Here is a 471,569-nt window from a genome sequence, read left to right as displayed (position 1 = left end):
AACTATAGTAATTAAAATAGTCCGGTATAAGTTAGTATTAGTATAGTAAATACCGCTAAGACCTAGTATAGTTTAATAAAAACTTAATACTATAGTATTACCGGTATACTAGATTATACTAGTAACGCTAAAAATAAGCTTAGGTAAGAGGCTTATTACGGAGAATAACTAAGTAGAATCTAAGCGGCGATAATTCTAGTATTATCTATAAGGCTTATTAACTAGTTTTCTATTAGTTTATCTACTTTATTTAATTATAAATACTATTATCCTTATAATATCGACCTAGCTACCTTAGTTAGGTCGATCTAGTACCGAACGGATACTTTTTATCTTTACTACTAGGTAGCTATCCTAGGAAGGCCTAAAGGTAAGGCTAGTATTAATACGTATTAAAAAGTACTTCTTATTATACCTAGTTTTATAAGTTCTTTTATATAAGACGGAGTATAACCTAACGTATTACTAGCTAGACTTATTAATTGCGTTATTAAAGGGATAGGAAAAGCTTAAATAATCCTTTTAGGGATAGGAAAGCTTAAATAATCCTTTTAATCGAATTACTTCTATAATATTAAAGCCCGAAAATTTTTACGTTAGGCTAGTTAAACGATAGACTAAGATCGAATAATCGAAAGCTACTATACCTTAATTAGTATATATTATAATTATAGAATCTCTAGCGCTAACCTCGCTATCTTTATTTATAATAAGTTTAGTATTAATCCGCTCTAGATCTCCTATATTATATCCCACGCTATACTTTTCCACTATAACGCTATCGTCTAATTCTATCCGTTATCTTAAGCCTCTAGACGAATTCGTATAAGACTATATTATATACCTACGTCGCGCGAAGACGATAAAGAAAGCAGCTCGTCTTAGCTCGTCGTATATATAGAAGTACGGTCTTTATTATATCCGAGACGATAATAAGAAAGAGGTATACTACTATTATAAATATACGATTATAAAGTATAAGTAAGAGTTATTTATAATTAATAGTACGTTAGGAGTAAAAAATTATCTCGAATAAAGGTATTAGATTAATCTATAAAGCGGCGTAAGGAAACGCGGTATAATATAGGCGTCTATATTAAAGCAATAGAAAAGCATAGCTACTAGTAGTAATTTTTTCTAGAAAGATACCGTTAAGAGGTTTAAAGAGCTTTTAATTCGTTAGGTTATATACTACTATATTACTTTCTTTTAGTTAGAGAACTAGTACTTCTAAGAGCTACTCTTCTTTCTAAACCCTACTCTACTTAATTACCTCTTAAAGGCTACGAAAATAATTCGAGGTTAGGTTATAGATACGTTCTTATCGAAGAAGCAATAGCTAAAAGAGGACCTTTAGCGGTCGCGGAGTAGAATCTCTATCTCCTTTATAAGGAACGGTGTTCCTACTATAAATAAAGCAGCTATAATATACTCTCCTAATTATATAAGCTAATTATAAGAAGGTATAAGCAATAAGCGTAGAATTAAGTAACTAATAACGTAAGCGGAAAGGTTAGTTAAAGGAGTATAGGGTAGGATTTCGTCCGGAATTTATAACGAGTATATAAGGGGCTAAATAATATATTAAAAGAATAGCGTTATAAAAGATATATACGAACTTACTTATTCTATCTACTACTCCTAGGGAAATCCTTTGTCTTTTATAGACTATTGCTCGCCTACTAGTAAACTAATTAGTTAGCTTTCTAGTATATTCTATAGTGCTTAAAAAGCTCTATCTATAGTATATCTTCCTAACTTAGTAGGTGGTCTAATTATAGCGTGATAGTTAACGTAAGACTATAGGTTCTAGTATAAGTAGTAGATTTAACTAGAATATTCTATGCCCTACCTATTCTCGTATCGCGGATATCTTCGGAACCGCTAGGCTAAAATAGGCAATAGGGTATCCGTTCTGCTCGTAATTAACTTATGTATTTTATATATATTTTTGTTTATAAGGATAGGCTTATCCTAACCCGCTTTTCCTAGAGGAAGGTATAGATATCTAGTAGAGGTCTTTATCTTTTAAGGGTTATTCCCTTAGACTATATTATAGAGCCTCTTTTTACTAGCTTATTTTATAAAGCCTCCCTATGCCTTTTATTTCTTTATAATAGTAAAATAGGAATATAAGGGTATATTCTTATACTAATAAGTAGTATATTAATTATAGATAAAATCCTATCCTATAGAGTAAGAATCGCTCGTTATTTTATATATTATTATATATTAAACGGGTTGCCGGTTATTATATAATCGGGAATCGAAGGAATAGAGCTAGCTTAGAATACTAGCTAAGACCTCTTAAGAATACTAGCACGACTAACCTCCTTTAAATATAAATATTAGTAGAACTAAGATACTTTTAGATTTACTCGAGGTATTATAGAATTCCTTAGTCTTAGGGCTATATAGCAGCCTAAATCTAGTCCCGAAAGGTTCTTCTATTTAGCTATAATTATCTATATAAGATAGTATGTCCGCTATTAGATAAAGATAGAATTATTAACTTTAATACCTCTTTTATATACTAATATACTACTAATAAATTCCGTTGAAAATCCTACCTTATACTCCTTCTTCTCCTTTATTACGTAGTCTTATATAATTCCTTAATTTCCTAAAATTCCGCTTTTACTTATATACCTTAAGAATTTAGTAGCGGGATTAGCTTAAGATTAAGCGTAATTATATATACCCTTACCTCGTTCCTATATTCTTAAAGGAATCTATAAGGTTTTTATAGGGTTTCGCTACTTAATTAATACTTAAACTACTATTATCGTTTTTATAAGATAATATAGATATATTTATCTTTTAAAGTAGTAACTAATAAAAGGATTAGTACTTAATTATTTAACGTTAACTTATTAGTACTAATATAAAAATAAGTAATTATCTTTTTAATACCTCTTATATTTATTATTTAAAGTAGTATTAACTATACTTTATACTCCCTTACCTTACTATTACTAAGCCTTAATAACTTAAGGTATAATAGCGCTATTTATAGTAATCCTTACTATTAAATAAAGTATATATTTATAAGGTTAATAGTACTATAAGTATCTAAGTATATAGGGACTTTAATAAGGTTTCGCCTTAATATTATTATAAGAGTTTTAAGTAACTATCTTATAGGTATTAAGTTTATTAAGAGAAAGGTATTTACTTTAATATCTTACCTTTTCTTTACTTTATAATATTAAGTCTAAGAGTCTTTACTAAGGTTTCTACCTTTAAAGAATTAATATATTTTATAGATAGGTATCCTAGCTTATTATATTAAAAATATATAATTCTTAATTAAGTAAAAGATCCTCTTCCTTAATAATATCCTTTAGTTTAGCCCTTAATAAGTATATTACTAGCTTACTAGTTATTAGTCGAATTAATAGTATTTCCTTAATAATTTAGCTTAGTTTATTAGCCTCTTTAATTCTTTCCCTTATATATACTACTTTAAGGTATAGTACTACTTTTATTCCTAGTTCCTTTAAGGGTAAAAGTAGTATTAATATATTGCTTCTTATTAATAGTAGTATCTTAATATTATTAAGCGACTTATATAAGCTCTTCTTATTAATAGGTATAAATAGGTATTAAATAAAGGTTAATTTAGTTTTAAAGTTATAGCTTTAGCTTAGCGAAAAATATAAGAGTATATACCTTTTTTAATAAGCGTTTAAAATACCTTTCTAAGGAGTTAAGGTATAAGCTAAACTTTAAGAAGGACTAGCTTTTTTATTAATAAGCCTCCTTTAATTATATCGCTAATAGTATCTCTTTATTTATAGTATCCTTAATTAAAATAAGTATTTATTCTTTAAAGTATACTTAATCTATACTATATTTAGTTTAGTCTATTAGCGTTTATTCTTTAAGGTATTAGCGCTATCTTACTTTATAATCGCTATATATATAATCTACTATATAAAGGATTTTTATTTTATTATAATAAAAATATCTAAGCACTACCTTAAAGGCGTCCTTTAAATTATAAGTTTAGTTTAAATATTTCTATATATTTTTAATCTTAACCTCGCTACTATAACTACCGTTTAATTTAAGGGAGTAAGACTATTAATACTTTCTTAAATAAATAGTAATAGTACTAATATATTTAGTAATTTCCTCTTTTAATTATATAATATAGTCTTATAAGCGTTTCGTTTCTTTTAGCTCTTTAATACGCGCTTATAAAGCTATAAGTTTTTCTTTATAAGTTAGTAGTCTTATATTAATAAGTAGCGATATCTTCGATATAGCTAGAATATTATTTATAATAAAAGTCTATTTTAAAGATATATCTTCTTATTTTTTATCTCTTAAGTAAATACTTAATATATATAATAAAGAGGCCTTAACTAGTTAACTATTATATTACGCTATAAGAGTATTATATAGTTTTTTTTAAGTAGCTATCTTTATTAAGTAATTAAAAAAAAACTTTAGAAATTATAAGGGAATATATATTATAGTATAATTAGTTAGGTAGTAGAGATAGCTAGAAGTACTATACTATATATATTATATTCTCCTTATTATAAGACTAAAGCTTATAAGAGGAGGGATTTCTCCTTTTTAGTTAACGTAGCAAGTAGTTTATAATATATAAGTAAGGTAAGTATAATTCCCTATTAATACCTTATTAATATATTAGTACTATATACCTAAGTACTTTATTAGCCTATACCTCTTAATAGCGCTTTTATATACTATTAATAACGCGCTACTAGTATAGCTCTTTACTTTAAAAAGCCGTTTAATTACTACTTATATCCTATTAAACTATATACTTAAGATAAAGCCTATAAGATTATTATATATTACTTTTTTTATAAGGTCGCTTAGCGCTTAAGTAGGTATTATATTACTACTTTAGGTTTATTAACTCGCCTTATTAAGGTATATAAATTTAAGTAGCGTCTCTTTATACTATATATTTTAATTAAGCTTAGTATATTAAGGGCCGCTATTATATTTATATACCTTTTAGCCTTAGTATAGTATTATTACTAAGGGTAATTAATACTATTAAATTAATTCTTAGTATTAGTTAGTATTTTAGTCGCGATATATACTTACTATAAGTATATATTAGTTTTATAAAAAGCTTTTTATTAAAAATCTATTACTTATTAAAAATAATATCTTATATAAAAATTACTATACTTTTTAATAATACTTAAATTTAGTATATATTAAAGGATATATATCTTATAAAGTATCTTATCTAAGCTTATAAGTTAAGTTTCTTAAAGTAAATTTTTTATCTTAAGTTAATAAAGTTATAGTAAAGGCTTTATAGCTATAAGCTTAAAAATACTTTTATATAAGCTTTCTCTTTATTAAATCTTTATATAATAAATTCTACTTAATTTTATATTTTAGTATATAGTTATTAAGTTAAATAATAGATTTATAAACTTCTTTTTATAGTTTTAAAAAAAGGTTACCTCTTATTATATATACCTTATCTTTAATTATACCCTTTAAGCGCTTAGTACTTTTATTTTAGTCTTAAGTATAAAGGGCTAAGGGTTTAACTTTTAGGTTTCTTTTAAGTAAGAACTATATAACTACTAGCTTTTAGCTTATTAGTTTATTATTATTATTATTATTAAGATTATACTAAGGACTTAGTTAAAGGTATCTAGAACTTTAATATTAAATAGAAAGGAAAAACTAAAGTACTTAAGGGAAAACCCTCCCCTTTTTTTAGTATAAGTATTATAAAGTAAGTAAAGGTATATATATAAGTACTATTTATAGGATAATATTAATAAGCTATATAGAGCTTTCTTATATATAGCTAGCCTATATATATATATATAGGATCTAGCCCTTTATATATAACTATATAGCTTAAGCTATAGCCTAAGCCTATAACCTATAATAGTTAAAGACTTTTATATAATACCCTCTCTTAAGCACGGCGCGGCGTTACTTAATTAATAGCTTTTATACTATTAAGCCTATACTGCTAGCTCTACCTTACCCTTTCCTATTAATTATACTAGCCCTACTAGCCTTATTATCTCTATACTTATTAGTTTAGGTAGCTAAAACTAAGCTCTATACTTATTAGCTAGCTAGCTATCTAAATAAGGGTATAACTTATTATATACGCCCCTAAGTAGCTAGCGGCCGGCCTAGACCTATATAAGCCTTAGGTTGCCCGTTCCCTTAGCCTTAAGTAGCCTCCTTTACTTAAGGGTATATAAGGTAGTATCCCCCCCTTCCTCCTTCCTTTCCTTCTCTTCCTTCTTTAACTATAGTAATAATAATAATAAGTAAGTTTTACTTTACTTAAAGCGTTAGTTTATTCCTAGCTATATAGGCCGCTTTATTAATATATACTTATAGTAATAGCTATAGTAGTAATAATAACACTAATAATAATAACTTTAACTAATAAGTTCTTTGCCTTATAAAGCGGGAGGCTATAATCTATAATACTAACTTCTATAATAAATATATCTACCTCCCCCTCCCTTACTTTCTCTTTCTTAGAGTATATAAAGTCGTTTATTAACGCTATACTAAGTACGGCCGACGATAGCTCCGCTACTACCGCTACTCCTACCCGCGCCCCCGCGACCGCGCCTACCGCCGCCGCTTCTACCTCCGCTACGCTAGCCGCCCTTATATTACCTTTCTAGGTAACGATACTATCCCCGCCGCCGGCTATAACGCCCGGCCCCTCTACTCCTACCTCTACCTTTACTACCCCTATAAGTCTACTACCTAGTAAGTATAGTAGCTATTTTCCGCTAACTTCTTAAAGTATAAACGCTAAGTATAGGCCGGAGCCGCCCGCGCGGCCCCTTATATATAGTACGCGTTATAGGAGCTCCCTTATACCGACTAAGTTAAGCGCCGCTATAGCGGTAGTTATTACTAATACGCGTATACCGGCCGCGCTTATAAGGCGGCGCCTCCTATCTTACTCGCTATAGCGTTAGCTTAAAAGGCTAGCGCGTATAGGTAGGTATAGGGGGCTACTAAGAAGCGCCTTACCGCCGCCGCCGCTACCTACTATAATCTCTACGCCCTTAAGCGCTAGTATAAGGGAATACGTATTATAGTACGATTAGTTAGGTAGTAGAGATAGCTAGAGGTACTACGCTATATATATTATATTCTCCTCGTTATAAGATTAAAGCTTATAAGAAGAGGGATTTCTCCTCTTTAGTTAAAGTAGCGAGTAGTTTATAATATACGAGCGGGGTAGGCACGATTCCCTACTAATACCCTATTAATATATTAATACTACGTACCTAAGTACTTTATTAGCTTATACCTCTTAGTAGCGCTCTTATAATTATCTCCCCTCCTATATAGACGTCTTAGCTATATCTTTAATATATATTACTTTTACTACGCTATATATATTTAGTTAAGAAGAGAGGTAGTTTCGGTTATATATCGCGCGTATACGCCTATATAAGTATACGTTAGTCTACGCTCTATAACGTTAATAGTTATTATACTAATAGTTACCGCTAAGTAACTATTATAGTATCGCTTATATATCGGCCGTGTAACTATAATATAAAGAGCGTATATATATATCTCTTACTTCTTCTATTTTCTTTTCTTTTTTAACTCTTCTACTTATAATTACTATAGAGTTTTACGCCTTTTTTTATTAATCCCTTATACCTTTTTATATTACTTTTTATCGACGATTTATTAACGATAATACCTTTTACGCTAAAGAAGATAAAGAACTATAACGCCGATTTCCTATACTATATACGGGAGTAGGTAGCGGCGGGTTCGCTCTTAAAGCGTAAGCGATTAGCCTAAAAGTCTTATAGTAACGCTAGTTCCCCCTTAGTAAAGAAAGCTAAGAAAGGTATAAGGGAATCTTAGTCTTAGGAGACTTCTAGTCTAAGACCTAATATTAGCGAGGGTTATACCCCCGTTACCCCGCTAAGTACCCTAACTCCGACTACTAATAAGCCTACCTTTATAGGCCTAGAAACTTATAAGTTTATTACCCCTATTAGCAATACTAATACTAGTAAGAAGATCGTGCCTAGGCGCTCTTAGGTAAGTACTAATAACCTAGCTACTTTATCTCGATAGAGCGGCTCTAGCTAATAGGAGATTATCGCCTAGGCCGCTCCTTAGAATAAGTAGGCCGATATTAACGACGAGGCCTAGCTAAACGAGGGCTAAGACTATCTTAATACTTAGCCGAACGAGGGCTAAGATAACGATAATAGTAATAATAGAGACGGCCGCGATCCGACTCCTCTTACTAATAAACCTAAGAACGGCGGCGCTAGAAATAAAGGCACCTAAGCGGCGGTATAAGGCGGTCGCGCTCCTATAAAGAAGCGTACTTAATCTAAGGCTAAAGCCCGCTTAGTTAAGGCTTATAGGGTTATCCCTTATAAGCTCTAGTATATATATTATTTTAGGACGGTCGTTAAAGAGTATAGTATAACTAAGCCTAAGCTTATTAAGGTGCTCTTAATTAGCTATATTTTCTTAGGGGTTTCCTTAACGCGCTATAAGTAGTACTATAAACGTACCGCGACCTATAACTAAGTAAGTTTCCCCTTAACTTTAAATATTACGATTAATAAGCTAATCCTTCTTAAGGCTACTACTCTTATATCTAGTAACCGGGCTAATATAGTCGCTATCGTTAAGTACCTACGCGAGCTTAATAAGTTAAAGACCGGTAACGAGGATACTAAGGATAATAGCTTAAACGCGGGCGTGCTTATTTTCGAGGAGGCTAATCGGCGCCGTCTTACTATTACGGTATAGTATTTAGCCGAGGCTTTCGACGCCGCTAAGACGGCCTATCGTAAGTCCTTTAAGACTATAGGTATATAGAAGTTTACTATTATAAGTTTTATCCGACCTTTTTATTAGCGACCGCTTAACGATATACTAGGTCGAGCGTACCGACTACTATACGCTAATTAATAAGCGCCGCGAGCTTATTATTTACCTTAACCTCGCGCCCTTATTCGATATTACTTATATAAGCCTAGAGTACTAGGCCTAGGAATCTTAGTTAAAACTCTACTTTATCGACGGCGATATAGGCTATACTTTATAGTAATACGCCTTACTATTTACTAAGGCTAAGGTAAGTACTATGCTAATAAAGATAGGTCTTAACGTAGAGAATAAAGAAAGAGTAGAGGATAGGGTAGTTCTAGTATTTCTAAAGGTATTTAGTATAGTAAAAGGGGCGCCTTAGTTAGTTCCCGCTATACTAATAAAGAAGAGGGGTAGTTAGAAGTAATAAATAGGTCTTATCTTTCTTTTATTTAGCTATAACTATCTTTCTCTCCTTTATTATTAGGGCCTTAATAGAGTTATAGTTTAGTTTTATTTTCCTTAATAATATTTAATAGGTAGTATAGATAGTTTTCCCTATTCTCTTATTTTACTATTTTATATGTAGTTATAGGACGTTTAAACGTACTAATACGTTAATAAGTTAGTAGCGATTTAATAGGGATTCGTTACCGATTTAATAGCGTCTCCTTACGCTAGTAGGTTTCCCTACCTTACTTAGTCTTATACCTCTTTTTCTTAGTTAAGCGAGTAGTATATTCTTTAATAAGGTCTTAGCTATTCGCTATATCTTTAGCCTCGACCTATTAGTTATACTTAGCTAGCTATCCTTTTTATTTAATAAGGAAAAAGGTATCGCCCTTAGATCTCTTTTAGTCTTTAATCTCTTAGACTTCCTATTTACCTTTATCGTCCTCTAAGTCTAGTATTAGTAGGGTTTCGCTATCTTTATAGGTGCCTTTATACTTCTTTTATAGCTCTAAGAGACTAATATAAAAAACGTTATAAAGGCGTAAGTACTTCTTAAGGAGTATAAGATAATATACTTACTTTTTAATAGCTTATAGGACCTAAAATAGTTCAATATACTTAGGTAAGAGTTTTCTTTTTTTATCCTTAAAGCGTAAGTTCTTTATCGATAATATTATAAGGTCTCTTACTTTTAGTATAAGCGGTTAGTGCCTTAAATTATAGTATTTTACTTACGATTTAATAGCCTTTCCTTAGTATTCCTTAAGCCTCTTTTATAGCTCTTATAGCCTAGTAACTCTTACTCTTACTTTAGGTACCCCCCTCTAAATAATATTATCCTTAGTATTAATATAGAAGTTTAGTTAGTAACCTATTAACGCTTTATTAAGTAATAACCTAGTTATCGCGTTCTTTATATTATTATATATAAATTAAGTAATATATAGGAGTAACGCTTAGTTAGTTTATTTTAAATTAGTAAAGTATCTTAAGTAGTATTATATAGCTTAGTTTATTTATTCTGTTTACCTATTAATTTATAGGTAAAATACTATCGATAGCTTACGTTTTACTTATAAGATAAAATAAAGATCTAACTAAAACTTACTTATAAATAGGGACCCTCTATTTAAGATAATACCTTTTAGAGGTCTATATACTAATTTAACTTAGTAATAAAATAATTCTACTAGCTCTAAGGCTATTATTATCTTAGAGATAGGAAAGAAGAGGCAATACTTAGTATATTAGTCTACGATTACTAAGATCGTATTAACGTTTCGTCTATTATACTATACTTTAGGTAGACCTATAATAAAGTCTATTAATAATTCTTCCTATAATCGTATAGGATATAGTAATAATTATATAGTACTATAAGGGCGATGCCTCTTAGATACTATACCTTAATATACTAAGTATAACTAAATATATTTATTTATATCTTTCGTTATTTTATCTTAGTAAAAGTTCCTCGCTAATAGTTCGCTAGTATATTAGGAGCTAAAGTATCCTACTAACGGATCGTTATAAAAGAGCTATATTAGCTCTTACTATAAGGCTGCCTTTAGAGGCACTATAATACGACCCTTTTATAGTAGTAGTCTATTTAGGCGTACTAACTAAAAACCCTTTTCTTTCGAGAAATCTTTAGTCTCCTTTAGCCTATTAATTACTATATTAACTAACTAAGTACGTTTTAGTAACTCTAGTAACGGTTCTAGAACTTCTACTATATAAACCTTTATATAGTAGGCCGCTTCTTTAGCGGTCTTCCTTAAGAGTAACTATTTATAACTAGCTCTCTCTTTAGCTTAATTAGCTAATCGTTTAAGTCTCGTGCCTAAATTATTATAGTTTCGCTATAGATAAGCTTATATATTTTCCTTATATAAAGGCACTTTACTACGCTTATATTAACTCGAGGTTAAGTATCTCTTTACCTATAAAAACGCCTTATTATTTCTCTATATAAATACGGTATTAATAGTAGCTAGCTTCGCTTATAGCTCTAGTAATAGTTCTATAGATAAGGGCTTCTCGCCCTTATATCTAGGCATTCTCGATAGCGCGTCTACTAGGTTAGATTTACCTATATAATACTTAATTATAAAGTTAAATAGTACTAAATATATATACTATCTTACTTACTTTTTATTTAAGGAGGTCTAGTATATAAACGTCTAAAGGTTATAGTAGTCTAATAATACCTTTACTTTATACGCTGCCCCTTTAATATAATATTACTAGTATTTAAATAACTTAACGATAGTAAAGAGTTCTTAGTCTAGAATACTATAATTAAGTTTAGCTCTAGTAAACTTCCTTAACTAAAATACGATTAAATAATAATGCCCTTTATTATTAAGTTAAGAGATAATCCTTACTATCGCGAATTATAATATATTTATTTTAATATAAATACGTCTTTCTAGATCGTAATATTAAAGGAGTAGGGCTCCTTAAAAAGCATCCTTAAGAGCTTAAAACGCTGCCTTTTTAGTAAGGTTTAGCTCTATACTCCTTAGCTTCTTCTTATTCTTACTCCCCTTTAATAATATAGTTAAGGGCGCTATAACTCCTAAGTACCTATATATAAATCGTTAGTAAAAATTATAGAACCTAAGGAAAACCTAAATATTATAGTAGGTTATAGGTTTAGGCTATTAGGCTATTACCTCTACCTATTAAGGGTCTATTAATACCCTATCGATAGATAATATAAACCTAAGGAACTCGACTAACTATTAATAGAAGATATACTTTAATAGTTTTATATAGAGCTCTATAGCCCTTAGCCTTTCTATTACTTATCCTAAGTATTTAGTATATTCTTTTCTTATTTTAGAGTATATAAGGATATCGTTAAAGTAGACTATATAGATTATATTTACGAGCTCCTTAAGCGCTTAATAGATATAGCTTTAAAATATAGCTAGTATATTAGTAAGTCTAAAGGGTATTACTAAGTATTCGAAATATCTATAATACGTTCGGAAAGCGGTTTTCTATTTATCTCCTTCCTAAATTCGAATATATTAATATATATTCTATATATTAATCTTAGAAAAGTACTTAGCTCCTTAATAGCAGTTAATAATCTCTAAAATAAGGGGTAAAGGGTACTAATTCTTTTATATAACCTAGTTAAGTCCTTAGTAGTCTATATATAGCTATAAGGTACTATCCTTTTTTAAAATAAAAAGGATAAGCGCCCTAGCTAGGCTCTTTAACTCTTAAATTATTTTCCTTTTTATCGCGTCTTAGATCTAGTCGCATAATACTTAGAGTTCCCTTTATAATAGAGGGTAAATCGGTCTATAAGGAGGTTCTATATTAAGGATTAAATTAATTAAGTAATCGATTCCCTTTTTAGCTAGTAATAAATCGGATTTATTAGCTAAAAAGGTATCTTTAAACCGGTAGAGAGTTAGTAGGATTTCGGCCTATTCTTTTTATAGAATCCCTTTATCTTTATCTTTATCTAATAGCGGGATTAGCTTAGGATTAAGCGCTATTATATATACCCTTACTTTATTCTTATATTCCTAAAGGAATCTATAAGGATTTTATAGGGTTTTACTACTTAGTTAATACTTAAACTACTACTATCGTTTTTATAGGATAATATAGATACGTTTATCCTTTAAGGTAGTAACTAATAAAAAGATTAGTACCTAATTATTTAACGTTAACTTATCGGTACTAATATAAAAATAAGTAATTATCTTTTTAATGCCTCTTATATCTATTATTTAGAGCGGTACTAACGATACTCTATACTCCCTTACTTTACTATTATTAAGCCCTAATAACTTAGGGTATAATAGCGCTACTTATAGTAATCCTTACTATTAAGTAAAGTATATATCTACGAGGTTAATAGTACTATAAGTATCTAAGTATATAAGGACTTTAGTAGGGTTTCGCCCTAATATCGTTATAAGAGTTTTAAGTAACTATCCTATAAGTATTAAGTTTACTAAGGAAGAGGCGTTTACCCCGATATCTTACCTTTTCCTTATTTTATAGTATTAAGTTTAAGAGTCTTTACTAAGGTTTCTACCTTTAGAAAATTAGTATATTTTATAGATAGGTATCCTAGCTTATTATATTAGAAATATATAATTCCCGATTAAGTAAAAGATCCTCTTCCTTAATAACGTCCCTTAGTTCGGCCCTTAGTAGGTATATCGCTAGCTTACTAATTATTAGTCGAATCGGTAGTATTTCCTTAACGATTTAGCCTAGCTTATCGGCCTTTTTAATTCCTTCCCTTATATATACCGCCTTAGGGTATAGCATTACTTTTATTCCCGGTTCCTTTAGGGGTAAAAGTAGTATTAATATATCGCTTCTTATTAATAGTAGTATCTTAATATTATTAGGCGACTTATATAAGCTCTTCCTATTAGTAGGTATAGATAGGTATCGAATAAAGGTTAATTTAGTCTTAAAGTTATAGCTCTAGCTTAGCGAAAAATATAAGAGTATACGCTTTTTCTAATAGGTATTTAAAATACCTCTCTAAGGAGTTAAGGTATAAGCTAAACTCTAAGGGGGACTAGCCTTCTTATTAGCGAGCCTCCTTTAATTATATCGCTAATAGTATCTCCTTATTTATAGTATCCTTAATTAAGATAAGTATCTATTCCTTAAAGTATACTTAATCTATACTATATTTAGTTCGGTTAATCGGCGTTTATTCTTTAAAGTATCGGCGCTATCTCGCTTTATAGTCGCTATATATATAATCTACTATATAGAGGATCTTTATTTTATTACGATAAAAGCGTTTAGGCGCTGCCCTAAAGGCGTCCTTTAGATCGTAAGTCTAGTTTAGACGTTTCTATATATTAATAGGTTAGGATAATTAAGCGATGTTTTTAATCTTAACCTTACTACCGCGACTACTATCCGATTTAAGGGAGTAAAACTATCGATACTTCCCTAAATAGATAGCGATAGTACCGGCGCGTTTAGTAATTTCCTCCTTTAATTATATAACGCGATCTTATAGGCGTTTTATCTCTTCTAGCTCTTTAACGCGCGCTTATAAGGCTATAAGCTTTTCCTTATAAGACGGTTATCTTACGCTTATAGGTAGCGATATCTTTAATATAGTTATAACGCCGTCTATAATAAGGGTCTATTTTAAGGATATATCTTCTTATTCTTTATCTCCTAAGTAGATACTCGATATACGTAACGAAGAGGCCTTAACTAGTTAACTACTACGTTGCGCTATAAGAGCGTTATATAGTCTTCTTTAAGTAGCTATCTTTACTAGGTAACTAAAAAGGGAAGCTTTAGAAATTATAAGGGAATACGTATTACGGTACGATTAGTTAAGTAGTAGAGATAGCTAGAGGTACTACGCTATATATATTATATTCTCCTTATCGTAAGACTAAAGCTTATAAGAAGAGGGATTTCTCCTCTTTAGTTAAAGTAGCGAGTAGTCTATAATATATAAGCGGGGTAGGTATAATTCCCTACCGATACCCTACTAATATATTAATACTATATACCTAAGTACTTTATTAGCTTATACCTCTTAATAGCGCTCTTATAAAAAGTAAGGACTTCTTATATTAAGTATAAAGCTTATATACTTAGTCCTATACCTATAAAACCGTTATTATAGTAGACCTACTATTATATAAGCTTAAACTATAGCTTCCTTTAATATAGAACCGAGTATAACTCTATATATAATAACTAAGGGTTTCCTAAGGATTAAAGGAAACTTTAGTTAAGGGATTATATAGGCTACGATAAGCTTATAGTAACTATCGACCTTTATAGCTAGCTATATAATACCCTTAATTACTATACCCTCTATTACGCTTAAAGCGCCCTTTACTTACCTTAGGGCGATCTTTTTTACTAGTACTTATATCTCTTATATAAGCGCTTTATTAACTATAGCGTAGTACTAGTAGCCTTTATTTATAAAAGCAGTAATAGGTAAGGAGTTATTAATTACGACCTATATTAAAGTAGGCTCCTCTTTTATATAGGCGGATAATTCCTCTTTCTCTTTTACTAGTATTAGTAATTAAGGCTTTAGAGCCTATCTTTACTTTAGAGCTACTCTTTTTCCTCTAAGCCTAAGGGGGCGGAGTCCTCTTTATCGTCTAAGGTAAAGAGTAGTTCTATCTTCGCTACTTAAACCGCTATAGGCCGCTTAGCTAAAAGGAAGGGGCATTTTAATATAAAGTATATAGATATACCGTAATATAAGTAGCGGCCGTTAGCTTTTCTCTTTTTAATTTCCTTACTCGTTACTTACTTCGCCCGCTACTTAAAGTATAGGGCGGTATAGGTAGTAGTTAATAGTATCTTCTTACTACGTCTAGCCCGGTCTATATAAGTAGCTAATATTAAGGTATCTTTATCTATATCGATAGCCGGTTATTTATCTTATAGAGGGGCGGTAATCTTATTACCGCTATATAATATACGCTTATAGAGCTTCTAAAAACATAGCGTTTACTTATAGCCCTATACTACCTTTATTAACTAGCTTATATACTTACTATAGTTAGTAAGTATAATTATAGGGATAAGTAGCTCTTATAAGGCTAGCGTAATTAAATTCTATAGCTATATAAGCTTTACGCTATCTTTCTATACTATAGTCCTCGTTACCTATAAAAGCGTCTTTTTAAAATTAAGAAGGAATTCGCTAAAGGTTTATCTATCTCTTTACTTAAAGGTCTATAGCCTATCTTATGCTTTTTCTCGCTCTTATACGTTACTAAACGTATATATAAGGTATTAAAAGAAGTCTTATAGGTCGCGTTTACCCTTAAGGCCGCCCTTATCTTAGAATCTAGAAATCCGCTATATTTAGGGCTCTAGTAGTATATAAAGAAGCAAATACTATACTATATCGCGATAGCTATTTAAGCCTTATTTCTCGTCGGTTATAAACTTTATCTTTAGCTAGCTAAGGAAGAAGTAAAAAGACTCTAGCTTATTATCTTAAGTCGGCTAAGGGAGCGGCTTCTACGTTAGTAGTATTACCGCCGTAACTAGCGTTATAAAGGTTATAGGGGTTAAAGCTAGTCTCGTAGATAGCTCCCTTAATATAGTAAGAACCTTATCTTTCTCGCTAGCTATCGCGCTTTTAATCGCTTTTAAGATAGCTATAATACTTTTTATCCGTTTAAGGAAAGGTAGAGTACTTCCTTAAAAAAGAGGCGCCCTTTTTAAAGAGATATCTATTAGATCTATTAGTTAATAGCTTATACTATTATAAAGTAAGTAAAGGTATATATATAGGTACTATTTATAGGATAATATTAATAAGCTATATAGAGCTCTCTTATATATAGCTAGCTTATATATATATATATAAGATCTAGCCCTCTATATATAACTATATAGCTTAGGCTATATAAGAGTCTTTAACTATTATAGGTTATAGGCTTAGGCTATAGCCTAAGCTATATAGTTATATATAGAGGGCCGGATCCTATATATATATATATAGGCTAGCCGCGTATAAGAGAGCTCTATATAGCTTATTAATATTATCCTATAAACAGCACCTATACGTATGCCTCTACCTACTCTATAATAGTATAAGCTATTAATTAATAGATCTAATAGATATCTCTCTAGAGAGGGCGCCTCCCTTTTAAGGAAGTACTCCGCCCCTCCCTAAACGGATAGGAAGTATCGTAGCTATCTTAGAAGCGATTAAAAGCGCGACGGCTAGCGAGAAGAACGAGGTTCTCGCTATACTAAGGAAGCTATCTATAAGACTAGCTTTAACCCATACGACCTCTATAACGCCGGTTATAGTAGCGATACTACCGATAAGGAAGCCGCTCCCTTAGCTAACTTAGGATAGTAAGCCGGAGTCCTTTTACTTCTTCCTTAGCCGGCTATAGACGAAGTTTATAACTAACAAGAAATAGGGCCTAAACGGCTATCGTAATATAGCGTAGTATTTGCTTTTTTATACGCTACCGGAGCCTTAAATATAGCGGATCTCTAGATTCTAGGATAAGGGCGGCCTTAGGGGTAGACACGACCTATAAGACTTCTTTTAATACCTTATATATACGTTCGGTAATATATAGGAGCGGGAGAAGGCGTAAGATAAGCTATAGACCCTTAAGTAGAGAGACGGATAAACCTTTAGCGAATTCCTTCCCGATTTTAAAGAGACGCTCTTACGGGTAGTAGGGACTATAGTATAAGAAGATAGCGCGAAGCTTATATAGCTATAGAATTCGATTACGCCGGCCCTATAGGAGCTACTTATCCCTATAATTATACCTACTAACTATAGCGAGTATATAAGCCGGTTAATAAAGGTAGCTTAGGGCTATAAGTAGACGCTATATTTCTAGAAGCTCTATAAGCGTACGCCGTATAGCGGCGACGGGATTACCGCCCCTCTATAAGATAAATAACTAGCTATCGATATAGATAGGGACACCTTAATATTAGCTACCTATATAGACCGGGCTAGACGCGGTAAGAAGACGCTGTCGACTACCTCCTATACCGCCCCGTACTTTAAGTAGCGGGCAAAGTAGGTAATAAGCAAGGAAATTAAGAAGAGGAAGGCTAACGGCCGCTACCTACGTTATAGAGTATCTATATACTTTATATTAAAATACCCCTTCCTTTTAGCTAAGCGGCCTATAGTAGTTTAAGTAGCGAAGATAGAACCGCTCCTTACCTTAGACGATAAGGAGGACTCCGCCCCCCTAGGCCTAAAGGAAAAAGAGTAGCTCCGGAGTAAAGATAGGCTTTAAAGCCTTAATTACTAGCACTAGTAAAAGAGAAGGAAGAATTATCCGTCTATATAGAAGAGGAGCCTACTTTAATATAGGTTATAATTAATAACTCCATACCTATTACCGCCCTTATAGATAAGGGCTACTAGTACTACGTTATAGTTAACGAGGCGCTTATACGAGAGATATAAGTACTAGTAGAAAAGATCGCCCTAAGGCGAGTAAAGGGCGCCTTAAGCGCGATAGAGGGTATAGTAATTAAGGGCATTATATAGCTAGCTATAGAGGTCGACGGTTACTATAAGCTTATCGTAGTTTATATAATCCCTTAACTAAAGTTTCCCTTAATCCTTAGGAAACCTTAGTTATTATATATAGAGTTATACTTAGTTCTATACTAAAGGAAGCTATAGTTTAGGCCTACGTAATAGTAGGTCTACTATAATAATGGTTTTATAGGCGTAGGACTAGATATACTAGCTTTATACTTAGTATAAGAAGTCCTTACCTTTATCTTTATAGGAACTATATAATAGGTAAAGCGGTAGTAAGGCCGGGTAGCGGTTAATATAGCGGTCTACGTAGTTAGCCTAGTAGATATCGATAAGGCCCTCTAGATAAAGAAGCTAAAGTCGCTTTCTAAGCTATAGTAATAGATACTAGAGCTCTTTTACGACCTCCTACCGCTATTTAAGTCCTAGGAAGCGGATAAACTTAACCTATATAAGCTAAGGGTAGACTATAAGATTATACTCTATACCGATAAGAAGGGGCAGGAACTACCCGTACTATTCGGACCGCTATATAGTATATTATACGCGGAGCTACTAGTGCTAAAGAAGATACTAAGGGACCTCTTAGATAAGGGTTTTATTTAAGTAAGTAGCTTTAAAGTAAGAGCGCCGGTCTTATTTATACGTAAACTAAGGGGCGGGATATAGTTCTATTACGACTATAGGGCCCTAAACGTAATTATAAGGCTAGACTACTACCCCTTACCCTTAATCTCGGATATGCTCTATAACCTTTTAAAGGCGAAGTAGTTTATAAAGCTAGATATAAAATAAGCGTTTTATAAGGTATAGATCTTAGAGGGTAACAAGTAAAAGATAGCGTTTTATATATACTACGGCTTATTTAAGTAGCTTATAACGCCCTTTAGCCTCTTAAGAGCGCCCGCTACCTTTTAGCGTTATATTAATAATATACTTTAGGACTTTCTCGATAAGTTCGCCTTTATATATATAGATAATATCCTTATCTATACGAGCGGCTCCTATAAGGACTATATATAGAAAGTATAGAAGGTCCTAGAGCGCCTTTAACTTTATAGGCTCTACCTTAACCTAGATAAGTGCGAATTCGGGGTTAAGAGGGTTAAGTACCTAGGCTTTATTATCTATATAGGCGTAGGTATATAGGCGGACCCTATAAAGATCTAGGCGATTTAGGACTAAGCTGCCTTAACTACGTAGATAGGTATATAGAGCTTCCTTAGGTTCGCGAACTATTATAGGATATTTATTAGGGGCTTCTCTTATATTATAATACCCTTAAATAAGATTACTAGGAAGCAGACTACCTTTTACTAGGGGCCTATATAGGAAGGAGCGTTCTATACGCTTAAGGACCTATTCTCTTAAGCCCTAATATTACTTTAGTAGGACTTCGACCGGTCTATATTAATTAAAGCGGACTATAGCGGCTAGGCACTTAGAGGAACGCTCTCCTAAGAGGTAGATAGGTAGAAGTAACCGGTAGCGTTCTACTCCTATAAGCTAACCCTAGTACAGCGGAATTACGCTATTTATAATAAGGAGATACTAGCGATTATTAGCTACCTTAAGTAATAGTAAGCGGAGCTCTAAAGCTATAAGAGCTTCGAGGTTCTTATAAACTATAGGAACCTTAAGTACTTTATAACTCGCTAGTACCTCTTAGAGCGGTAAGCCCGCTAAGCGGAGTATCTCTTACGCTTTAACTTCTCGATTAAATACCGCCCTAGGCGGGACTCCGCGGTCTTAGACGCGCTTTCTTAAAGGGATTAAGACCGGCTAATAGGAGCGGATATCGAGGCCTAGGATCTATAGCTTATCCCGTAGAAAGTACTATAGACTTATATAGGAGCTTCCTTAGTAAAGGAAGACGCGGTGCTAGCGAATAAGCTTCCCCTTACGCCCTTACCTCGGTCTAGCGAGGAGGGATAGACCGGCCTAAGGGCGCGCGCGGTAAGAGTATTCTAAGATAAGGCCCTTTAACGCTTATAGGATAAGATAGCGGCTCTAGACTATACTTACGAGGGCGTACGCCGCGCTATTAAGTCCGGCGCTCGACGCCTAAATCCGAAGCTAAAGCTAAAGGTATAGGTAGCCGACTACTATATCGACCTATAAGGGTATCTACGCTAGCGGGAGAGACTATAGGTACCGGGCGCACTATATACTATAGAAGCTAAGGAGAAGGAGGGACCGCTAGAGCTAAATAAACGGAATAAGCTTTAAGGGAGGCTAGTCTAACTTATCTATAACTCTAGCGTTATAGGTTACCTAGGTAGATAGGGTATAATAGTAAGCCTTACGAGAGACTTTTACTAGCCCTTCCTATAGTACTACGTTTATTGCTTTCTCTATAACTATAATATCTATAGCTATATAAAGATCTAGAGGGTATAGCTTAAGGGGCTACTTAAGTAGCTTCCGGTACCCGACCGGTTTTATATATATATATAGATAGACTTTATAATAGACCTCTTACTTATAGAGGGCAGCAACCGCTATATATAAGTAATTAAGGACCGACTTAGTAAGTCTATAGTATTAAAGCTAATACCGTTTATAGATATAGAGTCTTACGTAGAGCGCTTCCTATAATACTAGGCCTACTCGTATAGCTAGCTAGCCTTTATTATAAGCGATAGGGGATCGAATTAAACTAGCCGCTTTTAATAGTACCTATACTAGCTACTTTAGATTATATAGCTACTTAGCACGGTATATTACCTATAGACTAATAAAGGGCCTAAGAAGGTTAACTAAGAGGCGTAGGCTTACCTATAGGCTATTATAGCCCGTAACTAAGTAGACTAAGACCGGTAGCTCCCCGCGGCCTAACTTACGTTAAATAGTAAACTATATACCTCTATTAAGATAGCCCTTTTCTTTATAATATATAGCTTCGAACTACCCTTATTAGTTCCCTTTACCGTAGACGTAGTAGCGGAGTAGTATAGTAATTTATTACTAGAGGGCCGCGCCTCCGCGTTTATATAAAAGCTATAGGAGACTATAAATTATTACTAATCCGCGATAGCCGCCGCGGCGTAAGATTAAGAGCGGCATACTAATAAGACTAAGGCCCTAGTAAATAGGTTCGCGGTAAGAGATAAGGTATAGCTAGACCTCCGTAACTATAGGTCGGTATAACTAAAGAAGAAGCTTAACTAGCTATATATAAAGTTTATAGTACGGAGGGTTATTAGCCTATAGGTTATAGAGCTTAATAGTCTCTTAATAGGGGTTTATAATAAGATTAATATAGACTTCTTTTATAGAGCCTCCTTTAACCCGCTACCTAAATAAGAAGTAGTAGACGCCTAACCGCCTATAATTAAGGTAGAGGGAGAGGACGAGTTTAAGGTTAAAGAGATATAGGCTATACGCTAGAAAAAGGTTAATAGGGGGAAACGCTAGGAGGTCCTCGTTAAGTAGCGCGGGTATCTCGACCCTATATAAGAACCTATATATAAGTTTATAGGAACTATAGCCCTCGATAAGTTTAAAGCCTTATTTAGAATAATAGACGAGAATAATAGACTAATAGACTACTAATAATAGCCCGGGCTAGGACTATAAAGTAAGTAAAGTAAAGTAAGTAGTTATAATAACGCGAGCGTAATTATATAAGTAAAGATAAAAATAGCGTTTATTTTAAAGCGGAGCCCTTAGACTACCTAGACCTACTCCTTATCCTTATCGTTATCCTTATCTTTATCCTTATCGTCCTCCTCTACCTTATTAGCGGCGGCGGCGCTCTCTAGGGCGCTTAGGCGGCCCTCTAGGCCCGCGAGCTAGTCGCGGCAGCGGCGGCTCCGGGGCTCTAGGGGGGGGGCCCGGCTAGTAGCAGCGGCGGGGCAGCGGCGGCACGCTAAAGGGACCGCCGATAGGGCGATAGAGGTAGTATCCCTAGTACCGGGAGAGTTAGTAGCGGAAGTAGAAGAGCTAGATAAGAGGAACTTACTTAAGGACGAGGCCCTAGCGCTCGAGGGCGTAGAGATTACGGTAGGCGGCGGCGGCGGCGGTAAGGCGCTTCTTAGTAGCCCCTTATACCTACCTATACGCGCCGGCCTTCTAAGCCGATACTATAGCGAGTAAGATAGGAGGCGCCGCCTTATAAGCGCGGCCGGTACGCGCGTACTAGTAATAACTACCGCTACGGCGGCGCCCGACTTAGTTAGTATAGGGGAGCTCCTACGACGCGTACTATATATAGGGGGCCGCGCGGGCGGCTCTAGCCTATACTTAGCGTTTATACTTTAAGAAGTTAGCGGAAAATAGCTACTATGCTCGCTAAGTAGCGGACTTATAGGGGTAGCAGTAGCGGAGGCGGGGGTAGAGGGGCCGGGCGTTATAGCCGGCGGCAGGGACGGCGTCGTTACCCGGAAAGGCGACGTAAGGGCGGCTAGCGTAGTAGAGGCAGAGGCGGCGGCGGTAGGCGCGGTCGCGGGGGCGCGGGCAGGAGCAGCGGTAGCGGCGGAGCTATCGTCGGCCGTGCTTAGTACGGCGTTAACGAATAACTCTATACGCTCCGAGAAGGAGGAAGCAGGGGAGGGGGAGATAGATATATCTATCGTAGAAGTTAGTATTACGGATTACGGCCTCCCGCTCTATAAGGCGGAGAACTTATTAGTTAAAGTTATTATTATTAGGGCTATTATTATTACTACGGCTATTACTATAAGTATACGTTAATAAAGCGGCCTATATAGCTAGGAACGAACTAACGCCCTAGGTAGAGTAGAACTTACCTATTACTACTACTACTATAGTTAAAGAAGGAGGAGAAGGAAAGGAAGGAGGAAGGGGGGGATACCGCCTTATATACCCTTAAGTAAAGGAGGCTGCCTAAGGCTAAGGGGATAGGTAACCTAAGGCTTATATAGGTCCGGGCCGGCCGCTAGCTACCTAGGGGCGTATATAATAGGTTACGCCCTTATTTAAACGGCTAGCTAGCTAATAAGTATAGAGCCCGGTTCCGGCTACCTAGGCTAATAGGCGTAGGGATAATAGGGCTAGTAGGGCTAGCACGATTAACCGAAAAAGGTAGGGTAGAGCTAGCGGCACGGGCCCTATAGTATAGAAGCCGTTAATAGGGCAACGCCGCGCCGCGCTCGAGGGAGGGCATTATATAAGAGTCTTTAACTATTATAGGTTATAGGCTTAGGCTACGGCCTAAGCTATATAGTTACGTATAAAGGGCCGGATCCTATACGTATATATATAGGCTAGCCGCGTATAGGAGAGCTTTATATAGCTTATTAATATTATCCTATAAACGGTACCTACGTATACGCCTTTACCTACTCTATAATAAGCTATAGCTTAAGCCTATAACCTATAATAGTTAAAGACTCTTATAATAGGTTTACTTTAAATAAGGTTATAATAGTAGTATATATATTAGTTTATTATTATATTTAATAACTTTAACCTTAAAGTTAAATTTATTAATAAGGTAATTAATAGTATATTTAAAGGTAGTAATAATAATATTAGCTTTTTAATCTTAAAGATAATAGTTTTAAAAAGAGCTACTTACTTTATTAATAAAAAGTATTAAGGAGTTAAATCCTTTTAAATTAAGCTAAAGGTTATAAAAATTAATTACTAGTCTCTTACCTTTATAATAGTTTATAATATAAAGCTCTTATTAAATTATTTATTTTACCTTTACTATCTTATAATTATTATATTATATAGTAGTAATTCCTTTAATTTTAACTCCTTTAAAGTAGTTAATAAAGTATTATAAGGCCTTAAGTCTAAGGTATCTTAGTAATAAATACTATACCTTAGCTAATACCTTTTAAGGCTTTTACTTAATAAAGGAATTAAATATATTTTAGTAAGTAAAAAATACTTACTTTAAGAAATATTAAGGAATATATTTAAATATAAATTAACTATAGTATTATTTTATAAAGCTAATAATACTTTAGTTAAGGGTATATAAGCTTAGTTTCTTACTTAGGTCTTTATCTTATTAAATATCTTATTTCTTAAGTAGCTAGTAAGAGATAAGGTTATAAGTAAAATTCTTATAATAAGTAGTATTAAGTAGCTTAAGTACCTTTAGTCCTATTAAAGTCTTAACTTAGATATTAATATTACTATATCCTTAAATAAGGACTTTTTCTTTACTAGCTTAAAGGAAGTCTCTTTCTTAAGCTATATAAAAGTTAATAAATTAAGTAATCTTAATAAAGATATAAATTATAAATCTAGATTTAAAGATTAAAGAATAATATAAAAGGTAGGAATTAATAGTAAATAATCCTTTAGTTTAATTAATAAGATTAATAAGGAAAGATAAGATTAAAACATTTCTTATTATTTATATAAGTTAATTATCTTTATTATCTTCTTAATATATAGTCTTTTTTTTTCCTTTAAGTTTTTCTACCTTCTTAGTAATCTTTAGATCTTAAAGGTTCTTTTTTATAATATCTACCCTTTCCTTAAGCTATTAACTAGTAGCGCTTTTTAAGTTAACGCTTTAGTATTTTTTAATACTATAGCTATTAAGATTATAGAGTTTATAAAGCTTTTATTTTTATTTATTAATAGTAAGGGCTCTTAGCCTCTTTTCTTTCTTATTAAACTTACCTTTATTATTATAAGTTAAGCTAAAAGCTCTTTTTTTTACTATAATAAGTATTATAAGTAAGGTATTATTATTATTAAGATTATACTAAGGACCTAGCTAAAGGTATTTAAAACTTTAATATTGAATAAGAGGAAAAAACTAAAGTACTTAAGGGAAAACCCTCCTCTCTTTTAGTATAGGTTTACTTTAAACGAGGTTATAATAGTAATATATAAGAAATTTACGCTAGCTACTATAGGCTCCTCTTATACTATTATATCTTAGTATAGGCCCTCTTAGGCTATAGCCGCTACTATCCTAAGCGGCTATAGCCTAAGCTTACTAGCCTAAGCCTAGGGTTATAGGTAGTAGTCTCTCTTTAAGGGCCTAACTCGCGAGCGCCTTTATTTACTATAGCTTTTATATTATAGCTATATAGCCGCGGTCGCGTTAGCTTATTAGTCTATTAGTTAGTAGGGTAGGTAATATCCGGTTACTAGGCCGGGCGCTAATATAGGTCGCTCTTAGGTAAGGCTAGCTAATTAAAATTCGGTCGGCCGGCTCTATTAATTATAAATCGGTTCCTATCTAGCTACGCGACTTCCCGATTAAGGGTATAGCGGCCTATATTTACCTTCTATCTTATAGTTATTAATTACGCGCGCTTAGCTCGCGCCTATATATACCTACCCTCCTTCTTTAGTTTTATATATACTTCCTCCTATCTCTTTATTATTTATCTCTTTTATAGGCCTAACTACTACCTCGCTTACCTTATTTCTATAACTCTAGGTCTCCTTAATACTATATCTAGTTCGCTTATTACTATATTATAATATCTAACTAAGAAGCTAACTTAAGTAGTAGCGGCTTACTTCCTTTAAAACCCTCTCTTTATAAGAAAGTCGCTATAGTAGTAGGATTAAAGCGCTTTATTTTATATTTTATATATATTAAGTATCTTATTAATAAGCTTACTTATAAGTCCTTTACTAGCTATTAAAACTAATCTTATAAGTATTAAGCTTAGCTTTATCTTTAGTTAGTCTTACTTTTAGTATTTTTAGCTAACTTTAATAGCTATAAAGGCTAAAGTATATATTACTTACGCTAACTTTAATTAGTCTTATTATTAAGTAAGTAACCCTTTCCTATTATAATATTATTTAAGTTTAATACTAATCTATATTCTAGATTACCTTTAAGGGTAAGGAGGCTACTTATACCCTTTACTAAGTATAGTCTAAGGTTAATAGCCTTTCCCTTATTAAGGGTTTAGTATAAGAGCGCTTTTATTACGCTACTCTAGAAACTTATATTTACGCTAGTTAAAAAGCCCTTACTATTAAAAGTAAGGGCGCGTTAAGTAAGTCTACCCTTAGTTTAGCTATAGTTACTAAGAATATTAAGATACTTATATTAGCTTTTACTTATTTTATAAATAATACTTATTATATATATAAGTCTTTAAAAAAGCACTTAAGTAAGTTTAGCGATACTATTAAGATCTTAGCTTAAGTTAGGCCTAAGTTACTTTTAGTTACCTAAAAGACTCTTATAACGGTTAATAATCTTACTAACTATTTCTATCTTATTACTAGTAATAGCTTTAATAGTAAGGATAGTAGTTTTAATCTTATTAGTCTTACTAGGCCCGTTCTAGCCTTAGTTCTTTCTAATAAAAAAAAGGGTAAAGGTAAGGGTAAGGTAGTAGCCGTATTTAAGGCCTTATTTAAGGCTAAGGTTAAGGAGTCTATTATTATCGCTATACTTATAGCTATCGTAAAGCTAGCTTAGGAGCTTACTATATTTCCCTTTAACGCTAAGCTATAGCCTAGTAGTTCTCTTAGTACTAAGCTTGCCTTAAAGCGTCCCTATCTTATATCGCCTACTAATCTTACTAGCGCTCTTAACTTTATCTAGTAATATCTTTATAGCTATCGCGGTTTAGTCTTAGCTAAGATTATTATTAATCTTAACCTTAATTAAATCTAAGGTTATAGTATAAGCTATAGCGAACGCCTCTATACCGCCGCTAGTATAAGTCTTACCTTAGTATAGACCTTAGTTATTACTTTATCTTATAAGCTAGCTATTTAAGCTAGCTTTAGTTTAAGTTTAAGGTTAGGTCTATTTAGTTATTATTAAGCTTCTTATAGTAGTAGTAGTCCTTATACTCCTTATAAGCCTTAGGTTACTCCCTCTTATACCCTATATACTACTTTAAGGGGGTCTTATTATTCCCGCCGCGATAATAAAATAGATATTACTACTAATAAGCTAAGCTAAGGTTATAGTTTAAAGGGGGGCTAGTTATTAACTCTATCTTAATTTAGTTCTAGGTTAAGTCTTATTTAGTTATAGTCTTTTAATAGTAAGTCTTATTTTATAGCTATTAAAGTTAGTTTAGTTAAGTTATATTAATTCTATTTAGTCTATAGTTTAATTAGTAAGGTTTACGCTTAGTTTAGGTTTAGTTTAGTTAAAGCTATAGTCTTATTATTATAAGTCCTCTCCCTTCTTAGATCGCCTTAGTAAGGGAAGTAGTTAGCTAAGGTAGTTTTAGTTAAGGCCGCTTTATCCTTAGCGCGACCTTAGTCTTATTATTTAGTATATTTATATATAGCCTCTAAGCTAGCTCGAACTAATAAAGCCTACTTAAGTAAAGGAACTATTACGCTAGCGGCGCCGCTATCTTTTTCCCTTAAAGGCCTACTCTTATATTACTTATATCTTAGGCCTATATTAAGAAGGACTCCCTTACTTTTACTATTAATAAATAGTCGATTATTATATAGTAGATAGTATCCTATTTTCATTTATAGGTATATATTAGTAAAACTATACTAAGGACGTATTAGTTAAAGAGGAAGTTATTAAGCCCGATCTTTCTTATATATATTTAAGTAATTACTATACTAATATACTTAAGGAGGCCCTTATAATAGTCTAGCGTTATTACCTTATTAAACTAAAGCGGGAAGTTAGTAGGGTAAAAGGTAGTTTAGTATTATTAAATTGCGTTTTCCTTAGTATTTTATTAAGCGGCCTATTCCTTATTTAGCCTTTTAAGTAATTTAACGGGGACGAGGGTATATACCTAAAGCACGCGTAGTACGTAGCAAAGGATTAGCAGAGCAATTAACTACACAATTATCTAATTACTTAGTCTATATATAGCTCTATAGGCTTTAGGTTATAAATACGAGTCTTAGAGATTTCTTTACTCTATGCCTCTTCGTTTCTACTAGAGTCGCGCAACTAGCGGCATCTACTTTAAAGGGGAAAAACAAAAATTTAAATTAACTATAATTAAAGATAATGCCTAATTAGATAATCGAGGTCTTTATAACGCCTTTAAGTATACTTAGAAGAAAGTTAGAGAGGGGGGGGGGGGTGCTAGGGGTCTTATCCCTTTAACGGGCTAATATCTATAGGGGTATAATCTTGCCCGTTAAACTCCTCCCTAGCGACTTTCCGACCTAAGATACTAACGGAAAGGGCGCGATAATAACGGGCAAGGCTCTCTTCCTAAGCATATAAGCAAGCAAATAAACTATTAATAGAACTTTTCTCCTTTACTATAATCCTTTCCCTTCGCGTTCTTTATTCCTCCCTTTGCCTACGAGCTACTCGTTTAGCTCTTTCCTATCTTTACTCGCGTACTTCCTTCTTTAGATAATTATCTACTACCCCCTATATACGCTCCTAAGTATTCGCGCTTATTATTCCCGGGGGCGTTAGGGAAACGAAGTAGTTAGCGTCTTTACTAGTCTATAGCTTTAGGTACGGCTAGATTAGATAAGCTATAGAGTCTTATAGGCTAATCGTTATCGCGTTACTAGTAGTCCTACGTAAATATATAGAATTATAGTCGTTAATATCCTAGCGGTAGTTCTAATATATTCCTAGGTTTTTAACTCCTTCGACCTAAGAGGGTTTAAAGCCCGGTATAAACCTTATAGGGACTATAGCCAGAGAAGCTATTGCTATACTTCGTTTCTAGGGAGTAACGGGGCGTGCCGTAAGCGTTACTAGAGTCTTCGGCCTTAGGGTAATTAACTAAGCGCCTAGTAATTTCGGGGTCTTAGGGCGAGTAGGTAGCCGGGCTATCTACCTTTCTTCCCTACTAGCTCCTTATTAGGTTATCGGCGGGGGAGCGGTTATAAGTCTTTCGCTCCTTTATACGTTTAGAGGAGCCGTTAGTAGCGGGCGAGGAGTAGGCCTAATTAGCTATATATTAAAGGGGGAGAATAAAGGCGTTATTTCTATATAGATAAAGGGACTAGTAGGGGCGCTTAGCTCTCTCTTTTATAGGCTCTAGGGCGGGGATCCTATCTCGAGGTTACTTAGGGAAAGGCTGCTTAGTTTAGATAAGGAGCTCGATTTAGTTAACGCTTAAGGTAACGAAGGACTAGGTCTATTCTTAATTCCTATCGGCGTAATTAGATAGTTAGGGGTCTTTTTAAGGAGAAGTTTTATAAAGAAACCGCGTATAGCTTAAGCAATCGGGTTAGGTTACTCTATAAGGGCAGCTAGCGTAGATAGCTCCTTTCTCGCTTTCCTCGCCGTATAAGCTAGTTCTACGTCTTTTTAGAGCGGTAGTTTCTATCTAGTAGGCCTATCTAGGAGGTTAACTACCTCCGGGACTTCCTAGAGGTCTTATTCTTCCTAGTCTCCTAAGATAATACGGTTATATCGGTAAATCCGCTCGCTCCTAGGAATCCTTATAAGAAAGACTCCGCTAAAAGTCGTTAGACCTTAATTAGATAGTATCCTTTATAGTCGTCTAACCCCGCTATTAAACTACTAAGAAACTCTACCGCCCTATAATATCGCTTACGTATAATTAAGCTCGTTCGCTACGACGGCTTAGATTCCGTATATTAGCCTATCGACGTAGCCTTTTATACTTATCCTCTCGTCCGGCTTAAAGAAATACTAGTCTTGGTATAAGATCTCGTCTATCTACGGGGCTTCTTACGTTACTCTATACCTTTACTTTAGAATCACTTTAACTTTTAGGCATCGCTATTTAATTATCTTAAGGCATAGCCTAACTATGCCTCTAACCTAGTATTAGATTATTATTAAGGCTAAGTAGCCGTATTCCTACCCTTCTTACTAGGCGGTATACGGGACTAGCGTATAGGTAAAGTTATAAGGAACTTAGAGGATATAAAGAAACTGCCGCTATACTTATAGGAACGCATAGAGTCTAGCGTATTATCCCTCTTTCTAAGCATTAAAAACGACTAGGTTTCCTTCTCTATAGTCCTAGAGGAACGCCCCTTAGTAGAGTCCCCCTTCGTTTATACCTACCGAAAAGTTAATAACTCTAGTTATATACCTTCGTTTATACGCGAAGTAACTAAGGTTAAAGGTAGGAGCGGTAAACTTAATTAAATACTCCCCGTTATTTAGGCATTTATAGTACTTCTTATATCTATCTTCTATATCTTCGATAGGTTCCCCCTAGTAGTCGGTATAAACCGATAGCGGGTAAGGTAAGGGGTATACCGCGTTCTCGATACCTCTTATTAAGATTTTAATTATCGCGCTAAGGCCGAAGCTCGTAGCCTATCGTTTATCGATAGCTCTACGAAGAAAGTTATATATATCGACGATATACTCTTCCTAGCGGGCCTTATTCCTAGCGAATCTATTTATCTTTTTAACGCCCTTATATATTATCCGAGCGTCTTCGAGGGTAATATCCCGCCGCTTAATAGGGCCCGTTAGTATCGGGTGCTAACGATCTCTATAGATATACTAAGGAGGTTACTTCTGCCTATAAACGTCTCGTCGGTCTTAGTCTACGAACCTTTCCTTATCTTTAGCGTAGAAGCGCCCTTCGCCGCCTTCTACTTTAACTTCGCTATAGTAAGTAAGTAAAATAGAGCTCCTACTCCTAAATAGTAGTACGCTAAAGAAGATAGCGGTATCCTTAGGGAGGTCTATAGCCGGGCCTAGGATGCTATTTAGGTTCGCCGCTATATCTTAGGAAAAGGTAGAGTAAGCGAAAGAGAGGGAGAAGCTAAGATTAGATAGTTAGGGTAAGTAGTTTCGAGTTATAACGCTAAGAGGCTAAGAGGGTATTATATATATATATAGGAGTTATATTAGTAGAGGGGATCGTTATAAGTAAGGAAGCGTATAGAGTATATATATATATATATATATATAGAAGGAAGAAGAAAGAAGGAAGAAGGAGGGTATAGCGAGAGGAATAAATAGTCGTTAGAGCGCGCGGTTATTAGTTACTTTAGCCGGCCTCTATAGTAGTAAAGTCTCGGGCGTGTTTAGCGGTTGCGCCTAAATAGCTTCTTTTACTAGTTATCGATTAAGGAGCTATCTAATCCCCGCCCTTTTCTTTTCCTCTTTACTCTCTCTATTCCTCTTCTCCCTCTTCTCTCCTCTATCTTCTTTATTTCTCTAGACCGCTACCTTTTATCTTCTCCTTTTACGATTACCTCTTCTTCTTTATTATATCTTATAAGACCGCTAAACTCGAAACTAAAGAGCTACTAGATATCGTTAACCTCTCTTTAACTACTCTTCTACGACCTTCCCTCGTTACTACTACTCTTCTTACTTAGAATTATCGCACTAAGGTCTTTCCTCTTTATATAGAGTACTTTTAAGTAACGACTATCTAACTTATCTAATCTTACTTAGCTCGTTCTAACCGTCTTCTTCTATAGATCTATAGTTACTTCGAGACCTAGGTCTATAGTAGAAATAATATCGGTTACTAAGGGTTTCTAATTTACGTAGAAATCGCCTTTTAGTTACGGGTTCTATTAAAAGCTCCCGATATCGTTAGGGTTAAAGCGCGCGGTCGCTCCCCTCTCTCCTACTTTCTCGAGAGCACGCTAGGTCGGTATAATTAAATCGTCTTCTATACCCTTTATTATAGACGTCGGCTAGTAACCTATATCCTTATAGAAATCGCTTATCCGCGCGGATACTTCTTTTCTTAGCTTAGTTCGGGGCGGTAAGAATACTCTTGAGTAGTCCTAATTGCTTTATATAGAACTCGTAATCCTCGCCTTTATTAAGGGTATATTCGAACTTATTAAATAACTATAACTTCCGCTTATAAGTACGTTATATTTCCTTTTTATAAGTATATCTCTCTTCTAGGCACTGCTAGCGGTTCTTACGCTAACTACGTCTAGGATTTAACTAAGGCGCCCGTTTACGAATAGCGGCACTTCCCTAGATACCGTAGGGCTGCTTACGACCTTAATAGATTCGCTAACCGTATATATAGTTATAATTTCCGTACCGACCTCGAGACTAATAAATTTTACGATAAGTATATTAGTAATAAGACCGCCCCTTATCTTCTTCGTAATATCCTTAATCCCTTTAGTCCTACTAAGGATTTAGAGGAAGGGGAGGAAATTAACCTTACGCCTATCTTACTTAAAAAGAGATTATATAGGTTTAACGAGCTCTCTCTTAAGTAATAATTAGATAGTCTTTAAGTTCGCTTTATAGTAGTCTATAGTAGGTTTACCGGGAGTAGGTAGCCTCGTTTAGTCGCTATCTTTAGCGGTAAAAGTTTTTCTCTTAAGGTAATACGCGTTTAATTTAGTAAGTCGAAAATATATTAAAATTTATCTTATAGGCGCGTTTATTTTCGCTATAGCGGGTCTCCCCCTCTATAATAAAGAATAAACGTCCCTATCTATAAAGTAAAAACTCTTATTCTTAAGGGAGGTAAGTAGTAAGAATATTCGTTTTCTTATTTTATTATTTAATTATATCTCTATTCGCCTTCTTTAAGGTAGTAGAGGGTAGGCTATTATTAGGGAAGGGTAGGAAGTATTATCTTTATCTACTTAAGGAGCCTTAGGTAGAAAATTTAAAACGATAAGGTAGTAGGTAGGGCACTTATAAATATCTCGGCTACTATAGTCGTCCTTTAATTAGATAGTTAGACGGTGTCCTAGTTACTAGTTAGGTTCTAGCGTACTTCTTACGATAGTTATAGATTTTTATCTTTACCGCCTTTTCCTCCTTAGCTCCTTTTTACCTCCTTCTTTTCTTATTAGATTAGCGTCTTTAGGGCTCTAGTATAAAGATCCTTTTTTACTTTACTAAGTTACGGTAGCTAAACCTCGATCGTATGCCTTAGGCCTTTCTTAGGTATCTATAGTCGCTCTTCTTCCTCTTCCTAGCTTTAATCCTTCTAAGGTTTATTAAGGAGTCGTTACGACTATAGCACTATCTAATCTAAGGCTTCTCTACTTAGTAGGAGTAGTAAATTATCTACTTCGTTTATTATTTCTTCCTTCCTCCTCTTATCGAGAGTAATCTTATCTTAGAGCAACTAGTCGTCCTTAGTAGAGTACTACTAACCTTCCTTATCCTTTTTAAACTTCTTTAAATACTCTCCTAGGATTGTCTTATCGAGCACGATTTTATCTAAAGTCTTAATCCTATACGCCCTAAACTACTCTAAGCGCGATACTACTCGAAAGGGACCGTTCTACCTTATCTAATACTTAGCTTACCTCCCTAGATTATTTAATCGTCTTACGTCGAATAGTAAGATAAGGTCTCTAGGTTATAGGCTTTCTTTCCTTATCGTATACTTATTAGCTTTATTTATTCTCTCTACTAATCGATTCCGATATCTTATTACTCTTTTCTTAGCTTTTTCTATATCTTTCTCTTTCCTTTCTAAAACTTATACTCGTACTTTAAATAATTCTTCTTTTATCTTTACTTTATCCTAGTTAATTAGTCGCTAAGTCGGGTATTCTACCTTAAGAGGTAGTACTAGTTCCTATCTATATAGTAGGTAGAAAGCTAATATTCCGTGAGACTCTCTAACTACTATTCGGTCTATAAGGATTGCCTAGTTAAGGTATCTAATCTACTTACCCTTTTTCTCCGCTATTTTTATAAGCGCTATTATTAACCTCTAGTACCCTTATTCTACTACCGCGTTCGCCTTTAGATTATATACTAAAGTTTAGATAACTTTAATGCCTATATCCTCTAGGATATACTTAAAGTCTTTCTTTATTTCGGGCCCTCTATTAATTATAGCGTATAGTATTACGCTATACCTATAAATAATAAAGAGTATAAATTTAGTTATAGCTCCCAATATCGTTCTAAAAGCTAGCCTACTAATACCTATCTTTTACGAACGTATATATAACTTATCGTCCTTTATACCCTATTTACGCGTAGTACTTTACGATAATCCTTTTCCGTTCTTTTAGGTCGTCTACGACTAGTATAGGTCCCCTTTCTTCCTTCCTAGGGAGTCGCTAAAGCTTCTAATCTTTAACGTAGAAACTTAGACTCTTTAGACGTAGCTTCCTATAGTCTTATTTAGAAAGGCCCTCCGGCCGTTTTAACGTTTAAAGGAAGTTCGTAATTATCCTTAATTCCTTTAAGTAGTCCCCTTATAGCTTAGTCCCTTATACTACGTTTAAGTAAAAGTCTATAAATTCTTTAATATCGCCTTCTATTTCCCTATCTAATACGTTAGAAGGTCCTTTAGGCTTTCTTAAGAGTCCGTCGGCTACGCTATTCTTCTTACCTTCGACGTATCGTATAGTAAAGTTAAAGAGGAAAATATAGCTTATCTAGCGAGTTACTATAGCTCTAGGGACGTCTTTAAGGGCACCTTTTAGTTAATTAACTAGGACCTATACGTTAGTTTCTAGGATAAAATATACGCTATATAGGTATATTCTTAGTCTCTTAAGCGCACTTAATATAGCCCTATACTCCCTCTTTATCGTATTATATTTAGTTTCTACTAGTAACTACGTTCTACTTTCGAACCTTATAAGGCGCTTCTTTCCGTCGACGATTTATATTAAGACTGCCCCCTAGCCGAGCAGACTAGTATTATATATTAGAATAATGTCTCCTCTTCCTAGGCCGACGTCGAGGGATACTAAAAAGACTAGATTAGTAATAGCTTCCTTAAGGCAGCTATCGCTTTTACTTATTCGTCTCCCTATTCCTAATAGACTTCTTTCTTTAGTAGGTCTATAAGGGGTTTTACTAAGATAGCGAACTATCTAATTTAGATTCGATAGTATCCTACGATACTAAGGAAAGCTCTAATATACGTTATATTAAGGTATCTTATCTATTCCTTAATTTTAATAACTTTAGCTTCTACGGGGCACCTTCTATTTATTCTATAGATATAACCGATAACTTCGGTCGCTTACTAGTAGAATTTCGATTTAGCCCCCGTAATCGTATAACCGGAGAGTTCGACGTTAACTAGGACTTTATCGAGGTTAATAAGGTGTTCGAAGATAAATCTCCTTACTCCTAGCGCTACCTCTTTATTATTATACGTTATATCGGGCCCCTTAATACCTATATTATCGAGGAAATTCCTATAGATATTCGGTATAAGGTCTTATAGGATTCTTTATATTATCCTTATAAATTAGCCGACTAAGTTTATAGCCCCTTAAGGGAGTATATATATACGTAAGAGGCTAATAGGTATCGCGAATATCGTTAAGTCACGGCTTTTAATATTAAGAGGGATCTAATTATAGCCTAAAAAAAGGTCTAGGAGGGAAAGGATCTTATATATCGAGAAGTAGTCGCTAAACTCGTCTATATTTAGCGGTAGGTTCGTATCTCTTATTATAACGGCATTTATATATATAGCGGAATTAATTAAGCGTAGTCCTCTATCTTTCTTTACTACTAGGAAAAAGGGGTTCCTATAGGGCCCGTGCCCTTCTTTAAGGACTCCTATTTCTAGTCTAATTTTAAGGATATCGATAACTTTCTACTCTATCGCTTTTAGGATTAGGATTAAGGCTACTTACTATACCTTATATTCTATTATCTTAATAACCTATAGTAGGGCTATAGCTAGGTCGACTCTACCTCTTTCTATAAAGTCCTAGGATAACGCTGCTTCCTTATTAAATAAAATACTATTAAAGATCCGGATTTCTACCTCTATAAAAAAGCCCTTAAATTATTTATAGATTACTTTAAGTCTTTCTTACGTTAGCTGCTTTCCTTTCTATATACTTAAGAATTTTCCTATTAAGTATTCTGGGTAGGGTCTAGGCTATATCTTATCTTTAACGGTATTCTATTTAGTCTTCTTTTAGTTAGGGTCCCCTTCTAGCGTCGAGCCGTTTAATAAAGCATCGTTAATAGGGTTAATCTTATCTACTTTTCTTTTAAAGAGAGTATTAACTCTTAGATTATATAATTTAATAGGTCGTTTCCTCCTTATCTTAACTTTAACTTTCTAGATCTTTCGGAACTTCTTTCTAGCTTTAATAATGTTTTTCTTAAATTCTCCTATAGCCTCTATAACTATAACTTTAATAATCTCTTTTACTATCTTAGATCTAATAGCTAGAATCGCCTTATCTCCTTTATCTATAATTAATTACTATCGTACTAGTACTATTAAGGGCTCGTTTACGCTAGCATAGGCTAGGTTAGGGACTTAGTTAGCACCCCCTCTATAACTAAGGATCTTGCCTCCTAGTAAGAGAATCTCGGCCGTCTAGGTGTCTATAAGGGTTTCTCTCCGTAATTATTAGGTAGCTCCTAGGTTATCTTCTTCGACTTCTATTACTAAAGCCTAAAAAAAAATTCTTAGGAGCTAGGTAGCTGTTTCCTATATAGCCTCCTTAAGCTTTAGTCTTTTATATATATCTTTATTAACTATTAAGGTCGCAGCCTAAAAGGATTTTACTATATCGACCTCGTCCGGAAGCTCCTATCTAATAGCTCCTACCGCTAGCGTAACTACCTAGATAATACCGATCTAATATTTAACCTATATATCCCCGTTCCTTAAGAAATAATTAAATAATATACGCGCGGCTTTAATAAATAGTATGCCTAGGATAAAGGGGACTAAGACTCCGTCTAGCGTAATATAAAGATAGATTAGTATCTAAGCCGTTCCTAGATAGAGATTAGTCTTTACCTCCCTAACTATATCTATAGGGGACCCGGTATACGCCGTTATTAATACTCTTATCGGTAGGATTTTAAGCCCGTATACGTTTATGTATCTTTTAGTAATAAGGTTTCCTTCGGACCCGGTATCGATTAGGGCGCTTAGAACTTTAGCTTTCTAGCTACCGAGCCGTACTTAAATATAGGGTAGGTCTTATATATACTTAAGCGAGCGGAAAGGTATAAGGACCGTATTTATATATATTATAGGAATCGCTATAAGGTCCTTTAGAGTTATCTCCTAGTATCTTATTAAGAGTGCTACTTCCTATATAATAAATTCGTCTTTCTCTAGTCTTATTACCTCTAGAGTTTATTAATTAGATAGTCCTTAGGCTAGTTACGTTGCGCTAATTATATTAGTTATAAACCTAACTTCCTTTAGTACTTATTAGACTTCGAGGCACTTATAATCCGATTCTTTATAAGTAAGACAAGTAAGCTTAATTAGTTCGACCTAGTATTCTTCGTCCTATTCTTCGACTTATACTAAAGCTACCGTAAGTTTTCCTTATAGATATTCGAGGAGGAGTAAACTACTCTCTATATTATTTTCGGCTGCTTTTATAACCGTTATCGTAGCTCTATAGGGTCTTATATTGCTCTCTACTTTCTCTAGGGTCTAGAATTTAGTGTTTTCTATACCTTAAGCTATATCTACGCATCTCGTGCTAAGTCTCTCGCTTAGTTAGGGAATAAAGTCGATTAAGTAATTTAAAGGGATTAGGATTCTTTTATATATAATTTCTCCGATAATTTTATCCGTAAGTTTATCGAACTTCTTATCTAGATCTACTCTATATCTATAGTATATAGGGATAATCTTTAGGCTAGTTTTTACTATTCTCGTTATCTCGATTTCCTCTACGTCCTCTTTAACTCTTTATCTTTTCCCCTTATAGGCATTAATCCCTATCGTAGTCGTATAGATTATCTAATTATATATATCGCTTTATTATATATTATCTATAATTATAATAACCGATATCCTTCCTACTTCTTTTCTTATATCGCTTACTTTTAGATTCCTTAGCTTCTACTTATACGGGCTTCTATATCTCTAGAACTAGTCTAGGAAACCGGATTCTCTTTTACTAGTAGCCTAATTTAGGTAAAATAGTATAACTATAGCTTTAACCTATTTTATAAGTAGTAATATAAAGGAGTCTAGCTACGTATCTACCTAGTATATAATAAGCCTTCGAATATATATACCTATTTAAGAAAACCTATTAGTAAGCACCGGGGGAATTACGCTTCCGTTGTCTTTTCTTCTAAGGTAAAGAGTCCTATTTACTACTTTATATATTATAAATCCGATCTTATAGTCCTAAGAGTATACCTTATACTTATCGGGGTAATGTCTTTCTTTACTATAATAAAAGTATCTCCTAGGCCGGTTAAAAGTATTAACCTAAAGCTACGCGTATTAATTAGATAGGTAGTAAAATCTAATAGTATTTACGCTACCTCCTTATCTATAACTTAAAGAGTAGCCTCTACTACTAATACGTCTTTATTCCCTATTAAGCTAGTTAAATATCTACTCTTACTAGTAAGTAAGGTTAATCTTTATATCTTTAAAGGCTTTTATTAGGTCTAAGATCTCCTTTATAGGCTATCTAGGTTTCTTATTTATTTTCTTTAGCTCTTTAGGAAGTTTTTCTTTATCCTCGTTAGATTTAGCTTCCTCTATTACTTCGTTAATTTCCCCGAAGAGCTAGTCTTTCTTTAGGTTCTTAAGCTTCTAATTATAGACTTTAGATACTATATCTCGTCGCTTAACGTCTCAGCGAGGTGCTAAATAATTATTAATTATATAGATAAGGCTTTTATATAGGAGTTTCGAGATAACTTCGGATATCTTCCCGTTTCTCTCTATAACGTTAATAATAAGCTCCTTTAGTATTATACGGTAGATAAAGTATAACTAGACTATAGATTCTTCCTAGCCGTCGGGTTATACCTTACGCTATAGGTACGAGTAGAGACTAAGCTATTCCGTGACTTCTATAATAGTCTTAGGCTTTTTAGTATTATAATAGTCTAAGCGGTCGTTAGCAGTTTCTAGTTATTTAATATTATATACGTAGTAGTATTAGAGGAGTCTCTTCTTCGCTTCTTCTTAAGTAAGTCCGTCTATAAGAATTTTAATAATAGGGGCTTATATAGAGGAGATATAGACTTCGAGCTAGTCTATTTTATCCTTATCGTAGATATAGTTAATGCGTATCTCCCGTTTAAACTTCTTAAGGAATTTAGTTACGTTTTTACCGTTAAATTTTCCGATAGGTAGGAGTTATAGTTAGCGGAGTCTTCCTACGAGGTTATCTTAGCTTCTAGTAAGTATATCCCTAAGTTTATTAGCAATCTTATTAATATCTACCTTAATTTTCTTTATATCGCTAGTAGTAGGATTAGATAATCCTTCTTAACGGCTGGTATTTCTAAATATAGTATGCCCGTAGATTACAAGGTTACGAAATTTAAAGTTAGAGTTTTCGGAGTTAAAGGATATCTTATTATAACTATCTTATTACTTACTTTCTTATCTATTAGCGGGAGGTAGACGTTCTCTATAAGCTACCGTATAGAGGAGAGCTAAGGTTAAGGTTATTAGGGTGTCCCTCGTTAGTACCTATATTAGTATTATTAGTATATATATAAGTAAGAGGTCTTAGTAAGGTTCTAGAACGGTCTAGATTACGCTATCGTCGTTATTCGTATCTTTTAAAGCATTATATAAGGATCGTGGTTTCTTAACCGAGTCGCTAGTATTAGGGGTCGTAGGGCCAATAATAGGAGCTTAGGGTTTTTTAGTATTAGCTTATTGCTTTTCCTTTACTACTAGCGAAGGCATTATCTAATTATTTATTTCCCGGTAAGTCTATCGCCTTATTAAGTCCCTAACTCTAGCTATTAAGGTAGTTGCTACTTTAATTATTAAATCCCTAGATTTTATTTTTTCTAAATAGTACCGTCGTCCTCTAAGTGTTCTCGGCTTCGTAAAGCTACTCGTCGCCGTGCAAATAAAATAAAACAATGAGTTTACGCCCTAGAGACTAGTTTTAACGGGGACGAGGGTATATACTTAAAGCACGCGTAGCACGTAGTAAAGGATTAGCAGAGCAATTAACTACGCAATTATCTAATCACTTAGTCTATATATAGCTCTATAGGCTTTAGGTTATAAATGCGAGTCTTAGAGATTTCTTTACTCTATGCCTCTTCGTTTTTACTAGAGTCGCGCAACTAGCGGCATCTACTTTAAAGGGGAAAAACAAAAATTTAAATTAACTATAATTAAGGATAATACTTAATTAGATAATCGAGGTCTTTATAACGCCTTTAAGTATACTTAGAAGAAAGTTAGAGAGGGGGGGGGGGTGCTAGGGGTCTTATCCCTCTAACGGGCTAATGTCTATAGGGGTGTAATCTTACCCGTTAAAGTAACTTAGCTTTATTTAAGAGGTCGTTTAATCTTATCTAGCCTTAGACCCCCCTTATTTCCTTCGCGAGAGGGGGTCTACTTAAAGGTAGCGCTATTAAAGGTTTACTCTCTTTCTAGTATTACTTCCTTTTAAGTATACCTACGACCGTATTAAATATATATTAGATTTAGCTTAGGAGCCTTAAGTCCTCTAGCTTTTAAAAGGTATTTATTATTCTTTAATTTAAGTAAAGGTCGATTAAAGGCACTTATACCTCTACTTTAACTTAGTAAACTAAGGTCGCGTAGTAGGCGCCTATTACTACTTAAAGGTAAGCTAACTAGTCCTAAGTAAGGTCCCGCGCGATTTTATATAGTTTCCCCCTTATAAGCGTTATCTTATAAAATATAACTATAGTATAAGAGATTAAGGACTAGATTACCTTACTATAGACTTCCTTAGCATATAGTAAGGTATAGCTCTATATAAACGCCGCGAGCTTAGTTAAGGCTATAGTCTAGCGCTTTAACTTTACTTAGAGCTATTTTAAGTATACCTTTTAATATAGTTTCTAGTATACTTAAACCCTTAATAGGTAGGCCTCTTAGACTAAAGTTACTATATTAGCCCTAAGGTAAACTAGCGTTATTATTACTTATCTCCTTTATATAAAGTATAGTAGTTCGCTCTTTAATAGTTTAAAAGTAACCGCGAACTTAGTCGCTTACTTTATATATACCCTTTAAGCTTCCTCTAAGTATACTATTATAGTAGCCTTATTAAGTTTAATACTAACTATATTTATATTATCGGCGAAGCTAATAGTATAAATACTATATATTATACTAAGCTTTTTATATAAGGGGATTATATAGTATAGAAATAAGATTAAGAATAAGGGGGAGCCTTAAAGGACTCTTATTAGTACTTAAGTTAGCTTTAAAGTCCTCCTATTAAAGTAAAGGGTCGATTTTCTATTACTTATAAAGCTTTATATTAAGCTTATAAGCTATCTAAGGTATCCCTTAAGCTTTAGTTCCCTTATAAGCTTATTATAGTTAACGTTATTAAATACGCCCTTAATATCTAGCTATAAGAATAATATAATACCCCTTTAAGCCTATATTATACGTATTAGTTTTATTATTAATAAGATCGCCGCCTTTATAAAGCGTTTCTTTTTATTCTTTATTTATCCGTTTAATAGGATACTATTTACCTTTATTACTCCTACGATCTTTTAAGCTAGTATCTACTTAAGTACTTTTCCTATTATAGGTAAGAGGGAAATTAGTTTCTATCCCCTTACTATATAGTAAGCTTCTAGCCTCTTACCTAGCTTTTAAATAACTATTATATTCGCGCTATAAAACTAACTTAGGAAATATAAGAGTTAGGTATAAGCGTTAAAGATTATAGCTAGTTACTAAACTAAGGCTAGGCTATACTTCTTAATAAATCCTAAGGGGACGCTGTTTAAACTTATTACTTTTTAGCTTACTATCTTACTTAGCGCTCTTACGATATTAGCTAGCTAGATCTATTAGTTAACTATAAGGGTCGCCTTAGCTATAGGCTAAGGTAGCCCTTAGGTCGTACTAGCCTTTAGTAAGAAGAACTTAGCGGCTAATAGCTAGGCCTTCCCTTTAAAGGTTTTTATTAGTCGGTCCTTACTTTCCTTAACTAATAGCGTAATATAGGTCGGTTTTAATAGTAGCCTATTATAGAGTCTAGCTTACTTCTTTATATTCTAAAGCTTAGTATTATTAGCGCTAAATTCCTTTAAGAACTTATACTAATAGGCCCTCCTTACCTTATAAATAGTTTACTTTTAAGCTATAAACGCTTTATATAAGTCTTTTTAGTTTACTTTATTTCTTTCCTACTTATACTTCCTCCTTACCCTCTTAGCTTCCCTCGTCGCCCTTTTTACTTTTAAGGTAAACTATATATTACCCTTAAGTAATACTTGCCCTTAGCGTAGAACTATAGCTATTACGATCTACGCTAAAGTAGTAAAGATATAGTCTAGGTCCTTATTAATATCCTTAGGCGTCTAGAGTATTAGCTAGTATAGTCCTAGCTAAGATATAGTCTTAGCTTTAACTAGCTTTACTTTTACTTCTTTTTACCTTAAGGCCGGTTTAAGTACCTAGGCCTAGGTATTAACCTATAGTATAATAGTTTAAAGGATATAGTTTAACTTAGTTAGGTTTAAGTTAAGCTTAGTATATTATATCTTAGTCTTTAATATTACCTAAGCTAGGTTAATAGTACTATCCCTTTAGCTATAGAAAAATCTTATATACTCCCCTTTTAAGGTAGCGAGTTTAAGTTATAGTCTTATTACTTCTTATATAAGTTATATTATATTATCTAAGGTTTTATTATACTTATCCTAAAGTAAGTAATAAATATTAAAGTCCCTTACTATTACTATAGGGTATTCTAGTTTAATTATACTTAGGTTATATAGCGCTTTAGCCTTTATAGCCCTTAATAATAAGTAAATTGCCTATAGTTTAGTACTATCCTTAAAAATTACCTTACTTTAATTTAGTTTAAACTAAGGCAACTAAGTCCTTAGCCTAAGCCTTTTATATATATATAGCGCGTACCTCCCCTTTCTATAAACTAAGCTATAAAGCGCTACTTTAAAGGGAAGGGGGCTGCCTTTTAATATAGCTTTTACTTCTTATAATACTATTAAGTTAAAGCTAGCTTAATAGTAAAGCGCTAACTAAGCTAGCTTATATCTCTTTTATATATTCTAAAATAGTACTTTTAGTTATATATAAGTAAGGTTAAGGTAAAAGGGGTCGTTTATATAAGGAGGGAGGCGCTCTATCTCTTAGCGCTTCTTTATTTACTATACTTATAAATATCGTTTATACTTAGTTTAGCCTCCTTAGCCCTACTAGCTAGCGGGTATCTTAAGCTTAACCTCTTATCTTAGCGCGGTCTACTTAGTCCTTACTTTTAAACCGCGGTCGATTTAAAAATACCTTAGGTTTTAATAGTAGGGAGTACTTATTACTTAGTATATATCTAAGTATTTACGAACTATTAAGGTTAATATAGGTAGTTTTCTCTTACCTTTTCCTAAGCTTTATTTACTATAAGGTAAGTCTAGGTCTATAATAAGTAGTCCCTTTAGTATAAGATATAGTTATAAGGGATTTCGCCCTTCTTAGCCTTATATTTATCCTTACCTTTATTATATACTATACTCTTATATTAGCTATAGAGTTATATTAATATATATTACTTAGCGATATAGCTATATTTATAGTAATTATAGTACCTCTATAGTTAGACTAACTTATTATAGGGTTTATATTAAAAGATTTATACTTTAAAGACTAAGCTTAAGTTATAAAGCTTATTAGCTTCTTTTAAGCTACTAACCTTAATAAGTATAGTTATTACTATTAATATCTTAGATTAAGGGTATAGTACCTAAGCCTAGAAGACCTTAACTTTATTTACCTTTATAATCTTATAAAGTAATTACTCCTTATTTACTATTATTACCTTTAAAGGGACGTTCTTAGTAACTACTATATACGCGTAGTAAGAGATCGTAGCCTTTAGTCTAAATATAGCCTTAACCTAGCCTTAGTCCCTTTAATAAGCTCTCGCCGCGGTATTAAATATAACTATAATATCTTTACTTTAAAGGCGCCTCGCCGCTATAGCGCTTATAGCTTTTAAAGCTATATTTACCGCCTTTACTATATCCTTTAGTTTACGGCTTAGGATTTTAAGCGGTGCCTTAATAGGGATTATAATAATCTCGCGTTTATAGCGCGGTAGGACCTATTTTACTATAGCTTTATATTAGGTTAGTCCCTTAGTCTTAGCTACGACTACGGCCTAGGTTCGCTTAGGGCCCCCTAGGCCTAAAGCGATACTTAGGTAGAGTTCTTTCTTAACTACCTCCTTAATTATATCCTAGATTATTATCTTAAAGCTCTTATCTACGTAGAGTACCGCCGATAACGCGCTACTAATATAGCTCTTTACCTTAAAGAGCTATTTAACTATTACTTATACCTTACTAAACTATATACTTAGGATAAAGCCCGTAAGTTCGTTATATATTACTTTTTTTATAAGGTCGCTTAGCGCTTAAGCTAGTATTATATTACTACTTTAGGTTTATTAACTCGCTTTATTAAGGTATATAAATTTAAGTAGTATCTCTTTACGCTATATACTTTAATTAAGCTTAGTATATCGAGGGCCGCTACTATATCTACCTACCCCTTAGCCTTAGTATAGTATCGTTATTAAGGGTAATTAATACTACTAAATTAATTCTTAGTATTAGTTAGTATTTTAGTTATAATATATACCCGCTATATATATATATTAGTTTTATAAGAAGTTTTTATTTAGACTTTAAGTAAGGTATTAATAAATTTAGTAAATATATTTAATATAGTATATATATTAAAACTTGGGTTTTTTATCCTTTAATATACTTAAACTAATATTACTTATATAAGTAACTATAGTAAGATAGCTTTAAAGAAGTTATAGATTTAAATTAAGTAATAGAAAGCTTTTAAAAGGCCCTCTTAGATTCTTTTATTTATAGCTTTCTTTTAAGTATTTAACTAAAGGTATTAGTTTTAAAGGGCCTTTATAAAAAGCTTAACTACTTTTTTATAATTATTTTAAAGAGTATAAAGAACTTTTTCTTATAATCCCTTAGTATATTTTTATAGCTTTATATACTATATATATAAGGACTTATTAAGATTATAATAGGTTTAATAGTATATATAATATATTATCTTTAAGATTTAGTTTTAAAGCTTATAAAGTAAGTCTTTTTATTTTTATATAGCTAAAAGTAATAAGTATAAATTTACTATTATTAAGAGTATTCTTTCTAAGCCCTATCTCTTTCTAGGGCTATTTATAGCTCTATAAAGTTTAGATATACTAGCTTAGCTAAATACCTTTTAAGGAGCTTAGTAGTAAGGCTATTAGTAATCTATAGCTAGAGCTTTTAGTTATAAGTATAAGTATAAAACTTATTATTTTAAATAAATTAATCTTATAAGTTATTAAGTAAGACCTTTTTATTTTTTATATTAATATCTATCTTACTTAGTATTAAGTGTTTTATAAGTATATTTCGATCGCTATATATCTAAGTTATTAGTATTTCTTAAAAGGAGCCTCTTTATAATAAATAGCTAATAGTAAATAAAGATATAAGACTCTTAATTATTAAAATAGTAGTTTATTTACTTAGGCTTAATAAGTAAATAAGTAGGTATATATAGTAAATTATAGCTTAATATAGTAGCTTATATATATTACGTACTCTATATATATTAATTAACGCTATTGCTTATATTTAATAAGTTACTATATTTTTTTCGTAATAGTTATAAGCCCTAGTAAAGGGGTTACCCCTTTAAGAACTTCCTAGTAACTATATATATACTTCTTCTAGCTAGCTTAGCGCGTATTACCTAAAGGCCTATAGTTTAAGTCCCGCTAGCGTAATTAAGCGCGGTTTTAGTATATAGCCTACCTATATAAAAATTCCTTTTATAGTCTAGGATATCTAGGTATCCTAGGACGAATTAACCTAGTATCCCTAAAAAGGTATATCGCGTACTCTATATATATTAATTAACGCTATCGCTTATATTTAATAAGCGGCTATATCTTTTTTATAATAATATATAGCTATAAAAGAGGTTTTATTAATTATAATAATATATATTCTTAAAGCCCTTACAGGAGCTTTATTTTTCCTTAAAGGGGAAAATTTACTATAAAATATATCTAAGTTATATATATAATTATATATATAATTATATATATATTTTATTAAATAGTTTTATTACTTATATTTAAAGAGTAACTTTAAACTAAGATACTTAAAGTAGCGATACTATTAGTTACCTACCTTTTTAATTAGTAGCTTAAGCGCTTATATAACTATAAATACTTACTTTTTATATTATAAGAGTATTCTTATTATAAATTAGCTTTTAAAGTTAGTTAGTTTAATATAAATATCTTTTATAAATTTTAAATAAAGATATCTTAGGAGCTAGTTTTAAAATATTCTTACTATTATCCTTAGCTTAGCTAAGAAGACGCTTATTAATATTTCTAAGATAAAGTAAGTATTTAATAAAGTTATCTTTCTACTATTAATTATAGTAATAATTACTATTTTTATTCCTTATACTTTAAAGGCTTAGTTTTTAACCTAGACTTTATTATTAAAACCCTATTTAAAGGTTCTTCTTAAAACTATCCTAGGTTATTAAAGAGGTTAATTTTAGCCCTTAAGTTATAGTTTAATTTATTAATAAGTAATAGCGTTCCCTTAATAGCTATATTTACTTTAAATAAAGTAACTATATTAATAGTCTTTCCTAGCTTATTATTAATAATAATAGTATCTATTAGTTCTCTTCCTTTAAGGTAGGAATTAAGGGTTTAAAATAAGTACTTTACTTTTTTATTAAATAGTCCTTTAGCTATTTTTCGATATTCTATTTAGCTAGATTACTATATCTCTAGCTTAATAAGGGCTTTTTATTATATATTACTTATAATAAGTAGTAATTTTCTTACTAGCTTATTAAGCTATTAATATATTACTTATATTTAATATATTTAGCTTAAGTATTTACTTTCCTAGAGATTTAATTAGCGCTTCTTTTTTTTATAAGTAGTTATAACTTCTTCTTATAAGTATATTCTTATTTAAAGTTAGCGATTTAGTTCCTTAAGAAAAGTTAATCTTTATTATATCTTTTATTATAAAGGTTAAGAGCCCTTATCTTTATAAACTAATATATTATAAAGTAAGTAAAGGTATATATATAAGTACTATCTATAGGATAATATTAATAAGCTATATAAAGCTCTTTTATACGTAGCTAGCCCGCCCTTATATATATAGGATCCGGCCCTCTATATATAACTATATAGCTTAGGCTATAGCTTAAGCTTATTACCTATAATAGTTAAAGACTTTTATATAATGCCCTCCCTTAAGCGCGGTATAGCGCTGCCTTATTAATAGCTCTTATATAATTAAGCCCTTACCGCTAGCTCTTTCTTACCCTTTTCTATTAATTAGGCTAGCCTTACTAGCCCTATTATCCCCGCGCTTATTAGCCTAGGCCGCTAAAACCTAGCTTTATACTTATTAGCCGGCTAGCTATTTAAATAAGGGCATAACTTATTATATACGCCCCTAAGTAGCCGGCGGCCGGTCTAGACCTATATAAGCCTTAGGTTACCCGTCCCTCTACCTTAGGTAGTATCCTTTACTAAGGGGTATATAAAGTAGTATCCTTTCTTTCCCTTTTCCTTTCCTTTTCTTTCTTTTTTAACTATAGTAGTAATATTAATAAGTAAGTTCCGTTCTACTTAAGGCGTTAGTCCGTTCTTAGCTATAAAGGCCGCTCTATTAATATATACTTATAGTAGTAGTAGTAGTATTAGTAATAATAGCCTTAATAATAATAATAATAACTTTAACTAATAAGTTCCGCGCCCTATAAAGCGGGAGGCTATAATCCGTTATATTAACTTTTACGATAAATATATCTACCTCTCCCTCTCCTACCTCCTTCTTCTTAAAGCGTATAAAGTCGTTTATTAACGCTATACTAGCCACGGCCGACGATAACTCCGCCGCTACCGCCGCTCTTACCCGCGCTACTACTACCGCTCCTACCGCCGCTACCGCTGCCTCTACTACGCTATTCGCTCTTACGTCGCCCCTTAAGGTAACGACGCCGTCCCCGCCGCTACCTATAACGCCTAGCCCCTTAGCCCCTACCTTTATCTCCGCTACCCCTATAAGTCTATAGTTAGGTAAGCGTAATAGACGTTATCTATTAACCTCCTATAGTATAAGCGCTAAGTATAGGCCGGCGCCGCCTACTCGGCCCCCTATATACGTTATACGTCGTAAGAGCTCGACTACTTTAACTAGGCCGGGCGCCGCCGCGGCGGTAGCTACTATTAGTATACGCGCGCTAGCCGCGCCTATAAGGCGGCGCCTCCTATCTTACTTACTACGGCGTTAGCTTAGAAGGCCGGCTTATATAGGTAGGCGTAGGGGGCTACTAAGAAACGCCTTACCGCTGCCGCCGCCGCCTACTATAACCTCCGCGCCTTTAAGCGATAAGGCCTTATACCTAAGTAGGTCCTTACTCCTTTACTCTCTTACTTCCGCTTCTAACGTACCCGGCGCTAAGGATACTACCTCTATTACCCTATTAGCGGTCCCCTTAGCCGTGCTTACCTTTACTACCGCCGCTGCCCCTACCGCCGCCGCTAGCCGCCGCCCCTCTACCCTTAAAGCCGCCGCCGCCGCTAACTAGCTTATAGGCTTAGAGGGCCGCCTTAGCGCCTTAAAGACCGCCGCCGCTATTAATAAGAAAGAAGAAGCTAATAAGGATAATAATAATAAAGATAATAATAATAATAATAATAAGGAATAAGCTTAGGTAGTTTAAGGGCTCTGCCCTATAATAAACGCTATTTTTATCTCTACCTATACTATTATACTTATATTACCTATATTACTATAATTACCCCCTCTACTTTACTTACTTTATAGTCTTAGCTTAGGTCGCTACTAGTAGTTTACTAGTTTATTATTCTTATTTACTAGGCTATATAGGGCCTTAAACTTATCGAGGGCTATAGCTCCTATAAACTTATATATAGGTTCCTATATAGGGTTAAGGTACCCGCGCTACTTAATAAGAACCTCCTAGCGTTTCCCTTAGCCTACCTTCTTTTAGTATATAGCCTATATCTCTTTAACCTTAAATTTATCGTCCCTTTTTACTTTAAATATAAGCGGTTAAGCGTTTACTACTTTTTATCTAGGTAATAAGTTAAAGGAAGCTTAGTAAAGGAGGTTAATATTAACCTTATTATAGACCCTTATTAAAAGACTATTAAGCTTAACTACTTATAGGCTAACGACCCTCTATACTATAAACTTTATATATAGCTAGTTTAACTTCTTCTTTAATCGCGCTAACTTATAGTTATAGAGGTTAAGCTATACTTTATCTTTTACTATAAACTTATTTACTAGCGCCTTAGTCTTATTAGCGTACTACTTTTAATCTTATACTATAGTAGCTATTATAGATTAATAGTATTCTATAGTTTCTTATAGCTTCTATATAAACGTAGAAGCATAGCTCTCTAGTAATATACTATTATACTACTCCGCTACTATATCCGCGGTAAATAAGATTAAGGAGGGCGGCTTAAAGCTATACGTTATAAAGAAGGGGGCTATTTTAATAGAGGTTTATAGTTTACTATTTAGCGCGAGCTAGGTAGCGGGGAGCTAGCGGTCTTAGTCTACTTAGTTATAAGCTATAACTACCTATAAGTATACCTACGCTTCTTAGTTAACCCTCTTAGGTCCTCTATCGGTCTATAGGTAATAAGCTATACTAAGTAGCTATATAATTTAAAGTAGCTAGTATAAGTACTACTAAAAGTAGCTAGTTTAGTTTAACCTTTTATCGCTTATAATAAAGGCTAGCTAGCTATATAAGCGGGCTTAGTATTAAAGGAAGCGCTTTATATAAGCTTTTATATTTATAGATAGTATTAGCTTTAGTACTACTAATTTATTAAGTCGGTCCTTAATTACCTATATATAGCGGTTGCCGCCCTTTATAAGTAGGAGGTCTATTATAAAGTCTATCTATATATATATATAGAACCGGTCTAGTACTAAAAGCTACTTTAGTAGCCCCTTAAGCTATACCCTTTAGATCTTTATATAGCTATAGATATTATAGTTATAAAGGAAGTAATAAACGTAGTACTATAAAAGGGGCTAGTAAAAGTCCCTTATAAGGCCTACCGCTATACCTTATTTACCTAGGTAACCTATAACGCTAGAGTTATAAATAAGTTAAACTAGCTTTTTTTAAAGCTTATTTTATTTATCTAGCTCTAGTAGTCCCTCCTTCTCCTTAGCTTCTATAGTATATAGTACGCCCGGTACCTATAGTCTCCCTCGCTAGTATAGATGCCCCTATAGGTCGATATAGTAGTTAGCTACCTATACCTTTAGCTTTAGCTTTAGATCTAAGCGTCGAGCGCTAAACTTAACGGCGCGGCGCACGCCCTTATAGGTATAGTCTAGAGCTATTATCCTATCCTATAAGCGTTAAAGGGCCTTATCTTAGAATACTCTCGCTACGCGCGCCCTTAGGCCGGTCTATCCTTCCTCGCTAAACTAAGGTAAAGGTATAAGGGAAAGCTTATCTATTAGCGCCGCGCCTCCCTTTACTAAGGAAGCTCTTATATAAGTCTATAGCGCCTTTTATAAGATAAGCTATAGATCCTAGGCCTTAATATTTACTCCCGTCGGCCGGTCTTAATCCCTCTAAGAAAGTATATTTAAGACTATAGAGTTCCGCCTTAGCTAGTACTTAATTAAGAAGTTAAAGTATAAGAGATACTTTACTTAATAGGCTTACCGCTTTAAGAAGTACTAGTAAGTTATAAAATACTTAAGGTTCCTATAGTTTATAAGAACCTTAAAGCTCTTATAGCTCTAGAGCTCCGCTTACTATTACTCGAGGTAGCTAATAATCGCTAGTATCTCTTTATTATAAATAGTATAATTTTACTCCGCTAAGGTTAGCTTATAGGAGTAGAACGCTACTAGTTACTTCTACCCGTTTACCTCCTAAGAGAGCGTTCCTCTAAGTGCTAAGCCGCTATAGTCCGCTTCGACTAATATAAACTAGTTAAAGTCCTACTAAAGTAATACTAGGGCTTAAAAGAATAGGTCTTTAAGCGTATAGAACGCTCTTTCTTATATAGGCCCTTAGTAAAAAGCGGTCTGCTTCCCGGTAATCTCGTTTAAGGGTATTATAATATAAAAGAAGCCCTTAATAAATATCCTATAATAGTTCGCGAACCTAAGGAAGCTCTATATACTTATTTACGTAGTTAAGGTAGCTTAGTCTTAAATCGCTTAGATCTTTATAAGATCCGCCTATATACCTATGCCTATATAGATAATAAAGCCTAGGTACTTAACCCTCTTAACCTTAAATTTATACTTATTTAGGTCGAGGTAAAGCTTATAAAGTTAAAGGCGCTTTAAGACCCTCTATACTTTCTATATATAGTCCTTATAAGAGCCGCTTATATAGATAAGGATATTATCTATATATATAAAGGCGAACTTATTAAGGAAGTCTTAAAGTATATTATTAATATAACGCTAAAAGGTAGCGGGCGCTCTTAAAAAGCTAAAGGGCGTTATAAGCTACTTAAATAAGCTATAGTGCCTATAGAACGCTATCTTTTACTTATTACCCTTTAAGATCTATACCTTATAAAACGCTTATTTTATATCTAGCTTTATAAACTACTTTACCTTTAAGAGGTTATAGAGCGTATTTAAGATTAAGGGTAAAGGGTAGCGGTCTAGCCTTATAATTATATTTAGAGCCCTATAGTTATAGTAGAACTATATCCCGCCCTTTAATTTATATATAAATAAGACTAGCGCTCTTACTTTAAAGCTACTTACTTAAATAAAACCCTTATTTAAGAGGTTATTTAGCGTCTTCTTAAGTACTAGTAGCTCTATATATAATATACTATATAGCGGTTTAAATAGTATAAGTAGCTCCTACCCTTTTTTATCGGTATAGAGTACGATCTTATAGTTTACCCTTAGCTTATATAAGTTAAGCTTATTTACTTTCTAGGACTTAAATAGTAGTAGGAGGTCGTAAAAGCGCTCTAGTATCTACTACTATAGCTTAAAGGGCGACTTTAGCTTTTTTACCTAGAGGGCCTTATCGATATCCGCTAGGCTAACTATATAGACCGCTATATTAGCCGCTACCTAGCCTTCCTCCTACTTTAACTATCGTATAGTTCCTATAAAAATAGAGGTAAGGACTTCTTATACTAAGTATAAAGCTTATACGCTTAGTCCTATACCTATAAAACTATCGTTATAGTAGACCTACCGTTATATAGGCTTAAACTATAGCTTCTTTTAATATAAAACTAAGTATAACTTTATATATAATAACTAGGGTTTCCTAAGGATTAAGGGAAACTTTAGTTAAGGGATTATATAGGCTATAATAAGCTTACGGTAACTATTAACCTCTATAGCTAGCTACGTAATACCCTTAATTACTATACCCTTTATCGCGCTTAAGGCGCCCTTTACTCGCCTTAAGGTAATCTTTTCTACTAGTACTTATATCTCTTATATAAGCGCTTTATCTATTATAGCGTAGTATTAATAGCCCTTATCTATAAGGGCAGCGATAGGTAAGGAGTTATTAACTATAACTTATATTAAAGTAAGCTCCTTTTTTATATAGGCGGATAATTCCTCCTTCTTCTTTACTAGTACTAGTAATTAGGGCTCTAGAGCCTATCTTTACTCTAGAGCTACTCTTTTTCCTCTAGGCCTAAAGGAGCGGAGTCCTCTTTATTATTTAAGGTAAAGAGCGGTTCTATCTTCGCTACTTAAACTACTATAGGCCGCTTAGCTAAAAGGAAGGGGTATTTTAATATAAAGTATATAAACGCGCTATAATATAAGTAGCGGCTATTAGCCTTCCTTTTCCTAATTTCCTCGCTTATTACTTACTTCGCCCGCTACTTAGAGAGCGGGATAGTATAAAGGGTATTTAATAACGACTTCCTACCGCGTTTAGCTCGGTTTATATAAGTAGCTAATATTAAGGTATCTTTATTAGTATCGATAGTTAGCTATTCTTCTTATAAAGGGGCGGTAATCCTATTACCGCTATATAGCGTACGCTTATAAAGCTTCTAAAAACATAGTATCTACTTATAGCCCTACGCTACCTTTATTAACCGGCTTATATACTTACTATAGTTAGTAGGTATAATTATAGGGATAAGTAGCTCTTATAAGGCTAGCGTAATTAAGTTCTATAACTATATAAGCTTCGCGCTATCTTCCTATACCGTAGTTCCCGCCGCCTATAAGAGTATCTCTTTAAAGTTAAAGAGGAATTTACTAAAGGTCTACCTATCCCTTTACTTAAGGGTCTATAGCCTATCCTACGCTTTCTCCCGCTCTTATACGTTACCGAATATATATATAAGGTATTAAAAGAAGTCCTATAGGTCGCGTTTACCTCTAAGGCCGCCCTTATCTTAGAATCTAGAGATCCGCTATATCTAGGGCTCTAGTAGCGTATAGAGGAGCGAATACTACGCTTTATTATAATAGCCGTTTAGGCCCTATTTCTTATCTATTATAAAATTCGTCTATAGCCGGCTAAGGAAGAAGTAAAAGGACTTAGGCTTACTATCCTAAGTTAGTTAAGGAAGCGGCTTCTATATTAGTAGTACCGCCGCCGTAACCGGTATTGCTAAGGTTATAGGGGTTAGCGCTAGTCTCGTAGACGGCTCCCTTAATATAGCGAGAACCTCGTTCTTCTCGCTAGCCGTCGCGCTTTTAATCGCTTCTAGGATAGCTACGATACTTCCTATCCGCTTAGGGGGTAGCGGGGTGCTCCCTTAAGGGAGCGGTACCCTTTTTAAGGAGATATCTATTAGATCTATTAGTTAATAGCTTATACTATTATAGAGTAAGTAAAGGTATATATATAGGTACTATCCGTAGGATAATATTAATAAGCTATATAGAGCTCTTTTATACGCGGCTAGCCCGCCCCTATATATACGGGATCCGGCCCTCTATATATAACTATATAGCTTAAGCTATAGCCTAAGCTTATTACTTATAATAGTTAAAGACTCTTATATAATATAGGTCTTACTTATTTACTATTATAAGAAAATCCTATTTAATTCTTATATTATTAAGTATATTAACCTTAAGGTCTTATAAATCTATAATAATTTAGTTAAGCTATTCTACCTAAGTTTTTTAGTCTTATATATCCCTTTTATTAATAAAAGTTATATATTTCTTATAAATTAGCTTTTTCTCCTTTACGTTTAAAAGTAAGGCTTACTTCTTTAATTCCTTAATTTTCTCTTTTAGGCTATTATATATTAAGGTTACCTTTTAAAGCCCTTTATTAATTGTTTTCTTAATTAATTCTTTAAGTATAATTAAGGCTTTTTACTAAACCTTATAGTAATTAAATTATAGTTAGAGCCTTTTCTTAAGGTTATAAAAAGAGGCCTTTATATCTTAGTATTATTTATTATAGCTTATTCGCCTTATAAAGAATATAGCCTTAGCTTTATCTTCTTATTAAAAAGGTCTCCCTTTAAGATTTATAATAACTACTCTTAGTCTAGCTATTAAGGCTATTTAAGCTCCTTTATACTATCTAGGTTAATATATTCTTAAATCTTATAAGTCTAGGCCTATAATTTAATCCCTTTAATCTATAAGGTCTAATTAAGACTTTCTTTTAGTCTTATAATATAATTATCCCTTCTTACTTCCTTTAATACTATCTTAGAAAAATAAAGGTTCTAGCTAAATAAGTAATATCCTTCTTTAAGGGATATATAATTTATATATTTCTAGTAGTACCCCTTAGTATAACTAAGTTCCTTACTTTAATACTATAATTTAAGCGTTATAATAGCGTTAATAGCTTATAAATAGCTTTAAAGGTAATATTAGTAGGTAAAAGATAATCTAATTATATAGACCGGGCTTATAACTCTTAAGTAGAGGCTTAAGAGTATAGTAAAAGAAATAGGGGTATAGAAAGGTAAATTTAGTAATATATATCTTAGTCTATCTATTAAGATAAGAGAGGGGCTTATATAGGTATAGTGACTATATATAGCTAGCTAAAAGAGGGCATTAAGATATTCCTATACCTAAGTTAGGTCTATATAATGTCCTTAGGCTAGGGGAGTCATGTTGGTTAGGCAGGCTTCCTTGTGCATGACTATTAGGTCCACTGGGCATGACTGTGGCCTCTTATGCCCACTCTCCTCAACAGCTCTATTAGCAGGCTGCGATCATTTTATGTCAGATTGAGGTTCCCTAGCTCCGATTTGCGACGATGGCGACAGATGCGTCAAGAGCGATGGCGAAGCATTGTATACGCTAGACTCACCTGGCGTGCTGGAGTTCAGTCGGCATGATTAGCTCGCTGCAAGGGCAGGCTGCTTAGCCTAGGACCTCGACTGGTCGGCATCACCCGTAAAGTTGATCACGTCGCCGCCACGCTTTTGGGCAGCCCTGGGTATCGATGGCGCCCGAGTTTGGAAACATAGATAGCTATAACATTCCATATACGCTTGCCTTTCGCCCCGCTTCCAATGCCGCCCTCGACATGTGCAGTATTTTACAGCATCGTCATCCGAATGTGACGAACAAGGTAATCATTTCCGTCAAGAAACAGCACAGCAAACATATCAAGGCGGCAGCTCGCTTCCGCCAGAGCCTTGCGAGTACGCAAGACGAAACACCTCGGTCTTCTCTTGGCTTTACCCCACACACATCTCTGACTCTCCTCTTGACAAAGCCAGCTTGGCGTCGACCATTATTTCCATTTCCACTCATATGCGCATCCTTCCCAGTCACGCTACCATCGGACAATGAATCTCCAGCACCATCGCAACTCCCCCAGCGCCGTGTCACCCCGGCCGGCCTACTTGGCCGCTTCCAAGTGCCACTTGAAGACCTTTCGGAAAACCTCCTTGGCGTCGCCCTCGAGCACATCGCCGTGGCAAGGGATAATGGTGGCAAAGTCCCACGTGTCGATGAGCTTGATGCTGTCGTTGAACGAGGCGCGGTCGCGGGCCGCCAGGTACCAGTTGAAGCGCCTCATCCACTTTGCGTCGCCCGCTGTGCTCTGCACGCCATGAAACAGCGAATCGGCGATGCCGGCCGCCTTCTTGTCCTCGTCGGATGCCCTGCTGTACTGCTCCGTGGCCGGTAGGTTGAACATGAGGTCGGCCTCGATCAGTACCCGCTCCGGCTTGTACAGGAAGACGAGCTCGAGGTTGGTGTGGCCGTCGACGTACTCGTAGGCAAAGTCGGCGTCAAAATCGGCCCCGAGGCGCACCTGCCGCTTGTTCTCCTTGGTGAAGACGACGTCGAACTTGTCCTGGCCAATCTTGGGGTCGCCGCGCTGCTTCTCGCGCTTCTCGGCCAGTCCCTCGGGGCCGATGAGCTTAGCCGAGGGGTACTGCTTGGCCCACTCGGACACGAAGATGTGGTGTTCGATGTCGGGGGCAACAATGTAGCCAACGTTGCCGCCCATTTCAGCCACCTTGGCCTGCGTGGCCGCGGTGAGTGCCACGGGCGAAAAGATGGCGAGGGCTCCCGAGCTCAGCTTGACTGCCGCGCGCCACCCCGGTTAGCCAGCCAGAGACGAGAGGGGTGGGCTTCAACAACCATACCCAAGGTCCCGCGGCCGCCAATCCTAATCTTGCCGAAGCGAGAAAAGGGCAAGGAAAAGGTGGCAATGTTGGGCGTGACATTGCGCGTGACCATGAGGTCGTCCGGTTTCGAGGGGATGAGCTCGGCAGACATGGCGGCGGCGGCGGCTGAGGCTCCAAAGAATGAGCTCGAGGCGCGTCTGCTGCTGTAGCAGGTGCCGGCAACGAAATGCGCCGGGCGAAGTGGCAATAGCGACGGTCTTTGGCCCATCAACGAGGCGCTCGCGTGGGCGATACAACGGCGAGTACCGATGACGCCAAAACGTCGTCTGGGGGATCAAGCGGCTCTCGATGGGCTGTCTCCGGACTCTCTGCAAAGGGCTTGGGCAAAAATGGGGATTGGCCTTGATTCAACAGACGCGTGGGAGGTTGTAGCCGGCCTGCCTGTCGCTTCAAAGTTTAAAAGGGCCGCTTCGGGTAGCGCGGATCCTTGCCGTGCTTGCCACCAAGAGTCATGACATCAGCAGCAAGAAACCCGACTTCGGACCAGTGGGTCCACTCGGTGAGCCGATGGCTGCCGAGGCTCGGGGATCCGCACACCGGGCCTCACCTGCAGAGCCGGATACATCTGCTGCTCCTTTTTGCCTCTTATTCCACCAAGCTGCTTTATTCCACTTTTTTTTCCCCTGTCTCACCAACTATACTAATATCTCGCCAGCCGTCAAGGACCAACAAAGCCACCTCCTACATATCCAACATGCGTCGTTCAACCGAACTCATTCCTACTTCCACCACGGCCATCGCTCCAGAGCCCACGACGCCCAAATATCCGTCGTCTGCACCAGCACCAGGGCCCACGCCTCGCACCCCTTGTCCCACGCCACCCCCGGATCCACCCCCGGCACCGGCCACCACTGCACATCCCCATGCAGCTGCTTGATCAGATGCCGCCGCGTCTGCCCGTTGGCCTCGATCCAAATGTCCCTTTCCCACCGGCACGAGAGGTATGCGTGCACCGAGAGGAGAATGGCCACGTGCCTCACCGCGCGCAGCAGGCCCCTGGTCCGAAACGCCTTCTCCGGCCGAGCTGCTGGCTGCCACTTTTCCCAGTCGATGCTCTTTAGCAGTGGTAGCGACCGTAACGAGCGTCGGTTCTTGTACACGATCCTGGCTGGGGCCGTCCATGTCTGGACAAGGATAAAAGCGAGGAAGAGGGCAATGTCCCTCCATGCCAAGCACTGCTCCTTTAGCAAACCGTGAGCCTGCTCAAAGCCAGCCTCATGTCGAGGCCCGTTAAACCCACCAAAGCCAGAGACTGGGCTGGCGGGCATGTGTTCCGGGCTGGCCGCCAGGTTTCCGAGCTCTCGGGACAGGTCCATTGGCTGGAACAGCAGCATCATAGATTCGCGTTGACATTGTGGTCGGTGAAGCCGCTCTTCTTGAGCCCTGACATCTTCCAAGTCTTGTCGCAGCTCTTCCACCGTAAGCTGTTGTTGCGTCAGCCTCTTCTCTGCTTCTTTGACCTGTTGCCGCAAGTCCTGCGTCATTTGCTGCTCCTTCTCTGCCTTTTGCTTCCAGTCTATCGTCTCGTCGCTGCTTTCAAGGTCGCTCGGCGCCTCAGCTGCGACTGTTTCGAGTTGAGGGGACTGCGACCCTGGCAGTGCGTCTTCGCTGGGATCTGAATCTGTGCTACACTCTGGCGACATGCGGCCATCAAATACCCCGAGCATGTCTTCTGTTCCCCCTGGCTTGGCCTCGAGCCAGAGCGTCGGCTCGCTCCGCTCCAACGGTGTCGCCGTCCGCGGTCCCAGGGTCTCGTCTCGTCGCTCTGCCTCCAGAACTGAGCCAGAACGCAGACTAGTCCATCTGTGTGACCTGTCGATCTCACCTTCGCTCGTTGTTAAAGTCTCATGCTCACGCTTGAGCGAGCGCTCCTTCTCCAACTGCATCTTTAAGTGCTCATTCTCCCGCTGCAGCTGCAGCATTCGAGAATGCAGATTGGTATTAGCTTTTATCAAATCGCACATCATTCCCTGCTCCTGTTCAGAGTCCGGTCGCCTCCTATCATCGTACTCCGGCCCGTCGTCCTGGGCTTCGTACGTTTGCGTTGAGCATTGGCCAACTAGAATGGCAAACACCTGCTTGATTTGCTCCAAAACTCCAAGTTGATCTTGGTGGGACTTGGCCAGCATGGTGCCTTGCATCTGGCAGACCTCGCTTTGGCAGCTTGGTTCTGCTGCTGCGGTTGCGGTGCTGGCGGTCCCGGCTCGACACGACTCGATGGCTTTTTTGGCTGACCGGCAGATTCCGATGAGCTCTGCTAAGCCTCCGGCCCTTGATTCTTGCAGAACGCCCGCCTCTTGGAGGATTTTGCCTTGCTGGATACACATATCCAAGCTCTTGCGGCCTCTAGCGAAGAGATCAAGTCCATCGTCGTCTCCACACGCATTTTCCATGGCCACTGATTCACACTCAGACTCGGCACGGATGCTCTCGTTCCCCGCGTCTGCGCAGGATCTGCTCAAGTCAGAGATCTCGCTTGTGGTTTCGTCGTACAGGTCGCTCGCGTGTGGGTTACAGTGCCCGCGGGGGTTTTCCGGACGACTTTCCGTCCGCAGGGTCGGTGTCTATGCTGAGGCGTGATTAGGCGTCGCAGTTTGGTCTTCTCGGGCAATACAGGAGGTCTGGCGATGACGAGTAGAGGTGAATAGGAAAAGAGCGAAGGCGAGGCTTGGAAGAAGCGCCCTTGCTGTGGCGAAGCTTCGGTATGATGGCCAAGCATCCGTCAAAGCCACAAAGCAAGCGCTTGAGTCCTGATCGCAGCTTGAGGTGGCAACTACGGCCTCCCGAGTCAGCGGGATGGCGCGGGATCAACAAGTCCTTTCTTGAAGACCAGTCTTTCTTTGTGCTTTGGATATGTTCACGGTATATGCCCAAGCACGAAGCACACGCTCGCAGCTGCAGAACCACAATACGGTGCGTGCTACGAACCACACAAGCGAGAATTTACAGATTGGGATAGTCAAACAAATACCACGGCCTCCCCTTGTGCCGCATCGTGGACAAAGGGGCCCGAAGCGAGCTCGGTTTCCAACCAGTCAGCAGCGATCGGGTGGCCTTTATTCTTCGTAGGTCGTCGACAAATGTCTGCCACCGGTTCATACAAGTCGTCTCTCGGAGATTGGTATCATAAAATCCAGTACAAGTCCTCGAGCAAATGCATTGCTCCAAGCTGGCAGTTAGCTGTACCAGCCCCGAGCTCCCGGGCCGGAGCTGGCCGCTTCTCGCCTGTGTTCAATCATGGGCTCCGTTAAGTTGAAGACTTCAATGATCTCGCGCCAAGTCTGCATATCCATGGATAAAATGGCCTGGTGTTTAGACGCGCCATGACGGGCGGCGTCCTCGCCACCGGCTTCTCGATCCACCGGCGCTGCAAAAAGCGTCAGTCGGGTTAAGGAGAGGCCAGCGAGCAGTTCTGCACGGCTGAGAGAGGGTAGACCACTTACCTAGAGCTGGGAGATCGAATTCGTCAAAGTCAATCTCTATCCTCCCATCTCGGATGAGGAAGCTGACGTAGAACATGTTTTCGACAGTCTGGGCAAATGACTTTGGGTTGACGACGAATCGCATAAGATCGATGCCTCCCGTGCTGCGGAGCCCGTACTGATGCATGACTCTTGTCTTTTCTTCGTCGTCCATGTCGTCCTCCATCAGCTCGGCGACCTGCTCTTGTGTCTCCACCTGGATCTTGTGCAACTGCTGCAGAATCTTGCCGCAGATTGCTGTCAAGTCGTTTTCCCTCTTGGCAAGGTCATCGACGTTGAGCACCTCGGGCCTCGTCTCAGTCAGGTTGTTTGGGCGAAACGGGGCGCTTCGCTTGGTGATCTTGCGCGCCTTCTTCTCCACGGACAGGGGGCCAAGGAGGAACCCAGGCAGGGCGGGTCGCCTTATATGTGGCAGACAGGCGAACCGGCCGAGGTGCGACCAGTTCATCATGTCTCCCTCGTCGCCAATGTCGTCGTCGTAGTCATCGCCGCCGCCGCCACGACTTGACCTTCGGCGTTGTCTCTGGGTGCTGGAGAGCTCTGGCGCGTCGTCGTCTACGATTCCGGCACCTTGCCTCATGTAGGTGATGCACTTTGACACGAATTCGTCGGTGTCTATGCCTTGCGACAGGCTGCCCTGCATAAGGCGCAGTGTCTTGCGGTACGATAGGTCTGTGGTGCTGACCAGCAAGCGTGAGTCGATGGTGGCTTCGGTTGTCTGTCGCAGCTTCTTGGACAGCGCGTCTGCTTTAAGAATCGTCTCATGCAAGCCCTTGGAGTCATTGTTGTTCAGGTATTCGTCCCCGTTCTCTGTAATGTCACGCAGGAGGTCCCTGTAGCCCTTTTGCACCGTCCGACGCTCCTCCACAGGCTGGTCGGGATCGAAGACGTCTTCCTCGTCTTGGTCACTGTCTCCATCGGGGAGGGACTGTCTTTGTCGCTGGTTTGACTGCCCGTTGGCGGTGCTTGCGCGCTTCCTCTTGGAGCCAGAGATGGGACGTGCTTCGGAGCGTTGCCTCATGGCGAGGTTTGGCTGCGCCGGCGATGGCGATGGCGATGGCGATGGCGATGGCGACGGGGATTGGTCTTGTCGGTCGGAGGAGCCTTGGACGCGTGTCGGCATCGCGGCCTGGCGTTCCGGACTCGCGCTTTGGTTTCTGTTTCGATGTGTGCACGAGGACGAGGCGTGCACGCATTTGCGGGCGAATGAATTGTCTTTAGCCGCCAAGGTGATACTGAGCGAACTGTCTTGACTTGCATACGAACAATCCAGCCAACCAAGACGCGTTAGCGCGCACGCGACCTGTGGGCACTTTCGGGCGCCGCGTCTAGTTAGGAATACAATGTCTAGGTACTCCGTACGTACAGTACCCATGGCGCCATGTATCTCAATAGCTTAGTAATGCAATAGCTTACCTAATACCGAGCTGTAGGATCAAAACCCCTACCCCAGACCTACCCTAGAGGCTCGAATGGGCATTCAATATCAGGTCTAGCTTGCATCCAGACTTTCCTTCGAGACAGACCAAGTCCCAGAGCATGGCAGCTGATAATGGCTGATCACTCGTTTCAGCTCTTGGCTGATGCCCCGACGGTGAATTCGGAGCCGTGTGCATGATCAGATGGGGTCGCCAAGACGTCATATCAGCTGCTCCCGAACAACTGTGTCCGAGAGCGCTGACTGGACTCGGCTTCTCCTCTCGGCTAGGTTCCATGGGATGACTTTACAAGTTATCTGCCGCCAGCGTTACAAATTAGACGCGGTCTTGTCGGTAGGCGAGGCAGATGAGCAAGGCGAGGCAGAAACAGGTCCGCTATTATCCAAGCACCCAAGTACGAAATAGCCAATCAGTCGATGGAAGGTCTCTGCCACCCGGCCAGCCAGCACACACACGCTCATCTGCGCCCTGGTCTCAGCGTGCATAGGACCGAGGGACCCTGCATTGGCCTAGCACACACGGAGCGAGAATGTAGGACGATGTAGGACGTCAGCACTCATCAGCGTAGGGTTACGCGGACCTGAGTGGCTTGCCAAGAGGAGCAAGTCTCCCTTTGCTCGTATAGGCATATTACTCTACTTGAGACTGAACCCTTGCATCCACTGCGTGCGCCCTGTCCTCCAAGGAGAAGCAAGAAAAACAAAGAGCAAGGGAAGGACGAGAAAGATGGTGGCGTCGGGTTGCGAGGCCCCCCGTCGTGTGGTGAGTGAGCTCCGTTGGTGCGCGAACCAGACCTCTGCCCTGGACAAAGAAAGACGGCTTCCTTTCCACCTCTCGAGGCCGGCAGTACGGTACAGCATGAGACTGAGCTTGGGGAGAGTACTATCTCGTTGCACTCTTGGATTGTGATATGGTGTAGGTGCTTTGGGCAGGTGAATGCGGCGAGATTTGGCCTGTGAGGTGCATGAACAAGAAGCGGCCTGTCATGCACGCCTTCGCACAGCATCGGGGACCCATCCGGATGGATGGAGCACAATCAAACACGTCGGGTCCGGTATCCGCGTCCCGCGAGGAGAGCCCCCTTCGATGCATGTGAGACTTGGCCGGTCCCAGGTCGATGGCCAAAGGTCGACTGTTTTCTCCATATTTCGTCACCGACGTCTCGACTCGGGCGACTGCCCCACTGGACGGTTGATGCATTTACCGGCTCTCTGCAACATTGTGCGTAGTCGAGAGACGAGGTCGACCTCGCGGAGCAGAAGCCACGGCAGCCCGCCCCGCGTTCCCCCACTCCATCAAACACGGTGGGTGCTGTGCTGTACTGTGCTGTACGGTGCTGGAAAGTCCAGCTAGGCACAGTGGCGCCGTGTCAGGGCCTTGTACCCCTCCCCGCCCAAGTCGCGAGTGTGGGCCGAAGGTGCACCAATCGAGTACTGCACACGTACAGTACGGCCTCGTCCAGGCACACCGTAAGAGGCGCAATGTTGCCAGCTGACGAGGGCCTTGGTCCAGCAAGATAGGCTTTAGACTCAGTAGTCTGCAGTGTGCGGCGGTAGGCGCAAGCGATAGCGTCTGGCGGCCGTGTTTTTGACGCAAAGCACTTCTTGGCATCCGTGGAGACGAAATGAGGCGGCCTCCGGAGCAGCTTGCACAGTAAGGGCACTGTGCGCTGTAGCGGGCTTTGCTTTAGGCACCTCACTGAAGGAACTTTAAATCCACCACGGCGATCCTTTGCGGTAGCCATTTTGCCCCGCACGCCGTCGCGTGAATCGTGATTCTGGCCCAGACTTGCCGCCCACTTAAGTACCTTTTAGGCCAGACGCTGCTAGCCCGGAACCTCTGCGTGCTAACAATAGATGAGCCGTCTCGTCCCGACTTTCTTCTGCTTTGCCTTCCTCGCTTTTCCTCTCGTCTCACTCGCGCTCAGCAGAGGCTATTCGGACAAAGTGAAACATTGCCGGCGCCATTCGGGACTATCCTGTGCTCTGCCTGCTTTGTACCGTCGGTCAATGAAAATCACGCAGTTGACGGCCCCCGTGGTCTCCAACCTCGCCAAGCACGCCGGGCTGCCATCATGGTGCAATGTACTGTACAACCAAAAACAAGGCACCGTACTTGGTATCGAGCAGCAGTACCTGGCAGTGCCGCAGTAGTAGCGGCGTGTGTCTGTCAAGTCACGGCAACAAGGCAACGTCCGTCCTCCACCCCCTCTCTCTTGGCCCCCACCACGCACGCACGGCTATAAGCTTGCTGCCGCCCGTGACTCCATGAGCAGCTCACGCGTGTGTCTTCTGTACAGAATGTATGTGTGTCTGTTTGTTGATGTCTGATCTCCTCCATTACACACTTGTTCATGCCTCGCGTGATTCTCGGCCGCCCCCCTCACACACCTCCGGCGCGAGGGCCTCATATCCGTGTAACTGAACTCTTGACCTGGGCCTGTCCTTGTCCGTCACTGCGTCCTGCATCACCGTCAACGCTGGTCATCGGCCACCTCACCTTCACTTGGCCCTCTTTTTCCGGCACTTGACACAGCACCTCCCGTCTCTCCCGCCCGCGGTCCGTCCGATAACAATACTTTGTCAGACACGTCCGCTGTCACATCTCCCGGCCTCCCGTTTCCTTGCCGTCTTGCATGACGGCCGGGAGAATATAGGCCCCTCTTTAAGGCTCCGCATCCACAAACATCATCTCATCTTATAAGCCCTCGCTTCTCCGTGTCCGAGCCGGCTCCCAAGCCACATCTACGCAAACACACGCATAAGCCTCCCCCCTTCTCGGCACAAGCCTCTGCCCTGGCCTCCCGTCGACGTAACGCGAGCCCAAGGCAGCTATTACAAGTACCCGGGACACCGATGCTCGGGATAGCCCCAGTTCCCGCTTGCTCGCCTCAAAGTCGTGATCCGGAAAACGCCTCCGTCTGCCCATCATGACGGGAGCCGTGTCTACGCCTCGCTACGGCGCCGACGACTTTGAAACAGCATCGATACGCTCTGCTGCTCCCTCTTACGGTATGAATCACTCTCTGTCCGGACCATGCCGTGCCGCCCAGGACGGGTCGGACTCAGGGGCCGGATATGACAAGCAGCATCGAGGAATCCTTGCAAGGCAGAGCTGACCCATCTGTAGTATCCGAGGCTCCGTCCTACCACTCGGCCGTCCAATACCTCGAAGCCGCACCCCCATACGCTCCTCGAGCAAACACATCTCCCGAATCGAGCCCGCCGCGGCACCAGACATCGACCCCCAGGCCCCAGACAATCGGCCTCCCCCCGATCCCGCCCTTGAACCCCCAGAGTATCGTGACCCTTCACAACTTCCGCATCCCCACGTGGTCCGCAAACAACGCTCCTGCTGCCCGCCACTACCGCAATGTGGCCGAGCGGCGCATGACGGACAACAGGTATACGGCCAACGACCTCTCAAAGCGCCCCTCACCCATCGAGCCGCCATTGGTGATTCGTGACGGCAGCATGCCTCCTCTCCGGCCACTCGAGGATCCATACCTCGTGGGCGAAGTGGCTGCCAGGCAAGCCCGCCGCGAGAGGCTGGCCCGCGAGTCGGGTGACGATATTCTTATACGAGAGGACAGGCAGTGGGACTGGCTGCTAGGTCAGTTTCTTTCCAGGAAACCATCCAGGGCGCGATGCTGACTGTCTCATACCAGCTCACATGAAGGACTCCGAAGAGCGACAGAGGAGCGGGACCAGACCCCGCCGCGACCCCGACGCTGGCCCGCGTAAGAAGCTGCTGCACCGTCTCGGGGGCCGGCTGCTCCCCTAAGTCGCCGTCGTCAAGGCCGACATCATCTTTGCATATCCCCTCTTGCAGGGGTAACTTTGGGCTAGCAGACATAACCCCCCCCCCCCACCTTGACGCGGGTTTGAACGAGATCACGAACGCATATGATGGCGCAAAATTGTAGCATTGACCTCTTTCACGGTGCATTCATCGCGGGGACCTAGTTGGAGCCACTGTCGCACCCGTTCCCGTGGCTCACACCCAAGGCGCGGCTTCTAGGTAGCGTGTAACTGACCCTTCTATATTCTCTCGCCTCTCGTCGACGATGGCCTGATCTTGGCATACATGGCGTTGCTATCGACAGCTCCGCCAATAATATAAAGCCATTTCGGATAAAGTATCGAGGCATCGCTGAAGATGGACACTCGCCTGGGTGTTTGCGGACAAGTGACATCTGTTGTATCGACAATGACTTGATATCTGTGACACGCACGCGAGTTCTACCCGACGTCCTAAATATACATATCCGATAACGCCCGTGTCCCATGATGCAGCTGTTAAGACATTTGCCATGGCCATCCGACGACGGCTCGACGATTTTGCGCGTGTATAATACGCGACACCCGACAGTGGGTTATCAGATTGCTCTTCTAAAGTTCAGCCCTTACTTTTCGAGTTGAGGAGGAGGGCGACAATAAGGCTACACGATGGTTAGCTTTCTCGGTCGGACACAGCTGGTACTCTAACAAGACGCACCCGTAGAGTCCCAGCACTTCGCCGAAAATCAGAATAAGGACCATGCCGACAAAGATCCTAGACTGCTGCATAAAAGCACGGACGCCAGTGTCACCGACAATGCCGATGCAGTAGCCTGCCGCAAGACCCGTCATGCCGACCGCCGTTCCACACGCGAGATGCATGAATCCCCTGACACGGTGTTAAGAGAGTGTGCGCCGCGCTCAAACGTTTGGGCCACGTACGAGAACAGCGAGTAGCTTTCGTTGCCCGGCGGGGACAGATCCTGGGCGATGAGGACCGAGATGACGAGCGAGTAGACGGCGATGATGCCGGACATGACGACGGGGATCAGGCACTGTTCTAGGGGTCAGTGGGCGCCTGTTGTGTTTGTCGCATCTGCGCGTTACCTTCATGATGAGGTCCGGCCGGAAGGTGCCCACGCCCGCAATGCCGATGCCGGATTTCGCGGTGCCGTAGGCGGCGCCGATGGCTGTATGCGTCTCGCTTAGAACTCGGAGTCGGCCGCAAGATGTGACGATGCACGCCGTCGAGAGGCAACGAGGAACTCACATCCGAAAACCATGGCGGCCGCAATGCCGGCCTGCCAGCCAGTGACGCCGTCAGCACTCTCGCGTCCTGGTCAGCCGACGATGGATGCTGCACTTACCATGCCGACAAAGGGGGCGAACTTGGGAGATAGCTCTGACTCCATATTGAGCGGGGGCGACGGCTGTTGGCGGAGGGAGGGCAACAGCGGCAACGCAGACTGTTGAGGTTGACGACGTAGCTCGCGAGCCTGGTGCCAGGGCGGCCAATCATGCGGCCGCTGAGTCTCCTCGCCCAGTCACGTGACTTGGCGCTCCCTCTCTCGAGTTTGGAGCGATTGGCCGCGTCTTTACTGAATACATGCTCGCTGCTGAGCACGTCTAGTTACAGTAGCTACTACTGGTAGGTGGGGAGAAGGCAGCAGTCAGGCTCAGAGAGGATTTGTCCAGGCTCGCCAGGGCATCCAAAATTCCCACCAACTTGAGTGCTTGTCGCCGACGATGGCGATATTTGCGTGTATTTTGCGTGAGCAGTCAACTGGAAGGACACATTGTGCCGAAGCGTTGCCCTCCCTCTCCACCACCAACCACCACCAAAAAGAAAGAAGGAAATTCAAGACAAGACAGAAGCAAGAGCAAGAGGCACCAGTCCATCCCCCGTCACATTCGGCCCAGCCGAGAGAGCTGCGCCGCGCTCACTTCTCGCATTCGGACATGGAAGAAACCTTTCAACGGTCGCTAGCGCAGCCCAGCCCCTGGCTGCAGTGTGCATCGGTGCCGCCGCAGTGCTGCGAGATTGGACGGTCTGGTCGGCGGCGCCGCCTCGCCTGATTCCATCCAGAGCACCTTCCTTGACAGGCATCGTAGAGGTGCATCTACCTTTTCTCGATACGAAGCTCGAGTTCGCAAGTCCATGGTGTTAGGACCCGTGCCAGTTCTGGGTACTCCGTACTGTACTAGAGGCACATGTTGGCGATAGATGGGTACCCGCTCTGACGGGGCAGGGAATGTGCGACGACGTGTACACTTGTACTGGCATCAGCAAGAGATAAGAGTAGCGATTCAAGGTCACTCCCCCAGGCAAATCGGGCAACGAGGTACCTGCGCAAAGTACCTCGCGGGCAGTGGTCGTTTGCTGGCCAGGTGCACACAGCCAGCGCCTAGTTAAGTTAACTAGAACCGAACCCCGACAAGACAACAGCGTCAGGCAGTGCCAGTTTGCTGAACCTGCAGCATCCATCCGTCTCCCTCTCTCTTGGCCAACGGCGGCCATCCACGCCTCGCCTTCTTCCTCCTCCCTCCCCTCTCGCGCTCAACGATTGCCGGCGCCGTCTGGTAGCACATTCCTGTGCCCGCCCAGCCTGATGCCATCGCCCTGAGCCCTTGTCCCGCGTCTCGCTCGCCCCCTCCCCCCCCCTCCCCCCCCGTCGAGCCCCATTCTACCCCGAAAGCGCGAGCGGACGATCCTTGGGCAGGGACCGACCCTTACCCAAGTCGAGTCCTCCTGCCCTTGGTAGCCGAGCGTTGCTGTCGCCAAGTCCCTCGCATTATTTCGCCACGAGTTGAAGCATTACCACGTCCTATCCGCACCTGGCTGACGTCCCCGTTGCCTGGAATCGGGCACCCGCCAACCTCCTTGTCGACAGACGGCGGCCTTCCCGTCGAACGTCGACTGTTCGCACCTCGTCGACTGCCGCCATTTTGAGCTCTTGACTGCTGGCGGCCCTAGAGGCTACGCAAAGGTTCGTTGGCCTGCTGCCGCCGCCGCGAGAGCCGTTGCCGCTAATCCTGCCTCAATTTTCCCCATCCAGCGTCCAGCATGGCCGACTACCAGTATGACCCTCGAGCAGCTCCGCAGCAGCGCCCTCGCGGCTATCCCGATTCCAACAACCAGCGAGATGCCGCCTTTTCCAACATATTTGGTGCCGCTCCCCCACCTGGCCGATCCCACACCATGACATCGTCGTCCTCGCATCCAGCCATGATGGAACAGGGCAGACCTCCGATGATGTCGCCTCCGGCCTCCGGCCCGCCTCGCCAGCCGCCGCCACGCCCGCAACAGGGTTTCTACGGCGAGCGTGATCCCGTGGCTGCAAGGAATCGGCAGGGCGACCCAAGCGGATACCATCCTGCCCATCGTGCAGCGTCTGGTGGACAAGGGCCGCCTCCTCAGGCGCAGTACTCGCAACAGCAACAGCAGCAGCAGCCGCCAAGACGACCTTATCCTGGCCCTGGAGGCCCGCCTCCCCCGCGATTTGAGTCGCGAGGCCCTCCAGCACAGGCTGCCGGGGCGAGATACCAGCCGCAGAGACCTTACCAGGGCAACCCGGGACCGGCACTCAATAGTGACCCTTATCGCTCCCAGTCTCTCGCTTCTGCGCCGCGCTCGCAGATGTACCACCCGCCGCCAAGCTCGTATCAACAGCAGTCGCCCGCGAACCACTCTCGTTTTGCTCAGTATAGTCATCAAAGCTCTGCCCGGACGACGGCTCAGGGCAGAGTGGTCCCGGAACGTCATGAAGACCGCTCCATGTCCATGACTGGAACGTTTCATCCGCAGGATAGAGACGCCCATCAAACGATGAGCGGCCGTATCATCCCGAACCGACGAGCCCCATCTGAAGCGCCGATGTCTAATGGTTATCCGCCACAGAATGGAGGGTATCCAAGCACACCCGGCTCGCAGACCCGTACCACTAGTATGGCATCGTCCACCGGCGCCTCGGACCACTCGAGATCAATGTCGATGGCCTCTAGCATCGCGCCGACGATAGTTGGGTCGGAAACCGACGCCGGGACGTTGGTGCAGCGTCCGTCCAGGAGCAAATCGATCGAGAGTGAGCGGCCCACCACTGCGACCAAGATAAGGCCCCCCCTTGTGTACCCGGCCCTGCTCTCGAGAGTTGCAGAGTGCTTCCGGCGGAAGATCATCATCGGCGACCGAACCAAGAACGAGCTCACGTACAAGAACGCCTTCAGCGGTTCCGAGGCGGTAGATGTCCTGTCGTATATTATTAGGACGACGGACCGAAACCTGGCCTTGCTTCTTGGTCGGGCCTTGGACGCGCAAAAGTTCTTCCACGATGTGACGTATGAGCACCGGCTGCGAGACTCACAGTCCGAGATGTATCAGTTCCGGGAGAGCTTGATGGACGAACCAGAGGATAAGTCTCCAGTAAACGGTGTCTTTGTTTTGCTCTCGGAGTGCTACTCGCCGACTTGCACGAGAGACCAACTCTGCTACTCCATTGCCTGCCCTCGACGGTTGGAGCAGGTTTCCCGACTCAACCTCAAGATGGGCCCAGGCTTGCGCAAGGAGGATTCCGCCAATGTCAACGACGACGAGGTCGATCAGACCGACGAGCAAAAGCTCTGGATCAACTCGGTGCCAAAGGAGATTGCTGACGCTGTCGACGAGAGGGAAAAGAAGAGGCAGGAGGTGATTTCGGAAATCTGCTACACGGAGCGTGACTTTGTCAAAGACCTGGAGTACCTCCGCGACTTCTGGATCATTCCCCTGAGGTCAAAGGCGTCGCCGATTCCCCTCCAGCGCCGGGAGAAGGTGGTAAAGAATATCTTTAGCAACATTGTCGATCATCCCAGCATTCATTCAGTCAGTTCGCGATTTGCGACATCCTTGACGACCCGGCAGCAGAAGGAGCCGATTGTCCACAACATTGGCGATATCTTCCTCGAGTTTGTGCCACTATTTGAGCCCTTTATACTGTATGGGTCCAAGCAGCTGGAGGGCAAGTTTGAGTTTGAAAATGAGCGGTCCATCAACCCCTTCTTTGGCAAGTTTGTCGACGAGATTGAGCGGCGCAAGGAGTCGAGAAAGCTCGAGCTCAACGGCTACCTCACCAAGCCGACGACACGTCTTGCTCGGTATCCTCTCTTGCTTGAGAATGTGCTCAAGTACACCGAAGAGGGCAACCCGGACAAGGGAGATATCCCCAAGGTGCTCACCGTGATTCGAGACCTTCTCGGACGCGTAAACGCGGAGTCCGGAAAGGCGGAGAATCGCTTCAACCTGAGGCGACTTCACGAACAGCTCAGGTTTAGGCCCAACGAACGGGTCGACCTGAAGCTTACGGAGGAGGGCCGTGAGCTCGTTTTCAAGAGCCAGCTGAAGAAGTCTCCGACGGATCCGTCTGAGATTACCGCATTCCTATTTGACCACGCCGTACTGCTCGTGCGTATCAAGCAAAGCGGTAAGAACGAGGAGATCAAGGCTTATCGACGTCCCATTCCACTGGAGCTGCTGGCCATCCGCGAGATGGACGAAGTCATCCCTGTCCAGGGCATCAAGCGGTCGTCGTCGAGCCTGATTCCGTCAATCAGGGCAAACAACTCGGAAACCAAGAAGGGAGATGGATGGCCAATCACCTTCCGACATTTGGGCAAGGCGGGATACGAGCTGATGCTCTTTGCGGCAAACCAGGCTGCGCGCAAAAAGTGGCTAGAGTTTATCGACAATGCCCAGCAGCGCCTCCGCGGCCGCGCCGACTTCTTCAACACGACCGTCATCTCCAGCAACTTCTTCGTGGGCACCAATCAGATCCGGTGTGTCACGCCGTTTGGTAAGTCTACCCGCCCCCGCTCTGCGACGACGCCCTCACTAAGCTGTTTGATAGACGGTGGCCGCAAGCTGCTGTACGGAACCGACAATGGCATCTACTTGTCTGATCGTAAGAACAAGGAGCAGATCCCAAGGCGAGTTCTGGAGACGACAAACGTAACCCAGATTGACATCCTCGAGGAATACCAGCTGCTGCTCGTCTTGTCCAACAAGACGCTGCAGTCGTACTCGGTGACGGCGCTGAACCCCGACGAGCCGGCCCTGGCCAAGCGGCCAAAGAAGATCCAGAACCACTGCAGCTTCTTCAAGACGGGCATTTGCCTGGGCCGCCATCTCGTGTGCTGCGTCAAGTCGTCGGCACTGTCGACCACCATCAAGGTTTTTGAGCCAAACGACGCCATGACAAAGGCTAAGAAACAGAAAGGTCTGGGCAAGTTTATGGCCGGCGGCCAGGACGAACTGAGGCCGTTCAAGGAGTTTTACATTCCGACCGAGTCGTCGTCTGTTCACTTCCTCAAGTCGAAGCTCTGCGTGGCGTGCGCCAGGGGGTTCGAGGTGGTGTCGCTCGAGACGCTCGAGACTCAGTCTCTGCTGGACCAGGCCGATACCTCGCTCGACTTTGTCGCGCGCAAGGAAGGCGTCAAGCCCATCCACATCGAGCGCCTCAACGGCGAGTTCCTGCTCAACTACTCGGAATTCTCGTTCTTCGTTAACCGTAATGGGTGGCGAGCACGACCGGAGTGGCGCATCGACTGGGAGGGCACGCCGCAGAGCTTTGCCCTGAGCTACCCGTGGATCCTTGCCTTTGAGGCCAACTTCATCGAACTGCGGAACATAGAGAATGGCGCGGTTCATATTGTGCCCCACAAGAACATTCGCATGCTTCACAGCAGTACGCACGAGGTATGTTTGAAGAGGCAGCTCTGCTTGGCCGCTCCGGTACTGACACTTGGATCGCTAGATACTATTCGCATACGAAGACGAGCGCGGGGAAGACGTCGTCGAGGCCATTGACTTTTGGAAGAACAACAGACGTTCTGAGCTGCCTCTAGCGTCACCGGCCCCCCAGCCCGGCACCTTGACGTCCCCACGATAACGCATGCCCTTCGACCCCTTGCACCTTGAACATAGACTAGAATCCCTTCCAGGAAATTTCTTCTTGTATCACTTGACGGCAATCCCGAGTGCGTCGCCTTTGCTCGCTTGCCCCTGGCACCCCATGGCCGGAGGACCAAGGGGCTCTTGAGCGAGTGTTATTTAGTACACGGTTAATTTGAGGGGAGAGTCGGGCATGCCTGGCTTGGACTTCAATCGAGCCCCTGGGGCCAGAGGAGACGAGAATATTGTCTCGTGGCGAGATGGGGCATCGGTGGGAGGCCACATGGCAACGGCGGTTTTGCGTGACCCGACGACGGAGACGCTTGGGCATTCGGATTTGATGCCGCGGACATACCCTTGGAACCGTGGCGCCGAAGTCGAGGGCCCCGGATGGCCTTGGGCAGTACGAGGCAACGAAGAAGAGGAGCAGCGGCGGAGAGGGGATGCGAAGAGTGCCTGTACGCTGGGAGGGATCAGCGAAAATATGCGTGTATGCGATGTGAAACCAAGCGGCGGGTGACTGGTCCTCGGTGGACTGAGCGAGCAGTCGGGGATCAGGCCTAGTGAAGGCGGAGAGGCGGTTGATAGTCTAATATGCAAGTAAATGGACAGAAAAAGAAGACCTTGACAAGCGACCAAGATTGTATCTGAGGGTGATGCTTTGTGCTTTGTTTACTATCTGACGAGTGCCTCTATTCCTTGACACGACATGATTGAGAAGACGTAGAGACGGTTGAGTCTTCGCTCGCCGTACATCTTCAGTCGATGGAGCGGGAAGGCGAGTCTTTCCCCCAGACATGACAGCCTGGTCCCCTGAAACGCGCGGGACGGGCATCCCCTGGGACACGTCCTGGCACTCTCCATCAGGGCGGCCTCGCCAAAGCATCAACGACGCGGCCGCCGACGACGTCGACGGGGCCCCAGCGCTGCTCCCTGCCCGGCCTCGGCCCGCGGCGGCCCCGCCACAGGCCCAAGTGGTCGAGCAGGACCTCGACGACGGTGACGAGGCGGGCCCCGGGAGAGGCCGCGACGGACGTGCGCGGCAGGCGCGTGCAGAGCAGGTGCAGGTCGAGCAGCTGTGCAAAGACGAGCCCGAACGAGGGCCTGGCCCGGCCCGGCGCTGGCTGGTGGTGGTGGGTGGGCGGCGGCGGGGGGAAGACGGAGCGGAGGGTAGCGTCGAGGGGCTTCGAGGGGGGCGTGTGGTGGTGGTTGTGGTGGTGGTGGTGGTTTGCATCTTGGGCTGTGGAGGAGGAGGCGGTGGTGGTGGTGGTGGTGGTGGTTGAGTTTAGGAGTAGGATGAGGGGGCTCGACGGCAGGTCGCGCGCGAGGCGGCGCAGGCGCGTGGCCAGCTGCGCGAGCGCGGCGTGGGCAGCCGACTTTTCGCGACGGGCGAAGAGGCCGGTCAGCAGCGAGGAGAAGTGCGTGACGAGGATGACGCCGGGCGACGACGCGGCGGCGGCAGGCGGCAGCGACGAGGCCGCGTCGTCGTCGTCGTCGTCGTCGTCGTCGTCGTCGTCCTGGCTGTCCGCAATCTCCGAGCGCGCCGTCCTCGCCGTCCCCTCCCCCCCCCCAGCCGCCGGCCCCAGCTGCCCCCCCGCCGCGTCCAGCTCAGCCAGCACCTCGCCCAGCCCGGCAATGTCAAAGACGCACGACAGCATCACGCGGTCCAGGCACGCCCGCGCCCGGGCGCCGTCGCCGCCGGCCGCCGCCACCTCGGCCTCGATGCCCTCGCGCAGCGCCCCGAGCAGCGGGCCCGCCGGCCTGGGCGTCACCATGAGCACCCTTCCGTCGACGTCGTCGTCGTGGCAGAGCCATCGGGTCACCACCTGCAGCCCCAGCTGGGTGTAGACCATCGCCTTGGTCAGCACGGTGTGGCAATGCGAGCAGGCCCTTCGTCTTCTTCGTCGGGTCAGGGAAAGAAAGGAAGCGGGCTCAGCATACCACAAGTCCAAACCCCTCCTCCTCCTCGGCACTCACCCCGACCACGCTCCCCCTCTCGAACCCTCCGTCCATGAGCACGTACTCGTCCAGCTCGCGGCACCCGCTGCGGCAGGGCCCCCGAGCCCTCAGGCCGTTCCGGCGCGCAGCCTCCCTCGCCGCCAGCACCGACGCCGGCACCGGCTCAAGAGAGGAGCGCGGCGCGTCTGCCCGTGACGGTTTTGCTTCCATGGCCGCGCGAGAGGCTCGTTTCGTCGCCTGTTGGCCGGCACGTGCCCTGGTCAGGCTTTATCGCGTGGCAAGTCAAAAGTCTCGCCGTGTCGTGCAAAAGGCACGCAACCGTGGTTGCGAGTCCGCCGACAAAAAGTACCAACTTGCACATCTAAACTTCACCGGCGCTTGCTCCCGACCCAGCTTCTGAGATAAGAAATGTAATGTATTCGTAACAATCTGCCTAGGGTTTGTCCGGCAAAATGAAAGAAAGGCCATCTTCGCCCTCGTCAGACCTCAGTGCGCAACGTCAGAAATTCGGCTCTTCTCGTCTCCCGTCCTACCATCCCAAAAAGTATTGAACATGAACTGGAACCCCCTCTGCGGACCCATCGTCGCGCGAGCCGCCAGTAATGCCCGTCCAATTACCACCTCGCCTTCTATCCGCCTGTCTGAGAGTGGCCCTTCTTGAAAAGCCGACCCTTCCTGGCTGCCAGCTTGTGGCCGTGCCGAATCCACCCCAAGTACTCCCGTTTCCCGTGAGACTTATGGGGCTCGCGCGTCCTTGAATCCCCTGTCCTCTCGATGCCAACATTGTCTTGCTCGACGTCGCCAGACCAGCTCCAACGCGCTGCTCGTCGTCGTTGACCCCTCTATACTTACACCTCGTCGCCGCCTTACATGGTCACGCCAGACGTCTGCATCTGGGCGTGCTCCGAAGTTCGGGGTCTTCTGCCGCCTTTCAGGCTCTTCATTCGGCCCAAAAGCCCCGAGGGCTTAGCGTGGCCCTCTTCCGAGGCCATCGTGCCGTCGGCCTGACCTCTTCGCTCGAGAGCTCCACCTGACATCCGACGAGGCACCCGCGGAGGGCTGTGCGAGGCCCTGGTCCCGTCTCGAGGCCTGATGCTGATGGTCTCGTCCCCCTTGCTAAACTCGGAGAAGAAGGGGTTCGCCTCGGACCCAGCGCTAACGGTGCCTGAGGGAATAGGGTCTGGCGAGAGCCTAGTATATGTGCCCTCTGGGTTCGTCATCCTGCCAGACGGCGCAAACTCTCGCTGGCCCTTGTTGATGTGCCGGATGCGTTGTGCCAGCGACTTTTTGCGTTGAATGCCACCTTCGACAACCTCCTGGGCCTGCTCCGCCTCGCGTCGAGCAATGGCCGTCCTCGCCGCGGGCGTACCCTCCAGGAAGGTCGACGTACCCAAGCCGTAGCTCTCGTCGCCGTGGACCGCGGAGCCACGCGCGATGGGGTCGAATATCGCGGCCTCCCCGACCGACGGGACCGGATAGTTGTAGCCGTTCTTGTTCTTGACGCCCCCGGCGTAGTCTCGGAACGCCTCATCTGTGGCGTTGCCCATGAAGACGGCGTGATCGGGATTTCGGTTGAGGGGACCCGCACCGCCCAGCGAGTTGTTGAGGGAATCTTTGGGGAAGGCCTGCATGGGGGCCCGCCGGCTGTTCTGGCGGTTACGATGAGGGTTCAAGGCGTCAAAGGGCCCGTCATGGTGGAACACTAGCAAGATCATCAGCACACGGTAACTGCATAGGTCCAAGGGCCGCGCATACACCCGGTTCCGTAGATGCTCGTGGCGTCGAGTTGGTCGATGATGTCCAATTTACGGCCCGGGCGCCTAGACTTGCTCCTCTCCTTGCCGTCGGCGCGGCTCGATGACGACCGACCGTCCCGATCGCGGCGCTGCTTATCGCGAAGGCGTTTGGCCTCAATCATCTTCATTTCGTCCGCGGTGATGGGCTGCGTGTTAAGGTCCAAGACGGAGGACTCCGAGTTTCGTCGAGGGCGCTGCTGCGGCTTTCGCTGCGGCGATTCCGACGGGCCGGGCCGTTGGCCGCTCAGGGGAGGCTTCCGGGCCCTCAAGGCCTCCTCCTGCGACCGCGTGGGACGGTGGCTGGCTTTGGGCAGTTTGGCGAGCGGCTTGTTCTCTCCCCGACGAGAAGCGGGGACCACCTCCAGACGACGCTGCGAGGCGGGAGGGGCGGCAGAAGGCTTCTTGTCGTCGAGGGTCAAAGAATCCTATGGGCGGATGGCGGTCAGCTCGCGGACACGCGTGATGGCGTCGACCGAGCTGCCCGACGTGGGGGACGAGCAGGCAGAGGGCGTGATAGGGCGGCAATGCGAGACCAAGACTTACAAAAATCTCCTCGGCCGACAGAGATCTAGAGTTGGAGTGAGTCGACATATTGGCGGGCGAGGGCAATTGAGCAGAGGGGAGCGTCTGGTCGAAGAAGGGATTGCGCGACAGAGGCCGGCGAAGAGGCTCATCAAAAGGCGAGGCCGGCGAGGTCTGGGCAGCGTCCAAGCTCGAGGGCGAGGCAGCACGGTTGCGGAAAGGATTGTTGGAAGAGAGATGGTGGGCGGAGAGGCTGGAGGATTGAGCACCAGCTGGGTGTTGCCCTGTTCGACGGGAAAAGATCAGCCGACGGGTTGATGCAGAAGGACAAAGCAGGCGGTTGTGCAGAGAGGAACATGAAACAAGACAATCTCCGCCCGCCAGTGATGCAGCAGGAGGGTAGCCGATGAGTGGACCGATGGCGAGAGTGCCGTGCTTGGCGGTTGGGCGACGGTATGGCTGGCTGGCTTGGAGGCGAGTGCGTGCTCCCTTGTTGACGAGGGAGGGAGGGAGGATGGCGGCCGGGGGTGCGGGCGGCAGAAACCCAAGCCGTGTGGAATGAAAGTCAAAACGAAGGTGGCGCGCGGCGGGGCTTACCTGGGTTCGAAGCGTCCGAGAAGGACATGATGGGCCAACAAAAACGAGGATGCGACGACGAGTGTGACGCTGATCGCCTGACAGCCGTTGCAGAAGGGCGATGAAAAGTCGTGGACGTGCAAACGAGAGAAGGCCAGCGTCATACTAAGCAGCCAAGGAGATGCTATCAGCCGCGATGACGGGCTAGCGGGGCAAGCAGCGGCTACCGCCAGTCAACGGAGGCCCCAGCTCCCAAAAAAGGGGCTTCGTCCTGGGGACGGGGTCGCGGTGTGTCGATCGGCAGGCCACGGCCCTTGCGACTGTGACGTGGAATTCTGCGCTGCGCTGCGCAGACAACAAAGGCCTGGCGATCTGCAGGAGGCTGCCAATACACCGCTCTGCCTGTCCCACCGCGGGTGCGTCTTGTCGGGCGTTGGCGCTCTGATTCAGTCGGTGCAAGAGAGGGAGAGGGCTTCAAAGGAAACGAGGCAACGGACGGGCCGTAGTCGGCAGGCGTGCAAAGCCGGAATTTTGGTCCAGAGGTCGATGATACGACAAAGGGGTGAGTGAGGTATGGGCGACGAGGTCTAGCGTCTCATGCTACCCGTCGTAGTCCTTGGCTCTTGCTGAATTGTGAAGCCTGTGGGAATGGGGGGCCAAGTGCATCAGCGAGCCACCACGAATTGGGATGGACGGTGGAGTTGGAAATAATGCTCCTTTGATGAACCCAGTCCCGGTCCAGGGCCCGCACTGGGAGGGGGGGAGGGAACAGGAGGGCTCAGGTCACGTTGGTGCACCCAATGAATGGGCTGAACGAGCGCCTTTGAATGCTGTTCTGTTGTTGTTCCCCTTGATCGCCCCGAACGCACCTACAGCATGTATCGTGAAAGTCGGCCTCTGTCGAGAAAGCGGGGGACAGATATCGAAGACGGCGAGGAGAGGGCGACAAAGATGCTGCAGAGTATCGATGCAGACACGAACCGAGCGTGGTGACGGGCGGCTGTCTGTGTGCGTAACCGATGTGTCGTTTTGCTCGTCTGCGGCGACGGCACAGGCGGCTGCAGGCCGGGAGGAGCAATGGATGATGATGGTTGAGCAGATGCTTGTTGTTCTTTGCGGCGAGTCGAGCGATCAAGGGCCTCTGAGAGGGCGGGGAAAGGGGGGAGTGAGGTTGAAGGGAGGGAGGAAGGGAGGAAGATGAGGCCGAGGAAGAGAGTGAGAGCGAGCTCGGGAGGAAGCTACGGGCGACGACCAACGTACTGTACCAAGCGATTGACTCGGCCGAAGAGGAAGCTATGGAGATGGAAGGCAGCAACCACCCAACACCCAACCTCACGCTCAGCTGCCGTTTTGGCGCTATTCAGAGAACCGAGCGAGCCGCCTATAGCGATGCACCCTCGCTGTAATCCCCGGGGCCACAGGCAGGCCGTAATTGCAGGTACAGTAGTTACAGAGGTAGCACTACGGGAAGGCTGACCGAGGTACCTTGAGCACCGGACTCTGCGCCAATCTCTCCCCTGTTTTCCCTTCTTCCCGTCCACCAGTTCCGGGCAATTCAAGCCTTTTCCGGGCTCCAAGTGCGAGGCCAGAGCCGATACTACTCCGTAGAGGTAAAGTCAGTGACGTTGTGCCCCCCAATGTTGGCCCGCTCATGACGTCCCCTGCATGTCACGCCAAACGCGACAGCCAAAGTCAGTTTGTACAGTATGTACAAGACTACAGGGCCCCTCCGCAGTGACATGCCTCTACTGTAGTAGCTTGAGCATGTGCCTGTGCGGCTACGCGCCGTGCGTGCGCGCTGAGAGAGTGGAGCCCGACAAGTCACGAGGGGAAGTCAGGTGCCGGTTCAATGGCCCAGGGAACAATTATTAGTGCCCGGCACCGGTTCAGCTCATCACACCCCGACGGGCCTCAAGCTACTACCAGTAAACACAGTGTCAACAACGCTTCCTCGGCCCATCACCTCGAAAGACAACCAGAAAAGGACGATTGCACGGCATCACGCACAGCATCAAGCACGGCATCACGCCAAAACAGCCGTGGAAAATCAATGACGAAACCAATCGTCTCTAAGTGGCCCCCTCGCGTAATCAATTCATTCCCCAACACGAGAACGTCCGACCCGCGACCCGCTCGCTGGCAGACGGCGGGAGGAAGCAATATCAATACACGTGCATGCCCGGGCATCCTCGCGCACGTACATGCATCGTATTGTGCGCAGGCTGCTGCAGCATGGATGACAAGAGACCCTGGAATGCGGGCGGCTCTCCCATCCACCGCCCCGCTCTCGTTATTGTCGATTTCAACGGTTTCGCCCAGTTATGCGGTGCGAGCACGAATGTATAATGCCGTGTCTGGCACGAGACATGCTGTCGAATTCCAGCCAAGCCACCTGCCCATGCTGTCTCACCCGCCCGGCCTGGAAAGCATGGCAATATGAAAGGGGGCCGCCATCTACCGCCTTTAGCTTCATCTGTCTAGCGAGAGCCCGTTATCTCGAGCATCTCCATTCCAGCCTTCACTACGACTGCGACTCCGAGTGTGGGGGAGGCACGTCAAGACAGCCTCAAGTTCCGCAGACGCTGGTCAGTTCGAACGACACTCGACGACGGACCAAGACGAGTGAGCAGAAGCCACGGCGAGCAACAAGACGGCTTCTAATTACCCATCACCAAGGTAAATGCAGCGGAGTGCCAAGTCCCTGTCCGAGAACCGCCTCCGCCGTCCCAATATCGCCTGTTGATCACGAGCCATTAGCAACGAGGTCAACCGTAAACTTGGCCGGGACGAATGGCTGTCCGGGGCAGGGCAACACGCACCTGGCCCCCTGGGAGCCCAGTACTCGCCGGTCTTGGACATGTCCAGCTCGTCGGTCCACGCCATCAAGCTCGTCGCCGCCTCGTCGGGGGTGACCGCTGTTGTTCACCATGCCATTAGCCCATGCTGCTGCTGAACCCGGGGCCCGAACTCACCTCCGCCTGCGTCCCAGTACTGATCAAAGCCGACCCCCCTGGTCATGTCGGTGCGCATGAACCCCGGGTGCACGATGCTGACGACGACGCCCTTGTCCCCGAGGTCCAGGCTGAGCAGCTTGCCCACCATGTTGAGCGCCGCCTTGCTGGCGTGGTGCGCGTAGTTGCCGCCGCCTTCCTTGGCGTGCCGCAGGGCGATGCTGCCGGCCTCGGACGACACCAGGACGATGCGCGAGCCGCTGTGCACGAGCCCCGCACCCACGAGCCGGTGCACGATGAAGACGGGCGCGATGGAGCTGGTCGTGTACATGCGCTGCTCCTCCTCCCAGTTGGGGCCCTTGTCGGCCGTCAGGTCCTCGGTCGTGAAGTGGCCCGCCGTGATGATCTGCCACTGGGGGGTCAGCCATTAAAAGTGACGTCGAGGTTGAAACCGGAAGGAGTTGACACGCACAACGGCAGACAGCGGCTTCGCGTCGCCCAGCTGCTTGACGAGAGCTTCGCCCACGCCCGCGTCCATGAGGTCGATGCCGGGCAGCCATTTGACCTGCGGGGGGAAGCCAGGGGGCACGCTCTGGGACCGCGTCGTGCCGTACACGGCGGCGCCGGCACGGGCGGCGTACTGCTTGGCCAGGCTTGCCCCCAGGCCCCTCGTAGCACCCACAATCAGAACCGAAGACATTGTCGGCAGCTCGAGAGGGAAAACTAGGATTGGGACAGCGTCAAGTCGTGGCTGTCGGTGATGATTGCTGGAGCCCGCTGGGACATGCGAGGTGATGCAACCGTGTACCTACTTTGCGTCACATCCGGAGGAGGGGCACAGGGGAAGCTCCAATGCTCTAACCGCAGAGGTGTTGCCCTCGGCTCAACGTACAGTACGTAAATGAAACCGCCCAACACTCATGCGTATCCCGGGCACGACTCGCAGCACAACCACTCTCGCCCAAGTCCCTGATGGCAAAGGACATACAGAGAGACTTGAATTGCCGGCCAAGCATCCGATTGCCACGTGCACACAGCGCGCAAGACAATGATGTCCATGGCCCAATTCATCAGTTAATTCCCTAAACACTCCCATGATGCCTTCAACCTATAAATCCCCCTCCCCCCAACGCAACCTTTGCGCCCGCCCATCTCCCTCTCCCTCTCTTGCTCCCAGAAGAGCCGATAAACAACATGTCTGCCGCATGACGCCGCTCCCGTCATCACACAGGCATCCGCAGCTTGCCATTTGCTGCGGCCCATGACCCATCTCCCCTTGTCTGCTCATCCCTCAAACTCCACCACGCCCGTTCCCGACAACGAGGCCGACGCCTCGGCCGGGCGCTTCCCCTCGGCCGGGTCCATGTCCATCAGGTTCTGCTCCTCGTCCTTGGACGGCGCCCCGGCCTCTGCGTCCAGGCCGTCGAGCAGGTCGCGATCCGTGCTCTTGACAGACCGCCGCTCAATGTCCTGACTGCCGCCGCCGGGACCCTTGCGAGCCCCCACCGCGACGCCAATGTCGTCGTCGTCTTCGTCGTCGTCGTCTTGTCGCTGGTCGGGCAGCGCGTTCTTCTCCAGCTCCTTCTGGGCTTCCTCCATGCGCCTGCGCACCTCCGTCGCCACCCGCATGCCGTCCGTGACGATGTTGTCCAGCACGCCGCGCAGGCCGCGACCCCCTCCCGGCGGGCCCGGCTGCATCGGCACCGGTGACCTGGCGCCGAAGCCCAGGCTCGAGAACGTCGTCAAAGACTGCGTTGACGGTGTCGCCGCAGCACTCCTCACTCCCTCCACCACGTGGAACGATGCCGGGAAAGACGACTCAAAGAACTGCTCGAGCAGCTCATCGGCCAGCACCACCATTCTAAAGGTCGGCAGGGTGATGTGAAGGGGATGAGCCGGGTCCAGGGCGGCATTGGCAGCTTCAGACTTTGCCTTGGACACCCTGCGTCGGGAGGTAGCGCCGCTTCCTGTAGCGGGGGCCGTGTCATCCGGGTCCGGAGACGTTTCCTTGGCCTCCTTTGCTTTCGCGGGAGAGTCCGAGGGCGCCTCGAGCTCGAGCAAGTCTTCGTCGTCCTCGTCGTCCCCGATGGCGAAGGCGCTCGAGTCGGCGGCCCCCCCTTGGGACATCGACGACGTGTCTTCCCCGCTGGCCTTGTTCTGAGGATGATCTGCGTCGGCGTACTCGAAGCACCGTCGAATAAAGGCGCTCACGCTGCCCAGGAACCGCTCGTTTGCCGGCGCGCTAGCAGGGAGGCTGCCCTGAGACTCCTGGCCACTGCCCGTGTCCCCATTCAGGGCTGTGCTGGAGGCGTTGGAGCTCAGGGTACCCTCTAGGCCGCGTCTTGACAGGAACAGGAGCGCCTCGGATATCCGCAGGATCCCCTCTCGGTCTACCCTGCCATCGCCGTCGTCGTCGTAGAGCTCGAAAAAGTAGGTGATTGTGCCCATGATGTCGTGTTTCCCCTTGATGCCCGCCAGACCCGTGACGACGTTCTGCAGGGTCAGTGCCGAGTTCCCGTCGACGTCCCATTTCTTGTACAGCCGCTGCAGGAAATCATGCTCGGCGGGCTCTGGCCCGGCTCCCCACGGCGACGTCAGATCTTGAGCCCTCCTAGCGCTGTTGAACTTGCCAAACTTGTCCGTGTCCGTGCCCGTCTGCCGCCTCGAGTGGTTGGGGGAGTCGGAGATGGCCCATCGCGACATGCCCGCCAGGAACTCCCGGAAAGCGTCGTAGTCCATGAGGCTCGTGCTCGAGCCGAGCGCGACGCGGCCCTTTTCGACCTGATTTTGCGGCGTGGGCGCGAAAATCTCAGAGGCCCGCATCCTGCTCGACTTGGCCCGCCGCTGCAGCTCCTCTTGAACCATCTGCTCCCTCTGCTGTCGCTCGTAGAGCACGCTGTAGAAGCGATCGTACAGCGCCCCCAGCTCGTCCGGGCCCAGCAGCTTGCTGTCCGGCCCCAGGTTGCGAATGGCCGTCCTCTTGGCAAAGTTCTCAATGTTACTGAGAACCGCATCCTTCTTCTTCAGCCGCAGCTCCGTGATGCTGCTGTGGGTGATTCCCGAGAACTCCTTGAAGGCCACAACCATGAGCTCCTGGAAGCGGGTGACGGCGCGGAGCTTGGGGTTCTCCGACTTGGGATGGGCCGACTCGTCGAGCCGGGCAAAGTATGACTTGAGGACCGAAATGAAGGCACCGTCGTCGGCCGCGTCCAGCAGCTCCTCGCCGTTTATGCGCAGGATGGCGAGGCCTACTTGAAACAAGACCTTGGGGCCCTCAACGAAGAAGACGTCCAAGACACGGAAGGCGAAGATGAGGGGCATCGAGTTGATGTAGAGCGAGAGAAACCAGGGCAGGGACACGACGGACAGCTGGACGTCGCTCTTGACGAGGTGCTCCCAGAGAATGGGCATGGTCCTCTCGACCAGGGACTCAAAGACTTTTTGATCGAGCAGGGTGCCGTACATGGTGGTGGAGTAGTACCCGGGCACCAGGCGATCGCACAGGGCGGAGAGCAGGAAAAAGGCCTGGGACTCTGACATGTAGATGAGCAGGGCGGCGACGACAATGTTCATGGCCTGGCAGTAGCCAACGTCGGCGTCGACCCAGCTGTAGGCGGTGAGGACGCGGCGCAGCCTGCCAATGCCCTCCTCGCTCTGGAAGCCGGGGTACTCTGGCAGGCTTCGGTTCAGATCCTTTTCGATCTCGTCGATGGCGAGCGACTCCTGGCCGTCGAACTTGGCCAGGGTGTCGGCGTACAGGGTCGGGTTCTCGAGGCGCAGGTAGACGGAGCCCGAGGTGAGCTCCCATATCTCGCCTCGGAGGCGGTTGGGCAGGCCGACGCGGATGAGCTTGTGGAAGGTGGGCTGGCGCATCAGGGTGGCGTTTCGGCCGTTGTCGCGCAGGTACTCGGCCCAGAGGCGCATCTTGGCGCGGTCCCGCAGCTTCTTGGGGTCGCCGGGATATCGAAAGACCATGCCGAGGCCGGCGTCGGGAGGGCTCGCCGTCTTCTTGTCCTCTGGGCGGAGGAGGTGCTCGGAGTAGCACTCGGCGACGACCCTGCGCAGCTTGGCGACATTGCCGACGCCGGCGCGCAGGCCCCGCTTGAGGCCGTCACAGAACCTCTCGCAGGCAGGTCGGGAGCCGGCCAGGTGGATGGTGATGCGCTGGTCTCGCGAGTCTTTGGCGTCTTTGGCGTCTTTGGTGGCCTCCTTGTCCTTGAAGTTTTCGGTGAGGAGGCCGTTCCAGGTGGTGATGGCCAGGGCGAACTGGGCAGGCGGCAGTCAGCTCGACGAGTCTTTTTTTCCTCTGGCGGAGTCATGCGCAGCTCACCTGAAAGTTTTGGCTGTTGAGCCTCTCGACCTTTCGGATGGCACAGAGGGGAAAGGTGAAGCCATTGCCACTGGGCCCGGCGCCGTGGGTCTGGCCGGTGAAGGCGGACGAGGTCGAGGTGCTGGCCGACTGGAGGAAGCTGGTGGGCGTGGTGGAGAAGCACATGTAGGCCTCGGACAGGTGAAGCTTGCCGGCGTAGTGCCATCCTCGATGGCGGTCCCTGTCGCCGCGGGTGGCGTTGGAGGGCGGGATGGTGAGCTCTGCGTTGATCTCGCACAGGGGCGTCTGGGAGGCGGGCAGGCGGAACTGGCTCCGGAAGAGGGAGGCCTTGGAAGGGTTGCGGTCGGAGCTGGAGAGATTGAGGCCCTGGGTGGGGTCAATGAGCTGCTGGGCCTTGTGCACGATGTTCGTCAGGTTGGAGAACATGTCTGCGGTCAGCGGCGCCGCATGGCGGTGCTCTGCTCGGTATGTTTTCCTCGTGCTCTTGGTTCGCTCGAGGGAACGGGACGCGTGAAGGAGAGGAGGCGGGAAGGGGCGTCGGCTGTGGTGAGCGCAGAGGAGAGAGGCTTTTCGAGGCTGGAGCGAGGCGGGTCGGCCGACGAGACGAGGTCTGGCTAGACACGACGACGATGAGATCGTCAGCGGTAAGGATGGTTGAGGATCTGACTCGAGGACGCATAGGGGCCGCGGGTGCGGCTGGCGCCATGGAAGGGGTGGGGAATCTACTCGGTACTGCTGAGGTACGGGCTGAGCCCCGCCCGCTCACTCACTGTACAGTACAATCTGTCACTAGCGCCCGGCGCTGTGGCGGATTACTACAGCGCCTGCCAACCACCACACGAAATCAAAGACGCGTCAATCAGGGTGGTGGGAAGGAGGGCGCGTCGTCTACTAGATACTTAGGCAGTACCGCCTGCTAGGTACTAGTTAGGCATGGAAGGCAGGTACCGAGCCGTCAGCCAGCACAGCAGCAGTACCAGAGCACTGTACGAATCCAATGAACGCAGGTGCGTGCCGTGGCCGGTATGGGATGCGCGTAGCGGAGTGGCAGCATACCAGCCCCGGCAAGTCCCCGCGCAGTACCTAATGGAGAGCCTACAGCAGGTACCAGCGCCCTTGTCCCCCCCCTTGCCTTGGCTATAATGCGCTGTAGAAGACAAGGACTCTTGATTCTTCATCAATTCGACTACTAAACAACAGCATCAAAAGAGTCCAAGTGCGTATGGTGGGGGGGACATGGGCACAGTAATGCGTCTCCACGGCGAGGCCTTGAATTCATTCTTGGGGTCGAATGCAGGTCCAGCTTTGCATGGAGACCAGCGCCGGCCGGCATGGGCGTAATGGAGCATGCGAAATAAATGCATACAACTGCCTGCCCCGAATCGACTCAGTGATTGAGACAATGCCCCCGACTCAATGCCCACGTCATGCGCATCAGTGTCAAGCATTCGTCTGGCCGTCATCGTGGGCCAGCTCGGCTCCCTCATCCGACTTTGTTCTCAGTGCACTCCGACTTGGGCGGTTTTGATCTTCGTCTTCTGCAGCGCCCACACCTGCGCAACACCAGAGACAGAAGGAGTAGGCACATGATTTAGACTCACCACCTTGTTAGACACCTTGACTGCACTGTACTAATTAACTTAATTAATTACCCATCCGACTGGATGTGTGTGGGGTGCGTTTGAGGCCCGGCGGTTGCGTCATAGCCCGCCCCGCGACGGCTCCGTCGTTCGCATCGGAACCACTTACACGCGCCCAATTCCACCACAGGTAAAAAACAGCCTCCGGAGGACGGCTCCCTTGCTCGTGCTATACCCTCGTGCTATGCCTCGTCCGTGGTCTTCTCTCCTCGTTTTAGTCTTTTAGTGCCTTCCGCTGCCTTCCACTCCCGCCGCCGCCGTCATCTTCTCCCTCCTTTATTTGATTCTCCCCTTCCCCCCCTCCCCCGCTTTCCACCAACCCCCGCGCCATAGTCGAGCAATTTCCCCGAATCAAGGCCGTTTTTTGTCAACGGCGTCGTCGTCGTCATCGTTGAACCAGCCTGTCGTGTCTTCTGAACGAGCTTCCTTTCTGGCCGCCGTCGGTTCCAATCCAATTGATTCGCTGCGGAACCCTCGTCCCTCAAACCTTGACACCTGCCGCCCGCCCTCCCGAGCCCTCCGTCTCTTCCGTTCCGGCGCCTCCACCTCTCGTCTCCCACTCTGCTCACCCCGGCGGCCATGGACGGCACCTGAAACGCAATCTCGGGGAGAAAAAAGTCTTTTGCTTTTCATTGCTATTCATTGCTACAGGCCTCACACGCAAAACATCCTTCGCACGCTCTCTCCCAATTCACCACCACCTCCTCGCCGTCAACTTCCGCCTGTACTGCCTCGTCAGCCACCCGTCGCCATGGCCGTCACAGTCGCCAACCCGCCGCTCCCGGCGCCCGCGACGACGACGACGGCCCTGGCCTCCGGACCTCACGTCCACGCCCACGCCCACGCCCAGTCCGACCCCCGCGACGCCGCCGCCGGGGGCCCCGCGTCCCTGCCGCCGACGCGCAAGTTTGAGCCCAGCAACTTCAGGCTCATCCGGACACTCGGCACAGGTCCGTCTCCCATTTTGCTTGCTGATGTCGGTCTGAAGCCACGATTGAACTCTTGGAACCGCAGGAACCTTTGCCCGCGTATGCCTCGTCCGCCCGGCCTCGGCAACCACCACCCTCGACCAAGACCCCAACGCCCAGGTATACGCCCTCAAGATCCTGCACAAGGCCGACGTCGTCAAGCTCAAGCAGGTCGACCACGTCCGCCACGAGCGCGCCGTCCTCGCCGACGTCGCCGGCCACCCCTTCATCACGCACCTGCTCGCCTCCTTCTCCGACCGCGACTCGCTCTACATGCTGCTCGACTACGTCCCCGGCGGCGAGCTCTTCAGCTACCTGCGCAAGCTGCGCCGCTTCGACGAGCACGTCGCCCGCTTCTACGCCGCCGAGATTGTCCTGGTCCTCGAGTACCTCCACGAGCACCAGGACGGCGTTGCCTATCGCGACCTCAAGCCCGAGAACCTCCTCCTCGACAAGGATGGCCACATCAAGCTCGTCGACTTTGGCTTCGCAAAGAGGCTCGGCAAGCGCGACAACCACCCCGTCGAGACGTATACCCTCTGCGGCACCCCAGAGTATCTCGCCCCCGAGGTCATCCACAACAAGGGCCACACCACGGCCGTCGACTGGTGGGCCCTCGGCATCCTCGTCTACGAGTTTCTCACGGGCTACCCGCCCTTTTGGCACCAGAACCCCATTGAGATCTACCGGCAGTGCGTATCCCCCAGTCCTACCCCCAGTCCTACCCCCCTCTCCTGCAGCCCAGCGGCCGCTGACGCCAAGAGGCAGAATCGTCGAGAAACCCGTCACCTTCCCCAACGACCCCCCCATATCCGACGACGCAAAGAGCCTCGTCCGCTCCCTCTGCACCGCCGACCGCTCCCGCCGCCTCGGCAACATCAGCGGCGGCGCCGCCCGCGTAAAGGCCCACCCCTTCTTCCGCCACGTCGACTGGGACGACCTCGTCCGCCGCCGCCGCCCCGGCCCCATCGTGCCCCCCGTCCGCTACCCCGGCGACGCCCAGTGCTTCGACACGTATCCCGAGGACGAGGGCGGCCGCAGCGACTACACGCCCGCCATGGCCCAGCAGTACGATGACTGCTTTCGAGACTTTTGACCTATCTACCAACCTATCCATCTTGTCTCTTTCCCCCCCGTCCCTGTCCCATCTCAAACCACCACATCTTGCCCACCTACTCCATGAATCTTCGTATAAATTGTGTCCGGCGTTAGAGGTGCCAGCCAAGTCTATTTGTGTGTTTTTTGTTCTCTTTTTTTGGTGGCAGAGAAAGAGAAGCTCGGGCCTGGAAATGCCACTCTCCACGTCGGCGAGCGGGACACGCACGGTCACACGCCGACGCTGATGGCTCGTGCCCGTGTGTGGCGGTCAAGGTCTGTCGGCTCTGTATTATTCGTCTTGTCTATCGCGAGACGCAACTTGTAGATGCCAAATGAAATTGCGCGCCAAACGCCTCGTCATTCGTGCACCACCAAGAATCCTCTTCCTGCTCCTCTCTGGGCAAGGTGACAACCCGCTAACAGAGAAAATAAAGTCCACCATGTAGCCCGTCCAACTGTAGCTTGTCCGTTGAAGGACAAAGAAGAAGATCGAGCGGAGATAATTAAGCAATGAAAGTCACGCCTTGTCTCGTAATGCCCTACCTCTATCAAGATATCTCCCCAACCTTCCAACAGGGCGGCAAAGTCAACCGAGTGCTCCGGTGCTCTGACGCCTTTTATGTCTGTCCATGTATGTGCGCGTTGAGAAGCAAAGAACAGCCAAGAAACCTCATCCCGCTTACCGGCCTCTGGCGTCGCAAGCCGGCCCTCTCCACACAAGTCGGAGAGAATACTCCCGCGTCAACCCGTCTATTTGGCCGTCTGATAATACCAGTACCCACCCAGACCAGCCAAGAGCAACGTCGCCAGGATCCACGCTCCCTCCTTGGTGCTCCAGAGGAACATACTCCACCCCACGAGCTGCTCCTTTTGGCGGGCAGCCTTGCGTCGCTCCCAGGCCTCAGGGTCGATTTCCACCGGCAGCCGGAGGCGGGGGTCCGTTGCGGCATCGGTCTCGTTGCTCTGCAGTGACGCCGGGGGTGCCAGATCGCCGGGCGAGATCAAGGGGACATCGACGCGCAAGAAGACGGGCCGGTGGTCGCTGGTCCGCACCACGGGCATGGCGTCGTAGGCGCGCACGTTGACGCGTGGGGCGTCGCCGTGTGACCCGACCCACGTGGGCACGTCGAGGTAGAGTATCCTGTCTGTCCAGCTCGGATATCGATGCGGTGCAAACTTCCACCGCACCTCCGTCTCCTCGGCGTCCTTTGTCTGCCCGCCGACCGGCGGCCGCGCAATGTACTTGTACGTCGGCGGGAAGCGCACCTCGTGTTCCGTCAGGCCATGCAGTGTTCTCCCCGCAGCTCGCTCCCGCGTCAGCTGGTCTAAGGGAAAGAAGTTCGGGTAGTGGTGCTCGGATTCCGGATCGAGGCTCGGGAAGGCAGCGTTGGGAGGCGGTGAAGTGGTCGAGATGCGGTAGTTGAGGTCGCCGGCGACAAAGAGGTGTGAGGATGACTTAAAGACGGAAATGTCGTGGAGCTGCCGCCGCAACTCGAGGTGCTGTTTGTGGTGCTCGTCCTGCAGCAGGTGGTGTCGCTCCTGGGCGGCATCGCCCTCGGAGCTCTCTGGCGTTGACGCTCCCTCGCTGCTCCGCACCTTGTCGAGCACCTCCTCGGGGTTCTCAAAGGTCAGGCCACGCATGATGGCCGCCCAGTTGGCATTGCGCCGCGGCAGATTCCACTCCATGGCGGCCAGGTGCGTCGCCACAAAGGTCAGCTCCGTCGACCGCTCTCCGTCGCCCACTTGATACAGTGCTCTCAGCCCCACGGCGCCCTTGTTCCCCATGTCGGCCGCCCCGAAGCCCACCTCGGCTTCTCTGAGGTCTCGTAGGCGCGCAGGGTCTTTGGCAAAGAGCATAATGGCCGTGTAACCGACGTTGTGTGCCTTGATCAGCTTGTACTGTCGGTCGCTCCCAGTCTCGTCCGCCAGCGGAACCGACACCGTGTCACGTCCATCGCGCGCGTCGCCGTGCCGTATCGCGGCGAGGTTGACGGCCTCGTCGAAGCGCGCAAAGTAGGGGTTGAGGAAGTAGTCGCCGATAAAGGCCTGGCTTAGCGGCGCGATCTCCTGCAGAGAGCTTTTGAGACGCAGCGATTGCTTGATTAGCGAATCTGAGAAAGGAGGGCCCTCGGGTCGGTGAGTGAGAACGGGGACGGCCCTTCTTACAGGACGACGAGGTCGGGCAGTCCCGTTGCGTTCTGCGCAAATGCCGACTGCAGGTGGGAGGCAAAGATGCCGGGGCTGATGAGGTTTTTGGCACAATTGAACGTCAGTACCAGCAGGTCAAGCGTCGAGGGAGCCATGATTGATCTGTTGCGGTCGACGCTCGTCGACATTGCCATCTGGAGGTGCAATGCCGATCCCATCTCCTCGAACGGGCGGCGTGGTGCTGGTGCTTGGTGCTGGTGCTCGGTGCTTCTCCGTGCCTCGGAAGAGGGGGGGCTGGCAAGTACAGGCGGGCCCAGGCGCTATCCGTCGGTACCTGAGGATACTTAATCGGGCATGCATACATAACGCCAAAAGTCAGATATTCATTGCTTGCTCCCCGCCTTCAAGATATATATATATAAACGGAGTATACGCCCTCGTTATCCGTCTGTGCGCAAGAATACGACCTGTATGCCATCACCGTGCGCTTCTGACCAGGGCCGTCATCTGCTTCGCATGCTGCCTCGCTGATGCCCCTTCCCACGGGCCCGCCTACAATCCTAGTGCGACCGCCACGCTCACGCGACCGAGCTCGCCTACGTAGCTTAGCGCAGTCAATACCGCCTCGGAGCACCTTCAAATCGGACATCACCTCCGGCGAAATCACTGGGACATGACTTCGTCAACGCGCATTCGCCAAACAATTTTTAAAATAAACGAAGACTACCTAGCGTGTGCTGCGTGACTGGCCTGTCAAATCCCAGCTTGAGACGTCTACACCCGTTGCCGAGCATGAACAACCGCCGCCAAAGCCTCGATGCCAAAGTCCCGATTATTGGTGCCCCGACGGCGGGAAGGGCGCATCGTGTTGAAATGGGAAACGCGAGACCGTACGGGCTACCCATGGTATGCGGAACAATCTCAAGCCCCAAGGTACCCCAGTTTGCGGTAGTGTTGAATGTCATGCCCACCTCCAGATCCCCATGCCTCACCGAGACCACGCATATCGTTGGCCCAAGATCACCGTGCGCGATTAGCTTGGCTCATGTGACGTCGAGGGCAGATGACGAGAGTTGATAGGTTGCCACGTCCATGTCCATTAGCGCCTCGGGAACACGGCTTTCCAGGCGCCTAAGCAGGCCCCTCTACCCCTGATACCTCCCCAGAAGCCGTTCCTGGCGACCCCAGATCAAAAGCAGAACCCGAATGTTGTGAGCGTCAATTTGCGTTATTAGTGATCAAAGGAAAAAAGGAAATGCCTGCTCAGGGAACGCAGCTGTACCGCAACGACTGGCACAAAGTCCCGAAAGTATAGAGTCGAGCTGACTTCCGGGCTTGCGTACATCAAGGCTCTCGCATTCGAGGGAGCTCCCGTGAGCCCCGAGAGGGTGGGGCCGGCTCAGATCCGGGACTCGCCTCCAACTCGTGGATGATGCAATGGTCAAACTAGGCAAATCACCGGACATGCCTTTCAGATGCGTGTCGAAAGGAGAGAAGCCACAGGCGGGACAGGTAAGCCTGCCGCTGCCGAGACCTCGCCACCATTCGGAGTCATCCGAGCCATGCGTTCAAGAGAGCCATAAGATGCGTCCAACGTCGAAGAACGAGATAAAGCAGTGCGTATGAAAATAGAGAGGAAACGGTCGTGGCCGCAACGAGAGCCTGTGAAATGGCCAGCGCCTGAGAAGAAAGACAGAGGAGCAGGCGCTCAAGTTGCCGCCAAGCTTGCCAATTTCGGGCGTGAACAAGGAACTTCGATCAAGCGGAGGGGTTGCCCCGACTGTCGGCCGCCATTTCGCTCCAAGTCTCGCAGGTGGAGGGCAGGGCCGATTTCGCAAAATCATGTGGGTCGGTAGCTGCCAGAGGCGTAGTTGGCTCCCTTTGAAGCGGAGCGCAGCCTATTACCGTCCACTGAGTCAGCCGCGGTTGTCAGCAAATTCGACCCTCGGCCAACGGAATGGGCACACTGAACGCGCGGAGGAAAAAGACTCCTTACAAGGAACGGTTCGTTTGGGCTTGTCAGACACTCACATCCTGTCGCTACCGCCAATGGCACGGTTGGTATCCGGAGTGTCCACGCCGGCGCCAGATCCACGCTCGAGCATCTTGCGACGAGAGCTGGGGATGGCGTTGGGCTTGGAGACACCAGCCTGGCCGGACGCAGCGGCGTTGGCGCGCGAGGCACGGGCCTTTTCCTCATCCTCGGGGTTGGCCTGGCCAGCGGCCTGAGCAATGGCTTGGGCGTTCTTCTGGTATTTGTACACGGTCCAGTCAAAGACGTAATCGTACTGGAAGCCCTCACGGACAAAGAGGTCGCGGAAGATTTTGCGCAGGTAGCTGTAGTCGGGTTTGTCATCAAAGCGGAGGGACCGAGTGTAGTTTAGGTAGATGGCGAACTCGTTGGGGAAGCCGCGGCAGAGAACCTCGGTGGGCGTCGTCATCTTCTTCTCCATGATGCGATCATACTTCTGCTTCTTGGTGGCAGCCTTGAGGCCCTGCCACGGCAGAGAGCCGCGACAAAAGTACAGCATGACGTAGCCGAGAGACTCCATGTCGTCGCGACGAGACTGCTCAACGCCGAGATGGGTGTTGATGGAGGCATAGCGGGCCGTTCCCGTCAAGTTCTTGTTCTCGCGGTACGGGATGTGGAAGTGAGTCTTCGGGTCGCGGTACTTTTTGGCGAGACCAAAGTCGATGACGTTGACCTGATTGCCGCGCTTGCCGATGCCCATGAGGAAGTTGTCGGGCTTGATGTCACGGTGGATGAACGACTTCGCATGGATGTACTCGATGCGGGAGATGAGTTGATCTGCGAGCAGGAGAACCGTTTTGAGGGAGAATTTGCGGTTGCAGAAGTTGAAGAGGTCCTCCAGACTGGGGCCGAGGAGGTCGAGGACCATGGCGTTGTAATCACACTCGGTGCCGAACCAGCGGACAAAGGGAATGCCGACGCCGCCAGCAAGCGACTTGTAGACGCGAGCCTCATACTCGAGCTGGGGGTGCTTGGCCTTGACCGACTCGAGCTTGATGGCAATTTCCTCGCCGGAGATGATGTTTGTTCCGAGGTAAATGTCGCCGAAAGAGCCGGAGCCAATCTTTCGGCCGATACGGTACTTGTTGCCGACACGAAGATCCTAATCACCCAGTCAGTCAAAGTGTTCTCCCAGACTGGCTCACGCAAGCCAGTTTCGCCATGTGCTGCTGTCCTATTTTTCGAGCAAGTCGAGCAATACGAGTCCAAGCCCGTGATGAGCAGCAATCTCGGGATTGTAGCTTTGTCTTGCCCAGGTCTCGGCCCCTCGCCACCTCTTCCCAGTGTCTCCAGGGACTGAAGGGTGGATATGCGGGCAATGGAAATGCATCTTTAAGGTCGGCAGGGCTTACCATGGTGGTCATCTTGACGATGGATTACGAGTGCACGATTGCACTCAAGTGGGCTGGATACCGCAGCGGAGGATGTGTAAGGGCGAACTGGACAATCGTCTAGACGTTCCGAGGTCAGCGACGAGCGGCAAAAGCCAGTGATTCTGATAGTGACGTGTTGCAGAAGAGTGTGGAGAGGGGAGGAGGGAGTGCATGAGTGTTGAATGTGGAGAGTGCGCAGGCTTTGCAGGGCAGTAACGCCACCGGGCCAAGTTCGGAGCAAATCAATGGTTGTGCCAATAGTGGCCGATCAGGCGTTTGAGTTGCGGGAGACTGCCCACTGGCGAAGAGGGCGTCAAATAGCCAAAGCCGCCATTTATTCGTTTTTTGCTCGCAGGGGGTGCCCCAGAGGCGTGCATGGCACGATGGTGCAGGTGATTATGGCAGTCGGCCGCTTACCTGCAACTGAGCGGATTCAGGGCCCGGAGAGGCGGTCAAGGAAGTAGGAGGCGTGCAAAGCCTCCAAGGTGGCAGGCGGGTAGGAGGATGGCGGTGACGAGGCCAGGCGCCGTCACTGCTAGGTCGAAGCTTGTTGGGGAAGTCGACGCGCGGGTGAGCCGTCGACGGAGTCTTTGTCGGTTGCCGCCGCCTCGTTGGGTGGACGCGTCAATCAAAACGACGCAATCGGATTCCCGACAGAAGGGAAGAAAAAAAGGTTCTGTCGGAGCCGATCTCGACGAGAGGATGTGGTGGTGGCGGAGAGGTGGAGGTGTGGAAGAGAGCAGGAGAGGTAGAGGGTGGAAAAGGTGGAAAAGAGAAGAGGGATGGAGTGGTGGGAGGGGGGCGGGTGTTGGAGAGAGGGAAAGAGGGCGAGGGAGGAAGGGAGGGAGAAAAGCGAAAAGGGAGAGCGGGGGGGCCGAAGGAGACGAGGTACCTTTTTGGGCTGTCAGTCAGTCAACCGAGTACCACTCGGACATGAGGCGAGAGGCAAGGGAACCTGAAGCTCGGGCCGGGGAGGAAAAAGGAATTTCAGCCCAGAGCGCTTGGGGGGCTGGGCTGAGGCAGACAGGCGACTCTGGCAGCGAGCGCTTCGCCCGAGATACCTGGAGCACTATTGCCGGGCAGAGGTGGTACCTGGCCCGGGGCGCCTTGGCCCGCAGCCTCCGGGGTACCTGCCGACGGCCCAACCGCCTGCGAGCACAGGGCGCGCGCGGTCAACAAAGCGACGGGCGGGATCCAATCGACCTGATGCCTTAGCTTTGCGGCAAGTCCAAGGCGCCTTTGCACCGAGTTGCCTTTCCAATGATGACCCGAAGGCTCTGCCGTGCCGATGCACCGAAGCACCCCCACCAGCCTTGGCACATTGGAGGAGGCACTGTCAAGCGGCGGCGGTCAGAGTTGGGTTCCGGCAAGCAGTGGAGGCTCTGTGCACTGTCCTGGGCCCAACGTGTTTGCGTAGGCAGGCGCCTAAAGATACCCGACGTGGATTGTCGGCGGCGGGTACGAGCCCCTGTACGGAGGAGGAATATTGATCATGTCCAAGGCTTCATGCCCTGACTCTGCCCAGCCCAAGCAGCCACTCGTGGCGAATGAGTTGGATGGATGCCAAGTGCACCCTGTCAGGACGATTGCTGGTCATCGACAAGCAACGCTGCTCTTGATTGTCTCTTCGATTTGCGGCCCTGCAATTCACGTTGACTTGCACGGCGTGAGGCGGGAGCAAAGAGGCCCGACGCATATGCCGCCGAGTCAGCAGCCGTGATTGGAGGTGCAGCGTAATGTATTAGTCGAATGAAAAGGCCCATGACGTCCGTTAGAGTTTGAGTGGTTCGCGAACCTGACCTGACGGCTTGGCTTGTTTGCCACCTCATCACCCTCCCGGGGTCGCCGCCTTGACGACGAAGCGTTGAGGCGAAACTCTGGCACACGGAACGGGTCCTGATATTAATAAAGCCTCCTTGACCTGACGTGCAGTGGGTACAAGCATGTGGTGCGGCGGGCAGGCAAGGTCCCTGGTTGACAGAGGATGGAGCGCGGCTGTGCCTTGCAGGGCATTCTTTTGCGTGTTTATCGCCTTTCATCCACCATCCATGGGCTGGCACGCCGGGGAAATTCCCCTTGTCGGTTGCCCTGCAGGCATGAAACGCGGCATTGTCACGGGGAATTGAGAGGTGAATCAAGCACGAGCCTGGACCCTCTATTATCTTGACGGCAGACCTCACCACAGCCCAACCTGAGCCGCAATTTCTGCTCGCACACAGCTTTCAACAGTGACGCCTGTTCCCCCCTCTTCTTTGTCCTCGTGCTCTTGGTGGTGGGCACGCTTCCAGCCCGATTCAGTGCACCCTTTGCTCCGTTGATGGGTGCTTTACTACTAATTTGACACTAAACATATCCAATCCTCCGCATTAGCCCCCCAAATATAAGCATACAGTTGCGTAGGTAATTACAGACATCAACAGGCTCAAAACTCGAGCTAGCTTGCGCATGCTGTCGGTAAAGTGCTGCTGGGTAAAGCTAGCCGGCTCTTTGTAGTGCTTTGGGGCCAAGTCATCATCGAAATCGCAATCATCCTGCCGAGACAGCTGACGCCGCGAGGTCCTAGCGGCAATTTCCAGATACCTCTTGCGGCCATGTCCTTGCTCCCCAATACAAACCAGGCCTCCGCCATACTTGAGCAAGAGGGCATTCAGAACCAGACGGCAGACTCGGCCGTTTGCCGTCAAGAAATTGGTGGATGTTGACAAAGGCATGGCAGTATTTGACGGAGAATGCGACCGGGTCAACTTCGCCCGACTTGTTGACTTGGTCGACGTCCCCGATGGGTGGCGGCAATCATTTCTCCCATGGCTGGGGGGACAATTGTCGAGTCTGTAAACGAGTTGAGTCCAGCGCAGACATCTTCACGGCGGTAGACGCCGCTGTATTCCGTCCAGCTCATGCCCTGCTCCGTATCGACCCTGTGGGCAAGAAGCCGGTGGGTTTCAAGGATGATGTCTTCGGTGAGATGCTTGCCACCGATATAGACCTCTGTGAGGATGTAGCTAGCCGCCTTCGCGTGTTGCACGATTTCGCGGCGACTCCGGAGGATAGAATGAGTTCCGGCGGGCAGATTGTTGGCCTAAGAGGGCCTGTTCGGTGGCCGCACACTGGGGATCCCTCTCGCCTATATCCTCGGGGATCTCCTGGCCCCGAAAGATGGGCTGACAGAGTTTGAGGGTAACGTCCCAGCCAGCTCCTGCACCTTCAAATCATGTTGGAGACCAACTTGGCCATGGCGTTTACTTACTAGATGCGTTTCCACGGCTGATGCTTGAGAAGACGACAGGGTCCGGATCAAGTCGCAAATCTCGGTCGTGCATCTCGCCAGCTGCTGGAGAATCTTGTCAAGCGTTGTTGCGAGCAAGCCACGTGCCCACACGTGGCGCTTGCAAGTGACCGCTAGTCTCCTTGGATTGACTGATGTGATGATTGTTTGTCTCTTTGGGTGTCGTCAGGCCATCACCGTTTAACCGTTGGTCACTGAACCCGCTAATAAGCTCCGCTCTGGTCAGCGGCTGCTTATGTAGTTAAGTTATAGCCTTGACGCGAAGGGCAAGAAAATCGCCTCAAGACTGTAAGAGTTACGATATACTGCTTACAGTAATTAATGACTGGCTTTGTCGTAAGTAGGTAGGCACCTCTCTTTCATTCATGCGCTTCTCGCAGCTTGAGTCTGATTCGTGGGCATCCTTGCAAGTGACCCAAGGCTGGCCTCACGACACCCTAAAGGACACGGGCAAGAAAGACAGACGGCGCTTCTTTCCCTTTGCGACTTCATCCAATCGATGGGCACGCGGGGGAGATTCCCCTCGTCGGTTCGGATGACAGATGCAACGGCCGTGACACGACCAAACACTACAGGTGGTGAGGGTCCTTTACCGGCAGGATGCAGCAGCTGGTGATGTCCTCCCTGTGGGCTGTAGGTACTCGGTACAGTAGGACCAAGTATCCCGCCAAAAGAAAGGTCCTCCCTCTGTACTGTAGGTACTGTATAAGTTAGGTAGGTAGGTAAATTAGGCAGCCTGCAGACTTGGCGCTGTCTCGGATCAGCACCAAGAGTACTCGTATGCACCAAGTATTCTCTCTCTCTCTCATCGGGCACCAACAGTTGCTCCACGGCCACGATGCTCGTCCCTTGATTCATGCAAATGGTCATGATTGATGGCCCGCCCATCAATCATGGCAGGGCGCAAGCCGTTTAGAGTGTCGCTGCACAACGGTCGTGAGGAGGAGGGAGGCAGATGCTCAATGGAGGTACCTACATCTATGCATCAATCGGATGGGCGGGGCATCAGTCAATCGGATGGGCGAGGGGCATCAATCGGATGGCCGAGGGGCCGGTTTCCTCTGCTGCTCCTTTTCCTCCTCCTTCATCCACCATCCGCCGAGCCAATGCCTTGATCCGCGCGCCATCTGCGTCTCGACCGTCATCCCATGTCGGCCCCGTCCTTTGCCTCGGGGGCCGTGCGACGCCTACGCCCTACCGGCGATGCATGTGGATGGTTGGCCATCATGACAAGAACCTCCTCATCTCAACAAAGGATGAAACCTTGTTAATACCTCATCTCGCCTCCCATCCGTCACCTTCCATGTTGCACTCGCTTTGCGGCTGAAGTCCCGTCGTCTTGCTCCGGCAACCGGGCACTTTTGTTCGTTTGCCTCTCCGACCCAACAATCTCACCCTCCGCCTTGGTATTGGCTGGCAGGTTTGCTTATCCCGCTGGCAAACAAGGTCTCACGCCCCTTGAGCGACATGTATCCTCGACACAGGCGGTGAGCCCGACTTTCTCGACGCCGTCTGACGCCTTCATGTCGTCGCCCGTGTCACGTCCGCTGACGACTTGCGGATACGCCGCCACGCGATGCACCTTCGGCCAAGGCATCCTGTACCGCATGACCCTCTCGCCCACTGGTTTGCCTTCCACAGGCAGCTCTCCGTGGGTGCCTGGAAATGGCGCACCAATTCCAGCCAGCCACATACTGTACACTTGACGTCGTTACTTTGCACACATTTCAGCTCGTAAGCCATTGGTGTTGTGTTTCTCACCATTCGTTGCTTTGTACATGCAAGGGGACGTGCAAACATGTCCAAATGCTCAGCTTTCTGAGCCAACAACGCTAAACGCCTCGACCGCATCTCCCTGTCCGCCCCCCTCCCCCCCTCCCTGTCCCCCTTCAGCATCCCCGGCTGCTATGCATATCTGTAGCTTCCACCGCCCCACGATCCGCCCCGGTACCCTCCGTGCCCCGGCGCCGGCGCCGGCATGTGCGAGCCGGGTGGAGGGCCGTACGCAGGTCGGTGAGGAGGTCCCTGCGGCCCCTGCAGCACCTCGTCCAGCTTGCTCTCTAGCATCTGGCTCGTCTTGTCTAGCCATCTCCGCGCCGACGAGCTGCTGAACATGCTGCTCGACGAGGTGCGCGGCCGGCCGGCAGGGAGCGGCGGCGGCGTGTACAGCGTCTTGGGCGGCGGCGGGTACGGCATGGCGTTGCGCGGGTCGGACCCGAAGCCCGGGGCGAACAGTCCAGGGGCCGATCGGGGGGGTAGCGGCGGTGGGTATATCGCGAGACGAGGCGGAGCAGGGCCATCCGGAAAGGCATACGTCGGTTGAGGTGGGTAGTAGGGGCCGGGATACGAGAAGCCGGGTGGGTGAGGCGGTGGCACGTACTGGGGCCCCGGATAAGAAGCATTCGTGCATGAATACAGCGGTGACGGGCTGTGGCTGTGGCTGTAGCTGTAGCTGTACATGTGCGGTGACGGCGTCGTCGTCGTCGGCTCGGGCGTCGTAGCGTGGTAAGCTTGCGGTCCCGGTAGCTGCGGAACCGCCTGCCCCGGCGAGGGATACGGCGAGAGGCCAACCGAAGCAGGGGAAGGCAGCGGCGGCGGCGCGGCGTAGGTCGGCTGCGGCATGCCGTACACGGGGACACTCGCGGCGAGGGGCTGAGTGGGATAGCCCTGCAGCGGCGGAGAGACGGGCGTCGCGGCGGGATCCGACGTGAGATGCGTGCCCATGGAGGCCGAGGAGAGGCGTTGAGGACGACCTGCCGACGGGGCCGGGGCAGCGGGACGCGAGGGAAACCCGGTGGTCCACTCGGCAGCGCCGTCGAGGTATGGCTTGGCCGAGACCAGACTCGGCGGACAAGAGGAGACGACGGGCCGTGGCGCCGGCGCGCAAACCCGGCCACGGCCAGAGCCAGAGCCCCGGCCTTCGTCGTCCCCCCGCGGCCGAAACGCAAGCGTCGCCGTCGCCGCGCCGGCACCGGGGGGCGACCCGGCAACGGCCGCCGCCGCGTCGCCGAGAGGCCGAGGCGAGCACGGCGGCGTGTAGGAGGCGCCCGCCGGCGAGGGGTGGTGGTGCCGGGTCGTCGCCGGTGCTTCCGGGACGGGTTTCTGGACCGCTGGTCGTGGCTGGGCACTTGGCGCCTCTTGTGTTGCTGCTGCTGCTGCTGCTGCTGCTCCTGTGCCTGCCGCGGGCCAAGGCGCCGGCGCAGAGGTGGCCCGAGACGTGCGCGCGCGCGGGTAGACGGTTGCGCTGAGCCCGTCGTCATCCTCCTCGGACGGTCCATGATACGGCCACGGATTCGCCATCTCCGCCACCGGTGCCTCTTCATCTTCATCTTCCTCTCCTCTTCCCTTGCCTCTTCCCCCCACTGTCCTCTCCCCCCCCGGCTTGGCCTCGCCACCGCCCACCACCACCTCCCTCTTCTCTCCCAAGTCGCAGGATCCAAGGACATCCCGCGGCGGCCCCGGCTCCTCGCCGCCAGAACAAGAAGCTCTCAAGGGCGCCAAGCCGTCGTCGCAACAAGCCCCGACGCTGCTCCCCCGCAGCGGCGGCGCAGCCTCCAGCTCGGCAACAGGGACGAGCGTCTGCGGCGAGGCAGCGGCGCCACGTTGCGCCATCGACGGCGGCGTCGCCATGCTCGGAGAGAAAAGGCGGCGTTTGCCTCGCGCCTCGGGAGGGCGGCCCTGCCTGCTTGGTGGGTTTTCGCGGGAGGTGTTGTTTTGCTCGCGGCCCGCCTCGGGGGTTTTGCTGCGAAGCGACGGACAGCCGGGGGGGGGGCACGGCAAGGATATCGAGAAGCACAGGGGACGAGGGGGCCAAGGGGGGGAAGAGAGAAGCGCCGGTGGGCAGAGAGGGAGGTTGGGTGGGGGTTGAGTTCGCCCGATACGAGTGACCCCTTGCAGTTGCAGCAGACCCTCTTGTCTGTAGGCACCGCACTTGGTACTTTAGCAAAGATTATAAGAGCGTCCAGTTACCGCCAAGTAGGGCAGGCAAGGCAAGACAGATGACGAGAGAAAGAGAGAGCCCAAGTCGATTCAACCCAGCACCATCGTCCTTCCCCCCCTGACATTGGAGGGTCCGAGGCCGTAGGGCTGAACCTCGCGCACCTTTGAAAGCCAATCCTCGCCGTAATCTCCATGTTGCTCTATGTACTACTTCGCGGACGCCAAGCACTCGCTCCTAATACGTCTTCGTTAGCGGTGCGTATATATATACATACACCTGAACACTACTGTTCAGTCTGTTGCTGTGCACGTCAACTCCAAAGCTCCAAAACAACACGGACCCAAGGACAACCCATCCTACCTATTCTACCCCAGGTGCTGTCACTGCTTGCTCCCCCCTCCCCCCACGGGGGTTTCAAACCCCCAACCAACGAACCTAGACAGCCCAGCCCGGGGTCGAACCCCCCCCCCCCATGCACTCTGCGCCGATGGCGTGCCGGCGAACAATGCCCGTAACCGCAAGCATGGGTTCTTTATTTACCACCCTGCGGTACCTGGACACAAGGCCCTTGGCTTTTTCACAGTAGATCCATGCTCCCGGCTTCCCCCCCCCACCATCCCCCCGTACCGGCCCGGGCCCCGGCCCCCGGCCCCCGGCTCGACCGCCAAGCTGGTGGACCCTGGTTTCATTCCTCTCCCTGCCCCTGATAACTTAGATGATAGATCCTGTAACCCTACCACCCATCATTAGCCTCCCGCTTTCGTCTCCGCAACATGTGAACCAACCCGCCTCCGTAAGTCCCTACTTTAAATCAAACAAGTCATTCAACTCACCCCGGCCCAGGCAAGCGCCAATTTCGACGAAACCCTTGGATCACAGACATCGGCTATTGTAAGCATTGTCATGCCTCTCAAAGTAAAAGTCGGCCGAGTTTTAAGCCGAGGACGAATAAAAGGCACCGGGCGAGAGAGTATAGAGCTCGTACTTCATTCATTCTCAAAATTCACTCCCCTGCTTCGCATCACCACTTCATCGTCTATTCAACGCCCATATGTACAATAGGCCCGTCTCTCATACCCAATTCTTCAACTAACAAGTCCCCCCCCCTCTCTCTACCGTAAGCGAAATGAAAAGAAAAAAAGGTCATTCCTCGCCAATCGACGGGCGTTCGAGGCCTTGGCCGACGAACAGATTTCATGTACTCGAGGCTCGCGGCGGATGCCTGGGGAATATACGTGGTGAAGAGAAAAAGACGCAGCAGGCGGGCCAACAAGTCTTGGCCCTCAGTCATCGCTCTCTTCACCTCGCTTCCTCCGATCGTTCCACTTTCGCTTCCCGGCTCGCGTTTCGTAGTAGGGCGCAACGGCCGCCACGTCCTGCATGGTGCCTTCGATGGCCGCCCGCGTCTTGTTGCGGTAGCAGTCCACTAGAGCACATGGTTAGCATCTCTCATGCTTTTTGGACTGTCTGGGGCTGTCCTTGGGGCACCTACGGGCTCGTTGAAGAAATACCGTCCTTCCGGCAAACACCCGGCTCTGAAGCCACGCCATTCGGTAGGCCAGGTCGTTGAGTCTGACCTCCTTCCCTCTCCGCGAGTTCCTCGTTCTCGGAATGGTGGCTTCGCCGTCTTGTCCCTCGGCCATGGTGACTTTGACCACCTCTCCAATCGGCTTCGGTGCACGGTGGTGGCTGACATCCCGGCCCTCTGTCTCTTGGATCCCGTCGTCGGACAGGTCCTCGGCGAAGAACCGCGAGCCCGTGGCACTCGGGGGCGGGCTCTGCATCTCTCGCGGAAAGTAGCTGCGGGGGTACACGCTGGCCCCCTTCCGGAAGCTATCCGGGATTTCGTTGGTGTCGACGCCATCCAGCGTGACGCGGACACGGAGCCGCGAGCCACGCACGCTATCCTCAACGAGGATGAACTTGCGCTTCTTCGCCTCGGGAATGTCGGGGAACAGGCCGTCGGGCTCGTCGGCGTGAGATCGACTGTGGCTTCTCGCCGAGATTGCACCCCCCGCCCGAGGGGCCATATGAGACATCGGTCCCCCTTGGCCAGTAGGATAACCTGGACCGCCATACCCTGCGAAGACGTGGGCTTGTCTTACATCGTCACCACCTGGATGTCCCGGAGCAGTCGGAGCTTGATGATGGTGTTGTTCTTCGTACGAATTACCGGTACCTCAACAAACGCATTAGCCTGAGCGCTTCAGGAGAATGCGCGATGCAAGATTGTGTCGTGAGTACAGGGAGGGGATGGCAATGTCTTTGCAAAGCCAACAGGTGCCCGTTTACTTCCCAACGGGACCCACGACTTGGAAGAACAAACTATATCTGCCTTGAGATGCCAACTTCTTTACAGCCACACTTGGCAGACTGAGCTAGCAGAGGGAGAATGCCCAGAACCAAAACAAAGTGAAAACAAAGCAAAAAAGACTTGACAGCAGGCATCTTATGCGACTTTTTAGATAATGTACAGGACAGCGCGTGTAGCAACATGACGGGTATCTTCTCAAGACAGCGTCACCGCAAGCCCGTCGAGTCGTCGTAAAAGGGGTGGGTGTAAAGTTAGGGGACAGGAAGGGGGTTGGTGCCGCAAGTCGACTCAGACCCCGTACTATTTATAACAAAACTTGAGATGCCAGGGAGAAAAGGGTTGTGGCACATTCCCTTAGATGCCGCAAAGTGAACACAGACCGAGACAATGCAGGAAAACCAAGAGCACGCGCAGAAACCAGATGCAAGTTGCTTTTTGCGACTCAGGGGGGAGAGGTGAAGGAGTTGGTATCATCGAAGCAGCACGGGGCTACGTCCAAGACGAGCCCGTGCGCGGCAGTGCAATGAGGTGGTGCATCGAGATGGAAGCGAATCAAAGCAGCGCAAACGCAACAAGCGCAAAGACTCAAATCACATCTGGTGGAACATACCGACTTCGTCTCCTCCACCGGGGGCGCCTCCATCGGCGTGACCCCCGGCATGATGATGCATTGCTTGCCCCATGTTGCCCAGGCCCGGCTTCCCCATGGCCGGTGCGCCGCCCGGCCCCATGGGGCCACCGGCTGACAGCCCTGCCGGCCCGCCGGGGCCCGGCATATGGGCGGCGCCGGGGTGTGGCGTGGGCGTACCCTGGACGTGCTTGCGGTTATTCATCTTGGCCATGCGTCGAACTCGTCGGCTTCGAAGGCGGGGGTCCTGGTTGCTATTACGCCAGCTATCCACTGCCCTTTGAATCAGGCCGCGCTTGCCACGCAGTGGCGGGTTGAGTTGCGCCAGGGCCCACCCGACGCGGTTGCAGTCCGTCTCGTACATCAGACGATTGCCCCGGTACTGGTCCTTGGCGCAGCATGCTCGGGGATACACGCAGTTTTCTTGCTTGAACTCGGGCGAGAGCTCATCCGTGTTGACGGATTCGACATCGCAGCGGATGGTGTACTCCATCTTGACCCTGTCGCGAGAGTATTCAAAGGCGATCCACTGCACGCCGTTGCCGTCTTGTCGGACCACCAGCGGCGTCGTGGCCGGGATCGGCCCGGGAGCAGCGTTGGGGTTGATGCCCGCAGCCTGGTTGCCCGGGCTCTGGAGCGGGGGGGCGGTTTGTTGATGTTGTGTTTGCTGGAGTTGATGCTGTGTCTGCTGGATCGGAGAGGCCTGCGCCTGCTTCTGAAGCTGGACGGGAACCTGAGGCTCAATCTTGGGCCGCGGGCTCCCCGTCATGCCTGACTGCTGGGCGTGTTGTTGCGCCGCGTGATGGGTCATCTGATTCTGCGGCGCCGCGTGGGACATCATCATGTTGGGCTGCGACGTCATGGACGGTTGCGGATGGTGCGCATGCTGTGCGTACGGTGAGGCCGACGGGTGAGGCTGCATCGACTGATAGTGCGGCTGCGGCTGGTAATACATGGACTGCTGGAGGTGTTGGGACGGTGGCTGGCCGTATATGCTCCTGTGCTGGTCATGTTGCGAGGGCGACGCGACCGAGGCTGGCGAGTTCGACTGCGGCGTATGGTATGACATGGGAGGATAGGGGGGTCGAGGCATTTGTGCGGCGGCCATCATGTCGGATGTGTCTGAGTGGTCGCGACATCAGTACGGCACGCGCTCCGCGCCGAGCAACCTCGGTGGCCAGCTAGGGGACTCACCTGCGGATGTATATCCGCTGTTGGCACCTGGCGTGCTATACGGGCTTGGGTGGTTATAGTAGCCCAGGTTATCCTGGGTGTTGGCACCTTGGTTGGCGGCGGCCTGATAAGCTTGGGGGAGAGAGTGGGTCGACGAGTACGCGCTTTGGTGATGCTGAGCCTGCGATGACGGCTGCGGGTGCTGGTGCGGTTGCGCGTGGCCCTGCGCGTGGTGATGCTGCGGCTGCTGCTGATGCTGATGGACGATGCTCGGCGGTCGCGAATGGTGAAGGTGCTGCGAAGGCGGAGGACCCTGTTGCTGGTGGTGGGGATGATGCTGCATAGAGACCAGACGCATCAGTAAGACATGGGCATGAAAGAATGGGCTAGGACGGGCAAGGACAACAGTGTAGAAAGGTAGGGCGCGTTGGTTATATTTGCCCCCTGACGGGTGTCAAGGTCCGGGGAGCTCTGGTGGAGTGGGCTGCCCCCTGTGAAGAACTGGGATTGCACGGGTGAGGCGCGGCAGAACAGCCGCGCTGATGAAGCAACCCGGCTCTTGCTTACTACTTGTACAGCAAAGATGGGAGAAGAGGAGAAGGGGGTGGGGGGGAGGTTATACCGCGGTCTAAAGGCCGGAGGCGAGCAGGAGAGAGAGCGACGGGTTCGCCCAAATCCAATCAAGACCAGGCCGAATCCTCGTCGGCAGGTACGTGGAGACAAGCAGGGCAGGAGGAGGGATAAGGACAGGACAACGCTGTTCTGCGGTAGAAGGATGACGGGGTGGTGGCGCATGGGAAAAGAGCAGTGTAGGGGAACAAGTAATATTTGAACCAAAGTTATGGAGATGGGGGCGGGCGAGGTGGGATCTGGAGTGGGTATGCAATGAGCTGACAATGAATGTACTGCAGCATGTACCCGGTGGGTGTGTGGTTGGCGCTCAGGAACCCGGCCAAGCGCGCAAGATGACCGCCGATCGCGAGAGAGAAAGAGACTGTGGTCCCTAGCCAGTGTGTCGCCGAGGACTTCAGGACGAGACTCGAGTGCTGGAATCAAGACCGCTCGCGTCGTTGATGAACAAGCCATGAGCAAGGTCAGGCAAACTCGAGAGTTGGAGACCTTGATTCCACGTCTCTTTTTTCCACTCGGGCAGCTTGGGGGAATTCGATGACAAGGGGGGGGGTGGGTCGACAAGTGAGCTCGGGGAGCGACGGGGGTTCAATGAGTGGGAGGGTGGCGGGATGAGGGAAGAGGCCGGGGACGAGGCCAGCGCATGGGAGAAACGTGACAGGGGGTGCGAGTCTTTGATTAAACGACCAATGGACGAGTCGTCCGGGGAGTCAGGGAGCACTGTCCCTAGGGGCAGCTGCCCAATGGAGTATTGAAGGACCGGGGCTAGCCAACGGACCAGGATTCAGCCGGGATTGGGTCGCCCGTCGTTGGGCCACAAGCGGTGTGTGGATGGCTGTCGAGCAGCAAGGCAAAAAGGCGAGGCAAGCGAGCAGGTCATCTCCAACTAGAGACTGCGGCCGCCAGCCCTTCCCCTTAAGAGGTGGTGATGGGTGGGTGTGTGGGAAAAGAGGGAGCCGTGGGGTCCCCCTTGTCTTGGAGCGGCACGTCGACGAGAGTTCAACCGGGCAGCGGGTGGCTCCAGAAGAACGCGCTCAACGGCACGGGCTTCCAAGCATTGGTGACAACACTCGTTGCTCCTCTTCTCATGGGCAAACCCGTCTGCTTACTCCAGGAGCCACTTGGCTTGGACAAGACTGGCGACTGGGTACCTCTGGCGCAAGACAGTCATGAGTCGTAGCCGTCGGCCGTCTTCTCGGCCTGGCTCGCTCTTTTCGACAGCCACCGCTATTGTCCAGGGGACCCCACTGGGGGTCGGGGAACAGGCTGCGACTGGCTGACTGTGGCTTCGTAGCGCGTTGGGAACGAAGTGGCCATCTCGCCAATCTCCACCAGCTCTGGGTCTTTAGCGGAGCAGAATAAGCGCGCCCCCCCTCGGGGTACACTCCCACACGCCCTCACCCCCCATCACCCAGTCTGAGCGTTGCAGCTGCTCGCCGACGGAACTGGCGGCCCACTCCTCGTGGCTGCTTGCCTGGCGCACCATTGAGCCGACGACCAAAGAAGTCCAGAAAAAAGATTTGACAGCCTCACAGCCTGTGAGAACCGTCAGGCCGTTCCCGTTTCTCAGCGCGTGGAGCGTCGAGAGCCTGTGGCCCTGCCGATGACGCCGGAATGTGCGCAGGACTCTGCGCGGCCGCGTCGCACATTGCTGACGAAGTGGACAAACGAAGCTGATGCGAAGGCTGCAGCCTTCCGCCTCAGCCCTCTCCCGCTCTCTGCTCCTTGGAGGTCGACTTCCACGTATGTACCACGCCGGGACGACCCACGACCCCTGTCGTGTGCGGGCACCCTTAGTCTTTGGTGAAACAGGAGTCACCCTGCCAAGTCCCACAACTGAGTCTTGACCCACAACGGCTGCAGATTCCGCTGGAGCCTTGGTTCATGGTCCAACTCAATAGGGGTATCGCTTGGGACAATGACAAGGCATGGCATTGCTGACTGCAAGTGCCATCATGCGACACCGTCTTCGTTGTGCACGCGGTGCTTAGGCCACTCGGCCATTGGTCTCGACGAGTTCCTGATGCAAGAAAAGTATATGGACTCACGGAATCTGCGGCGGCTTCTTCTTTGAAGTGACCGCGGACCTGCCGGTGTGCGGCCATTGCTGCAGTCATGGGAGCGGCAATATGCAGTCAACAGTTCTGTGGCCTACACATTAGCATTTGTTCTGCCCTCCAGATGTGTGTGCGTGTGCTGGGCGGTATTCGAATCAGTGGGAATAGCAGAGGCTACCTACCTCTCAAACGGCCCGTTGGTCCAACCCGTTGAGTTTCTGGGGACTCTGTTTTTTCCTTTGTCTGACTCAAGCAGGAAGAACGAGACTCCGAGAGCCCCAATATTCAGTCGTGTCGAGTTTGGGCCCTGAATCGCAATTAGCTCACACTCGTAGCCGACCGATATATGGGGCGGAGCATGGTCGTTCATGCGGCGATGGCACTGAGCGCCAGCTGCTGCCCCACGTAGCAGGGTTGCGACTGAGAGGCTCGCCAGTTGGAACACAGGCAATACCGGTACGGCAAGCACAGACACGCCGCTTATCACGGGTTCCATCCATCGCGGGGAGATGACAGGATGGCAAGATTAAAAACAAAGGAGGGGGTGAGGGGGGTCTGCCGGCGCTTGCCCGATCCAGGGGACCACGTACCGGCACATGGACGGTCCCGTCCAAAAGGTGAGACGCTGTCGGATCGTGGAAACAGGCCCGGTCTCGTAGGAAATGGCAGGATTGACGAACGAGTCTCGTCACCTTATCCCACTCTCGCTCGAAGTTTCACCCAAGGACTATGCAAGTCGCTGACCTACAAGATGATCAGCGTCTCTGCCGTAACTTGGCCAGGCCGACGGCAAAGTTCCATGCCAAGTAAACTGGCCGGCGTACTTCGCAGATCGGTGCCAACGAACCCCAACTAGCCCGAGTGCATGTACAATTATCTGTGCAGAGCCTCAGTCTATGCAACATGGCAAGCGGGGGCTAAGCCGACACGATGCTGGGCGAATGGATGCATACCTGTGATTCGCGATACAACCTGCACAATGGCCGGGGGCGTGGTCGGGCTCGCGGGTGCTGGCTCTGTAAAGTTGAAGGGGAAAAAGTCAGTTCCGTCGTCGAAAAATAAAATAAAAACCCCCCGCGTGTGCGCGCGTCGGGGTGCAGCGTGGGTTGTGGCAGTTGCGTGCGCCGTGCTCTTCGACAGGGCCCGAGTACACAGGCGCTGCAGTGATGGACGGGGCAGTGTGCTCCGTGCATGTGTGTATGTACATGCGCCTCGCGTCGCCCCCCTCCCAAGAAGCTGGCCCCTTGCAAGCCCGGTCGACGGGGCGCGATTCCGAGAAGTCGGCTCGAGGAATCGACGCCGACGACAGGCTCCAGGGGTGGGGGACGCGGCGAGCATCCCGCAGTCGCAGCTGCAGGCGTCCTTGTGCAATGGAACCAACCACCGACACACCGAGTTGGTGGTGGGCCGGACGAGCTCAGAAAGACGAAGAAAAAAGGAACGTTGGCCGATGGTTGGCGGCGCTTGGGGAGCAGGACCGCAAGAGCTGGGTGAAAGGCCGTCTGCTTACCCAGATAGCTTGGCTTTGCAAGCCGTCGTCAATAAGGTTGAGTCCGTCCAGGTACAATGCGTCTCCTTGTCTTCACAAAAAGAGGGGGGCGACCGGTGGAACCGTCGAGCGTTAGGGGCTGTCAGCGGCTTTCGGTCAGCCACTAAACCCTGCCACCGGGGGTAGGCGGGTACGTACTCGGACGAGGACGCGAAAACGAAGTTGTTTGCACGCAAAACAGCGAGCAACGACGGACGACTCGAGGTGCGAACTCTCGTTATTGGGCGTGCAGGCGCGAATGCCGAGCGAGCTGGGCAGGCGGCCGTCGGTGGCAGAGTCGTGCAGGGTGCGGTGCTTTTGCGATGTCGGCGGGTGAAAGATGGGCTCGTTTTGGGTGGGTCCGGACAGCAGCGGCGCGACGGGCAAAGATGGACGGGCGGTTGTCGGTAGGCTCTGGGCAAAGAGCGGCGATCTTGGCAGACGAAGTCTGGACGACAGATGTCGGAAGAGGGTCGAGTGTGCAGTTGCAGAGTGGTGATGTGCAGCTCCTCTGCAGGGTCGTCCCTCGTCGAGCGGGTTGGACAGGGTCAGGCGGCAGCCCGGGCGTAGTTTGACAGGCAGACGCGCGCGCAGGGGGGGCAGACGGTCGACCGAAACCTAGGGACTCGACGACTTGATCCAGGGGGTCAGACACTTGTTTATTTTTTGGGGCGAGGGGGGGCCAGCCGTGCGACGACGACCGATGGGAAGCATGGAAGAGGGAGAAGGAAACGAGGGAAAAGGGCCTTGTTGTACCTGGTCTCGTAACCGGCCGGTTGGCTGCGTGAATGACGAGTGAATTTGGCCAAGGGGCCAGCGGTTCTCCGGGCTTTCGTATATTACGGGGCACACAGATCGGCTGCAAAATTTTCTGCTCGAGATGAGCTCCGGTACGAGCAGGAGGGAAAGGAGATTTGCAAGCCCTCCTGGGACCCGCATGCGCTGACGGTTTTTTTTGGCCACTTGCTGCGCCTGGCCAACGACTTTTCACCGCGCAAATATCAAACACCGACGGGCGGTCAGATGGGCAAAGGCGGCACGGTAGCCCAGGTACCCGACCTTTTGTACATGCACCCTCCCACTCCCCCAGAGCTCTGTACAGGTACCATCCAGCCCTGGTGGGCGGGCCGATGGACAGGTCAAAGTCGGCTTCTGCCACCTTGGTTGATGACAGAAGCCCAGGAGAGAAAGACGGATACTAGTACCTTGGCTGTTGTGGGCAACTGCCGATGGACTTGCATCTCGTACATAATATACACACTGTACCGACGACAAGCTGGCCATGTAGTATGGAGTATCCGTGTTGTGTATTCCCACTATGCCCGTGCGGCACACATGTGCCTCGCCAGGCGTCGAGTCGGAGGAAACATTGGGCGCCGTGCACTACGACTCTACTTGGTGCGAGAGACAGTATAACCATAAAAAGCTGAAAACGGGAGCAAAGGCTTAATACAGGGACGCGACGCGGGCTACGTCATGTCCTCCCGCCCCATTGTGCTCGGGGGTTTGCTGACCATCCATCCTAACCTACCGGGACCTGGTAAGTTACGCAGCTGCAAGATTCGATAACAAGCTCGAGAGTGGTGGCACCAATTCAGCAGCGTGGCACGTGGGCTGTGCGACACGCTCGCGGGCAGGGAACGGTGCACATGGGAGCGAGAGGAGCCCCGGCAACAGGGACACGACGCCGGGTTCGCGCACCCACACTTGGTGCGTCGCGTTGCGTCGCGTTGCGTCGCTGCTGTGTGCAGGGTAGCAGCCCTGATGGCGGCCATTTCATCCGAAGCACCGCCATCGCCCGCCGCAGAATGCATCTTCTGCCTCGGCACCGTCGACGCCGTACGCAGTCGTACCGCTGGGAACAAGTCATTGCCAGGTAGCAGCACGTTGACGGCCTGTTTCGGGGACAAGGGCCTAAGGAGAACCGGCCGGGGGAAGCTCGCCAGTCTCGGCGCGGGTGGCTGTTGCAGCAATACTTGTTGGATGGCAGCACGTAGGGCTGACTGCAGACTCGTATGTAGCTTGGCTGCCGGCCGAATCCCTGGGCACGCGCTCGCAAGCTTGTCGTCCGATCGCTGCGTCCCCGCTGTCCGGGAGCCATTTTAAAGTTGCAACAGAATGCGGAGCGGCAGACCGGGATGGCGATGCCCTCCATGCGGGCCGTGGAGCGGGAAAATCCTTGCAAGCCCGGCTGGCCCTTTGGCTTCGGTGCAGTATTGCCTTGGGTACCATTACGCCCCTTGTTGATGAACCAGGCAATCTGTGTAGGCAGGTCCCAGTGATACAGATACCCAGATACCCGCCGTTGGTGCTAGGGGAGGCCAGAGTGTATTCGCCGCACGGTGAGGTATCGGTTCGAGTTACGTAGTAGTAGGTAGCGAACAACCTGACCCTTGGAGCCTTTGCCCACAGCAGCATGTAGCTCACCGTACGAGACGCTACGCATTAACACAGTACGGCCATGCCACGAGGTTTTGAATCGCCAACTCTAACCTCAAACCAAGAAATCTATCCGTACACTCAGACAGGCTGCAAAAGATCTGAGACACCCCCTCCCGACGTCGAGACTCCATACCGGCGTCAACAGCCAAGAGCCTCCACTGCAGCCAGACAGGCCAGGGACGTGGCCGTGGGCTGCGTGACACGTCAACAGCCCTTTGACTGTCGACGGATGAGAAAATCGCCGAGCTGCTGGCAACATGGCGAGGCGCCTGCGCTGCTCTGCGCATGACCGCATGCTGCTCACCCTGCTCACCCTGAACTGGCACTCGCAGCCGCCCACAGAGAGAACCAGCGAGGTCCGAGCTGGCACTGCACGTCGTGCGCCATGGAGCTGCTGGAATACAATGCACAAGGGCACGTCGACTTTCAACCCATTCGTCGCATACCCCTGAATTCTGCCCGGCCCTTGCAAGGCCGCGGCTGGGATCAGAACGGCGTGCAGAACGCTGCCCTGTCCCCGGACCATGGGAGCCAAGAGCACTGGACGGAGACGCGGGTCGTTCCTGGGGAAGCGTTCGTCCCTTCCATCCCAGCCACGGCTGCGACAGCAACCTTTTTTTTGGGCATTTGCAGGGGGTCACATCCCGGGGATAGTAAACGGGTAATATGCTGAACTAGAGATGCTGTTGGCATGCGGCACGGTCCCCACGAAGTCATGGGACATGGATGAGCGGCGCGCCATTCTTGACAGCCAGGGCCACCCGTGCCTTGACGACGCTGTTTCACGCTATGTTCTTCGCCGTGGAGAACCTCCCTGCACCTCGCGCGGCAAGCCTCGAGCTGTTGCCTGACTCGAAGCTTTGTCCTGACACATAAGATGGTGTGGTGAACAGGTCAGTGGGAGAACCGGAAGCCCGGAGAGCGCCGACAAGGGATCCTTGCGGCATCATGGTCAACTCCATGTCCCGGTATATGCACGCCATGCAAAGCATTGCCCACAGAAAGCACAGACAGCCCAGCACTGCACGTATGGTCGGAGCCATCCGGAAAGATGAGCGGTCGGCTCGCTTTCTGGCTAGTTAGGGACGCAGCCGGTTCCTACTCTTGAGTGTGGTTGCTTGTGGACAGGACCAACGACTCAAGCGACCGATCGAGTTCCCGTGACCGGGGGACCACACATGGCTATTCGGAGCTGGCAACACCAACACGCCGCCGTCAAGTCCTACCCCCACCGTCGTTCCGAACCTTGGGCCCATGGACGGCCAGACGTCGGTCCGGCACGTCATGCTTTTGTGCATGCGATGCGACAGTATCCGTAGATGCCACGCGTTCACCAGACTACTGCGCGAATATACAGATGAGGCCAAGGGAGGAAAGCAACGGACGCCGGCCCCCCCAGTCAACGTTTCATTGCCTCAATCCCCAAGCAAGATGGATGACAAGACCAGACTTGGTTTGCATGGGTGGGCACACGCGCCTGCTGCTGCCCAACGTCCAAGCTGAGCCAACTTGCTTGTGCATCTTCTACACCCACCACAATAACCCTCTCGGCTCATTACTCTTCAATAGTACCTTTGATGCAACAGTCCGGAGGCGCCGCTCGATGTGACGGCCCGTCCGCCCGAGGTCCGCTACTGCGGGGGATTCATTGAGAGGCAAGGCAAGGAAGGGATGGATGCGTCGGGAGGGCCTCTGATTGCCCATCACATCACGTCACACGTCCTTTGCAGAAATGCTGTGGTCAAACAGAAGGCCGGTTGGTTCGCCGGCCAGCGTTGCTTCGGTGGTGGTTCTTGCTTGCCAGCGCAAAAAGTCCATTGTCAGGCGATGCGCACCACTGCGACGGAGATGGATACTTTGAGTGAGGAGGAAGCACTCAGTCACAGCTGTACATGACATATAGCACACGTGCCCTCGGGTGCCCAAGGCCACTGCCCGGAGTGTCTGGTCCAGGACGAGGCAATCCATAGACGGATAGAGAGAAGGAAGGATACGTGCATTGACGACAGACTGGGGTAGAAGATGGGACGATTTGGTAGCCCCGCCTACTGAGAAGCATGGCCTTCCAGCATGAGGTCGGATGCGTACAGTACGTGCTGACGAGGTGCATACCTTGAATGGGGGTGGAAGGGGGGGCATGAGATGAGGGCGGAAGAGGGGCGCGGGAGTTTTGACGAGGCGCTGCGTCATGACAGTTTGCATGTACGAATACGTTTCTATGTACAACCTACGGATACAGTACGCAGAAGATGCAGTAGGGCAATGCATGGTTCTCCGCGGGTCTCACTGCCGCCTCCGCGCAGGCGACACAAGCAGGCATCGTGGAGGCCAGGTAGAGGATGTTGCGCTGAGCCGTGGAGAGGCTTCTATTCTGGGCCCGGAGAGTGTCTTGGTCCCCACCCGTACAGACTACATGAGATATGCCAAGTATTTTTGGCCATGTTTTGGCTTACCTGCTTACACACACACACATGCATCCGTCCTCTGGACAAATGAGGTCAAAGAGGGAGGAGTGTGACGCACGTAGAGATTACAGGACCCAAGTGTAAGGTATACCTTGGGTGCCTTCTCCGCTTGTACTGTATGTACCTTTTGAAAGTGTGTACTCTGTACGTATACGGAGGATAGGTATGGAGAGGTAAGTACCTAGGTACAGCAGCTATATACACACTCCCGGGCTATAGGTATCGAGCGCGAATAGGGAGGGGGTGTCTGTGTATCCGTAGAGACGACCTTGGTCAGTCAGCCAAATACTAACCGTGTCTATGTATGGATACATAGGTATGGGACGCGTGCTTTTGCCCTTCCATTTTCTCCCGTTTCGCCCTTTTTCATTTCTTCTTTCTCGGCAAGGCCATGGCGCCAATCCATGTTTTGATGAGAGCGGCGCGCTTGGACGACGCGACGCAAAAGGCCCTCGTGTCGTTGGACGCGGTGGCATTGGGCCAATTTCACTCGTCAAAGCGGCAACTCCCGACCGCGGTGGACCCTGGCTGGCCCCTTTCTTGCTCATCATCACTGATGACGATGAAGAATGCCGCTCTGCATGACTGCCGCGCATCGTACGAGGTTACGGCACGTCCAGCCTTGTCCCATATGGCATCAGACATGCGGAAATAATAGCAGTATCCAACTCCGTCCGTGGCTGCAACAAAAAGCCAGAGGTGGGAACCGGGGCGTGCCGGCGAGTCAAGGCCCCTGCGCTTCGTCTTGAGCCGTTGCCAAGGCGTCATGCCATGGCCCCCTCGTGACTGGTGCGTCTTTTCGACCGACGTCTGTCTCTCTGTGTGCCCGTACTGTCGGGGAACCGTGTCAGTCTGGCTTGGCGCGCCCGTACCCGATTGAAACGGGACCCTTTTCGCGACGTGTTCGTAAACGAGCACGACGGGCGCCTAACAAAAACCCACCGAGCCCCATGCCGCGCGACGTTTTCGTTGCGTGGCGCAGGAAGCGAGCAGCTGTACTGTCCGTATCTGTCACTTCTACGTCGTTTTCCCCCGGCTTCGAGAACGATTCCGGCGACGATTCTGCTGCTGCCTCTGACTCCCGCGGAGCAGAACCCGGATCATCAAACGACGGGCGTGGACGGATACAAAGACAAGACTGTCTCTCCTCTCCTGGTTCCCGCTCTCTGCCCCGTTTCCTTCTTGTCAGCTTTCAGGACTCCAGGCTCCGGGGAGGAGGGGGGGGGGCCACCAGGAGTCGGAGCTTGAGCTCCGTCGCGAGCCCGGAAACCTGATGCTGCCAGTCGGCCGAGAGAACGAGACGACACGCCTGTTTTTGCGTGTCTTGACCGGGCCTGCTTGGATATTTGGGGGCGGTTGAGTACATAGATATCGTACATGATTACACGAGCCGAGAGACGGGGGGGGTTATCGTGCTGTCAAGACCGCAACGTCTGGGACCCGAGACAGTCTCAACTAGACAGAAGAAAATTAGCGATATAACAGCCCGAAGACATCTGTCACAACAACCGCTGCCTATCGGTCCCGTCCCCTGCTAAGCGGTGAGCAAGAGGAGAATTACCTTGCATATACAGCCAAGTTGTGTAATCATGCCCTATCCGTCGGTGGGAGGCTGTCGCTGTTGACCTGTCACAGACACCGGTGATGGTGGCGAAGCATCTCGTCGACGAACCCTCTTCCTTCTTCCTTGTTTGTATTTTGCTCGATTACTTGGCCCTCCCCCCCCCCTTCTCTTTCGGCTGTGCTCAGCTGCGCGGCCACGCATGTCTCATCTGCCGCGGCGGCGGCGGGCGCAGGCAACAAGGCACGCCCACCACCGCCCGCAGCGACGCAAAAGGACCGCCTACCAGCAGGTAGATGGATGATGGGTGGCATGCGGCTCGCCCGGCCACCGCACATGTCGGTGTAGGGTACCTGTACGGCAAGCAAGAGGAGCTCAGCCTGCGCCGTCGGCCATGCGGCTGGTTGGTGGTGGGCCGGTGTGAGTGGACGCGAGACGGTGAGCGAGAGATGGAGGAGAGAGGGCCTGTTGGAGTCACCGCGGACTGACTGGGACGGCGCAGCACATCTGATGGGATGGACCCGGCTGCGGGATTCTTCTTCTGTTCTGGGGGCGAGAGAGAGAGAGGGGGGGGCGGGCCACGCCTATCTACACGCACATACGCACATACACACACAGACCATACACACATACCCGTCCCTGGTAGTGGCAAAGCAGCTCCACGATGACGGGCCACCGGTCGAGATGGTTGAAAATTCAAACCCAGACCCGATCGAGTTGCTTCACCACATGGAAGAGGGAAAAAAAGGGGGGGCACGGCTTCCTCCCCCTTAGCATACCCAACAACCGCGACGGAGACGGACCCGGAGCCCGGCACTGAAGTGCATAACACATTTACTACACACACACACACACATAATAATAAGCCCGACTGACGATGATGGTGTTTGTTTGCCCGCGTCATCCGACCCCGTGAGTCAGCGCCGCCCGCCATCGTGCCTCGGGCGGCGGGACCCGAGAGAGCTGAAGAGACGCCCCCTGTGTTACACATGGCCGTCCTCCACGGCCTCGCTCTTCATTTCACTCTGTGCGCGCTCACTCTCTCTCTCTTGCTCCTGTGTTCCTCGTTTGCTTGAAATGTCTCGTGACACGCTGTGCAACGACGACCACGGGGACTCCCCTATCCACCCCCCTCCCCCGGGCTGTTAAGCTTATTCGCCTCTCCTCTCCAGTGGTCCCAGCTCGCGGTGCCCGTGTCATGACGGCGGCAAGACGGGCTGTTGATTGGAGTTCCGTTGTTTTGTTTGGCACCCGGACGCCGCCCCCTTTTTTCCCCACTCCTTCATCTCACCGCATCGGCCTGGTATTACTGTGGCACGCACCGCCTCTGTAGGAACTACTGTGTTCATATGTGCAGGAAGAGTGAAGGTACGCAAGGGAGAGAGAGGGGGGGGGGAGGCAACATACTGTACAGTAAACCCGAGCATCCCACGGCATCGCTGCCACCCTCTTCTGCCCGAGCCCATCCAGGCCCAAATGTGCCCTTTCGAAGCCGGCAGGCAGGGGAAACACCCGCAGCAGGAAAAAGAAAAACAAGGACAAGAAAACAGGGCAGGGCAGAGAGAACGAGGAAGAGGGAAGAGAATAGCGTCTGAAGCGTGCTCTTTGGTTGACGGGGAAGAGGGGGGGCGCGGGTTAATTACACAACACACATCTCCTCCCCGCCGGTGTTTCACGACCCAAATCCCGAATACGGATCGAAGAGCGCACGCCTTCTTATTTATTTTTATTGCCCCCCATGGGAAATCAAAGTCGGCTGGCGGCATGGCAAGCTGTATGTATGTCTGCGTATGTACCCGTACGCAACCGCGGCCATTGTCCTGCACCACCACAACCACCACCATCACCACCACCACGCCATCTTCCCGCCCAGCGGTTTTCCGGGCACGCGGAGGAGGGGTGCCCAACCGATGGATGGATGGATGGAGAGCCGATATTACGGGGTGCGGCTGAAAACCACTCTGCATGCATGCGTACATTCATACATACGCGGTGGACAGGAAAAGAAAAGGGGGGGGGGAGGAGGAAACCGGACGATTTGCCTCTTCTCCTCACGCCTCCCAAGGTCCTGAACGCCGTGGCCTGAGCGAATTTACCCAGTAGCCTGTTTAACGGGGCTCCTGGGAGTCGGATATATGAAGTTTGAGATACTGCACGCATCGTGGTGGTGATTCAGGGGCTAAAGTGCAGGGGCGGGAGACGCACGCTGCTGCGCACCTCGGCTCATCGTTCGCCTGCCCAGGCTTCCCCGGAGGAGGGGGGGGAGCCAGAAAACCCGTCAAGGACAGGCCTGTTTCCATCACCGCGCCATGTCAATGGAATGGCATCATCTCCTTCCCCGGCCCACACACCTCCGGCGCTGCATCGCAGATCCCCTGCCCCTCGCCCCCCTGCCCCTGAAGTGAGCTGCCAGAGACGACATCCCAAGGTGTTCCTCCTCCTAGGGACGTACTGTAGATGCTGTAGCGACATTTGCTTCCCAGAGCCCTGGTGTAGATGCGCTCTCCAACTCGGCATCCAGCTAGAAATGACAACTCGGAGGTCCGTATCAAGTGTCGTATGACCCGATGCAGCGTGAGACCTTCTAGTGATTTCTGCCCCTCAAAATGATGGGATAAGAGACGAGGGGAGAGTCTCGACGGTAGCAGCCCCCTGTGGCAAGTCGCCATTGACAAAATGGGGGAGAAGGCTTGGGTGCTTGCTTCCTGGGCAACTTCATGACGAGGCCAGACTTGCCGCTTGCTGCTACTTGCCGTTCTCAAAGCCTGACACATGGAGCGCAGCGTGACTCACGGCGAAGCACAAGGCCCAGAAACATTTCTCCTGTCTGATGAACAAGACATCCGCCTCCCATGAAACAGGGGAAAAGGGTAAACCCAAAAGAGCGATATAGCCCTCCCTCCACCCAACCAACGCCAATGGCTTGCCAGACAAGATACATGTCGTTGTTCCCGTACCCAACCTCCAACCCAGCTATGGTCACATACATAAATCTCCATGGTAACAGGAGAATAAGAAGAACAGGACAAAACATGCCGTGGCCCCGCTCAAATTCATGCTTCCGCACCACGGTCCCTCTCCCGGAAGGACCGGGGATGGTGATGCTCCGAGTCTCGCGACCGGGCCTCGTACTCGTCCTCGCCGTCCCTCCTGTGGCGCCTGCGCCTCTCGCGCTCGCGCTCGCGGTCTTTCTCTTCCCCGTCCTGCTCATCCTCGTCCTTGTGACGGTGAGAGCGGTGATGCCGCCGGCTCCCTTCGTCATCCTGATCGCGATCTTGCTCGCGATCCCCGTCAGACTTGTTTCGTCGCCTCTCTGCCATGAAATTGTCAGCACGGCTCAACGTGCATACAACACCGGTTGTGGACGTACCTCGCAAGACCTGCGTTGCCGAGGCGTATGCCTGAATCTCCTCCTTGCTGAGGACGCGCAGGACTATGACAAAGTCGTCCCGGACCTCAAACCGCTCCTTGCCAACAGTCAGGGCCTCCGGGTTGACAATCTTGCGATTGATCTTGGTCCACCTGGCACCCTGTGGCGCGTCCTTGAGCTTCTTGTCCTCCTTGTGAGGCGCGACACCCTCGCGAACTGGGTTGGTTTCCTCCGGGAAGCGCGCGCTCGGCTGCTTCAAGATGCCCTTGAGAGGCTTCTCCTCTGATTTCTCTCTTGGGGGCGAGACGACTCGGACTTGCTTCGTCCCGGTGGAGACAATCGCCAGCTCGCGCTCACGGGACCGATTTGTCGTCGACTCACTCGACCCGCGCCGCCTTGTGGAGGGCGACGAAGGAGACTGCTGCCTCTCCTCTTCGGCCGAATCTCCCCGATCCGCATTCGCTCCCCTGTCTGAGTCATCCATGGCCGCCAGCTGCTCCTTAAGCTGCCTCAAATCGGAGGCGTCATTGGGGTCGAAGCCGCCGGACGACTGGTGCCGCCGAGCCGTCCGCCTGCTGTCGTCAGAGTCCGAGGGCGGTGTGAAGCTCTCGGCGCTCGTTTTGACCTCGGCATCTCGCCTGGGGCGATCAGCACTTTCGGTGCTGGTCCTGGAGCCATCTCGAGAGGACGCCTCCTTTGCTCGCGTTTGTTCCCTGTCCTTGGCCGGCACTGGGGCTCGCTCGGGTAAGCCGGGCTCTCTCCGCCATTCGTTGTCCTCGCCAGGGCTCCGGCGCCTCCTTGGCTCCCTTGCGCCCTGGTCTTTCTTGTCCTCCTCTTTCATGACCGTAGGCGCCAGGCCGATGGCAGTGGCCGCGACACTCAGGCCAGCCGCGACTTTCTCGCGAAGACGTGACCGTTCCTTGTCAGCCCCTTCATCCTCGCGCCTGCTCTCTCTTCTCTCGTGACGCTCTTCAACCACGGTTTCGTCCATTCGCCTCTTGGGCTCCTCTGATCGGGGCTCCCGACGACGCTCTCGGGCGTCACCCGGACCCTCCAAGGCATCTGTCCGGATGCCAAAGCCGCGGGACGCAATGCTCTCGTCTTTGAAGCGGGAAGGCTCGTACGGCCGGTCCATGTTGGGTTCTCGCTCGCGATGCTCTCGCATGCGGCGCTCATCATCGCGGCTTCTTTGGTATTCATCATGGTGAGAGGATCGAGGGGCGCCATCCTGGTGAAGAGAGAGCGGCCGGCTGCGACGCCCCGATTCCCACCGGTCAGAAGGCGGTTCAAGCAGAGACGAGGCACCAGTGGGCGAGGGCGGAACCGGAGCAGCGGGAGGCAGGTCGCGCGCGGGCTCGTACGCCCTGCTTATCCTGTCGAAGCCACGGGTCGATGGAGGTGGGCCGGCCCTGCCGTCGTAGGGCCGGCTGGTGTTCATGTTGTAGTTTCGGCTCAAGTCATGGCTCGTGTTGACGTTGAAGCTCCGCTGATCAGCGTTGTAGTTGATGTTGGGCCGATAGTATCCTCTATCCACGCTTTCCTGCCTGCGCGGGCGCGAGGACTTGGGGAGGTCGAGGTCGTACCTGGCCAGCTCGCCGGCGTTGGTATACTGATAGCCATCGTCGCCGTAGTCGATGGCGGCGGTGCTGTGTCTGGGGTCGCTCGGATATGCAACAGAGGGGCGGGAGCTGCGATAGGCCTCGACCTCACGATGGCTCAACTGGGCCTCGCCGCGATCCCGGAAACGGCTCGAGTCGTCGGCGGCGGTGGCGACGTGGTACGGGCGGGCGGTGCTCCGGGAACGGATGGACGAGGCGGGCTGGGCGTAAAACTGGCCGTCGCTGGCACGGTAGTCGTCCCGAATGGGGCTGCCGGAGCGCGTGTTGGACGTGTGAGAGGAGGAGGCGTGGGGCCGGTCCTTTTGGGTGGTAGTGGTGATGATGACGGGAGGCCTCGAGGCCGAGTCGAGGGTAGAGCGGCGGGCGCGGCCGGTCTCGCGAGTGGTGGAGCGCTGGCGAGGGTCGGGGGCGACGGCGTAGGTCCTCGTGGTGGTGGGCGTGGCCGAGGCAGTCGACGACGACGAGGTAGCATAGGCGCGAGGAGTTGTGACGTGATGTCTCGGGGTCGCTGACGGCACGACATGCATGTCGCCGGCGTAGATGGAGCTGTAGCCTATGCTGGTGGGCATGGAGGACCTGGCTGGATTGAAGGTGGACGAGCGCCCAGCGGCGGCATGCGAACTGGCCCGGTAGCGGTCAGTCATGGCGGACGAGAGCGCTCGGACGGGTGCAAGTCGGTTCAACGAGGACCGACCCCGTTGGAGGGGGGCGATCTGGGAGCAGGCGCTGGCCGGTGGCGGGAGGCGGCTCGTACAAGGGCGTCGCGACAAAGGGCAAGCTGGCTGACGACGGGCGGGGGCGAGAAGCGAATTCAGGTGGCGGCGCAAAGGGGTGAGAAGGGAGAAGAGAGAGGAGGAGGAAGGAGGAGGAGGAGCAGGAGGAGCAGAAAAACGAAGGAAGAGGGGCGAGGCGGCTGATGTAAGAGGTCGACAAGGTAGGACGTAATGGCCGTGGCACGGCGTCCAATAGCCCGAGAGGACGACGCTTTTCGGGTCAAGAGGGGTCAGTCAGTGGCGGGTCCAAGTGTCGTTGAAGGGATTGCAGCTCATCTGTGTCGAGGATGTTGATGATGCGCAGTAGAACCTCGACGAGGAAAAAACGAAGAAGGGAATGAGAAAAACGCTTACCAACGGCTGCAGCAAGCCACACGTGTAATAACTGGGATCGGATGAATGAGCAAAGCAACCGGTTCTTTCAGTTTTTTTTTCTTTTTTTTCTTTTGGAAAAGTCCGGGGGTGCAATTGAATCTGACGCTTCCTTCTCTACCGCGTCACGTCGAGATGATGGAAAAGACAAAAGAAGTCAAAAAAGGAGGCACAAAAAGGAGGACGGACAACAACAAAGTGGTAAGCATGAAAGGGCCAAGAGAGACACAACAAGGGGGCGAGTGCTTCTGGATAGGCATTGAGATGAGGGCATGGCACGGGCAGCCGAGGCAGACTTGTCTCAAGTTATAACTTTCCAGACAGACAATGGGAACCGACGTCACCAAGTGCAGACTCGGGCCGTTGGAGATTAGGTTTGGGTTGGGCCTCAGCCCCTCTCTTTCTGCTTGGAATGGAAGCGTTTGGGGCGGCCGAGCTGGCCGTTTCTGCACATCTGCCGGCAAACAAGACCCTTTTGGTTGCATCCGCACAAGAACTACTCCTGCAGAACTACTGCGGGTGCACTTTTGGCCTCGTCTCGTGGCCGTTGGATGATGGATGATGCATGAGCTGCTCCGTGGCCTCCAGGGCAGTCAGTGCTCGACAACGCACCGTGGTCCCCCAGCCCGCCTGAGCTCCAGGTAGCTTACAGTGGGTGTCAGCCCTACTAGTGGCAGTAGCAGTAGCAGTAGGGTAGGCAGTAGCAGTAGCAGTAGCAGTACCTACACGGCAGCTCCCGCCTCCCCAGCCAGCGGTCCGTCCGTCAAGGCTGATCCCGGTTCGCCCCCATGCCGGCTCATCAATGCGTTCCAGTCTTTTGCAACAAACAAAACCTGAATACGGCCACAAGAAGCACTTGGCTGCTACAGTACGGTACATATTCTTCTACATCCCTGAGCTTTCGCGGGCATTGAGTGCCAACGCGTTTTGTCAGGTACCCCGTGAGGCTAGCAAGTAGTCGGTCGCGTATCTCGGATATCCCAATCCACCGAGCTACCTCATCACCCGCGAACTGCTGCGGGGCTGACAGGTACCCGCTCATCTCCGACACCCGCGCCTTACATCCTCCACCGCCTCAGGTACACCGACGACGCAACATGGCATGTCGATGCCCTCTCGAAACAGCCTGCCTCCTGCTTGATTCTGCTGCTCCACCCTCGAACAGTCGAAGCTGGAGACAAAGTCCGCGACGGTTGGGCTCCCACGCCGGCCCCTCCCCAGGAAACCCAACCCCATCCCCGAGTCAAGCAGAAAAGGGACAGAGAGGCCGTTGACGACTTGCTCAGAACGGCGCCCAATCACCATTGTCGACCTGGCCGCTGCGAAACTCGTTGGATACCCTGTCCTTGTCTCTCTACCTCTCGCAAATAGCGCTGGATCGACGCTTCCGTCGAATCCAGGCCCGCCGTTGGGCTGCCCTGCCTCACCCTGCCTCAACACCATTCCCCAAGTGCTCATGAAGCCACGATGACGATGCCAAAGAGGCACATGACGCTGGTCCTCTGACCGAGCAACGCGAAGACTTTGCAACGCTTGTGTGACGGCTGAGCCTCGACGGCCATGTCATCGCGCTCTCTAGGGCCATCCCCAACTGCGTCGCCGACTGCTTGCTCTCTCCTTGTCGCTCTCCCCACCTCTTTCAGTCGCCCTTTCGGTCCCCACACATCCACAGCCTGTTGGGCAGACATGGCCGATGGCCACCCCTCCGGCCATTGCCCCGACTTAGACGCCGAAACTGCTCAGCCAGCCCAACTCGGCCCGCCCTGGAAATGACAAAGGTGCAAAGTGCATAGTCATAGTCTGGGCTTAAGAGCTCGAGCGGGACTCAAAGGGGGATCGACAACTCTGACAGCGCAACACGACCCCCGGGCGGTGATGCCCCCTCATCGCCGTTGGGCATCCGGCCTTTGACACAGACTCTCGTCCAGGTGACCCTCCAAACTCCCTGGCTCAGAACTGGCCTCGGCACGGCATTTATGCTGGATGGGCATGAGGCATGACTCGCGACATAGACGGACAACATTGGGAGTCAGCGCCACGGCACTTCGGCTCCTGATTTCTCTTGATCAATTCGTACGCTGCGGGCTTTACGCAACTCTGGTCATGAAACGCACATCTCGACCGCCCGATGGTCTAGGCCAGCGAGCCCATCGGATCCCACAACGGCAGCACAATGGGCTCCTTGCCCAAGACATTCCTCACCTCCTTGCTGCAGAAGCGCGGGTCGACGACGGCCTGATAGACAAACTCGTCCATCCAGGCGTCGCTCATCACGAACCACCCTTGAGTCCCCGCAGTCGCTCCCCAGCTGTTCTGCACCCTCCACCGCACCGGCTTGTTTGTCTGCTCGTCCACGTGCACCGCCGTCAGCACCATGGCGTGCGTCATCTGACTCTCCCCCGTCAGTAGCCGCTGCGCCTTGCTCATGCCGAGCAAGCTCGTCCCTAGCCCGAGCTCGTAGTCGAAGAGCTCCGTGTCCATGATGCCGCTGGTGCTGTCGCTGAATTTGCCCACGTCGCACCCGAAGAAGATGGGCAGACCGGCCTTGAGCATCTTGACGCACGTGGACTTGAGCGTGTCTATGTCGACGTTGATGTAGCTGACGCCGCGCCCGCCCACGATGTTACCGAGGCGCGAGACGGTGAGCAGCGACAGGGGCTCGTGCCGAGGGTCGTTGACCAGCGACACCATGCTCTCGATGACGGCCGACGTGATTCGCAGCTCGGCACTTGAAATGTCCTTGGCAAAGTCCTTGGGCGTAATGACCAGCTCGTGCGCCTTGCCGTCCTTGTCGCTGTACTCCCAGCTAAACTCGTCGGTTGGCTTGGGCGGCGGCCCGAGCAGCAGCGTGATGATCTGCTGGATCTCTCGCATCATCTTGTCCTTGTGGGCGCTCAAGGCGGCCGGAGAGGCCCTCGAGGCCCCGCGGGCCATGCGGCGCAGCCTCAGCGCGCACTCGCGGAGCTTGTTCTTGAGGACCGAGTTGAGGGCCCGAGAGTTCTTGGCGTTCCAGCTGTCGGGGTAGAGCGACTGCGGGACGAGGCCATACTTGGCGACCAGGTTGTACACCATGTCCCACTGGCCGCCGTCGGAGACAATGTCGCCCAGCAGGGTCTGGACGAGGCGGCCCTCGAGGTCCTCGTCGGCCGTGTCCACGATTTGCTCGAGGAACCAATTCGCCTTCTCGAGCTTGTCCCAGTAGAAGAGGTAGGCCTGCGACAGCTCAAACGCCTCGAGCTTGTACTTGTTCATGAGGGCGACGCGAAAGACGTTTGTCGAGGCGAAGAGCCAGCACCGCCCGCTGCTCCGCTGGTTCGTAATGGGCCCGCCCTCGAAGGGGATTTTGACGTTGAAGACCTGCTGATCCGAGACCTGCGCCACCTGGGTGGTCAGGACTTGCTGCGGGTTCGCCGAGCTCAGGGCAGAGAGGGCAAGCCTAAAGTGAAGGGGCGAAGGGAGAGGTAGCGACGTGTCAGCCAGCAATTCTTTTGCCATGTCCTTTTGTTCAAAAAGCCCTAGGACATGTTATTTCCCTGCTGCTTACCTGTTCTTGGGATCCCGCAGGATGCTCGAAGGAAGCGCAGCCACGACATCGAGGGGAAGCGCTTCGGGTTCCCGCTCGCGCAGCCGGAGCTCGCTCTTCTCGTCGTCGTCGTCGTCGTCTTCGCTGGCCTCGATGTACCGCAGCTTCTCCTCTCGCACGTCCATGGCGCGGAGGCGCTCCGGCATGGCCCTCTTCTGTGAGTAAGGTGTGCTGCTCTTGGACTGTTGACCACCCATAATGGCGACAATCGGCGACGGTTGCGATTTGCAAGTAAGGAATGTTCCCCGACGACGGCGCGCACACACAGATCTTGAGAGTAAAGATGGAAGAGAGATGGGGACAGAAAGAGAGGGGCCATGGTGCTCGAGGCAGCGATATATATTCGTGGAACCAGGGCCAGAGCTCGGCGTCCGGAATGGGCCAAGGGTCCCCACGATGCCGCCATCGCCCGCCTGCCTCTTCCCGGCAAGCCCTTGTCGGCACACACCCACGGCGCCCGGGCAAAGGGCGGCGCGTGCTCCAAGGGCGCAGAGCTGTCTAAGACAACGCTGCCCCCCATGTTACTTTCCCCTCCCGTCTCCCACATGACGGCGTCGGTGGTGTGTACTCCGTACGCCTGTACCCCGTACGTGTAAGCAGATTGTCTCCAGACGCCGCGCTGGACGAGAGTAATGGCACTTGCTCCTCCTCCTCCTCTTCCTCTTCATTCTCTGGAAAATTTTAAAGGAAATGCTAAAGAAAACTCGATTTCGCCATGTTCCCTCTGGCTCTCCCACTCCTCCAGCTCAAAGTAACTAAACCAACTGCCGGCTTCGGAGAGGGGGCCGCGGAGACGGTCACGGGAGCCCGTTATTGGCAAACCGCTCAAAAGACCAAGCTCGGGCCGCCGGTGCGCGTGCCCTCCTTCCCCCCTCCCCCCTTCCCCGGGAATAGAGATGAGACACATGCCCCATCAAGGCAAAGAAAACAGCGTTGCCGTTGCCGAAAACGCATGACCGGCCTCGGCGGCGTCGAGAACCCGGATAACACTGGCTCTGGTCGCGGGAACCCGGATAGCACATAGGCCCAGATCGCTCGCGCGGGATCCGGTGCAGATATAACCAGTCAAGGTAGCACCACGGGATAGACAAGGACCGGTAGAAGGGTGGCAGTAGGTGGAGCAGGAGATAGGAGTTCACTCTTGATTGGCCGATATACAGAAAAGCGTCCCATCTACTCTTCCAAGAAACGATTATGACCGTCCAAAACGAAACGCAGGGTAGCAATTTTCTACAGTCCAATGACCCCGTTTCACAAGCATCAGGACAGGCTGTTCCCCTCCCGAGATCGAGCACGAGGCAACCGTGTCGTGACTCGTCAAAGGAGCGTGTGTGGGCCAATCTCTGACATGACAGACGTCGTCTACAGGCGCGAGCCGTGAATGACCTTCATGTCGACGGCAAGCTCGCGGCCGCCGTCGTCGAGCACCAGGACGCGAACGCTGCCACGGCCGCACTCAAAGGCGTTGTGGAGCCGGCTCCAGAGGTTGGACTGGTCAATGACGGACAGGCCCTGCTTGACGTCGCCCGTCTCCGTCATGGCCACCACCTGGCCGTCCTGCATGTCCAGGACGCGGTACTGCTTGAAGACGGGGCCGAGCATCGTCTGCACGACAACGCTGGGGGCCGGGTTCGAGATGAAGGACGACTCCTCGTGCAGCTGCTTGGTGAAGAGGTCCACGCCGAGGTAACGGTACTGGCCCGTGGCCGGCGACGTCGAGATGCGGATGACCTGGCAGGGGCGGCCCTGGAGCATCAAAAAGTCACCCAGGCGGATGTGGTGGCACGGAATGGTGACCGTGTTTGGCAGGTACGACTCGGCAGAGTCGCCGGGGCGCGGTCGTGGTCCCATGACAGACTCTCGGACTTCCGGCTCGGCCTGCTCACGGTGGTGGTGGTGGCTGTGCGGGTGGGCAATCTTGTCGGCAAGCTTGTGGATGCCGTGACGGAAGGAGTGGTAGTGGCCTGTGTACGAGGTTAGCCGAAGTGGCTCGACGGGCCGACGGCATATAAGTCATTCATATGCTTACCGTCTTCGTCGTAGTATCCCATGTTAGATTTCTGGTGAGCGCGGCTGAAGCGAGCAGGCTCGACAGTCTCCTCGGTAACCTTGACTTCCTCCTGGTAGGTAGGACGGCAAGGTCGGCCCTCAACGGTATACTCGTTGACCTGGGTGTGCTCGGCGTGGTACTGAGGCCGAGGTGGGGGGTCTACAGTGCTTTGGTACTGGGGGCGGAAACGCTCTCGGTATTCACGCTCAGCAACGTCAATGGGGCTTGCGTGCGGGTGGCGATGAGTATCGATCTCAACGTGAGTGTCGGTGTACTCGGTGCGTGCGGGCCTGCAGCTTGGTTAGTTTGGTTCCCTCCCATGTTGGGCCGTCAGGCTTGGATGCCGGGCCCCCCTGAACCAGGGTGCTCCGCCCGAGAATGCGACCTGACCAACAAAGCAGAAAAAGAAAGGAAAAACGCTAGGAGCAGTTTTTGTTGTCCGGGCGGCTTCCCGGACGGACGGGCCCCGTTTCACCGCCTCGGCTGCTGGTCGTTGGACCAAGCCTGGGGGGATTGAGGTTGAAGGCCAGCGTAAGCCAGACGCGTGGCCACGGCGATGGGCAGGCAGCGTGGGGTGGCGACGAAGAATAAAGGAAATTCAAAGACCTACTTGTGCTCCTCCTCCTTGACGTACTGCTCGTGCTGGGAACCGGGACGGCGGTAACGCTCTTCTTCACGTGTAAAACGGACCTCTTCTTCGCTGTAGCGATTCTCTCCACGAGGGGGGAGATCAACGTGGGCGGAGTAAGAAGAGTATTGACCTTCCCGTCCGGCAGGCTGCTTGCTGGGGAGTTGGATATCAACCTCTTCGTGGGTCTGAGTGGTGGTTTGCGACTGGCTGTCCCGATATGTCGATGGGAAGATGCTGAAGGGCACGGGGACTCGGGCTTCAAAGTCCAGATTGCCGACTTTTGCTGGCGCGAGAGAATCTTCTCATACAACCTTTCGTAGCACGAAAGGAAGACAAGAAGGATTCTCAGGCTTCTGTTCCTAAGGAAACAAAAGTCGAAGGAGAGGGGGGAAAGGGGGGGAAAGGGCGTGGGGAAGCCTCTTTGAAGTCCTTTCGCAGCCTGATGTGGATGGAGATAATTGGAGGAGAAGATGAGGAGAAGAGTGGCGGCAGAGGCGCGATGAGTTTTGAAGACGGGGGGAGAGGGAGCGGGTTGGTCCGTTGGACGAGCGAGGGTTGTTGCATGGCTTTTGGTGCTGAGAAGGGTGTCTCTATGAAGAGCTCGTGTTTACAATGGCCGGGGTTCTTGTTTACGCGCGTCCGAAGCGGCATGGCCCTGCAAGCTCTGCAGCTCGTCCCCACCGCAGCGCCAACTTTGTGCGTCTCTGTTGCGTCTCCAGCCCCGTCGTTATCAGCTGCGGAGAGTGGAAGCCCAACCTCCCCAGCTCGCCAACCGCACGAGCTCTGGAGCTCCTTGAGAGCGGGGCCCCGGTCCCGTGCCGAGCCAATGAGGTTGCATGATTCGAGGGGCTGGAGACCTTGCCGAAAGCAAAAAAAAGGAGCTGCTCATCATTGGGAGCACGTTGCCGCCGCTCATTTGTGATGGCCTCAGACCCTCCTGAGCAGAGCCCCCGCGGGGCCATGTGTCCGGGGCAGTAGGACGCGGATGACAGGGCAGAAGATGGCTGGGACCATTTTGCACCTTGCGGCATCATGTCCAATGCATCGACAGCCTTCCTTCTGTTGCCTCTTGCCGCAGCGGATGGCCATCCGACCTAAGCCGGCCCCCCTGCACAGTACGTACACAATCCATGGCATCGTGGAAAGCCGCCATTGGATTGCCGTCTGCGCTGCCGCATGCAAGCACGTTCTTTGTTTTCGTAGCATCGACACGGTGTGTCGTCTCCCAATGGTGGTGGCTGGACCGCGACGCTCATTAGGTTTGGCGAAGCGCGGCGTTGCATCATTGGCCAGAAGCCTCTTGGGCTCTCATTTCGCTCTGCTGTCCTACCCCCTTTCGCCTGCAGCCTGGACTTGATGCCTCGCCGTCCTCGACGTGTAGGTACTGTACTGTAGCTCTTGTTGGCGTGCTCTTCCGTGTCCATACTGTACAGGACAAGCCCGAGGAAGAGGACCACTGGCCAAAGCAAAGCCTTCCAGGGATCCCGTCGTTGCTGTGCCAACATTGAGCTCCATGGGTTTGTGGCTGGATGGCCGGTGGGGGCCCAAGAGTCGGGTGAGGTGATGCCAGGTCTCTGTGTCGCCAAGAAGGGGGGGGGTGTGATGATAGCTTTGATAACGCGTCTGGAGATGAGGCGGGTCTGTTCCAACCACTGCTATTGCCTCGGCTGAGACTGGCGGAGGCCTGTGACCGCCTGACCCCTGGTGGTCGAGGCCGCCCCGTCCCGTGTTCCGCGCTGGGGATATCAATGCTGAACAGCTAGGGGACACGTCGGCTGTCGCCCAAAGGCAGAGAGGGTCGCATTCTCAGCCAGGCTTGCTTGTCGACTGCCGGGCTCCGACTCGGTGCACAAAAGAGCCCGAAATCAATCGCGAGACTGGGAGCTTCTGCCGGCTTACGTGGCCCAGCCTTATCCGTAGCTCTTATCGGCCTGTGCATGCCGTCATGTGCATGCTCGCACGTGATGCGATGCCGTCACCTCTCTGCTCCGGTACCCCGCCACAGTGGCTGCCCCACGTTGAGCTGCGTGCAAGCAAACGTTGGCGAAGTCTTTTGGCACGAATTGACTCGTACCAGCGGGCCGACCTTGCGACGACTGCACTTTGAACCATGAAGCAGCGTTTCTCATCTCTCGACGTCAGGGTACGTCCAGTCTCAGGAACCCCTGGTCGCGCATTCGCTCACTGACACGTCGCATTGCCAGGTCATCGCCCACGAGCTCAACCAGAGCTTGGTGACTCTGCGCGTGGCCAACATCTACGATCTCTCCTCCAAAATCCTGCTCTTCAAATTCGCCAAGCCCAACAGCAAGAAGCAACTCGTTGTCGACTCCGGCTTTCGATGCCACCTGACTGAGTTTGCCCGCACCACTGCGGCCGCCCCTTCTGCATTCGTTACGCGGCTGCGCAAGTTCCTCAAGACGAGGAGAGTGACGTCGGTTGCCCAAGTAGGAACAGACAGGATACTTGAGTTCCAGTTCAGTGACGGGCAGTATCGCCTCTTCCTGGAGTTCTTCGCCGTACGTTTCCTTCTTGAAGGCGCATAAGACACCGCAAATTGACAAGGACGGTAGAGTGGCAACATTATCCTGACAGACGCCGACCTCGGTATCCTGACCATTGCGCGAAACGTGTCCGAGGGCGAAGGACAGGAGCCACAGCGAGTCGGACTGCATTACTCATTGGACAAGAGACAAAACTATCATGGCATTCCTGCTCTCTCCAAGGAGCGGGTTCGCCATGCCCTACAGTCGGCCGCCGAAAAGGCTGCTGCCAGCCTCACAGCAGTAAAGAAGCCAAAGGGCAAATCAGGCGCAACCTTGAGAAAGAGCCTTGCGGTGTCCATCACCGAGCTGCCCCCCGCAATAGTGGACCACACTCTCCAATCCAATGATTTCCACACGACGATGAAGCTCGAAGAAATACTGGAGAATGAGACGCTCTTGGACGAGCTCGTACGACTTCTGTCGGAAGCACGCCAAACAATCGAGGACATAACTTCTGCGCCTGTGTGTACGGGCTACATCTTCGCGAGGTGCAGAGGAGACGAAGCGACCTCGGGCGATGCTCCGCCAAAGAAAGAAGTCCTCCTCTACGAAGACTTTCACCCCTTTATCCCCAAAATGTTCAAGGACGATCCCTCAGTCAAGACTCTCGAGTTTCACGGATACAACCAGACTGTGGATGAGTTCTTCTCGTCGCTCGAAGGTCAAAAGCTCGAGTCTCGCTTGAACCAAAGAGAAGTGACGGCCAAAAGAAAGCTTGACGCAGCCAGGCAAGACCAGGCCAAGCGGGTAGAGGGGTTACAGGAGGCGCAGACAATGAACATGCGCCGGGCCGCCGCCATCGAAGCCAACGTGGAGCGCGTGCAAGAGGCCATGGACGCCGTCAACGGCCTCGTCGCCCAAGGCATGGACTGGATAGACATCGGAAAGCTGGTCGAGAGGGAGAAGAAGAGGCAAAATCCTGTTGCTGAGATCATCATGCTTCCCCTGAAACTTGCCGAGAATGTCATTACTCTCAAGGTAGCAGAAGAAGAGCCCGACGGTGACGAGGACGATGATCCCTTTGAGACAGACGACAGCGAATCAGAAGATGGAGACGGTGAAACGGGCGCGGATGAGAGCAGACAAGCAGACAAGGGGATAGTCGTTGAGATAAACCTTGGCATCAGCCCCTGGGGCAACGCGAGGGAGTATTACGACCAGAAGCGATCAGCTGCCGCCAAGGAAGAAAAGACGCAGATGCAAGCAACGAGGGCTTTGAAGAGCGCTGAGCAAAAGATCAACGAGGACCTCAAAAAGGGGCTGAAGCAGGAAAAGGCCCTTTTGCAGCCCATTCGAAAACAGCTGTGGTTTGAAAAGTTCATGTGGTTCATCTCGTCGGACGGGTATCTGGTCATAGGGGGCAAAGATCCGGCACAGAGCGAGTTGCTCTACAGGAAAGCTTTACGAAGAGGCGACGTCTACTGCCACGCAGACTTGCGTGGGGCACCGAGCGTTGTGATCAAGAACAACCCAAAGACGCCCGATGCCCCGATTCCTCCAGCAACGCTGACTCAGGCCGGCTCGCTCTCGGTATGCTCTTCAGATGCATGGGACTCTAAAGCTGGCATGGGCGCGTGGTGGGTCAACGCCGATCAAGTATCAAAGTCGGCCCCGACGGGAGAGCTTTTGCCTACCGGGGTCTTTGCGGTGCGAGGCGAAAAGAGCTTCTTGCCACCCCCACAGCTTCTGCTCGGCCTCGGCGTGATGTTCAAGATTAGCGAGGAGAGCAAGGCCCGACATGCCAAGCATCGACTAGACGGGGGCGACACTGTTGGCGAGACTACTGCCGAATCGGACCAGACGGGAAATCAGAGGAGACCCGCAGCCACGGAGGCGCTTGAAGACAACGAGGAGGGTGCGAGGGATGATGCCGCTGCACATGCCAACACTGACGACATGTCTGACAACGAGTCTGAAGAAGAGCCGGAACTCGAGTCTGAGCGCGACAACCCTCTGCAGGTATCCAGCGATGGGCATGGTGATGACAGCGTGGAAGCCGCGGAGGACGCCATGACCGATCTCAACGTCACGGAGCAGCCCTATGAACTTGATCCTGAGGAGGACGAGGCTAGAGAAGTGCCTGTTAGTAGCTCTGGGGGTGAGGACCGATCCGAGCTGGCCCCGGAAACACCTGAAACTCGACGGAAAGGACCCGAGGACTCTTTGTCGCAGTCTCGCGGCCCTGCACCGAGCAAGAAAGCCCCCCCGAAGCGTGGCCAGAAGGGAAAGGCGAAGAAGATTGCCAACAAGTACAAAGATCAAGACGAGGAAGACCGTGCCGCTGCCGAGGCGCTCATCGGAGCAGCTGTCGGGAAGCAGAGAGCCGAAGCAGAGGCAAAGGCCAGGGCCGAGGCCCAGGCCGAGCTCGAGGCGGCCAGGGAGCGGCGCCGAGCGCAACACCAGCGCCAACAAAAACAGACGGCCAGGCACGAAGAAATCCGGCGCGTCATGATGGACGAAGGGGTCGACACGCTCGAGGGCGACGAGGCCGAAAAGGTCACGGGGCTCGATGTGCTTGTCGGCACGCCGCTGCCCGGCGACGAGGTCCTCGAGGCGATTCCCGTCTGTGCGCCGTGGAGCGCGCTGGGCAAGTTCAAGTACAAGGCCAAGATGCAGCCCGGGGCGACAAAGAAGGGCAAGGCGGTTAAGGAGGTGGTGGAGCGGTGGAAGCTCGACTCGGCAAGAAAGGGGTCTGTCGACGAGGCGGCGAGGGACACGGAGAGGATGTGGCCGCGGGAGGTGGAGCTTCTCAAGGGCTTGAAGCCAGAGGAGGTGATTAACTGCGTTCCCGTGGGCAAGGTGAAGATCATGATGTCGGGTGGCAGCGGCGGTGGCGCAAAGGGCAAGGCAGGCGGCAAGGGGCAGGGGAAAAGCGGACGCGGCGGCAGAGGATCCAAGAAGTAGCATGGCGGCTTGGCTTGACGTGGCACTGCGTGTGGCCTAGGCAGCACAGCATGTGCCAACTGTGCTTGAGGTTTACGATGGTGGGCATATGATGAATGGCGGAAATGTTGTCATTGATCATATTGGTCAGTCCTCATGCAATCATGTCCAAACCTCCTCCTGTCTCATCCAAGCATGAATACTACACACCCATGTATGCCCAGAGGGCACCCAGCAACCCACATCAGCGCCTCTCGACCCTCCTGACATCGTTGGGCATGCGAGCAATGCACAGCTCGCAGCAGAAGCGGCCCCACAGGCCGGACGTGGCCTCGCGCACGGCGTCCTGGAGGTCGCCGCCGTAGCGCTCGCGAAAGGCGCGCTTGACGGCCTGCATGTGGGCGGGCTCCCAGTGGAAGCGGACGAGGCGCGAGATGAGCAGCTCGCGGCGCAGGTCGTCCTTGCGCGAGGCGCTGAGGGCGTGGTGCAGGAGGAGGGCGTCGCGCACGGGGCGGTTGATGACGCCGTTGAGGATGTGGGCGAGCAGCTCTCCCTGAGGAACGTCAGACTACCTATGCAAGATTGGAAGAGTTGGTTTGTGTTTGCTCACCACCAGGTTGCCGCTCTTCTTGAGGGCCTCGCGGGCAAAGTTGGCGCGGTAGTGATGCTCGTACTCCTTGAGCACCGCCCGCAGGTGGGCGTCGCTCCTCTTGACGACAATGGCAATCATGGCGCTCTCGCCGCCCTTTTCCGCCTTGACGGCCCGGCGCAGGTCGTCGACGTCGTGGTCGACCAGGTCGTAGTCGAGCGGCACCCTGCGGCCGTGCGAGTCCAGGTCCTCCATGCGCCGCTCGTCGAGCACCATGAGCACCGCCTTTTTGAACTTGTCCTCCTTGAGCTCCGTCTTCATGCACCTCGTCAAGCTGTTGTCGTACTTTTTGTCGGTAAAGGCGTCCTTGATGCTGCGGATCTCGGCGTTGGTGCGCCCCATGAGCGACTCGATGAGCAGCTCGCGCCGCGTCTTGTCGCCCTGGTACCAGAAGTTGGCCCAGTACGCCTCGCTCTCCCACTTGCCCAGCGCGACGGCGTAGCAGGCCTTCATGAGGTTGGGGTCCTCGTCCTTGAGCCGCGCGCGGATGTGCTTGGCCACGTTGACGCCCTTGCGCTCCGAGCCCGTCTTGACCAGGCGCTTATACTCGGCGCGCAGCTCCATGACCTGGTCGTGGCTGAGGCTGGGGAGTATCTCGACGAGCGGCTGCGTGTGGGGGGGTCTGTCGCCCCGGAGCGCCTGGGCTATGCTCGAGGCAATGTCCTCGCCGTCGTGGAAGCGCGCGCGCCGGCTTGTCTTCTTTGCATCGCCCTCGGCGTCCGAGTTGAGCGGGGACAGGGCGTCGATGACTCGGGCGTCGTCGCCGTGGCCCTGGCTGGCCAGCAGGAGGGGCGAAGGCATGGGCGAGCAGTTCTGGTATGTCCCGTGGTAGGACTCGAGGAGCGGGGACCCGGGGGCGGCGGCCAGAGACAGGTTCGACGAGCGGCCCGTGTCGACGGTCAACGAGGACATGCGCGCCGTGGGAGGCTTGGGCGACCTGTCCCGCGTTTCGCCGCCCCGGCGGTCCCTCGACCGGTCCCTGTCCCTGCGATCAGGCTCGACGGCAAGGTTCGAAGGACCCGGCGATCTGTCCCGCCGACGGTCCCGTTCGCGGCCGGACGGCTCGACGGTCAAGACATTGGCGCTGGAACCCGATGGCTCCTGACGGTAAGAGTCTCTGTGCGACGACTTTTTCGTCCCGTAGCCGTCGTCAGAGAGGCCGTGCCGCCGCCTGTCGCCCCCTTCGTCGCGACCGTACTGGGACGAGCGATTCTCACTCTGCCGCGGCGGGCCAGGAGCCGCATACCCCCCATAAGGAAGAGGCGACTCGTCTGGCCTGGGAGACCGGGGAGGCTGCGACGTCGGCGGCGGCCCGTACGCCAAGTCCTCCTCGTCGCGCTCCTTTTTGGCCCGACGCTCACCCTTGCGGTCCCTGTCGCCGCCATCGCCGTACTTGCGGCCGTATTTCTGGGGCAAGAATTTGAGCAGCTCGTCCGACAGGTCGCCGCGGCCGTTCTTGCTGTCCTTGGGCGGCTCTGTTTGGCGGACGCGAGGCTCCTCGTCGCCGTATCTCGAGCTTCTGCGGCGCTCCTTGTCGTCGTCGGGGAACGACCGCGGCAAGTGGCTGTCGAGTTTGCTCTTCGAGCTGCGGTACGAAGACTCGTGCTGCGGCGGCGAGGCATTGCGATAGACGGGCCTGTCGTCGTCGTCGTAGTTGTAAAGAGACTGTCGTCCGGGGAGCATGCCGTCCATACCGCCCTCTGCGGGATACGGCAGACCGCCGGCGGCGTCCTGTCGACGACTAGGCTTGTAGACACTGTCGAGATGGTCTTCGGGATAGACGTAGCTGGGCTCTCGCACGTCTGCGTACGTCTGCAGCTCCTCGTGGGGTCGCTGGTCACGCGTCCTGGACCTCGACCTCGAGCGGCCGCCACGGCGGTTGTCTTCGACGAGGAGCGACATGCTGTAGACGGGGTTTGCCCAGAGAGGGCTCCGGGGAGGATAAGGTTCAATTGGAGGGATGGGGTTGGCGAGAAGCAGACGAGGGCGAGGAGAGGGTTGGGCAAGGAGGGGAAAAGGCTAGCTCGAGGACGCTCGTTGGAGGGTGGTGGTTTAATTAACCGGCTGAGACAATTTGAACGCCGCCGTCTGCTTCTCTTCTCTCTCACCTCAGTCATAGTGTAATAATCACTGGCCCAGGAGCCGCTCGGGCGCCCCGGCGCTAAGCCAGGAGGGCTGGCGGGCCTCGAGCAGGGGGGAGCGCAGCCAATGGCACTCGACCCCGAGGCAGGCGCCGGAAGCTCCATTTCGGAGACCGTCTTTTATGGGTCTCGAGAAGGAGTTGGGCATCGTATACAAAGCGTGAGGTGAGGCCAAAAGTGTCAAAGCGAGGAAAAGAGGGCATGATGGCACGGATGGGGAAAACGGGGCCACGCGAGGCCGTTGCTCGGGGCCACCCGCGGGCCGTTGGGGACCGGGACGCACCGGGTGTCAGCTGGGCTGGCTTATTCATCGAGGTGGATCCGGTGGCTCCGCCTGTCTGTGGCGAAGCGGTGGCCGTGCTTCCATCCATCCTGGGACTGGTTATTCGAAGAGATCTGAGTGTTGGGGTTTTGTCTTTGTTTTTCTTCGGGGGTTTATGTGCGAGTATACACTCAGTAGCCCGGCCACGACAGCACAGTTGGTCTGTTTGCCACGTCCCAGTACACGAGTACGTCCAACGCTTGACTCGCAGTCATTGAGCCGCCTCCTCCCGCGGCGCCCGATGGCCTCGCTGAAAGACAAATAGAGCCTCATCCTTGCCCGCAAAGCTCGGCAAGGGAATCTGCACAACCCTTGTCCATTCCCTGTGCTCCCTTGCCATGTACTGGTCCATTGTCATGCTCCGGAAGCCCGTGTATCCGTTGCCGTTCTGCGTCCCAACCACGGCAATCGTGTCTCCCCGGTAGCTCTCGACCAGGCTGCGAGTAAAGGTGCCGTCGGCCGGGCCAACGACGGGATACACGAGGAGCAGAACCAGGTCCTTGCCGTGGGCGTTGTTGCGCAGCCACCTTGTGCCGTCCATGATGACGGTGTCGTCGACCCAGTTGACCCTCCACTCGCTCTGCATGCTATCGACGGCATGCACCGTCAGGCCGTAGCAGCGCAGCATAAAGGCCCAGTAGCCATTGCCCGAGCCCACGTCGGCCACGGCTCGCCCGGCCGCCAGCGTCTTGAGAAGCTCGAGACTCTCGTGGGACGGGGTGGCACAGCCAAAGTGGTGCATCAAGATGGGCAGGACATGATGGCTCGTGGCCACTCTCTCCGACGACTCGCAGGGGCCGCACCATTCCAAGTTGCGACAGGCCCATGTCCAAAAGTCAAGGTAGGGGTTCTGGCAGGGCGGTGCTCTGGACTTGGGCACCGTCAATCTGGACGACAGGGCGGGGTGGATGTATCGCGTCTGACTGAGGTGGGCAGCCACGTCGGAGCGGATGGACGCCTTTTTGGCATTGGTGCCAAAGTTCTTCAGGGCCGAGGCCGTGGCCGTCGACGGGCTGAAGATGGAGATGTAGGCCTCAATGTCGGGCTGCGGAGGGGGATCTCTCTGGCGAATCCTTAGCCCCGAGTCGGCTTGGCTTCACACACACTCACAGGAGAGCCATCCTCGGCGCGGTACCAGGTGTGCAGGCCGTTGACGCCGCCCAGGTCGACGACTTGCTGGGCCTCGGCCAGGCTGACACTTGCCGTGGCGTGGTATGTGTAGCCGTCGTGTTCCGGGAGACCGAGCAGGAGGCGGCTGGCGCCGGCGAGGTCGTTGGTAGATAGCAGACGCAGCGCCTGCTTCTGCAAGGCCGTGTCCTTGATGACCTCTTGGGGCCGGAACGACGGGTTGCCGATGCATGCGCGGGGAGGCTTGGGAGCGCGAGACATTCAGCGGTTGAGTAACTTGAGTGATGCCGGTGCGAGTGTGTGAGGGAGTCGGAGGTTTGAGAGGTCTCATGTGAGTCTAGTAGACTAAAATTAGAGGCTATTTTGCGTCAGTACCTATCCGTACATAGGCCTATGTAGCTAGTAAGCGTTTCGAAATCCCCCATCGCCATTGAGGAGACCCTCACTCAGAACATAGGCGCTTCACGGCGAGCATTGAAGAAGAATATCCTTGATGATTGCGTGTCATCCCATGGCCAATCCTCACCCCTCCCCTCACAACAGCTGCCAGTGCGTGACTCTGTTTTTGCTTGTTATGGAGTGGCTGTCAACTCCACCGAACGAGGTTCGATATGTAAGTTACTTGTCAAGCTGGTAAATTACCGCTGCACCGGGGAAAATAGGGGCATCCCCAGTGGAGGTGTGATTAACGTATTATAAGTCCACTCTCTGCTCTGACAGTAGATACTCGCGTCTGCTCGTCATCATGGAGTCCACCAGCCTCTCTCATTGTACCGTTTCTGGCGACGCCGATGATGTGCAAACCAGTCGTACTTGTGGCTCGTAAGTTACATACTCGATGCACATTTTCTTCTTCTACGAGGAGCCCGAAAACTGCTTTGCTCGGTTGCATATCATGCACCACAGGCGGCAACAGCTGCTGCCGAGTTGCATCCGCACCTGCTTCAAGCCGCGACCTACGGGAGTACAGGCCACAGGCTACAGGCCACAGGCTACAGTACAGGCTACATGCTACAGGCCACAGGCCACAGGCTACGAGGCCCCCCGAGCTGCCCCGCCGTACCGCCGCCAGCAGCGCACTACATGATGCACGCATCGCCCCGTGCGACCGCGGCTTGTGAAAACTCGCCCTTTTGGTCGCCGACCTTGGACGTGGTTGATAATTGAGAGGTGCCCGTAATGCCACGCAGCGATGCTCGTCTCGTCGACTTTCCCATCCTTTCTTGCCCTTTCTTTCCCTTTCTTCCACTCCCCCCATCCCCCGGCCAGCAGCTCCCTTGCCTTCCCCGTCTCGTCCCGGGTTGATTCACCGTCTCGAATCTCGTCACCGACACACCCTTGGTCGTCCTCTCGACGGCCTGGCCTGCTCGATAGTCGACCGCCCCGGAGCTAGTGCCGTCGCCCGTCTCTGCTCTGACACAGGGATCCTACTCGACCCGTGGTCTTATATTAAACCGTCGGCCCGCTTCGTCGGACAGCCTTCTCGACTCGTCAGCTCTCACTTTGGCGACGGAATGGTCCCCATCTAGCTTCCTCGTGGTGGTTCAAGTCGGGGGCGACCCCAAGCAAGTCCTTTTGAGCTTGTTCATCAATCCATCGTCTCCGACATGGAAAACCCGTGGGAAAGCAAGTCTGCGCATCAGCCATCGGGAACACGGCCGTTTCCTTCTGACGCCACCTCGCGCAGCCAACAACAGGCTGCCACGGCAAAGACACCCGAAGGATTTCGGACCACGCAACAAGACGATGGGCAACAACAGCACAGGCCCGAAAGCAGCACCTCGCACAACGCCGGAGCAGCGGCTCTGCAAGAAATGCAGCCATGGCTGGGGCCCCGCTCTGCCTCTGTCTCAACCCAGCAGCCAAAGTCTGGCCATTGCGTGCAACAAGAAGAGTGCGACACGCCTGCCCAACAGGGCCATGGACAGGCGCCGCTGCGAAGCGGGTCAAGCTCGCCCTCGCCCTCGCTGACTATTCCGAGGTCAGAGGCATTGCTCGCATCTCCTTTGACACACCCGAATGGAACGTCCATCTTCCCCTTCATGTCCACGTCCGAGCAGGAGGACATGGCGCGAGAAGCCCTGTCGCAGGCCGAGGCCTCCATCGTCGCCGACAACTTTGACGATGACATTGCCAGGGACGACGACTCCGATGGCGGCTACAGCAGTGACGGCTTCAGCTCCGGCAGCACCTCGGCCGAGTCGTCGGTGCGCGACTATCTCTACGAGAATGGCCGCCGCTACCACCGCTTCCGCGAAGGCACCTACAACTTCCCAAACGACGATGTCGAGCAGGAGGTGCGCTGCGAGATCCAACCGCCCTTTGCACCCGACTCTGACTGGGCATAGCGAGAGGACATGAAGCATGCCATGGTGAAGCTGCTCTGTAGCCAGAAGCTTCACTTCGCCCCAATCGGCGAATACCCCCAAGAGGTACTCGACATTGGGACGGGGACTGGCATTTGGGCCATCGAAAGTGGGTTCTGTTGCCTCTCCGTGACCACGGCGGCTGACACCGACACCACACCTTAGTGGGCGACCAGTTTCCGAGTGCCCATGTCCTCGGCATCGACCTCTCGCCCATCCAGCCGGACTGGCTGCCGCCCAACGTTCGCTTCTTGGTGGATGATGTCGAGTCTCCTTGGCTGTATCCAAACAACCACTTCGACTACATCCACTCGCGCCACACCGTCATGGCCGTCAGGGACTGGATGCGGCTCTTGCGCCGGGCCTACGAGTGAGTCGCGGGAACCTCTGTTGGTTCCATCCTGCTGACGAGCGACGCCATGACAGACATCTCAAACCAGGTGGCTGGATTGAGCTGCAAGAGATACACCACAAGCCCCGGAGCGCCCACGCCGAGGGAATCGTGCCCGCCGACCACGCCGTCGCCAGGTTCTGGGAGCGCGTCAACGAGGGCCTCACGACCCTCGGCATCGACCTCGACACGGCGGCCGGGGGATTTCTGGCTCAGTTGATGCACGACGCAGGCTTCACCAACGTGACGGAGCGCGTCTTCCACGTGCCCATCGGGACGTGGCCCAAGAACAAGGTACTCAAGACGGTCGGATTATACTGGCGCACGATTCTCCTCGACGGCCTACAGGCCATTGCGCTGGGGCCCTTGACGCGGGGGCTACATTGGAATCGCGAGCAAGTCGAGCTGTTCCTCATGGAGGTGCGGCGCGCCTACAACGACAACTCGGCGCTCATGTACATGCCTCTCCACATCATATACGCCCAGAAGCCAGAGAACGGGGCGTGATGCGCAACGTTTGCAGATGACGCTGTGGCTCCAGTCATGCACAGCAGGCCTGGCTTGACTCTGGGTACACGAGACCAACTGGAAACGACGAAATGAATGGCAGCGAGAATTCCCTTTCTTTCTTTTCGGTGTGTATATCGGATTCTGTTGGGCGGCAAGGATCTCGGTCGCCTTGACGATACCAGGAGCCCGTGGCCATGAGTTGGTGCATTACTGGCGAAGAAGGGATATGGCTGCAATAGCCCTTGGTGAAGTTGCCGTGTCATGGCCTGCTGATTGTTTGCCTACCTATATTTTTACGGCCGCGGCGAGCACACGAAGCGCTCGACTCCTTAATACTTGGTGATGGAGGCAAGATGGGAAAAGGCAAAGATGGTGCGAACCAGGTCCATAATCTGCTATGCCTCTTAAACATCAGAGACTCCGGGTTTACCTGTACTGTTGGAAATACATCCCTGGCTACACACAGTAGAGGCAGATCCATGCCGGCACCGTCATGCCACCTCGTGCGCCTTTTCGAGGCTACTTGAACGGCACAGTGGCGAGTGGGGAAGCGGCGGTAGCATCGCGTCACGGCCGAGGCTCTCAGACAAGGCCCAAGACAAGCAGGGGGCCAGGCCACGGCAAGCGCCCGCAGGGCAAGGTATCAATCTTTGAACCAAGTCTTGAGACGGGACGGGACGGGACAAGTCCGATCAGGGTGGCCTAGCAAGGGGTCTTGGCTGCTTGGGCCCAGACGCGTGATGAGGCGCGGCCATTTACGTTATTGGGCCTGATCGCCCGAGGACCATCATTGTCGTCTCCTCTTGTGATATGGCGCGTTGGCGACCAAGGCGGGATGAGGATCATCAGAGGATGATGAACGGCATATACTGTAAGCATAATAAGCCACTACCTAAGGTAGTAAGTGATGCATGCCTCGTCAGCCAATATCGGTTGTCTGGTCGAGCGGGACAGTGACCGGGAGGCGGACAAGGGGGTCATTGGCCGGCGAGGACTCCTCCTGCCGTCTTAAACACGCCAAAAAGTAGGTACTTTGGCGCATGCATCCAGGCGTGGTACTGTACGAGGAGTCGGATCGCTGCCCTAAGTTAGGGCAGGCAGGAGAAGGAGGGGGAGGGTAGAGGGTAGGTACGGCGTAGGGGACTGGGGGGTGCCTCCTGCCTGCAATTCGTGGCTGCTCTGGGTGGCAGGAGCGGAAGCATCGATTGCCGGAGCATGTCCCTTGTTTCCTACCGTCCTTCCCCTTCTTCTTTTGCGCTCTCTCCTCCCCTCTTTCAATCCTCGAATCTTCATCGTGGTACGATACTGCTGCTTCTTTTGCCTCCTTTTCGCCTCGCCCGACCCTCCTTCCCCCGCACGCTGTGTCAGAAGAGGAGGCTCCCGGTATCTCGGACGAGGCTTCGCGCTGCCGGCAATAAAAGTCCTCGCACGGGGCATGACATGTGCGTTTCTTTTCTGCTCTGTCCAATTGGCGACGGTTTCGACGCGCCTCCGCGGCAACTAGCTGCTGTTGAAGAATAATCGCACGTGGAGCGATCCGTGCGACTGGTTCTCCCTCCACCCGCATTCTGCTGTTGGGTGCCACAGGCTTCCGGGGCAAGGGGACGGGACGGGGGGACCCGTCAGATGCGGCCGATTGATTGGATCTTGCTCGCCTGTGTCGAGTGACGCACGCACGACAAGTCGAAATATGCCCCGACTTGACGCATCTGCCCCGGCTTGACCTATTGTTTGCTGCCATGCTGCCGTCCCATGCCATTGGCCACCCCTCTCCCCTCCTTCTCCCCCCCGGAACAAACATGGCATCATAGTTAGAGCTCGCCATTCCTTCGGCACCTGGAACTCCCGTGGCGTCACTGTCGTCGTCCCTTATCGAGGCACTTTGCTGTGTAACCGCAACGGCCCGAGGGCCTGCTTCCGGGTCCAGGCCCTTCCTTGGTGGAGCGGCATGGACTCCATGTTGCAATTTTCTTCCGCGCCGAGATTTCGTCGAGCCGGACGAACTCATCACTGACCCGGTCCAGGCTACCCTGCTAGGCTGCCTCGTCAACCCACAATCCACGCTCCCGTTCGCCTCGACCCCCGTCATGCGCAAGTTCAAGGTGCCCTCGTGGCTCATGTCGCAATCGCCCGACGCAGAACAAAAGAAGGAGAATCGTCGTTCCTTTTCCGGTTTCTCTCAGTTTAGGTCCAAGCATGAGTCTTTGCCTGCGCGAAAGTCTGTTGCGGTGGACGAGAGCCAGCCGCGGCAGCAGTCGAACTTGCTGGAGCTTGCCAGGAGGATCACTGCCGAGACGGAAAAGCTGGAGACGTACGTGAGAAACAATGGCCTGCCAGAGCCAAGTTTCGCGCTCGGTGCCCCGGATTGCCTACCACGGCTGCCCGCGGACATGCAAAGGTGTAGGCAGGAGATTATTCATGCCACCAAGGAGCTCGAAACTCTGGTACGAGGGCCAAAGGAGACTGTGCGATGGACCATATGGAATGTCGGTCACGCCCTCCGCAGAGACGACCCAGGGGCTAACTACGCCAATCCAGTGCCTTGACACGTTGAGTCTCCAGATCATCAACGGCTACGGCATAGGTACGTCCCGAGGCAACAAGTCGAAGTGGCATCGTCTCAACCAGGGACGCGGGCTGATTCGGATTAGCTCGCCTCGTTCCCGTGGACTCTCCTATTCCGCTCACAGAGCTTCAGGCCAAGACGTCGCTTGATCCGATCAACCTCGCCCGCGTGCTGCGGCATGCCATGACCAATTACATATTCCACGAGCCCGAGCCTGGCCTCATCGCACACACAGCAGCCTCGCGTGAACTAGCCCAGGATGCTGCCTTACAAGACTGGGTCGGCTTCAACGGAGAGGACCTGTTTCCCTCGGCCGCCAAGGTCCTCGACTCCCTCAAGGCACATCCGGAGGCGACCTCGCTGACCACCACGGGGTTTAACTTCGCCTTCGACACGATTGGCAAAGAGCCGATGTTCGTCACTTTTGGCAAAGACGGCGCGCGTGCCAGGCGAATGGGCGGGGCGATGGCGAGCCTGACTGAGGGAGAGGGATACGAGGTAGACCATTTCAAGGACAACTATGACATGTCGGAGATTGATGAAAAGGGGGGAACCTTTGTTGATATCGGGGGCAGCCACGGCTTTGTCTGCGTCGACCTGGCAAAGAAATGGAAGAAGATGACGTTTGTGGTGCAAGACCTTCCCAAGACGGTTGACAGCGCGCCAAAGCCAGTTTGCGACGACGAGTCGGTCGCGGCGAGGATTCAGCTGCAAGCCCACGACTTTTTTGAGGAGCAACCCGTCAAGGGCGCTGACGGTATGTCCTTTCCCGCCTTGGACGGCGTGCTGGAGTCCTCGAGACTCGTCTCGATGCTGACGAGCGCAGTTTATTTCTTTCGCTGGATCATTCACAATTATTCGACGCCCTACGCAGTCAAATTGCTCAAGAACCTCGTCCCCGCGCTGAAACCGGGCTCCCGCGTCGTCATCAACGACCACTGCCTGCGCGACCCTGGGGCGGAGAAGCCATGGGACGAGAAGTTGATTCGAGGCATGGACATGGTCATGCTGACGCTGCTCAACGCGCAAGAGCGTGAAGAGCACGAGTTCCGGGCGCTGTTCCGAGCGGCAGATGAGCGATTCGTGTTCAAGGTGAGACTCTAGTCTAGGGGCTGATTCAAAACCCTTTGATGCTTCTCTCGCCGATGAGCCTGCTGACTAGAACACAGGGCGTTACACGAACCGAGGGCTGCCGCATGAGCATTATCGAGGCAGTGTGGGAGCCGGGTGAAATCAAAGTCAACGGGAGACCGTCCAAGAGGCGCTTGTGATTGGTCTGGACTCAACCAGGGATTGCAATGCAGAGCTTTGCTCTTACCCTACGTGACAAGTGTTGTTCAACGCCCTGCGTGGAGTGTTGTTTGCGGGCCGTGGTGGCTGTATTGCATTATTTGGTTGTGTGTATTATCTATGTTTGCGTCTTGCGGATAGGAAACTTGTATATGCTAGCATGCTTTGCAGTTTGCTGGATAGCTTTAAACATAATGACACGTCTTTACGATCATTCCTCATCAACCCCCTAGCCGCACTTGCCAATGGTTCTTATACTGGAAGCGCAGGATTTCCAATGATGAAGGAGCCCCAAGACATTGGATACTGGCCTAGGGTAGTTTCACGACAAGGTTTTTCCCAATGACCTCTTGTGCATGCAGTCCATATACGCATCTTGCAGCTGAACTACTCCATAATAAGGACCGCGTGATTGGTTTAGTGGTAAAATTCTCCGTTGCCATCCGTGTAACGTCGGGGAGCCCTGGGTTCGATTCCCAGATCACGCAATCTTTTTGACGTCTCAACTCATTTCCCACAGGCTCAATGTCTGGAGGGAGAATTTTCCTTTTTGCGTGATCTTCCTCCTCGCGCGTATGTGAGCTGCACAGTTTAAAGCCAGGCATCTCGGCATACGTGCTTGACAACTTGTTTGCTATCTCTGCCTCTCAGAAAGCGGCCATGATACCTTGTACAATGAGCTTGAACAACAAATCCCACTTCTCGGCCTTGCCTCGTCCCTCCAATTTCCAGAAGCTGCCGAGGCATTCTCCCCCTACGACGCCTTGTCCGTCCCGAACCCCCCCTTGACCGCAATCGCCATGGACAGCTCGGCAATGGTGGCGTCGCTCAGAACCTCAAACACGGACACGGCGACGCCGAAGCTGCTAATGACAAAGTTGCGCACGCCGACGGCCACCAGGGAGTCGACGCCGTATGCGTTGGGCGGCTTGTTGGCGTCGAGCTCCTCGGGGAGCATCGTCATGGCCTTGGCCAGCATGCTGACGAGCCCGGCCTTGACAATGTCGGCGGCCGAGGCCGTGTCGGTGCAACAGGCAAGCATCGCCTTGACGTCGACGAGGGCCCCGCGGCCAGAGGTGGCGGCCAGGTCCGGCGGCGGCATGTCGACGAGGTTGAGGTAGCCGTAGAGCGCCGTGCGAGACCAGTACGGGTCCGCGGGCTGGTTCTGCCGGATGATGCCGCCCGTCCCGACGCCCAGGATGACCTGCGCCGGCATGCTGGTGCCGGGCGTCGTCTCCATGGTGATGGCATGCTCGACCACCTTGAGGAAGTCGCCGTGTCGGATGCCGTAGAAGCCGCTGGCCCGGAGCATGCTGAGGATCTCGTCGTCCTCGGCCAGCATGCCGGCGCCCAGGACGGGGCCCAGGTCGATGGACACGGCGTGTCTGCCCTGCAGGCGGCAGTGTCGCGCCAGCGCGTCCTCGAAGCAGTTGCCCGCGGCGTAGTTGGCCTGGCCTCGATTCCCGATGACGCCGGCCGAGCTGGCGAGGAAGATGAAGAAGGGGTCCTGGCCCGCCGCCGCCATGGATCGCACGAGACTCAGCGAGCCAACCGTCTTGGGCCTGGTGGCCGCGACCCAGTCGGCGTATGCCATGTTGTCGAAGACGGCGTCCTTGATGACGGCGGCGCACTGGAAGACGCCTCTGACGGGCGGCATCTCGGCCGCCACGCGGCTGATCATGAGCTCTGTCAGTCCCGCCTCGTCGCAGATGTCGGCGCTATAGGCTCGCGCGTCGATGCCCCGAGCGTGCAGGCCTTCGATGAACAGCCTGGCCTTGTCCGAGGACGCGCCTGACCGGGATATGTAGGCAAGGTGCCGCACGCCGTTGCTGACCAGCAGCTCCGACACGCTCTGCCCGAGACCCCCCAGGCCGCCGGCGAGGAGATAGGTCCCGTTGCCGTCGAGCGCCTGGCTCAGCGGCTTCGTCGGGTTCTTGTTGACGACGGGTACGTTGCACCCGTCGGCGCTCACCGACGAATAGCCTACGTACGGGACCCTTTGGATGTGCCGGAGCGCGTCCTCGAGCTGGTTGATGCCGTAGCCATGCTCCGTCTCAGGATGCAGGGCAGAGGCGGGCAGTCGCTCAGCCATGTGACGAGTGGCGCGGTCCAATATTTCGGCGACGTACTCCTCTTCCTCCCTCAGGAGCTGGCAGAGGTCCAGGTTGACGACGGTGACCGAGCCCTCCACCATGGGCAATGCCCGAGGCGAGGGCGACTTGTTGGCGAACTGGACAACGGTCCCACCTGAGAAAGGTCAGCTCAGAATCCCTACGGCCTGAACGGGGCGAATGCTTACATTTCCGAACACACTTGAAGCCCGCCTCGACGTGCTCTGTTGTTGGGTTGTAGACAATGTCTACGCCTTTCCCGCTGCTCGCGGCCTGGACGGCCTTGACGAAGCTATCCGAGTCGGCGTCAAAGATGTGATCGTCAGGAACGCCGCATTTAACAAGAATCTCTCGTTGGAGTGTAGACTCGGACCCGAGGACCGTTGCAAACACCTCGGCGTCTACCGATCTCGCCATCTGGACTGCGGCCAGCCCGTAGGCGCTTGCTCCCGCCTGGACGAGGATCCTTCGGCCGCGTCTGGCCCTCCCGACGTCGATGATTGCATGGTAAGCACTGGCGTAAAGGCTGGGCACCAGGCCGGGCTGGTATCTCGTCACGAGCCCTGCTTTTGCGCGGATCGTGTTTTGAATCGTGCCTCCGGATACCAAGGCGGCCACGCAATCCGCGGGCTGGATGCCTGTCACGCTGCGTCCAACCCGCTTCACACGACCCACGACGTCCATCCCAATGGTTGGCTCGACGGTCCGGCCCATGACGGTGTCGAGATCTAGATGGGTCAGGGGTGCCTTCTCGAATTCGATCTCGACATCATCCGGCCCCAGCTCGGCGTGATTAAGCTCAGAGAAGTATAGTGACCCATCAGCAATGCCTGGTTTTGCAATGGTGAGGGAGAGGCCGGACTGTGCAACGTCATTGCCCGGGAGAGAGGAGAATGGCGTCTGGACAAGGCCGTCGTGATGGTTGTCGCCTTCGATGAGCTGGTTCAGGGACCGGACGGTGCTGAGACGGGGCACGTAGAGCTTGCCGTCTTCCTCGGCGTACTCGGTTTCCCGAGGATCAGAGCCTGGGTTGGTCTGGAAGCTCCGCCTGAATACAGAAACGGCGGTTTGGATGACGGATGGATGGCCCAGCTGCGAGAGGGCGCCCAGGTCCAAGGTGACGATTGTCTTCAGGGGGTCCTCGGACATGAGCGTCCTGGCCAGCGCAATAATTGGCGCGCCCTTGGGGTTCAGCGGTTTCATGTGAGCGCCTCGAGTTATCCAGATAATGCCCCTGGCAGACCTTTGCACAGCATCGAAAGCTTTGAAGCCGGATTCGTTCCAGTCAAAGACCCAACGGCCTTCGGTGTCGGATGTGGCAAAGTCGAGGAGCGAAAGAACAATGCTCCCCGTAAGCAGCGCCGCATCGTCCTGAATTTTCTGCACCGACACCGAAGACACTCTCAGACCCGGCTCACCCTCACTGAGCTGCTGCACCAGCCCTGCCGCGAGATCCAGGGCCTCTGCGCTGGGTGCCTCGGGCAACAGAACCGCGACGCCGTGAGAAGCTGCCCCAGCAACAGTTTTGGGGTGGCTTCGGAAGGCGTCCATAGAGATGGGAGGGTTGTCCGTGACGGCCATCTCGACTTGGGAAGATACCTGCAACTTCTTGTGCGCTACATGTCCGTTGCTCTTCGAATGGGTGTCTGCAACTGGCTGGTGCAGAAGCACGCCGCCGACTCTCAAGTGCTTCTTCAAGCTGTCCGCGTCAATATCAGTGTCAGCAAAGGCGACTATGAGGTGATAGTCGGCCAGGAGCTCGGAGCAGTCCTTCTTCACCTCCAAGAAATGCTCGAGTGACGTGCCCTTGACGTGAGACAGAGCCTGTTCAGCATCGTCCGTGCCGGGACGTTGGACCACAGTGTATCTTGATAGGCGAGGCGTCTCGTCTCGACCAGGAGCTACAATCGCAAGAGTTGCCGAGGTCACGGCAGGCCCTCCGCCGACTTGGAGCACCGCCAGCGCGGGATACTTGTGAGCGAGCAGGGCGACCTGTTCAGCGTATGTGGTCGGGCGTGCAAACGCAGCGTCCTGGTTCCAGACAATCTCGGTGCAGAGATTGCGGTGGTTCGGCAAGAAGCCGCCGTCGGTGGCAGACGGAGTGGACAGGCCGGTGAGATGAAGGCCCTCAATGACGACACGGGCTGGAACCGGGCCAGGGCGCGTCATGACAATGGTAGCATCGGAATCTCGGATGCCTGTGCGCTCTGCCACGGCATAGCCGGCAAAGGGAGAGGGATCCGGGTCATCGACATTCGCCGATACAAAGATGCTCTTGATGAATGTGGGTACCATTGGTGAAGAGTCGATGGCGAACAAGGTCTGAAACATGGAGTCGAGGGTTGCAGGGTGAATCAGATGAGGGAACTCGAACTTGGCGGGCATCTTGGACTTGGTGTCCGGCACACGAACCTTGCCGACGCAGCAGTTTCCCCCCTTGCGAATCTCGGTGATGTTCTGGAAGAGGGGGCCATAGTTCATGCCGACGGTGTCGAGGAACTCGTACAGCTGGCGCGGCTTCAGAGCTTCCGTGCAAGTCTCGTCGAGAGTCTTGTGCTGGGCGTCACGGGTCCGGAAGACGGCGTCCCAGCCGCCAGCCCCCGTCCTGAAATACAGACTGCCTCTGGCATTCCGCTCCCACTCGTGGTTGAGCGGCTTCGAATAGATCGAAAACTCGACGGGTGCAGAACCCTGCCCGTCCTCGGCCGACTCTTGACACGTCTTGATATTCAGGGCGACCTCCAGGCCATGGGCGGTGTTTGGAATGATCATGGCCCTCTCGATCTGCATGTTGGCGATTTCATAGCCCACGATGCCGGCACGGTTCATCTGCCTGGCGCCCTCGAGGGCCATGGACACCATGCCCGCTGCGGGATAGACAATGGTCTTCTGCACCTGATGGTCCTGGATCCAGGGGTTCTCCGAGACGCGGAGGAAGCCACGCCATCTGGGCTCAAACGGCACGGAATCCGCAGTGGGCGCACCGATGAGGTCCTGCCGGCCATATTCTCTGAACCGATTGGCTAGGCTCAGGTGAGACTCGTGCCAGTACGACTTGGAGTGATTCCAGGGATAAGGGGGAAGGTCCGAGAGGCATTTTGGCGGATTCCGAGGCGAGCCTTGCTCAAGGACCGCCTTCATGTTGACCGGGTATCCTCGAGACCAGAGCTCACCCACAAGCTCCAGCAGAGCGGCAACGCCGTCCACCTTGGGCTCAAGGACTGAGCGATAGGTGGGTTGCGAGTCGCCGGTCTCGGTGGACAGAATGTCCGAGGTAGGCGACCGCAGAGATGCCCGGGGACTGAGCTCTATGATGATATTCGGTCTCTCCTCGACTGGGCGCTGCATCAAGGCCTGAATGGCGGCGACATATTGCACGGGAGATACCATGTTGCCGGCCCAGTACGAGGCGTCGAGCTCCGTGCCCTTGATGGCATTGCCCGTGACCGAAGAGAGCATGCTGACAGACGGAGAGCACGCGCGCGGCGAGATGTGGACCAGAGATGCCCTGTAGTCGTGTGCCACGAGCTTCATGTGAGAGGAATGATAGGCAATGTTGACGTTGAGCACTCGACAGAAGGTCTTCTTGCTGCGCAGGTCCTTGTCGATGAAGTCGATGGCCTCAGCCTGGCCGGAGATGGTGATGGATCGGGGGCTGTTGATGCAGGCGATCTGGGCCGACCGGTTGACGGACGCAAGATAGGCCTCGGTCTCCTCGTGCGACATGCCCACGACCATCATGGCCCCCTTGAGCTTCGGGGCTCTGACGGGCATGCTCGAGGCAGCAAGGCCTCGATAGTAGGCGACCTGCCACGCCTCCTGCCTCGACAGGGCGCCAGAGGCATAGGCAGCGGCAATCTCACCAGAAGAATGACCGACCACATGCCGGGGGGAGATGCCAAGGGACTTGAAGAGGTCGACGAGGGCGACTTGTACGGCGGTCGTGGCGGGCTGTGATATGTGCGCCTGCGAGATGCACGTTTCCGCCTCGTTTCTGAGCATCTCCGCCATGAGATCAAACGAGGAGCCCAGGTCCGTGGACATGTATCGGCTGGCCTCCTCGAGGCTGAGGCGGAAGGCATCGAACGGCATGAGGTGCTTTCCCATCTGTGCCCACTGGGCACCCTGGCCGCAGAAGACGAAGCATATACGGGGCTTCTTGTCCCGCGAGGCGCGCACAACAGTGTCGTGGCCCATGTCCTGGACCTTGGACGCGAGATGCGACAGCGAGCTGGCCACGACAAAGCCTCTCCATTCCAGGTTGGATCGTCGACAGCCGAGCGTGTATGCGTAGTCACGCAGGGAGGAAGCCGAACAGTCCTGCTGCCGGGCCTCGAAGAAGCCGAGGTGGGACTTGATGATGCGCAGTACGCCGTTCTTCTCGTGCGATGAGTAGCAGAACAGCTGCAGGCAAGGAGCCATCTCTTCAACAGGAGATGCGGCGTGGTCAAAAGAGCTGTGATGGCCGGTCAAGCCCCGAGCGGAGAGATAGGCGGGAGCCTCGTCGAGGATCGCATGGGCGTTTGTGCCGCCGAAGCCGAAGCAGTTGACGCTCACCCGACGAAGGCCCTCCATCGGCCACTCCATGACAGACTGAGGAACCTGAGCATTGTCGTTAGCAATGCTTGATGTCGGACGACCGCTTGCTGGCGCTTGCCCTACCTTTACCCTCCAGTCCTCAAAGTCAATGGCCGGGTTCCCGGACTCAAAGTTGATATTGGGCGGAATCTTGGCGTGCTCGAGCACCATGACGCCCTTGATCATCCCGGCCACGCCGGCGGCGCCTTCAAGATGACCGATGTTGGGCTTGATGGACCCGACGACAATGGGCCGATCAACGGGCCTGCCAGCGCCGAGAGTCTCGGAAATAGCCCCGAGCTCCCGCCAGTCACCTGCCTGGGTGCCCGTGCCGTGACATTCCACGTACGCCGTCTGGCTGAAGTCGAGTCCGGCTCCCGCATAGACAGAGGTTATGTTGGAGATTTGGGCCTCCTTGCTTGGCAGCGTGATGCCTGACGGCGGGTCAGTGATGGGCGCAGATAGAGGTTGTGAGTGAAGAAAGAGCAGGATCTGTGCGACTTACCGGGAGTCCGGCCGTCCTGGTTGACGGCGGTGCCCCGGATCACGGCCCGGATCGTGTCGTTGTCTCGGATCGCGTCGGACATGCGCTTTAGGACGACAACGCCGATCCCCTCGCCCCTCCCGTATCCGTTGGCGCGCGCGTCAAACGTGAAGCACTTGCCGTCGGGACTTAGGAAGTTGAGAGCCGTCATGGGCATTATGGTATTTGGTGTCAGGATCATGCCCGAACCAGCCGCGATGGCCTGAGTATCGTTAGCGCAATGGCATGTACGAGTTGCTTAGCCAGAGTGAACGTACCAAGGAGGATTCACCGTTCCGCAGGCTTTGTGCGGCCAGGTGAACCGACACGAGACTGCCGCTGCAGCCAGTGTCAAGGGTCATGCTGGGGCCGTGGAAGTTGAAGAAGTGCGAGATGCGGTTGGCCATGATGGCGATGCCATTGCCGGTCGCCGCATATCGCGGCTGCCAGTCTGGATCGCGAAGGCAGATTTGCTCGTAGTCTACAACATCCAGTCAGCCTCCGCCGCTGGAACCCAGGGCATGGAGAAGCACAGCCAGGGGTGGTTGTTGTGTACCTTTGACGAAGGATCCGACGTAGACTGCTGTGTCGCTGCCGTCGAGGTCCTCTTTGCGGAGGCCAGCTGGTATTTGTGCGTCAGCATATCGGAGCAGCGTTGGTGCTGGGAACGGGTGGACGAACCGCTCTCGAGCGCCTCGTAGGAGACTTCGAGGAGCATCCTTTGCTGAGGATCGATGGCCTTGGCATCTTCGGCTGCGACTGAGAAGAACTATGAAGAAGTAAGTTTGAATGACAGACAAGACAATAAAGAACATACACAGGGAGGGAAGGATGTGTGTGTGATCGGCATGAAGCGAGTAGACCTGGCTTACCGGAGAGTCGAAGGCGGCAATATCCCCTTTGAGAAAATGTGCCCCACGAAAGGATATCTAGACGATTAGACTCTTGGACGGCTCAGTCGGGGGATTTCGTTCGTCTCATGTACTCACACTGCCTTGGCGATCTCCACCCGGGTGAAAATAACCGTCAATATTGAGACGGTCGTCTGGGAACTCGGACCACTGAGACTCGGCGCGCTCAAGAACCCCCCAGAGCTCTTCCGGGGAGGTTGCGTCTCCAGGGAAGCGGAGGCCCAAGCCGACGACCGCAATGTCCTCCATGGTGGGTGTTGCAACTCCCGAGGGAAACAAAGGCCGTCGTCAGCAGCAGGAGGAAGGCCGAGAGAGTGCTTGGCTCAGACAAGTGAGGGTCTGGCAAAGAGGGTGAAGAGAGATATAAGACGGAGAGCTCGGCGTGGAGAGCAAAAGCTCGCTTGATGAGAACAAAGGCTGGATTTTATGTGGAGAAGTGCGGCGGCAAATGTCGAGGCCGAACATGCCGCGAGATGGCCGCGAGATGCATGCGAGATGCCCGTGCTAATCCAGTCACTTGTGAGTGAATCTGACAGCCTCGGTGAATGTGGGCTGACCACCCCAAGCGCTATGCTCGCTAAGCCGCTATGCGTTTCGGTTTGCACGTCCCAAGGCCGGGCTGAATCGAGGCCGAACAAGTCCTCGAGGGAGTGAAAATGAGAAAGTAGCCAAATGGAAAGTAGATGCAAACCGGAGCAGCCCGGGGCTGACAGCTAATACGTGGGTAACTGTCCGTCTTGATCCTGGACCTCGAATCCAGGGAACAAGAACAAGGCTGAGACAAAACGATGTGTAGCCTCCGCTATGGGGAAGCTATCGGCCAGGAATAGGAGCAGAGAGCTGGGGATTGAAAGCAGAAAAGGGGTGGTGGCGGTGGCGGTGGTGGAGATATATGGGAGTTGAAGGCAGACGCCCAGAACGTAGAATCAGGGGAGGTGGGGGAGGTCGGAGTCTTCTTCCGCCCTCCGCACAGGGACTTTTCTCGCGCAATTCCATATGATAGAAGGACGACGGCCGTATGGTGAGAGGGGGCAAGGAACAAGGGGGGAGGAGGGTCAGGGGACGAGGATGGCCAACGGAGAGGTGGAGGGAGGGGGGAACGACGAAAACACCGGAGAGGGAGGCGGCCACACTCCTCAATGACACATGACGATTCACGGCATGGGGGCTCAGCAGCTGGTCTTGGAAAGATGGTGTTCAAGTCTCATGACACGAGGGAGGCCACAAGGAAAAAAAAGGAGGACGAAGGAGCCGGCATCCTTGCCTTGAGTCCCGGAAGAGGAGTGCGCGCGATGGGGATGATGCGGCCCGGTGTAAGCAACGAAAAACTCCGGCTAGACCCGCCTGGCCGGGGCTTCCTCGCTCGCTCGCTCTCTCCCTCTCGGAGACATGAGTGGCACTGGTCCTGGACTGTGATGGCAGAGGACATGGGACGGGGAGAGCCGCGGGCTGCAGATGTCAAATTTCACCCCCTTCTCCCTCACACGTTATCCCACATGCAGAGGAGTGGAGACTCGGGTCGATATATGGGGTCAGGACATTCATCTCGTCATCTACTGTTACATGTGGTTGAGAGACGGCACTGCTGGCCGCCCAGCCCGCAGCTGGGCTGGCGAATGCAGAGTAAAGCAAGGCAGAGCCAACGGACGCGCGGGCTTGTATCTCCATCTTCATGGCCAGCGGAAACACCCGGGATTCATTGCTTATCAAGGACTCTCTACTCGGGCCTATTTCACCTGTCCAGGTCTTTGCAGTGCCCACAGTCTGGGAATCGCGTTGTTGCCCTGGGAGAGCGAGGGAGCAGGATACTTGCCCCCGACCCCTGAACGAGCGTGGACTGCTCAAGACAGCGTCATGATAAGTATGGAAGCTTCCTAGAGCCGTAGAAGCTGCAGCAGAGCCCCCAAAAGCCGCCGCCACTTTCGTGGAGGAGCCGCTTACTCGGGATAGCTATAAGCGGACTCAGCGACATGAAGCTGCAGCCGCCTTTCAGAGACGGCCAAGTGCAGCCGTGAGTCAGGAGGCGTAGCACGTTGACAGTTTGCCAACTGCATGCCAGATCCAACGGCCAGCCAAGGGCTTGGACGTTGCGAGCCAAGACCCCGTTTGCGCGGGCGGAATAGCTCGTGGCTGCTTGAGGCGCCAGGAGACCAAACATACAGATGCTGCTCTTCTTTCTCACCCCCGTTGCTTCCCCACGATTCATCCTCCGCTGGGAACCGGCGGCCCGAAAGCCTGTTGCTCCTCAACGTAGGCCACGGTGCCCACGACCTGGCCCGTCGGCTGGACAGGGCGTATCGACATCGGCATTGCCGCAAGCAAGACCCGACTCGGGACAGGATGAAGTCGGCGCGGGTCACGTGCCCCTTTGCTCAGAAGCGCAAAAGACCCCGTGCGTTTCTCTCGCCCTGACAAAGACCAGGGAACTCGCCGCCAAAGTCGACGCGCTGCCAGCCCGTCGCATCCAGGGCCGAGGAAAAACCTTGCGAGATACTCCTCCAGCCCGTACTGCACTGTACGGGCGGATCCTGAGCCGTCGACAAGGCTCCGCTCTGTGCCACCACCCAATACCACGGAGCCATGCATCCGACCGCTTCTGGACACATCGCCGGCGGCACCGCAGCTTGCCACGAGCCCTGGGCAGTCCGATCAGGCTCTCGCGGCAGTAGCTTGTGCGCCGATGCCACGAGCTCCTTGTCCCTGACGCTGGCCCAGACGGACCTCGGGCGAGGGGGGCCTTGATGGGGCCCCTTCTTTGTTCTGCTCGGCTTATGATACCGTCGACGGCATTGGGGACGCGCGGGCCAGGCGAGGAGACCCCGGCATGGGAGCCAAACGGGAGCTCCAAGCGCCAGCTGGGATCTGTTAGTCGCTTGTCTGCCAACTCGTCCGACCCAGGGCAGACGAGGCCGGGGTGACACTGATCCAGGCCTTCAGGATATCCTTTCCTCGATTGCCTAACTGCTCGGTTCTTGGTGCTGGTGCGCCGTGTTACCGGATGGCAAAGATGAGGTGGGCGCACACAGCAGCAGGCCTTCAAACCATCATGCGCCATCGTGTGTCACCCCCATCCTCGACGCCATCGTCAGCTCCCATGGAGCGCTGCTACACTTCTGTGCCATCTCCAACGCCCCTCGTCGTCCACTCAGACCCCAGAGACCCGGCCGATCACATCTGTCTTGGGTCCCAAGAGCAATGCCGGTCGAATAGTGTCCAGATCTCGTTTCCTCGGCATGCAGCAACGTTGGGCAGAGATCGGTGGCCTGCCGACTGCGGTCTCGCCTAAGGCATGGCCATGTGAGCAACCCCCCGTCTCCCTTGGGCCAGACTCCAGATCAGCATCATCGGATGGTGATACAGCCGGGAGGACCGTCCACGGGCGCGCCAAAGTTCTCGCTGTGCCACGGTTATTTCAACCTCTCCCCGTCCGTCCCGGCCTCATGGAAGCTGTCCGTGTGCACCAACGCCGCCCGCAGACGCCGAGCCTGGATACCTGCAGGCCGACGATGGCCGCCTGTTGGTGCGGGTACAACCTCGTCCGGACCCTGTCTCAGATGCTTATTCGATGAATCCTCTTCTTTCTCGCAAGCAAGACATCTCTGCTCAAACTACGTTACCTGGGAAGAAGGGGGGGGAGGGGGGTAGTGCCTCGCCTGGAGGTCTGTGTGAGCTTCTTTACCCAACTCTTCTTCGCTTGCATCTGCCTGTTCACCCTCCCTCCTTTCCTTCCTCACGGCATGTCCGGTTCGACCCGCCATATGTAGGGAACTAGCCACCCAGGATGGGATTCCATGTCCAAGTCGGGGCCAGCTGAGGACTGACAGGCAACCACGAAGGACACTGCCGACCAACTACTTCCCCTCCTTCACGCCATCCCGGCACGGCGGGCGAGAAGTCAGAGTCCAGTTGAAGAAAGCCATCCGGAGCTTCTTCGTTGATGCCAGAGTCCTCAAATTTGTTCACTGCCAAGTCATCAGACCCAACTAACACTAAGCTGCGCTCTGAATCTCCTCTCCTCCACATTCTGTTGGCGCTTCTTTGCCTTTTTGGATTCGTTCTGGATTCCGACTGGCAAGGGAAGAAGGTGTCTTGGCTTGGCGACAGCAAGGATCAGCGACAATGGCCAACGAGCATGGCTTGTCTCTGTCCTATCCCAACCCATCCTTCAGCCAGATGGCCTGTCTGGAGCCTGAGCTAGACGATCGCGGCTGCCAGGGCAAAGATCTAGCCAGGCCACCGGCTCAAGATGGTTCCCCGCCCATCAGCGGAGTTCGCCAATTTGTGGTGATGGCTTCGTATGCATCACGTCCAAGTATCCTCTGTCATGGCTCAGCGCTTCTGACATGCTGCCCGCAGGCTTCTCGTCGGTCTGTTATTTTCCAGTCTCGATACTTCGATAGTGTCGACTTCCTTGGTCACGATATCGCACGAACTCAACGACTTCGTCAACGCCCCCTGGATCGTCTTGGCCTATCTTTTGACGTACATGGGTCAGTTTGTTTGACAAGCAGTTGAGAAGAAACCGCATATGCTCACGATGCTGCATAGGCTTTTCCGTCTGCATATCCAAGCTCAGCGACATATATGGCCGACGGAACATGTTGCTTTTGTCATGGATCATCTTCATGGGATTCTCTCTTGGATGTGCTTCCGCCAGGGATATGACTGCTCTGTACAGATGACCCCCTGGGGCCACGTGAGCCTACATCTTTGCTGACTCTCGGTAGGATTACGTGCCGTGCATTTCAGGGGATTGGCGCTTCCGGGCTGTACACCTTGACTCAACTTGGGCTTGTCGAGGTTGGGCCTGGACATCGGCCTAGCCTCGTCGGTGCCATGATAGGGGCGACCCTTGCCGTGGCCTTTGTCCTGGGACCGCTTCTCGGAGGCATCATCTCACAGCTCTCTGATTGGAGATGGATCTTCAACCTGAAGTGAGTCGTTTCGCCATCAGACTAGAGGGGAAAAGACGGGCAGCTGATCTGTACAGCATTCCCTGCGGGCTGGTAACGATGCTGGCCATTACCAACTTTTGGCCGCGCGAAGAGGCCGTTCACCTGCTCTCCTGGCGGGGATTTTCCCGCATAGACTTCATCGGCAGTGCAGCGCTCATCTGCAGTTCGGGCTTCCTCGTGTACGCCCTGCAACAGGGCGGTTCGCAGTCGTCTGCCTGGAACAGCCCTGAAATCGTCAGCACCTTCGTGCTCTCGGGAATCTGCTGGATCGTCTTTGTCGGCTGGGAGGTTTTTCTGGACAAAAAGCGGTTCGGAAGCGTCGAGCCCATCTTTCCGATACGGCTGATGTGCAGACGAGTTTATGCTGCCGGCTTGGTGTAAGCCGACATCGTTCCCTCGACTTTGCGCTTCTCTGCTCACCCCTTGTCCAGGAACACACTACTCACGGGTTTCCCGTACATTAGCCTCTGCATCATCATCCCGGAGCGCTTCCAGATTGTCGACGGCGAGAAGGCACTCATGGCCGGAGTACACATCCTTCCGCTCCTCGGCGCGTGCGCAAGCGGCTCGTTCCTTGGAGGCGCCCTGTCGAGCAAACGAAACAACACGTCCTACACCCTGGTGGCGGCCTCCTGTCTTCAACTCCTGGGCGTGGGCCTGATGACGACGATTGCAGGGACGCACACAAGCACGGCGGCCCAGTACGGCTTCCAAGCCATTTTCGGACTCGGCGTCGGCCTCTCCTTTTCGGCCGCCACCATCATGACCAACATGTTTGCGGCGGAACCCAGCCTTCGAGCCTCTGCCCAGGGCGCCGTGGCGCAGGCCCGAGTCCTCGGCGGCTGCATCGGGCTCTCGATCTGCACAGTTCTCTTCAACGTGCACGTCAACCGCCAACTGGGCCACGACTTGACGGGCGAGCAGCTCGACATGCTGCACCGGTCGCCCCTAATGGGACTCCAGCTGCCCCCACGCCTCCAAGAGCTCGTTAAGGCCGTCTACGTAGGGGCATTTGGGCAGCAGATTCAGGTCATGGGCCTCGCCTGCGCCGCCATGGTTGTCGTCTCGCTCTTCACCCTGGAGCGCCACCCGAGGCCTCTGCAGAATACGAGGGCCGCGACGAGGAAGGACGAGGCATCGTCGTTTCGCCGGGGAAGCGACTCGGCCACCGAAATCAATACCATATCGAGCAACCAGCAAACAGTCTAGACGCGGTGGGCACCGTTTGCTCCCCACCTCCCCCTCCCTGACGGCGTGCGACGAGGTGCACCAAAATGCGTCTTATGAAAGGGTCAACACGGGCATGAAGCAGTTGCATGGGAAGCGAGTTGCTGCGTTCTGCTACTTCATCGGGCACCTCCATGGTCTCATTTTTGAAAGCCATTCTCCTTCACTCTCGTTTTGTTCTTCTCTTTTATCGGAATCTTGCCCAGCAGGTCTAGTCGGCATTGACACATCTCTCAGACTACGGCGAGCCTAAACACCAAGCAACATGCCTTGGTGAGAGAGAGAGAAGTGGAAAATATGAATGTAATCTCGCTTGAGTCACTCTTAAATACTGTGAAACTGCATTTTCTCAGATGCTCTGCAAAAAGAGCCTCTGCTTCCTCGCTGAGTTTGCGTCTATGTCCTGTCTCGTTCCCGGTAGACTCGTTCCCGGTAGACGTGCTCCGTTGACTGGCCGGGTTTCGAAGAGACTAGCTTTTCACCCAATATGACGCACTCGAAGAATCTCTCGGAGTGGAGAAGAGAGTTTGCGCGAGAAAGGAGGATGCACATGGTGCTGCCAAGAGGGAGAAGAAGCGTGAAACGTCTCGTCAAGGACAGCAAGGTTGCTCATGTTGGACGCGGAGTAACGTGACGATGGGCTTGGGCGCGCGGACGGCGGAACGAAGCCGAGAGTGACACCTGCCGCTGACTCTTATTTGCAAGCGCCGAGATGGTCGGGGCCTCCCAGTGGCGGGAGGATGTTGTTGGGACCAGAGCCTCGATCGATCGAAGCCGGGCCTGGTAGGTAGTCCGCACGACTCCTCCCTCTCGCCGATCACGAAAGCGCTGTGGCCAGGCAGCCAGAGCAGAGGGGCGGATAGATGCATGCGCGGTGGACGAGGGCACAGAGCAGGCGGGGGACTGACTAGAACTGTTTCGGCTCATGATGCGAAGTCGGTGGGTGGCGAAGGAGGAGGGCAACTCTCTTGCGGCATCTCCGGCTACTACCCGACGAGATGGCACCGTAACATGGGGAGAGGGGGGGTCGGTCGACGTCACTCAAGCAGCCTGCGGCGCACCGGCGGCGAGCGCGGGCCCATCGTCGCCGTAGACGGGGTCCCTCTCGAACCAAGGAAGGGTGCGTATCCCTTGCAGCCTTGGCTCCTCGCCGGGCGCGCCATAGCACATGTCCCAGGCGAGGCCGGGGGGGTAGCTGCCGACCATGAGGAAGCCACCATCGAGGTCGTCGAGCAGGCGGTGTCCGACGCCGGCGGGGACGACGACAACATCACCGCGGGCGACGACGGGCTCGAAGCGGCCGGTGTTGCCGTCGCCGCCAAAGCGCAGGCGGGCGCGGCCGTGGCTGATGCACAGGACCTCGTGCGTGGTGCTGTGGAAATGTGTTGTGTCGTACATGGTGTGTCGCCACTGGGGGGTCACGACGCCGACGCGACGGAGGTGCGACTCCATGTCGTCGGCCGAGGCCGAGGGGCCAAAGGCGCCGTGGTAGATGAGCAGCGGGCGCTGCTGGATGCTGCAGTTGGGGATCTGGGTCCAGCCGGGGATGTGGCGACGGGAGACGCGCAAGGAGGTGAGGGGTGTGAGGGCCATGGGGCTGCTTGACTGGGCCGTCGAGAGAATAATTGGGAGTATTTCTTTGTATTCGAAATCCACAAGTCAAGACAAGCAAAGCGATAGGCGTCTTCTCAAGGGCCAGAGTTTGGGACGCCTCAACGGACACGGTGGACTGGGAGAAGTGAAGCAATGATGGCGCGAACCTGTGACGAGACCGTTTGCTATGGCTGATATCACACACCTTTTTCAAGAAGGGCATTTCCCCACTACAGCATACATGGTAGCGCCATCCATGCTCCCGCCTGCCTGCATGTGGTTGTCGGGCATCATGTGATTGCGAATGCAAGCGTGGTCAAGAGCAGTAGTGTTGGGTGCTGACGGTTGCCCCTCACCCGTCACGGCGAGAGGTAAGCTTGGGTCGAAAGTAGACGGTCATGACGCCGTCAATGGTCATGTCCTTTGCGGCGGCCTTGAGCTTCTGGTGGGCGGGGCACTCGTCGTCGTAATACTTCATGTCGTCGAGGCTGGCAAACTCGGTCTCGCAGACGAGGGTGAAGCCCTGGGACCGCGGGTCGTCTTGAGCGTCGCCGACGCTGAGGGACAGGATGTAAGGTTTGCCGTCCTGGAGCCGTCAGTCTTGCAAACGTCGGCGTCACTGAAGGGGCGCTCACCTTGGCGTTGTTCTGGTTGAGCAGCTTGTACTGCTCGATTAGCTTCTGCCGGTCCTCGGGCTTGGGGGCCTTGAACATGGTGACTCTGTGGATGCGGTCGGCCATGGTGCACCTGGCGACTGTGTTCTCTGCGCACGGCGTGTGGGTGAGCAAGTCTGTGTCGTCTTACGAGTCGAGCGAGATGAAGAGAAAATGTGCGAGGGTGGATGAGAGGCTTCATCTCTACCGGACCCCCCCTCCTGTATCCGGAAGCGACGTTCCAGTAAGCTTCCTTCCCCACTGCACCTCGGCTCCCTCGGCAGGCACGGCCTTTTCTGTTTCCCTAACTATTTCCAAGCAATTCTTAAGCCATGGCTGGCTACCTATAGGTGCCTTTAGGGGTTACCTTGAACAATGGCTTCATTTTCGCTCACGGCTAAACATAAATGATGGCTTTGGCCTCGCATCGATTCCTCCTTTCAGCTGATGCGCGGGAGTCGTTGAGCAGCTCGGCTTCCAACGGCTTAGACTCTTGCACCTCCAGACTGGCCAGACCATCCGTGGGCATCGATTCCTCTGCAAAAGACTTCGACGCAAAGAAGGAAGAGGAGAAGATTGACAGCAGCAGAACATCTCTGAAATACCAAAACAAACTCACCCGAGAATCCAGCCACCAGGGCAATTGCTTGTCGAAAATGGCAGACCTTGCCGCCCTTGCTGTCAGCTCGGCCCAAATGCTTCTTGATCCAGACTCGGCCATGTTGCTCTCGCGGTGAGTGAAGTCGTGGCGAGCCGTCCTCCACCATGGGTGGGCAGGAGAGCTTCGCGGCAGTGCGCTTGCATCATGGAGCAGTTGGCGTCAAAATGCAAGTCCAGCCGATATACCAAAGACCCCTTCTCCCCACGCTCGCTCAATCTTTCGTTGTTCGCTGGCCGGCGCGTCATCGTCCATCGCTCCATCGTCCATCGCTCCATCGTCCATCGCTTCACGCCTCTTGCACCCGGCGCGGCCAATCAACCAGCATCGCATATCCTGGACGCGCCTCCGACATACTCGTTATACAGCAGACCATATGCCGCCTCCCACATCGCACATCATGCGCTGCCGCGGCCGCTGTTTCTCGTCCGCCAACGGCACCCAGGGAAACCCCGTCGTCCACCAAGAGGCCAGCCAGCTCGGCTGTACGTGGTACTTTTGTCCTGCCCACAGGCAGTTCCATGCTGTATTCCTCTTCCCCGGCGGCCCCCAGCCCTTGTGCGGCGAGTGTGCCGTCTTGTTCTTTGACAGGGCGCATCATGCCGTCTGGGTGCGGCAATACGATCTCGACGCCGTCATGTCCAACTCGCTCGAGATGGTCGACAACGCCAGAGCCGACTTTGACGCCCTGCTCGCCGAGATCGAACAAGTCCGGTTAGGGGAGGAGCAGGAGGCCACGGGTGATCCCCTTTCGCCTCCAGACAGCATCTCCCCTGACATCTTGGCCGAGATACCCAAGGAGGACTCCACCTACACCGGTCTCAGTACCACTCTGATCCCTCACAAGCGCATCCCGGGCCTGTACCTGCTGGAGTACTGTACTTTCCACGGAGCCGCGGCATACCAGCCCTGCTCAAAGAACATCGACACGTGTGGCATCTTCAAGTCCCTGCAGCCCATCGACCAAGATGGCGACCCCATCTTCAAACAGGCCAGGACTTGGTCCTGCATTGTCCAAGCCAGCCCGGCGTTGCCCAAAGAGCTGAGATGGGTGCTGGCCACCATGTATAACTTCTGCAACGAGATGCTCCGGCCCGAAAACAGCGAAGAGGCGCTGTGGCAGATGCGCCCATGGCTGATGCACTGGTACAGCGTTGCAGAGCAGCTTCTCGACCGCTTCGACATTTTTGCAAGCTCCCCTGACATTGACTGGTTTGCGCACCCCTTCTCGCGTGCCCGAGAACATGAAGCGACGACAACATCGCAGAGCGAAGAGGCGGCAGCTTGGGGGTACATGCACCAATTTGCGTCGGACAGCTCTTCAGGACGCAGAACCGTCATCCGCCACCGATCAGACTCCGGAGATAAGGGAACTTGGGTGTCCCATAGCTCCATTGGCGACCGCGTTGCGGCTATACATACCTGGCTCGCCCAACAGCCCAACCTCCCAGACGTTGACGAGGCAAGGGTCTTCGATCCCACGCCTAGCGGGTATGTGTCTCCCAAGGCCCGGCGCTCGATGCCCAGGGACAGCCTGGCCACCACAAACGGCAACGGCAGGCCCGTCTCCTCGTGGTCGCGATTAGACCCGCGCGCAGCCGTCTTTGGTCCTCGCACAGGGCAGATTTCACTGCCTGGTTTGACGGAGAAGGAGTCGCTGCAGGAGAGCGGCAGAAGTGTCGCGACTGACGAGGACAGTGACCGGCAGACGGAAACATCTGCGTGCTCGTGCCTGACCTCCTCAAACTGCAACATGCTCCCATATGCCGGTTATAGAGTGCGGGCCCAGGGGCTTGGGCGCGAAGAAGTGGCAGAGTGGTCACTGAATGTAGGACTAAGCTGACATTTGTTTGACGCCGTCTCCAGGTGGAAGCTGCCGAGAGAAGCGGCGGAGACTACAGCGCCGTCGATTGCTTCCAGGGATTGGAGTGCTTTCGAGCGATTTGTTTCATGTTTGTCGTTGTTTCCCGTTGTTTTGACTTGGGCAAGTAGAAGCGGATCCATGGATCACGACTATTAAAGAGTATGACTTCTCAGAAGCAGTCTCTTCCCGAGGCTTTTATAAGTCACGTAATATTTTAAAGAAGACCACCAGGTCCGAATTCTCATATAAGAGCATCAAACTTGTCCTTGATAATTGAGGCGCATTTCGAAGCGGCGAGACAACGCCAAGAGACAAAAATCACAGCGTACCTGGGATTAGCATTAGACCTTGCAAAGGCCATGACCGCAGCACCGGCCCCTTGCATTAAGTAGGTGGTTTCTTCCCCGTAACCAAACTCCTTCCAGCGGCGGACGGCTTTCGTGTCGTCTGCGCGATGGCCATGCCAGGCCAGCCCGACAGAAAAGAGAGCCCGGGCCATCACTTGGCGGCCACCATGCTCATATAGATGCCCCAGGCAACACCGACAAGAGCACCGACGAGGTTCCTGGCAGGCACCGTCTTGATGACGGTAAAGTTGAGCAAGCTAACGGCAGGCCAGACCTTGAGGCCAGCCATGACAATGGGCCAAAAGTCGGCGAGCGAGACGGCCCAGACGTCGGCGAAGCGGACGCGGGCCAGGTCGATGGCGCCCGGGGTGGTCCAGTAGGCGGCGGCCTTGGGCAGGCTGGTGATGCGCGGGGCCGGGGCCATGGCATCCTGGAGGGAGTGGATGAAGACGCTGAAGAGGAGCGTGTTGACGACGGCGCCGACGGTCTGGTCGAGGGCGAACTTGGCGACGGTGTTGCGGATGGAGAGGGGGGCGGGCTGCGAGGGAGGGCGCTTGGCGGTGTCGGACTTTTTGGCGTGGGGGGCGGGTGCTGCCGGGGGGTGGGCTGGATAGGTTGACTCGAGATATACTTGCCTGACGGGGAGATGTCAAGGCATGAAGGAGGTGGCGTTCTGGCTTGGTCTGAGATTGGTGCTACTCACCAGAGAAAGTTGGGGGGTGTGCTGATGATGCTGAACAAGAGGAACTGGAACACGGGGATCCAATCGACCGACAGCTCGGTCTGAGTATTCCAGGTCAGCCAGCGGTCGATTCATGACCGGCATCGTGACCGAAATCCCTCAGTGCCAAGGACACACCTTGTTCTTGCTGGCCGTGATGAGCTGGGCCAGCACATTGGACGCGGCGCCCAGCAGGGCCTGTTGGAGGGTGGCGTCCAGCAGGGCTCGTGAAGTCATGGTTGCAAAGCACACTTTTCTCTGCGCAGACAAGAAACACCAGCGGATGTGAAAGCGTGGAAGAGAACCGAATAAATGAAACAAAACAAAGATGATCAGGAAGCAGACCAGCAAATGGCCGGAGAGCATGAGATGCAGTCCCGGACGTCATAAGTCACGTGCCGGCCCGCCTTCTCCTTCCGGCGCTGCGCTGTGACAGAGGCCGTGCCGGCTTGGGGTCCGTCCGTCGGCCGGGCTCTTTGGTAGCGCGTGCTCAAGCAAGTTTATACTTTATTATACCATGCCGCGTCTTGATGTTCCTTTTATCCATGGTGGCCCGTACATTTGGTCTATCCTTGCCCCCCAAGCAGAACTGCCCATGCATGGCTTGCTTCTCGTGTCGGCCCTGACCGGCCGGACATGAGCGTGCCACATGGCCTTCTTGGCACCGGCATCTGCGCAGACTGCGCTGCTTCGTCCGCTGCCCAGACGAACAAAGTAGCGCTTCCTCCCCTGCGGCCTGCGGCCCCCTGTTGCCGAGCCTTCGGGTAGAATTGAGTCTGTCGTGTTTGGCCTCGTGCAAGTGCCATGGCTGACAGTGGCCAACGGCGAAGCTCCCTCTTCCTCCTTGACCCCGATCTATGAAACCGCCCCCTCTTTCCGACCCGCGATCTCGTCCTCTCGGCGCCTGTTCTCGTTGCTGGCCTCCGCCCGCGATGTGTATATGGGCCATCAAGCCCGGGTAAGAACCCACATGAAGAAGAACTGGACAATGTACGAGTAGAAGAAGAGGAATTGGGTCCTCTGGGCGCGTTTGGCTCGTGAATCGGTTTGCATGGGACCGCCAGCGTTACCGGCCGTCTCTGGAAGCAAAACATACTTGAGAGATCGCATCTAGTTTCAGGCGTTAGCTTGAAGCATCCGGCGACCTGCACCGAGGGAAGCAGGGCGTACCAAGAACAAAGAGTTGGCGAGGAATGTGTAGAAAAAGACTGCCCAGCCGACCCAGCCACCAGTACCCTTGCCTCCGCTGAAAACCTCGGCGACAGCAACGGTGACGATGATGCCGACAAACTTATATCCCGAATAGGCGATGAGATCGAGGAGCTGAGACTGGCTAGAGATGCTCAACAGATAGCACCCCAGCTTCAGCGCGACGATCTCGACAATCACCACCACCAGTCCGGTCGTGGCCGTGTACCCCAGTAGTTCCGGCTGGAACTTGCCCCTCAGCCCGGCGATGAGGGTGGAGAGAAGGATAAAGGTGACGAGAGCCATGACTGCGGGGCGACTTGTCAGCCTCGGGAAAGCGGGGAAGGAGCGAGACGAGCTTTGACGACAGACCTGGAATGTACATGTCGGGGCTGTTGATGTCCTCTCGCGGAGGCAGATACCATCCCTCCTGGCCATTGACGCCGACGGCCTGTTTGCGTGACCAGGGCTTGTGCCGCCAGGGAAACAAGACGAGGAAGAGCTTGTTGACGACGTACGAGTTGGAGACATTAAAGTAGTGTTTGAGGGCGGAGACGTTGACGAAACGACCAAACTACGGACCAAGTCAGCGGGCTGAAGAGTTGAGGGGAGGGGGGGGGACAGCAACGCACGTTCTGCTCGACGTATTCCTGGCCGTGCTTGAAGGCCGTCTGGCCAACCTGGGCGGCGACCTGGGCCGTCGGGTCGTTCATGAACTGGCCGTAGGCGCCAAAAACATTGCCGGCCGAGGCGCCCTGCTGCTGGTAGGGCGTGCCGCCGCCATAGCCCTGCTGCTGCGACTGCGCCGAGCCCGGCGGCGGCGGCGGCGAACGAAGCTGGGGGACCGTGGAGACGTGCTGAGGCACGGGGTGGTGCAACGGGGGCGACTGCCCGTACGACGCCCGTTGCATGGCGCGCGAGGAGACGATCGTTCGAGCAGCGGACGGGAGGCGGGATGGCGACGATGGAGGGTTCGGACGCTGGAGCGAGCGAGCTGTGAGGCTGGTGGGAGGCGGGAGACAAGTGGTTGTCGCGAGAGTTTAGCTGGCTCTTTGCGACGGTCCTGCAGCTGACTGGATGTAGAGGTACAGTGACGCAGCCATCCGTCGGCCAACTAATCTCTAGCGGGGGGGTGCCGCCGCAAGTATAGATACTAAGAGAATGAGGATGAGCTGTCCGTACATTTTCTGGGTACGACCGCAAAGGTTGAGCCTAAAGCAGGCGGCAACGGAGACCAAGTGGTCACGTGGCCTCCATTCCTCTCTAATAATAACTTTGACTCGTTGCTGTAATTCCATGCAACCAACAAGGCTCTTGCTGCCGACTTCATGCCGCTGAAGACAATTCATCAACCACGTTGCGCCACAACAAATACAAATCCAGAGCTATGCGGCGGCTCTGGAGCGGCGGCGCAGCTTACGAAACACACCTATCGATCCGACCCTCCAGAAAATGAGCCTGTCCTCCTCCAAGCCTTGAGTGGCATCTCCCTCAGGATGTGGATCATCGTCTCGAACCTCTGAATCTCGAAGCCCTCGAGCAGGACAAACTCGTCTCTGCGCACCAGCGAAGCCAGCAGCACCGCCTGCTCCAGGGGCGAAATGTTGCGCCGGATGCGGCCCTTGCTCCGGCCGAGAAGGCGATAAGACGACGACTGCAGTCTCTTGCCCTGCTCGCCCACGAATCGTTCCGGCATGTACTGCTCCAGCCGTTTGTTGGCGCGGCAAAGGACGATGGCATCCCACCCAACGCTCGAGTGGGCCATTTGTCTGTAAAAGCGAATGAGGTTGGAGAGCCTATCTAGGAGCTTGTAGTAGTCGTAGCTCCGGACATGGAGGGATTGCTTGCGAGCGGTCGGGTAGAGGCACTCGCGCAGGCCGACCCGTTGGCCATAATGCCCCTGATCAAGAAGACCGCGGCGCTCCGACAGGCCAATGCCTACAATGGCGTCGAGGGAAGAAGAGTGAACAAGGTCGCCTACTTTTGACATGGCGGATATACACGACGAATGGATAGATGAATAAGAAGGGGACTGCGGCCACAGCAAGCACGAGGGCACATGGCGCGGAAACAAGCAAAGCGGCCATATTGACGACGGCGAGTCGAGAGACTGGAGGTTGTCAAGGCAGTTGATGTTGCGTCCCGGCCACGATCCCTCGTCGTGCATCGTGCCACTCTCGTCGTACTTTTAACCCCATGTCATTAACTAGTGGAACTGCCCGGGCGGATCGTCTCCAGAGAGAATCTCCCCCTTTTCCTTTTCACCACACCAGGTCTGGTTCAAGACACAGCCGCAGCACACTAAATTCAGCGACCAGACTCTGTCATATTACAACGCCTCATACGACAGCCATGACCGAGCATCGACACCTGAAGCTGCTCATAGCGAACTCTCTCAGCCGCCGTCCTCCCCCAAGGAATGTCGGCCATCTACAAATGAGGTGCTCGCATCCCCCGACGACTGCGCACCCATACCTCTCCCAACCCAAATAGGGGCTTCGCCTGTCAGGAAGCTCGGCAACGAGTTGTGGAACACAAAGTTCCATCATTCCGACAATACATTGCCGCATCTTCAGTCATATACCACTCATGTGACTTTAAGAAGCAGAGCTCTACGTCTCCATCATGCACCAGACGGCGGAAACAACCATCACACGTGGACTTACAACGATGCTCCTCCCCATCGTCCGTGTGGTGCAGTACTGCTTTTCCGAGGAACGCAGTTCCGCGACGTACAACCGGCTGGTAGACTACTCGTCGACTTGAATGGGGTCCAGGCCCTCGTACTTTGACCCGGTGGATTTTCAAGTCAAACAGCAAGACATGTTTCTTCTGATATGGCTCCTCACCATGTTGCTGCCGGAGGGCTTCGATACTATCACCTGGCCAGGATGCTGCTGCACTCGCATAATCCGCGGATGCCACTGCTAGGTGCGGCTCGAAAATCTGCAAAGCAAAGTGAAGGCGTATGCAGACTTCCATTTTGCTGCTCGCCGTCAACCGAAGCTAATAGTCTTGCAGTCTTTTATAAAAGACAATGTCAGGGCGGTTTGCGGGATTGCAGAGTCCATTGACCGGTCACGTTCATCCCGCGCACTCGTAAGTTGTGTGCAAGTGGTGTAATCACAATACAAACAAGACTCACACTCTTTAGAACGGCGTGCTTGGCAATCCCTCTTGTGGAGGATCGTTTCACCCAGCGCGAGGAGCAGACAGCTCCCGTTGGCTTAGTGACCAAAGCGAAAAACAAGTTTAGATAGCCAACCCATATGGCCCAAGTTGGGCACCTTGAACCCTCCCTTCTGGCCTTGCTCACTCTTCACAGTCGCGAATGCCTGCAAGAAGCTTAGGATTTGCACCAGACGAACGGCATCTTGGAGAACAATGTATTTATCTTGACATCGACTTCCGCCTCGTACATACTCCTGCCACTTTCTCGTCCGCTTCATGCTGGCAACCTGCCCCTGAGCCTACTTATCACCCTATCATCGGTGCTCGCCCATGATTTGGCCCAGTGTTTTGTCCGCGTCTCTGGCCGTGCCCGCCCCCCCGCGGACGTAAACGGCAGCGCCGGCATCCGCAAGGCGGGCGATTTCATCAGAACGCTTCCGCATCTAGCCCTGAGTATACATTCTCTCACTCTCGAGGCGAGACAAGGCCACAATGATCCGTCGCTTATTTACTAGCGCTTTCCTGATATCCTTTAGCTCTACCTGGTAGATGTAGTCTTGGTTCGCTCGCCTGCAGCCGAAAACGAGCATCATCTCGCCAACTCGTCCACCTAGGGATTAAAGACGTACGCGCTCTGCGATGGATGCCCGGAAAGACGCGATGCCCGTACCGGCTTCTAGCATGACAAGAGGCACGAGGCACCAGTGGGAAGCTTGAACGCCGAGCGACGCAGGTGGGCGAAGACTTTGTCGCCATGGAGTGCTTGACCAGGTCCAAGGAGATCGTAGGAGAGAGCAGTGATGGATACACGATGGGGTGAAACCACACTGAAACGATGAGATGGGGTAGCAGCGTGGACGAGTCATCGGCAGATTATCGAGCACCAAAGTCAAGGCCATTTCGGGTCAAGTGCCCCCGTCCCAGCATGTCGACGCCATTTCAAGCAGCAAGCAGCTGGCACAGATTGACGTGCGTCTTTTCCACGAAAGTCTGCGCAACGGTATCTGCTGCTGCCAAGGCCCAAGAGCCAGTTCTTTGTCGCCGGACAAGGGGCAAACTCGGCAACTGCGCGGGCCGTTTCCCGGGAGGCGGGGGCGCAAATCTCTAGATAGTACCAGAACAGGGCTATGATGGTCGTAGGAGTCGGGACATGAATCTTTGTTGCGGGATCAAGCGTGTTGATAGACAATGGCCTCGTTTCGTTGCCAGCCAAGCCGAGGATGTGGATGAGACGGTCAACAATGGGATCTGGGTTGACGGGCCAGGCGAGAGGAGCGAAGGGGCATATTGGACCAGGGGACCAGGGGCGTCCCGGGTTTGCTTGCCTCGACAGCCCCGCAGAGCATCTCGATGGTAAGCCGATAGTTTCATGTCTCCCCCGGCTCCACCCCCGGATTTCCTTCTCCGCATTCAGCCATGTGGCGGATCCGCGGGGTTGGCGCCGGCTCCGGACAGGGGATGGAGGTTACTCGTCTGTCTTGACCAATAATTGGCAAAGGGCGTCGGGCATTCCAGTCGTCTTGGTGGCTTGTAGCTGGTCGTGTAAGTGTGAACCAGTGGATCCTCGCTTCGACTCTAGCCGTCTCGAGGTACAACAGCTCCCTCCCGGATGGAGAATGCACATCGCTCGTACGGTAGATCCCCGCCTTCAGAGTCGTTGCCGCCTTGGGCGAGTTTTCTACCCTTTCCTAGTGCGCCATCATGGCAGTCACGACAACCCAAGAAGCGTCACAAACAACCCTCGACCAGACAAAGTTTATAGACATGGCCGAAGCCCGCAACGGCAGTACGTGCCACGCCGAAGAAGACGCATCATCCCAATCGGGGGCGTCCTGGGCGTGGTAAGTCTTGACGCTATGCCTGGTATTGTACAGGTCAGTTTCGTGAGTCAAATCCTTGTCAGACTCGGCTCCCGTGCCTTCTGAGCAGTATTCAAGCTGCTGTGGTCGTGATGGATGACTGTCGGAAACGTTCCGTCTGAGGCCATCGCCGAGAAATCTTGGGGCTTAGAGACATGGCCTCTTCCTTTCATGTGCTTGAGATTACCGTCGCACCAAGCGCATATAGTGTTGATAGGACCTCCTCGTCCTGAAATAGCCTGCCTTTACCGGTGATGGACACGATGCGACACGCTCGAGAGGCGTGGTATAGCAAGCTGTCGACCGCCGCCGAAGAAGAAGAATCATAGTTCACTAACTAGTTATCCATTCTCATAGACTTGTGCAGTTGCGCGATGCTTACGTAATCTTCGGTCGACTGCTGTCCAACATCTTATCTTGAGCACGTGATGCCCTTTTCGCGGCCCCTCCCTCCAAGATGGCTTCCTACCTATCAACCGCCATGCCGACGCCCCAGTGCGCGGGACCCTGACCGACAGTCAACCAACATGCATGCCGCGCCACACACCATGACTGTCACGAGCGTCGTCTAACGCTGGTTAACTTCCTCCTCCGCCCCGCCGTTTGCGTTTTGCCGATTAAGCGACCACGCCATGTTGGACACGTTCGAGATCCTCACAACGTCGGGCGTCGTCCTCTGGTCCAGGTCCTACGCCCCCGTCAATCCCTCTGTCGTCAACAGCTTCATCGCCGACGTCTTCATCGAGGAAAAGTCCGGCCTCAAAGACTCGCAGTCCGCTGCCACCAATCCCCCCTTCAAGAGCGACCAGCACACCCTAAAATGGGCTCTGGTCAAGGAACTCGGCGTCATCTTTGTCGTACGTCTTACCACGCTCCCTGCCCTTGGTCCCTTCTCTCGCTGATTCTCCAAGGCTGTCTATCGCTCCCTCCTCCACCTCACATGGGTCGATAAGCTCGTCGACAACATCAAGACCATCTTCGTCTCGCTCTACGGCGACCAACTCAAGAAGCCACACACAACCATTGTCGAGTGTACTAGTTTCGATGACTACTTCGACCAGCAGCTGCAAGAATTGGACGCTTCCAGTGCAGGCGACCCCGCCGCAGTCCTGCAAGAAGAGACGTTGACGCGAAACAGACCAGACGACGCCCCCGTCGCTCCCGGCTTGACCTATAGAGGCCGCGCCCTCCACAATGGCTCTCAAGATGCCCCCTCGAGCGACTCGACCCCGGCCATCACCCCGAGTGCATCGCGGCCCTCGACTCCCGGTACTGGCAACTTGGTCGTCGCCAAGCCCGGACCTGTCGCGAAAATGTCGAGGAGGGCTCGAAAAGCGAGGAACAGCGCATCTGCGCCGGCATCATCCGGCGACGAAACCTCGAGCAGCAGGCTGAAGAAGGGGAGCAAAGCACCCAAGAAGGGGCGTAAGTGGGATGCCGACGGCATGGCGGATGAGGACGACGATGTGCAGCTCGACTACTCGGCTCAACCGAACCTTACGAGCGACTCAGAGGTAGAAGCAACCGGGCGGTCAAGCGCCGTCGATGCCGTCGACTCTTCGACGTGGGGATCGTCAAGCAAGGGCAAGTTTGTGCTGAAGGATCTGGGTGACGAGGTGCACGACATGCTGGCCTCCGCCGAGGCCGAGAAGGCAGCAGCAGCGAAAACAGACTCGAGGAGCGGCCTCCTTGGATCCGGCGTCAATGCCATCAGCGGGCTCTTCCGCAACGTCGTCGGCGGCAAGACGTTGACCAAGGAGGATCTCGACAAGGCCATGAAGGGCATGGAGGACCATCTGCTGAGGAAAAACGTTGCGCGCGAGGCCGCGGTGCGGCTATGTGAGGGAGTCGAGAAGGAGCTGACTGGCGTCAAGACTGGGAGCTTCGAAGGTTGGTCTTGATGACTGCATTACCCCTGTGACAGGGCGAGTGTTGGGCTAACACGTCCGACAGGCATAAACTCCAGGATCCAGACGGCCATGGAGTCTTCGCTCACCAAGATGCTCACGCCCACCTCTTCTCTCGACCTCTTGCGCGAAATCGACTCGGTCGCGGCGCCCCCCGCCACGTCGCTCCGCAAGGCCCGGCCCTACGTCATCTCCATAGTCGGCGTCAACGGCGTGGGCAAGTCGACTAACCTGTCCAAGATCTGCTTCTTCCTGCTGCAGAACAAGTACAAAGTACTCATCGCCGCGGGCGACACGTTCCGCTCCGGCGCCGTTGAGCAGCTCGCCGTCCACGTGCGCAACCTCAAAGAGCTGACGGCGCGCGAGGGCGGCGAGGTGGAATTGTACCAGAAGGGCTACGGCAAGGACGCCGCGACGGTTGCCAAGGATGCCGTCGCCCACGCCGCGCAGCAGGCCTACGACGTGGTTCTCATCGACACGGCCGGCCGACGGCACAACGATCAGCGCCTCATGTCATCGCTGGAAAAGTTTGCCAAGTTTGCCCAGCCTGACAAGATTCTCATGGTCGGCGAGGTACGTCTACCCCTATATGGCAGCATTCCTCGCCCTTGTACTTTTGCGGCCCCCTTTAACCCTCCTTAAATTAACATCTCCCGTCTTCCCCCAGGCCCTCGTCGGCACCGACTCGGTCGCCCAGGCGCGCAACTTCAACGCCGCCTTTGGCTCTGTCCGCTCCCTCGACGGCTTCATCATCTCAAAGTGCGACACCGTCGGCGACATGGTCGGCACCCTCGTCAGCCTCGTCCACGCCACAAACGTGCCCGTCCTCTTCGTCGGCGTCGGCCAGCACTACTCGGACCTGCGCAACTTTTCCGTCAAGTGGGCCGTCGAGAAGCTCCTGAGCAGCGCGCAATGATGAGTGTTATCAGGGGCGTGCGCGGGGTCGGCAAGGCATATTTTTCTATCGTCTTGTCCAGGCCCCCCTACCCATGTATTCTGGTGTCCGCCATCTATGAATTATTAATCTAGGCATCGCGCCTCAGCATTCATACTCCTTCCAACTGGAAGCCTCGTGATTCACTCCTGGCCGCTTCTTCCCTTTCACACTCACACACGCCTGCCTGCCCACCAAGTGATGCAAAGTGATGCAGTCACCCAGTCTGCACCAAGCAGACACAAAACGCCAATCGTTGCGAGATTGTAGAATTAATATTATCGGGATATCGGTTTGTCTTGACATTTTCCTCATCGAATTAAAAACGAGTGACTTCGGCCTCCAGTCCCCCTTCCCCAAATCGCTATGCACTCACAAAAGAAAATAAAGGCGGTTTTCAACCGTTCATAAAAGAGCCGACAGGAGGCTTCCAAGGGGCGAGTAGAAAAGCGCTCTGTCCCGAAAACGGGCCCTGGACGCACTCTGTCAGGGGGCTCAAAGCGTCCTAGACAACGGAGTGGCCAGGTGCAGAAGTGTAAAAAAAAAGATGAAAATCAAGCCGCAAATCCAAAGGGGTATCTTTTCTAGGTACAAGTGGTTTTGCAGTCTGGGTGAAATAAAAGGATAAGACAGGGCAGAGTGTAGTAGGTACGGTACGTAGGTGTTTGCTCGCGGTTCCAAAGACCAGTCTGCTGCCGTTTTCAACATGACAAAAGACAAATGAAAGAGAAGAAGCTCGTGATGCTTCACATTGTTTTCCACCCCCGACACACGCTTCTCGGGCCGCGCATATCTCGCGCGCCGCGCTCATGCTGCCGTCGGCTGGCTCACTCGTCTTCCTCCTCGAAAAAGTCCTGATCGTCAAAATCGCCTGGTTGGGCGTCGGAATCGTAGCCGGTGTCGTGCATCATGGGGGGCGTCATGAGCTCCCTGTGCTCTTGCTGGCGCGGCGGGGTTCCTTGGAAAGTCATGATCCTCTCAGACCGGCGCGACGAGTTCGACTCGCCCCGGGCCCTGTTAGGTACGCTGCTCTGGACCGTGTAACGGCGGCCAGTGCTGGAGAAGGCCGTCGGCTGAGGTCTGGTATCAACGAGGGGCGATTGGCGGAGACTCGAGGTTGGCGGTGTGAGGAGACCGCCAAGCGGATTGCTCTGAGAGTCGGGGCGGCCCCGACCCTTAGACGGAGTGGCGTTGTTCCCGGCAGGCACGTTGAGCACCCCGGAGATGCTTCGGAAGGATTGCTGGTTCGACTTGCGCCAGTTGCCCCATGCCGCCGCGATGGGGCCGATGGTCTGAGCAACTCGAGGCGTAGCGGCTTGAATGCTCTGCGCAATGTTGGGCAGGTGGATGGCAGAGCCGCCGTTCATGGCCCTCTCACGTTCCTGTTCCTCCATCTGGAGGTTGGCCTTGAGGCGGATTGCAGCATCCTTCACGGCCTCGCGGTCGTACCTAGCACCAGACAGGGCTGCAATGATGTCTTGAAGATCTCCGTGTCTCACGGCAAGCAACTCACGCAGCCAGCTAATCTCATCATCGCGCTTGGAAATCTTGGAAGCCGCATCAGGATCAGCCTTGGCAGCGATTTGCTCCAGCTCCTCGATTCTCTGCTCGCGCGCCTGGAGCTGCTCCTGAAGAACCATGATTGATTCCCGGAGGGCCTGGGGCGAGATCTTCTCGGGCATATCGAGCTGACGGGAGGGTGCCTGGGGAGGAGCGGTGTTCAAAGTGGCAGCAACACCGGGTTCGGCGCCGGCAGACTTGGCGGCTTGGGCTGCCGCTGCCGCCGCCTCCTTGGCAATATCCAGCTTGTCCTCGAGATGCACGATGCGATCCTGTAGATGCTCAATCTTGGAAGAAGACAGGCTGAGGCGTTCGAGGAGCTGCTGCTCCGCCTTTTGGGCATCCTCGCTCGCATTGCTGATTTGGCGTTCGAAGCGTGTCTGCACGTCCTCGAGCTCGTTTTGGTGCTTGCGTTTGATGTCCTCAATCTCCGCCACCTTGAGCGTCTGAACTTCCTCGAGCAACATCTCATTCTGAGCCCTGGACGTGTCCGCCTCGAGCTTGACGTTATCCAGCTCGCCGCGCAACTTGGAGTTATGTTCCTCGAGCTCTTCGCGAATGACGTTGACCAGGTTATTGGCGGCATCGATCTCGGTCTGTAAGGCAATGCGGGTCCGCTTCACCTCGCTGACGCCAGACTCCCTGGCCTCTTCGAATTCCCGCTGGTAGCGCGATGCAGACTGCTGCACTTTGTAGTTCTCGGTCTGCAGTTCGACCAATAGACCCTCGAGACGCTTGCATTCGTTGACAGCACGCATTCCAGACCTCTCATTGAGTTGAAGGCGTTCCATCTCAACCTCCAGACGTTCGCGGGTCTTAGCCTCGGCCTGGAGTCTTGCATCAAGAACCTCTTGCCTGGCAAGCATAGCCTGGTCCTTCTTGATGCGCCGAGCGTTCTCCTCGGCAATATCGCGAGCAGCCCTGCCCATGTCATCTTGAAGAGTCATAAACTTGCCTCGCCACGACTCCCGCAGCCTTTCATTCTCCTCGAGCTGCGAAGTCAATGTGGTCAGCGACTTTTGCATGAGCTTGTTCTCCTGGAGAACGTGAGCAAGCTCTCCGCTCTTGCGACCAGCAGCCTCGTCGGCTCGCTCAGCTTCAGATCGCCAGTGCGTGTTGTCCTGGCGCACGTTCTTGAGGTCCGCCTCGAGCGCGTTGATCTTGTTGGTCATTTCACTCTGAGCCTGTGTCGAGTTGGTCTGCGCGGCTTCGAGAAGAGCCATTTGCATGGCAGTTTTACCGCTCGCGTCCTCAAAGGACTTGATCTTCTCGTCCCTGTCGTCCAGGACTTCACGGAGGCGAGTCTCCTCTTCAGACGAGATCCTGAGTAAGCGTTGTACTTCAGACAACCTGTCTTCCGCAGCCCGTCGAGTTTTGATCTCCTCCTCATTCTTTTCCTCTTGCTGTCTTAGACGCTCCTCCAGGTCTGCCACACGCTGGTCGAAAACGCTTCGATTGATGATTTCGACCTCGACTCGCGTCTCGGCAGCTTGCAGCTTGCGATTGAGCTCTGCCGCTTCGTCCTGGGCCCCGCGGCGCTCGGCGACCGCCTTCTCGACATTGAACTGCTCTTGGTACAGCCGATCCTCGAATTGCACAAGTTTAGACTGCAGCTCTTGCATCTTCAAGAGAATCTGCTCATCGGTCCCAGGGACTGGAGTCTCTTGGCCCTCGTTCTCACCCTTGGCAGTCTTGCTTGGCTCGATTGCGCGTGCGGCGGTTGGGGCAGCCAACTGCTCCTTGATTTCCCCGAGTGTTTTTAGTATGGCAGGATCTCCACTCGAAAGCAAGCCTTCGCCGGCCGCTGAGGTGGGGGGTTGGTTCCTTTGCTGAGCAGCAAAAGCCTCAGTCACGGCGATCCGAATATGCTCCATCCTGCGGTCTCTGCGAGGACTCATGGAGCGCTGAGGTAGAAGCTCTTCGTCCTCATCATCAGCATCACTCTCCTGGAACTCAAGAGACACGCTGCGCATATCGCGGCGAGAGGATGGGGTGCGGCGTGACTTGGGTGCCAGGGCATGCTGAATCGAGAAGAGTGCCCTTTCCATGGGCTCAAGCCTGGATGCCAGCAAGCCACCTACAACTTCGTTGACGCGTCCGTCAAAGAAATGAGCTCGGCTCTCGAGCTTGTCGTGCTCCTCGTTTGAAAAGGCGGCTTCCCAATCGCTGGCTGGTTCGCTTTCAAGCTCAGCATCGTCCAGCTCGTTGTTCAGGTTGGGTGAGTGCGAGCTCGCAGGCGGATCGATAAATGGATCTTCCAATTCCGTGCTCGACATCGGAGGAGCATCAGGGATGGCATGGAATTGGCGGGGGGTGAGGCTGGTACCGTCTCTCGCAAACTGATCAATGGGAGGCTGAAGGTCAGCGCCAGGCGAGTCGGCCTCCATCAAAGCTGTTGGCGGTTGCCATTGGGACATGTCCAACGATTTGTTGACTCCCATAGATGGATTGTTTTCCAGGTGTTGCATGACGGCATCGATTTCTTCAAAAGTAGGTTCGCGATCCGCGCCAGGATCGGTGATTTGCTCGACGGCGCCCTCAACGGCGGGTGTGCCATCTTGTTCAACGGATTGGATGACGTCCTGTTTCGCCGACTCAGTGGGTCGAGATTCCGGTATGCCAACAGACGAGGCTGCCTCCTCGAAGTGAGAGGCGACCAAGCCGTCAACGGGCAGCGGCGGTGACGCGAAGCGCGAAGCTCCCAAGCCCTTGGGCATGAGCTTAGGCCTAGAGGACTGGAGACTGGGCTCAGCAGGCGCGGACAGAGGGCCGGCAGACTGTGCCTCTTTGTCCTGACTGGATGCTGACTCTTTGGTTTGCTGATCATCAATACTAGCCGGCGGCTCGGCAGTGGTAGAAAGCGGCTTGGCAATCTCTCCCTTCTTCGAATCGTCACCGAAAATACGCGACTCGCCGAAGTTTGGTGCCTCAAAATTGGTGCCAAACTCGAACGGTGCCCAGTCCTTGAGACTCTTGTTGCCGATTGGAGATATTTCCGACGACGCGGCGGTGGTTGCTTTTGTTTCGTTGTGATCGGACGTGACAATGGACGACATGGACGTGTCAGCGAGCAGCGCATTATCTCCCTCGAGAATGGAGCCATCCTCTCCGCCGCTGTGTTCGTCCCTGGCAGTATCAGGAGCGGTCTCCGGGGGGGCATCTTCTGGTCGCTCGGCGAACAGAGGCACGTCGTCTCCGTCAGGGGCAGCGCTCCAGGCTCGCTTGACCCTGGATTCATGGAGGGGCTGGTCTTCGGGTGCTTCGTGGATCGCGTCAACGGGTTTCGAGGCTTTTGTAGACTTGACGGACGATATACTAGAAGGTCTGACAATTGGAATGGCCTTTGATTTCTTAGCTGGCTTGATAATATCATTAGCCTTGATGTCAATGCTCCCAAAGATCGAGCTCCGGTTCCCAGCATTGTCGCTGCTGGACCCTCCTGGACTGGTGATGGAGCCAGACAGCGGGTGGAAGGGAGTAAAGGCGGGCGCATCGGGGCGGAACATGGGCCCAAACGCAGAAAAGCTGAAGTCGCTCTGGCCCGGAGAGAAGGATGGAGCGGTAGCATGGAACTTGGCAGAGCCGCTAAACTGAGAGACAGACTTGGCCGACGGTGTCTCCGCAGCGTTCCCGGCCTGGAAAACGGCAGGCTGGAAACTGTTGCCCGAGAAGTTGAAAGAGCCGGGGATGAACGTGTTGCCCGGGTTGAACTTGAATTCCGGTGCCTCAACGTTGAGCGTCGACAGGGACTGTTTGCTGCCATGACTGGATCTCCGGGTACTGCCGGTGGCAGAGACGGAGTCGTGCCAGGGATTGCTGATAGTCGACAGTGTCTTTTCATGCTGACCCAATGCCGTAGGGAAGTCGAAGGTCTTGCCAGGCGTGCCAGGTTCGCTGGGATTTGTCTGTATCTCCTGCAATTCCTGGACCTTTTGAGCCTCGGGCATTTCGCTCAATGCGTCAAGCTTATGGCGGCCGCCCTCTTCTGGGCTCTTTTGATCCTCGATGTGGTCTCGGAAGAAGCTCTGGGACAGAGAATGGCCACGGCTATGGGGTCGGGGGTGGTGAAGAATGAGAGGCTTGCCAGGCTCATTCGCAAAACTTTGGGCAACAGCCATGTCGCCAGGTCCGTTCCTGTCCTGCCCGAGGGCGGGGGCGGGGGGGTTGGGTCCGACAGCGGGGGGCTCAGTCTGAGTCTGGGGGTTGTAGTCCTCGTGCTCGAGCTGTTCGCGGAGCTGCTCCTCCAGGTGGTACTCTGCGTCGTCAATCTCGGCCTGGAGGCTGTCCGGGTTCTGCCTCGTCGGCTCCGGCGTCATTGACGGGCTCCTGCTAACAGTTCCCTCTTCCTCAATTACCTCTTGCAAGCGCGGCGATGCCCTGGCAGTCATATGCTGAGGCAAGTACTGCATTGACTGATGTCTCTGATGCGGGTTGAAAGCAGGGCTTCCAGCTTGCTGCAGGCCATCAATGCCATACGGAGACTGAGGGGAGAGGATACCGTTAAAATTGGCGAGTGAAGGAGAGTCGTTTCGCATCAAGCCGTGCATAATTCCAGACTGGCCGTTGTGCCATGCCTGAGGGGACGGCTGTCGGAGTTGGAAGGGAGAGGGGCCCGCGGGCAGGGAGATGGATTGGCGGGAGTTGAATTTGCCAGGCATGGCAGCAAAGGGGACCGGAGAAGGCCCCGAGGGTAATCCGGGGCTCTGGGCGGCGGGGATGAACTGCCCGGGGAAGGGGTAGCCCGCAATGCCGTGGTTGCTGGATGCGGAAGATGTCGGCATTGGGGGGGAGAATGGCAGCGCTGAGTGCTGCGCCGATGGCTGCCGTGACGGATTTGTCGTTGGAGGTGATACTGTCGGCGGCCCCGGCTCTTCCTCCGCCAACGAGACGCCCAAAGCCCGGAGCTTTGCTTCCTGGAGCTCATTGACGTACTCCTTCCAAGCTGCAGTCGGGGAAATGTCAGCTCCGGGCAAGGCCGGACACGTGCTGAGCAACTCACCATTTAGATCCGGCAGCGTCACTTTGAAGCTCCTCCCGGCCCGCTCCTGAGCCATGTCTGCATCCGAGGGCCAGTCCTGACGGCTCTGAGAATCGTCCGTGCCCGGCGGCTGATAGCCCTCGACCAAGAGGTCGAATCCGTCCACACTGTAACCCAGCTGTTTCCAGGAAGCAAACATTCGGTCAACCTCATCTGATCGCAAAGGCATGGGGCTCTGGCCCGAGAGCCCACGCTTGTCATCTCGTGGAATCAAGACCAAGATGTTCTTGCCCTTCCACGGCACCTTTTTCTTGATGGGTGGGGTCATCAAGGGCTCTTTCGGTAGGGGCTTGTGGACTCCCTTGACCGGTGTGACGTGTGGTTTGGCATCTTCAATCTCGCCCCTCGGCATCTTCTCGTCTGGCGTTTCGTAAAAGGGAGTCGCAGCCTGCTGCTCGGCGGCGAGCAAGATACCTGCAGCAAAGTCAGGCGCGCTGGCCGCACCTTCGCTTGTGGCCATGGCCATTGTGTCGGCTGCTTCCAGGTCGAATGAGTCTCGTGGTTTCAACGTCTCGACGCTGGACCGCCCACGAGGACGTCGAGACTGCCGCGACGAGGACAGCTCGTCGACGCTGGCAGCCCTAGGGGTGCGGAGGTCGCTGTCCAGCCACCCGAGTTCAGAGCCACTCAGTGAAGAGTGGTCCGTCTCGCTTCCCTCGCTGAACCAGTGCTTGGGTTCAGCGTTGACAATGCCCGTCGTGTGGGTGCGGATCCAATCCTCCGTCAGCCCCCTATCTCGACGCCTGGCGCGATTTGCGAGAACTGCAGCCGCGGCACTAACAGTCGACTGCGGCTCCGACTCGGACTGGGGGGGACCGGGCTGTGAGCGCAAGAAGGGGGTGTCGAGGTTGAGGTGGTGGATGAGCGAGTCGTCGGAGGTCTCGCTGCTGAAGCTGTAGCGACGAAGGTTATGGTCCGACTCGGGGTACGGAGAGCCCCAGCTCGCGGTGCCAAATTCTTCCGCCGCGCTGGGGGACGGAGTCCTCAAGATATCGGCAACCCACGCGGGCAAGCTTGGCGTTGGGAGCGAGGGGACGGCAGGGAAGGACTCGAGATCGTCGTCGCCGTCGTGGGCTGTAGAGGTAGTCGACAGAGCGGGGGATGACAAGGACCGAGAAAAGTACGTATGGCCAGGGTCGTCCTGTGCGCGTGCACTAGGACGAGGAGGCGTTGTCGACCTTTGAGGCGACGTGTTTACGAAAGCCTATTCAGAGTGGAAGTGAGAGAAATGGTTAGCTGGTGGCGTAGACGGGGCCAAGCTTCCGATGCACCGCCGAGGCCAACTGCAGGGGTAGGAGTAGCAGCTTACCAGGCGAGATCAGCGCAGACGAAGGATAAATCGCCTGCAGCCGAATCTCTCACCTCGCGGGTTGGTTCCCGGACTTGCTTGCTCTGCGCGAGAGTGAGAGAGCGTTGGGCGTCGGCACGCGACGCGTTGCCCGACGTGTGGATGAAGAAAAGGGGCCGAGATCCAATGCCAGCCTCGACGTTGGCTCCCGTCCTTGACAGCTCAAAGGGAGGACGGCGTCGACGGCATCAGAAAGAGAGAGCAGCGGCAGAGAGGACGGAGCGATGCGGCCGGACACATCGGGAGGCTCGAGGGGTCGGGGCCGGGGGAGCGGGCAAGAGGGGGATGATGTCGAAGAATCAGGGCCCTTCTGGTATGTAGCCGGTCGGGGGTTGGCGAGGCCAAAACGAGGGCGAGGGCTGCCAGTTTTTTGGGGGGGTGGGAGGCGGAGGGCTGCTCGATGCCAGCCAGCTCAAGCAAAGCAAGGTGACGAGGTACAGTACAGTACCTGCCAGCTGCGTCTACCTTGCGTCTCGTGTCGGGTACCCAGGGGAGGTAGGGGGAGGCGGCGGGACTGCAAGGTACGGATTACGCGCCACAAGGTACCGAAGCCAACAATGAGGTCTCAGACAGCATACGAGGGATTCTTTGCAGCAGAGCTCATGCTTCTGATGGATGGAGCATGGCCTTGGGAGGCTGCTACTTGCTACCTTTTCACTTCCTGTTGTTCTCTTCTTCATGCAAAACAACAGCACCCGCCGAGTAAAATAAGGAAAAAGACGCTCCAGCCAGTGCTCGTAATGAACGGCCCGCCCTCGGACACCACGCCAGTCCAGGATGTCATCTCGCGCCAGGGGGGGGGGGTTAGGTATTGGACAGCACTGTATCCGTAGCACCGCGTCTGCCGGCGGCCACTGGCGGGGACGATGCAGCTGAACGGGAGAGTGCAGGTGCGCAACACGGTAGGGAGGGTACAGAGTAAACAGCAGCTTAGCCTAGGTCCCCAACGCGTGATATCGGCCAGCATCGCAGACCCCGAGTTTGATTACTGCCACGCGAAATGGCAAGATTCCCCATCAACACCTCGAGTCAGGGCACCCACAAACCGCCAACTGCTCAAGGGCTATCTGTAATTTCTGCATGAGTTACGGAAACCGGGTTCATCGTTCGGCGTCGAGACAGCTCGCACTGGCTAGCAGTCGACATGCGGCAGCGAGTACTTGTCGGTACTGGTAAGCTCAGAGTCATATAAAAAAAACACGCGCGGGACACCTTTGTGGCCATTTGTGGCCAGTGTCCGCGCACCAGAAGTGGGTACCGGGCACATGCAATGATGAAGTCGTCATAGAAAGGCACCTTGTACAGCGAGGTACCGCCATGAACTCCCCCCTCCCCAGCCTTCTTCCCCAGGTCGGGCCACGCTCCGGAATGCAGCCAACCTTGTGCTCGGGACGCGTATCCGTAGAGAGGACGAAAATACCCTATGGTCAGGGATGCTCCATCTTGCTTGGTAGGGTATTCTTCGTCTCCGTAATCATTAGGACAGAGTGCAAGCTAATTTTAGGAGATGAGTGAGGTGTATCCGTACTCCGTACTCTGTAATGCGAATCCGACGTGCCTTACCTAAGCCTTCGAGTACTGCCTTGGTACCTTGCATGTTCGTGCCGAGGCAGCGAGGCTCTCCCTCGAGTGCGGCGAGCGAGAAAGGAAAACAAAGTCCAGGCACCGCGCGGGAACTACCAGACGGCTCGCGTCCACATGGCCCACCTGCCTGCCTCTTCAGGCCACCCCCAACGAGTGCTTTAAGTTCAGGCCGCGGCGTCATGCGCGCGCACGGAACCCGCCAATCAACGTCTCGCCAAATGAAGGGGACGACGTGTGGGGGGCAAGAGAAAAAGAATCAATAGCTTTGGGCTGACAGATGTCAAAGCAGAGGGGGCCGAGAGGGAGAGGAGACGAAGTACCAAGAAGAAGAAAAATACAGGAAAATCCCACCCGCCCACAGCGTGCTTCTGTGCGCGCGTGTGCGCGCGTATGTGTATGCGTAAGCACGCGTGTGTGGTTACGGGTTTGTTTCTGATGCCCCTTCGCCCTTGCGTCGCCAGTTGTGTGCGCCAAGGTCATCATATTCTGCCCCAAAGCTGCATTGGCATCGGTGGACACGTCGGACCAAGACCCTGGCCTCTTCTCTCGTCTTGGATTGACGCCCGTAGCGGCTGTGGCTAACCTCTTCCAATCCACCCATTCAAGACGGTGCCGCTGGAGACGGCCGACTTGGTGTGCACGTTTCCATCCGTCTTCTGTAAAGGTCTGAACACTGTCCAGGAAACACGAGTGCTGTTCCGTTGGCTCTCCATCATGTGATTCCGTACCCAATCCATCCCTTCGAGGATGGCAGACGGTCGAGACCAGCCACCCAACGGCCTCACTCAAAGCCTCGCAAAGAAAGAAAACACCTGCATTCCAACGAGTCCGAGGTTACGTCTCACCGAAAACTACAACTTTTCCTTTTTCCTTGCTCCCCTCCCCCTTTTCGGCCACCCGGCAAACGGTGTCGCCATATTATTAGGTCTGGCGCCGGCCGGCCGGGTAGGCTACTTTAATACAAGGTTGAGTGGCTAGCGTCTCCCTGAACTGCTTTCCATCTATCCGTATGTCGTGTCCAACCTTTCCAAATCATCGAGACAACCCTGGGCAGGAGGCTCCAAGAATAGTCTGGCAACGTAGCAAGGCAGGGCACTGCACACTGGGCTCATGTCCTGGAAATGTCGGGGCAGATGACCCTTTCATTCAAAGCCATCATCGCCATCATCGCCATCACCTCGATACAGGCCCAAGGTTCAAGCACGGTCCATGTCAAGGCTCTCAAGAGTAATAGCGACAAAGAACCAACGCGCGGACAGTGTATTGGCAAGAATATACGTCGAATCGCCAGGTGCCGGACGAGGCGGGTCCACGAGATTACAAGCCCACTCGGTGTCATGATACAATGCTGCATCGGTGTCCATACACCAGAGGGCTAAATTAAAACTAGAATGCTCGACAAAGGCTCGCTATGCATTGTGTAAGGCGATTTCCGCGCCATCTCAAGAGCAACCAGGCAAAGTGGCGGTCCTCCATTTTGTCACCCCAACCTTGTTCCCTGCCGACTTATCTTCCACTCCATCTTTTTTTGGGGGAGGTGCTCCACAGCCTGCGATGGAATGGCGCCGGTCGGAGAAGACAATGGCGAGTCGTCGAACCCAAGCCGACAACGCGGGCATTGCGCCGAGGTAACCACCAAGAGACAGTATCAAGTCCTCATCGCTAGATGAAACGCCGAGTTGGCTTGTGTGGGCGGCTTTGTGGCGCCGTTCAGCCGTGGTGGAAATCAAAAGTTGGACGACGCATTTACTTGTGTCGGCTGGTGATAGTTCTCCAAGGTCGACTGGAAAGGGCTTCGCGGGCCCGGGCCGGCAGAGCTGCCCGGCTCAGGCTTCTCAATGCCCGTCACCGTCATGTCGTAGTCCATGAGGCCGTCGTTCTCCTCGGAATTTTTCTTGCGTCCCCAGATTCGCCAAGCCACGAAGCCCAAAGCGCCGAGCGCGATGGCGCCGCCGACACCGACAACCACGCCGATGATAGTGTTGCGAGTCTTGGGCGTCATCCCGGACGTCTGGTCGGCGCCCCCCGAGTTCAACACGGGCGTGGATGTAGTCCTCGACGTCGACGTCGAAACCGTCGTGGAGCCATCGCTATTCGTCATGGTGATGATTTCGATCGAGGTGGACACCACGGGCGTGAACGTGGAAGCACTGCTCTCGGCTGCATCGGAGGTTGATGTAGGCTGAGACGTGGAAGAAGGGCTTTCGGGCTGCTTCTCTGCCGAGGACGAGGCCGCGGCTGCCGACGTGGCAGCTGGTTCAACACGGGATTGGGACGCGGGCGACGCCGGTCTGCTGGTCTGAGGCACCCGGATGGACGTTTGCGCAGGCGGAGCGGGGCGTGAAGGCGACGTCTCGGCAGGGGCCGAAACAGGGGCCTCGCTCGTCAAAGGCTTGCTGGGGGGAGAGGACGGCGACGGGCTCGCGACGTCGTCGGAACCAGAAGCGGCGGCAGCGGATGAGGCAGAGTTGGAAGCATCGCCAGCGCTCACGGCCTGCCTAGGGACGAGGAGGAGACGACCGAAGAGGCTGAAGCTGGGCCACGAGGCCTGCGCGAGGCAGAGCAGCGAGATGGCCACGACCAAAAGGTGACAGAGTCGGTGAGAATACATGATGGAACATGCGGTGGACGTGAACAGAGCGATGGAATGTAGATGGGCGAGCAACTTGACGCCAAAACTCGTGGAGCCCCTTGAGCTCCTTGTCGGCACGCGGTCGGTCGGTTGACAGAATGACGCGAAGCGAATCGTCGGCTCGATGATTTGGGTAATCGTCGGAGAGGATCGAGATGGTCGAGAGAGAGAAAGGGCACAGGAGGGCGGAGCGAGCGGAGCGGGTCAAGGGCAAGACCCGAGGCGCAAACGAGGACTATGGATTTTCAAACGAGAGAATTAGGAAGCTGACGGAGGGGGAAGAAAGCAAGGCAAGTCGACTGAAGAGGGTGTACTGTGTGAGTTGTAGGAAGAGTGCCGCCTGAGTCGGACAGGCATGTGCACGCGCGCGAATGGATGCAACCAAGGGAGTTTGAAGGAGGGGAGGGTGGGAGGAACTGGTGAGAGGCCCTGGAGATCACGAGGCGCAGGCGCGGACGAAACGGAGCGGCAGGATTTTGTGGGGGCGATGCAGGGGTCTTGGCAAACAAAGACTCGTTATCCGTAGTGCCTCAGGTCTTTGGTTCGCGGTAGGAGACCCGGCTGATGCCTGACGGGTACCTACGTGGCTACCGTTGCTGGAGATGCTGAGTGCGGCCCGGGCGACAAGTCGAGCTGACGGAGGTGTCAGAAGTGTGAGGCCCAAAGGGCAAGCCCAGGATTGGGCGCTACCTTTCCAGACGCCGGGCTCTTCTCTTGGACATGGATACCTGGGCACTGTACTCTGTACAGGCGCACGTTAGCCCAACCGACCTGCTGATGAGGCCTGGCCAGCCGTTAGCGCAGTTGTTGGGTCGAAGACCGGACAGGAGCATGTACCCGGACTGTATGCACTGTGCCCGGGGCAGCGCACGGTACGGGCACCGCTTCGTGCACGGTACCACAGTATCTGGGCATTGGCTCCGCTCCAGCTGGCTGCCTCCCCTTGAGCATGGCTTGGCATGGGCGCCCCCATTGCCTGATCAACACGTCTCCTCATGCTTTTGTGATTCGTCTCGGCCGGCCATCCCGCCGCCCAGAAATTGCCACTTCAACAGCTTACCGTACTGTACAGGAGAGATGGAATGGTACCGTAGGTACAATCTGTACCTGCTCGCCTACTGTAGGTACTCTCTTAGTACAGTGCGACAAGAGGCACAGCGTTGTCAGCCTGTTGATTGGCCGACAGACCGAGGACTCTCTGACGTCTCAACTCGGGGCCCCCTGTTCAAGAACAATCCACGGACCAACAGCATAATAAACAACCATGCCGGCATGGCGAGGCTACAAGGAAGCAATCTCGACCGCCCTGTCCCTTGTCCACATTGGCCGGCGAACCGCCCCTGATGACGAGATGCGGGACAACTGCGTTTCGGGGACAGCTGCGCCCCGAGGCCAAACCGAAGCAACGTGTGTCCAACGCTCCTCTGTCCCAGCTATCCAGCACTTGATCGTGGCTTGCCGTCGACTCTGGGCAGACACCCGCATGCGCTCTCTCTCGGCAGTAGCTTGGCTGCGAGCAATACGACCTTCTGCACAGCATCGCTCGCGTTGGATCCATCCACTGCTGGTTGGGCCGAGGCGCCGTGTTACGGCCGAGTACATGGTGGATGGTGGCCTCTCTCTCACAGGTGCGTTGGAACACTTCAAGGCGCAGTCCGATCACTCACCACCGACGTGTGCATGTTGCATGCATACTGTACACACACACACTACTAACTGCACGAGCTTCCGTTAGCATCTCCGGACACACTTTCCGTCATGTACAGTCGCGTGCGAGGCACTGTGCGGTTGCTCACAAGCACGCACGCGAGAGAGGGATGGCCGGCCGGTGGACCTGGAGTCTCGCGGCCGGGAATGCCCATTTCTGTGAATGGAACGCGGGCCGCGACCGGTCAAGACATGTTGTGAGCACGCGGTGAGGGTCCAGACGAGGCCGAATGTGGAGTCTGGCGACGAGAGGGACCCGAGAGACGGCATCCATGTGGATATTAGACTTCAGCCTCCCGCGCCCGACCGGACGGACAAGTATGGGGCTGCAAAAGGCCCGTTCCCGCCGGTGCTGCCCGGGGCCCACGTCGGAGGAAAAGCCGCTATTGTGGGACGCCTATCAAGCTGTCCGTGCCGACATGATCAGACTCGGTAGCTACCAGTCGAACCAAAACGGCACCTGTCCGCCCCTGTCCACCTGGGCCGTTGCGAGGAGAGGCGGACAAGGTCCTCTGTTCCTGGCCTACCCGGTAGGTAAATGGGCAGCGCTAGGGACAAGCACAGATGATGTGGAAGACTACCTACTTTACTCGGCTAAACTGTGTATAGCTGCGCCGTTTCGAATCGTCGAGACTCTTGTAGTCCTGCTTCTACCCTTGGCACGAAAAAGCTCTGCCGGTTGCTATATTTGCCATGTCCTAAAAGGAAGGTGGCACGCTTTGTCGCGACTCGCCGCGACTCATCACGACACCTGCTTGACCTCAGCTCAACGTATCGATTAGAGCCAACCCTCGTCGGCGCCGTTGAGCGTGGACACTGCACCGTCCAGTAGCTGGCACAAGGCGCGGATGTCTATCAAGCCCTACACGACTTCAAAAGAAAAACCCACGGACGCCATGTCCGAGGAGAGAGTCGAAGCTGCTCAACACTAGGTCAAGCTAGCCCTGCAGCGTGGCATCCGCCTGACCGCCGAGGACCAGTCTAGCGACGTTAGATTTGGACCGGAGACTCAGCATCGGCGAGTACCTACTCAATCAGTGGGGGCATGCGGCATCGCTCTGGCAGGATTCCTAAAGGCACATTGGCATCGACAGCAAGTGGACGGAAGAGGCCAAGATGAACTGGCTGCAGAAGCGTGCGCGCATCCCTGGCTTTGCAGTTGAGCAAGCCTCGCAGGAAAGTCGAGCGCCGGCTGGAGGTAATAGACGGCACGAAGCATAAGCAGGGACACCAAGTAACTTATTGAACACTGCAGATACGGAGCATGCGAAGCATATATCAATCGACGCCCCCAAACACGCAGCACGGGGGTTTGCCGCATCACGTCCCGGCGGGTGCAACCCCGACCAGGACATTGCAATATCGCCTCCTGCAGGCTTTCAACGTGCCGGCCATCTCAGATGATCTGTCTGCATCTCGCAATGTGCCGGCCAAAAGTCTCCAATCAAACGCTTGCAATCTGATCACTCTGCACACCCCGGTTGCATACAGCTTGCTAGAAAAGGTCACTAATGATGCTGGTTTCTCCGACACGACGTTTTCGGCCTGCCGGGGTGAGCCTTGGTGCTATCCGCTGATCTGGCAAGGTATCATCGAGCGGCGCCCGGCCGCGCATGGGACCTAGAGCTTGTATGCGCCTCCCCTCCCCTGCCCTCTTGGCCATGGAAGTGAAGAGATTGCCGGCCAAGCGGGGCCATGGTCGCTGCTATATATCACACGGACGCCCGGTAGCTGTATGTAAGTGGCCTCGGATTAGTCTGCGGGTGTAGTGCCCTCTGTAGACCATCGCGATCCAGGATGAAGCCATCGACGGCGCTCGTCGCGGCGCTCGCGCTGCCGGTTTGCAGCGCCTTTGGCCTCACTGGCCACGGCGGCCGGCCCGCTCAGATCGTCTATGAGCCGGAGAAGCGCGAGCTCCTCCAGGACATCGTCACTTGGGACAACCAGTCGCTCTTCATCCACGGAGAGCGCGCCATGATGTTCTCGGGCGAATTCCACCCCTTCCGGCTCCCAGTGCCATCCCTGTACCTTGACATCTTCCAAAAGATCAAGGCGCTTGGCTTCAACATGGTGTCGTTTTACGTCGACTGGGCGCTTCTCGAGGGCAAGCCAGGCCAGTTCCGCGCCGACGGCGTCTTCTCCCTCGAGCCCTTCTTTGAAGCCGCCACCGAGGCCGGCATCTACCTCCTCGCCCGGCCCGGGCCTTACATCAACGCCGAGGTGTCAGGCGGCGGTTTCCCCGGCTGGCTTCAGAGAATCAAGGGCGTGCTGCGGACCGATGCCGGTGACTACCTCAGCTCGACGGACAAGTGAGAAGACCTGCCCGCTGTCCCATGTTGTTTGCCTTCGCCGTCGCTAAGCCCCCACGTCTTGAAGCTACATGGCTGAGATATGCGCTATCATTGCTAAGCATCAAATCACCCGGGGTGGACCTGTGGTCTTGTTCCAGCCGGAGAACGAGTATAGCTACGGCTACAACATCCCGTTTCCCAACGGCAAGTATTTTCAATATGTCATCGACCAGGCCCGAAAGGCGGGCATTGTCGTCCCGATGATCAACAACGACGTGGGCCCGTCAGGCAACTATGCTCCGGGCAGCGGCGTGGGCGCGGTGGACATTTACGTCGGTTTCTGCCCTTTATCCTGTGCCGGCACGAACGGATTGTAGATGCTGACTGTCAGTAGGGACATGATAGCTACCCTCTTGGCTTCGATTGTGTACGTGGTCATGACAAGAGATGGAAAGTCTGGAAATTGAATTAACGGCGACGTAACGCAGGCGAACCCAACCACATGGCCTCCGTCTCGCCTGCCAACCAACTTCCGACAGCTCCATGTGAAGCAGAGTCCGAGCACGCCCTTTTCACTCGTCGAGGTGCGTGACCAAGACCCGGCCGGGGAAAGGGCATAAGCCGCAGGGCCGAGTTGACAGTCCGGCCCAGTTCCAAGGCGGGTCTTTCGATCCATGGGGTGGCTATGGCTCCGAGAAATGCTCCGCCCTTATCAACCACGAGTTTGAGCGAGTCTTTTACAAGAACAACTTTGCGGCTGGCGTGACCATTTTCAACCTATACATGGTGAGAGCGTCGGCGAGCCATGACCTTCTCCCTCTCGCTGACGGGGTCTTGATAACTAGATCTTTGGCGGTACTAATTGGGGCAATCTCGGACATCCAGGGGGTTACACCTCGTATGACTACGGCGCAGTAAGAATGTCCGAGTAAGAAAAGGGGGGCGCGGGAGGCAGCACGTCGTTGACATTCCTACACAGTGCATCCGAGAAAACGGCGTGATTGATCGCGAAAAGTACTCGGAGCTCAAGCTCGAAGCCCAATTCCTCAAAGTCTCGCCGGGATACCTCGTCGCCACGCCCGGAGGCCCAACCACGGACACATACAGCACCAACAAGAACATCACCGTGACGCCGCTGCTCGCCGCCGCCAACACGGGAAATTTCTTCGTCGTCCGGCACACCGATTACGCCAGGACAAAGCCTGCGTCGTACACGCTGCGGCTGCCCACATCGGCGGGGACGCTCGCCATCCCGCAGAGCGGCGGCGCGCTGACCCTGAATGGCCGCGACTCCAAGATCCACGTCACCGACTACCCCATCGGCGGGGGCCATGTGCTGCTCTACTCGACAGCCGAGGTCTTTACGTGGAAGAGGTTTGCGGATAGGTCTGTGCTCGTGTTGTACGGGGGGCCGGGGGAGACGCACGAGTTTGCCTTGCCGGGTGACGATCATCGCGTGACACGGCTCGAGGGCGACAGCTACTCGCTGCAAGCCATCGATGGCGTGGCTTTGGTTGTCAAGTGGGAGGCGTCGCCGGGCCGCCAGGTCATCCAGGTCGACGACCTCTTTGTCTACATGCTCGGTGAGCGGAGCGATCCCAACCCCCTCTCACCTTCCGCTCTCTCGCACCCCCCTCCTAACCAAACGGTGCAGACCGCAACTCGGCGTACAACTACTGGATCCCCGTACTCCCCAAGAACGGCAGCGCCTACGGCAGCTCCCTGATGAGCCCTGAGGCCGTCATCGTCAACGGCGGCTACCTCATCCGCTCCGCCTCGGTCAACGGCTCCACGCTCTCCCTTGAAGCCGACTTCAACACGTCGACGACGCTCGAGGTCATTGGCGCCCCAAAGGGCGTTTCACAGCTCCATGTCAATGGCAAGAATCTTGCCTACACCAAGTCCTCGCTGGGCGACTGGATCTCCACGCCCGACATCGCCATCCCCAAGCTCGTCGTCCCGGACCTCTCGACGCTCGACTGGCGCCGCATCGACTCGCTGCCCGAGATCCAGTCCGGCTACGACGACTCGGCCTGGCCGCTCGCCAACCACGCCACGTCCAACAACACCGCCGCCCCGCTCAAGACGCCCGTGTCGCTGTATGGCTCCGACTACGGCTTCCACACGGGCACCCTCGTTTTCCGCGGGCACTTCACCGCCGGGGGCAGCGAGTCGCGGCTCAGGATTCGGACGGCGGGGGGGAGCGCCTTTGCGAGTGCCGTCTGGCTCAACGGCACTTTTCTCGGATCCTTCAAAAACCCAGCCGTCGCCGACGACACCGACTCGACGTACAGCGTCCCCGCCCTGCGCCGCGGCGAGCACTACGTTCTGACCGTCGTCGTCGACACCATGGGCCTCAACGAGAATTTCAACTCGGGCTTCGACACCATGAAGGCCCCGCGCGGCATCCTCGACTACGCCCTGCTCTCCGGGAACTCCTCCGCCAACGCTACCGCCGCCACCACCACCACCACCACCATCATCTCCCCCTGGAAGCTGACAGGCAACCTCGGCGGCGAAGACTACGCCGACACTTTCCGCGGCCCGCTCAACGAGGGGGGCCTCTTCTTCGAGCGCCAGGGCTACCACCTCCCCGCCCCACCGCTCGACGCCTTCGTCCGCGGCTCATCCCCCCTTGCCGGCCTTGACGGGCCCGGAATCGCCTACTACGTCGCCCCGCTGGCCCTCGACTACCCGTCCGACGCCTACGACATCCCGCTGTCCTTTGTATTCGACAAGGACCAGGGCGGAAACCAGACGACGGCCGACTACCGCGCCACGCTCTTCGTCAACGGCTTCCAGTACGGCAAGTACGCCAGCAACATCGGTCCACAGACCGAGTTTCCTGTGCCCGAAGGAATCCTCGAATACAAGGGCCAAAACTGGATCGGCCTCGCCGTCTGGGCGCTCGACAAGGCCGGCGCAAAGGTCCCAGGCCTCAGGCTTAAGGTCGGCACTGCCGTGCAGACGAGTAGGCAAAAGGTGGACACGGTCAACGGGACGCCATACGTCAAAAGAGATCACGCGTACTAGGCATTTCACTGGTAAATTTCTTTGTTTTTGCGTAGGAGTTTGTATTTATACACAAATGGGCGTAGACGTTGATCACGTCGACCCGCACCTCTGAGACGTCAACACGCGCCGTGTCATGCTCTCAAGACCCAGATTGACAAATCTATGCGTTCTCTATATATATGCGGAAGTCTCCTCATCGGATTGCCTTTCTGGCATAGGGGTATATTTTCGTCCTCAGAACCCATCCAGAACTCAAGGAAAACCGCGGGACTTATAGTAAGGATGGAACACGGGCCCCACGCGTGCTTCTCAGTCAGTGAGCTTGTTGGGTGATTATACACGTGAACAAAAAAAGGGCCAGGGCTGATCAAACCCTCGAGAAAGGATAGTCGGCCATGTAGGAAAAGGAATCGGTGAGTACAGGCTCTGCTGTCTTCCTGAAGGAATATGGGGTTGCCGTTACGGGTCCGCGGCGCGCTGTTTGACAGAACAAAAGGAATAACCAGAACTTTAGGCATGCGCGGCGCACATGATGGTATCTTTGAGACAAAACCCTGCCAGCAACAGGCTGGTACAAGAAAGAGGGTACGAAGTGGAAATTCATGTCGAGGGGGCGCTCTAGCCCCAGATAGGGGCGTTTTTGTATGCTGGCGAGTTGTAACTATGGAGTACGCGGTAGTTTTGGCCTTCGCCGTCGCGGGTCTGTCGCTGGCGAGGCTGATAGACAACGGGAGGGTGGCGACCGTAAACCGAATGGCTGTGTCGCATTTGCGGCTGCGTGCTGACGGGGACCGGATCCGAGTTCTTCGCCGACGACGGGCGCCAATGAAAGCCCTCCCGGCTACTCTTCTGCGAGGGCGAAGGCGTAGCTTCTGGCTTCTTCGACGAAAAGGCTTGTGACGGCAACAAGTCGCGAGCAGTCTTTAAGCTGCGAGTCCGCAAGCTCATGGGCCGTGCTAGCTTGCTGGGCGGCAGGCTGGGCGTAGGAAGTGGTGGATAAGGAGACTCTGTGGGCGAGCTCACCAGATTCGGCGCAGATGCCCGAGATTTGAGAGGAATCGGCGGCGTCAGACGCGCAGGAGTCTTCAGATTTGGCTTGGCTAGAGTACGTCGTGTTCGAGTCGGCGAGCCCACGGCGGCCTCATGCACGGAAGTCCTGGAGTCTAGTCCTGGTCCGTCCGCCCCCTCTTTGTGCTGTCCAGCGCCTCGAGCCTTCGAGGTGGCGTTGTCCAGACCGGCTTCAGGCCGTTGCTCGTCGCGGCTCGGCTTGATCGGTCCCGACAGTGGCCGGCGCCTGGTGGGTATCGGAGGAGGGGTTGAGTCCATTGACGGTCTTTCCGTATATGACGGGGGGCTGTACGGAGGGACAGGAATGGCTGTAGAGGAAGGTTGCTGAGGCTTTGGATCCGAGCGCGCGGAGTGTCCTCCCCGCCGTTGACGTGGCATGCTGTTGCCTTGTCCGTGCTCCTTGTCCTTGGCGACGTCCATAGTATTCTCAGTCCATACGATCGTCTGGGGATGCTGTCGCAGCTCCGTGCGGGAAGCCTGGCTCTTTGGTGCGCTTGGCAGTTGTTCGTCATGTCCCTGCAGCTTTCCTTCGAGGTTGCGAGGAATTGCTGGGACAGGCTCGGGAACTTGGTGAAGAGACACAAGAGCTGTCACGCGGCTCTGTCTCTTGGCGCTGCCAAGAAAACGATGCAGTTTTCCTTGCTTGCTTGGGGTCTCCTGCTTGTCCGGGCTGCATCTAGGCGTTGCGGTGCCCACGTCTGCCTGGTGCATGACTGTCTCGGAAGCAGTGGGTCCGGCTAGTTGATCCCTGGAGGTCGACGGTGATAATCTTGGGATTCTGCTGGTTCGCGTTGAAAGGCGGCGAATTTTCTCACGCGAGATCAGTGCAAACGCGTTCCGGGGCAACGGCATCGACTGGTGGTTGGTCAAGTGATATGGATCCTCGTCCTCCGCAAGGAACTGCTGCCGTGCTTGGTCCTTTGGTGGCGCGGGCTCAGATGCACGCTTAGCTTTCTCAGCGTCTCGGCGTGACTTGGAAGAATTGCTGCGCATGGACCGAAGTGAGAAATTGGAGCTGTATCCGCTATCTGCTTTGGACAGGGTTCTCTGCGAGCTTTGTCTTGAGGAGGTCGAGGACGAAACGAAGCCGCTATCAGACCCGACGGAACCGTGCTGGCTTTTGCTAGAGGGCCGAGGAGATTCGTTATCATTGGGTTGAGAGTTGGCGGCAATTTCAGTTCGGACGTCCAGGGCTTCGGGTGATATAAACTCGGCGTCGCTGGGGCCCTTGCTCCAAGTTATTTCTTCATTTGGCCGAGGGCTGGTCGGTGGAGAAGGCGTCGTGTCGGCCACCTGTTTCCGGTCCTTGTCCAGTAACCAAGAATTGTGACCCTTGCGAGGCGTGTTTTGGTTGGGACTAGTATGGCTGGGTGACGTCTGACCAAGGTGAAACTTGGGTCCCGCCTCGACCCCTGGGTCGGGGTTCGCGACAACCATGTCCCCCAGCGGCCATGCGGACTCCTCTATTACGAAAGAGGCCTGCGTGGAAGAGTTGACTGGCGGTGGCGTAAGTTGTTCGTTCCAATCGTCGCTGTGGGCGGCATGACTCGGGATAGGAGAGCCGTTGGTGATGCGCAAGGTACCAAACTCGATGCCCCCCAGCTGTCTGTAGTTAGCGTCGCAGGGTGTCACGGATCGCTCCTGCAACCCAGGTCCGTTGGAAGAAATTGGAGAAGCAGGGTCGTCGGAGTAGATGGATGAGCCGCCGGATGTGTGGACCGCGGGGGTCAGGTGACTGATTTGGATAACAGGCTTGGTCGGCAAGGGCGGATAGTCTCTGGCGGCTCGAGTGGCGACTCCGGGAGTCTGATAGATGGACCGACGGCGCATGGGAACGTACGACGTCGATTTGGCACGCTCTTGGAGGCTAGGGGGGCTGTTGGAGTCGGTAGCTTGAGCAAAGACGCCAAAGGTGTCGTCCACGTGAGGAAGCGGGAAGTCCATCTCCAGCGGTCCACCGTAGCCATCTGGACTGCGGACCGAGTCCATGGTAGAGTACCGCCGACGGTCACGGACATGCGGGTTGCATGGTGAATAAGCATTGCTATGAAAGCTGGGAGAGGCCATGTTAGCAGGGGGTGGATGTGTCGAAGCTATGGACAGACTAACCTGTACGCCCGAGTCAGCGACTGCATAGCGCAGCCGCTTGGGTAGACGACGGACCTGGTCCTGATGAGGCGACCTCTCATGTCGGAGCCGGCGACATCGGGGATGGACGGCCCAAGGGCCGGGGCGTGCAGCTGGCACCAGACGACGGTGTCGAAGGGCTCGGGCTGTCGCCAAGGCTCGCAGGGGGCCGAGGGAGAGATGCTTGCGACAGAAGGTTGGCGGTACAGAGAATGGCCGTCGTGCGATGGAGACGGCAAGTGTTGATATGACGTGGTGCGGCGTGAGCCGGCCAGGTAACTATGGCAGTATCGAGTGCTGGCGGGCGAAGACAGGCCCTCGCTCTCCCTCGACAGATCCTCTGCCAAGTCAAACGCCAGGCTGGGCGGTCTCGGCTTGGACAACTTGTGAGGGGCCTTTCGGAGCCTTTCCGAGGAGGGAGTATTGCCCATTGCGCCGCGACGGCGACCGCAAGGGCCCTGAGATGGAAGGGCTCCCACTGGCGGCGGAGAAGCGTCTAAGCGGACATTGTTGAGCGGGCGGAGTCGGTTGGGGTCTCCGGTGAGTGGGCGGCGAAGACGGACGAGATCGAAACGAAGGAGGAGCTGAGCCTCGGTTGGTGATACGCACGGCCAGACCAGCAGGCAGTGGCTCGAGGGAGAAGAAGACGAGGTTGCAACGAGGTGGATGCAGAGAGACGAGGCGAGGTACTTAACAATCCGAGTACAGGCGTCGTCCCCCGAGGGCGGCACGGCTTCAAGGTACCCTGCACGAGTGCGGAGACGGAGGGTACGGGTATGCCGGCAGACACGAGGGGAGAAGGAGGGTGGGCTGTCAGAGCGGGTAGCATCGTGCCTACCGTGTTCGTCTGCGAGATATTAAGTCACCGGGGCCGGGGAAGGAGAGGGCGATGACGGACAGGCAGGCAGGCAGGCAGGCAGGCAGGCAGGCAGGCAGGCAGGCAGGCAGGCAGGCGGCGACCGCGCAAGGCTAGAGCTCTTTCCAGTAGTGCCGAGCGATGTACTCCGTACGTACCTCGTGTGAGCGAACACTGCACCAAAGTACATGCAGAACACGCCAGACAGGCCAGGCGGTGCAGTGTGTGCAGCTCCGGTAAGTGCAGCAATTGATGATGCTTTCCACCTCTCCACTCCCCACTCCCCACGCCCCCTCCCCCCCTCTCTCTGCAGCATCATCTCGTCTCCCCCCTTCGAAACGCCTCATCAATTTCCTCGAGCCTAGAACCGTCTGTAGCGCCGCGGCAATCCTGAGACGGCAGACGCCGCCCGCAGATCCCGGCAGCCATGGTGCGGCTGAATGGGGGAATTGGGAGCCACATAGGCGCCTCTCTGGTCCCCCCCTTTTTTCCCACCGGTCTCGTCTCGGGCGACTTTGCATGCGGATTCTCTTTTGCATGTCGACGGCTGCTGCAGCTAGCTTGATGCCACGAACGAACGAGCGAACAAACCATGCGTCTCTTTCCCTTCGCTTCAAGTCTCGACTGGGCCCGACGGGAAACCAAACAAATGCAAACGGCTCGTTCGTCTCGACTCGAAGCACGCCGACGGGCGTTGAGATGGCGCGACATGCCTGGAGCTGAAACCTTAAAAAACACCCCAAAATACCGCCGTACTAACCAGACAAAGAGTGGCAGAACCGCATCGAGTTTGATGCTTTTTTGAGTTGCCCGCTGACCAACCGAGACCAATGTCTTGCTTCATCTCGGTAGTAGCTTTTACAGATACCGCCTTGGTGGTTGCTGTTGCATGCAGCTCGGATTGCAGAGCGCAACCGGTGACTTTCCGTTGTTGATCTGCATCAATTATCCAGCCCCCTTTGGCCCCCTACAGGGATTCGGCGGTTCCTGCACAAGCTTTCCTCGCGAGCTTATTCTACTTTGCCCTCCATCACCGAGGCCCCGGTGGAAAAAACAACGCTGTGGCTTAGCTCATCTCAGCAATGTTACCTCGGTCGGTGCACGGCCAGAGGCGCTGAGACCGAGGGCTGAGCGCTAAACCTTCCCCTTTGGGGCACCGTCGACCACGCTTTGGGCAAGGCCGGGGACCTGCTCGTCCACGGCAGCAGCCGCCCTGTTTGCTCGCCCCTGTCCGACTGGCATCGACGAGGCAGCCAGCACACCTTTGACAGGCAGACATGGCTTGCGCCTTACCAGCTGGTTGCTCCCGGACGTTGGCTCTCAGGCCTGCTTCCCCAGGCCTGCTTCCCCACGCCCCAGAATATCGACAGAACGAATTCCTGCGCCACTTTGCCGCCTGGGAAGGTCGGGAGCGGCAAGGCGTCGCTGCTGATCCGTCATGGAACGCATGGGCCCCTGCTCGCGGCTCAACAGCTGTTCAATGCAACTGAGGTCCGTTGAACCATCCAAAACAAAGTCATCCGTGCTACTCCGTACCGTCTGTCCGAGAATGGCCCACGCCCAGCACCATCGTCGATTGGATGCGATTGGACGCGATCCGAGGGCTCTTCAGGCGCGCTCCGTCAAAGAGTCCAACAAGCGCCTGCTCCCTGCCCCATGGAACGAGTAGACGCGACGCACCAAGCTCGGAAGGATTGCTCCGGCCGCCGTTTGATTCTCGCCTCATCTATGAAACCGCATGGCGGAGTACAGGATGGATCGGAGCGCTTGTGGCGTCTCGAGCCATTGGACGACGGCGCGAATAGCCGCCTGTTTCGCCTCTTGTATGAATGATGTAATGCACGACAGCCCCCCTCTCCGCCCACAACAGCCCATTTGACATCAGTTTGTCGTCATCGAGAGCTCTTCACCACCCAAAAGGTGGAGGGAGTCCCAAACTCAAGCTGTCGGTGAGAGGTGGAAGAGTTAAGAGAGGCATGGCCGGCCAAGAGCAGGGCTATTACATGATTTCCTTCTTCTTGACTGTGTCTCGAAATTCCTTGACCATTTGCACTCGCGATCCTTGACTCAAGGTTAGAACTAATCATAAATCACACAATGTCTGCCAGCAAGAACCCCGAAGCCATGACTGCTGCCCAAGGCGAATTCAGGAGCAGAGTCCCGCCCTCTGAGCCCATGACCACCAGAGGTGTAAGTACAGACGCTAGAGCTAACACAACCCGGACTGACCACATTTCTCCTGCAGCATGCTCCCGGGGTCAAGGTCGGCAAGGACCGCGTCCCCGAATTCCACGCCGAAGCCCACATGCCCGGCACGGCCCCCGCCAACCAAAGCTTCCGACCGGGCCCGGTTGGAGAGTTTGCTGGCCACGCGGGCACAAATGCGTTCGACTCTCTGACGGGGGCCTCCTCGGCCGATGTGCACCAGGGGTACGGCCATCCCGGCGAGGGAATGACGAGTCAAGAGTTGCACGGGGGCAAGCGGAAAAAGGTTGGTGCCGGGCTGGAGGGCGTTGGCGCGAATTCGTCGGACCCGATGCGCGAGTATGGACTCGATCGGGAGCATCCCACGGGATATCGCGGCAAGGCGACTGAGGGCTACCCCGATGCCGAGGAAAGGCTACCAGTTTCGGCCGAGAAGGTGGCCAGCGAGCGGCGTTGACGAGTGCGCAGAGAAGAGCCGTAAGCGCATGTCATGCGCTCCTAGGCTGGATTTGTGACGACGATTTCTGTATGCAGATGACATGGCCTTTCACTGACCCGTTCGGTTGCCTTGTGGAATCCACCTTGCCGCCTCATCTTGTGTGTACGTTGACGGGCGCGTGTCCCATTCTGCGTTGACAGTTAAGAAGAACATCTCATCTTTTGGGCACGAAGCCCAGGTAGTCAACGGGCAAGGCATTCCCGTTCGCTATTCTGCACGGTAAATGACTTGGCCTCCCTCCCTCCCTCCTTTCCGTGGACCCATGCAAGGCTTGCCCAGAGGTCACTCGCCAATGACGTAGGTACAACCTCGCGGCCCAATCCAAACCTCATGCATCCTCTGGGCCTCGACGTCGACCCTGGCCCCGGGGCCGTAGGTGACCTTTTCGCGGTCCGCCTCGTCGGGGTACCACAGCGTCATCTCGCCCGAGACGATGAGGTGCGTCGTGGAGCCAGCGTGCCGGTGAGGCGGGTAGTGAGCGTTGCTGCGCGCCACAAAGGGGGGGGGGGGGAGTGACGGAAGTCAGCGTGGTGGAGTTATTCTCTGCATGTGTGTATGCGTCGTGTCCATTTGCTCTGTAAGAACAGCGCATCTTGGGGAGGAAGGAGGGGGACGAGGGCAGGGTGGTGTTGGTCGTTGGAATAAAGTTTCCAAAGTGTAATCGTGTTGCTGTACCGACGGGACGGGGACGGGAATATACGTGGAGCACTTACGCCCCGTCGCTCCAGGTAAAGACGTGGCCGAAGCCCCAGGACCGGACGCGGGCCTCGTGGCCGTCGTTGCCCATTGCTGGTGTGTGTGTGTGTGTGTGTGTGTGTGTGTGATGTAGTTACGTGCGCTTCGGAGATTATGCTGCAACCTCCCCTTGAGCGGTATACAGAAGCAAGTGCGTGGGCTGCGGCTCGGTTGCAGTGAAGATGGACTTTGGGAAGGGCGGACAGGCTGGCGATGACCTCATCGGCACCGGCCCCACTCAGGCCCGCGCCCCACTCCGCCCCGTTCCCCACGCCCGCGCCGCTGCGGCAAGGATAGGATTGAATTTTTCGGCACACGCGCGGGGCTGTGAGCAAGAGCAATAATGAGGCGAGGACAAGGACGTGCAGCGCACCACGTGCTACATCCCACGAAGAACATGCATGTTGCAAAAAAGGAAAACACAAGCAGCTCTACAGTGTGCGCCGAACCCTCCTCCTCGTCCCTTAAACAGAACCCTCCCTCGGACGGCCTGCTGGTTCGGTCTCGACATCTCGTTTAGTAGTAGTATGCTCGGCAGTTGCGAGTCGAAAGAAACCTTGCAGACCGGGGTCTGTTCCCGAGGGCCTGGGAGAAATCCAGGCCTGCAGGGGGGGGATCCAGTCCGCAGGGCAGGGTGGGGATGCTGGCACGGGACGGACAGCAGGCTGCGAAGCACGCACGCGCGAAGGAAACGAAACGACGGCGGACTGTACGGAGTACGGTGCATGCGGATATGTGCATTTACAAGGCGATGACACGGTGGCAAGCGCCGCGTCGGCCTGGATCGACCCAGAGCCCCCTCCCCATTCTTTCCACTCATCCATCGCTCGCTACACTTGGCCGGACACGGAGCGGCAGCCCCCAAGCCCCCGGGCCCCCGTTCCTCCCTGGCCAACTAACAGCACATAATCCCTCTCTCGACGGACATTGGATGCGGCTCCCACCGCTCTCGGCCCCCAGCCATCGGCCCGTCCGATTGGAAGGATCCTGGGGGACGTTTCTCACGCCAGCGGCACCGCCAGGGGAAGATCAGGGGTCATGATGCGTCGTGGTACATGCCACCCGACACGCGAGCCACGCGGGAGCGAGTGCCTGCGGCGTTGCGCTGACTGTATCGGGTCCCTGTACTGTATGTACATTGTACGCGGAACCGATATCCTCGAGGTACAGTACTTGTGCTTGGCAACGAAAGATGGCTACGAATCGGGGCGTTAGAGCTATGCTGGCGGATCCAAGGATGCCGGCATAATATGGTATATGTGCGTCCAAGTAAGTGTTTGGCTGCAGCCCCTCGGCCACTAAGGCAGAGCTAGTCGTCCGTTCTGCTCAGCTTATTATTATTTGCCTGCCATGCATTAGGCGGTTGTTTCCCCCTCCTTGTGCGAGGATATGGCCGGGCTGCGCATCAGTTGTCGACGGGCCCGTGAGGCTGACGAGCCATGAGCCCTCCTGTACTCGATACGAAGTACCAATTCTTGTATTCATCGATCATCGCAGGTCGCTCCTCCAGTCCCCCTTTTCTTCTCGTGCTGACACAATCGCGAGGTGTGGGTGTGTGTGTGGTGTGTGTGTGTGTCTCTCTCTCCCCTTGATCCTCCACACTCTCTTCGCCTCTTTTTTATCTCTCGCCATTTCCCCCTCCATCTCGCCTCGGTCGCGCAAACCGCCCGTCTAATCAGAGTACGAAACCCTCAGCTGGGACACCCCAATCAAGAGCCCAACAACGAAAATGTGAATTCGGACGAGAGACGGAACAAACCAAATCAACAGAGAAAGAAACACGGGGGCGGGGATCCCAAGATAAAGGGGAGAAGGAGAAGAAGGAGAAGAAAAAGAAGGAGAAGAAAAAGAAGAAGAAGAAGAAAATTCCTGTCTGCCATCTGCCTTTCCTTCCATGTTTGGCCCAAAGCGCGTCTGAAAGCGCGCGCGCGCACAGGGCAAGCAGGCCTTTTCCTTCCACGGCGTTGCTCCCGGGAGGCCGCCCCGAAGACGACGGATGCACACGGGCCCACGATGCCTCTGCTGTGCGGACTGTTTGTACGCAGTTTCACCTCGACCGCTATACAGACGCCCAAGAGGAAAAGCTGACGAGAGACGGCCATGTTCAGCAGCGCTACCGCTCACGCCGCCGCGACCGCGATCCCGCCCACTCGCCTCGCCGCACGCGCACCCTGTCCATCTTTGGAAACTCGAATCCGCAGTCGGTCCAGCTGCTCCGGCGTATGATCGGCGTCACCGTCTTTGCAAAGGCCGCCGACGAGTCCTCCAGCCATGGCTCCACCGACTCGTCGTCCGGGAGGAGAGCCCCCGAGTTCGACGTCCACATGAGCACCGACATGCACGAGGCCCTCCGCCGCCTCTACGACCAGCTACGGCGTCTCGACGGCGCCCGGCTCCTGTCCAGGGCGAGCTTCCACCGCTTCCTCGTCGACGTCCAGGGCGAGCCCTCCGTTGCCCTCGACCGCGACGCCTACGAGTTTGGCGAGTTTCTCTACGTCTGCTTCAAGCGGTACGGCACCGATGCTGTCGCGCCCCCGCGGCAAAAGGACCTGTCCAAGCCTCTCACAAACTACTTCATCAACAGCAGCCACAACACCTACCTCGACGGCCATCAATGGGCCTCCAAGAGCTCCCCCGAGGCCTACAAGAACGTGCGTCCTTGATCTCCACCGGCCATGAACCGCCATGGTCCCGTTTATTGACCCCATCCAGGCCCTTTCGCGAGGTTGTCGCTGCATCGAAATCGACGTCTGGAATGGCGATGCGGGCCCTTCTCGCCTCGCGTCGAACCATGCCCGCGGCCCTTCGGGGAGCTCCCTCCCAAACGTGGCTCAGGCCATCCTCGACACCGTCGGCGACACGCACGACAAACCGGCCGGCCGTTCCCGCACCCCGAGCCCTTTCAGCCGCGCTCCCGCCGATGACGCCTCGCCCCGTTCGAGCGTCCAGTTCCCGGCCGACCCTCGCGACTCCAACGCCAGACTTGACGCCTCGCATGCCGTCGCCCCTCGCTCTCGTCACCCCCTACCCCGGGGCGAGCCCATCGTCACCCACGGCTGGACGCTGACAACGCCCTGCGGCTTCCGCGAGGTCTGCGAGGCAATCAAAGAGTCCGCCTTTGTGGAAAACCACCTTCCCATCATCATTAGTCTCGAGGTCCACGCCGATGTGGAGCAGCAAGAGGTCATGGTCAAGATTATGCGCGAGGTGTGGCAAGACCTGCTCGTGAGCGAACCCCTCGATGGCTGCGACCCGAGGTTCCGGGTCCCCACCCTCGATGCCCTTCAGAACAAGATTCTCGTCAAGGTTAAGAGGGCCCCGGCCAAGATGGTTGCCGCCCAGGATACAGCCGAGCTGCTCGCGGCCAGTGCCAACGACGACGACGTATCAATATCCGACGACGAACGACTTGCCCCCCCTCGCTCCCCGCGACCCGACAAGTCAGCGCCGGCGTCGGCCGGAGCCTCCGAAAAGAGCGCCAAAGCTCGCCCCATATGCCAAAGCCTTGCCGAGCTCGCCGTGTACACGCGCAGCGAGCGGTTTGAGAGCTTCGGGACTCCTCAGGCCAAGATGCCCACGCACATTTTTTCCATCAGCGAGAACCGGATCTTGGAAATATGCCAGAGGCATCATCGTGACGTCTTCATGCACAACAAGAACTACTTCATGAGAGCGTTCCCGGCAGTTCGCAGGATCGATAGCTCCAATCCAGACCCCAGCCTGTTCTGGCGCAGGGGCGTCCAGATGGTTGCCATGAACTGGCAGAACCTGGACGAGGGCATGATGCTCAATGAGGGCATGTTTGCCGATGAAAAGGGATGGGTCTTGAAACCGCCTAGGTACCAGAGCTCGGACAAGTCGAGCGAGACGCAAGACGTGGCCGAGTCCGGACACACCCTCGACCTCACCATCACCCTTTTTGCGGGCCACAATCTACCGACGGCGAGTAGCGACGACGAGGGCGAACACAGCCGCAGTGCAAATACGATCCGGCCGGTCGTCAAGGTCGAGCTCCACGTCGAGAAGGTGGGCAGCCCGGACAAGGACGGGCTTACACCCGAGTGTTCGTACAAGCAACGTACGGACGCCAACAAGACCAGCCACCCCAACTTTGGCGAGTCCGGAAAGACGCTGCAGTTCCTCAACGTATCCAGGGTGGCGGAGGAACTCGGCTTTGTCAGGTAAGCTGTCATGAACGTTCTATCGCCTTGCGACAAGACGGGGGCCGCCTGGTTAGGCGACTGACGATTAACTTGACACCCGATTGACTCCTGCGCAGGTTCCAAATCCATGACGAATCGCGAACGGGCATCATCAGCTCTCCACCGCTCGCGTGGGCGTGCATCCGTCTAGACCGCCTGCGCCAGGGCTACAGGTTCATTCGGCTCTTGGATATGAATGGGAATCGGGTGCCCGGAGGGAAGCTCCTCGTCAAGGTTTTAAAGACGATGCGCTGAGGAGCGACGAGGCAGCACCGCTTCTGGCTCTACGAAGCATCGAACACTTGCAAGCCACACGTAAAGGCGCTGCACCCTGGCGGGCAGCCCGCCTCCCTGGCCTTGTCCGTTGCAGCAGCAATCCCGAGTCGGCGACATGACTGTATACTGCAATGGAGGACGTTTCTTTGCTTCTGGGGTCTCGGCTGCATAAAAGGACTTTCTGGCGTGGGGAATTGCCTGTTCCGCGGCATAATTGCTTCCGCGGCCTGTTTTGGTCGCCGAAATGAGGACTGCAGTGGCAGAAGACGCAATCGACATACCAGGCGTTGAAAAAGTCGGCTCGGGCCGGCCAAAACAGAAATCGCCGTACTCACATTTCTGGGTTCGGAGAGAATTGGACCGAAATGGCAACAAGAACCCGCGTGAGACACTAGGATTGCTTGCCCCCGAAATTTTTCGCTCTCGCCGCAGCCCTCGAGGCTTGAGGCAGGACCCGTCCGGAGCAAGAGCAAGTTTGTATGGCCAGGGCTCGGAACGCTGTCCCTCTGGTCCCGCAGCCCCCGTCAATGGATCCCGGCACCCCGGGTGTCGGCGCCCCGTGCGGATTGCCCATGGATCCACGCCCTCTCGCACAGACCCGGGGACCAGCCCGACCAACAGCAAAAGGAACTGCCAACGGGCTTCGCACGCAATACTGTGTGCGTGTTCCCTTCTGCCGACATGGCCCGGACGCCTTGGGCAACCCTTTCCGACGACCCGTCAGGCCTCGTCTCTCTCCCGCGCGATCCATGCTATTCCCTCGTCTCGGACCGGCTGGTCACTTGCATGGCCCGGGTTGCGAAGAAGCAAGGTTCGTTCGCGTCTGTGTCTGGCAGGGCCTCGATCGTGGCTGGGACTTGAGGGGAGGACGCACCGGCCAAACGCTGCCTTCCCCCGTTTTTCTCTCGGGGAGGAGAGGCGAACTGTTCTGGGCCCGGTTTGACACTTAACGGGACGTCCCAGGCGAATCCTGACGACTCATGATGTTTGGCAAGTGCGTACGTGCATGTCGTCCGCAGATACGAATCAACCACCCCTTGTGCCTCTCGATTTCGGAACGAGGTGGTTCCTGGCGGCTGTCCTGTCTCTGTCCGACACAAGCCCGACTAGCTGTGGCTGGTTTAAGGTGACGGGAGGAGAGTAGGGGGGCAGAGCATCGGCAACCGTGTTCCATCTCAGATCTGCCACAGGAAAAAGTCCTCTCCCGATCAGATTTCGGTCGAACTGCCTGGGTCGCTGCTGCTGCGGCTGTCTGTCACGTCTGCGATCCGGTCTCCTTGAGATGCTCTCCTAGTAACACGTCCCGTCCTCGGGTCGCAGTTGCCAAGCCTCTTGATCATGGCCACTACCGCGTCCCAGCGAACAGGCACATGTGAGGCCAGCCAGCCTCGTGAGAGAGGCGAAGCGAACGTCCATCCCCACCCCATGGCGCGCGGACACGGCAAGCGCATCCCGGCAGAGATGAGATATGATTCGTTCCCATCTGTACGGTTGCTAGTGGGGATGCAAGTCAGTCGATAGTATGCTGTCATGTAACACCCGGCGCCCCCGCCCCCATTGTCAGTATGTACGTACTCGAATCTTGCAACTTGGTTTCGGGAGGGCAGCAGTCAAAGTGGAGGCCACCTGTGCCTTTGGAGAGATTGAAGATGCGTCCCAACACCTCGACACCCGGGTTCCGTAGGAAGGGGGGTGCCTTATTGCCTTGCGGGTTAGACAGCCAAGGCCAGTGAGTCGCTTCCAAGCGCGCATCTAGAGTTTCTCGCGAGGGGAAAAATGGAAAGGAAAACAGGGAATAGAAAAGGAGGGCACAAGTTCGGCACTCAAGTCGGCAACCATGCTATTCTGCTTGAGCTGCCAGTCCGAGCATGAGCGCAACGAAAAGCCAATGGTTGTTTGCAGGCATTCTTTAATTCTTGGCCCCTACCTGGTAGTGCGACTGTGATACGCCGTTGCTGAAGAACAACTCGGCCGAAAAGTCGAAAGCTGAGACATCGCGGGGGTGGATCTGCTAGGTGGACGCCATCAAGGTCCACCCGTGTTTGACAAGGCCTGTCGCAGCGCAAAAGGCAGAGAATCTTTCGCGTTATGCTACAGCTCCCAAGACAAGTCGGCGGGAGTCGGACAAGCTCAACTGCTAGAAAGTAATGGTTGGGAGCTTGGGTCGCTGCCTACTGGCCTGGTGCACCTGAATCTGACTTATCATCTGACGGCTTCATGTCGGCTCTTGTTGCGGGAGAAAAGAAGCAGGTTAGGGGGCCCCTACGCTCGCCTCGAGCAAGCGAGGCGATTAGCATGCAGTAACTCAGGTACAGACACTTGGATTGCGTCGCGGTGCCGCGAAGAGATGATGCTCCTGGGACCCCGAACGCGAGGCTCAACGTCACGCACCTCTCATGCCGAGTGTGACGCTTCGCTTCCGGTGGACGCGGGCGCACTGGGCTGCCGGGTCACAGGTTTGCTAGCACCCGGGAACCCGAGGGCTTGCCTGGGCATTCTCGTCATTTTCGGCGCGTTAACGTGCATGTCGGGAACTGATGCTGACTGGAGGTGTCAAGGAGTCCTAGACGAGTCTCTGGCCATGTCGCAGCACGTCATGCACACAATCGAGAGATCGCTGCGCTGCGTGCCATACGATTGCCTAGTGCTTTGCCATCCGGGAAGGGGAGTGGTGCAGGCTGCGAAACAGCAAGCGCTGGACGGCATGTTTGCTTCGACGAGGGGTCCAGAGCCCTGAAGAGTGAGCACGCAGAGAAGGCGCTCCGGCAGATACTGTTGCTTTGGCCTTGCTCAGCCAGCTGGACGCCCGAAGACTATCGGCTTTCTCGCGAAGCGGTACTTCGTACTCGGATACACGCAAGCGAGGGGACCGGCCATCACTATGCCATAACGGGCCTTAGCCGAGACGTGCTACCAGGGGTTGTGTTTTTGATCCAAGGTGCAGGCTGACGTTTCCCGCCAGGTCGTCTGTGGATGCAGCACGCTCAAACGTCCTCTTCTCCCCCGGTCAGTGCCGGACGATATGCGGATATGTACCTACAGGACGGGGATCCGGTGGGCCCAGGCGACGGCGGCTGCACATCACCAAAAAGGCTGTGGAACACGGGCCTAGCCTCTGTGTGCCGCCGTCTCGGCAAAGTATCTGAAAAGTGGTGTCTGCTCAAAGCTGGCTGCCGGCCAAAAGTAAATCACTTGGCCCCGGTGGCGAGTCTATCAAGGCTAGTCAGCTGCAAGTCCCAGACAGACTGCCGATGCTCAATCCCCCCCCCCCCGGCTTGGGGTGTCAAAACCGGCGGTTCTTGTCACGAACCTGACACCGAGTTCACAAGTCATCTGAGGAAAGAAGGCTGTAACTGATCCTCTCTGGTTTGCTTGCAGCACAGTGCAAGGCGAGGTGCGTCATTGGCTCGGGATCTTGTCATATTCCATGTACTGTACCGTCCTTTGTCGATGCGTTACGTGTCACCAATGTGCAGGCCCTCGGGGTCGGATGATTAACACAAATGGTTGTGTCTCCAGTCGCCCGCAGCTCCCGCGGCGTTGGACCATGAGCAACGGAGACTTTACCGCGCCCCGGTGCCAGTTACGTCGGCAACGAGTCCGCGGCTGTCCATCGGGCCGAAGGTCCGAAGCCGCACAGCTTGTATGTGGTGCGCCAGCCTCACGCTCTGCTCGGCCAATGCGTTGGTGTTTGCCGTGGACAAATGAAAGGGGGCGTCGAAAAGACATTCGGCTATACAGGGCTATGATTAGCCTGGGGCCTAGAGCGCCATACCTCAATGTGGTATTGCAAACATCATCAGCCGGGCCGTCGAGGGGTGGTACGGCAGGAAGGATGGGATTTTACGCAAACATGGCTTTGGAAAACAGACTCGAAGCGATCCGATAGTGTGAGCATTCGGTCTGCGAAAAAGAAAGAAAAGAAAGGCGCCCTGCTGGGTCGAGCTGCAGGAGAAAGTTGATTGCTGGTTTTCGCCGAGGCTCTGGAGAGAGGCTCCAACGTGGGGTCACTCTCCGGACAAGGGGGGTGAATGAAATCCTATATCTGGATACGGCCAGAAACAAAAGATTGGGCCGGAGAGGGACGTGGCCCCAAAAAGCAAGGATCATTGTGGGGAGGCAACAGGGGGTAGAAGGGAAGTGAGCAAGGAATAAGAGACAGAAAAACAAAGGGGCGCGGGTTGGAGGGCTCGGGGCGACAGGGGGGCAGTATCTCGTCGACGGCGACGCTGGGAAAAACTCCGGCGGAAGCAGCGCTGCATTGCATGGCGAGACAGAGGGGCGCAGCATCTGGAATTGTCAGGCCAAGTGCCGACTTGGACTGGGGGTCCTTGGTGGACGGGGTAACGGGCTTGGGTTGATTGTTTGTCGGGCTGACATCGTGAGATGGTCTTCTGTAACACGGAAGCCATGCGTTTTGAAGCTTGTTGGCTGCGCGAGGAGGGGGTCTTCAAGGTTGGCCAGCTTCACGGCATAGGCGGCTGAGAATCAGGCCAATGAGGTGGTGCAGGAGGGTCTCCCACCACAGCGGGAGACGGAAGAGAAAAGGGAGCGCAAGATGGCACAATCTCATGTCGTACGTACATGGCTAGATGCATGCGCCGACATGCAGGAAAGCGAGCGTACATCACGCATAGGGAATTCGTGCCAAGGCGACAAGGCGCGCGCTCCGAGCACCGTTGGTCCGTCCATGTGCGCGGGTAGCGATGGCCGGGCGTCCGTCGGACAAGAGCTCGAGTGAAGCTTGTTGGCTTGGGCGGATGACAGGTCGGCTGGAAAAAGAAAGGCGCCTGAGTCTGGACACGACGTCAGCAATGCCGCCGGGTCGAGGGCCACCAAGCGAATCATGTGTTCTGTGACAGCCCGAGAAGCTAGCCTAGCCGACAGTCGGTGGGAGATGACGGGGCAGTGCCCTAGTTTCCCGGTATCCGGTGCCGCCGCCGTCTGTCGGGTGGATGATGGTGGAGGAGGAGAGTGTTAAGTGGCCATCAAGGGAAAACTTGGGTTGACGGACGGGTGCCTTCCCTCTCCCGAAGCCAGCAGGGATGCAGTCGCAGTACCTGCCGAGGTACCTGGGGCATCCACCGTCTGCAGTGCTTATGCAAGGTACTTGGCCTGCCCAAGGCTTGTAGAAATCTACCAGGCGCCGTCGAGGAGGCTGATGCACTGCCTTAGTAAGCCGGCGGCCTGTAGACGCACCCTCCATCCGCCGTAGCGTTACTTTTGCGCTTGGTACCTGCAGCAGCCAACTCTCCTGCTCTTTTCACCCACAAAAGAAAAGAGTCGACGTTTTTCGATCCATTCACAGCCCACCTCCATCGGCAATCGTCTGGCCCCAAGTACACTCCCCGCCTTGCGTCGCCCGAGCCGCCGCCGCCGAATCCAGAATCACAAACGGAGTACAAGAGGGAGGGGGGGGAGGCAGAAGAGGAAGCATGCTGCCCTTCGTCTTCCCCATCCTTGGCCCCTCCCTCCCCTCGCCCCGTCTCGACACCCCCTTACGATACCTCCCCCTCCCCCGGCCCCAACCGCGTCAATCTGAGTTGTTTAGCCCTGTGGGCTCCCGTCCCTCTTCTTGCAACCCAACCAGCTGGTGCGCAAGAGCTCCGCCGCCCCAATCGACATGGCCAGCAAGAGGAGGGGGTCCCCTGCTTGCTAGCACGGTAGCATCTAAGCTCTGACAGCCGAGGAACCTCGATCCCGGCAGAGCTTGTAGTACTTACATGGCCGAGAGACAAAGCAAGATGGAACAGTCTTAACCTCCCGATCCGGGTCCTCTCTTGCCGGCTCGACCCAACCGAGAAAATCTGAAAGCCATCGCTGCTCCACCCACAGTCTTTCCAAAGGGCGAGCCAAAACGCCACCACTCCTGTGTGTGCGCAAGTCATTCCCACACACCCCCTCCCTCGCTTCCCCCAAAAGAGGCTCCCCTCTACCTACATGGCGGCGTCTCACAGCCGATATGACAGGTCTGCTCCATCCGACTGAGCAGAGATCCCGGCGGCCTGCATTGGTCCACGGCAGTGACACAGCGCGGCCCAGCTACCAGAGTCTTGGTTCCTCGCACACCAGCTCGACAACTCCGTCTTCCTTTGCGCACGCCCCCCTCTCACCCTCCCTTTTGACCCTTCCTCGGATTCCTAAAACCATAAATGCCAACGGCCCCCACACCCTGTACCACGCCGTCGGCCTATTATGAATCACCGGCTCTCGATATCATTCCCCTGGCACCCAATCTGCTCTTTTTTGACACTTACACAACCTCGCGCCTCTTGACCGGTCCACGACAGAACCCTCTACTTGTTCCACAGCTCCATGACGACACCTATTTCCTAATTTCTCCGTCGACCAGACGCAGCACTTGAGACTGTCCCATATACCTCGTCCTTGGTCCCTGCCGCCTTCATCCATAGCTCCTACCACTGCTGCACCGTTCAAGTCTTTGGGTATAAATTGGCCTCATTGGACGACTCCTCCGGCCTTTCCACTCGACGTCTTCACCTCCATTTCGGCCTCGCTGCCGTTGCCCTGCCATGATTCCGCCTTGTTACCTGCCCGACCTTCATACACCTGGAGCCCTCATGTCAAGAGTGTGGGAGACGGACACGAGACCCAAATCTTTCGGCGTCGTCAACATGATTGAGCAGGCAGCCAAGGTCCGCAGCCGCAATTACTACCAAAATCTCGCCCAATCTGACAAGACTTTAGCTGCCCGGCATTCGATGCCCGAAATGCTCCGCCCAAGGCGTCGAGGTCTGGGTGATCCCCGGCAAGAACTGCAAGGAATGCGGCACCCCATGTGGTTAAGTGCGTTTACAGCAACACCTTTCGCCAATCACGGCCGCTGACAGGTCCAGTTCAACAGCTACCTCTCGAGGGCGTTCAACGCCGCCAAGGGGCTGAAGGCCGCAGGTCGTGCTGATGCGCGAAGCGAGTTGGGCCCCCAGGTCATTGCCTGTGGCGCTACAGGCGGGCCAGGGCCATATCAAGACGTCGTCCGGAAAGCGGCAGGCCACGACAGTGGTTTCAAGTCGGCTGGAAACCCAATAGCGGTGGAATACCGGCGTCCGTGGCGGATTTCCTGCATCAAAAAGTTGCAGATGATTCGAGCTTGTGCCCGTGGCAAAAGGCCATGCGCCATGGCACCTTCGCCCTGGATTAGAGCTGGATATTCAATCATTGGCCGGCATGTGCATTACGGATCTCATCCAGCTGAGGAGTCACAAAACTGGGCAGAGAGGGACACGGCACCGACAACGGCGCAATCCCTTGGTGCGTGGGAATGAAGCTGCCAATGGCCCGCCTTATACAAGTATGGCAGTGTCGTGTCTAGAGTATAGCAATAAATGCGTTACGAGCAAATTCCACGCACTTCGCCGAGGACCCATCTGACTTGAGGTCCTGGGTGGAGGAGGGGCGGGCGTCTGTTTGAGGCGTCATGGTTAAATATCCTGCTAAATTTGGGCCAGGCCAAGCAGCTCGGCCCGCATGTCTCACCGCCAACAAGGGAAATCTCCGATGTAGCATCTTTTGGAACAGAAACCAAAAGACTTGCTTTCCAAATCTGACTCTCGAACCAAGCAGAGCCCATCTTCAAGCGGCGATTTTGACGTTTGTACTTGATAGTATACCCCTCAGGAGACAGGCCGCGGTCTGTTTCTATTTCTGAGGCACGTCATAGATGGACAGGCGTTGGCAGGCATTGATATGCCTCTCGTCGGTATATGATCCCCGGTCTTTGATCCTCTTGCCATCTGCAAAGCTTGGTATTGGAGCTGCGAGGCATAAGGAGGCCAGGTGTTTTGGCCGTGTTGTAGAGGCATCGACGAGCCCACTGTATCCCGTCAACACGACGAGCGATGTAGTATCTGACGCATCAAACTCTTGCAATGAGACGGCATATGTATAAATGGTGACTTGTTCCCGAGCCCAGGGGCCTGGAAGGTATTGAGGTTTCCCATACCAATCCTCCAAACACGCAAACTTGGGGGCTCGGGCGAGGATGGAACTCGGGCGAAGATGGAGTCATGAGGTGGTCCAGCTAGACTTCTTATTCCCGAATCCGGATACAGCGGAAGTCCAGTGCATGACTGATGCACGATCTGGTTACACAGAGCGAGCCGAAGGGACGGGAGAAACGGTAGAGCGAAGAGACCCAATAGGGAGGTGCGGAGCCACGTTGTTCGGCTTTCTGTGGCGTCGCATCCCGTCCTCGCATTTAACGCGCAGGCCAAATCGGTCATTGGGGAATGAGCTGGACTGCATGCTTTGCTTGTATGTAGAGACGAAGGGGTCCTGGGCGTGTCAAGTCGGTCTTCAACGGTTCAGGCATGACAGGACCACAGAAGCCAAAGACGAAGCAAACAATGGTGATGTAAAGATTAAAGAATTCTTATATGAGGTGCACGATAATTATGTGCTTGGCTTCCAAGCGTGCCTGGGCGAACCAAAAGGTGGTTTACCGGCAAGTCCCCGTTGAGCATGCATATATACATCAAAGACAATACCTAACCTCAGTTCTCTCCTCCCTTGATCCCCGTCTCGATCTTGGTCTTGCCGACGTTTACTACATCGAGGCCAAGCCTATTTCAAGGCTCGCCATGCTAGAGCTGCTCTAGTTAGGTACATCTTGCGAGATGAAAAGGGACGAAAATGGTGAGCTGTCAGATATGACAGACGCGTGGCCGACGCCGAGCACCGTCCCCAAGGCGCCTCAGGGCCCATGCTGTGTTCCACGCCAGCCTTTCGGGAAATATAAGAGCTGGGGGTACGAAGTAGCTCAAATGGCAGCTCGGGCTTCCCTCCCGGTGAGGGGTCCATGGAGGATGTTGCTCAGACGAGCGCCTGCGGCCATTGTTGGACGCGCCTTAATTTCAAGCGAGGGCCTGCTACGTCAGCAGCACCTTGGCGATGGGATGCTTTGGGCAGCTAGACGATGGGAAAGGCGCGATTTCTCAGCAATCTTATTACACGTCATTCTACGCTGCCCTGACAATGGAACGGGGGGGGGACGGGGGGTGGGGGGTTGGTTTATAACGAATGACACGAGGGGCACGAGAAGCTGGAAATGGCACGACATTGCCGGCTTTTCTGCATCGTCTTGACGCGTTTTCCGCAGCCTGCTGGTCTTGTCTGACCCAGGGAGGAGCGGTCCGCGGGATGCATGACAGCAACATAGGGCATAGGGTTCCGGGTTGGATGCTGGAAGCTGTCATAGTCCCTAGCAGGAGATGTACTCAAGGGTTTAATAGGTGTAGCAAGGAACAGTCCTGTCTTTCCGTGTCTCTAGTTTGTTGCAGGACGCAACAGCTCGTTGGGAGTTGAAGTTGTGGCCGGGCAACGCAGAGCATCATTCTATGGGTACGGAGCGTCCACTCCGCGTCCTTGTCCCCTGGCACTGGCTCTAGTTTCTTGGGCTCGACACACGGAATGTGATGCCGCTAGGGGATCGTCGTTGCGTGCGAGAGCCGGGAGCTGACACGACCGGGGCAAAAGAGAGTTGGCCCTGGCTAGCTTGAATTCGAGCTTTACTATAGAGTACGGAAGGTGTGATTGGACGTCCTTACACATTTATATGATGTAAGTTAAACGAAACAGCTACACTCGACGGCACGGCGTCCAGTCGATTGATGGTAGTAGGTGGCTCTCGTTTCGCATCCATCCTGACCGGGGCTCGGAGGATTTGCGGTACAGGGTAGGCGAGCAGCGTGGAGCGGCTAACGCGCCTTGGCTGCGGGGAAAAGTGACGACAGCCGTTGAAGCTCCCTTCAGCAGTAGCATCCACACCGCCCGCGAATCGACAAAGACTCTTGATATTACCCCTGCTATCGTATGTGATGCCTTGGAAGGACCACCTGAAGCGGGCCAAGGACGAGTGGGATAGCTTGACGTCGCAGTCCCGGCCGGCGCAAGCTCCTGCGGCCAACCAGGCCTACTGGCAGCCTCGATTTCGGCCTGACGTGCCCGTGGGCGACGAGTGGGATGCCAAGATTGGAAACGGCCCCGACGGCTGGGGGAACCAGGAGCTACAGCACTACACGGCTGCTGCCGACAATTCGTTTCAGTTGGTCTCACGCCGCCGTGGCCGTGGGTGGCTGTGCTTGCTAACCGGAGCAGCACGCCCGAAGGCCATCTCGTGATCCGCGCCATCGCCAACAACGCCTCGCCCTCGCCCGAGCAGCGCTACACGTCGGCCCGGCTCGTCAGCCGCAAGACGTTGGCCCGCGACAGAGGCGTGCTGACGGCTGTGCTCGTGGCCCCCTGCGCTGACGGCATCTGGCCCGCCTTTTGGCTACTGCCCCAAGAGCCCTTCTCGTGGCCCGTCGACGGCGAAATCGACATTGCCGAGACGTGGAACGGCGACCGCGAGAACAAGTCGTGCCTGCACTGGGGCTTCCACCACGAGCCGCACAAGCACCGCGTCCTCGGCACAAACATCCCCGACATGCACTGCCGCCCCGTGCGCTACGACTTCGCGTGGGACCAGCCCGACGGTCGGCCGGGTCAGGGACGCTTGCTGTGGTACATTGACGGCCGGCCCGTCATGAAGGCTGAGATTCCCGGGGGCACGCGGCCCATGCGGGACATGACGGTCTTGCTCAACGTCGCCATGGGGGGCAACGTGTGTCAGGGCAAGACGCCGGCCGACGGGTCGTACGACTATGTCGTGCACACGCTCCTCATGGCGGATGAGCCCGAGAACGGGGGGTGGAGTCGCTTCCAGCGGGACTGGGAGAGCGACGCCACGCCTTCGGGGAACACATATTGAGTGGATGGCTTCGGTCTGCCGATGCAGCGTGGTGAATTGAGAAGAGACGTCAAGGTTGATCTCTGTTAGCCAGCTAGAAAAGCAAGTCAGTCCAGCCGCTTTGGACCCGGTTTTCATCCGGGGGTCACTGAAGGTCCCAGGTCACCTCATTCACGAGCGGATGAGCAGCAGATCGATGGAGGCAATGCAGTTGGAACTTTGGACAACGGCTTCACGCCCGTCAATACCCAGAGCACCGACCCGTACCCTCACATGATCCTCAAAGCTCGCTGGTAGGCGCGAGACGGCCTCGTCCAAGGTGGACGGGTAGCCGTACGAAGAGCCCGCTGAGCCGCAGCTTGAAGATGTTTATAATTGCTTGCTAATTACTTCGTAACCGGAAGTTGCCGTCCCGAGTGGGAAGCTAGTCGTTTTGTACCGTCAAAGTAACATGCCATCAAACAGCATTCATCACGACAACTCATCAGCCTCAACCCCAGACAGCAAGCTGCTCGCAATCATTACAGAAATCCCCTGGACGAATCCATCCGCCGGGACAGCTCACACAAGCCCTCTCCACTCCCCCGTTCATCACCGTCTCCGGCTCGATGATCCTGCGAGACCTCGAGGCCATTGTCCCTGGCCATATCAAGCCCCGCACCGTGTTCCGGTCCGACACGCCCGGCTACATGCCCGACTCAAGCCGGCGCTGCTCCGCTCGCAGCTACAGGTTGCCCGCGTGTCGGACTCGGGCCCTCCCGGGAGGAGCCGCTGCGCCTGGCCATCGAGCACTTTGCCTCGAGCAGCGGCCTGTCGGAGATTAGCGTCGACGCTCTGGGTTGCGTGAGATGATAGGCAATAATACAGCCGTGATGATGGACTTGATGGGGCATCCGAGAGACAAGATTGGCGGTGCCGAGGGATACATAAAGCGGTTCCTGGGCATTTCGGACGACGATGCCGAGACGATTCGCCAAACCTTGGGGCCGAGCGGTGAGAAATGCCGTTTCTCGACAGACTCAACCGCCTTGAACCTGACCGCGGCCTTCCTTTCAATGATACATTTGTTATCTCTCGAGAGTTTGCGTCCTCACCAAACAAGCAGCGCCCCTGGGGCAGGTTGTGTTCGATGACGGCCTGTTTCGTTGTGCGGATTTTCTAAGGGGCACTCAGTCCGCGTGGCAGGGCAGCGAGAGAGCAGCTGGCCGGTTGCCTGGGGCACGAGGCGTTTGCTTGAGCAGTCAAAACCATCCGTTTCCTCGCCGCCCATGTTTCATCTTTCATCGCTCCCTCGTTCGTCAAAAGCACCCACGCCTTTGGCCCCGTCACAGTTTCCACCTGCTTGCATCATTCCCTTGGCACTTATGACGTCTTCGGCGGGAGGCGGGACTGAGAGTCGAGAGAAGTAAGAACTTGGTCCTCATCCCGCATCGCATCCCTCCAGAAGGCGTTGCTCACCAAGGCCTCGCCCGCTTCAGGACCAAGATGCTGGTGCACAACGAGGACTCACGCTTCGTCTACCAGCGCGCAACGCCGGCGCAAATCACCAAGCACTTTGAGAACAATAGCCAGATGTGGGCGGCGCCGCTGTCGACAAGCGACTACAAAGACCTGCACATGCACCTGTCCGAGACCGAGGCTAGCATTGGCCAGACGGCATACTGGGTGCTCTTTGACCGAGAGGCGCCCGAGACTATCATCTCGAGCTGCACCACGTATCTGCGCGACGCCATGGTCAACGCGGGCCAGGGCATGAGGCCCGTCAGGGCCGCCGTCGTCACCGACATCTTCACACTGCCCGACTACCGCCGCAAGGGCATGGCGACGATGCTGTTGAGCAAGGTACAGCAGACGCTGGACGAGGTCGTCAAGAGGATCGAGTTCAGCGTGCTCTACAGCGACCTGCGGCCCGAGTTCTACGGCGGCCTGGGCTGGACGCCTCAGCCGGCACGACACCTCCGCATCGTCATCGGCAAGGCCCTCGTCGAGATGCCGCTCGAGACGGACGAGCTCAAGTACACGCGCGTGCCGCGGCTGGTGGAGCTGGGCAAGAAGGACGTCAACATGGCCAAGCTCCGGCTCTCGGGGCTCCGCGACGACGGCAACAGCAAGACGCACGCCCAGCTGATGCCGACGCAGAGGCTCATGAGGTGGCACATAGTGCGCTCCGGCATCCTCAAGAAGAAGCACCTTGCCAATCGCCAGACCGGCGAGGAGCGCCCTAGCCTGCACGGGGCGACGTCCAAGAACCGCGAGACTGGCACCGAGGCGTGGGTGTGGTGGACGCACGACCTGCGGTCGCGCAGGCTCTACATCGGGCGGCTCGTTTCGACGCGGGTGCGCGGCATGGAGAGGGAGATCAAGAAGGTGCTCGGGATGGCGGCGGCCGAGGCGAGCCAGCTGGGGTTTCGCGAGGTTGTGGTGTGGGAGCCGGCCGAGCAGACGGTCGCGGCGGCGGCGCTGCTGGTCGAGGAGCTGGGACAGGGCGCGCGGACGGTCGAGGAGGAGAGGCCGGACATGGTGCCGTGTCTTCGGTGGCACGGGGGGGAGCAGCGCGAGGGCGGCCTGGTGGATGCGCAGTTTTACGGCTGGTCGTGAGGGCGTATTTTGTATGCTTGGTATGCCTGAGAGAGGATTCGCGGCGGTGGGCGGAGTGAAAGGGGCGTGTCGAGTGTCTTTGATGTGTCTCGAGGAGCTTGTTTGTCGACCCTCCAACTTGCCCCTGTCCACTTGGACACTTTGAGGGGCGAGCTGCGTGTGATGGCCGCCCAGTTGATGGCGCCTCCGAGACCTTGTGCCGTCCATCTCGCCATCAGCAGACAGCCACGAGTGCAAAGGGGTCGACTCGCCGTCTTGGCTCGAGTAAGCACTAGTCAATCGCAGCCGTTATTTAGACGTGCATCCGCTGCCTCGTATATAATGCATCGCTCCTCGTTTGCTCGCCGAGCCTGAGTTTCCACGACTCAAACCCCCGTTGTTAGCAATCGTGATTCGTCCTCATGGATGCCTCACGAACCGCCACCCTCAGGGCGCAGCTGCGGCCTCGGGCCCTGCGGCCCATCATGACGTCGCTCAACGGCGACAATTCCTGGCTCATGTCGTTTCCTCGTCCGGTAGATGAGGCTGTTAAAGCGGGCAAAGCTTACTTCCACGTCGTCTTCGAGCCGTGGCTCGCGGGGGCTACGAGTGTGCTCAGCTCTTGGTTCATCTACATCACCTTGTCCCAGCCGCCGGCCGTCGGCGACGTCTCGGCCATTAAGGCCCTCATTCGTGAAATCGAAGACGCTGCTCGGGACGATTCGAGCAAAGACGAAGCTGGTAGCGAGGACAGATCGGAGACGGGCTACCGTGGCGCCATCGATGCCATCTTGCTGGGCTTTCATTATCTCGACCACTTGCACGAAGCTACGCTGCGCACCTTTGACAAGCAGATACCCGTCATTGCGACGCCTGAAGCAGCCAAAATTCTACAGACCTGGGGCCATTTTCGCAACATCGCCCTGATCCATGACCTGCCTGCTTCAGCAAAGTCGTGGCGGAGCCCGGAACTACACCCAGGAGGCAACTTGCCAGGGTGGCTAACGCCGCTCCGGCTGCCTGGACATGCAGAGCTCAACTTTTGCCTGGCCATAATCTGGACACACCTCGACGAGGCCGGAGTCGAGACGCACGAAGCTCTGTTGAACTCGCCTCACGGGACACGGCTGGACGCGGGCCCGCTGCAGGCATTTCTCGACGCCGAGCCGGCGACCAAGAAGCTGGCCATGCTGCACGGCCTGAAAGAGAGCCACACCTTTGGCTACATGACGACGCTGGGTGCCAAAGGCGGGCTGGCCTTGCATCGGAAAATCGGGGGAGCAAAGTACTGGATCCCGTCGCACCACTCGACGCTGAACTACGCCGGCGTCTTTATGAGACTGCTCCGGACAGTGGACACGCCTCGCACTCTGCCGTGGGCCTTGGAGGAGGAGGAGACTGGGCGCAAAGGTGACGAGTCTTGCGGCACAGGGGAAGAGCCGCGCGTGGTGCAGGTTGAGAATGGCGCGAGCCTTGTGCTTGAGTTGTGACGGAACATGTCAGCACAGCGTCGATACTCCATTGTGACTCTTCTCATGCCAAGCGAGGTTCCATTGCTCTTTGGACATGGTGGCGAGACTCGGGGTTTGAATGGTATCCAAGTACAGAGGAGAAGTTGAGATATTCGAGGTAGAGATTGAATTGCTCTGCAGGGTAGGCAAGAGTAAGAGAAACAAGGTTCCTGCATGACTAAGCATGGGCTGAATGACAAAGCCTGGTTTTCAACTTCCAACTTCTCACTGTTCCCACAACCTCGCCTCTCGTCTCCCTCTTTGTTTCTGGATATCAAGTTACTCATCACCGGCTGTCGACTCGGCCATTCCGCCCATGCAAAATGTGATGGAAAAAGCCAAAAATGCTTCAACAGGCCCGCTTCTTGTAGTTGCTGCCAGATCAAGGCCTCGCCATGTCAACGCCGTACGTTCCACCAGTCGACAGTACAGCCACCCAGCACGACGAGGCTCAACACCTGGCCATCAACAACACATGGTTCCGCCGCTTCTTGACTCTTGTCGCGCTTGAGACTACTGCGCGATTCTACGCACACGATGGCCCCTGTGTCCCCATCTCGAAGCACCTCATAGTCAAGTCGAGCGAAGTTGTTCACCTCACTGAAGCCGCAACCCTGAGCTTCATCGCTGCCAAAACCTCCATACCCGTGCCGCGCGTGCTCTCATCTTTTGTCCACAGAAACCGCGCCTACATCGTCATGGAACGCATCCAGGGCCTGTCTCTCCCTGAAGCCTGGAAGACGTTGTCTGAGTCAGATCTCGATTCCATCTTTGCGCAGCTTCGGGGTATGTTACGAGAGCTGAGAGCACTCACGCCCCATCCGGATGCGGGAATCGAGAGTTGCGTGGGTGCCTCATTGCGTGACTCCCGCATTCCTCGGTCCAGGCCAAGGTTTGGACCTTTTAAGACGACGCAGGAGTTTCACCTCTGGCTCCGTGATGGATTCAGGCCAGGAGAGCATGCGAACCACGAAAACGTAAACGAACAGGACTGGGAGGATATCAAAGGAATGGCCGCCAAGCAGGATGGACCGTGGCCGCCTCCCGTGTTTACGCATGGAGACCTCAACCCCTTCAACATCTTGGTCCGTGGCGACCAGGTCGTCGGCATCATTGACTGGGAGTTCGCAGGGTGGTATCCCTACTACTGGGAGTATACTTCGGCGTGGTATGGAAACAGAATTCGTCAATCGTGGCAGCAAACGATTGATAGGTTTCTCGAACCGTGCCCTGAGGAGCTCAAGATGGAAATCACACGCCAGAAGTGGTGGGGAGACTTTTGAGCAACACACGCGTCAAGCGTTGTCCCTTTTGACACGACTAGTCATCTAGGAAACCGTGCTGGAACTTGGTCGAAGGCACATTTGGCAAAGCTCCAGGTTAGAAAGAGCCCCTATCACAGTCTAGGGCACAGTTTCTCGCCTTTCTAGCATATCCCATGTTGGCTTGGGGTTTGCCATATCCTCGGCCACTGAATATCTTCCGGATACCGTTTTCCCAGCCACATATTCGCGGGCTAGCGTCTCGATCTGAGCCCAGTCCAGTTGCGCCGTCCCAACGGCCTGGCCGTCTTTTGCTATCCCGACCAATGCGTTGGATACCCACGTGCGGCATCGCCAACTGGGGTCATTTTGAACGATGGGTATCTCACGCAGAATTCTGACGAGACGCTCTTCGTCTTCGACCTTGGCAATTGCGATGCGGGCAAGGAGGTTGTTGGTGCTCCGTACGTTGTCCAGGCGGACTTGTTCGTATGCCCAGCCCTGGATGGGGAGGTTCCTGACGTGGTAGCGCATGCCGGGAACTTGCTGCCTGTTCTCAATCTTTGGGCCGACGAGGAAGCCCCAGTGGTATCTGTGAAGAGAGCCATGAGCCCGGGGCAGGGGGTGATGGTGAGATGGGAGCCGCGCTGTCTACCTTCGTTCTTCATTGTTGACCACGCCGCTAGGATACAGGGCAACGTACAGTCGTTTTTTGTTTGAAACCATTTTCAGTAGTCTGCTGGACAGATGAAGTCGGGAATGTTTCTAGGCAAAGGGTTTCGGCACAATGAGCATATGCGTTGGCAGCCTTATATGGTCGTAACTGTCGGCTATGGCTGGCTCCAGCCTTCAACCGAAAATAGGAGCAGGTCACTCGGGGTGGCCATCTTGTTGAATCCAACTGAGTCAGTCAATCCGACATGGGCCCGAGTTCCTCGCAGCGGTCGCAAGGCTTACCGACCACTGGGGCGCGCGAACGTTGGCGATGCGTGATTACGAGTACCTAGATGTCATCATGGCGGTGGCTGCATGAAGTCAGGGGTCGAAGAAGCCCTCTGAGTGTCTTGAATAGGCGCCGGCAATCCAGGCGGCTGCACTTGTACATGAAGAAATCGAAGCTGCACCCAGCCTTGCCGTTCTGTATTACCATGCCGTCGAGCCGCGCGGCAAACTACCTGCAGTCGCTTCATTGGTCCCGTCATGTTCGTTCCGTATGAACATGGCCAGCCTTCGCTTGTCGGCCCCCAAGACTGTTCCTTGGGCTCACATATTGGTGGCTTACACTTATTGCTGGGTCATGCAGCCAGCCTTGCGTTGCCCCCCCCTATTCCGACATTCGAGCTAGACGTAGATGCTACGGGGCTCGGATGCCAAGGCTTCAACGTCATCGCAATGGGTCATCGGAGCAGCCGTCCGTCTCGACAAGTAAGAGAAGCAGCAGGTCTTGTCTCCGAACCTTGACTGTGCCTTGTTCCTCAACGAATCGACCTTGTCACGGCTCAACGTCACATCTTGAGGCGACTCTAGCACGGTAAAATCTCTTGTGGGCTTGTGCGTGAGGGCCCTTGGGTCTGTAGCATCTCTTGGTTTAGGTTGTAGAACGAGATCGCATTCGTGAGGAGCTCGTCCGAAGGGCATCATCCTTGGCGCGAGGTGCAGTGGAGGGAGGGCTGCACGCCGATCGATGTGACTCCCATTCGAAATACCGCCTTACTCTGTTGCAGCTCTACTATGTCCAAGACCGCACCAGGTGTGACAGCCGTGACGAAGCAGGAGTGGGTTCAGGCTGCATCGCAACGTTTAAGAGCAAGAACGTTTGGCCCTTGTAGGAACCAGCACAAGACGATGCGTCATAGGATAGCATTTTGTTAGAGTACTACAGTTATAAAGAGATGCCTGCAACTCGTCAAATGACTGAGCTATTGCAAGGTACCCCGGACGACTCGCACAGCCCATACCGACCCGGGAGGGGCTACAACCGTTTAGATGAACATATGTGAGGCTGCCGTGCATGGATCCTGAACCAACTGCAACAACAGGCAGCAGCAGGAAGAAACAGGCAGCATGCACCACTGTTTTGTGTTGGGAATCGACAACAATACTCGGGGCAAGCGTGGAACTTCTGGGTGCCGTGGCTTTGTCCTGAGGCCATCGGCGGCTCCAAAGTCCATCTCGGGTTGGTTTTGTTGTTGGCTGAGTGCCAGATGCAGAAGGTAGTAGTTGAAGGAGTACGCTGCACGAATAGTGAAGGGGTAATAGAAATGCGCTGACCAACGCTCTTTTACAGCATCATGGCTTCTCGCCAATCAAGGCTTAGGTTGTGTCTTGCTGAAGCTCTTGTTGTGACCTGTGCTGCGTGCGATGTTTTCCTCATTCCGTTAGAGGATTAGTTACTGACAAAAGGTTAAGGAAGAAGCAGAAAACCAAATAAGTGAGGGAATGGCGGGGTTTTGGATGCGACGTGAAAACTGAGTTGGTCAACTTTGTGGTTCAAATAGTGCTGGAATTTCCGTGTTTGGGGGGATCAATGAGGTCGGTAGATGTTTCATTCAACATGTCATGTGCCGTCTTTGTACCAGGAAACAAATCACTGCGCCATCAAAAGCAAAGCAAAAAAGTCTATCGCATCATGGTAATTAATCGTGCGTCCCAAAGGGACCGGTGCCCGCCCCCGCCCCCGGCCGTGAGTAGTCTCAGGCACACCGCCCCAAGATTCAGTCGTGCCGTAATGCTTGGGTTGACGTGATGTTCGTACATAAACTCCCAAGTCCTCCACCGCCCCCGAATTCCTCTCCTATGTCGACGGCGGGCACAAACTCTCGGTCGGAATACACCTTTTGCTACCCACAGCTGCTCAATCTCCCGACCAAGTATCCGCGCTATGGTTACGAACCAGGAGCTGAATGACCGTCGAGAGCCTGGCTGCTCAGTCGTTCTTGCTGATAAGAAATACTTCCACGTGGGTTGCTGGTTCATGAAGCGAACGCTCCGCCAGCATGAGTGGCAATCAGTCTCGGACAACATTATAGTTCCTCCGGCAACATATCCCCAGCGATGGAGTAACGATGCTGCAATTCTGCGATTTCTTCGCAAGGAGACCAATATCCCGCTCCCACCGGCGGAATGCACCTTTGAAGATGACGGCGCCTTTTATCTCCAAACGCAATACGTGGACGGGGTTAGTATGAAGCATCTAAAGCAAGAAGAAAAGGAGCAAGTGGCGATAGAACTGGAACAACATGTGGCAAGCTTGCGGTCTCTGCGATCCGATACTCCTGGAGTACCCGGCGAATCGCTTTTATGTCCTCCTCAGCGGGTTACCAGCAACCAACCAATGGAAGACCAATAGTTGTTGGAAACCGACCAAGGATAAGGGTGACTACGTGTTTTGCCACAACGATCTCGGGCAACACAACGTGATAGTGGACCCCGACACACTCAAGATAAACGCCATTATTGATTGGGAGTTTGGTGGCTTCTGGCCTGAATGGTTTGAAAAACCGTTCTGGAGGCGCCCTGGGCCTAGTGCGGTGCTTGAAGGGGAGGAAGACGACGTTCAACGATGCCGTGACTGGCTCATGAACCACTGTGAAGAAGTGATAATGCCTAACTAGGAATCACCATCAACTCAGCACTGGCCGGAGCTGGGCGCCTGCAAGGGATATGGGCGAAGGTCGGCTTAGTTTGAAAGGCCTTGCTGTGCGAGGAGGAGGCCGCAGAAAGCTGGAAACATGGCCATGTATACGAGACTTGGGTATCGTGGCTTCCTTTGGTATTATTATGATAAGAAATCGGAGCAGCTATTCGTCTTGATATAGAGTAGGAGTAGCGGGTAATATCACCGGGCTTAACCTACGCTATGTTCTTAATGAATCGGCTTTATTGCTTCTTAATTTACCACTTTAAGGTAGCTTAATTACAACCACGATATCAATGCCTCTGCAGCCATGGCCTGCAGTTGAGAGGCAGACACGTTCAAGGGTGAAATATATCGATATATGTGCCTGTATCTACGAGCACAGCGAGAGGGACCAGGAAGATCTGCCCGACCAACCAGTGGGCTACTTTCTTGGATGTTTCCAAAATTCAATCAGTCAGAATGGACATGGCGCTGGGTTATGGTTCTGACCGTCCAAGGGGGAAGATTGAAGTATTCAGCAAGATATACAGATAAACGACAAGGCCACCTACATGCTGTCCTCGGATCCTACCAGCAGAACAACGGCGAGAAACGTTGTCGACCTGATCCAAAGAAATCGACGCCAGAAGTATAGTTTCACGCCAGGATGGAAAGATTGCGGGTATTGGGTCTACACCTTCATCTCGGAGCTTGAGGCGCAAGGTATCACCGAAGCCGAGAGTGCGACGACTGCTAGAGTGCTGCATCGTACTACTTCGTGAACCCGTCAGGATATGAGCCACGGGAGGCCAGGCAGGGGACTTTTCGCTCCTGAGTAGGTGCCCGGGTGAGGAGAGAGACGTTTTACAACTTACGAAGGCTAACCCGGCCTTGTTTTGATGTTGAGTGATCTTGTTCTTGTACATACTAAAAAGTCTTAGCAGACTCCCTTGTATTTGTACGTGTGTGTGTATGTTGATTTCAGACTGGTGCAGGGACGCGATGTGGCTTATGAGCAGGGCCCTTACCCAAAGATTAATTCAGGGGCCCTTTTAACCTGCCTACCGCGAAAAGAAATTCGGACATTCAAACTTCTCCTTGCACCTCCCAAGATGAGCTCCATTTTTTACGACGATCAACTGTTAAACTATACAGATGCGCAAATCGCCCATTATATCGACATCCTCCCCTGCCTGCCAAAGCACTCTAACATTACTTTGCTTTCTCCCAAGTATCTGGCAAAAGCCTTTGATGAGGCCGAGGCAAAAGATGCCATCACAGCCATCGAATTTGCGTCTGGACTCGGGATCCACGTTCCGCGCATTAAACGAAGCGTTCTGGCCGACAATGCCGTATACTGCATAATGGATCGGATTCCAGGAGCGACATTAACTACCGAGTGGTTGAATCTCGGCTGGTTCACAACCATTCGGCTGGCCTTGCAGCTGCGTCGCACTATCCGCCGATTAAGATCAGTCGAGTCATCCACAGCCGGGTCGCTTGTGACGGGCGAATGCAGGCCATATTAGCTCGAAACTTCTTTTGGCCTTCCACCCAGAGCGAGCTCAGAGCAGGTCAACGGTTTCATGAACTTCTGGCAAGGCTTTGTCTCAATCCGCCAAGAGGTAAAAAAAGACGACAGCGCAGCATTCAATCTGCTCGAAACAGACATTCTCGGCCGGCCACCCTTCCGTATTCACTCACCACGACCTAGCACCTCGAAATATCATGCTTGATCCTACTGGCCAGCTGTGGGTTACCGACTGGGATTATGCCGGCTTTTATCCCAAGTTCTTCGAGTACGCTGGCATGCAAAACTTCATCCCCACAGGCTGGAGCAGGTTCGCATTGTGGCGATAGAGGTTATTTTCCTGGATTGCGGGCGGTTTCTATGACAAGGAAGCCCGCCGGCTACAAGGGTTAAGATCCAGGGCCACGCGATATCGCCCTGCACGACGATTCAACATGAAAGCAAACGGCTACGCTGCTGCTTCTGGCAGACCGGACATTGATATTGATTCATGACGGAAGGAATTGAGATAGAAGGGTATTCAGAAATTCGCTGTCCAGTTTATAGCCCAGTACGATGAGAAAAGCGTAACCCGGACATAGGGACTGTCATCGTGCCTTTCAAAAAGGAATAGCGAGCGAGGACAGATAAGCCTGGAGAGCGAGTACTAGGGCAAGCTAGCGAGGAAGCTTTGCTGCTGGTAATCCTGCGGCTCAGGCTGGCACGCGCGCTAACCAGCCTGACCTCCGCTCTCTGGTCCTACTCTCGCCGTAAAATGTGTCATTTTTGAAGCCTATAACCCTCGGTATCTCGACTAAGTAGTGAAGACGGCGAATGGCAGAGCCTGTCAACAGAAGATCGTGGCCGTGCTTCCACTTCTCATCAGCCTGATCAAGCACGCTTCGGGGAGTCTCAAGAAGTTAGTGAATTCCTTGTGGCATCCCGTTCTCATCATACGAACGAGAATAGGGGGATAAGATTGAAGTTGGCTCAGACAACTGGCAGCACGCGCAGCCATTGTCGTACGGCGGCGAAAGGATGCCACATGGAAGACTAGACGGATTACATTGAAGATGAGTACTGAGTACAGTACGTGGCAGCACATAAGCGTTATAATGTTGCCGTAACCTGGTGTTGGAAATTCTTGGAAATACAGGGTAATGCTGGCAAAATGCTTGGATCCGGAAAGATCAAAGATGCTGGACGAATAAACACTCCAAGGAGAATACTACTTCGTGTTGCTACCAAATTAGGTACATAGCCTCTGAGGATTTCTCACATTCTCGAAACAAGGAGAAGAAGCAACTAGTTACTTTTTTAACAGACCAAATTTATGCCCTTATTGTTGGCTCGTAGTTTGACACATAAAGCTGCGGCCCCGGCTCGCAGGCGGCGCGGTGCGGTTGACGCCGGTTGTGAATCTCTGGCAGCCCCCAAGACCCCGTCCGCGCCGTGCCCAGAAGCAAGAGAAGAGCACTGGTCCGCAGTCTCCCTGGTAGTGGGTGTCAGGGGTAGACGTGGTCTTCTGACATGCTATGTCTGCGGCTGTCGTTAATTGGTACCCTGATATCATTAATAACTACCGGTAATTATTATACGCAGCGGCCGAACAGAGGTGCGCCTTTGCAGCACAAGCCGCCCGAGGTTGACCAAAGACATGGTTCTTTATTACCTCTTCTGATGGTTATTTACTACTTTTCATGGGTTACCAACATGCATATGGAGAGTCATACACGCATCAGATGCTGTTAGGGGGTAAGTTGTCTCCAAAAAGCAACCACGTCCGCTCTGGAGACTCTGCAGTTGACGAAGGGATGATAGAGACCACGAGCCGACAAAAATGCAGCATCCAGTGGACCATGGCGCCGGTCCGACACATCCCAAGTCCGGCGCATTGCCCAGGATGCACGATCAAGGCATGTAAAAGAGCAACAGTGTGTTCCAAACTTCAAAGTAAAGCCACCTGGCTGGTCAAGGCTCATATTCAAGGAATATTCTGACATTGCTACGGCCATGCAAATACGAAACAATTCTAGCGTCGAGCCTCGAAACCGAACGGTTGTTGAAGAGTAACTGGTCTCATTATACACATGAATAAGGCTCTGCACGAGGAGAGCTCTGGGTACCACTGTTGTTGAAAGAGAGCCACCCATCCCGCCTTGGTGAAGCCAAGACTTAACACCTGAAATCGATGCGGCATTGTCGCTAGACAAGACACCACCATCAGCTGACACGACATGTTACGGATTTGGTCCGTCAGGGCAAGCTGATACTTACACACCAATACGGGCAATTACCCGAGCAACACTTTTGATCCAGATCCAAGTCAGTTAATCCTCAAGGCTGCAGTTATACCGCTCTCCATTTGGGCGCACATACCCCCGAGGCGACACAAGATGCAGGAAGGCATGCCTGAGTGCCCAGCTTGTCGGAAGCAGTTTCAGCCTCAGCATTTGGCGCCGCCACCGCCAGGACGGCGAACAAGGAATAGGCGAAGTGGATTGGGTGCATATTGTTGACTAAGTAGAAGCTTGATTTGGATTTCCAGGTGATCTCTCAAGTGTTGGGCTTGGTTATCCAGAGTTGATGTCCCGGGGGCAAAGGAATTCTTTATACTTCAAGTCCACTCACGGTAGGCGAGTCGACACCCTCGATAGACAGGACTCTACAATAAGACGGCCGAATTCTCTTCCGGTCCGTCTGGGTTTTCTCCTAAAGGAGCTAGGGGTGCTCTCCCCAGCAAAAGTCGGCGAAACCAATGCAGGTTGGCGAAGGGATCTAGGGTGACAGTCGGACCGCCTTTGCCGGAGCGAGGTGAAGAAGGCCGAGGGCCCGAGGGCCCGAGACGATGTGACGCCTACCTTTCGGCGTACCTGTAAAGTTTAACTCGAGCAAAGAACGAGGGTTATGGTGTTTACACCATTCCCAGGAGATTTGGGGTCGTCGCGCGCCTGAGAAATATAACTCAGAACTCTGCCTCGAATGTTGTACTCTCTATAACCGGAATGCCCAAGACATGCAGTTCAAAAATACGGTCTCGTACAACGGTCGTATATTTCGGATCCTCGCCCGCCCGCCAAAAAGCCTTCAACCCCCTGCTTCCGAAGCCAAGCTGCCCAACCCTCTGCCCCCTGTCTGCTTCAGCTGGTTACCGAGTCTAGGCCACTTTAGCGTTAGAACTTTATATCGACCCACTCGACACCTTCGCAGAAATTCTGTATGGGTGCGACTTATGAATATCATTTTCACCTAATTCGGCGAGAACCAATAGACACACGACACGTCAGCCATCCCCAGGTTTCCATCGCCAGACCAGGGCAGTGGTGGACATTTTCGTGAGCGACTGAGAGCGATGGGTTACGCCGTCAAAAGTTCTGCAACGTCAGATCGACTTCAACTTTCTCAGAAGTCCGATCAGCCTGCATGAGGCGACACTTTGAGTCGACCCCGCAGTCATCACGGGTAAACCATAGATGCTAGATGTGTAGGGCTCAGACCATGTCAAGTCAAAGACGTAACGAGCTGGGTGTAAGCCAGGTGCGCAGGAAAGACAAGTCTGTGCAATCGAGTTGCAGTCCCAGCTGAATTCAACTGGCAAACAAACGTGTCACTGTCATGTGTTTAGCCTCTGGTTTAAGATCCGGCGTCGCGGTGGTGACAGCCTTTACTCGCTGCTATCAACTGCTCTGCGAGATGGCCCTGGAGTGACGTATAGTAGATCAGGAGCAAAATAGATGCTTACTGTACGTTGAATTCAATGACTACTTTGTCGTGTTTCATGAAACTTGTTTAGTACGCAGCCGGCAAGGCGGGGACATAAGCGTGGAGAAGGTGGTGCCAAGCCTGCGCATTGCGCATCTCTCCATAAACCGCGAGCCAATCCGGATCTCGTTCCAGCCATCCTTATCACAGCTTGTACAGATGGAAGCGAGTAGATTGAATGAGAGGAGTCATGCGTTCCTCCGCGGGAATGCACCTCGTGCATGTATTCGCAGAGCCCCTGCCTGCCCCAATCGCCCCGGACCTATTATAAGTGCCAAATATTCCAAGGTAAGGACGAGGTCAACTGCAGTAGCAGAGCCAATATCAGGCCTTGGCCGCCAAGCAGTTCAGCTCGCTCTCCTCGCCCGATTCAACCTTGGCACGGGATCATTTTCATGCATACAAGTGAGCTTCCGCATCTTGATTGGGAGTACCCGGTCGCCCCCCTGGGTTGCGGAGAGAGCGCTAACTATGGGTTACCGATGATTACGACAGTCGCCGCAGTTTTCTGACCAGCCTCGAAGGTCCTAGAGCGTTGCGGAGCCGAGGGCCTTCGGTGTAGAGCAGGAGCTATGCCAGCCCGCCTCCTCGGGCGGGAAAACGTCTAGCGCGCTTCGGGAGGGGGTGGTCAGAGGAGGCTGGCATGGTGGGATCCAGCAGAGCGGCGCGCAGTCGCCCGGAAAGACCGCTCTGGATTGGTGGTTGTCATGCGGCTGGCGGCCGGCGGCCGGGAGTGGGGCCGAAGCGGGGCCGGGACGAGGAAGCGCGCCGGTTAAAGGCTGAGACGCGCGCGCCGGGCCCTGTGCGTCTGACATGCACAAGGCTGTTTCATCTTTCGTACTTTGTATTCGTGGTATCAACTCGGATAGGTCTTATTCGGCCAGGCAGATTTGCCCCATGTATGACAAGATTTGCGTGCATCCAACGACAGGAGTGGGACAGCCAATAGTCCAATGGGTACCCAGAAGAGATCCAGCTGGCAAACCGGCTTGAGCCGCCGCCGTCTGGAGGCTGGTGACTACAGGCTTGCTACAGGAATAAGTCGATGAAACATGGCATTTCGGTCTTTAAGAAGGATGACCTGCTCCTTCCGACCAAAACGTCCCTCACAATACTCCAGGTGGCGTCGTTGCTCTGTCGCCATGGCGTCGGCACAATCACCAACCCCCTCGACCGCACTGGACAAGAGCAGTGCACCGGGATGCAAAGGCTTCAGATTTGTTGCTTGGTTGAGGCTGAGCACCATCCCCGTTACACCCAGACAAAGCGAAGGGGCAACCAGTGACCAGTCTTTCCGTCCAGTCATGCCGGGGCTTAAGCTCTCAACAAGGAACATCGATCCTGCCGATCCTTTGTGCCGCTCTCACATAGTCCCTGTGCACTTCCCTCCATTGATAAGCCGCATCTCTGTTTGAACTTGTACCAACAAGACGAACAGTCCCTGCACGTGCTGTAGCTGAAAGTCGGCAGTGCCGTCTACGCTATCAGTACCAGGGCCATCCCTGATCCATCTGATGATTGATCCCAGCACTTCGCCGTGGATTTCGTAGTGCCCGGAAATAGAAGGTAGGCCGCGGCGAATGCGGAGAATATTGCCAGAGAGTGTACCTGGGATGTCAAAGAGACGCACGCACTGCCGCTGTTCGGTGCCGTCCTCAAACCAGAACGTCACCGAGGGCTTTCCTCCGTGCGAGAGCTCGGTGTCGATGAGGGGTTTTCCCGTTGGAGGGAAGAGATTCGTGCTGCCCTGGCGTTGTGCGTAGTCTGTTCGAAGGCGTGTCACCTCTTTCTGAAAATCGTCGTTGGTTTGAGCGCCCATGGTGCTATAGAACGGAGCATTGAGTGTCCCGTGGGTTGAAAATGCATTCTTTGTGACAGTCAGTGGACTGATTGACTGTTGGTTCACGTACAACTCCTACTCACCCTCCATCTCATTAATTGTTTCGGCCAGAGTGTTTCCAAACGGTCGCCGCACGTCTCGCCAGGCAGCCATGCACCTTGACGTGCTCCGCCAACGGGCAACCGAGCCGTCCCGTGCTTTCCTACCTCATTTCCCATAGCCACGTCTCGCTAGCGGCGACATGTTGCTCGGAGGTCGATATCACGACGTCTTCGGCCTTATCTCGTCCGCGCACATTGGAAGTTTGACAATAGAGAAGAGCAGTGCTGTTTACATACTCGCATACCGTACTGTAGAAACTCAAGAAATCGAGACAGCCTTGGCGGCCTGGGCATTAGGGTCCCACATAGGCCCTGGCCTTGAGACTGGGCGGCCAAAGAAATACCTCGTAAAACCAACTAACTCGCTCGCGATACCCGTCTTCACCGACAGACAATAGATGCCTCGTGTCAAGCTTCAACGACGACCTGCTTGATCTTGAGGTTGGGTATCATGCCCCCTCCATGCCTCGAGGTCATGTCCCCTCCGCGCCGTCTCCACCAACTCATCTCTGCGCGGTTCAATCAACAAATGCGCCAGGAATCAGAAGAACAGGTTCCGACGGTGCCTCGGGAACAGGCGGCTCCGAATCTGGCGGTGATCTGGAAGGAGCATTTGCTCGGGTAGCAGGACGTTCAGCCCGGCGCCTGACGACGCCGTTTCTGTGAGTGCAAATTGGCTGAAGCGGTGGTGAAGTAGATAGCTTGGGGTTACCGGCGCGCTTCGGAAGGGCTGGCGGCACGCGGGCAAAAGGATTGTCGCGCCAAGCACGCTTGCGTGGCGGATACACGATCAACGGACGGGCACGTCTCGTTTGTAGACGGCTGCTCGGCCCTGCGGCTGTTGACGAGCTTGGCCGAGATTCGACATCGGGCTCGATGGGAGGGATTTTTGACATGGGTGTTGTCAAACCTTTGCCACCAAAGAGGCGGACAATCATCTGTGCAGCTGACGCCCGACGGTCTGGATGTAGCCTCGCCATGGGCTCGAGCATTGGCGAGACTTCAGCTTTAGCTCTGAGTTTGCACAAAACAACGTGATAGTCGGAAGTGTCTGATTTTGGTGGGAACTCTTCGAACATCGAGTGAACGGCAACGATGCTTGCAAAGAGAGACCATACGTCTAGTTTGGTGCTTTGACCGGCGTTGACCTTTGAAACCCGAGGCCAGAGCTCAGGGGCTTGGAAGTAGCCGGTGCCACAGGGTGATTTGGCTAGCGAATGGTGATGGGTGAGTCCAAAGTCAGCCAGCTGGAAATGATAACCACCCTCGCTTAGTTTAGAGTAGAGAATGTTATCAGGCTTTACATCCCGGTGGATTAAGTTCTCATTGGCCAAGTAGTCAAGGGCAGCGAGCATTTGTTCTAGGACAACTAGGCTGAGACTCTCAGATTCCGTGGATAGGCTTAACGATTTGGCGAGCGAAGTTAGGGACCCATCGCGTAGGGGCATGAAGATCTCGGGCTTAAGAGTATGGAAGTGTTGGTGGCCTAGATATTCAATAATGTGTACCTAGATATAAATATGTAAATATTAGTCGAAGAGAATACGTCGCTAGGCAGGGAAAGACATGAATGACGTGCTTTACCCTCTCCATGATCTTGATTTCTCTGTGGAGGAGAGCTCGCGCTGTCTCAATGTCGCCGCTCGGAGAGGCCTTGAGCTTAACCACTTTAATGGCAAATTTCTGGCCAGAGATCTGATCAACCGCTTTATACACTTTGCCAAAGGCTCCCTCGGCTCTTAGCACACGGAGATGGTCAATGTCCTGGAAAAGAGGGCGTTTTGACGCGATTAGTCTGGTAATATGCCACGACTGCGCCTCGGAAACGTCGTACTCAGTTGGCCGGTCGCGTGATCTTATATGCTGAACTAGTTGGAGAGATTTCTGGTAGCCTTGGTTTGTGAGGGCTTTGAGAGACTCGATGTTGGTTGCTGGAACATCAGAGAATTTACGCCAGATCAATTTGAACTTGTAAGAGGCAATGTCGATTTCGTAGTTTTGTCCGTAGAGGATAACACCGTCTCCGACAATGGCTTCTCCAGCGGCGGCTTCTCCGGTGACGGGCTCTCCAGTTGTATGCTTTTCTTCAAGAATCCGAAACTCAACCGACGAAACGCGTTTCTGGATGGGCGCTTGAGGTCATGTCGAGAAGAGGTTGGGGTCCGTGCCGAGACGAGGACCAGGATGGGCACTTGGGGGTCCGTGTCGAGAAGAGGACAAGGACGCAGCTCCTGGCTTTGCCAGCAAGATGTTGACAAGATCCATCATGCCTCCTTATACGAGAACCAGACGAGGCGGAGGAAAGCGTGTATGGTCGTGCAAGTTGCAAGTTGGGCCTGAGTCAGCGACGCGCCGCGGCTGGCAGGCGGGCGTTTCGACGGCGCGTTCGTTTTCGTGCTGCCAGCCAATCAACCATCATGGCAGCCGAGTGCCTGGAGGGTTGATTGGCCAGCCTCGCCAGGCGCCAGGGCCACGCTGCAGCGACCATGCGGGAATGCCTCACAACGTTGCAGCCGAGGTCGCGCAGAGGCCAAGACGAGAATGCGAAATGAGCCCCGAAACTGTTTTGTAAGCACATCTGGGCTTCGTCCCTCGCCGCGCGACACAATCAGTCATTCCCTTCTTCCTTAACCAAGGCACTCCCCAAGCGTCGATACGCCTGCTACTACAACATCGTTGTCCTAACCATGCCTCCTTTTATCGACCAACTCCAGTTCTACGAGGCTCTGCGAAACCAGGCCAACCCCGCCATCGAGGCACTTGCTGCAAATGACCATGCGCGCGACCGCTCGCTTAGACGCTTCGAGCGCGATGACCCTCCGGCGTACGTATCGTCGACTGACACGGAAGAGCTTGACGATGCTTTCCCCATGCCCCCGCCAGGCGGCCCGCTGCCACAAGACGTGAAAGACATCATGGACCCTCCCATCACCGACGACGAACTGCAGAGTATTGCTTTCAACTTGCAAGAAATCCTCCGGCCCGCCAAGTTCTACTACACAGAGTGCAAGTTCGAGGGCGCTCGCCTGGAATGTTACGACCACTTGAATCCCATGTTGACAGGAAAGGACGGCAATCGCCGAATAGGCGTCTTGGCTCGTCGCAATGTCAAGCGTCGCTGGGAGAGACTCGGCGTCTGGAACCCCCGGTGGGGGTTTCCTGGACGCAACGTGCAGCCCAACGACTCTGTCGGCACGTGGAAGTGGAGGTGGCAGGAAGACGACCCTGACGGCAGCTCGGCGAATGGGAGGCAGCTCGTTGCACGCGCTCTGCGCCTGCGCCAGAATCTGCGTCGTGGCGAGAGTGTCCCCGTGCCCCCGCGGTCTTGTTTGGAGCCTGATGCCACTGCCTCGCAAGCCGAGTCATTCCTCATCTCCAGGCCTTGGTTTACATTTCAGATTGAACTGGGCGAGGAACATGCGCGGTATGATCGCCTCTCCATGATGCAAGAACGGCGTTACCCACGCATTGTCCGGAAGCAAGTCGTGGGATGGTGGAGGGAGCGGGGGGACTGGAGGGACGAGTTTAACGATGGGCTTTGGGTTACTTCGTGGAAGTGGCGGCACGAGTCTCCCTCCCCAGAGCCCGAGGACCTCACACATTTCACACCCAGCGACCATCTGAAAGACAGCCCTCTCAAGTTGAGGGACTTTAACCCCCTCGAGACTATGGACTTTACCCCCTCCGAGACTGATGCTCTGGAGGCCATTGAGCTTCCAAGCCCCGAACAGCCGGAAAAGTTCTGGGCCGTATGGCGCGGCGACTGGCCGCCCTTCTTCCCTGGACAGATGCTGGACCCTACTGGGGGTCGGCCTCCTAGTCCAAAGCACTTTGCGCCTTCAGACCCATCCGCTCCCAGGATTGTCCTCTTCCCGCCGAGGGAGTCACTGCCGGAAGAGAACGACGAGGCGCCGCTCCAGGGGCTCCAAGAAAGCTCACCAGAGCCGGAACAAGACGTCGCCAGTCCTCCACTGAAATCACGGCGCCAAAGCCAGCGCCAGCGCCAGCGACGAGATGGGGTGGTCAGGGCTCGGGACCATGAACAACCGCCACCACCGCCCCGACGCAGTGCCAGAGTCGCAGCCATGAAACGGCCTACCGAGCCACTGCCCTCGGAAGCAGCGCCAAACAAAAAATCCAGGGTCAGGGCAATACCAAAGGCCGCGGCACCGACTGCCCCACAGCCTGCCGCGCGAGAGACTCGACGCACGAAGACAAAGCCGGTCCCCGCGCGTCCCCCGCCGGAGACAGAGACGGGGGCTCGGCCCAAACGAGGACGAGGGCGTCCGAAAAAGGAGAGCGGGCGGGGCAAGCCCTCTGCAGTAACGAAGAAACCGGTGAAGAGGACACCAGCTCCGGCTAGGACAAGCAGAGGAAGAAGGAGCTAAAGACGGCTATGTATGTGAAAGATGTGATTATTTGTTGTTCTTTGAAGATGAGAAGTCCCGGAAATCAGATGTATACTCAATTTGGTTGCAACACGAAGCAATATTCTCTCGAGAGAACAGAACACACCCAGCATCGTTCCGAGTGCTCCCAAGACCCCAACAATACCCGAGAGGCCCGGCATAGGGCTATTGAGTGCCTTGGAGTACATGCTGATTATTGCCTGCCATGTGCAGCATCGTGGATGGTTGACGTGATTCTTGTGCAATCACCGACGGCGCAGCCTGTCTTGATGAGTCAGCAGCTGCTGTGAGTTGCCAGTGACTGCGACAAGACTACGTCACCACCTAAATTCCACAGTGGGGGCGGGGCGACAGCTCGAAAGCTCTCCCCACCCTCGGCCATGAGGCATCAACCCCTCCAATCTCGCGGCTCATGATTGCACCGCGTTTCCGAATCACCTCTCCTCTCCTACGACCAGTGCTGTACAGCCGCAGTTCCGCCACTCTCTACACAATCAGCCTGCGCCATCGCCGCGTCCGATCCTTACGCGCCTCACTGCCCCCCATGTCGACCATGCCGGCCTCCCATGGCCACAGCCAGGCCTGCTGCAACATCCCGCCCGTCATCTCCAAGGGATACAAGGCCAAGGGCAGCTACGAGGAAATTGGCGGCTACAAGACGTGTACGGCCCTCTGATGAAGAGCGCGGCTCATCAAAGCACCGTTGACCAGCTTCAGATGTCACGGGTCCCGCCGACGCCAGCAAGGCCATTGTCCTCATCTTCGACATCTTCGGCTACTTTGAGCAGACGCTCCAGGGCGCAGACATCTTGGCCTACGGCGACGACAAGCAAAAGTACAGGGTCTTGATCCCCGACTGGTTCAAGGGCAAGCCCTGCCCCATCGAGTGGTGAGTCTCGGCCCGATCGGTCCCATGCCCTTGGCTGATCACCCACCACAGGTACCCCCCGGACAACGAGGACAAGCAGAAAAAGCTCGGCGAATTCTTTGGCACATTTCCGCCTCCCAAGATTGCCGGCTACATCCCTGACTACGTCAAGGCCGTCAGGGCCAAGAACTCTTCCATCTCCAAGCTGGGCATACTTGGCGTACGTTCTCCCCGTCCCCGTCCCTCTCCATCCAGACACACGTCCCAGAGTCCGCTGACGCCACTTCCACCAACATAGATGTGCTGGGGCGGCAAGGTCGTCGCCCTCTCGGTCAAGGCCGACAGCAACCCCTTCTCCGTCGCCGCCTCGGTGCACCCGGCCATGGTCGACCCCGCCGACGCCGACGGCATCAAGGTCCCCATGATCCTGCTAGCTTCCAAGGAGGAGTCCAAGGAGGATGTCAAGAAGTTTGAGGATGCCCTCAAGGTGCCCAAATACGTCGAAATCTTCCCCGACCAGATCCATGGGTGGATGGCTGCCCGCGCCGACTTGAGCGACGATCGCGTCAAGCACGAGTATGAGCGCGGCTACAAGACTCTCTTGGAATTTTTCTCAAGGCACTTTTGAGACCAGGAAGAGCCAGGAAAATGCGTAGGGGAAAACAGCAGCCCCCTTCAAAAGAAACATGATGTGATTTGTGGTTGCACTGTGTAAACGTAACCAGTTTGATCTAGGCATGCCGGCCGTCTGGGGAAAGTATAAAATCATTAAAAGAGCAAGAACAAATACAGAAAACAGCTCCAGTGCCTGTCATCTCATTGCGGTGCGGGATAGTGGCACATCAGGGCCGCCGACAGTCGCTCTGCACCAATGGCTCGTTAATAAATCTACTCTGCCGCTCCCGAGTCTATCGCCGCCCAGGCGGCCCGGCACCCCCCTCGCCAACACGAGGGGCCCTGGCCGCCTCAGCCTCGGCCAGAATCTCATCCAAATTCAGGTGAGCAGCGGGCTGAGCAACCTGGGCCTCGACGTCGGTGCGATGGTCTTGACCGCAGCGAACGGCGGTGCATATCACGTAGCCATCGAGCAGCGCCTCGAGACGCATGTGCACGTCGTCGACGCGCTGGCCGCGGAACCAAATCTCGAGGGCGCGGTCCTCGGGCGGCGACTGGCCCGGCGGGGCAAAGTAGCGCAGGTCGAGCTCGCGCAGCCAGGGGGCGAGGAGGGCGTCGCCCGTCATCTTGATGTAGGCCTCGCGCAGGCACCACAGGGTGTAAAAGTAAGCCAGGAGGCGGTCGTCGTCGGCGGCGGCGGCGAGGAGCCGCGGCAAGGCCACGAGGCGCGCGGCCTCGGCGGGGCAGAAGACGTCGTCGTGGACGGCGACGTAGCGCGCCCAGCCCTCGGCGGCAATGGTGGACAGGTCGCGCTCGCGGCGCTCGGCGGGACAGACGACGTCGACGCCGATGGCGACGTGGCCCTCATGGTCGGCGGGGCGGTGGTGGATGCCGACGAGGACGACGAGGCCCGCCTGGTGCGAGACGTTGAAGAGCAGCGGCTCGGCGCCGTCGCGCGGGCGGCGGAAGACGGGCTTGGTGCGGGCGTCGCGCGTCCAGCCGCCGGCGTCGTCCCAGGCCACGCCGGCGTGGCGGCTGATGGCCAGGCGCTTGAGCAGCGCGGAGCCGAGGGCCAGCTTGGCGTCCTTGACGAAGTAGAAGCGCAGCACCTGGTCGCGCTCCTGGGCGTTGAGCAGGGCGAGGGCGCGGGCGGCCTGCGCGGCGGGGACCACCAGGGTCAGCAAGCTCGAGTGAATGAAGGGAAGAGAAGAGCGGCGGCGGATGAAGCCCGGGACGCACCGTCGTCGTCGTCAGGTCCTTGGTCTGCTTGGCCTCGGGCCACAGCGGCCGCGTGTCGAGCACCCACTTGAGCACCGTCATGCGGCCCGTCGCCGGCGCAGCCTGGCCGCTCATTGCCGGCGTCGTGGTCGGGCGGCGGAGAAGCGAAGGAATCAGTTTCGCCTCGGTGAGGCTGGGACCCTCATGTGTAGGTGAGAGCGCGAGGTGGTGAGCGCGAGGATGAGTGTGTGAGTGAGTGAGCGAGTGAGAGTGAGAATGGGTGGTGGGTGATGAGGCCCGTCTGTGATTGGACGGGGGCCCTTGGTTGAAGCGGAAATGTCCCGAGTCTCCCGCGACGAGCCGCACGTGGCAACCTCGTCCCTACAACGACGAGCCATTCTCACATTTTCTCCCCAATCTCGTCTTTGCGAGCCGATACGACCTCAGAGGTCCGCCCGAGCCATCATCTACTTTCGCCCTCACCGGTAGAATACCGAAAGTCAGCGCAAGTGTTGTCACCAGCATCAAGAAGGAAGCGGGCTCAAGACGCTCGGTATCATTCCAAAACTCCCCGGGTATCTTATTGCCTGCCTCATAAACATGCCAGTTCCAATGTACAGACGCCGTGTATCCAAATTATAAGAATAATAAACAAGTCGAAACAGAATATGAACGACACTCAACCCCCCCTCCTCACCTCCCCCCAACGCGCGACATCATGGCCAGGCTCTCCTTATCTCGTCGGAAAGCTCGTCGTCGGGCCGCAGGTTCCAGGCCCCCATCTCGTGGATCGGATCCATCATCAGCGGCTGCGGATACTCCAGCTCGCAGATGGATTGCTCCTTGCCCATCATCTGCTCATACAGGGATATCACCCACGGCTCTGGGCCAAGCTCGAGCATAGGGAGGTCCATTTCGGGGCTAACCCAGCCGACCGCCCAGTCATCGCAGGTCTGGGGCGCCGGCTCGTGGGGCGCCACATCGGGCATGGCCTGGTCGGCCTCTTCTGGCCCCTGCTCCACGTCGTACATCGGCTCGTCCTCAAGCTCGACTTTGATCCCCGGGGACGACGGGTCGTAATCCATGTCTACCTCGATCTCGGCGGGAGCCCAGGCATCACCGGGGGCGGCATCGCCCTCTTGCGCCTCCTCGCTGCGGGCTCGCTTGATTGGACGCGGCGAGCTCGGCCCAGGAGCCCCCTGCTCCGACTCCTCCCTGGCTCTCTTGGGCCTTGAGGGGGACAGCGTCGGGGACGCGGCGGAGTGAGGTATTTGTACCAGCATTGTGCTTTCTGTAATTTTGTTCGTCGTGTTGGTGCGGCTGTGCAAGTGTGTAGTGATGCCAGACAAAGACGGTAGAAGTTGGATTGATGATTGATGAACAAAGGAGGAACACAAAGCCACCCAAGACCTGGGGGGTAGGCGCGTATAAATGACTGACAATAGCAAAGGTTCCCGGCCGTGAATCAGTAAGAGGCGTCGTGCTTAGGAAAAGAGTTCGTGGGAGACTGGAAAGCGGCCCATCAACCACACTGAGGTGGAAAGGCAACTCTAACCGCACCGGCGGCGATTTTCCTCATTGGCCAGGCAAGATAAAGGGCGGGCTGTTCCAAGTCTGCACGACTGCCTTCACGTCGGCCTACACGCCTGTCTACACGCTTGCCCATCATGGCGCAACCTAAACTCCAGCGCCAGAAAAGCAACAGTTTCCCCCATGGGCCCTTATATGCTTCCCCTCCTTCCCCTCTTGCCGCGGACTGCCTCTCTGGCATCGTCGGTGGCGCTCTGACTTTGCCCTTCCGTCGCCAGGCACGAACCTTGAGCATCCGGCGGCGGACCAGTGACTCTTCTCCCCCAGACTTTACGACGACAAAAGGTTAATGCTTATGAGCCCTCACGCGGCCAAGACTGGTGCCTGGTTTGGAAAAGAGAGCGACTCCACCTGCGCCAGCATGGTTTAAGAGTTCAGCAAGGGACGACAAGGTAGGCGGGACGTGGACCGTGGGTAGCTCTCTCTGACGTATTTCACACAGCAAGCGCACCAAACTCACGATTGCAACATTAATCTGGTACATGGCTTCGATTCCCAAGAGAGCGCCGTAAGCAGCCGCTCTAGGCGTCGTCGTCCTCTTCGTCGGCAGGCGCCTCGAGCGACAACAAAAAGACCTGATGGCCTTTCTTTCCTGCGCCACCTCCCTTTCTCGATTTCGAGGCGGACTCATCATCCTTGACCTTGTCGTCCGCCTTGTCGGGACACTCCTTGCCATCTCCCTTCTTGTCCTTTGTCGTGTCGACGACTCCGTTTTCGAGCTTACCCACCGTCTTGATGGCCTTTCCCTCGCCATCGAGGTCCACCACGACATCCATGGTGTCCAGGCTGCCGTCCTCGGTGTATCTCCAGACGTCCTTCATCTCGCCCCGTGCCAGCGCCGTGACCACCAGCGAGCCAAGCACGCCCGGGACCAGGTACAGCAACGCCGGCTGGCCTTGCTTGAAGATGAGTAGCATCGCCAGCGTACACACCATGCCCAATGCGTATCCCGTCATGGCTGCGTAAAAGTACGGCTTTCGGAACCAGGCTGCCCCCAGCTCGGCGGGGAGCTGCGGCGGCTGCGAGAGGAACAGAGCACCACGGGCCCACAACGCATCTCCCCACTTGCCCTTGACGTTGACGTAGCGAGCCTTGACCTCCTTGTGCTTGGTCTCGCTTCGGGACACCACCTGGCCAGAGGCGGCATCCCTTTCCATAATCGTCAGCTCGGTCGACTCGTACTTGACCCTTCGCATGTAATGGATCCAGAGGTCAAGCCGGAGAGCCCATGCAATGACCATGCCTGGAATGACAATGTCCCCCAGGCCCAGCATGCTCTTTCTCGAAGCTGCCTCAAAGGTGAGCTTGATGGGGACTTCAAGCTTGGTGGCGACAGTAATCATGTACGGCCTGGCGACTGTGGTTAGCCATGCCCATGCCTTTATGAGCGTACACAGCCGCACGCAAGGCGGACAACTCACGTATAAAACACCATGACGATGTCGTAGAAAAAGAGTGCGACAAGCACAAGAGATGATGTCAAGAAGTCGGTGGGCGAGAGAATGAGAAAGGATCCATAGCACATGCCATATCCCAGCATGTTGGACAGAAAGGGGGACATGGTCGAGGAGTAGACGAGAGCCGTCGCAAGGGACAAGAGCAAAGCCATCATGTGAGCAAACCTAATCTTGGCCTTTTCGTCGCCCACGCCGTGCATGAAGAACCTGATGACCCAGTGCCGGGTCAACAGGCCGCGTACTTCCCACGCCGCCTTTCTTGCCCGACCTGAGCGGGCCAGCAGGGTCAGCGGTCCAGGAAATGGACTCGCCTCTGGGTTGGGTTGGCCGACGACGTTGCCGACATGGTCGCAGACGGCCACGGCCCTTGCCCCTTGATCGGCTCTGCGCAGCGACCCGTCGCGGGCGCGCCAGTACCGCGGAAAGACGAGCGAAGTGCCCAGCTCCATGGCATGCGCATACAGGGTCAGCAGGCTCGCAATAGCCATGGTGGACATGTACCAGCGCAGGATCTTGTTGAGCATGGACGGGTCCTTGAGCCACTGGATCAGGTAGTACAGGCCCACGAGCATGGCCGCGGCGAGGAGGGGGAACATGATGGCGTCAGTCGGCTCCAGGCCCTGCGAGAAGCGCTCGTCGTCGTCGTCGTCGTCGTCGTCGTCGTCACCGTCCCCTTTCCGCCCGGCCTTTTTGCCCTTGGCGGGCGAGGCCGAGGGCGGGCGACGCAGGGCGGCGTGGGATCCGAGGTAGATGATGCCGAGGGCGCCGGCTAGCAGCTTCAGCTCGAGCAGCATGAAGCCGAGGTCCTGGATGGAGGCCAAGCCGGGCGCAGACGCGGTGCCGTTGAAGGTGGCGTTGACGCCGTCGAGGACGCCGCCGCCGGGGCTCAGGGGTGTCGGCTCGGCAGACATGGTGCTGTAACGTGTTGTGGTGATGGCCCGGACCTGTGGTGGTGATCGCGGAAACCGCAGGAAATGGGCAGTTGTCAAGGGCCTCGATGGAGCATCATTGCCTGACCCGGGCGAGATTCGAGTATGAGCTGGACTAGGCGGACTTTCGAAGAGAGCCAAGGTCAAGATAATAAAGCAACGAGTCTTTTCTTCGATCAGAATGAACAACAGAAACGAAGATGCTATGAAGTCGCTTAACGTTGGACAGGCTGTCAAGTACCTACTACCCCACCAAGCCCGGCGCTATTCCGCAGCTCGCCGCAGGGGTCCTTTCTCACACATTTAGCGGGGAGATCCACTCGCCATCCCCTGGAACAACAGGGCCAATGGCGCCAGTGGCCACAGAGGGGCTGCGGGGCGTGGCCGGACAGGGCTGGGCAATTTCTCGTCGCCAAACCTCTCAGCCTCGTCCATGCCGACCCGCGAAAATGGTCCCACTGTGCTCTGTCCCTGCGTACGCACCTTATGTCTTGTAGAGACGGTGACGGATAGGCCCAATCGATAGACTTCCCTCCAGAGGGCAATTACTGCCAAGAATGGCGACCGAGGTCATCTTGGAGACCACCATGGCACGCCGACACCCTCCTCTCTGCTGTCCGTCCAAGCTGCTAACCTTTGCATCCGCCCCCCCTCCAGGGCACCATCACCCTCGAGCTCTACACCTCGCACGCCCCCAAGACGTGCACCAACTTCACCACCCTCGTCCGCCGCGGCTACTACGACGCCACCGTCTTCCACCGCATCATCCCCAACTTCATGGCCCAGGGCGGCGACCCCACGGGCACCGGCCGCGGCGGCGCCTCCATCTACGGCGACAAGTTCGACGACGAAATCGACCCGGACCTCAAGCACACCGGCGCCGGTGTCCTCAGCATGGCCAACGCGGGGCCCAACACAAACGGCTCCCAGTTCTTCCTCACCCTCGCCCCGACCCCCTGGCTCGACGGCAAGCACACCATCTTTGGCAGGGTCAAGAAGGGGCTCGGCACCGTCAAGAGGATGGGACTCGTGCCCACGGGGCCCGAGGACCGCCCCGTCGAGGACGTCAAGATTGTGCGCGCGCGTGTGCCCGAGGCCGACGACGGCGAGTAGCGGTCCAGGCGAGCGGGAGGGCGCGCTCCATCGCGCGGCGTTGAGGTGTTGTTGGCGTTTCCACCGTCTTGTTGGACATGAACGCATATTGGCTTTGCTAGACTTTGTAACCCAGGTCATAGGCCATCTTTCAGTGTATAGAACTGCCATGGGTCACATTACATCATCGACTCATTCATCAAATTCTCGAGGCAATCGTCGGATGCTCTATGTATTCATCCCCATGGTGCAAAGCCTCAGAATCCTCTACACCCAAAACGCCGTGGCTCCTGTTTGCCGTCCGTGGATGCTATGGCCCCCCCTCTCGCCTTTTTATAGCCAAATTCCGCCGCTCATCCGATGCGCTGAGTGACTTGGAAATAATACACGCAAATCTGTAAAGTGCAAAGGGGACCGTCGACGCAAGTCAGCACGCATGTTCTCTTCGACGATGGTAACTGCACCCTTCTCTCTCCTGTATCCAATCCTAGGACACAGGCGGATAGGTCACGTAGATCTGCTTCGTCAAAGACGCCAGCCTCTTTCCATCTCCCAGAGGAAGAGGAAAATGAAGGAGAACAAGAAACAAAAAGAGGGAATAAAAAGCCCCCGTTGACGCCTGGGAAGAAAATGCAACCCTAGCCGAGGAGCCAAGCCAGGCCCTCCACCCCACGCCAATTCATCGAGTCCGACTAGTACACGACGGCATCGGACGAGGCATGGCAATGATGATTATTTGGGGCCGGCCGGCGGGGACGATAGAGTGCCCGACGACTCTGACTCCCCATCCGCTTCTCGCCCGTTCTTGGACATTGGCGAGCTCGTGACGGGCTTGGCAGCCTTGACCTTTTTCAGCGGACTTCCGTCCTTGGCCGGCTTCGACTTGTTGGGCCCGAGGTTGGGCCCATCCGAGGCATCCATCTTCTGTTCCTTGCTCAGGTGGGACGCGCCCTTTGTCTTTTCCTTCTTGAGCGACGGCTTGGCTTTGATGATGACCTTTTTGGTCATGGCCGTAGAGTTGGACTTGAACTTCTTCTTCCTGTGACTGTTGTCCGAGTCTGCCTCGTCGTCGCTAGCGTCTCGTTTCCTAGGGCTCGAGGCTCGAGAACCTGGCGCCGGCGTGGCCTTTTGCGACGACGGAGGCGTCGAGTCGTGCTGGGAACCGCCATTGTTGAGCTTTTGGGCCGCCGCGCGGCTTGCGTTTCGGCCACTGTTGCCGATGCACGAGCCCATGTGGTTGTTCAGTCGCGTGACGAGAATGCAGCGCTTGCACTTGCTGCAGGTGGCCGAGGGGAACGAGAGCACATTGGGGGGGCGTTGCTCGGGAGCAGGCGAGTCGGTGCCGTCGCCCTTCTTCTCCATGTCCTTTTTCTTCTTGCCCCTCCCCGGGCCCGGCGCGACCCAGCTCTGGCCGTAAATGTCGCATCCCGGCTTCTCTATGTAAGGGTGCTTCTTGCAGTAGGCGACGGCGGGATCGGGTTTCCGAGCCCCCTTGCCATCGGTCGGGTGGAGCAGTCGTGGCAGGTGGCATTTGGGACAGAGGATGTCGTTTGTGGTCTGGAGGGGGTTGCCCTTGAGGAGAACCTTGCCGTCCTCGTAGACGGCGGCGTCGGTTTCGACGCGAAGGTCGGGTTTCGAGTCGGGCGTCGACGTCTCAGAGGCGTCCGAGGCCAGCTTCTCGACTCGGATGGCGGCCGTGTTGGCCCTTGCCGTCTTCTCGTCGCGGTGTGCCTTCATCAAGAGATCCGAAATGACGTTGTAGAGCACGTCGTCGAGCACGGCGTGGGCCTGAATGGCAGTGAAATCAAAACGAGCCCATGTCAGCCCATGGTCGACAATGGCCAGCGCCCGACGGCGGCGGGCAACGCAAGCGAGGCCGACGGCAACAGGGTTCGGGACAACTTACCAGCTTGTCGACGTTGCCGGCATCGTCACGAGCGCGGATGAGGCCGGCCCGCCCCGTGGGAGAATTCATGGCGGTTTCGTGCCCTGCCAGAGAGGACGGCCCTCCCCTCGGGTGGAAGACAGATCAGGAATGCTGGGTGGGTGAGAGGCCGAAGCTTTGGTCGAGTGTAACTAAAGTCGTGTGAGGTGATGCCGGCCTGGCCCAGGTGACAGGGTGGAATTAAGGTATTGGCCGGGGGAATCTGACAGGGAAAGGCAGCGCCAATGGGCTGGTGGATAAAGGAGGGTGGTGGTGGGTGTTGCGTCAGTGAACTCGGTGGATAGGGGACTGAAGGTGCTGGATGGAGGTGCTGGATGGAGGAGTTGCTGGATGGAGGTGCTGGAGAGGCGGAAACCGAGGTGCTTGGGTATCGGCCCCGTCGATTTGTCGCGGTTTGTCGCGGTGGCAACTCGGCGCAAGGGCAAGTTGTTGCAGCTGAAATGACCAAGGGTAACTAAATAAGTCGACGGAGGGTTTTTTCTGGTCCCTCCTCGGCACTTCCAGCATTTGCCTGCCTGCCTAATTATCGCTGATGCAACAATTGTCGTGCTGTCACTTGAGAGTGGAGAGAGAGGCTGATGCTGCAAAGAGCAGTGGCTGAAGGCAGGCTAGCCGCTCTAGGGGAGTCTAGGAGGCTCCGAGGCAGCCCGAAGGCCGGGCATTTTCTCCTTCCTCTTGGGTCGCCCCCTTTTTTCCTCTGCACGGAAGCCAGGGAAACATGGACGGGGGAAAAAGCAAATGCCACGGCAGGAATAGGAAGAAATAGGAAGAAAAGACTCCGACCCCTGGATTTAAAGCAAGGCGATCTGGCCAGACGTCACCACCCTTCATGCAGCAGCTGCGCCTAGCGATCTTGGTACAGGGGGCCTTTGCTGCAGCGGGCATCACAGGGCCTGCCAACCTGCCTCGGAGCCCACCGAGGGTCCCAATGTGGTAGGCTGCCTGCTTGTACATTGGATCGGACGGATGCATGACCATCTTTGGAAATGCTTTTCGATATGGACAATAGGTGAATGAATGGGCTTGCCAATGCGGCACCAAGGGGGGGAGGGGGACAATAGGGAAGCAAATCAAATGCGCTCGGAAAATTACAAACCAAGATGCTCTGTATGGGCAAACTCAATGTGAAAGAACAAGCAGCCGAGGTAATTAACAGATGCCATTCTACATACTGTACATACATACCTACGGAGTACGTAGTAGAATGTCATGCTGGGACCTGCATCGCCTTGGCCCAAGATGTCTTCGGCCAGGGCCCTCGATACCCGTGCCAGCCTCGAGGTAGCTGTACAGAGCCGAGAACGGCTGGTCCATGCTCTTGACCGTTGCCAGAGCCAGCCTCGTCCCCCAATGCCCCACGATTGCGTGCCACCGGCAGCCTCCATCGGCTGCCTGCTGGGTACTCCGTAGTGCAGCCCGCTGGGTACTGGCTGAGAAGCGCCAGATTCGCCCAACGACCAGGTACTAACTATATTTTTAGCTCGGTACAGGACAACTCCAGGGAACCCAACACCCGCTGCGACCGTCCATGGCCACCACTAACACCTGTCCAGCATTCCAACGCCCTCTTTCTCTTCCTCTCCCTCCTCCTCTCCATCGCTCCCGCTTCAACTCAACCCTTCTTTCCCTATCCTCCTTTGTCGCTCCCTTGTCTCGGCTGTCGCCATGTCCTTACCCTCCAGCAAAGCACCTCCGGCCCAGCTCTCCATCCGCTCGTTTTTCCAGGCAAAAAGCCCCAAATACGCCCCTCCTCCACCCTCGTCTCGCGACACTCCCGCCAGCAGCAGCAGACCTCCTCTTCCGCCTCCTCCGTCCGCCTCGCCCCCTGCCGCTCCGGCCCCGGGTCCTCCTCCGCAGCACCAATCGCCCGCCGCCGCCGCCGCTGCTCCGCCGCAACCCTGCGTCGATGCGCCGCTTCCGCCCCCCCCCGCCAACCTGCCCCGCGAAGCCTGCGTCCGGCTCATGTCCGACGCCGACGCCGTCGCCCTGCGTCGCATCAACGCCCTCTTGCTGCCCGTCAGCTACCCCGACTCCTTCTACCAGCGCGCCGTCTGCCCCTCCGAATCCGGCCGCTTCTCCCGCGTCATCACCTGGGCCCACGACGCCGACGAGCCCAAGGTTGTCGGCGGCGTCGTCTGCCGCGTCGAGCCTGCCGGCGACTCCGCGCCCGCCGCGCCGCACAACCTCTACATCCAGTCCCTATGCCTACTCTCGCCCTATCGCGGTATGGGCTTGATCAGCGCAGCCCTCGAAAACGTCATTGCGACTGCCGTGTCCGACCCCAATCTCGACGTGAGGACCGTCACCGCCCATGTGTGGACGGAAAACGACGAGGGCCTGCACTGGTACAATGGCCGGGGCTTCAAGCGCCAGGAGCTTCCCATCCCGGGCTACTATCTGAAGCTGCGCCCGGATTCGGCCTGGCTGGTCCAGCGCTTGGTCGGCGCCTCGGTGCGAGGCTCGCTGCCCTTGCCGCCCTCGGCCTCGCCAGCACCACCCCGCCCAGCATTAGGCACCACGGCAGCCGTCATGAACCTGGAATCTGCGTCAACGTCCCCGGGAGGTCCGCCGCCATCTAAGAGCGGCACCAGCACCCCTTCGCTGGCTTCCTCGATGGGGCAATCGTTCCAGAACCAACGACCCGACACCGAGTGGAACGATCTCCCGACGGACATGGCCCCGGGTCTTCTCGCGCCGCCACGCAGGATCGACAGCGAGCCTACATCTGGCGCCAGCTCAAGAAGCAGCTCAACGGCGCGCAAGAAGAGAGACCGGTCATACCCTGCTGCGGCGTTTGGCAACTAAGACGGGAATGGGGTGCCCGAGGGCTTACGGATAGTGAACAAGAGTCAAGACGGGTACCAAAATAGAGGACGGACAGTACCAAGAGGGCAGAGGACAGATTTCTTTTTTGCATAGACAGCCTATCGTGTATAGACCCTGTCTTGGGTTGCCCACGCAATCTTTAGACACCGACATCAGAGTAAAATTGCATCTCGTGCGCCATGCGTCCCACGGCGACGCAACAAGAGGCAAATGCAGCAGCCGAGTACCGCTTCGGCCGTGATAATCATTACCAAAGTACGATTGAATCTAGTACAAACATGGGGGGAAACGGCATGCACACAGGCTGTGGTCGGAGCCTCTTTGCTCTACCGCTGCCTACTCCACCAGATGGCCGCAATCGCAGCGAGTCCGACAATGCCCGCCGCCGCCAACAGATTCGTCGGTACCATCGGTTCCTCAACTAGGAGCTGGTCAGTGTCCTAAACCTTGTCCCACGCTGGTGAGAAGGGGGCATGGGCCTCGACATACTAGGATTTGGTATCGCGTCCAGGCTGCGCTTGATGTCTTTTCTTAGATCGGCCAGGAAGTCGTCCGGCTTCTCCATCCGCTGGGCGACGAGGGCAATCAAGGCTGCGCCCACGCCGCTGCCGTCCTTGGCAATTCCGATGCGAATCTTTTTGACGCCCTCGGGGCCGATGCCATCGATCGCGGACAGCGCCTCGTAGATCATGTCTCGGAAGAAGGGATAGTGCTCGACCAGGCTGCCGTCGATGCCAATGTCGATGATTTCTTCCTCGGGATCGTCAATCTTGCCAGACTTGAGAGCCACAGCGCCAATGGCGACAGCAGACAGCCTCGCCGCGCGACGAGCCACGGAACCGGCCACCGCCTTGAAGGCCTGGGCATCCTCCAGCGACGGATTGTAGATTTGCAGCGTATTTTCCAGCTCTTGCCGGAGGGTGGACAGCTCGGGGCTGTTGTCCGAGGCCGCGACCGACATGATGGCGCTGTCCAGACCCCAAGCCTCGAATATCCCAGACTGAGGGCTGATGTTGGTCGTGGTCTCCCAATCGTTGAAGCTGGAATTCAGGTCTTTGAAGAGCGACGTGGCATCGTTTTTCATCATGTCCAGAACCGCGAAGCGCACAATCTCGCCGAGAAACATGCCCGACACGCGCTTCTCGAACATCTGATAGCCTGGATTCACGCTCTGCGCATCCAGGGCCTTGTCCCAAGGAGTCGAGGGCAGCACATTGAGCTGGTTGTCGAAGGAGCCCCATTCTGTGTTGACGACCATCTCCCCCGTCGACGTGTCGTACTGGCCCTCAATGGACTTGTGGATGTTGGCCGTCTTCTCCATGTATGCGCCGTTGGTGCCTGTCCCAAAGATGCCGCCGAGGATGGAACGATGCTTTCCTTTCGACGTGTACGAACGCGCCATAAGCGTTCCTACAGTGTCGTTGACGAGAGCAGCCACCCTGACGGGGAGGCGCAGCCTGTCGATTTCGACCTGAAGCAAGGCGCACACGTCCTTGCCCACCGCATCCGGGATGTCGAAGCCCTTTGTCCATCTTATGAGCTTGCCCTTGTTGATGCCCAGCTGCTTGACGGGAAAGCTAAAGGTGAAGCCGAGGCGGAAAATGTGCTCGTCTCGATAGCCCATGGGGGTGCTGGAGGTGTTGCGTCGGCGCACGTGGCTCTCGAAGTGTTCGGCGTGGTGCTCTTTGAGGAACAGCTCGATCTGCTTTGCCAAGAAGGCAAAGAGCTCCGGGGCCGTCTTTGCCACCATGAGGGGCTTGGGGATTGCGACTTTGTTGTAAGTGAGGTTGAAGGTAGTGTCGCCATTGAGCGTGATGGAGCAGACGCGAAAGTTGGTCCCGCCCAGATCGATTGCCAGATACAAGCCCTATATTTTTATGCATGGGATCGGCCTGTGAGCTTCCCGCGGTGTCGCTGGGCGCCGGGGATGGGCGCATCTCACCTTTTCGGTGCCATTGGGGACGCCCGTGACGTATGTCGGGATCTGGCTGATGCTCGTGCCATCCTTTTCCAGCCCCTCGTCTGGTCGACAGGTGTGAGCAGGCGACGATGGCAGGGTGCGCGCCAGACTCACCCATTTGTCGCAAGAATTCTTGGACATGTCTGTTGGCGTCTGCGTCGGAGAAGTCGAATTCGGAGACGACGCGCGTTGTCGCGCTGGCGAGGGCCATGGTGAGAGGGCGGGAGAGGGGCGGCACGGTGGTGAACGGGGCCGGTTTCAGGCAGACTGGCTCGGGCTCAGCCTGGGCGGACGAGGAGAAGAAGCGGGGGACGAAGAAGAATGGAGATGGCGAGTGGAAGAGGCAGACGGGCGACGGCAGCCGGAGGAGGAGCAGCTTGGCGTCGTGGAGCAGAAGGTGCGCGAGCTGGCGGAGGTGTTAGCAGCCACAGTAGTCTAAATAGCTGTGGTGATGCAAGCGGTGCCAAGCATCATGGGGCCATTGCGGGGGGGAGGACAGAGAATGGCCGAGGGGGTTCCATTAGCGCGGTAAGGGTGGGTGGGTTGCAGAATCCATTGGGTGGAGGGCTCGTCAACGGCCGCCAGGGGGACGCCGAGGCCAGCTTACCAAGGTCACTGCCGCCAGCATCACCACCGAGAGCAGGCTACAGCGGTGTACTACGGCGCCGTCTTTTGCGGCTGCTGCCGTCGACATGCCGCTCCAGACCGTGACGCCAGACGCCGCCCGCGGCGCGCTGGCCTTGAGAAGACGTCGTCGTGCCGGCGTTACCGCTGCTGCTGCAATTGATGCTGCCGAAGTCGAGGTCGAGGTCGAGGGACCTGTCGATCGATGGGCTCATGCGATGCCCAGCAAGCGCCGGTTCAATCAAGGGCTGCCGTCTCGAACCGCGGTGCCGTCGGGGCTGCTGGCGCTGGGCTGTGGCTCCTTGTTGTAGTTCTGGCGGAGGGCGTGGGCCGCTGTAACCGTCTCTCTGAGCGGCATGCTCCGTCCGTGCCTGTATATATCCTGTTTGACGCTCGCGCCCTTCCGGCTGCGATCTGGTCACTCGCTGAGAGATGGCAAAAAGCGTTGTCTGGATTGGGGGGGGGGGGGGGGTTTGGGGGGGATTGGGGCTTATTGCAGGCGTTGGCGTAATGCTGCTAGGGCACTCGCCAACCAACCCGAGCAGGCTTCCCCCGCCTTCTGCTGCCCGCACTGCACAGCTGTACCTACCTGGAGGCAGGCTCGCACGCTAAGCTCGCACGCCAAGTCAATCTCTCGCCGTTGCCGCCCGCGTCTGAGCATTTGGACCAGGTCGGTCGACTGCTACTGTATCTTTTGCCGCCGCTACGTCCAACATCGTTTCCCGCGCCGTTTCGGCCTGGGCCGTTCACAGGTCCATTCCCACATCACGTCCTTGCCTCACGCATGACCTAGGAACCCCAGGTAAGTAGCATCAACTCCACAGGACACCGGCGGACCCCCCGAATACCGTAAAAGTCGCGCACCTCCCCTACATACAAGCCTCGTCGGTGGGGACAAGTCAAAAGTCGTCGCCCTGGCAAGCATCTCTCCTCTGCCTGAGAACCCCGTCTTTGCCTTGTGTCGGCAAATGGTCAACGAGGCATTGCGAATCCCAGAGGTAATCGTATCGGCGCATGGCCGCAATGACGCTGCTGGGGAGGCGGCTGAGCCTCTGGAGCACCACAGGCCAGGGGCCAGGGAGACAACAATAGGTCCGACTGGCTATTGTTTCCGTGCCTAGTATGGAACCATGTTCGAATACCTCATCCCAATGAGCCCGTCCGGTACCGGTGCCACCTTCGGCGAGCCATCCATCTTCACAACCCCACAAGACCAATGCAGCCAGCCCTACATGTCATTTTTTGCCAAGCAGGAGGCCAGCTAAGAAGCCAGGCTCTGTTTGACGACCAATGAAGCCGCCAACAGCATTCCAGCGAGCGTCAAAAACACCCTGTCCCGGTGTTCATCTCCTGTGAGGCTTTGCGTCAGTCTCCTCATGACCACCGGCTCGTGCCGTGTCCACTCACCTTCCGTGTCGAGACAGTGGGCGACCAGTACCAAGGTATTTAGGGGCAGTCGGAAGATGCTGTACACGAGGTTTCGGTCCTTGTCGTCGACATGCTCGCCCTTCAAGTAACCCATGACAGGAAAATACGCTCCGATGGATGCCTCCAGGATACAAAAGACCCCGAAAAGCATTCGCTCGCTGTCGAGGAGTACTGCACACGACAGACTCCCGCATGCAACCAGCATCGCAATTATCAAGTCCCTGGTTGCGCTCTGTCCCGAAAAAGTCATGAGCGGCCCTGAAGCGACCGTGGACCCAATCATCATGGCGCACATGAAGCTCGCAAAGATGAGTCCTAGAGGAAGCTCGCCCTCTGTGTCGGCCTGCCGACGAACGCACTTCAAAGCCGCGGTCCAAAAGAACACAAACAGGTACATGGCTCCTTCGAAGCAGCATGAGGCGAGTCCAAGAGCCATGGTCCTCTTTCTGGTGATGGCTCGCCATGACCCGCGCGCGAATCCCTCCAGCCGGTCATCATGCGTCGGCCTGATGTATCGGTAATTGCGCCAAAGACAAAGGATTGCCAAAGATGCTGCAATACTGCACCAAGAAGCTGCTCTAAAAGGGAGCCCGCGCGAACCAGATATCCGGACAAGTTGATCGCTCGCAATCCCCATTGCTATGGCCACCGTACTGCTCACGAGAGTCATGTTACTCAAGACCGTCCCCAAAGGCAATGTCGAGTCGTCAAGGCCAAGAGTGTGGTACTTGGTGACCATCCATGATTCGAAGGCGCTGAAGAGGAAAGTGGTGGCAAAACCGCCGCAAACCCGGCCTAGAAGAAGCCTTGACGGTTTGTCTGATTCGATCAAGCCACACGATGTAGAGGCGAAGAGGGAATACGCCAGGCATCCCAAATCCGGGCCGAGGCAATCCATCAATGGTCCAGCCACTGCCGCGCTGACGGCGCCGGCAGCGAAGCCGGTGGCGTACATGAGGGCGACCAGCTCCTCGGGAAGCTGTTTGTCGTATCTGTACCAGGCATAAAGGTGTGGTCCCTGTGCGGCACCCGTCAGCCTTGAGCCTTGTCGGCTCCGTGGCAGCGAACTCGCCTGCAACCAGTCGGCGCCGACCGCCAAAGCATAAACGAACAAGAACCGGCGTTGGAATTGACAGGCGGTGGCCTGGCGAGCTGAGTTGGCATCCTTTGCATCACGGAAACCGTGTTTGTGGTATACGAGAACGGCGCAGAGCCCGCATAGAGCTGCGAGAGTTGTTGTATAGAAATCCATTGTGAGAGTTGGAAGAGTCGGGAGAGTTTTGAGCTTGAGGACGGACGTGTGCCGATGGCAGAATCAAGAAGATGCTGCCAAGCGGCCGGCCAGAGGAAAAGTGCAAGAGCCTGGCAGCGTGTCTCCCAGTTGCTTGACGGGGAAGGCGCCTCGACGGGCCACCACCAGTCAGGATTAACACCAAAAGATTCCATTTCTGCTGGGTAGAAGCCGCGAGCCCGAATTCCGAGTATCTCGAAACTCGCCTGAACAAGTAGAGCGGCCCAAAGGTGGTGAGATTTCCTAGGTAGGCAGTGGCAGGTTGACGATGCTTGTCCCGCGCGATATGACGGCTAAGAACAGAAGAAGCGCAATGCTTTGGCACCCTCGGCACACGCTGCGGACTTCCGCGTCACGTGGACATGGATGGGATGGATGGGAGTTGCAAATGCCGTGTGGCGTCTGGAGCGTCTGCCGGGGCTTCTTCGGCCAATGCAGGACACTCAGCCTCCCAGCACGCGGCACACCAGTCAACGTTGGGTGCAGGCCCGAGAGGGCTGCTGGCTCATTGCCGCCACATGGCACGCTGGCGCAGAGCAGGACCTTTCCCGGGGAGAGGTCCCGTGACATGGCCTGGGCAGAAGCTGTCCTGACTCCCGGCAGTTCTCGCCAAGAGGGTGAGGTTGGGTACGGATCGTCATGTCGGCGTCATCGTCGTCGTGGCTTGGATATACGATGCGGGTGGGCATTTCTCAATCGAGGCCTTGCCGACGTTGTCTGGGTCCTCGAGCTTACGCGGCACCTCGTTGACCAGCCAGGAGAGGGAAGCCTGACAGTGCAGAGGCGCATGTTATTCTCGGTCATGCTTCTAGGTAGAAGGACGGGCGGCTAGACGGAGGAGGTGGCTCTCTTACCGCTGCTTTGCCCTGCAGTGTAGGCATTGTAGGTACCTACCTAGGTACGTATCCGTACAGTGTACTTGGTACCTTGGGCCCGGGAGCCAGGACAAGCAGCGTGGCTGGGGCTGGGGGTTCCTTCTTGAACTCGGCCCCGCCCACAGGTCCCCAAAGTCCTACTTTAACCTCCCGACAAGGAAATCAACCTTGCACGAGTCCTAGATTGTGCGCGCTACATATCTCCCATTCCTTCGCACCGCCCGGCTCCGCGAGCACCCTTTTCTTGCGCTCCGGCCATTTCGCTCAATGCGGCGGTTCACCTCCATCCCTTCGTTTCATCAAGACCTTCTGACGCCACGAAAACCGTCCAGCGACTATTGTTTGTCGTCGAGTGTCTCCATCCGAGCCCTACCGCGGTCGCCCAGCCTGGACGGCGAATCCATTGTGGGCAGCGAAAGCAAGCCCACCCGACACCCGACACGGATAGCAGCCTAAACAACTCCTTGTCGGGTACCTCCTCAAGCGCTCAAGCCGCCGAGGTACCTCGAGTGCAGGGACCTCTGGTCAAGACCCCGCCTCCGCCTGCCTTAGACAGACAAGCCCAGTGCTCGTCAGCCGCACGCCGCCGTCTTCCTTGTGCGCCTCCACCTCCCCCTCTTCCTCGAGCGGCCTTAGTAATCTATCTCTCGCAGCCCCTTCTCGCCATCTCAGCGTTCGTTGGCCTTCGCCAATTCTCTCGCCCAGCCCTTGTCAGCCGTGGCGGCCGACTTCAGCTTTTCAGCCCCCGACGACCCTCCCGGAGCAATCGCACATCCTCCCCCGACCCGCCAAAGCCCTCACGATTGCCGGGCTTGGACCAGCAGCCAGCCAAAGCTGTTCGCCTTGCTCCTTGCTCATTTCTGGTCCTTTCCCTCTCGCCTCCCCCCACACCCCTCCCCGCCTCTTGTCCCTTCCAGGCAACCCTTCCAGGCAACCCTCCCAGGCCGTCAGTGCACCTCCAATCTCGTGCTCTGACCGCGTGCCACAGCCAAACTCTTCCCGTTTCTCCTTGACGCCAGACCCCCTCGTTCCGCTTTCCATATGAGCTCTAGGAACTCCCGCCTCAAAGGCTTCGGTTTCGGGAAACGCAAATCAGCCGCGAGCATCCAGACGGGCGCAGAGGGGGTCCCTCCCACCAGTACCCCTCCGCCGGGCCAAATACCTCAGCAACACCAGATCCCCCACCCGGGCCACACGCCCCCCATCGGCGCCGCGTCGTCGTCCACGAGCCTCCCAATGAACCATCCCGGCCCGGGCAATCGCCCGCCCAGCTACTCGGCCAACTATCCTCCTCCCGGCGCCCCCGTCGACCGTACCAGTCCTCACCCGGGCCACAGCCGCACTCCGCCCAGCCAGATGGCTGGAGGGCCGCCTCCCATCAACACCAGTGCCCCCATGGGCTATCCGCCCAACATGGCTCCCATGGGTCAGGGGCCGCCGCCGCCTGGGTTCGGCGGGCAGCCGGGCTACCCTCCAGGCGGACAGCCTCCGGCCGGTGGCTCCATCGCACAGCATTTCCAGCGTACCAACCCGGCCGCAGAAGTTGAGGGTGCTAGCAAGAGCAAGGCCCAGCTGATTGTTGGCATCGACTTTGTCAGTGGCTTCCACGCATCCCTCTGATCATCCTCGCAATGGCCATGCAACATTTCTGCGGCTAACACCCGATGCAGGGCACCACCTTTTCCGGAGTCGCCTTCGCCTTTGCGACAAACAACGAGGCCAAGGAGGACATCATCACCGAGTGGCCTGGCGCTGGCTCATACACCAAGCAAAAGGTGAGGCTGGGTTGGAGAAGCAAGGCTCCCCAGCGCCCCGGAAGATGACTTATTTTGTTCTAGATCCCAACTGTCTTGTACTACGACCAGTATCAAAAGGTCGTGGGCTGGGGACCCGACATCGCCGACGCCCTGGCACCGACTGGCTACCCAAAGCCTGGCGTGCAAAAAGTGGAATGGTTCAAGTTGCAACTGATGCTCAGCGGCAACACGTACATCGATCCCATCAACCTCCCTCCCCTGCCGCCGGGCAAGTCTGAAATCGACGTCGCCGCAGACTACCTCTTCAAGCTCCGGCAAGCGATGCGGTCAGCCTTACAAAAGACCCTGGGCGAGGTGTTCAACCGAGAAGAGCGCAACATTCGGTACTACCTAACTGTGCCCGCCATCTGGAACGACGCCGGCAAGGCGGCCACTCGGGCGGCGGCGATCCAGGCCGGGTTCCTTCGCGACGAAAACGACAATCGATTGACCTTGATCTCCGAGCCCGAAGCGGCCGCCCTGTTCTGCTCAAAGACGGGGCTGCTCAACCTCAAGGTGCACGACGCTGTCCTAATCGTGGACTGCGGTGGCGGTACCGTGGATTTGATTGCCTACGAGGTGGAGGAGGAAAACCCGTTTACGGTTGCCGAGTGCACGACGGGGTCCGGCGATTCTTGCGGCTCTACGGCCCTCAATCGCAATTTCAGTAATATCCTGCGGACCAAGATCCGCAAGATGAAGCTGCCCGACGGGTCCAAGACGGCGGGGCGCGTCTACGCCAAGTGCATCATGGACTTTGAGAACAGAATCAAGGCCGATTTCCGCAACAACGGGCAGAAGTGGGCCGTCGACGTTGGCATCGAGGCCGAGTTCCCCGAGGCTGGCATCGAGGAGGGCTACATGACCTTTACCAACGAAGAAATCCTGCAGTGCTTTGAGCCAGTCGTGAATCGGATCCTGGAGCTGGTACGGAACCAGATTATTGCCATCCAGGCCCAGAACCGGACACTGCAGAACATCCTGGTCGTCGGCGGCTTCGGCGCATCGGAATACCTGTTCCAACAGATCAAGCTGCATGTTCCGCCTCAGTTCCAGTCCAAGGTTGTCCGCCCGATGGACGCCGTGGCTGCCATTGTCAAGGGTGCCGTCACTGCCGGCATCACCGAGCGCATCATCACCCACCGAGTCGCACGCCGACACTACCTCATGGCCACGCTACAGCCCTTCAAGGAGGGCTATCACCCAGAGGCCTACCGAGTGCCGTCTCTGGATGGCAAGGACCGATGCAAATTCACGCGGCAGATTTTTGTGCAAAAGGGCCAGAAAGTCAAGAACGGCGAGCCCGTCAAGGTGTCGTTTTTCCGACAAGTGGCCCCGGGCGCGACTCTTATGTACGAGGACGTGCTTTATGCTTGCGACGATGATGTCTGCCCGGAGTACACCAAAGATCCCCGTAAGCCCCCCCCCTTCTCCCCGAACTACCCTCCCCGTGTAGAGACAGTATGTCGTGCTGACTGGATGGCAGGCATCAAGGAAGTCGTCACTCTCACGTCGGACCTTTCCCGTAAGAACCTGGAAAAGGACTTTGAGAGGATGGACACACCCCAAGGAACCTTTTACCGCGTCTACTTTGACATTTACTTGACTCTGGATGGCTCGGAATTCAGCGCCGAACTAGTCTGCCAAGGCGAAGTCATGGGCCGTTGCCGTGCGCGCTTCCGGTAGCTTGGGCGAGGCGAGAGACGAATCTGAATAATTTCGATTTTGCAGCTTTGACTAGAGGCGACATGGTCATCTTGGGGGCAGATTATGATACCTATCCAACGTTGAATGCATTGGAAAGACGGCGATATAGCACGGCAGGGCAGGCCAAGCGCATATAGGCAGACGATGTTGGGGTGGGACGACGTGGAGGAAGAGCATGCGACGGTGCTGGCCATGGCCAGATGGTGTCGCCGAGGGGTCTGGCAAAGGGCAGCTCGACGAGAAATAATGTTATTCACAAAAAATGGAAGATTACGGATTTGGGCCTGAAGAAGCATACGATGATAGTCGATGATAGATGAATGAATCAAAGTTGGTTAGATGGTCAGCTATCGGCGGCGCTCAGACGATGATGATTGACGTTTTTACGGAGGGGCAAGGCAGCGCATGGAGGAAACGGCACTCTCTTGGACATGAAACGACGGAAAGGAAGATGTAAAGGATGGGATGAGGGCGGTGGTGATGACGTACTACAACTGTAGCTCGGTCGGGCTTCCGTGGCTCTGGAGAGAACGGTTATTAATTGCCCGATTGGGAAGAAGCGGATGGTGGCTGGCTGAAGAAGGACAGCCCCGTTCGTGGACCCTGGCGCTACTGCCGATCCAAGCGCTCGCCGCTTCATGGCAAGCACCAGGCGAAACCATATGACGCATCCATGCCTTACCTGAAATCTCCGATGGCCGTTTCACGCAACCAAGCCTTTCTCATTATCCTGCTGGCCAGGCTGTTTTGCATGCTCCTCGAAACTCCTTGAACAGCTCCGTTGTCCGATCTTCGTTATTCTTAATCTAAACTTGACCTCCCTCTCTTAGGCGGGCCATTTCCGATACGACTCTCTTTGCTCGCCGCTCACTGCTCTCGTCCCAACAACAGGGCGTGTCAAGATCATCACCGCCCTCCTTCGTCACTGTTTCGCCCTCGCGCCGCGCAAGCAACCGAGAGGGCAGGCAGCTCTTGGTACCGGTGTGGCCAGCTGCTCTTCATTTTCGCTCCCCCAACACTTCGATCGCCGCCTCCAACGGTCGACGCTCCCAGCTCAGACCAACTGGCCCAGGTCTCGTGCAAGCCTTCAACTCGGCCGTGCCTCTGCAAGAAAAAGCTCTACTCGCAATGTCCAGTAAGAACTGACATATACACATTTTGAAATACGCCCCGACGGGTTTTGGTTTGTTCAGCTCGGAGCTCGCCATCGGCCGGAGTCGACGAGGGTCGCGTCTCGCTCCAGCCGCCCCAAGGTGCAGGCACAGAGGGGGTAGATGGGACCAATGTTCTCATCTCATCGGTCCTGGCTCCAGTCATTGCGATTCAACTGCTCCATGAATCGGCTTTTCCTCGTCGCCATCGCAATCGCATCCTTGCTGTCCACCACATCAGCGGACGACTTTCGTCTTGTCAAACGCGACTGGCGGGCCGATGCCCCTGGCCATCCCAAACGCGCACCACCTGCCAAGAGAGGACCGCCCGAGGACGGCGAAGACAAGGTGCCCCTCGTCGTAACCAACAAATGCGAAGCAACGATATGGCCCGGTCTAGCCACCCAGGCTGGCACTGGCCCGGGCACAGGGGGCTTCGAGCTGGAACCAGGCAAGAACAAGACAATGTGGGTTGGATCCGACTGGCAGGGCCGTATCTGGGGTCGAACCAACTGCACCGTCAATGGTGAATCCTGCGCCTGCAAAACGGGCGACTGCTTCGCGAAATTGGACTGCGAGTTCAGCGTACGTATCAGGTCGTCTCGCGCATCCTCTCCATGTACTGACGGACGGCGTGTGGCTAGGGAGCGCCCCCAGCGACCCTTGCCGAGTTCAACCTCGCCGGCGGAGTTGACGGCATGCAAACGTTTTACGACATCTCCTTGGTCGACGGATACAACTTGCCTATGGGCATCAGCTATATCCCTGCCAAGAACACGACGTACATTCCGCCTAACCTGACAAACTGCGCTTGCATCGCGACCGAGGGCTGGCTATTTGCCAAAGCTCCCACGGGCACCTTTTACGCCAACTCGTCATTTCCCGTGCCGCTCGAGGCCAACGAGACCAACGAGAGCGTCAGCGGCTGGTGTCCCTGGCCGAATCTCGCCTTTCCCCCAACTAAGCCTGGGGATGGCGTCTACCCCTACCCTGACGACAACGTTCAGAGGCCTGCCTTTTCCCCCTGCAAGAGCGCGTGCGCCACGACGGGCTCGGACAAGGACTGCTGCATTGGCAAGTACCACGACCCCAATATTTGCAAGCCGTCGCGCTACAGCACCTCGGTCAAGACGGTATGCCCGGATGCCTACAGCTTTGCCTTTGATGACCAGAAGTCGACCTTTATCGTTCCCAAGGGCGGCGGCTGGGAGGTCGTCATGTGCCCGGTCGGACGGTCGACTAACATTCTGCGTCAGCTGGGCAAGGAGCTGTTTGAAATTGCGAGCGGCGGCAGGTTATCGGAGCCGTCTATGAAGCGGCTGCGGGATATCGGCTATATCGAAGCCGCGAGGGGAGCCGCGGGCAGTGTACGGCATCTCAGCCCAGCGCTCACGATTCTGACAGCTGCTCTCGCCGTCGTGTGGTCTGCGCTATAAGAGGTGGAAAGTCCAAGGAGGCATACGACTGCTGGGTTGCTCTGCCCCTGGCGGGCATGGGCACTCGGGCGTGGACCAAGCTTAGAGGATTGAGAGCGACTGGGGATGACAGAGTGTGCGATGGCGGCGAAGGAGTCGCATCAGCCCATTGATGACGGGGGACGTGTGGCGGAGGAAGCAACCTACAGACCACAACAGCTGCTTAGGAGAGCACTACCTAGAGTTCATATACCCATTCTGCAGACGTGGAGAAACCTAGCACATGATATATTTAGCTCCTGTCTAACCCCTGGTGCGTGACTCTAATGCTCACGTAGTACGGTATGCCTGGAATATGTCGTCCGCCCAGCGGTGTGAAATGGCACGCTCAACGCCGACCCGACTGATGATGACACGACAGCATGGGAAGGCCTCCCCCCTTTAGCTGCGCTGCCCTCTTTCCTTTCTCCTACGCTCCCACTCGGCGCGTTCCTCGTCGTCGCTGCCACTAAACTCTGCATCGTCGTCGGAGTCGTCGGCGGCGGGGGCGTCGACGCCAGGGACGGGCGGGGCAGGGGGGGCGGACTTGGCGTTGTTTGAGGGGCGGGCATCGACGTTGACAAAGTCACCTGCGTTTTGGCTGGCATACTCGTGCTGCTGGATGAGGTCGCGGAGGTCCTTGTTGGACGGGTCGACGAGCTGGAGCGGGGTCAGGCGGGCCTTGTTGCGGACGCGCGGGTTGGAGCCGGCCTCGAGCATCATGTCGATGAGGGCGCGGCCAAAGGGCCGCTGGGCGGGGGGTTCGGCATTGAGCCAGCGGATGACGGTGTGGAGGGGGGTGTCGCCCTCGAGGCGGTTGACGGGGTCGCATTCGAAGTTGGGTTGGTCGAGGAGGAGGTCGATGATTTCGTCTGCGCCGTGTTTTGGTCGCGGGTTAGCCAAAGCCAACAAGGGGAAGGGGGGGCTGAGGGGAGTTTGAACCGACAGTTGCCGTGGGAGGCGGCCTCGTGGTAGAGGTGGTTGCCCATGACGGTGGTGGTGGAGTTGAGGAGCGTCGAGATGTCGTCTTCGGAGCGGTCGGCCAGAACCTCGACGAGGAGCTCCGTGTTGTTGCGGCGGCAGGCTTCGATGAGGAGTTCCTTGACGGACGCGCCCTATAAAGAAGGGCATCGCATGGTCAGAACCCCTTCTCAAGCACCATCTCTCTGCTCGTCCCAACTTTTGTGACTTCAAGAGGGAGGAGTCGCTTTTACCTCGTGCTCTTCCTCGGCGGCCATGATGTCGCAGAACCGGACGGGACGACAACGGTGGATGACGAAGCTGCGTGTGTTTTTTTCCTTTTTTTTGGTTATCCCAGGGAGAGGCTTGGCGGGGTTGACTGGAGAGGATATATGGCGCGAGGTTGCGAGGAGGGACGGGATGCGAGACGATCGGATGGGCGATGAGGCGCGGAAGACGGGGGGGTGGCGTGGAGGGGCTTGCAGGGCGGTGCTGGCGGGGCGCGCAAGGGGTAGGGGCGGGAAAGGGGGAGGCGAGCGAGGGAGGGAGTGGGAGTGAGTGAGGGCGGTGATGGGCTTCAGGCTTCAGGTACCTGCTGCTGGGCAACTGTGGGCGCTGTACTTTGGCGCCTGGGGCCGGAGCACGGACCGGGAAGTCGGCCTCTTAGCGGCGGTGACTCGGGGGGACGAGACGTCACGGGCAGGTGCTTCAGGTACTGTGGTACCTGAGGGTGGGTGCGGAATTGCCGCCTGCAAGTACGTAGTGGACCCCACCATCAAACCCGCGCCGGCTCTTCGTCGGAGGATAATTGGACCATGACGGCTTTTTGGCTCACTTTTTCCCGTTCGTTCAACTACCAAACACTGCCGCAAACTCGACCACAGGCCACTGGCGCTCGGGCGCAGGCTTCAGCTCAGAGGACCACGCTCTCATTTCACAGGCCTAGTAGACGCAACCAGCCTCCCGGCACCAAGGGAGATACAAGCCGCCCACCATGCTTCTCTGTATGACTATGCCGTCAAGGCCTTCCCTCTGGACCACGTCAACTGACAACGCCCAGTCTGCCCGCACTGCGCCAACATCCTCACCGTCTCCCTCACCAACCAACGCACCAACCGCCTCGAGTGCCGCACATGTCCCTTTGAACACACAATCACCGAGCCCATCTTCTCGCGGCGCCTCTTTGAGCGCAAGGAAAAGGAGGACGTCTTTGGCGGGCCCGGCGCGTGGGACAATGCGCAAAAGGGCCGCGTGCAGTGCCCCGGCGACGGGTGCGACGGCGACGAGGCTGCCTTTTTCCAGGTCCAGATCCGCAGTGCCGACGAGCCCATGACGAGTTTCTACAAGTGCATGACCTGCGGCAACCGATGGCGCGAGAATTAGGAGGCGTTTGTGGCGGGAGGGAGCGTGAGGGTTGCGGTGCATGGCGTTTTGGTTCGATTTGGAGTTGCTCAACGGTATGAGGTGTTGTTTCGTGTTGGTGAATTTTGTCTTGGTTCTTTCCGGCCGGCTCTTGCAGTCGCCATGAAAAGCATCTGGAGGCCTTATCGCGCACCATGCATCAGACAGTGGAACAGGCATGTTTTCCACCGTCGGGTTGTACGTCATTGAAGTCAGTCGGGCTGTAGGATCGTATGACGGTCAAGGCTCGCGGTGCCACTGAACCGACGCCTTCATCTCCTCCTCGACCAGGCGCTGCACCAGATCCGGGCTCATAATGTCTTGGCGGAACCTCTCCTGCTGCAGCAGCTCGAGGTTTCGCAGCGTCGGCCCCGGGTAGATGAGGTACTTGAGGTAGGGCGGCTCGGCCCAGTACTGCAGGTAGGCGAGGTAGGCGACAAAGGCGGGCTGGGTGAGAAGTTTTTGCGAGGCGAGGTGGTTGAGGTAGTAGGGGTTGGCGAGGGACTGGACAAACTGCGTGTCGCAAGGGTCAGCATTTCAGGAAACAGTGCCAAGCTGGCTGGAGTCCAAGGAGGACAAAGAATGCGAAAGAAGATGGCGCACCTCGAGCTCAATCTCGAAGCGCGAGTAGCCGCCGTACATGGGCTCCCCGTCTGTCGAGCCGGACGCCGGGGGCAGCGGGGGCGACGCCATGGAGGCGTCGAGCGGTGGTTGCGAGTCCATGTGTGAGCGGTGGGGGGTGTTGGCGAGGGATGCGCGGCGCTGCTGTCGTCGCGTTGGCGTGGTTGGCGATGATGAAGGGAGATGTTTTGAGAGAGGAGGTACCTCTGGCATGTGGAGTCTTCAGCAGCAGGTCTCCACTCTGCCCGCTCCAAGTCCGTACGACTGGCGATACTGCGAGACTCCGTCATTACTTGAATCATGCAAGAACCCCCATTCCCTGTTGATTCTTTCATGTTTAAGCTTCTCTTTGGTGTCGCTTTGCCGGGATGCTTTCCACGCCACCCATGGCGCTCCTGCCTCTGGAGGTCCCGGGACACGCAGCGGGTTGAACAGGCACATTCGTTCCTTCCGAGTCTTTAGAGTTAACAAGGCAGGCGCCCTTGGAGCCTCACGGCTCTCGCAAGAGGGGGTTTCCCAATGCTTCGCCTCTCTTCAAGCTTGCTCTTATACCCTCAGATTCACCAGCTCCCGCGGCCACTTACTTGAGTGAGCGAACTCAGACCTCGCCCAGATGCGCTTTCCTCGCTCCCGGTTCCGGTTAACCGCCTGTCCCTGGAAGCCGTCACATGGCGGCTTATGCCAGGCAACAAACCACTCCAGGCAGCCAGCGATAGCCTCCGGGCCTTCATTCTCGCCCCCGTCCATCACAGAGACTCCTCGATCCCCCGCTCTCACCGACTCTCGTGTAGGGTTTTCAACCATTCACCCCCCAAACACTGCTCCAACCCAACAAGAAGCCATGTCGTCCCGGCCCGGCATCAAGACGCGCATCTTGATCCTGTCCGATACGCACGGCCAGAAGCCGCAGAGGGCTGGCGACTTCGAGGAAGATCCGCCCTCGCCCCAAGAGCATATTTCGCCCAGGAAGCTGCTCGCCGAGTACCGTGCAGCCGGGTTCGGCGAGCCGGTGCCCGATATCATGCTGGCCCAGTCCCACGATGGCGAACCGCTGCCCGCGCCCAAGTTTGGCCACATCCAAGCCGACGACCCGACGATGGACAGCTCGGTGAGCGAGTCTGGGTTCAGCATTGAGATTGACGACGAGGATGATTGGCTGCCCGCCGGGTGCCGCAAGCCGCCGCCCGTCGGGTACCGCGAGCCGCTGCCCGAGGCCGACGTTGCCATTCACTGCGGCGACCTGACGAGGCGCGGCTCGGTGGACGAGTTTGAGCGCACTATCGAGATGATGCGTGAGATCCGCGCGCCCCTCAAGCTCGTCATTGCCGGGAACCACGACTTGGCTCTCGATTATGACTTTACGGCAACCCACTTCTCGGGCCCGAGCTCCGGCCTGATGAACTGCATGGTACTCAATCTGTTTGATTCAGCCGAGACGGATGGCGTGCGCTACCTCGAAGAAGGGACGCATTCCTTCACCCTCGCCAACGGCGCCCGTTTGACCATCTACGCAAGCCCCTTCACCCCCAAGTTCGGCAACTGGGCACTTCAGTACGAGGCGGGCAGCCATGACTTCGCCATCCCCCGGGGCGTCGACATCGCCATGACCCACGGTCCCCCGCACGGCATCCTCGACTATACCTTCAACGGCCAGCGCGCCGGCTGCAGCACACTCTTCCAGGCCGTCTACAACGCCAGGCCCAAGATTCACTGCTTCGGCCACATCCACGAGGCCTGGGGCTGCTACCTCGCCTCATGGATGGACTACAGTTACACGGCCGTCATGAGGACAGCCATGGCAGGCTCGCACTTGCCAATTCCCACTTGGGAGAACTCAATCGACGCCGCTATGTCGCGCCTCTCGACGCTGACCGACTTGGAGCAAATATACCGCTCCTTCAATTATTTCCCGCCTGGCCCCGAGGCCCTGGGCAAGCTGGTGGACCAGCAGTCGATCCATATCGACTTGACAGAAGGCCACTCTCGCCTGGAGCACGGGAGGCAGACGCTGTTCGTCAACGCGGCCATCAACGACTTCAGATACAACACGACCCAGCGGCCGTTTCTGGTCGACGTTTACCTCGACAAGGACGAGGGTCAGGAAGTGATCCAGGACGGGCCCACGGGCGAAGCCTTGGCCGATGAGATCCTCAAGTCTGCTGCGGCTGCCGTGGCCAACAACTATTCGACCGATTCGACGCTCCCGTGATGGCCGGGTGCAGTGTTGAGCTTGCTACACGTATGGACTCTGGAGAGGACGGTCCCGACCGCTGCTGGCTTGTTTGTACATTGATGCTACTCCTGAGCTGGCGAGGTGCTCCAGTAATTGTAAAATAGTTTGGCGCGACAAGACACATTGCTCTTCACAAAGGGACAAGGGTAGGGGTAACCGGACGAGTGTGGCATGGCTAGACACTACAAGAACCATTACGGTGAGAGGACGGACAGGGGCAAAGGTAGTAGTATTATTATTAGCCATCTATCATTACAAGTCCAAAGTCGAGGGCCCTACTCAGCTTCGGACACATGTGACAAGCCCCCATCGCCTATGTACCATATTATTCATCCCATCATGCGGTGACATGCTGTCCAACTCCAAGACCGAACGACTTCCCATTGCCAGCAAATACACAAGAGACACCTTACAGGATCAGGGCAGCGGCTAAGACGGCAGCCAGGGCACCAGCGGCAGGGCCTCCAGGGGCAGCACCGGTGGTGACGCTAGGAGAGCCAAAAGTGGTGGTGGAGGCGAAGGCGTTGGTCTGGGTGGCGGTGGGGGTAAGAGAGCCATTGGGGCCGGTGGTAAAGGCGCTGGTGATGAGGCCGTTGCGCGAGGACCAGGTAGCCGTGGGCGAGGACCAGAGGCTCGAGGAGTCATCGTCGTCGTCCCAAGTGTGGGAAGCGCCGGGGGTGGGGATGAGGCCCGGGTTGGTCTGGGTGGACCAGGGGTGGGAGCCGTCCGAGTGGGCGCCGGTGACGGGCACGCTGCCGACCCAGGAGCCCGAGATGTAGGTGCTGCCGGAGAGGACCGAGGTGGCGTCGGAGCCGTGGTAGTCGGAGTGGGGAGCGCCGGGGGCGCCCGGAAAGCCGGGGGCGCCAGGAAAGCCGGGGGCGCCAGGAAAGCCGGGGGCACCAGGAGCACCGGGACCGCCGGGAAAGCCGGGTGTACCGGGAACACCGGGGGCGCCCGGGTGAGCTCCACCGGCCTGAGCACAGGCGGCGGCGGCGGAGGACTGGACGCGGCCCACCTCGTCGGGGTTGCACCTGGACAGGATGCAGGGGGCGACGGCTCCCATGAGCCTGCGCTGGGTGTCCTCGCGGCAGAGACAGGCAACGTCGGCGGGATTGCAGCCGGAATGGGGGAGGGCGTCGTGAAGGCAGGGGATCTATGGAGGAAGTTGTCAGTAAGAGGGACGGTGAGGGTGCTGCAAGGGAGGGGGGGGGGAGGCTCACGGCGCACTCGGGCATGCCGGCATAGTTCTGGGCGACAACGAGGCCGGTGGCAGCGAGGGTGATGAGTGTGGCCTTCATGATGGCGAGTGTGGTTGTTGTTGTTGTTGTTGTGGTTGTCTGCTCTGTGGAAAGGGGAGAGTGGAAGGGACGTGTGTGCAAGAAGTGAGCGTGGACGAGAAAAGGCTGCGAGTTATGTACAGGGACGAAAGAGAGCGTGAGAGCGAGAGTGTTGGAATGAGTGGTAAGATGCGATGAGGAGAGAGGGGGGGACAAGGAAACAGGAGGGAAGGACGGGGTCTTAAAATGGTCGAGGAGCGGTTGCCCTTGAGCGAGCAGACGGCGAGGGAAATGATGGGGCTGCTCCAACAAAGCAAGGCAGCATCACTTGTCAGACATCTGCTGGCTGCCCTGCCGGGCTTTCATCATCCACCCATCCACCAATCCACCCCAATTCTGCGCTTCTACCTTTTCCACTTACACTAGGGAGGTTGGCAAATAACGGTGGTGCACGGCGGAGCAGCGTCGGCGACGGGGGCCGGGCGCCGGGCGGGCGGTGGTGGAGTGCGCTAGCGGACGGGCCCGCCCCCTGCTGCTGCGTGCCTGGCCGTACGTACGGGGGCGGGCACCCGCTGTGCTGTACGTGCTGCCGGTAAGTACGTCAAGGACCGACCCCACTGTACGTGCTGTAGGGATTAATTACTTAGGTTCTGTACGTCAGAGTGGCCTACTGTGAGTGCGGCATGTAATACATACAGGGATCCTGCGAGCTTCACCAGTGTCTGCGCTCTGCAGCAGGTGGTTTTGCCGCTTTGCCAACACCATGTTTCCCTGCACAAAGCACACGGCGTCTCCTGGGTCGCAGGATTTGTCGAGTAGCTTCCCTCGATGCTTGGACTGGGCCCGTCTCGGTGCCTCTTTTGCCGGGCCAAGATGGACCACTGCCCTTGCGCCGTCTGTCTCTGGCCTTGTCTCTCTCTCCTTGCCCCGCGTCCTCGTTCATCGCCATGAAAGGCCCCCCACACCAAGCCCGCCAGCCAGCGGTTCCCGCGCACGCCTGGACTACACTCCTTGCATGGTCGAGATGGCCGGCTTTGTTCGGCCGCAGGTCACGGGCCCAGGGGCGGCGAGTTTTGACATCTGCAGCAGACCCGGCTATCGGGCTCGGTCTGCATGCAGCATCCTCATGCATGGATGACGGCTCAATGTCAAAGGCACCCCAGCTGCAGAGCATAACGCCCATCTGCCACCTGTAGATAGTGGCTGGGCTGCTCGACGTCACCTCGGGCTAATCGTTGACTTTGGCCAGGTCGGGAAAACCCCCAGCTGTCCGTCTGTCCACTCCAGTGCAGCTCGGCTGCCCGTTAAACGATCCCTCCCTATGAGATACAGAGATCTCATCTCCTTGTTTCTTTTTCTCCCCATAGTTCGTCGCCCTCGTGGCCGTCATGTGTTTGCGCTCAGGCTTATCCCCCGTTGAGACACAACCCCCTCGCCCCAGACCGCGGCCTTTCCTCGAGGGAGGGAGGCCATGATCCAAACTTGTGTTTTCTTTTTTTAACCTTGTTCACTTCTGCCTGTGTTTCTTCTCCCCCTGCCACCCTTCCCTTGGGGTCTCCCTAACAGCAGCGGCTTCTGCCATCTACACTTTGCTTGCCCTTGTCATGTATGGTGCGTGTCCGAAACTACCGCGAGACAGACATGCTGCCCTTGCAAATCATACTGGACGGTACGGTCCCGACGCACCGAGGAAACCGACGCAGTGGCAGGTCGGCGCCGGCGCCCTTGCTGTTGCCAGGTCAGCTGCTGCCTCTGAGGGAACAGATCCCACGAGACAGCCCCGTAACCACGGCGACACGTGCGGGCTGCGAAGCCCCCAAGACGCATGTATGTAGACGCAGATGCAGCATATATGTATGCATGTATTGTGTGTGTGTGTGTGTGTGTGTGTATGTACCCGTCCTATGTGCTGCCTGCTACCCGTCATCCCACCGCGTCCGGCTCATGATGATGGGCCTCGCCGGGTCCCACGGCCCTCGTATCTCATTCTTGTACTTTTGCAGCCCAATCAGCCACCAGCTGCACCCGCCCGCGGCCAGGGCCACCAGGAACACGCCCACCATCATGCCCACCATGCCGCTCTTCCACGGCCACCGGTCGGCCTGGGCATCTCCCAGGACGATGCCCACGCCCAGGCCCGCGCCCAGCACCAGCAGCGCCGTCAACAGCGCGTGGTATCTCCGGCTGCGGTGGCGCACGTGTCGCCGGAAGACGGGGAAGAGGCCAAAGACCTCGATGCTGAAGAGCGTCAGGCTAAAGACCTGCTTGGTCGAGGGCAGCCGGCTGGCCAGCACCGTCGACGCCATGAGCGCCGCGTTGGTGGACAGGGAGGCGGGGAACTTGGCCCCCACGGCGCCCGAGTAGTCGAAGAAGAAGATGTTGATGGCCAGCAGCCAAAACGACATGGCCCAGATGCTGTCGCTCGACGTCGAGCGCGTCAGGGACTTGAGGATGGGGCTCAGGCCCAGCAGGGTGCTGTAGATGAGGAGCGCCGACTTGATGGTCTCGAGCCGCTGGTGCACGCGATTCTCGTCGGGCGGCACCGCGGGCGCGTCCTGCGGGACCGCCGCCGGGCTGCTTCTCGGGCTGTGCGAGCCCATGGACGCAGATGGGAGATTCCTCGGGCCGCCGCCTCCGTCAAGGTTGCTGGTCGAGCTGGCGGCCGAGGGCGCCGAGGAGCCAAGCGGCGGGGGGCGGGGGGGCGGGTGTACAGGCCAGCGGATGCTGCCAGCGCGCCCTCTGCGCCGCGTGCTGCCGCTCCTGACGACGACGGTGGCGGCGCCGGCGCCGGGCTCGCCCTCGTGGTCCTCCTCAGACACCCACTGTTCCCAGAGGAGCCAGCCGAGAAAGGTGGCGAAGCTGCTGCAGCTGACGACGGAGACGGGGGAGACGCGCTCCTGGAAGATGCCGACGAAGCAGACGATGAAGACGATGACGGAGCAGGCGTGCTGGAGGATGACGGTGGAGTCGGCGACGAGGGGCCAGAAGTCGTAGGGCTTGAGGCGCGGGTTGCGCTGCAGGCTTTCGAGAAAGGTGGCCTGATCCGTGTAATTGTCGGGGCCTGGGCAGCTTCAACGTCAGCCAAGCCGGTGCAGTGGTCGCATCTAGGGAGTCAAGCGTACACGACTGCTTGACCCACATGAGCTTCTTCCAGGCGCGCTTGCGGCGGCGAGCTCTGCCGTGGTCGGCATCGAGGTGGCTCATGCGTGTCGCGTCGGGGCGGGCGTCGAAGCCGCGCCTGGCAGGGCCCGGGGAGAGGGCTCGCAGAGGCGGGGAGAGGGCGGCGTCATGGGGCGACAGGTACGAGCGGCCAAAGGGGGCAAAGGGGTGTGTGTGTGCGCGGCCGAGGGCAGAGATGGAGGAGGCCTCGTCGTCGGTGGGCGAGGGCATTGCGCGAGTCTCTGGCCGGGGCCTGGACGCCGCCGCCGCCGCCGCCGCCGCGGGCTTGCCGCCACCGACCGCCCGAGGCGAAGCTATTCTGCGGATGGGGTCGCGGCTGTTGGGGCGGCTGCTGGGGCGGCTGCTGGGACGGCTGCTGGGGCGGCTGGCTGTGGTGGCTTGCCGATCGCATGCCGGCTCCGGAGGGGAGCTGTTTGAGGAAGAGAAGAGAAGGTTTGCGATGGTGGTTGGTGGTTGGTGGTTGGACGGCCACTGGCGGGCTGTGCAGGGTGGAGAAATCACCTACAGAGTACAGGCCGCGGTACCCACTGGGCCCGTCGAGGGAGTGGGGGCGGGCGCCAACTGTCTGGCCCCCGTTGGCCACTCGCTCACTGAAAGGAGCGTTCACGTAATAGCCGCCGTGTCCAGCAAGCAGAACTCAAGAACCCACCCCGGCCCCCGTCCTTAAGGCAGCAGTACAGCAGCAGCATGCAGCAGCAGCATCGGAGAATTTGGCCGCCGTTCAGGTTCCACGGATCCGTTTTCCTCGCCCGCGACAGGGGGAGGGGGGGTCTCATCTCACTGGCTCGCAGCGGTGGATGGTCATGGGCCCGAGGTATGGAGAGCGGCGACGCTGCTAAATAGTGCAGACTCGGTATCTGGGCTCATATCCCAGCAGATGCCTCGGCCTCGGCCGTCATATTACAGTATACCGTACTGTATGCATGTACAATGACAGCAACCGTCGGCCTGCATCCGAGCGGTGTTCGGAGGCGGCGGTACTGTGCCTTGATTGGCTGCGACCAGGCCACCGCTTGATGGGGGATTAAAGACTCTCTCGGGGCCAGCCAGTCGGCCGGCCCCCCTGTCTCTTCGGCCCCTGTCTCTTCGGCCCTCGACCGAGGTGGATGCATGCGTGTGCGTGCGTGCATCCCTCTGCCAATGAGCAAGAGGGCACGGGACGCGCAACACACGCTGTCGATTCAAGAACCAAACAAGGCTCAGCTTCCAACCATGAGCACCTCGTGGTGCGAAGTGCTTGTATTGTACTGTATCAATCGCAGCCCTGAGCAGTCTCCAAACAGCCGTTTCACCACCTTTCTCTCCGTCAGCGAGTCAGGCCGTCGTCTTGTTTCGGGGGCCCCTTTCCGCCCATCATTACTCGGATACAAGCATGACACGGCGCGGATAGAAGCAAAATAGAAGCGCAGGTAGATCGAGTCCCGTCTCCTCGAGCAGACCACTGCTTCCGGCGACGGCGCTTGCATGCTTCGGGGCAACCAGCCTCGCTGCCTACAAAGAGCAACACACCCCTTGGGGACGGGCAGCGCGCGGGGGCCCTGAAGCATTGGGGGGCGGTTCGAAATGGCCCATGTTGCGCCTTATTCATGCCTCAACTCGTCGACCCCTATAAGTTGCATCCATGCTCCTCTTGTCTGTCCGTCTTCCTTTTCTTTCCAGAATCCATTCTCACCTCGACGCAAACTCGACGCAAAATCCACCTTACATATCCGTGCAACACACTCTTTAGCCTGCAAGACGGCCCCGTTGGAATTCCCATCGTCAACGTTTCCGTTCCAACCCCTCTCCCCCTCCCTTTGGCCCCGAAGCGCCGCTTGCATACCCCGGATTCCCACTTGTTGCTCTGCATGGCATTTGCGCCCTACTATCTGCCTTTAGCCAAGTCGCCCATTCGCCCGACACGCTCTCTCCGCGAGCTCTGCATATCTCCTTGCTCGCCCACACGTCCGAGCAGACAGTCCACACACGAGCCCTTTTTTGGCTTTTTAGTCGTCTCGAGCCCATCCATAATTGCTCTTGGACCTCTGCCGCAGCACTCTGTCTTGCCTGCTCTCCTCGGTCCATTCGCCCTGCCTAGGCCTGCTTCATCCTCAACCGCTCAACCTCCCCCCAGCTCGACATCGCCATGAAGCTGCTATCGTCCCTCGTCGGCTTCGGCCTCGTCGCGGCTGCTCTCGCCGCCCCGGCCCCCGTTCCTCACGTCGTCGCCACAGACCATGGCATGCCCCGGACGAGGCCCAGCGTTGGCCGAGTCGACACCTCCTTGATCGACGACCCAGCCACCCTCACCTCTCTCGCCGAGCAACTATCCCGGTATGCGTCCGCTGCTATCGAGCACCTGCAAGTCTTTGACATCAGCTTCTCCGTCACTCCCGTCTTCGCCGTCGGCACCGACGACGCCGAGGTCACGACGGACGTCGACGGCGACTTGGTTGTCGTCGGCAGCGGGCAAAGAGTCCGCGCCATCATCTGGAACCCCTCGACGCGGACTTTCTACTTGGACCCCATGTCGGGCCTCAGTGCACGCCTGCCCGTTGCCATCCTTATCGTCTCTCTGTGGCTGCTGTTTACCTCATTGTACCTGGGAAGGTTCGTCCATGTCGCCCCCAACAAGCTTCCCGCTCATTGTACTGATGTGCAGTCTCGTCAGGTCTGTGGAAGACGATGAAATCGACCCCGAGTTTGATTCGGTTTCCGCCTTGGAGGCACGCGGTCTTCTCGGCCCCCGAACCCCCTTGACGAGAGAGAGCTTGGCCGAGAAGCCAGCGTTGGACGCCAATGACGGTGCCGCCGGCTACTTATAATCGGACCGGACCGAGTACGAGTTTCCTTTGTTCTTCTTTCTTTTCTTTTTATAGCACGGCGTTGGGGGCTCGCAGCGGTGTCGACGATACTAGAAGAGGTGGTGCGGGTCAGCTTGGGGGTCCTGCGACCGAGACATGCTTGGCGTGAGTCCGTCTCGGTCTTGATGTTCATCGTCAATGTCCACAAGAGGGGAGAGCTGCATCTTCCCGGTGCGAGTCGCATGGCATGTTGACTGAACAGGTCAACGAAGACGCCGCCATCTTGGCGGACCAGAGGGAAAGAGATGCGTCGTTGGATTCAAGGCCATCCCAAAAAGAATTAAAATATAAGAATAAATAGAGTTCGCAAGACGAGTATGATGCACACGGTCCCACGGCTCTTTGCAAGAGAGGCATCGTCGGATGAAGCTTGGGCAAAGCTCCGATTCAGAGGCAACCACGAGGTCACCTGATATCGGACCTCGGCATCCGTGACGCCTCGTTGCGCCGAGAAGGTCAACCCCGACTTTTCTTTAATCCTGCTCTGCAGCTTTCGTCGTTCGAACAAAAGCATCCGCGTCGCAGCAGAAATGGCGACTACGTACGAGGACGCGCCGGATCACTTCATCCAGGTCAACGACATCCGCTTTGCCTATCGCCGCCTCGGCCAACCCGACGGCATCCCGCTCGTGCTGCTCATGCACTTTAGGTTGGCGAGCTCCGAGACTGGCTGCACCTCCGCCGTGCCATTGCTGACCCCTTCTCAGAGGCACCATGGACCACTGGGATCCCGCCCTCGTCAATCCGCTCGCCGAGCTGCGGCCCGTCGTCCTGATTGACAACGCAGGCGTGGGACGATCAGGCGGACAGGTGCCCAAGACGTTTGGCGGCTGGGCACGCCATTACATCGACGTCATGCAAGCCCTCGGCATCAAGCGCGCCGACGTCATGGGGTTTTCCATGGGCGGCTGCGTTGCCCAAATGATCGCCCTCGACGCCCCGCGCCTTGTCCGCTGCCTGGTCCTCTGCGGCACCATCCCGAGCACGGGCGAGGGTGTGACGACGGCACCCACGGGGCCCTTTAACCGGCTCAAGGATGCCATGTCCGCCGACGAGCAGCGGGACGCCTTCCTCTCCTCCTTCTTCACCGGCTCGGCGCGCAGCCAGGCCGCCGGGAGAGCCTCATGGGACAGGATTAGCGCCTCCCGGCCAGACAGGTCCCCGTATGTGTCGCCCGAGAGCGCTCGCCGGCAAGCCATTGCGTTTGCCAAGTTCATGGACCCGAGCCAGGCCAAATATGCGTCCTTTGACCGCTTGCACGAGCTCGAGCTGCCGGTGCTGATTGCCAACGGTACGCATGTCATGGCGAGACCCGGGGCTTTCCGCTGACAACAGCCGCTCTAGGGAGCCATGACCTGTTGCTGCCGACCGACAACAGCATCGTTATGTGGAAAAAGCTGCGCCATGCCGACGCGCAGCTGCATCTGTATCCAGACGCCGGCCATGGATTTCTATACCAGTATGCCGGGCCCTTTGCGGCCCTCGTCAACAATTTTCTCGATAGCACTAGCTCTCGAGATAGCCATCTGTAGCTGCTGCGCTCTCTGGTTCTAATTCCCTCCCCGCGGCCTCTGTCAACCATGGGCAAGTCCGACATACGCAACTCTTTTGCCGAGAAGCCTCGGATGAGTGCTGTGCTGGTTCCGGTGGGTGGCACGAGCGGCGAATGAATCTCAATACGAGGGGCACGAGAGTCAACGTCGGAACACAACCATGAGCAGTCTGACGGCCTCCTTATAGAATGGTGTGAGATATGAGTAGGGCGGCAACGTGTCCCCTTTCCGTTCCACTGTGCTCTCGAACCTACTGTTGGAGAGTACCCCTTTTAAATCCTTTGACAGTCTCCTTATAGGCAGACTGAACGCGCCAAAGTGACAGGACTGACTGGTTTGTTGACAGCAACTACGCCCTCTCAATGACTCCGTTCCGGCAAAGGGGCGCGGCAGGAGCAAGCGAGAGAGGACAGGTGAGAAATGAAGAGAAGAATGAAGCTTGATAGATGTATATAAAAGAGAGGAACAGGAGGCCCCTTTATAGGTGGTTCCAACCTTCTGCACGAGCTGTTGTCTTTCCTCGCCGAACTGGCATCAGAGAGGTGGCGAGACCCACGTAGCCATTACCAGGGAGCAATGGCCCCATCGTATTTGTTGATTCCCTCGGCCTTCTCCCAGCCCTTAACCAGAACCTTTGGCATCTGTCCGTTGTATTTTTGCCCTGGTGTGAAGATGATATCCAACGAAGCCTTGGCGCCTTGCTCGGGAGTCAAATCAGCCATGTCGCCGCCACCGAGAGCGGTTTTCATCCACTGGCGACGGTTTTAGTATTATCAAGCATTGCAGAGAGGGAGGGGTTGGGGGGGCACGTACGCCGGGGCAGAGAGCAATGAAGCTAAAGCCCTCCTTTTCGTGATCGAGAGCGTACTGGACGGTGAGCGCGTTCAGTGCCGCCTTCGAGATTTTGTAGGCCGGGGCAGGGAGAATATGGGTCGCGCCAGCCAGAGTAGTGGAGCCAAAGGTGGTTGAACTTGATCTTGTTAAAACCGGAATGAGATGTTTAAAGGGGTAGGTTGTCGTCTTACATATTGGCAACCTTCTTGAGGTTACCCTTCCGTAGAAGTGGGAGAAACGCTCGAGTCACCCAGTGGACGCCCAGAACATTGATAGTGAAGCTTTCTTGGAGATTATCCCTGCAGGAACTTAGCGGGTCGGTCCCGGCACGGTTTGGCTAAGAACGGAGGCTCACATGGACTTGACTCCATCAGAAGCATATTGACACACGCCGGCATTGTTGATCAAAACGTCCAGCCCCTTGCCTCCCAATTTTGCTTCGACATCGGCTGCTGCTTGCTTGATAGACTCTTGGTTGGTGACATCGAGCCTGACAACGACGACCCGACCAGCCGAATTCTTAGCAAGCTCATCCAGGTCGGGGGAATCGCCTCGTGCGGATGCGATGACTTTGCCGACCTTGGTGGCCGGGAGGGAAACAAGTTCGCGGGCGAGTGCTAGCCCGAAGCCTCTAGAGGCGCCAGTAATAAGAAAGGAAGCCATGGATGCTCAACGACGGACGGCTGTTCAGTGGTGCGAAGCAGGCCGATTGCGAAGTGGTGATAGTGTTGGGGGTGATTGATGGACTCTTCTTAAATGAAGAGATCCAAGGTATGGATGACCATCGTATCACGCCCCGTCTCTCCCTCCCAACGTGGCTTGGAAGCCCGTTGACGGTCTTTACGGAGAAGCTCAACAGATGGAGACGTCTTGGCGGTCGGGGCAGTGGGGGCTGCACCGATGGACCCACCACCAGATCCGCAGTGGGAACCAACCTGCCCGGTCTCGCCTTGGCTGTGAAGTCAGTATACAGTACAGATGTAGCTGGGGTGAGGCCCCCACTGCCCCAGACCGCCAAAGACTGTCTCGATTTGTTGGTCGTATAAGTAACACTTGAGATCCTTCCCGAGCGGAATTTGTAAGCCGTGCCGCTTGTTGGTCGTACAGTACAAGTATCCACTTGAGATGTGGTCTGGATGAGTGGAATTTGTAAGCCGGGTGCCGTCTGTTGGTCGTTCAAGTAACACTGAAAATGTGGTCTGGATACGTGGAATTTGTAAGCCGGTGCCATTTTGGCAGTAGACCCAACGCTTGAGATGTGGTCTGGACGTTTCGTAGGATTTAGGGTTGGTCAGCCGGAGTCTTGGGATGGCAAGCTGTTGGTTTGTACAAACGCTTGCTTCCTGAAGGCACTTTGGGGTACCGAAAGCCGACGCCCGACGCCCGACGCCGGAGACTGGATGCCGGATGCCCCACCCCGACGCCCGACGCCCGACGCCGGATGCTCCACCCCGACGCTGTCTCTCGGCCGACGCAAGGATTTGGGCCGCGCGCCAATCATAAACAAAACTGTACTACTCCAGCAGCGAGCATAGATAATGGATAGGATGCGAGTAAGACACCTTGTGTATACGGTACAAGCAACCTGCAAGATACACATTTGTTTTCTGTTCGAGGGTTCGGCTCAAGTCCACCTTCTCTCTGCTCGGATTCCAGCACGTCATTCAACAATGGAGGAAAAGGGTTCAATCACTGACTGGAGCTTGGTCAATGGGCATGGATACATGTTGAATCGCAACCGCAAACACGCTGCTGCCAGTCGTCTCAATCTCCAATTTTACCTTTGGAGAGATGCTCTGAAATTCAACATTCATCCTTCGATTTTACCTTTGCTTCCCAAAACCGCCGCCATCGCCGATGTGGCCTCGGGGAGCGGCATATGGCTCATCGATGTCTCGCGACAGCTCCCGGAATCCCAATTAGACGGCTTGGACTACGACCTCGATCAGGCTCCCTCTAAGGAATGGCTGCCACCCAACGTCAAGACGCGATACCTGAACATCTTCGAGGACATCCCAGCCGATCTCGTTGGGAAATACGACTATGTCCACACCAGACTACTGGTTCTTGTCGTGGAATCGAAGAATCCTCGTCCCATCATTCGGAATCTCCACAGGCTGCTGAAGCCGGGAGGATATCTGCAGTGGGACGAAATCGATACCGTCAACATGTCCGTCAAGAAAGTGGATCCGAACCCGCAAGCGCCAGCCTTGGAGCAACTTCGAGACTGGTCGAGGGCAGAAGGCCGGCACGAGTGGACTGTTAGACTTCCCCAATTCTTCATTGAAGAGGGTTTCCACGACGCGACGATTGACTTCTTCGGAGATCGTCCCGAGTTGGCCAGAGCTTTCAACGACCAGCATCTTCTCACGGTGGAGGAGTTTGCCGAGGGCTTGGCGAAGCTCGGGAAACCAGAGGCGGCCTCCAATTACTTTGGGCTCGTTGAAAAAGCGTACAACGAGTCCGTAGCTGGAGCTGCTCTATGCGTCCCAAGAATTGTATGCGTTGCACGGAAGCCACTTTGAGCACGGCATGGGGTCATGAGGGTCGATTGTAGCTTAGGATTTGCGGTTCCTCGACGGGGTATAGTAAGCAAGTGAAGCGAGATGGTTTAACATCTTGCTCTTTAAATCGTTCAAAAGCAGGGTGTGCAGAGAGTCCTCGCTTGGTAGGTGGTTGTGCTTGGTGCATTCTTTTACTGGCCGATGGGTCAGGACCTACGTACTTGCCAGCAGGACGAAGACTTATAAACCATACCAATAATACGTCCATTGGGGGTGCCCCTATTTTGCTGGTGGTCAAGTGGTATTTGCTATGTTTGACAGTACTACTATCTCGCGATTCCTTGGCTCATAATGCAACAGCATCTGAAGCAGTGCAAAGGTATTTAGATGTGTAGCTTTATACACCGTATGGACGGCCAATTACTATGCCGTTGCAGCAATCGGTATATAGCTAGGTGTGCACACTTTGGAACCCGAAAAAGCAAAAGCAAATACGAAGTTGTCACGTAATAACAAGGGGAAATAGGGTGCTCCTCTGTACATGACAGAGCCCAGATGTCTATTCAGTCTCTGCCTTGGCACTCAGACCCTTATCAATAATGCTGGCAGCCCACATGCTGATGCTCACGCTCGGGTCAAGAAGATCCAGCATGCTGATGTTGGTGCCAAGCCCTAGCAGGAACCAGTTGCGCAACTCGGCCGCGATCAAACTGTCTACACCTAGATCCGCCACCGACTTGGCCGGGTCAATGCTCTCCACATCGACAAACAGCATCTCGGCCACGACGTTGATGATGGCGCTCTGCACAAGGGCCACGGCGGAAGCACGCGCTCCAGGTCCTTCGCGAATAGCCGCGTCAAGCTCGCTGCGTAGATGAGCAATGGTGTTCTTGGATCCTTCGTCGAGGGAAGTCTGTACAGGGATAGACTGCCGCTGCGCATCCGAAAAGGCACGCATCATCAGCGAGACTCGCCCGTCACTATACCAGCGAGGCACGGTAGAAGACGGAGAACCCTCGCTTGCCATGTCATGACGCATCCTGGCCACCAGGCCACTGGGGTCCAAGTAGGTGTGCAAGTTTGCGGCGGAAAGCGGATCGCTCTCTTGACCAAACCATTGCTCGGGGCTTGTCTTGTCTGCCGTCTTGTTGTCCAAGAACGCTGGCTCGACAAGGGCCAGGAATTGAGATTCGCTCAGCGTCAGAGCCTTGTTGCGCTCGAAAAGATTTACGGTAGTAGAATCTGTGCCAACGTTGGTAACATCTCGTATTAAGCTGGACGAGATTGTCGACGCAGGTAACCCCATCTGCCGGCGGTGTCGTGCGAATGCATCCTGGAAATTATTGGCTGCCGTGTATGCACCCTGTGTTGCAAACGCAAACACAGACAAGGCCGAGGTGGTCATGACGAAGAAATCAAGGGGCATTGACAAGGTGGCCTCGTGCAGATTCTTGGTTCCTTCCACTTTGGCTGACAGGCCGTCGTTCCATCTCGAAGGCGAAAGCCGTTCGAATGTAAGGTCAAGATAGGAAACAGCAGCGTGAACAACACCCTTGATGGGACGATGCGAAGAGATCTGCTGCATCACACGCATCACCTGGTCTTTCTTGCTGACATCACAGACATGGCATTCGACATGGATATCGCGGCCGGCCAGTGAGTCGACAAGTTCCTGGGCTCCAGATACGCTGGAAACATGACGTCGAGAGAGAAGTGCCATGTGCCTTGCACCTCGATCCCCCATCCATCGAATCAAGGACTGTCCCAAGCCGCCCAAGGCTCCGGTGATGGCGTAGCAAGACTCGGAGTCGAACTTGACGGCCGGTGCTGAAGGGATCATCATGACGGAACTCTCGGTGTTTTCGAAGCTTATAACCAGCTTGCCAATGATGTTGGGGAAATCGTCTAATTCGGAGGACAAGTGAGCAACATCGGGCGCGGTGATTTTTTGGATGGGTCCGATGAGTCCGCTGCGGTAATAGCCATCAGCGGCCTGCATGAGCTCTGCACCAAGGGCTGGATCCAGGTCGAGAATGGCAAAAGGATCGATAGAAGCAAAGGTAGCGCTGTGCGGGAGCAACTCCAGACTTGTCTTCCGAGCGGCCTGTACCTCGACTCGACCAACATCGATCAGGCGGCCTAGAGGTGCCAGCACTTGCAAGAACGAAGAGAGGAGTTCGCCTCGAGCAGTGCTGACAATCACCTCAAACCCAGCCTTGGGCGTCATTTGTGCAGCGCGTCGCAGATCCGTGAAACTGGGTGCCCGAATGACATGCGAAGCTGACATGGCCAGTTCGTCTATGAGGAAGCTCCGTTGTTCAGGTGTCTCGACCGTGGCGAAAACATGCGCTCCTTTTGCCTTGGCGAGACGAATTGATGCTATCCCGACATCGCTCGCGCCTGACTGAACAAGCACCGACTGTCCCTTCCGGAGGTGGGCGATATGGTCGAAAGCATAGATGGCCGTCGTGTATGCCAATGGCATGGTAGCCATCTGGGCCATGGTATCACGCGGCTGGAGTTTGCCCGCAAAGGCAGCTGGCACGCGAGTGCGGTTGCCAAGCTGCCCTTTCCCGAGACCGTATACGCGGTCGCCAATCTTGAAGCCATCCACGCAGGCGCCTACCGCTGTGACGATGCCCGCGTATTCAGACGAAAGGTGGTCGACATCCAGTCGGCCAGTCCACTGATCCAAGTCCCTCCGGTTCACGCCAACGGCCGCAACCGCCACGTCGATGAAGTCGGGCGGCAGTGGTTGCAAAAGTTCCTTGTAGGGCATGAAGCACAACGAGTTCAATACCCCATGGGTCGCAAAGGCAGCCCGTACGCCGCCCTGGCTGCTGAGTGGCAGCAACTCGGGCTTCGTGCCCCGGCTGTCCAGACCGTGTTGCGAGTGGAAGCCTGCGTCGGGCACATGGCGGCTGACCCACAAGCAGCCGTCGTGATAGGAGAATTCATGGTCCTTTGGATCACCCTCGTCGTCGTCCACTAGAGTGCTTCGACCAAGTTTCAACTCTTGGTCGACGATGCTGCGGGCAAGGTCTTTTCCGTCATCGTTTCCGACTTCAAAATGGTCCGTATCCAGGTCAATTGACACGTATTGGCTGGCAGGATTCTCATTTTGGAGGACGCGGAGCAGGCCAGCAATCAAGGCACCATCCGCATTGCGTCCTTTGACCAGGCCACAGCTCGTAAGGGCAACCAAGCTCGCCGAGTTCCGTGCCAGGTGTTGAACCACCTTCAGGGCTTGCTCGTCGGCATTGGCCAAAAGATACTTCTCATCCAAGAGAGCAATCACGCGCGATTCTGGAGCAAGGTCGTCCAGGGCCTCGTCTAACGCGCCTGCTTTGGCTACAAATCCCCGTTGATTCAGTTCTTTGGAAATGTGCTCGACAAGAGGTTGAGCTGTTCTGCCACCATGGAGCACATTGATAGCTGTGGCGGGCTGTGGTAGATTTGCCGTCTCCGGGAGAACCGTAGAAAGAATCACAGACGTCGTATTGTGCGGTTCTGGAAAGTCGTCCAACACGAGATCCAGCCCCGAGAAGCCAGCCTCTCGCAACGAAGAGTTCCAAGCGTCCAGGCTCTGGAAAGGAGCATCCACACGGCCATCTGGGATACCGGCCCAGTACCCCGTGAACGTACCCACAACGACACCAGGCACGATGAAGTTCTGGGTAGTTTCCACCAGGACAAGCCTGCCTCCAGGCCTGAGGAGCTTTCGGCAGTTTGACAGAGTATTGCGCATGTTGGAGGTGGCGTGAAGGACCTGGCAAGCAATGATGAGATCGTAGGCCTGCTCGTATCCTTGGTCTGCGGGTTCCACCTCGGCGTCGAAGACGGAAAAGTTCATATCGCGCAAGTCCGCCATTGATGCTCGTGCCGATGACAAGAAGCCGGGGGAGATGTCGGTAAACGTGTAGTCATGGTAAGCTTTGATGCCGTTGGGGCCGTTGAACGCCTTCATGGCGATGCGTGTCGCGCCGCCGGTGCCGCCCCCAATTTCCAAAACGCGGAGGTTCGGATTTGCATGGGCAAGACCGCTCAGAACGCGCAAGAGCTGCGGATAGATACCTGTCATCAGGAGACCAGATCTATAAAGAGGCGTTAGCAGATCCTCGCCGATGATGATATCCATCCCGGTTCGGCGCTCGAAGAGAATGTCTGCCGCGTTGTCGTGTAAAAGCTTGGCAATCTTCACCTCGATAACGTCGGGTGCTTGGCTGACAAGGTCTTCAATCTTCTGGAGGAGCCCGTTGTTGACCAAGTCTCTGGCTTCCTCCATCAAGGGAGAATGATCGTCTTGGCCCTTTCTCCTGATCCAGTCGAAGAAGTGGCCTACGTCACCCGAAGGCGTGGGCCCGTCTCGTAGTTTTCCGAAGCTTTCATACATGCTGAGGACCACAAAGTGGACTAGCTTATCCAAGATCCCCCATAGGTGCGACTTCTCCACGTTCGCCTTGGGAGGAGGGAATATCTGGCGGGCCTGGCGATTGCTCAGCGTGCGAATATCCGGCTTCCAGACAAGACGCGTGAACGGACTGGCGAAGCTCCTGTCCGCCGTCTTGGCCTCCTTGGAGAAGCTGACGCAGCGGAGAGTATCCACGTTGAGCAGGACCTCGCCGTTGGAACCCAGCATTTGTAAGTCGAGATAGGCACTGCGAATGCCGCGTCTCTCTCCACGCGCGACGACAGTGCACGTATCCCCCACAATGTCGTTGGCGAGATATAAGCGAGAGAGATGGACGGGCACAAACGCCGTGCTGGCCTCGTCGAGGCGGCCGCCATGGCAGGCAATCAGCCCCAGCTGGATGGCACCGTCGAGCGAAGCCGGGTGCAAGGCGTATCGCGACTCGCCCCCCTTGATGGTTGTCGGATGCAGGACAACGGTTGCCACACCAAGGTTCGACGCTGGATCGGTGCGGATGTCTGACAAGGGCTGAAAGGCAGGGCCGTAACCGAGGCCGGCATCCAAGAACTTCTTATACCAAGCTCGCGCATTGACGCCGCGTGGGGCACGGGGAGCAACTTGATGCTGGTCAAAATCTTGGGAAGCAACTTCGACTTGGATCTGCACGCGACCAGTGCTATGCTCGGTCCATTCATTGGTCTCTCGTCCCACAGAGCTGATGGAGAAGGTCGCCCATGCTGGCGACTGGGCCGTGGCCACATCGGCCAGCTCCATGCTCGTCAAAACCTCAACACCGTAGTCGTCTTCCGGGATCACCAGGCTTTTCTTAATGGCGACATCGCGGAGGCAAAATCCTTTGATCGTCAGCGGCTCGGGGAACTCGTCGTAGACGCGTGAGGCGGCTTCCACTGCCATGGCTATGTATCCTGCGCCGGGCAACACCGCATCTGTTTCCAAGGTTAAAACGGAGCCAACGTAGTCCTGGACCAGGGAAACAACTCACCTGGCACCAGGCGATGATCGCCCAACCATGGCACGTCCTTGATACGAAGAATGTTGCGCCACTGGGGTCGCAGCTTTGCGTTACCAACGACCTTGGAGCCCAAGAGGTCGTGTCTAACAACCGGCCTGTGTCGATACTCTTTGCTGGCCCGACTTTCGTGGTAATTCAACCCTCCATAGGTGTACTTGTATGGTGGAAGTTCAATGCAAGTGCAGCCATGTTCCAGGCCCGTATCGTCCGTCTCGTCCACAGCATTCACAGCAGCAAGGTCGACAGATGCGTTCAGGCTAAACAGCGTCCCGGCAAGTTGCAACATTGACCTTCGGCCATCTTCCTGTCGCTTTAGTGTTGAAGCATAAGCAACAGTCTTACCGCCTGCTTTCAGGATCTGGTCCAATGGGCTCTTCAGCGCCGGATGAGGTCCGATTTCCACAAGAGCATGAATCGGAACATCCTGGCTATCCACAAGGCTTGCGACGGCCTCTGAGAAAAGCACCGGAGACTCGAGATTGGCTCTCCAGTACGAAGCCGGACCGTTGAACTCAGCAGTACTCTTACTGGGAGTGACTGATGAAATCCATGGTACGTGCTGATACCGCTGTTTCGCGGAGGCCAGCCCCAACTTTCGGGTGTGTTGGATCCCCTCGGTCAGTATCTCGACGTATTCACGCCCGATAGGAACCATGTGATGCGAATGGTAGGCATTGCCACCAGTTTCCAGCCTTCTGTTGAAGATGCTGTCCGCTGTCATGACTGCGGAAATCTCGTCGATGGCGGTCGGTTCGCCTGATAGAGTGACACTACCTGGAGAGTTAATCGCTGCCACCTTGACTTCATCCTGTCGGCCTTCAAGATACCTGGCAACCTGGTCCCATCCGAGGCCCACGGCCAACATGGCACCGGCTTGCTTATTTCTTGATACTGCTTGGCCACGGAAGTATGCGGCTATAATTGCCTCGGCAGCTGTGATGCGACCCGAAGCGTACGCCGCCGCAATCTCGCCCGACGAGTGTCCAGCGACGCCCGAAGGTCTAACAGACCATGAAGCGAGGAGATCGACAATACCAACCTGTACGGCGGTACATACAGCTTGAGAGATTTCAGCTGTCTGGACTAGAATCGCATCACAGTCACCAGAGAGGATGTTCTGTAGTGACCACGAGGGGGGATTTGGCAGTGCGCCCAGGACATAGTCGAGGTACTGGATGGCTGTTCGGAATACGCGGTACTCGAACAGTTCACGGCCCATACCGTGCCACTGAGCTCCTTGACCGGTGAAAATGAATCCGAGGTTGACAGTCTGCAAAGGGGCTCGCACAATCTTGCCATGCTGCTCGAGGCTCTGGGCGACATTGACCTTGTCAACGATACGGAAAGACCGTTGCGCAAATCTCGAGCGCCTAGCGCCAAGAGTATACACGACGTCTGCCAACGAAATCTTGTCGATGACTTGAGACAATGCGTCGAGATTCAACTCGAGTGAGTGCTCATTGTGGGCCGATAGAGGCAGTAGCACCAGTTGGCGTGTAGCTGCGTTGGCCGTGGCAGTTAACCTCGGACTCTTGACGATAGGGCTGTGCTGAATTGAAACTCCGTCCTCATGTCCATTTGTATGACCATTTGTATGGCCATTGGCTGTGCCGTTCGCCTTGTGCTGGTAGACGCCAGGTGCCACATAGTCCGGCAGTACGTTGTTGACATGATCAAGAATGCAGTGTCCATTTGCGCCACCATATCCGAATGAATTTATACTGGCTCTCTGCAGTCGTTCCTTTGGCCATGGGGTAACTTCTGTCACAGGTTGGACCTTGGCGGCGTCGAAAGCGATGTTGGGATTGAGTGTCTCGATATTGAAAACAGGGGGAATGGCCCCGTGCTCAAGGGCAAGCACAACCTTCATGATCGATGCCAGGGCGCTGGCGCCTTCGCCATGCCCTACATTGCTCTTGACAGAACCAACTAGCAATGGATCGTCGGCGGACCTGTCCGGGGCGAAGACACTCCCCAAGGCCGCCACCTCAATAGGATCTCCAACGTATGTGCCGGTGCCATGGCATTCAAAATAGCTCGTTTCTCCGAAAGGGAGATGGCCGGCGTTTCGGTAAGCTTCACGTATAACAACTTCCTGGCCTCTGGCACTTGGCCGCGTAATACCACCGGTCCTGCCGTTGGAGTTGACAGCCGTTCCTCTAATCAATGCTCGGATAGGTGATGAACTGGCCATGGCCAAAGAAGGTCTTTTCAGATATATGGCACCGTATCCTTCACCTCGGGCATACCCGTCGGCTCTGGCATCGAAAGTATGACACCTTGAGGACGCAGACAGTGCGCCGAGCTTGTCAAGCGCGATTTGGACTCCGGGGTCTGCAATCCAATTGGCAGATGCGACGATGGCCGAATCACAATCACCAGCCCGAATTGCATTGACTGCCAGATGCAGGGCATACATGGATGATGAGCAGGCAGTATCGATCGTTAGGCTAGAGGTCGAGTCAGCAGTCTCCCTCCACATGTCCAAAGCAAAGACGAATCAGGGACGTACCTTGGGCCTTGAAGATTGAAAATGTAACTTATGCGGTTCGCGAGAATGCTGGTTCCGGCTCCAGTAAAAGCATAGGGTCTTGGATTGTCCCAATCCCGCGACTGTATCATCCAGTGATCTAAGCAGAAGTTGCCAACGAAGACTCCGGTCCGAGATCCAGAGACGCTCTCCCATGTTTCTCCAGCATTCTCCATGGCTTCGTATGCGACTTCGAGGAGTTTGCGTTGTGACGGATCCATCGTCTCCACTTCAAGACCAGTCATGCCGAAAAAGGCGTGGTCAAAGAGGCGGGCATCTTCATCAGCAAGGAAGGCACCTTTCATTGCCACGGAACCTGGGCGATCAGCGTTGGGGTGGTGATAGCCTCTTGTAGAGAAGCGTGGATCGTCGAACTCTTTCCAGCCATCTGCCTTGTCACGCAAGAATTCCCAAAATTGAGAGCCGTCCCGGACGCCACCAGGCCACTGGCATCCTGTTCAATGGTTTCATCACTCCGTCTTTCCACAAGGCAGTGGGGATTGGAACTCCTTACCCATGCCCACAATGGCCACCGGCTCATGCGGATCGCGCTGGTGAGAAGTCATGGTGAGTTCGAACTGAATTACAGGTGGTCAAATGTTGCACAGTCGTGTTGAGAGTCAGTTCCCCACACATAACGCTCTTGATACATCCATAGATGGCAGCCAAGGCCATTATACCCATCCCACGTCTCTGCAAGGTATTGCTCCGTGCTAAGATCTTCTTGCATATGCATCTGCATCAGCGATTGGTGTGTTTCCTCGGCCGACAACTACGGAGTCAAAGCCGACCCCATCGGCCGACATGATGATATGCCCGAGGTCAAGCCAACTAACTTGAGGAACCCGGGTCAGCATTACAGCTCCGATTCGATTAGGAAAAGGCCGAGGCATGTCTTACAGGTCATCTCAGAGCGGCATGTCCGGGCCAGACGCGGCCACGACAAGAAGTAGCTTGGTGTACAAGAGCAGAAGGGAGGGCAGCACGGCGTTGGATTATGGGCTTCTGTCCAGGGCCAATCTTGCGGTGTGCCCTGCAGTTAAAAGCTACGGTGTTCTTGCATGCCCACAGGCGAAGGACATGTAATACTACTGCTACTATCTCACAATATTGCCGCAAGAATCCTCGGTCCTCGTCATTCCCCCGAGCAACCATCGCACGTAGCAGCTCCCTACACGTCACACGTTACCGAAAGAGTCATCTCAACTGTCATCCACAATGTCTAGCAAATCGAACTCCGCTGTCCAGAGCCAATCCCCATCAATTCTAGGCCTGGCTCAGAACATCGTCGAGCTTACCCAAGATATGACCAGATACTTTCAAGCCAACAACCTCGTCGCGCCGACTTTTGCGCTTGATTCCCGAGATCCCCCTGACACGCCGGAATATCGCCGCCTTCACGGCTCCTTAAAGACTTGTTTGGAAGATCTTTCACGTCTCATCGACGGCCCAAGAAAGTGGTTGAGAGCTTTCTGCTGCACCGGCTACGACCTGGGTGCTCTCCAAGTTGCACTTGACTTTGAATTTTTCCAATTGGTACCGGCCCATAAAGGCATTCAACTCGAAGATTTGGCCGAAAAGGCTGGTTTAGACGTAGATCGTACCGGCCGCGTCGTTCGACAGCTCATAACTTATCGTATCTTCGAAGAATTGGAGCCAAGGGTCATCTCTCACAGCTCCACCTCTCTCGCCATGCAGCAAGATGAGGAGCTTCGATCCGTTGTCCACTACTCCCTCGATGAAATGTTGAAAGCGGCTGCCGATTGCAACGTCAGTCTCAAGGCAAATCCCTACGAGGCACACCAGAATCTGAACCCGTTCGTCACTCGACATGGTGTTGGCATCTTTGAGTTCTACAAGAATAACCCGGAGAAGGCGCGCCGGTTCGCGAAAGCCATGGCTGGATTGAGAAAGATGGATCGCCATCTCGACTATCTGCTCAAAGATGGCTTCGACTGGTCTGCTATCAAGGGCACGGTCGTTGATTGCGGAGGGGGTAACGGCCATATTTCCAAGACTTTGGCTCAAGTAAGTCTGCTCCGAACTGACGATACCGCCTGCCGTCTCTGACGTGGTCAAACACAGCTTTATCCCGACTTGAATTTTGTGGTGCAAGACTCCAATGCCGACATGCTTGCCGAGGGTCGAGACTCACTTGCCGATGACCTGGGCGGTCGAGTGACATATGTTCGACACAGCTTCTTCGAGCCACAGCCGATTAAAGGCGCTGCTGCTTTCCTCATCCGCCAATGTACACACAACTGGGCTGATGAAGATGTGGTCACCATTTTCAAGTCGTTCGTTCCTGGACTCGAAAACTCCAGCCCAGATACTCCACTTCTCATCAATGATATTATAATTCCGGGGCCAGGTAGCTGGCCTCGTCATCAGGAGCGTGTCGTGCGCCAGGTCGACATGGTCATGTTGGTGAATTGTGGTGCCAAGCAACGCACCAAGGCTGAGTTCGAGACACTGTTGAAGGAGGCGGATCCTAGGTATGAGATTCGCAATGTCTTTGACAACGGGCCGTTGGGTCTGCTTGAGGTTTATCTGAAGAGGCCTTGAGCATACATTGTGGCCTAGATAGGCAATCAAATTGCGAGAAAACGTTTGCTTGTTCTCAGTTTGTGATGCTACACATTCAATACAGCTTCATCGCCTTTGGAGACCTTTGGACAGGGGTCAAAATGGGGGTTAGGCAGTAAGCTTCATTGTCGGCTCTGTGGGTAAGCAATGGACTTCAAGCCGCTTAGATGCGTCGGCCGATGACGCCCCGCCAATACAGTATCCCTGACGGCCGTGTGGTCGGCTGTTCCCTTTCTGGACTTTTCCTGCATAACAATTGTGAGACATCCACCTGAAGACAACTTGCTTGCTTATTTTAGTTGCCATCCCCTTTCCAAATTCGAGACGTTTGAACGGCGGGTGTGCAGTATCCTGCTGTTTATAGTAAATGAGGCTGCCAAGCCTTGCCTTCCAACACCAGGGGTGCTAGCAAGGCAGCATGTCCATATCCTTCTACCAAGTCATCTCAGCGTCTGACGAGGAGTCAACCATACGTCGCTTTCTTGCCGCCTTGGTCACGGTTGCCTTCGTCTCATACGGCTTGTACCAATGGCTTCTGCCCAAACCCGTTCCAGGCATTGCATGCAACCCGGAGGCGATACAGTCGCTTCTCGGCGACGCCCCTGCCATGATCAGAGAAGTCGGCGTGACGGGCGAATTCCGCGTTTGGTGCGCTAAGCAGGTCCAGAAGATGAATTCACCAATCTGCCAGGTCTTCATTCGCCCCTTCTCCAAGCCCTGGATCCTCCTTGCCGATTTCCGTGAGTCCAGGGATATACTGATGCGCCGCAGAGAGTTCGACAAGTCATCCTTTCTCTCCGATGGCATGGCGTGCATGGGTTCTTTCCATGGCATTTACCTTACGGGGGACAAGTTCAAGTCGAATCGCCAACTCATTCAGGATCTCATGACCACCAGCTTTCTGCACAAGAATGTGGGACCCGCGGTTTACAACAAGGGGCTCAAGCTAATGAAGCTGTTTGAGCTGAAGATGAAAGTCGCACACGGGCGGCCATTTAGCGTCAAAAAGGATTTTGAGTATACCTCTCTCGACGTTATGCTTGCGTTTGCTTTTGGCAAGAACTGGGTTCATACGGCACTGGGTCCCCAAGTAGATCTCCTCAGCAAGCTGGGGGCCATGGATGCGAAACTCGATGCCTTGGATCAGCCAGTCAACTTTCCGACAGTTCCCCTAGTCGAATTCCTCAACTCCGTCTACGAGGCTCCCGAAATTGTGGAAAAGACCATCAATGCCATCTTGCCGAAGCTGCAAACCTGGTGGTGGTCAAGGCAGTCATGGTATAAGAGAATTTTCGACGAGAAGGAGCGTGTCATGAAGGAACAGGTTGCCATCGGTGTAAAGAACTACCGCTCTGGACATGTCGAGACGGGCGTTGAACACATGCTGATGCGAGGAGCGGCTCGTGCAGAGAAAGAAGGCCGGGGCCCCGACTTTGAGAGCAAAGTCTTCCGGGATGAGGTAAGTGCCCCCTTAGCGACAACGTGAGCATCATGATCTGACAGCAGTCATAGATGTTTGGCAACATTGTCGGGGGCCACCACACAACGAGCGGAGCCATGATGTGGTTGACCAAGTACCTTACCGACATTCCCCAAGTTCAAAACAAGCTACGTTCGGTCTTACATCAGACATTGTCGACGGCCAAAGCAGAGAAGCGTCTCTTCACTTTCGAGGAGATCCGCCACGCAAAACTCCCTTACTTGGACGCGGTAATCGAAGAGATGCTGCGCATAAATGCCGTCCCGGTCACCCGCGAAGCGTTGTGCGATACCACGATACTGGGATGCCCAATCCAAAAAGGCACCCAAGTTTTCTTCATGTCCAACGGCCCGGGCTTCTTGTCGCCATCCTTCCCTATTGATGAATCGAAGCGAAGCGAGACTTCGCGCTCGGCCAAACTCAACGCCACATGGAACGAGACGCAGGACTTGACACGCTTTGATCCCGACCGCTGGCTCGTGCGCAAGAACGATGGCGAGGGTCTGTTGGCAGACGACGTTGATTTTGACGGAGGGGCAGGGCCACAGCTGGTCTTTGGCGCAGGACCGCGCACTTGCTGGGGACGGAGGCTGGCGTATATGGAAATGAGGACAGCCATGGCGATGCTCGTTTGGAATTTCCGGCTTGAGAAGACGCCGCCGGCGCTCTCAGCCTACGCTGGGCTCGAGGGGATTGCGCGTGTCCCGCAGCAGTGCTACGTGAGGCTCAGCAAGATGTAGTATCTTGTTTGTTTTGGACCACGTTTAATCCATTTAGGGCATTTTTTGGAACTGTGTGTAGGTCTTATGGGTAGGATAGAGCATACTCTCCAATCTGGAAAATGCGAGGCATTCAAGATTGACTTGTTTCATGCGAGCTCACGGGTATATCAGATGATCAGACCTTGAACTTGTATCGTGACAATTTTTAAAAGTTTCCGCCGAATACTTCTCAAATTCTCATATTCTCTCCCAGATATAGTAGTAAGTGAAATACAGCAGTCGAAATAATCCGAACCTCACATAGCAATGCCGTCAATCCGTCATACCTGATCCATTGAGCAACCTCCGGAACCCGTCGTGCCAAATCTCGACACCTTGGGCGCCAAAGCCGACGCCAATCTCGTTTTTGAGAGAGCCATCCGCTTGTGTTTGCTCCAGAGCTGCAAAAAACTTGTCGATGTACTCGTCGAGCGGCATAGGCTGGACAGATTTATCCTGCCCCCCCTGCAGTGCATCTGTCCGGTCTCGATGTGCAGCGTTCAGCCCGGTGTCGACATATGGTGGTACGACCTCGACCACATTCATGTCTTTGCAGCCAGTGTAATCCAACTGCATTCGCATAATCTTGGTGAAGGCGGCGACACCAGCTTTGGAAGGGCAGTACGTCGGATAGAAAGCCACGGGAAAGTATGCCAAAGAGGAACTGGTGAGTAACATGTTGGTCTTGATGCCCGATTGTGCCAGGGCGAAAAGGTGCGAGGCAAAGGAGTGAGCGACCAAGATTGGTGCTGTGAGATTGGTTGTCAACTCCCGGATAACTTCCTCGTTTTTGGGAGGCTCCTGGAACATCATGTAGTGGTTTTGGATACCGGCGTTGATGAAGACAGTATCGAGCTTGGGGAAGTCGGCTAAGATATTCTTGGCTTCGCTTTGCAACCTGTCAAGATCTGTCAAATCCCACTGGTGTGTAGTCGGACAGTTAGCAGCTGAACGGTGTGATCGTCCATCGACAATGCGTACCACGCGGAATTCGAGGCCTGGCAGCTCCCGGGCCATCAAGGCTAGTTCCTCTCGATTTTTCTCGTGGCCGGTAGCAATGACTTTCTTGCCCATGTTGTGGAATCGGCGGGCCATAGCCTGACCGATACCAGCAGCAGCACCCAGAATCAAAATGGTGTTGATTCTAGCCGACATTGCTTCCACGGTGAAAGGTACGAGTGGGGTGTTGATGATTGAGAAATAGAACTCGGAAAAAGGAAGTCAGAAAATCAGTTTGCTGAGGACACAGTCAAACCGTCCATCTCATCTTTGAAGACGATGGCAATATAGAGGGGGTGATCTCGGGGACTTGAAGGGTAAGCTCGCCGATCGAACGGCGGAATCGATGCCATCGTACGTTGGTAGGTAGAACGGGGCGGCACGGAGTAGGCCCCCACGCCCAGTCACGCCCAGGGTTCATGATCCACCCCATCCCATCACAGCGGGAGCTGAGATGAGATGGGATCTCAGCCAACCATGCCCATTCGGCCGCTTTTTCGGCCGCCTTTCGGCCGCGTATCGCCAGCTTAGATCTCAGTTCGAGTCCTGATGAATCCTTATGACATGGCGCAGTGGCTTGACCATTGTGATTGTGCTACAAGACCAAAAGGCCCATATCGGGAGGAAGAGCCATGAAATATTGAAACCCCCGACCGTCTAAGCCCCTTCCGACATCATAACATGAATACATCTCACCACACATGATCCCGTCTTACAGCAACTCAGCCTCAGGAGAGATGTACATTCATAGAATAACTAGGTCCCTTAAACCTGGAAAAGTTATAAATATGATATAGGAGTATGAGTTCGTCGCTTATTAGTTTCGTCCCAATTTGCGCGGTGACCCTGCATTGCATCTCTGCACGTTTTTCTGACGTCCCTGCCAAGTTCATCCCTCAGCCTTTGGAATGAAGGGTCCTGGCTCGCTTGTGTACGGCCTCGCCATACTCCAGACCTTGGCGGCCGGTGCACGCATTCCCGGATACTTTTACCCACCCCCGACTACCCCAGTCGGATTGGACGCGGCCCAGGTCCAGCGGGAGCTCGGTAGCCTGGTTTCTGACACCACTGCTATTTTTGGACCGGATGACAACCGCTACCAAAATGCCACTGCAAGGTGGAACAATTTTGCCAGGCCTCAAATTCAAGTTGTCGTCCAGCCTGGAGAGGAATGCGATGTTTCAACTATTGTATGTGCCATGCGTATTGTTGTCCTTGTTTTGCTGGCTGACACTGAATCCAGGTTGAATATTGCAATGAGAACAGCATCGAGTTCCTAGCCCATAACGGTGGCCATGGCTCCACCCATAGTCTTGGACAGTTCAACGGCATTCAGATCAACATGGGGAATCTCCGGAATATCACCATCCAACCCAGCGGCGAAACTGCCTGGTTTCAGGGCGGCGTCCACGGCGGTCCAACCACACGTTACCTTTGGGATCAAGGCTACGTCACCACCACCGGCTCCTGCGATTGCGTCGGTCTGATGGGCGCCATACTTGGGGGTGGCCATGGACGTCACGAAGGTCTTTACGGCATGGGAAGTGACAATTTGCGCCAGCTCAATGTTGTTCTGGCCAACGGCACTGCCATTCGCGTCAACAAAACCAGTCATGGCGACCTTTTTTGGGCGATGAAGGGTGCAGGTCACAACTTTGGTATTGTTACGAGTTTCGAGATGGTCATCTACCCCCGAGGCCCAGACTCTTGGCACTATCACAACTATATTTGGCGTGGAGACAAGCTCGAAGACCTGTTCAATGCTCTCAATGCCTTCCACGGCAACGGCACTACTCCCGTTAATATGACGACCAACTTTGGGAATTTCCTAATGAACAACACCATAACTGAGGAAGAGCCCGTCATCTTCTGGACTTTTGCCTACCGTGGATCCGCCGAAGAAGCCGAGCAGCACTTGGCTCCGTTCAACGCCATCGAGGCTGTTTACGATGAATCTGGCGATGTTCCCTACCCGCAGATCTCCGTGGCCCAGGAGACCGACGAGAATGCCTTTATCTGTCAGCGCGATTCCGTCCGAATCACAGCCACGGCAGGCCTGCAAGTGTATAATGTAACGGCCGAGCACCAGATCTATCAAGGTTTCCAGGACCGCGTCGCCAGCAATCCCAGGCTCGCTGCAGGAGGTTCCATTCTTCACGAAGGCTACTCGACCGAGGCTGTCACAGCCCAGGACCCTGATAACTCGGCCTATCCTTTCCGTGCTGACCACCACCTCAACCTCGTTCAGATCATCATCCCTCCGGGCGACTCAAGCTTAGAACAGGCCGCCCAGAAATGGGCCACAGAGGTCAGGGACCAATGGAACAATGGTCAACCAGGGCGGTCAATTAATGCTTATGTCAATTATGCCAACGGCTTCGAGCCTGTCGAAAGCATCTACGGCCACGAAAGATGGCGCTTGGAGAGGCTCCGTGACCTTAAGGGCAGTTACGACTCTTTCAACCGCTTCCGCTATTTCAACCCTATCGTTGGGGGAGACGAGCGATCGAAACATTAGGTCGGACAACTATAGACAGTTTACTACAATAGAATTAAGTATGTGTAATGGTGTGCTGCTACAGGGGCTCACAGAAGTCTTGCCGAGTGTCCATGCCACGGCGTAGACTGTAGAAGATGAGGGCACAGGAGAAGTCCTCAGGGCTTGCAAGATTGAAGGCCGAAAGCTTAGCAACTCCGAGAAGTAGCGTCTCACTCAATCGAGGAATCTGTGTATCATGCTAAAGGGTGAAAGGGGGAAAGAAGAGGCTCATCAGTGCAACGCGACGCCCAAAGGAACGCCGAACGCAGCGGCCGGAAGCTTGATTAGACGTATGGCTTTAGAGCTTCAGCTGGCAAACTAGGATTTGCGGTCTTCGATGGTGAGGTACTCAGGCTATCATATCCCCGTGCACCGTTGGAGGCTCTTAGAGAAGACGCTTCGCGGCACTCCCCTGACGTTAAGTACCATGAATACCAGGAAGATCATCGATCTTGAGATGTTATATGAAGCTTTTAGTCGAGTGAAAAACAGGAGAGGCAATACTCAAGCTTAGTTTGTTCCCTTTAGCTGTTCTGCACTTCTGGCTATGCCCCCAGCGACCAACGTACACGACATGCCTCCGTCCTCTCAATGGAAACTCATCGCTCACTGAACACAGGGCCTCCTATGCCCACAGTATCTATTCGTCGCCGCATGAGGCACTCAGTCAATGATAATTGCCCTTACGCCCTTACTTGTCCCCACTGGGAATGGATTGAAGAAGTCGTGGTCATAAGCAATGTCTGCCTCGGTAGTCTCATGCAATTTCATGTGCGGGAAAACACGGACAACCAACATGGCGAGAAGCAGATAAAGCTCACAATAGGCGAGGCTAGAAGCAGTCTTAGTCAAGGTGATCGAAAAAAACGTGGCATGACTTACTTTATGCCAATACAGCCCCGGCTTCCTTTCGAGAATGCAAGGAGGGAGCGATCGAGCTCTTTTCTGTGCTGATTTGTCTCATCCAACCATCGTTCCGGCACGAAAGAGTGCGAATCCGGGAAAGAGCTTTCGTCATGATGCGTGATCACTGAGGACATGCCGATTGCGAATCCTCTTGGTATCACATACTCCACGTGGGTCGATGTCTGCCTGCCTTTAGGAGTCCATTCGCCACGATAGAACAAATCTTCCCCGGTGGGAATGCGAGACGTTCGACTCGCAAGACCGTACGAGAGTCGCAAACCCTCGTGAATGACAGCACCCAGATACGGAAGCTTCTCTAGCCCAGTCCAGGACGGCAGCTCTCCGGAACTGTCAACGACTTGGCTCACTTCAGCGGTGAGTCTTTCGAGCATCGCCGGCCTGGTGAGAAGGTGGTATGTGGTGACTGCCAAAGCCCAGCTGACTGTCTCTGTACCAGCCGCAAAGAGAGAAAAGCCTTCGTCTGTCATACGCTGAAGAGTCTTCTCGCTCGGTGGCAGGTCTGACTTGAACAGAGAGGCAAACACTGTCGTACCTTCGTCTAAGCCCTTGTCGACATCGGTTCGTGCTTTCTTGACGTAGTTGGGCATATCGACCTAGTAGCACATGAATTGTCAAGGTGTGGTTCGGTACGGCTCTACAAATGGTCGCCGGGTCTTACTATCAGTGCGTTGAATAACGTTTCCATGTCTTCTGAGAGGCGCCTGGTGAACCTGCTCCTCGTTAGCCTAGGGGTGCATTGGATGATATCGTTGAATAAAAGATTTGTACATTGCCATTGCAACTCCCAGGTGTTTTAGAAAGGGGATAAAACGGAACCAGTATATGAGTCTCAGCTGTGCATATAGCGGTTCTCGAAAATTTGGCTCCCAGCCCTTCTGCGCTACAAGACCCAGGCTCTGGCCTAAGCAGTACCCAGAAATTACATCTGTAGTAAACAGACTGTATGCCGTGGTGACGTCGAACGGCGCCCCTTTCCCGGAGACTAAGATTTTGTCGCAAAGACGTTCGGCATGGTCTCTGACTGTCGGCTCCAGTCGCGAGACTTGAGCACGAGAGAAGAATTTCGACAGGGCATTGCGTCGCATTCGGTGACGGTCGTGATTCGCGGTTGAAAAGGTTGCTTGTTCGGCACTGGAGGGTTGGAGCAACATCAGCGTCCTGTCGTACTCGGAGTTCATCAGGGGGCCTTACACTCCGCTGCCCAGCACCTGGTGCAGGGGCTTGTCACGTTTTCTGTTTCCTAGGGCGTAAATGTCATCGATGAAATGACGATCGCTGCAGTGGACCTCGTGTGGATTAATGCGAACAATAGGGCATGTACATGTGTCAGTATGTCAATGTCAACTGAGCAGGGTTGTGGAGGATATTATACCATATTGCTCATGCATCTGCTTGATCCGTTGGGTGTAGCGGCCAGATCTCAGTACATCGTAGTAGAACTCCAGAAGGTATGATGCACGCGCAAGCCATGGTCCGGGGATGTGGCTCAAGGGGTGAAAGAAGAGATTATAAGTGAACTTGACAAATAGGTATACAATCCAAGTACCTGTTGCAACAAAAAAGAGTGGTTTCGATATGTTTTCTGGATACGAGATGGTGCTCTGGAGTGACATGCTAGCAGAATCAATGATATAGAGGCTGCCATAAAACGGTCTCGACATCGAACAAGGCACGATTAGCACGCTCTTGGATTTCAAATATCCAGGGATTACGTTAACTGTACTACTGCCGAAGGAAGTTAGCAACAGAATAAGGACAAGTGTCTTATAGAGAGGATGGACGAACATGATTGCCAGCATGACTGGGCGGGGGAATTCCAGCTATCATGCGGTTCACTTGTCTGCTAATAACGATGATCCCAAGATCATGTAAGCCGAACCGTTCGGCGGAGTGGTATTTCGGATATGAGACCCGTAAGCTTGCCATTCGACCGTAAGCACCCCCATTGGGCGTCGGCCGAAAGCCACGCGGCTGCACATCCGACGGAGGGGCTCCCGATCCCCCTGTCATCGGATACGCCTCCATGGCATCGGCTCTTGCCTGATTCTATGCTTATCCTGCAGCAACATGTACAATACATGCATCCTAAGGGTAGCCTTGTCTTACAAGTCGGCTATGCTGCTTCCGTCAAGTGCAAAGAAGTATAGAGTATTCCATTCATGAAGAAGTACGCCCCAGTTTCAAGCCAGAAAAGCGGCCATGCCAAGAGCTCCTATTCACTGAAGGAAATTACTAGCCGTTCTGGCTGGACGAAAAGCAACACTGAATCACCACGTGTCGCGAAGAATATGGTGCAGCAGGTTCAAGGTCCAAGGATTATGAAACAAGAATCAATGACAACTTGATCAGAGTCCCCAACTGGTGAAGAAGGGATCTTGGTGCATGGCGAGAAGACTTAGTCTCCTACGGCAGATAGGTGCCAAGAGAAGTGTTCGAGGAATGGACTTGAACGGGAAGATACACGTTTAGCATAGCGATCTTCTCAAGGACTGTATTTTCCCTTATGGCTCGTTACATGGGCAAGGATAGTGCAGGGTAAGGACTTGACCTTGCTGCAGTCGTAACCCAGCCCAAGGATCTGGAGGTCAGGTGAGTTACTTGATAGAAGACAAGCATTTATTTCCATCCATATTGGACGTCGGTAGACAGATGTAGATGGATTCGCCAGCCTGATTCCTCGCACCCCACGGCTGACAGCCGAGTTCATCTTGCTATCCTCACGCCGAACTTTTGTCGACCTGGGTGGCATCCCCATCCGATGTGGCATTCCTCTCCACAACCACCGCGGCCGCCTCCTTGTCCTTATCCTCACCCGTCTTTTGGATCCTCTTCCACTCGAATCCCCAACTTATGAGGAAGATACAACCTGCCGCCGCCGCGCTTACATAGTAGGTATTCCGCAGACCCAGGGTGTATGCGCCCAGAACGGCCTCAACAATATCCTCCCGGCCCATCTGCACCAGGATCTTCCGGATGTCCGAGGCTCCGCTATTGAGGATTATGATGGGATCAATTTCGGGTGCGTCGCGTTTCAAGTTATCAATGAGCCCGTTCTGAAAGACGGTCTGCGCCAGAGCGATGAATATAGCACCGCCGAACGACTGGAAGAACTGGACGCACGCCGTGGCTTGCGGGATCAGTTCCAGCGGCAGCATGTTTTGCACAACAATAATTCCCGCCTGGAACAAGACGCCGGTGCCCAGTCCCGCGAGCACCTGGTACCCGAACCATTGGCTGAAGGGGGTGTCCAGCCAAAAGGTCGTGATCAACCCGGCGCCAGCTGTGAGTATGGCTGCCTCGAAAAGAATGACAGGGTTGTAGTATCCGAAGGCCGTGATCAAGGCGCCGCAAATTATTGAGCTGATGACGACGGAGATCAGAAAGGGCAAGAGCTTGATCCCAGCCTCTATGGCCGTATCGCCCTGCACGGCTTGGAAATATAAGGCTGTGAAGGTGGGTTAGGATAAGCAATACGAGTTTTTCCATCGACGCGGTACTCACCGAGATAGTATACCATAGGGAAGAAGTAAGCGCCGACGAACAGCGCGAACAACATGGCCAAGAGAACATTGCGCTTCTTAAAGAACTGCGGGGGCAGAAGGCTTTTGTCCTGCTGCCAAGTCTCTATGCCGGTGAAGGCGATGGCGGCAACGCCAGCCCCGACTAAAAGGCCGATAATCCTAGAGTCGCCCCATGGATAATCAGTTCCTGCCCACTGGAGAGCAAGAACCAACATGATAATGGCCGGTATCAAAATAGCTGCGCCCATCAAGTCAAGCTGTAGGATCCTAGCCATGTAGGACTCGCCGTCCGGGTTATCGGGGCGCGAGATGCGCAAAAACCAGAATATTGCCAGCATAGCTATACCGCCAATAGGCAAGTTGATGTAGAAGCACCAGCGCCAGGTGACTTTATCCGTGAAGGCGCCTCCTAACAACGGACCGACAACGGAAGAGACTCCCCACAAACCACCGAAGACTCCAAACATAGCGGGGCGCCTTCTAAGAGGCATTGTGTAGCTAAGGATGACCATGGAGCCGGAAAAGATGCCGGCGGTGCCCAAGCCAGCAATGGCACGTCCGACGATAAAGGCCACAGACGTAGGCGCGACGGCCGTGACCAGGCTGCCTAGCTCGAACAGGGCGATGGCGCCCAGAAAAGTCAACTTGATATTGAACAAGCGGTATATGTTGCCGTACATGGGCTGCAGTGCAGTCATGGTTAACATATATGCGGAGCCGTACCACCCTATATCCTTGGTTGAACCGTACTCGGTCGTGATGGCCCCCAGAGCAGGCGCGATGATGGTCTGGTCCAGAGCGACGAGAAAGACGGAAAGACACAGCGAGACAAGGACGAGCCAGAATTGGGGCCCAGCCGGATATCGCGACTCGTCATCCTCGTCCTGCTTCGGCGCTGCGATCCCGGAGGGTGCCTTTTCCACTACGGTTTGTTCGCTTCCTGCGACTCCGTCTCCATCCATTGTCTCTTTTGCTGGAGATTTGCTCGGTCGGAAATAATGCTCAGTGGCCGTCTTAGACTCAGTCGTGAAGTCGGGCATGTCGAGATTTCAAAGGGGGGAAGTGCCACATTCGATGGATTTGTTTTGCCGCAAGTTTTTAGAGGAGGCTCTTTACGCCGATACCATGGTCGGACTGGATAAATGGACGAATTGGTCTTGACTCGACGGAAACTGTGTTTCGACGAAGAAGGATGGGCACAATCAAGACATAACGAGCTGGCCCACGAACCACCCTCGATCTGCCAGACCTCTACTGGTCCAACGAAAGAGCGGGGAATACTCGTGCCTCCTGTTTTGCATTATTAAGCAGTCAGCTGTGAGCGGGAGCCAATAGAGGCGCGGACCCCCGCGCCTTTAAAGTCGGCGCGGACGTCCGCGCCTGTTATGTAAGCCTGGCAGGCCATTTGGGCCGCCGCCAACTGCGCTCGCAGTCGGCCTCACCGATACAGCATGCTTGCTGCATACATATAGCTTCAATTAATTGCAAAGGAGGATATCCCTTAGGGTTCGAACCCATAGCCTTCCTATTTGGTAGATTGACGTGACGCAAAGGGCGCCGCTGTTGCGTGGCAAGGGAGGGTGCGGGAAGTTCACCGCCAAAAAATTGGCCAGCTACAGTGCTACACGCCGGTGCATGTCGGTGATCTCACGATCTGCCTCACATTTTCGCATCGCCGGCATCATCACCACTTATATATGTGAATAAAATGCCTGCTGTTCCTCTGAGTCTCTCTCGCAGTCAGCCCATATACCTGCAGTACCTCTTTCTCGTGAGAAAGGCTGCACCTGAATTTCCTCGGCCACCCGGGCATCTAATCGCTCTTCTTCTGCCTTATCCCAATCAAGGTATGCCATCATCTCTACCTTGGTCCATTGCCTCGAGCCGCAGCTCCTTGACATTTGCTTCCAGTCGAGGCACCAGTCATATTCAGTCTTGCTGTAGCGCAATGGCAAGCCCATTGCCTTTCGGTATGCCTGGTTGGTCTTGAGACTGCCGCGAGGCTGTGCTCTATACCAAGAGTCTCTTTCCTGACATACCTCTGATAGATGGCTCGTGGGTCATCATATAATAGATTCTCTGTAGTCTCTGTAGTCTCTGCAATTGCTGTAGAGACTGTAGAGACCGTAGTGACTGCAACTGTCATTTTCTCCATGACTGCTGCAGTCTGCGCAGTCTCTGGAACTGCTACCGTCTGTACAGTCTGTGCAGTCTGTGCAGTCCCTGCAATTGCTGCAGTCTCTGCAGTCTGTGCCGCCCGTGCCTCTGCCCGCTGCAGTATGTCGCTATAGCGTAAAGGACAATTGCGAGATGTCATGATGTGCCCTTGCTGGTGGCATTTGCTGCATGTAGGCGGCGCCTTTGGCCGTAGAGCTGACTCTATGGCTTCAAATGCACTTGGCTCGCGCTGTGTGGATGACTGTGATATCCTTGATGCGGCGACAAGTTGGTCTAGTCGCCGACGAGGCTCTATGAGGACCTGACCAATCTCTTTGTTATCCCGTCGAAGGCGCCAATGTGTATGAAAATGTTGTAGCCGGAGGGCAGATCTTCCACTATGAGAGACTGTAATGCGTGCGCACAAGGGAGACCGCGAGACTTGGTGAAGCTGCCTGTGCAAGATGGGGTGTTTTTCTCGTTGAGGCGCTTGTGTTGCTTTGCAACCTGTCGCAAGGCTTCGTGTGATACCCAGCCACGTACCGTGCTATATACGGTTCCAGAGAGCTCAATTGGCATCCGTATATGCTGCCTGGCTTGGTTGGCTTGTAGCTCGGCCAGTTGGTTGAGGAGAGCTTGCTTGATTGCCCTCGTTGCCTCGAAGAGGTCTAATGTTGACTTCTTAAGGTGACTCTTCAATAATGCGTGGATGCCTTCCACCCGGGAAGTAGCCACATTGCCGAAGTGAGCATATTGATCGACCCAGGCCTTGACGAGCTTTTCCTTATACGGGTCCAACCAGGTTTCCCGTATGTAGCTAACCTCCTTGACGTATCGTGGCACAAAGCGCTTCTCGAGCTCTTCAACTTGTTGATCAAATGTCTCCTCATCTTTCGAGCCCACGATTGAGTGCCAATACCCAAAGAACTCAGCCCACCTCTCATCACTATTAGAGTCCTCATCGTCACGGTCGAAAGCTGGTTTGCAATAGCTAAGCACCGCCTTATTCGCATGCCAGATGCAAAGCAGAGACTTGGACGCAGGAAAGCACCGGGAAATTGCGTTTATGCAGGCGAGGCAGCGATCTGTCAGGATAACCGATGGCTGGCGAATGTCATATAACTCGTATATCGATTGGAGTTGGTCCAGTGCCCAGATATAGTCATTTTCGTCTTCACCACTGAGGAAGGCAAAGGCAATACAGAATGACCGCTGACAGGCATCAACGCCGATCATATCGAGCAGTGGCATCTTATATTTGTTCGTCTTGTATGTGCAGTCTAGCAGTAGTAATTCTGGGTATGCGTTGAGGTATCCTAGAGACGCTGGGTGTGCGAATAAGACTGCTGTGACTCGGCCATCATGATCAAGCTGTATGCGGCTCTGGAACCCCTCGTTGTCAAGCTCATTGGCAAGGGCATGCATTGTGCTCTGGCCAGCAAGGAGCTCTCGTCTGCGCTGTGCGATACAGTTATATATGTCTTGCTGTGTCGCTCCTTGGGCAGTCTGAGAGCTCTGGCGCATATATGTCCGGATATCCTTTGGTGCTATGCCAGCGCTTGAGAGGTTCCCAATAGCTGACTGGTCAGTTGAGGAGAGGGCACGATGAGCTGGATGTGCTGTAATATGCAGACTGGGCTCATGGTTGTGGACCGACTTCTCCTCGCCTGGGCGATGCCTGACATACCAGTACGACTTATCAAGGCTCTCTTTCGCATTGATGGAAAACTGGCATCCAGTGATACGGGAGCTTGTAGACCGTTGCCGATCAGCTGGCTTCTGGTCCTTGCTTGTATGAGCCCCAAGTCTACCTCCACGATCGCAGGCAAATATGACTGTGCGTCTTCCGGACCGCGGGTCTCTCGTGGACTTGCCTGTGGTGAAGGCATAGCCTCTTGGAGCCGCCCACGCATTAATTGAGGCAAGAAGAGACTCTCGCGAGTCGAATTGGCCCTCAGGAGGAAGGCAATCGTCAGGGAATTCAGTAAGCCCCATATTGGAATTATCTTGAAGAGCTAGCTGTAGTGCACGACAGTGAGCAGCTCTTTATACACAAAGGAAAGGAAACTCCTGCTTTGTGGTGCAGAACACTTGTAACCGAGGCCGCCTGCGAGGTTTAATGCAGCCTGCGTTTGAGCTTTGGCCTCAATGGGGTCCAAGCACCACGCATGCAGGCGCTCGACCTTAATATGCGGATTATAGCATCGCTTCCGCGGACAACTACTCTGAGCGCAGATGGTATGCTATATGAGGCTGGCTCTCTGTGCGACAGTTTGCCACATGCAATAGAAAAGGAGAGTACAGGTCAGGGGGCGGCCCGACTATCTTCCGCCTGGGCTTACATAACAGGCGCGGACGTCCGCGCCGACTTTAAAGGCGCGGGGGTCCGCGCCTCTATTGGCTCCCGCTGTGAGCGCAGGGAGACCCAGCGTCGCCAGATCAAGCCTGTCCGACCTGACGCCCGGGCCAGGGGCGAGACCATCTCTATTTCTAATCAGCTCTTCAGCTGTTCCTCTTGTCTGCTGTGCTTCGTTGGCCTGGAGTGGGGTGTGACATGGTGAAAAGGGAGATACATGTTGGCTGGGCTTGTAACCGACGGCCGACGGCGATATCGAAATTCGGCCGAATTTATGTCCATCGCCCGACAGAGGCGCTCTCATCCTCTTGTGTATCCAGATCCAGGCCTGGAAGGCAGTTAAGGAAGGTTACGGTGCACACAGCCGGCGACTCTAAATCCCTGTGTCTTGGTACAGTAGCCCTGGCATCCCGGCCTCTTGTACGCCGTAAGCTCGGCTGTGTTGTCCGCGATGGGGAAATTGCTAGCAAGCTGGGACCGACCAGCTGAGCCTACGATTGCCATATCAGCTTGTCGGCTGCCATGGGGACTGTTCATGCTTGCGTAGGGCCTTCAAGACCCCGAGCTCACCTACTGAGCACCGTACTTTCTGCCATTCCTCTTTATCCAAACCTTTGTGAGCCCAGCTTTGGGGATAGTGTTTCCTGGATGGAAGCTCAAAGACGAACAAGTTATGGAAGAACAACCATGGACACAAGACGCCTCTCCCGGGGACCGAAGAATCGTCCGCAGGCTCGGATGCATGTGAGTTGCACGTCCCGTACGCAGACTGTAGAATACCTGCGAGGAGGAAACTAACGAGCTCCGTAGCGAATCTTACCAGGTAGCCCTCCAGAATCTTGACCACATGCGAGGCAATATACTAGCATGTCGATACACGCTGCCGGCACGACTTGTTCCTCACCAATTACAGCATGAACTGGTCAGCACTTTTGAGACAGCCGTTGCTCACGTCGTGCTTAAGCATCCACACATGCATGTTGGCCTCACGGGCGAGGGTACCGACAAACCCTGTTGGGTCCGCCTGGACAGCATCAATCTTCAAGAACATGTCGAGTGGCACACAGTGAGGGGAGGCACCGACCACTTCCAAAAGGCGTTTCTGAGTGCCTCGAGCCAAGCGCTCGATGCCAAGTTCATCAACTACCACACTGCGCCAGGATGGAAAATCAAGGTCCTCCGCCAAGAAGGCGCAGACTTCATTGAAGTCCTCCTCGTTTTCAACCATACCAACATGGACGGTGGCAGCGCAAAGACCTTTCATAAGGACCTACTTCAGAGCCTCCACGATGCTCCCCAGATACACGATGACCATTTGACTGGAAACCATGTTCTGACACTCCCGGAGAACTCGACTGCAATGCTCAGCCCGCCTCCGGAAAACCTTGTTTCACTTCCGGTAGAAGCCGGCGCGATGCTCGAATTCTTGCAAGTTGAAGTCCGAACGCCAGCAGCCAAGTATCCGAGAAGCTCGGCACAAGCGCACTGGGCCCCGATTGTTACAGCACCATTCAAGACACAGTTCCGAAGCATTAGTGTTCCGAGCCATGTGCTTTCGAAGCTGGTACAGGCTTGCCACCACCGCGAGACCACTCTTACGGGCCTTCTTCAAGCACTCGTCCTGGTGTCACTCGCGGCTCTCCTCGAGCCATCAGACGCAACGGCATTCGGGTCCTTGACGGCCATGGACTTCCGGCGCTTTCTGCCTTCACATCACAGGTGGTACCCATGGTTCAAGCCGGACCGCGCCATGTCCAACTACGTGACATGCGTAAATCACATCTTCGACGAGGATTTTGTGGCCCAGATACGTTCCAGGCACTCACCCTACGCTCGCGATGCCTTGGAGTTCGGGGTACTTATGGATCTTGCGTGGACGGCGGCGAGAAAGGTGCGCCATGACCTCAAGGCCAAGCTGGACCAAGGAACCAAGAACGACATGATCGGCTTCGCGCAAGCCATCGGTGATTGGCGTACTCAGCTAACCGAACATACTCGACGGCCGAGGCCCTCTTCATGGGTCATTACCAACCTTGGCTTGATCGACGGCAGCCCCACCAGCCTGTTGTCAGCTGGAGATGCAAAGCCTGAACCAGGCTCGACGTGGTCCATGACCCGTACCCAACTCCTCATGTGTGCCAATGTGGTCTCTTCTGCCTTTGGTATCTCTGTCGCCGCCGTCAAGGGAGGAGATCTTGTCATCACCAGTAGCTGGCAAGATTGCGTCATAGACGTTAACCTGGGAGAGGCCTTTGTGAAAAATCTAGAGAGGTCGCTGAAATTCACGGCCCAACATCAGCGTGGCTGCCGTCTCTAGGGCTTGGATCGGCTATTCGGCCCTCGTGATATTTATCGTGCACGTCTTATTCCTGATGGTACCTTAACATGCACGAGTTTCGTTACGAGAGCTCCACGCGTCCTGGCTCAACTTGGGAGAGCAAACAAGATCTCTTGTTTTTAGTCGTATTTACTTATAGAACTCTTATTTACATACGCAGGTGTCTCTATTCAAGCAATACCTTTAAGATTAAGTCTATCAGTTGTCACTTAATTCTACTTGCAACTACTGGAGATGCCACCGGCAATTCCAGGACGCTGCTCCTCTGAAGCAGCATAAACGGGACAATAAAAATATAAGAACCTCTACAAACAGTTTCTGGAAGTAGTCTGGAATACGCTGTTGCCCCCACCGGGCATGGTGGCATCCCCGATCCGGTAAGGCGCCCTCTCCCGTACCACGCGCCGTATAAATAGATCGACCTCCATCCTCCCCGTCGACTTATACTCTAGACATCTTTTCTCCCTTTCTCTCTCCTATTACCGCTATCATCGTTAGCCGCTATCCCTTACTAAGCACCCCGTCTTCGTGCATTGCTGCCTATAGTCGATCTTACTTTTACGACCTCGCTATATCGCTTATAATATAGCGTCCGTCTATTATAAAATCCGGGAGTACTAAGGCATCGGCGGCTAAGAGAACTATTTCTTTAAGAGGCTATAGCTAGGACGGCTAGCGGTATCGGAAAATCGCTAGAAAAGCTTTAACTAACTTTATCGGCACCGTAAGTATATACTAGCTTTCGACGACCTATTAGAAATTCCTACGCTAGTAGGAGGGATATAACTTAGCGTCGTATACTAGATAATCCCTATAAAATATAATAAGGTAATAAAGTAATAAACTATATATCGAATTAGAGTTAATACTATATAGATAAATATTTTATACCTTAGGAATATCTATAAATAGTAGCTTAGACTTTATAGTAGTAGCTATAAGACTATACGCTAAATTAATAGGGCGACTATCGAAGCTCTATCCCTTTAAGTGCCGAGGGACTATACCTATATTACGAGCAGGGATATTAGCTAATAAAGACGCCGCGCCCTTAAAGGTACTTTAATTTACTAGTAAATTTAGCTATAATTCTCGCGAAGAGAGATACGAGAAGTGCATAAAAATGCACGAAGGTAAAATTAGAAGTAAGGGGTCGGACAGGCAGGGCAGAGAGATTTGATTCTTACGGGGGCAGTAATTGCGGTAGGGGAATAATTATTATATTGCCTTAATTATCCTTCTTTCCTCTATCTAACGCCCCTCTTTATACCTATCTAGCATCTTAATTAATAAAGAAGATCCTGCTTAAAAAAGCTACTAATGTCCTTTCGACTACCGAGCTTTTTGCCGGGTTTTCCCCTCTTTTCTAGCCGTTGCCGGCATATCCGTCTTATCTTTCGCTACCTCTATAGGAAGCTATCGCTACTTCTGCTTCCCCTTATGCCCCTACCCTCCTTTCTATACCTCTTTTTAGCTCCTTCTTCCTTCTTTTATACCGGGTGTTTTTTAGCTTCCTTAGTCCCTCGTGCTAAGGGATATCTCCGAGAACTACGAAATCAGGCCACGCTTCGCGACACACCCCCTTAGCTATGGCCTGCCCTTATAGTAAGGGCATAGCTAATACGGCTTTAGGCTAGTGAGCGTATAGAGGAGGTTCTTAGCTCTACACTTCTCCCTTTACTCGAGGAAAGCAGGGGCCCTTTCGGGTCCCTAGGCTCTTTTAGACCTACTTAAGGAATAAGGGCCTAAAGAGGGGAAAGTCCTATAAGAAAGGGGGCCTTCTTTAAAGGGAAAAACCTAATTAAAATAGGGGGCCCTTTAAAGGGAAAACCCTCTTCCTTTTCTTCGGCTATAGACGTTACCTTCTTATACGTGCTATTAGCTCCTCTCGTAGACTCTTAAGGCGGGCCTCTAAGGATAGCTTCTCTCGAACGTCTTCTAGCCTAATTTACTATAAAAAGATAGCTAGCTTCTACTTTAGTAGGGGCTTCGTAAGACCGTCGGCTTTTATCGATATTATTAGAACCTAACGGACGGAAATAAGTCCCTTTTAGACCTCTTAGCGTAACTAATGCTAGTAGATATTAATATACTATAGCCGGGTTAATAACTTACTGTTTTCTATAAGAATTCGTATAGTCTATATATTATCGCATTCTATAGCTAATAGGGTTAGAATTTATAGTCGTAAAGATATTAGTAGCTAGCTAAGGAAAATCGCTTCTTTTAACGCTTCTAAAAGAGCTAGTAGCTCTACCTCCGTACTAGAAGTCGTAACGGTAGCTTACTTCGAAGCTCTCTAAGTAATAGTTCCTCTAAAAAGGGATATAATATACCCCTATAAGCTCTTTCTATCTAAGGAATTATCTATAAAGGACGAATCGCTCGAATAGAGGAAGATTTCGGTAGCTTATTTCCTTCCCTACCCTCTTAAGCGTAGACTATATAATCTCGTTAAATAGAGATAAAGGATAGCTCTATCTACTACTTCTTAATGCCTAGGGCTAGGATTCTAGTTATGCCTAGCTAGCTAGGAGACTATAAAAGAGATATCCGGTCTAGTAGAAATAGCTAAAAAAAGCAGGGAGCCTACCTTCTATTAATATTAGTGTTTCTCTTGCTCCCTAGCTTAAAAGGACGGATTAGGTAAAAGCTCTTCGTCTAATATAGGCATAGAGGGAAGCTTCTTTTTAAGGGAATTAAGGAGGAATTTATAAGCGACCTTATCGATATAGGCGTCCTAGGTAAGCTAGATAGTCCGTTAGGACCTATTTTAAAGGATTTATATCCCTAGGAACTACTTTAGCTCCCTTAGCCTAGTTATCTTATACCTTTATTATAGGCCTTATATAGCCTCCCTAGTAATAGCCTCTTCCTCTTTTAGGTAGGCCTAGATAATATCGTCGACGTAGAAGAAGACTATGATTTTACCCTTCTATATTATACACGGTTCCTAAGGGACTTTCTTAGAGCTTAGGGCTTTAAGGGAACCGGTTAAATACTATTGCTAAAGAAGGGGTGATCTTCGTAGTCCGTATAGAGCTTTCCTAAGCTATAGAACCTTTCCTAGCTATTAAAAGCCTAGTAGAAGGCGTATATAGATAACTTCTTCTTCCTTAAGTAGGCAGTTAATAAAGGCGTTAACTATATCTATCTAATCGAGCTCGAGGTCGAATTCTACTACTATAGCTATAAGGGTCTAAAAAGATATCCCTACTAGGGTAGTTGCCTTAATAAGAAGATCCCCTTTTTCCTACTAGTTCCTATAGATAACTAGCTAGGCCTTATACTTTTAAAGGAAGCTATATTTATTAGTCTTATAGATAAAGACCTATTTATAGCTAAGGACCTATTTTCCTCTTATTTTTTCCTTAAGGACCTCTTCGAAAGACCCTATCTCTTCGTATAAGGCTAGGTAGTCTTTCTACGCCTAGAAAAACTAGTCTCTAAAGGGGTGTTTTTCTAGCTGCTTTTAGTTTACTAGTAGGTCCGGGAGGTCTCTTTTATATACCTTCCTTGCTAATAGTAGCTTAAAAAGCCGGCCTACTATAAACGCTCCGTAGGAACCGTCTTTTATTAGCGTTAGATAGAAGTCGGAAAAACGATTGAAATAGGGGAGAGGTTAGTCTTCTTTAGTATCCGTATCGGGCCCTATACCTTCCTTTACTTCTCGAGGTAGGGATAAAAAGGCAGCCGGGTAATCCTTTAAGAGAGGTGCCTTTCCTACCCCCTTAGGGGTCGAGATAGGAAGACTAACTAAAAAAGCTACTTCTAGATCTTCTTCTTACGTAGGAGGAGGCGTAGGTAGGTAGGCGTATTCTAGCTCTACCGCTTTCCTATAGTCTCCTTCTTCGTCTAGATTATCTAATCTAGTAGCTTCCTCTTCGAAGTTAGCGTTATCCTTAACTACTTCGACGTCGGTTTCTTCTTTCGTTTCCTTATCTAAGACCTCTTCTTAAGACTGTTAGGAAGGGGGAATTTAGATCTTCTAAATTAGCTAACGTTATAAGAGTAAGAGGGGCTATTAATCCCTCTTTCCTTTAAAGAAGCTAGATTCGTTAAAAATTATATCCCTAGTCGAAATAACCTTCTATAAAAGAGGAATCTAGATCCGGAAGATATTTATAGAATTATAACTAACGAAGTAACTAATAAAGGCTCTAGGATTAAGCTTTCTTTTCTTCTTCCTTTTTAGCTATATATCGGTAGTTATTATATATACCTTATAGCTATAGGTATAAAGGTAGGCTAGCGAGGCCCTCTTCTTCGTAAAGAGCTTAAGGTATAACGACCGGTATTATTCCTAAGGGATAAACCTATCGAGGGGTTTATATTAGTAGATATAATAGGGCGTGGTCTAAGCAATAATAAGTATATTACGTTAGTAATAAGTCGGAGGTCGTAGACCGTAGACTATAACTAGGTGATTAGAATTAGAGATAGAATCGTAATAAAGATCTATATTAAAAGCTAGAGAGCTATTTATCTAAAGGAGTAAAAGTAGGTGGCTATATATACCTATAGAGACTGTCTTTAGATTATCGGCCTAGCTATAATCCCTAACGTTAGATCGTATAGAGCGCAGTAATCTCGTTGATCCTAGATTACTTAGATCTCTGCGATCCCCTCGATCCTATATCTATTAGATAGTCGTGCCGACTATTTATCCGTTAGACCGTGTTACGTGCTTAACGCGGTCGACCGTTAGCGGCCTAGTGGCCGTGGTCGTAACACGATGTCTCCCCTCCTTTTAGTCTTATCCGTAAGACCTACTACAGCTGCCTTAGCCGCCGTATATAAATATACCCTTATCGCGTTGTGCGTAAGTATATCGTTCCTTATCTCTTTATCCTTTCGGGATATGCTGCTGATAGTATATCTAGTCGTATACTAAAAAATCGTTCCCGAAAAGCCTCTAAGCGCGCTACTCTTGCCGAACACATCGACTTAAGTAGAGATCCTGCCGATATGCCGTGCACTCGATGCTTTAAAGCGAAGAAGACGAATTATCGGATGGCCGAAAATTCTTCGCGCTATAATAATTATATTGCTAGTAGTCGTCCCTATTATAATAGTGTTTTAGTGGCCTCTTCTTATAGGTATCTTTTAATTCTTTCTACGCGTAGTGGCTAACGTATTTCTTTTTAGTAACTAAATTATTAGCAGAGTAGCATAGGCTATATTCCGAAGAGGAGGAAGCTAGGGAAGCCTTATTAAAGCTTTAGGCATAGCTTACGAATCTTTAGTCGTAAATGTCTATCGCCGTTAATCGTTTAGCTCGTATCCGGAAGATTCGGAATCGTGCGAAGGAAAAGAGTTCTAAGTTATTTCGTCGTAGTATCTAAGAAGTAGATGCCGAGGATAGCGTTTTGCCTGCGCTCGATGCGCATAAGCATTAGGTGGCAAATAACTTATAATCGTTGGGCGTTCCTAACGAGGCGAATTAGTCCTCGTTCGGTGTTAGTAAGGAGTTTATAGATCTTAGTCCTTTAATCCCTCCTAAACCTTCTAGTAAAATTATCGAAGCAGAGAGCTATAGTAGGTTAAGTGCTTAAGTAGTTCCTAGGTATTTTCCTCTAGTCTATATCCCTTCCACTTAATAAGGTATTCTTATTGCTAACCTTATTTTCTTATGTCTAGTATTTATTCTACTTTATATTCTTAATCGTCGTCGACTTCGATTTTTTCCTATAGTTTAGCGTTTCGTGGCGCTAGTTCTAATAATAAGATATAAAATATCGGGTATATCCGTATTATTATTAGTAGCGAAAGTTCGTAGTTAACTTTTAAAATAGTTTCCTTAACCTTAAACGGTCTAAGTTTCTTAAAATCTAATTTATTGCTTAGTCGTTTTATTTTAATGTTTCGTTATACGAGGTAGACTATATCTCCCTCTCGAAAGATTAGTCCCTATAATATTTTCCGATTATAGTAAGTAGACATTCGTTCTCTAACGAATTAAAGTTCTTATTGCATTTCTTTATGCAATTTTCGTAGCTAATCTACTTATAGTATCGCTCGTTCCGCTTATAGTCCTTATCGAGTAACCTTAAATGCTTCTAGGTTATATCCGTAATTAGCGTATACTAGTAAGAGCTTAGTTGTTTTTATAACTAAGCTATTATAAGCTAGTTGCGCTATTAGTAGCTATTTAACCTAATCGTTTTATTCGTAGCTAATATAGCATCGTAAATATTATTTAAGCGTTTAGTTAAGTCATTCCGTTTATCTATCTATTTATAGGTAATAAGCTATACTAAGCTTATATTTCGTCCCTAATTATGCTATAAGAGCTTGCTAAAACTTAGCTATAAATATACTTCCTCTATTAGAGATAATCTCGTTCGGTAGTCCGTGATTGCTAATAATTATTCGTAGGAATATATATACTAGCTCTTCCGTATTACTTGCTTCTTTATACGGTAAAAAGTATCCATACTTCGTTAATCTATCGGTAATAACGAATATACTATCGTACTTAACGTTGGTTATAGGTTCTTTTAACGGTGGTAGCTTTATAATATAGTCGAAAGCTATTAAATCCTATGGTTTCTCTAGTACTAGTAGCGGTTATAATTCTCTATATAGTTTATATCGTTTAGCTTTACTTCGTGCGTAAAGTTTATATTCTTTAATAACTTATTATACTACTTCTTTAAGCTATAGGAAGTTATATTGTCGTCTAATCCGTTCTATTATTCTTCGGATTCCCTAGTATCTATATATTAGATATTCGTGTATATCTTATATAACTTTGTCTCGTAATTCTAGTAGTATCTAGATTTTGTTTTTGTATATTAGAACTTCTAAATATCCTATATCGCATCCGTTTAGTGCTTTATATTCTTTTATCTATTTTAGGATCTTTTAGTAAGTCGAGTCGTTGGGTTATACTTTAAATATTATGTTTAGCTATCGTTGCTAGTAGTTCCCGTTTTCGTTGATTTCTAGGAGCTATCCTTTCGCTATAGGTGCTCCTATATCGTAGTTACTTCGTCGACTAAGGGCATTAGCTCGACCGTTTTCTGTTCCTTTTCTATAGATTATTTCGTAGTCGAATTCCGATAAATATTCGGCCTATTGGATCTATCGTCCGTTTAACTATTGCGTCGTTGTAAAATATAAGATATTCTTATAGTCTATATAGACCTTAACTTTATATTTACTTCCGAGAAGGTAGTGTCGAAATTCCTTAAAAGCTTAAATAATTACGAGGAATTCTTTATCGTAGACAGGGTAATTAAGTTCTGCGCTATATAGCTTTTTCGAGTAGAATGCAATTAGTCGTAGTCTTCCTTTATCGCCCTTTTATCCGATTTATGCTCCTAGAGCAAAGTCTAATATATCGGTTTCGAGTTCGATTTATCGTTCTAGATCGAAGGTAGTTAAGACTAGTTCTTACGTAATCGTAGTCTTAATATATTCGAAAGCTTCGTTGGCTTTATTATCCTATGTAAATTCTTTTTCCTTCTTCGTTAAGTCGTATAGTAGTACTGCAATCTTTCCGAAATCTTTAATAAATCGTCGGTAGTAATTTGCAAATCCTAGGAAACTTTATACGTCCTTAACGTTCTTTAGCGTTAGCTATTCTTTGACTAAGTTAATCTTATCTTATTATATCTATATCTCTCCTAGTAAGATCGTATGTCCGAGGAAGTCTACTTCCTATATATAGAACTTGCTTTTCTCTAGTTTAATTAGTAACTTCGTATTCTAAAGTACGCGGAGTACCTTATAGACGTGTTCCTTATATTCTTCTAGGGTATCCGAGAAGATTAGGATATTATCTAGGTATACTACTATAAAGATATCTAAGTGTTCGCGTAGGATATTGTTAATTATCCGTTAGAAGGTAGCTAGTGCATTTATAAGTCTAAATAGCATTACTAGATATTCGAATAGTCCGAATTTCGTTCTAAAGGCTATTATCTATTCGCGTCCCTTTTTTATACGTATTAAGTTATAGGCGCCTTTAAGGTCGAGGGCTATAAACTATTTTTTGCTATATAGTCGATCTTATAGTTCCGATATAAGCGGTAATAGTGTTCGGTCCTTTATTGTAATATCGTTTAGGCGTCTATAGTCGACAACTAGTCGTAGCTTGCTATTTTTCTTTAGAATAAATATAACTAGATAGCCTGCTTTAGATATTAATGTTCGTATATATCCTTTTCGTAGATTCTCGTCGAGGTAGTCGCGTAGCGTTTGCAGTTGCTTTTCGTTTAGGTTATAGATTTTATAGAACGTCGGCGTTGTTCTATCCTTAAGATAAATTTCGTGGTCCTATTAGCTATATTCGGGTAACCCTATCTCGAGTTCTTCTTTAAAGAGTTTATCGTATTTCCGGTATTCCTAGGGGATATTCTTTATTTTATCTTATAGGCTTTGTTCTTTCTCTTAAGAGCTGGTTTCTCTTAACTCGAGCTCTTTATTAATTTATTTAAGGTCTTTCCTTAGAGTAGCAATAACTCTTCGGATCTTCGTATTATATCCTTTGTTCTATTTATATCGGATGCTAGGTTATATAGCCGTGTTAGTTAGTACGTGGGTCTTATTAGTCGATTTTATATCCGCCGGTTCGGTTGCTATTTTCGTTTATATCGCTAAAGCCCGTAATGATTTGCTTAAACGGTTATCCCTTTTATCCTATTTAGTAGCTAAATTATCGTAAAATTTTACTTTCTCCTAAATCTGCTAGTCCTAGAAACTTATGTCTTCGTTCTAATGCAGCTAGCTAGTTTTCTAGTTAATTAGTAGGTTGCTCTCCTATAGCTATAGAAGTCCTAATATAAGGTCGTGTTCTCTAATGTCTATAATATCGAAGTTAACTCGTTCGTCGTGGCCCTAGATATTAATATCGAGGTAATTAATCTCTATATTAATAATTCCGTTGTTATAGTTAAAGGCCTCTCCTTCGATATTCGTGAGTTTATATAGATCTTTCTTATATCTCTATATAAGTCAGTAACGATTAACGACTCTAGGTAAAACGTAATTGCCTATCGCGCCGTAGTCTAAAAGTATATATACGTAATATCCCGCGATTTAGATATCTAATACTATTTAGTCGCTATAGCTTGCCGTTGCTATATATAGGGTCCTTAGATCTTATTATATCGTGCTAGTCTATAGCCCTTTTATAGATAGCGTACCTCGTTTTTTACCTAGTCCTTATTTGTTTTATTTAGGTATTCTTCTTCGATTTATTGTTAATATCGTTTCTTTATATTTTTATCGCGTAGTGTTATATCGGGGCTTAAGAGACTAATTTCTTATAGCTAATCGAAGATTTCTTATTTCTTAACGCTATGTCGTTTATATTATGCTGCTTCGTAGTTAATTGCGTACTATGCTTCGTAATTCTATTCGTTTTCGTACTAAAGGTCGAGTTTTCGTTCTACGTCTTTCTATTTCGTACGTAGTGTTTTTATATCGATTCTCCCTTAGTCGAATGCGGCCTATAGCCTTCGTACGTATTGCTAATAATCTTTTAGTGCACCGTTGTATCGTTTATGCTATGCCCGTGCTTTTTCGTGTTTATAAACTCTATAGTTCGGGTATATATATTCGTTATAATCTTCCTCGTCGTATTTAACTCGTTACGTAAGTCTTTAGAAGATTAAGGGTTTAGATGCCTTAGAGCGAGTAGCGTTATACTATTCTTCTATTTTAGCGTATTTATAGATTTTATATATCTCTAAAAGATATCTCGTTAATAAACCATAATTATCGCGGTATTCGAGTAGTATGCCGTAATCGGGTTCTAATAATATAACTTAGTCGTTCGGGTAGCGTTAATCGATTTTCTAGTAGTCTAGTTCTATGCTTAGGTAGGGTTTCGAAAGTACTTATCCCTCGAACCTAACCGGGAAGGCGTCGTATCGTGCCTTTATCTAGAAGTGTGTTATGCAATCTAGGTAGACGCATAATATCTATAAAATATACTTATAGTGCTTATAAGTAAGTAGTATTTATAGATCGTCTCTAAATTCTCCTTATAGTTGCTATTCTCGTTATAGAGCTATAAAGGTATCGACTACGGCGATAGCTATAGCGTAGTCTCCTCCGCGTAGTGCTGGTTAATACCGAATTAATATAGCTTATTAGTTTTCCGTGAGAATTTAAGGTATTTATTAGGTTTTAATTTTAAGTATTTCTTCGAATTCTTTAAAGTATAGAGCGTGTTCTCTAATCGTGGTATTTTCCCTTAGTAGCGAGGGTAGTAGTACGAGTTCGTTCTCGTCTTCCGTTTCTCTAGGTATTTCTTATTCTTCGGAGCTTATATCGTCGACACTTCGTTGTTCCTCTTCGGGTTATTGTCCGAGTTTCGTAAGCATAAGGGCTACGTCCGTATCTTCTTTATTATATTATTTATAGACTACCCGTCGTTGTTGTCGATTTTTATTTCGTATGTCTTCCTAGAATCGTTTGCCGTTCTTCCTAATCTAGTCTTAGGAGACTCCTTTAGGATAGGGGTATTCCGGTTCTGCGAATTTAACTTATTTCTATATTTTAGATCCTTCGTTATATTATTATAAGGGTTTTCTTTAGTTGCTTTAGGAACTATCCGGTACCGTTTTTATCGCTTAAGTATACCGTGCATTCGTCGTCGTAGTATATAGTCTAACTAAGGAGTTTATGCTTTAGTTCCTATCTATTAATAGCGTTTAGGTGTTTCTTACCTTCTAGGGCTAGTGCCTAGTAGGTTTTCTTCTCCTTGCGAGGTTATCTATATTCTTTAGAGTAATGTCTAAGTTTCCCGTAGTTAAAACACTTTCCTTTGCTTTTTTATATTGCGTCTAGGTCTATCCTACCTAGGTTAGTTATATAGGCGTAGGCAATAGGAGTTTCGCGCTTCTTTTTATAGTTAGCGCGTCGGTTAAAGTTATTCCTATAGGAAGGGTTCTAGTTTCCTCTTCCTTATTTCTTTTCTTAGCGTCGCGTATACTGTCTATCGTTGATTCGTACTACTATAGCGATATAGTTTAAGAGGCCGTTAGGTCGATCTTCCTTATAGAGTTCGTCCTTAACTTCTTCCCTAAGTCCGTCGTAGAATCGCGATATAAGGGGTTCGTCGTCCTATTTAAGTTTTAAGGTGACTTAACGGAATTTGGTAGTATAGTCCGATGCTAAGGTCCTTTATCGGAGTTCTCGAAGTTTCTATTCGGCTTCTCGTTCTTCGTCGGTTGTTCCGAATACCTTAGTAATAGCTTCTTTAAATCCTTAGAAATTAGCAAAGACTTCGTCCGTTTCGCTATTTCGTTGTGCTGGTTAGTTGTCGAGATAGTCCCTTATAATAGGTCTAAACTAGGCGAGTGCCGTTCTAGATAAACAATTTCCTACGTAGAGTACCTTTTCGACTAGGTTCGAAAGTTTCGTCGGGTAAAACCGGTGGTAGGCCTTAAGTTAGGTAAGAAAGTCTTAAAGAGTGCTATAAGTACCGTCGAATAGTCCTAGCTGCTTTGGTTTAACTGCTTCTCTAAGGTCCCTAACTTATCCGTTGCCTCCTCCGTTCCTAAGTAACTATACCTTATATCGAAGGGTGATGATCTCGCGCATTATGTCCTAAGGCGATATAGTAGCTCTAGAGTTAGTTGATCTAGTTTGCTATATAGGCATGTTAATAGTTGCGATATTGCTTAGAGTAACGCGGTATTGCACTAAATAAGAGCTTTTAACGTATAACGACCGGTGTTATTCCTAAGGGATAAACCTATCGAGGGGTTTATATTGGTAGATATAATAGGGCGTGGTCTAAGTAATAATAAGTATATTACGTTAGTGATAAGTCGGAGGTCGTAGACCGTAGACTATAACTAGGTGATTAGAATTAGAGATAGAATCGTGATAAAGATCTATGTTAAAAGCTAGAGAGCTATCTATCTAAAGGAGTAAAAGTGGGTGGCTATATATACCCGTAGAGACTGTCCTTAGATTATAGGCCTGGCTATGATCCCTAACGTTGGATCGTATAGAGCGTAGTGATCTCGTTGATCCTAGATTACTTAGATCTCTGCGATCCCCTCGATCCTATATCTATTAGATGGTCGTGCCGACTATTTATCCGTTAGACCGTGTTACGTGCTTGACGCGGTCGACCGTTAGCGGCCTAGTGGCCGTGGTCGTAATATAAGGGGGGATTTCTAGTCTATTCCTTAGGTCTTAAAAAGGGTCTCTAGGTCCCTATAGTCCCTTAGGCCCCTAGGGTCCCTTAGGGTCCGGTTCTAAAGGTAATAGGCGGTCTTAACGACTTCCCTCTAAAGGTCGTATAGAAGCCTTATAGTAAGTCTTATCGTATAGGCCCCTTCTATTATAGCACCCCTTAATCTTTCTGCCCCTCCGTTTTAGGCCTAGGTATTCGGTGCTAACGGGAGGGGTAAAATGCCCCTTTTTCGAAGCTAATTTAAGATATCCTTTGTAAATAGCTCTCTATTAAACCGTATCTTCTTTACCTCGTAGCTAAAGTAGGATTTTATCTAGTTAATAAAGTCTTAGAGGGTAGACTAGTTATACTTACTTAGGTAGGTCCGTAAGAAATAGGGGAAAACTATCCCTAAAAAAGCGTCTATAAAAAGCATTACCCTAACGTAGCTTTCCTAATCCCTAGAGACGTCGGTTTAGTCGACCTAAATTTCCTTATACGGCTAGTCTAGCTATAAAGGCGTTCGTCTAGAAATTCGTTTCTTAGTCTTTCCTTAGCCGTAGTATTTATATTCGACGGTCTTTAGGCCCCTTATTTATACGCCTTATTATTAACCTAGCTTATATAAAGCTAGGGGGCCTAGGTAACTAAGTCGTATATACTAAAGAAGACCGTCTCCTTAGGCTGCTAGAAGAGGGTCCTTAGAACCTACCCTCTTAGTAGGGAAAGCTAACTTCTTAAGTAGTTCCTTCTTAAGGATAGGTCGGAATTCGAGAATAAATTAACCGAATTTTTCCTCGATAAGCCTAATAGTCTAATTCTTCTAGACTAGCCTTATAGGCTTAGACTTCGTATCTTAGAAGATTCCTTCCTTTCGAAGAAGGCAGAAGGAAATTAGGCTCGTTAAAAATTAAGGGTAAAAAGCTACCCTTTTTCGTTAAAGAATTTATATAGATCCGTTAGGTAATTTTATCGTAAAATTCACCCTTTTATATCCTTCTATCTATATAGTTAATTCCCCGGTAATAAGATATTCCCTCTATACCTTCTTAAAGGACCGGAATCGTAAGAGTATATTATAGATATCGAGGGAAGTACTAGAGTTAAGGATAGCTGATTTTTATAGGGGATAATTAGAGGGCTCTAACGGTTAGTCTTAGCCTTATTAATTTATAGGGAAGATAAAGGCCGGATTTACTATACTAACGATTTTTCCTCGAATTTACGGCTCGAATAAGGGCGGCGACGTTATTAGTTACTATTTCTTAGTAACCTAAATCTCGTCTATCTTCTTCTATAACGAGGGGTCCTCCTTAAGAGACTATTATACTATTTCTTATAGCCTCTTTAAAGGGTTAAATCCTTTAGGTCGGTTTTCCTTAAAGACCTACTAGCAGTCTTCTAGTCGATAGGGCTTCTTATATACTTAGTAGGTAGGTCGATTTCTCCTTATATATTATCGCTTCGAGGAATCCTCGTCCCTTTCTAGAAGGTCTACTTAAAAACCCCCCCTTTTTACCCCTTATTACTAATTTTAATAAAGAGGTTCGATTTCGACTAGTTCCTTGATTTTTCGACTAACGGACTAAAAGGTCTATTAGGGGACTAGTCGGGCCGGTCTAACTAACGGGACCGGGGCCGGGCCCGGAGCAAGAGGTAGAGCCGGGCCTAGGGCAGCCGTTAAAGACGGTGTTAATGCTCTCGAGGGAGGTAGAGCCGAAGGAGCAATAGCCGTAGTAGCAGTAGCGGGGGCCGTAGTAATAGAGGCTGCCGTAGCTATAGGGGCAGTAGGTCGAGCCTTCTAGGTCGAGTACTAGCTACGAAGGAATAAGACTACTTAATATTATACTCTAGTAGCCTCTTCGTTTAGTTCCTAGCTAGCTTCTTAAAAGATAGTCGAGTAACCGTTACTAATAGGCTTTATTAGTAGAGATATATCCTATAGCTAGTAGCCGGAAAGAGCTTTTATAAGGAAGTAGTTAGCTTCCTTAAGGATTTCTTCCTACTTAGCTAGCTACGACGAAGCTAGTAGGTTCCTAGCAGAAAAGGCTCCTAGGTATACTATATAGGTCTTCTTAATACGGTTAGTTATATAGCCCCTCGAGGGAGCTATTAAGGTCTCGAGCTTTAAAAGCTACTACCTCGGAGTCTCTTCCTCTTAAAGAGAGATTAGCTTTACGGTATTAACGGATTCCGTTATCGCCGTACGTATAATAGTTAGTAGCTTTATCTTATAAAGGTACTCCTTTCGGTAACTCTCGTAGTCGCCTAGAGTAGTAGAAAAAGCTTTCTACTATATAGAGGTTAGCTTGGAAAAGAGGGTAGCTCCCTCTATAAAGTCCGTTGCCCTAGGACGAAGAGGGGGGTCGAGAGGGTCCTACTTATTAAAGAAGACTAAATTATAGATAGTTCTATCTATACGAGCCTATAGCTCCTTTACCTACTTATCCTAATCTTAGGGCTCTACTAGAATCGTCCTATAGACCGTAAGGACGGTAGAGGAGTCGGTTTTCGTTATTATTATAGGGAAGGGTAGAAAAGTTAGGTAAAAATCGGCTTTTTTAATAAGAGGGGTAAAAGGAAGCTATAAGGGATATAAGAAAGGTGCCTTTTATAGTAGCTAGAAGGTATAGGAATACTATTCCTCCTAAGCTTATAACTCTCGCGAAGAGAGATATAAGAAGTATATAAAAATATATAAAGGTAAAATTAAAAGTAAGGGGTCGGATAGGTAGGGCAGAGAGATTTAATTCTTATAAGGGCAGTAATTACGGTAAGGGAATAATTATTATATTACCTTAATTATTATTCTTTCCTTTATCTAACGCCCCTCTTTATACCTATCTAGTATCTTAATTAATAAAGAAGATCCTACTTAAAGAAGCTACTAATATCCTTTTAACTACTAAGCTTTTTACCGGTTTTTCCCTTCTTTTCTAGCCGTTGCCGGTATATCCGTCTTATCTTTCGCTACCTCTATAGGAAGCTATTACTACTTTTACTTCCCCTTATACCCCTACCCTCCTTTCTATACCTCTTTTTAGCTCCTTCCTCTTTCTTCTATACTAGGTGTTTTTTAGCTTCCTTAGTCCCTTATACTTGTCACGGCGAGCGAAAGGGGACTGCAGACAAAGCTAGCAAGATACTCTGTAACGAAAGAATACTAAGATGAAGAGGAAAGAAAACCACATAACTCCTAACGCCGTGACCTCCTCATATCCTCCCTGTCGCTTCGGACCTGGATGACGGGGCTGCCCGTACCTACCGTCGGAGCTGCCCGTGCCCAGACCGTTGAGTCGGGAGGTCGTCATCTGGTGTGTCTAGGGCGACTTGGTCCGTCGCCGCTGCTTGGATCCATGCAGCTAAGCGGCCCGGAGGGCCAGGCTTATCGGGGTGGGCGTTGTGGAAGTGTTGTAGGGCTAGCGGAGCGTTTTTGAAGTTACTCGCTAGATACCAATCTGGGTCCGGGTCCCAACCCTTCCAACTAACCTGGTATTGCAGCTTTCCCTGGCAATCCTGGATGCAAGGACTTGGTCGATCTCCACTCGGATTCCCCTGTATGACTACCGGCGGGGCGGTTCGTAGGTCTGTCCTGGTACCGGATCCGAGGGCGCTTTAAGTAGTCGGCTAGCGTTAATAACCCGGTGGATTTTCATCGTTGGTGGTAGGTCCAATTCGAAAGCGTTTGGCCCCTTAGCCGATAAGACCCGAAACGGGCCTAGGTAGGGTTGATCCAAGCCGTCACTCAGGCGTCCCGTTGACCAGTGTCCTTTTTCAGGTATACCAGGTCGCCTACCTCCCAGTCGACCTCCCTACGGCGTTTATCCGCCTGCCGCTTGTATTCCGCCTGCTTGGTGAGTAGGGTTTCCCTCGCCCACCGGACCCCCTCGGCGGCCCGGGAGGCGAACTGCTGCGCCGCTGTTCGCCCTAGCTGCTCTCTGGGGGGGGCCGTCGCTGTGGGTGGCGCCACGGACCAGTCGAACGACATTCGGGGTAAGTATCCCATCTCAAGCTCCGCAGGTGCTAGACCGATGCTCTCGTGTGGGTGGGTTGAGTGCGAAATCCAAGCAGGGGAGCATTTCGGACCAGTTATCCTGGTAGTAGTCTAGATAGGGACGGAGCTTTGTCTGTAGGAACTGGTTTATTATCTCGGTCTGACCGTCCGTCTGAGGATGTTCGGCCGTAGATAGCTTCATCTTCGTCCCCACGAGGCGACAAAGTTCGTTCCAAAAGCTCGAAATAAACTGCGGCCCGCGATCTGACGTAATGGTCTCCGGTGCGCCGTAGGTCCTCCAGATATGCTCGTAGAAAAGCCAGGCCATATCCTGCGCGGTACAGGTCGTATATGTCGGTAGGAGAACGTCCTCTTGCTCAACCGACAGACCGTAACGAAGACCGCCGTATACCCCTTCTTGTCTCGTGGCATTGTCTTAAAGTCCATAGAGATGTGCTGCCAGGGGCGCTCCGGAATTGGCAGTGGCTGGAGTAGTCCCGCTGGTCGGAGGCGGGAGTCTTGGGACCGCTTGCAGTCCGCGCAGTTCGCGCAGTAACGGTCAATAAAACCTCCTATCCCGAGCCAGTAGTACCGTCTCGTTAAGATCTTCCTCATCTTATTCCGGCCGGGATGTGCCTGACTTCGCGGACGGTGCGCCTCGTGACAAAGGGCAGTCCGTAGGTTCGCCTCGTCGGGGACGACTAGTCGTCCATCGTAACAGAGGAGGCCACTCTGGACTTGGAACCGGGAGTCTGGTATCTCTGCTTGCTCCTTTCGGAGCGTAGCGAGGTGAAGCCCGGTTTGCCTGGAGGATCGCTTCGATAAGCTCGAATCCTTCCAGTAGGCACCCATCTCTAGAGTTTGGGGTCTCGGCTTGTCTTGCGGAACCGGGGTATATATGGCAATAGTAGGGTCGTCTCCGCCTGCGGCGCCTGCGGCTATAGCAGCCCCTCCCGTCGTGCCCCCTGCAAACTGAGTTGCTGGGATTAGGATCTGCGAGCGGTTCAACTCCTTGAGCGCCTTCTGTAACTGCACGTCCTGGGCCTTGCGGGAAAGAGCGTCGGCGACGACGTTTTGCTTGCCCGGGCGATAGTGGATTTCGAATCCAACCATAGCAAGGGTCTCGATCCATCGAGCTTGCCGTGCGTTTAGCATCCTCTTTGTAGCGAAGTACTGGAGGGCTTGGTGGTCGGTGAAGATCTTGATGACTCCGGGAGCGACTAGGGATACAAGGGCATCCATTCCTTCAGGCACACGATAATAGCCAGGAGCTCCTTATCGTGTATCTCATAGTTACACTCCGCTGCGTTCATCGTTTTCGTAAGGAACGAGACCGGGTGCCATTGTCCATCGTCCGCTAGTTGTGAGAGCACGCCCGCGATAACCCCATCCGACGCGTCAGTCTCTAGCTTCGTCTCGCGGTCCTCTATGAAGTGGACGAGGACTGGCGCGGTAGTTAGAGCTGTCTTTAGGGTCTCGAAGGCCTCAAGGCACCGGTCGTCGAAATCCCACCTACTCTCCCTGTCAAGCGGTTTAGGGTCGGCAGATTCTACCGTAGTTACGGATAAACCGACGGTAGAAGTTGCAGAATCCGAGGAAGGACTGCAGCTCTTTTTGCATCGTGGGGTCTGCCAGGTCAGGATAGCCGAGACTTTCCTAGGGTCGACGGAGATACCATCCGTACTAATAATAAACCCAGAAATCCGTCTTTGTGACACCGAATTCGCATTTCTTGATGTCTACTTGAAGACCCGCTTCCCGAAGTCGCTCTAGAACGAGCCGTACGTGTCGCATATGTTCCTTCTTATCTTCGGAGAACACGAGGATATCATCGAGGTAGGCCGTACAGAAAGAGTCGAGGTAGTCCCAAAGGGTCGTGTTAATAAACCGTTGGAACGTACTAGGCCCGTTGCATAACCCGAAGGAAGGACCTTGTAGTGGAACTGGCCGTAACGCGTGCGGAAGGCGGTTAGTTCGACTGAATCCGGTTCGAGCGGATCCGGTGGAACGCCTGCCTAATATCTAGCTTCGTAAATATCTTCGCCTTCGCAATGCGGTCTAGGGTCTCGCTAATAAGAGGATAGGTACCGATCCTTCTTAGTTAGCTGATTGAGTTCGAAATCTACGCAAAAACGCAGCTTGCCATCCTTCTTTTTGCAAAACAGACAGGGATCCGAACTGTGCGCTGCTTGGCTCAATGAAGCCCTTCTGGAGACTATCCTGTAAATACTCCTTCATAGTCTCCAGCTGTTCGCGGTTAAGGCTGTACAATGGGTGCGTTCGTAACGCAGCAGGCCCTGTTAGTTCGATCTTATGGTCTACCCTGGGCGGGACGGAGGCATCCTATTGCTGTCCTCGCGGGAGAACACGTCGGCTAGGTCTGCGAGCTCTGGAGGTAGCTTTTCTGCGAGAAACGGTCGTCCTCGTCCTGTTGGTTATCCTGCTCGCCCCTTTCCCCGAGCGCCTTATCGATCATGTGAAGGTTGAGGAAAGTCACATCTTCGTAGGCATGCCGATGGTCCTTCCTGCGACGGATACCTGCGTGGAATGCTGGTGCCGAAATCATCAGTATATCGAGATCCTGCGCCCTCCGTTGGTACCGTGGCCTGATATCCTTCTGGCAGGGGTCTCTCCACTCGATGCCCGCCAGTGCTCGGTTCATCTTCCCCAGGTCATCCCCTCGATGAGTAGAGTACCGTGGACGATGTTGCCGTGGGCCGATGGTGCTCGTGGCCCCTGTTGGTTCCTGTATCGCGGGAGAGATCTGGATGATATGGGCCGCGCCGTCTTCTTCCTGGTCCTGTCTTTCTGCTTCTTCCCAAAGGTGGTCTCGCCGCTCTACGTCGGCCTGAACTCGTAGGGAAACTGGCTTCGGGTACATAAGACGAAGCCTTAAGTGCAATATCCGGGATCCAGTCCTCTGGGCTTCCAGCTCAGGAGGGAAGATAAGGCGACGACGGCGGCAGTCGAGACGGATATCGAAATGGCTCAAGAACATAAGTCCTACGATCAGGTGGAAATCGTTCCTCGTCCTAGGTCGGCCTCAAGGATCGGTTGATCGCGGAAAGTCCGCCCTGGAGCTGGAAGTCTGCTTGGATAGAAGAAGTGATACACTGAGCACGACCATCAATTCCCTTAATATAACGCGGCGCTGTATAGCTGCGTCTAGGAGGTCGAGTCGTTTAGCTGCTGGCTTTGTTAGGCGTGAGTTGCCTAATAGCCACGTTTGTGCTCCGGTATCCACAAGGATGCGTACTGAGATAGCGAGACCATGTTTGCGAATCGTGCTATTAATCACAAAACTAGGACCGCCAATTAAGTGATCAATTGTCGATAAGTTCAGGTTCTCAGTAAGCTTGCGAATACTTAGGATATAGCCTGTGCGGGAGCCTTTGCTCAGGCTATGGCATTTCCGCTACCTCGAACTCCTCATCTTGATCGTCCTGCGACTCGCTACCTTCGCTGTCCGACCCTTCCAATAACGCTCTCAGTTGGTCGTTTACCGTCCCCACTGCCGCCACAAGTGCGGCCACTCGTGGGGATCCCTTTGTCGGACAGACGGCAGCCTGATGGCCCGGTCTTTTGCAAACGAAACAGTTCCCAAAGGTACCATCAGACGGCAACGTGGTAGTCGGCGGGGTCGAGGTCGCTGGGCCCGTAACTCGGTTTGGGGAGCGAATCGGACTGCCTTTGACCGAGGGAGGCGGATTATTCCTCGGTCTGGGGTCGGTATCCTAGTCTTCGCAACCTCCTCTCGGTCCTCCTTCAGTCCCTCTAACGCGTCAACCTGAACAAGATACCGGGCAGTCATCCGGTCACGATATTGAGCAAACGTAAGCTCCTCGTACCGCTCGTAGATATCTTGGCTGTTTAGGCGGATCCGACCGGTGAGCTTCTTGTGAAGCTCTGTGATCCGGTCTCGGTCATGGAGTCCTGCTTTTGTCGCAAGGGTTACGAACTTCGCTGCGAAGTCGATAAAGGACTCCCCTTGTTTCATTTTCAGGCTATCCAGCCGCTGCCTCGCCTCCCACTTGTGGCTCTTGTTATCGTAAACTGACCCAAGGGCTCGAAGATCTGACCCACGGATCTGATCTCGAGGTCGTCCTGTTTCGCGAGGTAGGGCGCTAGGACCTCGTGCGCTTGTCCCTTGATAAGGGTCGCGATCCACGTAATCCTAGCGAATTCGTCGGGAAAGAAGTAGGCGTTTAATTCCATCTTCCGCTCCACTGCTGCCTTCCAGTCAGCGTAACGCGGATTCGATCCATTGTCCAAGGGCTCCGGGTCCTTGATCTTGATTGTATTGTGCCGGGTCCGGGCTGTGGACGTAGTCGACGATGGCGCCTGCGAGGGTTCGTTCTTCAGACGGGGAGATGGCGTGAGGTCGTGGGGTGTGTGGTGCTCCTGAGGGCCCGGGGTATCCTGTCGGAGCGCCCCAGAGTCTTTGATGCCTGCATAGCTCGCCTCGATCGCACGGATCTGGTCCGTGTAATCCATAAGATCTTGCTGGCGAGCTCTAGCCTGACGGCCTAGCTCCTTCTGGTTCGCGAGGGCTCGTTCGAGGATCTGACGGGCAACCTTCTCTCGGGTGCTGGACCGTTCGACCGTCCAACGAAGTAACTGTAACGCCGCGTTACGTTCGTTGACTAAGTGTTGCAGTTCCCTAGCAAGGCCCTCATGTTTCGCATTCGCGATGACGCTTTCACCCAGGCCGCGTCAGGGTCCCGCTCGTGCGGCCTGTCTTTGCTGTAAAGGGGGTAGGGTTCTCCTGCGCGGCAAGGACGGTGTGTGCGAACTGCTGGACGAGGTCCTGGTCGGAATCCGTAAGGAGGAGCTCGTGCAAGTCTGTTGTCAGTTTCTGGGGGACCTGGAAGTCGCGGCCCACTCTAGCCGTCTCTTCTAACGGTCTCTGCATTGTCGTTCGTCCCTCAAGTAGGGGATCAGGTTGTCTCTCGTTCTTCTGACTAGCCATCTGTACTTCGATGCAGTCGTGGTCGTCGGCGGGCCCGTCTAGGCTGGCCGGAGTCTCGCTCGTCGTAGGAGCCATCGTACGCGTACTAGCGGACGGAAGATCAGTTTCTAACTGATATCTTTGGAATCTTCCACGTAGGGTAAGGGTGGGTGTGCGGCGTGACCGGCGGCAATAACCACTTAGCGCAATTGGCAGAGCAATTAACGCAAATGGGTATTGGGGTCGGTAAGGGCGATCTTAGTATTATGTCACGGCGAGCGAAAGGGGACTGCAGACAAAGCTAGCAAGATACTCTGTAACGAAAGAATACTAAGATGAAGAGGAAAAAAACCACATAACTCCTAACGCCGTGACCTCCTCATATCCTCCCTGTCGCTTCGGACCTGGATGACGGGGCTGCCCGTACCTACCGTCGGAGCTGCCCGTGCCCGGAGCTGCCCGTGCCCGGAGCTGCCCGTCCGCGGTTTCCGTAGTAGTCCCCAGGTGTGTCACGGTAACCCAGGGGTCCCAGGTAGGGCCCTGACAATACTAAGGGATATCTCTAAGAACTATAAAATTAAGCTATACTTCGCGATAATAATAAAAGTCCTAGTAATCCGGCTAGGTATAAATAGTAATATTATACTAGTCGTATCCCTTATAAGTCTTTATAGCCGGCTTCTTATTGCCGCTAGCCGCGCTTAATAGCTTACGTTAACTATATAATCTTAGCTGCCTAGCTTTAAAGCCCTAGTAGGCAACGTAAGGCGACCCTTTTAAATAAGAGATATAATTATATTACGATATAAGCGTAAAGGCGTCGCTAGCCTAAAAGAGCTAACTTAAGCTATCTTTTCTATAAGTCTTATAAAGATCCTTAATTAAGCGTTACCGCTACTCGCGCTATAAGGTTACTCGCGGCTAACTTAGCTGCCCCTAAAGCTATAAAAGGTAGCTATTAATAAGGGTAGTCTTAAGGAGGAAGGTCTATATATTTACCCGCTAATTTCCCTTATAAACATAGTAGTCTAATATAAGGAAAGGTGTTTTCTTACTATAATAAAGCAGCTATTATATACTATCCTAATTATATAAGCTAATAGGTAGTATATTAATTATAGAAAATCCTTATCTTATAGAGTAAGAATTGCTTATTACTCTCTATATTATTATATATTTCACGGGCTACTAGTTACTATTTAATCGCGAATTAAAGGAATAGAGCTAGCTTAAAATACTAGCTAAGACCTCTACTAAGACCTCCTAAGAATACTAGCACGACTAACCTCCTTTAAATATAAATATTAGCGGAACTAAGATATATCTAGCTATAATCTAGGTATTACTAAATTCCTTACTAAATTAAAATTACTCTTAAGCTACTTATTTATAAAACTATTAAGATTTTAAGTTAATAAATAGTATTAATGTAGGAATGTATCTATCTAGTGGTGTGACCAACCATGGTTGGCACGTGACCCGTACGGTCACGTGTGCGGCTGAGGGCAGCGTGCCCCCTTTCTCCACGCTGGCCTCTGCCTCCTTAGATAGAGAATCAAGACGAATACAACATCAGGTTAACCCTAGTACCGTCTCATTGCAGCAGCTGCCGCAGGTGCCTACCCACACTGATCAGTGACCGGCCCACGCCCGTCACAGACAGCTAAGTAGAAGAGACAAATTCCTCAACCTTCGAAGGTGCTATAGTCCGCGTCACTTTACTGTGGCCCTGAGTAGCGCTCAGAAGAAGGTTATTTGTGCTAAGAACAAGGAATCTCCCGCTGGTTTGCCCAGCCGCGCGAGAGTCCTTCCAACTGTTGATTACGATCGCCCGCTAGTTTGCCTAGCCGTGAGCACCGGAATCGACAGGCGACCACATCGCAAACAACTAGTAAGAACGTTCGACCCTTGACGTTAAGTAGCAAGATCCCCGTCAGTTCAGTCTGGCCGCGAACGACCTACTTAGTACGCGACGCTCGACCTCCTATTAGCGACAACTCGTATACGAAGAGACCAATACGAACCCCACATCGTCTCATTCATTTGATCACGATAGCCCCGACCGCCCGAGCTATGTCCCCAGAAGCCCAGCTCGAAGAAATATGCGACCAGATGCAGGCACTAGACATCCAAGCATCCGCATTCCGACAAATTAATATCGACCTTTGGGACAACGATATCACACACGACGAAAAGGACAAGATCGCAGTAACGACATATGTGGCAAAGTTCATATTCATCGTTCAATCTGGCAGTGATCAAGGATACGACCTCCTTGGTTACTTCCAACAGCATTTTGAAGAATGGACCGAAGACACATGGGACCGCGCCCCGAATGAATACAAGAGAGCCCTCAGGAAACTACTAAGGAAAAGAGGTATCTACACAGGTTCACAAAGGGGGAAATTCGCAACACAATTTCTCATATTACAAACTATCGAGAACCCACAAACCTGGCCAGAGCAGGAGTTTACGGAGATGGTGTTTGATGAGAGGACTGCTGCCTTCAGGAGGCAGACAGCATTACTAGGATCAAATGCTTCCACTAATCCCCATCCGTCTCAACCTCCTTCACCATCAGTTACGCCCTTAGCAGCACCTCATCAAGGTCTTAACGAACCACAACCTATTAAGACCCTAACGAGCCCTCCTAACGCACCTACTCCTGCTCCGACTATCCAAGATAAACCTGCTCCGACCTCTCTTACTATTCATCCGACTTCCTACCGCTTCCAGAACCCCGATCTCGTCCAACCCGTCACCAACCCCATCCCCGAACACTTATCCGGCCCTGCAACCTTTGGAGAATACATGAAACTCCCCCCGGATAACATCCCGAACGCTATCGTCGATAGCGACATCCAAGAAGTTTATGAAGACCTGGAACAAAGATCGGAACTACACAGGAGAGCCGTACGATCTCCTTGATGATAAGCTCCGCCTCTTCTTAAGCAACTGCTCTCATATCCAAGTGAAACCGTCACAATTTCACGCACTCTTTCCCCGGATCCTTGATGGAAGAGCCCAAAGATTCTATCTTGATAAGATCACATGGGCTACGACGTTCCGACAAGCGTATGATATCTTCAAACAACACTTTGACACGGAAGTCAACCATGTCCACTACCATACTGACTGGACAACAATAACCTTTAACTCCATCCGTGCCCAAGATGCTTCGAAGACCCCCCACGAAGTGCTTCAAACCCTCTTTGATAAGCTTCAGCTCTGCCAACGAGCCCTTGGCAGGAGTACGGAGGAGACCTTCTACTGCGTACAACGCTTATGAAAGCATGCCGTGGAGTACCCGAACTCCAATACGCTCTTTTCAAACCCGCCGATAACGTCGAGCACCTTCTTGCAGATCTTCGTGCATCCGTTGAAACCCATCTTGCCCTCATAACAACTTCTCAATTTCCCTTGAATTTGCTGGATCATTCGATCATAACGATCCACGCCATCAGTACTACCTCGACCGTCGATACAATAACAACCGCTCTCGAGGCAGATACGGATATTCAGGTCAACGACCCAGCCGCGGATACGGACAAAGCTACAACCGTGGAAACTACCGGCCTCAAAGCCGTAGTAACTACAATCCTAGCTACAATAACCGCAACTGGACAAAGAAGTGTTTTGTTTGTGGACAAGAAGGCTGTTGGTCAACTAAACACTCTACGGATGAACGACAAAGGCCAAGGACCAACATATCACTCAATGCCACTTCATAGGTGTACAACTCACGGACATCGGAGGCTATATTCTAGACTACGAAGGTCATGAGATGAGCAGCTTTGATGACACTGAAGATACATGGGAAGAACATGACAATAGCACCAACGATCACCCGGAACAATGGCAAGCAAGCCAAATGCTCTGTCAACAGGCATTCAATCATTTGATCACAGGAGAAGACGTCTATCAGACGGATCAAACCGTTGTTCCAGCCTCGCAATTTATTATTGAAGATCGCTATTCAGGGATAGATTCCAAGGTATCATGATCGACACAGGTGCAGCAACATTCTCCACAGCAGGATATTCTCAGTACATCGCCCTACAACGAGAAGATCCTTCTGTAGCTCTCGACAGCTCTACATCCGGCCAGGCCTCCATCAAATTTGGCAACGGCGACACGATTAACTCCTTTGGCACAGTTGCCCTAAAACACCCCTCGGAAGGATCACGTTCCACATCCTTCAAACCCCAACTCCCTTTTTGCTCTGCCTTGCTGATATGGATCGACTTGGTATCTATTTCAATAACATCACAGATACCATCAATTGTAGTAATCATTGTACTAATCGCCCTACCAGCATCCCAGTCATCCGCAAATGGGGACATCCCTGGTTCTTCCTTACGAAAGATGAAGAGTCTATCTCGTTTCTTACGGAAACAGAGATTCGTACACTTCACCGACGCTTTGGACACCCAGCAGTCCCTAGGCTCCATCACCTCTTGAAGCAAGCCGGGCACAGTGACGTCTCGATAGACACATTAGAGACTATCTCTAAGTTCTGTCACCACTGTCAAATGCACTCACAAGCCCCACGCCGCTTCAAGTTCACCCTTAACGATGATCAAGAATTCAACTACGAAATCATCGTTGATGTGATGCACCTAGGAACACCACAACGCCCTGTTCTACACGTTGTGGACTCAGCTACTGCTTTCAAGGAGCCAGATTTTTACCGTCAATGTCAGCTAAAGATACATGGGAGACCCTCCGGACCCTCTGGATCGACACGTATCTTGGACCTCCTGATACCCTCCGTCACGATGCAGGAACTAACTTTGCTTCTCTCGAATTCCGGAACGAAGCAAAGATTATGGGATCAAATGCTCTCAAGTACCTGTTGAGACGCATTGGTCCATTGGAAAGATTGAACGCTATCACGCACCCTCCGACGCGCCTTTAACATCCTCCATGCTGAGATTGGCCACACCACTTCCGCCGAAACAGTCCTTCAAATGGCTGTTAAAGCAATCAATGATACGGCAGGACCTGACGGTCTTGTGCCTACGTTGCTTGTTTTCGGCGCATACCCTCGCGTATCTACAGACTCGCCCCTTCCGCTTCCACCCTCAAAAGATCGGAAGCTATGCAGAAAGCGATGAAAATGCTCCGCCAACTCTCGGCAGAAAGACGAGTTAAGGATGCCCTCCATGCACGCAACGGCCCGAGCACGACAGAAGTGCTATCCTCCCGCTGCAAAGTGAAGTTCGCGTTTGAGAGAAAGACGGTTGGCAAGGACCCTTCAAGATTGCATCGATTGATAGCCATAACATCACCATTGACACAGTCAACGGCCCCAAGTCTTTCGATCGACCCTTGTACAACCGTATCTGCGTGATGATACCACTCTTTCCGACCCTACACACGACACAGACCCTCAGGCATTCGTTCAGATCTTAATGAACAACCGGCTCAAGACCCGTTAAGACCCTAACGGACCTGCCTGCCCGACCCGAACCCCCGCCCCCGCAAGAGGACGCCCACCAGGATCAAAGAACAAGCCAAAGGATTTGATCATGATGGCCCTGCCGTAGACCAGAGCTTCTTGACCCAAAAGGAGGAAGATGCACAAGCTCTTTCCTCAAGCTACGGTCTGATGGCATAATCACCTCTCCTGGTGACCCTTCGAAGAATCCGATAACAAAGAGATTACTGACCTCGTTGGCCGCGGTGTATTCCAATTTGAACGATACGATCAAATGACTCATGGAAACTATAGAATCTTTCGCTCTCGAATGGTTCGTGAAGTCAAAGGAATCAACACTAAGCCCTACGAAAAGTCTCGACTTGTTATTCAAGGACATAACGACTTTGAGAAGACCACCCTCCTGACGCAATCTCCGACAATTCAACGCGTTAGCCAGAGACTCATCCTCGCTATTGCCCCGGACTTCTTCAAAACTACGGCATAACCTCTCCTCCGTGATATCACTCAGGCATACCCGCAATCCCAGACCAAGCTTTCCCGGACCATTCTTACGTATTTGCCCACGGAACTACAAGGCAAATACCTAACGGAACAATTATTCGTGTTATTAAGCCCCTGTACGGTATCGCAGAAGCCGGAGTCCATTGGTTCCGCACATATCAGCAGCATCACCTCGAAAAGCTGGATATGTCTACCTCCACCTATGACTCCTGCCTACTGATTTCGAATACTGGCCTGACACACTCGGTATTGTTGGAATGCAAACTGATGACACCTCATCCTTGGAACGAACAACTTTTCTACCCGTGAAGAAGAAGAGCTACAAAGGCAGAATTTCGTTCCAAGCCCAAGACTGACATCACATACGGAACAACGGTTGACTTTAATGGTGCAAGACTGACGTTGCTGAATAATAACCCCTTAAGAAAGGATCCTTTTACTTCAACAGAAGGGACAAGCAGCAAAATGACCACCATTGACCTAAAGCAATTGATCGTCACCAGCGCTACGTTGAGGAACGAGCGCGAGCCTCATACATTGCTTCAATTGCTCAACCGGAAGCTTCTTTCGATGTTTCAGTCGCCGCCCAAGTACAGACCCCTGAGGATAAAGATTACGCAATTTTGAACAAGCGACTGCAATGGCAAATGGATCACCAACTACGTGGCCTCACGTACAAACCAATTGATCTAGCTACTGCAAAGCTGATGGTTTTCACCGATGGTTCTTTCGCAAACAACAAGGACTTATCCTCCCAACTAGGATTCGTCATTGCCCTCGTTAACGAGACAAACCACAAAGCAGGGTGGCAAACCACTCAATCAACTCAACCAAAGAGTCAAATTGAGTAGATTGACGGCTTACATCAGCGAACCTCTCGTTGAGTTGAGCAATCCAAGCCCTCGTTGAATTGATTGCGTTGATTGATGGAGTTGATGCCCTACCCTACCTATTAGTAAGCTACTTAAGGTCCTCAACACCATCAACTTCTCGTCCTTCGTGGGGCACCTCTTCGGGAAGACATCGTCATCGACTGAAGCATCAATAATCCCCTGGTAGTCGGGTATTAGCCCTGCCTTCAGCCAAGACCGAATTGCCTGGCCTGCATTGATCGTGTTAGCCTGAAGCCGGCTGCGTAGTCGTGTGACCATTAGCCCAGCAAATGAGAACGCCCTCTCGCACTCTGCTGACATTGGCGGTATAGATAGCATATCAAAGGCCATTCGAGCAAGTCTGGGATACGTTGACTCTTTGAGTTGCCAGTATTGGAACGGATCCGTGATGTCTCCGTCATCTGCGCCGATATCAACAGTCCAGCGATCGAATTCATCGGCAGTAGGTGGCCCACGACGGGTTGTGGCCGTCTGACCAGCTTGTAGCCGGTGCCTCAGTCGGAACTGTTGGAACTCGTTCAAGTCGTCAACCTTTCGACGTTTAACCATCGGAATAGCCTCGTCATCGCTGAGAATTAATGACTTATAGTCGCGTTCCCAGATGCCCCGAACAATCCGTCGTGCCTCAAGGACCCATTCAGGTCGATGAGCCCAAGCCTCCTCAAACCATTGCAGTCGCAAGGCGGGATGGAGAGCGACTGCAGCATAATATACCGGGCACTCAACCAACTTGATATAGTATTTCTCCAACTTCTTCCACCCCAATTCGACGTTTATCGCGAAATGCTCGGAATCAGGCACATCCTTGGCGAATTCCTTTGCCTCTTCCAATCGTTCAAGGAGATATTCGAATGCTTGGATAATATCCCATGCTGTTCCGTATGCCACGAGGTTGCCGCCCTTACGCACCCGAATCTGGGCATCTCCTCGAGGGCCTTGATGGCATTTTCGAAGTGCTTAAGAATATTCCGAAAGTGGCTGATCACTGTCCAGTCGTTACCGGTCAGCAGGTCAGAATCTCGGAGGCATGCAGGCATGTCTTTCTTCTTTGACCTGCTTCGGTATATTCGAACTGTTCCAATGCGACGAGGTCGTCAAGAAAGTCGTGCAGTAGAAGGGCTCGATCCATCATCTTATAATGGGACAACCATCGTGTCATGTTATCCGTTAGAACGTCAACTGGTTTCTTCGTACTGTCCCTCTTGCGTTGTAGATCCCGAAGCATGTACGTTAACCTATCCGATTGATGAATCCAGTGGACAAGGTTGTGGAGCTTGCCAATAGGCCCCCTCTTCCGCCAGAGATCATGTCGAGCAAGGTCCAGGTCGAGTCGCTCTTCTGATTTGAAGACTTCATTATCTTTGCCAAGAGCAGCGCTTTGGCCACGAGATTGATGATATGCCCAAAGCAGCGGACCCGTCTCTGCTTCCCTTCAAAATTAAAAACGTGTCCCAGTGCTGCTACCGCCGTATCGTTATTCTTCGCATTGTCAAGCGTGAAATACCCGATCTTGTCTTGAATCTCGAATGATTCGATCACTTCCGCCACCTGCGACGCTATATTCTCGCCAGTATGAGACTCTCGGAGTTCAGGAGCCCAAGGATGATCTTCTGTGGCCGCTTTTCCTTAGAGATAGAACGCAGCAATCCCATTAAGCGCATAGCGATTGGGCGATCTCCAGCCGTCAAACGCAAGGTGTATCTGCCGGGCGCTCCTCAGTTCCTTTATCACAATATGCTTGTACTGGTGGTATTCTTGGAAAAGCTTCGTTCGAATAGTCGAGTGTGTCATGTGGGCTTGAGTCAGGGCGATCGAGGGATTGAGGTATTCGAGAAGACGCCGGAATCGAGGGCTTCAACTGCGCGGAAGGCAACATTCGACTCGGTGATCCAAGCAAGCAAGAGAGATTGGAAGACATCTTTATCGAATTGGTTTTTTAGCTTGTTAATGAATGCTTGCTCCTTCTGGTCATTGGCATCGAGGTTGAAGAATTGGGCAATAGAACGCTTGTTGGTTGTAGAACCCTTCGGTAACCGTCTACCTGATGGGTCAATAACATTGTGAGCATCATGTAGATGGCGCTCAATGTTTAGGGTCCCCTTTGCCGCGAAGCTCACGGGTCCCTTCGGCGATTTCTTCGGTAAACACCGCTCACAGACCCAGAGGCGATTATCTACGTTAGCTTGATGTTCAATGTCGAACCCAAAGCTCCAGATCCACGATTTGAGCTTGCCGGCGCGTTGAGACTTGGTATAGCCGCGGAAGTGATGCCAGGGAAGGCATCCCACTCGAGATGGGGAACGGGGCCTGAGTCGCCTGAATCGCCTGATGGCGGCAAGGGAGTAGAAGAAGGCTCAGGAGATTCGCTCATTGCATATAGGAATGTTTAGATCAGCCAAGGCGTTGTGGAAGAATCGAGAAGTGTAAGTGGAACTGAGGCGAGAGATTGAACTTTGTTGTGAAGCGCGTCGATGCGCGCAGCGCGTCGACTCTTCCAACGGAACAGGGCCCTGTTCCCCGAAGAGGAGAGCAGGCTTACCTACAACGGGCCTGAGTAACCTGTAAGGTTAGTGGTAGCTATATACCCAATCCGTACCTACATTTCGCCTTGGCCACCTACCCTACAGGATCCCTGACCGTCAACGGCAATCTCATCAATCCATCAATCAACGGGAGCATGAATTGAATTGACAAGCTTATTCAGCAGACACTCGATTGAGTTGATTGAGTTGACGGTTGCTCAACTATATTGAGCAACCGTTGCTGGGATTGAGTGGTTTGCCACCCTGCCACAAAGAAAAACAGTTCGAGATTAGTGGTAACATCGTACACTGGAGTTCAACAAAGTGCAAACGTGTTACCCGTAGCGTCCTAGCATCAGAGATCTACGGTATGGCCAACGGATTCGACATAGGCATCTCCCTTGCGATGACTATGAAGATAATTACGGAACGACTCAACCTTCCTCCTATCCCTCTCATCGTCTGTACGGATTCGTACTCTCTCTACGAATGCCTAGTCAAGCTCGGTACGACGAAGGAAAAACGATTGATGATTGATATCATGGCCCTTCGCCAGTCATACGAGAAGAGAGATAACAGATATTCGTTGGATCAACGGCGCAGACAACCCAGCAGATGCAATGACGAAAGCATCACCAAACCGAGCCCTGGAACGCTTCATCGATACCAATAGTCTGACAATTCGAGTCGAAGGATACGTACAACGTTCCTAACCGCTCCTTATACCTATGATCAAATGATTGCTCTATCAGGAAGACCCTTCACTTCTTCCCAGATATCTACAGCTAAGAACAAGACGTCGGACCCACTTTTGGCAATAATGACACACGCCCTCACGGCACATTCCTTCACGGCCTTAACGCTACTATCCTTTAGACCCGTTCAAGGTGTTGCTGTGCTTCTCACAGCAAAGAAGAGTTGCCTGTGTAGGAATGTATCTATCTAGTGGTGTGACCAACCATGGTTGGCACGTGACCCGTACGGTCACGTGTGCGGCTGAGGGCAGCGTGCCCCCTTTCTCCACGCTGGCCTCTGCCTCCTTAGATAGAGAATCAAGACGAATACAACATCAGGTTAACCCTAGTACCGTCTCATTGCAGCAGCTGCCGCAGGTGCCTACCCACAATTAACTTAATAAATACTAAAGAATAAGTATAAGTATTATAGAATATAAAGTTTCTAAATACCCTATAGGCACTAGAAAAGTAGCTTAGCTTAGTTAACTAGCTATAGTACCTAGTAGCTTACTTTTCTTAAAAGGTAGAGGCGCTCTAAGTTTAAAAAACTATAATACTTAAGGAAGTATAGGATAGTTAAGCGCTACTTAAAGGAATAGTATATTACGACTATAGCTACTAGGCCGCTAATAGTTAACTACGTTAAGTATATAATACGGTTTAATAGATAAATAGTTAGTATAACTATCTAATAGATATAAGATTAAGGGGATTATAGAGATCTAAGTAATCTAAGATTAATAAGATTACTGTGGGTAGGCACCTGCGGCAGCTGCTGCAATGAGACGGTACTAGGGTTAACCTGTGATGTTGTATTCGTCTTGTTCTCTATCTAAGGAGGCAGAGGCCAGCGTGGAGAAAGGGGGCACGCTGCCGGTTGTCTGCGCCGTTGATCCAACGAATATCTGTTATCTCTCTTCTCGTATGACTGGCGAAGGGCCATGATATCAATCATCAATCGTTTTTCCTTCGTCGTACCGAGCTTGACTAGGCATTCGTAGAGAGTACGAATCCGTACAGACGATGAGAGGGATAGGAGGAAGGTTGAGTCGTTCCGTATTATCTTCATAGTCATCGCAAAGGAGATGCCTATGTCGAATCCGTTGGCCATACCGTAGATCTCTGATGCTAGGACGCTACGGGTAACACGTTTGCACTTTGTTGAACTCCAGTGTACGATGTTACCACTAATCTCGAACTGTTTTCTTTGTGGTTTGTCTCGTTAACGAGGGCAATGACGAATCCTAGTTGGGAGGATAAGTCCTTGTTGTTTGCGAAAGAACCATCGGTGAAAACCATCAGCTTTGCAGTAGCTAGATCAATTGGTTTGTACGTGAGGCCACGTAGTTGGTGATCCATTTGCCATTGCAGTCGCTTGTTCAAAATTGCGTAATCTTTATCCTCAGGGTCTGTACTTGGGCGGCGACTGAAACATCGAAAGAAGCTTCCGGTTGAGCAATTGAAGCAATGTATGAGGCTCGCGCTCGTTCCTCAACGTAGCGCTGGTGACGATCAATTGCTTTAGGGTCAATGGTGGTCATTTTGCTGCTTGTCCCTTCTGTTGAAGTAAAGGGATCCTTTCTTAAGGGGTTATTATTCAGCAACGTCAGTCTTGCACCATTAAAGTCAACCGTTGTTCCGTATGTGATGTCAGTCTTGGGCTTGGAACGAAATTCTGCCTTTGTAGCTCTTCTTCTTCACGGGTAGAAAAGTTGTTCGTTCCAAGGATGAGGGTGTCATCAGTTTGCATTCCAACAATACCGAGCGTGTCAGGGCCAGTATTCGAAATCAGTAGGCAGGAGTCATAGGTGGAGGTAGACATATCCAGCTTTTCGAGGTGATGCTGCTGATATGTGCGGAACCAATGGACTCCGGCTTCTGCGATACCGTACAGGGCTTAATAACACGAATAATTGTTCCGTTAGGGTATTTGCCTTGTAGTTCCGTGGGCAAATACGTAAGAATGGTCCGGGAAAGCTTGGTCTGGGATTGCGGGTATGCCTGAGTGATATCACGGAGGAGAGGTTATGCCGTAGTTTTGAAGAAGTCCGGGGCAATAGCGAGGATGAGTCTCTGGCTAACGCGTTGAATTGTCGGAGATTGCGTCAGGAGGGTGGTCTTCTCAAAGTCGTTATGTCCTTGAATAACAAGTCGAGACTTTTCGTAGGGCTTAGTGTTGATTCCTTTGACTTCACGAACCATTCGAGAGCGAAAGATTCTATAGTTTCCATGACTCATTTGATCGTATCGTTCAAATTGGAATACACCGCGGCCAACGAGGTCAGTAATCTCTTTGTTATCGGATTCTTCGAAGGGTCACCAGGAGAGGTGATTATGCCATCAGACCGTAGCTTGAGGAAAGAGCTTGTGCATCTTCCTCCTTTGGGTCAAGCTCTGGTCTACGGCTTGGGCCATCATGATCAAATCCTTTGGCTTGTTCTTTGATCCTGGTGGGCGTCCTCTCTTGCGGGGGGCGGGGGGTTCGGGTCGGGCAGGCAGGTCCGTTAGGGTCTTAACGGGTCTTGAGCCGGTTGTTCATTAAGATCTGAACGAATGCCTGAGGGTCTGTGTCGTGTGTAGGGTCGGAAAGAGTGGTATCATCACGCAGATACGGTTGTACAAGGGTCGATCGAAAGACTTGGGGCCGTTGACTGTGTCAATGGTGATGTTATGGGTATCAATCGATGCAATCTTGAAGGGTCCTTGCCAACCGTCTTTCTCTCCAAACGCGAACTTCACTTTGCAGCGGGAGGATAGCACTTCTGTCGTGCTCGGGCCGTTGCGTGCATGGAGGGCATCCTTAACTCGTCTTTCTGCCGAGAGTTGGCGGAGCATTTTCATCGCTTTCTGCATAGCTTCCGATCTTTTGAGGGTAGAAGCGGAAGGGGCGAGTCTGTAGATACGCGAGGGTATGCGCCGAAAACAAGCAACGTAGGCACAAGACCGTCAGGTCCTGCCGTATCATTGATTGCTTTAACAGCCATTTGAAGGACTGTTTCGGCGGAAGTGGTGTGGCCAATCTCAGCATGGAGGATGTTAAAGGCGCGTCGGAGGGTGCGTGATAGCGTTCAATCTTTCCAATGGACCAATGCGTCTCAACAGGTACTTGAGAGCATTTGATTCCCATAATCTTTGCTTCGTTCCGGAATTCGAGAGAAGCAAAGTTAGTTCCTGCATCATGACGGAGGGTATCAGGAGGTCCAAGATACGTGTCGATCCAGAGGGTCCGGAGGGTCTCCCATGTATCTTTAGCTGACATTGACGGTAAAAATCTGGCTCCTTGGAAAGCAGTAGCTGAGTCCACAACGTGTAGAACAGGGCGTTGTGGTGTTCCTAGGTGCATCACATCAACGATGATTTCGTAGTTGAACTCTTGATCATCGTTAAGGGTGAACTTGAAGCGGCGTGGGGCTTGTGAGTGCATTTGACAGTGGTGACAGAACTTAGAGATAGTCTCTAATGTGTCTATCGAGACGTCACTGTGCCCGGCTTGCTTCAAGAGGTGATGGAGCCTAGGGACTGCTGGGTGTCCAAAGCGTCGGTGAAGTGTACGAATCTCTGTTTCCGTAAGAAACGAGATGGACTCTTCATCTTTCGTAAGGAAGAACCAGGGATGTCCCCATTTGCGTACGACTGGAATGCTTGTAGGGCGATTAGTACAATGATTAGTACAATTGATGGTATCTGTGATGTTGTTGAAATAGATACCAAGCCGGTCCATATCAGCAAGGCAGAGCAAAAAGGGAGTTGGGGTTTGAAGGACGTGGAACGTGATCCTTCCGAGGGGTGTGTTAAGGGCGACTGTGCCGAGGAGTGGATGGCGTCGCTGTTGCCGAATTTGATGGAGGCCTGGCCGGATGTGGAGCTGTCGAGAGCTACAGAAGGGTCTTCTCGTTGTAGGGCGATGTACTGAGAGTATCCTGCTGTGGAAAATGTTGCTGCACCTGTGTCGATCATGATACCTTGAATCTATCCCTTGAATAGCGATCTTCAATAATAAATTGCGAGGCTGGAACAACGGTTTGATCCGTCTGATAGACGTCTTCTCCTGTGATCAAATGATTGAATGCCTGTTGACAGAGCATTTGGCTTGCTTGCCATTGTTCCGGGTGATCGTTGGTGCTATTGTCATGTTCTTCCCATGTATCTTCAGTGTCATCAAAGCTGCTCATCTCATGACCTTCGTAGTCTAGAATATAGCCTCCGATGTCCGTGAGTTGTACACCTATGAAGTGACATTGAGTGATATGTTGGTCCTTGGCCTTTTGCCGTTCATCCGTAGAGTGTTTAGTTGACCAACAGCCTTCTTGTCCACAAACAAAACACTTCTTCGTCCAGTTTCGGTTACTGTAGCTATGATTGTAGTTACTACGGCTTTGAGGCCGGTAGTTTCCACGGTTGTAGCTTTGTCTGTATCCGCGGCTGGGTCGTTGACCTGAATATCCGTATCTACCTCGAGCGGTTGTTATTGTATCGACGGTCGAGGTAGTACTGATGGTGTGGATCGTTATGATCAAATGATCCAGCAAAGTCAGGGAAATTGAGAAGTTGTTATGAGGGCAAGATGGGTTTCAACGGATGCACGAAGATCTGCAAGAAGGTGCTCGACGTTATCGGCGGGGTTTGAAAGAGCGTATTGGAGTTCGGGTACTCCACGGCATGCTTTCATAAGCGTTGTACGCAGTTGGAGGTCTCCTGCGTACTCCCTGCCAAGGGCTCGTTGGCAGAGCTGAAGCTTATCAAAGAGGATTTGAAGCACTTCGTGGGGGGTCTTCGAAGCATCTTGGGCACGGATGGAGTTGAAGGTTATTGTTGTCCAGTCAGTATGGTAGTGGACATGGTTGACTTCCGTGTCAAAGTGTTGTTTGAAGATATCATACGCTTGTCGGAACGTCGTAGCCCATGTGATCTTATCAAGATAGAATCTTTGGGCTCTTCCATCAAGGATCCGGGGAAAGAGTGCGTGAAATTGTGATGGTTTCACTGGGATATGAGAGCAGTTGCTTAAGAAGAGGCGGAGCTTATCATCAAGGAGATCGTACGGCTCTCCTGTGTAGTTCCGATCTTTGTTCCAGGTCTTCATAAACTTCTGCTGGATGTCGCTATCGACGATAGCGTTCGGGATGTTATCCGGGGGGAGTTTCATGTATTCTCCAAAGGTTGCAGGGCCGGATAAGTGTTCGGGGATGGAGTTGGTGACGGGTTGGACGAGATCGGGGTTCTGGAAGCGGTAGGAAGTCGGATGAATAGTAAGAGAGGTCGGAGCAGGTTTATCTTGGATAGTCGGAGCAGGAGTAGGTGCGTTAGGAGGGCTCGTTAGGGTCTTAATAGGTTGTGGTTCGTTAAGACCTTGATGAGGTGCTGCTAAGGGCGTAACTGATGGTGAAGGAGGTTGAGACGGATGGGGATTAGTGGAAGCATTTGATCCTAGTAATGCTGTCTGCCTCCTGAAGGCAGCAGTCCTCTCATCAAACACCATCTCCGTAAACTCCTGCTCTGGCCAGGTTTGTGGGTTCTCGATAGTTTGTAATATGAGAAATTGTGTTGCAATTTCCTTTGTGAACCTGTGTAGATACCTCTTTTCCTTAGTAGTTTCCTGAGGGCTCTCTTGTATTCATTCGGGGCGCGGTCCCATGTGTCTTCGGTCCATTCTTCAAAATGCTGTTGGAAGTAACCAAGGAGGTCGTATCCTTGATCACTGCCAGATTGAACGATGAATATGAACTTTGCCACATATGTCGTTACTGCGATCTTGTCCTTTTCGTCGTGTGTGATATCGTTGTCCCAAAGGTCGATATTAATTTGTCGGAATGCGGATGCTTGGATGTCTAGTGCCTGCATCTGGTCGCATATTTCTTCGAGCTGGGCTTCTGGGGACATAGCTCGGGCGGTCGGGGCTATCGTGATCAAATGAATGAGACGATGTGGGGTTCGTATTGGTCTCTTCGTATACGAGTTGTCGCTAATAGGAGGTCGAGCGTCGCGTACTAAGTAGGTCGTTCGCGGCCAGACTGAACTGACGGGGATCTTGCTACTTAACGTCAAGGGTCGAACGTTCTTACTAGTTGTTTGCGATGTGGTCGCCTGTCGATTCCGGTGCTCACGGCTAGGCAAACTAGCGGGCGATCGTAATCAACAGTTGGAAGGACTCTCGCGCGGCTGGGCAAACCAGCGGGAGATTCCTTGTTCTTAGCACAAATAACCTTCTTCTGAGCGCTACTCAGGGCCACAGTAAAGTGACGCGGACTATAGCACCTTCGAAGGTTGAGGAATTTGTCTCTTCTACTTAGCTGTCTGTGACGGGCGTGGGCCGGTCACTGATCAGTGTGGGTAGGCACCTGCGGCAGCTGCTGCAATGAGACGGTACTAGGGTTAACCTGTGATGTTGTATTCGTCTTGTTCTCTATCTAAGGAGGCAGAGGCCAGCGTGGAGAAAGGGGGCACGCTGCCCTCAGCCGCACACGTGACCGTACGGGTCACGTGCCAACCATGGTTGGTCACACCACTAGATAGATACATTCCTACAATTACTATACTTTATATAATCTAATATTAGGGATTATAGCTAGGCCTATAATCTAAGGATAGTCTTTATAAGTATATATAGTTACTTACTTTTACTCCTTTAAATAAATAGCTCTCTAGCTTTTAATATAATTATTACGATCTTTATTATAATCTTATCTTTAATTTTAATTACTTAGTTACTTAGTTATAGTCTATAGTTTATAACCTCTAACTTATTACTAATATAATATACTTATTATTACCTAGACTACGCCTTATTATATCTATTAATATAAACCCCTTAATAGGTTTATCCCTTAGGAATAATACTAGTTATTATATATTAAAAGCTCTTACTTAGTATAATACTATATTACTTTAAGTAATATCGTAACTATTAATATAGCTATATAATAAGCTAAATTAACTAACTTTAGAGCTATTATATCGCCTTAAAATATAATACGCGAGATTATTACCCTTTAATATAAGGTATAATTACTTAAGAATAAAGGAAGTAATAAATAAGTTAACGACCTTAGAAAAGTAATTAAACTAAAATAGCTAAGATTATTTAATAGTAATTATAGTATGCTTTAAGACTTTCTTACTTAACTTAAGGCTTACTATTAGTTTTACCCTACTAAACTCTTAGACCTAGTTAAAAAGGTACTCTATATAGGAAATTATTTATTTAGAATAGTACTTACTTAGTTTAGACCTATTATAAGGGACTTTCTAGATAACTAACTAGCGTAATAAGATAAGAAGATAGATAAAGTCTTTATTAGTTTCTAAGGATTTAAAGAAGCTATTATAAAGGTATTTAAAATAACTAATAAGGAATAAGAAGCTAAATAAAAACTTTAAGAACTTTAATATGTTACGACCCGACCAACGGTTGGTCACAAGCAGCCCTCAACAAGGCCGACACGTGACGGAGGGGTACAGGATCCCGCGAAGTCACGTGATGGATCATTTGGATCACTTGGTGATCCCAACGATCCGGCTCATTGGATCATCTCGATGATCCAACGACGATGTACAGGATCATTGGATCGTCTCAATGATCCAACGATCCGTGAACAGGATCATCACGTTCGCTGAATGATCCACGAAGGACCACTGGGTATATAAGGACACCCAATTCCACTCCTTTAGACTAGATAGCTCTTTAGCTTTCAACACAATCATTACGATCCCTATCACGATCTCATCTCTGATTCCGATCACTTGATTACCTGGTTACAGTCTACGGTCTACGACCTCCGACTCATCACCAACGTGACATACTTATCATTGCTCAGACCACGCCCTGTTGTATCTGCCAACATAAACCCCACGACAGGTTTATCCTTGGGAATATCACCGGTCGTCACACGTTGAAAGCTCTTGTTCAGAACGATACCGCGTCTCTCTGAGCAATATCGCATAACTGTCAACATGCCTGCACAGCAAACTGGATCAACCAACTCGGGACACACCGTGTCGCCGCAGGACATGATGCGCGAAATCATCAGCCTTCGACAGGAGGTCCAAGTGCTCAGGAACGGAGGAGGCAACGGACAAGTCAGGGACATCGGAGAAGCAGTCAAACCAAAACAGCCAGGACCATTCGACGGTACTCATGGCACGCTTCGAGACTTTCTCACCCAACTCAAAGCCTACCACCGATTCTATCCGACCAAGCTCTCGGACCCAGTCGAAAAGGTACTCCACGCAGGAAATTGTTTATCTGGAACGGCACTCGCCTGGTTTGGACCCATCATGAGGACTTTCTCGACAACCAACCAGCGCGACGAGACAACGAGACAGACGAAGTCTTTGCCAGTTTCCAAGGATTCGAAGAAGCCATTACGAAGGTATTCGGAACAACCGACGAGGAACGAGAGGCCGAACAGAAACTTCGAGAACTCCGACAAAGGATCTCAGCATCGGATTATGCTGCGAAGTTCCGTCAAGTCACCTCAAAGCTTGATTGGGACGACGAACCTCTTATGTCACGATTCTACGACGGGCTGAAAGAAGAAGTCAAGGACGAGCTCTACAAGGAAAATCGACCTGACAACCTCTCGGACTACATTGCTATGGCAGTACGAATCGACGACAGACAGTATGCGCGACGCCAAGAAAGAAACAAGGAAGAGGAAACTGGAACCCTTCCTATGGGAACAACTTTAACCGACGCGCCAACTACAAGAAGAAGCGCGAAACTCCCATTGCTTACGCCCACACAACTAACCCAGGCAAAATGGACCTGGATGCAACAAAGAAGGGCGAAGGAAAATGCTTCAACTGCGGGAAAGTTGGACATTTCTCACGAAATTGCAAGCAACCTCGCAAGGAGAAGAAAGTTCACTGGGCCCCAGCCCCAGAAGGTAAGAGACACCTGAACGCTACTAACAAGCAGGAACCAAAGCATGAACTCCTTAGTTGGACTGCATGCTACGACGACAAATGCACGGTACACCTAAGCGACAAAAACGGTACCGGATGGTTCCCAAAGCCACCAAAGAAAACCCTTGCAATGGTGCAACGAAGAGATCCCACAACACAGAAACAAGTCAAATTCGCAGAACCGGAACACCCCTATCCTGAAGGAGTCTCCCAAGACTGGATCAGGAAGAACGGCAAACGATTCCAGGAAGACATGCGAAACAAAAATCGACAACAACGACGGGCAGTCTATAAACAACATAACAAAGAAGATACGGACGCAGCCCTTATGCTCACGAAACTCGGACAACAACCCGAAGAGGAACAACGAAGTTTCGACGACACAAGCTCTGAAGAACAAGACACGCTACAAGAAACAGAAGACGAGGATGAACTCGCACCACCACCCTCACTACTAAGGAAAACGCCACGATTGGAGAACACGCTCCATACTTCGAAGAATTCGAAGAAATGCTCAAAATTGGAACTCAACAAATACCTCAAATTCTCACGGAAAACCAACAAGCTGCATTGATTCGATACCAACCGGCACCACGCGGAGGAGACTACGCTGTGGCTATCGCCGCAGTCGACACCTTTACAGCCCTACAACGAGAATGGCAACCACGAGGAGAATTTTCAGATGACCCAAGAACAGTGCTCAGTCACGAAGAGCACAAACATATTTCATGGATCTCATGCGTCTATTTGGACTGCATGATACACTTCAGATGAAGGCACGACACGACGCCTTCCCAGTCAGATTCGACGGACAAATACTTTCGAAACCCTACCTAAGCACGGAACTGGACTACTGGAAAATCGATCAACGTTACCCGAACGACCAAGTCATGTTATTGGAACCCGATTACGGCACGCCACTTGAATGCCGCGATGATTACGGTTCTTTAACGAGATGTCTTTCGGAAACATGCAAAATCCACAAACACGCCAAAATTGGGGAATGGCACAACGCCACTCGCTCTAAGGCATCCGAACCATCTATCTTCACAAGACTCGCGCAACGAATCAGATGCGACGAAGAAGATTACAACGAATGTGCACACCCGAACTGCAAAGTTCACGAACACGAAAAGGCACGAGCATGGCACAAACGACACAACGGTGCACCAAAGGACTACTGGCGACACCTACGAAGGCTACAAGCTACATTCGACCAAGGAAAAATTAACGCAGAAGAACTACGCGCAAAACAGAAAGACGCAGAACGAAAACTCGATTCCTGGTACGAAAACGAACAGAATTGCGAAGCACGGTACGCAATCAACTGCGAAGCAGCACAATGCAAACAACACAGCGTTGAGAAACAAGAAATCTTCGATTGGCTACAAGAAATCAGTCTCTTGAGCCCCGACACGACACCACGCGACGAAAACATAAAGAAACGATATCAACAACAAATCGAAGAAGAATACCCAAATGAAACGAATAAGGACCAGGCAAAAAACGAGGTACGCCATCTGTAAAAGGGCTACAGACTGGCACGACACGACAAGATCCAAGGACCCTATGCATGGCAACGGCAAGCCATGGCAACCAAATGGTATTGGACATCCAAATCGCGGGACATCACGTACACGCACTATTGGATTGCGGCGCGATGGGCAATTACGTTTCACCTAGAGTCATCAATCGTTACCGACTCCCATGGAGACACAAGAAAGATCCATATGAACTCACGAATATCGAAGGAGAGGCCTTCAACTATAACAACGGAATCATTGATATGGAGATTGATCACCTCGACATCAATATCCAGGGCCACGACGAACGAGTCGACTTCGACATCATGGACATTGGAGAACACGACCTTGTGTTAGGGCTTCCATGGTTACAGGAGAGCAACCCACTGATCAACTGGAAAACTGGCCAGCTGCGTTGGAACGAAGACGCAAGTTTCCAAGACCAGCAGATTTGGGAGAAAGCAAAATTTTGCGATGATTTAGCCACTGAACAGGACGAAAGGGATGACCGTTCAAGCAAATCATTACGGGCTTCAGCGATACAAACGAAAACAGCAACCGAACCGGCGGACACAACAAAATCGACTGACAAGACCCACGTACTGACCAACACGGCTGTACAACCTGGCATCCGACATAAACAGAACAAAGGACACAACAAGAAGATCCGAAGAGTTATTGCCACTCTAAGGAAAGACCTCGAACAAATCAACAAAGAGCTCGAGTCAAGGAAACCAGCTCTCAAAAGAAAGAACAAAGCCCACAAGACAGAATGAAGAACATCCCACAGGAATACCGGAAATACGACAAACTCTTCAAGGAAGAACTCGAGACAGGGTTACCCGAACACAGTCAATGGGACCACGAAATTTGTCTCAAAGATGGAAGAACGCCGACGTTCCATAAGATTTACAACCTAAACGAAAAGCAACTGCAAACGCTACGCGACTACCTCGACGAGAATCTACGAAAGGGATACATACGAACATCAACATCCGAAGCAGGCTACCCAGTCATGTTTGTTCCAAAGAAAAACGGCAAGCTACGACTAGTTGTCGACTACAGACGCCTAAACGATATTACAATGAAGGACCGAACACCATTACCGCTTATATCGGAACTACGAGATCGACTGCACGGCAAAAAATGGTTTACGGCCCTCGATCTCAAAGGCGCCTACAACTTAATACGCATGAAAAGGGACACGAATGGATGACAGCTTTCAGAACGAAATTCGGACTATTCGAATATCTGGTAATGCCATTTGGACTCACAAATGCACCAGCTACCTTCCAACGGATGATCAACAATGTCCTACGCGAACACTTGGACATCTTTGTGGTAGTATACCTGGATGATATCCTAATCTTCTCGGACACCCTAGAAGAACACAAGGAACACGTCCACAAGGTACTCCGCGCACTTCAGAATGCGAAGTTACTGGTTGAACCAGAAAAAAGCAAGTTCCACACACAGGAAGTAGATTTCCTCGGACACACGATCTCACCAGGAGAGATACGAATGCAACAAGACAAGATCAACTCAGTCAAAGAATGGCCAACGCCAAAGAACGTCAAGGACGTACAAAGTTTCTAGGATTTGCGAATTACTACCGACGATTCATCAAAGATTTCGGAAAGATTGCAACACCACTACACGACTTAACGAAGAAGGAAAAAGAGTTTACATGGGACGACAAAGCCAACGAAGCTTTCGAATGCATCAAAACGACGATTACGCAAGAACCGGTCTTAACCACCTTCGATCCAGAACGACAAATCGAACTCGAAACCGATGCATCAGACTTTGCTCTAGGAGCACAAATCGGACAGAAGGACGATGAAGGAAGACTACGACCAATTGCATTCTACTCGAAAAAGCTACATGGCGCAGAACTCAATTACCCCATCTACGACAAAGAATTCCTCGCAATCATTCAAGCTTTTAAGGAATTTCGACACTACCTTCTCGGAAGCAAACACAAAATCAAGGTCTACACAGATCACAAAAACATCTCACATTTCGCGACGACGCAACAATTGAACGGACGACAGATCCGATGGGCCGAATGTCTATCAGAATTCGACTACGAAATAATCCACAGAAAAGGAACAGAAAACGGTCGAGCTAATGCCTCAGCCGACGATCCGACTACGACACAGGAGCACCTATTGTGAAAGGACAACTCCTTGAGCTCAACAATGAAGGAATATGCAACAACGACAGCTTAACGCAATCTTCAAGGTCAATCCAGACGAAGGCCTTACGAAGAAGATCCAACAAGCCTACGATAAGGTTGATTGGGAACCACTTCCAGTTGTTTGGGAAGATGGCCTGGCAAAGCATCAAGGAAAGATCTTTGTACCAGAAGAACTTCAGGACGAAGTTATACGCGAAATTCACGAACACCCGACACACGGACACCAAGGAATCCGGAGGACGATGGAAAGAATTCGACGAATCTACGACTTTCCACGGATGAAGAAACGAATCAGCGAAACTATCAGAAAATGCGAACTTTGCGCACGAAGCAAAGCTGAACGACACAAGCCATACGGAGAATTACAACCACTACCAGTACCAGAAAAACCATGGGATTCAATAGCTTTCGACCATGTCACGAAGCTACCACTGTCAAAAGAACCCATGACCAACGTCAAGTACGACAGCATATTCGTCATTACCGACAGATTGACGAAGTACGGATACTTCTTGCCGTACAAAGAAGCAAGCAATGCAGAAGAGCTAGCATATGTGTTCCTACGAACTATTGTCAGCAATCACGGACTACCGAACGAGATTGTCTCTGACAGAGGAAGCACATTTGTGGCCAAGTTTTGGCAAGCTCTCATGGCACAATTGGGGACGAAACATAAGCTCAGCACAGCTTATCACCCACAAACAGATGGACAAACAGAACGACTCAACCAAACGCTTGAACAATATTTACGATGCTACATCAGCTACGAACAAAACGATTGGGTTAAATGGCTACCGACGGCACAACTAGCTTACAACAGCTCAGTCACAGAGACAACCAAGCTCTCACCAGCATACGCCAATTACGGATACAACCCAGAAGCATTCAAGGTCACTCGACAAGGACCACAAGCGGAACGAGCGATACTGCAAGCAGATCAGCTACGAAAATTGCATGAAGAAATGCAACAAGAACTTCAATTCGTCAGAGAACGAATGTCCACTCACTACAATCGGAAAAGATTGCAGGGACCAATCTTTCGAGAGGAGACATGGTCTACCTCGTACGACGAAACATCAAAACAAAACGACCAAGCAACAAATTGGATTTCAAGAAACTTGGACCGTTCAAGGTCAAGAAAACCATTTCAAAAGTCAACTACGAACTTTCGCTACCAACAACAATGCGGATACACCCGATATTTCATATCTCATTATTGGAACCAGCACCACGAGACGCCAAACCACAGGACAAAATCGAAGTCGACGATGATCAAGAATACGAAGCCGAACAAATACTGGATACAAGAAGACAAGGTCAGCAACAAGAATACCTTGTTAAATGGAAAGAATACGGACCAGAGGAAAATACCTGGGAACCACTCAAGCACCTGACGCACTGCGGCTCCCTACTTCGGCAGTTCCACCAACGAACCCAAGGTCAGCCAGAAAAGACGGAGAGCGCTACCTCGGGGTGGACAGCGTCCCAGTCTCCGACAAACTCCGAAGGCAACCGATCAGAATGAGGGGAACACGGCTGCACCTCACTAACTCGACGCTGCTCCCTCTCCGCTTCCTCGCGCTCGACGCGCTCCAACTCCTCGACACTATCAAGACCACGAGAAACCGCCTGCATCATTCTCTCGAACCACATCTTCTTTTGCTTCCGCAACCGCTCCACTTTGGCATCCAACTTGCGACGCTCCTCCTCCGCAGCCTCGAGCTCAGACTCTATTTTTTGGTGCTGTGCGCCAATCTTGCGGAGCTGCTGGACCGAAAGCCCCTTGGCATCGCAGTAGGATAGGTTCAGGCGAACGCAGTCATAACAACGTGACGAGTCGGACACCGATATTTGGCAATCCGTGAAACCACGAGAACGGCAAGACGAGCATGCTTCAGGCATGATGGCGGAACTTCCCAGTATAACGCCGAGAAGGGCGTTGCGCTGCTCTGTCTTGGAAGAACGAGGTTTGAAGCGATTCTTAAGAACACGGTCAGACGGCATGACGGGCCATGATGATGAAGGAAGGAAAGAAAACACACACACTCACGCAGAAAGACAGCCAGGATACGCGACACGGCGGCTAAAGCAGGTCTTGAGGGCAAGACCAAAGAGGGAGACCTGATGTTACGACCCGACCAACGGTTGGTCACAAGCAGCCCTCAACAAGGCCGACACGTGACGGAGGTACAGGATCCCGCGAAGTCACGTGATGGATCATTTGGATCACTTGGTGATCCCAACGATCCAGCTCATTGGATCATCTCGATGATCCAACGACGATGTACAGGATCATTGGATCGTCTCAATGATCCAACGATCCGTGAACAGGATCATCACGTTCGCTGAATGATCCACGAAGGACCACTGGGTATATAAGGACACCCAATTCCACTCCTTTAGACTAGATAGCTCTTTAGCTTTCAACACAATCATTACGATCCCTATCACGATCTCATCTCTGATTCCGATCACTTGATTACCTGGTTACAGTCTACGGTCTACGACCTCCGACTCATCACCAACGTGACATACTTATCATTGCTCAGACCACGCCCTGTTGTATCTGCCAACATAAACCCCACGACAGGTTTATCCCTTGGGAATATCACCGGTCGTCACATAATAAAGGATCTTAGTATTAGATTATACTATAAAGTTTAATTAAGTTACCTTAAAGCTTAATTAAGATAACGAACCTCTTATATTATAATTCTATAATAAGCTTAAAGAAGAAGTTAAGAATAAGCTTTATAAGGAAAATCGACCTAATAACCTCTTAGACTATATTATTATAGTAGTACGAATTAATAATAAATAGTATATATAATAGTAAGAAAAGAAAAAAAGAAAGAGGAAACTAAAACCCTTTTTATAGGAATAACTTTAACTAATATATTAACTATAAGAAAAGATATAAAACTTTTATTACTTATACTTATATAACTAACCTAAGTAAGATAAACCTAAATATAATATAAAAAAGTAAAGGAAAGTATTTTAACTATAGGAAACTTAGATATTACTTTAAGGAATATAAATAACCTTATAAGGAGACGAAAACCTATTAGGCCCTAGCCCTAAAATATAGGAAATACTTAAACGCTACTAATAAATAAGAACTAAAGTATACGCTCTTTAGTTAGACTATATATTATAATAATAAATATATAGTATACTTAAGCGATAAGAACGGTATTAATTAGTTCTTAAAGCTATTAAGGAAAGCTCTTATAATAATATAATAAAGGGATCTTAAAATATAAAAATAAGTTAAATTTATAAAACTAAAATACTCTTACCTTAAAGGAGTCTCCTAAAACTAGATTAAGAAGAATAATAAACGATTTTAAGAAGATATATAAAATAAAAATTAATAACTATAATAGGTAGTTTATAAATAATATATAAGGAACGGTGTTCCTACTATAAATAAAGCAGCTATAATATACTCTCCCGATTATATAAGCTAATAAGTAGTATATTAATTATAGACAAAATCTTATCCTATAGAGCAGGAATCGCTCGTTATTTTGCATGTTATTATGCATTAATCGGGTTGCCGGTTATCGTACAATCGGGAATCGAAGGAACAGAGCTAGCTTAGAATGCTAGCTAAGACCTCTTAAGAACACCGGCACGACCAACCTCCTTTAAACACGAATATTAGTAGAACCAAGACACTTCTAGATTCACTCGAGGTACCACGGAATTTCCCAGTCTCGGGGCTATACGGCAGCCTAAATCTAGTCCCGAAAGGTTCTTCCGTTTAGCTATAATTGTCTATATAAGACAGCATGTCCGCTAGTAGATAGATTAAGTATTATTAACTTTAACACCTCTTCTATACACTAATACACTACTAATAAATTCCGTTGAAAATCCTACCTTATACTCCTTCTTCCCCTCTATTACTTAGTCTTACGTAATTCCTTAATTTCCTAAAATTCCGCTTTTACTCATTTACCTTAAGATAATATAATAAAAAAGATAGAGATATAGCCCTTATACTTATAAAACTTAGATAATAACTTAAAGAGGAATAATAGAATATCGATAATATAAGCTTTAAAGAATAAGAAATACTTTAAGAAATAAAAGATAAAAACGAACTTATATTACTATCTTTACTATTAAGGGAAAAAACTAGAATTAAAGAATACGCTTTATACTTTAAAGAATTTAAAGAAATACTTAAAATTAAAATCTAATAAATACCTTAAATTCTTATAAAAAACTAATAAGCTATATTAATTCGATATTAACTAGTACTATATAAAGGAGACTATATTATAGCTATTATTCTCGCGAAGAGAGATGCGAGAAGTATATAAAAATGCACGAAGGTGAAATTAAAAGTAAGGGGTCGGATAGGCAGGGCAGAGAGATTTGATTCTTACGGGAGCAGCAATTACGGTAGGGGAGTGATTATTATATTGCCTTAATTGTCCTTTTTTCCTCTATCTAACGCCCCTCTTTATACCCGTCTAGTATCTTAATTAATAAAGAAGATCCTGCTTAAAGAAGCTACTAATGTCCTTTCGACTACCGAGCTTTTTGCCGGTTTTTCCCCTCCTTTCTAGCCGTTGCCGGCCTATCCGTCTTATCTCTCGCTACCTCTATAGGAAGCTATCGCTACTTCTGCTCCCCCTTATGCCCCTACCCTCCTTTCTGCACCTCTTTTTAGCTCCTTCTTCCTTCTTTTATACCGGGTGTTTTTAGCTTCCTTGGTCCCTCTTACTAAGGGATATCTCCGAGAACTGCGAAATCAGGCCACGCTTCGCGACATACCCCCTTAGCTATGGCCTGCCCTTATAGTAAGGGCATAGCTAATACGGCTTCGGGCTAGTAAGCGTATAGAGGAGGTTCTTAGCTCTATACTTCTCCCTTTACTCGAGGAAAGTAGGGGCCCTTTCGGGTCCCTAGGCTCTTTTAGACCTACTTAAGGAAAAGGGGCCTAAAGAGGGGAAAGTCCTATAAGAAAGGGGAGCCTTCTTAGAAGGGAAAAAACCCAATTAAAATAGGGGGCCCTCTAAAGGGAAAAACCTCTTCCTTTTCTTCGGCTATAGACGTTACCTTCTCGTACGTACTATTAGCTCCTCTCGTAGACTCTTAAGGCGGGCCTTTAAGGATAGCTTCTCTCGAACGTCTTCTAGCCCTATTTGCTATAAAAAGATAGCTAGCTTCTACTTCGGTAGGGGCTTCGTAAGACCGTCGGCTTTTATTAATGCTATTAGAACCTAACGGACGGAAATAAGTCCCCTTTAGACCTCTTAGCGTAACTAATGCTAGTAGATATCGATATACCGTAGCCGGGTCGATAGCTTACTGTTTTCCTCCGTAAGAATTCGTATAGTCTATATATTATCGCATTCTATAGCTAACGGGGACGGAATTTACAGTCGTAACGATATTAGTAGCCGGCTAAGGAAAATCGCTTCTTTTAACGCTTCTAAAAGAGCTAGTAACTCTGCCTCTATACTAGAAGTCGTAACGGTAGCCTACTTCGAAGCTTTCTAAGCAATAGTTCCTCTAAAAAGGGACATAATATACCCTTATAAGCTCTTTCTATCTAAGGAATTGTCTGCAAAGGACGAATCGCTTAAATAAAGGAAGATTTCGGCAGCTTGTTTCCTTCCCTGCCCTCCTAGGCGCAGACTATATAATCTCGTTAAATAGAGATAAAGGATAGCTCTGTCTACTGCTTCTTAATGCCTAGGGCTAGGATTCTAGTTATGCCTAGCTAGCCGGGAGACCGTAAAAGAGATATCCGGTCTAGTAGAAATAGCTAAAAAGCAGGAGCCTACCTTCTATTAATATTAGTGTTTCTCTTGCTCCCTAGCTTAAAAGGACGGATTAGGTAAAAGCTCTTTATCTAATATAGGCGTAGAGGGAAGCTTCTTATCGAGGGAATTAGGGAGGAATTTATAAGCGACCTTATCGATATAAGCGTCTTAGGTAAGCTAGATAGTCCGTTAGGACCTATTCCGAAGGATTCGTATCCCTAGGAACTACTTTAGCTCCCCTAGCTAGGTTATCTTATACCTTTATTGTAGGCTACGTATAGCCTCCCTTATAGTAGCTTCTTCCTCTTTCGGGTATGCCTAGATAATATCATCGACGTAGAAGAAGACCGTGATTTTACCCTTCTATATTATACACGGTTCCTAAGGGACTTTCTTAAAGCCTAGGGCTTCGAGGGAACCTATTAAATGCTGTTGCTAAAGAAGGGGTGATCTTCGTAGTCTATATAGAACTTTCCTAAGCTATAGAACCTTTCCTAGTTATTAGAAGCTTAGTAGAAGGCGTATATAGACAACTTCTTCTTCCTCGAGTAGGCAGTTAATAAAGGCGTTAACTGTATCTATCTAATCGAGCTCGAGGTCGAATTCTACTGCTATAGCTATAAGGGTCTGAAAAGACATCCCTACTAGGGTAGTCGCCCTAGTAGGAAGATCCCCTTTTTCCTACTAGTTCCCGTAGATAACTAGCCGGGCTTTATACTTTTAAAGGAAGCTGTGTTTATTAGTCTTATAGATAAAGACCTACTTATAGCTAAGGACCTATTTTCCTCTTGCTTTTTCCTTTAGGACCTCTACGAAAGACCCTATCTCTTTGTGTAAGGCTAGGTGGTCTTTCTAGGCCTAGAAAAACTGGTCTCTAAAGGGGTGTCCTTCTAGCTGCTTCTGGTTTGCTGGTGGGTCCGGGAGGTCTCTTTTATATACCTTCCTTGCTGATATTGGCTTGAAAAGCCGGCCTGCTGTGAACGCTCCGTGGGAACCGTCTTCTATTAGCGTTGGGTAGAAGTCGGAAAAACGATCGAAATAGGGGAGAAACTAGTCTTCTTTCGTATCGGGCCCTATACCTTCCTTTGCTTCTCGAAGCAGGGATAAAAAGGCAGCCTAGTAATCCTTCGAGAGAGGTGCCTTTCCTACCCCCTTAGGGGTCGAGACGGGAAGACTAATAGAGAAAGCTGCTTCTAGATCTTCTTCTAGTTCCGTAAGAGGAGGCGTAGGGAGGCAGGCGTATTCTAGCTCTACCGCTTTCCTATAGTCTCCTTCTTCGTCTAGATCATCTAATCTAGCAGCTTCCTCTTTTTCTTCTTTCTTAAAGTCGGCGTTATCCTCTACTACTTCGACGTCGGTTTCTTCTTCCGTTTCCTCGTCTAGGACCTCTTCTTAGGACTATTAGGAAGGGGGGATTTAAATCTTCTAAATTAGCTAACGTTAAGAGAGTAAGAGGGGCTATTAATCCCTCTTTCCGTTAAAGAAGCTAAATTCGTCGAAAATTATATCCCTAGTCGAAATAACCTTCCGTAGAAGAGGAATCTAGATCCGGAAGATATTCGTAGAATTATAACTAACGAGGTAACTAATAAAGGCTCTAGGATTAAGCTTTCTTTTCTTCTTCCTTTTTAGCTATATATCGGCAGTTATTGCGTATGCCTTGTAGCCGTAGGCACGAAGGTAGGCTAGCGAGGCCCTCTTCTTCGTAAAGAGCTCGAGGGGGGATTTCTAGTCTATTCCTTGGTTTAGTCCCCTAGGGTCCTTTAGGTCCCTTAGGGTCCGGTTTCATAGGTAATAGGCGGTCTCAACGACTTCCCTCTAAAGGTCGTGTAGAAGCCTTATAGCAAGTCTTATCGTACGGGCCCTTTCTATTATAGCACCCCCTGATCTTTCTGCCCCTCCGTTCTAGGCCTAGGTATTCGGTGCTAACGGGAGGGGTAAAATGCCCCTTTTTCGAAGCTACTTTAAGATATCTTTCGTAAATAGCTCTCCGTTAGACCGTATCTTCTTTACCTCGTAGCTAAAGTAGGATTTTATCTAGTTAACGAAGTCCTAGAGGGCAGACTAGTTATACTTGCTTAGGTAGGTCCGTAAGAAATAGGGGAAAACTATCCCTAAAAAAGCGTCTATAAAGAATATTACCCTAACGAAGCTTTCCTAATCCCTAGAGACGTCGGTCTAGTCGACCTAAATTTCCTTACACGGCTGGTCCGGCCGTATTAGGGTCCGTCTAGAAATTCGTCTCCTAGTCTTCCCTTAGCCGCAGTATTTATATTCGACGGTCTTTAGGCCCCTTATTCGTACGCCTTATTATTGACCTAGCTTATATAAAGCTAGGGGGCCCGGGTGACTAAGTCGTGCGTGCCAAAGAATGCTGTCTCCTTAGGCTACTAAAAGAGGGTCCTTTATAATAGACCTATTCCTCCTAGTAGGGAAAGCTAACTTCTCGAGAGGTTCCTTCCTAAGGATAGGTCGGAATTCGAGAACAAATTAACCGAATTTTTCCTCGATAAGCCCAATAGTCTGATTCTTCTAGACTAGCCTCGTAGGCTTAGACGTCGTATCCTAGAAGATTCCTTCCTTTCGAAGAAGGCGGAAGGAAATTAGGCTCGTTGAAAATCGAGGGCAAAAAGCTACCCTTTTTCTTCGAAGAATTCGTATAGACCCGTTAGGTAATTTTATCGTAAAATCTACCCTTCCGTATCCTTCTATCTATACGGTTAATTCCCCGGCAATAAGATATTCCTTTCGTGCCTTCTTAAAGGACCGGAATCGTAAGAGTATATTATAGATATCGAGGGAAGCACCAGAGTTAAGGATAGCTGATTTTCGTAGGGGATAATCGGAGGGCTCTAACGGTTGGTCTTGGCCTTATTAATCCGTAGGGAAGACGAAGGCCGGATTTGCTATACCAACGATTTTTCCTCGAATTTGCGGTAGCGGCGTTAGTTGCTATTTCTTAGCAACCCGAATCTCGTCTATCTTCTTCTGCAACGAGGGGTCCTCCTTAAGAGACTGTTATACTATTTCTCGTAGCCTCTTTAAAGGGTTAATTCCTTCGGGTCGTTTTTCCTCGAAGACCTGCTAGCAGTCTTCTAGCCGATAGGGCTTTTTACATGCTTAGCAGGTAGGTCGATTCCTCCTCGTACGTTGTTTCTTCGAGGAATCCTCGTCCCGGTCCGTAAGGTCTACTTAAAAACCCCCCCTTTTTACCCCTTATTGCTGATTTTAACGAGGTTCGATTTCGACTAGTTCCCTGATTTTTCGACTAACGGACTAAAAGGTCCATTGGGGGACTAGTCGGGCCGGTCTGACTAACGGGACCGGGGCCGGGCCCGGAGCAAAATGCGTAGCCGGGGCCGGGGCCGCAGCTGCAGTTAACGACGGCGTTGAGGCTCTCGAGGGAGGAGGAGCCGAAGGAGCAACAACCGCAGCAGCAGCAGCGGGAGCCGCAGCAACAGGGGCTACAGCAGCTGCAGGGGCAGCAGGTCGAGCCGTCTGGGTCGAGTGCTGGCCACGAAGGAATAAGACTGCTTGCTGTTATACTCTAGCAGCCTCTTCGTCTAGTTCCCGGCTAGCTTCTCGAAAGATAGTCGAGTAACCGTCACTAATAGGCTTTATTAGCAGAGATATATCCTATAGCTACTAGCCGGAAAGAGCTTCTATAAGGAAGTATTAGTTAGCTTCCTCGAGGATTTCTTCCTACTTAGCTAGCCACGAAGAAGCTAGTAGGTTTCTAGCAGAAAAGGCTCCTAGGTGGGCCGTATAGGTCTTCCTAATACGGTTAGTTATATAGCCCCTCGAGGGAGCTATCGAGGTCTCGAGCTTTAAAAGCCACTGCCTAGGAGTCTCTTCCTCTCGAAGAGTGATTAGCTTTGCGGCACTAACGGATTCCGTTATCGCCGTGCGTGCAGCAGTTAGCAGCTTCGTTTCGTAGAGGTATTCCTTTCGGTGACTCTCGTAGTCGCCTAAGGCAGCAGAAAAAGCTCTCTATTATATAGAGGTTAGCTCGGAGAAGAGGGAAGCTCCCTCTGCAAATTCCGTTGCCCTAGGACGAAGAGGGGGCTCGAGAGGGTCCTGCTTATCAGAGAAGACCAAATTATAGATAGTTCTATCCACACGAGCCCGTAGCTCCTTTACCCACTTATCCTAATCTTAGGGCTCTGCAAGAATCGTCCTACGGACCGTAGGGACGGCAGAGAAGTCGGTTTTCGTTATCGTTATAGAAGAGGGGGGGCAGAAAAGTCGGGTATAAATCGGCTTTTCTAATAAGAGGGGTAAAAGGAAGCTACGAGGGATGCAAGAAAGGTGCCTTTTACAGCAGCCGGAAGGTATAGGAATTCTATTCCTCCCGGGCTTATAACTCTCGCGAAGAGAGATGCGAGAAGTGCATGAAAATGCACGAAGGTGAAATTAGAAGTAAGGGGTCGGATAGGTAGGGCAGAGAGATTTAATTCTTGCGGGAGCAGCAATTGCGGTAGGGGAGTGATTGTTGTATTGCCTTAATTATCCTTTTTTCCTCTATCCAACGCCCCTCTTTATACCCGTCTAGCATCTTAATTAATAAAGAAGATCCTGCTTAAAGAAGCTACTAATGTCCTTTCGACTACCGAGCTTTTTGCCGGTTTTTCCCCTCCTTTCTAGCCGTTGCCGGCCTATCCGTCTTATCTCTCGCCACCTCTATAGGAAGCTATCGCTACTTCTACTTCCCCTTATGCCCCTACCCTCCTTTCTGCACCTCTTTTTAGCTCCTTCTTCCTTCTTCTACACCGGGTGTTTTTAGCTTCCTTGGTCCCTCTTACTAAGGGATATCTCCGAGAACTGCGAAATCAGGCCACGCTTCGCGACAATTATTATAGTCAATACCTTTATAGCTCTATAATAAAAATAGTAATTATAAAGAGAATTTAAAGATAATCTATAAATACTACTTACTTATAAGTACTATAAGTATATTTTATAGATATTATATATTTACTTAGGTTATATAATATACTTTTAAATAAAGGTATAATATAACGCTTTCTTAGTTAAGTTTAAAGGATAAGTACTTTCGAAACCTTACTTTAGTATAAAACTAAACTATTAGAAAATCGATTAATACTACTTAAATAACTAAGTTATATTATTAAAACCTAATTACGGTATACTACTTAAATACTATAATAATTATAGATTATTAATAAGATATCTTTTAGAGATATATAAAATCTATAAATACGCTAAAATAAAAGAATAGTATAATACTACTTACTTTAAGTATTTAAACTATTAATCTTTTAAAGACTTATATAATAAATTAAATATAATAAAGAAGATTATAATAAATATATATACTTAAACTATAGAGTTTATAAATATAAAAAGGTATAAGTATAGTATAAATAATATAATAGTATACTAAATTATTATTAGTAATATATATAAAGGCTATAAGCTATATTTAACTAAAGAAAAATCGATATAAAAATACTATATAAGAAATAAAAAGAAATAAAATAAAAACCTAACCTATAGTATAAAAATAAATAGAATTAAAAGGTATAGTATATAATTAACTATAAAGTAGTATAATATAAATAATATAGCGTTAAGAAATAAGAAATCTTTAATTTACTATAAGAAATTAGTCTCCTAAGCCTTAATATAATACTATATAATAAAAATATAAAGAAATAATATTAATAATAAATTAAAGAAGAATACTTAAATAAAATAAATAAGAACTAAGTAAAAAATAAGGTATACTATCTATAAAAGGGCTATAAACTAGTATAATATAATAAGATCTAAGGACCTTATATATAGTAATAGTAAGCTATAGTAACTAAATAGTATTAGATATTTAAATTATAAGGTATTATATATATATACTTTTAAACTATAGCGTAATAAGTAATTATATTTTACTTAAAGTTATTAATTATTACTAACTTATATAGAGATATAAGAAAGATCTATATAAACTTATAAATATTAAAGGAGAGGCCTTTAACTATAATAACGGAATTATTAATATAAAGATTAATTACCTTAATATTAATATCTAAGGCTATAATAAATTAGGTAACTTTAATATTATAGATATTAAAGAATATAACCTTATATTAGGACTTTTATAGCTATAAGAGAGCAACCTACTAATTAACTAGAAAGCTAGCTAGCTATATTAAAATAAAGATATAAGTTTCTAAGACTAGTAGATTTAAAAGAAAGTAAAATTTTAAGATAATTTAGTTATTAAATAAAATAAAAAGGATAACCGTTTAAGTAAATTATTATAGGCTTTAGTAATATAAATAAAAATAGTAACCGAACTAATAAATATAATAAAATCGATTAATAAGACTTATATATTAACTAATATAGCTATATAACTTAGTATCTAATATAAATAAAATAAAGGATATAATATAAAGATTTAAAGGATTATTACTACTTTAAGGAAAGACCTTAAATAAATTAATAAAGAGCTTAAGTTAAGAGAAACTAGCTCTTAAAAAAGGAATAAAGCTTATAAAATATAAGAGTCTTTAACTATTATAAGTTATAAGCTTAGGCTATAGCCTAAGCTATATAGTTATATATAAAAGGGTAGATCCTATATATATATATAGGCTAGCTATATATAAAAGAGCTCTATATAGCTTATTAATATTATCCTATAAATAGTACCTATATATATACCTTTACTTACTCTATAATAGTATAAGCTATTAACTAATAGATCTAATAGATATCTCTTTAAAGAAGGTACCTCCTCCTTAAGGAAGTACTCCGCCCCTCCTTAAATAGATAGGAAGTATTATAGCTATCTTAAAAGCGATTAAAAGCGCGATAGCTAGCGAGAAAGATAAGGTTCTCGCTATACTAAGGGAGCTAGCTATAAGACTAGCTTTAACCCCTACGACCTCTATAACGCTAGTTATAGCGGCGATACTATTAATATAGAAGCCGCTCCCTTAGCCGACTTAAGATAGTAAGCTAGAGTCCTTTTACTTCTTCCTTAGCTAGCTATAGACGAAGTTTATAACTAATAAGAAATAAGGCCTAAATAGCTATCGCGATATAGTATAGTATTAGCTCTTTTATACGCTATTAAAGCCTTAGATATAGTAGATCTTTAGATTCTAAGATAAGGGCGGCCCTAGGGGTAAACGCGACCTATAAGACTTCTTTTAATACCTTATATATATATTCGGTAACGTATAGGAGCGGGAGAAAGCGTAAGATAGGCTATAGACCCTTAAGTAAAGAGATAGATAAACCTTTAGCGAATTCCTTCCCGATTTTAAAGAAACGCTCTTATAAGTAGTAAGGACTATAGTATAAGAAGATAGCGCGAAGCTTATATAGCTATAGAATTTAATTACGCTAGCCTTATAAGAGCTACTTATCCCTATAATTATACTTACTAACTATAATAAGTATATAAGCTAGTTAATAAAGGTAGTATAGGGCTATAAGTAAATACTACGTTTCTAAAAGCTTTATAAGCGTATACTATATAGCGGTAATAGGATTACTACCTTTTTATAAGATAAATAACTAGCTATTAATATAAATAGGGATACCTTAATATCGGCTACCTATATAGACTAGGCTAAACGTAGTAAGAAGACGCTATTAACTACCCCCTATACCGCCTTATACTTTAAATAGTAAGCGAAGTAAGTAATAAGTAAGGAAATCGGGAAGAGAAAGGCTACCGGCCGCTACTTATATTATAGCGCGTCTATATACTTTATATTAAAATACCCCTTCCTTTTAGCTAAGCGGCTTATAGCGGTTTAAGTAGTAAAGATAGAACTACTCCTTACTTTAGATAATAAGGAGGACTTTACCCTCCTAGGCCTAAAGGAAAAAGAGTAGCTCTAAAGTAAAGATAGGCTTTAAAGCCTTAATTACTAGTATTAGTAAAGGAAAAAAAGGAATTATTTACTTATATAAAAGAGGAGCCTACTTTAATATAGGTTATAATTAATAACTCCTTACCTATTACCGCCCTTATAAATAAGGGCTATTAGTACTATGCTATAGTTAATAAGGCGCTTATATAAGAGATATAAGTACTAGTAAAAAAGATCGCCCTAAGGCGAGTAAAGGGCGCCTTAAGCGTAATAGAGGGTATAGTAATTAAGGGTATTATATAGCTAGCTATAAAGGTTAATAGTTACTATAAGCTTATTATAGCCTATATAATTACTTAACTAAAGTTTTCCTTAATCCTTAGGAAACCTTAGTTATTATATATAAAGTTATACTTAGTTCTATATTAAAGGAAGCTATAGTTTAAGCCTATATAATAGTAGGTCTACTATAACGATAGTTTTATAGGTATAGGACTAAGTATATAAGCTTTATACTTAATATAAGAAGTCCTTACCTTTATCTTTATAAGAACTATATAATAGGTAAAGCGGGGGCAAAGCTAGGTAGCGGCTAATATAGCGGTCTATATAGTTAGCTTAGCGGATATTAATAAGGCCTTTTAGATAAAGAAGCTAAAGTCGCCCTTTAAGCTATAGTAGTAGATACTAAAGCGCTTTTATAACCTCCTACCGCTATTTAAGTCCTAGGAAGTAGATAAGCTTAACCTATATAAGCTAAGGGTAGACTATAGGATCGTACTTTATATTAATAAGAAGGGGTAGGAACTACCTATACCGTTTAAACTATTATATAATATATTATACGCGGAGCTACTAGTATTAAAGAAGATACTAAGGGACCTTTTAAATAAGGGTTTTATTTAAGTAAGTAGCTCTAAAGTAAGAGCGCTAGTCCTATTTATATATAAACTAAAGAGTAGGATATAGTTTTATTATAACTATAGGGCTTTAAACGTAATTATAAGGCTAGACCGCTTCCTCTTATACTTAATCTTAAATATACTCTATAACCTCTTAAAGGTAAAGTAGTTTAAAAAGCTAGATATAAAATAAGCGTTTTATAAAGTATAGATCTTAGAAGGTAACGAGTAAAAGATAGCGTTTTATATATACTATAGCTTATTTAAGTAGCTTATAATACCCTTTAGCCTCTTAAGAGCGCCCGCTACCTTTTAGTATTATATTAATAATATACTTTAAGACTTCCTTAATAAGTTAGTATTTATATATATAGATAATATCCTTATTTATATAAGTAGCTCTTATAAGAACTATATATAAAAAGTATAAAAGGTCTTAAAGCGCCTCTAACTTTATAGGCTCTACCTTAACTTAGATAAGTATAAATTTAAGGTTAAGAGGGTTAAGTACCTAGGCTTTATTATCTATATAAGCGTAGGTATATAGGTAGATCCTATAAAGATCTAGGCGATCTAAGACTAAGCGGCCTTAACTATATAAATAGGCGTATAGAGCTTTCTTAGGTTCGCGAACTATTATAAGATATTTATTAAGGGCTTCTCCTATATTATAATGCCCTTAAACGAGATTACTAGGAAATAGACCGCTTTTCGTTAAGGGCCTATATAGGAAGGAGCGTTTTATATACTTAAGGACCTATTCTTATAAGCCCTAGTACTACTTTGTAAGACTTTATAAGAAGGTATAAGCAATAAGCGTAGAATCGGGTAATCGATAACGTAAGCGGAAAGATCGGTCGAAGGAGTATAGGGTAGGATTTCGTCTGGAATTTATAACGAGCATATAAGGGGCTGAATAATATATTGAAAGAATAGCGTTGCAAAAGATGCTTGCGAACTTTCTTATTCAATCTACTACTCCCAGGGAAATCCTTCGTCTTTTATAGACCATTGCTCGCCCACTAGTAGACCAATTAGTCAGCTTTCTAGCACATTCTATAGTGCTTAAAAAGCTCTATCTATAGTATATCTTCCTAACTTAGTAGGTGGTCTGATTGTGGCGTGATGGTTAACGTAAGACTATGGGTTCTGGCATAAGTAGTGGATTTGACTAGAATGTTCTATGCCCCACCTATTCTCGTATCGCGGATATCTTCGGAACCGCTAGGCCAAAATAGGCAATAGGGTATCCGTTCTGCTCGTAATTAACTTATGCATTTTATGCATATTTTTGTTTGTAAGGATAGGCTTATCCTGACCCGCCTTTCCTAGAGGAAGGTATAGTTATCTAGTAGAGGTCTTTGTCTTTTAAGGGTTATTCCCTTAGACTGTATTATAGAGCCTCTTTTTACTAGCTTATTCTATAAAGCCTCCCTATGCCTGTTATTTCTTTATAACAGTAAAATAGGAATATAAGGGTATATTCTTATAGACTTCGACTAGTCTATATTAGTTAAAGTAGACTATAGCGGCTAAGTACTTAAAAGAACGCTTTCTTAGAAGGTAAATAAGTAAAAGTAACTAATAGCGTTCTACTCCTATAAACTAACCTTAGTAAAGCGGAATTATACTATTTATAATAAGGAGATACTAATAATTATTAACTACCTTAAGTAATAGTAAGCGGAGCTTTAGAGCTATAAGAGCTTTAAGGTTTTTATAGACTATAAGAACCTTAAGTACTTTATAACCTACTAATACCTCTTAGAGTAGTAAGCCCGCTAAGCGGAGTATCTCTTATACTTTAACTTCTTAATTAAGTACTGCCTTAAGTAGGACTTTATAGTCTTAAATATACTTTCTTAAAGGGATTAAGACCGGTTAATAAGAGCGGATATTAAGGCCTAAGATCTATAGCTTATCCTATAAAAAGCGCTATAGACTTATATAAGAGCTTCCTTAGTAAAGGAAGGCGCGGTGCTAATAGATAAGCTTTCTCTTATACTTTTACTATTAAATAAGCTTTCCCTTATACCTTTACCTTAGCTTAGCGAGGAAGGATAGACTAGCCTAAGGGCGCGCGCGGTAAGAGTATTTTAAGATAAGGCCCTTTAACGCTTATAAGATAAGATAGTAGCTCTAGACTATACCTATAAGGGTATATAACGCACTATAAAGTCTAGCGCTTAACGCTTAGATTTAAAGCTAAAGCTAAAAGTATAAGTAGCCGACTACTATATTAACCTATAAGGGCATCTATATTAATAGGGGAGATTATAAGTACTAAGCGTACTATATATTATAGAAGCTAAGGAGAAAGATAGACTACTAAAGCTAGATAAATAAAACGAGCTTTAAGGGAAGCTAGTCTAGCTTATCTATAACTTTAGTATTATAGGCTACCTAGGTTAATAGGGTATAATAGTAAGCCTCGCGAGGGATTTTTACTAGCCCCTCCTATAATACTATATTTACCGCTTCCTTTATAACTATAATATCTATAGCTATACTAAGATTTAAAGGGCGTAGCTTAAAGGGCTACTTAAGTAGCTTCTAGTACCTAACTAGTTCTATATATATATATAAATAGACTTTATAATAGACCTTCTACTTATAAAAGGAGGTAACCGCTATATATAGGTAATTAAGGACTAGCTTAGTAAATTAATAGTATTAAAGCTAATACTATCTATAGATATAGAAGCTTATATAAAGCGCTTCCTTTAATACTAAGCCCGCTTATATAGCTAGCTAACCTTTATTATAAGTAATAAAAGATCGAACTAAACTAGCTGCTTTTAGTAGTACCTATACCGCTTACTTTAGATTATATAGCTACTTAGCACGGCCTATTACTTATAAACTAATAAGGGACCTAAGAAGGTTAACTAAGAAGTATAAGTATACTTATAGGTAGTAGTAGCCTATAACTAAGTAAACTAAGACCGCTAGCTCCCCGCGGCCTAGCTTACGTTAAATAGTAAACCCTAGACCTTTATTAAGATAGCCCCCTTCTTTACTATATATAGCTTTAAACCGCCCTCCTTAATCTTATTTACTATAGATATAGTAGCGGAGTAATATAGTAGTTTATTATTAAAGAGCTATGCCTTTATATTTATATAAAAGCTATAAGAAACTATAAAATACTATTAATCTATAATAGCTACCTTAGTATAAGATTAAGAGTAGCACGCTAATAAAACTAAGGCCTTAATAGATAGGTTTATAATAAGAGATAAGGTATAGCTTAACCTTTATAACTATAAGTTAGCGCTACTAAAAAAGAAGCTAGACTAGCTATATATAAAGTTTATAATATAAAGGGTTATTAGCCTATAAGTAGTTAAGCTCGATAGTCTTTTAATAGGGATTTATAATAAGATTAACGTTAACCTCCTTTACTAAGCTTCCTTTAACTTACTACTTAGATAAGAAGTAATAGACGCTTAACCGCCCGCTATTATTAAGGTAGAAAGGGATAACGAATTCGAGGTTAAGGAGATATAAGCTATATACTAAAAGAAGGTCGGCTAAGGAAATCGCTAAGAGGTCCTTATAAAGTAGCGTAGGTACCTTAACTTAATATAAGAACCTATATATAAGTTTATAGGAGCTATAGCCCTTAATAAGTTTAAGGCCTTATATAAACTAGTAAATAAAAATAATAGATTAATAAACTACTAGTAGTAGCTTAAGCTAAGACTATAAAGTAAGTAAAATAAAAAGGGTAGTTATAGTAATATAAGCGTAATAGTATAAGTAAAGATAAAAATAAAGTTTATTATAAGGTAGAGCCCTTAAACTACCTAGGCCTATTTCTTATTATTATTATTATTATTATTATTATTATTATTATCCTTATCCTTATTAGCCTCCTTTTACTTATTAGTAGCGGCGGTAGCGCTTTTTAGTACGCTATGTCGGCCCTCTAGGCCTATAAGCTAGTTAGCGGTAGTAGTAGCTCTAGGGGTAGAGGGGTAGCGGCTAGCTCTAGTAGCGGTAGTAAGGGCGGTAGCGGCGGCGGCGGCGGGCATAGCTAAGGGGACCGCCGATAAGGTAATAAAGGTAGTATCCTTAGTACTAAGAGAGTTAGTAGTAAAAGTAAGAGAGTAAAAGGGAAAGAACCTACTTAAGGATAAGCCCTTAGCGCTCTAAGGCACGGAGGTTATAATAGGCGGCTATAGTAGCGGTAAGGCGCTTCTTAGTAGCCCCCTATAATTACCTATATATAGCGGCCTTCTAAGCTAACGCTATAGCGAGTAGGATAAGAGGCGCTGCCTTATAAGTATAGCTAGTACGCGTATACTAATAATAACTACCGCTATAGCGGCGCTTAACTTAGTTAGCGTAAGGGAGCTCCTATAATATATACTATATATAGGGGGCCGCGCGAGCGGCTCCGGCCTAGACCTAGCGCTTATACTTTAAGAGGTTAGCGGAAGATATCTATTACGCTTACTTAATTATAGACTTATAGGGGTAGCGGAAATAAAGGTAGGGGCCGAGGGGCCGGGCGTTATAGGTAGCGGTAAGGATAATATTATTACCTAGAAAAGTAATATAAGAGCGGCTAGCGTAGCGGAGGTATTAGTAGCGGTAGTAGGCGCGGTAGTAGCGGCGCGGGTAAGAGTAGCGGTAGTAGCGGAGCTATCGTCGGCCGCGCTTAGTATAGGGTCGACGAACGACTCTATATACTTTAAGAAAAAGGAGGTAAAAGAAAGGGAGGTAAATATATTTATCGTAGAAGTTAGTATTATAGATTAAGGCCTCTTACTTTATAGGGTAAGGAACTTACTAATTAAAGTTATTATTATTATTAAGGCTATTATTATTACTATAGCTATTACTATAAATATATATTAATAAGGCGGCTTATATAGCTAAGAACGAACTAATACCTTAGGTAGAGTAGAACTTACTTATTACTATTACTATTATAGTTAAGAAGGAAGAAAAGGAAAGGGAAAAGAAAAAGGGGTTACTACTTTATATACCCCTTAGTAAAGGAGGCTACTTAAGGCTAAAGGGACGGGTAACCTAAGGCTTATATAGGTCTAGGCTGGCTACTAGCTACTTAAGGGCGTATATAATACGTTATACCTTTATTTAAATAGCTAGCTAGCTAATAAGGGTAGAGCTAGGTTATAGCTACTTAGGCTAATAAGTATAGGGATAATAGGGCTAGTAAGGCTAGTATAATTAATAGGGAAAGGGCTAAGTAAAGCTAGTAGTATAAGCTTAATAGTATAAAAGCTATTAATAAGGTAGCGCTACGCCGCGCTTAAGGGAAGGTATTATATAAGAGTCTTTAACTATTATAGGTTATAAGCTTAAGCTATAGCCTAAGCTATATAGTTATATATAAAGAGCTAGATCCTATATATATATATATAGGCTAGCTATATATAAAAGAGCTTTATATAGCTTATTAATATTATCTTATAGATAGTACTTATATATATACCTTAACTTACTTTATAATATAAAATAAAATAAAGAATTTCCCTTAAAAATACTAGAAATATAATAAACTCTTTAAGGAAGAACTTAAGATAAGGTTACTTAAATATACTTAATAAGACTATAATATTTATTTTAAGGATAAAATAATACTAACGTTTTACAAGATCTATAACTTAAATAAAAAATAACTATAAACGCTATATAACTACCTTAATAAGAATTTATAAAAGGGATATATATAAATATTAATATCTAAAGTAAGCTATTTAATTATATTTATATTAAAGAAAAATAATAAGCTATAACTAGTTATTAACTATAAACGCTTAAACGATATTATTATAAAAGGCTAAATACTATTACCGCTTATATTAAAACTATAAGATTAACTATATAGTAAAAACTAGTTTATAGCCCTTAATCTTAAAGGCGCTTATAACTTAATATATATAAGAAAGGGATATAAATAAATAATAGCCTTTAAAACGAAATTTAAACTATTTAAATATTTAATAATACTATTTAAACTTATAAATATACTAGCTACCTTTTAATAGATAATTAATAATATTTAATATAAATACTTAGATATCTTTATAGTAGTATACCTAAATAATATCTTAATCTTTTTAGATACCTTAAAAGAATATAAGGAATACGTTTATAAGGTACTTTATATACTTTAAAATATAAAGTTATTAGTTAAACTAAAGAAAAGTAAGTTTTATATATAAAAAGTAAACTTCCTTAAATATATAATCTTACTAAGAGAAATATAAATATAATAAGATAAGATTAACTTAGTTAAAGAATAGCTAACGCTAAAGAATATTAAGGATATATAAAGTTTCCTAGGATTTATAAATTACTATTAATAATTTATTAAAGACTTTAAAAAGATTATAGTTCTACTATATAACTTAATAAAAAAGGAAAAAGAATTTATATAGGATAATAAAGCTAATAAGCTTTTAAATATATTAAAACTATAATTATATAAAAACTAGTTTTACCTACCTTTAATCTAAAATAATAAATCGAACTTAAAACTAATATATTAGATTTTACTTTAAGAGTATAAATTAAATAAAAAGATAATAAAGAGAGACTATAACTAATTATATTTTATTTAAAGAAGCTATATAGTATAGAACTTAATTACTTTATTTATAATAAAGAATTCCTTATAATTATTTAAGCTTTTAAGGAGTTTTAATCCTACCTTTTTAAAAGTAAATATAAAGTTAAGGTTTATATAAATTATAAGAATATCTTATATTTTATAATAATATAATAGTTAACTAAATAATAGATTTAATAGGCTAAGTATTTATTAGAATTTAACTATAAAATAATCTATAGAAAAGGAATAAAAAATAGTCGAGCTAATACCTTTAGTTAATAAAGCGATTATAATATAAGAGTACTTATAGTAAAAGGATAGCTCTTAAAAATTAACTAAAATAAGAACTACTAGTAATAATAGCTAAATATAATATTTAAAGTATAACTTAATAACTTAATATACTAAGAGATCCTAAAATAAATAAAAGGATATAAAGTATTAAATAAATATAATATAAAATATTTAAAAGTTTTAATATATAAAAATAAAATCTAGATACTATTAGTATTATAAGATAAAGTTATATAAGATATATATAAATATTTAATATTCTTATAAAGAGAGATATAAAAAGTATATAAAAATATATAAAGGTAAAATTAAAAGTAAGGGGTCGGATAGGTAGGGTAGAGATATATAATTCTTATAGGGGTAGTAATTATAATAAGGGAGTAATTATTTTATTACCTTAATTATCCTTCTTTCCTTTATTTAACGCCCCTCTTTATACCTATCTAGTATCTTAATTAATAAAAAAGATCTTACTTAAAGAAGCTATTAATATCCTTTTAACTACTAAGCTTTTTACTAGTTTTTCCCCTCTTTTTTAGCCGTTACCGGTATATCCGTCTTATCTTTCGCTACCTTTATAGGAAGCTATTACTACTTTTACTTCCCTTCTTACCCCTACCCTCTTCTTTATACTTCCTTTTAGCTCCTTCCTTTAAACCTATTTTTTAGCTTCTTAGGTCCCTTATACTAAGGGATATCTCTAAGAACTATATAATTAAGCTATACTTTACGATAAATATATAGATACTAATAAATCTAAAGAATAATAAAATAGATTAAATAATAATATAACTTCTTATAGCTTAAGAAAGTAATATAATAAGTTATTAAAGAATATAAACTTAATATATAAAGTAAAGCTAAATAATATAAGCTATATAGAGAATTATAACCGCTATTAGTACTAAAGAAACTATAGGACTTAATAGCTTTTAACTATATTATAAAGCTATTACTATTAAAAGAACCTATAATTAATACTAAGAATAATAGTATATTTATTATTACTAATAAACTAATAATATATAAGTACTTTTTACTATATAAAGATATAAGTAATATAAAAGAGCTAGTATATATATTCTTATAAACTATTATTAGTAATTATAAACTATTAAATAAGATTATTTTTAATAAAGGAAGTATACTTATAGCTAAGTTTTAGTAAGCTCTTATAGTATAATTAAAGATAAAATATAAGCTTAGTATAGCTTATTACCTATAAATAAATAAATAAATAAATAAAATAACTTAACTAAACGCTTAAATAATATTTATAATACTATATTAGCTATAAATAAAACGATTAAGTTAAATAGCTATTAATAATATAACTAGCTTATAATAACTTAATTATAGAAATAACTAAGCTCTTATTAATATATACTAATTATAGATATAACCTAAAAGTATTTAAGGTTACTTAATAAGGACTATAAGTAAAATAAGTAATACTATAAGTAGATTAGCTTTAAATATTATATAAAGAGAAATAATAAGAACTTTAATTTATTTAAGAATAAATATCTACTTACTATAATTAAAAAAGATTATAAGGGCTAATCTTTTAAGAGGGAGATATAGTTTAATATAAGCTAAATAATTAATAGTAATAGATATTTATAACTAAAGGTTTATAAGCTATACTAAAAGCTTTAATAAGGCTTCCTTAGCTTCCTCCTTTTTAAAATATAGCTTATACTACTCTACTAATAATTTAGTTACTAAAAGAAATATATTAGCTACTATATATAAAAAGAATTTAAAGATACTTATAAAAAGAGGATATTAAAATACTATTATAATAAGGATAACTATTAGTAATATAATTATTATAGTATAAAGAGTTTTTAGCTATTTAATAATTTATCTTTTTTACCTTAAAGTATTAAGTATATAGTATATTTATAAGAATATACCCTTATATTCCTATTTTACTATTATAAAGAAATAATAGGTATAGGGAGGCTTTATAGAATAAGCTAGTAAAAAGAGGCTCTATAATATAGTCTAAGGGAATAACCTTTAAAAGATAAAGACCTCTACTAGATATCTATACCTTCCTCTAGGAAAGGCGGGTTAGGATAAGCCTATCCTTATAAATAAAAATATATATAAACTGCATAGGTTAATTACGAGCAGAACTAATACCCTATTGCCTATTTTAGCCTAGCGGTTCCGAAGATATCCGCGATACGAGAATAGGTAGGGAATAGAACATTCTAGTTAAATCCACTACTTATACTAGAACCTATAGTCTTACGTTAACTATCACGCTATAATCAGACCACCTACTAAGTTAGGAAGATATACTATAGATAGAGATTTTTAAGCACTATAGAATGTACTAGAAAGCTAACTAATTAGTCTACTAGTAGGCGAGCAATAGTCTATAAAAGACGAAGGATTTCCCTAGGAGTAGTAGATAGAATAAGTAAGTTCGCATATATCTTTTATAACACTATTCTTTTAATATATTATTTAGCCCCTTATATGCTCGTTATAAATTCCGGACGAATTCCTACCCTATACTCCTTTAACCGATCTTTCCGCTTACGTTATCGATTACCTAATTCTACGCTTATTACTTATACCTTCTTATAATATTAGTAGGATCTCTACTTAAGTTAATATATTTAGTAAGAATAGTAAACTTAAAAGCTTTTTAGGAATAATATTTTAGTATATAACTAGATATACTATTAGTAATATATCCTAAAAAGATAAAGAAATAAAGAATAATATACTTATATATAATATAATAAGAATATATTTATATATAGCGGCTAAGGCAGCTATAGTAGGTCTTATAAATAAGACTAAAAGGAAGGGAGATATTATATTATAACTATAGCTACTAAGCTATTAATATTAGACCGCGTTAAGTATATAATATAGTTTAATAAATAAATAGTTAGTATAACTATCTAATAAATATAGGATTAAAGGGATTATAAAGATCTAAGTAATTTAAGATTAATAAGATTACTATACTCTATACGATTTAATATTAAGGATTATAGCTAGGCCTATAATCTAAGGATAGTCTTTATAAGTATATATAGCTACTTACTTTTACTTCTTTAAATAAATAGCTCTCTAGCTTTTAATATAATTATTACGATCTTTATTATAATCTTATCTTTAATTTTAATTACTTAATTACTTAGTTATAGTCTATAGTTTATAACCTTTAACTTATTACTAATATAATTTACTTATTATTACTTAAACTATACCCTATTATATCTATTAATATAAACCCCTTAATAGGTTTATCCCTTAAGAATAATACTAGTTATTATATAGTAAGGAATAAATATACCTTTAAAGTAGTATATTAACTATTCTTATTAAAGGAATAAGCCTTCTAAGATATTATAAATACTTTAATAAAACTAATATAGTTATATTATTTCGACTTATAATAGCTATTATTCTTATAAATTAATACTAGCCGCGAGCTAGGCTTTATAGTAATAGCCTTTTACTTAGTACTAAGGGTAAACTAGAACCTAAGAAGAACCCCGCTTTAAATAAGTATTTAGCTAATTCTTTACCTTAGTAAACGCTTAACTAATAAAGAGCCTAGATACTAGCTTATTAAACTTAAAGTCGCTTATCTTTCTTAGGTATATCGGAAGCTTTAGTTATATATTATCTCTACCTTATTATTAAAGGTCGTTATACTAACTAACTATACTACTATAAGTATAATCCTAAAGTAAATATCGCTATTTACTATTAATATAAAAATAAATAATTAACTTATACTTACTTTATAGTATATTAGCTAGTTTCCTTTAAAGGTCTATTATATTCTTAGAACCTTAAATATCTTTATTAATATACTATCTTTACTACTATTTATAATTCCTATAAAGAGAGATATAAGAAGTATATAAAAATATATAAAGGTGAAATTAAAAGTAAGGGGTCGGATAAGTAGGGCAGAGAGATTTAATTCTTATATAGGTAGTAATTATAGTAAGGGATTAATTATTATATTACCTTAATTATCCTTCTTTCCTTTATCTAACGCCCCTTTTTATACTTATTTAGTATCTTAATTAATAAAGAAGATCCTACTTAAAGAAGCTATTAATATCCTTTTAACTACTAAGCTTTTTACTAGTTTTTCCCTTCTTCTCTAGCTATTACTAGTATATCCGTCTTATCTTTTACTACCTTTATAAGAAGCTATTACTACTTTTACTTCCCTTCTTACCCTTACCCTCCTCTCTATACCTCCTTTTAGCTCTGTCTTTAAAACCTATTTTTTAGCTTCCTAGGTCCCTTATACTAAGGGATATCTCCGAGAACTATAAAATTAAGCTATACTTCGCGATATACCCCCTTAGCTATAGCCTGCCCTTATAGAAAGGGTAAAGCTAAATACTTAGGCTAGTAAGCGTATAAAGGAGGTCTTAGTTTATACTTATCCCTTACTTAAGAAATCCGGGTTTTAGCCCTAGGCTCTTTTAGACCTACTTTAGGAAAAGGGGCCTTAAGGAGGAAATTAAGTCCTATAAGAAAGGGGGGCTTCTCTAAGGATAAGTCCCTAAAAAAGGGTCCTTTAAGAAGAATAAGCCCTAATTAAGCTAGGGGCCCTCCTTTAAGATAAGTCCTAATTCCACTCTTTAGCTATAGATATCTTCTTCCTCCTACGTACTATTAGCTCCTCTTATAGACTCTTAAGGCAGGCTTTTAAGGATAGCTTCTCTTAAACGTCTTCTAGCTTAATTTACTATAAAAAGATAGCTAGCTTCTACTTTAGTAAGGGCTTTATAAGACCGTTAGCTTTTATTAATACCGTTAAAACCTAACGGACGGAAATAAGTCCCCTTTAGACCTCTTAGCGTAACTAATACTAATAGATATCGATATACTAAAGCTAGGTTAATAGCTTACTATTTTCCTCTATAAGAATTTATATAGTTTATATATTATCGTATTCTATAGCTAATAAGGTTAGAATTTATAGTTATAGAGATATTAGTAGCTAGCTAAGGAAAATCGCTTTCTTTAACGCTTTTAAAAGAGCTAGTAGCTCTACCTCTATACTTAAGGTCGTAACGGTAGCTTACCTTAAAGCTCTCTAAGTAATAGTTCCTTTAAAAATAGATATAATATACCCTTATAAGCTCTTTCTATCTAAGGAATTATCTATAAAGGATAAATTACTTAAATAAAGGAATTTTTAGTAGCTAATTTCCTTCCCTGCCCTCCTAGGCATAGACTATATAATCTCGTTAAATAGAGATAAAGGATTACTTAGTTTACTACTTCTTAGTGCTTAGGGCTAGGATTCTAGTTATACTTAGCTAGCTAGGAGACCGTAAAAGAGATATCCGGTCTAGTAAAAATAGCTAAAAAGAATAGGAGCCTACCTTTTATTAATATTAGTATTTCTCTTATACCCTAGCTTAAAAGGACGGATTAGGTAAAATCTCTTTATTTAATATAAGTATAGAAGGAAGCTTCTTATTAAGGGAATTAGGGAGGAATTTATAAGCGACCTTATCGATATAGGCGTCCTAGGTAAGCTAGATAGTCTATTAGGACCTATTTTAAAGAATTCGTATCCCTAGGAACTACTTTAGCTCTCCTAGCCTAGTTATCTTATACCTTTATTATAGGCCTTTTATAGCATCCTTAGTATTTACTTCTTCCTTTTTTAAGTAAGCCTAGATAATATCGTCGACGTAGAAGAAGACTATAAATTTACCCTTCTATATTATATATAGTTCCTAAGGGACTTTCTTAAAGCCTAGGGCTTTAAGGGAACCTATTAAATATTATTACTAAAGAAAGGGTAATCTTTATAGTCCGTATAAAGCTTTCCTAAGCTATAGAACCTTTCCTAGCTATTAAAAACTAAGAGGAAGTTATATATAGATAACTTCTTCTTCCTTAAGTAAGTAGTTAATAAAGGCATTAACTATATCTATTTAATTAAGTTTAAGGTCGAATTCTACTACTATAGCTATAAGGGTCTAAAAAGATATTCCTACTAAGGTAGTTACCTTAGTAGGTAAATACCCCTTTTCCTATTAATTCCTATAAATAACTAGCCGGGCTTTATACTTTTAAAGGAAGCTATATTTATTAGTTTTATAGATAAAGACCTACTTATAGCTAAGGACCTATTTTCCTCTTACCTTTTCCTTAAGTACCTCTTTAAAAGACCCTATCTCCTTATATAAGTCTAGGTAGTCTTTCTAGGCCTAGAAAAGCTAGTTTTTAAAAGGGTATTTTTTAAGCTACTTTTAGTTTACTAGTAGGTCCGGGAGGTCTCTCTTATATACATTCCTTACTAATAGTAGCTTAAAAAGCCGGCTTATTATAAACGCTTTATAGGAACCGTCTTCTATTAGCGTTAGGTAGAAGTTAGAAAAACGATCGAAATAAGAGAGAGGTTAGTCTTCTTTAGTAACCGTATTAAGCCCTATACCTTCCTTTACTCCTTAAAGCAGGGATAAAAAGGCAGCTAGGTAATCCTTTAAGAGAGGTGCCTTTCCTACCCCCTTAAGGGTCGAGATAGGAAGACTAATAAAGAAAGCTACTTCTAGATCTTCTTCTTATTCTATAAGAGGAGGCGTAGGAAGGTAGGCGTATTCTAGCTCTACTACTTTCCTATAGTCTCCTTCTTTATCTAGATTATTTAATCTAGTAGCTTCCTCTTCTTTTTCTTCCTCGAAGTTAGCGTTATCCTTTACTACTTTAACGTCGGTTTCTTCTTTCGTTTCTTTATCTAGGGCCTCTTCTTATAACTATTAAAAAGGGGGAATTTAGATCTTTTAAATTAGCTAACGTTATAAGAGTAAGAGGGGCTATTAATCCCTCTTTCTATTAAAGAAGCTAAATATATCGAAAATTATATCCCTAGTTAAAATAACCTTCTATAAAAGAGGAATCTAGATCTAGAAGATATTTATAAAATTATAACTAATAAAGTAACTAATAAAGGCTCTAGGATTAAGCTTTCTTTTCTTCTTTCTTTTTAGCTATATATTAGTAGTTATAGCGTATACCTTATAGCTATAGGTATAAAGGTAAGCTAGCGAGGCCCTCTTCTTTATAAAGAGCTTAAAAGGGGATTTCTAGTCTATTCCTTAGTTTAGTTCCCTAAGGTCTTTAGGGTCCTTAAAGGTTTAGTTTTAAAGGTAATAGGCGGTCTTAATAACTTCCCTTTAAAGGTTATATAGAAGCTATATAGTAAGTCTTATTATATAGGCCTTTTCTATTATAATACCCCTTAATCTTTCTACCCCTCTATTCTAGGCCTAGGTATTCGGTGCTAACGGGAAGGGTAAAATGCCCTTTTTTTAAAGCTAATTTAAGATATCCTTTATAAATAGCTCTCTATTAAACCATATCTTCTTTACCTTATAGCTAAAGTAGGATTTTATTTAGTTAACGAAGTCTTAGAAGGTAGACTAGTTATACTTACTTAGGTAGGTCTATAGGAAATAAGGGAAAACTATCCCTAAAAAAGCATCTATAAAAAACATTACCTTAACGAAGCTTTCCTAGTCCTTAGAGACGTTAGTTTAGTCGACTTAAATTTCCTTATATAGCTAGTCCGGCTATAAAGGCGTTCGTCTAAAAATTTATCTCTTAGTCTTTCCTTAGCTATAGTATTTATATTCAACGGTCTTTAAGCCCCTTATTTATACGCCTTATTATTAGCCTAGCTTATATAAAGCTAGGGGGCCTAGGTAACTAAGCCGTATATATTAAAGAAGACCGTCTCCTTAGGCTACTAAAAGAGGGTCCTTAGAACCTACCCTCTTAATAGGGAAAGCTAACTTCTTAAGAGATTCCTTTCTAAGGATAGGTCGGAATTCGAGAATAAATTAACCGAATTTCTCCTTAATAAGCCTTATAGTCTAATTCTTTTAGACTAGCCTCGTAGGCTTAGACGTTATATCCTAGAAGATTCCTTCCTCTTAAAGAAGGTAGAAGGAAATTAAGCTCGTTAAAAATCGAGGGTAAAAAGCTACCCTTTTTTATCGAAGAATTTATATTAACCTATTAGGTATTTTTATTGTAAAGTTTACCCTTCTATATCCCTCTATCTATATAGTTAATTCCCTAGTAATAAGATATTCCCTCTATACTTTCTTAAAGGACTAGAATCGTAAGAGTATATTATAGATATTAAGGGAAGTACTAGAGTTAAGGATAGCTAATTTTCGTAGGGGATAATCGGAGGGTCTTAATAGGTAGTTTTACTAATCTATAGGGAAGATAAATACCGGATTTACTATACTAATAATTTTTTCTTAAATTTACGGCTCGAATAAAAGTAGTAGCGTTAGTTACTATTTCTTAGTAACCCGAATCTCGTCTATCTTCTTCTATAACGAGGGGTCCTCCTTAAGAGACTATTATATTATTTCTGATAGCCTCTTTAAAAGGTTAAATCCTTTAGGGCGGTTTTCCTCGAAGACCTACTAGTATTATAATAACTAATAGCTTAGTAATTTATAGGCTAAGCAGCCGTTTTATTTAGTTTTTTATTTTTTCGAGGAATCCTTATCCCGATCTAAAAGGTCTACTTAAAAACCTCCTCTTTTTACCCCTTATTACTAATTTTAACGAAGAGGTTCGATTTTAAATAGGTCTTTAATTTTTTAACTAATAGACTAAACGGTCTATTAAGGGACTAGTCGGGCCGGGCGGACTAACGGGGCCGGGGCCGGGCCCGGAGTAAGATACGAAGCCGGTACTAGGACTAGGGCAGCTATTAAAGACAGTATTAAGGCTCTTAAAGGAGGAGGAGCTAGAGGAGCGATAGCTATAGTAGTAGTAGTAGCGGGGACCGTAGTAACTAGGGCTATAGCAGCTATAAGGGCAGTAGGTCGAGCCGTCTAGGTCGAGTGCTAGCTATAAAGGAATAAGACTACTTACTATTATACTTTAGTAGCCTCTTTATTTAGTTCCTAGCTAGCTTCTCGAAAGATAGTTAAGTAACCATTACTAATAAGCTTTATTAGTAGAGATATATCCTATAGCTATTAGCTAGAAAGAGCTTTTATAAGGAAGTATTAGTAAGCTTCCTTAAGAATTTCTTCCTACTTAGCTAGCTACGATAAAGCTAGTAGGTTCCTAGTAAAAAAGGCTCCTAGGTATACCGTATAGGTCTTCTTAATACGGTTAGTTATATATCCCCTTAAGGGAGCTATCGAGGTCTAGAGCTTTAAAAGCTACTACCTAAGAGTCTCTTTCTCTTAAAGAGAGATTAGCTTTATAGTACTAACGGATTCCGTTATCGCTATACGTATAGTAGTTAGTAGCTTTATATTATAGAGGTACTCTTTTTAGTAACTCTCGTAGTTGCCTAAGGTAGTAGAAAAAGCTCTTTATTATACGGAGGTTAGCTTAGAGAAGAGGGAAGCTCCCTTTATAAATTCTATTGCCCTAGGATAAAGAGGGGGCTCGAGAGGGTCCTACTTATTAAAGAAGACTAAATTATAGATAGGTCTATTTATATAAGCCCGTAGCTCCTTTACCTACTTATCCTAATCTTAGGGCTTTATAAGAATCGTCTTATAGACTATAGGGATAGTAGAGGAGTCGTTTTTCGATATCGTTATAGAAAGAGAGGGGGTAGAAAAGTTAGTTAAAATCGGCTTTTTTAGTAAAAGGGGTAAAAGAGAGCTATAAGGGATATAAGAAAGATACCTTTTATAGTAGCCGGAAGGTATAGGAATTCTATTCCTCCTAGGCTTATAACTCTTATAAAGAAAGATATAAGAAGTATATAAAAATATATAAAGGTAAAATTAAAAGTAAGGGGTTAGATAGGTAGGGTAAAGAGATTTAATTCTTACGTAGGTAGTAATTATAGTAGGGGATTAATTATTATATTACCTTAATTATCCTTCTTTCCTTTATTTAACGCCCTTCTTTATACTTATTTAATATCTTAATTAATAAAGAAGATCCTACTTAAAGAAGCTATTAATATCGTTTTAACTACTAAGCTTTTTATTAGTTTTCCCCCTCTTTTCTAGCCGTTGCTAGTATATCCGTCTTATCTTTCGCTACCTTTATAAGAAGCTATCGCTACTTTACTTCTCTTTTTACCCTTACCCTCCTCTTTATACCTCCTTTTAGCTCCTTCTTTAAAACCCGTTTTTTAGCTTCCTAGGTCCCTTATACTAAGGGATATCTCTAAGAACTATAAAATTAAGCTATGCTTCGCGATAATAATACCTAGGAAATATAAACCTAGGGAATTAAACTACGTTTAAAAAGATAAAGCGCTAGTTAAATATATATATATAGTTATAGAATCCTTTATTTAACCTAACCTATACTAAAAGATCTAAGAAGTATATATAGAAGAACCTAAGTAAGCTAGTATATTAAAGTAGCTTAAAAGTAATAGGTCCTAGGTTAGTCTCGTATTTATTTAGTATAATAAGTTACTTTACTTAGTTAAGTCTAAAGGTCTTTATTAGCTTTATATCCTTACTATCTATACTAAGGAAATTATTATTAATAACTATATATATAAATTTTACCTTAAATAGTAAAGGATATAAAAGGAGTTATCTTTTATATTAATTATTACTAGCCTTAAGAAGCTTATTAATAGCTTCTTATAAAGGTAGTAAGAAATAAGATAGATATATAGGTAATAGCTAAAAAGGAAGGGAAAAACTAGTAAAAAGCTTAGTAGTTAAAAGGATATTAGTAGCTTCTTTAAGTAAGATCTTCTTTATTAATTAAGATACTAAATAGGTAAAATAAAGGGCGTTAGATAAAAGAAAGAAAGAGAATTAAGGCAATATAATAATTACTCCCTTATTATAATTACTGCCCTTATAAGAATTAAATATCTTTATACTACCTATTTAACCCCTTACTTTTAATTTTACTATTATATATTTTATATATACTTTTTATATCTCTCTTCCTAAGAATAACGCTTACTATAAGAACTAAACTAACTAGTTAAAGGCCCTTAATAAGTTAGTTCTATTACTTCCTTAGCCTTACCTTTTTATATAATTATTATAGATTTTATTATAAAGCTCTTAAAAATCCTTATAAACTAAACTTTATAGATACTACTTATTAAAGTTTATTATAATATACTATTAATAGTAACTATTAAGTTCTTAAAAATAAAACTCTTTATCTTAAGCTATAATTAGTTTACTATAAAAGATAAAGCTAAGGTACTTTTTACTAAATTAATATACTATAATTAAAAGATTCCTACTTAGATTATCTTTAACTAAGACCTTAAGTTCCTATTAGCGTTTTAAAAAGGACTATAAATAGCGTATAGGTTTAAGTTACTAGTATTTATAACTTAGTATCCTTAGACTAATAGCTTATTAAAATAATGTAACTAAGTAGTTAAAACTATAATTTAGTTCTTTATAACTAACTTCTTATCTTATTAATAAGTTAATATATTACTACTACTTTAATTAACCTTTAATAACTCTTACTTCTTAGTAATTAATACCTTTTTAAGCGAACTACTAATTAAAATATAAATAGATAATAGTAAGCGATACTTTAAAGAAGGCCTTTTATAAATAAATAAAGGGATACTTTAAAATTAAGCTAGGATCTTAATCGCTTTAGCTTAAGTAGGAATAAAAAAGTAATATAATATAAAGTACTAAGCGCTAAAGTTTAAGCCTAGAGACTAAGTATAGCTCTAGCTAAGGAAAGGATATAGTATAGCTAATAGATAGGTAGCGAAGTTAAAGGAACGCTATATAAGACTATTTAAAGTCCTTAAATAGATCGGCTATCTAGCTTACTACCTTAACCTAGCTAGATCCTTAAATATTTATAATATTATATCTATTATATAGCTATAGCTAGCTAAATAACTAAATACTTAACTTAGCTTAGAACCTAATATAGACTATTAGGAAGTTAAAAGAATCCTTAATTTTAAAACTTATAAATATAGCTAAGGGACCGCTTATATAAAATACTTAGTTAGCTAAAAAGGCTAGCTAAGTAGCTATAATTCCTAGGTAGCCGCTAAGGATATTATCGCTAAAGACCTTATTAAAGAATTTAATATATAATAAGGAGTATTATAAGGTCGTACTACTTATACTTAGAAAATCCGCGCGCGTACTATATAATAATATAAGCTACTATAGCTAAGAGAGAAATAATAGTATATAGTATATACTATTACCGCTCGTTCTCTTAAAAGTCTAAGAATAAGTTAACTAGCTAATAAGTATTAATAGGCCGCTTATAGTAAGTAGTAATTTAATTTTATATTTTAGTACCTATATTTATTTTTATTTTTAGGAACTAATTTCCTTATCTTTTTACCCTCCCTTTTCTATACTAAACCGCGCCTCTCTTATACCTATATTTAAGGTTCTTACTATATAAGGCTATAAGTATTATAGGAAGGACTTAGTATTTCGCTAGTATTTCTTTAACTAAATCTACTACTAACTACCGCGCCTAAGCTTTAAGGGATTTTACTAAGTAGTCTAATTATATAAGAATAAAGTAGAGCTCCTTTATAATCTTAAGTCTAATATAGCTATATTTATTAAGTAAAAGTAAGATAATTATAGTATATATATTAACTACTATAACCTCCTTATTAAAGAAGGATATAATCTTAATATAAGCTTAGTAAAAAATAGTATATACTATACCTCTTTATTTCTTTTTTTATTTAAACCTTATAACTTATATAAACGTAACTAGCTATACTTTTCTATACCTTATAGCGCCGCTACTTATTATAGTACTACTATAACTCTTATAACTACCTAGACTAATAAGAATATAATATTAACTATCTAACTATAGTAGGTTAGCGCTTTCTATTATAAGAGTCTTTAACTATTATAAGTTATAAGCTTAGGCTATAGCCTAAGCTATATAAGTTATATATAAAGGGCTAGATCCTATACTTATATATATAGGCTAGCTATATATAAAAGAGCTCTATATAGCTTATTAATATTATCCTATAAATAGTACCTATATATATACCTTTACTTACTTTTTAATAGTATAAGCTATTAACTAATAGATCTAATAAATATCTCCTTAGAAAGGGTGCCGCTTCCTTAAGGGAGTACCCTACTACCCTTTAAGCGGATAGGAAGTATCGTAGCTATCCTAGAAGCGATTAAAAGCGCGATAGCTAGTAAGAAGAATAAGGTTCTCGCTATACTAAGGGAGCCGTTTATAAGACTAGCGTTAACCCCTATAACCTCCGTAATACTGGTTATAGCGGCGGCACTATTAATATAGAAGCCGCTTCCTTAGCCGACTTAAGACGGTAAGCTTAAGTCCTTTTACTTCTTCCTTAGCTAGCTATAAATAAAGTTTATAATAAATAAGAAATAGGGCTTAAACGGCTATTACGATATAGCGTAGTATTCGCTCCTCTATACGCTACCGGAGCCCTAAATATAGCGGATCTTTAGATTCTAAGATAAGGGCGGCCCTAGGGGTAAACGTAACCTATAAGACTTCTTCTAATACCTTATATATACGTTCGGTAACGTATAGGAGTAAGAGAAGGTATAGGATAGGCTATAGACCCTTAGGTAGAGGGATAGGTAGACCTTTAGTAAATTCCTCCTTAACTTTAAAGAAACGCTTTTATAAGTAGCGGGAACTATAGTATAAGAAGATAGTATAAAGCTTATATAGCTATAAAACTTAATTACGCTAGCTTTATAAGAGCTACTTATCCTTATAATTATACCTATTAACTTTAGTAAGTATATAAGCTAGTTAATAATAGTAGTATAAGGCTATAAGTAAACGCTATATTTTTAGAAGCTCTATAAGTATACGCTATATAATAGTAATAAGATTACCGCCCTTTTATAAGAGGAATAGCTAACTATTAATACTAATAAAGATACTTTAATATCGGCTACTTATATAAACTAAGCTAAATATAGTAAGAAGTTATTATTAAATATCCCTTATATTATCTTATACTTTAAGTAGTAAGCGAAGTAAGTAATAAGTAAGGAAATTAAGAAAAAGAAGGCTAATAGCTACTATTTATATTATAGCGCGTTTATATACTTTATATTAAAATGCCCCTTCCTTTTAGCGAAACGGCCTATAGTAGTTCGAGCAGCGAAGATAGAACCGCTCCTTACCTTAGATAATAAAGAGGACTTTACGCCCTTAGGCCTAAAGGAAAAAGAGTAGCTCTAGAGTAAAGATAGGCTCTAAAGCCTTAATTAATAGTACTAGTAAAAGAGAAGGAAGAATTATCCGCCTATATAAAAGAGGAGCTTACTTTAATATAGGTTATAATTAATAACTCCTTACCTATCGCTACTTTTATAAATAAGGGCTACTAGTAGTACGCTATAGTTAACGAGGCGCTTATATAAGAGATATAAGTACTAGTAAAGAAGATCGCTTTAAGGTAAGTAAAGAACGCTTTAAGTATAATAGAAGGTATAGTAATTAAGGGTATTATATAGCTAGTTATAAAGGTCGATAGTTACTATAAGCTTATTATAGCTTATATAATCCTTTAACTAAAGATTCCCTTAATCCTTAGGAAACCCTAGTTATTATATATAGAGTTATACTTAGTTTTATATTAAAAGAAGCTATAGTTAAATCTTATATAATAGTAGGTCTACTATAATAATAGTTCTATAGGTATTAAACTAAGCGTGCGAGCTTTATACTTAGCTTAAGAAGTCCTTACCTCTATCTTTATAAGAACTATATAATAAGTAGAGCGGAAGGAAGACTAAGTAGTAGCTAATATAACGGTTTATATAGTTAGCTTAGCGGATATCGATAAGGCCCTTTAAATAAAGAAGCTAAAGTCGCCTTCTAAGCTATAATAGTAGATACTAAAGCGCTTTTACGACCTCTTACCGCTATTTAAGTCTTAGGAAGTAGATAAGCTTAACTTATATAAGCTAAAGGTAAACTATAAGATTATACTTTATACTAATAAGAAGGGGTAAGAACTACTTATACTATTTAGACCGCTATATAGTATATTATATATAGAGCTACTAGTACTAAAGAAGACGCTAAGGGACCTCTTAAATAAAGGTTTTATTAAGTAAGTAGCTCTAAGGTAAGAGCGCTAGTCTTATTTATATATAAACTAAGGGGCGGGATATAGTTTTATTATAACTATAGGGCTTTAAACGTAATTATAAGGCTAGACTACTACCCTTTACCTTTAATCTTAAATATACTCTATAACCTTTTAAAGGTAAAGTAGTTTATAAAGCTAAATATAAAATAAGCGTTCTATAAGGTATAGATCTTAAAAGGTAGCGAGTAAAAGACAGCGTTCTATATATACTATAGCTTATTTAAGTAGCTTATAACGCCCTTTAACCTCTTAAGAGCGCCCGCTATATTCTAGCGTTATATTAATAATATACTTTAAAACTTCCTTAATAAGTTCGCCTTTATATATATAGATAATATCCTTATTTATATAAGTAGCGCTTATAAGGACTATATAAGGAAAGTATAAAGGGTCTTAAAGCGCCTTTAACTTTATAGGATTTACCTTAACTTAAATAAGTATAAATTTAAGGTTAAAAGGGTTAAGTACCTAGGCTTTATTATCTATATAAGTATAGGTATATAGGTAGATCCTATAAAGATCTAAGCGATTTAGGACTAAGTAGCCCTAACTATATAAATAGGTATATAAAGCTTTCTTAGGTTTACGAACTATTATAGGATATTTATTAAGGGCTTCTCTTTTATTATAATACCCTTAAATAAGATTACTAAGAAGTAGACCGCTTTTTATTAAAGGCCCGCGTAAGAAGGAGTGTTCTATACGCTTAAGGACCTATTCTTATAAGCCTTAATACTACTTTAGTAGGACTTTAACTAGTCTATATTAGTTAAAGTAAACTATAGCGGCTAGGCACTTAAAGGAACGCTCTCTTAAGAGGTAGATAAGCGGAAGTAACTAGTATTATTCTACTCTTATAAGCTAACCCTAGTAAAGTAGAATTATATTATTTATAATAAAGAGATACTAGCGATTATTAACTACCTTAAGTAATAATAAGTAAAGCTCTAAAGCTATAAGAGCTTTAAGGTTCTTATAGACTATAAGAACCTTAAGTACTTTATAACCTATTAGTACCTCTTAGGGCGGTAAGCCCGCTAAGTAGAGTATCTCTTACGCTTTAACCTTTTAATTAAGTACTAGCTAGGGTAGGACTTTATAGTCTTAAACGCGCTTTCCTAAAAGGCTAAAGACTAGCTAATAAGAGCGGATATCGAGGCCTAGGATCTATAGCTTATCCTATAAAAAGCGCTATAGACTTATATAAGAGCTTCCTTAGTAAAGAAAGGCGTAGTACTAGTAAATAAGCTTTCCCTTATACCTTTACTACTAAATAAGCTTTCCTTTATACCTTTACCTTAGTTTAGCGAAGAGGGATAGACCGGCCTAAGGGCGCGCGCGGCGAGAGTATTTTAAGATAAGGCCCTTTAACGCTTATAAGATAAGATAGCGGCTCTAAACTATACCTATAAAGGTATACGCCGTACTATAGAGTCTAGCGCTTAATACTTAGATCTAAAGCTAAAGCTAAAGGTATAGGTAGCCGACTACTATATTAACCTATAAAGGTATCTATACTAGTAAGGGAGACTATAAGTACTAGGCGTACTATATACTATAGAAGCTAAGGAGAAGGATAGACTACTAAAGCTAGATAAATAAAACGAGCTTTAAGGGAAGCTAGTTTAGCTTATTTATAACTTTAGTATTATAAGCTACCTAAGTTAGTAAAGTATAGTAGTAGGCCTTATAAGGTATTTTTACTAGTTCCTTTTATAATACTATATTCGCCGCTTCCTTTATAACTATAATATCTATAGTTATACTAAGATTTAAAGGGTATAGCTTAAGGGGCTACTTAAGTAGCTTTTAGTACCTAACCGGTTTTATATATATATATAGATAGACTTTATAATAGACCTTTTACTTATAAAAGGAGGTAACCGCTATATATAGGTAATTAAGGACTAGCTTAGTAAATTAATAGTACTAAAGCTAATATTATTTATAGATATAAAAGCTTATATAGAGCGCTTCCTTTAATACTAGGCTTACTTATATAGCTAGCCGACCTTTATTATAAGTAATAAAAGATTAAACTAAACTAGCCGCTTTTAATAGTACTTATACTAGCTACTTTAAATTATATAGCTACTTAGTATAGCCTATTACCTATAAACTAATAAGGGACCTAAGAAGGTTAACTAAAAAGTATAGGTATACTTATAGGCAATAGTAGCCTATAACTAAGTAGACTAAGACTACTAGCTCCCCGCGGCCTAGCTTATATTAAATAGTAAACCCTAGACCTTTATTAAGATAGCCCTTTTCTTCGCTATATATAGCTTTAAGCCGCCCTCCTTAATTACGTTTACTATAGATATAGTAGTAGAGTAATATAGTAGTTTATTATTAAAAAGCTATGCTTTTACGTTTATATAAAAGCTATAGGAAACTATAGAATACTACTAATCTATAATAACCGCCTTAGTATAAGATTAAGAGCGGCATGCTAATAAAACTAAGGCCTTAGTAAATAGGTTTATAGTAAGAGATAAGGTATAGCTTAACCTCTATAACTATAGGTTAGCGCGGCTAAAAAAGAAGCTAGACTAGCTATAAATAAAGTTTATAGTATAAAGGGTTATTAGCTTATAGGTAGTTAAGCTTAATAGTCTTTTAACGGGGGTCTATAATAAGATTAACGTTAACCTCCTTTACTAAGCTTCCTTTAACTTACTACTTAAATAAGAAGTAGTAGACGCTTAACCGCCCGCTATTAAGGTAAAATAAGATAATAAATTTAAGGTTAAGGAGATATAAGCTATACGCTAAAAGAAGGTTAGCTAAGGGAATTACTAAGGGGTCCTTATAAAGTAGCGCGGGTACCTTAACTTAATATAGGAACCTATATATAAGTTTATAAGAGCTATAGCCTTTAATAAGTTTAAGGCTTTATATAGACTAATAAATAAGAATAATAAACTAATAAACTATTAATAGTAGCTTAAGCTAGGACTATAAAGTAAGTAAAATAAAGGGGGTAGTTATAGTAACGCGGGCGTAATAGTATAAGTAGAGATAAAAATAGTATTTATTATAAAGTAAAGCCCTTAAACTACTTAAGCTTATATCTTATTATTATTATTACCTTTATTATTATTATTATTATCGTTATCCTTATTAGCCTCTTCTTACTTATTAGTAGTAGCGGCGGCGCTCTCTAGCGCGCTAAGTCGGCCCTCTAGGCCTATAAGCTAGTCGGTAGTAGCGGCGGCTCTAAAGGTAAAAGGGCGGCGGCTAGCTCTAGCGGCGGTAATAAGAGCGGTAGTAGCGGCGGCGGCGGGCATAGCTAAGGGGACCGCTAATAAAGTAATAAAGGCGGTATCCCTAGTACTAAGAGAGTTAATAGTGAAGGTAAAAAAGTAAAGGGGAAAGAACCTACTTAAGGATAAGCCCTTAGCGCTCTAAGGCGCGGAGGTTATAGTAAGCGGCTATAGCGGCGGTAAGGCGCTTCTTAGTAGCCCCCTATACCTACCTATATACGCTAGCCTTTTAAGCTAACGCTATAGTAAGTAAGATAGGAGGCGCCGCCTTATAAGCGCGGCTAGTATATATATACTAGTAATAACTATTACTACGGCGGCGCCTAACTTAGTCGGCGTAAGGGAGCTCCTATAATATATACTATATATAAGGGGCCGCGCGAGTAGCTCTAGCCTAGACCTAGCACTTATACTTTAAAAGGTTAGCGAAAGAGGTCTATTATACTTACTTAACTATAAACTTATAAGGGTAGCGGAGATAGAGGTAGGGGCTAAGGAGCCGGGCATTATAAGTAGCGGTAGGGATAGCGTTATTACTTTAAAGGGCAACGTAAGAGCGGCTAGCGTAGTAGAGGCATTAGTAGCGGTAGTAGGCGCGGTAGTAAGGGCGCGGGCGGGAGTAGTAGTAGTAGCAGAGCTATTATTAGCCGCGCTTAGTATAGCGTCGACGAACGACTTTATACGCTTTAAGAAAGAGGAAGTAAGGGAGGGGGAGGTAGATATATTTATTATAGAAGTTAGTATTATAGATTACGGCCTCCTACTCTATAAGGTAGAGAACTTACTAATTAAAGTTATTATTATTATTAAGGCTATTATTACTACTATAGCTATTACTATAAGTATATATTAATAGAGCGGCCTATATAGCTAAGAACGAACTAATACTTTAGGTAAAGTAGAACTTACTTATTACTATTACTATTATAATTAAAGAAAGAAGAGAAGGAAGAGGAAGAAAAAGAGGAAATACCGCTTTATATACCCCTTAGTAAAGGAAGCTACCTAAGGCTAAGGGGATAGGTAACCTAAGGCTTATATAGGTCTAGGCCGGCCGCCGGCTATCTAAGAGCGTATATAATAAGTTACGCCCTTATTTAAACGGCTAGCTAGCTAATAAGTATAAAGCTAAGTTATAGCTACTTAGGCTAATAAGTATAAGGATAATAGGGCTAGTAGGGCTAGTATAATTAACGGGGAAAGGGCTAGGTAGAGCTAGCAGTATAGGCTTAATAGTATAGAAGCTATTAATAGGGCAGCGCCGCGCCGCGCTTAAGGGAGGGTATTATATAAAAGTCTTTAACTATTATAGGTTATAAGCTTAAGCTATAGCCTAAGCTATATAGTTATATATAGAGGGCCGGATCCTATATATATATATATAGGCTAGCTATATATAGAAGAGCTTTATATAGCTTATTAATATTATCTTATAGATAGTACTTATATATATACCTTTACTTACTCTATAATATAACCTAGCCTTAGTCCCTTTAGTAGGCTCTTACTAAGGTATTAAATATAACCGCGATATCCCTACTTTAAAGGCGCCTCGCTACTATAGCGCTTATAGCTTTTAAGGCCGTATTTACCGCCTTTACTATATCCTTTAGTTTATAGCTTAGGATTTTAGGCGGTGCTTTAGTAGGGACTATAATAATCCCGCGTTCGTAGTATAGTAAGACCTATTTTACTATAGCTTTATATTAGGTCGGTTAATATATATAAACCGCCTATTAAGGTTCTAAGGGACCTTTTTTTATTTTTAAGGCTATAGGTAATATAATTAATACTCTAGCTACTATATTTAAAGCTAGGAGGCTATAAGCTACTAATTTTACTTATTAAGGCTATAGCTAACCTTATTAAAGAGTAGTCGGATCGTACGGTTAACTTAACTATAGTTTTCTAGCCCTATAATAAGGCAACGGACTTCTTATAATAGTTTAAGCGTTTTAAGGGTATTATAAATAGCTAGGGTACTAGAATTCTTTCTTTTAATAGCGTTAACGGCGTTAATAGCTATAGTAAGACAAACTAGCTTATAGTCCTAACCTATACTACCCGCCCTTAATATTCTTTTTAGTTAGACCGGCCTACTAAGCTTATATAAGGAACGGTGTTCCTACTATAAATAAAGCAGCTATAATATACTCTCCCGATTATATAAGCCAATAAGTAGTATATTAATTATAGATAAAACTCTATATTATAGAGCAAGAATAGCTCGTTATTTTATATGTTATTATACATTAAACGGGTTACTAGTTATCGTATAGTCGGGAATCGAAGAAATAGAGCTAGCTTAGAATACTAGCTAAGACCTCTTAAGAATACTAGCACGACTAACCTCCTTTAAACACGAATATTAGTAGAACCAAGACACTTCCTAATATACTCGAGGTATCACGGAATTCCTTAGTCTTAGGGCTATACGGCAGCCTAAATCTAGTCCCGAAAGGTTCTTCCGTTAAGCTATAATTGTCTATATAAGATAGTATGTCCGCTAGTAGATAGAGAGAGAATTAAAAAAAAAAGAAAAAACACCTCTTCTATACACTAATATATTACTAATAAATTCTACTGAAAATCCTACCTTATACTCCTTCTTCCCCTCTATTACGTAGTCTTACGTAATTCCTTAATTTCCTAAAATTCCGCTTTTACTTATATACCTTTAGAGCTTAATAATATACTTAGAAGAAGGTAGCTTTACTAATTAACGCTATATTATTAAAAGATAGAATTTTTTAAAGTTAACGTTAGTAAGCAGCCTTAATTAGCGAGAAAACTAAGATATTAAGAGGTTAAAGGATATAGGAAGAGTATACTAATAGAAAAAGAAGATAAATATAATTCTTAAAGTATTTATATATAAAATCGTTAGTCTAATAGCTCCTATAGCTATTAACGATAAAGAGAACGTTCCTTTATAGGTAGCGCCTTATTTAAGGGATAAATACCTACTTAAGCTATTAAATAGTAATAAAATCGCTTATCTAGCCTTTTAAGGAAGTAATAAAGTCCTAATCCTTTAGAAAATTAAGTTTATTAAGGAACTATTACTATTAAAGGTCCTAGCCCTTAAAGATTATAAAGGGGGTTAAGGCCTAGCCTATTATAAAAACGTATTCGACGATTATAGTCTAATAACGCGATCTAAGCCGCTTCTTAATAGCATCCTTCTTCTCTAAGCTCCCTAGTACTAGCCTATTATAGCTAAGGCCCTTAAGGATACCTATTTCGTTTATATTAAAGCGTGATTTTAGTAGGATTACTTATATAACTATACGATCTAACTACTCTTTTATAAGGTTAGCTATAGCTTTAATAAGTAAAATTAATAGCTTATAGCCTCCTAGCTTTAAAAATAATAGCTAGAGTATTAATTATATCGTTTATGGCCTTAAAAATAGAAAAAGGTCCCTTAGGACCTTAATAAGCGGTTTATATAGATTAAATAAGTTATAAAGATAAAGAAATAGCTCGAGGGCACGCTTAAGTCGGCTACCGCCGCTATAGCTAATTAAAACATAGGATTTAAAGCTCTTTATAATAGCTAGTAGCTAGAGTAGCTAGAAATACTAAATTTAATTATCGTAATATTAAATATAGCTTTAATTACGTTTAAAATATACCTGCCTTAGTGCTCCGAAGGGTGCCGGAAGTAAGGGGTGCCGGAAGCTAGGTATGCTAACTTAATATATTAGACATTTAGCTTAGAGATAGCATTAGGCAATTAATAAGAATTCTCTAAAGAATAAGAAGTAAATAAACGAACGCACGGAGTTGTGCAGCTCTTTATATATAAATGAAAGGTCCGTCGCGTGATTATGCAGTAGCGGTTGCCTAGCAGGCAACAGCGGCGTTGCGAGTAACATCGCCACTTTATAAATAATCATCCTAGGCAGGCTTGATATGCGACACAAATTGGCTGGTACAAGTCTGTGGCGCTATTTGCCACAAGTACATATTTTTGGTAGGCCGCGCATTCAGACAAGTAGGCTGTCTGGTCAAGGCCAAGAGTTATGTCTTTGCCCAGTCCTGAACAGTGACGTTGAAAGTTGCAACATTCTTCGTTAAGAACGGTGACAAAAACCAACCGCCTGGATGACTGTACCACGAATTAAGGTTGGCAAGTTTATCGTTCTTGATATTAAGATCTGATTCGGCGCATTGTGCGCGTAGCTTGATATCTGTGTGTCAAAGACCACTAGGTTAGTTTCAATTTCCGTGAAGGCATCTCGTTTTTGTTCTCGTACCTTGAACTTCAAACTTGTCGTTACGCTCGGGCTCCAAAGTCCAGAAGATTCCCTTGGCAGTAAGTTTAATCGTACTAATACCGTTAATGTCGATCGTGTCCGAACCAAATGATGATTGCAAATCCACCGGCGTCCAAGCCTGGAATCCTCTCTCGGGTTTGTCTGCGATATCCAACGTAGCTTGACCAGCCGGACCCTCCAGGACAGCCCCAATATGATCATAGGTTCCAGACCAAAAATCGTCTGATAATGTGATGCCGAACTCGAGTTTCTTGATCTTTTGACAAGGTCCCGGAGGGATATTTTGAGGTACTGCACCTTTCTTAATCTCGCCATTTACGCACTGGGCGCCGTTGAACGCCGAGTTAGCCGCCACTTTCCAAACCTCCTTTATATCGGTCAGCATTGGTGCGGTCCACCAGAGGCGGCAGTCCGAGTTGTGAGAGTTATACTGGGTTGGTACACCGTCGTTGACATGATCCCGGAGGATCCAGTCGGCTGTATTTACACTCGTTCCAAGAGATCGCCGGAAAGCCACGTCAGTGTATCGGTTAAGGGCAGCAACCAGCTTAGGGTCTGTTGTCGATTCTTTTGCGAGCTGTGCGTATTCATACACCTTGTTGTACGATACGATGGGACCACCCCTGGCGCCCCCGGCGCCCCGCATAGGACCTGGCGTAGGACGTCCGCCAAACACAATCGACTTAACACCACCGTAGATAGTTAGACTCTCAGAGAGGAAAGCGCAGCCGGAATTGCAGGTACCGTCATGGACAATGGCAATATTCTCGGGTTTAAAGGGCTGCGCCTGGTGAGCTAGCGATCCATAGCCGGAAATCTCTATGCCCACGCCATACGTCTCATTCTTGGTGATCAGGGGGTTGTTAGGATCCCAGCGATAAAGGGCCGTGTATTCCGTGTTCTTGAAGACGTTGCGGCCGCTAAACTTGTCCTCGAATTTATTAAATGGTTGGTTGTTGCTATCCAGGCCGAAGTGGTAGTCTGTATACCACAGACTTGAATCCCAAGCCGCGCGCTCGTTATGTGTATTCAAGGGGTCAATATCCTTTATCTGATCACTAATAGCGCGGGCTATCGCGTAAGACCCATCAGAGACCTTATTGCGGAAGAAAAAATCTTCTTGTATATCGGGGAACAACTGGCGAAATAAGTCGACAACCAGCCAGATAATGCCTCCAAGATTGGACTGGACGTCAATAAGCAGCTTGTTCCTTCCATCGGAAACGGCCTTTTGAAAGAAGTCCCGACACGCGGTCTGGAACTCGGCAATTTTCGCGGTAGCGAAACTAGCGATAACAATAACAGCAACATCTTGGAGACCATCTTCAGTGAGATAGTAGCCAGATACGACAGCATCAGAGGAAGAGATGATGGGCTTAGGATAAGTAATGATGGCGCCGTCCTTTGCACCGGGTAGGGGACCGATCGGAGGGATGTATGGATGCTTTAGAGCGGGGGGTTCTGGCGCAGGAGCGCAGAACCTCGAGTAAACGGAAGCTCCATCGGTGATGCCGCCCCAGTTACCCAAAACACGGGCCGTGTTCTCCACGGTCAATGTTGTTCCATTGCTGAATTTGAAGCTGGTGGACGGCCCCGGGTAGAGCAAGGCCCCATAGCCATTGCCTTTAAAAAATCCGCTCGAGCCGGTCAAAACATTAGCAGATCGTTGGAGGAACATGGAGTTATAAGCAGCGTCGATATCGCTATACCAGGTACTTTTCGTAGCCACTTCCTCGATAAATGTAGCTGCATCCATGTCATTGATTCGTGTGATAGCAGGAGCCGTCTTGGGGTCTGCCTTGACATCCTCTTAAGGAGTATTAGCCAATGATGGAGTAGGCGGAGCAGATCTAGGTAGGCTGGGGCTTACTATAAAGTTTAATGACTGGCAGGGACTTTCCATCCTCGCTAATCGACACCAGAACGTCGTCACGCGACCACTGAAAAGCCTTGGAAAGTAAATCCGGATAAAATAAAAAATGGCTGTCATGGCCTGGTGCGAAGACGGATTCGAACAAATCTGTTTGGAAGGCGTATTCGCGAGCGTACTTGTCGGTCTGCAACTTGACCTTGATCTCTGCCAGGTTGGCAAACATGTCGTAGCCGGCAAAGGGGTAGCTTGCAGGCGGGTCGGCCTTATAAGCGGCGTCTGACTGCCACTCCAGGTACGGCTGTATCGAGTCGACAAGTGCAATGGCTGCCTCCTTGTCCAGCGGGACTGTGTTGAGGCACTCGTACGCCGTCGCGGCCGGTACCCTCACGGGAACCTTCGGCACTACGTTGGCCTTCTCAGCCCACAAGGCGCTGATGCGGCCGCACGCGTTGTCCGCGGCTCCAGCAGCGGCCAACAAGAGGGGTGCTGTCGCGATGATGAAATTGCGCATTTTGTTTTGTGATCTCGTGTGCTACGAGGCAAGGGTTTGTATCTTGCTTTACCGCTGGGGCTCGACGCGGATATATTTAAATGCTTTTAATTTTGTTCAGAACCCGCCGAAGGATCAAAAACCTTTGAGGTACATCTGACATGCAAGGTCTTTCGGACCGACCTGGAACGGAGCGCCTTGAACGCAACCAGCAAGCGTACCTAAATTGACGGCATTATAGGAGTTTGCGTTAAATTACTAAATGTAACGGGTTTGGGACGACGGGTTCGAAGAAGTATAGTTCGTATTTTTGAGGCGTGCCTGTGCTAGTGGACGTTTTAGGGGGTCGAGATTCGCTTAAATTAGGGCGAGATCGGGGACAGGGTAGCTTGCGCAAGGCGGGGGCACGATATTAGGGGTGCGCTAGAATGCACATAACGACTATAATCGAGTCAAGGTACTTATACGAAGTAGAATGTTTCTGTTGCAAACAGAGGGCAGGACCGACGCCAGGGCTACGCAGCCAATTCACTGCGCAAACCCTGGGCGCAGCCCTAGCCCTCATTTACAGGGGTCAGCCATATAGGCTATAAGACCAGACCCCTTGGCCAAGGGCGGCCTATATATATAGCTTCCTTTTTCTAGTATCTTTATATCTTTAAGAGCTCTTTTCTATAGGTTATAATAGCCCTTTAACGCTTACCTCTATAATAACTTACCCGTGCGAAGATTCGTGCGAAGAATATAGCTATTAAAGCTATCGTGGGTCCTAAAGAATAGGAAGGGAGCGGCGGCCTCGGAATTAAGACTATCGACGCCTACGAATTATACTAAAAACCTGGATTAAGCGGAACGCACTAATAGCATCTATAGCCGTAAGATAAGGGCGAGATACGGGCATAGATAAGCTTAAGGGCTAAGAAAATTATAATTTATAGGCTATAGAATTAATTATAGCCCTAGGAGTAGACTGTTTTAAGGGCTATATAGATAAGACTATAGCCTAGCCGGCCGTTAGTACCCCCCCTTATAACTAATAGGATATAAACGATAGAGTCGCGAAGTATAGTATTATCGCTAGCCTAGCCTTAGAAATAAGGGACCTTATCGTTAAGAAGAGCTAGTATAATAATATAACGGTTAAAGAGACTATAGATATAATAAAGGAGTTATTAATAAAGGTCCCTAAGGTTATATTTTACTTTATATTTATAGAGCTTATTAGTATTAACGCGAGGAAGTTTATAGATATAAGGGAATTTATAAAGAAGCTATATTAGTACTAGGATTAGCTTATTATAGTAGAAAATAATATACTAAAGAGAGTCTTTATAGTCTCTACCCTTTAAAGCATTTAAAAGCATCGCCTTAACTAGTATAATAACTAGGCCTACGATAAATAACTTAGTAGTAGGATCTCTAAAAACGAGCTTTATAAGTAGCTTATAAGGAGGGTAAGAGCTAAGAAGTTAGAGTTACTAGCTAATACCGCCTTTAGTAAGAGCGGTAATAATAATAAGAGCTTAGGTAATAGCGACTCTATAAGGAATAATAATTCTATAAGTAGTAGGATAGGAAGCCGACCTTAAGGGCGTATTAATAACTTAGTAAACCCTATTATACTTAAATACGGTTATAAAGTTAAGGTAGGAGGCCCTATTTATAATAAAGCGGACTATTAAACTAAGTATCCTAAGAAGGCCCTTAATTTCTAGAGAGACTAGAAAACTTAATATACTACTAAAAAGGTAGGTAACATAGATATTATAACCGCTAGCAGCGAATTTAACAGCTGCTTAATAAGTAGTATACTTATAGGCTATATACTAATTCGTAATAAAGCTATTATAGACTTTAGCTATACTATATACTACTTTAATAATTTAAAGTAGTTTACTAATATTAAAGCTATTAACCCTTTTTTAATAATAGCCTTTAATAGTAGCCCTCTTTAAGTAAAAGTAGTAAGCATAGTTAAAATTAATATTAGTAGCATTATATTAAAGCTATTAAACGTAAACTACGCTCTAGTATCGCTAGCTAACCTTATTAGTAACTATTGCCTTAGAGAGAAGGGAATTAAGCTTAATAATATTAATAAAAACTAGTCTATATTCCCTTAGGTAGTAAGGTATATAATATCGCTTAAAAAAGGTATATTATAACTATTTAGAATATATAGCTAGGAGGCAAGTGCGAAATACTTAGCCTTATAGCCTTACCGTGCTAAGAGAGGCGGAAATTAAACTATATAATAATATATTGCCGTTTAAGCTACGCCGGCCTAGAGAGAGTCCTTAAAGCATACGAAAAAGTAAGTATTAAGGTTAGTAAGGAAGAGGCTATAGGATTTAACTATAAAGCGTGCTACTTAGGTAAGGCGGACGCCTTAATTAGCTATAGTTTAAGCGTTATAGCCTAGGGGTTCCTTTTATAAATATATTAGGACTTCCTTTAATATAAGCTAATTAGCTATAGGGGAATAAGATACTACTTATATAGTATTAACGCCTTTATAAGATTCTATTAAGTATTATTCTTACTTATAAGAGATATAGTATTTAATATATTAATAGGTTAAAAGTTATAGGTCGAGAATAGCGTTAGCGGCGTACTTATATAAGTAATAGCCTTCGATAATACTATAGAATTTTATATTAAGAGGATAAAGGCTTAGTCTAAAAAGGATTACTTTATATTACGCTATAAGGCCCCTTATATACTATAATAAAATAGTAAGGCTAAAAGATCTAGCTATATACTTATTAAGTCTACTAAGGTAATATATATTAAGGTAGGGCTCCTAGAGATACTATAGCCTTAATATATAGAAACTACTATATATATAGCTAACCTTCTTCCTATATATAGTAATACTTTAAGGGAGGCGCCTTTAAAATCCTTATTTAAAGAAATTAAGGTCCTATATAAATATAGTCTTAAATATATCTAGACTTAAGGTTATACTATATATATAACTAAGCTATAGAAGACCTTAGTATAGGCAGCGAAAATAAACCTTAGGGTATAAAAAGGTAGACTTATAGGTCTTAAGGGGCTCTATAGCTATATCTATATAGTATAGCTCTCTAAATAAAAGAAAATTATACTAGCTAAGGATATATATTTTTATAAGGCTATTAGAAAGGCCTTACTCTTTAAGGAAGAAAACTATAATATTATAATCTTTAAAGAAAAAGATAAAAAGGAAGCTAGTACCGTTAAGGACGTAATACCCTACTATAGGGGTTAATAGGATTAAGAGGATTACTAAGATAAATAAGAATATTAAGATCCTTAAGATAATAATAACTTAAAGGGCGACGACTAAGATAAATACTATATTATATTTAAAGAGCGTAAGGAGCTATAGACCTTAGAGCGGTAATAGCTACTACTAACTCCCTAGGATACCTTAGTAGTATTAAGGGTAGTAGAATTAAGTAATAATAATATAGATATCTTAATACTTAATATACTAACCTAGGGGCTAGAGGTCTACCTAGGAGCTTTTATAGAGACCTTAAGGTAGGAGGGATAATTAGTTCTATATACGCTTAATTTTAATAGGAAGAGAACCTAGGATTCCCCGCCTAAGGCGCTACGTGTAAATAAGGTATACCGACTAAATAACTAACTAACCCGCCGGTAGATAGCCTAAGCAGCTATAGTTAAAGGAGGGTTAGCTAGTATACTATTAAAGGCGCCCTCTATAGAATTAGTTATTAAGGACTATAACTAGTAGTATTAGCTATTATATCTAGGAGCGTTAATAGCTCTTAGGGCATTTTATTATAAAAAGTATTAATTTAATAACCCTTATAAGTAATTAATACTCTTTATATTTAGTACGATAAAAGCTATAGCTATAAGTACGCTACTTATATTAAAATAGGCCTTAAAAAGAAGGGACTATAAGACTTATTAGCTGCCTATAATATAGTAGGAAATAAATAAGCTATACTAAAAAGAGGCTTATACCTTAGTCTAAAGGCCCCTAGGTATATATATATTTACCGGGAAATAGGTCTATCTTAAGAAGCCGATTTTAAGTAAGGAGCCCCTTACTAAAGCTTATTAAGTAGTTTAAGGAGATTAGGACCTAAAAGATAAGCCTACTAAAGAGCTCTATATAGCTATAGCTTACTAAGCCTTATTATAAGGAACGGTGTTCCTACTATAAATAAAGTAGCTATAATATACTCTCCCGATTATATAAGCTAATAAGTAGTATATTAATTATAGATAAAATCTTATCTTATAGAGCAAGAATCGCTTGTTATTTTATATGTTATTATGCATTAAACGGGTTGCCGGTTATCGTACAATCGGGAATCGAAGGAACAGAGCTAGCTTAGAATGCTAGCTAAGACCTCTTAAGAACACTAGCACGACTAACCTCCTTTAAACACGAATATTAGTGGAACTAAGACACTTCTAGATTCACTCGAGGTATCACGGAATTCCCTAGTCTCAGGGCTATACGGCAGCCTAAATCTGGTCCCGAAAGGTTCTTCCGTTTAGCTATAATTGTCTATATAAGACAGCATGTCCGCTAGTAGATAGATAAAAAAACTTAAAACTTTAACACCTCTTCTATACACTAATACATTACTAATAAATTCTATTAAAAATCCTACCTTATACTCCTTCTTCCCCTCTATTACGTAGTCTTACGTAATTACTTAATTTCCTAAAATTCCGCTTTTACTTATATACCTTAAGACTTATTAAAGCTATTTATAATAATTATCGCGGTCTAAGACCTTAAGTAAGAATAATTTAATATTATATATATATATATATATATAGAAGTATAAGAGGAAGTCTTTATTATATAACCTAATAGACTTAATAATAGTATAGGCTAACCCTCGTAGTATAGTAGTTATATACCTAAGAAGCCTACTAGCTATAACGCTAAAGTCGGTTTAAATCTAGCTAGAGGCACGATTAAATTTTAGTTAGACTAGTAAACTACGCTAACCTACTTATTAATTAGCTAATTAGCGCTTCTAAAAGCGCTTATAAATATACTAGCAGTCTAGCCCCGCTATATATAGGCCGGCCTAGACCTCGCCTACCTAGACCTAGCAACGAATTTATTAGGACCTCCCCTTAACCCCGGTCCGGGCCCCCTAACCGGGAAAATAAAAACCTAGGGCCGATACTAGTAACTTAATAAGTACGGCGCAAAGCCGGTGCGATAACCTAACTACCGGCCTAGCTAAAGGCCGGCATTAATAAAAAATAGCCCGCTAAGCCTTATAGTAGAAAAATAAAGTAGAGCCTAGGAAGATATCGTTATATAATAAGGTCGGAGATAATTATATAATTAACTATTAACTATTAACTAAAAAACGCTCGTACTACCGATTAACGCTATATACCCCGCGTACGTAAAAGAGTTACTTTCTAAGGTTACTTTATAGTAGGGTTAATACGATTCCGACTAACTATAACAATACCTAAGATAGCCGGTATAAGATTCCTATATATTATAACCGCGACCTAGTATAAGGGCGGACTAGCTATAAAAGAGGGGAGGGTTTTCCTCTAGGCACTTTAGTTTTTCCCTCTTATTTAACGTCGAAGTTCTAGATACCTTTAAATAAGTTACTAGTATAATCTTAATAATAATAATAGTATAAGCTAGGTCTATAAGCTTAATAAAGCCTTATATAGCTATAGGAGCTTATATAAGTAGTAGTATAACTATATAAGTATAGATCTTAAGAAATATAGCTTTAAGTACTTTAAGATAAATAGGTACCTCCTTTACTATAAGGAGAGCGATATACTTATTATTGTTTATATAGACGACTTTATTATAGCGGCGCTAATAAAGGTAGCTATTAAAGCGACTACTAATATCCTAGACTAGCTATATAAGACTAAGTAGCTTAGAGAGCCTTATAAATTTCTAGGCATTTAATTTAAATAAAATAAAGGTATAAGGATAATTCTTATATATTAAGTAAGGTATACTAAGAAGATCCTTAAGAAATTTAGTTAAGAGGTTACTAGCGCTATAAGAACGCTATAGATAGTAAGACTTAAAGTCCTATATAACTAAAAGAGCTAGGAGGCTATAATAAGCACTAAAGAGTAGCTTTATTAGACTAGTAGCCTAAATTACTTATTAATAGGCACCCGGCTAGATATTATATATACTACGAATAAGCTATTAAAAGCAAATAGTAACCTTATAAAGGACCACGCCGTAATTATAAAGAATCTAATACGCTACTTAAGAGGCACGATCTATAAGGGCGTTATAATAAGCGGTAAATACCCCGTTAATAACCTTAAGCTCTATATATATACGTAGATGCTTTATTTACTAATAATTAAAGTACCTATTACTTAATAACTAGCTACGTAGTATTTCTAGCTAATAGCCCGATCGTCTAGAAAAGTAAGAGGCAGACTATTATAGCGGCCTTATCTATAAAAGCGGAATTTATTAACCTTACGCCTATAAGTATAGCTACGATATAGTAATAATAGCTATTACTAGAGCTAGGACTACCTTAACTAACGCTAATAGTAGTCTTTATAGATAGCTAAAATATTAGACTTATAGTCCTTAATAAGAATAACCTAGCTAAGACCTAATATACTAATATCCGCTATAAATAGATTATCTACTATACTAAGGAGGGCTTCTTCTAGCTTATATAAATATAAACGAATAATATAACTATAGATAGCCTTATAAAGAGCCTTTTAAAGGAAAAACACGACTAATTTATAAGGCAACTAGGTATATATAACTCGATAAAATAACACGGCTATAGCCGTAAGTATCGTGCGAAGAGCATAACGGAGACCGAAAAGAGGCAATATAATCAGCCGGGACGGAAAACACTAAGGCGAGAGATATATAATAGGGCATATTGCCGCATCGTGAGCCTTAGGCCTTATGCCTCAAGAGTGGCTAAGGGGAGGTATTGCAAATAGAGGGCAGGACCGACGCTAGGGGTGCGCAGCTAATCCACTGCGTAAACCCTGGGCGCAGCCCTAGCCCTCATTTGCAGGGGTTAGCCACATAGGCTATAAGACCAGACCCCTTAGCTAAGGGCGGCCCACACACATAGCTTCCTTTTTATAGCATCCTTATATCTTTGAGAGCTCTTTTCCACAGTTTCTGCTACCTTAATTATGGCGAATTAATTATGCGGTTACTCGTGCCCGCCCCCACTTTAAGGGGATTCGCTTTGGCTCACCCACTAAAGTGGGTGCAGGACACCCAAATGAACAGATCACCCGAATGAATAGAATTCTTTATTTTCGACTTTGCATCCCTGCAACGACCACAATTGCAATGGATATCTCGAGTTTGCCCATCGAGGGGCGTTTGAAGGCCGCGCTAGAACACCTGGAGCGTTGTCCTGCCTTGAAAATAGCCAAAGTGGCCCGAGATTTCGACGTTCCGCGACTGCGCCTCCTTCGTCGCCTGGAAGGTCGTGGACCTAAGAATGGGAATCCTGAATTCCACATAAAGCTTTCCAAAGCCGAAGAGACGGCATTGTGTAGGTATATTGATCGGCTAGACAAGATAAACTTAGCTGTGCGGAGAGAGTTTATTCAGGACACGGCCAATTGCATCTTGAAGGCGCGCTCTTCCAAGAGTGACCGAAGCCCACCTCAAGTCCAGTGTGGCTAACAAACCGACCGTCTGACAGACCGTCTGAAGGTGGTCTGACAAGTTGCAGACCGACCGACCGGCGATGGATCGTCAGACCGACCGCCCGAAAGCCTCAGACGGTCTGGGTCTGATCAGACGGTCTGACCCACCCGTAATATGGGCCCATTACTATGGAGTCAACTGATTTTTTGTTCTGCCACCTCAAGCAGCCGCAATTTCGTTTTCGTGTGATGGCCATGCGCTTTTTGGCTTCCTGCGGTTATGGCTTCTAGCAGGGGCGGCGGCAGTCCCGCGCTGTCTATCCCATCTGCTCCTTTCCTCACCGGAGAGAACCCAGCCGCCACTCCAGCCACCTCAGAAGTAACAGTTAATGAGCTGGATACGTCAAGTTGTGACTTCGCAATCGACTGGGATAACATTTGAGTACTGCTATTCGCATAACCCAAAATATCTATTAGCACAACCTTTCCCCTTAGCGCCCGTAGTAAAGGTCTAGTGCGGAGCCAGGCCCCGCCACATAATTTATAATATAGGGGGTACAGATTAGTTATATCCACAACAGCTTCCGCTAAATCCACAACAGAAAGTGGAGCGGATCGTGGCTTAGCTCCGATACCGCAATTTTGCGAGGGCCCATTTTCTGTCGAGAAGAAGGTCTGAACGAGTTGACGTCTCTAGGTCTCTCTAGGTAATACAGCTTGAAACCAGGTAAGAAGGGAAGTCTGCAGACTGTTCTTTCTTTTTCCTGGACCACTGAGGGGTCCGGAGGATCTCCTATTCGAACGGGGACCCTTTGAGGAGTCCGGCATAGCTATTACTGGCTCGGGGACCTCGAGAGACTGAACTATCGATCTCATGGCTAGAAGAGCTATTTGATCGGGGAGATGGAGTTGATGTTGCTGACGTAGATGACTTACGTGGCCTTCAGCAAGTGGCAAGAAGTGCCCTCTTCCTGATAGAATGTATACTATACGTGAAAACGGGATATTAACTTGGGAGAAGCTTGGAGGGATATAAAAGGGGCTGTTCGGACGGGAAAGGAGGCAACCGGGGAGAGAGCGATCAACACAATAGCTGATCGTATGATACTCTCAGCAAGCTGAGAGCGCGGGCGGAAGGATAAGGGCAGGCATAATTGAGTCCAAACGATGATGCATGTTTTCTATCTATCTGTGCGACATTGAGGGGGTATTTATACGAATAGATACCTATCTGGGACCCGTGGAGGCCCTGAATCAGGGCCAATTCCCGTGTATCCCGATTAGGGCAATGTTCCTCTACTGTATCGATACCTGACTTAAGTCCCTGTGTCTGACCTGCCTCTTTCACCGGAGTTCATACGTGTGCGGACTAGACCGTCAGTCTGCTCCCTCAGTCACCTTGCCCACTACTGCGAAGCGAAGCCGACGTGCGGACGGTGCGGCACTGACGCACCCAGACAACGAGTGCCCGGCCGCCCTAGGCCAATTTCCCCATAAGTGTCCCCTTTGCGGCGGCGCACACCCAGCGTGGGACCGCCGCTGCAATAAGACTAAAGGGCACTGGGACAGAGCGCGTAAGGCCTACGCCTTTAGAGCGAGGCGGTTCGAAAGCCGCGGCCGCGACCCGACGCCGCGTCCTTGGCCACCCGAGCTCGACAAACCAGCTGACGACTCGCTACTGCCGCCACACCCCAAACGACCTCGACTAGCCTCAGCCGGACCGGGCCGCCCCTCGACTAAGACCGCACGCGTGCGAGGCCAATCGGCACTCGCGGCTTCTACGGTTAGCCAGCGGGCCGCTGACACGATAAGAGTGTCTTAAGAGAGTGTCGCCGACGTCCCTATGGATAATGCTGAATGTTAACGGGTAAGGCAACCCCTTATAGGTTGCGTAAAGAGCCTTGACGAACGAAGACCGAAGATTAGAGAGATAAATAAGACGAGGATAAAGGGCGAGAGAAAAGAACGTAAGCGGGCGGTAGCGGCAGGAACTAAAGTATGTAAGACGGTAGGCAAAGAAATCGGCCATTCGGACACTATCCTATAGCGGGGAAGAAAAAGCAAAAAGGCAAGTAAAGCGACGGTAACGGTTATAGGGTAAGAGAGAGGAAGGGAGTATAAGAGAGGCACTAAGGCGCGAATAGGAGATAAGAGTATAAGTATCTACCCTAGCTACCGATCGAGTAGTTAGGAAAATAACTATAGTATAGCTATAGCGGACTTATAAAGGATATTTTATAGAGCCTAATATTATATATATATAAAGAGGCTATTTATACTTATAGTTTTATTATTATTTTATAGCTAAGAAGGATTTAAAATTAAAGTAAGGTAGGAAATATAAGATAAAATGCCTATAGTAGGGTAAGTAAATAAAAATATAAGCGTAAAGTAAATATAAAGGTAGGATTAATGGAGTATAAAAGGGAAGGTTTACTAGGTTTATAAAAAGATAGTAAAGGCAAGGAAGTATAACTAATACTTAGTAGTTATATACTATAGTAGGTATTAAGGGCTAGCGTATACTTAGTATAGTAGTATAAGGCTAAATAATTATTTATTTAAAGCTAAGGAGAAAGAAGGAAAACTCTATCTTAGTTATATTAGTTATTTATCTTCCTTAGTCCCTAGCTCGGCCTATATTTAAGTGCTATTTAGTCTATATTTAAGTGCTATTTAGTCTATATTTAAGTTAAGCTTTACCTATATATAGGTCTACTTTAGCCTAACTTTAGTATAGTTACTATAGTATAACCTTAGCTTTTTACGGGCGTAGCCTATAATATTACCTCTGCTCTCCCCTTCTTATTAGTAGTACTCTTATTCTTCTCTTACTACCTTTTTATTATCGCCTTCCCCTTTTCTTAGGCGCGCGCGGTCGCTTCTTTTTACTTTACGCTTACCTTATCCTTTTATATACCGCCCTTTTATATACCTATTCCGCCTTATTCCTCCCTCTTCTATATATATACCCCTATACCTTATTAACTATATATATGCCCTACTATATATAAATACCTCTTTTCTTTCCCCTCTCCCTCTTTTTTTCTTTTTCCTCCTTTAAGCTTTACTCCCTCCGCGCGCGCGCCCTTACTTTACTTAACTTCTATCGCCGCACCGCGCTATATTATAACTACTATAAGCCCTTATACGCCCGCTAGCTTCTTTACTCTATATAGCGGTACCCCGCTTCTTAGTACGCTAAGCGACTAAACTCTACTACCCTTATGCTAGTTAACGCGTTCGCTTATATCTTTTAATAAGTATAGCGCGACCTATAGTACTATTATATAGCGGCTACCTTTTCTTACTTATATAGGCTAAATAATATTACTAAATATTAAGATATAATATAGTATTTATTAGAACTAAGTATCGCTATATACTTATAATTACTTTACTTATACTTATACTAAATTACGCTACTTTTTTATTTATTACTCTCCTTTAACTTTATTTAATAAGACGCTAATATAATAGTAATATATTAAAGATATAATTACTACTATTAACGCCCTTTAAGACTATATATCTTAAAGAACGTTTAATAACTATTAAAGCGACTTTTATATATATACTCTATTTTCCTTTTAACCTTATCTTACTATTTATCTTTAACTATTATTTTAATATACTAAGCTTACCTACGCCGCTATATCTATATACTAGGCTTAGATATACCTTACTATCTTAAAGTAATTAAGCGGCAGTTAAAAGGCGTTTATAGTTAGTTAAAATTAAGTTAGTATCTTTAATATATCCTACTATATTTATATCTTATCTTATTATATCTTACCTTTATCCTTATCTTTATCTATCCTTTATTACTATTTATTTTATATCTATCTCTTATTTATCTTTTATTATTTACCTTTAATACTATAGTTCTTTTCTATCTTTTCTTTATTTTTTAATAAGCGTTCCTTAACTCTTACTTCCTTCTCTTTCTCCTTTTTCTATTCTTTATTTTCCCTTCTTTATCTTCTACCTTCTTTTTATTCCTTTTCTCTTACCCTTCTTTTATTATTCTCCCTTACGTTTCCCTACTATCTCTTAAATCTCTTTAAGGCTTCTATCTCTTAAAAGTTATTTAATAGGTACTATAATAGGTTTATATACCCTTATTATTTTATAAGTACTTATTAATATCTACCCCTCTCCCTTTACTTTTACCGCGCTTACTAGATCTCTTTAATAATATACTTAGGCTTATTATCCTCCTTAATTATTAATAGTAGTTAGTAGTTATCGACTACCTATCTAAGTAGTAGGTTCTCTACTACTTAGTAAAGAAATTCTATATAGAGCCTTTTATATACGCTTCTTAGTATATTAAGCTTAACTATATATAAGCTTACTACCTTTATTATAGTATACTTTTAGTATAGCTATTTAAGCTTCTTATATAGCTAGTTAGTTATATATTTAGCTATATTTACTTATACTTTATTACTTACTTTAAACCTCTTTATAAGGGCTTTTTTTTAATTTACTATATCCTTTTATCTTACTTACGCTATAATTATTATATATCTTATATATATTAATTAACGCTATTACTTATATCTAATAGGCGGCTATATCTTTTTCGTAATAGTTATAAGCCTAAGCGGAGGGGTTACCCCTCTAGGAACTTCCTAGTAACTATATATATACTTCTTTTAGCTAGCCTAGCGCGTATTACCTAAAGGCCTATAGTTTAAGTCCCGCTAGCGTAATTAAGCGCGGTTTTAATATAGGGCCTACTTATATAAAAATTCCCTCTATAGTCTAGGATATCTAGGTATCTTAGGACGAATTAACTTAGTATCCTTAAAGGGGTATATTATATACTCTATATATATTAATTAACGCTATCGCTTATATTTAATAAGCGGCTATATCTTTTTCGTAATAATAATAATAGCGGTTTATAAGAAGTCGGTTACCTTTTTTATCCTTTAAATAAGCTCCTTTACCTTTTTTACTTTTAGCGTTAGCGGCTCTTTTACCCTTACTATTTAAACTAGCTTAATATTATATCTATATATCTCGAAAAATAAGCTTATACTTATTATTAACGCTATATAGTTATTTAGTATAGCCTATATAAATAGTAGATATACTCCTTAGTTATCTTAGCTATAGTAAATATATACTTAAAGGTATACTTATACTTCTTAGTTTATATACTTAGTTAACCTATTTATTTATAAGTAGTATATTAAACTTAACTTTCTTTATACTTTTATTTATTTATAAAACTCCCTTTAAAAGCTTCTTATTTAGTTCGTCCCTTTATTTAATATAATTAACCTTAGTATCTTATAAAAGTAGAAGTAAGCTTAAAGGAATCTTATTATATATACTATTACCCTTATTATTAGCATCGCTTTAAGTATTACTGCTTTTATTAGCTAGTCTATAATTACTTAAAGGTACTTCGCGCCTTCTATCTTAGTTAGCGGTAGTTTAACTATAAAGTCTATTAATAGGTATATAAATAGTTAAGATAGTAGTAGTAATAGCTTTAAGAGTCCCTTTTAAAGCTACCTCTATATATACCTCCTTTTATATAGTCTATAGTTAGTAATAAGCTACTTTATTATCGCTAACTAGCTAAGCTAAAAGAATTCTTAGGCTAATATTACTAAGGTCCCTTTTCTTCTTAAGTATCCTACTATAATTAAGTTATATATCTACTAAGCTATTTATACCTAAAGTATATCTTATTTCTTAGCCCTTTCTTTTTTATAGAACTTTAGCCTCCTTAGTACTTATAGCTTATTTTAAAAGTATAACTATCTCCTAACGTTAATTATATATTTACTTAGCTATACCTTTAGTTACTATTTTAGTACTAGCGATCTCTCCTTTTTATATACTACTTAGAATACCGCTTAGTACTCTTTATCTTTCCTTAATACCTTTATCTACTTTTCTTATAGCTCTTAGTTATTAAATACTAATATAAGGTTAGCCTATTCTTAAGGTATATTTCGGCCTAAGTTTAGGTTAAGTTTTAGTTAGTTATTACCTTTATTTACTTCCTCTTTAAGTTATTTAGCGGGCCCCCTTACTCCGCTAACGTATACTAATATACTTACCCTTCTTTTACTTACCTATAGCGCTACTATTACCGCCCTATCTTAAGTTAAGCGTCTTAGTAAGTTAGTATATTAGCCCTTAGCGGGGACTAAGTAGCCCTATAGGTATATAGTCTTTAGAATTATCTAAACTACCTACCCTATCTCCCTTTTATCTATTTCGCCTACTAGCTAATCCTACTTATAATAAGATAGCGCGTTAGGCACCGCTACTACCCTTTCTAGCTAGAACTTTAGTATAAAGTTATAAGATATAAGCTTTATCGCTTATTAGCTTTATTTCTTATTTAACTTCTTCTTTATTATAAAGTACCTTAGGTTATTATAGTTAGTTAGTACTATAAAGGTAAATATATTTTAAAGTTTTACTCCTTAAAAGTTTAAGTACTATATAATTATAAGTATCTTCTTATTATAAATTAAGTAGTTATACTTTATTAGGTTTAGTCTCTTTAAGAAGAATCCTATTAAGTATTATATACTATTTAGCCTTACTTATATTAGCGCCCCCCTTATTATATATTTAAAATAGTCTATATCTAGGTATATTTCTCTCTTTAAGTTATAAAGTTATAGTACTAAGGCGTTATAAAAGGCGTTTTAAATAAACTTAAATACTACTTAATACTTATTTATTTATTTAAATATCGCGCCTTTTTAATAAAGGCTATTTAGGTATAGATTCCTCTTTTATAAAAGGTTATTTTAACTAGGGATATAATTTTCGACGAATCTAGCTTTTTTAATAAAAAGATAATTAATAGCCCTTCTTACTCTTATAATATTAGCTAATTTAAAAGATCTAAATCCCCCCTTCCTAATAGTATTAAGAAGAGGTCCTAGATAAGGAAATAAAAGAAGAAACTAATATTAAAGTAGTTAAGGATAACGCTAACTTTAAAGAAAAGGAAGCTATTAAATTAAATAATCTAGATAAGGAAGGAGACTATAAGAAAGTAGTAGAGCTAGAATACGCTTACCTCCCTATGCCTCCTCCTATATAAAAAAAAGATCTAAAAGTAGCTTTTTTAGTTAGTCGTCCTATCTTAACCCTTAAGAGGGTAGGAAAGGTAGTACTCTTAAAGGATTACCTAGCTACCTTTTTATCCTTACTTTAAGAAGTAAAGGAAGGTATAGGGCCCGATATAAAAGAAGACTAATTTCTTTTTTATTTCGATCGTTTTTCTAACTTCTATCTAACGCTTATAAAAAACGGTTCCTATAGAATATTTATAGTAGGCTAGCTTTTTAAGCCTTTATTAGTAAAGAGGGTATATAAAAGAGACCTCCTAGACCTACTAGTAAACTAAAAGTAGCTAGAAAGATACTCTTTTAAAGACTAGTTTTTCTAAGCCTAGAAAGACTACTTAGCCTTATATAAAGAGATAGGGTCTTTTAAAGAAGTCCTTAAGGAAAAGGTAAGAGGAAAATAGGTCCTTAGCTATAAGTAAGACTTTATTTATAAGACTAATAAATATAGCTTCCTTTAAAAGTATAAAGCCTAGCTAGTTATTTATAGGAATTAATAGGAAAAAGGGGATCTACTTACTAAGGTAACTACCTTAGTAAGGATATCTTTTTAGAACCTTAAAGCTATAGTAGTAGAATTCGACCTTAAACTTAATTAGATAGATATAGTTAACGCCTTTATTAACTACTTACTTAAGGAAGAAGAAGTTATTTATATATAACTTCCTCTTAGTTTTTATAAGGAACGGTGTTCCTATTATAAATAAAGCAGCTATAACGTACTCTCCCGATTATATAAGCTAATAAGTAGTATATTAATTATAGATAAGATCCTATATTATAAAGTAAGAATCGCTCGTTATTTTATATATTATTATATATTAAACCGGTTGCCGGTTATCGTATAATCGGGAATCGAAGAAATAGAGCTAGCTTAGAATACTAGCTAAGACCTCTTAAAAACACTAGCACGACCAACCTCCTTTAAACACGAATATTAGTAGAACTAAGACACTTCCTAATATACTCGAGGTATTACTAAATTCCTTAGTCTTAGGGCTATATAGCAGCCTAAATCTAGTCCCGAAAGGTTCTTTCGTTTAGCTATAATTATCTATATAAGATAGTATATCCGCTAGTAGATAGAGAAAGAATTATTAACTTTAATACCTCTTCTATATACTAATATATTACTAGTAAATTCTATTAAAATTCCTACCTTATACTCCGTCTTCCCTTCTATTACGTAGTCTTATATAATTCCTTAATTTCCTAAAATTCCGCTTTTACTTATATACCTTTAGAGTTTTTAATAACTAAGAAAGGTTCTATAGCTTAGGAAAGCTCTATATAAACTATAAAGATTACCCCTTTCTTTAGTAATAGTATTTAATAGGTTCTATTAAAGCCTTAGGCTTTATAAAAGTCCCTTAAGAACTATATATAATATAAAAAGGTAAAATTATAGTTTTCTTTTATATCGATAATATTATCTAGGCCTACTTAAAAAAGGAAGAAGTAACTACTAAGGAAGCTATAAAAGGCCTATAATAAAGGTATAAGATAACTAAGCTAAGGGAGCTAAAGTAGTTTATAGGGATTTAAATCCTTTAAAATAAGTCTTAATAAACTATCTAGCTTACTTAAGACGCCTATATTAATAAGGTCGCTTATAAATTCCTCCCTAATTCCCTTAATAAGAAGCTTCCCTTTACGCTAATATTAAATAAAGAGCTTTTACTTAATCTATCCTTTTAAGCTAGGGAGTAAGAAAAACATTAATATTAATAGATAGTAAGCTCCTTACTTTTTTTTAGCTATTTATATTAAACTAAATATCTCTTTTATAGTCTCTTAGCTAGCGAAGTATAACTAAAATCCTAGCCCTAAGTATAAAGAAGTAGTAAACTAAGCTATCCTTTATCTTTATTTAACGAGATTATATTATTTACGCTTAGGAGGGTAAGGAAGGAAACTAGCTACTAAAATCTTTTTTTATTTAAGCGATTTATTCTTTATAGATAATTTATTAGATAAAAAGAGCTTATAAAAGTATATTATATCTCTTTTTAAAGGAACTATTACTTAAAGAGCTTTAAAGTAAGCTACTATTACTACTTTAAGTATAAAGGTAGAGCTACTAGCTCTTTTAAAAGTATTAAAAGAAGCGATTTTCCTTAGCTAGCTACTAATCTCTTTATAACTATAAGTTCCGACCCTATTAGCTATAGAATATAATAATATAAAGACTATATAAATTTTAATAGAAAACGTAAAGCTATTAACCTAGCTATAGTATATCGATATCTATTAGTATTAGTTACGCTAAGAGGTCTAAAAGGGACTTATTTCTATTTATTAGGTTCTAATAGTATTAATAAAAGCTAACGGTCTTATAAAGCCCTTACTAAAGTAAAAGCTAGCTATCTTTTTATAGTAAATTAAGCTAGAAGACGTTTAAAAGAAGCTATCCTTAAAAGCTTACTTTAAGAGTCTATAAGAGGAGCTAATAATATATAGGAGGAAGGAGATATTTATAGCTAAAGAGAGGAATTAAGACTTATCTTAAAAAAGGGCCCCTAGCTTAATTAAGACTTATTCTTCTTAAAGGCCCCCTTTTTAAAGACTTATCCTTAAAGAAGCCTCCCTTTCTTATAAGACTTAATTTCCTCCTTAGGCCTCTTTTTCCTAAAGTAGGTCTAAAAGAGCCTAGGGCTAAAACCTAGAAGGGGTAAGTATAGACTAAGACCTTTATTATATACTTACTAGCTTAATTTAGCTTTACCCTTTTTATAAGGGTAAGCTATAGCTAAGGGGGTATATTATAAAGTATAGCTTAATTTTATAGTTCTTAGAGATATTCCTTAGTATAAGGGACCTAGGAAGCTAAAAAATAGGGTTTAAAGAAGGAGCTAAAAGGAGGTATAAAAAGGAAGGTAAGGGTAAAAAGGGAAGTAAAAGTAGTAATAGCTTCCTATAAAAGTAGTAAGAGATAATATAGATATACTAGTAATAGCTAGAAAGGAGGGGAAAAACTAATAAAAAGCTTAGTAGTTAAAAGGATATTAGCGGCTTCTTTAAGTAAGATCTTCTTTATTAATTAAGATACTAAATAAGTATAAAAAAGGGCGTTAAATAAAGGAAAGAAAGAGAATTAAAGTAATATAATAATTACTCTCTTACTATAATTACTATCCTTATAAGAATTAAATATCTTTGCCCTATATATCTAACCCTTTACTTTTACTTTTACCTTTATATATTTTATATATACTTTTTATATCTTTCTTTATAAGAATACTAATAGTTATAATATTACTTAAAGTAATATAATATTATACTAAATAAGAGGTTTTAATATATAATAACTAGTATTATTCTTAAGGGATAAACCTATTAAGGGGTTTATATTAATAGATATAATAAGGTATAGTTTAAGTAGAAATAAGTATATTATATTAGTAATAAGTTAAAGGTTTTAAACTATAAACTATAACTAAGTAATTAAGTAATTAAAATTAAAGATAAGATTATAATAAAGATCGTAATAATTATATTAAAAGCTAGAAAGCTATTTATTTAAAGAAGTAAAAGTAAGTAGCTATATATACTTATAAAGACTATCCTTAAATTATAGGCCTAGCTATAATCCTTAATATTAAATTATATAAAGCGTAATAATCTTATTAATCTTAGATTACTTAAATCTCTATAATCCCCTTAATCTTATATCTATTAAATAGTAATACTAACTATTTATCTATTAAACTATATTATATACTTAACGTAGTTAACTATTAGTAGCTTAATAGCTATAGTTATAATATAATAACTCTTTATACTATAAACTTTATATATAGCTAGTTAAGCTTCTTTTTTAGCTATACTAACCTATAGTTATAAAGGTCTAGCTATACCTTATTTCTTACTATAAACCTATTTACTAAAGCCTTAGTCTTATTAGTATACTACTCTTAATCTTATACTATAGTAGCTATTATAGATTAGTAATAATCTATAGTCTTTTATAGCTTTTATATAAATATAAAAGCGCGGCCCTTTAATTATAAACTACTATATTACTTTACTACTATATATATAGTAAATAAACCTAGTAAGGGTAGTTTAAAGCTATATATTATAAAGAAAAGTACTATCTTAATAAAAGTATATAGTTTACTATTTAATATAGGTTATATTATAAGGAGCTACTAGTCTTAGTTTACTTATTTATAAGCTATAATAGCCTATAAGTAAGCTTATACCTCTTAGTTAACCCTTTTAAGCCCTTTATTAGTTTATAAGTAATATATTATACTAAGTAGCTATATAATTTAAAGTAGCTATTATAGGTATTATTAAAAGTAGCTAGTTTAATTCGATCCTTTATCGCTTATAATAAAGGCTAGCTAGCTATATAAGCGGGCCTAATACTATAAAAAGCGCTTTATATAAGACTTTATATTTATAAATAATATTTGCTTTAATACTATAAACTTATTAAGTCGGTCTTTAATTATATATATATAGCGGTTACTACCTTTTATAAGTAAGAGGTCTATTATAAAGTCTATCTATATATATATATAGAACCGGTTAAGTATTAAAAGCTACTTAAGTAGCTTCTTAAGCTATACTTTCTAGATCTTAATATAGCTATAAATATTATAATTATAAAAGAAGCAGCGAACGTAGTACTATAAAAAGGGCTAGTAAAAGTCCCTTATAAAGCTTATTACTATACCTTACTAGCTTAGGTAACTTATAATACTAGAGTTATATATAAGCTAAACTAGCTTCCTTTTAAGCTTATTTCGCTTATTTAGCTTTAATAGTCTATCTTTCTCCTTAGCTTCTATAGTATATAGTATACTAAGTACTTATAGTCTCCCCTACTAATATAGGTGCCCTTATAAGTTAATATAATAGTTAGCTACCTATACTTTTAGCTTTAGCTTTAAATTTAAGCGTTATATACTAAACTTAATAGTATAGTATATACTCTTATAAGTATAGTTATAAGAGTCTTTAACTATTATAGGTTATAGGCTTAGGCTATAGCCTAAGCTATATAGTTATATATAGAGGGCCGGATCTTATATATATATATATATAGGCTAGCCGCGTATAGGAGAGCTCTATATAGCTTATTAATATTATCCTATAAACGGCACCTATATATACGCTTCTACCTACTCTATAATAGTATAAGCTATTAACTAATAGATCTAATAGATATCTCTTTAGAGAGGGCGCCTCCCCCTTAAGGAAGTACTCTACCCCTCCTTAGATAGATAGAAAGTATTATAGCTATCCTAGAAGCGATTAAAAGTATAATAGCTAGTAAGAAGGATAAGGTTCTTACTATACTAAGGGAGCTATCTATAAGACTAGCTTTAACCCCTACGACCTCTATAACGCTAGTTACGGCGGTAATACTATTAACGTAGAAGCTACTCCCTTAGCCGACTTAAGATAGTAAGCTAGAGTCCTTTTACTTCTTCCTTAGCTAGCTATAGATAAAGTTTATAACTAACGAGAAATAGGGCCTAAATAGCTATCGCGATATAGCGTGGTATTTACTCCTCTATATACTACTAGAGCCCTAAATATAGTAGATCTTTAGATTCTAGGATAAGGGCGGCCCTAGGAGTAGAGGCAACCTATAAGACTTCTTTTAATACCTTATATATACGTTCGGTAATATATAAGAGTAGGAGAAGGCGTAAGATAGGCTATAGACCCTTAAGTAAAAAGATAAATAAACCTTTAGCGAATTCCTTCCCGATTTTAAAGAGACGCTCTTATAGGCAGCGGGGACTATAGTATAAAAAGATAGCGCGAAGCTTATATAGTTATAGAATTCAATTACGCTAGCCCTATAGGAGCTACTTATCCCTATAATTATACCTACTAACTATAGCGAGTATATAAGCCGGTTAATAAAGGTAGCTTAAGGCTATAAATAAACGCCGCGTTTCTAAAAGCTTTATAAGCGCACGCTATATAGCAGCGATAGGATTACCGCCCCTCTATAAGATAAATAACCGGCTATCGATATAGATAGGGATACCTTAATATCGGCTACCTATATAGACCGGGCTAAACGTAGTAAGAAGACGCCGTTAACTACCCCCTATATCGCCCTATACTCTAAGTAGTAAGCGAAGTAAGTAATAAGTAAGGAAATTAAAAAGAGGAAGGCTAATAGCCGCTGCCTATATTATAGAGTATTTATATACTTTATATTAAAATACCCCTTCCTTTTAGCTAAGCGGCTTATAGTAGTTTAAGTAATAAAGATAAAACCGCTCTTTACTTTAGACGATAAGGAGGACTTCGCTCCCCTAGGCCTAGAAGAAAAAAAGTAGCTCTAGAGTAAAGATAGGCTCTAGAGCCTTAACTACTAGTACTAGTAAGTAAGAAGAAGGAATTATCTACTTATATAAAAGAAGAGCTTACTTTAATATAAGTTATAATTAATAACTCCTTACTTATTACCGCCCTTATAGATAAGGGCTATTAATACTACGCTATAGTTAATAAGGCGCTTATATAAGAGATATAAGTACTAGTAGAAAAGATCGTCCTAAGGTAAGTAAAGGGCGCCTTAGGCGCGATAAAGGGTATAGTAATTAAGGGCATTATATAGCTAGCTATAGAGGTTAATAGTTACTATAAGCTTATTATAGCCTATATAATCCCTTAACTAAAGTTTCCCTTAATCCTTAGGAAACCCTAGTTATTATATATAGAGTTATACTTAGTTCTATATTAAAGGAAGCTATAATTTAGGCCTATATAATAGTAGGTTTACTACGACGATAGTTTTATAGGCGTAGGACTAAGCGTGCGAGCTTTATACTTAGTATAAGAAGTCCTTACCTCTATCTTTATAGGAACTATATAACGGTTAGAGCAAGGGTAAAGCTAGGCAGCGGCTAATATAGTAGTCTATATAGTTAGCTTAGCGGATATTAATAAGGCCCTCTAAATAAAGAAGCCGAAGTCGCCTTCTAAGCTATAGTAGTAGATACTAAAGCGCTTTTACGACCTCCTATTACTATTTAAGTCCTAGGAAGTAGATAAGCTTAACCTATATAAGCTAAGGGTAAACTATAAGATCGTACTTTATACTAATAAGAAGGGGTAAGAACTACCTATACCGTTTAGACCGCTATATAGTATATTATACGTAGAGCTATTAGTACTAAAAAAGACGCTAAGAGACCTTTTAAATAAGGGTTTTATTTAAGTAAGTAGCTCTAAAGTAAGAGCGCTAGTCTTATTTATATATAAACTAAGAGGCGGGATAAAGTTCTATTATAACTATATAGCTTTAAATATAATTATAAAGCTAGACTGCTACCCCTTACCCTTAATCTTAGATATACTCTATTACCTTTTAAAAGTAAAGTAGTTTATAAAGCTAGATATAAAATAAGCGTTTTATAAGGTATAGATCTTAGAGGGTAATAAGTAAAAGATAGCGTTCTATATACGCTATAGCTTATTTAAGTAGCTTATAACGCCCTTTAGCCTTTTAAGAGCGCCCGCTACCTTCTAGTATTATATTAATAATATACTTTAAGACTTCCTCGATAAGTTCGCCTTTATATATATAGATAATATCCTTATCTATATAAGCGGCTCTTATAAGGACTATATATAGAAAGTATAGAAGGTCTTAGAGGGCCTTTAACTTTATAGGCTCTCCTTAACTTAGATAAGTATAAATTTAAGGTTAAGAGGGTTAAGTACCTAGGCTTTATTATCTATATAAGTATAGGTATATAGGCGGATCCTATAAAGATCTAAGCGATCTAAGACTAAGCGGCCCTAACTATATAGATAGGCGTATAGAGCTTTCTTAGGTTCGTAAACTATTATAAGATATTTATTAAGGGCTTCTCTTATATTATAAGTCCCTTAAATAAGATTACTAGGAAATAGACCGCCTTTTATTAAGGGCCCGTATAAGAAGGAGCGTTCTATACGCTTAAGGACCTATTCTTATAAGCCTTAGTACTACTCTAGTAGGACTTCGACCGGTCTATATTAGTCGAAGTAGACTATAGTAGCTAGGTAATTAAAGGAACGCTCTCTTAAAAGGTAGATAGGTAGAAGTAACTAATAGCGTTCTACTCTTATAAGCTAACCTTAGTAGAGCGGAATTACGCTATTTATAATAAGGAGATACTAGTAATTATTAGCTACCTTAAGTAATAGTAAGTAAAGCTTTAAAGTTATAAGAGCTTTAAGGTTCTTATAGACTATAGGAACCTTAAGTACTTTATAACCTACTAGTACCTCTTAGAGCGGTAAGCCTATTAAGCGGAGTATCTCTTATACTTTAACTTCTTAATTAAGTACTAGCTAAGGTAGGACTCTATAGTCCTAGATATACTTTCCTAGAGGGATTAAGACTAGCTAATAAGAGCGGATATCGAGGCCTAGGATCTATAGCTTATCCTATAAAAAGCGCTATAGACTTATATAGGAGCTTCCTTAGTAAAGGAAGGCGCGGCGCTAATAAATAAGCCTTCTTTATACCTTTACCTTAGCTTAGCGAGGAGGGATAAACCGGCCTAAGAGCGTATATAGCGCGGGTATTCTAAGATAAGGTCCTTTAGCGCTTATAGGATAGGATATTATCTTTAGACTATACTTATAAGAGCGTATACTACGCCGTTAAGTCTAGCGCTTAATACCTTAATTTAAAGCTAAAGCTAAAAGTATAAGTAGCTAACTATTATATCGACTTATAAGGGCATCTACGTTAGCGAGGGAGACTATAGGTACTAGGCGCGCTATATACTATAGAAGCTAGGGAGAAAGATAGACTACTAGAGCTAAATAAATAAAACGAGCTTTAAGGGAAGCTAGTTTAGCTCGTCTATAACTTTAGTATTATAGGCTACCTAAGTAAGTAAGGTATAGTAATAGGCCTTATAAGGGATTTCTACTAGCCCCTCCTATAGTACTACGTTCGCCGCTTCCTTTATAACTATAATATCTATAGCTATACTAAGATTTAAAGGGTATAGCTTAAAGGGCTACTTAAGTAGCTTTTAATACCTAACTAGTTCTATATATATATATATAGATAGACTTTATAACGGACCTCCTACTTATAAAGGGCGGTAACCGCTATATATAGGTAATTAAGGACCGACTTAGTAAGTCTATAGTATTAAAGCCGATACTATTTATAGATATAGAGTCCTATATAAAGCGCTTCCTATAATACTAAGCTTACTTATATAGCTAGCTAGCTTTTATTATAAGCGATAAGGGATTAAATTAAACTAGCTACTTTTAATAGTACCTATACTAGCTACTTTAGATTATATAGCTACTTAGTATAGTATATTACTTATAGACTAATAAAGGGCCTAAGAGGGTTAACTAAGAGGCGTAAGCTTACTTATAGGCTATTATAGCCTATAACTAAGTAAACTAAGACTAGTAGCTCCTTATAGCTTAATTTATATTAAATAGTAAACTATATACTTCTATTAAGATAGCCCCTTTCTTTATAATATATAGCTTTAAACTACCTTTATTAGTTCCTTTTATTATAGATATAGTAGTAGAGTAGTATAGTAATATATTACTAGAGGGCTATACTTTTATATTTATATAAAAGCTATAAGAGACTATAGATTATTACTAATTTACGATAGCCGCCTTAGTATAAGATTAAGAGTAGCACGCTAATAAGACTAGGGCCCTAGTAAATAGGTTTATAGTAAGAGATAAGGTATAGCTAGACCTCTATAACTATAGGTTAGTATAGCTAAAAAAGAAGCTTAACTAGCTATATATAAAGTTTATAATATAAAGGGTTATTAGTATAAGGGCTTTTGCCCTATATAGGCCTAGACTAGGGTCTAAGCTAAGTCTATATATAAGCGGCCTCCGCGCTTATATAAGCTAGGCCTATACTTCTCTTCCTTTTCCCCCTTATAGATTATTAACCTTCTTTTAATAGACTATACCTAAACCTACGCCTCTACCTACTCTATAATAGTATAATCTACCCTTTATTTTACCCTCTCTATATCCCTATATATAGAATAGCTATTTTTAGCTGCTTTTAAAGCTAACGTTTAATTACCTAGTCTAGTTAAACCGCCCGCGCTAGTATATATATACGCGAAATATCTATACTCCTATAGTCGTAAAATTAAAGCGAACGTAATACTTAGTTCGCCTAGGTAATTAAGAGCCTCTTATAATAATAAGGCTCCGCACGACTAAGAGCGGTACTACCGTACCTTAGTAAGTTCGACGGCTCCTTTATAGAGCTCGAGCTATAGCTACTTTATATAAAAGCAAAGCTCTATACTAATAGCGCCGTAATAAGGGATATCTATGCCTAATTCGACTATCTTTACGCGAGCCTATCCCTATACCTATAAAGGTATCTCTTACTATTTACGCGTACTAGTATAAACGGACTAGCTAACCTCCTTATAAAGCTCTATACTAATTATAGTAAACCTAATATAGCTAAGTCGGTAGGCTAGGAGCTTATAACGCTCTATTAAAAGCGGAGTAAAGCTATTCCGGCCTACTTTATACGGTTTAAAAAGGTGCTTTATCGAGCAAACGTATATAGCTAGCCTAACGCGGTAAAGTATAATTACCTTATTACGAGCTTAAATTCGGATTAGCGTACCTATCTAAGTAAATAGTCTATATTACTAGATATATATACCGATCTCGTCTACCTTCTTTATAAGCTTAATAGTAATAAGTTTCTTTTTTTATCTTCTTCTATAGTATAAAAAGAGGATAACGCTAGTAATACTATAGATATCTCTATCTCCGCCTTAAGGACTAAGGATAAAAAGAGGTAGCGATAAGAGGGTCGCTATATAGGCTACGGTAGTAAATCCTACTAGTTTTTAAAGTACCTATACTAGGAGGCGCGGGTAAACGCACTTTAAGTAGTAGAGGGGCGCACGCGCTAGGACGGAAAGGAGGTTAGGTTCGACGATAGCGACTCTAGCGACGAGTAATCTTAGTAACGCCTCTATAGGCTTTATCGGCGTCCCCTCGCGTACGGTAGTAGCTGCTATATAGACGGGACATATGCCCGCAGCGACCGAAAGGGCGGCTAAGATATAGGAAGGCCGCTAATATAATATAACTATAGCGAAAGGGAGTGCCTATATAGCCCTATATAGGAGGGAGCGGAGCCTTATATACTAAAGTACCGTCCCCTACGTTACGGTACTAAGAGCTACTACCGTGCGCCGATATAGGGGGGGCGGGATACTATAAGCTTACTAAAGCTAGCTACGCGCCGTTCTATATACCTTTACTCCTTAGCTAGAAGTACTAAAGCCTAACTCTTAGGGCGCGGCCCCTACTAATAATATAGTCTATCTAAGAAGCTCGCTTAGGAGGGTATTATATATTATTTACTAACGTTTTTTCCGCGACTAAGCGTACGTAGTCCGCGTAAGGGTTCCGTCCCCTTAAGCGTAGTATTAGGTATTATTTAAAGGCGCGCTTCTTTAAAAGCTAGGTAGGGGTATAATATAAGGGCTTTTGCCCTATATAGGCCTAGACTAAGGTCTAGGCTAAGTCTATATATAAGCGGCCTCTACGCTTATATAGGCTAGGCCTATACTTTTCTTCCTTTTCCCTCTTATAGATTATTAACCTTCTTTTAACGGACCGTACCTAAGCCTATGCCTCTACCTACTCTATAATAATTAGCCTATAAGTTATAGGGCTCGATAGTCTCTTAATAAGGGTCTATAATAAGATTAATATAGACCTCTTTTATAGAGCCTCTTTTAACCTACTACCTAAATAAAAAGTAGCGGACGCTTAACCGCTTATAATTAAGGTAAAAGGAGAGGATAAGTTTAAGGTTAAAGAGATATAGGCCGCGCGCTAAAAAAAGGTTAGTAAAGGGAAACGCTAGGAGGTCCTCGTTAAATAGCATAGGTATCTCGACCCTATATAGGAACCTATATATAAGTTTATAGGAACTATAGCCCTCGATAAGTTTAAAGCCTTATTTAAAATAATAAATAAGAATAATAAACTAGTAAACTATTAATAATAGCTTAGGCTAAGACTATAAAGTAAGTAAAGTAAAGTAGATAATTATAATAATATAAGCGTAATAATATAAGTAGAGATAAAAATAGCGTTTATTTTAAGGTAGAGCCTTTAAACTACTTAGACCTACTCCTTATCTTTATTATCGTCCTTATCCTTATTAGCGGCGGCGGCGCTCTTTAAAGCGCTTAGGCGGCCCTCTAGGCCCGCGAGCTAGTCGGTAGTAGTAGTAGCTCTAAGGGCTCTAAGGGCGGGGGGGGCCCGGCTAGTAATAGCGGTAGGGGCGGCGGCGGGCACGGCTAAGGGGACCGCTAATAGGGCGATAAAGGTAGTATTATAAGTACTAGGAGAGTTAGTAGCGGAAGTAAAAGAGCTAAAGGAGAGGAACTTACTTAGGGACGAGGCCCTAGCGCTTAAGGGCGCGGAGATTATAGTAGGCGGCGGCGGTAGTAGTAAGGCGCTTCTTAGTAGCCCTATATACTTACTTATACGCGCTAGCCTTCTAAGCTAACGCTATAGCGAGTAAGATAAGAGTCGCCGCGTTATAGGCGCGGCCGGTATATACGTATTAGTAATAACTACTACTACGGCGGCGCCTAACTTAGTCGTCGTAAGGGAGCTCCTATAACGTATACTATATATAGGAGGCCGCGTAAGCGGCTCCGGCCTATACTTAGCGTTTATACTTTAAGAAGTTAATAGAAAATAGCTACTATACTCGCTAGGTAGTAGACTTATAGGGGTAGTAAAGGCGGAGGCGGGGGTAGAGGGGCTAGGCGTTATAGCCGGTAGCGGGGATAGCGTTATTACGTAGAAGGGCGACGTAAGGGCGGCTAGCGTAGTAAAAGTAAAGGCGGCGGCGGTAAGCGCGGTTATAGGAGCGCGGGTAAGAGTAGCGGTAGCGGCGGAGCTATCGTCGGCTATACCTAGCACGGCGTCGATAAACGACTCTATATACTCTAAGAAAAAGAAAGTAAGGGAGGAGAAGGTAGATATATCTATCGTAAAAGTTAGTATTACGGATTATAGCCTCCCGCTTTATAAGGCAGAGAACTTATTAGTTAAAGTTATTATTATTAGGGCTATTATTACTACTATAGCTACTACTATAAGTATATATTAATAAAGTAGCTTATATAGCTAAAAATAAACTAATGCCTTAAGTAGAGCGGAACTTACTTATTACTACTATTATTATAGTTAAAGAAAGAAAAGAAGGAAAGGAAGGAGGAAAGGGGGGATACCGCTTTATATACCCTTAAGTAGAGGAGGCTACTTAAGGCTAAGGGGATAGGTAACCTAAGGCTTATATAGGTCTAGGCTAGCCGCTAGCTACCTAGGGGCGTATATAATAGGTTGCGCCCCTATTTAAACGGCTAGCTAGCCGATAAGTATAGAGCTTAGTTCTAGCTACCTAAGCTAATAAGCGCGGGGATAATAAGGCTAGTAGGGCTAGCACGATTAATAGGAAAGGGTAGGGTAAAGCTAGCGGTATAAGCTTAATAGTATAGAAGCTATTAATTAAGTAACGCCGCGCCGCGCTTAAAGGAGGGTATTATATAAGAGTCTTTAACTATTATAAGTTATAAGCTTAAGCTATAGCCTAAGCTATATAGTTATATATAAAGGGCTAGATCTTATATATATATATATAGGCTAGCCGCGTATAGGAGAGCTTTATATAGCTTATTAATATTATCTTATTAATAGCACCTATATATATACCTCTACTTACTTTATAATAATAGTTAAGAGATAATATCTTATTTTATAAGTATTAAAGGGCTTTATTTTAAAATACCTTTACTATATACGCCTTAAGGCTAGTTTATCCTTTCTTTTTAAACTAAGGTAAGGGTATAAGGAGGCGCTTATTTATTATCCCTATACCTTCCTTTATTAAGAAAGCTCCTATATAGGTCTATAGCGCTTCTTATAGTATAAGCTATAAGTCTTACGCTTTAATATCTACTCTTATTAGCTAGTCTTAATCTCGCTAAGAAAGTATATTTAATATTATAAAGTCTTATTATAAGGGAATATATATTATAGTACGATTAGTTAAGTAGTAAAGATAGCTAAAAGTACTATACTATATATATTATATTCTTATTATTATAAAACTAAAGCTTATAAAAAAGGATTTCTTTTCTTTTATTAAAGTAATAAGTAGTTTATAACTTATAAGTAAAGTAAGTATAATTCCTTATTAATACCTTATTAATATATTAATACTATATATATAGGTACTTTATTAGCTTATACCTCTTAGTAATACTTTTATAATTATCTTCCTTCTTATATAAATATCTTAGTAATATCTTTAATATATATTACTTTTACTATACTATATATATTTAATTAAGAAAAAAAGTAGTTTTAGTTATATATCGCTTATATATACTTATATAAGTATATATTAGTTTATACTTTATAACGTTGATAGTTATTATACTAATAGTTATTATTAAGTAACTATTATAGTATTACTTATATATTAACCTTATAACTATAATATAAAGAGTATATATATATCTCTTTTACTTCTTTTATTTTCTTTTTTTCTTTAATTCTTTTAGTTATAATTACTATAGAGTTTTATACCTTTTTTATTAATCCTTTATACCTTTTTATATTACTTTTTATTAATAATTTATTAATAATAATACCTTTATATTAAAGAAGATAAAGAACTATAACCTTAATTTCTTATATTATATAAAAGAGTAAGTAGTAGCGGGTTCGCTTTTAAAGTATAAGTAATTAACTTAGAAGTCTTATAGTAATATTAGTTCCCCTTTAGTAAAGAAAGTTAAGAAAGGTATAAGGGAATCCTAGTCTTAAGAGACTCTTAGTTTAGGACTTAATATTAGTAAGGGTTATACCCTTATTACCCCGCTAAATACCTTAACTTTAACTACTAATAAGCTTACCTTTATAGGCTAGGAAACTTATAAGTTTATTACCCTTATTAGTAATATTAATACTAGTAAGGAGATTATACTTAAGCGCTTTTAAGTAAGTACTTATAACCTAGCTACTTTATCTTAATAGGGCGGCTCTAGCTAATAAGAGATTATCGCTTAAGCTACTCCTTAAAATAAGTAAGCTAATATTAACGATAAAGCTTAGCTAAATAAGAGCTAAGACGATCTTAATACTTAGCTAAATAAGGGCTAAGATAATAATAATAGTAATAATAAAGATAGCCGCGATTTAACTTTTCTTATTAATAAACCTAAGAATAATAGCGCTAAAGATAAAGGTACTTAGGTAGTAGTATAAGGCGTTCGTACTCTTATAAAAAAGGATACCTAATTTAAAGCTAAAGCTTACTTAGTTAAGGCTTAAAGGGTTATCTTTTATAAGCTTTAGTATATATATTATTTTAGGATAGTTATTAAGGAGTATAATATAACTAAGCTTAAGCTTATTAAGGTACTCTTAATTAGCTATATTTTCTTAGGGGTTTCCTTAACGCGCTATAAGTAGTACTATAAATATACTATAACCTATAACTAAGTAAGTTTCCCTTTAACTTTAAATATTATAATTAATAAGCTAATCTTTCTTAAAGCTACTACTCTTATATATAGTAACCGGGCTAATATAGTTATTATTATAAAGTACTTATATAAGCTTAATAAGCTAAAAACTAATAATAAGGATACTAAGAATAATAGCTTAAATATAAGTATACTTATTATTAAAGAGGCTAATTAGCGCTATCTTACTATCGTAGTATAGTATTTAGCTAAGACTTTTAACGCTACTAAGATAGCTTATTATAAGTCTTTTAAGACTATAAGTATATAAAAGTTTACTATTATAAGTTTTTATTTAACCCTTTTACTAGCGACCGATTAATAAAATACTAAGTTAAGCGTACTAATTACTATATATTAATTAATAAGCGCCGCGAGCTTATTATTTACCTTACCTTTATACCTTAATTTAATATTGCTTATATAAGCTTAGAGTACTAAGCCTAAGAATCTTAGTTAAAACTTTACTTTATCGATAGTAATATAGGCTATACGTCTTAATAATACGCCTTATAATTTACTAAGGCTAAGGTAAGTACTATATTAATAAAGATAGGTCTTAACGTAAAGGAAAAAAAAAGAGTAAAAGATAAGGTAGTTTTAGTATTTCTAAAAGTATTTAGTATAGTAGAGGGGGCGTTTTAGTTAGTTCTTACTATACTAGTAAAAAAGAAAGGTAGTTAAAAGTAATAAATAAGTCTTATTTTTCTTTTATTTAATTATAACTATCCTTTTTTCCTTTATTATTAAGGTCTTAATAAAGTTATAGTTTAGTTTTATTTTCCTTAATAATATTTAATAAGTAGTATAAATAGTTTTCCCTTATTCTCTTATTTTACTATTTTATATATAGTTATAAAACGTTTAAGTATATTAATATATTAATAAGTTAATAGCGATTTAATAGGGATTTATTACTAATTTTATAGCGCCTTCTTATACTAATAGGTTTCCTTACCTTACTTAGTTTTATACTTTTTTTTCCTAGTTAAGTAAGTAGTATATTCTTTAATAAGGTCTTAGCTATTTACTATATCTTTAGTATCGACTTATTAATTATACTTAGCTAGCTATACTTTTTATTTAATAAGGAAAAAAGTATTACCCTTAAATCTCTTTTAGTCTTTAATTTCTTAAACTTCTTATTTACCTTTATTATCCTTTAAGTTTAGTATTAATAAGGTTTTACTATCTTTATAAGTCCTTTTATACTCTTTCTATAGCTTTAAGAGATTAATATAGAAATTATTATAAAAGTATAAGTACTTCTTAAAGAGTATAAGATAATATACTTACTTTTTAATAGCTTATAAGACTTAAAATAGTTTAATATACTTAGCTAAGAGTTTTCCTTTTTTATCCTTAAAGTATAAGTTCTTTATCGATAATACTATAAGGTCTCTTACTTTTAGTATAAGCGGTTAGTACTTTAAGTTATAGTATTTCGCTTATAATTTAATAGCCCTTTCTTAGTATTCCTTAAGCTTCTTTTATAGCTCTTATAGCTTAGTAACTCTTACTCTTACTTTAGGTAACCCCTTTTAAATAATATTATCCTTAATATTAATATAAAGGTTTAGCTAATAACTTATTAACGCTTTATTAAGTAATAACCTAGTTATTATATTCTTTATATTATTATATATAAATTAAGTAATATATAAAAGTAATACTTAGTTAGTTTATTTTAAGTTAATAAAGTATCTTAAGTAATACTATATAGCTTAGTTTATTTATTTTATTTACTTATTAATTTATAAGTAAAATATTATTAATAGCCTATATTTTACTTATAAAATAAAATAAAGATCTAACTAAAATATACTTATAAATAAGGATACTTTATCTAAGATAATACCTTTTAATATTATAAAAATAATATAGCTACTTATTAAATATAAGTAAAAGCGTTAATTAATATATATAGTATATATAATATACTCCCTTAGGGATGCTAGGTTAATTCGTCTTAGGATACTTAGATATCCTAGACTATAAAGGGAATTTTTATATAGGCAGGCCCTATACTAAAACCGCGCTTAATTACGCTAGTAAGACTTAAACTATAGGCCTTTAAGTAATACGCGCTAGGCTAGCTAAAAGAAGTATATATATAGTTACCGGAAAGTTCCTAGAGGGGTAACCCCTCTACCTAAGCTTATAACTATTACGAAAAAGATATAGCCGCCTATTAAATATAAGCGATAGCGTTAATTAACTTATATAGTATATATAATATTTAAAGGTCTATATACTAGTTTAACTTAGTAATAAAATTCTCGCGTAGAGAGATGCGAGAAGTGCATGAAAATGCACGAAGGTGAAATTAGGAGTAAGGGGTAGGACAGGCAGGGCAGAGATGTTTGAATCTTGCGGGGGCAGCAATTGCAGTAGGGGAGTAATTGTTATATTGCCTCAATTGTCCTTCTTTCCTCTATCTAACGCCCCTCTTTATACCCTTCTAGCATCTTAATTAACAAAGAAGATCCTGCTTAAAGAAGCCACTAATGTCCTTTCGACTACCGAGCTTTTTGCCGGTTTTTCCCCTCCTTTCCAGCCGTTGCCGGCATATCCGTCTTATCTCTCGCCACCTCTATAGGAAGCTATCGCCACTTCTGCTTCCCCTCATGCCCCTACCCTCCTTTCTGCACCTCTTTTTAGCTCCTTCTTCCTTCTTCTACACCGGGTGTTTTTCAGCTTCCTTGGTCCCTCTTGCCAAGGGATATCTCCGAGAACTGCGAAATTAGGCCACGCCATGACACCCCTTAGCTATGGCCTGCCCTTATAGTAAGGGCATAGCTAATACGGCTTCGGGCTAGTAAGCGTATAGAGGAGGTTCTTAGCTCTGCACTTCTCCCTTTACTGAGGAGTAGGGGCCCTTTCGGGTCCCTAGGCTCTTTAGACCTACTTAAGGAAAAGGGGCCTAAAGAGGGGAAAGTCCTATAAGAAAGGGGGGCCTTCTTAGAAGGGAAAAAACCCAATTAAAATAGGGGGCCCTCTAAAGGGAAAAACCTCTTCCTTTTCTTTGGCTGTAGACGTCACCTTCTCGTACGTGCTATTAGCTCCTCTCGTAGACTCTTAAGGCGGGCCTCTAAGGATAGCTTCTCTCGAACGTCTTCTAGCCCTATTTGCTGTAAAAAGACAGCCAGCTTCTGCTTTGGCAGGGGCTTCGTAAGACCGTCGGCTTTTATTAATGCCGTTGGAACCCAACGGACGGAAATAAGTCCCCTTTAGACCTCTTAGCGTAACCAATGCTGGTGGATATCGATATGCCGTAGCCGGGTCGACAGCTTACTGTTTTCCGTAAGAATTCGTATAGTCTGCGTGTTATCGCATTCTATAGCTAATAGGGTCGGAATTTGCAGTCGTAGAGATATTAATAGCCGGCTAAGGAAAATCGCTTCTTTTAACGCTTCTAAAAGAGCTAGTAGCTCTGCCTCCGTACTAGAAGTCGTAACGGTGGCCTGCTTCGAAGCTCTCCAAGCAATGGTTCCTCTAAAAAGGGACATAATATACCCTTGTAAGCTCTTTCTATCTAAGGAATTGTCCGTAAAGGACGAATCGCTCGAATAAAGGAAGATTTCGGCAGCTTATTTCCTTCCCTGCCCTCCTAGGCGCAGACCATGTGATCTCGTTGAATAGAGATAAAGGATAGCTCTGTCTGCTGCTTCTTGATGCCTAGGGCTAGGATTCTGGTTGTGCCTAGCTAGCCGGGAGACCGTAAAAGAGATATCCGGTCTAGTAGAAATAGCTAAAAAAAGCAGGGAGCCCACCTTCTATTGATATTAGTGTTTCTCTTGCTCCCTAGCTTGAAAGGACGGATCAGGTAAAAGCTCTTCGTCTAACATAGGCGTAGAGGGAAGCTTCTTATCGAGGGAATTAGGGAGGAATTTATACGCGACCTTATCGATATAGGCGTCTTAGGTAAGCCAGATAGTCCGTTAGGACCTATTCCGAAGGATTCGTATCCCTAGGAACCACTTTGGCTCCCCTAGCCGGGTCATCTTATACCTTTATTGCAGGCCACGTATAGCCTCCCTTGCAGTAGCTTCTTCCTCTTTCGGGTATGCCTAGATAATATCATCGACGTAAAAGAAGACCGTGATTTTACCCTTCTGCATTATACACGGTTCCTGAGGGACTTTCTTAAAGCCTAGGGCTTCGAGGGAACCTGTTAAATGCTGTTGCTAAAGAAGGGGTGATCTTCGTAGTCCGTATAGAGCTTTCCTGAGCCGTAGAACCTTTCCTGGCTGTTGGAAGCCTGGTGGAAGGCGCATGTAGACAACTTCTTCTTCTTCCTCGAGTGGACAGTTAATAAAGGCGTTGACTGCATCCATCTGTTCGAGCTCGAGGTCGAATTCTGCTGCTATAGCCATAAGGGTCCGAAAAGACATCCCTACTAGGGTAGTTGCCCTAGTAGGAAGATCCCCTTTTTCCTATTAATTCCCATAGACAACTAGCCGGGCTTTGCACTTTTAAAGGAAGCCGTGTTTATTAGTCTTATAGATAAAGACCCACTTGCAGCCAAGGACCTGTTTTCCTCTTGCCTTTTCCTTAAGGACCTCTTCGAAAGACCCCATCTCTTCGTGTAAGGCTAGGTGGTCTTTCTAGGCCTAGAAAAACTGGTCTCTAAAGGGGTGTTTTTCTAGCTGCTTCTGGTTTGCTGGTGGGTCCGGGAGGTCTCTTTTATGTACCTTCCTTGCTAATAGAGGCTTAAAAAGCCGGCCTGCTGTGAATGCTCCGTGGGAACCGTCTTCTATTGGCGTTGGGTAGAAGTCGGAAAAACGATCGAAATAGGGGAGAAACTGGTCTTCTTTCGTATCGGGCCCTATACCTTCCTTTGCTTCTCGAAGCAGGGACAAAAAGGCAGCCGGGTAATCCTTCGAGAGAGGTGCCTTTCCCACCCCCTTAGGGGTCGAGACGGGAAGACTGACTGAAAAAGCTGCTTTTAGATCTTCTTCTTATTCCGTAAGAGGAGGCGTAGGGAGGTAGGCGTATTCTAGCTCTACCGCTTTCCTATAGTCTCCTTCTTCGTCTAGATCATCTGATCTAGCAGCTTCTTCTTCTTCTTCGAAGTCGGCGTTATCCTCGACTGCTTCGACGTCGGTTTCTTCTTCCGTTTCCTCGTCTAGGACCTCTTCTTAAGACTGTTGGGAAGGGGGGATTTAGATCTTCTGAATTAGCTAACGTTATAAGAGTAAGAGGGGCTGTTGATCCCTCTTTCCGTCGAAGAAGCTAGATTCGTCGAAAATCACATCCCTAGTCGAAATAACCTTCCGTAGAAGAGGAATCTAGATCCGGAAGATATTCGTAGAATTATAACTAACGAGGTAACCAATAAAGGCTCTAGGATCAAGCTTTCTTTTCTTCTTCCTTTTTAGCTGTGCATCGGCAGTCATTGCGTATGCCTTATAGCCGTAGGCACGAAGGTAGGCTAGCGAGGCCCTCTTCTTCGTAAAGAGCTCGTGTGGGGATTTCCAGTCTGTTCCTTGGGTCTTAAAAAGGGTCTCTGGGTCCCTATAGTCCCTTGGTCCCCTAGGGTCCCTTAGGGTCCGGTTCCGAAGGTAACAGGCGGTCTCAACGACTTCCCTCTAAAGGTCGTGTGGAAGCCTTGCAGTAAGTCTTATCGTACGGGCCCTTTCTATTACAGCACCCCCTGATCTTTCTGCCCCTCCGTTCTGGGCCTAGGTATTCGGTGCTGACGGGAGGGGTAAAATGCCCCTTTTTCGAAGCTAATTTAAGATATCCTTCGTAAATAGCTCTCCGTCAGACCGTATCTTCTTTACCTCGTAGCCGAAGTGGGATTTCATCCAATTAACGAAGTCCCGGAGGGCAGACCAGTTGTGCTTGCTTAGGTAGGTCCGTAAGAAATAGGGGAAAACCATCCCTAAAAAAGCGTCTGTGAAAAACATCACCCTAACGAAGCTTTCCTAATCCCTAGAGACGTCGGTCCAGTCGACCCAAATTTCCTTACACGGCTGGTCCGGCCGTAAAGGCGTTCGTCTGGAAATTCGTCTCCTGGTCTTTCCTTGGCCGCAGTGTTCGCATTCGACGGTCTTTGGTCCCCTTATTCGTACGCCCTATTATTGTCCTAGCTTATGTAAAGCTAAGGGGCCTGGGTGACCTAGTCGTGCGTGCCAAAGAATGCCGTCTCCTTAGGCTGCTGGAAGAGGGTCCTTTGTGGTAGACCTATTCCTCCTAGCAGGGAAAGCTGACTTCTCGAGAGGTTCCTTCCTATAGATAGGTCGGAATTCGAGAACAAATTAACCGAATTTTTCCTCGATAAGCCCGATAGTCTGATTCTTCTAGACTAGCCTCGTAGGCTCAGACGTCGTATCCCAGAAGATTCCTTCCTCTCGAAGAAGGCGGAAGGAAATCAGGCTCGTTGAAAATCGAGGGCAAAAAGCTACCCTTTTTCTTCGAAGAATTCGTATAGATCCGTTAGGTAATTTTATCGTAAAATTCACCCTTCCGTATCCCTCTATCCGTACGGTTGATTCCCCGGCAATAAGATATTCCCTTCGTGCCTTCTTAAAGGACCGGAATCGTGAGAGTGTATTGCATATATCGAGGGAAGCACCAGAGTCAAGGATAGCTGATTTTTATAGGGGATAGTCAGAGGGTTCTAACGGTTGGTCTTGGCCTTGTTGATCCGTAGGGAAGACAAAGGCCGGATTTGCTATACCAACGATTTTTCCTCGAATTTGCGGCTCGAATAAGGGCAGCGGCGTTAGTTGCTATTTCTTAGCAACCCGAATCTCGTCTATCTTCTTCTGCAACGAGGGGTCCTCCTTAAGAGACTGTTATACTGTTTCTCGTAGCCTCTTTAAAGGGTTAATTCCTTTGGGTCGGTTTTCCTCGAAGACCTGCTAGCAGTCTTCCAGCCGATGGGGCTTTTTGCATGCTTAGCAGGTAGGTCGATTCCTTCTCGTACGTTGTCTCTTCGAGGAATCCTCGTCCCGGTCCGGAAGGTCTACTTGAAAACCCCCCCTTTTTACCCCTTATTGCTGATGTTGACGAGGTTCGATTTCGACTAGTTCCCTGATTTTTCGACTAACGGACTGAAAGGTCTATTGGGGGACTAGTCGGGCCGGTCTGACTGACGGGACCGGGGCCGGGCCCGGAGCAAGAGGCGGAGCCGGGGCCGGGCCTGGGGCCGCAGCTGCAGTTGACGACGACGTTGAGGCTCTCGAGGGAGGAGGAGCCGAAGGAGCAACAGCCGCAGCAGCAGTAGCGGGAGCCGTAGCAACAGGGGCTGCAGGTCGAACCGTCTGGGTCGAGTGCTGGCCTCGAAGGAATAAGACTGCTTGCTGTTGTACTCTAGCAGCTTCTTCGTTTAGTTCCCGGCTAGCCTCTCGAAAGATAGTCGAGTAACCGTCACTAATAGGCTTTATTAGCAGAGATATATCCCGTAGCCACTGGCCGGAAAGAGCTTCTATGAGGAAGTATTGGTTAGCTTCCTCGAGGATTTCTTCCCACTTAGCTAGCCACGAAGAAGCTAGCAGGTTCCTAGCAGAAAAGGCTCCTAGGTAGGCCGTATAGGTCTTCCTAATACGGTTAGTTATATAACCTCTCGAGGGAGCTATTGAGGTCTCGAGCTTTAAAAGCTACTGCCTAGGAGTCTCTTCCTCTCGAAGAGAGATTAGCTTTGCGGCACTAACGGATTCCGTTATCGCCGTACGAGCAGCCGTTAGTAGCTTCGTTTCGTAGAGGTATTCCTTTCGGTGACTCTCGTAGTCGCCTAAGGCAGCAGAAAAAGCTCTCTGTTGTGCAGAGGTTAGCTCGGAGAAGAGGGTAGCTCCCTCTGCAAAATCCGTTGCCCTAGGACGAAGAGGGGGCTCAAGAGGGTCCTGCTTGTCAGAGAAGACCAAATTGTGGATGGTTCTGTCTACACGAGCCCGTAGCTCCTTTACCCACTTATCCCAATCTTGGGGCTCTGTAAGAATCGTCCTACGGACCGTAGGGGTAGCAGAGTCGTTTTTCGACATCGTTGCGGAAGAGGGGGGGCAGAAAAGTCGGTTAAAAATCGGCTTTTCTAGTAAGAGGGGTAAAAGGAAGCCACGAGGGGTGTAAGAAAGGTGCCTTTTATAGCAGCCGGAAGGTATAGGAATACTATTCCTCCCGGGCTTATAACTCTCGCGTAGAGAGATGCGAGAAGTGCATGAAAATGCACGAAGGTGAAATTGGGAGTAAGGGGTAGGACAGGCAGGGCAGAGATGTTTGAATCTTACGGGGGCAGCAATTGCAGTAGGGGAGTAATTGTTATATTGCCTTAATTGTCCTTCTTTCCTCTATCCAACGCCCCTCTTTATACCCTTCTAGCATCTTAATTAACAAAGAAGATCCTGCTTAAAGAAGCTACTAATGTCCTTTCGACTACCGAGCTTTTTGCCGGTTTTTCCCCTCCTTTCCAGCCGTTGCCGGCACATCCGTCTTATCTCTCGCCACCTCTATAGGAAGCCATCGCCACTTCTGCTTCCCCTTATGCCCCCACCCTCCTTTCTGCACCTCTTTTCAGCTCCTTCTTCCTTCTTCTACACCGGGTGTTTTTTAGCTTCCTTGGTCCCTCTTGCCAAGGGATATCTCCGAGAACTGCGAAATCAGGCCACGCTTCGCGACAAAAATAATTCTTTTAGCTTTAAAGGTATTATTATCTTAGAAATAGGAAAAAATAAGTAATACTTAGTATATTAGTTTATAATTATTAAGATCGTATTAATATCTTATTTATTATATTATACTTTAAATAGACCTATAGTAAAGTCTATTAATAATTCTTCTTATAGTTATATAAGATATAGTAACGATTATATAGTATTATAAGGGCGATGCTTCTTAGATACTATACCTTAATATACTAAGTATAATTAAACGTATTTATTTATATCTTTTATTATTTTATCTTAGTAAAAGTTCCTTATTAATAGTTTACTAGTATATTAAGAGCTAAAGTATTTTACTAATAGATTATTATAAAAGAGCTATATTAGCTCTTACTATAAGGCTACTTTTAAAGGTATTATAATATAACCTTTTTATAGTAGTAGTTTATTTAAGCGTACTAATTAAAACCCCTTTTTTTTTTAAAAAAAGTCTTTAGTTTCCTTTAGCCTATTAATTACTAGATTAACTAACTAAGTACGTTTTAGTAACTTTAGTAACGGTTCTAGAACTTTTACTATATAAACCTTTATATAGTAGGCCGCTTCTTTAATAGTCTTCCTTAAAAGTAATTATTTATAACTAGCTCTCTCTTTAGCTTAATCGGCTAATCGTTTAAGTCTTACGCTTAAATTATTATAGTTTTACTATAGATAAGCTTATATATTTTCCTTATATAAAGGTACTTTACTATACTTATATTAACTTAAGGTTAAGTATCTTTTTACCTATAAAAACGCTTTATTATTTCTTTATATAAATATAGTACTAATAGTAGCTAGCTTTACTTATAGCTTTAGTAATAGTTTTATAAATAAGAACTTCTTACTTTTATATCTAAGCATTTATAATAGCGCGTCCGCTAGGTTTAATTTACCTATATAATACTTAATAGTAAAGTTAAATAGTATTAAATATATATACTATCTTACTTACCTTTTATTTAAGGATATCTAATATATAAATATCTAAAGGTTATAGTAGTCTAATAATACCTTTACTTTATATACTACCCTTTTAATATAATATTACTAGTATTTAAATAACTTAATAATAGTAAATAGCTCTTAGTTTAAAATACTATAATTAAGTTTAGCTCTAATAAACTTTCTTAACTAAAGTATAATTAAATAGTAGCGCCTTTTATTATTAAGTTAAAAGATAATCCTTACTATCGCGAATTATAATATATTTATTTTAATATAAATATATCTTTCTAGATTATAATATTAAAAGAGTAAGGCTTTTTAAAAAGTATCCTTAAAAGCTTAAAACGCCCCCCTTTTAATAATATTTAGCTTTATACTTCTTAGCTTCTTTTTTTTCTTACTCCCTTTTAATAATATAATTAAAGGCGCTATAACTCTTAAGTACCTATATATAAATCGTTAGTAAAAATTATAGAACCTAAGGAAAACCTAAATATTATAGTAGGTTATAGGTTTAGGCTATTTCGCTATTACTTTTACTTATTAAAGGTCTATTAATACCTTATTAGTAAATAAAATAAACCTAAGGAACTTAACTAACTATTAATAAAAGATATACTTTAATAGTTTTATATAAAGCTTTATAGCTTTTAGCCTTTCTATTACTTATCCTAAGTATTTAATATATTCTTTTCTTATCTTAAAGTATATAAGGATATCGTTAAGGTAAACTATATAGATTATATTTATAAGCCCCTTAAGCGCTTAATAAATATAGCTTTAAAATATAGCTAGTATATTAATAAGTTTAAAGGGTATTACTAAGTATTTAAAATATCTATAATAAGTTTAGAAAGCGGTCTTTTATTTATCTCCTTCTTAAATTTAAATATATTAATATATATTTTATATATTAATCTTAGAAAAATACTTAGCTCCTTAATAGCAGTTAATAATCTTTAAAATAAAGGGTAAAGGGTATTAATTCTTTTATATAACCTAGTTAACTCCTTAGTAGTCTATATATAGCTATAAGGTACTACCCTTCTTTAAAATAAAAAAGATAAGCGCCTTAGCTAAGCTCTTTAACTCTTAGATTATTTTCCTTTTTATTACGTTTTAGATCTAGTTATATAATACTTAAAGTTCCCTTTATAATAAAGGGTAAATTAGTTTATAAAAGAGATCTATATTAAGGATTAAATTAATTAAGTAATCTTATTTCTTTTTAGCTAGTAATAAGGTAGATTTATTAGCTAAGAAAGTATCTTTAAACTAATAAAGAGTTAATAGGATTTTAGCTTATTCTTCCTATAAAATCCCTTTATCTCTATCTTTATTTAGTAGCGGGATTAGCTTAGGATTAAGCGCTATTATATATACCCTTACTTCGTTCTTATATTCTTAAAGGAATTTATAAGGGTTCTATAAGGTTTCGCTACTTAGTTAATACTTAAAATATTACTTTAGTTTCTATAAGGTAAGATAAATATATTTATCTTTTAAGGTAGTAACTAATAAAAAGATTAATACTTAATCGTTTAGCGTTAACTTATTAATATTAATATATTTATCTTTTAAGGTAGTAACTAATAAAAAGATTAATACTTAATCGTTTAGCGTTAACTTATTAATATTAATATAAAAATAAGTAATAGTCTTTTTAATACCTTTAATATTTATTATTTAAAGTAGTACTAACTATACCTTATACTCTTTTACCTTATTATTACTAAGCCCTAATAACTTAAGGTATAATAGCGCTACTTATAGTAATCCTTACTATTAAGTAAAATATATATTTATAAGGTTAATAGTACTATAAGTATTTTAATAAGTAAGATCGCACCTATATAGATATTAGCCTATTAAAAGGATAAGACCCTTAGTACTCCCCTTTTAATATACTTCTAAGTATACTTAAAGGCGTTATAAAGACCTTAATTATTTAATTAGGTATCTTCCTTAACTATAGTTAATTTAAATTTTTGTTTTTCCCCTTTAAAGTAGATACTGCTAGTTACGCGACTCTAATAGAAATAAAGAGGTATAGAGTAAAGAAATCTCTAAGACTTATATTTATAACCTAAGTCCCTTAGAGCTATATATAGGACCGATAATTAGATAATTACGTAGTTAATTACTCTATTAATCCTTAGCTATATACTATACGTGCTTTAGGTATATACCCTTATCCCCGTTAAAACTAGTTTCTAGGGCGTAAACCTATTATTCTATTTTATTTATATAGCGACGAGTAGCTTTATAAAGCTAAGAATACTTAAAGGACGACGGTACTATTTAGAAAAAATAAAATCTAGGGATTTAATAATTAAAGCAGTAACTACCTTAATAGCTAGAGTTAGGGACCTAATAAGGCGATAGACTTACCGGGAAATAAATAATTAAATAATATCTTCGCTAGTAGTAAAGGAAAAGTAATAAGCTAATACTAAAAAACCTTAAGCTCTTATTATCGGCCTTATAACCCCTAATACTAGCGACTTAGTTAAGAAACTACGATCCTTATATAATACTTTAAAAGATATAAATAACGACGATAGCGTAATTTAAACCGTTCTAAAACCCTACTAAGACCTCTTACTTATATACGCACTAATAATACTAATATAGGTACTAATAAGGGATTCCTTAATAACCTTAACCTTAGCTCTCCTTTATATAGTAGCTTATAGAGAACGCCTAACTCCCGCGAATAAATAAGAAAGTAAGTAATAAGATAGTTATAATAAGATATCCTTTAACTCTAAAAACTCTAACTTTAAATTTCGTAACCTCGTAATCTATAGGTATACTATATCTAAAAACGCTAGCCGTTAAGAGGGATTATCTAATCCTACTATTAGTAATATAAAGAAAATTAAGGTAGATATTAATAAGATTACTAATAGACTTAGAGATATACTTATAAAAAGCTAAGATAACCTTATAGGAAGACTCTACTAACTATAACTCTTACTTATTAATAAATTTAACCGTAAAACTATAACTAAATTCCTTAAAAAGTTTAAATAGGAGATATATATTAACTATATCTATAATAAGGATAAAATAAACTAGCTTAAAGTCTATATCTCCTCTATATAAGCCCCTACTATTAAAATTCTTATAAACGGACTTACTTAGGAAGAAGCGAAAAAGAGACTCCTTTAATACTACTATATATATAATATTAAATAACTAGAAACTACTAACGACCGCTTAAACTATTATAATACTAAAAAGCCTAAGACTATTATAAAAGTTATAGAATAGCTTAGTCTCTACTTATACTTATAGCGTAAAGTATAACTTAATAGCTAGGAAGAATCTATAGTCTAGTTTTACTTTATCTACTATATAATACCGAAGGAGCTTATTATTAATATTATAAAGAGAAATAAGAAGATATCTAAAGTTATCTTAAAACTCTTATATAAAAGCCTTATCTATATAATTAATAACTACTTAATACCTCGCTAGGACGTTAAGCGCTAAGATATAGTATCTAAAGTTTATAATTAAAAGCTTAAGAACCTAAAGAAAGACTAGCTCTTTAGGGAAATTAATAAAGTAATAAAGGAAGCTAAATTTAATAAGGGCAAAGAAAAACTTCCTAAAGAGTTAAAGAAAATAAATAAGAAACCTAGATAGCCTATAAAGGAGATCTTAGACCTAATAAAAGCCTTTAAAGATATAAAGATTAACCTTACTAGTAAGAGTAGATATTTAACTAGCTTAATAGGGAATAAAAACGCGTTAGTAGTAAAGGCTACTTTTTAAGTTATAGATAAGGAGGTAGTATAAATACTATTAGATTTTACTACTTATTTAATTAATATATATAGTTTTAGGTTAATACTTTAAACCGGCTTAGGAGATACTTCTATTATAGTAAAGAAGGATACTACTTTAATAAGTATAAGGTATACTCTCAGGACTAGAAGATTAGATTTATAATATATAAAGTAGTAAACGGGACTCTTTACCTTAGAAGAAAAGATAACGGAAGCGTAATTCCCTCGGTACTTACTAATAGGTTTTCTTAAATAGGTATATATATTTAAAGGCTTATTATATACTAGGTAGATATATAGCTAGACTCCTTTATATTACTACTTATAAAATAGGTTAAAGCTATAGTTATACTATCTTACTTAAATTAGGCTACTAGTAAAAGGGAATCTAGTTTCCTAGACTAGTTTTAAAAATATAGAAGCCTATATAAATAAAAGCTAAGGAATTTAAAAGTAAGCGATATAAGAAAAGAAGTAAGAAGGATATTAGTTATTATAATTATAGATAATATATAATAAAGCGATATATATAATTAGATAATCTATATAACTATAATAGGGATTAATGCCTATAAGGGGAAAAGATAAAGAGTTAAAGAGAATATAAAAGAAATTAAGATAATAAGAATAGTAAAAACTAGCTTAAAGATTATCCCTATATATTATAGATATAAAGTAGATCTAGATAAGAAGTTTAATAGACTTATAGATAAAATCGTCGTAGAAATTATATATAATAGAATCCCGATCCCTTTAAATTACTTAATCGACTTTATTCCCTAACTAAGCGAGAGACTTAGTATAAGATATATAGATATAACCTAAGGTATAGAAAATACTAAATTCTAGACCTTAGAGAAGGTAGAGAGTAATATAAGACCTTATAGAGCTATAATAACGGTTATAAAAGTAGCTAAAGATAATATAAAGAGTAGTTTACTCCTCCTTAAATATTTATAAGGAAAACTCGCGGTAGCTTTAATATAAGTTAAAGAATAAGATAAAGAATACTAGGTTAAACTAATTAAGCTTACTTACCTTACTTATAAAGAATTAGATTATAAGTACCTTAAAGTCTAATAAGTATTAAAGGAAGTTAGGTTTATAACTAATATAATTAGTATAATATAACTAGCTTAAGAACTATTTAATTAATAAACTCTAGAGGTAATAAGACTAGAGAAAGATAAATTTATTATATAGGAAATAGTACTCTTAATAAGATACTAAGAGATAACTCTAGAGGACCTTATAGCGATTCCTATAATACGTATAAATACGGTCCTTATACCTTTCCGCTCGCTTAAGTATATATAAGACCTACCTTATATTTAAGTATAGCTTAGTAGCTAGAAAGCTAAACTTCTAAGCGCCCTAATCGATACTAAGTTTAAAGGAAACCTTATTACTAAAAGATATATAAACGTATATAGGCTTAAAATCCTATTAATAAAAGTATTAGTAACGGCGTATACTAAGTCCCCTATAAATATAGTTAGGGAGGTAGAGACTAATCTCTATCTAGGTATAGCTTAGATACTAATCCGTTTTTATATTATACTAAATAAAGTCTTAGTCCCCTTTATCTTAGATATACTATTTATTAGAGCTATATATATATTATTTAATTATTCCCTAAGGAATAGTAATATATAGGTTAAATATTAGATCGGTACTATCTAAGTAGTTACGCTAGCGGTATAAGCTATTAAATAGGAGCTTTTAAACGAGGTTAATATAGTAAAATCCTTTTAAGCTATAACCTTAATAGTTAATAAAGATATATATAAAAGACTAAAGCTTAAGGAGGCTATATAAGAAATAGCTACCTAGCTCCTAAGAAATCTTTTTAGGCTTTAATAATAGAAGTTAAAGATAATAACCTAGGAGCTACCTAATAATTATAGAGAGAACCCCTTATAGATACCTTAATAGCTAAGATTCTCTTACTAAGAGGTAAGATCCTTAGTTATAGAGGGGGTGCTAATAAAGTCCTTAACCTAGCCTATACTAGTATAAACGAGCCCTTAATAGTACTAGTACGATAGTAATTAATTATAGATAAAGGAGATAAAGCGATTCTAGCTATTAGATCTAAGATAGTAGAAGAGATTATTAAAGTTATAGTTATAGAGGCTATAAAAGAATTTAAGAAAAATATTATTAAAGCTAGAAAGAAGTTTAAAAAGATCTAGAAGGTTAAAGTTAAGATAAGGAGGAAACGACCTATTAGATTATATAATCTAAGAGTTAATACTCTCTTTAAAAGAAAAGTAAATAAGATTAACCTTATTAACGATACTCTATTAAACGGCTTAATACTAGAAGGGGACCCTAACTAAAAGAAGACTAAATAGGATACCGTTAAAGATAAGATATAGCTTAGACCCTACTTAGAATACTTAATAGGAAATTTCTTAAGTATATAGAAAGGAAAGAGGCTAATATAAGAAAGACTTAAAGTAATTTACGAATAATTTAAGGGCTTTCTTATAAAGGTAGAAATCTAGATCTTTAATAGTATTTTATTTAATAGGGAAGTAGTATTATCCTAGGACTTTATAGAAAGAGGTAGAGTCGACCTAGCTATAGCCCTACTATAGGTTATTAAGATAATAGAATATAAGGTATAGTAAGTTATTACGAAAAAGATATAGCCGCCTATTAGATATAAGCGACAGCGTTAATTAACGTATATAGTATACGCGATATACCCCCTTAAGGATATCGGGTTAATTCGTCCTAGGATACCTAGATATCCTAGACTATAGCGGGAATTTTTATATAGGTAGGCCCTATACTAAAACCGCGCTTAATTGCGCTAGCGGGGCTCGAACCACGGGCCTTTTAGGTAGTGCGCGCTAGGCTAGCTAGAAGAAGTACGTGCGTAGTTACTAGGAAGTTCCCGGAGGGGTAACCCCTCCGCCCGGGCTTATAACTATCACGAAAAAGATATAGCCGCCTATTAGATATAAGCGATAGCGTTAATTAACGTATATAGTATACGCGATATAAGTAGCCTTAATCCTAATCTTAAAAGCGATAGAGTAGAAAGTTATCGATATCCTTAAAATTAAACTAGAAATATAAGTCCTTAAAAAAGGGTATAGGCCCTATAAGAACCCTTTTTTCCTAGTAGTAAAGAAAGATAAAGGACTACGCTTAATTAATTCCGCTATATATATAAATACTATTATAATAAGAGATATAAACCTACCGCTAAATATAGATAGGTTTAGCGACTACTTCTTAATATATAAGATCCTTTCCCTCTTAGACCTTTTTTTAGGCTATAATTAGATCCCTCTTAATATTAAAAGCTATAACTTAACGATATTTACGATACTTATTAGCCTCTTATATATATATATACTCCTTTAAGGGGCTATAAACTTAGTTAGCTAATTTATAAGGATAATATAAAGAATCTTATAAGACCTTATACCGAATATCTATAGGAATTTCCTTAATAATATAAGTATTAAGGGGCTTAATATAACGTATAATAATAAAGAGGTAGTACTAAGAGTAAGGAGATTTATCTTTAAATACCTTATTAACCTCGATAAAGTCTTAGTTAACGTCGAACTCTTTAGTTATATAATTATAAGGGCTAAATCGAAATTCTACTAATAAGTAACTAAAGTTATTAGTTATATTTATAGAATAAATAAAAGGTGCCTTATAAAAGCTAAAGTTATTAAAATTAAGGAATAGATAAGATACCTTAATATAATATATATTAGAGCTTTCCTTAGTATTATAGGATACTATCGAATCCAAATTAGATAGTTTACTATCTTAGTAAAACCCTTTATAGACCTATTAAAGAAAGAAGTCTATTAAGAATAAGGAGATAAATAAATAAAAGTAATAGCTGCCCTTAAGGAAGCTATTATTAATTTAGTCTTTTTAGTATCTCTCGACGTTAGCCTAGAAAGAGGAGATATTATTTTAATATATAATACTAGTTTGCTTAGCTAAGGGGTAGTCTTAATATAAATCGTTAATAGAAAGAGGCGCCCTATAAGGTTTAAAAGTAAAACGTAGTTACTAGTAGAAACTAAATATAATATAATAAAGAGGGAGTATAGGGCTATATTAAGTACGCTTAGGAGACTAAGAATATACCTATATAGCGAATATTTTATCCTAGAAACTAATATATAAGTCCTAGTCGATTAACTAAAAGGTGCCCTTAAAGACGTCCTTAGAGCTATAGTAACTTACTAGATAAGCTATATTTTCCTCTTTAACTTTACTATATAATATATCGAAGGTAAGAAGAATAGCGTAGCTAACGGACTCTTAAGAAAGCTTAAAGGACCTTCTAATATATTAAATAGGGAAATAGAAGGCGATATTAAAGAATTTATAGACTTTTACTTAAACGTAGTATAAGGGACTAAGCTATAAGGGGACTACTTAAAGGAATCGAGGATAATTATAGACTTCCTTTAAACGTTAAAACGGCCGGAGGGCCTTTCTAAATAAGACTATAGGAAGCTATATTTAAAGAGTTTAAATTTCTACGTTAAAGATTAAAAGCTTTAGCGACTCCCTAAGAAGGAAGAAAGGGGACCTATATTAGTTATAGATAACCTAAAAGAATAAAAAAGGATTATTATAAAGTACTACGCGTAAATAAGATATAAAGGATAATAAGTTATATATACGTTTATAAAGAATAAGTATTAGTAGGCTAGCCTTTAAAATAATATTTATAGCGTAATCTCTTCTTATAAAGAATACTAATACTTTATAACTAAGAGACCTTAGGAAGTTATAACCGCGACCGCGCCTAGCTACCCTATAAGTAAGATTTACTTTAATAGCTAGTATATACTATCTAATTATAGGTATTCGTACCTTATAGAAGTATAAGACGACCTTACTAGATAGGTAGAAGTAACCTTAGTTAAAGAAATTACTATAGGAGCTATAACTAAATTTATACTCTTTATTATTTATAAGTATAGTATAATACTATATACTATAATCGATAAAGGGCCTAAAATAAAAAAAGACTTTAAGTATATCTTAGAAGATATAGTCGTTAAAGTTATCTAAACTTCGGTATATAATCTAAAGGTAAACGTAGTAGTAAAATAAGGGTACTAAAGGTTAATAATAATACTTATAAAAATAGCGGAGAAAAAGGGTAAGTAGATTAAATACCTTAACTAAGTAATCCTTATAGACCAAATAGTAGTTAGAGAGTCTTATAGAATATTAGCTTTTTACTTACTATATAGATAGGAACTAATACTACCTCTTAAGGTAGAATACCTAACTTAGTAACTAATTAACTAAGACGAAGTAAAGATAAGAGAAGAATTATTTAAAGTATAAGTATAAGTTTTAAAAAGGAAAGAAAAAGATATAAAAGAAGCTAAGAAAAGAGTAATAAGATATTAGAATCGATTAATAGAGAGGATAGATAAAGCTAATAAGTATATAATAAGGAAAGAAAGCCTATAACCTAAAGACCTTATCTTACTATTTAATATAAGACAATTAAATAATCTAGGGAGGTAAGCTAAGTATTAGATAAAGTAAAACGGTCCCTTTTAAGTAGTATTACGCTTAGAGTAGTCTAGGGTATATAAAATTAAGACTTTAAATAGAATCGTACTTAATAAGATAATCTTAAGAGAGTATTTAAAGAAGTTTAAAAAGGATAAGGAAGGTTAGTAGTGCTTTACTAAGGATAACTAGTTACTCTAGGATAAGATTACTCTTAATAAGAGGAGGAAGGAAGAAATAATAAATAAAGTAGATAATTTACTACTTTTACTAAGTAGAGAAGCCTTAGATTAAATAGTACTATAGTTATAACGACTCCTTAATAAACCTTAGAAGGATTAAAGCTAGGAAGAGGAAGAAGAGCGACTATAGATACCTAAGAAAGGCCTAAGGTATATAATTAAGGTTCGGCTACTATAACTTAGTAAAGTAAAAAAGGACCTTTATATAGGAGCCTTAAAAACGCTAATTTAATAAGAAAAGGAGGAGGTAAAAAGGAGCTAAGGAGGAAAAGGTAGTAAAGATAAAAATCTATAACTATCGTAAGAAGTACGCTAGAACCTAACTAGTAACTAAAGCACCGTTTAACTATTTAATTAAAGGATAACTATAGTAGCTAAGATATTTACGAGCGCCTTACTAACTACCTTATTATTTTAAATTTTCTACTTAAAGCTCCCTAAGTAAATAAAGATAATATTTCCTACCCTTTTATAATAATAACCTACCCTCTACTACTTTAAAAAAGATAAATAGAGATATAATTAAATAATAAAGTAAGAAAACAAATATTCTTACTACCTACCTCCTTTAAAAAAGGATTTTTTACTTTATAGATAGGGACGTTTATTTTTTATTATAGAAGGGAAGACCTACTATAGCGAAAATAAACGCGCTTATAAAATAAATTTTAAAATATTTTCGACTTACTAGATTAAACGTATATAACCTTAAGAGAAAAAGCTTTTACCGCTAAAGATAGCGACTAAGCGAGACTACTTACTCTTAGTAAACTTATTATAGACTATTATAAAGCGAACTTAAAAACTATTTAATTATTATTCGAGAGAGAGCTCGTTAAACTTATATAATCTCTTTTTAGGTAAAATAAGCGTAAGGTTAATTTCCTCCCTTTCCTCTAAATCCTTAGTAGGACTAAAGGGATTAAGGATATTATAAAGAAAATAAAGGGCGGTCTCGTTACTAATATACTTATTATAAATTTTATTAGTCTTAAGGTCGGTATAAAAATTATAACCGTATATACGGTTAGCAAATCTATTAAGGTCGTAAGTAGCCCTATAGTATTTAAGGAAGTACTGCTATTTATAAATAGGTACTTTAATCGAATCCTAGATATAGTTAGCGTAAGAGCTATTAGCAGTGCCTAAAAGAGAGATATACTTATAAAAAGGAAATATAACGTACTTATAAGCGGAAGTTATAGTTATCTAATAAGTTTAAATATACCCTTAATAAAGGTAAGGATTATAAGTTTTATATTCTTAAGGTATATAAGTAAAAGCGGAATTTTAGGAAATTAAGGAATTACGTAAGACTATATAATAGAAGGAAAGAAGGAGTATAAGGTAAGATTTTTAAAAGAATTTATTAGTAATATATTAGTATATAGAAGAGGTATTAAAGTTAATTATTCTCTTTATTTACTAGCCGACATACTATCTTATATAGATAATTATAGCTAAATAGAAGAACCTTTTAAGACCGGACTTAGGCTGCCGTATAGCCCTAAGACTAAGGAATTCCGTGATACCTCGAGTAAATCTAGAAGTATCTTAGTTCTACTAATATTCGTGTTTAAAGGAGGTTAGTCGTGCCGGTATTCTTAAGAGGTCTTAGCTAGTATTCTAAGCTAGCTCTATTCCTTCGATTCCTAATTATATAATAACCGGCAACCCGTTTAATATATAATAATATATAAAGTAACGAGCGATTCTTACTTTATAGGATAGGATTTTCTCTATAATTAATATACTACTTATTAGCTTATATAATTAAGAGAGTATATTATAGCTACTTTATTTATAGTAGGAACACCGTTCCTTATATATATAAAGTAATTAGGACTACTTAAGAGTATTCTTACCGCCTTAAACTAAGCTAAGAAAAGAAGTATCTACGCGGATAAGCGATTTCTATAGGGATATAGGTTACTAGCCGATATCTATAATAAAGAGTATAGAAGATAATTTAATTATACCGACCTAGTATACTCTTAAGAAAGTAAGAGAGAGGAGAGCGACCGCGCGCTTTAATCTTAATAATATCGGGAGCTTCTAATAGAACCTATAACTAAAAGGGAATTTCTATATAAATTAGAAACCCTTAGTAACTAATATTATTTCTACTATAGACCTAGGTCTCGAAGTAATTATAGATCTATAAAAGAAGATAGTTAAAACGAGCTAAGTAAGATTAAATAAGTTAGATAGTCGTTACTTAAAAGTACTTTATATAAAGAGGAAAGACCTTAGTATAATAATTCTAAATATGAAGAGTAGTAGTAATAAGGGAAGGTCGTAGAAGAGTAGTTAAAGAGAGGTTAACGATATTTAATAGCTCTTTAGTTTTAAGTTTAGCGGTCTTATAAGATATAATAAAGAAGAAGAGGTAGTTATAAAAGGAGAAGATAAAAGGTAGCGGTCTAGAGAAATAAAGAAGATAGAGGAAAGAAGAGGAAGAAGAAGAATAAAAAGAGTAAAGAGAAGAAGAAAAGGGCAGAGATTAAATAGCTCTTTAATCGATAACTAATAAAAGAAGCTATTTAAGCGTAACCCCTAAATATACCTTAGACCTTACTACTATAGAGGCCGGCTAAAGTAACTAATAACCGCGCGCTTTAATAACTATTTATTCCTCTTACTATACCTTACTTCTTCCTTCCTTCTTCTTCCTTTTATATATATATATATACTTTATATACTTCCCTACTTATAACGTTCCCCTCTATTAATATAACTCCTATATATATATATAATACCCTCTTAGCCTTTTAGCGTTATAACTCGAAACTACTTACCCTAACTATTTAATCTTAGCTTCTCCCTCTCTTTCGCTTACTCTACCCTTTCTTAATATATAGCGGCGAACCTAAATAGTATCCTAGGCCTAGCTATAGACCTCTTTAAGAATACCGCTATCTTCTTTAGCGTATTACTATTTAAGAGTAAGAGCTTTATTTTGCCTACTTACTATAGCGAAGTTAAAGTAAAAGGCGGTAAAGGGCGCTTTTACGCTAAAAATAAGAAAAGGTTTATAGACTAAGACTAACGAGACGTTTATAGGTAGAAGTAACCTCCTTAGTACGTTTATAGAGATCGTTAGTACTTAATACTAATAGGCCCTATTAAGCGGTAGGATATTACCCTTAAAGACGCTTAGATAATATATAAGGGCGTTAAAAAGATAAATAGATTTACTAGGAATAAGGCCCGCTAAGAAGAGTATATTATCGATGTATATAACTTTCTCTATAAAGCTATCGATAAATAATAAGCTATAAGCTTTAGCCTTAGCGCGATAATTAAAATCTTAATAAGAGGTATTAAGAACGCGGTATACCCCTTACCTTACCCGCTATTAGTTTATACTAACTATTAAGGGGAACCTATCGAAGATATAGAAGATAGATATAAGAAGTACTATAAATACTTAAATAATAGGGAGTATCTAATTAAGTTTACCGCTCCTACTTTTAACCTTAGTCGCTTTACGTATAAGCGAAGGTATATAACTAGAGTTATTAACTTTTTAGTAGGTATAAATAAAGGGGGACTCTATTAAGGGGCGTTTTTTTAGGACTATAAAAAAGGAAACCTAGTTATTTTTAATGCTTAGAAAGAAGGATAATACGCTAGACTCTATACGTTCCTATAAGTATAGCGGTAGTTTCTTTATATCCTCTAAGTTCCTTATAACTTTACCTATACGCTAGTCCCTTATACCGCTTAATAAGAAGGGTAAGAATATAGCTACTTAGCCTTAATAATAATCTAATACTAGGTTAGAACCCTCGTAGTATAGTAGTTATATACCTAGGAAGCCTACTAGCTAGAACGCTAGAGTCGGTTTAAATCTAGCTAAGGGCACGATTAATTTTTAGTTAGACTAGTAGACTACGCTAGCCTACTTATTAATTAGCTAATTAGCGCTTCTAAAAGCGCTTATAAATATACTAGCAGTCTAGCCCCGCTATAAGTAGGCCGGCCCGGACCTCGCTTACCTAGACCTAGCGACGAATTCGTTAGGACCTCCCCCTAACCCCGGTCTAGGCCCCCCGACCGGGAAAATAAAAACCTAGGGCCGATACTAGTAACTTAATAAGTATAGCGCGAAGCCGGTGCGATAACCCGACTACTAGCCCGGCTAAAGGCCGGCATTAATAAAAATAGCCCGCTAAGCCTTATAGCGGAAAAACAAGGTAGAGCCCGGGAAGATATCGCTATAGGATAAGGTCGGAGATAATTATATAATTAACTATTAACCGTTAACTAAAAAAACGCTTATACTACTAATTAACGCTATATACCCTATATATATAAAGGAGTTACTTTCTAAGGTTACTTTATAGTAGGGCTAATATAATTCTAACTAACTATAACGATACCTAAGATAGCCGGCGTAAGATTCCTATGTATTATAACCGCGACCTAGTATAAGGGCGGACTAGCTACGAAAAAGGGGAGGGTTTTCCTTTAAGCACTTTAGTTTTTCCCTCCTATTTAACGTCGAAGTTCTAGATACCTCTAGATAGGTTACTAGTATAATCTTAATAATAATACTAGGTTAAAGGTATAGTTAGGCTATGCCTTAAGATAATTAAATAGTAATACCTAAAAGTTAAAGTAATTTTAAAGTAAAGGTATAGGGTAATATAAGAAGCTTTTAGATAAATAAGATCTTATACTAAGACTAGTATTTCTTTAAGCTAAATAAGAGGATAAGTATAAAAGGCTACGTCGATAAGCTAATATATAGAATCTAAGCTATTACGGCGAATAAGCTTAATTATATATAAGTAATATTATAGGGCGGTAGAGTTTCCTAGTAGTTTAATAGCGGGGTTAGACGACTATAAAGGATACTATTTAATTAAGGTTTAATAACTTTTAGCGGAGTCTTTCTTATAAGGATTCCTAGGAGCGAGCGGATTTACTAATATAACTATATTATCTTAAGAGACTAAGAAGAATAAGACCTTTAAGAAGTCCTAGAAGTAGTTAACCTCTTAGATAGGCCTATTAAATAGAGACTATTACTTTAAAGAAATATAAAACTAGCTTATATAGTAAGGAAAGCGAGAAAGGAGCTATTTATACTAGCTACCCTTATAGAGTAACCTAACTTAATCGCTTAAGCTATACGCGGTTTCTTTACGAAACTCCTCCTTAAAAAGACCCTTAATTATCTAATTACGCTAATAGGAATCGAGAATAAACCTAGTCCTTCGTTACCTTAAGCGTTAACTAAATTAAGCTCCTTATTTAAACTAAGTAGCCTTTCCCTAAGTAACCTTAAGATAGGATCCCTACCCTAGAGCCTATAAAGGAGAGAGCTAAGCGCCCTTACTAGTCCCTTTATCTATATAAAAACAACGCCTTTATTCTCCCCTTTTAATATATAGCTAATTAGGCCTATGCCTTACCCGCTACTAATAACTCCTTTAAATATATAGAGGAGTAAAAGACTTATAACTATACCCCCGCTAATAACTTAATAAGGAGCTAGTAAGGAAGAAAGGTAGATAGCCTAACTACTAACTCGCCCTAAGACTCTAAAATTACTAGGCGCTCGGTTAATTACCCTAAGGCCGAAGACTTTAGTAACGCTTATAGCACGCCCTATTACTCCTTAGAAATAAAGTATAGTAATAGCCTCTCTAGCTATAGTCCTTATAAGGTTTATACTAGGTTTTAAACCCTCCTAGGTTAAAGGAGTTAAAAACCTAGGAATATATTAAAACTACTACTAGGATATTAACGACTATAATTCTATATATTTATATAGGACTACTAGTAACGCGATAATAATTAGCTTATAGGACTTTATAGCTTATTTAATCTAGCTATACTTAAAGCTATAGACTAATAAAGACGCTAACTACTTTATTTCCCTAACGCCCCTAGGAATAATAAGCGCGAATACTTAAGAGCGTATATAAGGGGTAGTAGATAATTATTTAAAGAAGGAAGTACGCGAGTAAAAATAAGAAAGAGCTAAACGAGTAGCTTATAGGTAAAGGGAGGAATAAAGAACGTAAAGGGAAAGGATTATAGTAAAGGAGAAAAGTTCTATTAATAGTTTATTTACTTACTTATATACTTAGGAAGAGAGCCTTACCTATTATTATCGCGCTTTTTCTATAAGTATCTTAGGTTAGAAAGTCGCTAAGGAGGAGTTTAATAGGTAAGATCGTACCCCTATAGATATTAGCCCGTTAAAAGGATAAGACCCCTAGTACTCCCCTTCTAACTTACTTCTAAGTATACTTAAAGGCGTTATAAAGACCTTAATTATTTAATTAAGTATCTTCCTTAACTATAGTTAATTTAAATTTTTATTTTTCCCCTTTAAAGTAAATACCGTTAGTTACGCGACTTTAATAAAGATAAAGAGGTATAGAGTAAAGAAATCTCTAAGACTTATATTTATAACCTAAGGCCCTTAGAGCTATATATAGGACCGATAATTAGATAATTATATAGATAATTGCTCTACTAATCCTTAGCTATATACTACGCGTGCTTTAAGTATATGCCCTCGTTCCTATTAAAGTATCTAAGTATATAAGGACTTTAGTAAGGTTTCGCCTTAATATTATTAAAGGAGTTTTAAGTAACTATCTTATAAGTATTAGGTTTATTAAACGAGAAGTATTTACCTTAATATCTTACCTTTTCCTTATTTTATAGTATAAAGTCTAAGAGTTTTTACTAAGGTTTCTACCTTTAAAGAATTAGTATACTTTATAGATAAGTATCCTAGCTTATTATATTAAAAATATATAATTCTTAATTAAGTAAAAGATCCTTTTCCTTAATAATATCCTTTAATTTAGCCCTTAATAAGTATATTACTAGCTTATTAGTTATTAGTTAAATTAGTAGTATTTTTTTAATAGTATAGCCTAGCTTATCGGCCTTTTTAATTCCTCCCTTTATATATACTACCTTAAGGTATAGTACTATTTTTATTCTTAGTTCCTTTAAAGGTAAAAGTAATATTAATATATTACTTCTTATTAATAAAAGTATCTTAATATTATTAAGCGACTTATATAAGCTCTTCTTATTAATAGGTATAAATAGGTATTAAATAAAGGTTAATTTAGTTTTAAAGTTATAGCTCTAGCTTAGTAAAAAATATAAGAGTATATACCTTTTTTAATAAGCGTTTAAAATACTTTTTTAAGGAGTTAAGGTATAAGCTTAACTTTAAAAGGGACTAGCTTTCTTATTAGCGAGCCTCCTTTAATTATATTACTAATAATATCTTTTTATTTATAGTATCTTTAATTAAAATAAGTATTTATTCTTTAAAGTATACTTAATCTATATTATATTTAGTTTAGTTAATTAGTATTTATTTTTAAGGTATTAGCGCTATCTTACTTTATAGTCGCTATATATATAAATTACTATATAAAGGATATTTATTTTATTATAACGAAAAAGTCTAAGCGCTACCTTAAAAGTATCCTTTAAATTATAAGTTTAGTTTAAACGTTTCTATATATTAATAAGTTAAGATAATTAAGTAATATTTTTAATCTTAACCTTACTACTACTACTACTATTTAATTTAAGGGAGTAAGACTATTAACGCTTCCTTAAATAAATAGTAATAATACTAGCGCGTTTAGTAATTTCCTCTTTTAATTTTATAACGCGATCTTATAAGCGTTTTATCTTCTTTAGCTCCTTAATACGCGCTTATAAAGCTATAAGCTTTTCCTTATAAGACGTTTATCTTATACTTATAAATAGTAATATCTTTAATATAGTTATAACGCTATTTATAATAAGGGTTTATTCTAAGAATATATCTTCTTATTTTTTATCTCTTAAGTAAATACTTAATATATATAATAAAGAGGCCTTAAATAATTAACTATTATATCGCGCTATAAGAGCGTTATATAGTTTTCTTTAAGTAGCTATATTTACTAAGTAACTAAAAAAAGAAGCTTTAGGAATTATAAGGGAATATATATTATAGTATAATTAGTTAGGTAGTAAAGATAGCTAGAGGTACTATACTATATATATTATATTCTTCTTATTATAAAACTAAAGCTTATTAAAAGAAAGACTTCCTTTTTTTTATTAAAGTAATAAGTAGTCTACAACTTATAAGTAAGGTAAGTATAATTCCCTATTAATACCCTACTAATATATTAGTACTATATACCTAAGTACTTTATTAGCTTATACTTCTTAGTAGCGCTCTTATACCTACCTTAGCTAGTACTTAATTATAAAGTTAAAGTATAAGAAGTACTTTACTTAGTAGGCCTACTACTTTAAGAAGTATTAGTAGGTTATAAAGTATATAAGGTTCTTATAATCTATAAGAACTTTAAAGCTCTTATAGCTTTAAAGCTCTACTTATTATTACTTAAGGTAGTTAATAATTATTAGTATCTCTTTATTATAAATAGTATAATTCCGCTCTACTAAGGTTAGCTTATAAGAGTAGAACGCTATTAGTTACTTTTATATATTTACCTCTTAAGAGAGTACCCTTTAAGTACTTAGCCGCTATAGTTTACTTCGATTAATATAAACTAGTTAAAGTCTTACTAAAGTAATACTAAGGCTTATAAAAATAAGTCCTTAAGTATATAGAACGCTCCTTCTTATATAAGCCCTTAATAAAAAGTAGTCCTCTTCTTAGTAATCTCGTTTAAAGGTATTATAATATAAGAAAAGCCTTTAATAAATATCCTATAATAATTCGCGAACTTAAGAAAGCTTTATACGCTTATTTATATAGTTAAGGCCGCTTAGTCTTAGATCGCTTAGATGTTTATAAGATCTACTTATATACCTATACCTATATAAATAATAAAGCCTAGGTACTTAACCCTTTTAACCTTAAATCTATACTTATTTAAGTTAAAGTCAAGCTTATAAAGTTAAAAGCGCTTTAAGACCTTTTATATTTCCTATATATAATCCTTTTAAGAGCTACCTATATAAATAAGAATATTATCTATATATATAAAAGCGAACTTATTAAGGAAGTTTTAAAGTATATTATTAATATAATACTAAAAGGTAGTAAGCGCTCTTAAAAGGCTAAAGGGTATTACTAGCTGCTTAAATAAGCTATATTATATATAGAACGCTATTACTATAAAGAAGGCGCTTAAGGCCTTAGCTAAGGCCCTAGCTAAGGCTCTAGTAAAAGCCTTAGCTAAAAAGAACGTAAAAGAGGACTTTTAACTTATCTTAAAGCTAAAGAAGGAATCGCTAACGCTAACTATTAACCCTATTATACTTCGTAATAAGCTTAATAAGCCTATAAAGAAACTAGCTATATTAGCTCTATTAACCTTAAATAAAGCTAATATATTTATAATAATAAAGGCCCTATATATAGTAAAGAAGCTTCTAGAGTAGTAAGAGAAGTAGTCCTTATACCTTAAGGAGCTACTTATTAAATCGGCCGACCTTCCTACTAGCTAAACTAAGCTAGTAGCCTAGAGCGTCCCTAACCTCTTAGAGACCCTTATCCTTAATATCTTTACTATAAAAGCTAAAACCTTTAGTAAGATCGATATCTTAGGGCAGCTTAAGTAGCTAAGTACCTTAAGCCTAATATAAAAGGTAAGATCGGTTATTTTTATAGTCCCTTTAAAGGCTATAAGGGCTAAATACTAAAAAAAAGGCCTTTATATAGTAGGTCTATAGATTTAAGTTAAGGCTTATAAGGAATATACTATATATATATAGTATTATAAGTACCTTTCTTTTAGCTATAACCCTTAGACCTACTAGTAGCCTATTAAGTATACCTTTTACTTAGAAAAGTACTTAACTAAGGACTATAACTACCTTAGCTATAAAGCTAGCTAAGGCTACTCTTATTTTAAGGTTTAATACTATAACTATAAAAGAGAGCACCTTATAACTAATAAAGTAAAATATAGAGTCTATAAAGGAATAACTAATACTTAATAGCCTTAGCCCCCTTATACTTATAAGGCCCTTAAAGCCCCTTAAGCTCCCTAGGCTTAACTATAACCCTATTAGTATTATATAGTATAATATTAATAGGTAGGAAATAGCTAACCTATTAATTTTAAAGTAGGCCCTAGAAATAAGAGCGGACCTTATTTTATTATAAGAGCCTTACCTTTATAAGATTAATAATAGCTATATCCTTATATAGTATTTAGCCTATAATATTATAACCCTTATCCCCTTTACTAACTTTTCTAAGCTTACTAAGAGGCCTAAGGTTATAGCTTATAAGAGGAAGGAAGCTTAGATAAAAGCTAGCCTTAGCTTTAACCTCTTTTATAATTATAATATATAAGCTATAAGGGTAAAAAGCGCTAAGCTATTTACCCTTATTAACTTATATAATAAAAAAGAGGTTAAAGGGGCCCTAGCTAGCTAAGGCTAGTAAGGGCCCTTTACGATAAAAAGGCTACTATTAATAGCCTAGCTTTTATAGTAGCCTTTCTTACTAGTAAGGGACTTTAACTTATACTACCTTTATTAAAACCCTTTTATAGAACCCTTTAAGGCCTATAAGGTAGAAGTCCTTATTAGCTAGCTCGACCGCTATAAAGCTTACTTACTAATAGACCTTAAGGTAGCTATAAAAGGCACTTATTAAAGAAAAGGCTTAAAAGGGGCCTTAGTAATAGACCTTATAGCCCTTTTAAATAGCTAACCTAAGCTAACTTCCGCTTCTTAAAGGCTATAGGCTTAGATTATAAGCCTATAGCCTTTAAAGCTAGCTTAAAGGGCCTTAATAAGCTACTACTAGCTAGGCTTACTACTAATAATTATAGGAAAGTAAACTAAAAGGTATTTTTAAAATACTTAGCTAAGAAGGAATAAGACCTCCTTATAGTTATAAAGAGGGCTATAAAAAAACGACTTAAAAGGGATAGCTTCCCTTTTAATAAGAACCTTTATAAAGGCCTTAAATATAGTAATACTAAAAAAGAGGCCTTATAAGGGATCTAAGCCTTAGTAAACTAATAAGCTAACTTACTTTTAGAAAGCCCTAAGCCTAGCTTAATAAGCTTATAAGCTAGCCTAGGATAAGGTAAGCTAGAAGAGCTTTATAAAGGCCTGAAATAGCTTTAAGTATACTATTAAAGCTATTTAAAAAGTAATACTAAGAGAGCTTCTTAATAAAAGTAATAAGAAAGGATATCTTTATAGCCTTTTTCTATACTAAGGCTAAAGCTAACCCTACCCTTCTTAGTATCTTATATATAAAAGAAGGGATAAAGGTAAAAGCTAATACTTTTATAGAAAAATATAAGGCTTTCTTAATAACCCTTTTTCTAACCTTAGACCCTAGCCCTAGCCCTCCTTTTAAGCCCCCTTAAAGCCTAGAAAAAGAAGAGCCCTTAAGCTATATAAGTAATAAGGGTATAGTTAAGTAATACTAGCTAAAGCTAAAGGACCCTAAGATTAAAAGGGCTATTTTTAGCTCTTTTAAAAAGAAAGCCCTTAGCCTAAACTCCCTTAGCTTCCTCCGTATTTAATATATATATAAGGCTATCCTTATAGTCTTTAATATAGCCTATAAAGCTTTTTTTAACTAAGGATACTACCTTAAGGTATAGAAGAAAGCTATAAGAATTATACTTCCTAAGTAAAATAAGCTAGACTATATTATCCTTAAGGCCTATAAGGTTATAAGTTTACTTAACTACTTAGGAAAGGTCTTTAAAAAGCTATATATTACCTAGCTAAGCTATTTAGCTAATATAGCTAGGCTTTTAAACCCTATATAGCTAAGGGGATAGAAATAGCGGTTAGCTATAGATATAGCCTTCCTCCTTTTATACTATATCTAAAAGAAGTAAGAGTTTAATAAGAAGGCTATTATTAGTACCTTTTTATTAAATATAAAGGGCGCCTTTAATTTTATATTAAAGGAATAGCTTATAAGGTTCTTAAGGGAATTAAACCTCCTTAAGGCCCTTATAAGCTAGGTAGACTACTTCCTTACTAAAAGGAAGATCTAGCTAGCCTTTAAAAGGTAAGTCTAGCCCCTTATAGACCTAGTAATAAGAGTGCTTTAAGGGTCTCTTATTAGCTTTATTTTATTCCTCTTATATATAAAGGGGATACTAGTAGCTAAGGGATACTAGCTATCTTATATAGATAACTTTAGTATCTTTATAATATCGACCTTAGCTAAGAAAAACGTTTAATAGCTAGAAGTAATAGCTATTAACTTATTTAAATAAGCTAAAAACTAAGGGGTCTACTTTAACCCCTTAAAGATAAAACTTATTTACTTTAATAGGTAATAGTAGCTTATTTTAAAGGGTATAATAGTAAGAGGCTTATTTTTTAAGGTAAAGCTCTTAATATAATAGCTAGGGGTCTTCTTTAATTCTAAGCTCCTATTTAAATAATATATTAAAAAGAAGGTAGCCTTTATATAAGCTGCCTTTAAAGGACTATCTTACTTAACCTCTATATAAAAAGGCCTATTATATAAAGCCTTTAAATAGCTCTACTAAGCTTATATAACCTCTATAATAAACTATAGGGCCTAACTTTAATATAAGGGGCCTAAGACCCCTAAGAGCCTTATAAAGCCTTTTTAAAGGCTATAAAACTAGGCTCTTTTAAAGGTCTTAAGGGCCTTTAAAGGATCCTTAATTAAGGGTTTAAAAGCTAAAGCGGCCTTACTACTACTAAAAGTATAATTTAAAAGGGCATGCTTTTTTTATACTATTTAGACCCTTTACTTTTTACCTAGTTACCCTATAAAGTAAGCTTATAACTTAGCTATATAGGATAACCTCGCTAACTTAAGCTTTAACTTAAGGGCCTTAAGCTATATTAAGCTATATATATAGCTCTTTTACCTCCTTAAAGGCTTAGTAGCCTTTATAGGACCTTATTATAACTTAGAAAGAAGGAAAGCTAGCTAGGAGCCCTTATAGGCCCTAGAGCCTAAGGCCTTTATTATAGTAATAAAGGCCCTTAAGCCCTTAGCTAAGAAGTAATACTAATACTTCTTAGCTAGCCTAGCTAGCTTAGAAGACTTTAAGTTATAGCCCTTAGCTTTTTATATTAATAACTTTAAAGGGTACTTTAAAGGGTCCTATATAAAGACTAACGCTTACTTCTTTTATAAAATAAGCTTAGAAAATAAGCCTATTAAGGTATACTATAAGAACCTTAGGCCCTTAATCGAAGTAGCTAATATAGAGCTATTTATAATACTAAGGGTCTTAGAGGACTTAGCTAAGAGGCCTTAGCCCTTAAAGCTTAGCCCTCTTAACCCCCTTATAGATACCTATATCTTTATAAATAGCTAAGCTACTATAAAGAAGGTTATAAGTTTCTTAGACCTAGCTATATATATTAAAAGGCTCTTATTTAGCTTAAAAGCCTTTTATAACGTATAGCTATACTAGTGCCCTAGCTACCTAAGGATCGTTAGTAATAAGCTAGCTAACTAGCTAGCTAAAAGAGGCTTAAGGGCCCTTACTTAAGGGACCCCCTTAGTCTCTATTAGCTACTTATAAAGAAAGGTCTAGTAAGCTACTAAGGACTATTAAAAGGGACTCTAAGCTACTAAGGCGGCTAAAGGCCTTAGGGCTAAGGGCCTAGGTAAGTACTATATATTTATTCAAAAGACCCCTTTCTTAGCCCTTAGCTTAGAAAAGGACCTTATAAGGAGGCCTAGGCTAACCCTCTTAGCCTTTTACTAGCTCCTCTTTAAGGCTAGCTTTTTATTTTCCTTCTTAAAAAGGACTAATAAGGTAGACTAAGATAACTACTACTATAGCTAAGGAAGGTATATAGCTAAGCACCTTATTTTAAGGTACCTAAACTATAGGAGGGAAAGAGAGGTCCTTTACTAAACCTCTAAGAGATAGAAAGGGGCCCTTAGCCTACTTATTCTTTATAGCTCTAAGAAAGGAAGAGAAGCCCTTTTAACCTTCTTAGCTAAAATAGAGATAGGAATAGCTAAGTAGCTTAAAAAGGAGTAACCTAAGGGCCCTAGGGCCCTTAAAAGGGAAAATTACCGCGTAAGAAGAACTAAACTAACCTTTCCTTTATTATTTACCTTTATAGCTACCTTTTCCTTAATTAGTTATAAGCCCCTAAGCTTTATAGCTAGCTAGGACTACTAATAAGGGCCTAGGCCCTTCTTAGCCTTACTATAGCCTTAAAAGCTATATATAAGTAATAATATAAAAAGGAAAACCCCTTAAACCTATTAATAGCTTATTAAGTATACCTTTTACTTAAAAAAGTACTTAACTAAGGACTATAACTACCTTAGTTATAAAGCTAGTTAAGGCTACTCTTACTTTAAGGTTTAATACTATAACTATAAAAGAGAGCACCTTATAACTAATAAGGTATAATATAAAGTTTATAAGGGAATAACTAATACTTAATAGCCTTAGCCCTCTTATACTTATAGGGCCCTTAAAGCCCTTTAAGCCCCTTAAGCTTAACTATAACTCTATTAATATTATATAGTATATTATAATAAGTAAGAAATAGCTAACTTATTAATCTTAAAGTAAGCCTTAAAAATAAAAGTAGACCTTATCTTATTATAAGAGCCTTACCTTTATAAGATTAATAATAGCTATATCCTTATATAGTATTTAGCCTATAATATTATAACCTTTATCCTTTTTACTAACTTTCTTAAACTTATTAAAAGGCTATAGGTTTCTTAAGGTATATAAGTAAAAGCGGAATTTTAGGAAATTAAGGAGTTATATAAGACTACGTAATAAAGGGGAAGAAGGAGTATAAGGTAGGATTTTTAATAGAATTTATTAGTAATATATTAGTATATAGAAGAGGTATTAAAGTTAATAATTCTCTATCTATTTACTAGCGGATATACTATCTTATATAGATAATTATAGCTAAATAGAAGAACCTTTTAAGACTAGATTTAGGCTGCTATATAGCCTTAAGACTAGGAAATTCCGTGATACCTTAAGTAAATCTAGAAGTGTCTTAGTTCTACTAATATTCGTATTTAAAGGAGGTTAGTTATACCGGTATTCTTAAGAGGTCTTAGCTAGCATTCTAAGCTAGCTCTATTCCTTTAATTCCCGATTATACGATAACCGGTAGGCCGTTTAATGTATAATAATATATAAAATAGCGAGCGATTCTTACTTTATAGAATAAGATTTTATTAATAATTAATATACTACTTATTAGCTTATATAATCGGGAGAGTATATTATAGCTACTTTATTTATAGTAGGAACACCGTTCCTTATAAGGTTATAGCTTATAAGAGAAAGGAAGCTTAAATAAAAGCTAGCCTTAGCTTTAACTTCTTTTATAACCTTAATATATAAGCTATAAGAGTAAAAGCTATTAAGCTATTTACCTTTATTAACTTATATAATAAAAAAGAGGTTAAAGGGGCCTTAGCTAGCTAAGGCTAGTAAGGGCTCCTTATAATAAAAAGGCTATTATTAATAGCCTAACTCTTATAATAGCCCTTCTTATTAATAAGGGACTTTAACTTATACTACCTTTATTAAAACCCTTTATAAAACCCTTTAAGGCATATAAGGTAAAAACCTTTATTAGCTAGCTTAACTACTATAAAGCTTTTTTATTAATAGACCTTAAGGTAGCTATAAAAGGACCTTATTAAAGGAAAGGCTTAAAAGGGGCCTTAGTTATAGACCTTACTTTTTATAGCTCCTTTAAATAGCTAACCTAAGCTAACTTTTACTTCTTAAAGGCTATAAGCTTAAACTATAAGCCTATAGCTTTTAAAGCTAGCTTAAGGGGCCTAAATAAGCCCTTACTAGCTAGGCCTACTACTTATAACTATAGGAAAGTATTATAGGCTAGGCTATACTATATACTTAAGCTATACTTATATATCTAACTATTAATAAGTATAGTTAATTAACTAGCTAGGTAGCTTAGTTAATTTATCTTTTTTTACCTTTTTACTATTATTATAATATAGTAGTTTAATTAAATAGCTACCTTATAATAGTAAATAATAGTATAACTATTACTTTAGCCCTTATAAAGCTAACTTATTATAGTTAACTAAGCTATAATAAAAGGTCTTAGATTTAAGACGTATTTATAGTACTAATAAGCGATAGCCTAAGCTTATAGGACCTACTTAGGAGAGACGACCTATTTATAGGCCCTTACTTTAAGAGGTAGGGGCCCTACTTAAAGAAGTAAGGGAAGGGAGGTAGTATTATAGGCTAGGCTATACTATACGCGTAAGCTATACTTATATATCTAACTATTAATAAGTATAGTTAATTAACTAGCTAAGTAGCTTAGTTAATTTATCTTCTTTTACCCTTTACTACTATTATAATATAGTAGTTTAATTAAATAGCTGCCCTATAATAATAAATACTAGTATTATTACTACTTTACCCTTTATAAGGCCGACTTATTATAGAAAGTAAATTAAAAGGCCTTTTTAAAATACTTAGCTAAAAAGGAATAAAACCTTTTTATAGCTATAGAGAGGGCTATAAAAATAAATAACTTAAAAAGGATAGCTTCCCTTTTAATAAAAACCCTTATAAAGGCCTTAAATATAGTAATACTAAAAAAGAGGCCCTATAAAGGATCTAAGCCTTAGTAGACTAATAAGCTAACTTACTTTTAAAAAGCCCTTAGCTTAGCTTAACGGGTATATAAGCTAGCTTAAGATAAAGAAAGCTAAAGGAGCTTTATAAAGGCCTAAGATAGCTTTAAGTATACTATTAAGGCTATTAAAAAGTAATACTAAGGGGGCTTCTTAATAAAAGTAATAAGAAAGAAGATCTTTATAGCCTGTTCTTATACTAAGGCTAAAGCTAACCTTATTAATCTTAGTATCTTATATATAAAAATAAGGATAGAGGTAAAAGCTAATACCTTTATAGAAAAATATAAGGCCTTCCTTATAACCCTTTTTCTAACCTTAGACCTTAGCCTTAGCCCCCTCTCTTAGCCCCCCTTAAAGCCTAGAAAAAGAAGAGCCTTTAAGCTATATAAGTAATAGGAGTATAGCTAAGTAGGACTAGCTAGAGCTAAAGGACCCTAAGATTAAAAGGGTTATTTCTAGCTCTTTTAATAAGAAAGCCCTTAGCTTAGACTCCCTTAGCTTCCTCCCTATCTAATATATATATAAGTCTATCCTTATAGTCTATAATAGGGCTTATAAAGCCCTATTTAACTAAGGATACTACCTTAAGATATAAAAAGAAGCTATAAGAATTATACTTCCTAAGTATAATAAGCTAGACTATACTATCCTTAAGGCCTATAAGGTTAAAAGTCTACTTAACTACTTAGGAAAGGTCCTTAAAAAGCTTTATATTACTTAGCTAACCTATTTAGCTAATATAGCTAGGCTTTTAAACCCTATATAGCTAAGGGGATTAAAATATTAGTTAGCTATAAATATAGCCTTCCTCCTTTTATACTATATTTAAAAGAAGTAAGAGTTTAATAAGAAGGCTATTACTAGTACCCTCTTATTAAATATAAAGGGCGCCTTTAATTTTATATTAAAAGAATAGCTTATAAGGGTCCTAAGGGAATTAAACCTCCTTAAGGCCCTTATAAGCTAGGTAGACTTCTTCCTTTTTAAAAGGAAGATCTAGCTAGCCTTTAAAGGGTAAGTCTAGCCCTTTATAGACCTAAGAATAAGAGTGCTTTAAGAGTCCTTTATTAGCCTTATTTTATTCCTCTTATATATAAGGGGGATACTAGCGGCTAAGAGGTACTAGCTATCTTATATAAATAACTTTAGTATCTCTATAACGTTAACCTTAGCTAAGAAGAACGTTTAATAGCTAGAAGTAATAGCTACTAACTTATTTAAATAAGCTAAGGACTAAGAGGTTTACTTTAACCTCTTTAAGATAGAACTTATTTACTTTAGTAGGTAAAGGTAACTTATTTTAAAGGGTATAATAGTAAGAGGCTTGATTTTAAAGGTAAAGCCCTTAGTATAGTAGCTAGGGGTCTTTATTAATTCTAGGCTCCTATTTAAATAATATATTAAAAAGAAGGTAGCTTTTATATAAGCTACTTTTAAAGGGCTATCTTACCTAACCTTTATATAAAAAGGCCTATTATTTAGAGCTTTTTAGTAGCGCTACTAAGCTTATATACCTTCTATAATAAACTATAGAGCTTAGCTTTAGTATAAGAGGCCTAAGACCCCTAAGAGCCTTATAAAGCCTTTTTAAATCCTTTAAAACTAAGCTCTTTTAAAGGTTTTAAGGGCCTTTAAAGGATCCCTTATTAAGGCTTTAAAAGCTAAAGCGGCCCTACTACTACTAAAGGTATAATTTAAAAAGTTATACTTTTCTTATACCGTTTAAACCTTATACTTCTTACTTAGTTACCTTATAAGGTAAGCTTATAACCTAGCTATATAAGATAACCTTACTAGCTCGGGCTCTAACTTAAGGGCCTTAAGCTATATTAAGCTTTATATATAGCTCTTCTACCTCCTTATAGGCTTAGTAGCTATTATAAAACCTAATTATAACTTAGAAAGAAGGAAAGCTAGCTAGGAGCCCTTATAAGCCCTAGAGCCTTAGGCCTTTATTATAATAATAAAGGCCCTTAAGCCCTTAGCTAAAAAGTAGTATTAATACCTCTTAGTTAGCCTAGCTAGCCTAGAAGACTTTAGGTTATAGCCCTTAGCCTTTTATACTAACGGCTTTAAGGCGTACTTTAAGGGGTCCCTTATATAGACTAACGCTTACTTCTTTTATAAAATAAGCCTATAAAATAGGCCTATTAAAGCGTACTATAAGAACCTAGGGCCCTTAATTAAAGTAGCTAATATAGAGCTATTTATAATACTATAGGTCCTAAAAGACTTAGCTAAGAGGCCCTAGCCCTTAAGGCTTAGCCCCCTTAACCCCCTTATAAAGGCTTATAACTTTATAGATAGCTAAGCTATTATAAGGAAGGTTATAGGTTTCTTAGACCTAGCTATATATATTAAAAGGCTCCTATTTAGCTTAGAAGCCTTTTATAATATATAGTTATACTAGTGCCTTAGCTACCTTTAGGATCTTTAGTAATAAGCTAGCCTAGCTAGCTAAGAGGGGCTTAAGGGCCCTTACTTAAGGGACCCTTTTAGTTTCTATTAGCTACTTATAAAGAAAGGTCTAGTAAGCTACTAAGGACTATTAAAAGGGCCTCTAAGCTACTAAGGCAGCTAAAGGTCTTAGGGCTAAGGGCTTAGGTAAGCACTATATATCTATTCGAAAGACCCCTTGCCTAGCTTTTAGCTTAGATAAGGACCTTATAAGGAGGCCTAGGCCGACCCTTTTAGCTTTTTACTAGCTTCTTTTTAAAGCTAGCTTTTTATTTTCTTTCTTAAAAAGGACTAATAAGGTAGACCGAGACGACTACTACTATAGCTAAGGAAGGTATATAGCTAAGCACCTTATTCTAAGGTACCTAAACTATAAGAGGGAAAGAGAGGTCCTTTATTAGATTTTTATAAGGTAAAAGGAGGCCCCCTAGCTTACTATTTCTCTATAGCTCTAAGGAAGGAAAGGAAGCCCTTCTAACCTTCTTAGGTAAAATAGAGATAGGAATAGCTAAGTAGCTTAAAAAGGAGTAACCTAGGGGCCCTAAGGCCCTTAAAGGGGGGAAATATAGCGCGGGAGAAACTAAACTAACCTTTCCTTTATCTTTACCTTTATAGCTACCCTTTTCCTAATTAGTTATAAGCCCCTAAGCTTTATAGCTAGCTAGGACTCCTAATAGGAGTCTAGGCCCCTATTAGCCTCGCTATAGCCTTAGAGGCTATATATAAGTAATAATATAAAAAGAATTTACTATAGGGTATAGTTAATATTAATAACGCTAGTTAGCTACTATAAGTAGTAATCTTATTAAACTAGACTAATATTAAAGTATATTTAGCTAAACTAGATTTAGCTAGACTAGATTTATAGTTTTAAAAATTTAGACTAGACTAGATCGAGAGGTCTAGAGGCTCCTAGAGCTCTAATAAACTATGCTTAATTAAGAAAGAAGAAAGTCTTAACGCTACTTTTCGTTTTAGGGCTATAATAATAACTAGGTATTAATTAGAATATAGCGTGCTTATAACGAGCAGTAGGAACCACTAAACATAGAAAGTTATAAGATAGGAGATATAACCGACTATAGGTATAAGTAGTAGTAGGAATCCGATATTTCTATTTAACTAACAAAGTAACTACCGTAACCTTAACTTAGTCAACGTTCTAAATAGCCGCATCGACAATCACCCACTTCTTTACTAGCGCGTCTAATAAACCTCCTAGGTCAGATGATGTTATTCTCGCTCCGGAATCGATCAACAGTCGTCGCGATCCGGAGGCCTTGATCCAGCCAGATGAGTTCAGGCTTCAAGGAGAGCAATACACTCGCTGCGCTGTGCTGGCAACTTAATTGAGAGACCCGCCTCTCGGCCATCTTCTTGCACAAGGTGGCCCAGGGGTTAGCGCGAATAGGGAAGACGACGAAGGGGTGGAAGCCCTTGAAGGGGATCCTATTAGGCATCCCGGCGGCGACGTAGGTAGAAAGGCGGACGAAGGCGCAACAACTAAATTTGGCGGCGTCTAGACCCGGCAGCAAGTCCCGCCGCAGCAAGGAGTGGCCTGTGTCGACGATAATGCCGGTAAAGGAAACAATAGGCGGGACGCAGTGGGAGTCGTCCATCGAGGCAATGGGCCTAGGGAGAACGCTTGGGGCTCAGCACATGTTCCCCGATGAGCTTAAGGGACTGATGCCGGTCGAAGAGAAGCTTATCTCGCTAAACTCGTGTTACGGGTTCGTCACGAGTTATAGCATTCCGGGTGGCCAGGGGCAGAGTGTGAGGTATCCGAGGCACGTAAAGGGCCATATCACGGTGTTCCCGAATAATGTACAGGAGCTGGCGACCAAAGTGCTCCCCCATCCGCTTGTGCGAGTCATGGACGAGATTCACGTCTCGTAGCAGGGTTCGGAAAAGTTAGGACCGAGCGACCTTTTAAGCCTCCTATCGGTAAGGCGTCGAGTTATCGAGAGGGCGCTTGTCTGGCTAATGAAGAACAACCTATACTATGCTAAGATCGAGATCGACGTGCTAGAGATAGAAAGCTAGGGGGCACCGCCGTATAGGGTGCCGTCGTTGGTGTACGATCGCATAAAGCGGAACGAGCCGACCGCGTGGGAGAAGACACGAACGGCGTAAGTCGTGCCGCTAACGGAACTGGGAGTAGACGACGAGGGGTCGGTGGAGATCGAGGAGATCCTTACTGCGCTCTATTAAGGAGAAGACTCGCCTAGATGCGATACCGATAGACGAGGGGAGAACGAGGTATACGAGTCTTAGCATAAAAGCGACGCTAAGCCCGACTAGACGGTGAAACCGATTAACGAGGTTACCTTATCTAGAATGTTCGCACTAGATAGACCGCTAGATATTACAGACGTCGATAAATTGCGGTTTGCCTGCGACGCCGTCGGTAAAGGTACTAGAAACAGCTATAGGGGCCCGAGAACGTAGGTAAGATCCTCGACGGAGGGTCGGCGAGGATATATTAATAGCTCGGAGCCGTATATCCACGTTCGCCGGGGGGACGACTATGCCGATAGGTTTAAAACCTCGTTCTTCGCGAAGACGTTTCCCACGCTACTACCGTTCGGCGTCGGCGGCCCACGGCGGGTCGAAGAAGCTAGCTTAGAGCCGGGACGGAGTACCGCCGCTATTCGCGGAGTAGAGGCGGCGGCATAAGACCTCCTATTATCTCGAAATATAAGCCTTCGGACGTGGGCTAATATTATATTAAGTCGCTATAGCGGACGATTCGCGATATATTATATTTTCGAGGGATCTCCGGTTAAGTATACGGCATAAGATCCAGGCTCTTATCGTCCGTTACGGCGTGCCTACTATTTAGTTTACGATTAACCTAAACGATATAACGAACCCTATAAAGCTCTAACTAGCGGCGTACTATATACGCGAGCCTAAGGCGGCTAAGGAGTTCCTACGAAGCCTTAATATATTATTTAAGCGTATATAATTATCTATTACGGACTTAATAAGCTTAGCTAATTTTTTCTATAGGGAGATAACGTTATTCTTTAAGTATTATATAAAAGTAGAAAAAGAATCGGTATTCGGGCGTATTAGCTAATACTACGGTACTATAGAAACGAATAAATAAGGTACGCTTTATATTTATAGGCTGCTCTAGTTGCACGGAAACGCGTACCTAAGTTCGATAGTTACCGATATCGATAGCGAGGACTAGGCGGCGTACCGGGAGCGAATCGTTTAATATATCGATAGTATCTTCTATAAGGTAGAGATACTAGCCCGCCTAGACCTTCCCGTTAGCGATAAGGGACTAGACTAACTTAGTAAGTAGGATCTAGACTAAGAAGGGTACTATATCGTATAAGGGGAGCGATAGTAACGTCCGATATTTTATCTATAATTAATAATCCTAAGTAGTTTTCGGGGGCATATAACGAAGAAGCTAACTTCTACGCCGGAGTAATATAGATCTATACCTATAGCCCGACCTTTATTAAATATTCCCTAGGTAAGAAGAGATCAAAAGGGGGCCTTTATCGGTTCGGGGCGCCGTAGAGGTTAGTCGAGAAAACCGCCTTTATACTAGAAGGCGTGCTTTAGATTCGAAGGACATACCCTATAGTAAATCGGTAGAATAAGGCTAATACTATAGGGCTCCGCTATAACTACTATATCTCCTTTATAGCGACGTAGCGGAAGACTATAGCCCTCGTTTATTATATTACGAATTACGCGACTAAGGTAGAGGACCCGACGTAGAAGCGCGTCGCGGTAGCGGCAGAACTATTACCCGTTCTCTTAGGCGGTGGCTAGCCGGCTACCGGGGAGCATGCTAGAGGTAATTCCGTCGCCGACGACGATAGTACGAAAAATAAGACGCGGTAGTTTCTTATAAGAGTAGCGAACCGTATATTTACGGAGCGGCCTCTATCGTAAGTTAAGGTCGTTGCCTATCTTCTAGGGTACCTAAGCGAGTTTACGAATAGCAGCGCCTAGGGGTACCTAAACGTATCGGTGCTCTATTAGTACGTCTTCCGACGGTGGCGATACCTTCGATAAGAGAGCGGTATAGCGGACGTAGAAAGTCTTATAGACGAGTCGATTACCGTAGAAGAAGTAGGCTAAAGAATTAGCCTTACTAAGGCTTATTATTATCGCGGAGATATACTACGAGGTCTATGCTTATATAACTACGTTTCGCTCGTTAGGCTTTAACGCGTTGGTAATAACGGAGGTTCCGGGGCCTAGGGAGAGGTGCCGTTTAAGATCGGCTAGACGCCGGGGAAACGCTAGGTATAAGTGCTAAGACGGCCGGGAAAGCACGCCGTTGTCTACTTCGACGGCTACCTAAGCAAGGCTTTCGACTAAGACGATAAGGGGTCGTGCTATCATAGGTACGTCCGGCGAGGGGCGCGCCGATAGGGACTATAGGGACTAACTCCTATGCTATAGAGCAGCTATGCAATATCTTGCCCTATTTATACCGTGGGAATCCTTCTTAGGCGAAGAACGAGGCGATATTAACGAGATATAGACGCGGGCACGAGAGCTACTACCCCCGAGAATCTCGTGCCTCGTCGATAACGTATAACTACTTCGGCGGTCGGCCGAAGACGTTAGGCGCGATGCCAAGCAATAGACAGCCTTATCCGGGGGCGAAGATCACACGGGCGCACGTATTAAGGAGGCGGGAGGCGGTGAGGCGGACGAAGAGACCGAATCGGCGTATTAATCTAGTAATATCGGAAACGCAACGCGCCTTATCGACGTTATTAGAAGTGCTGCCGACGCGAACTAGATCACCGCGGGATCGCCGGAACTCATAGCAATAACGCAGAAGCTCTGCCGCTTCTAGCAATCAGCGATATCTTCAACGGCCGAGCTCGCGGCCACCGCAATACTCGAACGCGGGGAGAGGCGGATAAACATGCCAAGGCGAGTGTTTTCCGGGGCCGTAGTACCGCCGCAGGACCAGGTCAAGGCTATAAAGTCCTAATAGGTATGTGCCTCCAAAGAGAGGGTGAAAATGATCCAGGGCATATAGAATATAGCGGCGACCCATGGAACCGAGATCCCAACTGGCGTTCCGAAGAACACCGAGTTGTGCGATCCACCATAACTCACCCAAGCCCAGCCGTCGTTCTGCGTTCGACGGCTGTACTTGCCCATGCCACGACCAGGCGCTGCAACCCGAACGGGCCGGCACTCGTGGTACGCTCCGTCGCCCTCGACCCCAGAGGCTCTGGGCCGTGCGAACAAGCCACCAGCCCACACAGTCCTAGACACAAAGTCAGGCCCCTCCCGGCACAATATTATGATGTGAGGGAGTCCACGCCCCACACAGCTGAAATCCCAGGCCGGGCCCGGCCCCCATAGTTGGGCAATCTCCGCCGCCCTTCTATCCTTCCACGCCCGGATTCGTCGACCGCCGCACACTCTAATGGTGGCAACGCTGGTCGAGCATACCAGCTGAGTTTCGAGGCGGTCGTCGATCGGGGCCCAACTGTTTGACTCCCCGACGCCTAGCGTGACTGCCTATTAGGTAGTAGGCAGCACCGTGAATGAGCGTCTGATCTTGACATCCATTTTTTTACCTGTCTGCTGTACCATTCTCCCATTTATGCCCTTGCCCTCTCCAGTTTCATCCTGTCTCGTCCCTACACCTTCAGCTAGCTATGAGGCTTCAGGACCAAGTCTTAGACCCTTCTTCTAGACACAATCCTAGATACTAGCGAACACAAATATCTTAGCAACGGAGGAAAATTTCTCCATCGGAAACACATTCCTAAAACTGCCATTCCTAGATAGTAGCGAACATAAATATCTTAGCAACGGAGGAAAATTTCTCTACTAGAAACACATTCCTAGAACTACTATTCTAAGATAGTAGAGGGTTATTATAGTTCTTAAGGTATCTAGGAAAGATTACTCTATTTTACTATAATTATCTATATATATAAGGTAAGGAGACGTTCGCTCTTATAGAACGTTAAGCTACTTACTACCTTATTTTCTTTATAGATAATAGATATCTCTACTAAGGCCTTAAAGCTATTATAAACTATATTTTCTTTCCTCTAAGGATAGTAAAGAACCCTTAGGAATCGGACTAATCGACTCGAAACGCGATAAGTATAACTAGCGATTTCGTCAGCTTCCTTTTTAGCCTAAACCAGCGACCACAGACCAGAAAGGATTCTCCG

The 471,569-nt window shown here is 48.0% G+C and overlaps 81 protein-coding genes and 1 non-coding gene across 82 annotated transcripts; 34 read left to right on the top strand and 48 right to left on the bottom strand.

The window, feature by feature from the left end:
- Nucleotides 1–56,001: 56,001 nt before the first annotated feature.
- On the bottom strand, nt 56,002–56,888 carry HRG_04512 (nuclear protein Qri2/Nse4; the record flags this gene model as incomplete). The annotated part of the gene is made up of 2 exons (XM_044862983.1): nt 56,002–56,693; nt 56,756–56,888. 2 exons carry the CDS (start codon nt 56,886–56,888, stop codon nt 56,002–56,004), a joined length of 825 nt encoding a protein of 274 aa, XP_044721597.1.
- Nucleotides 56,889–57,516: 628 nt separating this feature from the next.
- Nucleotides 57,517–58,926, bottom strand: HRG_04511 (uncharacterized protein; the record flags this gene model as incomplete). Its single annotated transcript, XM_044862982.1, has 1 exon — nt 57,517–58,926. The coding sequence occupies one exon, from the start codon at nt 58,924–58,926 to the stop codon at nt 57,517–57,519; it is 1,410 nt and encodes a 469-aa protein (XP_044721596.1).
- Nucleotides 58,927–59,973: 1,047 nt separating this feature from the next.
- HRG_04510 (binding domain of nse4/EID3 to nse3-MAGE) lies at nt 59,974–61,402 on the bottom strand (the record flags this gene model as incomplete). Its single annotated transcript, XM_044862981.1, has 2 exons — nt 59,974–60,164; nt 60,241–61,402. 2 exons carry the CDS (start codon nt 61,400–61,402, stop codon nt 59,974–59,976), a joined length of 1,353 nt encoding a protein of 450 aa, XP_044721595.1.
- A 3,245-nt stretch (nt 61,403–64,647) lies between these two features.
- HRG_04509 (uncharacterized protein) lies at nt 64,648–65,501 on the top strand (the record flags this gene model as incomplete). Its single annotated transcript, XM_044862980.1, has 3 exons — nt 64,648–64,729; nt 64,848–65,330; nt 65,386–65,501. 3 exons carry the CDS (start codon nt 64,648–64,650, stop codon nt 65,499–65,501), a joined length of 681 nt encoding a protein of 226 aa, XP_044721594.1.
- Nucleotides 65,502–66,116: 615 nt separating this feature from the next.
- Nucleotides 66,117–66,909, bottom strand: HRG_04508 (ATP synthase subunit C domain-containing protein; the record flags this gene model as incomplete). The annotated part of the gene is made up of 6 exons (XM_044862979.1): nt 66,117–66,159; nt 66,216–66,386; nt 66,440–66,552; nt 66,605–66,687; nt 66,768–66,798; nt 66,865–66,909. The coding sequence occupies 6 exons, from the start codon at nt 66,907–66,909 to the stop codon at nt 66,117–66,119; spliced, it is 486 nt and encodes a 161-aa protein (XP_044721593.1).
- Nucleotides 66,910–68,561: 1,652 nt separating this feature from the next.
- On the top strand, nt 68,562–72,417 carry HRG_04507 (CNH domain-containing protein; the record flags this gene model as incomplete). Its single annotated transcript, XM_044862978.1, has 5 exons — nt 68,562–68,814; nt 68,887–69,245; nt 69,303–71,322; nt 71,377–72,224; nt 72,283–72,417. The coding sequence occupies 5 exons, from the start codon at nt 68,562–68,564 to the stop codon at nt 72,415–72,417; spliced, it is 3,615 nt and encodes a 1,204-aa protein (XP_044721592.1).
- An 865-nt stretch (nt 72,418–73,282) lies between these two features.
- On the bottom strand, nt 73,283–74,588 carry HRG_04506 (uncharacterized protein; the record flags this gene model as incomplete). Its single annotated transcript, XM_044862977.1, has 2 exons — nt 73,283–74,257; nt 74,361–74,588. 2 exons carry the CDS (start codon nt 74,586–74,588, stop codon nt 73,283–73,285), a joined length of 1,203 nt encoding a protein of 400 aa, XP_044721591.1.
- A 656-nt stretch (nt 74,589–75,244) lies between these two features.
- Nucleotides 75,245–76,765, bottom strand: HRG_04505 (pal1 cell morphology protein; the record flags this gene model as incomplete). Its single annotated transcript, XM_044862976.1, has 3 exons — nt 75,245–76,080; nt 76,134–76,599; nt 76,718–76,765. The coding sequence occupies 3 exons, from the start codon at nt 76,763–76,765 to the stop codon at nt 75,245–75,247; spliced, it is 1,350 nt and encodes a 449-aa protein (XP_044721590.1).
- A 3,175-nt stretch (nt 76,766–79,940) lies between these two features.
- Nucleotides 79,941–80,923, bottom strand: HRG_04504 (short chain dehydrogenase domain-containing protein; the record flags this gene model as incomplete). Its single annotated transcript, XM_044862975.1, has 4 exons — nt 79,941–80,008; nt 80,092–80,187; nt 80,245–80,629; nt 80,696–80,923. 4 exons carry the CDS (start codon nt 80,921–80,923, stop codon nt 79,941–79,943), a joined length of 777 nt encoding a protein of 258 aa, XP_044721589.1.
- Nucleotides 80,924–81,507: 584 nt separating this feature from the next.
- Nucleotides 81,508–84,979, bottom strand: HRG_04503 (rab-GTPase-TBC domain-containing protein; the record flags this gene model as incomplete). Its single annotated transcript, XM_044862974.1, has 4 exons — nt 81,508–81,669; nt 81,730–82,793; nt 82,854–84,489; nt 84,554–84,979. 4 exons carry the CDS (start codon nt 84,977–84,979, stop codon nt 81,508–81,510), a joined length of 3,288 nt encoding a protein of 1,095 aa, XP_044721588.1.
- A 1,965-nt stretch (nt 84,980–86,944) lies between these two features.
- HRG_04502 (kinase) lies at nt 86,945–88,257 on the top strand (the record flags this gene model as incomplete). The annotated part of the gene is made up of 4 exons (XM_044862973.1): nt 86,945–87,143; nt 87,208–87,221; nt 87,282–87,853; nt 87,930–88,257. 4 exons carry the CDS (start codon nt 86,945–86,947, stop codon nt 88,255–88,257), a joined length of 1,113 nt encoding a protein of 370 aa, XP_044721587.1.
- A 752-nt stretch (nt 88,258–89,009) lies between these two features.
- Nucleotides 89,010–90,562, bottom strand: HRG_04501 (endonuclease/Exonuclease/phosphatase family domain-containing protein; the record flags this gene model as incomplete). Its single annotated transcript, XM_044862972.1, has 3 exons — nt 89,010–90,168; nt 90,232–90,336; nt 90,426–90,562. The coding sequence occupies 3 exons, from the start codon at nt 90,560–90,562 to the stop codon at nt 89,010–89,012; spliced, it is 1,401 nt and encodes a 466-aa protein (XP_044721586.1).
- A 1,685-nt stretch (nt 90,563–92,247) lies between these two features.
- On the bottom strand, nt 92,248–93,803 carry HRG_04500 (kinase; the record flags this gene model as incomplete). Its single annotated transcript, XM_044862971.1, has 3 exons — nt 92,248–92,305; nt 92,439–93,541; nt 93,792–93,803. 3 exons carry the CDS (start codon nt 93,801–93,803, stop codon nt 92,248–92,250), a joined length of 1,173 nt encoding a protein of 390 aa, XP_044721585.1.
- A 5,200-nt stretch (nt 93,804–99,003) lies between these two features.
- HRG_04499 (uncharacterized protein) lies at nt 99,004–99,822 on the bottom strand (the record flags this gene model as incomplete). Its single annotated transcript, XM_044862970.1, has 1 exon — nt 99,004–99,822. The coding sequence occupies one exon, from the start codon at nt 99,820–99,822 to the stop codon at nt 99,004–99,006; it is 819 nt and encodes a 272-aa protein (XP_044721584.1).
- Nucleotides 99,823–102,321: 2,499 nt separating this feature from the next.
- Nucleotides 102,322–105,496, bottom strand: HRG_04498 (ribosomal protein l24e; the record flags this gene model as incomplete). The annotated part of the gene is made up of 7 exons (XM_044862969.1): nt 102,322–102,464; nt 102,531–103,024; nt 103,118–103,217; nt 103,963–104,668; nt 104,714–105,102; nt 105,175–105,261; nt 105,319–105,496. The coding sequence occupies 7 exons, from the start codon at nt 105,494–105,496 to the stop codon at nt 102,322–102,324; spliced, it is 2,097 nt and encodes a 698-aa protein (XP_044721583.1).
- Nucleotides 105,497–118,889: 13,393 nt separating this feature from the next.
- On the bottom strand, nt 118,890–121,469 carry HRG_04497 (uncharacterized protein; the record flags this gene model as incomplete). The annotated part of the gene is made up of 3 exons (XM_044862968.1): nt 118,890–119,149; nt 119,207–119,778; nt 119,845–121,469. 3 exons carry the CDS (start codon nt 121,467–121,469, stop codon nt 118,890–118,892), a joined length of 2,457 nt encoding a protein of 818 aa, XP_044721582.1.
- Nucleotides 121,470–124,103: 2,634 nt separating this feature from the next.
- Nucleotides 124,104–125,750, bottom strand: HRG_04496 (peptidase c1-like family domain-containing protein; the record flags this gene model as incomplete). The annotated part of the gene is made up of 2 exons (XM_044862967.1): nt 124,104–125,406; nt 125,515–125,750. The coding sequence occupies 2 exons, from the start codon at nt 125,748–125,750 to the stop codon at nt 124,104–124,106; spliced, it is 1,539 nt and encodes a 512-aa protein (XP_044721581.1).
- Nucleotides 125,751–126,915: 1,165 nt separating this feature from the next.
- On the bottom strand, nt 126,916–128,885 carry HRG_04495 (woronin body major protein; the record flags this gene model as incomplete). The annotated part of the gene is made up of 4 exons (XM_044862966.1): nt 126,916–127,517; nt 127,583–127,893; nt 128,214–128,517; nt 128,846–128,885. The coding sequence occupies 4 exons, from the start codon at nt 128,883–128,885 to the stop codon at nt 126,916–126,918; spliced, it is 1,257 nt and encodes a 418-aa protein (XP_044721580.1).
- Nucleotides 128,886–130,344: 1,459 nt separating this feature from the next.
- On the top strand, nt 130,345–133,684 carry HRG_04494 (ribosome quality control complex subunit 2; the record flags this gene model as incomplete). Its single annotated transcript, XM_044862965.1, has 4 exons — nt 130,345–130,377; nt 130,439–130,753; nt 130,808–132,862; nt 132,953–133,684. 4 exons carry the CDS (start codon nt 130,345–130,347, stop codon nt 133,682–133,684), a joined length of 3,135 nt encoding a protein of 1,044 aa, XP_044721579.1.
- Nucleotides 133,685–133,907: 223 nt separating this feature from the next.
- HRG_04493 (annexin domain-containing protein) lies at nt 133,908–136,214 on the bottom strand (the record flags this gene model as incomplete). Its single annotated transcript, XM_044862964.1, has 2 exons — nt 133,908–134,216; nt 134,274–136,214. 2 exons carry the CDS (start codon nt 136,212–136,214, stop codon nt 133,908–133,910), a joined length of 2,250 nt encoding a protein of 749 aa, XP_044721578.1.
- A 772-nt stretch (nt 136,215–136,986) lies between these two features.
- On the bottom strand, nt 136,987–138,164 carry HRG_04492 (uncharacterized protein; the record flags this gene model as incomplete). The annotated part of the gene is made up of 2 exons (XM_044862963.1): nt 136,987–137,838; nt 137,886–138,164. The coding sequence occupies 2 exons, from the start codon at nt 138,162–138,164 to the stop codon at nt 136,987–136,989; spliced, it is 1,131 nt and encodes a 376-aa protein (XP_044721577.1).
- A 1,781-nt stretch (nt 138,165–139,945) lies between these two features.
- HRG_04491 (methyltransferase domain-containing protein) lies at nt 139,946–141,167 on the top strand (the record flags this gene model as incomplete). The annotated part of the gene is made up of 4 exons (XM_044862962.1): nt 139,946–140,200; nt 140,252–140,378; nt 140,435–140,639; nt 140,696–141,167. The coding sequence occupies 4 exons, from the start codon at nt 139,946–139,948 to the stop codon at nt 141,165–141,167; spliced, it is 1,059 nt and encodes a 352-aa protein (XP_044721576.1).
- A 2,090-nt stretch (nt 141,168–143,257) lies between these two features.
- On the top strand, nt 143,258–145,007 carry HRG_04490 (o-methyltransferase domain-containing protein; the record flags this gene model as incomplete). The annotated part of the gene is made up of 5 exons (XM_044862961.1): nt 143,258–143,656; nt 143,709–143,754; nt 143,822–144,493; nt 144,563–144,828; nt 144,906–145,007. 5 exons carry the CDS (start codon nt 143,258–143,260, stop codon nt 145,005–145,007), a joined length of 1,485 nt encoding a protein of 494 aa, XP_044721575.1.
- Nucleotides 145,008–145,432: 425 nt separating this feature from the next.
- Nucleotides 145,433–145,514, top strand: HRG_12084. Its single transcript has one exon. It is a non-coding gene; the product is annotated as a tRNA-Gly (tRNA).
- Nucleotides 145,515–145,780: 266 nt separating this feature from the next.
- On the bottom strand, nt 145,781–153,398 carry HRG_04489 (acyl transferase domain-containing protein; the record flags this gene model as incomplete). The annotated part of the gene is made up of 9 exons (XM_044862960.1): nt 145,781–147,273; nt 147,326–151,739; nt 151,800–152,149; nt 152,221–152,461; nt 152,517–152,719; nt 152,795–152,860; nt 152,920–153,007; nt 153,111–153,167; nt 153,228–153,398. 9 exons carry the CDS (start codon nt 153,396–153,398, stop codon nt 145,781–145,783), a joined length of 7,083 nt encoding a protein of 2,360 aa, XP_044721574.1.
- A 3,870-nt stretch (nt 153,399–157,268) lies between these two features.
- Nucleotides 157,269–159,313, top strand: HRG_04488 (major facilitator superfamily domain-containing protein; the record flags this gene model as incomplete). Its single annotated transcript, XM_044862959.1, has 6 exons — nt 157,269–157,444; nt 157,533–157,639; nt 157,698–157,821; nt 157,877–158,083; nt 158,140–158,481; nt 158,536–159,313. 6 exons carry the CDS (start codon nt 157,269–157,271, stop codon nt 159,311–159,313), a joined length of 1,734 nt encoding a protein of 577 aa, XP_044721573.1.
- Nucleotides 159,314–160,372: 1,059 nt separating this feature from the next.
- HRG_04487 (cupin domain-containing protein) lies at nt 160,373–160,924 on the bottom strand (the record flags this gene model as incomplete). The annotated part of the gene is made up of 1 exon (XM_044862958.1): nt 160,373–160,924. One exon carries the CDS (start codon nt 160,922–160,924, stop codon nt 160,373–160,375), a length of 552 nt encoding a protein of 183 aa, XP_044721572.1.
- A 352-nt stretch (nt 160,925–161,276) lies between these two features.
- On the bottom strand, nt 161,277–161,637 carry HRG_04486 (stress responsive a/B barrel domain-containing protein; the record flags this gene model as incomplete). The annotated part of the gene is made up of 2 exons (XM_044862957.1): nt 161,277–161,510; nt 161,560–161,637. 2 exons carry the CDS (start codon nt 161,635–161,637, stop codon nt 161,277–161,279), a joined length of 312 nt encoding a protein of 103 aa, XP_044721571.1.
- Nucleotides 161,638–162,635: 998 nt separating this feature from the next.
- On the top strand, nt 162,636–163,012 carry HRG_04485 (uncharacterized protein; the record flags this gene model as incomplete). Its single annotated transcript, XM_044862956.1, has 2 exons — nt 162,636–162,949; nt 162,997–163,012. The coding sequence occupies 2 exons, from the start codon at nt 162,636–162,638 to the stop codon at nt 163,010–163,012; spliced, it is 330 nt and encodes a 109-aa protein (XP_044721570.1).
- A 1,585-nt stretch (nt 163,013–164,597) lies between these two features.
- On the bottom strand, nt 164,598–165,404 carry HRG_04484 (mpv17 / PMP22 family domain-containing protein; the record flags this gene model as incomplete). Its single annotated transcript, XM_044862955.1, has 3 exons — nt 164,598–165,081; nt 165,150–165,229; nt 165,306–165,404. The coding sequence occupies 3 exons, from the start codon at nt 165,402–165,404 to the stop codon at nt 164,598–164,600; spliced, it is 663 nt and encodes a 220-aa protein (XP_044721569.1).
- A 711-nt stretch (nt 165,405–166,115) lies between these two features.
- On the bottom strand, nt 166,116–167,266 carry HRG_04483 (YIF1 domain-containing protein; the record flags this gene model as incomplete). The annotated part of the gene is made up of 4 exons (XM_044862954.1): nt 166,116–166,277; nt 166,338–166,663; nt 166,728–166,929; nt 166,988–167,266. 4 exons carry the CDS (start codon nt 167,264–167,266, stop codon nt 166,116–166,118), a joined length of 969 nt encoding a protein of 322 aa, XP_044721568.1.
- Nucleotides 167,267–167,784: 518 nt separating this feature from the next.
- HRG_04482 (uncharacterized protein) lies at nt 167,785–168,345 on the bottom strand (the record flags this gene model as incomplete). The annotated part of the gene is made up of 1 exon (XM_044862953.1): nt 167,785–168,345. The coding sequence occupies one exon, from the start codon at nt 168,343–168,345 to the stop codon at nt 167,785–167,787; it is 561 nt and encodes a 186-aa protein (XP_044721567.1).
- A 3,672-nt stretch (nt 168,346–172,017) lies between these two features.
- Nucleotides 172,018–174,208, top strand: HRG_04481 (SRP54-type protein, GTPase domain-containing protein; the record flags this gene model as incomplete). The annotated part of the gene is made up of 4 exons (XM_044862952.1): nt 172,018–172,242; nt 172,297–173,275; nt 173,339–173,865; nt 173,960–174,208. 4 exons carry the CDS (start codon nt 172,018–172,020, stop codon nt 174,206–174,208), a joined length of 1,980 nt encoding a protein of 659 aa, XP_044721566.1.
- An 845-nt stretch (nt 174,209–175,053) lies between these two features.
- On the bottom strand, nt 175,054–182,776 carry HRG_04480 (myosin class II heavy chain (MHC); the record flags this gene model as incomplete). Its single annotated transcript, XM_044862951.1, has 13 exons — nt 175,054–175,184; nt 175,233–176,266; nt 176,315–176,823; nt 176,866–177,807; nt 177,868–178,040; nt 178,113–178,513; nt 178,565–180,267; nt 180,361–180,507; nt 180,676–180,728; nt 180,786–181,184; nt 181,239–181,978; nt 182,134–182,325; nt 182,751–182,776. 13 exons carry the CDS (start codon nt 182,774–182,776, stop codon nt 175,054–175,056), a joined length of 6,450 nt encoding a protein of 2,149 aa, XP_044721565.1.
- A 2,706-nt stretch (nt 182,777–185,482) lies between these two features.
- Nucleotides 185,483–186,367, bottom strand: HRG_04479 (mid2 like cell wall stress sensor domain-containing protein; the record flags this gene model as incomplete). The annotated part of the gene is made up of 1 exon (XM_044862950.1): nt 185,483–186,367. One exon carries the CDS (start codon nt 186,365–186,367, stop codon nt 185,483–185,485), a length of 885 nt encoding a protein of 294 aa, XP_044721564.1.
- A 3,525-nt stretch (nt 186,368–189,892) lies between these two features.
- HRG_04478 (glycosyl hydrolases family 35 domain-containing protein) lies at nt 189,893–193,419 on the top strand (the record flags this gene model as incomplete). The annotated part of the gene is made up of 8 exons (XM_044862949.1): nt 189,893–190,404; nt 190,472–190,718; nt 190,781–190,813; nt 190,875–190,970; nt 191,038–191,172; nt 191,232–191,300; nt 191,366–191,969; nt 192,041–193,419. 8 exons carry the CDS (start codon nt 189,893–189,895, stop codon nt 193,417–193,419), a joined length of 3,075 nt encoding a protein of 1,024 aa, XP_044721563.1.
- A 1,787-nt stretch (nt 193,420–195,206) lies between these two features.
- HRG_04477 (uncharacterized protein) lies at nt 195,207–197,027 on the bottom strand (the record flags this gene model as incomplete). The annotated part of the gene is made up of 3 exons (XM_044862948.1): nt 195,207–195,217; nt 195,285–196,522; nt 196,579–197,027. The coding sequence occupies 3 exons, from the start codon at nt 197,025–197,027 to the stop codon at nt 195,207–195,209; spliced, it is 1,698 nt and encodes a 565-aa protein (XP_044721562.1).
- Nucleotides 197,028–199,549: 2,522 nt separating this feature from the next.
- On the top strand, nt 199,550–200,114 carry HRG_04476 (uncharacterized protein; the record flags this gene model as incomplete). The annotated part of the gene is made up of 2 exons (XM_044862947.1): nt 199,550–199,642; nt 199,698–200,114. 2 exons carry the CDS (start codon nt 199,550–199,552, stop codon nt 200,112–200,114), a joined length of 510 nt encoding a protein of 169 aa, XP_044721561.1.
- A 324-nt stretch (nt 200,115–200,438) lies between these two features.
- On the bottom strand, nt 200,439–200,943 carry HRG_04475 (uncharacterized protein; the record flags this gene model as incomplete). The annotated part of the gene is made up of 2 exons (XM_044862946.1): nt 200,439–200,640; nt 200,870–200,943. The coding sequence occupies 2 exons, from the start codon at nt 200,941–200,943 to the stop codon at nt 200,439–200,441; spliced, it is 276 nt and encodes a 91-aa protein (XP_044721560.1).
- Nucleotides 200,944–202,904: 1,961 nt separating this feature from the next.
- Nucleotides 202,905–205,348, top strand: HRG_04474 (phosphatidylinositol-specific phospholipase c, X domain-containing protein; the record flags this gene model as incomplete). The annotated part of the gene is made up of 5 exons (XM_044862945.1): nt 202,905–202,928; nt 203,000–203,542; nt 203,604–204,343; nt 204,395–205,072; nt 205,171–205,348. 5 exons carry the CDS (start codon nt 202,905–202,907, stop codon nt 205,346–205,348), a joined length of 2,163 nt encoding a protein of 720 aa, XP_044721559.1.
- Nucleotides 205,349–215,205: 9,857 nt separating this feature from the next.
- Nucleotides 215,206–216,137, top strand: HRG_04473 (glycosyl hydrolases family 16 domain-containing protein; the record flags this gene model as incomplete). The annotated part of the gene is made up of 2 exons (XM_044862944.1): nt 215,206–215,432; nt 215,486–216,137. The coding sequence occupies 2 exons, from the start codon at nt 215,206–215,208 to the stop codon at nt 216,135–216,137; spliced, it is 879 nt and encodes a 292-aa protein (XP_044721558.1).
- A 1,464-nt stretch (nt 216,138–217,601) lies between these two features.
- HRG_04472 (acetyltransferase (GNAT) domain-containing protein) lies at nt 217,602–218,714 on the top strand (the record flags this gene model as incomplete). The annotated part of the gene is made up of 1 exon (XM_044862943.1): nt 217,602–218,714. One exon carries the CDS (start codon nt 217,602–217,604, stop codon nt 218,712–218,714), a length of 1,113 nt encoding a protein of 370 aa, XP_044721557.1.
- A 401-nt stretch (nt 218,715–219,115) lies between these two features.
- Nucleotides 219,116–220,183, top strand: HRG_04471 (uncharacterized protein; the record flags this gene model as incomplete). Its single annotated transcript, XM_044862942.1, has 1 exon — nt 219,116–220,183. The coding sequence occupies one exon, from the start codon at nt 219,116–219,118 to the stop codon at nt 220,181–220,183; it is 1,068 nt and encodes a 355-aa protein (XP_044721556.1).
- A 416-nt stretch (nt 220,184–220,599) lies between these two features.
- HRG_04470 (phosphotransferase enzyme family domain-containing protein) lies at nt 220,600–221,487 on the top strand (the record flags this gene model as incomplete). The annotated part of the gene is made up of 2 exons (XM_044862941.1): nt 220,600–220,990; nt 221,159–221,487. 2 exons carry the CDS (start codon nt 220,600–220,602, stop codon nt 221,485–221,487), a joined length of 720 nt encoding a protein of 239 aa, XP_044721555.1.
- Nucleotides 221,488–221,607: 120 nt separating this feature from the next.
- On the bottom strand, nt 221,608–222,192 carry HRG_04469 (uncharacterized protein; the record flags this gene model as incomplete). The annotated part of the gene is made up of 2 exons (XM_044862940.1): nt 221,608–222,058; nt 222,122–222,192. The coding sequence occupies 2 exons, from the start codon at nt 222,190–222,192 to the stop codon at nt 221,608–221,610; spliced, it is 522 nt and encodes a 173-aa protein (XP_044721554.1).
- A 2,155-nt stretch (nt 222,193–224,347) lies between these two features.
- Nucleotides 224,348–224,815, top strand: HRG_04468 (uncharacterized protein; the record flags this gene model as incomplete). Its single annotated transcript, XM_044862939.1, has 1 exon — nt 224,348–224,815. The coding sequence occupies one exon, from the start codon at nt 224,348–224,350 to the stop codon at nt 224,813–224,815; it is 468 nt and encodes a 155-aa protein (XP_044721553.1).
- Nucleotides 224,816–226,197: 1,382 nt separating this feature from the next.
- HRG_04467 (uncharacterized protein) lies at nt 226,198–226,945 on the top strand (the record flags this gene model as incomplete). The annotated part of the gene is made up of 2 exons (XM_044862938.1): nt 226,198–226,534; nt 226,800–226,945. 2 exons carry the CDS (start codon nt 226,198–226,200, stop codon nt 226,943–226,945), a joined length of 483 nt encoding a protein of 160 aa, XP_044721552.1.
- A 6,287-nt stretch (nt 226,946–233,232) lies between these two features.
- Nucleotides 233,233–234,566, bottom strand: HRG_04466 (kinase; the record flags this gene model as incomplete). The annotated part of the gene is made up of 4 exons (XM_044862937.1): nt 233,233–233,349; nt 233,402–233,806; nt 233,874–234,430; nt 234,479–234,566. The coding sequence occupies 4 exons, from the start codon at nt 234,564–234,566 to the stop codon at nt 233,233–233,235; spliced, it is 1,167 nt and encodes a 388-aa protein (XP_044721551.1).
- A 419-nt stretch (nt 234,567–234,985) lies between these two features.
- On the top strand, nt 234,986–236,387 carry HRG_04465 (uncharacterized protein; the record flags this gene model as incomplete). Its single annotated transcript, XM_044862936.1, has 2 exons — nt 234,986–236,105; nt 236,290–236,387. The coding sequence occupies 2 exons, from the start codon at nt 234,986–234,988 to the stop codon at nt 236,385–236,387; spliced, it is 1,218 nt and encodes a 405-aa protein (XP_044721550.1).
- An 864-nt stretch (nt 236,388–237,251) lies between these two features.
- Nucleotides 237,252–238,203, top strand: HRG_04464 (dienelactone hydrolase family domain-containing protein; the record flags this gene model as incomplete). The annotated part of the gene is made up of 4 exons (XM_044862935.1): nt 237,252–237,369; nt 237,425–237,596; nt 237,648–237,795; nt 237,874–238,203. The coding sequence occupies 4 exons, from the start codon at nt 237,252–237,254 to the stop codon at nt 238,201–238,203; spliced, it is 768 nt and encodes a 255-aa protein (XP_044721549.1).
- Nucleotides 238,204–238,483: 280 nt separating this feature from the next.
- HRG_04463 (4'-phosphopantetheinyl transferase superfamily domain-containing protein) lies at nt 238,484–239,543 on the bottom strand (the record flags this gene model as incomplete). Its single annotated transcript, XM_044862934.1, has 2 exons — nt 238,484–239,344; nt 239,430–239,543. 2 exons carry the CDS (start codon nt 239,541–239,543, stop codon nt 238,484–238,486), a joined length of 975 nt encoding a protein of 324 aa, XP_044721548.1.
- A 581-nt stretch (nt 239,544–240,124) lies between these two features.
- Nucleotides 240,125–240,691, bottom strand: HRG_04462 (uncharacterized protein; the record flags this gene model as incomplete). Its single annotated transcript, XM_044862933.1, has 1 exon — nt 240,125–240,691. One exon carries the CDS (start codon nt 240,689–240,691, stop codon nt 240,125–240,127), a length of 567 nt encoding a protein of 188 aa, XP_044721547.1.
- An 828-nt stretch (nt 240,692–241,519) lies between these two features.
- On the bottom strand, nt 241,520–243,366 carry HRG_04461 (signal peptide peptidase domain-containing protein; the record flags this gene model as incomplete). Its single annotated transcript, XM_044862932.1, has 2 exons — nt 241,520–242,348; nt 242,420–243,366. The coding sequence occupies 2 exons, from the start codon at nt 243,364–243,366 to the stop codon at nt 241,520–241,522; spliced, it is 1,776 nt and encodes a 591-aa protein (XP_044721546.1).
- A 575-nt stretch (nt 243,367–243,941) lies between these two features.
- HRG_04460 (cyclophilin type peptidyl-prolyl cis-trans isomerase/CLD domain-containing protein) lies at nt 243,942–244,497 on the top strand (the record flags this gene model as incomplete). Its single annotated transcript, XM_044862931.1, has 2 exons — nt 243,942–243,974; nt 244,042–244,497. 2 exons carry the CDS (start codon nt 243,942–243,944, stop codon nt 244,495–244,497), a joined length of 489 nt encoding a protein of 162 aa, XP_044721545.1.
- Nucleotides 244,498–245,208: 711 nt separating this feature from the next.
- Nucleotides 245,209–246,451, bottom strand: HRG_04459 (helix-turn-helix domain-containing protein; the record flags this gene model as incomplete). Its single annotated transcript, XM_044862930.1, has 2 exons — nt 245,209–246,264; nt 246,383–246,451. 2 exons carry the CDS (start codon nt 246,449–246,451, stop codon nt 245,209–245,211), a joined length of 1,125 nt encoding a protein of 374 aa, XP_044721544.1.
- Nucleotides 246,452–248,086: 1,635 nt separating this feature from the next.
- On the top strand, nt 248,087–249,226 carry HRG_04458 (GCN5-related N acetyltransferase; the record flags this gene model as incomplete). The annotated part of the gene is made up of 1 exon (XM_044862929.1): nt 248,087–249,226. One exon carries the CDS (start codon nt 248,087–248,089, stop codon nt 249,224–249,226), a length of 1,140 nt encoding a protein of 379 aa, XP_044721543.1.
- Nucleotides 249,227–249,573: 347 nt separating this feature from the next.
- HRG_04457 (hexokinase domain-containing protein) lies at nt 249,574–252,189 on the bottom strand (the record flags this gene model as incomplete). Its single annotated transcript, XM_044862928.1, has 7 exons — nt 249,574–249,668; nt 249,737–250,853; nt 250,902–251,114; nt 251,190–251,269; nt 251,322–251,613; nt 251,815–251,946; nt 252,094–252,189. The coding sequence occupies 7 exons, from the start codon at nt 252,187–252,189 to the stop codon at nt 249,574–249,576; spliced, it is 2,025 nt and encodes a 674-aa protein (XP_044721542.1).
- A 903-nt stretch (nt 252,190–253,092) lies between these two features.
- On the bottom strand, nt 253,093–254,511 carry HRG_04456 (sugar-tranasporter; the record flags this gene model as incomplete). The annotated part of the gene is made up of 4 exons (XM_044862927.1): nt 253,093–253,181; nt 253,239–253,602; nt 253,921–254,277; nt 254,332–254,511. 4 exons carry the CDS (start codon nt 254,509–254,511, stop codon nt 253,093–253,095), a joined length of 990 nt encoding a protein of 329 aa, XP_044721541.1.
- Nucleotides 254,512–256,466: 1,955 nt separating this feature from the next.
- On the top strand, nt 256,467–258,907 carry HRG_04455 (hsp70 protein; the record flags this gene model as incomplete). The annotated part of the gene is made up of 5 exons (XM_044862926.1): nt 256,467–256,851; nt 256,903–257,018; nt 257,096–257,200; nt 257,264–258,635; nt 258,708–258,907. 5 exons carry the CDS (start codon nt 256,467–256,469, stop codon nt 258,905–258,907), a joined length of 2,178 nt encoding a protein of 725 aa, XP_044721540.1.
- A 1,355-nt stretch (nt 258,908–260,262) lies between these two features.
- Nucleotides 260,263–261,515, top strand: HRG_04454 (thaumatin family domain-containing protein; the record flags this gene model as incomplete). The annotated part of the gene is made up of 3 exons (XM_044862925.1): nt 260,263–260,664; nt 260,724–260,996; nt 261,141–261,515. The coding sequence occupies 3 exons, from the start codon at nt 260,263–260,265 to the stop codon at nt 261,513–261,515; spliced, it is 1,050 nt and encodes a 349-aa protein (XP_044721539.1).
- Nucleotides 261,516–261,935: 420 nt separating this feature from the next.
- HRG_04453 (ankyrin repeats (many copies) domain-containing protein) lies at nt 261,936–262,771 on the bottom strand (the record flags this gene model as incomplete). The annotated part of the gene is made up of 3 exons (XM_044862924.1): nt 261,936–262,405; nt 262,480–262,648; nt 262,748–262,771. 3 exons carry the CDS (start codon nt 262,769–262,771, stop codon nt 261,936–261,938), a joined length of 663 nt encoding a protein of 220 aa, XP_044721538.1.
- Nucleotides 262,772–263,487: 716 nt separating this feature from the next.
- HRG_04452 (transcription factor s-II (TFIIS) domain-containing protein) lies at nt 263,488–263,876 on the top strand (the record flags this gene model as incomplete). Its single annotated transcript, XM_044862923.1, has 2 exons — nt 263,488–263,497; nt 263,554–263,876. The coding sequence occupies 2 exons, from the start codon at nt 263,488–263,490 to the stop codon at nt 263,874–263,876; spliced, it is 333 nt and encodes a 110-aa protein (XP_044721537.1).
- A 258-nt stretch (nt 263,877–264,134) lies between these two features.
- Nucleotides 264,135–264,587, bottom strand: HRG_04451 (SOH1 domain-containing protein; the record flags this gene model as incomplete). The annotated part of the gene is made up of 2 exons (XM_044862922.1): nt 264,135–264,407; nt 264,498–264,587. The coding sequence occupies 2 exons, from the start codon at nt 264,585–264,587 to the stop codon at nt 264,135–264,137; spliced, it is 363 nt and encodes a 120-aa protein (XP_044721536.1).
- Nucleotides 264,588–266,118: 1,531 nt separating this feature from the next.
- On the top strand, nt 266,119–266,724 carry HRG_04450 (uncharacterized protein; the record flags this gene model as incomplete). Its single annotated transcript, XM_044862921.1, has 1 exon — nt 266,119–266,724. The coding sequence occupies one exon, from the start codon at nt 266,119–266,121 to the stop codon at nt 266,722–266,724; it is 606 nt and encodes a 201-aa protein (XP_044721535.1).
- A 433-nt stretch (nt 266,725–267,157) lies between these two features.
- Nucleotides 267,158–268,046, bottom strand: HRG_04449 (CFEM domain-containing protein; the record flags this gene model as incomplete). Its single annotated transcript, XM_044862920.1, has 2 exons — nt 267,158–267,901; nt 267,969–268,046. 2 exons carry the CDS (start codon nt 268,044–268,046, stop codon nt 267,158–267,160), a joined length of 822 nt encoding a protein of 273 aa, XP_044721534.1.
- Nucleotides 268,047–269,941: 1,895 nt separating this feature from the next.
- HRG_04448 (phosphatidylinositol n-acetylglucosaminyltransferase domain-containing protein) lies at nt 269,942–271,415 on the bottom strand (the record flags this gene model as incomplete). Its single annotated transcript, XM_044862919.1, has 2 exons — nt 269,942–271,086; nt 271,148–271,415. 2 exons carry the CDS (start codon nt 271,413–271,415, stop codon nt 269,942–269,944), a joined length of 1,413 nt encoding a protein of 470 aa, XP_044721533.1.
- A 1,915-nt stretch (nt 271,416–273,330) lies between these two features.
- HRG_04447 (uncharacterized protein) lies at nt 273,331–274,009 on the top strand (the record flags this gene model as incomplete). Its single annotated transcript, XM_044862918.1, has 2 exons — nt 273,331–273,794; nt 273,847–274,009. The coding sequence occupies 2 exons, from the start codon at nt 273,331–273,333 to the stop codon at nt 274,007–274,009; spliced, it is 627 nt and encodes a 208-aa protein (XP_044721532.1).
- A 569-nt stretch (nt 274,010–274,578) lies between these two features.
- On the top strand, nt 274,579–275,580 carry HRG_04446 (alpha/beta hydrolase fold domain-containing protein; the record flags this gene model as incomplete). The annotated part of the gene is made up of 3 exons (XM_044862917.1): nt 274,579–274,697; nt 274,756–275,339; nt 275,393–275,580. 3 exons carry the CDS (start codon nt 274,579–274,581, stop codon nt 275,578–275,580), a joined length of 891 nt encoding a protein of 296 aa, XP_044721531.1.
- A 584-nt stretch (nt 275,581–276,164) lies between these two features.
- On the bottom strand, nt 276,165–277,098 carry HRG_04445 (short chain dehydrogenase domain-containing protein; the record flags this gene model as incomplete). The annotated part of the gene is made up of 4 exons (XM_044862916.1): nt 276,165–276,353; nt 276,415–276,577; nt 276,627–276,734; nt 276,791–277,098. The coding sequence occupies 4 exons, from the start codon at nt 277,096–277,098 to the stop codon at nt 276,165–276,167; spliced, it is 768 nt and encodes a 255-aa protein (XP_044721530.1).
- A 1,007-nt stretch (nt 277,099–278,105) lies between these two features.
- HRG_04444 (methyltransferase domain-containing protein) lies at nt 278,106–278,960 on the top strand (the record flags this gene model as incomplete). The annotated part of the gene is made up of 1 exon (XM_044862915.1): nt 278,106–278,960. The coding sequence occupies one exon, from the start codon at nt 278,106–278,108 to the stop codon at nt 278,958–278,960; it is 855 nt and encodes a 284-aa protein (XP_044721529.1).
- Nucleotides 278,961–279,498: 538 nt separating this feature from the next.
- HRG_04443 (polyketide synthase dehydratase domain-containing protein) lies at nt 279,499–287,479 on the bottom strand (the record flags this gene model as incomplete). Its single annotated transcript, XM_044862914.1, has 9 exons — nt 279,499–279,873; nt 279,964–281,968; nt 282,035–284,297; nt 284,354–284,836; nt 284,888–285,562; nt 285,605–286,485; nt 286,633–286,833; nt 286,896–287,367; nt 287,428–287,479. 9 exons carry the CDS (start codon nt 287,477–287,479, stop codon nt 279,499–279,501), a joined length of 7,407 nt encoding a protein of 2,468 aa, XP_044721528.1.
- Nucleotides 287,480–288,605: 1,126 nt separating this feature from the next.
- Nucleotides 288,606–289,478, top strand: HRG_04442 (o-methyltransferase domain-containing protein; the record flags this gene model as incomplete). The annotated part of the gene is made up of 2 exons (XM_044862913.1): nt 288,606–288,941; nt 288,999–289,478. The coding sequence occupies 2 exons, from the start codon at nt 288,606–288,608 to the stop codon at nt 289,476–289,478; spliced, it is 816 nt and encodes a 271-aa protein (XP_044721527.1).
- A 439-nt stretch (nt 289,479–289,917) lies between these two features.
- On the top strand, nt 289,918–291,719 carry HRG_04441 (cytochrome p450 domain-containing protein; the record flags this gene model as incomplete). The annotated part of the gene is made up of 3 exons (XM_044862912.1): nt 289,918–290,160; nt 290,215–290,958; nt 291,012–291,719. 3 exons carry the CDS (start codon nt 289,918–289,920, stop codon nt 291,717–291,719), a joined length of 1,695 nt encoding a protein of 564 aa, XP_044721526.1.
- Nucleotides 291,720–292,013: 294 nt separating this feature from the next.
- On the bottom strand, nt 292,014–292,814 carry HRG_04440 (short chain dehydrogenase domain-containing protein; the record flags this gene model as incomplete). The annotated part of the gene is made up of 2 exons (XM_044862911.1): nt 292,014–292,661; nt 292,722–292,814. The coding sequence occupies 2 exons, from the start codon at nt 292,812–292,814 to the stop codon at nt 292,014–292,016; spliced, it is 741 nt and encodes a 246-aa protein (XP_044721525.1).
- Nucleotides 292,815–293,647: 833 nt separating this feature from the next.
- Nucleotides 293,648–295,257, top strand: HRG_04439 (FAD binding domain-containing protein; the record flags this gene model as incomplete). The annotated part of the gene is made up of 2 exons (XM_044862910.1): nt 293,648–293,929; nt 293,983–295,257. The coding sequence occupies 2 exons, from the start codon at nt 293,648–293,650 to the stop codon at nt 295,255–295,257; spliced, it is 1,557 nt and encodes a 518-aa protein (XP_044721524.1).
- Nucleotides 295,258–295,941: 684 nt separating this feature from the next.
- HRG_04438 (cytochrome p450 domain-containing protein) lies at nt 295,942–296,792 on the bottom strand (the record flags this gene model as incomplete). The annotated part of the gene is made up of 2 exons (XM_044862909.1): nt 295,942–296,110; nt 296,161–296,792. 2 exons carry the CDS (start codon nt 296,790–296,792, stop codon nt 295,942–295,944), a joined length of 801 nt encoding a protein of 266 aa, XP_044721523.1.
- Nucleotides 296,793–298,922: 2,130 nt separating this feature from the next.
- Nucleotides 298,923–300,766, bottom strand: HRG_04437 (major facilitator superfamily domain-containing protein; the record flags this gene model as incomplete). The annotated part of the gene is made up of 3 exons (XM_044862908.1): nt 298,923–299,650; nt 299,707–299,885; nt 299,940–300,766. The coding sequence occupies 3 exons, from the start codon at nt 300,764–300,766 to the stop codon at nt 298,923–298,925; spliced, it is 1,734 nt and encodes a 577-aa protein (XP_044721522.1).
- Nucleotides 300,767–304,912: 4,146 nt separating this feature from the next.
- On the top strand, nt 304,913–306,556 carry HRG_04436 (alcohol acetyltransferase domain-containing protein; the record flags this gene model as incomplete). Its single annotated transcript, XM_044862907.1, has 2 exons — nt 304,913–304,983; nt 305,050–306,556. 2 exons carry the CDS (start codon nt 304,913–304,915, stop codon nt 306,554–306,556), a joined length of 1,578 nt encoding a protein of 525 aa, XP_044721521.1.
- An 18,531-nt stretch (nt 306,557–325,087) lies between these two features.
- HRG_04435 (uncharacterized protein) lies at nt 325,088–325,594 on the bottom strand (the record flags this gene model as incomplete). Its single annotated transcript, XM_044862906.1, has 1 exon — nt 325,088–325,594. One exon carries the CDS (start codon nt 325,592–325,594, stop codon nt 325,088–325,090), a length of 507 nt encoding a protein of 168 aa, XP_044721520.1.
- A 14,963-nt stretch (nt 325,595–340,557) lies between these two features.
- Nucleotides 340,558–341,181, bottom strand: HRG_04434 (integrase core domain-containing protein; the record flags this gene model as incomplete). Its single annotated transcript, XM_044862905.1, has 1 exon — nt 340,558–341,181. One exon carries the CDS (start codon nt 341,179–341,181, stop codon nt 340,558–340,560), a length of 624 nt encoding a protein of 207 aa, XP_044721519.1.
- A 10,643-nt stretch (nt 341,182–351,824) lies between these two features.
- Nucleotides 351,825–352,388, bottom strand: HRG_04433 (uncharacterized protein; the record flags this gene model as incomplete). The annotated part of the gene is made up of 1 exon (XM_044862904.1): nt 351,825–352,388. One exon carries the CDS (start codon nt 352,386–352,388, stop codon nt 351,825–351,827), a length of 564 nt encoding a protein of 187 aa, XP_044721518.1.
- A 41,827-nt stretch (nt 352,389–394,215) lies between these two features.
- On the bottom strand, nt 394,216–396,856 carry HRG_04432 (pyridine nucleotide-disulfide oxidoreductase family protein; the record flags this gene model as incomplete). Its single annotated transcript, XM_044862903.1, has 5 exons — nt 394,216–394,385; nt 394,452–395,431; nt 395,489–395,727; nt 395,782–396,281; nt 396,343–396,856. The coding sequence occupies 5 exons, from the start codon at nt 396,854–396,856 to the stop codon at nt 394,216–394,218; spliced, it is 2,403 nt and encodes an 800-aa protein (XP_044721517.1).
- Between the last annotated feature and the right edge of the window lie 74,713 nt (nt 396,857–471,569).

Source organism: Hirsutella rhossiliensis (genome assembly GCF_020360975.1).
Source record: "Hirsutella rhossiliensis strain HR02 chromosome Unknown scaffold00004, whole genome shotgun sequence".
NCBI classification, from domain to species: Eukaryota; Fungi; Ascomycota; class Sordariomycetes; order Hypocreales; family Ophiocordycipitaceae; genus Hirsutella; species Hirsutella rhossiliensis.
The sequence above is the reverse complement of the archived record's forward strand: the minus strand, read 5'-3'. Positions and strand labels throughout refer to the sequence as shown.